The sequence below is a fragment of the Oncorhynchus tshawytscha genome, linkage group LG03, assembly GCF_018296145.1.
Source record: "Oncorhynchus tshawytscha isolate Ot180627B linkage group LG03, Otsh_v2.0, whole genome shotgun sequence".
In the NCBI taxonomy this organism is placed as follows: Eukaryota; Metazoa; Chordata; class Actinopteri; order Salmoniformes; family Salmonidae; genus Oncorhynchus; species Oncorhynchus tshawytscha.
In genome coordinates this window covers 43458032-44034747 of record NC_056431.1, presented here as the reverse complement: position 1 = coordinate 44034747, position 576716 = coordinate 43458032, and the positions used below count along the sequence as shown (strand labels likewise).

Genomic DNA, 576716 nt, shown 5'->3' with positions numbered 1-576716 from the left:
AACGCTGCTCCCCATTACTGCAGCAGCAGGGGTCAGTGGGTGGTGGCAAGCCTCCAACCCGCCTGAAATTGGCCACAAAATGACCAATTACCTAAAAGTATAGCTGAAAAAAAGTGGATTTCGAAAAATATGTCTGTTACTTAATTCAGTAAAAAAAAAAAACAGTCTTGACACTTTTGATGTTTTACAGTTCTAGCTGTTGGCTTAAAGTTGAAAATAACTGTGAATCCACATCTTTAGACTAATCAGAAACAGGGCTGTCACCAGCGTTTGAGTTTTAGTGAGGCCCTGCATTTGTATAGGCTTACAGTTAATAACTTTAAAAATGCTATTTGGAGAACAGCAAAAACAAGCAAATATGACCCCAGCCATTATCATCTTGGTTGCGGCATCTCTAGTAGCCTACTTAAGCTGCCTCCGAGCTGGGGTAGTTTGTTTCATGTCTAAGGCCCTCGGCCTGTGCTGCGAGAGTGCGGAGCTAGCCATTTGAGAGAGAGGTGAATGTGTTGCTAAAAAGTCAAATCCGGAGGACGCAGGCGAACATAACCAACAAACCGCTGTTCATGATTCCACTCGTTCGCAGAGGCAGGCTCGATCAGATCAAGAACTCGATCAGATCAAGAATAGCCCAAGCGTTCTGAGCTTAGATCAATGTTGGGAGCAATATTTAGATGTTGACTCGTCATTTCATTTCTTTATGTACAACATATTTGTATTATTCCTATTATTTATATGTTTTTTATTTATATATATTTTTTATTACAGAGGTCCAGACCTCGATGTTCTCATATGTAGTTACAGCCATGATCAGGAAATACATCCATGAGTTAACAGTAAAGAGAGCCATTGGGAGTGAAATGTGATTAACTGTGGGGTCTTCATGATCTTAATGTAATAAATGAAAGCAAAATATATTTTATTTTAGTAGAGGGGCAAATCATACACAGGATAATGTGACAGGGTAAACTATCTGTCGAATTTTCTGTGACCCATGTGAAAACAATGCTTAATTATATGGATGCAAATGTATGTCTCATTGAATGTATTTCCTCACAAATGGGAATCATGCAAATGTCCTAATTAAGTCATTTGCCATGGAGGACTAGGCTGCTGCCTGGAGTTCAGCTGCCTCGGTGCCTTCATCTGGCACCTCTTTCTAGTTTTTGTTAAGAGTTAAGTCTCCAACAAAGACAGGAAGGAGGTCAGCACTCAGCCAACACCTGAACGTGCTCCCTTTTTTGTGTTCCCCTTGATCCCCACAGTCCGTGCCTGTCATTAGTCTTAATGATGGAAAATTGTCATGTTGATACAAGTCTCTTACTCTCCCTCTCTCTTCTTTGTATAAGTAGTAGGTGGAAGCTCTATTTGTTACAAAGTTCTTTGTGACTAAAAGCCGTGGACAGTGCATTTGTGCTGGGGAAGAAAAAAGACCCTAGATGCTCTTTCCATAGCTGGGATAATTATTCCTACTGTGACCTTAATGATTCGCACTGTTCCCCCTGCATTTCATCCACGTGCCAGGCCCTCAGTGGAGCCCGGAGTCAGGGAATATGAAAAACCCTTATAATGAAACCATTTTGGCTGATGGAAAAAGGCTACTGAAGCTGCACTTGCTACAAAGACTGCTCAATTATATGAGTAATTGTGATAATTTCCCCTCCATTCATGGCTCTTTCTGAAAGGTAAAAAACAGACGCTGAAAGGGAAATTACTTGGACAATATAGTGTGAAATGGCTACGACAAAAAAGATGACTGTAAGAAAGTGTAGGACTATAAATAAATATGTTAAGTAGGACCATATAAATACACCCCTCAAAAGCTACCAAACAAAGACATAAATAAACACACACACTCTCTCCCTCACACGCACAGACATACACAAATACATATGTAGACAAATGACCATTGAATAATAAGATTTTAAAAAGTAGATATGCAGCTGCCTGAAAATTATACCTCTCTCTCCTTCCTATTGACAAAATTTCAGCTCCTGCAAATGCACGCTAGTAGTTGGCTATCATTTGTTGTTTTGTGACAGGAAAAGGATAATTACCTCTCTGAGATGCAGGACGACTGACATGACCTTTAGCCTTTGCCACGAATGCAGGAGGCCTGATAGAAAGCCTGAGGAATAATTGAGTACTTTGGCTTTTCTTTATATTGCAGAACATGTTTTGTTCAATGGAACACAGGAATAGCAGTGTTGTAGAGTGCATTAAACCCAGGGTGTTCATAAATATGATGTTCCCTTTCCTATCAACTCTGCCTTTTCGAAAAACTCTGATATGCATTAAAATGTCGATTTCATCACACTAGCAGACAGGAGAGACAGTGAAATATGCATTACTTTTTGTTTCCCAGTGGGGGTCGGATTAAACATTTCCTCCCCACAGAAAAGATAGAAAAGATTCTTGGCAAGCAGGAGCCAGCCTATAATTTCAGTCTCTGTGGAGAAAAAAAGTTCATTGTGCTACAGTAAATGGCCAACATACATCTTGACAACAGTAGACCTTCTGAATTCAGGGATCATCATTTCATACAGTGCACCTTTGTTCTTTGGAAAAATGCTTGCAACAAATGCATGATCCACAAAGCAAATTGAAACAATTTAGAGAAAATTATTCAGCAAAATAAATAAATGCATGCTCTCCTCAGAATCACATTGCCCTGTCCAGACTGAACAACTAAACAATAAATACAATGTTTGCATGTCTTGCCAGTGTACCCTACTACCCTACTATTCTTGCAACTGTTAAACTGTTCAAACCAACTGTTATAACACATTGAGTGATTGAGCAATAACTACCCCATTGCTATCAATGGTTGATTATTGTTTCTTATTATTTTTTCTGACTAGCTGACACCTGGATGTTGTCCATATTGGGATGTTAGTAGACCCCCACAAAACTGCAATTTATTCAGACAAAACTGTTCCCACGTGTATAGCTGCTGACCCCTTAGGCCCTGTAATCTGGGATAAATCTTTCCAGGCAAGGCGAGAAACATTACAGCCTGGCAGCTCAAATGCTTGTATCACACTCAAATGATGAGTCTCTGTCACCAACCATGTCATCAGCTTCATCCCAAACCCCCAATAACTTCTGTCCCATTGAGCAGCCTGTGTGCTTCTTGGCCAGCCAGTCAGAGACCCCCTGGTCCCACCTGATTGTGCCTCTGATGACATGTAGAGGGGTGTCCAGCTCACAGGCGCCAATAGCTGCGTCCCGCCACCAACACTCAGCTCCCAGCATCCCCCAGCAGCCTCCCGCAGCGCCTCTCCTGACAGCCACCAGAAATGTCTCCAACTTGTCAAGTCGCCATGGTAATAGTCCAGAAACAGAGAATAGCACAAAGGCTGGGCATACTCATGCAGGAATGCAGGAATGAAAAGTCTATGAGAACACTGACGTTCAAAATGTTCACAGTTTGAAGAAATAGAGAGCCTTGAAGCCATACAGTATTTCACCTACGGGCTGCGAAAAGCTCGTATCAATTTTTTTTTGCCATTGTTGACTTTTATGTTTAAATTGAAAACTGTCATACAACTATCCCTGATCTACCCTATATAATGTAACACTCTCAATATCTCCAATTGGGAACAAGCTAGATTGATTTGACTGACTGTGCACACTTGGGCCTATCTGTCCCAAACTCACATGCAAGCAGGGAAGCACTTCCATCTGCAAGCACTTCCATCTGGTGTGTCACCAGTCTTTGTAAATATATTTGATGCTAGATGTCCATACTAAAGTTGGAGCATTAAGCTAAAATGTGGAGCAATGTCATGGCTGCTAAGGTTGGGGTGAGTTGTAACACAAAATGTTACAACTATCCAGTGGTGATCCATCATTCTGCCCCACCTGTTTTGAGCCCCAGATTTTTAGCAAAAAAATTATAATAATTTTTCTTTTTGGGGGGGATTGCCTGTTTTGCATGTTATTTTTGCATTAATACGTGTCACATATCAGTTTGCAAACAATGTAAAATAGAAATAAAAATAATTGCGTTAACAAAGCCGCATACAAACATGGTCTCTTTTTTTGCTTTCTTGAGTAAGGCAGCTCCAAATACAGGTGTTTCAGCCAAGCTCAGTGCTTTCTGTGGTGGTGGGGCAGCCAGCGGAAAATACGGAGCATAGGGGTTGGTAATATTCTCTAGTTGTGCCGTGATTGGCTCAGTGTTCTGTCACTCAGGGGGACACTACCTCACTGCCAAATTTAAGGGTAGAGTTTGAATATTCCCGCCCCTTGGGTGCTGCCATAGGGTTACATTAGAAGTGCCCATCCAAGAAGGCTCAATGTCATTGTCCACAGATAAAATGACGTGAAATCACTTTATATCTACAGTAGCTTTGATTCGACTGATCATATCAACATCATACTTTCAAAATCTTAGCTAGCAGTCATCATCATGAATCAAGTCAACAATCTACAGGCAAATCCATTTTAATCCTTGTCATATGAAGAGAAATAATGAAGATAAATTATAGATCAAATGTATCGGTGCTCATTGGCCATTGGACGTTACACAAATCGCAAATTCAACAATGAGTGGTTTGGAAAGAATCAGTGGCCATCTGCAAGCATTGCAAAGCCATCACTAGCCTGCTATTTAATAGAGTGGCTGTGTGGTCCCAAGTCTGGGTTCAAGGGTCTCTTTTCCAAGCTTAAAATGAGGAACATTCAACATTGGCCATGCTGTCAATCCAGCATGATTTCTGCCGTGCTCAAAACAACTGTTAACTCGGAAATGGAAAATCTCACTTCAGTGAGTTTAAGACAACTTGGAACTTGGGGAAAAAACAAGCTCCGACTGGGAATAAAAGTTTTGAACGATCATCCAACTCGGAATTGTCAGTCGGGAACTCGGGCATCTTTCCAGAGCTACGACCAGAAGATCCCTGACGTCATCTTGTAATATGCCAAGGAGATAATTATACTGTTTCTAAGAAAGTAATACTAAGTGTATGTTGTGTAGAAAGCTGTTAGTAGCCCATGTGCCTCACTCTAATCATTTGGTCTATTTTCCACTCTTAATTTCACCTACTGTTCTGACTTGGTGGTGCGCATGTAACCTATAACCTGATATTGAGAAATGTAATCTTCAAATAGTGTAAGAGCTTTCATTGTCTGCTTATATGCCCGCTTTATTTATCCTACGGTTCTAACTTGGTGTACAGGGAGAATACTGTAAGAATGGCCCATGTTCTGAATTATGTTGCTGTAGATTTCAAAAGTGCTGAACAAATAGTTATATTGATGACGTGTGTCTTAGCTCGCTCATTAATGTCTTAATCGAAATTACGGATTGCCTCTTATCCACTTATCCTTATGCCATAGTTTATACATCTCAATTGTCAGTAGAACCCACATTTGTTTAAGCAAGTCAGCCATATCAGATATGTTTTTTTAAAAGGCAGTAAATGAGGCTGAATGAACTGTTTTGCTGCCAGACAAGGCTCCGCTGATAGCCAGGTGTAGCAGTGGTAAGGTGTTGGGACAGCTTTATGTAAGCCCTAACAGTTTGTGGGCACCGTTTGTCACTGTTGTAGTGCAATTCATGTATTGTTTAGTGTTGTGTTGTGTAGTGGCTTTGCTGGCATGCATCCCAAATTTTGTTTGTTTGCCCCACCAAGATTTCCAAGCTAAAATCGACACTGCAACTATCCCAAGTGAGATGTGGGTGCAGTGCTTTGAAGCACACAAAGTTGTTGGCCCACAAAGGATGCACTCCTAGAGGACAAGTGTACATGTTTCACAACTGTAAATCTGAGGGAAGAGGCTTCCAATGGGTGTACACACACGCACACACACAAACTTGCGAAGTCAAGTGTAAAAACACACAAACAATATAACAGTGATTGGTTTAGTTCAGCTGTTTGCGTAAGACATTCAACTGAAAAAAAAGTGCCATAAGGTTTGTGAGTTTTAAGTCATTTCTGTGCCACATGACGTGTCATCAATTGCAATGCTTTTCTGATATTTGTTCAAATGCTCAATGAACACATTTATTGCTAAGTTGCAAGTTATGATTTATACATTTCCTGAAAATGTTCCATTTCACCCCAAGCAGTGTTGCAACTGACCCTGGAGGTGGGGTAAATTGTAACATTTTACTCCTTGTACATGAGACCAAGTCACACCTTGTCTGTTTGATTTAGAAATATAATACCTGTACCTATTTGTAGCAGACAGATGGAAGTTGTTTGTGTCACATTTGACTGTAGTAGCTCAAACAATCTCTGAAAAATGGGCAAAAAGGTGAATGGTGTTACAACTGTATCCGGTCTTCCCTACTGTAAGTCTCTCTGCTAACTTGTAACACTACCTGCTACCTCTAGCATGGTTTATTTGTCTAACACATGAACAGAAAACAAACATTTCAAGGGGTTCCATTCGGCTTGCCTGACATTAATTGATGATTGAGATAAATGGTTGACTCACAGTGAAGGAAACAAAGGAATTGTCCCTGTATGACAAAATCAGCATTTGTCATTTTGTGGAGGGATTTTCATACATCAAAACTGGCTTTACACACAAACTCATGCACACATGTAATTCCTAAATGGGTGTAAGGAGCAAGATCAACCAACCACCACTGCATCATCCTATCAGTGACCCTCGCGTATGACTCCAGACAGACATCACAGACCTTACGACACAGGGGGCTTGACTTTAACCTACCATGATTGGTCATCATACCCCGTCCAGCAATGCAAACCAGACCATCTATACCTTAGCACTGTCACGCAGACAGATGGCCTACTATTAAAACCTATTCCTGAGGTTAGTGTGTTTACTAGTCATTCCACGGTTTCATTTGAGCACGAGCATCTACCCAGTGAAAGCTCAACAACAGCAAGGGTTTTTAAGGTGTCCCTAATGCACTCTGTGGCCAGCAAGGCTGTCAGGGATTGTAATAAATGTAGGGAACACTGCGAGGGAAAAGTGTTGCTGTCTCAATAGAGTGACACAGACAGGCCAAGGCTGTCAATGGAGCCCCTAATGATAGAGTAAGATAATGACAGACCCCAGTCAGAATCAGCAGGAAGAGGAAGATCAATCTGCAGCGAGGGAGGGAGGGATGGAAGGGGGGAAAACGGTAGGCTCTTTCTTTTCTATTTTTCTCCGTTCTAGCTCATCTCATACATATCTATCTGCTGCAGCTGGCCCACACAGTGGCGAGGGAGCTCTGCATTAAGTACACAGTGGATCAATAACCATTACGACTCCTCCACAGCCTGACACATAGCAGGGACGCGCTTGACATTTCACTCAGGACTGCATTGATCCCAGCACACAGTATTCCAGCCTCCAGTTTGTGCCTGAGCCTGGGGTCTGGCTGGAATTGAAAAGCGAGGGGGTGGGAGTGTAAAATGGCAGAGGGAGTAGCTAACCAGCTGCCGGTGTACAAGTAAACAGCACACCCCTCTGTGCATTCCTCGTTTTCAATCTACTGTTTTTCCTGCAGCTACTGGCAATTCAAGAACTGGATCAAAGCCTGACCTGTGTAGGCTATGTTATATAGGCTATGTTATATAGAGTATACATATGCAAACACTGTATATGCATGAACGTGTATGAGAGAGATAAATAGTCACATTGAGATAAATAGTCACATCTCTAGCTTGAAGTGGCCGTCTGGAAATCCAGAGGCATAAAAAACAAAAACATTTGGAGCAATTAAAAAAGTGGGAGTTTCTGAGAAACCTTTCACAAGATAAACATACAGAAAAAGCAGACAACATCAAATTAGAAGCAATTTAGGCTAATTTCTTTTAAATCGTCCTTAGAGACACAAGACGTTATCTCCCGGGTCGGTCTGCTCTTGAAGTGTTATCATGTAAAACAGAGGTGGAAGTGATGCAAAAAGTAAGCTACAAGTTCTCACAGTCTCACAGTCAGAATTAGATGTTCGTCCATGTTTCTCAAATGCCAAATTTCAAAGTTGATCCAAACGTCACATTTCAAAATGTTTAAGATTAAGCTTGGGCATTAACTCCACATTTTTAAGGTTAGGGTTATGTTTAGGCATTAACTACAAATTCTTAAGGTTAGACATTAACTACGAATGGTTAAGGTAAGGGTTAAGGTTTGGGATAAGCTTAAAATAAAAATAGAAAAAATTACTTTGTATCTTGGATTCGAATATGCAACATTTTGCATCGAATATGCAACATTTTGAATCGAATATGCAACATTTTGAATCGAATATGCAACATTTTACTTTTACAACGACCTACTTGAAGGTAACAGTGCTCACTGTTGCCCCTAGTGGCTGGTTTCCACGTCATCACCCAAGTCCTCAGCCATGGATGGTTGTCGAATACTGACTTGAATCACTGCATTAAATAAGACCTTCATATGAACCATTTAAAGTATTTATTTACATAAACAGTGCCTTCAGAAAGTAGTCACACCCTTTGAATTTGTCCACATTTTCTTGTGTTACAGCCTGAATTTAAAATGGATTAAATTGAGATGTTATGTCACTGGCCAACACACAATACCCCATAATGTCAATGTGGAATTATGTTTTTCAAAATGTTTACAAATGGATTAAAAATGAAAAGTCTTGAGTCAATAAGTATTAAACTGCTTTGTTATGGCAAGCCTAAGTAAAAATGTGCTTAACAAGTCACATAATACATTTTTAATGGACTCTGTGTGCAATTATAGTGTTCAACATGATTTTTGAATTACTACCTCATCTCTTTACACTACACATACAATTATCTGTAAGGTCCCTTAGTTGAGCAGTGAATTTCAAACACAAATTCAACCACAAAGACCAGGGAGATTTTCCAATGCCTCGCTAAGAAGGGCACCTATTGGTAGATGGGTAAAAAAAGCAGACCTTGAATATCCCTTTGAGCACAGTGTTATTAATTACATTTTGGATGGTGTATCAATACACCCAGTCACTACAAAGATACAGGCATCCTTCCTAACTCAGTTGCCAAAGAGTAAGGAATCCACTTAGGGATTTCAGCATGAGGCCAATGGTGACATTAAAAAGTTACAAAGTTTAATGGCAGTGATAGTAGAAACCTGAGGATGGATCAACAACATTGTAGTTACTCAACAATTATTAACCTAACTGACAGAGTTAAAAGAAGGACGCCTGTACTGAATAAAAATATTCCAAAACTTGCATCCTGTTTGCAACAATGCACTAAAGTAATACTACAAAAAATGTGGCAAAGCAATTCACTTTTTTGTCCTGAATACAAAGTGTTATGTTTAGTGCAAATCCAATACAACACATTACTGAGTACCACTATCCATATCTTCAAGCATAGTGGTGGCTCCATCATGTTATGGGTACGCTTGTAATCGCTAAGGACTGTGGAGATTTTCAGGATAAAAAATAAATGAAATGGAGCTAAGCAGAGGCAAAATCATAGAGGAAAACCTGGTTCAGTCTGCTTTCCACCAGACGCTGGGAGATAAATTCACCTTTCAGCAGGACAATAACCTAAAACTAAAAGGACAAATCTACACTGGAGTTGCTTATCAAGAAGATAGTGAATGTTCCTGTGTGGCTGAATGTTCCACTTGGCCTTCAATCTGCTTGAAAATCTATGTAAAGATTTGAAAATGGTTATCTAGCAATGATCAACAACCAATTTGACAGAGCTTGAAGAATTTTGAAGAATATTGTACAATCCAGGTGACTTGCACAGAAAGACTCACAGTTGCCAAAGGTGATTCTCACATGTATTGACTCAGGGGTGTGACAACTTACGTACATTTTATATTTTTGTATTTCATTTTTCTATAGATTTGTTAAAAATACTAAAAACATATGTTCACCTTTGTCATTATGGTGTATTGTGTGCAGATGGGTGAGATGGGAAAAAAAATGAATTTAATCCATTTTGAATTCATGCTGTTACACAGAAAAAAATATGGAATAGGTCAAGGGGTATGAATACTTTCTGAAGGCACTGTACTTTATATCAGGAACTCAGGACATGTTAAAGGAATATGAGCTATTATATTTTTTCTAGTCCATCGTTGTTCCATGTCTATGTCTTCCATACATACTCATGCGTATTTTTCCTTTCAATGGATTTTCATTTTCAATATGCCATACAAATCATTAACTGCATGTCATTTGTTTCTCTTGTGTTGGCAGGATGGGACATCAATGAGCTTTTTTTTCATAGCAAAAGACAAGCCTATCTATGACCATACAGGGATCCTTTGCAAGACTTATCTGTATATCAATGCAACCCAATAGACTGTGTTCCCTTGTTCCTATAGGCACATCGCTTTATTTAAACGAAAAAAAGATTGCATAACTCCACTGCCAGACATCACTGTTCCTGGGGTTGATCCTAAATTGGGCTGCCATAATGGAGAGGGGGGGTTTCCCAGCCAGAACCTGGGCTAGAGCCAGAGCCTGGGCTACCAGAGCCAGACTGTACAGCTAAAAGGAAGTGAATACCTGTCAGGTATACCGTGACATACCACATTGTTCACTGGGATAAAGATTGATTTTGGGAAGCTTCTGTGGAGCCAGATGGCTATTGTGTCTGATTGCTTTTTGCTGAACAATAAAGTCTGTTTCTTCAGTTGTCATGCCAACCTGCAGATTTAAAAACAGGATAAAAAAAACAGTTTCCCCCTCTATCTCTCGCTCTCTTTCTGTCTGCAGTAGATATGACTCCCTGATAAAATAAAGGTTAAATAAGTACAGAATACAGATTGCAGCTCAACTCCAATCATGAGTAATGAACAATTACTCGGCCATGCACACAAGACTATATATATAAGTAGGCCAAATAGGTTTGCAGAACTCATTATGGTGAATGTAGGTGGTCTATGCATGCTGAACACATTTTTGACATCGAGATGCTAATGGTAGCACGGACAATTATCTGTCCATTTGTAGAGAAGAGTTGCATGTATGATCTCTGCTCTTTCCTTACAAGTCTTTGATGTTGACAAGGTACTCTCTGAGCTAACAAGAATAAATAACTGAAATTACAGGGATTGTGTCATTATTGGGAATCATTGTATAACGTTGCATATCACAATAGGACTTTTATGTCAGGCCTGCCTGTTAACCAAGATATGCATCAAATTACAGGGCTAAACCTAATATTGATTTCTTGCTCTGGCCAAATGATCTGAAGTTAACTATTACATGTGTAGGAAACAACAAACAAACGCACACACACACAGACCTTACAATCATTCGAACCAGTGGCAGGATACAGCACGCCAACTAAAGGCAGCCCCTGAATCGGATCTTCATCTTTAATTTCTCTGTGGTCGCCCCAGTTGGATACAATACCCGTCGTCACATAGTCTGGGGTCATTATATGCTGGGAGGCAGCAGGGGAAAAAGAGACTGTGCATGAAAATGAGAGCCGATCTGCAGTCACAATGCAGCCATTTAGCATGATGGGGGTGTAGGGATCAACAGCAGCCTGCCCTCCATGTTCCAGGCCGACCCAGGGTAGCTCCAACAGAAAGATTCCAGAGCCCTGGGGACTGACAGGGGACTCAATCCACCTCAACACTCCCAGCCCCTCATACAGTATAATGTTTGTCTGGCACACAATCACAAGTAAGACTGGGCTTAACTCTGGAGCTTGTTGGCAATCCTCCATCTGGCGGTATGGATATCTACCAGTGAAGAGTTGATGTCGATGGACATTGACTCAATGCTTATTACCTGCATGCCATGCTGGTTCAATTGTTGACTTTCACATCAAATCCCAATCAGATATAAATTATAGGCATTTCATTTCAAGAGAATAGTGCTTTATAGCAGTAAAAAAAACAATATATGTTTTTTATACACTGCTCAAAAAAATAAAGGGAACCCTTGAACAACACAATGTAACTCCAAGTCAATCACACTTCTGTGAAATCAAACTGTCCACTTAGGAAGCAACACTGATTGACAATACATTTCACATGCTGTTGTGCAAATGGAATAGACAACAGGTGGAAATTATAGGCAATTAGCAAGACACCCCCAATAAAGTAGTGGTTCTGCAGGTGGTGACCACAGACCACTTCTCAGTTCCTATGCTTCCTGGCTGATGTTTTGGTCACTTTTAAATGCTGGCGGTGCTTTCACTCTAGTGGTAGCATGAGACGGAGTCTACAACCCACACAAGTGGCTCAGGTAGTGCAGCTCATCCAGGATGGAACACCAATGCGAGCTGTGGCAAGAAGATTTGCTGTGTCTGTCAGCGTGGTGTCCAGAGCATGGAGGCGCTACCAGGAGACAGGCCAGTACATCAGGAGATGTGGAGGAGGCCGTAGGAGGGCAACAACCCAGCAGCAGGACCGCTACCTCCGCCTTTGTGCAAGGAGGAGCAGGAAGAGCACTGCCAGAGCCCTGCAAAATGACCTCCAGCAGGACACAAATGTGCTTGTGTCTGCTCAAACGGTCAGAAACAGACTCCATGAGGGTGGTAGTATGAGGGCCCGACGTCCACAGGTGGGGGTTGTGCTGACAGCCCAACACCGTGCAGGACGTTTGGCATTTGCCAGAGAACACCAAGATTGGCAAATTCGCCACTGGCGCCCTGTGCTCTTCACAGATGAAAGCAGGTTCACACTGAGCACATGTGACAGATGTGACAGAGTCTGGAGACGCCGTGGAGAATGTTCTGCTGCCTGCAACATCCTCCAGCATGACCGGTTTGGCGGTGGGTCAGTCATGGTGTGGGGTGGCATTTCTTTGGGGGGCCGCACAGCCCTCCATGTGCTCGCCAGAGGTAGCCTGACTGCCATTAGGTACCGAGATGAGATCCTCAGACCCCTTGTGAGACCATATGCTGGTGCGGTTGGCTCTGGGTTCCTCCTAATGCAAGACAATGCTAGACCTCATGTGGCTGGAGTGTGTCAGCAGTTCCTGCAAGAGGAAGGCATTGATGCTATGGACTGGTCCGCCCGTTCCCCAGACCTGAATCCAATTGAGCACATCTGGGACATCATGTCTCGCTCCATCCACCAACGCCATGTTGCACCACAGACTGTCCAGGAGTTGGCGGATGCTTTAGTCCAGGTCTGGGAGGAGATCCCTCAGGAGACCATCCGTCACCTCATCAGGAGCATGCCCAGGCGTTGTAGGGAGGTCATGCAGGCACGTGGAGGCCACACACACTACTGAGCCTCATTTTGACTTGTTTTAAGGACATTACATCAAATTTGGATCAGCCTGTAGTGTGGTTTTCCACTTTAAGTGTGACTCCAAATCCAGACCTCCATGGGTTGATACATTTGATTTCCATTGATAATTTTTGTGTGATTTTGTTGTCAGCACATTCAACTATGTAAAGAAAAAAGTATTTAATAAGAATATTTCATTCATTCAGATCTAGGATGTTATTTTAGTGTTCCCTTTATTTTTTTGAGCAGTGTATATATATACTGGTATAATAACAATGATTTGTGGAGTTCAATCTCAATGTAGGTACATATTAATTTCATACACCCTTTCCTAAAACTGATTTGCTACAAATAATGTCTGTTGGAAAGAAAACTATACATTTCAATCCAAGTTTATGCGCCTACATATTTTGTCATGTTCCCACACTGCAATTACTCTGATGCCCAGGGTCGGCCCAGCCAATTGGCCGAATATGAGGCCGCATAGGGCCCTAGAATGTCAAAGGGCCCCCCAAATCTAGTGCCCCAGAATGTCAAAGGCCCCAACCAAATATTACATTATCTTTTTTTTTGGTCAGGCAAGTTCAAGAGGCCCTCGCACAAACCTGTGGAGAGTTACAGATGTGGTTTTACGTAGTGGGGGACGGGTGCAAGTTGCACAGAAGCAGTGCTGCTGATGAGAGAGCGAGGAGGAGGAGGTGGCTAGGCTAGGGTATGCATCTGTCAAGGCATCTAATAAAAGGTCAGACACATTGGGTGCAGAGAAGAGGTGGAAAGAGGAGGACAAGAAGGTGCAAGGTAGAGGTACGTTACAACTGGTAACTATTTATTTTCACCTGTTGAGTTGAGTGATGTGTGTCCTGTCCTGTCCTCAATCCATGCAACTAGCTAGCTATTAGCGAATTAGTTGTCAATCAATTTCTAGCTAGCTTCTAAAATAAATGAACACACCCAATACCATGTGTAAGCAGATTTAGCCTGCCAAGTTATGAAGAGCACAGTGCAACAATAAAGACAGAGTACTTATCTTGTGGGGAAAATGCATCCAGTCCATGTGTTTATAGTTGTTGTGGGGTAAGGAGTGGGTATAGAGTGGGGTCTAGATTGCAGGGAAAAGCCGTTTCAGGTGTTTGAGAAATTCCAAATGTTTTGGCTTCCGCAAACCTCACGTTCTTCATGGGGGGGGTGCACCTAAGCACTCTCCTAGGGCCCCCGGGACACCCGACCCTTGCTAATGCCTCCATCCCTGTTGATGCCGATGCCTCCATCCCTCACAGTGTAAATATATATATTTTCACCTCTCCAACTTATGACCCCCCCCCAAATAACTTTATTTTTTAAAGAACATTGTAAATGTCAATATGAAACTTGAAACGCCACAGAATGGCAAGAGGTGGCAATTTGGTTTACAAAGCAATGGCACCTCTGACTTGAACCTCCTTTCAGTCCTCGAGAATAATCCAATAACAAATACTGTCCAAAACTATATCTCTCAGGAGTTGCATGTTAAAATACAGAAGTACAAAACACCTTCAATTCCAGCACATTCCAAATACAGTTGAAAATGTGTAGATGGGGGAGTACCATTATGGCTGTTGTTTAGGTTGGCCTTAGAAGACACTGTTGATATTCCCCTTTGGGACTGGGTGGAAAGACCACAGCACTACTATACTCTAACAACGCTGGAGGAACTGATCCCCAGCCCCGCTGGAGGAAACACCTGCACAGACCAGATGTTGGAGATGTTCTTCTCGGTCTGTTTCTCTGGTAGTGAAAGACGATGACCTTCGTCTAGAAAAGCTTTGGACGCTGTTTTGAATGGACCTTAGGAGACCAGATAAGTATCATCATGACTGTTATATCACTTACAAAACAACCCATTTATGTGAACCAGCTCTGTATTGAACAGCAGCAGCAGGAGGAATAGTGGTGTTGGGGAGGGCAGACGGCCACAGCCTGATATGAGCTGTGTAGCATAGTGTGTAGCTCTCTCTGGGCCATGTGACAAAGTACTCTCCCTCCATGTGGCCTGTTTAAATTAGCCCAAGCCCCAGAGCATGTGTGGACAGCAGCTGGAGTGCTAGAGGCAGTGCTGGCAGTGGTGATAATCATCAGGGAGGATGTGGGGAGAGAAGCCCTGAGGGGAGGGCATAGAGGGGCTTGTGATCTTACAAGCCCAATCAGGGCCCGAGTGGAGCCCGCCGAGGCCTCATATGGCTTAACAGCACACCAGCGCACCACTCAACGTCCTGGACACAGAGCATGTCTCCTCCCTGACCGCCAGCTTAACCCTTTCAGAGTGTGGGGGCTCCCCTGGCCCGGGCTTACGCCGCTCATTCGCTCATCACCACACCAATCAGCCTCAGACGTAGCAGCGACGGGGAGCTCCACTCCCAGCCTGGGCTGGAGAGGCTTTTATCCTCCACCAAGAGGAGTGCAAATATGGAGCTTAGTGTTCTCAGCAGTGACAGCAAGAGGATCCGCATACAACCACACCGAGGAGGCTCTTCTGTCATCTCAACAGTATGGCTATGATCAGAAACACAGAGAAGGAAATATGGATATATTGCAAGCATTTCCATGACAAATATAGAACTTTCATTTTCATTATATTTAATATGCAAGTGCTAGCATTTGAGTCCCCGGAACTGTGAATTACAGTCATTATACTGTAATAATGTATAGCAATGATTATACTGTTCAGCAATGATTGAAGAAAATAACAAGAGCAGGCTACTTGCTGGGGTGTTCCTAGTCCCTCTGATTTTAGGCCCACTGACACCTGTAGCCTCTCAGTAAATCAAGCATCAGGTCAAAGCTCCTCAGAGGTTGCACGCGACCAGTTCATCAGGAGCCCGCTCTGCTCGTGCTGCGTGACAGGAGGACATGATGGAGAGGCCCTTCCACCCAGGTAGGGTCAGAGCCAGGCCCTGATTACACAGCTGCTGATCTTCCCCAGCACAGAGCCCTGAGACGGATGGACCCTGTATCCCCCATCCATCCATCCCCAGCCCTGGCCCTGCTGTTGCTGAGAGGACAAGGGCCAGAGACACACACTGCCTTCAACAACACCTCCCTAACAGAGATAGGTGAGGAAGAGAGATCCAGAGGTAGAGGATTGTTCTGAAGGCGAATACCACAGAGATGAATGCTCGTGCCTCCATTATGCCTCAGTCTCAGGCCCAGCTGGCCACAACATCCAGTAATGATTTTAGTCTGTCAATCAAAGCAGAGGAAAATCTATACAACTCGGCAGAATTACATAAAGTGCCATTCTCACAAGAGATCCTTTCCCTCAGTGTACTTTTGTCTGGGGCTTTAGAAGAACTCTATGGCCCATGGGAGAGGAGCGTGGGAGGGTGAACAATGTGGAAATCCAGAGAAGAACCCACACATTCCCTTTTTTACAGTCCCTGCTGTGACTCCAAGAAGAGGCTGTATCTTCACAGGCTATTTCATACAGCAACATCATCAATCACGTCAGACAGGCCAGACTGTACCTTCTGCCCCAACCCTTCCCTTACATGACCCCAAATACTGCTCAGATGAAGACAGACCAAATCAAAAAGTGTTCTTGCACAATACAAACCTAAAAAAAATATTGTATTTTGGCCATTGCGTGACAGTCTAAAGGGTAACCAAACGGTATACTTTTTGTATGTATAAACACACCGTTCTATGTGGACTGGTGCACTGAGAAGGCATATTTAAGTTGGAAAAATGTCCCATTACTTTCAGCTCAGTAATGTACTCAAGCTCATTTAAAGAAGTAGTCATGTAACCTCCACAGATAGAAATGATTACAATTCTGAGCTGGTGTTAATAATACCTGAGCCCGGAATAAAAACATCTAATATTACATGAGTCCACCTGTACATTATCACCAACCACTACATTATCAATTCCACCTTCTGAATTCAATGGGATTATGGCTAAAATGCCTGTCAGAGGAGGTTGTCATTTTCTACATAACGATGGATACAGTCTGATTATGGCGCCGATAAGAAGGTGAGAGCCTGTCCTATTATAGGCTGAGTGGTGGTACGGAACACTCTCATGGAGACGATAAAGGGACAAGCGCTGTTGACCCCTGTAGCAATGCAATGGGCTCCCAAAGACCCAGGCACGGTGTCTGTGTGGGCATGTAATGTTGCAGCCCTCACCCAGCCAGCGGTGCCTCTGCTGTGGCCTGATGTGACAGCCTCCCCCCCAGGGCCCAGCCACCAGAGGATCAGTCGTGCTTAGAGCTGCCTAGGCAGCCCAGCTAACAGGGGAACAAGCAGTGCTTTGAGGAGACCTCTGCCAGTCAGACAGGGAGCTCCAGGCCTCCAGCCCTCTGGGGTTAACCTCTCAGGCTGCCAAGCAAAATACTGCAAGAGGCTCATAATTACACAGGCAGTCAAAGGGCATGCGCAATTTCCAGAGCTATTTACACAGTTGAGAAGGCCCCCTCGAGATGCATGTTAGCGTTTTTCGTTATGAATTTTGTTCTAGAGGCAGCTCTGCAGAACGGTCACTAGCTAGCACAGCCAAAAAGTCACACAATCTGATTTTAAACCTAACCCTAACCTTAACCCTTACCACGCTGGTAACCCCAACCTTAAATTAAGGTTACGTTTTAGTTTTCATTAATATGAATATACAAAATCAAGATAGTAAGATGGTAAGTTGGTCTCCATTAAATATGCCTACTGTAATTTATGAAGCAGGACATTGGCTGTCCTCGAATTAGAGGTCATTTTAGATCACATGACATGTGTACTGTGTGTTTCAAAAACAACCAGGGGCTTTTATGCAAAATTATAAAGTATGTAAGCCATGATAGCTTCAGACTGAATAATGTTTCAATTTTCGGGTGTTGTCAAGAGCTGGTGTCATTTGTTCAAATGAGTCTATCATGCATCCTCCAAGAACATAAAAGTGAACACTCATATTCAACTACCCAGCAGAGATGGATGGTTGTGAGGTGTAAGGTGTTGTTGCTATGCTGGCTCTGGCTCTGGCTCTGGCTCTGGCTCTGGCTCTGGCTCTGGCTCTGGCTCTGGCTCTGGTCTGCTGTAGTGTGAGGATGAGGTTGTGCAATGGGACTGAGAGTGTATAAATAGCAGTGTGGAGCTCTACCTCCTGCCTGGTCCGTGCAGAGGCCCCAGGGGAGCCAGGAGTGCTGGGGGCCCCTGCAGCCTCTACCCAAGCACAGCTGTTCACCAGGTCCAGAGCCTCTCCAGAGCCCACCGCTTCCCCCTGCAATGGAGACCGCCGGCCTGGGGGGGCGTCGAGTACTAATAATAACAACATCCAACATGCAGAGCCCGGGTCAGGCACTCCATGACCCTCCCCATCACAGTGCTGGAAACTGGACAGGAGCCAGGCCACAGCCCCATGCTGCAGCCCAGGAGAGCCAGGCAGGGAGGGGTAAGAGGGAGAGGAAGGGAGGGCATCGATGGGGTCTGTGGGTGGCTACAGCTCAGAGGTCTCCTTTGACTTCCTGCTCTGTGCTGTTTCCTTCCCCCAACAGGGCTCCAGGTCAAATCTCCAACAAATTCACAGACTTCAGGGAGAATATACACTGAGTGTACAAAACATTAAGAACACCTTCCTAATATTGAGTTGCGCCCCCCAGTTTTGCCCTCAGAACAGCCTCAATACACTGGGGCATGGACTCCACAAGGCGTCGATAGCGTTCCACAGGGATGCTGGCCCATGTTGACTCCAATGCTTCCCACAATTGTGTCAAGTTGGCTGGATGTCATTTGGGTGGTGGACTATTCTTGATACACACGGGAAACGGTTGAGCGTGAAAAACCCATCAGCGTTGCAAATCTTGATCCAAACTGGTGCACCTGGCACCTACTACCACACCCAGTTCAAAGGCACTTAAATATTTTGTCTTGCCTATTCACCCTCTGAATGGCACACATACACAATCCATGTCTCAATTGTCTCAAGGCTTAAAAATCCTTCTTTAACCTATCTCCTCCCCTTCATCTACACTAATTGAAGCGGATGTAACAAGTGACGTCAACAAGGGATCATAGCTTTCACCTGGATTCACCTGGTCAGTCTTTGTCATGGAAAGAGCAGAAGTTCTTATTGTTATGTACACTCAGTGTAAATATTTATTTGTATTGATTGTTTTTGAAATTGTAATTCCAGTTTAAACAGCCACTAATCGTCATGGTAAAATAAAATGACTTGGACGTGTGAACACCTGCAGATGAGGTAGGAAAATACATGATTTCACACTGGAGAGATAGAGGCTGTGGAAGACAAGCTCAACTCAGTTGTGGAGTAATGGCTGACTGCTTCTGTACAGTGCCTTCAGAAAGTATTCATGCCCCTTGCCTTATTCCACATTTTGTTGTGTTACAGCCTGAAATCAAAATGGATTCCATTTATTTTATTTCTCACCCATCTACACACAATACCCAATAATGACAACTTTAAAAAATATATTTTTTGAAATTTTTGCAAATGTACTTCAAATGAAATACAGAAATATCTCATTCACATAAGTATTCACAATTTGTAGAAGCACCTTTGGCAATGATTATAGCTGTGAGACTTTTTGGGTAAGTCTCTAAGACCTTTCCACACCTGGAATTGTGTGAAATTCTTCAAGCTCTGTCAAATTGGTTGTTGATCATTGCTAGACAACCATTTTTAGGTCTTGCCATAGATTTAGAAGTCAAAACTGTAACTCGGCCACTAAAGAACATTCAGTGTCTTCTTGGTAAGAAACTCTAGCATAGACTTGGCCTTGTGTTTTAGGTTATTGTCAAGCTGAAAGGTGAATTCATCATCCAGTGTCTGGTGGAAAGCAGACTGAACCAGGTTTTCCTCTATGATTTTAACAGTGCTTAGCTCCATTCTGTTTATTTTTTATCCTGAAAAACTCTCCTGTCCTTAACGATTACAAGCGTACCCATAACATGACGCACCACTATGCTTAAAGATATGGATAGTGGTACTCATTAATGTGTTGTATTGGATTTCCCCCAAAATCAGTTACTTTGGCACATTTTTTGCAGTATTACTGTAGTCAAAATCAAATCAAAATCAAATCAAATCAAAATCAAATCAAATCAAATTTATTTATATAGCCCTTCTTACATCAGCTGATATCTCAAAGTGCTGTACAGAAACCCAGCCTAAAACCCCAAACAGCAAGCAGGTGTAGAAGCACGGTGGGTAGGAAAAACTCCCTAGAAAGGCCAAAACCTAGGAAGAAACCTAGAGAGGAACCAGGCTATGTGGGGTGGCCAGTCCTCTTCTGGCTGTGCCGGGTGGAGATTATAACAGAACATGGCCAAGATGTTCAAATGTTCATAAATGACCAGCATGGTCGTATAATAATAAGGCAGAACAGTTGAAACTGGAGCAGCAGCACGGTCAGATGGACTGGGGACAGCAAGGAGTCATCATGTCAGGTAGTCCTGGGGCATGGTCCTAGGGCTCAGGTCCTCCGAGAGAGAGAAAGAAAGAAAGAAGGAGAGAATTAGAGAACGCACACTTAGATTCACACAGGACACCGAATAGGACAGGAGAAGTACACCAGATATAACAAACTGACCCTAGCCCCCCGACACATAAACTACTGCAGCATAAATACTGGAGGCTGAGACAGGAGGGGTCAGGAGACACTGTGGCCCCATCCGAGGACACCCCCGGACAGGGCCAAACAGGAAGGATATAACCCCACCCACTTTGCCAAAGCATAGCCCCCACACCACTAGAGGGATATCTTCAACCACCAACTTACTATCCTGAGACAAGGCTGAGTATAGCCCACAAAGATCTCCGCCATGGCACAACCCAAGGGGGGGCGCCAACCCAGACAGGATGACCACATCAGTGAATCAACCCACTCAGGTGATGCACCCCTTCAAGGGACGGCATGAGAGAGCCCCAGTAAGCCAGTGACTCAGCCCCTGTAATAGGGTTAGAGGCAGAGAATCCCAGTGGAAAGAGGGGAACCGGCCAGGCAGAGACAGCAAGGGCGGTTCGTTGCTCCAGAGCCTTTCCGTTCACCTTCCCACTCCTGGGCCAGACTACACTCAATCATATGACCCACTGAAGAGATGAGTCTTCAGTAAAGACTTAAAGGTTGAGACTGAGTTTGCGTCTCTGACATGGGTAGGCAGACCGTTCCATAAAAATGGAGCTCTATAGGAGAAAGCCCTGCCTCCAGCTGTTTGCTTAGAAATTCTAAGGACAATTAGGAGGCCTGCGTCTTGTGACCGTAGCGTACGTGTAGGTATGTACGGCAGGACCAAATCAGAGAGATAGGTAGGAGCAAGCCCATGTAATGCTTTGTAGATTAGCAGTAAAACCTTGAAATCAGCCCTTGCTTTGACAGGAAGCCAGTGTAGAGAGGCTAGCACTGGAGTAGTAGTCTGTAGTGTAGTGTAGTGTCTTATTGCAAACAGGAAGCAATGTTTTGGAATATTTTTATTCAGTACAGGCTTCCTTCTTTTCACTCTGTCAGTTAGGTTAGAATTGTGGAGTAACTACAATGTTGTTGATTCATCCTCAGTTTTCTCCTATCACAGCCATTGAGCTCTGTAACTGGATTAAAGTCACCATTGGCCTCATGGTGAAATCCCTGAGTGGTTTCCTTCCTCTCCGGCAACTGAGTTAGGAAGGACGCCTGTATCGTTGTAGTGACTGGGTGTATTGATACACCTTCCAAAGTGCAATTAATAACTTTACCATGTTCTTAGGGATATTCAATGTCAGAATTGTTTCCCTATCTGCCAATACGTGCCTTTCTTTGCGAGGCATTGGAAAACCTCCTTAGTCTTTTTGATTTAATCTGTGTTTGAAATTCACTGCTCATCTGAGGGACCTTCCAGATAATTGTATGTGTGGGGTACAGAGATGAGGTAGTCATTCAAAAATTGAAACACTATTATTGCACACAGAGTCCACAAAACGTATTATGTGACTTGTTAAGCACATTTTTACGCCTGAACTTATTTAGGCTTGCCATAACAAAGGGGTTGAATACTTATTGATGCAAGACATTTCAGCTTTTCAGTTTAATTAATTAGCAAACATAAAAATAAAAAAAACGTAATTCCACTTTGAAGCCAGTGAGAAAAAATGTCAATTGAATCCATTTTAAATTCAGGCTGTAACACAACAAAATGTGGAAAATGTCAAAGGTGTGAATACTTTCCGAAGGTACTGTATTTGAGGCACACACAAAGGCACAGCAGTAAAGACATGCTGAAACCTGCTGCCTCTGGCTTTTGAAGAGCCAGTGGATCCTTAATTACAGTGTTCCTCTCAAGAGTCTGGCTGCACATTCGGCAGGAGGCATTCTGTCAAAAGGACTGTACTAATATCTCCAACAATGATCGAGCCGTCCCTCCTGCTGGAGCTGGTCTCCATGCTCCAGGGCTCTGGACCCACCAGGAAACAGACCCAGTCCACTTACACACACACAAAGTGCCTGTCGATGAGCTGCTACTACAACAGTAACCACTGAAACCCTACGTGGTGGTCGTCTCTAGCGACTCCAAATACAGAGCTCTGAAACCATTAAAGACGTAAGGGGAACCAGATAGCTAAAGTGTAGGAGGGTTGGATCGTATGACAGTTCTCATGTCTACGAACGGTGAAATGACAAATTCCTCCTCTAGAATAACACTTCTGGTTTACAAACGAATAACAAAGCAGTGTTTGTTATATTCAAATGTTTGGAGTCTAAACACTGAAGTTTCACTCAAATCAGGTCTGATACTGTAAGTTGGGCAGCAGTGCACTTATGCTTCTCACACACTCCATAAAAGAGGGAATACTTGGCCCTAATTAGAACTGAGCATCTGGAAAATGTCAGCGTGTCTCCTCGCGGCATATGCAACATTCCTATTTACTTACTAAGCTTGGGTTCGGCTCGAAAATACACCGGGAGCTTCAGAATGTTTCAGACAGAGAAAACCGGAGTGACATATAGAATGAAAGTGACATATAGAATGGAATGGCACTCATCTCACTTTCCCCTGGTTTTATTAACATGGATTTAGATGTCTGTTGATTCAGGTTGGACTCCCACCACTCTATAGCTTTCTGTTTGCCAGGTTAAAGTGTACTGTCAGAGCATGAAAGAAATGGCACCTTCACAGACACCTTTCCCAACACACCAAACTTGACACTCTATGTAGTTCTGCAGATAAACACGGAAAAGATTATATCCCCATAGAGTGACACTTCCCTTCAGCCAAACCCAATATCTTAATCACATCTTCTGGTTCAGGCTGCTGGTTCAAACTGAGAAAAAAACAGCATTTGAACTTTGCAAACAGTCTTCCCTCTATAGCCTATGGTGTTGCCAATGACCTGGGTATTTACATATCAATCTGGATACTATGTTTTTGAATGAACAATCTGTCTCCCGAGATAGGACATTCTCAATAGCAGAAGCGAGACCTTTTTATTGCACCACAGTTGTCAGTAGTTATGATCGTTCTGATATGTTGCACTCCTAAAACGGTTTACTGTGTCTCACTAAATACACAGGATCAAAATGAATAAGTGGGCTATGCCTTCAGGGAACCGTCTATGACCATTAAATGGGACACTTCCGTAAATGTTTGTTACCAATTAATAATGAACATGCAGTCTTGCATGACAACACTTTTTTACCATAAACATCTACCAGGTTGAATTTATGCCAGGCTCCGTTGAGAAAGCCTCATAGTAAAATTGTGCGATAAGACAGGAGTTGAGAGGAGGTGCCCTGTCCTATGCAGCGCACTGATCCCCAAACCTGACAAGATTACAGAGAGGCTTCCTGTCTCCTAGACCTGATACCATCTTAGTCTGACTCCTAGCTCCCCTCCCTTCCTTACGCCTCCATCACAAGTCCAGATAGTGCTGCACCAATTACCGCCTAATGGGACAGTTTTAATTAGAAAACGACATTGAGCAAGTATGTGCTTTTCCTCAGCCTCCACAACATGGCTCATTGAAGAGATGAATGCTACCCAGCCCTGGATGGCAGTACAGTTAGTCCTGATGAATAACCTTTATGTCAAGGAAGCTGCTCCTCCCCAGACCCAAACACAATTTCAGATATTTCTAGCCCACTTCCCGGATGATTTTATCACGCCACATGGCAACATGTACCCACGCATAAAGTAAATGAAAGCCAAATGTCACCACACAGGTTCACATCATTTATGGCACACATGTTCAGTCTAATAGCATCTGGTCGTTTGCATTTGTTCAAGTCAATTTAAAAAGTGGAACATTATACAAGAGGAAAAAGCAAAAAAAGAGGCATAATAAATGAGCACATCGGATGAGGACGACAAAAACCCTCAAATATTTCACCAAGCCATACTGCCAGGCCATCGCGAAGTCGTCTTTGGAGTTTGAAACTGGATCTTTATTGAGCTGTGATACAGGAAAGGCTTGTTTATATTTTCAGCACTACCAACATACATCACTTGGACAAAAAATAACAAGCTCTTCCCTGGAACTGTTCAATCACTGTCAATCACTATAACGAAATCCATTGAACACCACTGATTTCCTGCATTGTCGTTCAAATATGAATCCATTTTCTCCTATTCTAATTCCCTTAGTATGGGAATGTAGACTTGGCAGTTCTTTGATAAAAATTTAAAAAATCACAATAACATTGTCAATGCAGATGTAATCACAAAATGATGCAAGGATGAACACATTTAGAATACACAAACAAATCCTGACAGTACGGTTCACAATCCATCAAAATGAGCAACACATTTGCAGATTTCTCTTGATCTTTTTCAGTTATTGCACAGGTTAAAAAATTATTGCCGCCATTGAAAAAATGAGCATAAAATACTGTAAAATATAAATAATACAAATATTGAGCTACAGTGTATGCAATTATATTATTTTATACTAATACAATTGCTCAAAGAAAGATATTTGGTTTAACAAGTACGAGTCAAAAATATTGGCAGGGGTGTTCAATACCTTTCAATACATCTTCAATTCAAACCACAGGCTTCAATGGCAACATGAACTTTACCTAGTACCAGGACATTTTAGCCAAAAACATTGTTGCCTCTGCCAGGAGGCTAAAACTTGGCAGCAAGTGGATCTTCCAGCAAGACAACAACCCCAAGCCCACATCAAAATCCACAAAGAAATGGTTAATTGACCACCAAACCAACATTTTGCAATGGCCATTTCAGTCTCTGGACTTGAACCCCATTGAAAACCTGTGGTTTGAATTGATGAGGGCCGTCCATAAGCACAGATGAAGGACATCAAGGATCTGGAAAGATTGTGTATAGAGGAATGTTCTAAGATCCCTTACAATATGTTCTCCAATCTCATAAAGCATTTTAGAAAAAGGCTCAGTGTCGTTATCCTCGCAATTAGAGGTTTTGAAAGGTATTAAAAACAGGGGTGCCAATAATTCTGACCCTTATCCTTGAGTATTTTTTTTGTATTACTTGTTCAAAAAAATCTTAATTATATTAGTATAATTATTATATGATTTATATGATAGTCTTTTTTTGCTGATCTCTATCAAAGGTGCCAATCACTTGGGACCTGGCTATGTGTCTGCCACCTGTTTCAGTCATTCAATTCTGTTCAAATAAATGTATTTATGAATGTTTCTATTTCGGCTGACACAAACTGCATGTCATTTGCTGAAGCAAAGGCCAGTAAATAGGTGCACTGCCTGAACCATCTTGACATGTTTATGGATCATTTCAAGCGAGCCACAAGCACAGTGGTTTCCACTTTCATCACATCCTTTACTTTAGAAAATTACCATATCAGCAGCATGATCTCAACCGGTCGAAGAGCCGCAATCCTTCTTTTCTGACACACAATTAAAAGATGTCAAACCTGGTTTATTTTACAGTGTTTTGGTTCTGCTTGTCAGCGCATCAAACATTATCTTAAAGAGGCCTCATTTAAGCAGAGAAAGCCACTGGCCAGGTTCAATGACGGCGAGGGGGCCCATTGGCCCAGGGGTATGTGGGTAACCGAGGTGCACAATAGAACTGGGAACACGATAAGGAGGACAAGGGAGGGAGGGGAGGCACCAACGTGCCTCCTTTTCACTCTCCTGGGAATCCAGAGGCTAAGACATCGCTTAGACGTTGGGGTTCCTCAACACAGGTATCATATTCATCAAGTCCTTCAGTACAGCTGGGCCGGTGTCCAAACTCCCTGTCTGTCTCAGTGGAGGTATAGGGAGGCGCCATCGGGTAAGAGCAGCAGACAACCTGCATGCCATCAGGTGAAATCAGAGACTTAAAGTCTAGCTTCCTACTGCACAATAGTCATCAATAATAAGCCCCATTTCTGGTTGAAATTGTATTTTTCTTGAGACCCAAGGCCCATGCACAGTGCACACACTTAGTCCGTTTTTGGTAATAACACAACATCAATGATAAGCATATACTGTATTTCAATAAAGTACCCCACAAATAAAATGCATCCACTATAATGCATACATAAATACACTATACACTGAGTGTATAAAACATTAGGAACACCTTCCTAATATTGAGTTGCACCAACTTTTGCCCTCAGAACAGCCTTAGTTCGTTGGGCAAGGTGACGCAAACATTCCACAGGGATGCTGGCCCACGTTGACTCCAATGCTTCCCACAGTTGTGTCAAGTTGGCTGAATGTCTTTTGGGTGGTGGACCCTTTTTGATACACACAGGAAATTGTTGCGAATGAAACACCCAGCAGCGTTGCCGTTCTTGACACACTCAAACCGATGTGCCTGGCACCTACATACCTTGTTCAAAGGCACTTAAATATATTGCATTGCTGACTCACCCACTGATTGGCACACATACACAATCCATACACAATCCATTCAATTGTCTCAAGGCTTAAAAATCCTTCTTAAACCTGTTTCCTAACCTTCATCTACACTGATTTACCAAGTGACATCAATAAGGGATCATAGCTTCACCTGGATTCCTCTGGTCAGTCTATGTCATGGAAAAAGTAGTGTATATACAGGTAACTGCCAAAATAAAGGAAACACCAACATAAAGTGTCTTAATAGGGAGTCGGACCACCTCAAGCCGCCAGAACAGCTTCAACGCGCCTTGGCATGGATTCTACAAGTGTCTGGAACTCTATTGGAGGGATGTGACACCATTCTTCCACAAGAAATTCCATTATTTGGTGTTTTGCTGAAGGTGGTGGAAAACACTGTCTCAGGTGCCGCTCCAGAATCTCCCCTAAGTGTTAAATTGGTTTGAGATCTGGTGACTGAGACAAACACACTTTAAACCCCATATGCTCCTTTGAGAACCCTCTTTGAAAATCTCTTCTTCTAACCATGGTAGCGCCAAAATAATGGGCAGGGCTGGCTCCTCTGTAGTAGCCTGGAATGGGCTGGGAGAACCGCGTATGTCCTATTTACATTTCAATTCACTGCGCCTGAATGGTTGATTGACTGCAGAGGGAGAATAACCTGCAATAGAGATGCCCAATAATATTACACTTTACAGGGAGTCTGGATGTGTCTTTTGCTAAACATGGTTATTTTCTATCACGACTACCACAAGAGGTCCATTTGAACACAGTGCATGGGAGAACATCTGATTACTAACTGTATGTAATACAATAGATCCTGGTCAGAACATAGCTCCACTTTGTCTCTCGTCTCTACCCCACCCAAATACAAAAACATGCTTACTGTTCAATAGAAAGTCTGTTCTTCTGTCATCTCTTTCGAAAGTGTAGTCACCTGTTTTGAGACAGTTATTTGAGTGCAATTAAGCAACACTTATATCCTTATACCAGGTTATCAAGCAAGCCTTTTGAAATATATTTGTATGCTCCTTGCTGGCTAGATGTGGGTTGCTGTCATCAGCATTGCATCAATCTTAGCCACATTCCCTCCTAAACTCCCAAAGACTATAGCCTACTACGTAAGGCTGGCACAATTACCGTATCGTGTAACCAAAGATTATGGATGAGGACCGTCAATGAAAATGAAATGACTGTCATAATCGTTTTAATAATTATTATTGTATTTTTTTACGGAACAAACAGCTAACTGAAGACTGCCAGGAATTTGTGCGGTTGAGTCCTTTTCTGCTGTAAAATAGACTCTTTAGAACCGGGATTGGCATGTGATATGATTTTTTGGGGGGTGGGGGGGGGCAGTCGGTGTCTCAACTTACTGTAGAATAGTAGAATACGCAAGGTGCAATTTCTAAATGCGTTTGTGCATCAGCAGTTTTTCTCTTGTTATTTCAGTCACTGACCATCAATTAGTCCATGTCAGCTAAAATGAATGGTAAGTTAGTCTAGCTACCTATCTAAACTAGAAATCATGGTAGAATTACTGACCGCAGGGCCCCCATTGATTTTGTTAGTCACTCTCACTTAAGTATCATATTAAAAACTGCTAACATTTCTATCCACCCTATGGCAATATGTGTAGAACTGCAGGAAATTAGCTGTAGAACTGCAAAAAACAACTCTCCCCCATGGCAGAATTAGTAGAATTGCATGAAATGAGTTATAAAACTGCAAAATCTTCTCTCCACCCATGGCAAAAGGTGTCGAATTGCAGCAAACGTTTTCTCTATGCCCCATGGCAAAATTTGTACAATTGTGGCCCCCACCCCCAACAAAGTTGTCGATCCCTGCGTTACAATGAGGAAACTTTGTTGCTCCTTGCTGAAACAAGCAAGGTGTTGTAGAAAGCAAGTCTTTGGCTGACTAGGCAACACCCCCTCCCTGCAGCAGCAGCAGTACATGCAGTCAAGAGTGGAGGAGATTTAAAAAAAATGTGTCTTTTAAAAAGGGGAGAAAGTAGATTTAATTTCTTCCCTGTAGTGGACCCCCAATGTCTGCATGCTCTTGCACAAAATTTTTTATAGGCCTAATCATAGAATTACATAACGCCTAAAGGTCTACCTACTAATTTAATAAGATCTCTGTGGGTCTACTAGTAACGATTTGTCATTTAACTTAACTAAATGTATTACCTATTAATGTGGCATTGTATAAACACAACCAGTCATGATGTTTTCATCTGTTGATAGTCAGTCACTTCAAAGGCTCATGTATTAAACTGCCCGTGCACGTTCCTCCACTCAATCATTTCAACAGCCAAACAGTGCTCTGTCCATTGATGAACGGAAAGAAACATCTGTTAAAACACCAAAAGGTTGAATGACGTTCGCCGGTTGCCGTTATGCCTACACTTGTAGCCTGAATTCGGTGGTGTAGTGGGGATTGTGTATAATCAAGTTTTAATCACCCCGATCAGTGGCGATTTTTAGCATGTAAATCTTGGTGGGGCAAACCATTTTTGGGGGCGCATGCCAGCAAAGCCACTAGACAACACAACACTAAACAATACATTAATTGGACTATAACCGTGACAAACGGTGCACACAAACTGTTAGGGCCTACATAAAGCTGTCCAAACAGCAGAGTCCCAACATCAGTTCCAACACCGTCCACCGCTACACCTGGCTATCATCAGAGCCTTGTCTGGCAGCGAAACAGTTCATTCAGCCTCATTTACTGCCTTTTTAAAAAAACATAGCTGATATGGCTGACTTGCTTAAACAAATGTGGATTCTACTGACAATTGAGATGAACAAACTATGGCATAAGGGAACGATGAGCGGATAAGAGGCCATCGATTAAGAGTTTCGATTAAGCCATTAATGATCGAGCTAAGACGGACGTGGTCAATATAACTATTTGTTCAGCACTTTTGAAATGTACAGCAACAGAATTCAGAACATGGGCCATTCTTACAGTATTCTCCCTGTACACCAAGTCAGAACCATAGGATAAATAAAGAAGGCATATACAGTGGGGCAAAAAGATAGTTATTCAGCCACCAATTGTGCAAGTTCTCCCACTTAAAAAGACGAGAGAGGCCTGTAATTTTCATCATAGGTACACTTCAACTATGACAGACAAAATGAGAAAAAAAATCCAGAAAATCACATTGTAGGATTTTTAATGAATTTATTTGCAAATTATGGTGGAAAATAAGTATTTGGTCAATAACAAAAGTTTATCTCAATACTTTGTTATATACCCTTTGTTGGCAATGACACAGATCAAATGTTTTCTGTAAGTTCACAAGGTTTTCACACACTGTTGGTGGTATTTTGGCCTATTCCTCCATGCAGATCTCCTCTAGAGCAGTGATGTTTTGGGGCTGTTGCTGGGCAACACGGACTTTCAACTCCCTCCAAAGATTTTCTATGGGGTTGAGATCTGGAGACTGGCTAGGCCACTCCAGGACCTTGAAATGCTTCTTACGAAGCCACTCCTTCATTGCCCGGGCGGTGTGTTTGGGATCATTGTCATGCTGAAAGACCCAGCCACGTTTCATCTTCAATGCCCTTGCTGATGGAAGGAGGTTTTCACTCAAAATCTCACGATACATGGCCCCATTCATTCTTTCCTTTATACGTATCAGTCGTCCTGGTCCCTTTGCAGAAAAACAGCCCCAAAGCATGATGTTTCCACCCCCATGCTTCACAGTAGGTATGGTGTTCTTTGGATGGAACTCAGCATTCTTTGTCCTCCAAACACGACAAGTTGAGTTTTTACCAAAACGTTATATTTTGTTTTCATCTGACCATATGACATTCTCCCAATCTTCTTCTGGATCATCCAAATGCTCTCTAGCAAACTTCAGACGGGCCTGGACATGTACTGGCTTAAGCAGGGGGACACGTCTGGCACTGCAGGATTTGAGTCCCTGGCAGCGTAGTGTGTTACTGATGGTAGGCTTTGTTACTTTGGTCCCAGCTCTCTGCAGGTCATTCACTAGGTCCCCCCGTGTGGTTCTGGGATTTTTGCTCACCGTTCTTGTGATCATTTTTACCCCACGGGGTGAGAACTTGCGTGGAGCCCCAGATCGAGGGAGATTATCAGTGGTCTTGTATGTCTTCCATTTCCTAATAATTGCTCCCACAGTTGATTTCTTCAAACCAAGCTGCTTACCTATTCCAGATTCAGTCTTCCCAGCCTGGTGCAGGTCTACAATTTTGTTTCTGGTGTCCTTTGACAGCTCTTTGGTCTTGGCCATTGTGGAGTTTGGAGTGTGACTGTTTGAGGTTGTGGACAGGTGTCTTTTATACTGATAAGTTCAAACAGGTGCCATTAATACAGGTAACGAGTGGAGGACAGAGGAGCCTCTTAAAGAAGAAGTTACAGGTCTGTGAGAGCCAGAAATCTGGCTTGTTTGTAGGTGACCAAATACTTATTTTCCACCATAATTTGCAAATAAATTCATTAAAAATCCTACAATGTGATTTTCTGGATTTTTCCCCCCCATTTTGTCTGTCATAGTTGAAGTGTACCTATGATGAAAATTACAGGCCTCTCTCATCTTTTTAAGTGGGAGAACTTGCACAATTGGTGGCTGACTAAATACTTTTTTGCCCCACTATAAGCAGACAATGAAAGCTCTTACAATATTCGATGATGATATTTCTCTAAAACAGGCTATAGGCTATATGTGCACCATCAAGTCAGAACAGTAGGCTAAATTATGGGGGGGAAAAGGGACCAAATTATTAAGGTGAGGGACATGGGCTACTATCAGCTTACTACAAAACATACCCGTAGTATTATTTTATTAGCTGCAGTGTACATATCTACCTGACATATTACATCATTTATGCAGCAGCATACAAGACATTTTTGGACTCACCTTGTTGTCTTGTGCTCACTTGAACAGGAATGTGACGCGGTGGTCCTTCATGGGCAAATTTTGTCATCAAACTTTGTCATCAAAGTCTGGCATTCTCTGGATTTAAGGTGCTTTCAAGACAACTGGGAACTCTGAAAAAAAAACAATGTTGAATCATGACGTTAGTGATCTTCAAGTTGGAGCTCTAGAAAGAGGACCAAGTTCCCGACTTAGAATTCCGAGTTGAATGACCATTCAAAACGTATTTTTTACAGTCGGAGCTCGTTTTTTTTCAGAGTTCCCAGATGTCTTGAACTCACTGAAGTCTGAGATTTTCCAGAGTTTCCAGTTGTTTTGAACGCGGGAGAAGTCATGCTGTATTAACAGCATAGCCAATGTTGAATGTTTATCCCTTTAAGCTTCGAAAAGAGACCCTTAAACTCAGACTTGAACCCCAGATCCACTCCAATGAATAGCAGGCTAGTGATTGCTTTGCAACACTTGAGGTTAGCCACTGATTCCTTCCAAACCACTCATTACTGAATTTGCGATTTCCAACTTGTTGTGTAATGTTCATGTCCGATGGCCACTGATACGTTTTATCTATCATTTCTCTTCATATGACAACGATTGAAAAGGATTTGCCAGTAGATTTCCGAAGTGAGGATGACTGCTTGTCTAGCTCGTAAGCTAATATATTGAAAGTATGATGTTGACATGATCAGTCCAATCAAAGCTACAGTAGATATAAAGTGATTTGACATCATTTTATCTGTGGTCAATGACCTTCAACTTTCTTGGATGGGCACTTCTAATGTAACTCTATTGCAGCACCCAAGAGGCTTGAATTTTCGAGCTCTCCCCATAAATTTTGGGGGGACATAGTGTCCCCATCAGTGACAGAACACTGAGACAATCACGGCACAACTAGAGAATATTACCAACCCCTCCGCTCCGTATTTTCCGCTGGCCGCCCCACCACCACAGAAAGCACTGAGCTTGGCTGAAACACCTGTAATTTGGAGCTGCCTTACTCAAGAAAGCAAAATATACCATATTAGTATGCAGCTTTATCAACTCCATTATTTATTTATTTCTTACATTGTTTTGCAAACTGATATGTGACATGTATTAATGCCAAAATAACATGCAAATCAGGCAACAAAAAACAGGTGGGGCCACTAAACAGGTGGGGCTCACCCCCACCTACCCTGGATGACAGGTCGCCACTGACCACGATGCATAGGCCTATCAAAGTAGTGTAGTGGAGGTGTATGCCGCGGCCTTATCAATTAATAATGCTGACGGCACAGATCAGAATGTTTAGCTTAAAAGGTTGATAAACTATTATTTCTTCACATTTAAGTGCAGCAATCTGTACACGGGGGTAGGCCTACATGCAAATTGATCTTAAAATGCAATGACTATCATGGGTTGCTAATATAACTAGGATAATGCCTTTGGCTGCGAGACAATGAAAAATGGTTGATTTGAAAACCGATAGAACAGCAGAGTGCATTTGAGGAAGTTTTAATAAAATAATTGCCTCCACGTTTCTATGCTGGGACTTTCAGCTATAGGCTAATTTGAAGCAAAGTAAGACATGCCTCATAATATGAAGTAAAATGTCCAGGTTTTAAACAAGTAGGCCTAAGGAAAAGGAACAATATAGTGAAGCTAATGAAAGGCCTAATGTCTTCTGGTAGATGGAAAGGCCTTCCCAAAAACCTTAATTTAATTTTAACTAACTACAAAGTAGCCTATGCCTACTTGGCAGAATGATATGATTATTTGCATCAATACATAGGTCATTTGTTTTTCCAACTCCATCTCATATGTGCTATAGAAACACTGCTAACCGATCAACAGTGCTAGGTGCCTGCACAGTTGAATTAAAGGGTAACTACACTCAAAACCCCAAATGTCTTAGATTTTTCCCAGACCTCAAAAGCGTTCACCTAAAGTGGTTTAAGCATTGTTGTGAACTTAGGACATCCAATTTTTTTGATTTTCTATTTAAAGAAAGTGTGACTAAATGTTTTTGGGAAAAGATCAGAAACTTGTGCAATTGACTCAGTTGACAGCCTAATTGATCTATTTCAACAGTAGGCCTACTATTAGTCTACTTCCACAGTACGACTTGGGTTGGCTTGACTGTGAAAGACCAACATGTGATTTATAATTTTTGGTCATTAAAAATGTCACTGTTTTGTCACAGAATTTGTTTGACAAAATTACTGTACACCCACTTCTCCATGTCCACCACTGCCTGGATGTATGCATCTACTGCTGTCAGTGCATCAGTCTCAGCCAGTCATCTCTGCCTTGGAAAAATGTCAGTGTTCTCATAGAACCACAGCAAATTTTGGAGCATGTACGGTATACACCCGTTTTCAAGTCCATTCTTTACATTTTCCATGCGGCTGACATGTGGTAATGATAATGTTGTAAAAGCCTAAAGTTTCCTTGACATTTTGTTTGAACTTTTGTGATAGGCTCATGTTTTACCAGTAGTGTACCCCCACTATCTATCTTGCCGGGACACTGGCCTTTCTCCCTCTGATTTGCATGGCAGAGCTCTAGGGGAATAATTGTGCTGCTTCTGTGTGGTCTGGTCTGGAAGGTGGCACAGGGTTCCAGTACCACAGCCCCTCACTCTGACATCACTGAGGCCTGTAAACTGTCCAACAGCATGGAGCCCTATCCAGCCAGGTCCCAACACTAAGTCAGAACTCAGATGACAGCAACCACTATTCCCAATACAATGAAGCCCAAAAACCTATCTTACCCGTCAGCTCAGCATCTACTGTAGCTATATACTAATTATAAAAAAACATTAAACACCTCTTTCCATGACACTGACCAGGTGAAAGCTACGATCCCTTATTGTCACCTGTTAAATCCACTTTAACCAGTATAGTTGAAAGATAGGTTAAAAGGAGGACCTTTTAGACTTGAGACAGGGTTAGTGTATGTGTGCCATTCAGAGGGTGAATGGGCAAGACAAAAGATTGAAGTGCCTTTGAACAGGGTATGGTAGTAGGTGCCAGGCGCATCGGTTTGTGTTAACTGCAACGTTGCTGGGTTTCACACACTATAGTTTCCCCGGGTGTATCAAGAATGATCCACCACCCAAAGAACATCAAGCCAACTTGACAACTATGGGACGCATTGGAGTCAACATGTGCCAGTATCCCTGTGGAACATTTGACACCTTGTAGAGTCCATTCTAGGAAGGTGTTCTTAATATTTTGTACACTGTATTTTGTACATTACAGGAAAATATATGCTCTGGTCTCCAATAGTGAAATGACACCCCTGGTGGCCACGAGTGGATCAATTTAAATCAGAGCTGGTCAAGTATTACAAGGTTTTACTTCCTACAACTGAAGTGGAGAAAAAAAAAGGAAAATGAACCTGGAGACCTTGATTCAGCAACAATGTGTGAAAGTATGCATAGATGGCTATTCATCACAGCGCTTTGGACAAGTGGGCAATGCAGAGGCAAAGAGGTTTTAAATTGAAAACCATAACGCTCATTAGACCAACACTCAGCATAAAGGGCAATCAGAAGTTGCATTAGCCACAAGAGGGTGCCTGAACAAAATTACATCTGTAAATTGATTAGACTAAATAGAGTAACTGATATTGTATAAATGCATATTCAGTCCAGTTGAAATCCACTGTGCTTAAAAGTAGAATTTCTGGTACAATCAGGACACAGTTAACAGTAGGAGGGCATTAAATAGAATACTGTAGTTTACACATTCTTCTCAACATTAATTATTTTAACAGTACAATAGTAGCTACCGGGAAACTGATCACAGAGCAATAATTATTGCATGTAATACATTACCCCAACAACTATAAAACATGTGAATCTGAAATTACACTTTAGAATAGAGTCAATAAAGAGGACAAATCAGTTTGATCAATGTACAAAAAAAACATTTATTTCAGTATGAAGTGCTTCAAAACCAACATGTCTTCAGGAAAAAGCTAGACAGATATTGAAAAAAAAAAAAAACCTTTCTCCCTTATTCTCTATATGAAAAGGAGGCATGTTCTGCCCAGCCAGACCGTACGGATGGTGTTCCTATCACCTGTGAATGATTGCCAAATCACTAAAGCTCACACAGCGTGATTACACACATGGGACACAGAGTGGGCCTTCCCCAGGCAGCCAACCAGCTGCACCGCACAGCTCCACCTCTACTGTACATCTAGGACCACCAGTGGAAAGGAGGAAGGGTAGGAGAAGGGGCCAGGGTGGGGGGGGTTGTGTTACAGTGGGTAGGCAGGCTGACATTAGGCCCCCTGGATCAGGCCTGTGCTAGCCTCTCGATGACTCTCCTGTACTCGGCCAGCAGTTCCTGGTAGCTCTTCTCCAGCTCCTCCTGCTGAAGCGCCGTGTCCATCTGACTGATGTGGGATGCCAGCTCCTCTGGCCGCAGACACTTCATCATCTTGGTCATCTCCCGCTGGTTCTTCTAAGTACACACACAACAACAACAAAAAAATCCACCAGTTAATGCACATCCTGTGTTTGAAATCCATTGCCCCCCCCCTCACTCAAGCCTTTGTATAATTTGCTTGTGTTAACCATGTTTTTTTTTATTTTTTGAGGCTATTAAATGCTATATGGTATTATGCAAATGCTTCTGTTAAGAGGGGTGTATTTTAGAAGTGTGATGCAGTTAGCAGCAGCTTATCTTACATAATGCACATTTAACAGACAAGAGCAAGTTTATATTGAGTATTATTCCTCCTGTGGGTCCTCATTTTGCAGACCTGACAGCATCTCAGCATCTTAAAGCCAAATAGTCAGAGGGGAGGGAGGAAAATGATTCTGTAATCAAGTCTGCATGAGTGCTGACAGATTCTGGACATGGACCAAGATTCCTCACTTGTGTATTTTGGGGACAATGCTAAAAAGAAGCATGTGTTCACACACGGGCGGGCACACACCCTCTCTCTCTGGGGAATGGGGGATAAGAGAAGCAGAGGTGAGCAGAAACGTGTAACCCTCCACACATTCAATGAGAGATGGGCTCGCTACAAACCAAACCTCCACAGGAACTGCCTGCTGCATCTGGCCACCAGATCTCTCCACTCCAGAGTCTACAAAGGAATTTCTACTTCCTTTTTCCGCCACACTTTCTTCCTTGTTGGCCTTTTGCCAAAAAATGTGCGGTTACACTGCTGACAGCAATCTTCTAACGGTCGCTATGCTGGGTTTCAATAAGACACTCAACAACTACAGGTCATGGAACATGCATAATATTATAATATTATATTATCAATGTTAGCCTGTCAATACAAAATGAGTTGCAGTTTGTTTAAAATCAGATTTCAAAAGCACAGTAACAGTGCTGATATGAAACGTGTGCCATTTGGCAAGCAGCTTCTCTAACTGCTTGAATGTGTGATGTCAGCAACCTACTTCCACCTAAATTACCCCCCTCAATGACATGCAAATCCTGCATAATGAAACTGCCCTGAATGGAACTGAATCCTGGGGTAACACTACCATGGACGCCTGCCGTGCTCCATTGTATATCCTATAATAAGCTTTTGGTACTCCAGACATTTTCCTGCAACTGGGGAATAATCGTTCTCCTGATTCTGGATAAAGTCACGCAACATAAGTAACAAGACTACATCTTGACAGGCAGTCCAATTCTGAACTTTTCCCACTAATTAGTGTTTTGACCAATCACATTAGAACATTTCACATCAGATCTTTTACAAAGCCGATCTGATTGGTTATAAGACCAATTAATTCAAAACAAAAATAATTGGGGTGCCCGTCTAAAGACAGCCGAAGTAGCTCTAAGCGGATAAAGTGCACGTCATATTCTTGGCCTCGTTCTCCGCCCTTTCTGAAACCATGTATGTAAAGTCATAAGTTGTCAAACACTAAGCACTTGGAGAAGCACTGTATAATCAATTATCAAATCAACTTGATTGATCCTGGTTAAATAGTGTGACTAACAGCCATTAACCACTGATGAAGCCCACAGGGAATTACACAGCCGTTAGCAGGTTGTCTGTACAGTGTAATGCTAACTCCATTGGACTAGAAACTAAAGCACAAGGCGGACACTCCTGGAGGGAATGCATTTCACTGGAGAAGCTGCGGCCCTCTCTTATAAAAACGTACCTTGGTAGGGGCAAATAGCCTCTTTTTGACCTCCAGACGGTAATCCCTTGCTTTCGTCTCATCGCTCATGTCTGTCACCCTCAGACGCAGGATTTCGTACACTCGTCGTGCGTGTTTCTGTAGGCGCAAAAACAGGACAGGGCTATTATTGCCTTTAAAAAGAAACCGTAGTCAGTCTCCTCATCATCTAGAAAAGACTGAACCATTCCTTAGTAGAGATATTAAGGTCCTCCTGGTACAACAACAGTGCCTGGAGCTTCACACAAGAGCCGAGGCAGAGTTAGAAACAAGCATTTGGTCTTTCCACATCATGGGTAGAAAGCTGTGATAATCATCTACATGCAAGAGGGACACAGGAAACTAGTAATATAAATTGGGACTAGGTGCAGTAAGAGAAGTCAAGCAGGGGCCACTTTTGAAGTGAGTGCCCACTGGTTTAAATGGAATGGTACATTATCCCCTCTAGGACTGGAGAGCCATGGGTTAATGACTGAATTTGTCCATTAATGGGTTTGTGAAAGTTTAAAAAAAGCCTTATTATCCTCAGAAAGTGCAGTAATCAAACATATCCTCCTCTGGGCTCTGTGGATGAAGTTGCTGTTGACCTTGTTGATCTTAAATTTCTCCCTGGCCTCTGTGGCCATGTCGTCACTGAAGCCCAAGGGAAGCTTGTCTGTGGAGAATGATGGCAGTGTTTGGCAAAGCTTGACCAGAACGTAGTCTCTCAGCTTCACATAGTTCTCTGAGGGGTCTTCAGCTGAAGAGAACAAGACGATAATTAAACAAGCTTGGGATTCCATTTAACACACACATTGCATTAATATTTCAGTTCAGTGTATATCACATACAATTACATCAAAATGTTAGGTACATTCAATATATACATTTTTAAACGGTTCACATTACCGCACATCTAAGGCTAGTTTTTAATACGGGCTTATATTCAAGTCCCACTGACTCCTGACACAGTCAAATAATTACACCATTGTCAGACTATGATTGTGGCAGCATGTAACAAGCCCAGTACTGCTAAACCTGCTCAAATGTACATATATCCAGCTTCCGCTGTTTTTTGTTGTTGAAAGAATTCAGTGCAGAGCAACATGGAAAGGATTTAAAGCCACATGGAACAAGACCTCCTTCTAGCAGTTGTCATCCCTCCATGTCCCCATTCAAAATAGGAGGGAAAAATAGACAATAATAATCAGGGTGCTCCTCTGGACAGGGGAGCTGAGGTGCTTCTGTTATTAATTTCATTTGCCTATGCAAAGCAACTACACTAAACAAAAACACAACATGTAAAGTGTTGGTCCCATGTTTCATGAGCTGAAATAAAAGATCCCAGAAATTCACCATACACTTAAAAAGCTTATTTCTCTCAAATTGTGTACAAATGTGTTTACATGCCTGTTAGTGAGCATTTCTTATTTGCCAAGATAATCCATCCACCTGACAGGTGTGGCATATCAAGAAGTCGATTAAACAGCATGATCATTGCACAAAAAAATGCAATTGTGTCACACAACACAATGCCACAGATGTCTCAAGTTGAGGGAGCGTGCAATTGGCATGCTGACGGCAGGAATGTCCACCAGAGGTGTTGCCATATAATTGAATGTTAGTTTCTCTACCATAAGCCACTTCCAATGTTGTTTTAGAGAATTTGGCAGTACGTTCAACCACCCTCACAACCGCAGACCACTGGGGCCAGCGGTGTGCTGATGTCAACGTTGTGAACAGAGTGCCCCATGGTGACGGTGGGTTTATGGCATAAACGACAGACAACGAACACATTTGCATTTTATAGATAGCAATTTGAATGCACAGAAACACCGCGATGAGATCCTGAGGCCCATTGTGAGGCCCCCTTTTTGGGGGGGTGTATATATTTGATCAGGTGCATATCTCAATTCCCAGTCATATGAAATCCATAGATTAGGGCCTAAAATAATTCAGTCAAATCTTTGAAATTGTGGAGTTTATATTTTTGTTCAGCATATTGGTGTGCAACTGCTTTGTATTTTATACTATGCAAATACATGCATGTAATTGTATGTGTGAAACTCTAGCACATAGCCTCCTCCCCAAATTGAAACATAAGATAATGTAAGTAACACAATTAGGTTAACACACACACACCTGTAATGTCCTGTACTTTGTGCAGATTGCAGTAGAACATGTGCACTGCCTCCAGCAGCTGGGCTCCATGACCCTCTCCTTGGAACGGCGGCAGGATCAGCATTTGGCTGTTCAGAAGGACACCAGGTCAACATACACAAAGACATGAAAGAACAGCTTCACAGACCTCGCAAACCTAACCCTCTTTCACTTCATACACACGGGGAATCCTTGTAAACGTGATTAAAATTGAAACATGACCAATGTTAAAGACTGAAAAAAAAAGAAAAAAAAAAAACACTTGACAGAATGATGTACTAATTAAGCGAAAATTGAGGGAGCAATTTTTCACTTGATTATAAGAAACGTAACAAATTGTTATCATGTCCATCAATCCAAATGCTTATTTACAGCCAAAAGCTCCCCCCCCAAGACACTGATCATTTGGTTGGATACATAAGCCAGTAATTTGGGAATTTTTGTAGGACAAGGGAGACCGAAATGTATAATTTTCCTCTGGTTTTTGGTACAAAAGAATGGGAAGGCACGTGCACCCCTAGCAATTACCTCACACGTGGTCGGGTTTTGTCTGGATACACATAGTAATTATAAACTGTCATGTAGCCAACAGTTGCGAAGAGCGTCTCCCCATCCTTATTGTACTTCTCAAATCTGCAGATAAAACACAAAGACAAGCGGGTCAATTCCAGGCACTCTCCCAGGCCGCGGCCATTTTCTACTCTCCATTCTCCGGGTGCCCTTTTTCAGTGTCCACATGCTGGAGCAGCCAGGCCGTCCTGAGCCGTACACCTGCTGCAACCGGAATACATTATGCACTTAATTGGAGGACTGCAATTTAGAAGAGGAGATGGGGCTAGACGGGGGAAATCGAGGCCCTCCACATCATTTCAGTCCATTTGCCCATTGTCACTCTTAATAGTTGGTTGGCTAAAGAAAACACTGGCAGGGGCTCTTTTTACTGTTTTAGATGTCATTCAGTGTTTCAAAAGACAGCAGTGTTCAATTCAGCTCTTGCCCCAAAACATTTTACATCAAGAATTCTCAAATGGCCAGGGAAAATATAAATCAAACTGGTCGGATAAATTGGTGGTGAGCACCTCAAAAAGGAGCCCATTGTTTCTCAATGAGACAACGAAGGATTCAGGGGAAAGTGACATTGGCTAAGGAGGGCGGAGACTCACACGAGAAAGAAGTCCCAGCGATCGTCGTCCACGTCGATGAAGCTGGCCGTCTCAATGAACCACATGAGGAAGGTCTGCAGGCGCTTGTGGTACTCTCGGAATCCCGGGCACGACAAGTCCACCTAGGGAACACAACACATGGAGAAGGTGCAAGGACAATCAAAGTCATGATAAATAAGCAGATCACCTTCTTACACTGAAATAATCTGCAAGTCGTACAGTAGGCATGGAAAGCACTAACATCTGTTGGCCTGTACAAGAAGCTAATGTTTTTGTATATTGTAAGAGCAAGGACTAGCATGTGAACCTTGTGAATCTGGTAGGTAAAGTCTTCTCCTTCCTCCACATTGTGGACGTTGTATGTGTGAAGCAGGGTGCCGAAGGGTTTGAAGTTGGTCTCCTTCTCCAACAATGAGGTGAAGTCGTCCGTGTTGCAGCTGAACCCAGCGGGGATGATCTCCCGGATCTTCCCTTCAACATCATCAGGCTGCAGGAAGGAAAGAAAGAGGGTTTAGTAGAACACAAACTCACAGCATCTTGTACACGGAAAAGCAGCCTGGTATTTTATATGCATTGTTCCATTTCTGTTGAAAAGTGTGATTACCAACAAGATACGTTTTTGCTAGGGAGGTCATTTACAATCTTATCACCTTCCAACATACATTTGAAATAACCCCATTTCTTCAACATTTAGCATAGGTCTTTCTAACAGTCATTTCCCCAGAGTACAATGTGTTTGTTCTTTGATATAGTGTCATCATATCGATAACAAAAAATGGCCAAGGTCTTTATTACAAGTTTTTATTTTTACCAACTATACTATAGACTAGACAATAATCAGGAAGTGTGTGGACATTTTTCCATTTTCCTCTTCCATATGTAATCACTAACAAGACCAAAAAAAAAAGGTCCTATTGTTCTGTAATTAGGCTATACTCCAGCCCTGATTGACAGGGAACACAAGGAATTAAAGTGGAAGAATACATATTTTGTGCCACAAAAGGAGAACCATTAGGCAATTAAGACTGTCGGCTGAGCAGACAAGGACCCCCCCCCCCTTGGTGAAAGAGCACTTAATTGAATAAATTTACTACTTATGTTAAACCATGAATATTTGATGAAGTCCCCACAATAAACGCATTTCTGCTTCTCACTGGGCAATAAAATTTAATGAATTGATCTCAACTTAAAAAAGCCTTGGGCATCCATAATAGAGGCCTTTCCTCTAACCCTGGCGAACTCAATCAAATGAATTTGCCCCCACGTTTCAAAGAGCCTGGCAGACAAAGGGCCCCTCCCCCTGGACTTTTTACTCACTAGAATGTGTGCTTGGTTCAGCTGTGATGTTTGCATTGTATCCATTTCCACAAGGATTGACACGAGGACACCTTGTATTAACTTGCTAAGCAGCCCTTTCACACCATTTACATACATGATGGGTATTACTTCTGTAGAGAGACCCGTGCTGCTCGCCATTGAAAACAGGGAAATTAAGAAGGCCAGAAAAAAATGCACTACAAAAGGCAAATAGAACACAGTGCTAATTCCTCTCCTTTCAGACATCAGCTAATATCCAACTGGAAGTAATGCACCTGCAGCTGAATGCCACTTCACCATTGTAATTGTTCAACTGCATTTCTGAAGAACAAGGAGCTGACCATGGACAAACAAGTCATATTGTCCAAGGCTCTCTCCTATATACTAGATATTAAATTGCACAATCCTGCATAAAAGAAGCCATAGTTTGGTATAGATGACGCAACAATGCACCTTTAGAACATTTTGTTTAATCTGAAAGCCTTTTATCGTCGGGATATAATTGACCATGTGTACACATCTTATTTAGAGTAGTCAACATGTTGGAGGTAAAAAGGCTGATGACGTGATCTGATTTAGTGTTCTATAATACAGTGGGGCAAAAAAGTATTTAGTCAGCCACCAATTGTGCAAGTTCTCCCACTTAAAACGATGATAGAGGCCTGTAACTTTCATCATGGGTACACTTCAACTATGACAGACAAAATGAGAAAAAAAATCCAGAAAATCACATTGTAGGATTTTTTATGAATTTATTTGCATATTATGGTGGAAAATAAGTATTTGGTCACCTACAAACAAGCAAGATTTCTGGCTCTTACAGACCTGTAACTTCTTCTTTAAGAGGCTCCTCTGTCCTCCACTCATTACCTGTATTAATGGCACCTGTTTGAACTTATCAGTATAAAAGACACCTGTCCACAACCTCAAACAGTCACACTCCAAACTCCACAATGGCCAAGACCAAAGAGCTGTCAAAGGACACCAGAAACAAAATTGTAGACCTGCACCAGGCTGGGAAAGATCTCACCCCATGGGGTCAAAATGATCACAAGAACGGTGAGCAAAAATCCCAGAACCACACGGGGGGACCTAGTGAATGACCTGCAGAGAGCTGGGACCAAAGTAACAAAGCCTACCATCAGTAACACACTATGCCGCCAGGGACTCAAATCCTGCAGTGCCAGACGTGTCCCCCTGCTTATGCCAGTACATGTCCAGGCCCGACTGAAGTTTGCTAGAGGGCATTTGGATGATCCAGAAGAAGATTGGGAGAATGTCATATGATCAGATGAAACCAAAATAGAACTTTTTGGTAAAAACTCAACTCGTCATGTTTGGAGGACAAAGAATGCTGAGTTGCACCCAAAGAACACCATACCTACTGTGAAGAATGGGGGTGGAAACATCATGCTTTGGGGCTGTTATTCTGCAAAGGGACCAGGACGACTGATACGTGTAAAGGAAAGAATGAATGGGGCCATGTACCGTGAGATTTTGAGTGAAAACCTCCTTCCATCAGCAAGGGCATTGAAGATGAAACGTGGCTGGGTCTTTCAGCATGACAATGATCCCAAACACACCGCCCGGGCAATGAAGGAATGGCTTCGTAAGAAGCATTTCAAGGTCCTGGAGTGGCCTAGCCAGTCTCCAGATCTCAACCCCATAGAACATCTTTGGAGGGAGTTGAAAATCTGTGTTGCCCAGCAACAGCCCCAAAACATCCCTGCTCTAGAGGAGATCTGCATGGAGGAATGGGCCAAAATGTGTGTGAAAACCTTGTGAAGACTTACAGAAAATGTTTGACCTCAGTCATTGCCAACAAAGGGTATATAACAAAGTATTGAGATTAACTTCTGTTATTGATCAAATTCATTAAAAATCCTACAATGTGATTTTCTGGATTTTTTTCTCTCATTTTGTCTGTCATAGTTGAAGTGTACCTATGATGAAAATTACAGGCCTCTCTCATATTTTTAAGTGGGAGAACTTGCACAATTGGTGGCTGACAATACTTTTTTGCCCCACTGTATGTATGTATGTATGTATGTATGTATGTATGTATGTATGTATGTATATATATATATATTTTTTTTTACAATTCTTGGACTTCAGCGACACCCGTATTACATGTCGCTAAACAGGAAATACATTCAATTAGATCACACCCGGGGGCCAGAGAGGAACTATTTTGCTAACTAACTTTAAAAAGTTTTTTTCCCCCTCGCTTTCTGCTTAGGTTGGAGCTTTGAGAAAAGTTGTAGATCTAACAAATTACCTTTTGTTGTATTCTTTTCCACTCAAAATAATCATTGCCAATGGCGTCAGCCTCAAACAATCTACATATGGCAATAAAAATCCTGACCAGACATTTGTACGTGTTATCTATACATTTTACACCTAGGCTAACAGACACCAACTGATTTATTTTTCTCTCCAGATTTTCACTATTGATGCCCAGTATGAAAGAATGACTGAGAACAATTTTTTTTTTGACTGTGTGGAGTCCATCATTATAGCATTTGGCTGGTTTAGGGTTAAGGTGATCACTGACAAGTCTTCCATTGGAGTAGCAGCTGCATGCTGAACACTGTCCCACAGCGCCCATCCTCTCCAACTCCCACCAGCTGCACTACACCCAGCCACAGTGAGCACACACTCACAGACAAGCACTTCAGATGCAGCCTGAACTCTACTGCTCCCTAACTCTACCTCACACCAGCTGCACTAAACCCTTAACGAGGTGGACACTTGTGGGTCAACGCTGGCTTTATCATCAGAAATTATTCAGCCATGCTTTTACTTCCGAGTACTATTTAGTAGAGGTCGACCGATTATGATTTTTCAACGCCGATACCGATTATTGGCGGACCAAAAAAAGCCGATACCGATTAAAAACCAGCTGATTTTTATTTGTAATAATGACAATTACAACAATACTGAATTTACACTTATTTGAACTTAATATAATACATCAATAAAAATCAATTTAGCCTCAAATAAATAATGAAACATGTTCAATTTGGTTTAAATAATGCAAAAACAAAGTGTTGGAGAAGTAAAAGTGCAATATGTGCCATGTAAAAATGCTAACGTTTAAGTTCCTTGCTCAGAACATGAGAACATATGAAAGTTGGTGGTTCCTTTTAACATGAGACATCAATATTCCAAGGTAAGAGGTTTTAAGTTGTAGTTTATATAGTATTTATAGGACTATTTCCCTCTATACCATTTGTATTTCATATACCTTTGACTATTGGATGTTCTTATAGGCACTATAGTATTGCCAGTGTAACAGTATAGCTTCCGTCCCTCTCTTCGCCCCTACCTGGGCTCGAAGCAGGAACACATCGACAACAGCCACACTCAAAGCAGCGTTAAACTATCGCTCCACAAAAGCCGTGGCCCTTGCAGAGCAAGGGGAATAACTACTCCAAGTCTCAGAGCGAGTGACGTTTGAAACGCTATTAGCGCACACCCAGCTAACTAGCTAGCCATTTCACATCGGTTACACCAGTCATTAAGCTGATAGGCTTGAAGTCATAAACAGCGCTGTGCTTGCAAAGAGCTGCTGGCAAAACGCAAGAAAATGCTTTTTGAATGAATGCTTACGAGCCTGCTGGTGCCTACCATCGCTCAGTCAGAATGCTCTATCAAATCATAGACTTAATTATAACATAATAACACACAGAAATACGAGCCTTTGCTCCTTAATTTGGTAGAATCTGGAAACTATAATTTCGAAAACAAAACCTTTATTATTTCAGTGAAATACGGAACCGTTCGGTATTTTATCTAACGGGTGGTATCCCTAAGTCTAAATATTCTTGTTACATTGCAAATCTTCAATGTTATGTAATAATTACGTAAAATTCTGGCAAATTAGTTCGCAATGAGCCAGGCTGCCCAAACTGTTGCATATACCCTGACTCTGCGTGCAATGAACACAAGAGAAATGACACAATTTCACCTGGTTAATATTGCCTGCTAACCTGGATTTATTTTAGCTAAATATGCAGGTTTAAAAATATATACTTCTGTGTATTGATTTTAAGAAAGGCATTGGTGTTTATGGTTAGGTACAGTCGTCCAATGATTGTGCTTTTTTCGCAAATGCGCTTTTGTTAAATCATCCCCCAGCGTTGCATTGATTATATGCAACATAGGACACGCTAGATAAACTAGTAATATCATCAACCAACTGTAGTTATAACTAGTGATAATGATTGATTGTTTTTTTTATAAAATAAGTTTAATGCTAACTAGCAACTTACCTTGGCTTCTACTGCATTCGCGTAACAGGCAGGCTCCCCGTGGAGTGCAATGAGAGGCAGGTGGTTAGAGCATTGGGACTAGTTAACTGTAAGGTTGCAAGATTGGATCCCACGAGCGGACAAGGTGAAACGCTGTCGTTCTGCCCCTGAACAAGGCCGTTAACCTACCGTTCCTAGGCAGTCATTGAAAATAAGAATGTGTTCTTAACTGACTTGTCTAGTTAAATAAAAGGTATATATAAAATAGTCATAAAAAAATAATAATAAATCGGCGCCCAAAAATACAGATTTCCGAATGTTATGAAAACTTGAAATCGGCCCTAATTAAATCGGCCATTCCGATTAATCGGTCGACCTCTACTATTTAGTATTTGGAACAGTATAGACAGTTTTGGAAATACTGAAATAAGAAATCTACTTTTTTAACCATAGTAGTTAAGGAATAACATTTGCACTGATAACTGATCGGTGTCTAAAAAAGGATATTGCCGCTGCTTTTCTTATATAGAATGTTACTACTGTCAATGCATTTCACATTCAATTCAGCAATTGCTTCCCATTCTGACAATTTTAGTGGAACACAACATTTAGTTTATCCTACTAACAGGCTCCCGAGTGGCGCAGCAGTCTAAGGCACTGCATCACAGTGCTAGAGGCGTCACTACAGACCCTGGTTCGATCCCGAGCTGTATCACAACAGTCCGGAGTACCATAGGGTGGCACAACAATTGGCCCAGGGTCATCCGGGTTAGGTGACAGTTTGTCCTTAACTGACTTGTTAAATCAATTTTTAAAAATTTTCCACCTAGAAATATAGAAATGCTGTAATTATATAAGTTAACATTGTCTTCTTGATATTGTGTAGTAATGAAAATCAGCCAAGTCCATACAATGACTAAATGACAATGTGTTAATGCAATGTTACTGCAGCAATTACATCAATGCTGTGTGTAAAGCCAGTGAAGCGTTATTGGCCATTACTTTATAAAGAATAGCTGATGACCAAGAAGACTTTGGCAGAGGTTCCGAACTGTAGTTGGAGTTCATTCCATGCACCAAGTTCTTCAGTGATCTCCCTCCTGATAAAAACACACTTATGCACTTATGGGAAACACACCCAAGCAGGACATAGTCCATTTCCTGCAGCCTATCACAGAACAACTCAAATCAATGGCTGAGCCAACCCCCCCCCCACACACACAGAAACAGGCCACAGAAACATGCACAAAGCAACCCACCGAAAAAGGTCACAAAACAGCTCACCTCAAAACAAAGCAGGCTGGGAAACTGGACAAGTTTCAGAAGAGAAGATACTAGAAGGGTACTGAGGGTGGTTAGTCACCTGACCAGGAAAAACTATAGTCTATCATCACCAAGACCCAGAGTCTTCCCTGGTCAAGTCATGTGGTCGAGAAAACCTCATTCACAATATGATGGGGCCCCATCTCTGAATGCCTATAGTTTGACAGGACAGCACTTTTTTAGGTAAACGGAGTCAGTGTTACCGCACTTGTCATAAGTAACAAAGGGCATCATTTCAAACAACTCTTACCTCCACACAATCAAACTTTTCTGTGACTCTGGCTGAGTATTTCACTTTGAAGAGGGTGCTCAGGTTTCCAGCACTGTAGTACAGCTGAATCTGAAGGCCTTTGTATCCAAAAGCCACCTCACTGAGAAAAAAAAGTGAATAAATGAGTTAGCATTCACACAATACTGTTATTAACGGTTTAGTCATGCAACCAGAACACAGATGTAGAAATCACATGCAGATGACATTCACACAGACCTCAGGGTTGAATCAGGTTTGATACTCACTCATCACCATAAAGCTGGTGGCTGTACTCTGGATGGAATGTCGTGCTTTCATCCTCCAAATCATCTGCGAAACGGACTGAGATAAATAGTTGTTGTTAATTCTTTGAGTTGGAGGGTGTTGTCAATAGTCAGTCAACATAAAATATTGCATTATTAATATGAAACACTCAAAGTGTATTCTACCAAACTACAAATTCCAGCGAAAGTAGCTACTTTCTCTCAACATCCTAAACCAAAAGTATAAGATTACACAAAGCTAAATAAGTAGATGAATGAAACAAACCTAGTTTTAAGCTGATTGCTTCGTTGGTGTCACACTTATATTCTGCCAACTTCTTCTCCATTGGGTTCATCCCTATGGATCAAAACAAACAATTTCTGGCTTCTACATTTACATCATTCTCCATTCTGATTTGAACACCAAGTGGTAAGTTTGCTAGTTAGCAGTAAAGCAAGACAATACATAGCAGCCCTATTCTTGTTTACAAAGGAAGCTAGATTGCTAGCCAGCCAGCCACTGGCGCTGCATAGTTAGCTAGTTAATCGACCTGCATTGAACATTGAGCTATTGAAGCGACAATAAACACACCATGGTGAAGCATTGCACAACAGTCAGTCGCTTGCTAGCGTCATTTGCACACCAGTTAGTTACAAGCAATTGCTAACATGCAGTCAAAAATATTATTCTATATGCGATGCAGTTCTACATTCAGGATCTGGCTAGCTTGTGAATAGCCACACCATCATCACTGACTCAGCAAGCTGGCTAGCTAGGGCAAGAGCCTCTGGCTATGGCTAACAGTTAGCTACCTAGCTAGCTTGTTTGTTTGCCATCTGGATTGCCTGTGACAGCAACATACCACGCCCTCGAAAACTCAAAAAAAGGTAAGCACAGCTGTCATACAACTTGTAATACAAACCATAAAACAGGTTTTGTCCATTTAAATAATTTATATAACGTAATTGATGTAGCTATTACTTACCCGCCATTTCTGTACACTGTTGCATCTCTGTTGTCGTCAAAGGCCCGCGGAAAATACGCACCAAGAACTTCCTGTTTGTTTACGTATTTCCGCCGCATCTGGTGTATGCGGAAGAAATCCCTTTCTTTTACCATCGCGCTCTCCATCGATTTTTTTAGCATACCCTTCCAGCGTGTGCTACACTTTAACCACAAACGATTGCGCATCACCAATCGATGGAAAAAAAATAGAACACTTCTCTGTACACGTGTACAAGTTATTATTTTACTGATGAGAGGATTTGATGCTGTACCTGTGTTCTATGATATTCTATTATTTTAATTTTATTTTACATAGGCTACTGGTAGCCTGAACATGTGAATCCTTTTAAAATATGCAACTTAATTTCCCCCCATAATTTAACACAAACTATTAACTATTGTTATTTATTTGATTTCTAAACGACCAACCTCCTCACACACACAAAGTTTAAATACGATTTTTAAAAATCCTCTGTGGTTTCCCTTTTATAGTACTCCCACAAAGAGAAAAAAAAACAAAGCGTACTGTCACGAAATAGCCTTAGAACTCCAAGAGGGAAGCACACTATGTTGTGGTAAACAAAATTGACCCTTTAAATGTCCCATTATGACAGTCCATCGCAGACTTAAATGAAGAATTTGAACCTTGAAAATTGTCTTTCAAAAAGTGGATTACAGTACAGTGATAGCTCAATAAAATAAATGGCCTCTCTGGGGGAGAGTGCATGGCTGAACACTGAACTGTGGTAATGCTGTGCTATCATCCCTGCCATGGCAATTCTGTCCTCCAGAAGCACCAATGACTGACCCACACAGTCATGTTTAAGCCACTATAATTTTACCCCTACCTACTACTCTGACAGCACTAGATTATCCCTTTCCTGCAACAACGCCTTTTACTCTCTTGCTATGTGTTAGGGTGTCAGTATGGAGGCAATACATGCAGCTTGATCTCTGACCTTTATGAAATATTTCTGGTGGAACCAGAATTTTCTTTCCTGAACTTTTGTCTGGAATTTGTGCAATGTGTAATGTGTAACTTGTTTGTGTCTGTTGATGAAAGACTGACTGAAAAACAGCTCCTATCTCCAGGCCATTTGACTGTTAAACAACCATCACCTATAGTAAGAGACAAATATAAACTCACAAAACACCCACACAAGCTCACGCACGCACACACACACACAAACACGCACACACAAGCACCCCCCCTCCCCCACATACCCAATCCGACTCCTGTACTCACATATACATTCACACACACGCATACGCCCATACTCAGCCACTGCTGCTGTCCCATGTACAGAGGCATTAAACAATGGACACTTCCCATTTCTTTTTTACAGTTTTTCACACTGTGTATTCATATACTGTATTTTTCACATAGCTCATTGTAATATATCTACTACTGTATATTGCATTTTTGTTACACTGTTTATTTATACGGCGGATTCTTGATATAGCTCACTGTAATATATCTACTGCTATACATTTCCTTCTTACTATATATTGTTGGTGTATATATTAGCAAAAATTGTATTTGTATTACTGATACAGTGCTATTTGGGTTGTTAATTGGATTTGTTCTGACATACTTGATTTATTTTTTTCTAGTTTTTGAATATTTATTATTTATGTACTTATTTGACATTTTACTGCACGCTAGTAACACAAGTATTTTGCTGCACCCGTTATGACATCTCCACTAAACTGTGTACGCAACCAATAAACGTTGATGTGATCTGTTGCGGCCTATTCACATTTGTGGGTAGACTGTTTCTCGTTTAAGCTTTATAGATTTTGTATCATTGGGGTAACAGAACATTATCATACAGAGCTTCTTCACAAAGCAGATAATAAAGTATGTTCTTATGCAATAAAAAAAAAAAGCTGTGGATAGTTTTATGAGAAATCAAGTATTGAAACCAAAGAGAAAACAAGCCTTCTCAATTGTATTTTTCACCCCCTTTCACCCCCTATAATAGTCCCTGGATACTGGATGGACATGAATAGTAAATGCAACATTTGACCCTTGTGCACCTCACTGGAGCTCACATTTCATTAAGATGATAGAAAACGTATAATAATTTTGGACAGCATAAATTGGAGAGGTTTTCACACAGTGGTCACCGTGCGCTATCGTGCATAAATGTATTTTGCCACCTCCACCAATGAGGAGATGAAGTTTTATTTTAGCCCTTGGCGTCGCAGACGCTCGTTGGCGCGCACGAGCAGTGTGAGTGCAATAATTGAATAACATGGCTTTCTAAATTTATTTTGCGATGCTCACGCTCCGGTCTAGTCAGCATGTTACACTTTGCGCACAGCTAGTGTAGCCTAGTAATCTGATGGTTTGTTTTAGTTGAGCATGCATGCTATTAAAAAAACTGTATCAGCAGGTTCAGATAGCCCACACAGTAGTGCATCATGTTCTTACATGACCACATGAACCATGCCAGACTCTGCTGACAGATAGCCTACTCACATTGCAGACGCTTAAAATACATCCTAAAAGACATGGATATGTAGGTCTTCTTCAATATTGTCATGCTGTTATCACAGAATCAAAAGTTACAGTAGCCAACCGCCTGTGCTGGAACCCAGGCTGCACTCGTGCATAAATGTATTTTGCCCCCACCCCCCCACACACACACACACACACACCCACCCACCCACACCAAACGCGCTCACTACACACAGGTTAAAATATCAAAACAAACTCTGAACCAATGACATTGATTTGGGGACAGGTCGAAAAGCATTAAACATGTGTGGCAATTTAGCTAGCTAGCTTGCACTTGCTAGCTAACGTTAATTTGTCCTATTTAGCTAGTTTGCTGTTGCTAGCTAATTTGTCCTGGGATATAAACATTGAGTTGTTATATTACCTGAAATGCACAAGGACGTCTACTCCAACAATTCGGCCAACCGAATCGTTTCTAGTCATCTCTCCTCCTTCCAGGCTTTTTCATTTTTTAACTTATATGGTGATCCATCTAAACTTTCATTCTATTACCAGACAACCGGCAACAAAGTTCGTCTTTCAATCACCCATGTGGGTATAACCAATGAGGAGATGGCGTGTGGGTACCTGCTTCTATAAACCAATGAGGAGATGACTTTCAGCGCGATCTGCGTCAGAAATAGGAACGACTTCTATTTTAGCCCTTGGCGTCGCAGACGCTCGTTGGTGCACGCTAGCAGTGTGGGTGCAATAATTGAACAACATGGATTTCTAAATTTATTTTGCGACGCTCGCGCACGCGACGTGTCTGGTCTGGTCAGCATGTTAGTCAACGTGACGTCACACCCAGCATGGCAGTCAAGGTGACTGCCAATATTTCTTATCAGAAATTAGTATTACCTGTATTTAAGTTGTTTATTTCTATTGGATGAGAACTTAAGCTTATTGATGCGGAAGCATATATGGAGAGAGAATTGAGTTATGTTTACCTTGTTACAACGTGTCGTTTACTGATCTAATGGAAGTTATTCAGCTACTTTAATAGTATAACAAGTTTATTGCTGTGAAGGTCGAGTAGCCGGTTCAGTAATGATAATGGCAATGGTGACTGTTGCTGCTGGCAGGGCTGATTTTCAACTGTAGACTATGAGTCCTGTGTTGTTGCTTTTTCAAAAATCGAAACTTCAGAGACAAGCAACCGATTACCCTCTGCAGTAATGATTGTATTATATTGTAGCCAATGCAGAGTCGTTGCGTCCTATGTCATTTTCATACTCTCATTGCATTACCAGATTCATAAGGGTTTGGCTTTGATGACTCCAACTGTATGTTTTAGGTCATCTTCAAAAGTGTCATGCTGTTATCCCAGAATCAAAGGCTACAGTAGCCAAGCGCCTGCGCTGCTAGTCAACGTGACGTCACACCCAGCATGGCGGTCAAGGTGACTCTGCCAATATTTCCTATCAGAAATGAATATTACCTGTATTTAAGTTGTTTATTTATTTTGGATGAGGACTTAAGCTTATTGATGCGGAAGCATATATTATTTACTTTTTTTAAACGAACAGAATGGTCCTCTTTCAGCATCTTTCCGTGGGCACGTCGGCCTTGGAGAGCGAATTGAGTAATGTTTACGTTGTTACAGATTTTCGTTTACTGATCTAATGGAAGTTGTTCAGCTACTTTAATAGTATAACACGTTTATTGCTGTGAAGGTCGAGTAGCCGGTTCAGTAATGATAATGGCAAAGGTGACTGTTGCTGCTGGCAGGGCTGATATTCAACTGTAGACTACGAGTTCTGTGTTATTGCTTTTTCAAACATCGAAACTTCAGAGACAAGCAACCGATTACTCTCTGCAGTAATGATAGTATGACATTGTAGCCAATGTAGAGTCGTTGCGTCCTATGTCATTCTCAAACTCTCATTGCATTACCAGATTCATCAGGGTTTAGCTTTGATGACTCCAACTGTATGTTTTAGGTAGAAACAACCGCAAGAGGCGATTCCAATGCACTAAGGACTATATTTCTGAAGGTAAGACTGTCATTCACAAGTGGATCTTTAACCCAATATTGCTATGGCACTAAAAACACAATTCTTTATATTATTTTAGTCTGAATGCAGCAGTTCAACTCGTATTATTATCTACCTTGCCTTCATTTACATATCTACCTTAGATACCTTGTACTGTACCTCTGCAGATTGATCTGGTACTCCTTGTATATAGTTTCATTCTTGTATATTTGATTTTATTCCTCTTTTGTTACAATTTAATTTGTATTATTATTATTTTTAACTCTGCGTTTTTGGGAAGGGCTCATGAGCAAGCATTTCACAGTACATTTTACACCAGTTGTATTTGGTGCGTGGGACAAATAACATTTGATTGAATTTTGATTTGAAAACAGCATGTAACTTTACATTGGTTGTCGTCAATGGTATAAGGTTATAACCTTGATTGTATGGCAAAGCTACAGTTAAACAAATATGATATTATTGCCAGCAGTCTCTCTCTCTCTCTCACAGACACACACACAGTTACACACACACAGGGAGAGATACACTGAGTGTGTTGCGTCTACTGTTGAATACTACAAGGAAAGGTCACACAAATGCTTGTACTAATTCTGAATTGCCTTCACAGAGGAATTTGTCCTTCCCAGACTTCTTTTAGGCTGTGACATTGGCTAGGATTTTCAGATGTCTGGGTGAATCAGTTGTTTTTGCTACTAATTTGGACCATGCATTCTTGTGCTTTACAAAGTCACACACAGTACCAAGTTGAAGGGTGTAAGGCCATTGATTGGAGGAAAATGTGCCTCTAGCAACAGATAGCGCCAAGGAGGGACTTATTATTTTGACCTTGTACTATTTTAGGATCTTCTTCTTTCTTCATACAACACTGCACTGATTTATCTTGAACGCACACCAATTTATATTAGGCATAGCTGTTCTAATACACACATGCAATAATTAGTCATAAACATATAGTTAATTAATGGATGAATGGGCCATTTTGTCCAACCTGCCTAATCTTATCAAGAAGCACTTGAGGCTTACTGTGACGTTGAGTTAATGCCAAATTATGGAGTGAAGAAATGGGTTAATAAATTGCTTGGAATTAATACTTTCACTTAAAATATTAACGAAAGAGTGTGCAGTGAGATGTGGTCTGAAATGCATTCTTTGTGAAGTTCTCTCTTGCTCGCTCTCTCTCGGTCTCTCTCTCACTCTCTCCTTGGCTGTACACCCAGAGCCTGGCCTTTATGCTGCCAGCTCATGCAGTGCTCCAGCTTGTAACCCAACCCTGACTCTGAAACTGACCTTTTGTTTCTTTAAGCCTAGATGAGAGGTAGCAACACCAGTGCATGGGTTGCATGTTTTGCAGCATAGCAGAAACAAAACAATGCTGTTCCTTTTTTCTTTCTAAGTAGTGCACATGGATTAATTGAGAAATATATTTTTCAGGTGACTTGGCAGTCCCTTGCATTGCCACAGCTAAAGCCCTAATGTCACATATCATTATATACACTGTTATAGTACTTATCTGTTACATTATACTTAAACATCCCATATTGTATATTAAATATAGTATACTGCACTGCACTTATCTTCATACATGATTGTGACAATTAACATGATAGTGGTTTGGGAAGCTTTGTTGCCTTGATGGTTTCCTACACTATACTACAGCTTGTGCTGGCTTATTGTGGGTTAAACCACAAATCTCCCAGATTTTTCTGTATAAGGTATTATAAAGCTTGAAAGTGTCTTGAAGTGTTTTAAAAGCAAATTTGAAGTCTGTTTACTCACTGCAACAACTCAAAGAAATTAATAGAATACGATGAATTGCAAAAACAAGATTGTTTTGAACTCTGATATTTTTGCCTAGCTTTGATGCGATGTCTGAAAAGTACATGATGGGATTAATATTAATCACTCTAAGCATAACTACAGAGACAAAATGCATTGCTTTGACAGACACTGCATCAGGTTGTCTGAACAAATCATTTATTGTCATAAGTTTAAAAAAAAAAATGTCAGATAGCTGTTGGGGGAACAGTGATGCAATACAAAGATGGGCTGTTTTGGGAAAGGGACTTCAAGGAGGGAGTTTTGTATGAGTATAAGTTTGTATATTGAGTTTCTGAGCATTTATATTTAACACTAACCTGTATTTTTTTTGTCTCCCCTTCAGTATGCCAGTGTGGTTGAGAATGGGGTGCGTTACATGTCCCCCAGGGACTTTGTGCAGAACTTCCTGGGTCTGCACAACCAGCCCGACCACAACCGCAAGACTGTGCAGCTGATCGCTGGAGTAGCCGACACCAGCAAGGATGGGTAGGTCTGCTCCCACTACGGGTGAGGTGGATGACCGTTACTAATAGTAACCTTGCTATAGAAGGACTTAAACAAGAGGTCCTTCAAGACATCATACAGCGAAAATGGAATTGAGATTTTTTGTGAGGAAAAAAAAGGATCATAACATATTTCGATGACAGTTCCACTACCTACATGGATCCCAAAGTAACCCATGTTGATACACACAATGGGGTTCACAATGTTACATGTATTGGCGTTGTGAAGACAAATCCGTAGCACGGAGAAGTTAGGTTAATGATTGGTCACAAGGTTGTTCACAGATTACCTGAATAACCATCTTTATCAGTTGTTTAACACCCATGCTTGTTTGATTGAATATCCACCTGATAAGATAAGCGGACATATTATTTGCATAATGCCGAAGACTCGAGAAAGCATCTTGTTGAAATCGCACTACACAGCACGTTCCTATCCATATTATACTGTAGACTGTAGAGCATGTTATAAGTATGGGCAAAATACAATTTTATACTTGAACTTTACTTGAACGTTCATGTAAATGAATCTGGTAGGCTACAGTTATTGGTGTGCACAAGTGAAAATTTGAGTTGCTGATGTTCTTTGGGCTTTGTAGGGACATGTCCTTTTTTTCAGATAGTACTCTTTCTTTCTTGTCCAAACAGACTGATCTCTTTCCAGGAGTTTCTGGCCTTTGAATCGATTCTGTGTGTCCCGGATGCCCTTTTCATAGTTGCCTTTCAGTTGTTTGACAAGACTGGCACAGGGGACATCTCATTTGGTATGTACATGGGGATGCCCGGTGACCTGGTGTCTGCTTCATGTCATAACCATGTCATAGGTAATGGGGACAGCATCATTAGAGCTTTTACCTTAGGGCAATGACCACACACTTTCCCATTGTGCAAGATCTCTATGCAAGAAGTGGATAACACAAGATTACTATATCTTATTTATAACCTAGGACCTTAGGTAAAAAAAGTGCTACATAGCTGTTTCAGTGTAGAAAATGAATGTAGGTCTCATGTTACTCCTAGTGCTCAATGTGTATTCCGTTTGTGCACTAGTGTGTCTCTCTATACTGGACTTCTGGAGACTGCAGAGTAGTATAGGGTCTGTCAGTCAGCTGCTTCTATTCTAGAGGTCTCTTCTAAGATAAGAATTGTCTCAGCTCTGAGCGAGCTGTGGGTAATACCACATCATAACAAGTCCCATCTGACAGGGGGAGAGATGAATCCAGTGTGTCACAAAAACAGGGGAAAAAGAGCTGTTGTAATGCTCATTGTGCACACATTGTGCAGCGCGGGCCCCCATGAAGGCGATAGAAAATGGAAGGCAGTGCTCAGACACAGAATGACCTAGATCTGCTTAGAACTCACACAATATGAAGGCACTGGGATTGTCAGCTAGGCCATATTCCGTCTCTGTGCATATCAGGTTCCCAGGATATGAGATGGGGCCATACAGTGGGGTCTGAAATGATTGGCACCATTAATAAAGATAAGCATAAAATAAATAATTAAAATACTGAGCTATATTGGATGCTCAAGAAATTGTGGAAATTCTATTATTTTATACTAATATAATTGCTGAGAGAAAGTGGATCTTCCAGCAAGGCAATAACCGCAAGTACACATCAAAATCCACAAAGAAATGGTTAATTGACCACAAAATCAACCTTTTGCAATGGCCATCTCGGTCTCCGGACATGAAACCCATTGAAAACTTGTGGTTGGAATTGAAGAGGGCATTCCATAAGCACAGACGAAGGACATCAATGATCTGTAAGAATTATGTATGGAGGAATGGTCTAACATCCCTCCCAATGTGTTCTCCAACTCATAAAACATTTTAGAAAAGATATTGAAAGTTATTTAAAACAGGGGTGTCAATACTTTTGACCCCTACCTTTTTGAGAGAAAAAAATACATACTTTTGAAACAAAATCTATAATTCAGAATATAATAAAATTATATAATTTCACATTTGTTTTGGCATACAATATACAGTAGCTCACTTTTCATTGACTTGATAAGGTCATTTTTGCATATCTTTAACAAGGGTGTCAGTCATTTCAAACCCCACTGTATATTGTATGGTTGTTTTGTTTTTTCAATCTCTTGATGTTACTCATCCATCTCTCATTTGGCAGCCAATGTGCGAGACATCTTCAGCCAGACCACAGTGCACCACCACATCCCCTTCAACTGGGACTGTGAGTTTATCAGGCTCCATTTTGGCAGTGACAGAAAGAAGAACCTCAGCTATCTGGAGTTCACCCAGTTTCTGCAGGTACAGTATAGAGTAGACATTACTAGACACCTTATGAACCGTACAAATACAGTGCATTCGGGAAAGTATTCAGACCCCTACCCCTTTACTTCATGTTGTAACATTACACACTTATTCTAAAATTGATTAAATACATTTTCCCCTCATCAATCTACACACAATACCCCATAATGACAAAGCGAAAACAGGTTTTTAGAAATTTTGGAAATATATGTAAAAATAAAAACAGATACCTTATTTAGTATTCAGCATTCAGACCCTTTGCTATGAGACTCGAAATTGAGCTCAGGTGCCGAGGTGTCACTACAGACTCTGGTTTGATTCCAGGCTGTATCACAACCGGCCGTGATTGGGAGTCCCATAGGGCGGCGCACAATTGGCCCAGAGTCAACCGGTTTAGGGTTTGGCCTGTGTAGGCCAACATTGTAAATACGAATTTGTTCTTAACTGACTTGCCTAGTTAATAAATAACATAAAATAAATAGATTGGCCAGATGGAAGCCACTCCTCAGTAAAAGGCACATGACAGCCCGCTTGGAGTTTGCCAAAAGGGACCTAAAGAACTCTCAGACCATGAGAAACAAGATTCTCTTGTCTGATGAAACTAAGATTGAACTCTTTGGCCTGAATACCAAGCGTCACTTCTGGAGGAAACCTGGCACCATCCCTACGGTGAAGCATGGTGGTGGCAGCATCATGCTCTGGGGATGTTTTTCAGAGGCAGAGACTTGGAGACTAGTCGGGATCGAGGGAAAAATGGACGGAGCAAAGTACAGAGAGATCCTTGATGAAAATCTGCTTCAGAGCACTCAGGACCTCAGACTAGGGCGAAGGTTCAACTTCCAACAGGACAACGACCCTAATCACATAGCCAAGACAACGCAGGAGTGGCTTCGGGACAAGTCTCTGAATGTCCTTGAGTGGCCCAGCCAGAGTCCGGACTTGAACCAGATCGAACATCTCTGGAGAGACCTGAAAATAGCTGTGCAGCGACGCTCCCCGTCCAACCTGACAGAGCTTGAGAGGATCTGCAGAGAAGAATGGGAGAAACTCCCCAAATATAGGTATGCCAAGTTCGTAGCGTCATACCCAAGAAGACTCGAGTCTGTAATCACTGCCAAAGGTGCTTCAATAAAGTACTGAGTAAAGGGTCTGAATACTTATGGAAATGTGATATTTCTGGTTTTTAATTTGTAATAAATTTGCAAAAATTTAGAAAAACCTGTTTTTGCTTTGTCGTTATGGGGTATTGTGTGTAGATTGATCAGGGGAAAAAACAATTTAATCAATTTTAGAATTAGATTGTAGCATAACAAAATGTGGAAACAGTCAAAGGGTCTGAATAATTTACAAATGTTTTTTTTGAATCACTTGCATGCAGGAAGTTATTTTTCTATCATGGTTTAGATCAGGGCTGTCCAATGTCGGTCCTGGAGTGCCGAAACACTTCTGGTTTTAAGCCTCTCTTTCTCTTAAGGGACTTATTCAGACTTGGGACACCAGGTGAGTGCAATTAACTACCAGGTAGAATCAAAAAACAGAAGTGTTTCGAGTACTCCAGGACCGGAATTGAACATCTCTGGTTTAGATGGACGATTATAATAGCATAACAAATACACAATTATGTAATGTATTAAAGCTGTAACACATATGTAACCACAGAAACAGCGAGGGCCATAAAGCCAGTAGTATGGCTGTGGACGTAGCTTGTTTGGAATGATGGGGTTTGTGGGTTTATATGCAGCTGGGTGGTCTGGGACTTGGAAGGGCTTGGCTGTAGTTCCACTACTCTACTGTGTGTAAACCCTCATAGCAGTTTGCGGTGGATCATGGTTGACTAAGGGTTCCGACTAGCGCGTCAAGGATTCTTGTGTGCGACCCTTTTCATTCAAAACAACATTTGCTTTAGCTGTTATTTCACTGCTGATGTTTTGCAATATTGTTTCCTGCTAATAGATTATTGAATGTGATTCAGCTAAATCCAATATAGTCATAAACAAAACTGCTGAAAGTTTAGTGTTTTGTTGTTGTTGCAGAATATGTCCTGCCACCTTGTGGAGGTTCCATAGTTCTCAGAATTGTCTAACCGGAATAAAATAAAAAACATCACTATTTGTAGCATATGTGCTGCAATAGCCCTCAATAGTGCAGCAGCCTAGTACAGTACCTGGATTTGGGTACCAAAGGATTCCCCAACTCTTACAAGATGTGGAATAAAAGTATACAGTATAAAATGTTACCATTGTCATGATGGGCTGTACTCTGCTATGGCCTGATGAGTTATGTAGATGAGAGGGATCTGCTGGTAGTATGTGATCAGCTTTGACAGCAGTTATGACCCTGGGTCAGTGGTACCCCTGCTTCCCCTCTGATTGCATGGCTGTCCTATTGAATCATCCCTGTGCTCCTCCGGACACACCTGCCTGCTCTCCTGCACAGACTTGAGATCAGACTTCAGGGGGACATGGTTTTCATCAAGACTCCTGAGAGACAGCTGTGATTACAAGAGCCAGTGTCTAACACTATCTCATCTGATGCTTCCACATGTGCCAAGCAGTGTCCCACATCATCCAACACCATGTTTTTTCCCCCCAAAGTTCCATTTCATCCCTGGTAATTTGACTTGTCTTTTGTCACAAGAGCCTGCTCTTTCTATCTTTCCTTTCATTGTAGGAGCTGCAGTTGGAGCATGCCCGCCAGGCCTTTGCCCAGAAGGATAAGAGCAAGAGCGGTACCATCTCTGCCATGGACTTCAGCGACATCATGGCCACCATCCGCCACCACATGCTCAGCCCCTTTGTGGAAGAGAACCTGGTCTCAGTGAGTTAGAGACAGCTATGGTCTCCCAGTTTCAACATGAGATGATTGTACGATGAGACCGCAGTGTCTGTTCCTCTCCCCTTTAGGCCGCTGGAGGCAGCACCTCCCACATGGTGAGCTTCTCCTACTTCAATGCCTTCAACGCCCTCCTTAACAACATGGAGCTGATCCGCAAGGTCTACAGCACACTAGCCGGACCATACAAGGATACCCTCGTCACCAAAGGTAGCCTAGTCCTGCTCAAGTGAGGAAATGTGATTTCAAACATGAACTCAGGCTGTACAGTACCGTCATGGGAGTTTCACCTCTCTTGGCAGAATGGTGTCAGGAAACACAAGAACATGTTACCCTAGCTCTAAGTAAATAAGGTAAATGTACACTGTAATATTCTGTTTTATTAGTTTAGTCTGTTCCCTTAGATCTGTGGAATGAATAGTTGACCTGTTCTGATGGTGATTAGTTACCTGTATTATAGGAGTTTACCCTTTCACCTTTAGACTGTACTGCTGATGTGGTTGGTTATCCTTGCAGCAGGCCTACCCACCCACTGTATCTCTAAATATTTAGTCTTAATAAGTGACCCCCTGTCTGGTTTTTCTTACATAACATGCCTCCCTCTGCTCCGTATTGTACCACAGAGGAGTTTGTTAGTGCTGCCAACAAGTTTGGTCAGATCAATCCAATGGAAATTGACATCCTGTACCAGCTCTCCGGCCTTTACGCTCATTCTGGGTAAGGTTCAAACTCTCTCCAGTCTCAGTGACACATCACCGCTGCGTTGTGCTTTTTACTCACAACCATACAACGTGGCATTTGCGCTGCCAAGTATTGAATTACTGTCCTCCACATGAATTCAAAATATCTAACACATTAATCAGAAAAAGCTATTTTCAATAAATCTGTGAATGGAAAAAAAAGTTATAGCTATATTTATTAGAAGTAAATTCTAAGTTATTACCTATTCAGTTTAGCAATAGTGGCTCTACTGGTTGATGTGCAAAATAAATCTAAGCATGCAGACTTTATGATGCCAGCAGGGAATATCTGTGTCTCACTGGCATTAAGAGAGCTTCATTTACTGCTTGAGTTGTGGGCATGTATCCAGCTTTGTTTGTCTGTTGTGTATACAAACTCATATTAAACCAGCAACAACCTCAAGTTATATGGCCATAAAATGTCTGTGGAAAATCGTGCATCAACTCCGTGTGAGGGATGCTATGCTGTGTTTGCTACTCCTGGCGTAACATTGTGATTCTCCCCTGCTGTTCTGAAGAAAGCTCAACTTGGCGGACATCGAGAGGATAGCACCGTTGGAGGAAGGCGCACTCCCATACCACCTGGCTGAGATCCAAAGACAGGTACCCTGCCTGAATGACTGTCCACATGGCGCTTACCTGCTGCCTTTTATTTGCTGCATCCCTTCTGTTCCCCCACCATGCTTTCTTATTAAAGAGCAACGAAAGGGAGTGTTCAATGATGGAATTAGCAGAGTGCTGATGTTTTCTCTTTCTTTGTGAATGTGCATTACACCACCTAGGATAAAAGCCCCCCCCCAATTACAGGTACAAAAGACGAATGGATTGTTGCGATGTTCCCTTTTTCTAAAAGCCTGTCCCATTTTATTCAGTGTAGACATATACATCAGACGCAATCATACACCTGAGAATCTAATAGGATGCTTTTATCAGGGTGGCTTTCCATGAGTCTGCTGGTGTATGAAGCCTCTGGCTAGGTCTGTTTAGAGTAGGAGGCTAGGAGCATGGTGAGTGTGCTGGCAAGAGGTGGCTCTGGGAGGGAGGAGGAGGAAATAGTTCCTGTCTTTCCAGACGACACAGCTCTGTAAATCGGACTGTGGTCAGGCCCAGGTCCACTGAATGTTCCGGGACTTTTGCTCGGAGGTCTGGAATGTGATTTTGGGAAAAGTGAAAGACACGAACATGTTGGCGTTCTCAGGTCCGCCATTTGTGGAAGTAGTGTAATTGCTTAAACCTTTTGATCAAGGCCTCGATCTCATTAGCATGCTGCCTTCAGTGAAAGCAGCTGGGTAGGAGGAAGGGCCTGGTCTGGGAGATGTTGCTCACTGCCCCAAGGAGGGCAGACACACTCCAACTGTTACTCAGCCAATGTAATAATTCATGTGGATGCTTATCTCTACATGGGAAAGGCTTGTGGGACTAATCTGTTACACGGCACCACAGAGAAAACAAAGGGGCTCCACTTTCAAGATCATGAACCAAACCAGAGATGGAGACAGATAATGCAAAATTATGCTTAGTTTTTTTTTTAAGGAAAACCCTTAGCTTCCAGCCTCTGCCTAGCTCCATCGTAATCAATGGATAGCCCTGGAGAGTTCTCCTACACAGCCATTTACTGTATCCGTAGCCAGAGTGTCTATGTCGGTGACATACAATACTGGCTTATGAATAAGACTTATACCACGACGAGATGTCTACATTCCATAGCTTTCCTCCTCTGTTGAGTGGCCCATAACGTTTTTCTTTCCACAATGTATCTGGTTCACTACAGTTTAATAGAAGTCGATTCTTTCCTGGTGTTTTGATCCCCCGTCTTTCTCCACATCGGTGTCTTTTCTCCCTCCACAGCAAGCTCATGGGGATCCTCATCGGTCCGTCTTGCTCCAGGCTGCAGAGTCTGCTTACAGGTTCGGTCTGGGCGCACTCGCTGGAGGTGAGTGACATGTCTGCGACGGAGACCTGGGCCCACTGAGGGGTAACCCAAGCCGGTCAGACTGGCGCACTGAGGCCCTGGGGCCGGTCTGCCCATTGTGCTGCTGTGCCACTGGTGGCTCCAGGCTGTCTTTGGAGCCGGAGCTTTGGAATGACACAAATCTTCCGGAACCGCACTGGAATCTCTGTCTAATTACACTGGGAGGAACTAATATAACAGCCATTGAGATGTTCGTGCGTGAAACCAACATGCAACATTCTAAGAGCCTACTGTCTCAGTGGGTCTTTGATCTAGCAGCTCAGGAGGGGGTGATCAGTTCTGAATGATCAATGGACAGTTGAGGGTCAGAAGTCTTGTGAAGCATTGTGAAGACGGCGGCTCTCCATGGCGATAATGAGACCTTTCTCACCCTCTCTTGCTGACGAAGGGTGAGAGAGCTCTCTGCATGCTTGAGAGCCTGAGTCATTACAGGGCCTTTGATGTCAGAGACAAGACATGACAAGCCGCTGTGGCTAAGAGCTGCATTTAGGGCAACCTGCTGCATGGCTGCCTCCTCAGACAGTAGACACCCTCTACACTACGGCTCTCCTGCAGACTCCTAAATAGTCACTACTCTGTCTGGGCCTAATGACTGTTTTTAACTTCTTTATATGCCCACATCTCACTATTTATCACTGAAGCAACACACTAAAACACCAATCTTTAAATATACCCCACCTAAAAACGATCGGCTAAATAGTTAAAATAATGATAAAGATATTTGCTCTGTCTGAATATATGAAAATCATAGGATATTATCACCAACAAGAGTATGTTGATGGTGTGAATGCAGTATGTTGATGGTGTGAATGCAGTATGTTGATGGTGTGAATGCAGTATGTTGATGGTGTGAATGCAGGATGTTGATGGTGTGAATGCAGGATGTTGATGGTGTGAATGCAGGATGTTGATGGTGTGAATGCAGTTTGTTGATGGTGTGAATGCAGTATGTTGATGGTGTGTTGATTGACATGTGTGATTTGCAGCCACGGGTGCGACAGCTGTGTACCCCATTGACCTGGTGAAGACCCGTATGCAGAACCAGCGCTCCACCAGCTCCTTCGTAGGAGAGCTTATGTACAAGAATAGCTTTGACTGTGCCAAGAAAGTGCTCCGATATGAGGGATTCTTTGGATTCTACAGAGGTATAAACTAAAGCCTGGTGAATGCGTTTCTATTATGTAATGCTAGATACTGTCATCTGGTCCGGCGGCAAATGGTGGCAAAACACATTTTTGTGCCAGTATCATCATCAACATGTTTTGCATAATAACAGAATCATTTGACTGTTCTAAATTGACCAAGTCTATGGAAGGTCACATTGTCATTACTTAGCTAGCTGAAAACATCCCAGAGGTAAAATAACTCCTGTAGTAGTGTCAGATCTATGTTTTCCAGTGTGGTGATAACGCTGCTGAAGGCTTGTGATATATATATATATATATATATATATATATATAACACTGCCACAGTGAGGGCTATCAGATGAAGGAAGTCAAGACTGCCATCTACTGCTGCATCTGCCACTGCAGCTCTTTGTTTATCCTCTCTGCTTGGCTCTCCCCCTCCCTCTTTATCTTTCCACGCTGATGAGAGGGGTGATTGACTGAGAGACAGACACGGTTGGCTGTTTTCTGGCTGCATACCACAAGCAGTCACTCAGCAGCTCCTTCTGAAGTTTATCTGGCTCGCTGAAGGACGGACGGTGAAACAGTATGGTGGTTATCAGCGCTATAGCACTGCCCCCCCCCCACCACCACCACCAAGGCCACACAGCTCTCTCTGTTCCACACCAGACTGGGATCAGGCCACAACAATGTTGAGCCCATACAACTGCCAGTTTCATATTTGAGCTTTTTGTCCATTTCAATGGGAGGCATTGTCGTTTGGTTCATCAGATGTAGCAGTCGTATCTGTAAATATTTATGGGTTTATTTTAACCGGACAAGAATCATGCCGATTTCATTGATGTAACTGGCAATGGAAGTATTCATTGCCAGTCGGAGTGTCTTCCTCTGTCAGGTCATCTAAATGGTCTCCATGAATACTGTTTTGCAGGTCTCGTACCACAGCTTATCGGTGTTGCCCCAGAGAAAGCTATCAAACTCACGGCAAGTCATTACAAACCCGCAGAGTGCCTTCATGTTTATTGCACAATAAGGAAAGGTTGTACCATTTGTATGTTAAATATGAATACAGTCTCACAGAAAATACAATGTCTTCCAAAATCCAAGGCGTGACTAGATGCACTCATTGTCATTCTCTTTGAGGATTTCTTTCTCTAAAGGTATGCGTTGTGCTTGCCTCATTCTCTTTTCTCACAGATGAATGACTTTGTAAGAGACAAATTCACCACAGAGGACAACACCATTCCCCTGTTTGCAGAAGTCCTGGCTGGTGCCACTGTAAGTATTGGTGTGAGGATGTCTTCGTAGACAGTCTGTCTCTACAGAGTGAGGGCTGAAAAGGCGTGTGCTTCATGCAAAGCAAAAGCGTTGGCAGCTGCTACATTGACTCGTTTAAATCTAATTGATCTCGATGTGGGGGAACTGAAACAAGATTTTTGTTGAAACTAAAACATGATTTAAGATTTTCTCTTTCAATTTATGAACATTTGGCATCTCATGGGTGTAAATTGTGGATTCCAGATATTGAGCTAAGGGGGGACATTTTTTGTGGTTTTCCAACCCCTTCAACATTAAGGTTTAGCTTAATTATTTCTGACTGATCTGGATCTACAATTATAAGCTTTTCATCTTCAATTTGAATTACGGACATTGAATTATTGTATATGAATTTAAGCTCTAATTCAAGTTTCCTGCCGGTGTATTGACATCCTAAATAAGTGGCGGAGCTTGATAAAAAGGTGCTCTTGGGTCTCTGAACTCTCTAATTGGGCACAATTTGAGAAATTATGTCTGTGAATGGACAATTTTTTACCTCAGCGTGGTAATTTGGCACGCTGTAACGTTTGGTGAGTGCATTGGTGGATTAAAGCGTGTAATTCCATCACCCTACCTCTGCTAAATGAGTCTAAGTGAAACGAAACAGACAGGGCAGGGAAGAGAGCCTGCAGGTTGCCTACGGAGGGCAGGGTCTGCAGGGTTGTGACCCCTGTCAGCCTGTAATTGGAGGAAGAAGGCCTGGAGGGCCCTGGATGGAGCTGGCTTTACCTCACTGTGATTGAGTTTGACAGGACTGCACATACCTGAGGCCTGATCTGGCATAGGCACCACAGTTCCATACACCATACATGTACAACAAGCATAGTCCCAGGCGGTATTAGATAGAATGCCCGCCTGTAGGGAAAACAACCTGTTTTAGGTTACCCCATTGGTTCACAGCAAAAACTTGGCCCTTTTCAAATGCAATTTTCTTGTCGGCTTGTTTTAAGTCAATTACAAAACTACATCTAAGAAAAGTGCGTGTCTAAAACGTACTTTTCAACATTGCCTGCTCCAGAGGGTTCTCACTACTTAGAAAAAAAGTAATATTGTAGGGCTTCAGGACGGTGCTAGCAGCCACGTGAGTGACAGTGCTAGCTAGCTACCGACTGGAACTTAAGCTAGCCAAGAACAACAACTAAAAAAAAAAAACTATTCAGCTACAAGTAGTGAGTGGAGTTACAAATGGACAGTAGTAAACAAGTTAAATGTCTTATCTGTGATCAAATGTTTTCCACACATACTGTAGCTACGTGTAACCTACTTGGACACCGGGTCCTCACATTTCCCACTCTCCCATGCCGAATAGCCTGAAGCCACAGGGCTCTTCTTGCAGGCTCTATTTCCCAACGTGGGAGCATTGCGATTCATAAGTGAGGATTTTTGCCCGGTTACATGTACATTGAACAACACAGCAGCTTTTCTGCATTATTTTTTAAATTTTATTTGTATAACAAGAAACGAAGTAGACTTTTACAATGTGGGGTGAATGGGAAATAATTTGGTTTTCCCCAATGTGTGGGTGTGGTCGAGGGAAATTCCTTTTTATGACGTGAATATCCACTCGGGAGTATAGCATGCCATCTAGAATTTTAGATTACGGTAACCTAGTTCTGGTGAAGGACTCCACCCAACAATATTATCGTATATAATATACTATGTATATTTTTTTAATGCTAGATTCTTCCCATAGTATCAATTTCTTGCACATCAGATGAACGTGGTCTTCGTGTAAAGTGGTTTCACATTGTAGAAGGCAAATGTTTTACTAGTTTGTGGAGATGGACTGTAATGTTATCCCTCCTGACTGTGAATAAGTGGAAAAGATAAAGGAGATAGGGACAGAGGGATGAATGCATAAATCTTCAGAGTAGCGGATCTTCCCCTTCCACTTTGAAAATGACTAAATGTGCCTGAGTTTTTTTTAGGACAGCGCTCGGATGTTTACAGATAGGACCCCTGCCCTCTATGTCACCAGCAGGCATCCAGGGGCCTGATTCGATTTGGGGAGGGTGATAAATGTGCCAGAGTCAGAGTGGCTGCACCCTGGGGCGTCCCTGCCAGGGCCCTGAGCAGAGCAGTGTGATTCAACGCTCTCCCCTGGGAGTGGGGTGAATTGGGGAAGTGTGCGGGGCGAGGCTGGGCTGGGCCACTCACCCCTCCACAGGAGGTGCCCGGGGGAGAGGGAAGGGGCAGAGGGCTGTTGCCGGGGTCAGGGCCTTCCAGCCATAAGGAAGGCTTCTCCTCGCACCCTGCCTGTTCCTCCCTGACCCCACTGTTTCCTCTCTCAATGCCTGCTTGTTTCTCCTGCTCTCATCAAGGCCACTTTCTGACAGCTTGACATCAGCACTTGAAAAGAGTGTATTTTGTGTTTGAGTTTACCAAGCTAATTTGAAAATGCTTATTGGGGTGAAATGCTTAGACATTATCATCCTCACCACAGGCTGACCCCTGAGATGTTGTAAAACCTATTAACCCCTTCCTAATCATGGGACACAAGTAAAAACAAAACATGTATGATTGTCTTGATTTACTTACTGTAAGTGATTACATTTGTTTTTCATTATAATTATAGATTTTGTTTGTGCGACAAAGTACTACAGAAAGAAAAACAAAAAATTGTGTATAAAATTGGTTCTGCAGATTGAGACCTACGATTTTATCACGCTTCAGTTACGGATGCACTGTGACATGTACCATTTGTTTCTTCTCACTCTCAACCTGAGTTGTGTTCTGCAGGCTGGAGGATCCCAGGTGATCTTCACCAACCCTCTGGAGATAGTCAAGATCCGTCTCCAGGTGGCCGGAGAGATCACCACGGCCCGCAGGGTCGGTGCCCTGACCGTGGTCAGGGACCTGGGCCTCTTTGGCCTCTACAAAGTGGGTAAACCCCTCTACATCAGCAGCTTTACTTACCACATCACCTCTTAAAACCTCTGTTATAGCCTAAGTTAATAACCCCTGCATGATGTCACCCGCAAGGTGACGTAGTTTATGTGGTAGTTTATGTTGTAGTTTAACAGTTTATGTTGCAGTGGTGCTGAACAATAAATACTGTATGACTGTGTATCAATGCTGATATTACATAAGACACTTTTGCAATATGAGAGTTCTGATGGGCAGGCGCAGTCTGCAGTAGGATGACTAGCTAGATTCCCTACTGATTGTTACAATCATATTATTTCTTTACAAAACAGTGTTTAACATGCAGAGAGACCACAGTTGCCAACAACCAACAGTAAATTATGCTTAGCTACTGCTCCTTTCCAAGTTCTAGTCGGTTTACTTACATCTCCAGTAATGTGTTCATGGTTCATATTTTAATGAGTAGCAGACAATGTGGAGCTTGTTAAAAGTGACTGACTTCCTCCCTGTGGATGGGCCCAGTAGACCATGGGTCCATGTTAATGTAGTCTCTGTGTGTGTGTGTCTGAGAGACTGTGTGCTGGGCTGGGAGGGAGGGAGTTCTCTGGGGGCCCCGGGGGAACCATGGGGGGAGCAGCACTGCCTGAGGGCCTTCTGGCTCCTGCTGTGATCAACCGCACCGCCAGGTTCCTCTGTGGGTTGGCTGAGGCTCACAGCCTGCCAACAATAATCCACTGGAGCTCCCAGGCCAGATGATCCCAAAGCCACAGCGGCCACCTCAACCACTGCCCTACCTTCTCCACCATCAGGGTCAATCATATTTTGGAAGATATTCAGTACATTACAATATTCAGTACATTACAATATTCAGTACAGTAGTCCAAATCTGGACTAATGAGACCAGATGTCTACAGCACTTAACTCATTTGTAGTTGATGATTCCAAATAAACCTGTGCAATATTCTATACAGTATTTCTAGTATAGAATATATTTTTTAAAGCACTCGGTAAGCATTATCCTAAGCAAATATCTTACAGAAATTCAGGCAGGTCCAAATGCATTTTACATTTCATGTACTGTACATTTCATGTGTAACTGTGTTGTATGTGTTGTATGTGTCGAACTGCTTTGCTTTATCTTGGCACGGTCATAGTTGCAAATGAGAACTTGTTCTAAAAAACTAGCCTACCTGGTTAAATAAAGGTGAAATAAATACAACTGAAAATGCGATATTTTTGCAGGTGTAGTCATTTTGGGTTATATAAAATAAATCCTTTTGTGTTTGTGTGTCCTAGGGAGCGAAAGCCTGCTTTTTGCGTGACATCCCGTTCTCTGCCATCTACTTCCCTGTGTACGCCCACACCAAGGCTGAGTTTGCAGACGAACAGGGCAGAATTGGACCTCTGCAGCTGCTCACTGCTGGTGCCATAGCAGGTAGCTAGCACTAACAACCATTGCTGCAAACCTCACCATCTCAACCTATAGACATAGTATAGTATACTAGAGGCCTGAATAAATGCTTCAATCAATTGAATGTTTTATCATATATATGATAAAAAAATATGTACAGTAAACGATTGGACATTCTATTCCTTTTCTATTTTAAACCTGGCGTTGTACTACTCTGCTTGCCATCAGTGGTGATACTATTCCTGCATAGTGAGAATGACTCATTATGTGGGTTGTGCAACACCTCCTAAGGTATACCTGCTGCCTCCCTGGTGACCCCTGCTGATGTCATCAAGACCAGGCTCCAGGTGGCGGCCCGCGCAGGCCAGACCACATACAACGGAGTCATAGACTGCTTCAGGAAGATCATTGCTGAGGAGGGCTTCAGGGCCCTGTGGAAAGGAGCAGGAGGTAAGCAAACACATGCGTGCGCTCCACAAATGAGCAGTTTCATGACCGGGAAATGAGGCACTTCTTGGCTCCCATAATTGCTCTCTTGAAGACATCAGAGAAAAATGTGAAATCCCACATTGTAATTTCAAAGTCTCTCCCACCAGCCCGTGTCTGCAGGTCCTCGCCACAGTTTGGTGTAACCTTGGTGACTTATGAACTCTTGCAGAGATGGTTCTACATTGACTTTGGAGGACAGTGAGTATTTCTGTCTGGTTCACCCAGTGGCAATTTTAGTATGTAAATCTTGGTAGGGCAAACAAAACAAACAAATGGGGGATGCATGCCAGCAAAGCCACTACACTACACTAAACAATACATTAATTGCACTATAACCGTGACAAATGGTGCCCACAAACTGTTAAGGCCTACATAAATCTGTCCCAACAGCAGAGCTTTCTTTTCAGCACCATGGAGTGAATCCTTACCACCGCTACACCTGGCTATCAGCAGACACTTTTCTGGCAGTGAAACAGTTCATTCAGCCTCATTTACTGCCTTTTTAAAAAACATAGCTGATACGGCTGACTTGCTTAAACAAATGTGGTTTCTACTGACAATTTAGATGTACAAACTATGGCATAAGGGAATGACGAGCGCATAAGAGGCAATCCGTAATTTTGATTAAGACATTAATGAGCGAGCAAGGACGGACATAGCTATCAATATAACTATTCAGCACTTTCAGAATTCAGAACAAGTCAGAACCGTAGGATAAAAAAAGGGGGCATATAAGCAGACAATGAAAGCTCTTACAATATTAAATGATTACATTCCTCTAAAACAGGCTACATGTGCCCCACGAAGTCAGAACGGTGGGCTAAGTTATTAAGGGGAAAGGGACCAAATTATTAGAGTGAGGCACATGGGATACTTACAGCTTACTACACAACATACACTTAGTATTCGTTTCTTAGCTACAGTATACATATCTCTCTGGCATATTACATCATTTATGCAGCAGAACACAAGACATTTTTGGACTCACCGTTCTGCTGTGCTCACTTGAACAGGAAGGTGGCACAGCCGTTTTTCTTGTGGGCAAATTTTGTCATGAAACAAAGTCTGGCATTCTGTGGATTTATGGTGCTTTCAAGACAACTGGGAACTCAGAAAAAAACAAGGTTGAATCATGACGTCAGTGATCTTCAGGTCGGAGCTCCAGAAAGAGGCTCGAGTTCCCGACTTGGAATTCCGAGTTGGATGGCTGTTCAAAACTTATTTTCCTAGTCAGAGAGCCCCCCCCAGAGTTCCCAGTTGTATTGAACTCAATGAAGTCTGAGATTTCCCAGTTCCAAGTTTTGGACGCGGCAGAAGTCATGCTGGGTTGACAGCATGGCCAATGTATTCAACCTTTTCTGGCCCATGGTGTTGCGTGTGGATGTTTATCCTTTTAAGCTTGGAAAAGAGACCCTTAAACCCAGACTTGGACAACATACCCTCTCTCCCGAATAGCAGGGGAAGCAAAATAGGGATTTCTCTTCAATACTTGCAGTTAGCCACTGATTCCTTCCAAACCACTCATTGTTGAATTTGCGATTTCCAACTTGTTGTGTAATGTCCAATGGCCGATGAGCACCGATACGTTTGATCTATAATTTTTCTTCATCTGACAAGGATTGAAAAGGATTTGCCAGTAGATTTGACGTAATGACTGCTTGTCTAGCTTGCTAGCTAAGATTTAGAAAGTTTGTTGACATGAGTCTAATCAAAGATCCAGGAGATATGTGTTTTGACAGAATTTTATCTGTGGCCAATGACCTTGAGTCTTCTTGGATGGGTACATCTAATGTAAATCTATGGCAACACCCAAGGGGGCTTGAAATTTCTAGTTCCCATGAGTGACAGAACACTGAGCCAATCACGGCACAAATAGAGAAGATTACCAACCCCTACGCTCTGTATTTTCCACTGGCTGCCCCTCCACCACAGAAAGCACTAAGCTAGGCTGAAAACACCTGCATTTTGGAGCTGCCTTACTCAAGAAAGCAAAAAAGAGACCATGTTTCTATTGCGGCTTTAACTATATAAAAAAAAGTTTGCAAACTGATATGGGACATGTATTAATGCCAAAATAACATGTAAAACAGGGAACAACTTTGAATTACAGGTTGCCACTGGGTTCACCCTTAGTGAACTGAAGTATTGTCTGTATGTTAATTATCCTTCCTAAATCTTTTGCCCCCAGTCGCCCCACCGGCTCTGAGCCAACTCCTAAGTCGAGGATCTCAGACCTTCCCCCTATAAGTGCCGACCACGTAGGAGGCTACCGTCTAGCTGCTGCCACATTCGCTGGCGTGGAGAACAAGTTTGGTCTACACCTACCCAAGTTCAAGTCTTCTGGAGCGGTGTCTGTTAGCCAAGCTTCAGCCCCGACCAAAAAGGAGCCTACAGCCTCATAGGCTGTCTGTCTACCCCTCAACACTTAACTGCTAAATGGCTGCATGCTCCTTGAGTCAGGTGTCCTAAAATATCTGTCCCTTCATTCCTCTGAAATGGTAAAGAAAATGGTCTCCTTCATTCATAGGCATTTGAAATACTTACTTTGAAAGCTGCATGAATAGTGCTTCCTTGGTTAGTCTTTGTATAGCTCGCACAATGTTACTGTACATTTTTTATTTCTGTGGAGAGACATTTTTCATTGAAAATCAGGTCACTACAGCATTCCTCAAAGCGAGGCTGGTGAGGATGTCATCTCGTCAATCACATTTCAGAGACTTGAAAGGATGTACAGATGTTTTCAAAAGTATTTATTTTGAAATCATGACCAGGGTTTTGGGAAATCATTTAAATGTATCTATTGTATTTTGTTGAAATAAATCAAAATGGCTTAATTTTAATTGTGAAAAAAGTACATTGAGATTCGTGGAAGACATTCTCTGTAATATCTAAGTAACGCTTTTGCTTAGACACGCCATAAAGTATGGATACTGAATTCATACTACACATTAAGCAATTTTCCAATACAGCATAATATCTTCAGGTAGTTCTCCCTCGATCAAACTTCTAAAGATTCTGGTTCTGATATCTTAAGTGTCAAATTTAGTTTAAGAGCAATAGTCAAGTTGAAGGTTACAATTGTCCATATAGTACAAAAACAAGTGGAGATCTTGTGCATCTAGGTTAAAGGAACATAGAAAAACACTGGCTGATGTATGATGAGACCACTACATTCCTGTGTGTAGTGATGGGTCTACTGCAGTTGAAGTGGACACGGGCATCGAAGCACAGATGGTGAACAGCAATCATGAGTCATGAGGACAGCAAACACATGCTCGAGGTGGTGTAACCACAAACAAGTCGAGTGGCCTGTGAAACTGAAGCTAAACCCACAACACTACCGTATGGATTCAGACATGGTACCTTTAAGGCATTCTGGTTTTTGAGTCGTTGAAAAAGAGTTCCAACTGATTTGTATTGCAGAGTAAGAAGATGGCTTTGTTTCTTGTAGTGTCTGAGGTTGATAGATAGCCCTGTTAGTTATCCCATCGGAGACTGGTGTACTTAAAGCAGCCGAAGGAGAAGGCTATCCCAGTTAAGTAGCTATGTGTATTAAATCTGACTACAATGTTTCCAAAGAAAAGATGTCCACACGCCTGAACATTGTCGTAAATCTAGTCTTTTCCTCCAATCAAAACAAGGCTGACAATATGAAGCCTTTCGCTGGTCCCTAGACTGGAGTTTCCATGGCGATCAGGCAGAGAGGCGCTGAGCGGCCAGCTCCTCTGCGTCGTCCCGGTTCTCGTTGATCTCCGCCAGGGTTCGGACGAAACGGGTCCACTCGTCGTTGCGTGGAACGGCGATTTGCTGGCGGGAGAGGAAGACAAAGCATTGATATGGGTGAAAATACTAACACATAGTTGAAACTGGGACACTTCCAGAGGGCATGGGATCACAGGCAATCTTCTAATTGTCACAAGAGACTTGACCTGTCAGTGGCAGAGATCAGGGTTTGGGGGGGAAGAGCTGCTCTCTGTATCTGCAGCTCAATACTCAGTGACATGACTGACACACACTCAGACAGACCCTCTGGAGCAGTCTCCATCCAGATAGCTGGCCTCCTGACAAGACAATGGCTTAATTGTTGTCCGGAGAAATGGAGCATGAAGTATTACCAGAGTGCCTTCACCTCCACTTGAGATATAGGAGGAAAATAGGGAATAACCCCATTGAACATTTTAGATTTAGATCTCAATTCTTGCTCAAATGTCAATGTAAAACCCCCTTCCCAAACAAAAAAATAGAAAAACGGCCTCTCACTGTCAACTGCGTTTATTTTCAGAAAACTTAACATGTGTAAATATTTGTATGGACATGACATAAACTGAAGAAGTTCCACAGACATGTGACTAACTGAAACGGAATAATGTGTCCCTGAACAAAGGGGGGGGTTCAAAATCAAAAGTAACCGTATCTGGTGTGGCCACCAGCTGCAGTAAGTACTGCAGTGCATTTTCTCCTCATGGACTGCACCAGATTTGCCAGTACTTGCTGTGAGATGTTACCCCACTCTTCCACCAAGGCACCTGCAAGTTCCCGGACATTTCTGGCGGGAATGGCCCTAGCCCCCACCCTCTGATCCAACAGGTCCCAGACATGCTCAATGGGATTAAGATCCAGGCTCTTCGCTGGCCATGGCAGAACACTGACATTCCCGTCTTGCAGGAAATCACACACAGAACGAGCAGTATGGCTGGTGGCATTGTCATGCTGGAGGGTCATGTCAGGATGAGCCTGCAGGAAGGGTACCTTGAGGGAGGAGAATGTCTTTCCTGGTGAGATTGCCTGCAATGACAAGCTCAGTCCGATGATACTGTGACACACTACCCCAGACCATGATGGACCCTCCCCTCCAGAGTACAGGCCTCTGTAAGCTCATTCCTTCGACGATAAACGCAAATCTGACCATCCCCCGGGTGAAACAAAACCGCACTGAGTGAAGAGCACTTTTGCCAGTCCTGTCTGGTCCAGCGACGGTGGGTTTGTGCCCATAGGCACGTTGTTGCCAGTGATGTCTGGTGAGGACCTGCCTTACAACAGGCCTACAAGCCCTCAGTCCAGCCTCTTAGCCTGTGACAGTCTGAGCACTGATGGAGGGATTGTGCGTTCCTGGTATAACTCGGGCAGTTGTTGTTGCCATCCTGCACCTGTCCTGCAGGTGTGATGTTCAGATGTACCGATCCTGTGCAGGTGTTGTTACACATAGGTCTGCCACTACGAGGGCGATCAGCTGTCTGCCCCGTCTGCCTGTAGCGCTGTCTTAGGCATCTCAGAGTACTGACATTGCAATTTATTGCCCTGGCCACATTCTCATGCCTCCTTGCAGCATACCTAAGGCACGTTCACACAGATGAGCAGGGACCCTGGGCATCTTTCTTTTGGTGTTTTTCGGAGTCAGTAGAAAGGCCTCTTTAGTGTCCTACGTTTTCAAAACTGGGACCTTCATTGCCTACCGTCTGTAAGCTGTTAAGTGTCCTAACGACCGTTCCACAGGTGCATGTTCATTAATCGTTTATGGTTCATTGAACAAGCATGGGAAACAGCCTTTATAATGAAGATCTGTGAAGTTATTTGGATTTTACAAATTATCTTTGAAAGACAGGGTCCTGAAAAAGGGACATTTATTTTGTTTGCAGAGTTTATGAAGAATGCCATGCATTTTATTGGCACAGTAAAGGCTCTTAACACACTCACCTCTCCAACATCATAGACCAGAATCTGTCCATCAGAGTCTCCCACGGCAATCTCTTTGCCGGAATGGGCCCATCGCACGCGGTTCAGGGCTGGGTTCCCCTCCACTGTGGTACTGGCTGTAGGAACCTGCAAAAGAAACACCTCATCTGTCAATGCCAATACTGATGACTGACTGGATTTCTGTCACACTATGGGCCAGTTTCCCAGACACAGATTAAGCCTAGTCCTGGATTAAACGGCACTATCAATGGAGAATCTGCCAGGACCAGGCTTAATCCGGGAAACCGCCCGTATAGATGCTGCATTGGTGCAAAACCTGTGGTAAATGGGGCATGCGCCAGGTACCTCAGTGTCATTGTTGAGGTTCCACAGGTCAAGATGGCCCACTCCATCCACACACGCAAACAGCGCCGGGTGAGTGGGAGACCACATGACATCGTAGACGTAATCCGAGTTGTCCTCGAACGAGTACAGCGGCTTGTTGTTCTGAAAGAGAGAAACGTAGGTGGCACCTGAAAACATAGACCCACTGAACTGACCATGCCAAATACAATTATCTGGATCAATGCAATAAACAAAATGTTTAAAAAAAGATGCAGCATTGTGGGCTTAAACGGGTCCAAATTCAACCACATATTTTGCTTCCTAAATGGCAACCTATGCAGTACTTATAGGGCTCTGGTCAAAAGTAGTGCACTATGTTGGGAGTACGGTGCCATTTGGGACGCACAATAATAACAGCAGGCTTTCTAATGGAGACGGTACAGTACCTTAGTGCTCCACAGCTTGACGGTCCAGTCGAAGGAGGAGGTGACAAACAGGTGGGAGAAGTCGACGGGCCCGGTCGCTGTGTGACAGTCTATCCCTGTGATAGGCCCGTGGTGGCCCTCAAACATCTCACTGATCCCTGCTTTACTGTGGCCCAGACATACAGCAGATAAGAAAGCAATAATTAGCAAACACCACGTTCCACTTCTTAAAGAACCCCTCGATGAATACATTAACCAATAGGAGTCTAAACCCTATCTGAGCCAGGAGGAGGGGTTTACTCATTTTATTTGGCCTTAGTGCTATTAGCCCATACATCTTTCTAGCTTAAACAGACACTTATGGGGATTTTTAAAATTGTTAGATTTCCACAGGGCATCAAAATTAGGTGTTTATGCTCTTTCCATGCATTATGCTCTTTCCATTACATATACCGACCAGGTGAAAGCTATGATCCCTTATTTTTTTTAATTTTACCCCTTTTTTTCTCCCCAATTTCATGGTATCCAATTGTTTAGTACCTACTACCTACTTTAGTACCTCGCTACAACTCCTGTACGGGCTCAGGAGAGACTGAAGGTTGAAAGTCATGTGTCCTCCGATACACAACCCAACCAAGCCGCACTGCTTCTTAACACAGCGCCATCCAACCCAGAAGCCAGCCGCACCAATGTGTCGGAGGAAACACCGTGCACCTGGCAACCTTGGTTAGCGCGCACTGCGCCCGGCCCGCCACAGGAGTCGCTGGTGCGCGATGAGACAAGGATCTCCCTAACCCGGACGACGCTAGGCCAATTGTGCGTCGCCCCACGGACCACCCGGTCGCAGCCGGTTACTACAGAGCCTGGGCGCGAACCCAGAGTCTCTTCTGACACAGCTGGCGCTGCAGTACAGTGCCCTTAATCACAGCGCCACCCGGGAGGCCCCAGCTATGATCCCTTATTGATGTCACTTGTTAAATCCAATTCAATCAGTGTAGATGGAGAGATTCAAGGTTAAAGCATTTTAAAGCCTTGAGGCAATTGAGACATGGTCACTAACAACGTGTGCCATTCAGAGGGTGAATGTGCAAGAATGGGGTGCCTTTGAAAGGGGTATGGTAGTAGGTGCCAGGTGCACCGGTTGGTGCCAAGAACTGCAACGCTGCTGGGTTTCCCACACAAAAGTTTCCCGCATGTATCAAGAATGGTCCACCACCCAGAGAACATTCAGCCAACTTGACACAACTGTGGGAAGCATTGGAGTCAACATGGGCCAGCATCTCTGTGGAATGCTTTTTACACCTTTTAGAGTCCATGCTCTTACAAATTGAGGCTGTTCTGGGGGCAACTTAATATATTAGGAAGGTGTTCTTAATGTTTTGTACACCTAGTGTATACTGTGATATCATTACCAACTAAATATACTGTATATTAAATATGCCAGCATATACAATGAACAAAAATATAAACACAACATGTAAGTGCTAGTCCCATGTTTCATGAGATGAAATAAAATATCCCAGAAATGTTCCATATGCACGAAAAGCTTATTTCTCTCAAATTTTGTTCACAAATCTGTGAGTGAGCATGTTATCAAGGTAATCCATCCACCTGACAGGTGTGGTATATCAAGAAGGTGATTAAACAGCATGGCCATTACACAGGTGCACCTTGTGCTGGGGACAATAAAAGGCCACAACATAATGCCAGAGATGTGCAATTGGCATGCTGACTGCAGGAATGTCCACCAGAGCTGTTGCCATAGAATTGAATGTTACATTTCACTACCGTAAGCCACCTACAACATCGTTTGAAAGAATTTGGCAGTACATCCAACTGGGGGGCCGGAGGAGGTATTTCTGTTTGTAATAAGGCCATTTTTGTGGCGAAAAACTAATTCTGATTGGCTGGGCCTGGCTCTCTATTAGGTCAAACTGGCTCGCAGGTTTGTGGGCCTATGCCCTCCCAGGCATGTGAAATCCATAAATTAAGGCCTAATTTATTTATTTATCAATTAACCGATTTCCTTAATTGAACTATAACTCAGCAAAATCTTTGAAATTGTTGCATTTATATTTTTCGTTCAGTATATTTCTGAATTTTATAGTACACAAGGTTTGGTTAAGACCTCCTTTTTGTCTCAATTTACTTTGAGAATAACATTTAGAGAATTCCCCTTTTAACATGCCTGTAGTTTCCCAGCCCAGTGGGGAAAGAGAGACAGCATTCAGCTCCAGAGTCAAATGTTGCAGAGCTGTGGCCCTGATAATTACGCAGAGAGGTAAATACCCAGCATGAGTGATGCTTATGCGTTATTAACTGGGATGAGAGTATCATACCATTGTAAATGAGGTGGAAAAATCAGTCCCTCAATTACCAAGGTGAACCTGCAACGCAGAACCTAGCAACTATCCCCTCTCGGCGGTCTCTGGGCATAATGCAGGACATTAACGTTAACAGCGTAGCCGTAGAGACCAGGCTCTCCGTCGCAGGCATCACTCCGAGTTCAGCCATGTTGCTCTGTCGCCTCACATGCGGACACACTGACTGTTCGCTCAAACGAGAGCATTGTGCAACAAACTTCAGATTCTAGTCTCTTTGGGACACCCAGTTTTAAACAAACTCCCTCACTCCGAGGGAGAACTCCTCCAAAAGAAAAGAGGGAAAAAATGATTTGTTTCCCCTCCATGTGTGCCCTGTTTAGGTTGGGCGACCTTTACAAACATAACTGACAGAAGCTAAAGCAAAACAGGATGATTGGGGTAGGAATGAAAACCTCAAAACAGCAGGAGATCAAGTGTTGGATTCATATTGCTTGGGGAAGTGAGGGGGATATATTTATGTTTTAAACCGGGGCCTAACAAGCCTCCTCAGTTTCCTGGAGGTGTCTGTCCAGCCAGAAGGGACGAGGACGGGGACAAAGGGGAGGGGGGTGTTGGTGTACCTTCCATGACGACACGCCATGTAGACAGAACCGTCCTCGCTCCCCACCGCAAAGTTGTTGACATCCCCGAGGGGGAAAGACATGGAGGTGACAGCGACGGCCTTCGACTGCTTCAACACCAGCTCCAGGCTGTCCTGTAGAGTAGGGGGAGGGCGGGAGGGAGCAGAATAACATTCACAACCAGCACTCTCTGCGCAGCCTGCATGCTAACACACACACACCCTAACCACAGCCTATAAATTTCACTTGACAGGTTATTAATGCAGAATTTAAATTCAGCTAGCACTTTATAAATGATTAACATTTGACATGGGTGGGTTTGGCAGCGGCGTCAGAACAACATTGCCAGCGGAGATCATTTCCTTGACTTTGAAAAATAAAATAAAAGAGTTGAGCGCAAAATTAAAGGTTTTACGTAAAACAAAAGGGTTCTAGTGAGGTCCCGGTGTTTGACATGCCCTATGAATGGGCCGACGTGTTGTGTGCGCAGAACGGTCCCATGTCAGTGTGGTGGCGGGTAGGTGACTGATGGGTGGTACCTGCGGCTGAGACAGCATGTCCAGGCTCCAGGAACACATCTTGCCGTCGGTAGAGATGCTGATGAGGTTGTTGGCGTTCTGAGTGCCCAGCACGTTCACACAGTACACTGGGTGCTGCATAGAGAGAGAGAGAGGAACAGGGCCCCACAATGAGGCTGTTCACGACACACCAACGAAACCATGTTCCTGCACTCGCCTCTAATTGCCATTGTGTGTGTCAAACGCAACTTGAGATCAATATATATTTTGGTGATGGTTGATTGACATTCCATCCCAGTGTTACCGTGTGTGCTGCGGCTGACAGGGGGGTCCTCTGTACAGGGGTCCTCTTGTTGCTCCGGTTGTCCCACAGAACGATCTGCCCTGAGTAGGTGCCCCCCACCACCAGGTTAGGGTGGAACTTGGCAAAGGCGGCCGACATCACTGCAGACTGGCAGAGAGAGAGGGGGAGGGTGAAAAAGAAAAGAGAATGCCATGTTAGCGTCTGCTGAGATGGAGAGCACAGCGGAATGGCGACAGCTCTCCGGTAATATAAGTCTAATGTCACCTCCAATCAAAAACTGCTGTGTGCAGTCCCCATTTCAGACCTGCTCAAAATAACATACAGACTTGAGCCATTCAGGCTCCTGCAGCAGTATACGAGCTTGCTGTATAATGGGCTGCTTATTTTCATTTAAAACTAACAATCCCGTGGTTTCCATGACTCACACTTCACCACTCACGGCAGAGCCTTCTGCTGGAGGCTGCTCACGACAGGATAGGTCTACATTATTCATGCTAGTTTATTATTTGTAAAATCTCCTTCCTTGCTTTCTGGGTTACTGGTCCAAGCCCTACCTTCCCCGTAGCCTGAAACACATCCCCTGTAAATCCTAAAACATGTAGTCGTCATATGTAATCATTAATTCATCCAAGTACCTTTTTTTTTTTTTAACACAAAAGGTGACACCTGGTGAGGAAAAATTGCATTTCCCGCCCACTTAGAGGCATGAGGAAAAATGAGTTCACACTTCTGCTCAGTTTTATTTCGTCGGCGCAATGTGCCTGGGACTACATCCGCTCTGGCAGCAGCAACATGTGGTTCTACTCAACCTGCCTTGGTCTGCGAACCGCAGGGCATGCAGTATATTAAGGCAAGCCAGCGGAGGAGCTTCTCTCCCTCTCTCTCTGCTGAACACAGGGCCCTTGTTTAGACACACATGATAACCACTCCAGCCCTGCACAGCACACTTAATACGACTGCTGCAGCCTCTTGGACCCCAGTCAGCTATTGCAACACTGCTCTTCTCCGGCGCCTCACTAACATGTGTTTGTGGATAGATGTGGAGGAGGTGAATGCCAGCCCGGTGAAATCACAATGTGGATAAGAGAGGGGGGTGGAGGTGAGAGAGAGAGGTGGGAGGGATAGTTGGCGGTGTGCCACACTCGTCAGGGAGAAAGCCACCCATGAGGCAGAGGGAAAGGGAGGGCCCTGCGTGGCTTTAGTACCTGGCAGTGGAAGACGTACTCCGGCGTGTTCTTCTTGTACTTCATGTTCCAGACCAGGGCCACCCCGTCCGGCTCGTGGGGGGCTTCCTCGTTGTTGTTGTATGAGGCAACCAGCAGCTCAGGATACTGGTGACAGACAAATCAGCCCAAATGAATGTCAAGAGGAAGTAGTCATGGCCCCCAGGCTTGGCTCCATGTGAACAAGCCTCCCCTGCCCTCCGCGGTGCCGGTGAATGCCTAGCAGAATGCGTAACCGCCCCTCCTTCAACAAGATTTATGGCCGGGAAACTTTTCCCCAACAGCGCAGTCTGGTAAATAACGTTTGGATGATACAGCTTTGCATAATGTTAAAGGACTAGAGCCTAGACTTCTGAGAGAGCCGAGTGAACCACGGTAGTAAAGTTGGCCACTCCAGGTCGTTGGCCACTCCAACTCAACCCTCCCAGTGCACATTTAAAACACAAGGAGAAATAGCGGAGGAAAGAAAGGCTTTAAAGACCTGCTCTCAACCACTTACCAGACGTAAACAAACCATTAACCTCTGCTGCTTCTCATATTGGAACAACTGAAGTTTACAGTTTGTGAATACACAATTAAACACAAGGGAATGGATTTTGCTCTAAGCGAACAACGTAGTGGTGAACAATGAGTTGGTGTTCAATCACTGACCGAAGCCATTGCAGAACTATGAATCAAATGAAGGGCGACGTTAGGAGAAACAAATCATTGCGAGCTCGTACTAAGTGACAATTTGTGCATGACGCAGTCCCAGCTCCAGGAGGAACATGGTTAAATGTCTAATATATAAAATAAGTCCCATGTATATCATACAGAATTAGGGCAGTGGTGAAGGAGTTAAAGACTCAACAATACATTTACATACTTCATTCTTACAATACCAATGGCATCCTAACACACAAAGACAGATTGACATGAGTCACAAAGACACAGGGGCCAGTGAAACCATAAAGAACTATTGCTTGCATTGTCACTCAGTGACTGAGTCAGTGAAAAGGTTGCATCATGAGCCAACGCTGACAGACGGGTGCTGTGTTTGACCGGTATAGGGTGAAGTTCCCCCTAGATGCTGATCTTGGGTCAGTTTACCCAATGATTAAGGCTAGGATTGAAAAAAGGAAAGCTGGTCCTAGATCTGCACCTAGGAGACACTTCACCCCGGAGCATGTTTTTACCTGAGCGGACCAGTCCAGACAGGTGACCACACGGTGCTTGGACCAGCGCTCGTCCATAAACTGCCTGTTCAAAAACAGCTTGGCCCCTGCCTGGATCTCACTAGAAAACAGCATAGTCACAGTCATAACAATACCACACTCCTTCCTATTACTAAACAGCGACATGATTTAGCCCTTTTCTACTCAAAAAGGTATCAAAGAAATGGGACTCGTCTATCGGAGAGCTTTCCTAACCCCTCCTTCTCCTCCATCTCGCGACCACTGTAGTCGAAGAAGACGTCCACATGTTCAGACAGGGCCCGCTCCACGATGCGGGTGCTGTGGTCAAAGAAGGTTATGAACTGCTCAGAGTGGAGGATCTGCAGCTTCTCCTCCTCGGTCAGCTCTTGCGGAGGTGCTACAGACAAACGGACAGTAAACGTTACGGGCAAATTTTAAAAAGTCCAAAACAAAAAAAGGGACGTCATACAAAACTTTGATGTAGAAATCCCACAAAAACGGTTTGTAAGATTATTCAATGAAGAGGACGTCAAAGAGATCCAATTGTTATTTGTTTAAACGCCACAACTCCTACCTTCCTCCTCCTCTTTCTGGACAGGTTTCTCTGTTTGGGCCTCAAGCACTTGTTGTGGTGGAGCAACTTCCTCCTCCTCTTCTTCTTCCTCTGTTGGGTCAAAGGTGCATGATTTCAGTTGAACACCACATAAACCTGGCAATGCTTTATATTTCTTGGTTGAGACAAAATGAGTGACGCCAAATTTGACAGTGACAAATGAGCAAAGTTATGGCTTATTTGAATTACAATGGTTTGAAGTGACAACTGATCCTGCAATTCTGTGTCAATGTTTGGTTCATTCCTAATGAGTACTAGTCTACCGCCGCAACGTTGTTTTTCTCTTCAATATAACACACTGAATGTTAAGCAGGCTAGCATGGGTATGGGAATGAAATGATTCTGTGTCTTATCTCCCATTCGTTTGGTTTGACGACACAATGTCACCTCTCTGAAAGGACCTGCGCCTCTAAAGTTGTCATTTGTGTGGAGGGGGTGACGCAGCAGGGGTCTGGGTCCTAGGCCCCCCCCCCTTTCCCCCTCTTCCTGTTAATGAGACGCAGCTATTCAACAGGGGGCTTGCACTTGTCAGTGCAGCCATATCCTCCATGTCCCAGTAACAAGTCCCCCCTTCCAACCAGGGGCCGGGGCCATGGTCCGGGGCCAGCAGGCGGGGAGCAGCTGCCCAGGCCCACTCCCAATGGCCTGACCAGCTGACAGGACGGTGCTAACCAGATGGCGCTGCTTGGATTGTCTTGTTCTACTACAAGGTGGCATGAGGATGGCACAGAGGTTTCCCGCCTGGCCGCCCCTAGACAAGTCTCTCTCTGAACGGCAAGCCTGTGCAATTACCGCCCCACCAGGGGGTCCACAGACTGCTATTCAACCTCAGAGAACGTACGACAAAATACAGCTTGTAGGCCGGACCAGCTGGCAAACCACACGCTGGCTCAGACACACTAGACAACTCTGCTATCTTCAACACATCACCGTCCCCTCTCCATACACGCCTCTTCAATGCATAAATAGGCCGTCTAAACAAACACATTCACGTGGATGAGAAAATGTACAGTGTGTTACTTCCATACCTTTTTAGAGCTCTACGTATGCATAGTTCATCTTTAATGGCAGCAGCGTTGCACACAACCTTTCCATTTCCACTGAGATCTATGATAAAGTAATTTGTCACTTTTCCCATATAAAGTGATTCTCTTCCCTCCTTCCTATTAGGTGGGAGGGCGTTGGGTGCTCTGATAAGTTTACAGAACAGGGTTGATGACGAGCCATTTCAAATGGACGGCCGTACCCTGAGACCCAAAGGAGAAGGTTAAAATCTTTCCTTTCAAGGGCCTCAATCAGGCTTAAAGGAAAACAGTAATCACTGTCTTTCAGCTGGGCCCGGCCGCGCTCGTCAGCCGTTTCCCCTGACGAGGCAGGCAGAGCAATCAACCTGCCAGGCATTAGGAGCGGAAAGACAATCTGAAAATAAAGGGTATAATGCACCTGCCAGCCAAAATGGCCATTTGGAGAAAAGCTAGTGATCCTGGTGACCCTGCTGGGGTAAGAGGACAGAATCGGGGTGGGGGGAAACATTTAACAGAATTCAACACGGATCAACCATGTCCTGCACACTGACACCTCCCCTCAAAGCAGGCCCAATTATGGCTTTTGTACCAGAGAAATAAAAGCTTTTGGGGGGCCGGGAGAGGGAGGTGTAATCACAGTTCTTTGTCAATAGACACTATATTAATGCAAACGAGACGTGGCCCCAGTGTGTTGTTCACGTACAAAACTAATGACCTCTACTCCCCACTGCAGGTGTGTCCGTCACCTCCACAGCCACAGGATGGACAACACAAATCTGACTTCCACATGTCAGTTTACTAAAGGCTGTTCCACAAACCTCAGCTTCCATCTGCTGGTCTTTCTAGATGAGGAGACAGCACACAGTCTGTCAGTAGAGAGAGAGCCCACTTAGCGCTAAATACAGAACGCGCCATGGCGTCATTCAATTCACCGCTAGTTTTCAATCCGTAAATGAAAAATGTCCTTCCCCTTCAAGTCTAAAGTAAACAGAATTACTCATAACAACTGTTCACAAACCACATACGACAAGGTTCCTTTTATTGCTGTTCTCCTATTTCTTGCATTTGCCAGCTAAAATGAACGGCAAAATAATTTGACATCTCAGAAAAAAACACCATAATGCCCCAAATTTATTTTGCTGCCATCAGAAGCAGGTCAAGCTCCAAAATAGGTTTACGTGCATAGCATATGCCTACAAGTGTCACATACGGATTTACTAGAGGGACAACACAACCCGGGAGATTTCAGCAGTCACCCTACTGCTATTCTGATGAGCAGGTTAATCAGGGTTCAGTCTGCTTTAAAATGGGAGGCTTTTGTTGAGTTTACACACTTGGTTACTTGCTCTGCATCTCTATCCCTTTATATAGGCCCTCTTTCTCTCGCAACAAACAAAGGATTGAGACAAAAAGCACCTTTGAGAAGATGTGATTCAGCAAAAAACAAATATTATATACCCTATAAATCTTTCTTCATGGTTATTTTTTCACATTCATACCTTGGAATAAACTCTACTAGAATTGATATGAGCATGCTGAAATTCTAGTTAAAAATGGTAGCCTGGGCCTAAACTTAATTCAACAATACAGTCAGTTAAGGGGTACTAATCATCAAGTGCCAAGCGCATGAAATGAGACAATGTTCAAAGAGTGCCACTTCAAACAAGAGGCTGTTGAGTTCCTTTAGTGATTAAAAGTTATGGCCTTCCCCTGAATTCCAAGTGATTAAAACAATTGAAATGAATCATATTTCAAATGTACTCAAATGCTCTCTTGTATTGCCTGAAGCCTTTTTCAAACAGAGTTCCGGGCAGACCACTCAATGAATTTCCCCATATCTTCTTCCCATAATTACAACCTCTTGTTAAGCAGCACTTATTGACATTGCATAAAGTCTACTGCTGTAGCCTGAACTTGTTAACGATCTTGATATAGGCTACCACAACATTTGATTTCTACACGGGGGGGGGCCCTGATTCACTGATTTTCCTTGCATGACCTGGAATGGGAATTACAACCATCCCAAATAAACAATGAGTATTACTTTTATAAATATTGTTGGGCCTAAGATTTATGGGGAAACGTCTCAAACTAATAGATACTTTCCCACCAGGTCACAACATTTGCATCTACACTGGACTCCTAGTAGCCTATATTAGAGAGTCTCGAGCAGTGCCTTTCAAACCTCTCCCATCAGACCCCCCCAGAAGTTTCACAATTTAGTTGTAGCCGTGAACTATTGCACCCGATTCGCCTATTCAAGCCCTTGCTGATTAGTTGACAAGTTAAAAATCAGGTGTGATAGCTGTGGACTTGTTCAAATACAGGGAGCGCCTGGGGGTCCCCTGAGGAGAGGTTTGAAAACCACTGGTCTAGAGGATGGGAGCTGGAAGGACCTGTGCCCCCTATGTAAATTAATGACGACTAATTAGCTTTTTGTGCCTTTTTGGGGAGAGGGGTTGTTCTACTATGGGGACCATTTGGGATCTCCCTCTCCACCCCCGCGCTCTCTGTCGAGCATGGCACGGCAGCACCTCCCTCCAATGCCACCGCCCGCTGACCTTGTGTGCCGTGCCGTCGCCTCCTCTTGACAACATGATGAATCGCTCAAATCAGTGCACACGCCCGACTCCACCCCCAACATGGAATATGCACAGAAGGGTGCGAACAGGCGAGGGAATGCCGCCTCACCAAGTGCCAGGAGTGATGCCGTGAAAACGCACAATGTCACTGAGTGTGTTTTGTTATGTGCCTATTGGGTGAAGGGAAAAGACAGGGAAGCAAGAGAGTTGATGAAATGATTACAGAGTGACAGAGAGAGTGGGGGGGGGGGTCTAGTGCTGAACAGGCAGCAGAAACCATCCTTGTTTAACACAGTGTTACAATGCCCTAGAGAGAGAGTCCCTATGCCTCCACAGAACAGACAGAGAGAGCTCCACTCTTCATTCTTCACTGGGTCTGGTTGTTTTTCCCTCCAGGAGTCACACAACTTGTTCACAGCCAGACTGCAGGCAATTCACAATCCTCAATGACAAATCACCACAAGTCATCTGGCATCGTTTCCACGGGAGATTGAAATGATAGGGAACAAACTTGGTTCTATGCAGTTTGAAGTGTGAAGGGGGAACTTAGAGGAGTTGCTTCACAAGCACAAAGACAACTAGCCCATGCAGGGAATAAACCTTTTGTTCATCAACCAAAACTTCTACGGACACAAATCTGCAATCATAACATTTTTAAAATCACTCACTGTGTAAAAATATATATATATATATATACACTCTTTTTAAACAGCTAGGTTACATTGCCCCTCTTTATAGCAGTAGGGTAGTCTCTGACATGTCTTGCTGATAAAGCAGTGTAAACAACTAAGATGGATTTCAGTCCGAGAGAGTGTTTGAACTGCATCTTAGCAAAGACAAACGAGGGGCGTAATCACAATATTGCACATGTGGACTTTGAGTAAATATGCTTTTTTTTAAAGATACGCCTAGACAACCACATGAAAGCTGCTGTGCAACAATAACATACATATTGACATGCTTCCAATACATTAGCCGAGCATGCACAAAGCACTTCCTATCTAGCCAATCTACTGCCTTTCTTCCCCATTCGCTCTGGCCCTCTCAACCTGCACATTTATTGTAGCAAGGCCCTATTGCTTTGAGGATGGGAGTTGAGAGAGGAGTGGGCATACGTGTGTGTATTTAATCTTTCCTTTGGTTTCTTATGTTTCTCAGGGGGCCCCTGCAATTTCCCCCAGCTTTCATCTCTGTGCTCGGTAAGGCCAGATCATTTCCACTCCGTGTTCACTTCCTGCTCCCACAGGCCAGCCGGCCACATCACATCACACACACACACACACACACACACACACACCTTTAGTTGTGTCCTGAAAATATCAACTCCTAAAAGAGTCTAGAGTAGTTGAGTCAGGCTTTCACCTTCTTTCTGCTGGGTCATCACAGGTGTCTGGGTCTCCTTGGTGTACGACACAGTCTCTTTTGGAGGGAAGTCAACATGGGTGATCTTGGCCATGCCCATCTTCAGAGGTCCCCGCCTAAAAGCAGAGCACAACTTCAGGACACATGGAAGGGCCAAGGAGAGCTGAAACAATAACATAAACCTAGGGCCAGCCCAGACAAAGCACACAACGGTACTATCATATTGCCGCCTTTTCATTAGCACCTCAAAGCTGAAGTTGCCTTTAAGACCGATGGGGGATTTTGTCTTCTGATAATCACTTATTCGTGGAGAAGGAAAGGAAGGATAACAGCGTGTATGTAGGTCAAAGAAAGATGCCAGCAAGCTACACACTTTTCTTCTGATATAAAATGGCAGCTTTGAGCGGATCAAGAAGAGCAACAACACTAGAGGTCGAAAAGAAGGTAGTGTCCAATACCGCAGCTCAGAGTCAGAGTGAAGCTGAAGAGTGGACGGGTCAGAGTCCCAGTGGAGAGTCCTGGTTAGTGTCACAGCAAGAAGACAGCATTAGTGAGAGAAAGTAGGCATAACCCAGAGGATACATGTTAGAACATATACACGCAACATGCCCACACTGAAAAACACTGGTTACAAACCAATTGACTGCATAGGATTTCATTTCAGAAACACTGCGTGAATCATTTTACATAGAGGTGGGGAAAACGAGGTTACCACAACAACCCTCTAGTAGGCACTTCCACATAAAAAAAAAACAAGGACAGTATCTGTTTAAAATGCGTGGACACAGGTCCTGAGAGTGTGATGACACGGTGTAATTAGGCAGCCTGAGGGACTGGCGAGGCCTGAACTGTGTCACGCCAACGGCTTGAACTCCCACGTGAGGGAGCGCCCTGCGGGGAAAACATGACCTCCATGTGTGTAGGAAATGGCCACGCTGCTGAGGGAAACGAGTCAACACGTAGAGCCTTGGGGTGGAGGAAGAGCTCCCTGGCCCTGATGGGACACTGGGGAATCTAGAGTTTCAGCAGGGGGGCCGGGGCTCTAATTAGGGGTTAAGATGTCCCCCAGGCATTGCACAGTCCTGCTGTTTTATTGTCCATTTAGGACCATCCTAATGCAACAGAACACAAACAAAATGAACATGCACACCCTCAGCATAAACTAGTAATCATTATCTTTAATGGTACTGCATATACCATGCAACACCATGCTTCAGATGGGATATTGTTAATGTACACTCTTCAATGCATCAGTTTACCCTGTGTAGTGCTATACGAATCTAGAACAATGTGGAACCTCGTGCTCTGCAAAAACTAGTTTACTTTTACAAGTGCGTCATGCTAGGTTTTAGACTGCATAAAAAACCATGGCAAAGCGTTGTTGGTGGGCATTTGTGTGTTACTTTGAGAAGAACACCCGTTCTGTGATCTCAAAAACTGTACATGTTTATGGGCATAGCTTATAAGGCAAAATGCACGTGTCAATTTAGTCAAACTAACTCAACGATAGTTTACATTTTATTGTAAGAACATTAGCATTATCTTACTAAAAACCTAGATGCGAGGTTACTGTTCCAGCTGTGACATGGATTTATAGAGAAGAGACCTGCTCAAACCTGTGATACACAAATCCTTCAAAATGACACAGACATTAGGAGAGACAGTCCCTCATTCATTCCTGCGATTAAAAGCACCTGCACGCATCACAACCTAAATTACAGCAACGCTGCACTGTGCTTAGAGGATGAAGGCTCTTTGCAGAGAGAAATTAAAGCATTTTGTCATTAAACATTAGACTGGGGGGTGTTTGTACCTGGGTCCCACGGCGCCGTCGCCCGAGTCTTGGCTCCCTGCCTCGCTTGGTGTGCCCACAGATTTGCAGGTTGGAGACATGGGAGGAGGGACTAGATAGTGAAACAGACAGGTATCCCCTGTTACTATGCGCAGAGGCTGGTCTGTTCACAATGGCGTAAAAGTACATAGTGTTGGGGTACCAGCAGTGGTAATAAAAATATATTCAGTGGTAGTGGTAATAAATATATATATATATATACACATACACATACATACACACACATGTTAATCTGGCATGCAAAAAGGCAAATAATGAGTGGGTATGAGCAGCACAAAAGAGAAAAGACAAAGAAAAATTGTTATATTTCATGCCATATGCTGTGAAAATACAAGTGAAAATTCAACAGTAAGACAAATACCAATAGTATTACAAACAACTAATCACACATCAGCATACCAAAAGTGAATGGATGAGACATGGTAGAGAAGTTGAGGCAAAAATAGAGTTGTCAAATTTTAAAATACAAACAAGTATTTAATCATGTCACTGTCATTTAAAAAAAAAAACGATTTACATTTCTAAGGAACCTTGGCAAACCTTAGATTTATTAAATTTAATTTTCTGATTTCATTCATAGCATCAGTTCCCTACTTTTCTATCACAAAGATTCTGGTTTACACACTGACAGTCCTGGCCAGTCATTAGGCAACATTAATTAATCTACTATGGATCACTTCTGCCCCCTTCTGTTAGGTTGGTGACAATGTTCTCTCACATAAATCTCGGTTTAGAAAAACACATGTCAAGAGTCAGATGGTCTACACTAGAGGCACAATACACTTCCTTGTAAATAGCAAATGTGCAGAGATCTGTTAAAAATCTGCTGGTACATGGTTTCTTACCAACAGGAACATCAGCTGACGTGATGCCCATGCTCTGCAGAAGGGCATCTGTCTCACGTCTCTTTTTCTCCAAGTCTGAGTCATCCATTGGGGCTGCATCTTTCTTCGAGTCAGCCTGGGAGAGAAGCAGAGCAGATACACGGTTAGTATCCTGGCTGTAAGCATGAGGAATGGAGGGTTTGATGGAGCGTTCGAGTCTGATAGTCCGAATTAGTTGCCTGGTTAACTTGCCTAGTGAAATAACATGTACCAAAAAAAAAATTGGCAAGTTCAATAAAAACAATTAGTCTAGCTGTAGAATCTGTACATTTTCCATGGAATCAAAGCTATTGTTCCTCTTTACACCTAATCAGAGACTGAGCAGAATGCGCACTGCCATTTTGGTAGGTCTAGTTCAGGGGGTAAGTAAAGTCCCTATAAGCATGTACTAACCTCTTTCTTTTTGCGCTCATCTTCTTTCCTTTTTTTCTCCTCCCTGATCTGAGCCAGGCGTTGCTTCTTCCTTTCAAGTTCCGCTTTTAGCTCGCTTTTGTCTGACATGATGCCAACACTGTAGGACACAAACACGCTTCAGAACAACAAGATCGGTGACCTACAACATTTTACAGAAGTCTGATTTGCCATTATTTGTACAGGTGTTATTTTTTTTTGTCTCTCACAAATAACCACAAGTTAGGCTATACATTGGAATATAGACTATAGTATGGTCAGAAGCACATTTCATGAGCTGTTCTGAAAGTGTAATAAGATCACTCCTTTGTTTCAACGTTTCAAATCAATGAGAATAGCACCTGCTCCTTTGATCTACCAGGTCAAACCATTTAACTAGGGGGACCACTGCTAGGTTTTTATCATGAATTAAGTTTCAGCAGGGCCCAGATAATTTGGTTCAAGAGCACACTACTGTCCAGGCAGAGAAAGGATGGATGCTCTTCCATTAACAGGGTCCTGACCATCTGGGCTGTAAAACCCTCTCCTGGTCCAAAGCCCCATTCAAGGCTCTTTTGTCTACTGAACTTCACAATGCACTCTTAGAGATTAAGTTGATAAATTCAAGAGGCTTTATCATTCTGCATACAGCATTAATCAACCCTCACATCCTCCACAGCACCTGACCCTTTCCACATCCAACACAGAGACCACTTCAAGACATTTGTCCTAATTGCACAATTTAAAACAATGAATGGAGGTCTGAGCTATCATATTGAAATAGATGTGTAAAAGCCTTGCTTTTAAGATGGTCTGCACAGTGTGAAACTACTTAGCACATGAAATTTTATCAACCTTGAGATAACAATGTGGTTGATGCAGCTGTGTTTATTTAACTCGTACATTTGCATTCTGCTGACAAAAACAGACAATAAAATATGCTTTTTCAAGGTGTTAATTGTGAATGCAGACTTCTGCAAAAGTAAAAATGTATTTGACTTCAGTTAGCTAACTCTTATTAAAAAAAAAATTAGTTACAAAAAAAATGTTATTATAATAATTTAAAAAACAGAAGAGGTGATCTAGAGCTCCAACATAAGCGATGCTGGCAAGAGTCGAGCCGAGAAGTAACTAGTCTAGCCACCACAGACACTGGTCAAGCCATGATGAGTATTGAGCAGCATATTCTTGCATCACATTTACTTCTACTAGAGCGACAACATTGTGTACATATCTCGTACCATCTAAAAATTCAACACATGCGAAAAAAACGAGTTATTTTTGACTGACACAATTTATCGCGTTGGTAAACTAGCTGCGGCCCCACCCAGCCACTGACCCAGTGAGGGAGTTATATTAACATGAGCCGCTGTGCACCGGACTAAAGCCCGTGAGAAGTGAACGGACAAATACTGTGAGGGAGAAACGCAATCCTCAAATCGAACAGTCATCTGCGCCACTCGGGTCATGTTGTCAACAAGGCAGCATGGTGCACCGTCCATAAACATCTCTTTTCCATAAAATATATGTTCGAATTTACAAACTAGTTTTCATTGGGAATATATATATATGTCTACACCTGTGGTTTACGAAGCATGTGACGAATACAATACGGTTTTATCAAAAGTAACCACTTTTGCATGCGAGAACACAGAATCCAACTCATTACTCCACGTGCTTAACCTAACTACGTCACTTTTGTTTGTTTTTAGCATACTTCGCCGACAGACAAAGCTGACGAAAGCCCAGGAGGCTTTCCCGAACAATCTCCCACCACCGGGGCAACCCGGGCCTTAATCGAATCCCCTCACTGTGTGTAGTGACAGACAACATTTTTTAAACTAGCGAGCTAAATAATTGATGACTGACTTGGCATCCTGATCTCTTCAAGTTGAAAGCATTGATTAGGTAGCTGAATATGTCGCAAACACTTTATAACTACCGTTATTTAACAAAGTTTTATTTCAGCTTACCTTGTAAAGTTAAGATTCTCAACTAACGTTAGCTAGCTATATCACAATGAAGTGCAAGTGAGTCAGCTCGGCCTGCTAGCCAGCCAACTCAAAGACAACGGGAGGGCTGGCATGGCGACTAAATCGCAACACAATTCATGATTTATTAGCAACAATAAGTAAAACAAAAAAAGTACGCTCCACGTTTCACTTGTAGTTTGGTAACAAACCTGGTTTCTCCTAAGCTTTCCAATCGCTTGAATCAGGAACCCAGGATCCTTTCCTAAATTTGCCAACGCAACCAATGCGGAATTACGAATGCCGAAGAGGGACATCTAGATTGATATCCGCAGCCGATTTGCTTGCAATGAGTTTACTGCTCCAGTGGGGAGCACTGTCTGCGCAAGGTAGTAAGATCCCAGTGGCTGCCGATAAAGATAAGTGTAGGTGGAGATCATTTGAGAGATGCATGTCCAAGTCCTGATAATATATCTGCGCGCAATACTATGATTTGGATCCAAGAGGGTGTACAATTCCATTTACCCTACAGCAAATATATTTGAAAAAACAAAGCCCTACTAATCATAATTCAACAAAAATGTATAGAGACATGTCTACAAACATTCAGGTAATGTTACAACTTAATCATTTGTAAAATATGCTTTAATTTTATGCCGCAATTATGAATTAATCACTGTATGAAACCCCAGGTACACAGTCCACTTAACAAAGTAATGAGGAACTTTGTTTGCCTATTATTGCCTTTAGGTAGGCCTATATGTAATATTACATTATATATTTGTATTATAATGGATTCACCTCTCACATCCCTTCCCTAAAGATGTGTTGATTCTGTAATTCCTCCCTTAAATGAAAATAAAAACTCTGAAGAATACAGTATGTAATCGTTATAAAAGCTATACAAATGTAAAGAATATGTATTTGATTATTATTTTTCTATACTTCAATAGGCTAGTTTAATCCTTTATCAAATGATTATTCAATGATATCAAATTGAGCTGTGTAATTTATTTGTAAAAAATTACAAAATAAAAAACTGCTTAATTAAAGGTCAACACTCTGGAATGGTTGGGAACAATTCCTCAAGGTGCTATTTGGAACAATAGTTAATACAAAGGTTTACATTTGCTTTGGGACTGCCAGAACAGTGGATCCATGCAACTTTTTAAAGCATCAACAAACAGACAGAACCAGCAGTTGATTTTCATGTTACTCAGTTGACCTGTCCTGAGTCCTCCAATTTACCACTCCTTCTCCTGGCATCTCCATTGCCTTCGGGGTCAATCGGGTCAGTTTGTTGTGACAGGGCAGTGCCCATTTTGGTGCCAGCTGACCCATCCCTGTAAGTTGGCAGGGAGCGCAGGACCTGCTCACTGGGGCGTTTCCAAGAGGGGCGAGTAGCGATCCAGAGAATTATTGCGCCAAAAACGACTATCAATACTCCCAGCACATTCACAAAGTTGGCCTCTGGGGGAGAGTCCTTGTACTTGGGATATTTCCTGAGAGAGAAAGAAGAGAGAGTTACCTATAGCTGTAATATTATTTTACGAAATGGGGTCTCTAAGTACCCAAGTTTTGTATATTTCTCATATTTCCTGCCTTGTAATACTTACAGGCCAAAAATGAGCTTCTCTGTGATGCCCATGAGTGCTGTGGCTATGACACTGGCAAAGATGAACAGGCCACTGTAGACGTGCAGGGGCATAAATGCTGCTCTCAGGTATATCGGGGTGATGGGTATCAAGTATATACACACTCCCAGAACAAGCTGCTCAGTAAAAGAGGAAAGATCAGGAAACTCTGTCAAGCATTGTAATAAAGAATGGCATGTGGTATACCTACTGTGCAATAAAATGCACTTCATAAACAGTCTTCACAAGCATCCATGCATATAACTCTAGTTATATAGTAGAGGGAAAAAGATTAATAATGCTTTATAACCAAGCTTTATAACAATGTAATAGATATTATGAAGCAATCATTATGGACAGTCCTATAGTGTAATACTAGCTCACATTCAGTGCTTGACTTGGGAAGGAGCTCACCGGAGCAGAGTACCAGCACCTCAAATATTCTACTGTTTGAGCTCCTGTTCCTCTTCTAAAATATTAGCTCAAAAGTATTGTGTAGCTCCTGCCCCTAAATATAAAGAGTACCGGCACCCAAAATGAGTACAATGACCTATTTCAGTCCAAGTCAAGCACTGGCTACATTATATATTTGAGGTGTGCTTACCTGTAGTGAATATAGTATCACTGCTGCTAGCCCCACCCAGCTGTGCAGGCTATACATGTTGGGGATGATTTGTGCATTGTGGAAGTCAAATACTGCTACCAGAGATATGACTGCGAAAATGAAGGCCAATATGTTTAAGCCAGCATGAATAAACTTCATCATTAACTTGCTGCACTTCCAGGTCCATGGCAACCTATACACCACAATGGCTGAAACAGAAGAAGAAGAAAAAAAACACTTCTTCAACTTATTAATCATGAAAATGCATTCACTTCACAGTAATTTAATGGGAATAATACACCTTCTGGGATGTGCAATTCCTGCTATGAATACCAAATGTTGCAACATCCTGTTTTGACAGAATCGCTGAGGTATACTTCTATACTTCTTTTTAACTAATGTAAGTGCATACCAATCAAAGTTGCTGTGTCATTCAAGTTAATTAGGCTACACTAAAGGAGGTACTTCACGTGAAATATTGCAAATGATTCTGGAATGTACTTTTGTAAATTATCAAAGGGTGCTATTGATTTAGGCTCCTCAGTCAGTAACTTTACTCCGAAATGCATCAGGGTAACAAATTACCATAGAGCACCTAACATTTGTCTGCAAAAAAAAGTCGATAACAGGCTATTTCTACTAAACATTGACACGTTTCATAACAATGTATATTTCGTTCAATAACAGTAGCCTTGCATAGCAATCTGTTCCAAGATTGATTCATTCCCAAACTTCACTGCTTGTTGAAATAACTTCACTTTGGTATGTATTGACAGACCTCCATCGCTTCAGATTTTACTGAATGATGTATGTACAGAAGAGAGAAAAACAAACTTCTCACCAATTCCCTGCATAAAAATGAACCCGGTAACGATTAAAACAGGGTGCCAATTGAATTCCGCAAATCCTCCATCCCATGCTAAACCTTCCTTGAAGTAGAAGACCCATCTCAAAACAAAAATTATCGACACAAAACCAACGGATACAGCGGCCGATAGCGCGAACAGGAACTGCTTGAAATTCTCCATCGCCATCTCCGACAAACGCACTTCAACACTGGACTAGAGGAATTTCAAGAGGTTACTCAGGGGGGATGGGTCATGACTCTTCTTCATAACAGAAGGTCTGAATGTTTTTAACTACCAGTTTTGTAACCGCAGGTTGTTACAAAAGCGCCAGACACAAGCTATTGTGGAAGCCCATTCCCGCCACCATTTCTTAAAATATTTTTTATGTCAATATTAACTCGAAATGTCATGGTTGCAAGTAAACATTTTGAGATATGTATTCGAAATTACGAGATATGCAAGTAAACATTTCTAGATACTAAGTCGAAATGTTGAGATTGATTATGGTCAAAGGATATGTTTCCTCATTTGTAGCATTGTATGGTGATTTCAGAGGTGGCACCACAGGTCCCAAAGCCAGTGGTGGTGGTGGGATTGTTTTCCTGATCTGGATGGTTTACCTAACCAGGTAAAACTCTTGCCCCTAGTTGTAGTCCAGTGTATGACAGAGTTCAAAAGGTACTTGCACACAAACCATGAAAAGGAATAACCCATGGAGGCCAAATTGCAAAAAATAATATACTTAATTTAATCCATGCCCACAAAATACAAAAATGGTGGCAGTGCAAGGTGTTAAAAATAAAAATAGTAAAAAGTAAAATCAGCTCTTAAAACGGTTTGATATGGGCTGTTACGGGACCAGATTTGTTCTAAATCAGGTCAGATGTTATTAAAAACTCCTGGCCCTAGCGAGTACTTATTTACACAGAAACTGTGATTAGACAATATAACAAACAGGGCTGAGCTTGCATCTGTAATTAGAGTTACTCCCACAGTATGTCTTCGCTATTGTGTTGATTAATTCCAGTCAATCATTTTGGATAGAATGGGTCTAGCCTAGCCACCCGAAGTTAAACAAATAAATGGGCCTATTTTAGACTATAAATACATAGCTTGGGCTATAAATACATGACGTTACCACTTCGTTTCCCTTGGCCAGAGGGGATCAGAGCGCATAGGCTTCTCTAGGCTACCTGCAGCTGTGGTTAGGCTACAGTTGATCAGACTAAAGCACAGATGAATTGTGCACGAGTTGTCAAATCATGAGGTAAATCAGTCTAAAGAACAATACGTTGTCCTTCTTTTCAACGCATTGTGTCAATATTTTTTATGAAGCCGAATCAAAAGTGCTGGGGGAAAATTCCAGGTTGCCACACATTTGCCAGCAGCCTTGCTCTGCGGATCTCTGCAAAGGAGAAACATGTCCTCAATTTTGAGGATACAAAATGTTTGACTTCCATGCATCTTGACAATTATTTTTTTTATTTTTGGGTGGCGAGAATGTGCTTACATGCGGTTAAAAAAGATCAGAGAACCTAAATTCACAGCTCTTCTTAGATGATCAAACATGTACAACTATTTTTTATCAGTTAATTTAGAAATGTTGTGGCTTAATTCATATGTCCTAAAATATAAGATGCAGAGGTAGCCCAGTTAGCCAACAGTTGTATTGGAAAAACTATTTCAGACACTTTATTACCAACAACATCTTCAAAATAACAGAATGACAACATGTAGTCCTTATTGGGAAAGAAAGTATAAAAAATAACTAGGAAAACACATTCAACAGGGCTATTTACTTGAGGAATCCTTTTGACTAACATCATTAGCAATGGGAAGGATTGTCTCAAATTCACTCATCTGCTTGTCCACGACTGATTTTGTAGACATGGCAGCAGAAGTTATTATTCTTCGTCTGTTCAATATGAACAATTGTATCTCTGTCAAAGAACAGCTCGTGGCTGTAAGTCTGAAACAAGAAAAGACAATACATTAATAAATAACGTGAAAAGGAGAGAATTCCCACATTCTCTTCCTTTACAGTGGCCTCGTTCGACCATTGTGATCTTGCAAGCTTACATTCTGTTTAAACAAAATGAGAGTGCAGCGGTCAGGGTGGCGGATCAGGCTACATTTACACAATATTCTAAAAGCACTAACCACATCCCATGACTCCACAAGTGGAACCCTCTTCAGTAACGCTCCAGTGTTGTTGTCATGGAGTCTGACGTGGGCCTTCCCCTCATCCTCTCTGTGGGTCACCTCCACAACAGCCAGAAGGTCAAGCTCATCCTCATACTCCACCATCCGGAATGTCTTTGAAGTAGCATGTTGCAGGAGGCATCAACAAAAACACTCACCAGCAATAACCAATATGCCTATATAGAATACCACTGAAATGTCAGTAAAAGTAATTTAGTCAGGATACAGTCTAAGCCTAATCCTTTAGAATTTACCTCTCGGTCTGGGTCATCATCCAGCTGATAAAATCTTCTCTTCACTGTGCGGCCTGAGGAAGTGACATTGATCTGGGAGGCAGCCTATGGTGGATAGAAGACGAGAGGTTTTATGAATCCATCACAGGAAAAGCAGCAATTTCCAGCCTTCTATCATAATGATGGAGAAGATATATCTAATTTAAAATGTATTATGACCCATGGTTAAAAAAGGTGCCAAAACACTATGTTAACTCACATTGTCTCGATGAGCTGTGATGGAAAACTCCTTCACTATATCGAACTGTGAATCACTCTCCAGTTCACTCAGAATCTTCAGCACACTGGGGGAAAGTATTCAATATTCAGTAAAGGCAGAAGAGAAACGTTGTTGTGTGAAATCTGACTGATGCATAGCACTGACCTAAATACCATAAAGCTGCAGTGTAAAACATGGTCTTGTGGACAACTTTGTTGGGGGGTTTTAAACTCACTTTATGGTGCTAGGTCCAACATGGATGATTCTTCCTGAGTCATCAGGGTGGAAGTAGATCCAGTCAGACTCCAGAGAACAGCACTTCATGTCTTGTATTCCATGCTTTGCCTATTTACAAATGCGTACAGTGGGAATATTACAGATATTGACACTGGGTATGACAACTACAGAACACTTTGGACCTTAAACTGGATAATTACTTAGCAGAAGCTTACATTTAAAGCAACTTAGTACCCAAAAGTATTTGTGAGCCACGCATAAATTGACTCAACAACATTGGTGCTGCCAGCACCATGCTCCAACCAGCTGAGCCACCTAAACGTCCTGTTGAGGATAATTTGTGTTTGAGTAATACCTTTGTTGTGTCAGTTAAAGACAATGCCTGTCAAAGACATCTGTAGTGCTCTGAAACTGACATGCTCAAATGGCTCTGGGACACTAGCAGCAGGATACTTAATATGCTTAAATAGTCTCACAATTCAGGAGAGACTTATTTGCGACTCATTCAATGTGTAGTGCATAAAGATAGATATGTACAAGTATATTACCAGGGTGTTATCCTTGAGAGAGCAGATGCGGTACGACCCCTGGTGCTTCTTATGGGGTAGGGTGAAGATATAGTGCCATGGATGGCCTCCGATCTGTACTCCATTATCGAAGCATGACACCTCAAACAGCACTGGGGGGCATTCTGCAAAAAAAAAATGAGAGAAAAAAAAAATCACTAAGAGTCCCCTGAGGCAATTCTGCAGATGGATAGACAAATGAATGGTTGGAAAATCTGAGGGACAGAAAGATGGATAGACAGATAAACAATCACCTACCTTTGATGTGGATATTCACTGGAATGCCAAATGGAGCTTCTCCCACAGTTTTACCGCCTTCTGAATGACACTGCTCCCCAAGAACCAATTCCGTTCTTATGTACTGGCAAAGAAGAAGAAAGAACAATCAATAAATGTTTTTAGAAATAATGGAACATACAGTATGTAGACAATCTGAACATTTTAAGAAGCATGCATTAAAACAACTGAAATGTTATTGTTAATCATAAATTCACACCTTATTCAGAATGTCTTCAAAGCTGTAGAGCTTCACAGTCTTGGTACTGTGAGAAACTGCAAGGACCCCTTGGGACAGAACTACATCAATGACGGTGCTTCCAAATATCTGAAATGACAGAGACATACACAGTGCATTCGGAAAGTATTCAGACCCCTTCCCTTTTTCCACATTTTGTTACGTTACAACCTTACTCTAAAATGTTTTAAATAGTCCCCCCTCCATCAATATACACACAATGCCCCATAATGACAACGCAAAAACAGGTTTTGTGACATGTAGAAATAAAAACTGAAATATCACATTTACACAAGTATTCAGACCCTTTACTCAGTACTTTGTTGAAGAACCTTTGGCAGCGATTACAGCCTCAAGTCTACTTGGGTATGACACTACAAGCTTGGCACACCTGTATTTGGGGAGTTTCTCCCCTTCTTCTCTGCAGATCCTCTAAAGCTCTGTCAGGTTGAATGGGGAGCGTCGAGTTCAATTCCGGGCTCTGGCTGGGCCACTCAAGGACATTCAGAGACTTGTCCCGAAGCCACTCCTGCATTGTCTTAGCTGTGTGCTTAGGGTCATTGTCCTGTTGGAAGGTGAACCTTCACCCCAGTCTGAAGTCCTGAGCGCTCTGAAGCAGGTTTTCATCAAGGACCTCTCTGTACTTTCCTCCATTTATCTTTCTCTCGATAATGACTAGTCTCCCAGTCCCTGCCACTGAAAAACATCCCCACAGCATGATGCTGCCACTACCATGCTTCACCATAGGGATGGCGCAAGATTCCCTGCAGACGTGACGCTTGGCATTTTGGCCAAAGAGTTCAAACTTGGTTTCATTAGACCGGAAAATCGTATTTATCATGGTCTGAGAGTCCTCTAGGTGCCTTTTGGAAAACTCTAAGCTGGCTGTCATGTGCCTTTTACTTCTACGTCTGGCCACTCTTCACTGATTGGTGGAGTGCTGCAGAGATGATTGTCCTTCTGGAAGGTTCTCCCATCCCCACAGAGGAACTCTGGAGCTCTGTCAGAGTGACCATCAGGTTCTTGGTTACCTCCCTGACCAAGGCCCTTCTCCCCCACTTGTTAAGTTTGGCCGAGCGGCCAGCTCTAGAAAGAGTCTTGGTGGTTCCTAACTTCTTCCATTTAAGAATGATGATGGAGACCACTGTGTTCCTGGGGACCTTCAATGCTGTAGAAATGGTTTTGTACCCTTCCCCAGATCTGTGCCTCGACACAATCTTGTTTCTGAGCTCTATGGCCAATTCCTTCGACCTCATGGCTTGACAGTGCATGTCAGAGCAAAAACCAACTGTGGGACCTTGTAAATAAGAATTTGTTCTTAACTGACTTGCCTCGTTAAATAAAATACAAATATATAGACAGCTATGTGCCTTTCCAAATCATGTCCAATCAATTGAATTTACCATAGGTGGACTTCAATCAAGTTGTAGAAACATCTCAATGATGATCAATGTAAACAGGATGCACCGGAGCTCAATTTCAAGTCTCATAGCAAAGGGTCTGATTACTTATGTAAATAAGGTATTTCTGTTTTTAATACATTTGCTAAATATTTTACAAACCTGTTTTATCTTTGTCATTAAGGGGTATTGGGTGTAGATTGATGATGATTTTTATTTATTTAATCAATTTTAGAATAAGGCTGTAATGTAACAAAAATGTTAAAAAGGGAAGGGCTCTGAATACTTTCCCGAATACACTGTACAACATAAATGTCATTACAAAAATACATTAACCTTAAGAAACAAAATGTTGCATACACTTTTGTTGATCTCCAGAACGCCCACAAGTTGCAGGGGGAAAACACGGAACACGGCGAGGTACAGCAAGGTGTTTTGGTTGAAACCTGCCTGTGAGAGTTAGGATAGGAAATAAGTGAATACTTCTCAGATTTCACCAGTCACAAAGAGAAAAACTACATGGAATGGTTCTACTTTATAAAGGCAAATTATAAGACGAATGGGCATATCAGACTCGTGGAAACCACACCTGTCTTGCTGAAGATGTCACTTTATTCTGAATGGACTTGACATAAAATGTCTCCTGCGATACATCCCAGCCAAGGTATCTGATATAGAAAAAATGTGTCATGTTAAGTAAAATCAGCGGTTACCTACAACAAGAGGAACCCCAGCTCCACAATAATAATAAAAAGAGATCTGTTGGGTTCATGATTTGTGGAGGACATTTTAATTGTAATTAAATCACATACAACTGCCAATTACCTGAACTTGTGATGTGGGGACAAGTAAACTTTCTCCAATTGTTGTCCTGTCACAGCTGAGAAGCGATACAGCCAATTATTGCTAGTCAGGGCCAAGAGGCTAGGTTTTTGATCTGACGGTGTTGGCAACCCTTTGTCCTATGAGGGTAAACATAATGATGGTTAATTAGGATAACACTAATACAGCCCTCTGTTTATAGCATTTCTACTCATTTACAATTACATTTAGTATACTTTATTCATCCCCAAGGGGGCAATAATTCAGAAATAGGTATAATAGACAATAAAACATGCCTTTTATAAATACAAAATGCAATACAGTGCAGTCCATTCACTATTCTATAGTCCAATAGTCCATAATTCCACAGTGATGCTGACGATGTAGATGTACAGAACTAAAAACTGGAAGTGATATCTATTGACCTCTTAGGAATTCTAAGCTGTTGACACCTGTTACATTTCTATACAGAAACAGTGAACTGGCTAAGATGGAAAATATTAATTCACTTACAAGAGGGCACTGGCATAGCAATGCATCTTCAATCTTCTCCGCTTTGGACCGCTTGGGTAATTCATACAGAAGTTGTGGCTCAGATGGAAGGCTGGAAATGATATTTTTTCAAGAAAATAAAAGAAGTAAGGGTACTCATGTGATGAAACATAACAATGCCACATAAATGTAGTTTAAAAAATAAAATATACACATTACCTACTGAAGCAACACTGATAATTTTCAAAATATATCCTCCCACTCTCATAAAATATAGTGGATTTTGAGGACTTGGTCCAGACTTTGGTGAAGTCTTTGCTGTCCTAGAGTAAATTAATAAAAGTCATTACTCAGATTTATTTTTGTGGAATTAATATATTCAATTACTTAATACATTGCACTTCACATACCTGGAGGACAATACCCCTAAGAATCTTCAAGTTGAGTTTTGACAAAGTGCCAGCATCAAAAATGCCTCTCGATCTCAAGTCTAGGTAGGTTGCAACATTTTTCCCTCTCAGCTGAGGCATCACTAGGAGGCGCTCAATGTACAGGGGCTGGAACACTCCACACAATAACACCAGTGTGTCCAAAACAAAGCAAGCGCAGTTCAACTGTTATCCACGTCGGTATTCGATACTTCCAACCATGTCAATGATTAATTTACAACCAAATACTACGTATACACAAACCTCGTCCTTTAGAACACGATAATTAAATAGTCATAACTAACCATCACGACTGCTAAAACGACGTGTCCTTAGCATCAGATACACAGTGATCGCAGATAGAACGAGCCATATATTTCACCGGATGTATAAATGTGAAGCATCCGGTTGGCGTTTCCGCTCACTACCAAATATGGGGAGGAGAGGAAGACCAGCAGTCGGCAGTGGGAGACGATAGAGCGAGTTGGATTTTGACCGGCATTCTTCAGATTATCTCAACGATGAAACGTTTGATCTCCATACCGTTTTCAGTTTCCAAAACTAGAATCTATAACAAACAGAGTGGATTGTGTTTTGTAGACGTTACCTTTCGCCAAAGTAATAAAATAAAAAAAATCGTTTAATGGGCAAGGGGGAATTGAATTACTAAACTTCACATAGTAGGCGTTCCGCCCCACCCTCCTTCTTCTTTGGTGTAAGAGCTTTTGCGACAATTACGTGTGCATTCCGCCACCTACTGTACAAGTGGAAAATAAAGATCCGAAAGGGAAAAAATGCGGCGTAATTATTAAATAAATAAAACATATATTCCATACAAACTATCCATAATGACATTTTTAAAAACTAAATCAGCCTGCTTTTCTGTTTTAATCAGGTCCCTACACAGGCCCAGAAGGATCCTGTGATGGCTGGACATTTCCTGGCGACAATAGTCCTTGCAGTGCTTCTGTGGTTAAGTCTTGGAGGCCCAAAAACGTCTCAGCTGCAGATATAATGATGTCCGCTTTCTTGGACTTCTTGGACATTTGGCCAGTACAATTAATAACTGTGGCTATAAATGGTACAAAATCCACCTTCTTTACAATAAATGTATCCAGACCACTTGATTGAGATATACAATATCTTATTCAGAACTCTCTTCACCGCCTCCACATAGGAGATTTGCTGTACAGCCCTGATCCTTGACACCTCAACCTCTTTCACTCTAACAGGGCACTCAGAGAATTCCGAAATGTGATCCCCGTCACAGTTGCAACATTTTACATTCAACTACTCCTGATTGTCAATGTCCAACGGGACGCCAGAGATAACACCTTTAACTGGTGCCCTGCTCCGACAATCAAAGCTGTCCACTTCCTGCATTGATAACTTTGCGAGCCACAATGCATGCTCCATTTGCTCTTTTGATATATACAAGATATCAACACCATACCGCTCCTGGTTACTGTTTCTGTATGATATGTTAGATTAAAGAATAAAGACAGACACAAATGTCAAGTTCAATAGTCATGTTCAAGTATTGTACAAGTCCCAGCGGAACAGCCCAGCTAGTTGATTACCTATCAACTAAACTCCGTAGCATCATCCTTTTCAATAGAAAGTGCTAACGTAACAGCACAACATTAAGTTCTTAACAGGCAATTCATAACAAATGAAAATAAATTACATTTTCTTTTTACTTCAATTGTCGTCTGCCTCTTTTTGTTGTTGTTGTATTTAACAGAGGACAGGTTAACACGGTCCCTTGCTTACAAAGTAAGCCTGTCTGGTGGCTTACACAGCCGACCCACCCGTGAGTAAGTATTGGCTCTGACAGGGGTAGGATTAGGGCCACGGCTGGAGAGCTTGGTGGGGTAGAAGCCTCACCCTCAGTTGGCTCATGTCTCAATTCTGCAGCCCTTGCCCTTTGGCCTGGGACTGTGTATGAGTGTATGGAGTGCAGGCATTCTTGTACGTGTAGTTCTTGAGGGCACACTTCAAAGTTGTGATAGAGTGACATGCCACTGAAACTCAAAAGTAAAATATGGCAATGTCAAATCAAATGTTATTTGTCATATACACATGGTTAGCAGATGTTAATGCAAGTGTAGGGAAATGCTTGTGCTTCTAGTTCCGACAGTGCAGCAATATCTAACAAGTAATCTAACAATTCCACAACAACTACCCAATACACACAAATCTAAGTAAAGGAATGGAATAAGAATATATAAATATGTAAATCCTTTCATATCTGATGAAAACAGTTGAGTGTAATTGTATTGTTTAATTTGCATTTTAATACTTGCTTTGATCACTTTCCCCAAATTTTTTCGCTTCATCCATTTCCTTCCTAGCTTACTTCAGTTTATTATTTCCGAGTTCATGGTTCATCCAAAGAGGAAGTGGAATCATTTGTCATGTTCCATCTTTGCTTTTCAACGTTCTTTGATAGCTCAATGTCTCTTCACATGCATTTGCTCTCTCTGAAAGTGCACTACTACACCGAGTGTCCTTTTTCAATGAACAGAGGAGGCAATTTTAGAGACTCGTCATGATGATTAATCAGAACTTGATGGTACAATTTGGGTATACAGTATCTCTCAAGAGCCCAAGTGGGTCATACCCAGCTTACAGTGGCCTCCTTGGGTTCTAAGCTGACAGTACTGATAACAGCTGGCTCCTTCCTGAACTACAACCCGGACGCTCTGTATAATCCCAACGTTGTCTAAACGCAAATAGGCAATACAGATTTGGGGAACCTTTGGAACTTAAAGGAAAACAATCCCTCAAAAACGGTATTTTATTGTATTAGTCCACCGTTGATACAGTCCCAAAATGTGTTGCATGTCAGCAGAGCTGCCAACTCTGGCCCCTCCCAGGATTTTGTGTTAAATGCTCTACAGCAAAGATTTCTTAGTGTCCAACAAGGTTTCTCTACCCTTAACCTTGTTCTAGTTAAATAAAGGTTAAAGAAACAGAAAAAACTCTCACACATTCCCCGTGAGACAGAAGCATTTGACCATTCTCACACTCAGATGGCACACTTCTTATATCTCACGCATAGAAAACTACTGATTTTATTTTTATAATTAGGACATTATTGCGCAAACTCGTTTTGAAATCAGAGCATCTGCGCCTGCAATTTAACATCACGAGCAGAACATCTATCATTGTCCTGTTTTACCACACAGCACTGTGAACTGTGGCACATTGAAGTATATGATTGGTCTAGTTATGTGAAGGATCAAGGCTATTGGATGCATGTTTTAAAGAAACGCCCATCAAGATTAGAGTGGAAGTGAATGGAGAGACAGAACGTTCTCTGCTGATTTTATAGAGCTGTAAAAAAGAGCAGCAGAGTAGCGCTCTTTTATGCGCTCAAATGTTGTCAACAAAATTATGTTCTCATAATACAGCCATAAATATATTGCAGAATGCAGCCTTTTGACAGCATGTACTAAAATAGATTTAATCCACACTTGCACTAGTCCCCTCATATGGTTTTAGCAGGTAGTGACCTGTTTTGTAACTATGAAAAGTATTTTGTCAAATAGATTGTGAACCCAAAAGTGCATTTTTGATTCTAGAGTTGGAAGAAAATAGAATAATTATTTGGTTAGGGTGTAGGGGCAGATTTATGTTATTAAATATATTTTATTAGCTATTTACCTTATTTAGTCTGATCAGTGGAACAATTCTCATTCTTAACAATGGGCTAAAATATATGGTAATTACTGTGCTTGTCAGCAAGAACAATACTGTTATTCCCCAAACATATTTTATTATTCCACTTCTTCCCAATTTTTCCAGTGTAATCACATATTTGAAATATGATATGCCAACTTGTGTCTTTGAAAATGAATGATATGAGGCTCTGTATCTTTACTGCCATTCATGGACAGTTTTGAAAAAGTCGTATAAATAAGCATTGGATATTAAATGCTCCATGTATCAAATATCATTTTGGACATTGTAGTATTGTGCAAATGCTAGGCAGAGATGGTAGCATGTGCCCAACACTAAAATGCCAAAAATGATTTCCATCATAACGCATTATTTTTTCTATGTAGAGTAACATGATGACAAGCATATTCAACTCGTGTACATAAACCACCCGAATACTAATATTCATTCGATTTTTCTTGAAGGTTAGGTGATTTAGAGAAATTAAATGCTGTGAGGAGAACATTTTCAAACACCCAGAACATCGGAAACATAGATCAGGGGTGGCCAACCCTCCTGGGGAACTAGCAGGATCTTATTCCGGTCCTATTTTAAAGAGATAGTTCACCCAAATTACAAAATTTTTGTGATCTTACCTTAAAAGCAGTATATGGACAAGGAGACTGCAATCTATGATTTAGTTACCCTCTGCCATCAACCATTAATATAAATTTTTAAATCCTGTGTCGAGCCGTGTTGTAATGGTAACACTCCCCGGCAAGTGTTGCACACAACTTTCCACAAAGTCGTCGAATTTTGAATGTTAATGTTCAAAGCATCCTGAATACACCTGACAAGTGGTAAGTCAAGTTTTCAAGATATTGCACATTCAAGAAACAAAGGCCGTGTCGAGAGGATCAGTTAAGAAATATACATGAGAAGCCATGAGTTATTATGAGATTTTAATCAGGCGAAGCCTTCGCAGGTTGCTATGGCAAACAAAAATGGTTGCTAAGAAGGCTTTTCCACACTTGCCTAGGAACATATGCAGCGTTCATTTACTAGTCGGAACTAGGAAACTCTAAAAATGTCCGACTTGCTAACTGGTTGTGTATAACTTCAACCAGTTAGCAAGTCTGAAATGTCCAACTTTCCTAGCCTGACTAGCACGTGAATGCGGCAATACTGCCAGATGCGTCATAATAGCCTGGAAGTAAAGTAATGGGAGCCAAATTTAAAATGGCATACATTGAATACATGGAGCAAGGTGGAAAAAAATGCATTAAAACACGATTTAAATGTATTTTAAGAAGGGCTGTGGTCACCATTCATGACCAGTGTAGAACCGTGACTATAGGACCTAGGCTTTCAGAGGGACCAAAAACCTTCCAACACATTGTAACAAACTCAAAAATCAAGAATATACCAGTAAAAATGTGTTGGGAGTAACATAGGGCAGCACACAATTAAAAAAAGGTTAAATAGGGAAGTAGGAGCAAAGCTTTTTGATGTCTTTCAAATCAAGTCAAAATGTATTTGTCACATACAACAGCTGTAGAACTTATCGTGAAATACTTACTTACAAGCCCTTAACCAACAATGCAGTTCAAGAAATAGAGTTAAGAAAATATTTCTAAATAAACTAAAGTTTTAAAAAATACAATAAAATCTGAAAGTAACAAAAGAAAATTACATAACAATAACGAGGCTATATACAGGGGGTACCGGTACCGAGTCAATGTGCGGGGGTACAGGTTAGTCAAGGTCATTTTTGTATTTTTTATTTAACCTTTGTTTAACCAGGTAGGCAGGTTGAGAACAAGTTCTCATTTACAATTGCGACCTGGTCAAGATAAAGCAAAGCAGTTCGACACATACAACAACACAGAGTACATACAACAACACAGAGTTACACATGGAGCAAAACAAACATACAGTCAATAATATAATTGAAAAATATGTGAGCAAATGAGGTGAGATAAGGGAGGTAAAGGCAAAAAAAAGGCCATGATGGCGAAGTAAATACAATATAGCAAGTAAAACACTGCAATGATAGATTTGCAGTGGAAGAATGTGCAAATTAGAAATAGAAATAATGGGGTGCAAAGGAGCAAAATAAATAAATACAGTAGAGGAAGAGGTAGTTGTTTGGGCTAAATTATAGATGGGCTATGTACAGGTGCAGTAATCTGTGAGCTGCTCTGACAGCTGGTGCTTAAAGCTAGTGAGGGAGATAAGTGTTTCCAGTTTCAGAGATTTTTGTAGTTCGTTCCAGTCATTGGCAGCAGAGAACTGGAAGGAGAGGCGGTCAAAGGGGGAATTGGTTTTGGAGGCGACCAGAGAGATATACCTGCTGGAGTGCGTGCTACAGGTGGGTGCTGCTATGGTGACCAGCGAGCTGAGATAAGGGGGGACTTTACCTAGCAGACGACCTGTAGACGACCTGGAGCCAGGGGGTTTGGCGACGAGTATGAAGCGAGTGCCAGCCAACGAGAGCGTACAGGTCGCACTGGTGGGTAGTATATGGGGCATGGGTGACAAAACAGATGGCACTGTGATAGACTGCATCCCAATTTATTGAGTAGGGTATTGTAGGCTATTTTGTAAATGACATCGCCAAAGTCAAGGATCGGTAGGATGGTCAGTTTTACGAGGGTATGTTTGGCAGCATGAGTGAAGGATGCTTTATTGCGAAATAGGAAGCCAATTCTAGATTTAACTTTGGATTGGAGATCTTTGATGTGAGTCTGGAAGGAGAGTTTACAGTCTAACCAGACACCTAGGTATTTGTAGTTGTCCACATATTCTAAGTCAGAACCGTCCAGAGTAGTGATGCTGGACGTGCGGGCAGCTGCGGGCAGCTGCAGGCAGCGATCAGTTGATAGTGACCTGATTTGTAACTATGAACATTATTTTGTCAAACAGATTGTGAACCCAAAAGTGTATTTTTGATTCTAGAGTTGGAAGAAAATAGAATAATTATTTGGTTAGGGTGTAGGGGCAGGCAGATTTATGTTATTAAATAGATTTTATTAGCTATTTACTTTATTTAGTCTGATCAGTGGAACAATTCTCATTCTTAACAATGGGCTAAAATATATGGTAATTACTGTGCTTGTCAGCAAGAACAATACTGTTATTCCCCAAACTTATTTTATTATTCCACTTCTTCCCAATTTTTCCAGTGTAATCACATATTTGAAATATGATATGCCAACTTGTGTCTTTGAAAATGAATGATATGAGGCTGGGGGCAGGCAGCTGCAGGCAGCGATCAGTTGAAAAGCATGCATTTAGTTTTACTTGTATTTAAGAGCAGTTGCAGGCCACGGAAGGAGAGTTGTATGGCATTGAAGCTCGTCTGGAGGGTTGGTAACACAGTGTCCAAAGAAGGGCCAGAAGTATACAGAATGGTGTCGTCTGCGTAGAGGTGGATTAGAGACTCACCAGCAGCAAGAGCGACATCATTGATGTGTACAGAGAAGAGAGTCGGCCCAAGAATTGAACCCTGTGGCACCCCCATAGAGACTGCCAGAGGCCCGGACAACAGGCCCTCCGATTTGTCACACTGAACTCTATCTGAGAAGTAGTTGGTGAACCAGGCGATGCAGTCATTTGAGAAACCAGGGCTAATGAGTCTGCCGATAAGAATGTGGTGATTGACAGAGTAGAAAAGCCTTGGCCAGGTCAATGAAGACGGCTGCACAGTACTGTCTTTTATCGATGGCAGTTATGATATTGTTTAGGACCTTGAGCGTGGCTGAGGTGCACCCATGACCAGCTCGGAAACCAGATTGCATAGCGGAGAAGGTACAGTGGGATTCGAAATGGTCGGCGATCTGTTTGTTAACTTGGCTTTCGAAGACTTTAGAAAGGCAGGGCAGGATAGATATAGGTCTGTAACAGTTTGGGTCTAGAGTGTCTCCCCCTTTGAAGAGGGGGATGACTGCGGCAGCTTTCCTATCTTTAGGGTTCTCAGACGATACGAAAGAGAGGTTGAACAGGCTAGTAATAGGGTTTGCAACAATAACGGCAGATACATTTTCACCCGCAACGTAATTTTCAAAGTAGCCCAATTTTTCAGGAAAACTGTGGACATGGCAACAATGGATGGCACTTTTTTACAAATGTGGCCATGTGTAGGTTGTCTAGTATATCATGGGCAGGATAGGCTCTAACAATGGGAATTCCTACAACACCTATAACAGTATCATCGGTAAATTGTGACTGACTGACTGATCTACAAATAATAACGAGTAGTTATTTATGATGCAAGGTTCTTTGTAGATCAATAAGTCAAAGGTCGCCTTCACTTTCGGCTGCATTGTCGAACAAACCCAAAGTGTCACTTGCTACATCATCATGATGATGCAAAATGGATCATCATGATGATGTGGCTGGTGACACTTTACTTCTCGAAAGTCCAGTATCTTGAAAACTTGACTGCTGGCACGCAAAACATTTTGGGACTGTTCCCCAAACTGTATGTCATTGTGTATTTGCATTTAGACAATCATTAAAATGTAGGTTGTTTCTTACATGGTTTTCCCAATCCATAGGCTAAATGAGAGGATCACGACCCCTTGCCTAGCCTCAGGCTGGAATAATTCATTATAGCCTTTATCTTGCATTTCAAAGATGATGGTACAAAAACAATACAAAATAACGTTTTTTTTCTTCTTTGTGTAATCTTTTACCAGATCTATTCTGTTATATTCTCCTACATTCCTTTCACATTTCCACAAAGTTCAAAGTGTTTTCTTTCAAATGGTACCAAGAAAATGCATATCCTTGCTTCAGGGCCTGAGCTATGGGCAGTTAGATTTGGGTATGTCGTTATAGGCGAAAATTGGAAAAAAGGGGCGTATCCTTAAGAGGTTGTGAAATGGTCTGACGAGAATACGCAATCTATTAGAAGAGCAAGGTAACCCTTTTCTAAACGTTCCTAGCAAATTCTGTTCTTAATTTTGATTGTATGAAAACTAATAATTATGTAGTATTTGTTCTTCCTACCCACTCAGGCAAATATGACATAGACGCCTGTAAATACTGAGACAGGTTTTATGAGATGCACCAGGACAAGTTCTTTAAAGATCGCAAGTGGCTGTTCTTGGAGTTCCGAGAGCTTCTTTCTTTAGGGCCAGAGAGCAGTGCTACTGAGGAAAGACAGTGTGGGCTGCGGGCCCCATGCCCAGAGCCTGGTGTGTCCTGCAGGGACACAGAGATGGGGCAGCATGCACCCACTCACCAGCACATAGATCCACAGACAAGTGATTGCCAACAGTCCTGTAACCAAGATGGGAGAGACACTGCAGTGGCTGCAAGGCAGACCAGCTCTTTCCCAGGCGAACATGCAACTTTCAGGATCTTATAGACATTTTCATCTAGCTTTAATCTCTCATCCACTACACAGTTCAAATATTATGTAGTTAGAATAAATGGTAAGATGCATGAACTCTTGTAACCTGTGTTGATTTCACTGGCTCAGTAGGAGTCAAGTTTCTATTTTGACAGAATGTTATTTGTCATATGTTGTATGTGGGGCTGGTAACAGTGTGTTTCCTATTGTCAGCTCTATTAAGTACAACATTATACATATTTTATCCAGTCTAAATGACGTATTTTATACACTCTGATCAGAAACATGTATTGATGCATGACGTCAAACTGAGTCTGTGGGGTTAAATGGTTTTCTTTTCTTACTCATTTAAGAATAAGGTTGTCTTTGTTGATGGCAAATGTTTTGATATTTGCTTTGTTATGCAGACCACCTGTGCTAAAGCATGATGTCATCTTACATAGAATATTTTGTCCAGAGGGGTTGGCAAGCCTAGGGGAGGAAAATAATGAGGAGGAAGTGTTTAACCTTTACCTGCATGTATAATCCTATGAATGACTCTTGAATTATATGGAGTGTATGTTATCTGATAGCAAATATATTAGTCCCTCAGTCTACCTGCCTGGTGTGTGATTAAGAGCAATTTGATCAGGAAATATTTACTGACAACTACAGTTAAGTCACTGAATGCCAATCGATTAAATCTACGTGTCATTATACAATTAAATATTGTGTCACTACTCCATTTTGTTTTGGTGTTTGTTGTGAAAATGATATTAAATTAACCTGACAAGTTCCCTCTATGTTGTTGCTGTCTTGCAGAGACAGGGGCATTCTTATACTGCTGGTACTTTAGCCTCACTCTATCTGTAATGAATACTCAGGGAGAAAAAAGGTGTAGATTCACGGGCAGAGGCCGGCAGGGGTTTATTTTGCCTTTGCAGAAGGCAGGAATCGTGGTCACAGGCAGGCAATGGTCATACACAGGTAGGCAAACAAGCAGGCGAATCAGAACTAGGACTGAAGGCTATAACTGGTTCTTACAAACGAGCTAGGAAACGGCTTAGTAGAGTCAAAACGAACAATGCCTAAAAATGCACAAAGAGAATGAACTGAACTAAATAAGGAGCTGATGAGACCAATTGAGTAACTAACACAGGTGAAATCAATAAACAAAAATGAAAGACAGGGCTACATTCAAGAACACAAAGAAACAGAACACAAGGTTGACTAAGAAAATAAATACAGAACCTTGCACTGTCCAGCTGGTCAAGGTAAGATACAATTTTCCAAACAAGTGAGATTCATACAATCAAACATTGGAAATTACGTCATTACAAACAGATTGAAATATGGTTGAAGTTACATTGTTACAAAAACGTTCAAATCTGCTTGAAATTACATCACAACAAACAGGCATTTTTCACATATTGTGATTATCCTTCTCTACCCAAAATGTCTGCTATCACACCTTTCTTGCTTTGATGACTGGTGGACATTTGATGCTCTTGCAATGGACTGTCTTTTATCAAATGGCCATGATCAGCAGTCCAGGCATTATTGTACAGAATCCTTCAGTGCAAAACAGCGCTGAGAGATGCAGAACAGAGCAATCTACCAGGAACAGACTGTGTGCCCTCATCAGAGGTTGTTACATTTATCCTTATCTGTTGCCAGTTGCTTTGCAATTTATGGGTGCAATTCTTTCCAAGACTATTTAAGAGCTTAACATGATGTTGCTCAATTAATGCAATCTACTCATGAAACACTAGGAAACGGCTAGTTTGTTCACATTGCTAATTCTATTGCCGGTTGAGTAACTACCTCATAATAGCTAAATTATCTCAATCTTTCAGACTACACTGTGATGTACTGGTGTGTTTATGGGTGCCTTCAGTTATATGCACCTTTTAGTGGTGATTTAGTCTAAGGTCTTGCCACTACAGAGTCATTTTTTGGGGGGGGAGTACTTCAGTTTCCATAGCAACTCCTCTCGAGACATACAGTAAAATGATCTGTCTGCAGGTTTTGAAGAGCACTTTTAACCTGGGAATGGTAATGCCTTTTTCAACTACTGTAATAAATAAGTGAATAATAGTTTTTTATTCAAAATTGCTTACATTAAACATGGCTGTTTTTCTTCTAAGGATGAAAATAATGAATTTTCACATAATGCCTAATCTGTGGGTTTATGTAACTATACTGTAGGACTGTAGGTCTTTGAGGAGCTTGTCAGTACATTCTGGGGCATATTTTTCTGCATTTCAATTAGGTTTGAATTAAGCAAGAATTTTTGCTTATCCAAATTGCCATCATAAGAGCTCAACAGTAGGTTTTTAAGTTATCCACTACATTTAACCAATGAATGAGTTGAATTGTAACATATCGATGTGACGAGGTGGACTCCTTTCCTTTCCTTTCACTGAGCCTGGATGTTATTCTGCTGGTCTTCGTGCTCTTCTCCATTCACCTGAGTGGTAGGTGAAGGTTAGGAGACAAAGGCAGGAGCGCTCACTCCCATCATTCCCATTCACTCCCATCACCTGCCAGCCCCCCACCCAAACCCCCCCATCCCTTCCCCTTTCCCTATACTTTGTCTGAATGTCCTTACTAACCCAACCCCCTCCACCCTCCAAAAACAGGCCCTCTAAAGGCGTCCGCATGCTTCCCAGACGAAAAAAATTGGGGGTCCAACAAGGGTTCTTCCAAGATCCTAAAAGTTCCTTGAAGAACCTTAGGATTCTTGGCTCTGAAAAATGCCCAACAAAAGGTTCTTCCAAGAACCCCAAAGGAGGTGGGGTTCATCGAGGAACCTCCTGGGGGTTCTTGAAGGAACCTAACTGCCCAACTGAAACATTTGGATTTGAAATGACAGCAGGTGCAGAGACTTAACTGAAACATGTAAAGATCTCCTCAATGTAAGGTAAGGTTTCTCCCTTGTATGATCTAAATTGATATTGTTTTATGATCATACCATATATATATTTTCATATTTGCACAAATGGCAGTGTTTTTGACACTTTCTCCCTTTGAAAATGATTTCTAAAACAGAAAATGGACACAATTTAATGGATATCAACCAACAAAGAGGTGTAAGAATATGTGTAAGAATATGTTAGTCTGCAGTATGTGTTAGTATGTGTAAGAATATGTAAGAATATGTTAGTCTGCAGGTATACTGCAGGTATACTGACCAGGAGGCACACAAAGGCATGTACAATTGGTATTGGTATGTTGTGCAGATACTATCTATCATCTATAGTTAATTATAGTTTCTCTTTAAAACCTTCTAGGACTCAGTCACAGCAGCCTCCCTTACCTCTTCAATTAAATGAAAATCAAAGAGGCCTCTGCATTATACATTATACATAGACTACCATTTAAAAGTTTGGGGTCACTTAGAAATGTCCTTGATTTTGAGAGAAAATTACATTTTTTTGTCCATTAAAATAACATAAAATTGATCAGAATTACAGTGTAGACATTATTAATGTTGTAAATGACTATTGTAGCTGGAAACAGCAGATTTTTGATATATCTACACAGGTGTACAGAGGCCCATGCTGTATCACATCCGGATGTGATTGGGAGTCCCATAGGGAGGAGCACAACTGGCCCAGCGTCGTCCGTTGTAGGCCGTCATTGTAAGTAACAATTAGTTCATAACTGACTTGTCTAGTTAAATAAAGGTTAAATCAAAAATAACATATGGACAAGTTATTTGTATAAAAAAGGAATGAGTATTGCCATGTGCACGTTTTGTTAATCATCTGTATATTTGCAATTTTTTGGATTCACACACTTCACACTCCCTACACCTCTGATGAATATAACAAGAAATCTGTTCGACCACCATTCACTGCAAAATCATTCTGGCTATGGATACAGCGAACATCAACACATTAACATCAACACGCCAGAGGATATACCAATTGGACTTGTGACTCGACTGGGAGTATACCTCATATTTAGATTTTTAAATTCTGCTTTGCCACTAAAATCATAATAAACACTGACAGCTGAAATATTGTGTTATTGTCGTTATAGTTATGCATATTATTAATAATAATAGGGGAGGGGTGGCGTTAAAAAATGTACCCAAAAAGGTTCTTCAGAAGGTTCTTAGAGGATTAAAAGGGGTATTTTGAAGAACCATGCAGTTTACAGAGGAGTATAGAGTGCAGTGATGGCAAATCTGATGGCCGAATGATAAAAAACATCTAGCCGCTCGAGAGCACCCTTACCTGCCAATCTATAAATTACGTCACCGTAATCTAACATGGGTAGGATGGTTAGTTTGGGTTAGTTTGGCAGCTGGGGTGAAAGAGGAGCGATTACGATAGAGGAAACAAAGTCTAGATTTAACTTTAGCATGCAGCTTTGATATGTGCTGAGAGAAGGACACTGTACCGTCTATCCATAATCCCAAGTACTTGTATGAGGTGACTACCTCAAGCTCTAAACCCTGAGATGTAGTAATCACACCTCTGGGGAGAGGGGCATTCTTCTTACCAAACCACATGACCTTTGTTTTGGAGGTGTTCAGAACAAGGTTAAGGGCAGAGAAGCTTTTGTTGTAGAGCATTTAACACACAATCCGGGGAAGGGCCATAAGTATAAGACTGTAACATCTGCATATAAATGGATGATAGAGCTTTTTTACTGCCTAAGCTATGTTGTTGATGTAAATTGAGAAGAGTGTGGGGCCTAGGATCGAGCCTTGGGGTACAGCAGTGGCTGAGATAACAGATGTTCTGACTTTATACACTGCACTCTTTGAGAGAAGTAGTTAGCAAACCAGGTCAAAAACCCCTCAGAGACACCAATACTCGTTAGCCGGCCCACAAGAATGGAATGTTTTAGCATATCAAAAGCCTTGGCCAAGTCAATAAAAATATCAGCATAACATTGCTTTGAATCAAGGACAGTGGTGACATCACTGAGGACTTTGAAGGTTGCAGTTACACATCCATAACCTGAGCAGAAACTAGATTGCATACCAGAGAGAATAGCATAGACATCAAGAAAGCCAGTCAGTTGATTATTGAGTTTTTTAAACACTTTTGATAAACAGGGCGAAATAGAAATATGCTTATAACAGTTAGGATCAGGTTGATCTCCCCCTTAAAATAAAGGACGCACCGTGGCTGCCTTCCAAGCAATGGGAATCTCCCCAGAGAGGAGAGACCGGTTAAAAAAGGTCAGAGAAAGGCTTGGCAATGATAGGGCAGCAACCTTAAAGAAGAAAGCGTCTAAACCATCTGCCCATCTGATGTTTTTTGGGGGTCAAGTTTAAGGAGCTCCTTTAGCACCTCAGACTCAGTGACCGCCTGCAGGGAGAAACTTTGTAGCGTGGCAGGGGAAAAAGAGGGAGGAGCATCGGAGGTAGTCACATTAGAAGGGGTGGGAGATGAGGAAATGTTGGATGGGCAAGGAGGCATGGCTTAGTCAAATATGAATTCTGACATAATAAAGTGGTGATTAAAAAGCTCAGCCATGTGCTTCTTGTCAGTAACAACCACATCATCAACTTTAAGGGACATGGGCAGCTGTGAGGAGGAGGGTTTATTCTCCAGGTCTTAAACCGTTTTCCAGAACTTCTTGGGGTTAAACCCACAGAGAGAGAACTGCTCCTTATAGTAACTAACTTTGGCCTTCCGGATAGCCTGAGTGCAATTATTTCTCAATTGCCTGAACGAGAGCCAGTCAGCCTGAGTATGCGTGTGCATTTCTTGAGGTGGAGTAACTCTGCAAGATCACGATCGAGACGGGCTGAACCTGTTTTTAAGTCAAATGTTCTTTATGGGAGGAGTGTTTGTTAACAATACTACTGAAAATATTAAAAAAGAAGGTCTAAGCGTCTTCGACAGAGGGGATCAATCTGATTCTATACCAATTTACAGAGGCCAGGTCATGAAGGAAGGCTTGCTCATTAAAGTTTTTTAGCAAGCGTCTATGACAAATTAGGACAGGTCGTTTCACTGAGCAGCCATTACGAACACAGGCTGTAAAACAGTGATCACTAAGGTCATTACAGAAAACACCAGACTGATTATTTGTGAGGATAACATCGAGGAGAGTAACCTTTTCTGGGTATTTGGAGTCATACTTTGTGGGATTGGTAATAATCTGAGAAAGATTTAAGGAGTCCCATTGCTTTAAGACTTGGTCAAGTGGTTTAAGCATGTCCCAGTTTAGGTCACCAAGCAGGACAAATTCAGTCTTACTGTAAAGGGCCAGGAGAGAGCTTTGGGCAGTTAGGGTACAGGCCGGTGCTGATGGAGGACGACAACACCCAGCAACAGTCAACAAAGAGCTATTTGAAAGTTTAATGCCAAATCAAATTGTTTGAGGACAGACTTGGTGGAGACAACTGAGCCCTGAAGGTGATCCTTGGTAAAGATTGCCACTCCCCCAACTTTGGACGATCTGTCTTGCCAGAAAAGGTTCTAACCAGAATGGTTTAATTTGTATTTATTTAACCTTTATTTAACTAGGCAAGTCAGTTAAGAAGAAATTCTTATTTACAATGACAGCCTAGGAACAGTGGGTTAACTGCCTTGTTCAGGGGCAGAATGACATATTTTTTACCTTGTCAGCTCAGGGATTCGATCTAGCAACCTTTCGGTTACTGGTCCAATGGTCTAACCACTAGGGCACCTGCCGCCCCAGAAAAAAGGTTAACATCGGTATTCAAAACACTCTTCCTTAACCAAGTCTCAGTAATGACCAACACATCTGTATTGGAGCTGTGAACCCACACTTTCAATTGATCCATTCTGGGTAATAAAGCTCCAAGTGTTAACATGCAGAAAACTCAGGCTTTTACGAGAGCAGAAATCAGTGAAGCGGATATCAGAGCACAAGTCAGAATTGGGGCTAGCAACAGTAGATTGCCCAGGGTGTACATGCACATTTCCAGATATCATCAACAGTAATACAATCAAGGCAGAGGACAGGGAAAGCTCTGCAGTGTTGATTTATGACATTTGAATGTGCATTAGATGGCAACAAGATCATATTGTACAGCAATTTCATCAGGTAACATGAATACAAAGCCAGCGAGATGTGATTAGAATAGGATGTGAAGCCAAAAGTATGTGTAACCAGTAGAGAGTCAGTCCCACGTGTGGGAGCAAACACAGTCTGTCCCACGGTTGGGTAAACAAGAAATGTCATAGTCAACAAAGCATGCAGGAGTCATGAGGCAAATAGCAAAATAGAAAAATGCACAAGAAAAAAAGTATAACGACTTGGGGCTAGCCATTGTAAGTCGAGAGTCACTTGCCCCAACAGTGCCAGTGTGCTGGAGGCGAGTGAAAGCTCGGGAGAGAGGGGGGAGTGTGGTGGGGGTACCTGTACCAGACAGTAGGAGACAAGCCAGGGCAGACGGTGAACGGATTCCCAGATAGAATCCAAGCAGCAGTGCAGCTGGCAATGGGAGTAGGTGTCAAACCCACTTGGGAGAAGCTTTTATTTCTGGAGGCAGATTTCTTGTCGAAAATGTCAGTGGATGGTCTCTGAACAGTGAAAAAGGGCTTCAAATGCCTCTGGGTTTGGGTTGGGTAGCCTGTGAGACTCCTGTTATTTGTTGGGCTCAAAGGCTTTGACTGCTCTCACGTCACACCTCCATGCTAATTGAAGTTGTATCTGTTCTGTCTCAGTTCCAGGTTGGATGGTGTTCTCAGGTCTCTGCTGTTTGTTTGCAAGAGCACCCTCTGTAAACGCTTGGAAAAATCAATCCTTGGTAGTAGTAATCCTTCCAGGTAATTTTGTCCAAAATTAGGTTTTAGGTTTGGAGTTTTGATCTGAGGTGAAGGTTATGCATATGCTCCTTCTTTCAACTCCAAACCCACCACTGGTGTGCGTGGACAAACTGTTCTATTTTCGTCTCATCTGACCTAGCACCCAGTTCCAATCCAAGTGCCAATGCCATTTAACAAACTCCAGGCATTTACATCTGTTGGTTATCCCGATAAAGGTATTTTATTCGGACAACCCTTCCTAGGAGCTTATTGGCATGGAGGTGGTGAATAATTGTAGATTTGGAGACTTGGTGACCCCAAGATGCGATCAAGTTCTGTAATTCTCCAACTGTGGGACTTGGATTTGCCTCCTGAACCATCTTCCTCATAGTGCGTGGGGACAAGATACACTTGCGTCCTCTACCAGGCAAGTTTACCACCGTTCCAGTCGTTTTAAACTTCATAATTGTTGCCCTAATAGTGGTAAGTGAATTTGGTTGTTTGGCTAATGTGTACCCAATGCCTGATTAATGAAAGTGAACAACCATTTGTCTCTTTTCATGAGTTATTGTGAGTTATTTGCCTTTCCCCATGATGATGGATAACAAAGGGATTTTGCATGCGCGTTACCTCATTTTTATACCAATGAAACAGTAAACCATGGAAATCCACAATACAGTTCCTTAAACTGAGATTATTTTAAAATATATATAAAACGTTAATGTAGATTACATTTTGTTTGATTTTTAATTATATGAATCATAAGGGGTGCCAATTATTGACACTTATATTTTTTAGATTTGTTTTTATTACTTGTTAAACACTGCCAGGTCTCTGACCTCCTCCCTATAGGCTGTCTCATCGTTGTCGGTGATCAGGCCTACCACCGTTGTGTCGTACAGGAGGGGACTAAGTACACACCCCTGAGGGGAACCCGTGTTGAGAATCAGCGTGGCAGATGTGTTGTTGCCTACCCTTACTACCTGGGGGTGGCCCGTTAGGAAGTCCAGGATCCAGTTGCAGAGGGAAGTGTTTAGTCCCAGGGTCCTTAGCTTAGTGATGAGATTTGTGGCCATTTTGGTGTTGAATGCTGAGTTGTAGTCAATGAACAGCATTCTCACATACAGTTGAAGTCAGAAGTTTACATACACTTAGGTTGGAGTCATTAAAACTCGTTTTTCAAACACTCCACAAATTTCTTGTTAACAAACTATAATTTTGGCAAGTCGGTTAGGACATCTACTTTATGCATGACACAGGTAATTTTATTTCAGATTATTTCACATATAATTCACTGTACCACAATTCCAGTGGGTCAGAAGTTAACATACACTAAGTTGACTGTGTCTTTAAACAGCTTGCAAAATTCCAGAAAATTATGTTGCTTTAGAAGCTTCTGATAGGCTAATTGACATAATTTGACTCAATTGGAGGTGTACCTGTGGATGTATTTCAAGGCCTACTGTCAAACTCAGTGCCTCATTGCTTGACATCATGGGGAAATCAAAAGAAATGAGCCAAGTCCTCAGGAAAAAAACTGTAGACCTCCAAGTCTGGTTCATCCTTGGGAGCAATTTTCAAACGCCTGAAGGTACCACGTTCATCTGTACAAACAATAGTACGCAAGTATAAACCCCATGGGACAATGCAGCCATCATACCGCTCAGGAAGGAGACGCGCTTTGTCTCCTAGAGATGAACGTACTTTGGTGTGAAAAGTGCAAATCAATCCCAGAACAACAGCACCTTGTGAAGAGGCTGGAGGAAAAAAGTACAAAAGTATCTATATCCACAGTAAAACAAGTCCTATATCATTACATGTGCTTGCTCCTACCTATTTTGCCTTAATTGGTCCTGGCCACCCCTCAAAGCCTGGTTCCTCTCTAGGTTTCTTCCTAGGTTTTGGCCTTTCTAAGGAGTTTTTCCTAGCCCCCCTGCTTCTACACCTGCATTGTTTGCTGTTTGGGGTTTTAGGTTGGGTTTCTGTACAGAACTTTGATATATCAGCTGATGTAAGAAGGCCTATATAAATACATTTGATTTGATTTGATATCGACATAACCTGAAAGGCCACTCAGCAAGGAAGAAGCCACTGCTCCAAAACAGCCATAAAAAAGCCAGACTACGGTTTGCAACTGCACATGGGGACATAGATCGTACTTTTTGGAGAAGTGATTTAATTTTGGAAAAATGTTCCAAAGTATTCCCACGCATAATAGAGTGATATATGTGATATCATAGCAATGTTAGTGTAACGGATGTGAAACGGCTAGCTTAGTTAGCGGTGCGCGCTAAATAGCGTTTTCAATCGGTGACGTCACTTGCTCTGAGACCTTGAAGTAGTAGTTCCCCTTGCTCTGCAAGGGCTGCGGCTTTTGTGGAGCGATGGGTAACGATCCTTCGTGGGTGTCAGTTGTTGATGTGTGCAGAGGGTCCCTGGTTCGCGCCCGGGAATGGGCGATGGTACGGTTTAAAGTTACACTGTAACATTAGCAAGGTGCAAAATTATTGTTTTAGCAAAATATTATATATGTTAGGGCTTATTGCCTAGTTAAATAAAGGTTAAATAAAAAAATATATAACAAAATGATTGCGGTCAATTTGCAGTCTAGAAATGATTTGTAATTATGTTCGAGCACCCTGACCATACGCTCAAGAAAAGATTGCTGAATCTAGTAGATGATTCCTGTTATAGATGGTTATATATCAGTCCACTAATACAGGACTAGTAAAGGCCCAGTGCATGTACAGACGAGCTATATATATATATATATATATATATTTATTCTTTGCTTCATGATTTTTCAAGGGGTGCTGCAGCCCCCCTACTTCCCGCAGCTATGTTTGTATTACATATTGTATCATGTGTGTGCATGTCTATATACTGCTGTATCCATTTCTAAATTAAATGTACACTGATAATACAGTATATAAATTACTATATTCTATTCCACACAATTTGGATGGCTTTTTCACTAGTGACATTTTTGCCTAGGAGCATGAACATCGCGATAATGTTTGCACACGATGCGTGACGTTTGATGTTAAGGTAGCTTATTAAGTTCATTTTACAAAGGGAACTTAAAGATCCACCGCAGAGGTCTTAAGGTGGGTTGTGTCCAAAAATGTTACATTCCAACATTTTGTGAGGTTACCGATGGTAGCTGGACAAATGTCTAAATATTGCCAGGATTTTTTTTAAATCACAAGATTTCACTGCCACTGACAGCAGTGTTTGTTTGCTTTGTCGTTTCAAAAAGTAGCTTGATGAGTGTCCAAAGTAACAGTGGAAGTTTGGAGGGGACGCCATCTTGGTCCCAGATCTCCACGTCCCTTTCTCAGCAACATATCACGGCAGTGGTGAAGGCCAAGGGAGGTAAAAATAATATTTTTGAAACAGAAGTATTTGCTAGTTACATGTTTTGTGTGTCGTTTTGTGGTACGTGTTAAGAGTCATCTTGAAATGAATTGCAACAGAGTAACACCGAAGCCATGGTGTGCAGCAGCCTGCTCGCTAGCCACTACAGACGAGTGTTTGCTGGTGGTGTCTGCAAATGTCCATGAGAAATAACACATGAGGAACGTTAGCTAGTTAACGTTAGCCACAGTACCTAAACTACTGATACATTTGTTCTTTGTTTGCAATATAAGTGACGATTGTAGATGTTTACATATGCTGAAGTGGAGTAGTTAGCTAGTTGGCTAACTGACTACAGAACTGATGTAGCCTAAGTTATCAACACTAGAGAATTTGCTATCCAGCTAATATAGCTAGGTAGTTTAATAACTACATACTGCTAGCTAGCTGTCTCCACCGGCTAGCTACGTTGACAGCGTTAGCTAGCTAGCTATTATCGGTTGTTGAATGTTGTATTTGCTAGACAGCAAGCTAATATGTCAGATTTAAATCAGGGTCGAGAGATGACATGTATTGCCAGATCTAAACGGAATTCTGTGGACTGTATGAAATTATTTTCAAATATATATCTCAACAACATATCGATAGCTAGCTAATGCATGTCTGGCGACCCTCCTTTCCTTTGACACGAAGTCGGGATGACACCTTTTTATTGCAGTAACCAGCTAGGTACACTGTGCTGTGGAAACCCAATGTACAATTGACCATATCAGATTCAGAAACTGGGGGTTATAATTGTGTTGCACTCCTTGACTAAATGAGGTATCCAACTATTACTATGCTAATGAGGGCACACCGTGGTATTGTCAATGGCTTGCGTGGACAGGACGGTGGCAATAGTTTGTAATTGGGCAGTGTATTACTTCCGACACAAGTCTAGATGTAGCGGGCTAATGTGATGCTCATTAGCCATTACATGTTAGGTACTGTTTGGCCTAGCACGGATAATTTGATGGCCTTAAAGACATCCTCCAGTGCGTTTTTGAACATTTCCTGTTGAAGAGCGATATCCCAAGGATAAATACAGGAAACTACACACGAAAGGGTAAAAAAAATGTTTATTTTTTAGGCACGACTGCCAACTTCAAGGAATAGGGCATTCATGGAGTTGGTTTTATGGGACGTTATGTCATCGGCCTCCCCTTTGCTTAAGGAGCAATAGAGAACAAAGAAAGCCCCCCTTGTGCCATGTCATGACTTACATGGGCTACCTATTGATGTGTGTTTTGTTAAGTAAATCAGGTGTTAACTGATGTGGAAAGTAGACTGGCCTGCCAATGTGTATGCCACAACAATGTCTATGTTCAAATCTTCTCTCATTGATCCAGACAGGTGAGTGTGATGATATGAAGCACTTTGGGGTGGACACCCACCTGTCTCAATGAGAGAAGATATGAAATGGACAAGATGGCAGTGTACATGCTTGGATACCTTCGTGGAGAAAAATTATAGAATTTTAACTGGGTGTCTTCTAAATTCAACCCCTCCCCCCCTGCAATTAGACTCTGGAGTAGTGGAAACACGTTCTCTGGAGTGAAAAAGCATGCTTTACCATCTGGCAGCCAACGGACCAACCTGGATTTGGCGGATGCCAGGAGAACGCCAACTGCCCCAATCCATTGTGCCAACGGTAAAGTTTGGTGGAGGAGGAATAATGGTCTGGGGATGTTTTTCATGGTTAGGGCTACGCTATTACATTCTAGACGATTCTGTGCTTCCAACTTTGTGGCAACAGTTTGGGGAAGGCCTTTTCCTGTTTCAGCATGACAATGCCCCCGTGCACAAAGCAAGGTACATGCAGAAATGGTTTGTTGAGATCAGTGTGGAAGGACTGGGCTGCAGAGCCCTGACCTCAACCCCATCAAACATCTTTGGGATGAATTGGAACGCCGACTGCGAGCGTGGCCTAATTGCCCAACATCAGTGCCTGACCTCACTAATGCTCGTGCCTGAATGGAAGCATGTTCCCGCAGCAATCTTCCAACATCTAGTGGAAAGCATTCCAGAAGAGTGGAGGCTATATAGCACCAAATGGGGGACCAACTCTATATTAATGCCCAGAATTTTGGAATGAGATGTTTGGTGACCACATACTTTTGGTCATGTAATGTATTTAGAGCAAATGTTCTGTCAGCAGTGATTAACTGATTTCTAGACATTGTGCTAGTTGGTAACATTCTTTAGATGGCTATATGTTTTTTAGTTTGTAACCCAAAAAATACTGAGCACAGTACCCCTTAGTATAGAAGTCCACTGATGTGAAGAAAGTAGACTAACCTGCATCAAAGTAGTACAATTGTCTAATGCGTACTAAACTTACTCTGTTCACTACCTAATTAGACATTTAGACCTACATGCACGGGAAAACATTTAGTGTTGAAATATGAGTAGATTAACTGCATCCTCTAGTTAGCCTATAGTTGAGAGTTGTCAAAGTATTGTAACCCAGAATACATTTTCTGGTGGCTTTATACAAATTGTGCCACTTATTTTGATCTGAATCTAAGCTATAGGCCTAGTCTTATGCCAAAGGAATTTTTGAATGACTGTCCAAGTGTCTGTCAACAGGTGGACACTATGTTGCACAGCATGGAGCTCAAATGACATCCACAGCATTCTAAGGGTTCAACCACTGGCTTGTGCAGGGGCTTGAATTTGGTTGCTTGGAATGTATTGGCTATTTATTTATGCAGAATGTCTAGAAAATCATCCCTCCTTGCCAAAGAGAGAGGGCTTACACTCCATGCTTTCCTGGCTTTTTAAAATATGAAAACGCTTGTAGATCCAAGTGCACTCAACACAAGATTATGCTTTTATTTTAAGAGAACCATAGTTTTTGTTTTGTGTTTACTAAGTTAATGGTGGTGCGTATGAGAGTATGCACTGAGATGCTGCTGTAAAGTGAGAGCTGTGTCTAGTAGCCTGGTTCTTCAGACCATCATAAGGAAATGAAAGTGACATGACAACCTAGATCTGAAGTAGATATTTGGCATTTAAGTCGAGTATTATTTACTGTGTTACATCATCCTTACATAACATTTCTCAAGTTACTTCATGTTGCACTGAAATATCTACTGGCAAGCCATAACATTACCGTACTCCCCATCACCTTAACCTCTTGTTTTTGTTAGGCTGTATTGTAAATGATGGCTGTCTTTTCATTTTGTCACATTCTTTCAACTTTTCTGCTTTTGATTAACTATAATATTGTTGTGCATATCTGCTGCTTATTACAGTATTGGTGAAACATACAAAATACCTTATTCCACAAGTTCTACTTGGGCAGCTGTTACATACAATTATATTAAATCAAATTCATCTTTCCAAAAGGAGCTGCATAACATTGTTGCACTGTCCTGGGTTTGTACATTGATTCCCTAGAGCCCAAGTGCACCACATTTATTTCACCTCTACTCCACAAATGAGCTTAAGGGGCATCCATCTTGGGTGTCTTGGAACCTGCTGTGGTATCTGATCCTTTGTCCCCAGGGTGTTGTCTTTTTCTTTCTTTTGCATATTTCACTTTAGAGAGACTGCCTGCATCTGGTATTGCAGCATCCACAGACTGCAGATGAAAAGCAAACTCTAATATAGATTACAGGGTAGTTGACGTCATAGAATGGTAGCACGTATATGATATGAGTTATACAATTAGGCTATGCCCTGGCAATGAAATATTTTTCTTGCAGTGGACATTTTTGTAAGATGAACAGGAGTGTTCCGTTTCTCAGGGGAATTTGAAATTGTAGGTGAGGAAAGTGGATTGAAACGATGGGTAGCCAGATGGTTCTTTTGGATTTTGATGTGAAGCCAGTACAGGGAACAAATTACAATTGCCATGTCACTGGTGGCAGCACTTTTAAAAACAGTAGCACTAATGAGCGATCAATGTAGGGAAACATTATCTGGCCTAGTTTTAGACAGTCTAGCTCTCGGTGACATTTTTTTTCTTCTTCAGAACAACGTAGTTTAGTTGATAGGTTGATGTAAGGGTGTTTGATTTTGAGAACTGCCAGAGAAGAATTTGATGTACATGTTTTTTTTTCTCTGTTCCAGCTCTGATACGTTGGCGCACTCTGTCAAAGCCAAGTGAAACAGCCAGGCCCAGGTCCCTTGGGCCTACTACACTTGTGGGAATTGTCTTGGAGACAGGCCTGCATTGTTCTCCAGGCTCATATTAGACAAGGTGGAGGAACTGTGTCGTCTTGTCTGTGGGTGCTGTAAACCACAAGCTGGTGGGAAACCACCATGAACTGTACTGGCCAGAGTAAAGGGGCTTGTACTGGACACACTGACTGCTCTGAGGAAACCTGATGTCTGTAAAGGATATACATCTAGAGCTTTGGCTTTTATTTAGGCGTTTCCTCCACCCTGTCTTTAACTTTACTGGATAGTTGAGCAGAATTCAGAAGATTTATGGCAGTACCCGAGATGTAGATTCACTTTTGACCGTCATTGCATTTGGTAAGATATATGTAAATATACAGTGTCTCTCTGGCATTAGTCCTATCTGTGCTCTGACAGAGGAAGTGTTGCAGCAGACATGATGCACTGACTGAACAGGTGTTAAGAGACCTCAGAGCCCTTTGTTGATACAAAATGGAGCGCTTGTTAAAGCAAGGCTATGTCAGCTGTCTCCCAGAGGCCTTTAGGCTTTAGGGAGACAGTCCAATCCTATTCTCTGTCTAGGATGTAGTCTACTAGTTTAAATCCTTGTTTACATGTGAAATGATAAAGATCTAGCACAGGCTATTATCGAAACTCATACACTACATGACCCAAAAGTATGTGGATAGCTGCTTGTTGACCGTCTCGTTCCAAAATCATGGGCATTAATATGATGTTGGTCCCTACATTTTGCTGCTTTAACAGTCTCTACTCTTCTGGGAAGGCTTTCCACTAGATGTTGGAACATTGCTGCGGGGACTTGCTTCCATTCAGCCACGAGCATTACTGAGGTCGGGCACTGATGTTGGTCGTTTAGGCCTGGCTCCCAGTCGGAGTTCCAATTCATCTCTAAGGTGCTCGACAGGGTTGAGGTCAGGAATCTGTGCAGGCCAGTCAAGTTCATTCATGACTATCTCAAACCATTTCTGTATGGACCTTGCTTTGTTCACCGGGGCATTGTCATGCTGAAGGGCCTTCCCCAAACTGTTGCCACAAAGTGGGAAGCACAGAATTGTCTAGAATGTCATTGTATACTGTAGCTTTAAGATTAAGGGGCCTAGCCCGAACTATGAACAACAGCTCCAGACCATTATTCCTTCTCCACCAAACTTTACAGTTGGCACTGCATTGGGGCAGGTAGCGTTCTCCTGGTATCCTCCAAACCCAGATTTGTCCGTTGGCCTGCCAGATGGTGACGCGTTGCTCATCACTCCAGAGAATGTGTTTCCACTGCTCCAGAGTCCAATGACGGCGGGCTTCACATCACTCCAGCTGATGCTTGGCATTGCGCATGGTGAGCATAGGCTTGTGTGCGGCTGCTCGACCATGGAAACCCATTTCATGAAGCTCCCTACAAACGGTTCTTGTGCTGACGTTGCTTCCAGAGGCAGTTTGGAAGATTTTGTTTAGATTTGAAGTTTTCATAACAATCGGAAATCTGTATTTTTGGGTACCGATTTGCCAATTTTTAAAATATTTTTATTTTATTTTTTTACCTTTTAACTAGGCAAGTCGGTTAAGAACACATTCTTATTTTCAATGACTGCCTAGGAACGGTGGGTTAACTGCCTTGTTCAGGGGCAGAACGACAGAGTTTCACCTTGTCAACGTGGGGGATACAATTTTGCATCTTTACAGTTAACTAATCCAACGCAATAACGACCTGTCTCTCTCTCGTTGCACTCCACAAGGAGACTACCTGTTACGCGAATGCAGTAAGCCATGGTAAGTTGCTAGCTAGAATTAAACTTATCTTATAAAAAACAATCAATCATAATCACTTGTTAACTACACATGGTTGATGATATTACTAGATATTATCTAGCGTGTCCTGCGTTGCATATAACCTGACTGAGAATACAAGTATCTGACTGAGCGGTGGTAGGCAGAAGCAGGTGCGTAAACATTAATTCAAACAGCACTTTCTTTGCGTTTTGCCAGCAACTCTTCGTTGTGCGTCCTGCGCTGTTTAACTCCCGAGATGAGGCTGGTGTAACCGAAGTGAAATGGCTAGCTAGTTAACGCGCGCTAATAGCGTTTCAAACGTCACTCATTCTGAGCCTTCTAGTAGTTCATCCCCTTGCTCTGCATGGGTAACACTGCTTCAATGGTGGCTGTTGTCGTTGTGTTGCTGGTTCGAGCCCAGGGAGGAGCGAGGAGAGGGACGGAAGCTATACTGTTACACTAGCAATACTATGCTGGCTATAAGAACATCCAATAGTCAAAGGTTAATGAAATACAAATGGTATAGAGGGAAATAGTCCTATAATACCTAAAACGTCTTACCTGGGAATATTGAAGACTCATGTTAAAAGGAACCACCAGCTTTCATATGTTCTCATGTTCTGAGCAAGGAACTGAAACGTTAGCTTTCTTACATTGCACTTTTACTCTCGCATTATTTAAACCAAATTGAACATGTTTCATTATTTACTTGAGGCTTAATTGATTTTATTGATGTATTATATTAAGTTAAAATAAGTGTTCATTCAGTATTGTTGTAATTGTCATTATTACAAATAAAGAATCGGCCGCTTTTTACATTTTTAAATAGGTATCGGCTTTTTGGTCCTCCAATAATCGGTATAGGTGTTGAAAAATCATAATCGGTCGACCTCTAGTTTCATTCTGTGAGCTTGTGGCTTATCACTTTGCGAATGAGCCGTTGTTGCTCCTAGAAGTTTTGACTTCACAATAACAACACTTACAGTTGACCAGGGCAGCTCTAGCAGAGTAGAAATTTGACGAACTAACTTGTTGGAAAGGTGGCATCGTATGACTGCTACGTTGAAAGTCACTGAGCTGTTCAGTAATGCCATTCTACTGCCAATGTTTGTCTATGGAGATTGTATGGCTGTGCTTGATTTTATACACCTGTCCGCAACGGGTGTGGCTGAAATGGCCTAATCCACTAATTTTGAAGGGCTGTCCACATACTTATATATTACACAAGTGTCTTGATATAGAGCACCTAGTGTCATGTTTGCCTTGAACACTCACCATGCAGAATGTGGTCATGTAATCCCATGTACTGGGATTAAGCTATTTTAGTGTTTTATAAAATGTTATCGTGAGTATAAATTTAGGACATTACATCTCCCTTTCTCTGTTCAGACATGATGTAACCAGACATTTTGCCTATTAAACATTTCAGACTTCAGGAAATTGCTTTCAGCTGTTTTGTGCGTGACAAGGGAACAATCCTCATTAGTTTTGCTTTATCACATCCTTTAGTTTTAACCAAGTGGATAGCTCTTTGATAATGCCTTTTAACAGATTCTATGCAACCTTATATGGTTGGGGTATTCCTCAGGACTGATCTTCAAGCGTATTCTGAAGGTCTTCAGGATTCCTAGTCAATCCCGACATTACCTTGCAGTTAATCCTTAAGAGTCTAAGCTGTTACTAAGAACATCATTTAGTTGTTTGATTTGGAATTTTAGGACCCCTTTTAACCCCCAGGAAGAATGACAACTGTTTTAGGTTACCTGACAAGCGAGTACATATTTGGTTGTTTTCATACTGTCATTCCCAAACAGTCTGTAAATGTGAAAATTCTATAGCAATCTAGTGGAAAAGCAGACTGTGCGTTTGGACAATTAATAGACAATGGAGTAAATAAAACCTAAACATTGGCCTCGTCCAGGATGGGAGTCTACACAGACCGGTGTGCCATAGCCAACCAGAGCTACAGTAGGCCTTTATGCAAATAAGCCATTTGCCACAAGGGCCCGCCATCATTCACTTTGAACTGGACTGAGTTTTTACAGGCGGTAGCAACAGTGTGACTTTAGATCAGGGGTTCTTAAACTTTTTAGCCTGGGACCCGAATTAGAAATTCTGTGTTTTTCCTGGGACCCAAGCTTAAGAACATATGCAACTATATGTAAATATTGGTACATTTCATTGCCCTTATTGCATTTGTTTAATGCATATAGACAAACAAATAACAATGAAATGAAATGGCCATATAAATAGCTAGTAATGTTTATTTTCCTCCATTTAAAAACTCTTACATATCTGTCTGTTGGAACTGTTGCGGTTTAAAATTAAACAATTTTCATTCTGAAGGAACAAACTGATAACAGAACAGACACGCAGGCTTTTTGATAGGGTTGCACTAAGTAACAGTACAGATGAGAAATTATCAGGCCTAATGTACATCTTACTGTAGAAATTATTGTTGAAAGTCTAGGTTGGAGCTGTTGCTGTTAAAATAGTCCCTTTTTAAAAAATTTATTCTGAATTGGAATAAACTGATCCAGGCTGTATCACCTCCGGCCATGTTTGGAAGTCTAATCGGGATGTGCACAATTATTCCAGGGTAGGCCGTCATTGTAAATAATGATTTGTTTTTAACTGACTTACCTAGTTAAATTGTTTTAAAATATATTTTTTAATTTCAATCACACAGATGTAGACCGTTCACACACAGGCCTAATTAGAGGTGTTTCAACAAGTAGGTCTATTCTGGGCTCAGTTTCTGACAGTGTAACACTCAGCATTGAGTGTACACTCATGCTCAGCATTGAGACTGTTTCTGTACTTGTTTAAGTAATCCAGAGTTAAGAACCCTGATTGACATAGGTATTTGGGGCCAAACAGGACCAGAACATCTACTGCTTTCTCAGTTAGGCAGGAGACTGCTTCCTGCTGTAGATGAGCAACCCAGAACTGTTTTGAAACAAGATTTTTGACTTTTTGAAGCAATCTGTTTATTCCAGTTCAGAATAAAAATGATTACTTGTATTTTAACAGCAACGGTTCCAACTAGAGGTCGACCGATTAATTGGAATGGCCGATTTAATTAGGGCCTATTTCAAGTTTTCATAACAATCGGTAATCAGCATTTTTGGACACCGATTATGGCCGATTACATTGCACTCCATGAGGAGACTGCGTGGCAGGCTGACTACCTGTTATGCGAGTGCAGCAAGGAGGTAAGGTGCTAGCTAGCATTAACCTCTCTAGGGTACGTGCGACTGTAGCGTCCCACCTGACCAACTTCCAGTGAAATTGCAGAGCCCCAAATTCAAAAACAGATACTGATTATAGAAATTTAGAAAACATACGTGTTATGCATAGGTTTAAAGATTAACTTCTTGTGAATCCAACCACGGTGTCAGATTTCAAAAAGGCTTTACAGCAAAAGCATACCATGCGATTATTTGAGAACATCGCCCAGCAGACAAATCATTAAACAGTAACCAGCCAAGTAGAAGAGTTACACAAGTCAGAAATAGAGAGAAAATTAATCACTTACCTTTGATCTTCATATGGTTGCACTCAGACATTCATTTACTCAATAAATGTTAGTTTTGTTCGATAGTCTCTCTTTATATCCAAACACCTCTGTTTTGTTCACATGTTTTCTTCAGTAATCCACAGGCTCAAACTCAGACACAACATGCAGACAAAAAAATCCAAATTGTATCTGTAAAGTTCATAGAAACAACATGTCAAATGATGTTTAAATTCAATCCTCAGGTTTTTAGCCTAAATAATCAATATTTCAACCGGACAATAACGTTGTCAATATGAAAGGTGCGCTCTTAGGATTGCGCATGAAAAAGCTCTCTGACACTTTAGGGTCCAGCCATTAACTGGTCTTACTCCCTCATTTTTCAGAATACAAGCCTGAAACCATTTCTAAAGATGGTTGACATCTAGTGGAAGGCATAGGAACTGCAATTTGAGTCCTAAGTCAATGGATACTGTGATGGCATTGAATAGAAAACTACAAACAAAAAATCATACTTCCTGGATGGATATTTCTCAGGTTTTCACCTTCCAAATCAGTTCTGTTATACTCAGACATTATTTTAACAGTTTTGGCAACTTTAGTGTTTTCTATCCAAATCTACCAATTATATGCATATCCTAGCTTCTGAGCCTGAGTAGCAGGCAGTTTACTTTTGGCACACTTTTTATCCAGAGGTGAAAATAGTGCCCCCTACCCTAGAAGTTAAATGTATCTTATAAAAAACAATCAATCTTAACATAATCACTAGTTAACCAAACATGGTTGATAATATTACTAGTTTTTATATAGCTTGTCCTGCGTTGCATATAATCAATGTGGTGCCTGTTAATTTAACATTGAATCATAGCCTACTTTGCAAACGGGTGATTTAACAAGCGCTTTCGCAAAAAAAGCACAGTCGTTGCACCAATGTGTACCTAACCATAAACGTCAACGCCTTTTCTTAAAATGAATACACAAGTATATATTTTTAAACCTGCATGTTTAGTTATTAATATTGCCTGCTAACATGAATTTCTTTTAACTAGGGAAATTGTGTCACTTTTCTTGCGTTCTGTGCAACAGAATCTGGGTATATGCAGCAGTTTAGGCCGCCTGGCTCGTTGTGAACTGTGACTATTTCTTCCTAACAAAGGCAGCCAACTTCGCCAAACGGGGGATGATTTAACAAAGGCGCATTTGCGAAAAGCATAATCGTTGCACGAATGTACCTAACCATGAACATCAATGCCTTTCTTAAAATCAATACATAGAAGTATATCTTTTTAAACCTGCATATTTAGTAAAGAAATTCATGTTAGCAGGCAATATTAAACTAGGGAAATTGTGTTTAGACTTATGGATAATATTTAGACTTGTGGGTGTTAGATAAAGTTAGATAAAATACGGAACGGTTCTGTATTTCACTGAAAGAATAAACGTTTTATTTTGGAAATGATCGTTTCGGATGATCGGTGCGTATTTCTGTGTGTTCTGTTATAATTAAGTCTATGATTTGATAGAGCAGTCTGACTGAGCGGTGGTAGGCAGCACCAGGCTCGTAAGCATTCATTCAAACAGCACTTTCGTGCAAGAGCCTGCAGCTCTTCGCAATGCTTCAAGCATTGCGCTGTTTATGACTTGAAGCTTATCAACTCCTGAGATTAGGCTGGTGTAACCGATGTGAAATGGCTAGCTAGTTAGTGGGGTGCGCGCTAATAGCGTTTCAAACGTCACTCGCTCTGAGACTTGGAGTAGTTGTTCCCCTTGCTCTGCAAGGGCCGCGGCTTTTGTGGAGCGATGGGTAACGATGTTTCGAGGGTGGCTGTTGTTGACGTGTTCCTGGTTCGAGCCCAGGTAGGGGCGAGGAGAGGAACTGAAGCTATACTGTTACACTGGCAATAGTATAGTGCCTATAAGAACATCCAATAGTCAAAGGTATATGAAATACAAATGGTATAGATAGAGAGAGAGAGAGAGTCCTATAATTCCTGTAATAACCTAACTTCTTACTTGGGAATATTGAAGACTCGTGAAAAGGAACCACCAGCTTTCATATGTTCTGAGCAAGGAACTGAAACGTTAGCTTTTTTACATAGCACATATTGCACTTTTACTTTCTTCTCCAACACTTTGTTTTTGCATTATTTAAACCAAATTGAACATGTTTATTTATTTGAGGCTAAATTGATTTGATTGATGTATTATATTAAGTTAAAATAAGTGTTCATTCAGTATTGTTGTAATTGTCATTATTACAAATAAATGTAAAAAATAAAATCGGCCGACTAATCTGTTTCGGCTTTTTTGGTCCTCCAATAATCGGTATCAGTGTTGCAAAATCATAATCGGTCGACCTCTAGTTCCAACCTAGACTTGTTTTCAACAATCATTTCTACAGTAAGATGTCCAGTAGACCTGATAATTTTTAATCTGTGCTGTTACTTAGCTAGCTACTGATAGGGTTGCTTGCTTTGGATAATGTTAGCTATTAGCTGTGTACAAGGCCAGGGGATTGTTTGAAAGAGAAACTCACATATACTACTATGTGAGAGTACTCCCTTATTTCTGCTTATCACCTTTTATAAAATGACATCAATGCCTTCTAGCTGACTGACTTTCACTGTCAAAGCACTTTTTCCTGAAGCTTTGTGTTCTGAAAGAATTCTCTGGGTATACTGTCATGCTGTGCATGTTTGGTGTGATAGAGCCTGGATTCGAACCAGGGACTGTAGTGACGCCTCTTGCACTGCGATACAGTGCCGTAGACCGCTGTGTCCATGTGTGTGCGTGTTAACTATTTAACTGTACTAGAATGCTTAAGGCCGCCAAAATGTTAAATATCTGTTTGTTTTTTTGCAAGGAAAATATCGGTATCGGCCAAAAATGTGATATCGGTGCATCACTACTCATGATCCAGCAGGGTAGTCTCTGCTGTTACCAAGCAAATGCTTCATTTTGGATGAAGCAAACTATTCCGCTAGATGGCTAACTAGCTACTAAATTAGCAAACCAAATGCACAACTGGTAATCAAACTTATCCCAGAGGCTGCTCCAAGACGCTGCCGGCGGGAATAGGTATTCGGCGTGGACTTCATCCAGCGCTTCCGAGTGTATATTACTTGCTAATGTTCAGTCCCTGGACAGTAAAGTAGATGAGCTCAGCTCCCCGATGTCTATCTTGGGACTGTAACACACTGGTTTATGGAATCATGACTCTCCTTATATACTGTGCCCGTCCATACAGCCAGCTGGGTTCTCAGTACATCGAACAGATGGGGGGAAAAAGAACTCCCCGGGAAGAAGAAAGGTGGAGGTGTATGATTAACTACTCATGGTGTGATTGTGATAACGTACAGGGATCTCAGGTCCTTTTGTTTACCCGACCTAGAATACCTCACAATCAAGTGAAGACCGTATTACCTCCCAAGACAATTATCTTATGTTATAATCACAGCCGTGTATATTCCCCCTCAAGCCAATACCACCACAGCCTTCAAGGAACTACACTGGACTTTGTGTCAACTGGAAACCACACATCCTGAGGCCGCAATTTATTGTAGCTCAGGGCTTTAACCTCTAGTGACTACCCATCCAGCATGCGGGAGCGTAATCATCGACTGACACTAATTAGCATAATCCAACGGACATAAATATTCCTATTCATGAAAATCACAAATGAAATATATTGAGACACAGCTTAGCCTTTTGTTAATCACCCTGTCATCATTTTCAAAATATGCTTTACAGCCAAAGCTAGACAAGCATTTGTCTATCGATAGCCTAGCATAGCATTTTGTCCAGCTAGCAGCAGGTAACTTGGTCTCGGAAATCAGAAAAGCAATCAAATTAAATCGTTTACCTTTGAGCTCCGGATGTTTTCACTCACGAGACTCCCAGTTAGATAGCAAATGTTCCTTTTTTCCCAAAATATTATTTTTGTAGGCGAAATAGCTCCGTTTGTTCTTCATGTTTGGCTGAGAAATCGCCTGGATATTGAAGTCACGAAAACACCGAAAAATATTCCAAATTAGCTCCATAATATCGACAGAAACATGGCAAACGTTGTTTTATAATCAATCATCAAGGTGTTTTTCAAATATCTATTCGATAATATATCCGTCGGGACAATTCGTTTTTCAGTAGGACCGATTGGAATAATGGCTACCTCTGTAATTTATGCGAGAGTCACTATGGGAGCCATCAACGGCAATGTAGCCGCTTACGGGTATTCAACATAAATGCGTAAAACTACGTCACAACACTGTAGACCCCTTTGGGAATACGGAGAAAGAGTAATCTGGTTGATAGCCCATTCACTGCTCAATAGGGACGCATTGGAACGCAGCGTTTTCAAAACATGAGGCACTTCCGGATTGGATTTTTCTCAGGCTTTCGCCTGCAACATCAGTTCTGTTATACTCGCAGACAATATTTTTACAGTTTTGGTAACTTTAGAGTTTTCTATCCTAAGCTGTCAATTATATGCATATTCTAGCATCTTATCCTGACAAAATATCCCGTTTTACTACGGGAACGTTATTTTTCCAAAAATGAAAATACTGCCAAAGTTCTATCAAGACATTGCCTGTAGTACTTGCGCTTCAAAAACATGTGTTCCTTTCCCTTCCGGGATGGCTACAACGCCCTCCCTTTGGCAATCAGATCATGACTCCATTCTGCTCCTCCCTTCCTATAGGCAGAAACCCAAACAGGAATTACCTGTGCTAAGGTCTATGCTATACTGCTCTGACCAATTAGATTGTTTAAAGATTTGATCACGCAGACTGGGATATGTTCCGGGTTGCCTTCGAGAATAACATTGACGTGCACGGTGACTGAGTTCATCAGGAAGTGTATAGGGCGGGGTGTTCCCACTGGCTATTAAAACCTACCCGAACCAAAAACTGTGGATAGATGGCAGAATTCATGCAAAACTGAAAGCGCCAACCACTGCATTTAACCACGGCAAGGTGACTGGGAATATGGTAGAATACAAACAGTGCAGTTATGCCCTTCGTAGACAATCACAGGCAAAATGTCATTACAGAGACAGTGGAGTTGCAATTTACCGGCTCAGACATGAGACGTATGTGGCAGGGACTCCAGGCAGTCAGATTACAAAGCGAAAACCAGCCACGTCGCGGACAGTCTTGCTCCCGGATAAGCTTAAACACCTTCGCCCACTTTGAGGATAACACTGTGTCATCGACACGCCCGCTCCGGAGCACTCTGTGGGCTCTCATTCTCCGTGGCCGATATTATTATTATTATTATTATTATTATTATTAAGACATTTAAGCGTGTTAACCCTCAAGGCTGCCGGCCCAGACGTCATCCCTAGCTGTGTTCTCTGAGCATGCGCAGACCAGCTGGCTGGAGTGTTTACGAACATCCGTCTGCTGTCCCCACTTGCTTCAAGATGTCCACCATTGTTCCTGTACCCAAGAAGGCAAAGGTAACTAAATGACTGTCGCCCCATCGCACTCACTTCGGTCATCATGAAGTGCTTTGAGATGCTAGTTGAGGATTATATCACCTCCACTTTACCTGACACTCTAGACCCACTTCAATTTGCATACCGCCCCAATAGATCCACAGATGATTGTATTGACATTCCCAGCCTTAGTTTCATCCATTTTAGTCCAGAATATTGAGTCATAAACTAAAACGGTGTAACCTGAACAGGGCTGGGTGGTAGGCTATATTTTACTGTATACCGGTATTGATGCACAGACCAGTTTGAGTTTTTACTTTATCTTCTATAACAGTGTTTCAATGTTTGGTTTGTTAAATAGACCCTTTTCCAGTACACCACACACTGACGTCACGCACAGATTTTCTGTTGCTGGCGTTCATTAAGAACTGGTGTTCTGCCACCAACTTGCGCACATCTCCCTCGTTTGTAAACACAGAAAGGGGTCTATGTGATAGTTTACTCTGTTTTATATTTGACTCATCTCTCCCTGCTGCTGAATGCCACTAACCACACCAAGCCCTGCCCCCTGTCACTCAAGGAGAGAGCAGTTGTTGGACCGAGCACTTTCTTGCCGTTCACTCTGCATGGGTCGATGGATGCAACAATGTTGGTGACCTGCTGCTTTCCACAAGCGTTTCTATAATTGCACTATTCGTTTGTGCATCTTACTATTTGCTAGTTTCTTTTATTAGCAAGGTTTTGCTACAATATTTTTTTTTAGCTGCCGAGGCTAATCGCTAGCTTGCTAAATGTACTAAGAGTCAAAGCAAACACAGCTAGTTGGCTAATACAGCCTGGTACCGATTCTGATGTAGGCCTAGATAAGATACCACTGCACAAACCGGCTTATCAGAGAGTAATAGCCAACATATTCATTCACCTAACTAGCTACATGAAGTAAGAGAACATGTAACATCTAATTAGGGTCACCTGGAAACACTGACCAACACTGGTTCTTACTCTGTCAATAATTCCTCACTGATTTATTCACGTCAGACAATTTATTCTAGGTGCTTCCCACTGTTTCCAACTATAGAATTAGGTTAATCATAATTTCCATGATTCCACTAGTTCACCAATTAACTAGGTCTAGATTTATTTTGGCTCGTATCATGCTTTGTGGCACAGTGTGAAATGATGATAGAAGTACAGAAATGTATTTTTGTTTAGTTGTATTGAAGCCCCATTTTGAAAGAACTTATTTGTATTGCCACCCTAGGGTCATGAACTACTCAAAGTATATTGAGTATTTATTCAAAAAATCGAATACTGATATTTTGTCCATATCGCCCAGCCTTAATCCTGAATGGGTGGAGGTTGCAAACAATGTACCAGGCCAGCTGTGAGTTACAACCTGAGAGCAATATTTTTGGGACTACCAGGAAATGTATTGGTGAATTATATTCATCATGCATTGAACTGCATCCATCTATTCTGCCAACAATGCCTTACTCTACATCATGGAATTGAGTCAAATATAACCTAATTTTAAAACCTTAAAGTTGGTTTTGTAGCATTAACTGGGAATTTGATGTTTTTTACTGATTTTTAGAATGATCTTTTCATATCTGTAAAATAGTTAAACTCAGTTTTACTTTAGTGTCTGTCCTATATATATATATATATATATGAAATACTACATTTTGGGGCACTAAACTACTTTTGTAGTATACAAAACATTAAGAACACCTGCTCTTTGCATGAGACTTACCAGGTGAAAGCTATCAGGGCCTATAATTATATATATTTAATCTACCACCCACTCAGATTTTAACAACCCAAATATAGTTTTTTTGTTGCAATAACACCAACAAAACACAAAAGCAGATGAGCGTGCTTTGTAATATTCCTAAAACCATAAATGTACTACTAGTAAGAAGTAATGTGGTATATTTAATTTCATACATTTTGTGACGGAAGTCTATACAAAAATATTACAGATGAGAGAAATTCATCTGCCCCTTTAAGTGCGGGAAGTTACCGTAGTAACGTGACAAGTCATATATGTGCCTGTGAAATTGAGTATGACCAGTAGCAGCTTCTTTTTTTTTTTCTCTTCCCTAGCAGTTGAAACTTTCAATATTGATACTACATGACCCAAAAGTATGTTTGTGTGGACAGCTGCTAGTCTGTTCTCTGATTCTCTGATGAAGTGTTATTTCATAGTTCTGATGTCTTCACTATTATTCTACAATGTAGGAAATAGTCAAATAAATATAGAAAAACCCTGGAATGAGTAGGTGTCAACTTTTGACTGGTACTGTAAATGTGATCATACTTTACTAGTTTTATTTACAAATGAAGTGAAATGCTCACTCTGTGGAGCCCTGACCACCCGCCAACATGGCTGGTGTTAATTTTAGGCCCTGAAAGCTGTGATCCCTTATTGATGTCTTGGTAAATCCACCTCAACCAGTGTAGATGAGGGGGAGGAGACTGGTCAAAAGAAGGATTTTTGAATCCTTGAGACATGAATTGTGTATGTGTGCCATTCAGAAGGTGAATGGGGAAGACAAAATATTTAATTGCGTTTTGAACGGGGTGTCGTAGTAGGTGCCAGATGCACTCCTAATGTTTGGTATACTTCCATTCATTTGTTTTATTTTTACTGATACTGGCCTACCTACAGGCGAGCCGTGTGACACTCGTGGGCTTCCTAGAGTAAAACAACAGACATGTTTGAGATTCTCACCTTCCCATAGACGGGTCATATTAGTGTGTAGCCCAAACTGAACACTACAAACAAGTTGGTAGTAGTCGGTACCGACTACTAGAGTACAACCGAGAACATCACTGTTAGTGAGGGGCTCATCCTTCCATTGAGTGGTCATATTAGTTAGTATGCCAAACTGTTCTGATGATAGACTTTTTCGAGGCGTCTCGCGGTCTGACAAGCATAGCTGTACCTCGGCCACCTTCCACCTCCGATTCGGAAGGCTGCCCTTCGGTGGATTGAGATGCAGCCCATGCACAAAAAACCTGACAGGCGCAGTGGGAGAGGGAGGAGCAGCATGAAACAGCTGAGATTCAGACTTTCTCTCAGTACTGCATTTCATATTAACTATTTAGTTGTCCAGAAGCCAAAGGCACAATCCTAATCGTATTAACAACCCATCCTCGTTGTTGCATGTTTACATTTTCCCTCAAAGTTTCGAATGGAGATGTTCATCTCTGTCACATGAAACGGCTTGCATCAGATGCGTCTTTTTAGAACGGTGTCTTAACTGCAAATTGCATTTTGGCAAATGTTTGAAAATGTGTTCAGTCTCTGCTTCATTACTGTAGTTTCATGTTCGATAATATTAGAGGATAGGCTTGCTATTGTCGCGTGTTCTTTTTTTTCAACGTTTTAATGAAAAATGTCTTCCATGCATAGTATTTTCTGTTGGTCACTTCATTTTAATGTTTGGAACAAATTTAACTGTTTGTTAACCGGTTGGTTAGTCGGCAATGAAATTGACCGAATTTGCATCCCTTGAAGGAAATTTTGCGAGCCAGTGCGAACTAGCATTGCCGCAGTGACTGGAAGTCTATGGTACTGTATCTACTAGCATGCTAGCAGTTACCGTAGACGGCTTAATTTTGCTGACGCAATTTAGCAATTGCACTAACGCTAGTTGGCAACTTTCTTCAAACTGCATGCAGAGACCTAAACATGGTATCCAAGAGTTCATTGGACTCTGGGGAAGTAGATAAAGGGCTTCATTGCCAAAATCCTGAAGTATTCCTGTGTCAGCCTGAAACTGAATTAGCTGTATACCTGGTCTCAGTTATGGTCGACTCCTTCAGATCAAGTCAATGAAATACAACAGTTTTCAGATAGTGGTGGACCTCAGTGTGCTTTCTGTAGTTTGTCTCAATTTCGTCATGAAGAAATTGTAAAAAGAGCCAGACTTTCTGGTTTTCCTTGTATAGGCCTAAAATAATAGGTAGATGTAAGGCTGCTGAGTAGGCTATACATTAAGATCGAGTTCAGTAAGGTGCAACATAAAAATTGTGACGTTACATTGCCTGTCCCAGTGGATGACTGAGAGGAATGTGAGGATGTAAGGAGGAGTAGGCAATAAGTGGTTTACCTTTTAATGTTAAGGTGGTGTTTCTCCTCTCTTCCAGGCACCATGGAGGAGCTGCACAGCCTGGACCCCCGGAGACAGGAGCTGCTGGAGGCTCGCTTCATGGGTGCGGTCACTGGTACTGGGGGCAGTACCGGGGGCAGCACTGGCAGCACCAGCGGGGGAACCAAAGTGTGTGCGCTTGCCTCAAACCCCTGATCCCCATACACTCACATTACTACAGTAACACTTGGCTGCATGTTTTCAGCTAGTCTAATTGTCTGTTAGGCTTATTTTGTGTAACAAAAATAAAGTAAATAGTTGTCATGGTTTCTTTTCAGAAGAAAGTCATGACGTACCTCTTTGTTTTCAGGGAATGACGAACAATGACTGTTCAAATCAAAGTTTTGGAAGCCTGGGGTCTTCCAGTGACAAAGAGTCAGAGGTATGTTTCTTAACATGGTGGTGTTACACTTTTAGTGAAACATTATATAATGAATCAATGTGCATGTTTGTTTGAACAGGCTCTTGTCAGACAATATAACTGGTTTTCATGGCTTTTCTGTGTTTTTTTTTTGTCTGACATTCCATCCTTTTGTTTGGATTAGACCTATGTTTTGATTGGATGTCAGATGTGGGCTGGTTGGCGTAAGCAGGGAGATCCCACAGAGGGAGAGGAGCTGGACCCTCATATGATCCTCTGTCACTGGTGAAAATGTCAGATGCAACCTAAGATGGAGCTAGCTCTAGAGAGAATAAAAATGTGCGGAATTTTGTTGTAATTAAACTGCCTTGTGACGCATCATACCACAAGCTCTCACCTCTCTGTACAAACACGGTCTGTGCCAGGGCAGCCTGAACACAGGCATCATGCTGCGTATGCGCCTCCCTCCACACTGTTTTCCTGTGTTTGGCAGCACAGCTCTACGCTAATGAAGGCAAAACACAAATGGCTTCCAACTTGGGTGGGGCTGCAGTGTCGCAGCCTGTTTGTGTGGGGTGGTGGGCTCCAACATTGTCTGGAATAAAGAAGCCTGAACCACTGCAGTGGAGTGTGCGAGTATACTAGCAACCTGACTGTGCAGGTGCCTGTCTGCTCCCCTCCCTTCTGTACAGTTTGACTGGTTTAATAAGTCACGGATGGAGGCCTGTGTGTGAGCATGATCGAGGGGGGAGAGGAGGAGGCAGAATAAATCCCCTCTGGCCTCCTCTGCTGCTGAATCTGCACAGATGTCACCCACACAGATGCTACCATACGTCATACACTCCCTAATGATGCACTGTTGACACACTCAATCAGACTAGCACCTGTCAGCAGATTCTCTGCACAAGGCTCTGTCCTGGTCCTGGGGTCTTGCATAAATGTCACGAGGATTCCTCTGCCTGGTTGAAATAGGCTACTCCTTTTTGATTTAGTTTGGGTTTTCTCAGTTTAAGCATTTTAATGCTTTTCTTTTGTAGGGAAGAAAGAATCCTCATATGTTAGCTTGGTGGTTGGTAATTAATTAAATTGGTTGATCATGATTATTCCATGTTTGGCGATCTTATTTTTTTCCCCCCTCCATAAGTATAGCTCTTGAAGGCTGCGTTTACACAGGCTGTCTATTTTTAACTAATTGGTCTTTTGACTAATCAAATCGGTTCTGAAAAAGATCTGATGTGATTGGTCAAAAGATCAGAATTGGGCAGTGTGTATAGTCTGTCATTGAGATTTGAATCCGACATTAGAAAAGGCTAGTTAATCTTTGTGCCACAGTTACCTGTTACCTGCTGTAGTCGCTTTTGTCTTTATTTCTCTCAGCCTGTGGCCCAAAACTGCCAATGGGCTGCAATTGGCCATAGATAAACATCCTCTCTCAACTGTTGAAATTCTTCCATTAGTCTTAAGCTTTCCAATACAATGAATCTCTGTCAAAACAGGCTAATTATAAACGATATTAGTCATGTTTTTCATTACATTGAACTCATTCTCTGTACCCCTCTTGTTTGCAGAGCTCCGATGTGAAAAGGGGGAGCTCTCCTGCATATTCGGTAGGTACTCCATTGTATTTGGAATACTAGGCTATGTTCCCCTTCATTTGTCAGCTGCTGGGCCGGTAGGCAGCAGTGGTCGGTCAGTTCACCTACGTTCAGGAACTCCCTTAGCAGGCTGTAGGTTATGCATTTTGCTGCTGCTACAGTATATTCACAACGCTTTTATTTTTCAAAACAGGCATTACATCCTCTTGACCTTTCAAGGAATCAAAGTAACTCTACTTGTACAACCTACCAGATGATGGTGGTTATTGGTTAAACTAAGTTTTTCTTGGACAGACTCCTGAAAAGAAACACTCTGAATCATCCAGGGGAAGAAAAAGGAAACCTGATATCCAATCAGAGAGCAGCCAAGGTAACGTCCCTTAAGCCGTTTCTGTTATGCTCCGGGTACAAATAGTCACTACTGTATGATGGCCATAATTTATAAATGATTGTCAATGGTAAATGTATTTTCTCTCTCACAGGGAAGTCTATCGTGCGAGGACCCAAAATTAGTGATTATTTTGATGTAAGTTACATGAGTTGGGAGCATGATAAATGTTTTTTTTAAGTGAAAGTTCTACTCTTAATGTCCCTGTGTGCTGGAGCACCACGTTTGGTGTTCATCTGAGAGGTGTTCTGTTTTGGAGAATATCAATGAAGTTCCATTTCACTCAGAGGCAGTAAACAGAACCAAACATAAAGGAGGCTTTCTGTGCCTCTGTTTTTGCCAAGTGGCAGGCAATGATGGCACTCACACTGGTGGCCTCTCTTTCTCCAGTTCCAAGGAGGGAATGGGTCCAGTCCTGTGAGAGGTCTCCCCCCAGTGATCCGCTCACCCCAGAACTCACATTCCCACACCGCGCAGGTTTCCAGTGTAAGTTACCCCCATATCCACTTCAATTAATTTACCGCTTGTTGCCATTCGAAACAGAAGACTGCAAGTATCCTTGTCCAGGCCAAAACAGCCCAGAGCCAGACCGGCCTATTTTAAACAGTCAATGTTTATAAGTAATATTGATGGTATAATTAGATCGATATGCAAACAATTGTTGTCCCTTGTGTTTCAGATTAGGCAAAACAGCTCATCTCCTACGAGTCTGTCTTTTGGGGACCATGTGATGCATCCTAAGCAGCTAGCAGTCAAATGTGTGCAGGTGAGGATGACAACCATTAGTATGTGCGTTCAGCACTTTTTGAATAACTGACATTGTGTTGGCACATTTTAAGAATTTGTTCTATTTGTTTTCTTTGCAGACTGACCTGACGGGGCTCAAGTTGGCTGCCCTTGAAAGTAACAAGAACCTGGACCTAGAGAAAAAAGAAGGCAGAATAGATGATTTGCTTAGGGTAAGAAAAGCTGTCTAATGAGCACAAAGAGAACCTCAGCATAAACACCAATGAGAGACTTAACCTGTCTAGGACTGCCGAAACCCCGTTCATCATTTACATCATTTATGTCCAAATAGCTTCTTTTGTTATAGGGCGTTTGGTAAACAAATCCAAACACGCGTTCAAGTCCAGCTGAACGTCGGACGAAAAGTTCAAAAAGTTATATTACAGGTCGTAGAAACTTGTCAAACTAAGTATAGAATCGATCTTTAGGATGTTTTTATCATAAATGTTCAATACTGTTCCAACCGGACTTCCCACTTCCTGTTTGGATTTTTTTTTTCTCAGGTTTTTGCCTGCCATATGAGTTCTGTTATACTCACAGACATCATTCAAACAGTTTTTTAGAAACTTCAGTGTTTTCTATCTAATAATAATATGCATATATTAGCATCTGGGACTGAGTAGGAGGCAGTTTACTCTGGGCATGCTTTTCATCCAAAAGTGAAAATGCTGCCCCCTATCCCAAAGAAGTTAAGAACTTTAAGTGTCAGTGATATATTACTCTGGCACAACTGAACACAAATTAAAACACAGTTCAGTGTGCTGCCAGTGGACTCAAAAGTACATACAAAAATGCATGTTATCCATGCTAGACTGACTATTAATTCTGTTTAGAGGTCCTGGGTGTTAGAATTGTAATGATTTAACCTAATGTGTGTTTCTCCATAGGCAAACTGTGATCTCAGGAGACAGATAGATGAACAACAGAAATTACTTGAAAAGTACAAAGAACGCTTAAATAAATGCATCACCATGAGCAAGAAGTTGCTCATAGAAAAGGTACTTTCATTTCAAAGTGGAATGTCTAAAGCCCGGCATGTCTGGCTTTTGACGTTGTGCCAAGTCTTTTGCATTTCCGTATGAGTAATCTGGTATTGCGTATCAGTCCGTGATGCCTGACATTGTGTATGTGTTGCTTAGAGCACCCAGGAAAAGCAGGCGTGCCGGGAGAAGAGTATGCAAGACAGACTACGGTTAGGCCATTTTACCACTGTACGACATGGAGCCTCCTTCACAGAGCAGTGGACAGATGGCTTTGCCTTCCAAAACCTAGTCAAGTGAGTACCTTAGATTCCAGGTCAACTTAACTTTCAACTATGATATGGTTGGCAAGCTACATGTATTTATCTTTCAACCAGGGATCAAAGACATCTGTAGAATTAGTACTGAAATGTACCATTTTCCTTTTTATCCTAAAGCCTTAGCCAGGGTTAAGCGCAAGCGTAGCGGGAAATGGTATTGATTGCATATAACATCTTTATCTGCAGACAGCAAGAGTGGATAAACCAACAGAGGGAGGAAATCGAGAAGCAGAGAAAACTCCTAGCAAAGAGGAAACCCCCATCCTCCAGCAACTCCCAAGCACCAACCACAAACTCTGAGCCAAAGCAACGCAAAACCAAGGCAGTGAATGGCGCGGAGAACGATCCCTTTCTCAAGCCCAGCCTACCTCAGCTGTGAGTGCGCTTGTCCTCCTTACTTGTGGCTAAGCCTAAACACACCAGACGCTAGATATCTATGAACATATATGCCTGATCCTGTTGCTCTCATTAGTCATTTATTTTGTTGGTTCATTCCGAAGGTTGACTCTAGCAGAGTACCATGAGCAGGAGGAGATTTACAAACTGCGACTCGGCCATCTCAAAAAGGTCAGTGTGTAGATGCCCAACCTGGCAGAGCCAGGCAACACGAGCTGACCTTTCATTGTTTCATATGTCACCATTGTTCATCAAGACAATGAAATGGGGATAAGACATCCTGATATAAAACCACTATTAGTTTGACTGCCTAGAGATTCTGTGGCTTTTTTTTCTTCTCCAAACCTTATAGTATATTGAATTATTAGCTTTCATAGGGATTAAGCATCAGACTGATTTCCCTAGACAGACTTTAAATGACTTGTCAGCCTCGGTGTAGAAGTGGGTTTTGATGCTCTCCCCTCTCCTTGTAGTCAGTCCTCTGATGTTCCTCTTTATGTCTGTTTGTGTGAATCATTACAGGAAGAAGCTGAAATCCAGGCGGAGTTGGAGCGCCTGGAGAGAGTGCGGAACCTTCACATTCGGGAACTTAAGAGAATAAATAATGAGGACAGTTCACAGTGAGTCTGATCACTGGAATGAATCTCTGTGACGTCAGGGCATATGCACAATGGCTCCTGCTGACAACCATAGATCGTTCAGTGAGGCAGTAATGGCCATGTCGTGGTGTTTTTCACAGTACGTTACAACTCATTCTGGATGTCAGTTTTCTATTCTGCAACTTGAGGTAAAATGAGCCGACTGGCATTTCAGTAAGAAGGTCCAACTTAATGTCTTTATAGGGATTATTTGTTTTTGTGTTGGTGGAAGTCCTACCCTTTTGACTTCGTTCATAATGAGTTGCTTACCCTTTTTCCTTCTCTCCCGCTAAAGATTCAAAGACCATCCGACTTTGAACGATAGGTATCTACTCCTGCATCTTCTGGGAAGAGGAGGCTTTAGTGAAGTTTACAAGGTGAGTCTATCGGAGTTCATGTGTCATCAGTTGCATCTGCAAGTCTTTGTTTGAATAGACCAGTCAGAACTTTTCTGTTTATTACAGGCGTTTGACTTGATTGAGCAACGGTATGCTGCTGTGAAAATTCACCAGCTCAACAAGAACTGGCGGGAGGAGAAAAAAGAGAACTATCACAAGTATGTGCAACATTAAATAATTGCCACTTTTGCCAGGTTCTGTTCATCAACACTGTGAAAAGTAACTTTTTAAAAAGCATTGCTCTGCTTTAGATAATTTTAGAAAAGCAGAGTCAGTTTTATGAATTACTGTAACAATGGCACAGTTTTATTTGTAATTCGCTGGCTTTAAACCATTGGTTGTTCTAGTCCGCTTAGTGTCTGGGTTAGCCAATCAGTCATACCTCTGCGCTCCTACTGTCTTGAGTCATTCCTTTGGTTGCTCATGGTAACACTGCTTACCTTGTTGCAGACACGCCTGTCGAGAGTACAGAATACACAAGCAGCTGGACCACCCCAGAATCGTCAAGCTGTATGACTACTTCTCACTGGACACAGACACGTAAGTGACCCTTCCTCATTATACTGAAGATATGTTCTCGTGACATCCTCTCGTCACTGCCTTTTACACATTGTTCCTTTATGTTGCCCTCACAGGTTTTGCACAGTTTTGGAGTACTGTGAAGGAAATGACCTGGACTTCTACTTGAAGCAGCACAAGCTAATGTCAGAAAAGGAGGCCCGCTCCATCGTCATGCAGATTGTGAATGCTCTCCGATACCTGAACGAAATCAAGCCCCCCATCATCCACTATGACCTCAAGCCAGGTGAACAGACACACTTCACACACTGCAGGGATATTATGGTTACCTTTCCATCTGTAAAGAGATCCCTGTGTTCTCTGAGGCTATGTGCTCACTTGTTCTTTTCCAATTTCAAGGTAACATCCTGCTTGTTGATGGCACAGCTTGTGGGGAAATCAAAATCACAGACTTCGGTTTGTCCAAAATCATGGATGACGACAGCTACGGTGCAGATGGCATGGACTTGACCTCACAAGGAGCAGGGACCTACTGGTAGCAAACTGCCACCATATATGGATAAATATGCAGTGTGTTTTCAAAGTATTCACACCCTTTGACTTATTCCACATTGTGCTTTGGTACAGCCAGAAATCAAAATGGATTCAGTTTTTTTTTTTTTTTCTTCTTCTTACCCATCTGCACATGATACCCCATAATGACAAAGGGATTTATTTTGCAAATTTAAATACAGAAATGTCATTTGCATATGTATTCACACCCCTTTGCTTTGACATTCCAACTTGATTGGAGTCCACCGGTGGCCAAATTGTTTGGACATGATTTAGAAAGAAACACCTGTCTATATAAGGTCCTGCAGCTGACAGTGCATGTCAGAGCAGAAATTCTACTATGAAGCCCATGGAACTGTCAGTAGTTCTCTTAGAATTGTGATGAGGCATACATCTATCTGGGGAAGGGTATAAAACAATTTCTAGAAGTTAGAAAGTTTCTTTTCACCACAGTGGTCACCATCATTTGGGAAAAGACAACAAATATGGAACTACCCAATCTCGGCCTAGAGCTGGCTGGCCAACCAAACTCAGAAACCGGACAAGGAGGACCTTTGTCGGGGAGGTGACCAAGAACCCAATGACCACTCTGACAGAACTACAGAGTTCCTTGGCTGAGATGGGAGAACCTGAGGGACGACAGTCTCTACAGCACTTCACCATTCTGGTCTTTATGGGATAGTGGCCAGACGGAAGCTACTCCTGGGGGGAAAAAGCACATGACTGCATGCCTGGGGTTTGCAAAGTAGTATGTGAAAGACATGTTTTCACTTTGTCATTATGGGCTATTGTGTGTAGATGGGTGAGAGATCTATTTTGAATTCAGGCTGTAACACAACTTTGGAATAAGTCAAGGTGTACGAATACATTCTGAAGGCCCTTTCAGGACCAGCACATGATTTTGATGCTATGATGACATATGGACAGATTTTTGTTTTGTGTTCTCTCAAAGGTACTTGCCTCCTGAGTGTTTTGTTGTTGGCAAAGAACCTCCAAAGATCTCCAACAAGGTGGACGTGTGGTCTGTTGGCATCATCTTTTTCCAGTGTTTATATGGAAGAAAAGTAAGTGTTTAGAACTGGCTTTATCGACTTGTAAAATAAGTTTTGTAAAGATAAGTTAACTTGTCGCCTTATTTTTATCTTTCAGCCATTTGGTCACAATCAGTCTCAGCAGGATATCCTGCAGGAGAACACAATTCTTAAAGCAACTGAAGTTCAGTTTCCTGTCAAGCCTGTTGCCAGTAATGAAGCTAAGGTCTGTGGGAGAAGTTGTTCTGAATATTATCATCTGACTGCAATTGTCACTCCTATTTAATATTTTGGGATTGTTTTATGATTTATCAATTCCTGTATAAACATTGCTTTTGTTGAAACCTCTAGTGTTCATATAAGATTGATTGACATTACAGCCCCTTTTGAGATGCATTTCTGTCTAGCCATAAGTCATGATCGCCATCATACTCAGCGTCTTGCTCCAATGTTTTTAATTGAATTGGTTCTGAGTGCTGTCCTTTGAATGATGTCTCCTTTATTCCCCAAGGCCTTTATAAGGCGATGCTTGGCATACAGGAAGGAGGACCGGTTTGATGTTCACCAGCTGGGAAGGGATTCCTACCTGCTCCCTCACATGAGGAGGTCCAGCTCTTCAGGGAATCTGCAGCTGGGTGCTGGTGGCTCAGGACCTGCCTCCTCCAGCATCATCTCGTACTGAGGGCCGGCTGTGCACTGACTGACTGGCTGCACCACGCCTGCAGAGCCCTCTCCCCCACAGGACCAGGTGTGTGGGAGAGGAGCTGCCTGCCAACCAGCGGTGTATGGAAGGCATTTGGACCCTGTAGACTGAATGGTGTGGAATTTGGCCTTCGCCTGGACTGTTCTGGGTTTCAAATGGGTGTTTACTAAAGACTTATTAATGAATGGATGTTTAAAAGAACATGAGTAAATTACCTTGTGAAGGTTGAATAGAGCACTGCTACAGACAGTACCTTGAATAAATGTGACTAGACACTTGCTGGTGGAAGCCTTACAAGGGCCTAAGGTATACCTGGCAGCCCGCCATTTAGAAGAATGAACATGGTCCTGCCGGGGTGATTTACCTTCTAGGAGTGGACATTCGTGTTTTTTTTGTAGGTATGCAATGATTTCACCAATTCGGCTGTATGTTTTTTATTTTCAGAAAGTGTTGGGTTGTACAATTTAGCCATGAGAATGTAATGTTTTAGCATATGTGGGATCTGTCATTTAGGCCCAGGCAGCATACTAATGTTGAATGCACAAAATAACCAAATGTCAATGTACAGAATCCTATGCAGGAAGATTTTAATGAATTTCTTCGTGTACATGTATATTTGCTGTACAGAAGACGATTTTCAGATTTCGAACTGCAGCTGTACCATTCTGTACAAATGTTTAAAGGCCCAGTGCAGTGATTTTTCCCCTTTGTTTTGTATACACATTACCACACTGAGGTTGGAACAATACTGTGAAATTGTGATAATTATGATGATGCCCTTTAGTGTAAGAGCTGTTTGACAAGACCACCTGAAATGTTTGCCTGTGTGGTGGTATGGAGTTTTGGCCTGCCTGCTGACATCTCCAGGCGGTAAATTAGTTTATAGATCAATAAGAAAGAGTTCCAAGCCTCACTGCTAATAATAGCTCGTTTTCAGTTTTCCCCTCCCCACTCAGACCACTATCAATTCTTTGCTTCAGAAATTGCTATGTTTTGTTTATGACCACGTTTTCTATTAAAAATCACAGTAAGGTGATTGTTACCCAGAAATGACTTGATATTGAGATAAAAATGGCTGCATTGGACCTTTAACAATTTCTTTTTTTTTCTGATTTGTTTTAAATTTTTGCTGCTTTTGATGTTGCTCTTAATTTTTAGGGCTGTATGTTCCACTCTGGGTACACAATGTACAGTTCTGTTAAACAATAAATGATAAATAACAGGGAATCGCAGCATGCTATACAACGTATTTCTTTTGGAGACTACGATGGGAGGAGCTCCAGTGTTCTGTGACTTGTGTATGTTTTGATGGATGGATGAAGTTGGGCCTTTTCAGTCAGTGTAGTCCTGACAAGTTACAAAGCATTCCAGTCCCATCTTAAATTACATACAGTGCATTCTGAAAGTATTCAGACCCCTTGACTTTTACGTTACAGCCTTAATCTAAAATGGATTAATCCCCCCTCTTTGATCTACACAACCCCATGATGACAAAGCAAGAACAGGTTTTTAGAAATGTTTGCAAATGTATTAAAATAAACTATCACATTTGCATAAGTATTCAGACCCTTTACTCAGTACTTTGAAGCACCTTTGGCAGCGATTACAGCCTCAAGTCTTTTATGATTCAACAAGCTTGGCACCTCTATTTTGAGTTTCTCACATTCATGTCTGCAGATACTCTTAAGTTCTGTCAGGTTTGATGGGGAGCGTCGCTGCACAGCTATTTTCAGGTCTCTCGAGATGTTCGATCGGATTCAAGTCTAGGTTCTGGCTTGGCTGCTCAAGGACATTCAGAAGCCACTCCTGCATTGTCTTGGCTGTGTGCTTAGGGTGGTTGTTGCCCTGTTTAGAAGGCAAGCCTTGACCCCAGCCTGAGGTCCTGAGTGCTCTGGAGCATGTTTTCATCAAGGATCTCTGTATTTTGCTCTGTTCATCTTTCCCTCTCCTCACTTCTCCCAGTCACTGCTGCTGAAAACATCCCCACAGCATGATGCTGCCACCACCATACTTCACCGTAGGGATGGTGCCAAGTTTCTTCCAATGAATGCCAAAGAGTTCTATTTTGTTGCTCATGGTCTGAGTCCTTTAGGTGCCTTTTGGGAAACTCCAAGCTGGCTGTCATGTACCTTTTTACTGAGGAGTGGCTTCAGTCTGGCCATTACCATAAAGGGCTGATTGGTGGAGTACTGCAAAGATGGTTGTCCTTCTGGAAGGTTCTCCCACCACAAAGGAGCTCTGTCAGTGACCTTCAGCAATTGCTCAGTTTAGCTGGGCGGCCAGCTCTAGGAAGAGTTGGTGGTTCCAAACGTCTTCCATTTAGGAATGGAGGCCACTGTGTTCTTGGGGACCTTCAATGTGGCAGAAATGTTTTGGTGCAGATCTGTGCCTCGACACAATCCTGTCTCTGAGTTCTACGGACAATTCCTTTGATCTCATGGCTTGGTTTTTGCTCTGACTTGCACTGTCAACTGTGGGACTTTACCTAGACAGATGTTTCTTTCCAAATCATGTCCAATCAGTTGAATTTACCACAAGGGGATTCAATTCAAGTTGTAGAAACCTCGGATTATCAATGGAAAAAGGATGCACCTGAGCTCAATTGAGTCATCGCAAAGGGTCTGAATATTTATGTAAATTTGATTTTTTTTGTTGCAAATAAAGTGTTCACGTTGCCATTATGGGGTATTGTGTGTAGAAAAGTCAAAGGGTCTGAATAATTTCCAAATGCTCTCGTCTGGCTACCTTTTCTCAATTGTGGCAAAGGAAAAAAGCTATACTCCCAAACCTGTGCTTGTAAAGATTAACTTGTGAGGATTCTGCTGGAATTGTAGACGTAGCCTAGAGTGAACACCTCAATGTACATTTGGCTCCCTGACAATATTGAGGATCATTGAGAAGGGAAGATAAGTGTTCCTTGTCATTGGGGTCAGACAGGACCGATGAGACAGTGCCAGAAGAGCCTGCTGACCAGACAGTGACCCAGTCTGATTATTTGCATGTATGATTGAGTTTTTCACTGCCCAGTGGAGTAGGCATGCTTTAGATCTAATGCTAGCAGTAACTGGGAGCCAGTGACGGGATGGAACTGAAGGGCAAAGTTAACATGAGCAGCAGCATTCTTGATCAGCTGTTGCACCAATATTCTTTTCCACTGACCATCTAGAAAATGTTGAAAGGCTCAATATAATTAACATGCAGCAGGCCAACAGAGTGAATCATACCAAATTCCAACACAATGGAAATTGTTTGAAGCTACTTGGTTTATACAAAAAAATAAAATACATCCGACAGCAAATATGTTAAATTTGCATGTGAATTTGAGGCATATTTAACTTTTTTTGTAGCCAAGATTCACCAACTTGGTAATAGTGAGTGCAAAATGAATCAATCCCATTGTAAAGGAATCTGCTCAAGGTACATTGTGGGAAAATCTCAACTGCATCCTTCTCAAAACCCACTGGAGAAGGTCAGCGGGGCAGGACTTCTGGTGTACTCATGATGGGTTGAGAGAAGACGGGATGAGTATGCAATAGAGATTCTCCCATAGTCATGTTTCATTGTGGTCCTACACTGACACCCTGTGGTTTTCAGCAGTAAAGTACCTTCATTTTTACACCAACCAAAGAACTACAAATGGAAGTATGAGAAGTCAATGCTGCAGACAAGAAAAATAAATCAATTTATTCAAGAAAGGGATGTCTCAATTAAACACTATTTCATTCATATGTTTTAGTAATTTTTTGTACAACAAAAATAAATACATCTGCATTACAACAGGCTAAAGCAGATCTCTCACAAGAATTCTCACATTTCTGACCGCCCATCGTTCTTCCGAAGACCCTTGCTGTTGTTTCAGCCACCAAGGCTGCATCCCGATTCTCCACCCTTTTCCCAGAGTGTACACTCCCCATCGTGGATTTAACAATGGTGTAAACTTCTCCAGCCAATGATTATAACAAGAAATGTGCAAATATACAGACACTTCTGGAAAAGGGTGGATAGTTGGGGATGCGCCATAGATTCAGGAGTACAACAGAGTGTTCCCAGATTCTTTCCTTGTTGAGTTTTAAATGCAGTAGATCTTGTCGGTAAATGGTTCTCTGCTAGGAGTCAAGTCACTGATGCTTCTCTAGGTTCAGAGGAAGCCACTGGTGTAGGGAGGAGTGTTTCTGTCAATGTGTCACTGACCACTGGGGCTCTGATGAGGGTGTTGCGTCCAGGATGAGGGTGTCTGCTCATTGGGAATTGCCTCTTGCGGAGCTAGGTGGGAGAGTGAACTCTGATGGAGTTACTCCTGGGACCAGAGGCAGCTGGGAGTTGAACATGGATAGGTTTAGGGGAGGAAGAGGGGCCAATGGAGGGAAACCTGAGGAGACAGGTAGAAAGTTACAGCAATATTACTAACAGTAGTATACAAATATTCATAAACCTACATCTTAAAAACCATCAAAGAATCTTGACAACATTGACATTACCTGCTGGTGGCATCCCTCCAATACCTGGTAATGACACAGTGCCCAAGTCTGGTAAAGTGACATTTAAATTTGCCAGTTTGTGAAGGGGAGGTAGGCCTCCAGGTAACGACATTAGGACATATGAACAATGAAATACACCAAGCCACAAACATAATACATGCATCATATTGTTCCCAAACTAGAACCGTGTCCAACAATGACCTGGTAATGTGGTAGCAGGGATGACTGGAGGTATAGTGCTTAGCAGGTGGCTGACTTGGCTAGGCAACATTGGCACAGTAGGTACTCCTTGGACAAAGATAGAATCCATTATTAATAACTCATCTCTTACTTGGTGATATCAAGTCTGTAAGCAATATGCATCTCAATGAAAAGTAGTGATACCTAGCATACCTGTTTGAAGAGCGCTCGGGACAGTGAGAGGAGCTGAGCTGGCTGACAGGTCAAAGAGATTTTGTTCCAACCCAGCTGGATCAGAAGGCACTGCAGATTGAGAACTGACAGCAGAGAGCTGAACCTGAGGAACAAATGAAAACTGGGATCAACACCCAGTGTTGTAAAAAATTCTCATTGCACACAAATTCCTTCACGTGACTGGCAGATATTGGAAGTGAAAAGAAGTAGGTCATTTACAAAAATGTCTTACCTCTGTGAAGCCATCCTTAAGTGGGGAAACTGGTTCACTTGGAATATGTCCAGGAACACTGATGTTCTTACCCTTTTCAAATGTATGTGTGGGTATCCTGTGCAGGTAGCCATAGCCAATCCCACAGCCAAGGCTGAAGAAGGGCACAGTGAGTATGTGTTCTATGGGGCAACCTATAGGAATTTCTGCTAAATGAATTAACAAAACGTCAATGCCATACCTGCCCTCTCCACCCCATTCAAAGTTTGGAATGATAACCACATCGCGACAGTTGTCCGTGTCAGTGTTATACACATACAACTTAAGCCCTTTCCCTTCATGCGTCTCAATGAGGGAGAAGAGATCCTCAGACTGTGGGGAAAAGTTCAGACAAAAACCAGTGTCAAACACTACATCAACAGCTTAGTGTAAGGAAAACATCATTGAAATGACACTAAAGAAAGGCATCCCACACACCTCGTTCATGACAGTGTCTGCACCTATGACATAGTCAGTATGTGGTCTCAAACCAGCCATGGCTGCAGGAGAGTTTGGCTCCACTTCCTAGGGACAAGAAATAGAATACAGACCAAAATTATAAACACAGTGTGCCGTGAAAAAAGTATTTTCCCTCTTTCTAATTCTCTACTTTTGCATATTTTTGATACTGCATGTTATCAGATCTACAACCAAAACCTAATATTAGATAAAGGGAACCGGAGTACACAAATAACACAACAATGACATAATTACTTAATTTATTTCATAAACAAAGTACAACACCCAATGCCTCTGTGAAAAAGTAATTGCACCCTTACACTCAAAAACTGGTTGTGCCACCTTAAACTGCAATGACTACAACCAAATGCTTCCTGTAGTTGTTGATCAGTCTCTCACATTGCTGTGGAGGAATTTTGGCCCACTCTTTCATGCAGAACTGCTTTAACTTAGTGACATTCGTGGGTTTTCAAGCATGAACGGATCATTTCAAGTTCTGCCACATCTCAATTGGGATTAGGTCTGGATTTTGACTAGGCCATTCCAAAACTTCAAATTTGTTGTCCAAAAAGGTATACTTTTGAATCATCTGTTCATGGAACATTCTTCCGAGAGTCTTGAACCATCCTGGTGCTTCCTTGTGCTTTTTTTGCAAACTTTAGTCAACTTTCTGGACGACATGGGTCCAATTATGCCTGCCAAAAACAAAACACTGCATTCCACAATAAGAACCTTATACCAACAGTCAAGCATGGTGGTGGTAGTGTGATGGTTTGGGGATGCTTTGCTGCCTCAGGACCTGGACGACTTGCCTTAATAGAAGGGACTATGTATTCTGCTCTGTATCAGAGAATTCTACAGGAGAATGTCAGGCAATCTGTCTGTGAGCTGAAGCGCAGCTGGGTCATCAGCAAGACAATGATCCAAAACACACACTCAAGTCTACATGAAAATGAATAAAAAGCAACAAATTTGAAATGGCCTAGTTAAAGTCCAGACCTAATCCCAATTGAGATGTTGTGGCAGAATTTAAAAATGAACATTTCATGCTTGAAAACGCTCAAATGTCACCGAGTTAAAGCAGTTCTGCATACAAGAGGGGGTCAAAATTCCTCCACAGCAATGTGAGAGTCTGATCAACAACTACAGGAAGCATTTGGTTGTAGTCATTGCAGCTAAAGGTGGCGCAACCAGTTACTGAGTGTAAGGGGGCAACTACTTTTTCACACATGGGAATTGGGTGTCGCATAACTTTGTTAATTAAAATCCGTAAAATAAGTATATTTTTTGTTATTCGTAAACTCAGGTTCCCTTTATCTAATATTAGGTTTTGATTGAAGATCTGATAACATTCAGTATAAAAATGTTTGCAAAAATAGAGAAATTATTAAGGCAAATACATTTTCACAGCACTGGTCACTGAAAGTCTTCACATCAACACATTTCCAGTTTTACATATGTGCAGCTCTAAACGCCAAGGCGATTCACTCACCAGAACATGCCACACATTCTCATTGGCTCCTTCGAAGCTGCAGAATCGGATGCTGACACCCAGAAGCCCCTGACCTCCCCACATGTTGTTGGGTGTGACTGTTGCCTCCCTCAGCTCAATCGTCTTGCTGCTGTATACCAGCATCTTGATGGGTTTCTCCACATTCACCTTCAGCAAGTCTTTAAATGTGTCATCATCTTTGTTCTGACAAAAATGTACAGATGTCAAAGTGTATCATCACCATCGTCTTGTAACCCTGACTTTGAAAATAGTTGAGCTGCAATGGGATCTGACAGCTTCAGGATGTAGATCATTTGAGAAATGACAGTTTACCAATCTTGTGTAGATAATTTGAGAAATGAGTTTACCAATCTTGTGTCACTGATGGAAATAATAAAGTCAAAGAATGGTTCCAATCCTGCACGATGCCCAGGGGAATTCTCTTGCACCTGCAAATTGAGACAGGATTTTTGTGCATGACATATATAACATGATATTCATATTGCCCTTAAAAAATTTAAATCACCACACTTTTACAGCTAACACACAGGTGCAATGCCCTTTGCAAGTGTGTTCTGAATTGAAACGACATCCCACCCCCGTCATACACATTGACAGACCAATTGCTCGAGTCAAGCGACGACCTGGCACTAGTTAACAAACTAATTAACTAGCTATCCAAATCAGTTTGCACAATTTCACTCGTCAGACATTGCTCTGTTTAATTGGTTATATTACACAATTACTCACATGGAGCACATAAAATACACACTGACATTCTACAGCAACAACATTATCGTTATTCACACTCATGACAAGCATTTATGTGTTACGTTCCCATCATCAACTAGCCCAGTTACAGCTCGTGGTTTAGCATGCTACTAAAGATCCATACCCTGAGGACGTGATAACCTTCGGATCCTCCTCCAGGTATTTCGATGCTCTGTGCACCCCCCATGTCTCATCAAACCCTGGATATTATTCTGGTGAATAAATCAGTGTAGCTGTTTAGACACAGTAGCTAACACTTTCCCCCGGTTCCGGGATGATGCTAAAATCAAGATTTTTGACTACATAGAAACACTTCCGGTACATTGTAAGAGAGAGTTTATGGCATCATCTAAAATACAAAAAAATACTAAAACCTTGTATCTTTCCTCTACCATTTGTGTTCAGTGTGTTTTTTTATATATATATTTTTCTCTACTTGACTTCCCAAACCCCGGCCTGGTCTTGGTCTGTTTGGCAACTGTTCCCGGAAGTCTCGCGATATTGTGCCTCGGTGTTTAGAATCTGTGCTGTGCATTTATGCAATTTTATATGCTCTTATTTTAAGGTTACTTAAGGTCACTTTAAAGAAAAAACGGTTAATGTTAAGGGTAATAGAAGGTTAAATTACCCTGAATTGGCTATTTGATATGTTTTGGAATGAGAGTGGAACTGATGAAAGCAGTGTATGCTATGGTGTCTAGCTCATGATTGGGGAATCATCACAAACAGGAGCCTTATTAATCTGTCTCACGTATTCCATCGTGTTCCAGACTTTACGTATTATGAGAAAGGAATTTCATGTTGAACAATTGGATGATAGACAACATAAATGTAATGTGTTTTCCTCAACAAACTGTATCAGTGCCTTTGTCCATTGGGGCAGCAACCACACATTGTAAACGAAAACAACAACATCGTTGTTGATGCCATAGGTGCTGGATGGTGCTGTCTAATACAATCACTGGAAGGAGTATGGCATATTGCTATCATTTTAGAACAGGAGTGCAGGAAGCTGAGGTAAACTGTAAGGAACATGGCTTAAACAAACAGATTAACCATATCAGTCCTGAGACGCCAGCAAAAAACAGCTTTTTGTTTATCTGACTTTCATTTATCATCAAGCCCTCATATTTAGCCTCACAATGAATTGTTTTACCATTTTATTTTCAGGAAAGCGAGGGCTATAAGTAGAACACAAAATAATTTGACATTCATGAGTTTTACTGACAAATGTAAATTAAATAAATAAGGTCCACCAAAGCAAAAACCTGATAAAAATTCACTCACCAGAACATGCCACACATTCTCATTGGCTCCTTCGAAGCTGCAGAATCGGATAAAAATGTATTTATATGAAGGCTGTAAGTACAGTAATTATTTGCTCAGTGGGAAATGAATATCCGACTAGTGACAACTGTGTGGAGTTTGTGACAGAAATTGTGAGTTCATTACAGTATTATACAATGGGTGGGTCTAATCCTGAATGCTGATTGGTTAAAACCGCATTCCAGCCATTAAAATGCCAATTTTCTCTTTTCCATCTGACTGCACAATCCACTACCTCATACGCCCAGCCAGGCAATTTATAAACTTCTCCACTATAAAAAGCATCTAGACATAATCCCACATTTCTTTTAGACTAACATTTAGTTTTCAACAACAGATTTTAAATTAACCGTGCTGTCTGTCTCTCAGACATTTGCAACATTGTTTCAATATTCAAATTAGATCTCCAGCTGTCCCAGAGTAATGATGAAGGTGTCGGGAGTCGGAACGAGACGGACAGGCCGTGTTTCTCAGCCAGTCTAAATCATGAATCAGCTGGCATAATTTTTATGAATATATACAAAAAAAACACGTCAATTTAAAAAAGTTCAAAAGAAACAAAGTGCAGCTAGTTTGCAGTCTGTCCAGCTTCAGTTTAATGTGATTGTGTTAGCTGTATTGTTGGCTAGCTCCTCTGAACAGCAGTATCCTGAGGAGAGACCACATTTTCTTTGCCAGGTGAAATCGCACCTCATTATCCAATCAAATCAAATTTTATTGGTCACATACACATGGTTTGCAGATTTTAATGCGAGTGTAGTGAAATGCTTGTGCTTCTAGTTCCGACCATGCAGTAATAACCAACAAGTAATCTAACAATTTCACAACTACCTTATACACACAAGTGTAAAGGAATAAATGCATACAAGTGTAAAGAATATGTACATATACATTTATGGATGAGTGATGGCCAAACGGCATAGGCAAGATGCAGTAGATGGTATAGAGTACAGTATATACATATGAGATGAGTAATGTAGGGTATGTAAACATTATATAAAGTGGCATTGTTTACATTGATACATTTATTACATCCAAATCTTAGTTATAAAAGTGGCTAGAGATTGAGTCTGTATGTTGGCAGAAGCCACTCAATATTAGTGATGGCTGTTTAATATTAACAGTCTGATGGCCTTGAGATAGAAAATGTTTTTCAGTCTCTCGGTCCTAGCTTTGATGCACCTCTACTGACCTCGCCTTCTGGATGATAGCAGGGTGAACAGGCAGTGGCTCGGGTGGTTGTTGCCCTTGATGATCTTTTTGGCCTTCCTGTGACATCGGATGGGGTAGGTGTCCTGGAGGGCAGGTAGTTTGCCCCTGGTGATGCATGTGCAGACCTAACTACCCTATGGAGAACCTTACGGTTGTGGGCGGAGCAGTTGCCGTACCAGGCGGTGATACAGCACGACAGGATGCTCTCGATTGTGCATCTGTAAAAGTTTGAGTGTTTTTGGTGACAAGCCACATTTCTTCAGCCTCGAGTTGAAGAGGCGCTGCTGCACCTTCTTCACCACTCTGTCTGTGTGGGTGGACCATTTCAGTTTGTCCATGATGTGTACACCGAGGAACTTAAAACCTTCCACCTTCTCCACTACTGTCCCGTCGATGTGGATAGGGGGGTGCTCCCTCTGCTGTTTCCTGAAGTCCACAATCATCTCCTTTGTTTTGTTGATGTTGAGTGTGAGGTTATTTTCCTGACACCACACTCTGAGGGCCCTCACCTCCTCCCTGTAGGCTGTCTCGTCGTTGTTGGTAATCAAGCCTACCACTGTAATGTCGTCTGCAAACTTGATGATTGAGTTTGGAGGCGTGCATGGCCACGCAGTCATGGGTGAACAGGGAGTACAGGAGAGGGCTGAGAACACACCCTTGTGGGGCCCCAGTGTTGAGGATCAGCGGGGTGGAGATGTTGTTTCCTACCCTCACCACCTGGGGGCGGCCAGTCAGAAAGTCCAGGACCCAGTTGCACAGGGCGGGGTTGAGACCCGGGGTCTCGAGCTTAATGATGAGTTTGGAGGGTACTATGGTTTAAATGCTGAGCTGTAGTCGAGGAACAGCATTCTTACATAGGTATTCCTCTTGTCCAGATGGGTTAGGGCAGCGTGCAGTGTGATTTCGATTGCGTCATCTGTGGACCTATTGGGGCGGTAAGCAAATTGGAGTGGGTCTAGGGTGTCAGGTAGGGTGGAGGTGATATGATCCTTGACTAGTCTCTCAAAGCACTTCATAATGATGGAAGTGAGCGCTACAGGGCGATAGTCGTTTATCTCAGTTACCTTAGCTTTCTTGGGAACAGGAACAATGGTGGCCCTCTTGAAGCATGTGGGAACAGCAGACTGTTCAGGTACATCCTGTTTCCATTGATCTTCTGTAAGATGTTTCTACAACTTGATTGGAGTCTACCTGTAGTACATTCAATTGATTGGACATGATTTGGAAAGGCACACACTTGTCTATATAAGGTCCCACAGTTGACAGTGCATATCAGAGCAAAAACCAAGCCATGAGGTCGAATGAATTGTCCGTAGAGCTACAAGACAGGATTTTGTCAAGGCACAGATCTGGGGAAGGGTAACCAAAAAATGTCTGCAGCATTGAAGGTCCCCAAGAACACAGTGTTCTCCATTATTCTTAGACTACTGCCCCACCTGGGAGCCCAAGGCACTGCATCTCAGTGCTAGAGGCGTCACCCTTGTTCAAATCCAGGCTGTATCACATCCTGGCTGTGATTGGGAGTCCCATAGGGCGGAGCACAATTGGCCCAGCGTCATCTGGGTTTACCCGGTGTAGGCCGTCATTGTAAATAAGAATTTGTTCTTAACTGACTTGCTAGTTAAATAAGGGTTCAATTAATAAAATAATAAAATATGTATTCTTAAATGGATGAAGTTTGGAACCACCAAGACTCCTAGAGCGGGCCGCCCGGCCAAACTGAGCAATCGGGGGAGAAAGGCCTTGGTCAGGGAGGTGACCAAGAACCCGATGGTCACTTTGACAGAGCTCCAGAGTTCCTCTGTGGAGATGGGAGAACCTTCCAGAAGGACAACTATCTCTGCCGCACTCCACCAATCAGGCCTTTATGGTAGAGTGGCCAGACGGAAGCCACTCCTCAGTAAAAGGCATATGACAGCCCGCTTGGAGTTAGCCAAAAGGCACCTAAAGACTCTTAGACAATGAGAAACAAGATTCTCTGGTCTGATGAAACAAAGATTGAACTCTTTGGCCCAAATGCCAAGTGTCACATCTGGAGGAAACCTGGCAACATTTTTCAGCGGCAGGGACTGTGAGACTAGTCAGGATTGAGACAAAGATGAACGGAGCAAAGTACAGAGAGATCCTTTTTTTAAATTTGATTGTTTTTACACCTTTTTCTCCCCAATTTTGTGATATCGAATTGTTAGTTACAGTCTTGCGGACTGAGAGGTGACGGTCGAGAGCCATGCGTCCTCTGAAACACAACCCTGCCAAGCCGCACTGCTTCTTGACACACTGCTCGCTTAACACGGAAGCCAGCCACACCAATGTGTCGGAGGAAACACCATACAGCTGGCGACCGGAGTCAGCGTCCATGCACCCGGCCGCAACAAGGTGTCACTAGAGCGTGATGGGACAAGGACATCCCAGCCAGCCAAACCCTCCCCTAAACCAGATGACGCTGGGCCAGTTGTGCGCCACCTCATGAGTCGGTCGCGGCCGGCTGTGACACAGCCCGGGATCGAACACGGATCTGTAGTGATGCCTCTAGCACTGATCAGTGTCTTAGACTGCTGCCCAACTCGGGAGGTCAACAGAGAGATTCTTGATGAAAACCTGCTCCAGAGTGCTCAGGACCTCAGACTGGAGCAAAGGCTCACCTTCTACAGGAAAACGACCCTAAGCACACAGCCAAGACAATGCAGGAGTGGCTTTGGGACAAGTTTCTGAATGTCCTTGAGTGGCCCAGCCAGAGCCCGGACTTGAACCTGATTGAACATCTCTGGAGAGACCTGAAAATAGCTGTGCAGCAATGCTCCCCATCCAACCTGACAGAGCTTGAGAGGATCTGCAGAGAAGAAAAGGATAAACTCACCAAATACAGGTGTGCCAAGCTTGTAGCGTCCGAAGACTCATGGCTGTAATTGCTGCCGAAGGTGCTTCGACAAAGTACTGAGTAAAGGGGCTGAATACTTATGTAAATGTCATATTTCTGTTTTTTATTTTTAATAAATTCGCAAACATTTCTAAAAACATGTTTTTGCATTGCCATTATGGGGTATTATGTGTGGATTGATGAGGGGAAAAAAACTAAATAATACATTTTAGAATAAGGCTGTAACGTAACAAAATGTGGAATAAGTCAAGGGTTCTGAAAACTTTCCGAATGCACTGTAAATGTCACTATAAATCAGCTTAAACAAATGCAGCTACTTTGTTGTTATTCTCGCTACACTGTTTGACGTGACTGTAAGTTAGCCGTAATTTGCTAGCTAGCAAGCAAGAGATAAGAACATTGCCAGCCAGTATGGCAATGGAACATTTAGAACGAACGACTGGGTTGCATCTCTGGTAACCGTACCGATAGAACTGTCACTCCCTGGTCTTAGTATTTTGTGTTTTCTTTATTATTTTGGTCAGGCCAGGGTGTGACATGGGTGATTATGTGTTTGTCTTGTCTAGGGGTTTTGTAGATTAATGGGGTTGTGTTTAGTAGAGTAGTCTAGGTAAGTCTATGGTTGCCTAGAGTGGTTCTCAATCAGAGGCAGGTGTTTATCGTTGTCTCTGATTGGGAACCATATTTAGGCAGCCATATTCTTTGAGTATTTCGTGGGTGATTGTTCCTGTCTCTGTGTTTGTTGCACCAGATAGGGCTGTTTTGGTTTTTCACGTTTATTGTTTTTGTATACTGTTCGTATTTTCATCTTTCATTAAAGATGTTTATGAATAACCACGCTGCATTTTGGTCCTCCTCTCTTTCACCGGAAGAAAACCGTAACAAGAACGAATGACCAGCCACCTTGGGTATTAACCTTACATTTGTGTCAGGAGAATATCTTGTGTAAGGATGAAATAGTATGAATAATCAAAATAACGTTTTTGTGGTGATACAATAAAACAGCTGAGATGAATCAACCAATGTGGAGGGCTGAATAACCATACCCCAAAAGTAGAGGGTTGCTTGGACAGTGAAGTGAATCTCTCAATATCAGAGATTGGGTCTACTAATCAATAATTAACATTCTATTACTTATATATCAATTACCTTTATTTGTTCTTTAAAACATATATTCATATACCGTTATTGATTAAGCAGATATATTAACTTTAAAATTAAGCTTAACCTTTTATATCTCTAACAAAGAAGGAGATGTATGAAAGGATTCAAGTATGTTGCTTTCTGTACTGTATGTTAGGCTAGGCCTCGACAAACTGTGGTTGTAAAAGTTCCATCTTACTGGCCTTTCGCCATTGTAAGGGGGAAAATGCATCATACTGGGATAAAAATCTCCTCAGCGGAAGGATACCTTTATGCTCTGGTTTTGAGGCCAAATTACCCCCACTTCAAAGGATTACACCCATCATAGACTAGAAAGAAATAGTCATTATCTGCCCTCGTCCTTTAACATTATGTTGAAAATGGTCTCTGTCGATAATGCTTTCAAGGCTGGGAGGACAAGAATCATACTAGCGTACTATGAGTAGTATGTTGAAATATCACCACCATGGCTTATGTAGCAATGACTCTGATAACAAACTGTAATAATTAAAGAATGCTTAATCTGCATTCCTGGTCAGAAATGTATACAATATGTGTGCTTGTATGTGTGTGCATACAGAATTTACAATTTAACTCAGTACTATGGTAATAATATTTTATTTATACATATGATTAATATATTTTGCTACAGTATTACATTTGTGACATTAAAATTGTTGTCATTTTCACTTTTAATCACTGAAGAATTCTCTGTCTACAGTGACGCTATCCTACTAGAAGTAAATAAATAAACTCAGTATTTCACTCGCAGCTTGCTGACACCTTAAGTCCCTGCAATCATCACTCCTCTCAGGGCCGCTCTATGTGGCTGTCACAGATTTATATCCATTCAGTCCTCCAAGTAATTTACAATGCAAGTCTGGACTAGGGAATCTACTATTCTTAGTATACATGAAAATACATTCTTACAGCACTATAAAATATACTCTGGGGAGTTTTCAGGACAAGGACTTGGACGTTTTGTGAGAGTCAACATTTTATGGTGTATATTACTGAAGAAGGACCAAATAAGTTTGGGAATGTCAATACTAGCTAATGCTAAACATTGAAGCCTGTAAAATAAATGAGTATATTTTACTTATGATCTGGCAACAATCTGGGCAATAAAATTACTATGTACATAGAGAAGATTACCAATATCTAACATTATGGCAATGTTTAAAATACTCTTTAGAACAGAGCAAAAACATTACTCGTCTGGGTTAAACTTGGCAGTCAACGTGCTGGATCCTTCAGCGTGCACCACATGGCAAACAGCTGTGTCTTCTCTGGATTGCCATGCTGACCACACCAACTGCCTGGCCTGGCTCCGGCCTGTCATGATGGCGGATGGACCTTCCAGAGCTGTGCTCGCCAACCATGATCTCCTCCCTGTCTGTCTTTGGCTCTCTGCTTGTAGTCCAGTTGTGAAGCTAATAAGAGCCTTCCAAATGCATTCTGACAAAGCTTAGTGATTGCAGTCATAATCAAGCCGAGTGCAAAAATGAATAGAATTGTGCACTGCAGCGGGTTTGTATTTTAATGACATAAACTTAATGAATCCTCTGTGACAGGTCATTATCCCGGGGAAGAGAAAACTGTCAAAATAAAGGGAGCCTGTGGTTAGACAAGCTGTATAATCTCACCGACATACTGTGCTGGGAGGCAGAGATAAAGTGCTCCTCAGAGAGAGAGGGGGGGGGTTTAGCTGACAGTTCAGTACAGGTACCTGCTGGTGAAATGTTTATCACACAGACTGTTTATTATTTTCATTTCAACCACTGACACTGTGTTCCCTGCCAGGCCAGTTCATGGCTCGTAGTCAGTATACGTGCAGTACCCTGGAAGTGTCAGCCCTCCTCATGTTAGAAACAATTAACAATTAACATTTAACAATTAGAGTGAGGCTGAGCACTGCATTACTGTCACATTCCGTGGGTCGTCTTGTTTCTTTAAAGCACATGATGGTAATCAGCATGCAAGGCCTGGTTGCAGTGTAATTGCTCTTGGCAAACTCTAATTGCCTTTAGAAAACTGTCCAAGACAGACATTTACTGGCAGTCTTTCAACTTTAACAAGAACCCCATTAGGCGTTCAGACGTTATAGCCGGGGAGATGAGCAAGTTGCTGTTGATGCATTGTTCATTCTTCCATTTATACATTTGCTTTCTCCCAAGACAGATCAACCCTTGCACTGGGAGTGAACCACGAGGTCAATAAGAGGAGGCTATTTAGATAATTGTGAACTATTATCATTGTTTTAGGAGTGAAAGGCCCAGGCCACCGGTTTGATAATTAATCTCAGCGTTACCATCACTGCTAAAAACCCTTTAGAGAGTTATTGCCATGTTTGTATATCTGCTAAAGATTAAATGAATAAACTATGTTGATTTAAATAATACACTCCTCTCCACTTGGCCAAGATGTGTGTGTGTGTGTGTGTGTGTGTGTGTGTGTGTGTGTGTGTGTGTGTGTGTGTGTGTGTGTGTGTGTGTGTGTGTGTGTGTGTGTGTGTGTGTGTGTGTGTGCGCGTGTGTGTGCAGACAGACAGACAAAAGGGGGTTGTGGCAATGAGCCTCCATCAATATCATCATCATCATCACCATTTCATTAGACTAGCCGCGCACAATGGGAATGTCAGTATCTATCAGGAGCCTAATGTGGCAGTGATTCCCAGAGGTGGAAGATAGATCTGGCACATCAGGAACCCAATGACTAGACTCATGGATATATATGAGAGGAGAGCTTTACAGCTGAGAGGGGATAGGGGGAGAACCCCATTGTGGGGAGAATGTCTAGGACCTGAGTGATCATATGAGGACACTGGAGGTGCAACGAGATACCAGTTGAGATGAAACTCACTGCTATGGTTAGGAGGAAAGATACTGCATCTCAGACCTGAAGCACAAATCAATATCTCACAAAATCAATGGAAAGATTGTGTAACAAACACATGCAACCAATACCATAACTATCAGGAAATTATTTATTTAACAAATAAAAAACACTTGGAGACCAGAGGTTCAGCTACATTAAAAGCCAAATGCAACCATTTTTATCTCAATATCATTTCTGGGTAAGAATTACGTACCTTACTGTAATAGTTAACATTTTAAAAAATAAACAAAAATAGCTATTTAGCAAATAAATATTTCTCAAGCAAGAATTCTGCTAGGACTATCTCAGAGTGGCCTGAGTGGGGAGGGGGAGGGATATGTAATCTGAAAACTAGCTGCAGAGAGGTTTGGAACTCTCTTTGTAATTGATCTATATTAACTTGTCACCAATCCAAATCCAAAACCCTACCCATGCCAAACCTGCTGATTAGAAGGTCCTGTGTAGATTGTATTTTCAACGGGTAACTATCAGGAAATATAACACTGATCGAATTTCTTCACACTTTTACAGTGTTTGTTTAATCAGCTGTTGTACAATATGATTACAAAAAATAGGGAAAACTTCATTTTGACTGCACTGGGCCTTTAAGTTTGATTGTACCTTGGTGTTGGTTCATTTTCTGTTGGACATGAAAACTAAGCCTCTTTAGACCCACCATCCATCTCCTCATAGGCAGTGTGTTGGACACAGAGAATCATAAGTTGTGGATGGTGTGAAATGGAGGGTGGTCAGCGACTCAGACAGCAGGCATTTCACAGTCTGGTGTTCATAGACAGTCTACCCCCAGAGACTGAGAAAATGGAGAGGAAATCAGCCATGCTTGTTATTTTCAAATGCCTGCTTTGGACTTGTTCAAAGTGTAATAATGCTTGTAATTGCGATTGATGGGCTTACTGATGGTTGGTTAAGGTGATGGAGCAATGTGAAATTCAATGAATTATTAATTTTATGTTCCATATATATCAGAGAGCTATTCCAAAGTGTACATTATAAAGGGTGTGAAGACAAGACAATACAAATTAGAACATATTTCTCTTACATGTTTCAGTCAAAATGGACAGACATTCGGTTCAAACAATCTTGGGAATGCTAAAATAGCTCTGGAGATGATACATTTTGCATTGTGTGGAAGCCCAAGCACTGATATTTATGTTCCAGTGTAGGTTGAGAATATAACTTACAGTGGGAGGCCATTCGTCTCTGCTTAGTCACTGGACTGTGACAGCCAAAAGAGCCAATTATTGGGAGATACAAAAGCTGGTTCAGGTACTGCAGTTCAATCTGGCTCCTTCATTTTCATTTACGTTCAATTATTTCAAGAGCCTCAGACACCTGCTTCCAAATTAGCTCTGTAATTATGCATCAGTTCAATTAAGCCCAGACAATACTATCACCATTGCTGATGCAAACAACTAACCACTTTGTTTAACGCACTTCGACTCAAAGAAAAAAAGGTTTTTGATTTCTGTTACCCCCTTAAGACTGTGATTTATCCAATCCTGTATTTTGTGTAACTCTACGAAACATCCAATGACATCAAGTCCATAATGATCACGACAGTGATCACACTCCACTCCTGTACGACTGGATTCAGATAAAATGCACCCAGGCAGAGCCTTGAAATGGGCTTCTCTGAGAGATAAAAAAAATGTAAAGGAAGCACAGTGTGATGCGTTTTATGATAAATATCTTCAAAGTGTGAGTAATGAGAGGAGTGGAGTACACAGCGGGGTCTCGTGAAAGCTCAGCTGTGAGATGATCAGCCAATAAACCTTCCCTCCGGGGGTATTCATTTGAGGGATGGGGAATGATAATCACATAGGCTCTTTGGAGAATTTGGACAAGGCACTGGAAATACATGGACATTTGCTCATACTAGATCTTTGGCCTGGGGGAGTGAGGGCTAATCAGTTCACAGGCCATGGTTGAAAAAAAAACAACATGTTAATTGCTCATTTCTACTGCCCATACTGGACTTTGATACTGCACCTTCCATTTCTGGCCTATCAGAAATGTTAATATGTTATAAATGCTGAGTATTTGAACATGCCAGTGTACCGTTGAGATGATTGCAATTCAGTTGCCTCTGACGACGAATGGATAGCGGGTGGCAAAGGCAGAGTGTCTTCTGAGGTAAATCATCTCAAAATGTCTCTCACATCATTGCTGTTCCCCATGGCTGACCCGAGTCCATAAAGGCAGGTCTGTCCCCAAAGGCCTTTTTATTATTCAGCCAGCAAACACAGGACCCCAGAGGGAATATTACTGCACACTGTACGGAATTAAAAACAGCAAGCCATTACACTGGTCGACCGGACTCATAGCCACAGATTTATTCATTACAGATCATCATTAGACCTCATTAACAATAACTGCAAAAAAATGCCCCCCCCCAAAAATTGTTAAAGCTGAGATTTTTATTGGTGCTGTCAATAAGACGGTAATGTTCTGCACTTAGTATGAGGTTCAAGTGGCTACCTTGACAGGGGATCTCCATCCGACTCACTGAGGAATGTAATTCAATCAATCTGATCACAGAAACAAAATCATCATCATGACCGTGCGTTTGTTTTGTCAACATCTCAATGACAAACAATTGGTCTCTTGCAACATGTCGATTCTAACGGGATAATATTGTCCACACACGGGTCATATTAAGACCAGAAAATCCACGACATAGTTTATAGATTTGAAAGATTATATATTTAATTAAATGGCCCCGTTAATTAAGTGAAATGCTTCAAAACAGTCAATGCATCACTGTTAAAATACAAACAATCCTTTGTCCCTACGATAAAACATTTCCCCAGATGGTTTATCACTGTGCTTCCCACTAAATAAGGGCTTTATTGAATCCGTATCGTGGAAGTGCAGCATTACAGCGTGATTTCAATTTAAAGGCAATGTTTCCGCATTATAGTGGAGACTGTATTCACGGCAAACTCTACATATGTCGGCTCAACGGGAAATTACCTTTCAATTTCTATCGCGCAATCTGTAACGCTTCAGCAATACAGATTGAATAGAGCCCTAAAGAAACAGCACATTTGCTGCCAGAGCTCAGCTTCCCTCCCACAACTAGTCATGTGACACTATAACATTCAGTCAATGTGATTCACAATGACATATCACAGTTACACAACACAGATTGCACTAAGGTTAAGGGTGACTGACTTACATATTCTTATATAAATATCTTAATCCATCTATTGGTTATATTAAGGGACTTATTTATATATATTTGTAAGTATACCCTTCTTTGGTTCACAAATACACTAAAATACCTTTTAATATGCTTATACAAAACACAGTAGCGTTTCAAAATACAAGTAAGGACACATTACAAATGGAATAGATAACAATATAAATCAAGTGATTAATCTATTAAATACTTATATTTAGTGGTTTGTATAATCATTGGAACATGTGTTACTGAAAAACTAGGACATATATTTGCCACAAAAGCAATGTAACAATACTATACACAATCTCCACAAAATTCATTAGCTCTAAAAACGCAGCAATAGAATACAGTACCTGTTACAATGACTGTGTTATATTCCCTCTACTTAATATGAAAGGGGGAAACCAGATACAATGTGGTGTTGCATACAGTGCCCCTGGCTTAATAACTACATGGACAACACACAGCACCAATATTCAGTACATTATAATATATATACAGTACCATTCAAAAGTTTGGACGCAGCTACTCATTCAAGGGTTTTTCTTCTTTTAAAAAAAATGTATTTTTACCGTTTTCTAAATTGTAGAATAATAGTAAAGACATCAAAATGATGAAATAACACATATGTAATCATGTAGTAACCAGAAAAAGTGTTAAACAAATCAAAATATATTTTATATTTGAGATTCTTCAAAATAGCCACCCTTTGCCTTGATGACAGCTTTGCACACTCTTTGCATTCTCTCAACCAGCTTCATGAGGTAGTCAACTGGAATGCATTTCAATTATCAGGTGTACCTTGTTAAAAGTTAATTTGTGGAATTTCTTTCCTTAATGCGTTTGAGCAAATCAGTTGTGTTGTGACAAGGTAGGGGTGGTATACAGAAGATAGCCTTACTTGGTAAAAGACCAAGTCTATATTATGGCAAGAACAGCTCAAATAAGCAAAGAGAAACAACAGGCCATCATTACTTTAAGACATGACGGTCAGTCAGTACGGAAAATGTCAAGAACTTTGAACATTTCTTCAAGTGCAGTCACAAAAACCATCAAGCTCTATGATGAAACTGGCTCTCATGAGGATCTGCACAGGAAATGAGACCTCTGCTGCAGAGGATAAGTTCATTAGAGTTAACTGCACCTCAGATTGCAGCCCAAATAAATGCAGAGTTCAAGTAACAGACACATCTCAACATTAACTGTTTAGAGGAGACTGCATGAATCAGGCCTCCATGGTCGAATTGCTGCAAGGAAACCACTACTAAAGGACACCAATAAGAAAAAGAGACTTGCTTGGGCCAAGAAACACAAGCAATGGACATTGAAGGCCTAAAATCTGAAATCTGTCCTTTGGTCTGATGAGTCCAAATTTGAGATTTTTGGTTCTTTGTGAGACGCAGAGTAGGTGAATGGATGATCTCCGCATGTGTGGTTCCCACCGTGAAGCATGGAGGAGAGCCATCCCATCTGGTTTGCGCATAGTGGGACAATCCTTTGTTTTCAACAGGACAATGACCCAACACACCTCCAGGCTGTGTAAGGGCTATTTGACCAAGAAGGAGAGTGATGGCCTCCACAATCACCCAACCTCAACCCAATTTAGATGGTATGGGATGAGTTGGACCGCAGAGTGAAGGAAAAGCAGCCAACAAGTGCTCAGCATATGTGGGAACTTCTTCAAGACTGTTGGAAAAGCATTCCTCATGAAGCTGGTTGAGAGAATGCCAAGAGTGTGCAAAGCTGTCATCAAGGCAAAGGGTGGCTACTTTGAAGAATCTCAACACTTTTTTGGTTCCTACATGATTCCATATGTATTATTTCATACTTTTGATGTCTTCACTACTATTCTACAACATAGAAAATCGTAATAATAAAGAAAACTCCTGGAATGAGTAGGTGTCTCCAAACTTTCGACTTGTACTGTATATTACAATACTGTACATATCTATGCCATGAGGTGCCTTGCATTGTCCTCTGTCTCTACTGAAAAGGTCGCTCAAGGTCACTCAGTATGTGAATATGTATTCTCTTACATAGGCTATACTGTACAATAGTTAAATCTAACAATGGCATAGTCACTGCTAAAAGACAGAACAGACAGGAAACATATGAGACCCACATTTATTATTCTGAAGGTTACCTGTGGTCTAAAAAGACCTATAAGCAGCTGAAGATTCAAAGTCCTACATGATTGGTCAAGAGACAACAGAAATATGAAGCTCAGTGTAGCTCAGGGTCTTTTTAGAGCTGGACATGACAAAGCTGAGAATGAAAGGTCAAAGGGCAACATCCTCCTAATGGGTGTGGCCATTACAAGTCCTGCCCCAGTCTCTCAATCTCATCAGTCAAGAAGTCGATATCTGACCTGGTGGCGGCAGGATTGGAGATGACCATTCTGAAAAAGTTGACCTTGTCTCCCTGAGGCTGGTAGCCCACCATGGTAGTTCCAGACTCCATCATCAACGCCTTGATCTTGGGGGCCACCTGGTTTAGAGGCAAGGACAATTCAGAGAAATGTACAGTAGGTCAGTGCTGTCTCATCTGAATACAGAATATAGTCTTCATGAGCCGAAGCTGACGAGTCCTTTACTCCTTACCTTATGCAACTTCTCCCTCTTCTCCTGACCATCGGGCATGTCACGAATGCCTGGTGGAAGGTACCAGAAGCAGACATTCGTGTGCTGGGGCTGTGGAAAGAAAACAGCAACATTGTTTGTCCGTGTCTTTACTCAATGGAGTATCTAAAGAAGAAGTAGCCAACCTCACTAAGAGACCAAATTGAGATCTGAGGCTCTTGCAAGGCAAGTTCATAAATCCACAAGGAGTTCAACTGGGGATTCTAAAGCCTAGCACCACCTCTATAGGCAGACAGGGAGGAGAGTTGGCCTGCCTCACTACATTGTGTTGCTCAGAATACTGTTGGGCATCTCAGTTAATGAGTTCATATTAATCAGATATGTAATTCCTCTGACGCTTTATTAGGGTAATCCATTAGAAGATATTGCTGTTTTTGGGAACAGAAACAAGTAGAAAATGAAGGGAGAAAAATCTCACCTCTCCATCGAACACCATCTGATAGCCCTTGCGACCCTTTATTTTAGTGTAGAGATAATGCGAGAGGTCCAAACACTTGTCGATGTGCTGTTCAAACCCTATTGTTCCCTGTTGGAGTGGAAATACACAAAACATAGGCAGATCATTCATATCAAGAACTTCCCTTTTTCTGTTCCATGAGCCAAGATCAGCATCCAAGATCAATCCCTGTTCCATGCTAACGCTTTAAAGCCTGACTAAGTATTGCAATAAGAGCTTGGACAGATATGTGCACATTACCTTCGCTTTCCACATGAGCCAGAATTTGAAGATATCTACATGTCGTCCACACTGGATGGCCTTGTCCCCCGTGTCGTACGATACATCGTACTGTTTGTCTGGTTGGAAGAGGTAGCCAGCGCACATGGAGTTGCAGCCTGATAAAACTCCCTGTAAAGATCAATGGTGTGGTTAATGGACACGGACGAAAGGCAGAGACGTGATGTTCAACGGTGCCTTCAAACTGGGCTATACTCATAAGAATAGTAGCAAACTCTCTGTGACCTCCGACTTAACTTTAAGTGTGGTTTCGTGGCATTCACACCATAAGGGATGATGACCCATCTATCCGTATTGCTCTTACCCTCTCTCTGACCAGAATGGCAGAACACTGCAGTGGCACACCCATCATCTTGTGAGGGTTCCAGGTGACCGAGTTGGCCCTGCAAACATGTAACACGGACTGTAAGGCAGGCCACGGCCCCCATCAATGAGTGTGTGTGATTGGTTTAAAAGAGGATATCTTCTCGGGGCTGTAGCCTACCTCTCTACGCCACACAGCTTGTGCCTGTGCTTCCTGGACATCAGTAGGCCTCCTCCCCACGCACCCTGAACAAAGACAACAGTTTGTTTTGAGGATAAGGATTGGACACGGCAGGTGGCTTATATGTTCAAACTAAAGCTCAGCCGACCATTGAAATGTGTTGCAATTAACCCTGAAATGATTGATGTCACCACAACCGTACTGTATCCGTAGTAGGAAGACACACTTACATCCACATGTAACCACATGTTGTATTTCTCGCAGATGTCTGCAATCTCGTGGATGGGATCGAATGCTCCATACACTGTGGAACCAGCTGTAGCGTTCACGAACATTGGGACACAACCCTGCAAGCATACACCATGAGATTGAATATGGAGCCTTGTGTTATTGGAGTGAATTGAAATGGTTGCATTCTGTTTCTGTAATCTTTGACATACTATGAACAGGTTAGAGCAGATTTAAATGACATTGGACTATTTCTCTTGTGCGAGCCTTTGTAACCCCAGAACTGCACGTCCATTGCAGACAGCCTGCTATCACCTCTCTCCTGTAACGGAACTAGCTTCAGGAGACTGTGCTTTGGAGCTAGTGGCAGTGCGTAAGGTAATACTTAAGGATGCATAAGTACTAACCCTAAAATTAAAGTAGACCTGTTTTTTATTTTGTAAACATGAAAGATTACCTGACGACCGGAGTATTCAGATGACTAGATTCATATTAGGCAGCTGTTCTCATTTGAATTCTGTGTCAGTGCATCGCATCATTGTGCAGAAACAAACGGAAGGTATTTCATGTCTTCAGGGGATACGAATCCACAGTTTGAAGTTGATTGGCTGACAGTTTGAAAACTCACCCTCGCCTTGGCATCGATGACCTTGGCTTCCAAATCAGCGGGAATGACTCTCCCTCTAGTGAAGCAAACAAGACACGTCAAAGGGATGTTTTCACTGGGTTGGTTCATTCAGTGCAGTAAATTGGACATGGCTCCACAAACCTCTCATCTGTGCTCAACAGGATCAGGTTTTCTGTTCCAAAGCCCAGAGCAGCACTGGCTTTCTTTATAGAGTAGTGGCTCTGACAAAACACATGAGCATGACATTAGACTACGAACCTATCAGCTGAGCTCTGGCATATAGTCAGCTGATGTACTGTCCAATGGTTGTAGTTGTTGTGTTGCTTTGAATCAGGCATGCCACGAACCCTTTATACAGAATAGACAGGGTCAATCAAGCGGTGACAATAAATAACAATAAGACGTTGTCTTGGTAATACAATACTGCTTCTGAGACTGGAGACCTGTTCTGCTGTGGAAATGAATGTTGGATGAGACTTACATGCTCGGAGGTGAAGAGCACCAGTCTGGGGGCAGCAGTCATGCCTTTGGTCTTGACTTCAGGGAAGAACTTGTAGCGGGCGATCATCACACTGTACATGTTGGATATCGCTCCACCTGCACAAACGTTGCATACAATCTTTCGCTAAACTGCATTCGATTATCTGAAGGCTTGTGTAAGGAATCTTCATCTGTAACGGTAGGTTTATTCCCACCTCAGATTCTCAAGGCATGGCTGAATTCATAACTGTTCATCAGAATTGGCTTCGCACTCACCTGGTGAGAAGATCCCATCGCCCTCTCCATCAGGCCAGCCAATGATCTCTCTCATCTTCTTCAGCGTCAGCTGTTCCATGAGCACGAAGACTGGGGCAATCTCATAGGTGAACCTGAAATACAGAGCACCTGTCTCCAGTTACCCACTACCAATAGAAATCCATTCTATCACTGGCCTTGAACTCTCATATTGTCATATGTTTCTCATATCTACATTGTCTATATTGACAACAACAGAATCAATGAAGGCAGGTGGCAAAATCCCAGGATAAGGCATCACCATACATCACCATTGTGATAAAGGCCAATAATTGTAGCTTATTTTTTCTATTCTTTTGTGCAAAATAGATTTAAATTGTGTTTTGTTGAATTATCATTACATATGTTTCTTAATGTGTATATTGAGCAATGCCACGTTGAAGCCAGAGAAAAGAATGGAACACACTTACTACTTTCAACGCCGTCGCGATTCAGTGATAGCTCTGTTACATTGTATTACGGATACCATTTGTTGCAGTGGAATGAGAAAGAACATCAATGTCACATAGTCTGAAGTCCATTAAGAATATTCCACCAAGAGGGAGCGCCTGTCTCTGAGTTAGCAAGAAGAAGAGGCTAGAAATGTGAGGCAACACAATGAGAGCGTCATTGCCTTTGCGTCTGAGGTTAGTCTTGAGGCCAGCTTCCACAGAGCTTGTTTTCAGTGTGTTTTGAATTAAAACAGTATATTACCCTCATGGCCCATCTCACAGAGAGTAATGATGGAAGAATGGTCGTTTCTCCTTTAGAATAGGAATTATATCATTACGATCATGTTTATTCAATGCAATCACAATTACAACATAAAGGATTTTTTCCATATCATTAGAAACTTCCTCCAGGGTAGTGCAAGATCAATGTAGAATGAAATGGATCCCCATCTAACTCATCTATCGTCACTACGTCCTGCCCAATGCTCTTCTCCTTACACTGCCTGTCTATTCATGCAATGAGTCAATGCATTAGTGGGGCAATGCAGTGTATCACACTGTGCCATACACACAGCACTTATTTTGTTTTGTTCTCTGGCTCATCATATCCAGCAGAAATGTTTAAAATGAGTCCGGAGCTATTGTCCCAAATGAATTTGCACTCGCTCACTTATGTCGAGTAATCCTGATGATAACCCTGGGACGTGATTGTCAACCTAGTAGTGGGAATCAATACGTGTCAGGGGTAATTAATGATGATGGAGTAATTAGCTCATGCAAATAACAAATATGGATGCAGTCAGAGCCAACCCTCTGATTCAACTCATCTACAGTAGTGTTGCTATATAGCATACACAGGGTAGCAACACTCTCACCAGCAGATCTTCAGCACCATATCAATCCCATGAGCTGGACCAACTAAACACTCTTCAAAACACTGGGAGCAAAGAGGGATACATCCTTTGAGGATTACAATACATAGAAGGTCAAGTCAGCCAGGCCATGTTTTGACCCTTTAATTAAGTCAGGGCCCAGGCAAAATTAATAATTGAATCACTGACATGAAGAAGACCAGCCTTGGTGGTGAGCTTGTATTACTGTGCTGTGTTTAGGCCCAAAAAAATGTATGGAAATTGACTATGACCACACAGATTACTCTGGTTATTACCACTCAGAAATGCAATGTTTTATCAATGTTCACAACACAATATTTTTCATATTGTGTGTTTTTTGTTGTTGTAATGATGATTTTACAATGCTGTGATGGGTTCCCAGGCTGACATCATAGACAAGATCAGCATTTTACAGCAGCTGATACACTCTGACCAGTGCCTTAACTGACTTGGCAGCGTCAGCTGGTAATCTGTGTGTACTGGTCAACAATAGTCCATTGGCCAACGAAGCATCAACGTTTCTCTTGGACAAGTCCCTGGGCACCTGGTGTATCGCCATGCTGTCTCTTACAGATTTCCTTTGCCACAGGAAAAGCAATATTGAATCACAATTGTCTATTGTTCACATTTGCGCAGAAGATCTCAGGGGCATATCTCATTCTGTTGTGGCAAAGAGCATTCCATAAAATCTCTGAGGCAAAGAGCATTCCATAAAACAACCACCCAATATAACTTTGAATGCTAATCAATATGCAATTTAGTTTGCCTGCAGGGCTGTATTATCTGACTACAGCCAGTGTCGGTCAACAACAACAATAAAGCAAACAGATAGTGAACTCGCACAACTCTCCCTTTTTGCTTGCTTAAAAGGCAGTCTGTAAGAGCATCCTTGGGATCTTTCACTTAGAAGCTTATGAAAGGCCCTAAATATGTCACTTCCACTGATCTTCGTCTTCAAACGAAATCTTCAGAGGCCATTTGAAATGGTAGGAATTGCCATTTTTCTTCAACGCCAGACATACCTTAAACCAAACTAAATCCACTCTCTGCCTAATTAGATCCTTCAACCTCTTATCACAATCCCCAGCCTAAAACGAAAACTATGTTACGCAACTCTTACTAAGATCCTTTTGTTTAGGCACATTGTTCACAAAATCGACAGGACTACTTTAATACTATACACATATTTCCAAAATGTAAAGTTCCTGTGACTTTCACTAATAAACACGTATAAATGTATCATAACAAATGTGTAATAACTGTGGGGAGATAAAGACCACTCACATGTTAGTGTTTGCAGTGGAGGTGAGCCATTCTCCTGACAAGCCAATGATGTCTAAGCCAGTAGATAGCTGATTGAAAAACCTGGGGTGACCTGGGAGGGAGAGACAACACCATTTGTCTTTTAATACATTTCTCATGAAAGCTTCATCATTCACCTATGGGATCATCTGTAATCATTAAACCACATTGTAGACAAATGAGAGAGATTTTGATTGTGCTGAGGGGGTTAGCCATGCTTTATGCCTCTGTCTCCTCTCTCCTCACCTGTTCTCACTCCATATTTCAGGGTATCCCTACAGTCCACCAGGATCTGCTCCAGAGATTCAGGTTGGTCAGATAGCTCCAGGTTGAAGCCCTCCATGCCTTCCAGCAGCTGGTGGGGGTGGTGGAAGTCCAGGACCTTGGTGGATCTGTCGAAAGTCTTCCGGACGTAGTTTGTGAGAATATCCACCACCTCCAACAAAAACTGCATAGTTGGCTCCTCTCCATTTTTAGCTGGTAATAAATCTAGGGTGAGAAATTGAAGCATGTCAACAGTATTTGTGTTTTTCACATTTTCGAAAAAGATTTAATCCATCACTTTTGTTTGCATCCTTCCTCACTTGAGGATGTTTTTAAGAGCTTACTTTCACAATCTTCTGTAGAATGTGTCATGACTTCATTCTACTTCACATCTTGTAAACTATTTATTTGGTTTTCCTCTCTAAAGCTGGTATAAATTATATAAATTATAATGTCATTTCCAGCAACAAATGAATGAGCCTTTTTGGTATTTCTCCAGTGAGTATCCCTGAGTAGCCTATGCTATTACAACTTGATCTAGCCCGTCATTATGGTAAACCAAATGGTGAATATTGATTTCAAATAGGCATAGCAATCAATTCAATTTAAATTACTAACAACCTAATGATTTAGGGTTTTCTTATTTTCCACAAAAAGTTTTACAAAATAAATAAAATTTAAAAAATACCTTTTATCATCAAACATGACTAAATTGAAAGAAATCTCAGAGATTTAGACTGATTATAAAGATTTGGTATTTTCAAACCAGATCAAATCAGGCTAATCTTTGCATCAGTAACAACATTTAAGATTTTAAAATTGACTCATGTTCCATGTAAAACAACTGAACAAAGCGAACATCAACAAGTTCCCTACATCCTTTTTATTCATAGGCCTACGTTTCCCATAATGAAAATAATCCGGACATCTACCTCTAGCAAATAGATTGGAAAAGTCCGTCTCGGTGCGTCTGAAACGGGAATCCCTGTCGCTGTTATCCAGCAGGTCCTTAGACGATCTTTCCTTGAAGGAACTAATCTTCTCCTCGAGGTTGTTGTTCTTCTGCAAAAATCCTAAATTGTTGCAAGGGGCAGAGGATTGAAATGAGTGATTACTACCATCACCCCCAATCGCAAACATTTTGATGACACCCTTTTTACACAAAACACATGCCTAAATGTCTCTCACTGATTGAGCTGACAATGACGTGGTGTGGGTTGGTTTTGAGAAAATTCCCATCCTGTCCAGGGAAGCCTTTTTATGGGAGGAAGAGTCAGTGGGAGGTTGAGCCCAGTGACAGCAGCACCAAAAGCCAGTCAAGCAAAAACAAATAGCCGTCATTTCGTGTAGCTGTAAATTCGTATTAATTCCCTCCGACAGATTCCACTTCAGTAAGCAGGGAAGAGCACACAATGAAGTGAACCGATGTCATTAAAGCCTGAAGTCAGACCTAATAGTTGGACTGGGCTGTGATGATATATGGGACATTTTATAGACTATCTGCTCATAGACTTGTGGAGGACACCACATTAACTCAATTCTTATTTATTAACCTATACCGTTTTTTTTTTTTCAATAATGTATTTCTAGGTTGGCCTTCGAAAAAAAGAACATCTATTCCAAATATTCTGCTAAGATTATTAGTAATACAAAGTCCTGCAATGTGATCTTATTTATGATCTTATTATGCAAATCAATAACGCAATATTTCAGATAAACTAGCTAGGCCTACAAGATGTGAAACGATATGCCATATCCCACACCATTTTAGAGTAATAAATACAACTACATAAAAGTGTATCAGGAGATGATAGTTGGAAGTATTTTTACTGTTAATTTATTTTTATTTCGTTTTCAATATAGACTAATTGTAGATAATTGTATTATTTCACATTCAGAAAGGATATGTTAGATTATACCCCGGATAAGCATAAATCCAATATTTCACTAGGTCAAGCATTTGATGTTGTTTTTAAACCAATATCATTGCACTTAATAAACAGAGATGAAAAGTGGAAAACGGGCCTATAGGCCTATATAGTGAATCAGATAAAACCAAAACGTAAAAATGGCATAAATATCGTACTGAAACATCAAACTTGATTTATCCTTTGCGTTGGGCTCCCGAGTGGCGCAGCTGTCTAAGGCACTGCATCTCAGTGCAAAAGGCATCACCACATACACCCTGGTTCGAATCTAGGCTGTATCATATCCGGCCGTGAACGGGAGGCCCATAGGGCCGTCATTGTAAATACGAATTTCTTCTTAATTGACTTGCCTGGTAAAATGAAAATAGGCCTATACTGTTGGTCCTTGATTGGCCCTGATGGCTCAATAACAATAGACTCAACCCTTGGCCATATCAGATAGGGCTAATGCATTTTGCTTCCACTTAATCGGTGCGTATAGTGGAGAAGACAGACAGTAGTTCTACTATCTCTGCAAAACAGAACCTTGACGAATTGCGATTTGAGTTCCCTGGAGCAGAGAAGATGACTATCGCGATGAGAGTAATCTTTTCTCTTCTGATGGACTCGCATCATGATAAGGACCGATTCCAATCATTCCACCAAATATAGCTCTTTAATAAATGACACCCGCTCAGAGGCTACCGATATATTTTGAGAAAAAGACAAAGGCAGGTGCGTATAATAAGATATTAAGATTTGGCTCAGCAAATACAAAGATAGGCTATCTTACTTGTGGATAACTACAATGTAAAATCAACTGTACATGTTCATGTTTCAGTCGAAATTACCTAAAAATAATGAAAAGGGGGTTGCATAATTTAGCCGGGTATTTGTTTATTCCAAGGTCATTAAGCATTGGCAAACGTATATGTTTTCCAGGTAGGCCATAAGAGGGCGCAATAGTACGATTTGATTAAGAATTCTATATTTTTTAAAGCAAGGTAAGAAAACACACACATTGAAAACATATCCAAGATTAAAGAGAGCTCATATTCCATTTTGGGAAGTGCCAACGTAGACCTATAGTTATTTTTGGACCAATAGCTAGTCTCTGCTGTTTTTCAAACTGATTTTAATATTGATAAAAAAAACAGGTTTGTTACTATAAATTCAGTGGTAATAATCATTATGGCCATGTTGATTCTTTCTGCATGAAAACCCACTCATGCGACCAGAGAAAGAAGAAAGGGGCAGAAGGTAATCACAGCCGCCCAGGCTTCACAGTCTTTGTGTATTAGCCCAAAACAGTATGGCTAATAGCATATTCATCAGATATCAGAATGGTCTGCTTGCTCGACGTTGAGAAACACATAAAATATGAAACATAGGTTACATAATGTAGGCTATGATATTTCTTCTGTTAATTATTTGACGTAGGACTAATTGCATTCTAAACGACACTTAAGAACAAAAGCCTACATGAACATGTATTATGAGGTCCACGAAAATAAATGACATGAAAATAGTAAACTTACCACATATCTTCATTCCCAATTTTCTAGAACATCCGTGAGCAACTCCACACCAAGCGTCATAGCCTAAAATAATTTTGGAAAACTATTGAGAAGGCCCTTACATTAGGCCTCAAGTGCATATTATTTCTGCAAAAATACTCCCACACTCAAAGTGATGGATGGGAAAATATTGAAGCAGGTTGGATAAAACAATGCATTCGACTATCAATTAACATGTATCTGTGTGTGTGTTTTAATTCATCTGCTCTATCCCAATGATACCACTATGGCCATAGGCCTATAACGTGGCATTTCAGCTGAACATTCCACGATTTAGCCATTTCTGACTGTGCAAAGGAACTAATTGGGTGAGAAGATGCTGAAAAGATCAGACATGCATCACCAGACATTGGCCAGTGACAAAAAGGGCTGAGCATTTACGTCGCTATCAAGGGCTTCCATGGATTAAATTGGGGAGGTGGGGAGTTGTTGTGTGTCTGTGTGTGAGGAGGGGGGGTCTAGGAATTGAAGAATTCTGTTGAAATTGACCCTGGAAAAGCGGCCAGTGGAAGGGACAGACAGCTCCACACAGAATGACGTTTAACCGCTGCTTAGGATCACAAATCACATATATCTGGACCAAATCTACGCCAATGTTACACCCATGAAGACAAATGCAAAGGCAACAGAAATATCTGAAATAAGACGTGTATAATGCCAAATAATTATGCCAATTATGGGTGGAATAAGCTTGAGATCCACGAGCATAATTCGGATTTTCGCGTATTATGCATTGATGTCAAAAGAGATACAGACACAATTGAAGTTGCACATTAATAGTTGTAGCCTAATACTGGCACGACAACAGTCTCATGGCTTTGGCACACCATCAAGCCCAAAGCAAGCACAGTTTTGCATGCAAATTCAGCACTGACTGAATCCCTTTTCTGGTGAGAAAAACGGAGGTGCAGTTTTTCTACATTTAACTCTGATCTGACGTCAAATACAATTTCGTGGTTTAATCTTTTACCTTTGAAAATGCATAATTTACATTGGAGTGTAGTTTATATCAAATCAGAGCTTTTATGGTTGTATGTGAGGAAAAATAGGACATTTATGGCGAGCTTTGCATCAAAATATTAATGTGCTTGGACAACTAATTGGAATGTAGCCGAGGCTATAGGTTAGTTATGTTTGTCTTCAATAGCTCTTGGATAATAAAAAGTATTGAGGCAGCGCTGTTGGCCGCTTACATCTCCACATCCCCCCTCAGCTGAAGGTACAATAAGGTGCTTGAACACATGCCATTAGGGCCAATTTAGTGTGGCTACAATTAACGCCACTTTGCACATAATAAATTAGCATTACATTCGCTCTCACTTTTTATTCAACCACGACGGAATAAATACACTGACAAATATAGCCTACTATAGTCTCTTTATGGAAGGCAATAATAATAATAATAATAATAATAGGCTTATAACAGCAGAATAATAACTCAAGAAGGCTGTATATTTTTTTGGAAGATTATGTTAAATTCTTTTGGGATTTTTGCATTTATCAATACCGACAGGATGGTACTAGACTAGCCATTAGTATTTTCTAATTGCTTCAGTTCATGTTTTTAGAGGACATCAACCGATTTTGACAGCAAGATCCGTCTATCAAGCAGATGCCGGGAGGTCTGCTGCGCATGCAATGATGCGGTGATTTGTTGCGTGGGAGGCATTTAGAATGGTACCTCCGTGGAAATGATTAATGGCATTGCCCACAAAGTAAATAGCACAAGTGAAATAGCGTTTTATCTGTGATGGACCTACTTGAGCCTGGTGGTCGTAAATTTGTCGAGTTGGGATCCGGTTCGTTGCCAGACGAGGAAGGTGCAGACGCCGCCATCACTCCTAAGATACAGTACAAATGTCCTCACTCCAAAGCTCGCTGTCACTTTCTGGGAAACCTTTCTTATTTTATTCAAGATGAAAAGTCACATTCACTGCAAGGAGAGTAGAAAGAATAGCTGTCTCTGAGCCTTAAAATATATAAATAATGACATGCCTATCTAGGCTATTTTAAATGTATGAATATGATATTTTAAGATCGATCCCTCATTCAAACGCTGACAGAAATATCCACAACTACGAATAAGCAAGGAGACAGGACACGACAGACATGTCTACGACATCGTCTGGCAGCCAGAGTAGCCTACAATTATTCTCAAACATCAATTAACAGGTTGGCTGAGGCTGCAGTGCACATTCTTTTTTTCCTGAATCCATAGGCGACTGATATGAGAGTAAAAATGCAATACATTTCATTAGGCTTTATCAAAACATCATCGACAATGATGCTCATTAATCCTCGCCAATCCGTTCCACAACCTGATCTCTGCTGTCAATGTGGATAATGAGGCATCACTGCAAGTGCATTTCTTTGTTTTCAGAGAGTTATATATGTATATGCCTTTGATGATAGGAAGGTAACCCGGGGAGTTGGGCAACAAATAGTTTAACCCTAAAACATTATGTATTGAAAGTGAAAATACTGAATTAGCCTTGATAAATGATCAACTATGCCATTAACAGCTAATCTGGTGATTTATCACATAGGCAAGTTAGGTGAACTGTCAAACCTCAGATAAATTACGTATTCATTTTATAATCATGACAGAAAATATGCTACGTTTACACAATTGATTGACAAACAGGATAGTGACTCCTCAATTAAGAGGATGATTTGTAAATAGTGATGACCCTTATCCAGGTCAATGTCACTTCAAGGGAAAAGCATGCCCATGCAATGAAAAACCCTCCGTCAAAGCTCAAAGAACTGTAGTTGAATGATACCACAATTTTATCAATCAATAACTTTAATATCAGCAAACAAATATTATGCACAGCCTGTATTGTTCTCTGTGTCTATCGTACAAATCGTTTATGAACGATGTTAAAACACCTGTTTGAGCCTCTCAAACGTCAATTTATCATAAAGCTTTAATGAACAAAGCACACTTATCCAGCTCTTGTAAGATAATAATCCATGTTAAAAAAACATCTTACCGTGCTGAGGGTGGGTACAGGTGACCAAGTAGAGCCCCAGAAAGAAACTATGGGACGATGATGAAATAAAGTCCGTTGGCAACGCAACGCAACGTCTGGTGCGCTTTTGACACTTCAAGAAAAACAGGGTTTTGAATATCAGTTCAATATCAGTCTACAAAATCCCATCCACAGTGACCTTTTTAGAGAAGTAGCCTACGTTTGATTTGCTGATATTTAGAGCCGCGTGCATTGACTATTTATTCGTTACTACGCACGCATGAGTCACACCAATACCTCCTCTGGTGCTGAACCCCCCAATATCGAACAGATCCGCTTTGTCTGCAAAATGTACATAGAATAGTGGCACTTTCATCTATAACGTGCTTTTGGTAAGTGTTTGATGGCCTTTGAGGCTATATACCTCGATTTGAAAACAGATTTGGAATCCCGGTCACGAACCTGGACTTGGGAAGTTTGATCCTATGCAACACATTACGCTCATATGGGATGAAGGAGGGGGGAGGAGAGAGGTCCTTGGCTTGTTCTTGTGAAATCGGAATAGTAGGGAACCATAATCAGAAGAGCCATCTCCTTTTAGGTTATTGTCGGTCTTCTTCTGTGGGATTAACATGTTTTGTTGAAATCTCAGCGTGTATGGCTTCATCTGTTTTTCGATGAAGGCTACAATAAATGTATTATCAATAACGATATTTATAGACAAGTAGGCTATTTTGGCCAAAGTTATAATGTCTTATTTTCGTCCGAATTTTAAGATGACAACGCAACATTTATCTTACGTTTTTTGGTAAAGAAACAGTGAAATTCAAAGTCAGTGCATAAAGGTGAAAACAAAATCCACAAGGTGGCAGTAATGAATCATCAATGATTCATCAATGATTCTTCCCAGAACTCCACAGAATTGAAATGGGCCACTCCGCAAATACTTCACGAATCTAATAATAAACCATCACATTTATCAGATTTGCTACATACCAAAGCTGCATGGGTGCAATGGAACGGAACAAGAATAGGCCCAGTGCGCAAGAATAAGATTCGAAGGAACAAGCTATTCATAGACTAGGCTATAGACTACAGGTTTAATCCTTCAATCAATTAAAATATAAATTCATCATCATAAACTATCATTCATATAAATACTGGGCACATGGAATTTTAATCTTCATCTAGTATCTTGCATAATCAATATGTAAGGTCAAAGTATTATGTTTGGCTGTAAGGTCAATAAGTAAAGCCATTCAAAATGAAGTCTCGTTTATACCTGGTTCTAATATGTGTCTTATGTCCTGATCTAGGCCATATTCTGATTGTGCTCAGATTTTCAGACATGTGTCTACACATCACAGGAGGTTGGTGGCACCTTAATTGGGGAGGATGGGCTCATGGTATCAAAGAAACCATGTGTCATTCTATTCCCTCTGTTCAGGACATTAGTATGAGCTGTCCTCCCCTCAGCAGCCTCCAGTGCTACACATGTTATTAAAATGTGTCTCTTATCCATCCACTGTGTCCACATTGTTACCAGATGTTCTGGTCCCTCCATGTATGCAAGTTATTTGACAGGAGGCATGCAGAGGCCAAATTGAGGTCCATTACACATTGGCGTGGACCTCGCGCATTTTTGCTCCTTATAGCGCCATATAGCTCCACAATGACATGGTTGGTTGACCGTAGGTGGGGGCGGGAGGTCCCGTATAAATACAAAACACACTTCCTTGACAACTTCCTTCTGGACAGCTCTGCGCTGCTCCGCGAAGCGCAAGAAGTATGAATGCCCTGACTTCTGCAGAAGCCTAGCAACGTAAAATGCTCCACGGCCAATGCAGACGTCAGACCACGCAGCGCCTTTTAGCCCACTTGAGCCCATGTGACCTCAGCGGACCTTGGCTGTGCTTCTATGGTGTTTTCAGCACCTGGACAGCTCCTCCAACGGTTTCCAGTTGACGCTGTCAGACCTGTTATGGCAAACTCTATTTGGGCTAATTTTCAAGTCATTGTGATAGGCAACATGCTGCCAATGTGATCCTGAATATCCCAATGTATCATGTTTGTGATTAATCTGTTTTGATACATTTCTCATAATTAATCAAGTGGCAGTCGTTAAAAATCAGACGTCAGATCTTCATTGACATCCAAAGGAAAGTGAAGGATGCAGTCCTCTTTATCGCGTTGCATAGATCTTATTAACAACAGTCTCCAGGAGATGGCGCTTCCTCCTACCATTGAAACCAGATAAACCTCAAACCCTAGTGTTGAAACCACCTTGAAACTATGATAACCACGGAGAGATTGGCCACAGAATGCCAAGGGAAACACTATAGTAAACTATTTAAGGGGAATGTGATCATTAAAAACACATCTAGGCAGTACCGTTCATAAATGAGTCTCCATTATTGATGATGTCGTCACTCATCAAAAGCTAGACTAGGCCTATTAGAGAAAAGGTTCAATGTTGATAACAAAAATGTATGTTCCATTTCAGTGAAAAAACAGTTGAAGCAGTGGAGACATTTGGACATCAGGTTAGAGCCCCCATGGTCATACAGTCAAACGACCATGATGTCTTTCATCTGCAAAGCAGAATTGCCCTAGCCTGGGTTGATAGATCTACTATTACCTGGATGAAAGACCAGATGGTTCTGGAAGTGTCAGAGGGCCTAGGGGACACTCTTTTCTCTGAAGGAGACCCCAATGCTCTTGGTTAGTGATAGGGACACTTCCCTGTAAAGTGTGCTGTCTTTCAGTTGAGACGTCCTGACTCGGTATGGTCACTCAAGCTAAAAGTAGCAGGTTTGTGTTAACCCATCTGGCTAAGGCTTATGTGATGCTGTGCCTTGTTTGTGATGAGATGCAAGACACATTTTGAATTATTTTCCCTACTTGAACCTCGTACTATCATGGTCATCTATCCCCTGGTTTATAATTGATGATGCACTTTTCACCTCTAGCCCAGTCACAGAGCCAGTGGCCCTATGACACTGCTGCCATCTTTACTTGAGTGCTTCACTGTTTCTGAATGTGGAAGTAGGATCCTTCTCTCTCTTCCTTCTTCCTCTGAAGGAGCAGCTGTCAGAGGATTCCCCTTAGCTGTCAGAGGGTGTCAATGGTGTCACAACAGTCATCTGCATCAACGTCTTTGCCACAGCAATCATTCATGTCTTCGCTCTGCTAATGTGGCATCCTTTGGCTAGAGAAGAAGCCATAAACAATTTGGATGTACACGCTGATATTGGCATAATGGTACATCCAAGCATTTACACAACTTTTCAAACCAGTGTCACAAAATATGTTGTTTTGATATAACCGTGATTCTCAAGGTTATGTCTTATTCATAGACTCTGAATGTGTAGGTCTTTGTGAAGAATAAAACCAATTCATCCATCTGGGGAAAAAAGGTTATTCTAGGTTATATACTTTTATTGATATACAGTGCCTTCATAAAGTATTCACCCCTTGACTTTGTGCACATTTTGCTGTTACAGCCTGAATTTAAAATAGATTCATTTGAGATGTTGTGTCACTGGCCTACACACAATACCTCATAATGTAAAAGTTATGAATTAAAATAAGTATTCAAAGCCTTTTTTTTAATGTCAAGTCTAGATACGTTCAGGAGTAAAAATGTGTTTAATAAGTCACATAATAAGTTGCATTGACTCCCTCTGTGTGCAATAATCCTGTTTAACATTATTTTTGAATGACTACTTCACCTCTGTACTCCACAGATACAATAATTATCTGTAATGTCCACCAGTCGAGCAGTGAATTTCAAAGACAGACTCAACCACAAAGACCAGGGAGGTTTTCCAATGTCTCACAAAGAAGGCCACCTATTGGCAGATGGGTAAAAACAAAATGAAGCATTGAATATCCCTTTATGCATGATGAAGTCATTAATTACACTTTGGATGGTGTATCAATATACCCAGTCACTACAAAGATACAGGTGTCCTTCCTAACTCAGTTGCCAGAGAGGAAGGAAATCGCTCAGGGATTTCACTATGAGGCCAATGGTGACTTTAAAACTGTTCCAGAGTTTAATTACTGTAATAGGAGAAAACTGAGGATGGGTCAACAACATTTTAGTTACTCAACAATACTAAGCTAAATGACAGAGTGAAAAGAAATAAGTCGGTACAGAATAAAAATATTTCATAACATGCATCCTGTTTGGAACAAGTCACTAAAGTAAAACTGTGAAAAATGATTGGGCCAAATCCAACACAACACATCACTGAGTACCACTCTTTATATTTTGGTGGCTGCATCATGTTATGGCATGCTTGTCATTGGAAAGGACTAGGGAGCTTTTTTGTTGATAAAAATCAACAGAATAGAGCTAAGGACAGGAAAAATCCTAGAAGAAAACCTGGTTCAGTCTGTTTTCCATCAGACACTGAGAGACAAATTCACATTTCAGCAGGACAATAACCTGAGACCCAAGGCTAAATGTACACTGGAGTTGCTTACAATGACTTTGAATGTTCCTGAGTGGCCTAGTTACAGTTTTGTCTTAAATCGGCTTGAAAGTCTATTGCTAGACTTGAAAATGGCTATCTTGCAATGATCAACAACCAACTTGACAGAGCTTGAAGAATTGTAAAAATAGTAGTGTGCAAATATTGTACAATCCAGGAATGCAAAGCTCTTAGAGACTTACCCAGAAAGACTCACAGCTGTAATCGCTGCCAAAGGTGATTCTAACATGTATTGACTCAGGGGTGTGAATACTTGTGTAAATGAGATATTTCTGTATTTCTTTTTCAATAAATTAGCAAACATTTTTACATATTTTCACTTTGTCATTATGGGGTATTGTGTGCAGATGGGTGAGATAAAGCTATGTAAATCCATTTTGAATTCAGGCTTCAACAACAAAATTTTTAATAAGTCAAGGGGTATGAATACTTTCTGAAGACACTGTATGTACCATGCAATTGATATGTTTTGATGTGAGACAATGTCACGTACTGACTTTTTTTAGATCCCTTTTCATCAAAATGGCATGAAATTCTCTCTCTATCATACATTTTTTTTTCTATCCTACTAGAATAAGTCAAAGTTAGAATCCAATTTAAGAATTTTGCACGGTTAAATACCCTGCACCCTCTTTCCTTAAAAGCCAATTAAAATATGCAAAAACACAATCCTTTAATTTTCTTATATCCTTTAATTTTCGTATAAAAATGTAAATGACTCAAAAAAGCCAGTTGAAATCTGAGGAATTATGATCAAACAATGAAAAAGAAACCTTTATTTCTTTATTGAGTAAAAAGCAATTGGATAAGGGAGTAAAGATTGAAAGAAGATCCTTAGGGGAATAAATAAGGCTTTGTGGTGCCATCCATGTGTTAGAACTAAAAAGTACCACGACTGAAGACACTGTCATTGAAATGTTGTTTCGTAAATGGATTGGTCTAATACACCATTATATTGTACCAGTGTATTGCACATGGCCTATTAGTAATTCACTCATCCACCTTCAGCGTTGATATCCAATGTGCAATATTGAACTTGGGGGATACTATGGATTATTGAAGAGTTTCAGCATTTTTGATATTGGTAAATGGCTGGGCTAGATTTGAGATGATTAAATAAGTGGTATTAAGTAAACCTCACGTGGCTTTTCTATTCTTGGCGTTTTGTACAGTATAAGACATTGCTACATTACACTTCAATATGGACTACATTTAATCTTTGCAAGCACAGCCTAATCAATGATAAGTCAACAGTTATCAAGATAACTTGTTCAATAACGTGCTAATTAGAGATAAGGGAGAAAGTAGGCTCTATCTTTCCAATGCCCCCATGGCTTTACAGTCAGTCCCTCTGTTGGGTTATGACAGAGATCCAGGTGGTCACGGTGTAACCCTGAAAATGAAGCCTTATGTGTTTAAATCCCTTCCAATACATTACACAGTAATACAGGCTAACTGCTGTGGTGTGGTGGTGATTCCTGAAAACGAGCTAACAGGTCATGTGTACATGTTCATAGCCACTTGTTAAAACAGTTGGAAGTTAAGTGTTGTGTCTTGTCACTTATTTCAACCTCAGCCTTGGCTCAGCTTCCTGTCATAGTAGACTCGTGGTGGGTCCCTGTGGTACAGAACTTGTCCTCTTCCGGATTCTGCTGCTGTCCTAATTAATCAGTCATAAGTTCAATATAGCTCAAGTTCAGAAGCAAGTACCACACCTAACTCCTCCTCCTAACCAATCACTGCTTATATACATCGACATCTACCTGTCACTCATGTCTTCCTGGTTCCTGCACCCCACCTCACATCATCTCTCTGTTTTACAGGCCCTCAGGAGGTATATCGCGTCACCATCATGAGGAGACTCCACCAGTCTCCACCACACTCTGAGCTTTCCCACCAAGACCAAAGCTACTACTACTACTACCAGGATATCACAACACATGTATAGTTCACATAAGGTGAAGAACATTTTTTTAGGGTGTTATGGAGACCAGTACTTCCTACTTCCCATCCTTTCACCAGGGGTCTGGCACAACTGATCCATTCCACCTCCAGCTGATATGATGCCCATGGTCAGATCCCCAAGACCCCTTAACAAAACAAGATTACCAGCCTCTTTACCAAACCAATAGGGCCCTCAAACTCAACTCTAGACCTCCAAGCCAGTTCCACTGCATATGTTCATTGTTCCCCTCTAATCAGGGACTGATTTAAAGCGGGGACACCAAGTGTGTGCAATTCATTATCAGGTAGAACAGAAAACCAGCATTCTCCAGGATCTCATCGGATCGTAGAGTTGAATCTCTCTGCAATAAGGCCTAGATTAGCACTCCCCAAATTACATTTTACAAGCAACTGCACTGATGTAAATGTATACCTCTATATGTCAGGTGAAGTCAAGAGATACAGAACATCAAAACAATATGATTAACTATTTGATCAAATCTAAGGATGTGTTATAATTGTACAAACAATCATCTTAAGTATTGGAAGTTAATAACTCTGGATAACCAGACACTCTAATAGTCTATTCTAACAATACAACTAAACTTACTGGAGTGAGTAGGCTTTGTATTTACAGCCATACAGTAAAAACAAAAAACACCCACAAACCTACTCTAGCAGGAAGACTGGAATGTTGTGAACCAAGAGGCTGTGAGTTCAAATCCCAGGTGAGGACATGCTGAATATGAATTACTGTGTAAATAAACAAGCACAATGTAATCATGTATGTTAATATGTAAGTTTAAAAATAATGTATGTCAAAAGCACTGTGTGTACGTATCTAGTTCCACAACCTTGTTTTTAGGCCAAATAATAATTTGTAGTTGAATGAACACGAGCCATTTGTGCAAACATCCTTTTAAGTCGACTGAAATTTTGCCTGTGTATTCTCACGTTGGAGCTAAGTTTGGGCCAACTAAAAATGTTACGTTCAGGTAACACTTTGACCAAAAGGTTCAGTAAACAAAAAAAGGATGTCAAATCAAATGAATTTAGAAAGACCCTTTAACATCAGCAGGTGTCACAAAGTGCTTACACAGAAACCCAGACGAAAACCAGTTACTTAATAACATTTAGTTGAAACAACTAGATCTTTATTTTTACAGTGCGTGCATGCCCCCCCCCCCCTCTCTATAATTCCACAGTTATTATAATCATGGCTATCTTGGACGTTTAAAGCCAATCAGTGGCCAACAAAGCCTTTGTCTGCCATTAGGAGCCTTCATGGATGTGTTCAACGCGTCCTTAGAAGTCTTCGCTTCATAATAGGATAATGAAATTGGGATCAAGACTTAAAAGTTCAAATGGTGAAGACTCCTTTCAATGATCACCACCAATGTATTTGGTTTTACAATACCCCGCCTCCTCTTCCCTCCCGTCTTTTGTGTGATGACTGTACTGTAGATGACTATTGTTTGTCCGTGGAATGTGGAGATGTCCCGTGGGGAAGCTGGATGAAGCACTCAATCTCATTAAGTGTTTAGATATGAATTGTCTCAAGTACTGAGTGTTAAGGTCCCTCAAGTCAATCAAACACTGGGTCACTGGATCTCAGGCATAGGCCAAGTTGAAAAACCTCAATATGCCTGTGGCTCAAGAATACCCATTTGCATTCATGTGTCCAACATTTCGATGTTTACAAGGATGATTTAAGTGGAAACTTATTTAGACTGCATATTATTTCAAACATGCTCTGCAGCTGAAAAGGCCGGCCGTTTCAACTGATCCCAAAACCTGGTCACTGCATTGGTTTCAGTAGGGCCTCAAGCCCGGAGTACATATGACAGGTACTCCGGGCTTGGTCCGTCATGGCTCTGAGAGTTTTTCCCCCTGATATGTCAAGGTTTATGGGCTTGGAGCTGTGCTTCACTGTTCTCAGAGGAGCCCTGCAATGGCTTTTTTTTTTGCGACAATATTTATGATTGTTTGGTGATACAGTACCTACAGTCTAATCAATGCCTTACTTTAGTTTCGATTTTGAACTGAAATATGTGTGAGACTTCCAAGTGAACTAAATGTATTTCTCTAAAGAAATCTACAGCAGATGAAAAACCTTAAAGAACAATATGGTGCTCATAACACCTCCACTTGAAATATAAAATTCCTCTTCAGATCAACTTTTTTCACTGTAAAATGGTACCATTTCAATATCATCTTTATTGTAGCCCAATAATTTATGGACTATATACTGACTGGTTATTTCACACAGTATTTCTCATATACTGCGTTGGGAACAACTGGTGGATATAAATTCCTACTGGGTCTCAGGAAAAGCACTGGTCTTGGGCAATAATTATTCTGTTCATCTGGAGGGTCACAGAAAATGCAAAACTTTAGGTGACTTTTTTAAAGCATTTTTTTCTTGACATAACAGTCACAAGAACAAGCTAGCTAGCTGGTATGTTCTGAAAACCATCTATGTCGTTGAATACAATTATGTTTATTATGTCATAACAATTGAACATACATACACTAACTTTTCATTTTAGTTGTAGTTGGACACCTTATCTGCGGAGATAGTATGATTCTAGCTGATTCTGATTAGTGCTGACATGATCATGTAGGCTAATGCACACTGCTGTATGTGATGTTAATGACCAGTTTCATTATCACAAATAATAACTTAAGAGAACCTATGGTTTTACAAGATCTATGTGCTAACATCACTGATCAAGGTCAGGATCAAATCCTTAGGCAGGTGCAACTTCATTTTTTCTAGAGTTTGAAAACCATATTTGCCTAAATGAATCTTCCACATTTCATTCGTGTGGTTTTCCATGTTACCTGAAGTGGACCATTTTATATTCCTTCAAATGATGAATGTCGTGTTACTAGTGGATGTCGAAGGTAAAATTCCACGATTCACTATTTTATCATCGGTTTGGCCAACTTCTCAGTTACAATTATGGCACACAACTTGTCCTGTTATTAACATACATTCTCAGTCTAAGCAGCAGCAATGGGTGAATGGTCCGGACGATGGTAAACAGGTTGATCAAAGTGCAAGTCCTCACACAGGTAACTGTATAGTGTGACCACAACACAACACATATTGAAACAGCGTGGAAGTTGTAGGATATATATATTTTTGTTCAGGTAATATGTTAGGAAAAATTAAATGAGACTAATTCTGATATGGGACATTTGTATATTTTTTTTATTCTCACACAGTATTTGGGTCATATCAACAATAGCATATCTTTTCAAGAGCATGCTAAAACACCCCACATGGAGCGAAAACGGACACTTTCATTCAACAAAAGCTATTAAATATTATTTACAAGAAAGTGAAATCTTCCACCGAAGACAATGATCCAAACACAAGTTGAAACTTGTCTTTCTTGATATGGTTTATAGACATTGAATACTAGCCCATTGGGGTATTAAAGTAAGTTATCCAGGATCCCATGATAACTTTTGAGACAGATGTCATATATACAACAACAAAAATCATCCTAAACAGACCTGCAATGTTAGAGAAATAGTTTTTCAGTAGGTAAGAAAAAACTAAGTAACCAAAAATAATGGAAATGTCAGTTTGTACTTCAACTAAGTAAAGGACTTATATTGCACTATCTTGATTATGATATCAAATTGACTCTAACGTAGGCTACTACACGTTCCTCATATCTTCCCTTTTCACGTGATGATCAAACGTCTTCTCATGACACTTGTTTTTTTTGTTTTGGTGAGTTTTGACATGTTTTGCCAAATGGTCACTCCTCATGAACCTCTTGCAACAGTCTGGACAAACAAAGCGCTTCTCCCCAGTATGAGTCCTCAGGTGTCTCTGCAGCTCATCCGACCTGGTGAAACTCTTGCCACAGAAAAGCCAGTTACAAACGAATGGACGCTCTCCCGAGTGCCACCTCAAGTGCGCTTTGAGATGGGAAGTTTTGCCATAAACTTTCCCGCACCCTGGTATGTGACAGATGTGTTGCTTTTTCTTGCCGGGCTCATCGTTTGAGGTGGAGGACTGACAGTTTGGACACCTGCATCTCCGACATCTTCGGGCTGTTGCGAGGGGGGACTTTGTGTGAAGGAGGGCAGCGATTTGAGTCTGATACTGCGCGAAGTCAGTATGCCCCATCACCAAGCCCCTCTGCAGTTGGAAACGGTGGTGGCCAAGGGATTGAGTGGTGATTGAGTGGTGATGACTGACGTGATTTCCCTGTTGGAGACTCCACCACGGAATATCCTCCCCTGGGCTAGGGGACAACTGCCTCTGTTGCTGGTGCACAAGGCCAGAATGTCCCGTAACGAAACCTGGCATTGCAGTTGGCGCTGCGTAAGATACAGCAGGGACGTAGGTGGGTGGGCAAGAGGACTGTAACGACTGCATTGAGCACGGTAACATATTCACTGGAGAAAAGTCATAAGGATATGAAGGGTCCGCTGGAGGGGTGAGAGGGAGCTCGTGGTGGGAAGTAAATGAACTTTGAATGTGGAGCTGGGATTTAGATGATAGTCCAAAAGTAGAATTGCTAGAGAGTGTGCTTTGAGGATTCCCCTCGTTACTCCAAGGATGAAAAATTCGCGACGGCGAGCCTAAAGTAGTGTCATAAGGAACCTGGAGGAAATCCGCCGGACTTGATCCGTGGTGGTGTCCAATCCGGTTACAAGTGGCAGCTAAGAGCGCCAGTGGAGAGTGCTTACAGTTTTCAGGAGAAGAGTTAGGAGTGCGGTCCTGCATATAAGTAAAACAAATCATGATTAATTATGTGTTGACGTGGCTCTAAACTAGAGCTGTAACTGTATTGAAAAGAAATGGGCACTCCGTCAATTAAAACGACATTGATTTGCCTAATATTAGTTTTAATGCACTCTCACTCCAGCAAAATGACTACAATACAAACATATAGTTGCAACATAATCATTGAATCCGTTATTATTCGCCACATACAGTAAATCAAACAGCCACATTTCCGTTATTATACAATACGTTTTTATAGATGAACCAGGTTAAAAATCGCATTATGCGCCACGCGTAATAACTAACAATACGCGCGGACTAAATGTTTAGTTTTAAACTACTGTATACATACAGTAATATTTTGAGAAGGACAAATAACACCACAACGAGAGCCAAAAGTTTTTAACAAACCTGAAGAAAAGCCTGGAGTGTTTCATTCCGCAGTACAGCCACTGCTGCCATGGTAAACGTCCTCTTTCTTTTTGGTTAAAAACAGATCACAATATCAAAACTAATTGAGATAAATGTAAAAGCGTAGAAAAATGTCTTGACGTGGTAAAGTCTTCACTCTCAATACTTCCTCTCCTCGAGATATCCTTGGACTATCTGGAGAGTGAGGGATCACTTCTTAGAATTTGATAAGGACTTTGGTGGGCCGCCAGCCAGTCAGAAATAAGATTTATTACTTTGAAGTTTGCCGCTGCCCAATCATCAAAGAATAGCGGCTCTATGAGAGGGGAAAGCAAATCCTTTGAATCCACAAAGCTCCTATGGTGTGTTTGTTGGTCTGGATAAAAGAGCTGATTATTAGGGGGGATGGGAAGGGAGGAGATAAAGGCGGGACAATTAATGAAGTAATCACTATGTGGGAAATGTATATACACAAATAATTGGATTTTCTTGATCAAAGACCCCCATGCCGCCTGGAGACCCTGGTATTGGATGCTGTAGTCATCTGATCCTCTTTTTGTAATTAAGGATTTGTAGCACAACCCGATGTGACAATGTAACATTGCTATCTCTGGAGATCTCCTGGCGCATAGCTGTTTGATAACTTCAAGAGGAGTAGCTAATGAGAGCAAATCAAGTCTCAACACAAAGTTAATGTCGCTGGGGAAGCATTTACCTTTTTTCCTAAATATAAATTAAATACTTTTTTATTATAACAAACAATTATGATGTTGATAACGTGTTTCCATGGAACTAAAATGCTCCTGATAGTTTATTAATCAACACATGTCAACTGGCAGACTACAACATGTCTTGGAAGAAGATTACAGTTTATACCCTGGCCTGTTTACAGACATGTCAATGTCAATATCACTTCACTTCTTTCATTCTTTGATAGTTAACCTCAAAAGCTCATAGTGGTGTCATTTGCGTCCTAGTGTGTAAAGTGACTTTTACGCACTAGTGGCAAAATTGGCTATCGGATAAGTTGAAAGTGATAGAAGCAGTAGCCTGACAACTATATCCCATAGGCTACTTTCAGTAAAGAAATGCAACTGTTGTAGCAATTCATTTATGTAACTACCAGAGTATGAACCATAACCTATTTAGATAGCCCTCAATTGATCCAGGTGTCAAATGTGGCAGATGGAGACATCACCCTCTCTATGTGTGTTTTCTAAAAAGTTGTGCCAGTGTTAGAGACCTGGGAAGGAAGGAGGAGTTCCCATCCGCAAGAAAGTGGAAACAATTTTGAAACCCCCTGCCTGCATCTCTGCCTTGAGCTTGTTGGTCTTTCATGGCCAAGGACCAACCTGGTCTCACATAATTTCGTATTATTCTGTACGTAAATCTGAGAACCTGTACAAAAAAATGCAACATGTAAAGTGTTGGTCCCTTATTTCATGAGCTGAAATTAAAGATACCAGAAATTTCCCAGAGGCACATAAAGCATATTTCCCTCAAATTCTGTGCACAAATTTGTTTACATCCCCGTTAGTGAGCATTTCTCCTTCGTCAAGATAATGCATCCACCTGACAGGTGTGGCATATCAAGAAGCTGATTAAACAGCATGATCATTGCACATGTGCATTGTGCTGGGGACAAGAAAAATGCCACTCTAAAATGTGCAGTTTTGTCACTTAACACAATGCTACAGTTGTCTCAAGTTAGGAGCGAGCATGCTGACTGCAGGAATGTCCACCGGAGCTGTTGCCAGAGAATTGAATGTTCATTTCTATACCATAAGCCGCCTCCAACGTCGTTTTAGAGAATTTGTCAGTACAACTGGTCTCACAACCGCAGACCACGTGTAACCACGCCAGCTCAGGACCTCCACATTCGGCTTCTTCACCTGCGGGATCATATGAGACCAGACACCTGGACAGCTGATGAAACTGTGAGTTTGCACAACCAAATAATCTCTGCACAAACTGTCAGAAACGGTCTCAGGGAAGCTCATCTGCATGCTCGTCGTCCTCACCAGGGTCTTGTCCTGATTGCAGTTTGACATCTCAACCGACTTCAGTAGGAAAATGCTCACATGTACCAGGCAGATGTCAACATTGTTAACAGAGTGCCCCATGGTGGCAGTGGGGTTATGGTATGGGCAGGCATAAGCTAAGGACAATGAAGACAATTGCATTTTATCAATGGCAATTTGAATGCACAGAGATACCATGATGAGATCCTGAGGCCCATTGTCGTGCCATTCATCCGCCGTCATCACCTTCTGTTTCAGCATGATAATGCACAGCCCCCTGTCACACGGATATGTACAAATTCCTGGAAGCTGAAAATGCCCCAGTTCTTCCATGGCCTGTATTCTCACAAGACATGACACCCATTGAGCATGTGTAGGATGCTCTGGATTGACGTGTACGACAGTGTGCTCCAGTTCCCGCTAATATCTAGCAACTTCATACAGCCATTGAAGAGGAGTAGTACAACATTCCATAGGCTACTACAACAACCTGATCAACTCTATGCGAAGGAGATGTGTCCAGCTGCATGGGGCAAATGGTGGTCACACTAAATACTGACTGGTTTTCTGATCCACGCTCCTACCTTTAAAAAAAGTTATGTGACCAACAGATGCATATCTGTATTCCCAGTTATGTGAAATCCATAGATTAGGGCCTACTGAATTTATTTAAATTGACTGATTTCCTTAAATGAACTGTAACTCAGTAAAAAAAAATTAATTGTTGCATGTAGCGTTTTATATTTTTGTTCAGTGTAGTTTGATATGTTACATTTCTTATGGTATGTATTCATCTCTGGATGTCCATATCCCATTCTGTATGACATGTTACGAATTACAATTCGTATTATATGTTACGAATTTGCAAAACTAATTATATGTTACGAATTTACAAAATGCGTTATAAGTTACGAATTTGAAAAACATACATTATGTAACGATTTTACACAACGTATGATATGTTATGAATTTGCAAACGTGTGATATATTATGATATTTTAACTAGGCTAGGTTTTAGGCGTTAGGGTTAAGTTTAGGAGTTAGGTTAAAGGGTTGAGGTTAGGGTTAGTTAAAAGGGTTAAGGTTAGGGTTAGGTGAAGGGTTAAGTTTAGGGTTTGGGTTAGTTAACATGCTCAGTAGTTAAAAATAGTAAGTAGTTTTAAAGTTGCTATTTAGCTAAAATTGTCTGTGATGTGATTCGAACTCGCAACTTTCCCCTAGTTGCTAATTAGCTAAATGCAAAAGTTGTCCGTGATGATATTCTAACTTGCGACATTTGGGTTGCTAGAGCTTCGCCTTATAATCATCTGTCTTATGTAAACATACGAACCGTAACATATCATACTAAATGGAGTGTCTCGGATTTATGTACAGAATAATACAAAATGCTCTGAGAGCAGATTGCAACAACATCACTATATAAGACCTTTTTGGGATTGTCTCGAATGTACGTATATAATAACACAAAATGCTCTGAGACCAGGTTGCAACAACATAAGCATATAAGACCTTAGTGCCTTCAGAATGACAGAAAGTATTTGGAAATAGATTAAATAAAACAAAGAAACAAACTAAGGTTTTTGTTGTTATAAAGGGATATATTTTCTAATAGGAATTATAAACTATCTCATTAAGTAACAGCAAAATACATCACTGAAAATAATTTCAATGTAGCGGTTTTCTAGTGGTGATGAAGGAGAGTCGGACCAAACTGCAGCGTGTCGATTGCGATCCATGTTTAATATAACAAAGAAACACGAACTTACAAAAAAAACAATAAACGAAACCGAAACAGCCTATCTGGTGCAAACTAACAACGAGTACACATAGGACACTAAGGACAATCACCCACGACAAACTCAAAGAATATGGCTGCCTAAATATGGTTCCCAATCAGAGACAACGATAAGCACCTGCCTCTGATTGAGAACCACTCCAGACAGCCATAGACCTTGCTAGACAACCCACTAAGCTACAATCCCAATACCACCACCAAAACCCCAAGACAAACACACCACAATTACAAAAACCCCATGCCACACCCTGGCCTGACCAAATACATAAAGATAAACACAAAATACTTTGACCAGGGCGTGACAGAACCCCCCTAAGGTGCGGACTCCCGAACGCACCTCAAAACAATAGGGAGGGTCCGGGTGGGCGTCTGTCCATGGTGGCGGCTCCGGCGCGGGACGTGGACCCCACTCCTTTAATGTCTTAGTCCCCTCTCCCTTCGTCCCTGGATAGTCCACCCTCGCCGCCGACCATGGCCTAGTAGTCCTCACCCAGAACCCCACTGGACTGAGGAACAGATCGGGACTGAAGGACAGCTCGGGACCGAGGCAGCTCGGGACTGAGGGGAAGCTCGGGAGTGAGAAAAAGCTCAGGAGTGAGAGAAAGCTCAGGAGTGAGAGAAAGCTCAGGAGTGAGAGAAAGCTCAGGAGTGAGAGAAAGCTCAGGAGTGAGAGGAAGCTCAGGAGTGAGAGGAAGCTCAGGAGTGAGAGGAAGCTCAGGAGTGAGAGGAAGCTCAGGCAGGTAGATAGATCTACCAGCTCCTGGCTGGCTGGTGGTTTCAGCAGATCCTGGCTGACTGGCAGATCCTGGCTGACTGGCAGATCTGGAAGAGTCTGGTTGACTGGCAGATCTGGAAGAGTCTGGTTGACTGGCAGATCTGGAAGAGTCTGGTTGACTGGCAGATCTGGAAGAGTCTGGTTGACTGGCAGATCTGGAAGAGTCTGGTTGACTGGCAGATCTGGAAGAGTCTGGTTGACTGGCAGATCTGGAAGAGTCTGGCTGACTGGCAGATCTGGAAGAGTCTGGCAGACTGGCGATGCTGGGCAGACCGGGCGGCGCCGGGCAGACTGGCGGCGCCGGGCAGACTGGCGACGCTGGGCAGACTGGCGACGCTGGGCAGACTGGCGGTGCTGGGCAGACTGACGACGCTGGGCAGACTGACGACGCTGGGCAGACTGGCGGTGCTGGGCAGACTGGCGATGCTGGGCAGACTGGCGATGCTGGGCAGACTGGCGATGCTGGGCAGACTGGCGATGCTGGGCAGACTGATGGCGCTGGGCAGACTGGCGATGCTGGGCAGACTGGGGGCACTGGCGGCGCTGGGCAGACTGGCGGCACTAGCTGCTCCATATAGGCTGACAGCTCTGGCGGCTTCTTACAGACTGACCGCTCTGGCGGCTCCGTGCTGACTGGCAGCTCCTTGCAGACTGGCAGCTCCTTGCAGACTGGCAGCTCCTTACAGACTGACAGCTCCGTGCAGACTGACAGCTCCGTGCAGACTGACAGCTCCGTGCAGACTGGCTGCTCCATGCAGACTGGCTGCTCCATGCAGACTGACAGCTCTGGCTGCTTCATGCAGACTGACAGCTCTGGCTGCTCCATGTAGACTGGCTGCTTCATGCAGACTGGCAGCTCGGGCTGCTTCATGTAGACTGACAGCTCTGGCTGCTCCATGCGGACTGACAGCTCTGGCTGCTCCATGTAGACTGACTGCTTCATGCAGACTGGCAGCTCGGGCTGCTTCATGTAGACTGACAGCTCTGGCTCCTCCATGCAGACTGACAGCTCTGACTGCTCCATGCAGACTGACAGCTCTGGCTGCTTCATGCAGACTGGCAGCTCTGGCTGCTCTATGTAGACTGGCTGCTTCATGCAGACTGGCAGCTCGGGCTGCTTCATGTAGACTGACAGCTCTGGCTGCTCCATGCGGACTGACAGCTCTGGCTGCTCCATGCAGACTGACAGCTCTGGCTGCTCCATGCGGACTGACAGCTCTGGCTGCTCCATACGGACTGACAGCTCTGGCTGCTCCATGTAGACTGGCTGCTTCCTGCAGACTGGCAGCTCGGGCTGCTTCATGTAGACTGACAGCTCTGGCTGCTCCATGTAGACTGGCTGCTTCATGCAGACTGGCAGCTCGGGCTGCTTCATGTAGACTGACAGCTCTGGCTGCTCCATGCAGACTGACAGCTCTGGCTGCTTCATGCAGACTGGCAGCTCTGGCTGCTCTATGTAGACTGGCTGCTTCATGCAGACTGGCAGCTCGGGCTGCTTCATGTAGACTGGCTGCTTCATGCAGACTGGCAGCTCGGGCTGCTTCATGTAGACTGACAGCTCTGGCTGCTCCATGCAGACTGACAGCTCTGACTGCTCCATGCAGACTGACAGCTCTGACTGCTCCATGCAGACTGACAGCTCTGGCTGCTTCATGCAGACTGGCAGCTCTGTCTGCGCTGAACAGGCGGGAGACTCCTGCAGCGCTGTGTCGGAGGAAGGCTCTGGCTGCGCTAAACAGGCGGAAGACTCCGGCAGCGCTGGAGATGAGGAAAACTCTAACAGCGCTAGATAGGCGTGAGACTCCGGCAGCGCAGGAGAGGAGAAAGGCTCTGGCTGCGCTAAACAGGCGGGAGGCTCCGGCAGCGCTGTAGAGGAGGAAGGCTCTGGCTGCGCTGAACAGGCGGGAGGCTCCGGCAGCGCTGTAGAGGAGAAAGGCTCTGGCTGCGCTGAACAGGCGGGAGGCTCCGGCAGCGCTGTAGAGGAGGAAGGCTCTGGCTGCGTTAAACAGGCGGGAGACTCCAGCAGCGCAGGAGAGGAGAAAAGCGCTGGCTGCGCTGAACAGGCGAGGCACACTGAAGGCCTGGTGCGTGGTGCTGGAACTGGTGGTACTGGATCGAGGACACGCACAGGAAGCCTGGTGCGGGGAGCTGCTACCGGAGGGCTGGGGTGTGGAGGTGGTACTGGATAGACCGGACCGTGCAGGCGCACTGGAGCTCTTGAGCACCGAGCCTGCCCAACCTTACCTGGCTCGATGCCCACTCTAGCCCGGCCGATACGAGGAGCTGGAATATACCGAACCGGGCTGTGCACCCGCACTGGAGACACCGTGCGCTCCACAGCATAACACGGTGCCTGCCCGGTCTCTCCAGCCCCCGGTAAGCACAGGGAGTTTGCGCAGGTCTCCTACCTGGCATAGCCATACTCCCTGTAAGCCCCCCAAGAAATTTTTGGGGCTGACTCTCGGGCTTCCATCCGCTCTGCCGTGCTAGCTCCTCATAATGCCGCCTCTCTGCTTTTGCTGCCTCCAGCTCGGCTTTGGGGCGACAATAATCTCCAGGCTCATTCCAGGGTCCTTTACCGTCCAATTCCTCCTCCCATGTCCATAACTCCAGGTGGTGCAACCTCTCCCACTGTAGCTGCTGCTGCTCCTGCTGCTGCTGCCTCTGTTGCCTCTTCTCCTGTTGCTCCTTTGGGCGGCTACACTCCCCTGGTTTAGCCCAGGGTCCTCTCCCGTCGAAGATCTCCTCCCATGACCAGAAATCCTTGGTGAGCATCTCCTTTTCGGCTGCTCCTGCCTGTTGACACGCCGCTTGGTCCGTTGGTGGTGGGTGATTCTGTAACGGTTTTCTAGTGGTGATGAAGGAGAGTCGGACCAAACTGCAGCGTGTCGATTGCGATCCATGTTTAATATAACAAAGAAACACGAACTTACAAAAAAAAAACAATAAACGAAACCGAAACAGCCTATCTGGTGCAAACTAACAACGAGTACACATAGGACACTAAGGACAATCACCCACGACAAACTCAAAGAATATGGCTGCCTAAATATGGTTCCCAATCAGAGACAACGATAAGCACCTGCCTCTGATTGAGAACCACTCCAGACAGCCATAGACCTTGCTAGACAACCCACTAAGCTACAATCCCAATACCACCACCAAAACCCCAAGACAAACACAATTACAAAAACCCCATGCCACACCCTGGCCTGACCAAATACATAAAGATAAACACAAAATACTTTGACCAGGGCGTGACATTCAAAAACTTTTGTAAAACTGTTGTAGTCTAGTCAACTTCAACTGTAGAGCAATGGAAGTTTTCTTTTATATCAACGCAGTGATCATTATCAGGCTTCCCTGCAGAAACAATCACTGTCCTCTCAAATACTTTGGAGCGGCTGATTTAGAATGAGATCTGTTCCTTTGAAGGGATTAATGTTCCGGTCCTCTCCCACGGCTCTACACACAGTCATGGGGGAAAGGGGGGAGTCCTGTTGGGCCACGCAGAAACCCTGTTTCTCTGCAAAGCCATAGGCTGCGTGCTTGCAAGAGTGGGGAAGCTACACTGAATATATGAAATTAGTTTAGGCCTGATGCCTAAATGAATCGTATTTACAACTATGGTCAATGAAGACCAAGTTACACATGTCAATAAGGATGTAATTTCCTACGCACATTATTGCTGCATAATATAGTGCACAGCAATCTTCATTTTCCCAAAATAATCTCACCACTAATCCACTAAACTATATTGAACTACAAAAGAGACTTCCATAGAACTGGTGTTTGCTCATATAAAGTTAAAACATGGCTTGAGGAAGAGCCAGTGCCTTATTGTTTTTACATGAATTCTATTAGTGTACTGCATTTACAACCAACAATAAGTAACTCAAATTCAAATATTCATATAGTTTGATATTCTATATAGTCTAAAAACATACATTTATGGCATAAAAACGGTCTATAACTATGAATGCATCTTGTACTGTACATGTGACCTGGGTAGATGCCTGTGTGGTAGGCCTACTGACAGTACAAACAAAAAGCAAAGATTTGAGTAATGTTGTATCTTTGATTTGTTTTAATCACTTTATTAGAATGGTACAAAACAATGTTGATACAAAGAAAGATAGTGAGAACATGTACGTGTAAAATCAGTATGCAGCGAGTTCACCAAAAAATGCCTATCTGCAAGTACTACTGGCTACAACTGATTCCACATGGGGTTGAATTACAAGTTTACAATAAGCTGCTATTTGACATTACACTGTATAGAGTGGAATACATTGAAAAAATAATAGCAATTAAAGCCAGCCATTACACTAAAGGTGACTTAAGGTAAATTATTTAGCACGAGTTGTATGATAAACCATGCTATTTACAATTTCATATCAAGTTTATGTTTTTGGATAAGTGACATCAACAAAGACTATTGATCATGGCCTTCACAATCACTTTTTTTGGGGCAATTCATATTGCTAATCAAAATGTAGACACGTAAACACACAATCACTTAAGAAAAGAACAGCTTTCACATCCACTTACAGGAAAATAAATCATCCATGGTCATTACAATATACAGTACAATTCAAGTTGGACAAAATATACAGTTCTTTTTGGTTGTCGTCAGGTTTAAAGAAAGCAATCTGTAAAAGAAAGAGAGACCAAGCCAGTTTACAATATGTCATAAATTCCTTTTGTATTACTTGAACATAGTTGACTTCAAGTCCAGATAATTAAGACATGGAAATTAAACACTGAAATGCTTTTTCAGAGGACAGAGGGGTCATTTCCAGGCACAATGGCTTATAGACACAATGGCTTATTTCATCTATATACAACGTTTTTGACTATTCACTTTTATTCAAAGGGCATGTTTCACATTTCAGGAACAAGTATTCCCTCCAAAATTGCGAATATGTGGTGTAAGTGAAAGTGTAGTTGCATCCGGTCTTATAGCATTGAACACATTGACAGTTAGAACTGCAGCTGTGAAGGAGTTGGGGGGTAATGCCACAACATGAACCCCTTTTTAACTATTCATATTCTCTGGACAGTTGGGAGAGAAAACAGGTTCCACATCTGTCTCACACGAGAGACATGAGAGGCAGAGAGAGGGGGGCTGAGAGGGAGAAAGCAAGAGAGGCGCTCGAGGCTACTGGATACTTGAGCCGCTATAATGGCGTCTCCTATGAGAAAACATCTGTGAATTTCCTCAGTGATCTACAACAAAGTGTAACTCAGAGCAGTCACTCAGCAGACCTTTGAAGTTGCTCTCTGACAGAAAGCTGCCATTGTTCACAGCCCCCAACATAGAAGAGCTCCAACTTTGGTCTCACTAATATTCAAGATTTTCCCTGCAATGCGATACAACTCTCGTTTCTCCCCCAACCTATGAAGCAGAGGATCTCTGCATTTTCAAAAGCAAAGCCATGGCAATGTGCAGGCTGGCCCGAGGTCAAGGAAGGAGGGACAGGTCATTTCACCTACTCAGCCCACCCTGCGTGTGGTAATCCAGCCCTCCCATAATAATTCTCAGGGTCACAGCCTGATCTGCCAGGAAAGATGAGGAACAGAGATATCATATCAGAAGGCAATTAGGCTGAGTGATATGCCAGCCAGGGACAAGAGCACATCTTGCAGACGAACTTACTGCATGTGAAAGTTCTCACTACTCAGATATGAGAAGATTGACATGTGGTCAAGCCAATACAACATGTAGAAAGACTAGCTTGTCTAACTTCATAATGTAGAAACATTGTGTAATGTTCTTACTTATATACAGTACCATTCAAAAGTTTGGACACACCACCTCATTCAAGGTTGTTTCTTTATTGTTACTATTTTCTATGTTGTAGAATAATAGTGAAGACATCAAAACTATGAAATAACACAGATCATGTAGTAACCAAAAAAGTGTTAAACAAATCAAAATACATTTTATATTTGAGATTCTTCAAAGTAGCCAACATGACAGCTTTGCACACTCTTGGCATTCTATCAACCAGCTTCATGAGGTAGTCACCTGGAATGCATTTCAATTAACAAGTGTGCCTTGTTAAAAGTTAATTTGTGGAATTTCTTTCCTTCTTAATGCGTTTGAGCCAGTTGTGTTGTGACACGGTAGGGGTGGTATACAAAAGAAACCCCTATTTGGTAAAAGACCAAGTCCATATTAAGGCAAGAACAGCTCAAATAAGCAAAGAGACATGACAGTGAATCATCATTTTAAGACATGAAGGTCAGCCAAAACGGAACATTTCAAGAACTTTTAAAGTTTCTTCAAGTGCAGTCGCAAAAATCATCAAGCGCTATGTTGAAACTGGCTCTCATGAGGACTGCCACAGGAAAGGAAGACCCAAAATTACATTTGCTGCAGAGGATAAATTCATTAGAGTTACCAGTCTCAGAAATTGCAGCCCAAATAAATGCTTCACAGAGTTCAAGTAACAGACACATATCAACATCAACTGTTCAGAGGAGACCGCGTGAATCAGGTCTTCATGGTCAAATTGCTGTAAAGAAACCACTACTAAAAGGACACCAGTAAGAAGAAGAGACTTGCTTGGGCCAAGAAACATGAACAATGGACATTAGACCAGTGGAAATCTGTCCTTTAGTCTGATGAGTCCAAATTTGAGATTTCTGGATCCAACCACCATGTCTTTGTGAGATGCAGAGGAGGTGAACAGATGATCTCCGCTTGTGTAGTTCCCACCGTGAAGCATGGAGGTGGTGGTGTTATGGTGTGGGGGTGCTTTGCTGGTGACACGGTCTGTGATTTATTTAGAATTCAAGGCACACTTAACCAGCATGACTACCACAGCGTTCTGCAGCGATACACCATCCCATCTAATTTGTGCTTAGTAAGACTATCATTTGTTTTTCAACAAGACAATGACACAACAGACCTCCTGTGTAAGGCTGTGTAAGGGCTACTTGACCACGAAGGAGAGTGATGGAGTGCTGCATCAGATAACCTGGCCTCCACAATCACCCGCCCTCAATCCAATTGAGATGGTTTAGGATGAGTTGGACCGCGGAGTGAAGGAAAAGCAGCCAACAAGTGCTCAGGATATGTAGGAACTCCTTCAAGACTGTTGGAAAAGCATTCCAGGTGAAGCTGGTTGAGAGAATGCCAAGAGTGTGCATCAAGGCAAATGGTGGCTACTTCGAAGAATCTCAAATATAAAATATATTTTGATTCGTTTAACACTTTCTTTGGTTACTACATGATTACATACGTGTTATTTCTCCGTTACGTATGTGTTATTTCTACGTGTTATTTAATCTTTTTACAATGTAGAAAATTAAAAAAATTATAAAGAAAAACCCTGGCATGAGTAGGTTTCTCCAAACCTTTGACTGGTACTGTATATGTGTTATACTATATCTTGTGTCATAAGAAGTGGACATTTTTTCTTATAAAAGCCTACATTTCAACCAGTCAAGTCACGGATGCATTGGATGAGAATGTGATCTACAGTAAAATCAGGTTGTTTCATGAAGCACCAGGTGATAGGATCCTATTTCTCTTGGTGGTGGCAGAAAGACACATTTCCACATTTTGCCTCCCAAACTACAACAAGGCCGCAGTGATTCTCACACCGTTTCCCGCCAAGCGTTTATTCTATGGCAGCTGGTCACACCATCTGGGCGAGCAGTGCCGAGGCAAAACAAAACAGGTTACACCTTTGGCCATGCCAAGTCTGCTTGTGCCCCCGTTCAGTCCACAAACTGAGAGAGGCTAATCAGAATTTCATGCTCTGATTTGTTAAGCCCCATTCCAACACAACAACTTTTTAGGTAAACACATTTTGTAGGATACAGGATGAATGTGGTTTCCTCACGCTGTTTTGTATATTCCATTGCTAGCTTAAAACCCCTTACACTCGTGAGAATTGGCCTATATGGATAGGGCTAAATTGAAATGTTAATTACAGAAGAAATATAAAAATCACATGCATAACCATGGTTGCAATTAAAATGGGAACAGTTTGGAGATTATGGAAAAATTATTAGACTAAAGGTGAGGACACAACAGCTCACCCGAGACAAGACTGATTCCAAACATTACATTGTTGATTTTATGTGCATTTTACATGTACTGTACTTTTTGCTGCATTTGTTAATAACGAAAACGGAAAATACTCTAGATACATCCAGTAACATGATAAGAATATTATTGGATCATTTGGGGTAGGTGCAACATAAGAGAAAAAAATGATAAGGGTTTGAGTGAGAGGTCAAATTGGGGTTTCCAAGTGGCCACACAACTCTCCAAAGTGTATACATCTCCAAAGTTATTTCAATACATTCTTATGATTCAAAGAAGAGTCTTCAACTATGAGGTGTTTTTTGAGGGGGGGCTCTCCTAGCTGTGCCGTTGAGGAACTAGAGCAAGCACACTTGTAGTTGTTTTGTTTGGAACAGCCCTGCATCCCCGCCTACACACAATTACTGTTGTTGTTTTAAGCAATCCAAAAACAGTCCATTATAACCCGCAATCTGGGTCAGGTGGGCATAATTTGAAAGCTTGTTCCTTTTGCCAACATGACTAGCTAAATGATAAAATATGATTTGACATTGTTAGGCTTTCACAAGGCAATTCAGAGAAGCAGATTTTGGTGCGCATAGAATGACGTCATGAGTGCATTCAGATGCGTGGGCCGCGGCAAATTTTCTTCACATTACAACAAACAGGCTCATTCTATTCAGGACAGCCCAGGGTATAACGCCATGTCATCTTGTACATCAAACATAATGATCATAAATGTTGACACTGTATTACATGAGTTTTATGATATGGAAATGGGAAGTGAACGTTTGGACGTGTTTGGATCGCTTATATGACATCAAAGCGGTATTTATTATAATCCTCAACGTCTCATGTTTTAAAATACATATAGTCCTCAAAATGTACAGCATTTCCCCAACTAAGACAACAAAACATTTGCAAATGTTGCCCAATTAGCAGGAGGATGGCTCTCAAGTTAACAACGGCTGTCAGTCAAAACCCATACAGGGCTGTGAAGCGGTGACCCTGAGCTCTGACATCATGTATAGCATGTAACTGTGTAGCCACTGCTTTCCAATTTAGGCGCTTATCAGTGCTAGAATCTGCCATTTTCAACCTGTATACAGGTACAAATGTAGAGGGCACGTTTCTCAAATAAAAGTCTTCTGAGGAGAACCAGTCATTAGCTACCCAAATTACAGGGGAAAACTTTCCAGGAAAGGTCCTCTCTATCCCATCACGCATACATTTTCTATTCATGCATTTTCTATTCATGCAAATGTAAGCATCTCAACTGTGCATAGAATGCCCTCAACAAATTGCAGGTGTGAGGAAGCTGAAACAAAAGCCACTGTAACCCTAATGGCATCCCTTGTCATTAAGATGCCTTTGATGTGCGTACTCAACAGACTCTTTTATCTCCTTCTTCCCTCTATCCCTCTTTACTCTGTATTCTCTCTCCCTGGCTCAACCAGTTTCTTTATTAATGCACTCTTCAGGGAATGTTCTTTTGCACAGAACCCTCAACACATCTGACATCTGTTTGACATTCATGCCTGCCCATTTCTTCAATCATTAGCTTGCTAAGAGCATCATAGAGTAAGGTAAGACTTTAACGCACCTGTTCAGCCCACAATGCACCCCCACCCCACCAAAGTAGAAGAAAACAATATCACCAAAAAACACACTAAAAATGACAAATTAAAAGCCCTGACATAAGCCGTAACTTAAGATAGAAATGCATGATCATATTCAAATTATTACCATATGTCTACTTGGGTCCCTGTTGAAATTCTTTAATGCAAAGCTAAACATCTGTATATCAAAAGCACATAAACTTAATTAAAACAGAGTGTGTCTGCAAAGACTGCTGAAGAAACATTGATATTCAAAAACTCTCCCTTTGAACTCAAAGGATATAGAAACAGGACAATGTTGGCTTAATCGTGTTTGCTCTTTGAAGTAAGACATCACTATTAGTAAGACATCACTATTAGGAGAAAAGGTAAACGTGCCTGCTGTGGAAAATAAAAGCTTTTCATAATTTGTAAAGGCTGTAGCTTGAGATATCAGATAGGTGGTGGTAGTATGATACTTAGCTGATATGAATGTTTCTAGGCTGGCTGTATGTTTAAAAAAAAAACAACGTTGTTTAATTAGGCAAGTCAGTTAAGAACAAATTGTTATTTACAGCCAAACCCTAACCCGGACGACGCTGGGACAATTGTGCGCCACCCTATGGGACTCCCAATCACGGCCGGTTGTGATACAGCCTGGAATCGAAACAGGGTCTGTAGTGACGCATCTAGTACTGAGATGCAGTGTCTTAGACCACCGCGCCACTCAGGAACCCTGTGTTTGGAGCAAATAGTTAAAATGGCAAGAATAACATCAGTGGTAATGTTAACCACATTAAAGGAATCCTCTGTTCCACCAGATGCAGGCAGATTTAACGATGGAAAAACAAAAGGGAGCTGGGTTTTATGAAGAGGTAATAAACAAAACAGGTGGCAGACCTCAAGCCTTTACCTGTCACACACAAACACACACACACACACACACACACAGAGTCTGGTTGGTGTCCACCTCTCCGTCCAACACCACCACGGCTACTTTGGCAGGCATATTCTAAGCTAAGAACAAACGGTGTAACATCGTTTACCATATGACACATAATCAAGTACCCAAGCTTGTTACATCCACAGCTCACCTCCTCTCATATGCTCAGGCAGACAATCAGCCAGGGACTTGATTTGGCAGAGAGAAAGAGGGAAAGTAACACCCACTTACAGCACCATATGTTACCACAGTCCAACCTTGTTATTAAAACTAGTAAGCCTATTTGAAATTCCTCTCCATAGTTAAACAGGGCCAAAATAATCAAGGGAGCACGATCACACTTAATTGATTCAGTGTACTTTTAAGACGATCTATTGGGTGCTGTGGTGACCTATTTCAGCCGGTCTTCAGAGGAACGAAATATCCCCAGTAAGGGGGTAATGCACAACTAGTATTATAATTACTGCTGGATCCGTTGCTGCACAACCGGAGGTGAAGTGCTTTTGAACTAACTGCACAATCGCCAAAGCCACATTATACTGAGGCCAATGATTCTTGGGGTATTTTTCTTGCAATTTCCATATGAAATACTCTCAGCGCAGTGTTGAAATGTAAAATTACCAAGGCACAAGGCGAGACCCAGATGCAGACACAGGAGTCAGATGGTTGGAGTCTTACAACGTAATCCAAAGGGTTACAGACTCCAGAAACAGGCAAGGGTCAAAACCGGGAGGACTAGAAAAAGGAGAATAGCAAAAGGAGTACGGGAAAAACACGCTGGGTGACTTGACTAAACATACAAGACGAACTGGTAGAAAGAGACAGGAAACACAGGGATAAATATACTGTGGAAAATAAGCGACGCCTAGAACGGGTGGAGACAATCACAGGAACAGGTGAAAGATCAGGGCATGACAATACACCCCCCCCAGGTCTTGGTTGGTCCGCTCCGACTGACCGTTAGTTTGGGGATGGAATCCGGATGACAGGCTGGTCGACGACCCAATAAGGTTGCAGAATGCCTTCCAGAATTGAGATGAGAACTGAGGACCCCGATTGGAGACCATGTCTACCGGGAGTCCATAGATCCGGAAGACATGCTGCACCATAAGCTGGTCCGTCTCCTTGGCCGAAGGTAGTTTGGGGAGAGGGATGAAATGGGCGGTCTTGGAGAACCAATCGACTACCATCAGGTTTGACAGTGTTGCCATCACATGGAGGGAGACCAGTGACAAAGTCCAGAGATATATGAGACCAGGGACGATGAGGGACCGGTAGTGACTGAAGGAAGCCAGAAGGAGCTTGCCGTGGAGTCACTTATTCTTTTATTCTGAGCACACACTGTGCATGCTGCGACGAATGCAGAGACATCAGGAACCATTGTGGGCCACCAAAAACATTATCGGAGGAAGGCTAGTGTACGACGGGACCCTGGATGACAGGTCAGCCTGGAGGAATGAGCCCATTACAGGACCAGGGACCGGACAGGATTAGGGACACACAGCTGGTTAGCCGGGTCCCCTTCAGGTGCAGGCTGGGAGAGTTGTGCCTCGCAGACCAGGTTCTCAATTACCCCAATCCGCAGTGGCAGCAAGGCATGAGGTAGTGAGAATGGTTTCAGAGGTCAAGGATGTGGCAGAGGAACTGTATAGGTGGGAGAGGACATCAGGCTTCACATTCTTTGACCCTGGGTGGTAGGAGATGGTGAAGTTAAATGTGGTGAAGAGGAGGGCCCACCGGGCCTGCGTGGAGTTGAGGCGCTTGGCTGTATGGAGATATTCCAAGTTTTTATGGTCGGTCAGGACCAGGAATGGCTGTTCTGCTCCTTCCAGCCAGTGCCTCCACTCTTCCAATGCCATCTTCACCACCAGCAGTTCTCAGTTGCCAACATCGTAGTTCGTTTCAGCAGGGTTGAGACGATGGGACAGGAAGGCACAGGGATGAAGCTTCTGGTCCTGGGTAGATTGCTGGGACAGGACGGCCCCCACTCCAACATCCACTTCCACCACAAATTGCGCGAGGGGACCGATGCTTCAGGTCCACAAAGGCATTGTCGAAAGACCTTGAACAGTATCTTGGGAGAGGTGAGTGCCGAGAGGGGGGCCACCAGTGTGCTGTAGTCCCGAATGAAACGGCAGTAGAAGTTTGCAAACCCAAGAAAAAATTGCAACTGCACCCTGGCCAATCCACCACTGCTTTCACCTTTCCAGGATCCATCTGAACATTGCCCTCAGCAATGGCATATCCCAGTAAGGTGACTGCAGAGCGGTGGAACTCACACTTCTCGGCTTTCACGAACAGTTGGTTCTCCAGGAGGAGCTGAAGGACCTGTCTGACATGAAGAACATGTTCTTGTGCAGATCGGGGAAAAAACTGGATGTCGTCAAGGTACACAAACCGGTTTAGCATGTCCTGAAGCCCATCAATGACCAAAGCCTGGAAAACAGCGGGGGAGCTGGTGAGTCCAAATGGCAAGACCTTGTACTCAATGTCCACTGGCTGTGTTGACGGCAGTCTTCCACTCATCCCCCCCTGCGTTTCCGAACCAGGTGGTAGGCATTTTGAAGGTCCAACTTGGAAAATATGGTGGCCCCCTGGAGAGGTTCAAACGTCGAGGAGAGGTCGGGGGTAACGACTCTTGATAGTAATGTCATTAAGTCCACGGTAGTCAACGCACGGACGCAGGGTCTTGTCCTTCTTCTCCACAAATAAAAACCCTGCGCCAGCAGGAGATGCAGACGGATGGACGGCCCCAGTGGCCAGAGAGTCCTCTATGAACTCCTCCATATCTTTGGTGTCTGGTCCAGAGAGAGAATACAATCGACCCGAGGTGGTGTAGTGCCTGGGAGAAGATCAATGGCACAATCATAAGGACAGTGCGGGGGAAGGGAAGTAGCACGTGCCTTACTGAACACTTCCAGGAGGTCATGGTATTCTGTGGGGATAGCAGAGACATCTACAGTCTTGCTAACATCCTGAGGAAGACGACTTGAGGATGGCTGTGCTGCTTGAAGGTAGTGGGAATGGCAAAATGGGCTCCAACCCAGGATGGAGCTTATGGTCCAATCAATCATCGGATTGTGCTTTTGAAGCCAGGAAAATCCCAATACAACCGGAACATGGGGAGATGCAATGAGGAGGAACTGTATTGTCTCACTGTGGCTACCAGAAACCCATAATTGAATGGGCACAGTACTATGAGTGACTTCCCCTATAGAGCGGCCGTCCAGTGCCCTAGCGTTCATTGGCATAGAGAGAGGCTGAGTGGGAATACCAAGCCCCGAGTCAATGAGCACTCAGAGAGACTTAGATTGGTCTCCCCACAGCACAAGAGCAAAAAGAGGGGTGTGCGGGTGATGGGAATTAGGGAACTCCCAGTCTGACTCACCATAGTACTGGTACCCACTAGAGACAAGAGTTTCCTAATAGGGCAGGTAGCTATAAAATGTCCTGCCCTTCCACAGTACAGACAACAGTTATTATTCATCCTTCGTGAGCATTCCCCAACTGACAACCTAGCTCTTCCCAATTGCATAGGCTCAGGAGTATCCAACTCACCCGTCGTAGATTCCCGAGGGGGCTCAGGTGGCTTCGAATCTTCTCGGAAGAGCTGCCTTCGGAAACTTGCAAATTTCCTTGGAGGTGAATGCGCCATAGCGAGTGCACAAGTGTGCCAGAGACTAGACCTCCTTTTACTCTTACGTTCCCTTAGACGTCCATCAATTTTAATGGTAAGGGCGATAAGGGAGTCGAGATCCATCGGCAATTCCCGAGCAGCTAGCTCATCCTTTACCTCCTCAGATAATCCGCGCAAAAAAGTATTGAAAAGAGACTCCAGATTCCAGGCACTCTCGGCGGCCAACGTGCGAAAATCAACCGCGTACTCTGCCACACTATGGGAGTTTCGACATAAGTCAAGCAGTTTACTGGCCACCATTCTCCCGGAAACCAGAGGCTCAAATACCTTTCTCACTTGCCAATGAATTCCTCCAGATGACCACAAATGGCAGATTGTTGCTCCCAAACTGCCGTAGAATAGGAGAGAGCCCTTCCCGACATTAGCGTAATAACATACGCTATATTCAATCTGTCTGAAGGAAACGAAGATGGCTGTAGCTCAAAAATAAGCGAGCACTGAGAAAGAAAACCCTGGCAGGTACCAGGATTCCCCGAATATCGCTCCGGAGGAGGTAAGCGGGGTTCTCGGGGACCCGGGATAGGCTGTACAAACTCACCACAGATAGGGTAAAAATTACTGGGTGATTTAAGTTTTTCAGAGGAGGCAGGCAGCCTCTGAGCTAACTCCCTGAATTGCTCCATAATAGCCTTTAACCCATGGTTGTGGCGTTCCGTCAAGGACCTGAGCCCTTCCAAAAGGCCCTGTACCAACTCCTTATGTCTCCTAATGGTGGCTCCCTGCAGGGAGACAACAGGGCGGAGCTGGTCCAAGTATGCTGGGTCTGTCATGGCCAGTTCGTACTATCAAGGCACAAGGCGAGACTCAAATGCAGACACAGGAGGCAGATGGTTGGAGTCTTACAATGTTTAATAATCCAAAGGGGTAGGCAAGAGATTGGTCGTGGACAGGCAAAAAGGTCAAAACCAGATCAGAGTCCAGGAGGTACAGAGTGGCAGACAGGCACGTGGTCAAGGCAGGCAGAATTGTCTTGCAGGCAGGTACAGACTCCAGAAACAGGCTAGGGTGAAAACCGGGAGGACTAGAAAAAGGAGAATAGCAAAAGGAGTACGGGAAGTACACGCTGGTTGACTTGACTAAACATACAAGACGAACTGGCACAGAGAGACAGGAAACACAGGGATAAATACACTGGGGGAAATAAGTGACACCTGGAGGGTGTGGAGACAATCACAGGAACAGGTGAAACAGATCAGGGCGTGACAAAAATACTGTAATACAATGTACCAATATTTCTTAAATAATAAAATAAAAAATGTAATAAATAATATCAACTATTAATTTTAATGTCAGTATTTGTGGTCAAATTATATCAGAGATTGAGTCTCAGACTTAGTACACTGTTGTACATTCCCTTACTTTGACATACTTCATTCAGCCAAAGTTTCAATCTAAAAGGGCATCTCATTTGTAACTTCTCTGGTAGAAGAGATTTACAAATTGAATCAAAAAGTATGTTTCTTTCTTTGACATTAGAGGAACTAAGCAGATCTTATTGGTACTTGAAATTTGGTCCGACAAGAGTAAACTCTTTTCTATAGCTGCCACTCATCAAGACTGGATTCTGACTTATTAATAGCCAATAATCTTTCAATTCATTATTTAAGCAGGCATGAATAACATTATTAGTGTATATAAGTATAGTATGTCTCACAATGTGAAAGAAAGACACAGCTAACTGTTAAACGTTTGATAATCCCACAAAACCTGAATGCAACTCGACTTAGTTCTGACCCTTACGGTATGTAGTCTTACTCACCGATGGCCACCTAAAGCTTCTGAAACCAGAGTAAACCCTGTACTGTCTGTGGATGGTCCTGCTATCTAGACAGAGCTCTAATGTTTTCCCCGCTGAGTACAAGGGATCTTCAGTCATACCACCCTACTCTTCCTATTAAGATCAGAATCTCAGCTTGGGCCCTGGGGTGTCAACAAAAGGAGATGCAGTAAATGATATGCAAATCAGGGGGAAAAAAAAGCACTACAGATCAACTTGCCAGCCCTGCATTTCCGACACATCTTAAAAGGAAATTTCTATACTTTGGGTGAAATTCAGAGATACGACTAGCTCTCTGTTTGCTTTTAGACAGGAAATGTTTTAGAGGTTCTAGTACACAGCATATACCACTCACTCCTTGGTATAATGATAATCACATATTGCAACCATCATTGAAAAATTCACTGCAAAATGGTCAAAGTATAACATTGACTTTTCACGTGATATCTCTATGCTCTCAATGCAGCTTTTCAGCGAGGAGACTTGAACTGTAACACGTACTTTATTATACCACAGTGAACAGAGAATTGATTCAGTGACCATTAAATGTTTACAACTTTATGAACACTGCACTGACTGAGGATGATGGGCACCTGCCTTGTTCTCAGTCTGGTTCCATGCCAGATTTCCATCTGAGCTCTAATTTGGCCCGAGCTTGCTGTTAATGGAGTCTTGGTCTATTGTGAAACGTTCAGTGACAATGAAACTTTATAGAAAAAAACATGATTCAATATATATATTTCTCTGCCACAAAACAGCAGTGTCATTTTCATGTACCATTTGTCAGGATTTTGAAAGACAAATATTTTTCCTAAGATGAGTCTCTTGTGTGAACCAGATAGAAAAACAAGCCTGAAGACGATTGAACGACACCATAACTAATCCCTACATTACTGGAGCCTATCTGCCTAAATTGAGAGGTGTGTGGGGGAGGTGGCAATGTACAAGGAACTGCTAATGAAAACATGGTAGCAGAACTATATTCAACAATCCTAACTGTGGCGTTTGTGTTCATCCAAATACACACATACAAGGGGAGGATCATTAGTAATTATTTTAAACGAATAGACATTTACTCTGGTCTCTTGTACATCACCCTTGTTATAAATGGTGCATATGGAGGAAATGTTATTTCAGTATGTGTCTGGCTAGTGCTCTTTGACTCGTACCAGTTGACAGGGGTTGTAAGACTCAGCTCTGACTGACGAGTGGCCCTCTTGACAGGGTGGGAGGGGGCCCGGTCAAATAGTCTTCCTCAGGGATTGATTCCACCGTTGACAATAATTTGTAGTACTCATCCTCTCCATCCAGTACTTTGATTTGGCTGTGATGTTCAAGACAGGGAGGGTATGAGGGAAAATAGACTGCTCTTCTAAAATGCCTCTGACCAGAAAAAGCAGACCATTTCACTTAAATAAGAGCAATTATATCTAACAAAGATAAGGCAGTGAGGAGTTAACCTGGTATAAACCAGGCTTTCATTTACAAATACAAGTCAGACCATCAACAATTAAAATTAGCATGCTGACAAAGCCTTAATATGTAGCCCTCTCTACTGACACAAAGGAGCTTGTAAAAAGCTCTGTTATTTTCAGCACTCCCATTTACATGATAGGAAAACAAAATCCATTTCTGGATTCTTCTATTCCACAAAGGGCCTGCTCTGTTTAGAGTTGCTGTAAGTAGGAAAGCAGTTATTTACCCAAGTTTTCTCGGCTTCCTCTTGCTCCCCTGGTAATCCAGAGTTCTCTGTGGAAAGGGCCAAGAGCACAGTCAAAAAGATGAGCAGAGAGTCATTCATTTTTAATTCAAAGTGATTTTGTGTTGAATGCGAGCAGATGCTGATAATATCAGAAGCATAATTTTTTGGGATCAAAGGGCTCAAGTGAGCCTGATGAAGCATGCATCTTGCTCAGCTTTGATAAACCACATCAATTATTCACCGTGAAGGCAGACATCCTGACATGAAAGCAACAGATAAAGAACATAAGCACATGTTCAAGACAAGAGGCAGAGACGCGTGGGGGTGGGGCTCGAGGGTCTGGCACAGGTAGATTTAATTGTATTATCATCTGGAACCAAAGTCAGACAAAGGACTTTATCGCCACTTTGAACTCACATTTAGCTGGTTGTAATAGAGACTGTCTTCAGGGCTGTTCAGCAGTTTGGGCTGCTGGCCCCGCCGGCGAGGGGTTCGCTGCTGCAGCTTGAGCACTGGACCTGCAACAGAGACAAATCACTGAGAAACAGCACAGTAACAACACTCCAGCACTGATACACAGTGTGGTAACAGCCCCAATGGATAACCACTACACACTGAGATGCATTCAGATTACACTGGAACAAAACACAATGAGGTAACAAACCTCACAACAAATGATAAAGGCATAAAAACCATAAAAGCTGTAAAAGATGAGGTGAAAAGCAAATATTCCCACAGTCATGTCAATGGGGTTTATTCCCCTCTATGGGACTCGAGGAAAACCAAGCTCTCAGAGCTAACTATGCCAATATGGCATGAGCAGATCAATGACTCAAATTCAGATCCACTTCTTGAAGCAGAAGACTGTAGCCTTGCCAATTTCATGTTGTTTTCTTTTCATGTTCAAAGCCGCATGATTGTTACTATTTATTATTCATAATGGTGATATAACATGGTAGGCTTTTGCAATAGATAATGACCCAGCTTACTCAATCACCTGATCAATCAAGCATGAGACAATTGAAATATTTTCTACAACTCTATGACCAAGTTTCAAGATTTCAGAGTTGGAAAAAAAAACATGTTTTAAAACTCAGACACCTTTACAACGAAGCATCTATTTTTAATGCCAGACAGCGTTTCATCTTCTACCCTTCGTTTTGGGTGAGACAGGACATTCCTTCATCATCTCCTGTTACTTCAGCTTCCCAACCTTGACTAAAGCTGCATTTACTTTTTGCAGCTTAACACTACTTTGTACTCACTTTGAACAGACCTCATCACATCTCAATCCTATACATCAAAGCTCAAGAGTTTTTTCCTCCACTCCTTCTGCTTTCTTGATGTTATTCAAACCAGCGTAGATTTACTAAATTCACACAACCTTGAAAATGCCCATGGAGATGCTGTCATTTCTATGTCTGCACTTCTAATGTAGATATTTGGTTTATCAGGGAGCAGTCAGAAAGATATCTTGTCCCAAAGAGTCAGGGCACAACTTCTCTCCAATGCTGTTGTTTATAGATATATAAACAGGGTGGAGAGAATCAACCTTCTTCATTAAAAACAAAACGTAAGGTTCCTTGCGTAACCCCGGTTCTCTGATATTATGAGCGAGATATCTCACATGGAGGTTCGCTAGGACCGCCTACTCTCTTGGAAGTACCTATCAAAAGTGTCTGTTGGAGACAGACAGGTAGAGTGGAGGATGAGGGGAGACCCTCACTTCCATTAAAGGAGCCACTTTCCCGCCCTCTGGTTCTTCTCAAGCATGTTTCTCTTCCTCACGCTCATGTGAGCAGGGGAATGTGGCGAGATATCTCACTCATAATATCGGAGAACTGGGCAAGTAACCTTAAGTTCTTTTTCAATTATTAGTTTTGATATCTCACATGTGGGTATATGGCCAATTCCCGTATCACAAAACATGCTCGCCGATGCCAGGGTAGTCACAACATCAGCATCTCCCGGTGGTGCCGAAAAGGTGCAGAGACAACCCAATGGGGGAAAACCTCATAACAAAGTAAGGGGAAGCCCAATATAAGATGCATACAATCTCAGTTGAATGAGAAATGCCCCAAAAACCAGAGGATGCTCTCTTTACTAGCGAGCCTTTCCAGGCCCCTTCGAAGGCTTTCACCCTCACTTTGTAAATAAATATTATGGTCCCCATGATCCGGCAGGATATCATTGAAAAGGGAACAGCGTTGCCCAATGAGCGAAGAGCATGACACCCTTGCCCGAGCACTCCTACAATCCAAGTTAATGCGAACTGCACGTACTGGACGATGACCAGGGCGCCCTTCTAGGGAAGGCAATACGTAAAAAGCCATAGGCTCCAAGGTGCAACAATGGGAAAAAAAGTCCTGCAAAGCGCATAGGACCATGGAAAACGGAGTGTAGGGAGGAACAATCTGCCTTGTCACAACTTCTCCATGACAAAAACGCACCAACTGTAAAACAGAGAGCGTACAAAATGGGCTGGTACTCTTTTCCAAGAGTTGCGGGCCTGTCTCTTTCCTTTTTTCGTTCTCTCTCATTGGCTATGCACCGAAGACTAAAGCATCGGAGTTCACTAGGGCAGGGGTTCCCAAACCTTTTCACTCGGGGCCCCCTTCCAGCATTGGGGAACAGCCCACCTGCGTGTGCGTGCACGCGCAACGTCTATTTCTTATATATATTTTTTGTTTTAATTTTATTATTATAATTATTTCCCACCCCTTTTTTCTCCCCAATTTCGTGGTATCCAATTGGTAGTAGTTACAATCTTGTCTCATCGCTGCAACTCCCGTACGGAGTCGGGAGAGGCGAAGGTCGAGAGCCATTCTATTATGGGTGTGTACGGGAGGCGAAGTCAGGTGCAGGAGAGCAGAGTAGCAGAGTTAACAGGCACACTTTTATTCCGGTCAATAAATAAGCAAAAAATGACATCAAAGTGCCCAAAACACGGAACATGAACAAAAGTCTAGCACGTGAACACACCACATAACAATAAACAATTTCACACAAAGACATGGAGGAGAACAGAGGACTAAATACATGCAGTGTGATTAGATACTGAAACCAGACAAAACAAATAGACATATGAAAAATGGAGCGGCGATGGCTAGAAAGCCAGTGACGTCGATCGCCGAACACCGCCCGAACAAGGAGAGGAGCCGACTTCAATCGAAGTCGTGACACATGCGTCCGCCGAAACACACCCAACCAAGCTGCACTGCTTCTTGACACAATGCCAAACCCTCCCTAACCCGGACGATTCTGCATCTTTGTTGCATTCTTCACATATGATTTGGCAAAGTATTTGCAAATGTACACAGCTTTTCCTTCTACATTAGCTGCCGTGAAATGTCTCCACACATTAGATAGCGCCCGTGGCATTTTCCTGTAAAGACTAGAACAAAATGAAAAAATAAATCAAAATTCAATTCGTACAGATAAATAGTTAAGCAGTTAGATTAAACAACTCCTTTGTAAGATAAATGTTTTCAAAAGAAACATGTATGGAAACAGGTGAATTAACACTCAGTTAGCAGGCTCAAGCAAGCTAAAACCCATATGGTAGCAAAAACTAACTAGCAGAAATTGTTAACAAGTTAAAATTATTTAAAACACACTTTGCTGTAGGCTGCTATTTATTAGTAAATAACAAAATTCTTCAAATTCCAGGGCTTAACTTCCCATGGAAAATTTCCGGAAATTTCCAGGAAAGTTTCTGAACCTTTGTAACTCTAGTCTGGATAGATGCGGGAAGCGAGCTCTCTCAGAACAGAGCAGCCAGCGCCATGAAGGAAGATGTCAGGTAATATAGCCAGAGGAAGAAGGAAACACCTGCAGCGCAGTATTCCTTATACTTGGCAGTAGGACAGCTACATAACCTGTATGTCTTGGCCCTGCTCCATGGGTGGTGAAGAGTTGTTAACCAGCTACTCACTCCCCTAAGATGGGGAGGCAGAGCAAGCAGTGGCCCAGTTGCATGAACCAATCACAGTGAAATAAAAAAGGAAGAGGAAAGCAGAATTTGTGTGGTCTCGGGAGTACCCTTTTCTTCCAGAGAGTAAAGTAAGGAATTACTAAACTGACTGTTCTCTAGCTCAATGGAGTGTTCTTCATAACAGAGCCAAGTTGTCTTTGGCAAGCAGAGGAAAAAAAACGCCCCTCAGTATCCGTGGTGGAAAAAGTACCCAATTGTCATACTTGAGTAAAAGGAAATATACCTTAATAGAAAATATATCAAGTACAAGTGAAAGTCACCCAGTAAAATACTACTTGAGTAAAAGTATTTGGCTTTAAATATACTGTAGGTATCAAAAGTAAATGTAATTGCTAAAATAAACTTAAGTATCAAAAGGAAAAGTATAAATAATTTCAAATTCCTTATATTAAGCAAACCAGACTGCACGATTATTATTATTTTACATTTTTTGTGGGTAGTGAGTCCGCCAGATCAGAGGCAGTAGAGATGACCAGGGATGTTTTTTTCTTTAAGAACAAATTCTTATTTTCAATGACAGCCTAGGAACAGTGGGTTAACTGCCTGTTCAGGGGCAGAACGACTGTAACGGTTTTCTTCCATTGAAGGAGAGGAGGACCAAAATGCAGCGTGGTTAGAGTTCAACATGTTTAATAAAGATCATACACGAGAACACTACAAAATACAAAACAACAAATGTGAAAACCGAAACAGTCCTATCTGGTGCAATGACACGAAGACAGAAGACAACCACCCACAAAGTACCCACAGAATATGGCTGCCTAAATATGGTTCCCAATCAGAGACAACGATAGACAGCTGCCTCTAATTGAGAACCAATCTAGGCAACCATAGACTTACAAACTACCTAGAAAGGAAACAGCCCCATAAACATACAAAAAACCCTAGACCAGGCAAAACCAAATAAATCCCCCATGTCACACCCTGACCTAACCAAAATAATAAAGAAAACAAAGAATACTTAAGCCCAGGGGGTGACAACAGCAGATTTGTACCTTGTCAGCTTAGGGATTTGAACTTGCAACCTTCCGGTTACAAGTCCACCGCTCTAACCACTAGGGTACCTGCCGCCCAAATGTTCAATTGATAAGTGTGCAAAATTGACTATTTTGCTTTCCTGCTAAGAATTCAAAATGTAACGAGTACTTTTGGGTGTCAAGGAAAATGTATGGAGTAAAAAGTACTTTATTTCTTTAGGAATGCAGTGAAGTAAACGTAAAAGTTGTCCAAAAAAAATCTTTATTTATTTATTTCACCTTTATTTAACCAGGTAAGCTACTTGAGAACAAGTTCTCATTTGCAACTGCGACCTGGCCAAGGTAAAGCATAGCAGTTCGACACATACAACAACACAGAGTTACACATGGAATGAACAAAACATAGTCAATAATAGAGTAGAAAAAAGAAAACAAAGTCTATATACAGTGAGTGCAAATTAGGTCAAACAAGGGAGTTAAGGTAATAAATAGGCCATGGTGGCGAAGTAATCACAATATGGCAATTAAACACTGGAATGGTAGATGTGCTAAAGATGGATGTGCAAGTAGAGATACTGTGGTGCAAAAGGAGCAAAATAAATAAATACAGTATGGGGATGAGGTAGATAGATGGGCTGTATACAGATGGGCTATGAACAGGTGCAGATGGGCTATCTGTGAGCTGCTCTGACAGCTGGTTCTTAAAGCTAGTGAGGGTGATGGGAATCTCCAGCTTCAGTGATTTTTGCAGTTCGTTCCAGTCAGTGGCAGCAGAGAACTGGAAGAAAAGGCGACCAAAGGAGGAATTGGCTTTGGGGGTAACCAGTGAGATATACCTGCTGGAGCGCGTGCTACGAGTGGGTGCTGCTATGGTGACCAGCGAGCTGAGATAGGGCGGGGCTTTACCTAGCAGACTTGTAGATAACCTGTAGCCAGTGGGTTTGGCGACGAGTATGAAGCGAGGGCCAGCCAACGAGAGTGTATAGGTCGCAGTGGTGAGTAGTGTATGGGGCTTTGATGGCAAAACGGGTGGCACTGTGATAGACTACATCCAGTTTGCTGAGTAGAGTGTTGGAGGCTATTTTATAGATGACATCGCCGAAGTCAAGGATCGGTAGGATGTTCAGTTTTACGAGGGTATGTTTGGCAGCATGAGTGAAGGAAGCTTTGTTGCGAAATAGGAAGCCGATTCTAGATTTAATTTTTGATTGGAGATGCTTAATGTGAGTCTGGAAGGAGAGTTTACAGTCTAGCCAGACACCCAGGTATTTGTAGTTATCCACGTATTCTAAGTCAGAGCCGTCCAGAGTAGTGATGCTGGATTGGCGGGCAGGTGCGGGCAATGTTCGGTTGAATAGCATGCATTTATTTTTATTTGCGTTTAAGAGCAGTTGGAGGCCACAGAAGGAGAGTTGTATGGCATTGAAGCTCGTCTGGACGTTAGTTAACACAGCGTCCAAAGAAGGGCCAGAAGTATACAGAATGGTGTCGTCTGCGTAGAGGTGGATCAGAGAATCACCAGCAGCAAGAGCGACATCATTGATGTATACAGAGAAGAGAGTCGGCCCGAGAATTGAACCCTGTGGCACGCCCATAGAGACTGCCAGAGGTCCGGAAAGAGATATTGTCTCTAGAAATAGCATTTAAACCAGGTGATGTCACTGCGTGTGTGGGAGGTGGAACTAAATTGTTAGCCGAGGTGTGTTGAGCAGTGCTAGAGGCTCTATAGTGAAATAAAACAATAGTTACAAACCAGAACAGCAATCGACACTGCATGGTGACGTTAGGGAAAGGCATGCGTAGCCGGGTGATCATACAAGCCCAGTACGTGGCTTCAGGCAGCTAGCGGCACGAGGCTAGCAGGCTAACAGAAAGGCCTTAGAGAGATGATGCGACGGAGGAAAGTCTGTTGTGGCCCCCTCGTGCAGTTACATCAGCGGACGGATCAGCAGAGCTCTGTGTGGTAAACCAGGCCAATTGGTAAAATATGTATAGTGGAAGAAATATGTCCGAAGGGCATATATAGTAAAGTAAAATACAGATACCACAAAAAACTACTTAAGTAGTACTTTAAATTACTTTTTTACTTAAGTACACCATCCTTAGCTGCCAGGGCTGCGCCCTAGGTTGGCCGACCTAGGAGGAATAGCAGTGATCACAGGACTCGAGAGCCTTCTGGGCATGTTCCTTAGCCAAACAATTGATGCATAGAGGGTGGGAATCTTTCCCAGCAATCATGGAGCCGCAAGCACAAGACCGTGGGGGTTCAAGTGCTAGGATTGTCCCGGGGCAGGATAGCAGTCACCATTGCGAGGGAAAAGGCTTGTTAGGGGGACCAAGCAATGCCTGTTGCAAGAACAACGTGTAGACGACGTAGGCTAGCAAGTTTGAAGTCCTGCGGCTTATAGCTAGCAAATAGTATCTTATATAAATGGCGTACCAAGCTAGCTAGTTATGAGCCTTGCCTCTAAGCAAGCCAACCTCACTAGCATACCCTACCAGCAACACGATAGCACTGCTAGCTCTGTTCTCTCGTCTAGTTTAACCTACAGTGCCTTCAGAAAGTATTCATACTCCTTGACTTTATGCAGGTTCTGTTGTGTTACAGCCTGAATTCAAAATTGATAAAACATTTTTTTTTTCTCTCACCAATCTTCACAGAATATCCCATAGCGACAAAATGAAAACATGTTTTTAGACATTTTTGCAAATTTATTGAAAAATAACAACAGAAATTCTAATTTACATAAGTATTCACACCCCTGAATACTTGTTAGAATCACCTTTGGCAGCGATTACAACTGTAAGTCTATTCTGTACAGGCTTCCTTCTTTTCACTCTGTCAAATAGGTTAGTATTGTGGCGTAAATACAATGTTGTTGATCTATCCTCAGTTCTCTCCTATCACAGCCATTGAACTCCGTAACTGTTTTAGTCACCAATGGCCTCATGGTGAAATCCCTGAGCAGTTTCCTTCTTCTCCGACAACTGAATTGGGAAGAACCCTGTATTTTGTAGTGACTGGCTGTGTTGATACACAATCCAAAGTGTAATTAATAACTTCCCCAAGCTCAAAGGGATATTGAGTGTCTGCTTGATTTTTTATTTTTACCCATCTACCAATAGGTGCTCGCTCTTCTTTGAGAGACATTGGAAAACAGAGATGAGGTAGTCATGAAAAAATCATGTTAAACACTACTCTGCACACAGAGTGAGTCCATGCAACTTATTATGCATCTTGTTAAGCACATTTTTACTGCTGAACTTATTTAGGACGCATAACAAACGGGTTTGGATACTTATTGACTCAAGACATTACAGCTTTTCATTTTTTATTGTAAAAATGTCTAAAAACATAATTCCATTTTGATATTATGGGGTATTATGTCATATGGCCAGCGACAAAAAAACTACATTCAATCAATTTGAAATTCAAGCTGTAACACAACAAAATGTGGAAAAAGGTCAAGGTTGTGTTAACTAGAACGATTCTCTCAGCTTTCACGGCTGAAAGCTCGGTCACGTGGTTTCTTTCAGACAGCACTGAGCTAGCCACCGCACACCTTCACCACGAGGTAGCTGCTAGCTAGCTAATTCCCCACTAGCCTCGCGGCTATAGCATTATTCGTTGCTCAATATTGCTAGCTGTTAGCTGCAAGGCTCCTAACTAGCTAGCTTGGTACGCCATTAACACTTGATACTAGCCAAGTTAACCTAAGTCTTGCAGCGTGGGCTAACCCAGTTCCAATAGCTAGCAATGACGCCAACTACCAATGGATACTGAAAAGTAGAAAAGGAATTTCTACTCGAAAACAGAAACCTTCCCGTTAGTACTCAACCTCTCAACAGGGTCTGAAGACCTACGCTCAGCAGCGATATCCTTTACGGTTTTCAGTCGATATGAGGAAGAGAAGCGAGAATAACCAGAGGGAGGGAGAGTGGCTCATTTTATAGAAGTGAGGGTCTCACCTCATTCGCCACTCTACCTGTCTGTCTGGTACTTCCAAGAGAGTAGGCCGTCCTAGCGAACCCTCACCTCTGAGATCTCGAAATTAATAACTGAAAGAGAACCCTATGCTACTTTTGACTTATACTGTTTGTCATATAATTCTAACGTGAGGTGTCTAATACATTTAGATTACCAATTGGCAGCTGGGAATTGACAGAATGCCCTTAGGACAAAGTTCCCTTCATGGTTTGATTCTGAATGTGTAGTAGGCGTACTAGTCAACCTCCTGTGCAAAAACCATTCTGAACTGTATCTAAACAACCATTAGCTCAGCTGGTTGGAGCATGGCACTATTGGTGTGGGGATTGCGGTTTTGTGTATTATGCACCTTACGTTTTTACAAAAAATATGTTATTTTAATGATGTCTGAAATGGGTTTGATAAGCAAATTTCTAATTCCCCTGAAACCACATCAAAGCACTCAATCAAGAATAATGACGTCCTTGAACAAAGTTTCATAATGTAATCACACTGCAGAATAATGTAACTATATAGCAGCACAAACTGTTTTTCACTGGAACAAAATATGTTATGAAAATTCAAATAAAAAAAACTAAGAGTAGTTATGCTAGAGATAGCTAGTTAGCTGACGTGCAATCTTGTTATTTAACAAGTTCTGTTCAGTGGCTCTTTCCTTTAAAACAAACAGACTAAGGACATCAGATGTTCATGGCAAAGCAACGTTTCATCACAGCACTACACGACTGAATGGAGGAGATTTATGTTGTTTGGGGTCTGAGGTGAGATGTTTTCTATATTCACATGAGACCCTCCATCCTGAGTGAATGATTGTAACTTGGCTGCTCTGATATACAGCTGGATCCCTGTGTGTCTGTGCAGTCTAGGAGTCAGAAACACAACTCTCAGTTCCAACATCCCCATTTATCAAGGCATGACCCGCAGCGATTAAAGCGTGTAGCAGATCAGAGAAAGGGTCAGGCTTCCCATCTCCACCTGTTTGGGAAATCACTGCCATTTGATCCAGGCCAGCCCCAGAGGAATGTTGTTGCCGCAGATATCTTACAGACACTGAGGCTGCCAAACGGGCTTCTGGCACGAGAGCATTTTGGACCCAGGTAGGTCTGGGAAGAGGTCAGACAGTGGCTCACACAAGGCTTGCTATATGATAATAGTGGGCAGCATCTGCGGTGAGGAATAACGATCAGAGAATACAGAAGAAGAAAAAAATTCCAGCAGAGTTTGCAACATACTTACATTTTGTACATGCTTGCATCTCTAGATAAAAAGGATGAGAATATTTTTTTAAATAGGTACTTTCTTTCATTTTCAAAGAGGTCCAGATGATTCGTAAAACATCTCTAAATACCCGTTTTAAATCCCTTGAAAATCAGAACGCTCCTCAGAAACAACATTGAAGAGCTGCTAAATGGGATTTTAGCCAAATAAATGAAAGAGATGTATTGATTTACTTCCTGAATCATGTGCTGTGATCACCTGAATTATCATAGACCCCAGTTATCCACTTGGGGCTTTGTTTATTCAGATGGAGGGAGCCGAATCACCAAAAGGCATGGATTATAATGAAAAATCATCAGTTGAGTCCTTTGATGCCTAAATAAGACATGTGCAGCCCATACCCCTCTTTTTCCCTCACAAACCCTCACATGCACACACACACGCATGCACACACACACACATGCACACACACACACACACACACACACACACACACACACACACATGGTTTATTGCTAACAGAAAGTCCCTGAATAGATAGCTAACTCTAGTCAAACTTCAATAGGAGTTCGAGAGCTTTTCAGGACTACTGTGATTTATTACCAATGTCTTAATTTGGTAAACCATGTGCTTTGAATTATAAGGCACACTAGAAAAATCACAAGGTTTTCCAGATAATGGTCCAAAGGGCATTTCCTGCATCTGTTTTTAACTAATGCAGGCAGAGGATGTTATTACTTACAACCAATTTTCAATTTTTCACACTGAAATCAATCATTTCCACTGACGGCAGATTTGGGGCTTGACTTCTGAACAAATCTTCATGTGCTGGGAAAATCCCACAGTTTTCTGGAAGTCAATCATTTGTCAGACCTCTGTATAATGTATCATTACAGCCCTCCAGATTGAGCAGTGAGTACATGTTGGTATGTTGCACAGGGGAAGTCGGACAGTCATTGAGAAAACATCCTACGAGTGAACCAAGCAACTAAAATGTGATGGATAATATACATTCTTATAACCACTTCTAAAGATCAACAACTAAAGGACAACAACTTCAAAAAACAGGATATCTTAAAGGTATCTCAATTAACAATTATGTACCTTACTGTGAATGTTTTCAAATCAAAATCGTAAAATATAAACAAAAATAGCTTCTTAGCAAAGAGCAATTTCTCAAGCAAGAATTTTGCTAGGACTATCTGGGACAAGGTCTGAGTTGGGAGAAGAAAACTGAAAACTAGCTGTTAATGGAAGAGGTTTGGTCTATTGTTGAATTTACCGCCTGATGATGTCACCAGGCAGGCCAAAACTCCATCCCACCAAAATAGGCTGACATTTCAGGCGGTCTTTTCAAACAGCTTTTACACTAAAAGGGAATTAGTATTATTATACAGGATTAATCCAACCTCATAGTGTGGAAATATACATAAAACACAGAAAAATCTCATTTTTAACTGCACTGGGCCTTTAAAAGTTCTAGCATGACAAAATGTTCCAAATAACCCAAGCCACTTGTACGATACTAAAAGAAAAGTTGCAATATAATCTTATACCTTCATATACTACAGGTACGTTTGAAAATATTATTCTGTAGAAATTGTGATGATGAGTAGTTTGGAAGTACATCCTGTTAACTACTCTCACTGACATTAAGAGGATTATGGTAGGTAGTGGCAGACAGGAGTCCTCCTTCCTTCCGTTAAATTGAGTCTTCCTATCCACTCCAAATTTCAGCTACCTCTGCGACGCACCTGTAATTTCAGCCTCTATGATGGGTGGAGACAGACAGATAAATCAAAAGGTTGAGAGACAGTGAGAGAGGGAGAGTATTTGTCTGAGGAACACGGAGAGGGTGGATCATTTGTCTTGCAGATGTATGTTGATATGTTGGTGTTGGTGAGGGTAGGGGCTGGACTGGGGGAGTATGGCATCGTGGTTGCACAGTTAGTGGGAGGACATGTGGTAAGTGGTGTCAGAGTTGCTGGTAATGAGCAAGTTGGACGGTAGGAAAGTGGGATGGATCAGTAAACGCGGGTTTTAGAACATTACAACTGGGTAAGTCCATGTCCTAATGCCGTGTTCCCATTGACCACTCACAGCTGCAGCACAGCTCAGGGTGCCAACCAAATCAAGGCACAATGACTAGACTATACAGATGTAGGATCTTCATTATTTTGTTGCTGAGAATTTTCCTGCACTGCAGGAAATGCAAACTTATAGTATATTCAAGGTTTAAAAAGGCTTCTAAAGTTTGTAATTTCCACTTTAAAATGCCGGACTTGGTTTGCCCCAACAAAAAATGTATCAACCCCTACAAAAAAATGTCCATTAACAATTAACATTTTCTGTTGTTGCAGGATTATTTTCCTGCTGTTGCAAACTGGCTCAAATTAAGATGTTACATCTGTAGAGTCGAGGTACAGAACAATAACCTCGAAGGTACTGAGCCTTCCTCTTTTCCTTTCCTTTTCCTTCCCTACTCATCAAAAGACCATGTTAAGTGTCTTTCTAGAAGCAGTGGTAATTGGTCTCTGTGTTGTGACTCCTCTTTATCACTGTCTCACTTCTGACATGTATGTTTACCAGGACTATAATCTTCAAAAAACCTGTTAACATAAGTAGCTCAGCTTTCATAACCCATAAAGTCAGCCTCTGACTGATCCTCGGCACCAGCCTGTTTACCACACTGAGGAGCGTAAACAGCACTCTGATCATATCACCGCATTGCTCGCAGAGCCTTTCGTCTGCTTGACTCATTTTGAATTATTATTCATATTGTATTAATATTCAGGCTGGTGAGACAGGGAGAGAAGTTACATACTGTAAGTGTTCTGTTTACATGAATGTTTGGTGGATGCACCTTGCTGAACTTTCTTGGTAACAAAATGCTGCAAATCAAAAGGTTGACACGTTTGTGTGTCAAGCTTTGACACAAACCACATAATTTCATCATGGAAATGTGGGTAATTTTTGGTTGAGACGTTGATCGATGAGATTTCAACCTTTCTTCACCCACTCAGAAAGACATGCAGAAGTTTGTTGAATTCCCAATGTGTTTTCCCAAGGTTTTTCTTGTTATGTCACCTTTCCATCCAGTTTCTATGGGAGCAAAGTTATAATGTATAAAAACAAATTACGCCAGCTGGGATGGAAACAGGAAGATGGGGTAAAATTGTATACATTTTGGGGAGGCAGGTAGCCTAGTGGTTAGAGCGTTGGACTAGTAACTGAAACGTTGCAATATCGAATCCCCGAGCTGACAAGGTAAAAATCTGTCGATCTGCCCCTGAACAAGGCAGTTAACCCACTATTCCTAGGCCGTCATTGAAAATAAGAATTTGTTCTTAACTGACCTGCCTAGTTAAATAATGGTATAAATGCTGACAGATCATTTGTTCGTTTGACATGGTGGGATCTTTTGTGTCGTTAAAATTAATAATGAGAGAAATGGTAGTGGAAACCCCTTTGTGCAAATATTGACATCATTAGGAAGTAAACTTATGATGATGCCTCTCTCCGGATATACTGTACCCGTACATACAGCCAGCTGGGTTCTCAGTACATCGCACAGACAGGAATAAAGAACTTTCCAGGAAAAGAAATGCGGAGGTGTATGTTTGATGATTAACTACTCATGGTGTGATTGTGGAAACATATAGGAACTCAAGCCCTTTTGTTAACTCAACCTAGAATATCTCACAATCAAATGCCGACCGCATTACCTCCCAAGAGAATTCTCTTCGGTCATCGTCACAGCCATGTAAATTCCCCTATCCCGCTCCTATAGGCAGAAACACATACAGGAAGTACCCATGATAAGGACTGTTCAATGCTGGTCTGACCAATCAGAATCCATGCTTCAAGATTGTTTTGATCACGTGGACTGGGATATGTTCCGGGTTACCTCCGAGAATAACATTGACGTATACACTGACACAGTGACTGAGTTCATCATGAAGTGTATAGGGGATGTTGTTCCCACTGTGACGATTAAAACCTATCCAAACGAAAAAATCGTGGATAGATGGCAGCATTCGCACAAAACTGAAAGCACAAACCACCGCATTTAACCACGGCAAGATGACTGGGAATACCGAGTAGAAACAGTCCAGTTATACCCTTCATAGGCAATCAAACAGGCAAAATGTTAGCACAGAGACAAAGTGGAGCGGCAATTCAAAGGCTCAGACACAAGACGTATGTGGCAGGGACTCCAGACAATCACGGATTATAAAGGGAAAAGAAGCCACGGTGCGGACATCGACGTCTTGCTCCTGGACAAGCTAAACACCTTCTTCACCCACTTAGAGGAAAACACAGTGCCGCCGATGTGGGCCACCACCACTCCCCTAGACTGTGAGCTCTTGTTCTCCGTGGCTGACGTGAGTAAGACATTTAAGCTTTTTAACCCTCACAAAGCTGCAGGCACAGATGGCATCACTAGCTGCGTCCTCAGAGCATGCGCAGACCAGCTGGCTGGAGTATTCAATATCTCCCTATCCCAGTCTGTTGACGCCACTTGCTTCAAGATGTCCACCATTGTTCCTGTACCCAAGAAAGCAAAAGTAACTGAACTAAATGACTGTCGCCCCGTAGCACTCATGTCTGTCATCATGAAGTGCTTTGAGAAACTACTTAAGGATCATATCACCTCCCCCTTACCCGACACCCTAGACCCACTGAAATTTGCATTCTGCCTCAATAGATCCACGGATGACACAATCGCCATCGCACTGCCCACTGCCCTATCCCATCTGGACAAGAGGAATACCTATGTAAAAATGCTGTTCTTTAACTACATCTCAGTCTTCAACACGATAGTACCGTCTAAGCTCATCATTAAGTTTGGGGCCCAGGGTCTGAACCCCAACCTGTGCAACTTGGTCCTGGACTTCCTGACAGGCCGCCCCTAGGTGGTGAAGGTAGATAACAACACCTCTACTGCGCTGATCCTCAACACAGGCGGCCCCACAAGGGTGCGTGCTCAGCCCCCTCCAGTCCTCCCTGTTCACCCGTGACTGGTTGGCCACACACGTCTTCAACTCAATCATCAAGCTTGCACAACAGTGGTAGGTCTGATTACCAACGATGACAAGACAGCCTACAGGGAGGAGGTGAGAGGGCCCTGGCGGAGTGGTGCCAGAAAAAGGTTGAAAATGTGATGGAAGCACAATAAACTTTAGATTCTTATTCAGTACATGAAAATGTAAGCTTAAAAGTACATTTTGTGTGCGCTACAGCATCACGCACTGATTTTTATCTGCAACAAGTCCGTTCTGCAGATTTAGGAAAATTTGCATTAAAATCTGTCGCCAATTGGATGGAAACCTAGCTACTGGCAGTCACTCAACTAGCCCATGTCAGCTAACAATTTTTAGATTGGAAAGTTAATCTAGCCAGCTATCTAAACTTGTAGTAATCATGGTCAAATTACCGGTCACAATGATTTTGTCAGTCACTCTTCGATATTATATTAAAAACTTCAAACATTTTTTTCCAGCCTATGGCAAAATCTGTAGAATTGCAGGAAATTATTATTATTCTCTACACCGCATGGTAAAATGTGTAGAATTGCAGGAATGTCTCCACTGGGGGGGCTGCTAAAATGTTTTGCTGGCAAGGGGTTTCCCCAACAAAATTTCACCCAAAAGACTAGGACGGGTTCTGACAGCATGTGTGGGTATGGATGTGGGTACACAGACCCGTAAGTCACTGCGGCCCCTCATGATGAGTTCAGATTTTTAGTGGCCCCCACCCCATCAAAGTTGCCTATCCCTGCTATAGATAATCAACTCTCCAGTAGGATGTGCTGCCCAGTCTACTGTTTTTTTCTTCTGATAGTGTATATAACGGTGAAGATCTGACGCTGTTTCAAAGGTACAAATTCAACATATTTTACACTAGTTTTGTCTATGTAGAATTTTATTTTTACCATAATGACATAATTCTGTTGTTGAAAACAACAGTTTACGTTGATGACTTTCTGCAATCCAATGTATTTTTCACATTGACTCCATATTACAATACGTTGACATATTACATTGAAACAATGTTGATTCAACCAGTTTGTGCCCAGTGGGATGTAAAGAAGGGCTGCGTCTGTGGAGTGCTTTAATTCTCTCTTTCCTTCTTGCTTCCACAAAAGACAGCACTGCAGGTATCTGGCTAAAGCTGGAGGATAGTGCCTTAGCCCAGTGTTAAACATACACTGAAACAGACATCTTTGAAACTAAGGGTAATCTCCTCCTGTCTTGCTTTCACAAATGGGGCTGTCCTGGACCACACAGCACAGCTGAGCTCAGTCAAATTACTTAGAAGGGACTTAGCGTCCATCAAACGCAGAGAGGTTCCGGGTCGTGCCACAGCTCTTTTGGCCAAATGCAAAGCGGATTTGAATTTCCTGGGCTAATTTTCAACTTTCTCTGTTGGTGTCCTGAAACACGCCAGGTTCACCACAGCCCCAGAATATAAGCATTCACCAGGGGCGTCGGCAGGATGAGACACAGGAAGAAGCCTGGTCTCCAAACATCTGGCAGGGCCAGGCTTCCATGACTCGCTCAACCTCAGGATAAAAAAGGCCTCAGATCTGCAGGGATCAAAGTGTACCCTGGGTGCCTGAGCTACCGTGGCCTCCCTCAACGTATTCAAATATGGTTTCCTGAAAGCAACTTGAGCCATAAGCAGACCTCAGAATATAAACGTGTAGGAAAGAGATGATGAATACCTGAAAGTCTATGTGACCTCTACACACAACACAAGTGAAGCATTATGAAAGCCCATGGCTTATGGAAAATGAAAATGTTTTTATCACAGCATTTAGCATTTTGCCCCGAAACCAGCTACCCTGCTCTCAGGAGAAGGGAATTTCAAACCTCATTATTAATGGACCTAGCTAGTTATAATGAATATTTTCCCAATTTATAATGGCATAACTGCTTAATTATTTTTGCTAGTATAAACCAGGGAACTACAGTGGGGGAAACACTTTAAATGCATATTTCAATGAATGAAATTAAACTCAAACTGCTATTCCTTCCAGCATTTCCTTTCATATTCACACATCATAAATTCTTAAAAGCAGTCCCTTGTCAGCGGCAGTGATGCTTCAGAACGGGGGTCACCTGTATCCAGCATTACCGAATTAGCTGCTATCTAACCCAGACCTGCTGTGGCATGCTGACACTAATCCCGCGCCCGCTGGAGAGCCCTGTCTGTGTTATATTATCATGTCTAATCCTCGTAATCTCCCGGTCGTGTAGCTAAACGGTATTCCACCTCCGTCTCTTACCTCAGTCTCATAATAACATTAATGAAGGGCCGGGCCCCCATTACCCAGGCAGGCTAGTGGTGGGCTGGGTGACGGCCGTAATCAGCAGCCCCCTGCTCAACCACCCACTCAGCCTCCCAGGCAGCATGAATTAATGGAATTCAGCGCCTTGGGCAAAAAGCAAACCAAACATATGTTCAACAAATCAGGGTTTGTGTATTTTCTTGTCACCGTTAGTATGGGTGTCTATTAGAGCCATTGATGAGATCTTTAGCAAAGGGCTTGGCGTGTGGGAGAATGAGGCTTTGAAGTGCTATAGCTCCAATTCTAAAACCCCTGTGATGAGACGTTGTTTATGACCAGTTGACCCAGGTTAAAATAACATAAAAATATCACTCATAATACTTTGTTGTCAACAAAAAAAGGCAGGAAGGATTGGTAGGGATGAAAGGGTTCCTGAATTAAAAATGGCACTTTATCAATTAAAGCTGGATTTCTCCTGTCTCCTTACGTAATTACCTGCACCCTTCAGCTCTGTGCTCGGGCTTACCTTGTTTACACTGTGTGTCTCGCAGGCTGCCTGTCTCCCTGCAAGGCTTCACTACTGTGCCTTCTCTGACTTTGTCTCTGCTGTCATTTCTCAGTTGTTTATCATGGCGGTCGGGAGCAACCTTTAAAGAAGAAGCATAAACACAGCCAGAAGAGTACTGTCAATGGAAACACAAAATACACAGACAGACAGAAAGACACAAGTAAAAGCAGGCCGCCTATTTATTATTGTTTCTTAGTCATACTGGATTCAAATTCATTTATTTTTAATTCACTGTTTTGGCAGACACAACCCATGAATGTGTTTTGCAATGTTAATCACATGCTAATGCAATCGCATAGGCCCCGCTATTACCCCTACCTCCCTGCAAATAGCAGCACACTGACTTAATTGTGAGGTTGAAAATAACAACACAGACAGACCTCTCATATAAAGAAATTACCTTTGAATAAAAGAGCCATAGGAAAGTATTAATCTGCTTAACATTTCTAAGTACATCCTCCAAAGGATTTTGCTTTTTAAATCTTACATATGCTCAGCAGAGTTACTGCGTTTTCCTCATTTCATCCTTTCAACATCAAATGGTGAGCAGCAAAAATTGGATCAGACTTCAAAGACTGTGATGTGCTCCGAGTCACGGAGTGGCTCTTCTATTTCACATATTGAATTCGAGCAGGATATCAAAGTGCTACCAAAGAACCTCAGGTCTTTACCAAAAAGGGGTCTAACATCTGTAGAAAGAGAAGCGCAAAGACAAAATCACCTCCGGGAACAGCAAGCATTTATTCTCAGCCGCGAATTTCCAGCCTTTTGATTCTCCCATTCCTGTACCACCCTGTCTCTCTCTATTGAGATGGAGTTTGGAGCAAGAGAAGTCTTTTGTCTCAAGGACTCAAAAAACTAATGAATAATCGATGTTCAAGGGGCTTTGTAGAAGTACAGTATTATGCTAAAATATTCATTTCTCTGATAAAAACTTACCTTCTCTCTGTGATCATTGGAAGTGTGTCTGCCATCATACCTACAAAGGTGAAAAAGAGAGTTTAGACGACTGATCCTAAACCACCTATCACAATAGATTTCACCTGGTACAACATAGATAATGATATACAAACTATTATGCAAGATTTACCATCCTTCATCTTGTCTCTCTTTTCATATGACATATAGACACACGACTGAACACACAGTAGAGCAACAGAACAAAGCTGGGGGATATTATTCAGGATGGGCAGTGTGATGCAATAGAAACCTTTGGAGATAGACACAAACGTAGACAGTGTGCAAGGCACAGAGTGATATAAAAGGGGAAAGTAACAGTGTGTAGGTAAGAGCCCACAGATCTTAAAAAGGGGAAAATGGGCCAGATCTCGTCAAAATAAATCTATATGGAGTGATTCCAACACTGATTAAACAGAATTGTTAAGTTGAGGTTTGAAGTTTTCTCACCAAGGAATATGATTGTAAACATGGAGAAAAAATTCCCAGAAGAAAAACTTCTCAGCCCGGGTATACAACAAGCATAACATTTTCAGATGTGGAAATCTAGTCTTTGAGTCTGGAGAGATGCATTGCCGCCCTTGACCGACAAATTCAATAAAAGCAGAAATGAATAAAGATTTCAGCTTCTCCAACAAAATGGGGGATCTGTGCATCAGTTGGCAATATACTTCCAAACCCAAGTACTGCCTATGTATTTACTTTCTTTTAAAATATATATATAATACCCTTAACATTTGAAGATGATGGAATAAACCAATACTATTCCAAATAATAAGGCAAGAGAGAATCAAATAGTAGTCTTGAATGAAAGAACAAGTGTTGAAGGAGAGCGGTGCGACAGTCAGCTGGGTTGGACTTCACACATACTTCCTTAATGACTGGCCTGCCCATACGCTGAGTAAACACAAACTGCATTCAGCTCTTACATCTGGAGAGCAGTTCAGAGCCCAGCCCCATTTGCGGTCAGACAAGTGCACTATCTTGGTGGAAAGTTATTTATTACATTTATAAAAAGGAGAGGTGGTGCAATAGGAGGAGCTTCCTCTAGTGGTTGAAACAACAGTACATTAACGAGGGGAGGAAAGAGGTCTGCATAGTAGAGCTCAAGTTGAGTGACTGGTATGCAAACCCCTTTGCCCCATGACTGTGGTCTCTACCGGAGGTCTTTCTGTAACAACTTGAGCATGAGCTTGGCAGGGGTGCACACCAGGCTCAGATCTAATGGCCTTCAGATACACTTAACACTAAAAAACTACAGTAAACCACAAACAAACATACAAAAACACAGAATATCATCCCTATGGAGATTAGAGGTCGACCGATTATGATTTTTAAATGCCGGTACCGATTATTGGAGGACCAAAAAGAGCCAATACCGATTAATCGAACGATTTTTACAAATTTATTTGTAATAATGACAATTGCAACAATACTGAATGAACACTTATTTTAACTTAATACATCAATAAAATCAATTTAGCCTCAAATAAATAATGAAACATGTTCAATTTGGTTTAAATAATGCAAAAACAAAGTGTTGGAGAAGAAAATAAAAGTGCAATATGTGCCATGTAAGAAAGCTAACGTTTAAGTTCCTTGCTCAGAACATGAGAACATATGAAAGCTGGTGGTTCCTTTTAACATGAGTCTTCAATATTCCCAGGTAAGAAGTTTTAGGTTGTAGTTATTATAGGAATTATAGGACTATTTCTCTCTATACCATTTGTATTTCATTAACCTTTGACTATTGGATGTTCTTATAGGCACTTTAGTATTGCCAGTGTAACAGTATAGCTTCCGTCCCTCTCCTCGCTCCTACCTGGGCTTGAACCGGGAACACAATGACAACAACCACCCTCGAAGCAGCGTTACCCATACAGAGCAAGGGGAACAACTACTCCAAGTCTCAGAGCGAGTGACGTTTGAAACGCTATTAGCGCGCACCCCGCTAACTAGCTAGCTATTTCACATCGGTTACACGAGCCTAATCTCGGGAGTTGATAGGCTTGAAGTCATAAACAGCTGCTGGCAAACGCACGAGAGTGCTGTTTGAATGAATGCTTACGAGCCTGCTGGTGCCTACCATCGCTCAGTCAGACTGCTCTATCAAATCAAAAGCTTAGTTATAACAAGATAACACACAGAAATACGAGCCTTAGGTCATTAATATGGTCGAATCCGGAAACTCTCAACTCGAAAACAAGACGTTTATTCTTTCAGTGAAATACGGAACTGTTCCGTATTTTATCTAACGGATGTCATCCATATGTCTAAATATTCCTGTTACATTGCACAACTTTAAATGTTATGTCATAATTACGTAAAAGTCTGTCAAATTAGGCAGCCCAAACTGTTGCATATACACTGACTCTGCGTGCAATGAACGCAAGAGAAGTGACACAATTTCACCTGGTTAATATTGCCTGCTAACCTGGATTTCTTTTAGCTAAATATGCAGGTATAAAAATATATACTTCTGTGTATTGATTTTAAGAAAGGCATTGATGTTTGATTTCTTTTAGCTAAATATGCAGGTTTAAAAATATATACTTCTTGTATTGATTTTAAGAAAGGTATTAATGGTTATGGTTATTGGAGCAACAATACGCACCGCATCGATTATATGCAACGCAGGACACGCTAGATAAACTATTAATATCATCAACCATGTGTAGTTAACTAGTGATTATGATTGATTGATTGATTGTTTTTTATAAGATAAGTTTAATGCTAGCTAGCAACTTACCTTAGCTTACTGCATTTGCGTAATAGGCAGTCTCTTCGTGGAGTGGAATGAGAGGCAGGTGGTTAGAGCGTTGGACTAGTTAACTGTAAGGTTGCAAGATTGAATCCCCCGAGCTGACAAGGTAAAAATCTGTCGTTCTGCTCCTGAACGAGGCAGTTAACCCACTGTTCCTAGGCCGTCATTGAAAATAAGAATGTGTTCTTAACTGACTTGCCTAGTTAAATAAAGATTAAATAAAGGTGTAATTAAAAATAAATAAATAAAACATAAAAATTGGCCAAATCGGTGTCCAAAAACACCGATTTCTGATTGTTATGAAAACTTGAAGTCGGCCCCAATTAATCGGCCATTCCGATTAATCGGTCGACCTCTAATGGAGATAACTGAACCCTGCTGTCTGTGGCCAGACTTTGGAGCACCCTAATCATTAGGGCCTAATGGATACATCAACACAATCACACACTGAATATATCATTGGTAAAGGGATGAAGAAACTGACCCAAAATACTCGTTCCTGTCAGTGTGGCCTCCTGCCCCTGGGTGAGATCTGTGCCTCTGGATTCCATGGTCTTTACGCACTCGGTGGCCCCTGTATGCTGTGGATACAGTAATATGACTACCATCAATGCATTATTATCTGGGATTTAAATTCATTTCAGAGTATTAAGCTATGCTTAACTGCACAACTTAAACTAGATGAGACAAAGAAAAAGGACACAAGATGTTATTTGGAATAGTTTAAAGAACACTCATTAGTGTGGCTTGGGCAATTACTGACTGGCAACTAACAAAGCCTTGTAACTTACAATTTAGTAAACAAAGATGTTATCCAAGTGTAAAAAATTCTGCCAGTTAGTGGTACAAAAGTTGCATCCACTTTCCATCAATCCAAAAAAGGAGGGATTCATTTTCAAAACAATATGTGATGACAAAAGGGGACCCTAATGGATGGCACTAAACAGAGCGTGCCACGCTATTCAGTCAAAGGGCTTTGTGTTTTAGTTGTAAAATTACACACAGTGAAAAAGAATGTTGGAGTACATTGTTGAGCAGCTCTATTTTCCATGGTCTAATCTGATCGATGGTTAGCATGCCCCCCAGGCCCTGCTGAGATCTGAGGAGCCACCAGACTCATACATTTGAAAGGCATCTGTTTATTTAAAAAATGCAAATGCGGCCCACCTCAAAGGCTATAAGCTGCAGTGAACACACAATGTGAGCGTGTTGGAGTGTTCCGTCGGGGGGCTGAGGCCCCACTTATGTCAGGTTTGGCCTTCTCCTCAGCCCGTCCGCCCACACACAAACACGTCAATGTGGAGGTCTACAAAGAGATAAAGAGCGAGGGCCGACAGCGGGGCCTTTCTCACACCAAAAAACCTGTTTACCTATTCCATAGCGTTATTTACAAGGGTTTTAATGGAGGACATTTACACAAGGTGTGCAGGCGACTGATATGCTCCATGTGCCAGATGAGGGCAGCCCTTAGGAGAGCCACATAAAACAATGCCAAGTCTCCTCCCCCCCAGCCCTCCTCTACCCCTCCTCTCCCCTGCCCCTCTTGGCACCGTCCCTTGTCCTCCAATGAGAGGCTCAAAGGAGTGGGGGAGGCCCGCAAAGGTTAATGTGCCCACTTTGATCTTCGTCAAGGCACACTGAGTACGAATTAATTTACATTTCAGATGAAAAGGTTGACAGTATAAAAAGGCATCTTGTTTCTGGTATGTGAGAGCAGTGTAATAGACTGGGAATTTGACAGAGGAAGTTGTGAGGAAACAGAAGGGATAACCCCCCCCTCTCTTGCCTTTACTGGGAAAGAGATGAAAGGGAAAAAAGGATCTCAATATGCACTGTTCTTCTGAAACATGGGGACCAAATGCTGCCCAAACTTTCAAAAGCCTTTCCTTATACATTATTAATTAATTATTACGGTTTCATGGGCTGCTTATTGAGATCAAAAAGGTATTTCATCAAACCATAAGGTTTTCAGACCCTTATTCATTTCTCTTAAAAATATATTTTTAAAAACTCCAAAGCACATAATTTGGATATAGAAGTACATGCAATTTTCAGAAGTGCCCTATTTAGTGTGTTGAGTACTTCTGAGAACAATACAACCACATCTGCCATGCTTTACCTGATTGTATGCAAACAGCCGCGTCTTCCCTCTCCTTTCTGGTTCGCTTGAAATTCTGCCGGGTAGTGTGGCCCCTCCAGGCTACAGAAAGAAATAAGCTACTGATCAACCTCAGTCAAACAATATAGACGGCACATACAACATGAGACCCCACTTCAAAACAGAGCACAACCAGGTGGCAATGAACTCTCAGAGGTCTTATTATCTACTCTGAAGCATTGCTCTTTTGGCCTATATGGGTCACACTGTGGTTATCAAACTAATCTATTTTATGAAGTATAGTCCTCCAGATTAGGCCAGGTGGATGGCTACCTGACTGGATGACGACGGCCCCACGGTTCCTCTTCTCCTTCTCTCTGCGGTAGCGCCTCGCCCCCAGCCAGCCCTTGGTGTAGGCCTGCATCACCATCACCCGTGCTATCAGCTCTCTCAGCAGGAGGTTCAGCTGCTCCACATGGTAGTACTTCAGGAACACCTGACATACAGTAAACCCAGGGAGCTTAACATCGAAGCACCTCAATCCATGGACAAAGTTGCGATGCCATCCGTATGTTTTGAAACAAGAATCACTATAATTTTCCCTGGCTAATCATCATCACTTTACCTTTGTCTTCCCTAAGACCCAGTTCTCTAGTTTGGCCCGCTCCAGTATGGCAACGGCATTTTCTTTGCTGGAGTCAGGCATCTGGTGAGCCCGGAAAGCAAGGTAGTAATACCTATAAAAGGGGGGAGAGGGAAAGATATGACTTTCATCATAGGTAATCATATTTTTTGCTGTGATTCCGTGTTTTCAGACAGTTCAGAAACGTGCCTTTCATACAACTTCCAAATATATTTATATCTAAATTAATTCAATCGCCATCCGTGGATCAGTGCACAAAGAAAACGAGGCTCACTGAGGCATGAGTCACTAACAGAGGCCTATTGTCTGAGCTTTTCTGAATGGACTATGCTCTCTTATTTCAATCACTACACAGATGACGCCCATCTGTGTTAATCAGCTCCAGTGCATGTCTCCTCTACTTCATTGTCTAAGGCCCTTGACTGTCCCGCCTGTCACAGTTTATAAAACACCCGCATAGGACAGAGCTGATATAACTGTTTGTTCAGGGACATCAAGGCTCCCAAACTGCTGGTTCAATCCTTGTGTTCTGGTGTTGGTCAAAGAAAAGAAAAACAACAATGGAGATTGAAGAAAATCGTCTTTGAAACCCCCCCCCCACCTCATTCTACAGCCTTTCATTCTAATTCCTGTTGATACCTGTTCTTTCTTTGATGGTAAATACAAAGCACACTCCTTCGCAACATCAGACGAGTCTTTGATATGAGAGCACAAATTTAAATCAGTTTTGCACTAAAGGTGCAGTTTAACTATTGAGTCTGTCAGAATTATTTCTGCCTGGTTTGGATGGGATAGATTTCAAATGGCAAGGTTGAAAGCCAGGGACATGTCAGGATATGGCCTCCTGTACTCCAAACAATAGATAGGTCAAATCAATTTAGTAACACAACAGGACAGTAGCTTTAAACACTGCTAAATGAGAAGCTAGACCCTCCCCCCTCCTCACACACACCTGCATGTACACATTCATTCTATCTGAGGGTTAAAAGGCGATTGTCAGGTGATGCACTATCACTTTTAACACCAAATCAAGCGAACCCTCAACTAAAATAGCCTCACCAACAATGTCGGAGAATTGGGACAGGCAGAAGAACGACATGTGGTCATTCAAGGTTTCCTGCTTGAAATCCGGCTAAATTAAACACACAATCTTTTAAAAGCTCCCCTAGAGCAGCGAAACTAACCAGCCATCCCACTGCTTTTTACACAGGCCACAAGCACAAGCCCAAGCTAATTAAATTGTACATCATATTAAAGCGCCCCATTGGAGGTGCCTGGAATATTTTTCAAAGGATAATTGATCAAACGTAGGTTTCCTACGTTTTCCCAAGGACCTAGTTTGAGTATGTATTTTATTCTTGATGGGTCGAGGAAGGTTTAAATCCTTGTTTTTTTCAATAGATGGAATTCTTATTATGCTCACACTGGCAGATGTTGCCAGACATTTGAAAAACAAATATAAACCTTATCTTATATCTGTATCTAACCCAATTTCGTCATTACTTCATTACCCACCTGGGGAATAATGGGGTTCTATCTCAGATATGGACTGTGTCCAAGACACTGAGCATAAAAACAAACCCTTAATGAATAGTAAAGAAAGAGGAATTAAAATGTCTATGGTCAGCCTCAGAGTTCCTCTCTGTTTGAATTGTGCCCTTATTTCCAAGTCCCGTGAAGTGAACCCACCCAGTTAAGAGAGTTGAACACACACAGTTAAGAGAGTTGAACCCACCCAGTTAAGTGAGTTGTACAGGATATAGCCAATTAGTGAGCCTATTGCTGTGCTCAAGTTTGAACTCCCATCTAATTAAGGAAGCCGTGTTTTGTGTGATGTAGCACACACAGTGCGCGTGTTCCTGCTCTACCACTGGGGTTGTGTCGGCACTCAGAGTGCACATCTAGCGCCGCCGCGCCCGGACTCACTGCAGTTGTTACCTGTTAACAAACTCTTCGAACAGGATGCGGTGGGAGTAGCCCTGGCGGCGGATGTTCACTGTCTCCAGGATCCCGGTGTAGCGCAGCTGCACCATCACCCTCTCCTTAAAGAAGCGCAGCGCCTGTCTGTCATCGTTGGGCTTTATGCAGCGCACAAAGTGGGGTTGACCCACCACCATCTTAGACAGCAGATCCATCAGGGAGTACTGCCAACGCAGTGAGGAGACAAAGCAAGGCGACGTGGGCGGAGCATAGAAGGTGACAGGGATTATTCTTTGCATTATGCATTACTTCCTAATGTCATCGCGGAATTCACAGATTCTGTGCTGATGCTGTTTTGTTATTGTGTCAGCAAAACAATATTTTTACTGGCACACTCCTTGATAAAAATCGACCCAGAAATTAAAACCCTTTTCTATTTTTGTACTGTATTAGAGGTCAATGAAAAACATTGCCGAAACGGAATGGTTGGGTGTGGTGATGGTGATACATACCCGGAAGTAGGAGGCCACTGTCTGTCTCCTCATGTTGGTGGTTTCCTCAGGGTGTCGCATCATCTCCATGGTGTCCACCTAAACACAAGCTGTCCCATTAACTCCTTCCTCACAATGGGATGGACCTGAATACAGTACATTGTTGCTTGTACTGTGTTGTCTGGGAAGGGTAGCAGCACCATAAACACTTAAGGCCAACAGTGTAGAGAATGGATGTGTACAGCTGAGGGGCATGGGAGAATTGCAGCTAGCGCTGCACTGTATAATGAGGCTTGCCATCTCAAACCAGATAGTCCTTCTAACAACGGATTAACCAGGACACATTATAAGCATTCTAATGGCCCGCACACTTCATGGCTTCATAAAAATGAATGACGCAATCAATATTTTATAGTAAGTCTACACAGCAAAGTGCATATCTTAATACTTATTTCATCTTAGCACAGGGGGAAAGGTATGTCAAACATTTTCTGAACAACTTCATGCAGTAATTGGATGTCTTGGCAGCGTCTATGTTGAACGCTGTTCAGACAGAAGTACCAGCAATCATCCCCTTTCTGTTCGACTACTTCTGCTCATGTATTTTAACAAGGGCCGTCCATACGTCTGCACTAGTTCAATCATTTGTTTGCAATGATAACTTTTACCAGCTTCTCATCTATTAACTGTTTAGAACTTTCCACAGATTTTGATTGGGCAAAGGAGAACATGCATTTCACATCAATCATATTTCAGAGTTTGACTCATCGTTACCATGTACTTTCTTTACACAAAATATAGTAGTGTAGCTCATAAGGTGGTTTGATGCTTTACAAAGAGTGTATGAAAATGTCACAATGTCAAACCACAGAGAAATTGAACCCCTCCACGTGATACCAGAAGCCAGCCATTGGAAACAGTAAAAATGTTCAAAATGTTAACTGAGAAAAATAAGAAAGTCATGCAAGATAAGGTAGAAGGTAAAATAAAACAACAACCATAGGCTGTTCTTACCTTCAATAGGTATTTGGGAGACTGAAAACAGGAAGGTGTTGTTGAGAAACATGGAATGAAAGGAAAAGATAAGAGGATAGACAAGAGGATAGACAAGAAGTAAAGAATCTGAAATCAACCTTAAGGGGTATAGCACCAAAAATCATAATGTGAGTCATTTCTTAATATACAATATTTGACAATTGACAAAATCTTAACAGGACATTATGATTTTACTGCATGCTTCCCTTTAAAAGAGGTTAGTTCAGACAGTGAGAGATGAATAGAGCAACAGAGTATTTTTCTTATAATTACTTTTATGGTACACTAAGTCAGTAAAGTCTGTTAAGAACAAATTCTTATGTACAATGACGGCCTACCCCAGCCAAACCCTAACCCGGACCCCACTGGGCCAATTGTGCGCCCCCCTATGGGATTCCCAATCACGGCCAGTTGTGATACAGCCTGGAATCAAACCAGGGTCTGTAGTGACGCCTCTAGCACTGAGATGCAGTGCCTTAGACCGCTGCGCCACTCGGGAGCCCAGAGCCTTAATCATGTGTGCAGGTTTGTCTGCACACATGACTAAGTGGCTTTGGATAAAAGTGCCTGCTAAATGGGATATAGTATTATTATATATTAGGTTCACTACACTAGTTAATAGGGAAGATATAAAACCAGATAACCAGAGGGCTGGAGCAGGATGTAATTGTTTATGGCCTAACTGTGGCCTCATTTTGGTTAGAGGCCTGTAACATGATGTTCCAACAAACGTCTACCATTCAACATGTTGTTCTTTACAATAGGAATTGTACGAGAAAGCCTTACCAGCAGTCATCATTTAAAGCCTCCTTCCTAAAAGCTGTCGATGGGGTAAAACACTGAGATTTGCCCCCTTTTAACGATGCATCTTTATAGTGTCAGGGGGATCCCAGTTAAGGGTAGAGCATGGTGCACTTGGACCCAAATCGTTCTCAACGTTCAAATGATTCAAATTGTTTTCAATGATCTCGCAAGCTGCTACAATGGACTAACAGCTCAAGTAAATACAATGTCAGTCACAACTGCCTGAATCTGAACAATACTACCAGACAGATTGGAGATAGGCAGCACCACAAGCAAGACAGAGAGGATAGCCAGTCACAAGGGAATGCTATGTTGTGTTTGATTTCTAACAGTTAGTTTTTGAAGTACTCCCTGTGAACTCATACACAGGGCTCTATTTGAACAAACCTAACGCAATTGTGAATCTTAGCGTTGGGCGGTTGTGCTATAGGTTCGGGGGATGTGTCAGAAATATTTGAGCTATTTTCACAAACACAATTATCAGCGCAGTTGCTGGCGTTGGCGCAAAAGGGATGGATTTTGATGAATAAACAAGTTGTGGGAGTGTCGAGGCTTGGCCCCTCACTGGCCAATCAGAACGTGCTCCATAGCTAAATACAGGTATGTGCTTGCTTTGAGTGATGCATTTAAGTTATTTTATGTATTGCCTTGGAATCAACTCCAATTCCAATGTTAGTCCATTAAAGTTTGTTAAACAGCTTACAGAAACAAAATACGTAATACATGTATCACTAGCCACTTTAAACACTGCAACTTTTATATGTTTACATACCCTACATTACTCATCTCATATGTATATACTGTACTCGATACCATCTACTGCATCTTGCCTATGCCGTTCTGTACCATCACTCATTCATATATCTTTATGTACAGTGGGGCAAAAAAGTATTTAGTCAGCCACCAATTGCGCAAGTTCTCCCACTTAAAAAGATGAGAGAGGCCTGTAATTTTCATCATAGGTACACTTCAACTATGACAGACAAAATTAGAAAAAAAATCCAGAAAATCACATTGTAGGATTTTTAATGAATTTATTTGCAAATTATGGTGGAAAATAAGTATTTGGTCAATAACAAAAGTTTATCTCAATACTTTGTTATATACCCTTTGTTGGCAATGACAGAGGTCAAACGTTTTCTGTAAGTCTTCACAAGGTTTTCACACACTGTTGCGGATATTTTGGCCCATTCCTTCCGTCCTCCATGCAGATCTCCTCTAGAGCAGTGATGTTTTGGGGCTGTTGCTGGGCAACACGGACTTTCAACTCCCTCCAAAGATTTTCTATGGGGTTGAGATCTGGAGACTGGCTAGGCCATCATAGAAATGCTTCTTACGAAGTCACTCCTTCGTTGCCCGGGCGGTGTGTTTGGGATCATTGTCATGCTGAAAGACCCAGCCACGTTTCATCTTCAATGCCCTTGCTGATGGAAGGAGGTTTTCACTCAAAATCTCACGATACATGGCCCCATTCATTCTTTCCTTTACACGGATCAGTCGTCCTGGTCCCTTTGCAGAAAAACAGCCCCAAAGCATGATGTTTCCACCCCCATGCTTCACAGTAGGTATGGTGTTCTTTGGATGCAACTCAGCATTCTTTGTCCTCCAAACACGACGAGTTTTTACCAAAAAGTTATATTTTGGTTTCATCTGACCATATGGCATTCTCCCAATCTTCTTCTGGATCATCCAAATGCTCTCTAGCAAACTTCAGACGGGCCTGGACATGTACTGGCTTAAGCAGGGGGACACGCCTGACACTGCAGGATTTGAGTCCCTGGCGGCGTAGTGTTACTGATGGTAGGCTTTGTTACTTTGGTCCCAGCTCTCTGCAGGTCATTCACTAGGTCCCCCCGTGTGGTTCTGGGATTTTTGCTCACCGTTCTTGTGATCATTTTGACCCCACTGGATGAGATCTTGCGTGGAGCCCCAGATCAAGGGAGATTATCAGTGGTCTTGTATGTCTTCCATTTCCTAATAATTGCTCCCACAGTTGATTTCTTCAAACCAAGCAGCTTACCTACTGCAGATTCAGTCTTCCCAGCCTGGTACAGGTCTACATTTTTGTTTCTGGTGTCCTTTGACAGCTCTTTGGTCTTGGCCATAGTGGAGTTTGGAGTGTGACTGTTTGAGGTTGTGGACAGGTGTCTTTTATACTGATAACAAGTTCAAACAGGTGCCATTAATACAGGTAACGAGTGGAGGACAGAGGAGCCTCTTAAAGAAGAAGTTACAGGTCCGTGACAGCCAGAAATCTTGCTTGTTTGTAGGTGACCAAATACTTATTTTCCACCATAATTTGCAAATAAATTCATAAAAAATCCTACAATGTGATTTTCTGGATTTTTTTTCTCCCATTTTGTCTGTCATAGTTGAAGTGTACCTACGATGAAAATTACAGGCCTCTCTCATCTTTTTATGTGGGAGAACTTGCACAATTGGTGGCTGACTAAATACTTTTTTGCTCCACTGTACATATTCTTCATCCCTTTACACTTGTGTGTATAAGGTAGTTGTTGTGAAATTGTTAGGTTAGATTACTTGTTGGTTATTACTGCATTGTCGTAACTATAAAAACAAGCATCTCGCTACACTCGCATAAACATCTGCTAACCATGTGTATGTGACAAATAAAATTTGATTTGAAATAACAAAATGTACAGTAGACTTATCCCATCTTTGCTAAATTTGTTAACTTGAACCTGTTTGCAGTCCACATTGTCCTCTCACTGTCAGCACATTGTCCTCTCGCTGCGTTTATTTTCAGCAAACTTAACATTGATAAATATTTGTATCAACATAACAAGATTCAACAACTGAGACATAAACTGAACACAGACATGTGACTAACAGAAATTGAATAATGTATCTCTGAACAACGGCGGGGTTAAAATCAAAAGTAACCGTCAGTATCTGGTGTGGCCACCAGCTGCTTTAAGTACTGCAGTGCATCTCCTCCTCATGGACTGCACCAGATTTGCCAGTTCTTGCAGTGAGATGTTACCCCACTCTTCCAGCAAGGCACCTGCAGATTTCCGGACATTTCTGGGGGGAATGGTCCTAGCCCTCACCCTCCGATCCAAAAGGTCCCAGACGTGCTCATTGGGATTGAGATCCGGGCTCTTCTCTGGCCTTGGCAGAACACTGACATTCCTGTCTTGCAGGAAATCACGCACAGAACAAGCAGTATGGCTGGTGGCATTGTCCTGCTGGAGGGTCATGTCAGGATGAGCCTGCAGGAAGGGTACCACATGAGGGAAGAAGATGTCTTCACTGTAACTCACAGCGTTGAGATAGCCTGCAATGACAACAAGCTCAGTCTGATGATGCTGTGACACACCGCTCCAGACCATGACGGACCCTCCACCTCCAAATCGATTCCGCTCCAGAGTACAGGTCTCGGTGTAACGCTCATTCCTTCGATGATAAACGCGAATCCGACCATCACCCCTGGTGAGACAAAACTGTGACTCGTCAGTGAAGAGCACTTTATGCCAGTCCTGTCTGGTCCAGCGATGGTGGGTTTGTGCCCATAGGCGACATAGTTGCCAGTGATGTCTGGTGAGGACCTGCCTTACAACAGGCCTACAAGCCCTCAGCATAGGCCTCTCTCAGCCTATTGCGGACAGTCTGAGCACTGATGGAGGGATTGTGCGTTCCTGGTGTAAATCTGGCAGTTGTTGTTGCCATCCTGTACCTGTCCCGCAGGTGTGATGTTCAGATGTACTGATGCTGTGCAGGTGTTGTTACACGTGCTCTGCCACTGTGAGGACAATCAGCTGTCTGTCCTGTCTCTCTGTAGCGCTCTTAGGCGTCGCACTGTAGGGACATTGTAATTTATTGCCCTGGCCACATCTGCAGTCCTCATGCCTCCTTGCAACATGCCTAAGGCACGTTCACGCAGATGAGCAGGGACCCTGGGCATCTTTCTTTGGGTGTTTTCATAGTCAGTAGAAAGGCCTCTTTAGTGTCCAAAGTTTTCATAACTGTGACATTAATTGCCTACCGTCTGTAAGCTGTTAGTGTCTTAACAACCGTTCCACAGGTGCATGTTCATTAATTGTTTAATTGTTTATGGTTCAATCTGGTGCAGTCCATGAGGAGGAGATGCACTGCAGTACTTAATGCAGCTGGTGGCCACACTAGATACTGACTGTTACTTTGCATGTTCATTAATTGTTTATGGTTTATTGAACAAGCATGGGATTTTTACAAATTTTCTTTGAAAGACAGGGTCCTGAAAAAGGGACATTTATTTTTTTACTGAGTTTATGTGTATACTGTCTTTCATACCATCTATTGCATCTTGCCTATGCCGCTCTGTCATTGCTCATCCATATAGTTATATGTACACTACTGGTCAAAAGTTTTAGAACACCTACTCATTCAGGGGTTTTTCATTTTTTGTAACTATTTTCTACATTGTAGAATAATAGTGAAGACATCAAAACTATGAAATAACACATATGTAATCATGTAGTAACAAAAAAAGTGTTAAACAAATCAAAATATATTTTATACACTGCTCAAAAAAATAAAGGGTACACTTAAACAACACAATGTAACTCCAAGTCAATCACACTTCTGTGAAATCAAATTGTCCACTTAGGAAGCAACACTGATTGACAATAAATTTCACATGCTGTTGTGCAAATGGAATAGACTATAGGTGGAAATTATAGGCAATTAGCAAGACACCCCGCAATGAAGGAGTGGTTCTGCAGGTGGTGACCACAGACCACTTCTCAGTTCCTATGCTTCATGGCTGATGTTTTGGTCACTTTTGAATGCTGGCGGTGCTTTCACTCTAGTAGTAGCATGAGACAGAGTCTACAACCCACACAAGTGGCTCAGGTAGTGCAGCTCATCCAGGATGGCACATCAATGCGAGCTGTGGCAAGAAGGTTTGCTGTGTCTGTCAGCGTAGTGTCCAGAGCATGGAGGCGCTACCAGGAGACAGGCCAGTACCTCAGGAGACGTGGAGGAGGCCGTAGGAGGGCAACAACCCAGCAGCAGGACCGCTACCTCCGCCTTTGTGCAAGGAGGAGCAGGAGGAGCACTGCCAGAGCCCTGAAAATGACCTCCAGCAGGCCACAAATGTGCATGTGTCTGCTCAAACGGTCAGAAACAGACTCCATGAGGGTGGTATGAGGGCCCGACGTCCACAGGTGGGGGTTGTGCTTACAGCCAAACACCGTGCAGGATGTTTGGCATTTGCCAGAGAACACCAAGATTGGCAAATTCGCCACTGGCGCCCTGTGCTCTTCACAGATGAAAGCAGGTTCACACTGAGCACATGTGACAGACGTTACAGAGTCTGGAGACGCCGTGGAGAACGTTCTGCTGCCTGCAACATCCTCCAGCATGACCGGTTTGGCAGTGGGTCAGTCATGGTGTGGGGTGGCATTTCTTTGGGGGGCCGCACAGCCCTCCATGTGCTCGCCAGAGGTAGCCTGACTGCCATTAGGTACCGAGATGAGATCCTCAGACCCCTTGTGAGACCATATGCTGGTGCGGTTGGCCTTGGGTTCCTCCTAATGCAAGACAATGCTAGACCTCATGTGGCTGGAGTGTGTCAGCAGTTCCTGCAAGAGGAAGGCATTGATGCTATGAACTGGCCCGCCCGTTCCCCAGACCTGAATCCAATTGAGCACATCTGGGACGTCATGTCTCGCTCCATCCACCACAGACTGTCCAGGAGTTGGCGGATGTTTTAGTCCTTTAGTCCAGGTCTGGGAGGAGATCCCTCAGGAGACCATCCGCCACCTCATCAGGAGCATGTCCAGGCGTTGTAGGGAGGTCATACAGGCACGTGGAGGCCACACACCCTACTGAGCCTCATTTTGACTTGTTTTAAGGACATTACATCAAAGTTGGATCCGCCTATAGTGTGGTTTTCCACTTTAAGTGTGACTCCAAATCCAGACCTCCATGGGTTGATACATTTGATTTCCATTGATAATTTTTGTGTGATTTTGTTGTCAGCACATTCAACTATGTAAAGAAAAAAGTATTTAATAAGAATAATTCATTCATTCAGATCTAGGATGTGTTATTTTAGTGTTCCCTTTATTTTTTTGAGCAGTGTATATTTTCATTTGTTTAACACGTTTGTTTACTACATGATTCCATATGTGTTATTTTATAGTTTTGATGTCTTCACTATTATTCTACAATGTAGAAAATAGTAAAAATAAAGAAAAACTCTTCAATGAGTAGGTGTTCTAAAACTTTTAATCAGTAGTTATCACGTGAGCATAAATGAGTCGGGAGACAGGCGCAGGAATGCGTAATATTTTTTTTTATTAAGCCCAAATTACGGCGTGCCGTGTAAAGGCACGGGGACGAAGACCAAGCAAACATGTAACAAAACACAGGGTAGAAACCAAAAACAAAAGAGCGAGGTGTACCTTGAATAAATAACACACGCGCACAATGATTAACACACGGGACAAGACCCGTAATCATCTGCCCAATGCACAATGGCACGAAAGCCAAAACACACAGCACAGGTACTCACACGCACCAACGAACATTGTAACAATAATGGGCCGACAACGGAAACCAAAGAGCACACTTATACAAGTACTAATCAGTGGGAATAGGGGACAGGTGTGCGCGATGAAAGTTCCGGAGGGATCCGTGACAGGAGTGGAAATATTCCTATTCCATTCCTTGACTTAGATTTGTATGTATTAGGTAGTTGTTGTGGAATTGTTAGATTACTTTTTAGATATTGCTGCACTGTCGGAACTAGAAACACAAGCATTTCGCTACACTCACAATAACATCTGCTATCCATGTGTATGTGACCAATACAATTGGATTTGATTTTGGAATGCGACATTCGACGAGCAGGTGTCCACATACTTTTGGTAATGTAGTGTATAATGTTTTATTGAAACCATCGTACAGATCGCATTTACACTTCTCCAGAAGTTGCATTGCATGTGTGCCACGGACGTTCTCACCATAAAACCAGTACAGTGAATCATTCTAATAAGTTTGTTTTTAATACAATTAAACGAAAAACAAACAGTTGGGGAATCTCAGCGCACTGTTAAAAAGGGAATGTCAACTCGCTGTTTTGCTCCTCTCAAGCATTATCTTTTAATAAAGCTTTGCTGATTAAGATTTATCTCCAAGCGGTCTCGCGAGCCAAACACTTTATGTATGGTCTTGACTAGCCTACTTGATTAAATTGGCAAGGACAAAAAGAAAACAGCCTTCATTGAGAGGAGGGGGGGCTATGTGTGGTGTTTAATCAAATAAATCGAAATGGGGAAAAAACATAACTGTTTTATGTTTCTAAATATGAAGTATCCAGGCACCAAAAGCACATCTTGTCCCATGTGCAGATGGGCTGTGTTTGTCACGGCTGGATAAGCTGCATTTCCGCTGTCAAAATTCATGCCATAACCAACTGTGTTACCGCTAAAACCAGCTTTTGGTTGGTCTTTTTAAGGACACACCTCCAATATTTCCACCCCTCCCATCTGAGAGCAAGCGAGCTGATATAGACAGGTAAATTGCTGAATCTGACGTTAGAGCTAAAAAAAATGCCAATGTGGCAGTTTTTACATGATGAAATTGCAAACTTAACGTAAGTTTAACACTAGCGCTGCTTTAACGCCAGCCAAATATAGAGCCTAAAGAGTGACATGGTCTCAACTTGGATAAAATAATAGCCCTTAAAAGGGTTTAAAGGATCCTTCGGGATACTTCCCCAGAGACATGAACTCATGGACAGCATTTTTAGGTCTCTGCATCCATTACAAAGAAAGTTAATTTCGAGAGCCAATGCTCAACTTCCTTCAAAATGCACACAAAGACAAAAATTTTTATCCACGAGTTCATCTGACTCTGGGGAAGTAGATAAAGGGCTTCATTTACAAAATCCTGAAGTATCCCTAAGGGAGAGAGAGCCCACCTTGTTGCGTCCTGAGCTGAGCTGGGGTGGCAGTGACCTTGAAGCAGCAGTGACTCTCGCCCTGGAAGTGGCCAGATTACCTATTCAAACCAACACAGCAAAACAACAAGTCAATACAATCCCACATACTTTATGAACACCTGCTCTTTCTATGACGTAGACTGACCAGGTGAATCCAGGTGAAAACTATGATCCCAAATCAGTGTAGATGAAGGGGAGGAGACAGGTTAAAGAAGGATTTTTAAGCCTTGAGACAATTGAGACATGGATTGTGTATGTGTGCCATTCAGAGGGTGAATGGGCAAGACAAAAGATTTAGGTGCCTTTGAACGGGGTATGGTACTGTAGGTGCCTGGCGTACCAGTTTGTGTCAAGAACTGGGTTTTTCACACTCACCAGTTTCCCATTTGTATCAAGAATGTTCCACCAACACACCATAGGACATCGGGCCAACTTGACACAACTGTGGGAAGCATTGGAGTCAACATGGGCCAGCATCCCTGAGGAACGCTTTCGACACCTTGTAGAGTCCATGCCCAGCAAATCAAGTTAACTGCTGCTTTCAACAAGCATGTCTCTTGAGAGCAGGCCAGTTCCATTGTGGACCAGTGTGTTGGGTAACCCTTTAGGTAGACAGAAAGGGCAGTTTAGGACCTCACCAGTCTGAGCTGGATCTCACTGCAGTGCTACAGTCACTCCCGGACAGACGAGAGGATATGACCCGAGCATATGCAAGACAGTCTGAAACATTTCAAAGTTTCTGCACAAGATGTCCAAATGTTTTCTCTGGCTATATCTTCAGAGGCTAAACTGTGATTAATAGCAGTGAAAGAAGCCTTTGAAGCAGGATTGGTGACATCAAAGTCCTAATCCATGGGTGGCAGGATTTTTATAATGAGTGGGAAGTATCTTAACACATTTCAAAGGGTTTACTCCATGAATAAACAATAGCTGCACAGATGTGCCACACACACCTTAGAAAAATACGGCACCAGAAACAGGAGGCAGTATTAACCAGGCTGCAGTGTACACTCCGAAGAAAACCTTTGTTTTCGATGAAGCTAAAGCTGAATTGACAGACAAACAATCGTCCTCGATTTCAGATAGACCCGTACATCAATAGACAAAGATGAGGTCATTCCTTTCACTATAATATAACACTTTAGGTAAGTTCTCAAGGGTTAACGACTGAGAATGATCAACCTAAAACAACTATGGTGTTAGATCACAATTCTGTTGTTCCAAAAGACGAACAGTCAGTTTATATTCTACAGTATGACTCATACAGTTTTGCATCTCTGGAGAGATAGAAATCAATTTTTGATGGGTTAATTAAAAGTCAGATCACGTCTAACTTTAGAACATGAATGTCCTGCTCTCGCCAAAGGCTTTGTTTCAGGCCAAATGAATGTTTTGTCACATCACACTCACACAGCTGTAGTCAGGACAGTCCACAACATTTGATGTCAAAAAGCATATATAGTAATTACATCAATGGTAATAACAATGACATTGTGTTCAGGGTCTGACAGTCAAACACTTTACTATTCATATGTCTGTAAGATCCAGCAACAATATTCACGATATGGTATTTAGGAACTCTCCCTTGTCTAATTCAAATTATAAACGGGGTAGTTTGGGTACTGGATGCTGATTGGCTGAAAAAGCATTTCAGCCCTGTGTATACCAGACAATATACCATGGGTATTATGCAAAAATACTTGTTTAATGTTCTATTTATGTTGGTAACTAGTTTATAATAGCAATAAGGTACCTCTGGGCTTAGTTGTCTATAGCTAATATACCACAGCTAAGGGCTGTATTCAGGCACTTTGCTTCACGTCGTGTCTAAGAACAGCCCTTAGTGGTGGTATATTGGCCATTATAAACTGGGTGGTTTGCGCCCTGAATGCTGATTGGCTGACAGCCGTGGTATATCAGACTGTATACCACGGGTATGACAAAACATGTATTTTTACTGCTCTAATTGCGTTGGTAACCAGTTTATAATAGCACTGCGATGACTCTGCAATGCGTCGTGCCTAAGAATAGCCCTTAGCCGTGGTATATTGGCCATATTACCACAACCCCTCGTGCCTTATTGCTTAAATATACCACAACCCCTCGGGCCTTATTGCTCAAAGGCAAAAAAAGCCCTTTATCTACTTCCCCAAAGTGGATACCATTTATGTATCTGTGTCCAGTTTGAAGGAAGTTAGAGATAGCATTGGCTCACGAAACAAACTATCTTAGCACAAAGACTAGAAGTCTTCAGGTACAGCATGCTAGCTAGGGAAGTAGATAATGGGTCTAAATGCCAAAATTCTGAACTATCCCTTTAAGTCTACCTCTACCTTATTACTTAATGCTACAATATGTAACATTTGGGGCGACATGACCAAATTCACATAGAAAGGCGAGTTATAGATCTTTAAATCTCATTGAAAGCAAGTCTAACAAGTGGTAGGTAGATCTGTTCTATGTGCACTATTAAGTTTAGTTTTGGAATCTTTTACTTTTGGTTTTGTACACCAGCTTCAAACAGCTGAAAATACAATATTATTGGTTATGGAAAATATATTTTACAGCGGTTTAGATGGTACATTGATTCTCTACACAATGCCTGCTTGTTTTGTCACCTAAACTGAAATTAGGCTAACTATTAGAATTTTAGCAACCAGGAAATGGCAGAGCGATTTCTGCAAAGTGCACCTTTAAGTCTACATTTGGACATTTCAAAAATAATATTTGTTTGATCAAACAAAAATAAAATAAAAATTGCACAGAATTGCAGAAATTATTCAATCATGTAAACAACCTAATCACTGTAAACAACCTAAAATAGGGCTAGGAAAAGAAATGTCAGGAATCATCATCTTATGTCTGACGAAAACAAACATCTTACAGGCCAAAACACACAAAGACAGATCTCTCAGAATGGTGCCCACAGACAAATGGTGTCAGGTAGCCTAGTGCTCAAGCAGGGACGCGCTGCAATTAGCCAAAAGTAAAGCTGGATGGATTAATTGGTGTCGGTCCTGTGCAAATGAAGAGCCCTCTCTCCTCTCCCCATTAGTGCTGCTGGGCCAGATCATCTGAGCACATTTGTCATGATGAATTAGTGGCTGAGTGTCGAACGGGCCCGTGGAGTGTCACGGTGCTTTCACGCCTCTCACTTGCATGACACCATCAAGGGGAGATGAAGGGGCTGTGTTATGATGAGGGAAGCTATGACAGTTGTACCTAAGCCTCAAAACAGACACTCTTCTACTGCTTTCTACATATATTCCTAGGCGGCTCTTATTAATTCATTATTTTGTGGTTCCTTATCGACTTATGACTACATGATTAGTGCATGGGTTAACTGTCTCTCCGCTCAAGGATTTCTTGAAACACGTTAACACCGGAGATGTCCAGCATAAAAAAAAACATCCTTATATCATAAAACTGTAATGAAGTCAATGGCCGATTGAGAAACAGCGCGTTTCTGTCTGTTGGTAATTCTAGCATAGTATTCATACTGAGCACATACGGAGTGGGAAGGAGTCACTGCTGCACTTTAAAGGCAGTGGAATGTGGTTTTACGTCTAGCATGTAAGCTTATGCCTTTTAATGTGCATGGGCCATCAGCAAAACATTTTTTTCAATCGCTTAGGTAATTCACCTCTCTGACTAAGCCTGCACCTTTTCTTTTTGAAAACCAGATAACATCCTCTTACTAAAAACCCACCGTGCCTATTCTCAATGTTCGGAGTCATCATCACAACTGTACAAAACGGTATATATTCGCAAAGGGGTTAATCACTAGAGGCTGTAGGGGTGTTGTGAGAACAGAGGAGGAAGTAAGGGGGTCCATCGCCCAACAGGTCATCCTGTCTTAGGGAGCAGGCGGTGGTGGAGGATCACACTGATCGCTTCTGCTTCATGCGTGTTGCTCTTGGCATGGGCTGCCGCCACAGATACAGAGTGAGAGAAGGAGAAAAGAGAAAAAGCCATCCCTGGCATCTGTGCGTACACTTTGAAAATTAAGCCCAGCAAGAATCCTATAGAAAAAAAAGCTCAAGCTGGCAGTTGTATTGGGTTTCTATTGACAAGAATAGTCAATGTGCCTGGGATTAAAAAGCAATCCCACGTTCAATATGACACCTCCCTACATTCTTTTATGAGTGCCAGTGCGCGCCTTGTAGTTCAGAAGCTATGGATCGAGCTGTCGACACAGGGGACAATCAAAGTTGTAAGAGAGCAGCCTCTTAGAGCTGAGTTTGCAGAAGCTCCGTGGATATATCTCCCTTCTCTCCCGCTCTCTTTTTTGAATAAATGTGATCTGGAAACTCAACTCAGCAACCAAGCAAATGAGATTATGGCAGCCATACCACCCCCACATAACCAGCAACCAGAGTTAGTTGATTTCAATGCAGAAAAGGGTCATCAGATCTCTGACTGCTGACTAAAAACATTCCTGTGATTAGAGAAAATATTTTAAAAAGTTTAACTTAAAAAGGAAAATGACACCCAAAAACTATATTTTGGGTGGATTGTTGATATGTCCGCAATCAAGTTGAGACACAGTATATACAGTGCATTCGGGAAGTATTCAGACTGATTGACTTTTCCACATTTTGTTACGTTACAGCCTTATTGTAAAATTGATAAAATTGTTTTGTTTCCTTATCAATCTACACACAATACCCCATAATGACAAAGCAAAAACAGGTTTGTATAAATGCTTGCTAATTGATTCAAATAAAAAAACGGAAATATTACTTTTACTTAAGTACTTAGACTCGTTACTCAGTATTCTGTTGAAGCACCTTTGGCAGCGATTACTGCCATGAGTCTTCTTAGGTATGACGCAACAAGCTTGGTACATTAGTACTTGTGGAGTTTCTCCTATTTTTCTCTGCAGATCCTCTCATGCTCTTTCTGGTTGGAAGGGGTGCGTCGCTGCACAGCTATTTTCAGGTCTCTCCTAAGATGTTCGATCGGGTTTAAGTCCAGTCTCTGGCTGGGCCACTCAAGGACATTCAGAGACTTGTCCCAGAGCCAATCTGGCTTTGTCTTAGCTGTGTGCTTAGGGTCGTTGTCCTGTTGGAAGGTAAATCTTCGCCCCAGTTTGAGGTCCTGAGCGCTCTGGAATAGGTTTTGATCAAGGAGCTCTCCGTACTTTGCTCCGTTCACCTTTCCGTCTATCCTGACTAGTCCACCAGTCCCTGCCGCTGAACAACATCCCCACAGCATGATGCTGTCACCACCATGCTTCATTATAGGGATGGTGCCAGGTTTCCTCCAAACATGATGCTGGGCATTCAGGCCAAAGAGTTCAATCTTGGCTTCATCAGACCAGAGAATCTTGCTTCCCATAGTCTGAGAATCCTTTAGGAGCCTTTTGGCAAACTCCAAGTGGGCTGTCATGTGCCTTTTACTGAGGAGTGGCTTCCGTCTGGCCACTCTACCATAAAGGCCTGATTGGTGGAGTGCTGCAGAGATGGTTGTCCTTTTGGAAGGTTCTCCCATCTCCACAGAGTACCTCTGGAGCTCTGTCAGAGTGACCATCAGGTTCTTGGTTACCTCCCTGACCAAGGCCCTTCTCCCCCAATTGCTCAGTTTGGCCAGGCGGCCAGTTCTAGGAAGAGTCTTGGTGGTTCCAAACTTCTTCCATTCAAGAATTATGGAGGCCACTGTGTTCTTGGGGACCTTCTCCAGATCTGTGCAGTGACACAATCTTGTCTCAGAGCTCTACGGATAATTACTTCGACCTCATGGCTTGGTTTTTGCTCTGACATCATCTGTGGAACATTATATAGACAGGTGTGCGCCTTTCCAAATCATGTCCAAAAAATGTAATTTACCACAGGTGGACTCCAATCAAGTTGTAGAAACATTTCAAGGATGATCAATGGAAACAGGATGCACCTGAGCTCAATTTCGAGTCTCATGTATACTTACGTAAATAAGGTATCTATTTTTATTTTTAAATCAATTAGAAAAAGTTTCTAGAAACCGGTTTTCGCTTTGTCATTATGGGGTATTGTGCATAGATTGATGAGGACTTTTTAAAAATGTAATCATTGTAGAATAAGGCTGTAACGTAACAAAATGTGGAAAAAGTCAAGAGGTCTGAATACTACCAGCTATCTAAAATTGGCCCTTTCCTAAATTAGCCAAGGGTGGAGATTTGGACTTGTGGTTTTACTTAATTCTCCGTTCTGGTCAATGATTATTAGGGCGATTCTGATCCAACAATAAATTCATACATTGTGCCCCTGGCCTGAGAGGATGGAAGTTTAATATGCAACTAGTTATAGAAGGCAAATGTTAACTAGCTAACGTTGCCCATGAATGGAAGTTAGGCTAGAGAGCCAACATTTTTGCCAGGTGATAGACAGTTTCAAATCAAATCACATTTTATTTGTCACATGCGCCGACTACCAAGTTGTAGACCTTACAGTGAAATGCTTACTTACAAGCCCTTAACCAACAATATTTTAAACATAAAAAAAAAAGTGTAAAGTAAAAAATAGATAAGTAAAAAACTGAAAATAAAAGTTAAAATTAAACAGCAGCAGTAAAATAACAAGCAAGGCTATATACAGGAGGTACCGGTACAGAGTCAATGAAGTAATATGTAAATGTATGTAGAGTTATTAAAGTGACTATACATAGATTATAAACAAAGCGTAGCAGCAGCATAAAAGCGGGGTCTGAGTAGCCCTTTGATTAGCTGTTCAGGAGTCTTATGGCTTGGGGGTAGAAGCTGTTAAGAATCCTTTTGGACCTCGACTTGGCACTTCGGTACCACTTGCCGTGCGGTAGCAGAGGGAACAGTCTATGACTAGGGTGACTGGAGTCTTTGACAATTTTTTGTGCCCTCCTCTGCCTGAAATAGAGGTCCTGGATGGCAGGAAGCTTGGCCCCAGTGATGTACTGGACCATACACACTACCCTCTGTACTGCCTTACCGTCGGAGGCCGAGCAGTTGCCATACCAGGCAGTGATGCAACCAGTCAGGATGCTCTCGATGTTGCAGTTGTAGAAATCTTTGAGTATCTGAGGACCCATGCCAAATCTTTTCAGTCTCCTGAGGGGGAATAAGCTTTGTCGTGCCCTTTTCACGACTGTTTTAGTGTGTTTGGACCATTATAGTTTGTTGGTGATGTGGACACCAAGGAACTTGAAGCTCTCAACCTGTTCTACTACAGCCCCGTCGATGAGAATGGGGGAGTGCTTGGTCTTCCATTTCATGTAGTCCACAATCATCTCCTTTGTCTTGATCACGTTGTTGTCCTGGCACCACTTGACCAGGTCTCTGACCTCCCCCCTATAGGATGTCTCATCATTGTCAGTGATCAGGCCTACCACTGTTGTGTCATCGGCAAACTTGATAATGGTATTGGAGTCGTGCTTGGCCATGCAGTCATGAGTAAACAGGGCGTACAGGAGGGGACTGAGCACGCACCCCTGAGGGGCCACCGTGTTGAGGATCAGCGTGACAGATGTGTTGTTCCCTACCCTTACCATCTGGGGGTGGCCTGTCAGGAAATCCAGGATCCAGTTGCAGAGGGAGGTGTTTAGTCTAGGGTCCTTAGCTTAGTGATGAGCTTTCAGGGCATTATGGTGTTGAATGCTGAGCTGTAGTCAATGAATAGCATTCTCACATAGGTATTCCTTTTGTCCAGGTGGGACAAGGGCAGTGTTGAGTGGAATAGAGATTGCTGTGGATCTGTTGGGACGGTATGCAAATTGCAGTGGGTCTAGGGTTTCTGGGATGATGGTGTTGATGTCAGTCATGACCATTCTTTCAAAGCACTTCATGGCTACAGACGTGAGTGCTACGGTTCGGTAGTCATTTAGGCAGGTTACCTTAGTGTTCTTGTGCACAGGGACTATGGTGGTATGCTTGAAACATGTGAGTATTACAGACTCAGTCAGGGACAGGTTGAAAATGTCAGTGAACACACTTGCCAGTTGGTCAGCGCATGCTCAGAGTACACGTCCTGGTAATCCTTCTGGCCCTGCGGCCTTGTGAATGTTGACCTGTTTAAAAGGTCTTATTCACATGTGATAAGGAGAGCGTGATCACTCAGTCGTCCGGAACAGCTGGTGCTCTCATGCATGGTTCAGTGTTACTTGCCTCGAAGCAAGCATAGAAGAATTTAGCTCGTCGGGTAGGTTCGTGTCACTAGGCAGCTCGTGGGTGTGCTTGTAGTCTGTAATAGTTTGCAAGCCCTGCCACATCCGACGAGCGTCAGAGCCTGTGTAGTATGATTGATTCAATCGTAGTCCTGTATTGATGCTTTGCCTGTTTGATGGTTCGTCGGAGGGCATAGTGGGATTTCTTATAAGCTTCCAGGTTAGAGTCCCACTCCTTGAACGTGGCAGCTCCACTCTTTAGCTCAGTGTGGATGTTGCCTGTAATCCATGGCTTCTGGTTGGGGTATGTACAGCTCATTCACTGCGTTCTTCGTGCCAGCATCTGTCTACGGTGGTATATAGACAACTATGAAAAATATAGATGCACGGTGGGGACAACGTCATCGATGCACTTATTGATGAAGCCAGTAACTGATGTTGTGTACTCCTCAATGCCATCGGAAGAATCCCGGAACATATTCCATTCTGTGCTAGCAAAACAGCCTTGTAGCTTAGCATCTGCTTCATCTGACCACTTTCTTATTGACCTAGTCACTGGTGCTTCCTACTTTTGTTTTTGCTTGTAACCAGGGATCAGGAGGATAGAATTATGGTCAGATTTGCCAAATGGAGGGCGAGGGAATGCTTTGTACGCATCTCTGTGTGTGGTGTAAAGGTGGTCTAGAGTTTTTCCCCCTTTGGTTGCACATTTAACATGCTGATAGAAATTAAGTAAAACTGATTTGAGTTTCCCTGCATTAAAGTCCCCGACCACTATGAGCGCCACCTCTGGATGAGCGTTTTCCTGTATTCTTATGACCGTACACAGCTCATTGAGTGCGGTCTTAATGTCAGCATCGGTCTGCGGTGGTATATAGACAGCTACGAAAAATATACATGTAAACTCTCCTGGTAAATAGTGTGATCTACTGCTTATCATGAGATACTCTACCTCAGGCGAACAAAACCTAGAGACTTCCTTAGATTTCGTGCCCAGCTATTGTTTACAAATATGCATAGGCCGCCACCCCTTGTCTTACCAGAGGCCACTGTTTTATCCTGCAGAAAAAGCTTAAAACCCGCCAGCTGTATGTTAATCATGTCGTCGTTCCGCCACGGCTCTGTGAAATATAAAATATTACCGTTTTTAAATGTCCAGTTGGTAGGATATACGTGCTTGTAGTTCGTCTATTTTATCATTGATTGATTGCATGTTTGTTAATAGGACCGATGGAAACGGTAGAGTACCCTCTCGGCAACAGATCGTTACAGGGCACCCGGACCGTCGTCCACAATACCTTCGTCTTTTCCTCCTGCGAATGACGGGGATGAGGGCCTTGTCGGATGTCTGGAGTAAATCCTTCCCGTCCAAAGAAGAATTCCTCCAGTACGGGGTGAGTAATCGCTGCCCTGACATCAAGAAGCTCAGTCATTTTCGGTCATAAGAAACATTATGTACAAAATGAGTTACAAATAACGTGAAAAAATATACACAATAGCACAATTGGTTACGGGATCATAAAACGGCGGCCATCTCTTTCGGCGCCATTACATTCGTCAACATGAAAGAGAGGAGGATGGTGTTTCTCTACAAGTAGGATGAGTCAACATGTTTTTCTACTTGCATGAACGCGCACACACATACACACACACGGATGCACACACACAGAAATCAGAACCATGGACAGCCACATCATATTTAGCTTATGTTGATTGAACTGAATTGTTCTTGGTATCGTTTAATTGTCACTGTGTTAGACTAAGCAGAGGTGATTTGATAATGTAGACCTGTTGAAGTTGAAATGGTGCAGGAATAGTGGAGGCAGCTCCTGTTTTCTTTGCGACTTACGGTAAATCTCTATGGTTCTAAATCAATAGTTGTTTAGTGGTCCGAAAATGTCAGAAACATTATCTGGCTTGACTATGCTGTAGATCATGTAACTGTTACTGTACATGCACTATGTTTTGTGGACTTCAATGGACAGAGGTTGCTATCCGGTTTTGTGATGAAACAAAGGTGTGGTTGAATTTATTCTGCCACTGTGTCTTCTTATTGCCTCTGCCTTTAGGCCTATATATCACGGCAGCAAGGCATATGAAGCGGGGGGGGGCTTGGCTTCCCCAGTGATTTACCCACGCACCGCTACTACATCCTATTCAGTGAATTTACATTTTTATTTAAATGGTGAAACATTAAAAAAAGACAACTTTCTTTAGATAAAACTATACTAAATATATATTCACATTAACAAATAACTGATTGTCCCCAGTCCACCTGGCCGTGCTGCTGCTCCAGTTTCAACTGTTCTGCCTTATTATTATTGGACCATGCTGGTCATTTATGAACATTTGAACATCTTGGCCATGTTCTGTTATAATCTCCACCCGGCACAGCCAGAAGAGGTGTAACGGTTCTCTTGTGGTGAAGGAGAGTCGGACCAAAATGCAGCGTGTAGATTGCGATCCATGTTTAATCAAACAAACGTAACACGAATACACACAAAACACTACAAAACAATAAACGTAACGAAAACCGAAACAGCCTACACTTGTGTCAACTAACACAGCGACAGGAACAAAGACACTAAGGACAATCACCCACACCATACTCAAAGAATATGGCTGCCTAAATATGGTTCCCAATCAGAGACAACGATAAACACCTGCCTCTGATTGAGAACCACTTCAGACAGCCATAGACTTATCTAGAACACCCCACTAGCTACAATCCCCCATATATACACACCACATACAAAAACCCATGCCACACCCTGGCCTGACCAAATAAATAAAGATAAACACAAAATACTTCGACCAGGGCGTGACAGAACCCCCCCCCTAAGGTGCGGACTCCCGAACGCACCTCAAAACAAATAGGGAGGATCCGGGTGGGCGTCTGTCCATGGTGGCGGCTCCGGCGCGGGACGTGGACCCCACTCAATTAATGTCTTAGTCCCCTCTCCTCGCGTCCCTGGATAGTCCACCCTCGCCGCCGACCATGGCCTAGTAGTCCTCACCCAGAAACCCACTGGACTGAGGAGCAGATCGGGACTGAGGGGCAGCTCGGGACTGAGGCAGCTCGGGACTGTGGGGAAGCTCAGGAGTGAGAGGAAGCTCAGGAGTGAGAGGAAGCTCAGGAGTGAGAGGAAGCTCAGGAGTGAGAGGAGTGAGAGGAAGCTCAGGCATGTAGATAAATCTACCAGATCCTGGCTGGCTGGTGGTTTCGGCAGATCCTGGCTGACTGGCAGATCCCGGCTGACTGGCAGATCCTGGCTGACTGGCAGATCCCGGCTGACTGGCAGATCCTGGCTGACTGGCGGATCCTGGCAGATCCTGGCGGATCCTGGCAGATCGGCGGATCCTGGCAGATCCTGGCTGACTGGCGGATCCTGGCTGACTGGCGGATCCTGGCAGATCCTGGCGGATCCTGGCCGACTGGCGGATCCTGGCGGATCCTGGCCGACTGGCGGATCCTGGCCGACTGGCGGATCCTGGCGGATCCTGGCCGACTGGCGGATCCTGGCGGATCCTGGCCGACTGGCGGATCCTGGCCGACTGGCGGATCCTGGCCGACTGGCGGATCCTGGCCGACTGGCAGATCCTGGCCGACTGGCAGTTCTGGCAGATCCCGGCTGACTGGCGGATCTGGAAGAGTCTGGTTGACTAGCAGATCTGGAAGAGTCTGGTTGACTAGCAGATCTGGAAGAGTCTGGTTGACTGGCAGATCTGGAAGAGTCTGGTTGACTGGCAGATCTGGAAGAGTCTGGCTGACTGGCGGATCTGGAAGAGTCTGGCTGACTGGCAGATCTGGAAGAGTCTGGTTGAGTGGCAGATCTGGAAGAGTCTGGTTGACTGGCAGATCTGGAAGAGTCTGGTTGACTAGCAGATCTGGAAGGGTCTGGCTGACTGGCGGATCTAGAAGAGTCTGGCTGACTGGCGGATCCTGGCAGACTGAAAGATCTGGCTGCTCCATGCTGACTGGCGGCTCTGGCTGCTCCACGCTGACTGGCGGCTCTGGCTGCTCCATGTAGGCTGACAGCTCTGGCGGCTTCTTACAGACTGGCAGCTCTAGCGGCTCCGTGCAGACTGGCGGCTCCTTGCAGACTGGCGGCTCCGTGCAGACTGGCAGCTCCTTGCAGACTGGCAGCTCCTTACAGACTGGCAGCTCCTTGCAGACTGGCAGCTCCTTGCAGACTGGCAGCTCCTTGCAGACTGGCAGCTCCGTGCAGACTGGCAGCTCCTTGCAGACTGGCAGCTCCTTGCAGACTGGCAGCTCCTTACAGACTGACAGCTCCTTGCAGACTGACAGCTCCATGCAGACTGACATCTCTGGCTGCTTCATGCAGACTGACATCTCTGGCTGCTCCATGCAGACTGACAGCTCTGGCTGCTCCATGCAGACTGACAGCTCTGGCTGCTTCATGCAAACTGACAGCTCTGGCTGCTCCATGCAGACTGGCAGCTCTGGCTGCTTCATGCAGACTGGCAGCTCTGGCTGCGCTGAACAGGCGGGAGACTCCGGCAGCGCTGTAGAGGAGGAAGGCTCTGGCTGCGCTGAACAGGCGGGAGACTCCGGCAGCGCTGGAGATGAGGAAAGCTCTAACAGCGCAAGATAGGCGGGAGGCTCCGGCAGCGCAGGAGAGGAGAAAGGCTCCGACAGCGCTGGAGAGGCGAGGCGCACTGTAGGCCTGATGCGTGGTGCTGGTACTGGTGGTACTGGACCGAGGACACGCACAGGAAGCCTGGTGCGTGGAGCTGCTACCGGAGGGCTGGGGTGTGGAGGTGGTACTGGATAGACCGGACCATGCAGGCGCACTGGAGCTCTTGAGCACCGAGCCTGCCCAACCTTACCTGGCTCTTCACCTGCATTGCTTGCTGTTTGGGATTTTAGGCTGGGTTTCTGTACAGCACTTTGAGATATCAGCTGATGTACGAAGGTCTATATAAATAAATTTGATTTGATTTGATTAAAACACACTGTTTTGCAATGAAGGTCCACATTAGCCTCAACAGCACTCTTTGGGGTAGCCGGAGGACAGCTATTTTCCGTCCTCCTCTGGGTACATTGAATTCAATTCAAAACCTAGGAGGTTCATGGTTTTCACACCGTTCCATAGAATCCCACAGTAATTATGACGACTTCCGGAGGACGTCCTTCAACCTACAGAGCTCTTGCAGCATGAACTGACATGTTGTCCACCCAATCAAAGGGAATGTATCTAGTACTGAAAGCATAAGCTACAGCTAGCTAGAGAGAGAGAGCTATATTTCATTGTAATTTTTTTGCTTTCACTTACCTAGCTAGCTAATGCAGCTGGCTAATTTAGCTTACTCAAACGCCTGGCTCAAACAGAGAGGAACGCTATTCATGTTAGCTAGCTGGCTAAGGCGATCCAACACTTGAACTTGTCCTAGTCAAGGTTAAGCTTTCGGTTGTATTAATTTTTTGCCACAGAGGCCTGCCATTGTAACTGCTAAACTGTTTGCTGTACTGTGTGATTGTAGCGGGTTTACTAACTCGTTAGTTCTAGTAGCTATGTTGACTATGATGTTAGCTAATATGGTGACAACAATGTAGGTTGTTTGTAGCGGTTAGCGGTTATGATATGAAGGTTTGGCTTGGAAAGTTTTTTTTACCTGGTCACAGATAGCTGTTGTGTTGTGCACAAGTCTACAAGCGAAGGGAATAGGTAAGAGGAGGAGAGCGCGTAGATGCTAGAAGGAATTATACAATGAGGGATGCTATGAAAGTGAACTGTGTGTGCGGGGGATTTGGGGTATATTCATTCCGCTGATTCTGTAGAAAAACATTTCTTAAACAGAAGCAAACGGAATGAAACTGGGATAAATCTATCTGAACTTGTCCAATAGAAACTCTCGTTTCCAACTGTTTGGACTAATGATTTCACCCTAGATCAGCTAGATGCAGGCAAGAGTGTGCAAGGTTGTATTGAATGAGTCACTGTCTGTCACCTTGATTACTCCAATTTGTCTCTCGACCTGTGATAAGTGATAAACATTCATTCGTAGGCTAGGTTGTAATAACCTCATGATAGGGAAAATTCAGAGTATCATATAGTAGGGGCGGCAGGGTAGCCTAGTGGTTAGAGCGTTGGACTACTAACCGGAAGATTGTGAGTTCAAACCCCCGAGCTGACAAGATACAAATCTTTCGTTCTGCCCCTGAACAGGCAGTTAACCCACTGTTCCTAGGCCGTCATTGAAAATAAAAATTTGTTCTTAACTGACTTGCCTGGTTAAATAAAGGTAAAAAAAATAAAAATAGTAGCCTAAACCTATTGATGTTACATTGAGCTGGGTGAATGGAATATGAATGACAGTCATCCAATATGCTGTAATAGAAATAAGGCCATGTTTATAAAAAAAAAAAAAGTCCTCCCTAATCTTAAACGGTACAGACCGCCACTGACTCTGATGATAGAGATACATGTGGAATAATCTGAAATGTGTAGTCCTGACAATGCTCTTCAAGAAGTGATGATATTAAAACCAAAACCAAATAGTTATTACATTTATTTAACAACCCTTTGAGAACGGCACGTAGTCGTCAATGGCTTTAGCAGAGCTGGAGGTCTCCTTTCCCCCCAGCAGCCAAATCGAACACTGCACCGTATTGACGTTTTATTGATAACGACAGAAAGTATCCCCATAAATGTAACCCAGTGGGATGAAAGCTAGACTACTAGCAGAGAACAAAGAGCACAATGTGTCATCATGCTGCACGGCTGAAGGAACATGTCAGATCTTCACAAGAGAAACTCTTAACACGGAGAGAGGAACATTGTACTGTCTTGGAGTTGTGAAAATGTTGAACCAATATGTAGCTTTCATTTCGTACATTTCAAACATCACAGTGGAATTAAGTGCAGTAAATTTGAGCCATTACATTACTGTTGATGTACAGTATGCACAACATTGGAACATACAGACTTGTCTGGTACATGAATAAAAATCATTTGCAATAAATTAAAATCAGTCTCTGTGATCACTTTCTTCTAGGAAATTTGAAATGTAAGCTTGTGTGTATACAATGAAAGTTACATAGGCCTACATACAGATGATCATTTTCTCTGCAGTAAATTAAGGTTGCCACTAAAAAGAGTTGACTACAATGAGACATGGCTAACATCACAGAAATATAGATAAATATACATTATGTTAATAGTGTTTTAGTATCCGTGCCCATCTATACACTAGAGACTACTCTCCCATCCAATAAAAATATGCAAGTTAGGCAATTATAAATTACACACCACTTTACTTGTCACATTTTCACCAATAAGCCAAGGATACCTACCTAATCATTCAAAATGCACACAGATGATCCTGACCCCAGTCATGTTCATATTACTGGGTTATTACTGTACATACAACATGGTTTATGTATGTACATACTAAAAGACCTGTGAAATACATCATGCATATTAATATGGTGTGAGAAAGCAGAAATATAGTGACTTCTGAGGTACAGTAGATGACTATGAAGAACCATGCACCATAGGAATAGAATTAGACCACTATGCCCTGCAGTCTGGTCTGGCAGAGTGAGGGCTGTCATAAGGTGCCATGGTTGTGTGCACTGTGCTCTGCTGACGCTAACCCTAAAGATACATACAAATCCTCTGACCGCAGGCCTCCCAGGCCTCACCGGACCATACACAGCTCAGCCATTTCAAGCACTCTGATCTGAGGGATCTGGGAAAGACCCTGGCTTAGAGGAATTTGTCCATGCAAATACATCCCATTTCCTCTGGCAAAACCCCACCACATGCCCAAACCTCAAGGACCCTGCCTGATGAGATTATTCTAGGCACAAGTGGTCCAACTATTCTGGCAAGGAAAGCTTTTCACTTTTTGGTTCCGCACGACTCTCAAGAAACTCTGCGTGTAATCACATCTTACTTATCAATATGCAACATTTCAATTTATTTCAACATTTCTAGACCAGTCCCATTCCCAATTAGTAATATTTACTGTCATTTTCCAGGCAGTAAAGTGTTCACAGTATCTTCAATCATTTTGTATCCGAGATATCATTTGATAACAGTAAGGGTCACTTTCTTTGGTTATCTTGCCTCTGAATTATAATTTGATATTCACATTTGATAAAACAGATAAAATATAGTCAAGTAATCTCTATGCCTGTATGTGTGGTGCCTCGTTCCAGACCCATCAATGTCCTTTAATCTCAAAAGTTAACATGAGGATCAACGAGGCTGACACCTAGTGGTCATAAAAAGAGCCATCCGGTTGGTACAGTATTCACAACTTGGCAGCATAGAACTAAACCACCCGGGTTAAATAGATTTTCATCTGATCCCACAGATAGCAGTAATTTCACAGATAACACTGACTCTATAATATGAACTAAAATGCAAATTAAATTCCCCCAGATTTTACCCTGAAGAATCAAATTATCATCTTCCTCTGCTATTTTTCACTTAAAAGGGAACTCAAGCTTTTCCCACATGATAAGCAGAAGTAGATTGTCTCATAGCTGTTATCTTACGTGATCATCTCTACCCTCACGAAGTGTCAAGAAGACGGGACCTCTTTATCAGAGGGATGGTGAAGATTGAGTGAGGGCACCCTGTAGACATTTTTTTAAAGAGATGAGTTACGGAGGAAGATTCCATAACTGATGTACTAGACACCAATAACTCCCGAGTGGCGCAGCGGTCTAAGGCACTGCATCTCAGTGCAAGAGGCGTCACCACAGTCCCTGGTTCGAGGGTGTTTTACATCCGGCTGTGATTGGGAGTCCCAAAGGGCGGCGCACAATTGGCCCAGCGTTGCCCGGGGAATTGTAAATAAGAATTTGTTCTTAACTAACTCGCCTAGTTAAATAAAGTTAAATAAAAAATACTGATAAAATAACAAAAACAGACAACAACAACAGTGGCTAGATTACAACTACACAGCAATATAACACTTTTACTGCAGTCAATCATGAAAATCTCAACTTAATACCTATTACCTACTATGCACTTGACCCAAAGACATTGCTGTGAATATGTCCCCTGTATGTTGTGCTGTAGACAAGAAAGCCTTCGGATGAGCTGAACCAAATTAGAGGCTTTTAGGCCTAATTGACACTATGTCTGTACCCATGAATGGTGGACCACATCTCTGCTGTCACTCATTACTTTGGAGTACCAAAGCGCAGAGAATTCTTCCCCCGTTTTCATTCTACTGAATTAACTTTCAAATGGTAGTGTATTTTTCTGCAATCAAGTAAAGAGTAGGATGGCCGTGGGCTCACCTTTTGCACTACCTCCCATTATTAAAACCTAGAGATAAAACACCAGGATTTCTAATGGAGGCTAAACCAAGGTACACATCGTAAATTGGAGCTGCTCTTAATTCGACTATAACTGAAAGCAGTCATAATATGACTTAACTTAAGAAAAGTATGATGTGCTGCATCTGGTAATTGAACACATCCATTAGCATTCCGGCTCAGCCAAGTGACCACGGGCACCAGCCACGGCTAATGACGAAGATATTACCACCTTCAGTTAACTGCATGGAAAAGACTGGAAAGAAGAGTTGCTTTTATGCTCTCTAAATACCGTTTCTTCATCTCCTGGGTATTTGGAAACCTTATCACAAAAATATCCCTCTGCTGCACAATCTGTAGATAGCAGCAAGCAGCAGGAAACCAAACGGGACAGCTTAGTGAAAATAAAAACAGAGCCCTCCATGGAGAGCTGAGCCTCTCAGGAGATAATGGAGACTGGAGATTTATTCACACACAGTATCGGATCGCAGAGAGAGAGAGAGAGGGGATTTGAGTGGAGGACCAGGACGCTGTCGCGTCCGGAGAGTCTTTAGTTGTTTTTTTTTTACCTGAATGTTTATGGAGACATGAACCCTAGGAACAAACACACACAACACCGCCATCGGCTCCCCAATAACTTTCTACCACAGTGTTAACAGAGTGAAGATAACTTAGTTGTTTGTACAAAAAAGGGAAGTTTCTAAGTTCCTGTGTGGAATATGGGGCAGTAGTGTAATAACAGTCCAAAGGAGTAAACTGCTGATGATAACGAATTCTACAACACTTTTATCACAAGTCTTGACACCTACCTGTTTTTGTCAATGGACTTGAAAACAGCTGCTGCAGAAGTTTGTTCTCTGATGTTCTCAGAACCACAACAATGTCTGCAGGGAGTGTGTCTCGGTTCTTCTCAAGAAACCCGTTCACATTGTACAACACCTGTGTGACAGACAGCACAGGGACAGTCAACTCAAACCACACCTGACAAAAGACGACCTAACCAACTGTATCAGTGGGCAAACAGCAATGAAACATACTGATCCATACATACTGCGGTGATCTATACCTTGCCAGCATAATGCTGAATTCCAAAGCAGAGCTCAAAACGTTTTGGTCTCCAGAAGTACTTGTAGCGGAGATTGTCCTCAAATTTATCTGAAGAGAAAACATATTTTGTGGACAATATAAAAATATATGTAAACTGCTTGATCCAACATAGATACTTGCAGAGCCTTCTATGTAAGGCTTCTTACTAAGACTTTGGTTGTTTTAGCACACATGGACTTGAATCGGTCTGCTTGTGAGGCCATGTGTATATATAGTCTCACAAGGCTATATACAGTTGAAGTCGGAAGTTTACATACACCTTAGCCAAATACATTTAAATTCAGTTTTTCACAATTCCTGACATTTAATGATTGTAAAAATGACCTGTCTTAGGTCAGTTAGGATCCCCACTTTATTTTAAGAATGTGAAATGTCAGAATAATAGTAGAGAGATTTATTTATTTCAGCATTTCTTTCTTTCATCACAATCCCAGTGGGTCAGAAGTTTACATACACTCAATTAGTATTTGGTAGCATTGCCTTTAAATTGTTTAACTTGGATCAAATGTTTTGGGTCGCCTTCTACAAGCTTCCCACAATACGTTGGGTGAATTTTAGCCCATTCCTCCTGACAGAGCTGGTGTAACTGAGTCACGATTGTAGGCCTCCTTGCTCTCACATGCTTTTTCAGTTCTGCCCACACATTTTCTATAGGATTGAGGTCAGGGCTTTGTGATGGCCACTCCAATACCTTGACTTTGTTGTCCTTAAGCCACTTTGGAAGTATGCTTGGGGTCACTGACCATTTGAAAGACCCATTTGCGACCAAGCTTTAACTTCCTGACTGATGAGATGTTGCTTCAATTTATCCACATACTTTTCCTCTCCTCATGATGCCAGCTATTTTGTGACATGATGTGACATGACAACATCATGCTGCCACTGTTTCATCAGAGCAGAGGACATTTCTCCAAAAAGTACAATCTTTGTCCCCATGTGTAGTTGCAAACCATAGTTTGGCTTTTTATGGCGGTTTTGGAGCAGTGGCTTCTTCCTTGCTGAGTGGCCTTTCAGGTTATGTCGATACAGGACTCGTTTCACTGTGGATATAGGTACTTTTGTACCTGTTTCCTCCAGCATCTTCACAAGGTCCTTTGCTGTTGTTCTGGGATTGATTTGCACTTTTTGCACCAAAGTACGTTCATCTCTAGAAGACAGAATGCGTCTCTTTCCTGAGCGGTATGACGGCTGCGTGGTCCCTTGGTGTTTATACTTGCGTACTATTGTTTGTACAGATGAACATGGTACCTTCAGGCGTTTGGAAATTGCTCCCAAGGATGAACAAGACTTGTCGAGGTCTACAATTTTTTTTCTGAGGTCTTGGCTGATTTCTTTTGATTTTCCCATGATGTCAAGCAAAGAGGCACTGAGTTTGAAGGTAGGCCTTGAAATACATCCACAGGTACATCTCCAATTGACTCAAATGATGTCAATTAGCCTATCAGAAGCTTCTAAAGACATGACATCATTTTCTGGAATTTTCCAAGCTGTTTAAAGGCACAGTCAACTTAGTGTATATAAACTTCTGACCCACTGGAAATGTGATACAGTGAATTATAAGTGAAATAATCTGTCTGTAAACAATTATTGGAAAAATTACTTGTGTCATGCACAAAGTAGATGTCCTAACCAACTTGCCAAAACTATAGTTTGTTAACAAGAAATGTATGGACTGGTTGAAAAACTAGTTTTAATGACTCCAACTTAAGTGTATGTAAACTTCCGACTTCAACTGTATATATACCCTGTAAACACACTCACGCTACATTGACACTCACATAAAACCTACACACATTCACATACACTACATATGCACACACATAACAGACACACACATACTGACAAAACACACACATTTACACTCATAATTTGCTGCTGCTACTCTGTTCTTAATTTTACTCTTATTATTATTATCTCTCCTGATAGCTAGCCACTGTACCCTGCCTTCATGTACATATCTACCTCAAATACCTCTTTCTGCACATTGATCTGGTACTGGTACTGTATATAGATCCATTCTTGTGTAATTTATTCCTCATGTGTTACTATTTTTCTTTTTATGATTATTTTTTAACTCTGCATTTCTGGGAAGGGCTCATAAACAAGCATATCACAGTTAGACTACAGCCATTGAAAACAGTGTATGTGACAAATAAAAATGGATTTGATTTGTCTTACCCACTAGGGTCTGGTCGGTGGCCTGAGGGAAGCGGCTCTCCTCATCCAGCAGAGAGAGCAGGCCCATGGGCTTCTGGAGGAACATGTCCAGGATAGGACGGTTGTCTTCATACTCCACCAGGCTGGCATCCACCCCCTCGCTCTGGTACTCCATCTAATTAAAACACACAGAATTTAGAACATTGCACAGTTAATGATTTCACTAAATAACCCAATTAAACAATCTAGGCTAAATAGGACTTGTGCATGTTTTTTATTTAAATTCAGTCCTTAAAGCAACAGCACCACTGTGATGCAGAGACACTCCAGTTATGATTTCTGAAGTCAGTCGCTGAAATTATACAGAACTGTTCTGAAATAACAGATAGAGCCACGTACTAATTCATAATTTAGTTCCATTTGCAAATAACCCAGAGTCATATCACATTATTGCATCTGCTTAATTTAGATCAAAAAGTTATTTAAAATATATATTTTACTAATAAAGTGGAACCAATGGATCTAAACCGTCCTCATGTTTAAATCATTAACTTGGAATAATCAGCTTCTGTGTACCACTGGATTGAAGCCATTTCCACATTATAAAAATCCCTTTTCCGCTAAGCACTAGCGCTACATCGAAAGCAACTAATACTTCTACGTAACAAATCATGCAGGAAAGTTGCCTAGCTAAGAACCAGGAATTAAGTATGCCTAGTTAAGCCTTGGTAAAGTAAATATACAGGACAGTTTCAGAACACAGCCCCAATATAGTTCAGTTCTTCTCTATTCATTAGACTGAATAAAGTGATCACTTTATAAATACCAACTCTCTCTGATTCCCTTGAGAGGAATTGCTAAAGAGCCAACATTAAGACAAAAGGACACAAGAGCAAAAAGTGCTCTTGATTAATGTCTATACAGTGTTGTCAGTGAAAACGAAAAGCTCCCACACTCCAGGGTAAAAAGCTTAATTAAATCAATTAAAGATGCACTATGCAGAAATCGCTCAGCCATTTCCTGGTTGTTAAAATTCTAATTGCTCGCCTAATTTAAGTTTATGTGACAAAACAAGCAAGTATAGCGTAGAGAGAGTATCATTGTACCATCTAAACCACTATTAAATATATTTTCCATATCCCAAAATATTGTATTTTCAGCTGTTTGAAGCTGGTGAACAAAACCGAAAGCAAAAGAAGCGAAAATGAAACTTAAGCATGGGAAGCATTCAAATAGCGCACATAGAACAGATCTACCGCTTCTTAGACTTGCTTTCAATGAGAATGACAGATTTATAACACAGATTTCTATGTGAATTTGCTCAGGTTAACATCATATAAACGGGCCTCCCGGGTGGCGCAGTGGTTAAGGGCGCTGTACTGCAGCGCTAGCTGTGCCACCAGAGATTCTGGGTTCACACCCAGGCTCTGTCGTAACCGGCCGCGAACGGGAGGTCCGTGGGGCGACGCACAATTGGCCTAGCGTCGTCCGGGTTAGGGAGGGGTTGGCCGGTAGGGATAGTCTTGTCTCATCGCGCACCAGCGACTCTTGTGGCGGGCTGGGCGCAGTGCGCGCTAACCAAGGTTGCCAGGTGCACAGTGTTTGACACATTGGTGCGGCTGGCTTCGGGTTGGATGTGCGCTGTGTTAAGAAGCAGTGCGGCTTGGTTGGGTTGTGTATCGGAGGACGCATGACTTTCAACCTTCAGTCTCTCCCGAGCCCGTACAGGAGTTGTAGTGATGAGACAAGATAGTAGCAACTAAACAATTGGATACCACGAAATTGGGGAGAAAACGGGGTAAAATTTAAATTAAAAAAACATCATATAAACACTATAAAGATGAACAAGCCGGCATGCTATATCGCGACTTTAAATATACAAAATGATGCTCAACAAAAATGGTCAACGTGTACTACACACAACAAAAGGATATTTTCAGCTAAATCTAGTATACCTTCAATTTTCACTGTTAATGGACTTACTGGAGTTACAGAAACAATTAATCTAGATTCTCTAAAACTTGAGCCACACCATCTGCAGGCTCACCTGTTCCAGGGCAAAAATGTGTTGGTTGAAGTAAAACTGAATCTGTTCATTTGCAATGTTGATGCAGAGTTGCTCAAAGGAGTTCTTCTTGAAGTTCTCGAATCCAAAGATGTCCAGTATTCCCACATTCATCCCACTTTCTGCCACACTTCAAAGGGGAAAACCGGGACAGACAAACAAAGTTAATCTTGTGTGGAACTGTGTGAACCACATTGACTTATGAAACTTTAATGATGAAGCAAGTCCAACCCAAATACAGAATATTTTGATCTGAATGGTCAATTCTACTGTTACTGGGGAGTCCTAATGAACTTTTAAACAAAAGTGCTGAAAGTTCAGAGATCCTTGACTATGATCAGTTAATCATAAACTGTTAATTGCTGGGCAAGGGTTGTACAAACAGATTGATATTTAACTGTGATCGACACAATACTTAATTTAGGCCTACACTATATACAGAGCTTACAACACATACGCACAGAGTGATTTCACTTTTTATTGCTAAGATCGAGTGACATCATTTCCCATAATCCCTTTCATTAACAAGACATTCGAGGTCACCTTTTGTCTTGGTTAACAGGTTATTAATGGCAATAACAGAGTGTACAGATGACTGAAGTGGAAACAGACCCTGTGGGCCTTCTATACAGCTCAGAGAGAGAAGATGACTCCCTGACAGTCCACGCTCACATTTATGAGGGAATTATTTTGGATCAATGAGCAAACCTTTACAGTCTCTCTGAAGTCTCTTTAATCATCAGAATATTATTTCCTCAGCACGTAACTCTGCATAAAACATTTACTCAACTTATTTTTCTCCCTTTCTTGTCTTGTGATGTCCATTGCTATTCTACTCCACGTGTTTGGTTCTCTACTCAGACGTAAAGGTCACTAGAGCTTGATAATATGCAGCAGCATCCACACACACGGTAGTGTGAAGCACAGTGCAACAACCAAAAGACAAAGAGACCTTACACTTACCAGATATTCATATCAGGCTGCAGGAGGGCATTGATGCGGTTGACTATCCAGCTGAAGAGGCGTCCGTACAGAGCCTTGGACATGGCGTCCCGGACATCGGTGGCTTTGTCTACAGTATTGGTGCGGATGATTGTCTCTCCACGGGTCACCACACAATGGGACGTCAGGGCCTCCGTGAGCTCCTCGGGGCCGATGCAGAGCAAGGCCGCAGCTGAGGGACAGGGCAGGTTCATGTCACAGTCACACAGAGTAGCAAGGAAACAACCATTCATCCATATTGTGTAAATACAAAAAGAGGTGGGAATGTTACTATCACTTCTTAACCTGAACAAGAACAAAAATAGTGTTTGCTAATAATACTGAAGTACAGTTGTTTTACCATTTTCCAAGGCCTCAACATTAGGCACTTCACTTTTATCAGTCTGGTGTTGGGAAGTAATGGCAGTGAATTCAATATTTCCTGTATTCAAAATGGCGCAGAGAATTCTGTATACAGAATTGACCTCCTGTTAAAAAAGGGAGCACAGAAATCAGTGTACAGTGAGTGTAGAAATGCTATGGATATTTAGATACAGTACCAGCCAAAAGTTTGGACACACCTAATCATTCAAGGGTTTTTATTTATTTGTAATATTTTCTACATTGTAGAATAATAGTGAAGACATTAAAACTAAAAACTCAAATAACACAAATGGAATCATGTAGTAACCAAAAAAGTGTTAAACAAAACACATTTCATATTTTAGATTCTTCAAAGTAGCCACCCTTTGCCTTGATGACAGCTTTGCACACTCTTGGCATTCTCTCAACCAGCTTCATGAGGTAGTCACCTGGAATGCATTTCAATTAACAGGTGTGCCTTGTTAAAAGTTAATTTGAGGAATTTCTTTCCTTCTTAATGCGTTTGAGCCAGTTGTGTTGTGACAAGGTAGGGTTGGTATACAGAAGATAGCCCTATTTGGTAAAAGACCAAGTCCATATTATGGCAAGAACAGCTCAAATAAGCAAAGAGAAACGACAGTCCATCATTACTTTAAGACATGAAGATCAGCCAATCAGAAACATTTCAAGAACTTAAAGTTTCCGCAGTCGCAAAAACCATCAAGCGCTATGATGAAACTGGCTCTCATGAGGACCGCCACAGGAAAGGAAGACCCAGAGTTACCTCTGATACAGACAATAAGTTCATTAGAGTTACCAGCCTCAGAAATTGCAACCCAAATAAATTCTTCACAGAGTTCAAGTAACAGACACATCAACTGTTCAGAGGAGACTGCATGAATCAGGCCTTCATTGTCAAATTGCTTCAAAGAAACCACTACTAAAGGACACCCATAAGAAGAGACTAGCTTGAGACTAGAAACACAAGCAATGGACATTAGACCGGTGGAAATCTGTCCTTTGGTCTGATGAGTCCAAATTAGAGATATTTGGTTCCAACTGCTGTGTCTTTGTGAGACGCAGAGTAGGTGAATGGATGATCTCTATATGTGTGGTTCCCACCGTGAAGCATGGAGGAGGTGTGATGGTGTGGGGGTGCTTTGCTGGTGACACTGTCTGTGGTTTATTTAGAATTCAAGGCACACTTAAAAAGCATGGCAACCACAGCATTCTGCAGCAATACACCATCCCATCTGGTTTGCGCTTAGTGGGACTAACATTTGTTTTTCAACAGGACAATGTCCCAACACACCTCCAGGCTGTGTAAGGCCTATTTGACCAGAAAGGAGAGTGATGGAGTGCTGCATCAGATGACCTGGCCTCCACAATCACCCGACCTCAACCCAATTGAGATGGTTTGGGATGAGTTGGACCGCAGAGTGAAGGAAAAGCAGTGCTGAGCATATGTAGGAACTACTTCAAGAATGTTGGACAAGCATTCTACGTGAAGCTGGTTGAGAAAATGCCAAAATTGTGCAAAGCTGTCATTAAGGCAAAGGGTGTCTCCTTTGAAAAATCTAAAATATATTTTGATGCGTTTAACACGTTTTGGGTTACTACATGATTCCATTTGTGTTATTTCATAGTTTTGATGTCTTCACTATTATTCTACAATGTAGAAAATATTAAAAATAAATAAAAACCCTTGAATGAGTAGGTGTGTCCAAACTTTTGACTGGTACTGTATGTTCTCAGACAAGGCAAATAAAAATAATGTTCACACATTTGCTTTTAAATGAACAGAGAAGCTGTACCTACCTCGTCAGTGAAGCCAATGATGCGGAAACAGTCCTGAATGGCATCAAACTGCTCCTTGTACAGTTTACTGGAGACAATGTCCTGCATCACTTTGCCATGTTGATTTTCAATATATCTAGACAGAAACACAGTTTTCAGTGCCAGTTTCTGCATTAGTCAAGTGATAGGAAATAACTCACTATATTCAGTCTGTATTGAGGTGCCAAGTAATCAAAGCCAAGTAAAGTGATGAAATGCTAACCTGGGGGGTTTCTTGTCAGGTAATCTGTACTTCTTCAGCTTCTCTTGGTGATACAGACCAGCATAGATGTAGTAGAATATGTGGAAGTTTTTCTCTCCCCTAAGAGCATAAAGAGAAATGGTTAGCCATCTAGCCAGTTAACTTCAATTGAGGATAACAGTTGTGATGAATAATATCCCTAGCACATCTTTCCATTCTTACGTGGCCTGTTTGATGACCCTGGACTTCTCCAGCAGGTACTCTGAGATCTTGGCCCCCATGACGGCCCCGGTGGGGGTAAACTTCATCTCCAGGTACTTCCCAAAGCGACTGGAGTTGTCGTTAATGGCTGTGCACGCGTTGCCAAACGCCTCCACCAGGGGATTCACCTGGAGGATCTTCTCCCGCAGCGTCCGATTGTTTGCCTGGGATCACAAAAAAAAAAACATTTTGGGGGGGTGGGGGCATAACTCCCTCCAGAGACAACACAAACTAGATGTGTAGGACTGAATCAATCAGTGTCCAGTCTGTCCATTCAATAATGAATTCAACTGAGGTTCAATATTTATGAACATGAAGATGGACTGACAGCACCAGATTTTTTAGTAAACAAGCAGTACCTTTCCCAGAAAGGTGAGATGCTGGACAATCAGATGGGCACTCTCTGTCTTCCCAGCTCCACTCTCTCCACTGATGATGATGCACTGAAATATAGGGACACAACAACTTTGTCATCGGGATGTTTTTAACAAGCACATCACTAGATCTTTAAACAAGAAAATGTTTTTGTTTAATGCCAATGATAACATTATCCATATGAACCGGCATATCACTAAATAGGAATTCCTCACACAAAGTGTATCCCCACTCAAGTACCTGGTCTTTGCAGAAGGTCACCATGCCCTGGTATGCTGCATCAGCAGTAGCAAAGATGTGGGGAGGATTGTCTGCTCGCTTCACCCCATGGTACAGCTTAGAGAACTGTGAACAGACACCCCACATTAGAATATCAATACCGTTCTGTCTTTACAGAGGTGTGAAGAGGAATTATGGCACACAATGGCACTGCCGTAGCAAACAAACCTGTGGCGAGTAGATGCTTAGAGTTTGAAAAGGATTGAGAGCGATGAGGATGTCTCCAACGTATGTATATATCTGCAGCTCGTCATATCTCTTCGAGAGGTGTTTGATGATGGTCTCCTGCGGAGAAGAAGAACACATACAGTGGGTACTGTGTACAATACCTACATTATTCACATACCATCCTCTAGTCCAACAACAACGAAGTCAAAGTATGAAATCTTACCTCATCTAAAAACTCCAGGTTCACCAGATCATCATCGGGACTTGTCTCTATTATGAGTGTTTTACGAGTATTGATTCTTTCATGCCTGTTGGAGTAAAGGAGATAATACTGGGTTAGAAAGCATTACAGTGACGAAAGAATACAGATACATTACTAATACTAATCTGGATATAAAATCAATTCATCTAGATGGGTTGCCAGTTGGCCCATAAGGGTGTTCCCCAGGGAGATCTCCACCATTATCACAGGCTGTGATTGCTCTTCATCTCCGTTTGACCCATCACTCTACAATGGGGCCTACCGGTCAGAGGTCAGCACGGAGGCAACTGCCTCATTGGGATTATGCAAACCCCCAAGGGCCTATTGCGGTGATGTTTGTTTGTTGGTGTGTGTGTGTGTGTGTGTGTGTGTGTGTGTGTGTGTGTGCGCATGTAAGCGAATAGATTAATCAGCACTTTTGTCAAGAACATCAAGCTCTAAAATAACAGTTATCACCACTTAAATATTGCACCCAGAAATTCCAGTCAAGTTCAGATACCAAACCTAACATGAACAATGAAATGGACCAACATCTCAGTCACAGAGTGTATCTATTCTATGATAATAAATAATAGATACACTGAGTGTACAAAACATTTCCATGACATAGACTGACCAGGTGAACCCAGGTGAAAGCTATGATCCCTTATTGATGTCACTTGTTAAATCCACTTCAATCAGTGTAGATGAAGGGGAGGAGACAGGTTAAATAAGTATTTTTAAGCTTTGAGACAGTTGAGACATGGATTGTGTATGTGTGCCATTCAGAGGATGACAAGACAAAAGATTTAAGTGCCTTTGAACGGGGTATGGTAGTAGGTGCCAGGCACATCAGTTTGAGTGTTTCAAGAACTGCAACGCTGCTGGGTTTTTCACACTCAACAGTTTCCCGTGTGTATCAAGAATCAGGCTGTTCTGAGGGTAAAAGGGGATGCAACTCAATATTAGGAAGGTGTTCATAATGTTTTGTACACTCAGTGTATATGAAGTGAATAACATAATAGTAAATCCATCCTACGAGTGAACAATGATTTCCCATTTTGGAAGATTACATATCACAGCATAGGCACAGACACATGCATACACACACACGATAACATACGTACTATACACACACATACACATGGATTTTGTGTTGTAGATATGTGGTAGTGGAGTAGGGGTCTGAGGGCACACACTTAGTGTGTTGTGAGATCTGTTATGAATGTATTGTAATGTTTTTTTAAATTGTAGGACTGCCTTAATGTTGCTGGACCCCAGGAAGAGTAGCTGCTGCCTTGGATCCATAATAAACACAAATATTCTGAGTAGAAATCCTACAGAAGTTCAACAGGGAAACATAATGTCACAACTGCCAATGGAGCACTGTGTAGTTTGGAATCCTCAACACGTTCTTCTCCAGAGACATCCCTTCTGAAAAATGTTAAAGGCCCTCAGCTTGTACCTTCTCTTACTTCGGAGCATGATCCATGTTGTAAACCATTCCACCTACTTAAATCTGCCTGTCTCCTGTCTGTGCACTGTGCTGATCTTTGGCACCAGTGACTAAAACTGGGAAAGCACAGTTCATTTTCCTTCAAGCCTCTAATCTCATTATGCACTTTCACTGTGGACAGGGACATAAGATCACCATCTCACCACACACACACACTGGAGTAAACACACACCTGACATCTCATTCAATGGCATGTGCACTTAGCTCTTTTCTTTAGGGACATGGAAAAGTATTCCACAAACAGATCATTGGGGAAATAACAAGGTAAACAGATTAGTTTTGCAATCACAAACAACAGATTTGGAATAAAAGCTCATGGCATACCAGTTATAAATCATTCAAAATTCTTAATTCAGTGATAATGCGACCTGCAAGGTTGAACAGTTAGCATTTTCCACAAGTAAATCAATCGGAGACTAATGTGTTTTATTCCCTCATTGGTTTAATCATATGGGTGGAGGGCTGCTCTGTTCTAAATGCTCCTCGTTGTCACACTGTTAAAAGATCCATTGGGATAAAAAGCTTTTCTTAATCTAATCTTGAGTCAGCACAATCACTCATATCAAATTAGTTCCACTCCCCTAACTTCTCTTTAATCACATCATTTTCATAACTTCGGCTACACATCATACACTATATATATAAAAGTATGTGGACACCCTTTCAAACTAGTGGACTCGGATATTTCAGCAACACCCATTGATGACAGGTGTATAAAATTGAGCACACAGCCATGCAATCTCCATAGACAAATATTGGCAGTATAATGGCCTTACTGAAGAATTCAGTAACTTTCAACATCAGTTCATAAAATTTCTGCCCTGCTAGATCTGCCCTGGTTGACTGTAAGTGCTGCTATTGTGAAGTGGAAACGTCTAGGAGCAACAACGGATCAGACGCGAAGTGGTAGGTCACACAAGCTCCCAGAACTGCAGGGTGCTGAAGCGCACAGCGCAACACTCACTACCAAGTTACAAACTGCCTCTGGAAGCAATGTCAGCACAATAACTGTTCGTCGGGTACTTCAGAAAATGGGCTTCCATCGTCAAGCAGCCGCACACAAGCCTAAGATTACCATGTGCAATGCCAAGAGTTGGCTGCAGTGGTGTAAAGCTCGCCGCCATTGGACTCTGGAGCAGTGGAAATGCGTTCTCTGGAGTGATGAATCACGCTTCACCATCTAGCAATCTGACGGACGAATCTGGATTTGGCGGATGCCAGGAGAATGCTACCTGCCTGAATGCATAGTGCCAACTGTAAAGTTTGGTGGTGGAGCTATAATGGTCTGGGGCTGTTTTTCATGGTTCAGGCTAGGCCCATTAGTTCCAGTGAAGGGAAATCTTAACGCTACCGCATACAATGACATTCTAGACAATTCTGTGCTTCCAACTATGAGGAAACATTTTGGGGAATGCCCTTTAGTGTTTCAGCATGACAATGCCCCCATGCACCCAGCAAGGTTCATACAGAACTGGTATGTCAAGATCGGTGTGGAAGAACTTGACTGGCCTGCACAGAGCCCTGAACTCAAACCCATCGAACACCTATGGGATGAATTGGAACGCCGACTGCGAGCCATGCTTAACCGCTCAACATCAGTGCCCGACCTCACTAATACTCTTGTGGCTGAATGGAAGCAAGTCCCCGCAGCAATGTTCCAACATCTAGTGGAAAGCCTTCTCAGAAGAGTGGAGGCTGTTATAGCAGCAAAGGGGGGACCAACTCCATATTAATGCCCATGATTTTGGAATGAGATGTTCGACGCAGGTGTCCACATACCTTTGGTCACGTAGTATATCTGTTACACTAGTTTGGACGGACACAACAGTTGAAGGAAATGAAACCCTGCCACCCACTGGTGGGAAAACACATCTCATCTCAGCATTTCATCCAGGTCACTCTGTCTTGCTCCATAGCATTGTCACTCCACTGTATATTAATTAATCAGCAATATATAAAACATAATTTGATTGATAGATTTAACAGATGTCATCTCAGAGAGATACATCAATGAGATCTGCAGAGGGGATTGTTTCAGAATTCTTTAACTGAGAATGTTAGCATTTCTCTGAGTAGACGACACACTTACTTGGTCTTGAGTTTGCAGCCCAGGTCTTGTTGCTCGCAGATTAGTGTGGACAGCTGTTGACCGAGAGCCATTTCTTTGCCATGGGCCTGCTTAATGAAGGGGTGTTCCAAGAGGTGGGTCACAGACGGACGAGTCTCAAAATCCTTTATCAGACACCTGTGTAGCGAAAGAACACAATTACAACATCATAATAAATTTTTTAAAAAGTCAAAGTACAACCTTTTTTGGGGTTTAAACCCTCTGTTCACTAATTCACTGTTTACTAATACCTGAACATTTTACAAAGCAGATTTTTCTGGATTATCTCTGACACAAGTGTGTTCAGTAGGGTGCTTCTATGGAGCTTCTCATCAGTGCTTCTGTGTCTGGGTGACTGACCAATGTGTCCCCTCTGTGAGCACCACATGGTCTGGTCATCACCATGGCCCCCAGTGCAAACAGGTCTGTTTCTGAATCGCTCCTATCTGCTCCTTGCAGTGTTTACTCAGAGCCCACTTTTTGTCATAGTGTTCATATCCCAGCAAATCGGGAACATTCCCAGAACATTAGCTAATATTCTCATTAAGTTCTAGTTAGGGTTTTATCTAACATTAGGATGATAACATCCCCAAAACATTGTTTTTGATACAAATAAAAAAAATCATTCTCAATTTTTAAAAAAATAAAATATCCTTGGAATGTTCTCTTAACATTCACTAAAATGTTGTGCACAACGTCTGTAACAACTGCCACAGAACATTTCCCAAACGTTCTCATTAGGGTTCCAGTCAATGTAATAACACAATGTACCAGTAATGTTTTAGAACATACTGCTGCAACAAAATGTGAGAGCAACATTCTGGGAACATCAGGCGTATGTTTTATACAAACATTGTATAATCATCAGCACAACTGGACAGTTTTTGTGTTATGAAAATAACATTTGCAGCAACATAACGAATGTTCTGGGAACTTTCACAGAACCAATTTTGGTTAGCTGGGATGTCACTATTCTACTGCCTTTACATTATGATATAATCAATATGAAATATTTTCAAACCAGAGGCAATACATTGTTGTTCAAATAACTTTATATCATAAGTAAGATATTTTGTAAAATGTGTAGTCCATGGACATAGTGTGATACCGTTTCAAATGGTGAGGGTATTTAAAACAGCTGCCTAGCACTCAATTTGAAATGTATGTTTTTTTAAAACAAAGTTATTCTGAAAAGACGTTACCATTAGTCATCGCACTGTATCTATCCCTTCCATTCAGAATATCCATCATTCCGTACCTAATCTAAACACTTAAATGCCTGAATATGTTTTGGTGTACTGCAACACAACAATGCAGGCAGACGAGAGATAAGAGAATAATACCAATCTGACTCCTGCTACCTAATCTAGGCTGAAATTCTGCTTGCTCTTTCTATCAGTTTTTATGCTCTGGAAATTCATTCATAGAATTAATTAGTGTCAGGACATTAAGCAGAGGCTGCAGCCATTAGCTGAGCTGTGCAGCCAGGATGCTAAACATCAGGCCACTTTGTTATAAAAGGCAGCTCTTTTGGCTGCACAGGGACAGACACTGGTGATGCATTTATTATCGAGAGCAATGACAGTAGTTACCTACCCACCCGCACACACACTGGTCTGGCTGAGAGCTGGAGAGTTCTCACAAACAGCCTGCCAGGCCTGATAACATTGTCCATGTTCCACACATTGTAGCCTGGTGGGCTTTGTTTGAGGAGATTATTTCTGATATCATACAATCCATTACCTTATACTCATGAGAGAGAGCGAAAGATTTAAAAAAGCACCCAATAAAATGCATTGTATCTGAATATGGAAAATGGTCAAATAGAAGAGGATGCATTACTATAAGACAGGGATCATCGACTATTTACAGCTGCGGGCCGATGTTTTCTTGAGCAGATGGTCAGTGGGCTGGAAAATCATTACAAATAATTTGTAGACCGTAAATTGATGGAAAGCCCAAACAGATATAATATTTCACTAAAACATAATAATTTCAAACCTTGCTTACAATCTGAACAGGTTTCCAAAATGTAAATTACTTGGAGCTGATTTGCTGGTGTTTTTACAGTGTTTTATGTCCCCCATCCCCCTTTCTTAAATTTTTGGCTCAGAAAACATGGCGAGGACAAATAAAATCGCCATCAGTTGGGGAACCCGGCTATAAGATGTTTCATTACATTTTTTGGGACGAATCAAGTAAAGGTTGTATGAGCTGTGTTCTCCAAAAATGTTCTCTGAGTTTTTTAAGAGAAGCAATAAAGACGTCAGCATTCTCAATAAAGGAAAACAATGAGGATCTTTACAATAAACAAAAAGTATTCACACCTCTTGACTTTTTCAACATTTTGTTGTGTTCAGGGGTTGGAACCTGTTCAGGGAACAGATCCAAAAACCCATGTAATTTTTCAAGAAACAGAAACGGGAACGAAAGTAATCCGTACTTAGCCTCCCGAGTGGCGCAGTGGTCTAAAGGCCTCACTACAGATCCGGGTTCGATCCCGGGCTGTGTCGCAGCCTGCCGCGACTGGGAGACCCACGAGGCGGCGCATAATTGGCCCAACGTCATTCGGGTTAGGGGAGGGTTTGGCAGGCTGGGATGTCATGCACGAGCTCATGCACGCTGACTTCGGTCGCCAGCTGTACGGGGTTTCCTCTGACACATTGGTGTGGCTGGCTTCCGGGTTAAGCGAGCAGTGTGGCAAGACGCAGTGCGGCTTGGCGGGGTTGTGTTTCAGATGATGCATGGCTCTCGACCTTCACCTCTCCCGAGTCGGTACGGGAGTTGCAGTGATGGGACAAGACTGTAACTACCAATTGGATATGATGAAGGGGTAAAAAGTACCAAAAAATATCTATAAAGAAAGTGATCCATACTGTTCCGGAACAGAGACATTATTTTAAAAGCATGGGAACCGGTTAATAATATTATTTTACATTCCAGGCAACAAAGCCCTCACTCACTCGGTCACTCAGAAATGTATTCCAGTGTCTGCCTGCAAGCTGAATATCTTTGCCAGTGTGTGTGTGTTTAGGCTACCTGCCCCTCCCCCTCAGAAGCATAGGCCTCTGTACTGACATTACAAGCGCAATTCAGAAGATAGGAAAATATGTTTCAAATTAGCTAGAGAAGAATGGGTTAACTTTTTCAATGCTAGTTAAGAATATTAGGGATCGGCGTCCCCTCAACGGGACAGTTGTAAATCATGCAGCGCCTTGTGTCACCATCACAGATTTTAGAGAAACAACAAATGTCGGTACAGATAAGTGTCTTATATCGGCTGAAAGCTTAAATTCTTGTTAACATAACTGCACTGTCCAATTTACAGTAGCTTTTACTGCAAAAAATACCATGCTATTGTTTGTGTAGAGCTCCTAACAAAACACTTTTTTTTACCGCGATAGGATTGATAAATTCACCTCTGAAGGCGAAATGTGTACTTACATTCTGAAATGTTCCTCTGATTTATCATCCAAAGGGTCCCAGAGATGACATGAAGTGCCTTTTGATTAGATAAAATCCTTTTTCATATCCTAAAAAGGTCTATGTAGCATCCACAATCGATTTTGTATTTCCACTCGTTCAATTTGCAAAGAAAGGAATCTCTGAAAATCTAACCCTAAACGTTGTTTCAACCAGACAAATCACGTCCGTATGTATTCCTCAGAGATCCTAGAATGTAACCAGACTTCACTATATCATTAAGGGTGTAGTATATCCTATAGGACGCCATATTTGGTCAGAAAGCGACGCCTTCATGGCACACCGATGACGTGGGCAGTCTTCACTTGAACAACTCTAACTTTGTCAAATAAGCACCAATCGGAGTCAAACGAAGCTAGCTAGATAGCAAATGAGTTGGGCTTTACGGGAGTATCTGGAAACCATGTATCAGTCGCAAAATGTAGCTACTAACCTTGTGCGACAGCATGCCTTTTCCTTTTGGACAAAAATTATAAGAATATTCAGTTATGAATGTATGAAAACTGGTTGTTTTGCAAATCTTGAACTTCAAAGTCCAAGTATACAGATTTGACGATATTCTTGCAGAAAAATGTAATATGAATTCAATTGTCTCCTTCACGATTTGCCCAAATGTACCTGAGTGACTTCACACTAAATGTCATGTAGTTTGCTTATACTTCAAGTTATCCATCTGAAACGTTGCACATATACTGCTGCCATCTTGTGGACACCATCGGAATTACAAGCAGAGTGATGGCTAGAACTGGGACCTTTCTCTTGCATTTCAAAGATGGTGGTAGAAAAGAAACGGTTGTTTTTTCTTTGTATTTCCTTCTACCAGATCTATTGTAATATATTCTCCTACATTCCATTCCCATTTCCACAACCTTCTAAGTGTTTCCTTTCAAATGGTACCAAGAATATGCATATCCTTGCATTCAGGGCCTGAGCTACAGGCAGTTAGATTTGGTATGTCATTTTAGGTGAACATTTTAAAAAGGGGGGCTATCCCTTAAGAATACTATCGGTCTAGTTATTAAGTTTCCCGATTTATTAACTACAAAAAGGTAAGAGGTGTCTTCAATTCTGGTGCTGCTCTGCACACACGAGTGTTAGCAAGCTAGATCAAAGGACATTCAAAGTTCCTCCATAGAAGCCGCTCATCGTCAGTATAATTATGTGGACATAGCTAATTCAGATAATGCATGTCATAACAAGATGCCCAGCACTTCAAGCCTCTTCCTCAACCCTCTCTTAGGTCATGGCTAGAAGGGATCCAGCTTTTGTCAAATTAAAGTCAAAACTACAAATTAATTAAAAATGAAAAGCTGAAATGTCTTAAGTTAACAAGTATTCCACCTCTTTGTTATGGCAAGCCTAAAAAAGTTCAGGAGTAAAAATATGCTTGACAAGTCACAATATTTGCATGGATTTTTGAATGACTATCTCATCTCTATACCCCACACATACAATTATCTGTAAGGTCCCTCAGTTGAGCAGTGAATTTCTAACACAGATTCAACCACAAAGACCAGGGAGGTTTTCTAATGCCTCGCAAAGAAGGGCACCTATGGAGGGGTAAAAATATTTTTAAAATCCCTTTGAGCATGGTGAAGTTATTAATTACACTCAGTTGTTGGAGAGGAAGGAAACAACTCAGGGATTTCTCCATGAGGCCAATGGTGACTTTAAAACACTTACAGAGTTTAATGGCTGTGATAGGAGAAAACAGAGGATGGATCAACAACATTGCAGTTAATCCACAATACTAATCTAAATGACAGAGTGAAAAGAAGTTAGCCTGTACAGAAGAAAAATATAAAAATATATGCATACTGTTTGCAACAAGGCACTAAAGAAATACTGTAAAATAAAAAAAGCCTAAGCAATTCACTGTTTGTCCTGAATACAAAGTGTTATGTTTGGGGCAAATCCAATACAACACATTACTAAGTACCACTCTCCATATTTGCAAGCATAGTGGTTGCTGCATCATGTTCTCGGTATGCTTGTAATCGCTAATGGAATAGTGCTAAGTACAGGCAAAATCCTAGAGGAAAAGCTTTTTACTAGACACTGGGAGATGAATTCACCTTTCAGCAGGACAATAACTTAAAACAACAGGCCAAATCTACACTGGAGTTGCTTACCAAGAAGACAGTGAATGTTCCTGAGTGGCCAAGTTACAGTTTTGACTTAAATGTATGTGAAAATCTATGGCAAGACTTGAAAATGGTTGTCTAGCAATGATCTCTTAGAGACTTACCCAGAATGACTCACAGCTGTAATCGCTGCCAAATGTGTTTCTACAAAGTATTGACTCAGGGGTGTGAACACTTATGCAAATTAGATATCTATATTTAATTTTCAATACATTTGCAAATGTTTATAAAACACGCTTTCACTTTGTCATTATGGATGAGAGAGAAAAAATATTTCATCCATTTTGGATTCAGGCTGTAACACCACAAAATGTGTAATAGGTCAAGGGGTATGAATACTTTCTGAATGCACTGTAAAATGAGAAATCAGCTACTCTAGGGTACCTGTAACACAACAACACCAGCTATTTGTTACTGTTCATGTGGGCCTTGAACCATCTCCTCAGCTCTCCAAGCTTCACCAAATTATTAAATTACAAGCCACACAAAAAAAAGGTACAACATCTTAAAGCAGGGCTTTCCTACATGCATTATGGAACAAAAAGGCCTGCATGATAGGCCTTATGACAGGGGATCCATTCCAAGCAAAGCTTTAACAATATTACACCGCAGGAGTGTACAGGTCATACAACTCTACATTGGACTCAGCTACACCTTCTAATCCATCTCTGACAGACCTGGTGCTATGATAAATGCACAACTAACACAAATAAATGAGTCTATTACCCCTAATGGTTATGGGTTCACAGCTGTACTGTTTGATGTTTCCATTATTAATAATGAATTAATAACCACTGCCTTTCAATCTATTCCACCACTAATAATAACCCAATCCCCCCCCACCCACAAATAACCCCAGAAGAAATAGATTTTTTCTCTCTCATTTACTTGCACTGCATGGTAGATATTAAGGTTGTATATTCAGCGAGACTATTATGGGCCAATGTTGACATGATTTGTTTTCCACACTGGAGGGACTGATTACTTATCTTGTCCTAAAGATATAACTGATAAGTCAGTAGAATGAGTTTTTTCCTGTGACAGATTTACGCAAATGAAAACCGAGGAAATGGGAGGAAGAGAAAAGGGTTGATACAATCTATCTTAAAAAAAAGATCAATTTCTAGTCCTTTCCATTTCCAGTGATCAAAGGATGCCCAGAACCAAATGCGTAACCAGTGCATTCTGCCCCCTTGGCCAAATGGGAAAAGATTGAGGTCTCGCCATTGAAACCCATTCAAATAGGCTTGTGTTGTTTAAAAAGTAACAATGAATATATTTTGTTGTCATCACCATTAACCAACTGCATTAGAGCCAGTTGGTTGCAATCCCTTCAAAGACTAAATAAACACAAATAAACATGTATAGATAAATTCTCCCACTGGATTAGACCCAACAACTTCATTACTGTGTAAGTAAATGTAGAGGAAGACATTCATTTCAGCAGGAAGCAACTTCATTGTCATAGAAAGAGCAGGTTACTCACTGGGCAATGAAGTGACTGAAGCTTCTGCACCACTCCTCTGGGTTGCGTAACGTAGGGGAAGGGTTTCTGAAACGAACACACAACACAAAAATCATCATTCCTGGATATGCAGTTTATTTATTTTTATTTTTTACATTGAACTGAAATGTTTAAGTTACTGATGGTGTTGTTGTCGGCCTAAACACGATAGTTCTCATGAGACTGGAGCGTCAGAATGGTTGGGTATAATCTGAGTGCTGAGTATAGTCAGTGAAAAATGATAACAGCTCCTCAACTGTCTGACAGGTAGCATCTGCCAACAGGAGCCAAAATTATGGGAGCCAGTAATACCTCTGTCAGCAGCATTTAAAGAGACCATCTATAACGAGGCAAGCACCTCAAGACTAGTTCAGTGGATGATATCGGGACGGAGCCATGGCAGTACCAAGGCTCAACAACAGGGCGTTGCCATTCTTCATGTTCAAAACATGCTCATCAAAGAAAATAAAGAAACAATGTAATGGGGAAGATAGTGATTAAAGTTATGATTTTGCTCATACTGTCCATTTGGATAGGGTGCTTTTGTACACTTAAGCTTTCAAACTGAATTTTCAAAGTATCATCAACTCATTTCTAAAATGCAGCCAGCTTTGTACATCTAAGGCATGCAAAAAACAACCAAGAACAAATGGTTCTAATTTATATGATAAGAAAACATTATCAATAACAAAGCTTTATGCTACACACATATGGGAGCCTATTAAATGAGGAAATGTGTCATTATTCCCAGCACTAAGTCACGCACGTCTGTGATAGAGACTCAGAGTCAGACAGACAGTCCTTTCTGAAGTGCAGATCAAAGACTAGTAATGGACTGCTTCAATGCAAAATATAATATGAGCCTGCAGCAATGCTCTTGCCTTGATGTTGTACCACTGCACTGCTTATATATTACAAAGTCAATACACCAGCACATTGGTGATAACACTGTCAAGTACCCTCATTGTGCTTAGAAAAATCAGGCATTTTTCTTTCCAGTATATATGGGAGCACTGACTCATTTTGTAAACACAATTGGCTTATTTAAATTTAGGTCGGGGCACTCCTTGTGCTGTCAAACGTGTGTCAAAGTGGATTGAGTCAAAATCAGTGGTTCTCAGCTCCACTTTTGAAGCCCTAAGTCTGCTACTAAGCTCAGGAAAAAGACAAAAAAGCATGCTCGTGAATATGATACTTTGTATGCAGAGCTCATAATTCTTCCCATTTTCCTAATAGATATAAAAAACAGTCAGATAATTTTCATGAATCCTGACAGCCAATGTCATACAGTAGATATAGTTTTAGAGCATAGCAGGGATAATCAACTAGATTCAGCCACAGGCTGATTTTGTCTTGAGCGGATGTTCGGGGGCCGGAACATGAATACAAATCATTTGTAGACTACAAATTGATCGCAAGAAGCCCAAACAGATATAATATTTGACTAAAACATAATAATTTCAAACATTGCTTATATTTGTATACAACCACGTGTCTCACTATTACGTGTGGGAATACTGGGGAACAGATTTACAAAATTGAAATCACTTGGAGCTGATATCCTGGCGTCCCCGTCCCCCCAAATAAAGAAATATAAATACATTTAGGGGCCAAATAAAACCACCCTGGTTTTATTTGTTTATAGGATGGCCGCCAGTTGGGGAACCCAGAGTACGCACAGTGCATCATCAAATAAAGACACTATCTGGCAGTGTTTTGAACTTTGAGGGCCTAAAGAGCGGCACTACAGGAAACACGAGAAAGACTTCTTCTGTGGGCCAACCGCTCAAACTCCAGCTCATCTATCATCAGAGAGCACCAGCAGTTCTGTTGAGCACACATGAATAAACACGGAAAAGTGCTGCAACATTTTTCTCTACAGGATAGACTGTGAGGGTACATCAGTGTGCCTGCATGGAATAACTGCATAACAGACAGACAGAGGCATTCTAAACACAACCAATGTCACACCCACAATTTCCTATCACCTCAGAGGTCGAAAGGGCCAGATGTGTATTAGATTATGTTAAAAACAATAGGATATTGAACGAGGGAAAACAAGTAGTCAGTGCAATATATTTTCTCTAAGATAGCTGTTGGATAATCACAAACAATCCAATATTATAAAAAAAAAAAACATAACTAGGTCAGAAACCTTTCCAGCCTGTGTTCTATTACTGCTACATTTCTCAGAACAACCCGTGAGGAGTTTCCAGAACAAATGACCACACAATGTTGAAAAATTGTGGCAAAGTAACTACATTTGTTTATAAACCATAGCATGACTCTAAATCATTACAAGATATTTGAAAAATTACCACTGATCGTTTGTCATAAAAAGGTCCCACAGAGAGAGATACAAACAGTATCCAGCAATATTCTAAAACTTTGTTCACACTGCAGGCCTTAATGCTCAAATCAAGTTTGTTTTTCAAATCCGTTTTGGATTATTGACTGTCCAAACCGCAAGTTACAAGTGACGTGACCAAAACGGATTTATGAGTGTTCAGACAGCAGTCATTTGTTGACATGGCTATGCTAGTTGTAATGACGGGTGTGAGCAGTGGTGCAGGCTGATTAGTGGTGGTGCTCGTGCTTCCTATCACTCAAGAGGTTATGTAGCAAGCTAACGTAACAACAATGCCTCTCATGGACGTTTCCCAGTTTCTTTGAATGTTCAGAATCATAGTGTAAGAACACTTTTAAAGCCTCAAAGCATAAGATGTTCCAACTTCTTCCTGCAGGAAAAAGAACAGATTCGAATCGGATATGCAAAAAAATTGGATATAAGTCACTTCAAACTGCCAATGTGAACAAGGCTTTAGAGACTATGATGGATTGACCAGTTGACATATAGCCAATATTAATCTTCCTACTTTCAAAATGCCAAACAATTGTTGTGAAAAGTACGTACCAAAAGCTGTGTGAGTTTACTTTGAAATGAACGCTTCTCAATCTCAAAGACTCACGGTTTATAGAAAAGGAAGCATAAATCTTAACCCCAACCCTAACCTTTCATGTGCATAAAAATCACCAAAATGTTACCAGGGCTGAATGTCAAGATTACAATACAAGAATCACAGTTTACATTCTGCTAAGACTTAAGTTTACATTTAACATTGAACCAAGGCCTGCATGCTGTGCTGCTGATGGTCAGGTGTCAATTTAAAAATCTGACCCGTATCAAATACATTCCAAAATGGATGAACAGTATTGGTAAAAGAAAACAGTAAAAATGGTAGCGATGTCTTTCAGTCTTGACTGTTCTGCTCTGTAACCTTTACAATACCTGTGGCTTTTGGCTGGGGTGTTGCTTCTTGCCAGAACACTGGTTGCCCTATGATTTCATTAGCCTTTGTTGGCTCTGACAACCCATCATTTACACACATTATCTTCCTCACTTCACATCTCCCTTCAGACAGATACAAGCCCAGTTACATACAGTGAGCTCCAAAAGAATTGGGATAGTGACAGATTTTTTTGTTGTATGCTGTAATCTCTAAACGGTTCGTGAGATATGGATGAAAATACCTTCAAATTAAAGCTGACAGTCCGCACTTTAACCTCATAGTCATTGTATCATCTCAAATCCAAAGTACTGGATTACAAAGCCAAAACAACAACAAACAATTTTACCGTCCCAATACTTTCGGAGTTCACTGTATTTTGCTAATATCCACTGGGATCTGGGGCGAATAAACACAGCATTGGACTTCTTTGCCAATTCCCTTTAACCTTCACAGGCTTTTTACGTACACATCTCCCTATGACTTTACACGGGACTTTACTCTGGGTTTGGCAAATACAGCATGGAGAATATTGGCTCAAGCAATTAACCTTTCCACATATTGAATATCTGAGAGCATCGTCTCAAGTTTCCGTAATTAATTCTGCAGTTAACCGTTTTACAGCTTTACCCTTTTACATGCTCCATTACCCACATTCATGATAACCATGGGCCCCACATATATGACATACTATAAAGCAGGCAAAATCACATCCAATCTTCTCATCATGATATGCTGTAGGCCATATAATCTGTTTCCCGTAGAGGAGGATCCGTGATTGACTCTTGGAGATCTATCTACAACAGATTGGCTCCCGGGCCGGCCTTACTTTACTGTTAATAGTGATTTACAATGGTGTTCAATACAATTCTTTCTATGTGATGCTATCTGTGGAAAAGAGCAAGCAGCAGGTATGAATGGCGTGGAGGAGCAGAGCAGCTTCCCTGACAGCGATCTGAACTCCTCTCATCACGTCACACTGGTTCGCTGTGAAAGGGATACCATCTGTGCAAGTTCCCACCACAAATCTAAAGCTCTATCACGTGGCTTGCAGTTGTCCTGCCTGTGCTCAGCCCCAGTGTCAATAGCCCCAGAGGCCTGGCTACGTTAATGGTGCTGTTGTTTTATCTACACAGTGAGTCCACACCCTAAGGCCACTCCATCTGCTGTATGACATGGAGATAATGTAGTACAGCGAAGGGCATAGTCCTGAGCCAGCCAAAAACACCAGAACCCTCTCAGATCTCAACCCAGGGTTCACATACTGCCAGCTACATCACAAAAGGATATACAGTTGAAGTCGGAAGTTTACATACACCATAGCCAATTACATTTAAACTCAGTTTTTCACAATTCCTGACATTTAATCCTAGAAATAATTCCCTGTTTAAGGTAAGTTAGGATCACCACTTTATTTTAAGAATGTGAAATGTCAGAATAATAGTAGAGAGAATGATTTATTTCAGCTTTTTTTCTTTCATTGCCTTTAAATTGCTTAACTTGGGTCAAACACTTTGGGTAGCCACCCACAAGCTTCCCACAATAAGTTGGGTGAATTTTTGCCCATTCCTCCTGACAGAGCTAGTGTAACTGAGTCAGGTTTCTAGGCCTCCTTGCTCGCACACGCTTTTTCAGTTCTGCCCACACATTTTCTATAGGAATGAGGTCGGGGCTTTGTGATGGCCACTCCAATACCTTGACTTTGTTGTCCTTAAGCCAATTTGACAACTTTAGAAGTATGCTTGGGGTCATTGTCCATTTGAAAGACACATTTGCGACCAAGCTTTAACTTCCTGACGGATATCTTGAGATGTTGCTTCAATATATTCACAATTTTCCTATCTCATGATGCCATCTATTTTGTGAAGTGCACTAGTTCCTCCTGCAGCAAAGCACCCCCACAACATGATGCTGCCACCCCCGTGCTTTGCGGTTGGGATGGTGTTCTTCGGGTTGCAAGCCTCCCCCTTTTTCATCCAAACATAACGATGGTCATTTTTGCTTCATCAGACCAGTGGACACTTCTCCAAAAATATATTTTTCCCCATGTGCAGTTGCAAACCATAGTCTGCCATTTTTATGGCGGTTTTGGAGCAATGGCTTCTTCCTTGCTGAGCGCCCTTTCAGGTTATGTCGATATAGGACTTGTTTTACTGTGGATATAGATACTTTTGTACCTGTTTCCTCCAGCATCTTCACAAGGTCCTTTGCTGTTGTTCTGGGATTGATTTTCACTTTTCGCACCAAAGCACGTTCATCTCTAGGAGACAGAATGCGTCTCCTTCCTGAGCGGTATGACGGCTGAGTGGTCCCATGGTGTTTATACTTGCGTACTATTATTTGTACAAATGAGCATGGTACCTTCACGCGTTTGGAAATTGCTACCAAGGATGAACCAGACTTGTTGAGGTCTACAATTTTTTTCTGATGTCTTGCCTGATGTCTTTTGATTTTCCCATGATGTCAAGCAAAGAGGCACTGATTTTGAAAGTAGGCCTTTAAATACATCCACAGGTACACCCCCAATTGACTCAAATTATGTAAATTAGCCTATCAGAAGCTTCTAAAGCCATGACATCATTTTCTGGAATTTTCCAAGCTGTTTAAAGGCACAGTCAACTTAGTGTATGTAAACTTCTGACCCACTGGAATTTTGATACAGTGAAATAATCTGTCTGTAAACAATTGTTGGAAAAATGACTTGTGTCATGCACAAAGTAGATGTCCTAACCGACTTGCCAAAACTATAGTTTGTTAACAAGACATTTGTTGAGTGGTTGAAAAACTAGTTTTAATGACTCCAACCTAAGTGTAAGTAAACTTCCGACTTCAACTGTAGGTGAAGCCAGACAGAAGCATCAACTAGATTTAGATGGTGACACTGAATATGCAGTTATTGCAATATTTCAAAAAACATCTGTTGTGTTTTCATAATGCTTATACCCAATATAGACCATGTTTGTCATGGTAATGTCCTACTCATAGGAATAATTTTAGGATTTACACAGCAGATTAATAAATACAGTGTGCCATTGAGTGGATTGTGAGATGGAAATACAAGAATGTGTGCAAAGACATACAATCTTATGTCATAAGGAATTATAAACTGAGTGGTTCGAGCCCTGAATGCTGATTGGCTTTATTTTATACCACGGGTATGACAAAACATTTATTTTTACTGCTCTAATTACGTTGGTAACCAGTTTATAGAAGCAATAAGGCACCTTGGGGGTTTGTGGTATATGGCCAACATACCACGGCTAAGGGCTGTATCCAGGCACTCTGCGTTGCGCCATGCATGAGAACAGCCCTTAGCCGTGGTATATTGGCCATATACACCACACCCCCTCGAGCCTTATTGCTTAAATATAGCATGTTTTAGTGTCCGTGAGATTTTTCATAAAACCTATTATTCCCAAGGACAATACTCTATCAGGAGAAGCCACTGATTATGGCAATTTAAAGAGCAACTAAAGCATGATTGTAATACTCACAGGAAACAACAATTTAATCTACCTCATTACAATTATTAAATCGATCTCATTACAATCATTAAATCGACCTCATTAATCTCATTAAAATCGACCTCATTACAATAATTAAATCCACCTAATTTTACAATAATTAAATATACCTCATTACAATCATTAAATCGACCTCATTTTACAATAATTAAATCTACCGCATCACAATCATTAAATCTACCTCATTACAATAATTAAGTCTACCTCATTACAATCATTAACTTTGCCTCATTACAATCATTAAATCTACCTCAATACAATCATTAAATCTACCTCAATACAATCATTAAAGCAATATATTGCGTATCACTATCATTTCTGTGCTCAAAGTGCAGAATAAAAGTGTAACACACAGGTACACCTTTTTGTAACACATGTCCTCAGACAGACACTGTCAGGCAACCTTCCCTTATTAGTTTGACTGCCTTGTTGCATTGATGGGAAAATATATTTGAGACAGATGACATGTTAACAGAATCATTTTACGGTTCAGTGTGCCCGCACTGTGATTTATCCTGGCGCCGCCCAGCCAAAGGTCCTAATTCAAAAGATTTATGGGCCAGGGCCAAATATCTATTTTGATTTTGAAAAAGAATCCCCAGTCTTAACAATGGTAGATTGCTGCACGTGTCTAACTCTATTCATATTCCAAATCTCTCAAAGTCAAATTATTTCATTAAAAGGTGATAAAGAAAAATGGATGAATGATAACAGAAGAGAACTGTACATGCCCTTCCATTGTTTATCACGACCTCTAGTGAATGTCATCTAAGGGCAATTCAAGTCATTCACACAGAATGCAAAACCTGCTCTGGTACTGTATCAATAGCTGCATCTACTTTAGATGCTGTCTGCTGTTTTCATCCTTCTACCAAAACAGGCCAATCACCAACTCAGCACAATACAGAATTTAGGTGTACATCCCACTGAAAAGGTTCCATCCTATCAAATCAGATGACTGAATGCATGCTTCCCCACAGACCCAGTAGAGTGTTATTTCAGGCTCTGTGATTCGGGAGCGTTCGTTTGACCAGGACAGCTTCCTCTGAGCCTGTAATTGCTGTGACCTGTTTTACCTTTCACTTCGAGTTTGGTGTGATAAACCACTGCTGTGGTTCCCATAACTACTACAGCGACACGATGCATGCTTGTTTCTCATCAGGTTTGGTGGGGTGGAGATAACACCGTGATGGGTGGCTGGTGACAGCCTCATCTCAATGTGAATGGAGCTAATCACCAATGCAAATTGCAATCAGAAGGGCACATCCTCACCAAACTGAGAGATAATTGCATGATTGTGCCAATAGTAAAAGGTCAGCCACTTGTACCATCAGAGCTTTTAAATAATCATTCATCAGAAATTGTGAACACATCAGAGGAGAGTTTTTAGATTAAATAACATATTTAAGGGTAAGGCCAAATGTTGTTCCATTAACTCTTGATCAGTTCTGATCAGTTTATCATTCTGCAATTTTCAATTGAGTTTACAATCTAGCCTTGTAGCTTGGAAACACGGATTGTAGAAGGCTAATTATTTTCCTGATTTAATTCATTTATACCAGGTCTATCCTGCATTTCATGACCACACAAAATTACATTAAGAATCTTTTCAATTTCTTGACATATTTGGCATTTCATAATTTTTCAGAGAAAGGGCTCTGTGACGATCCACTCTTAAATTCAGTTTACCATTGTCCTCCAGACAAAATCAAAAGCTTCTTACGAGAGCACAACTGCTGCTGCGTGTCTGGTCTGCCCCAGCCAGCCATGTGCAGAGGGAGCCCTCTAGTGCCTTACCGTGGGATCTTGAAGAGGGCTTTGACGGGGTGCATCTCGGACAACGGGGGGTCTCCATCAGCCAGCTCTATGGCTGTGATGCCCAGTGACCACACGTCACAGCGGGCGTCATACGTGGAGTCATACTGCTGCTCACAGGCGATGACCTGGGACGACACAGGCAGGACAAGCATGACACAAGCAGGTGGACACTTCTCATGCAAGTTGCTGCCATGTTTCTTACTGTCCATGATGATATGACGGTAATGTCTTTACAACAGCGAGGTACTGACTTCATTATGGCCACTTTCATTTTTGTGGAGCTGAAATCCGATGAGTTTTGGGCAACAATGCAGAAGACGATAAAGTCATTTTATAATTGCCTGTGTTTGAAAAACACATTGTAATGTTGATTTAAAAAGGGTACAGTTAAATTCATTCATCAGATAATGTGCGTTGCAACTAGTATTGCGCCTCCCTTCTCTCACCGTCAAAAATCATTACTGAGACCAAAATGAACAGCCTCCTTTATTCTAATTGCCCCTGAGGACCCCTCCTACCAGCCCAATCATCATGCCTCATTTCTGCCAAACAGTAAGCTGGGGCAGCAGACTCCCAGCTATTAACCTTGGGGCGACCTCAAGAGCAGGGCGCGTGGAGGGGAATGCACAATGACAAGGGGGTGTTACATATTAAACAGCCTCAGCAGAGTACATAGTCACTCGTCTATCTCACTCTACAATCCACATAGCACATCTAATGCAACTCAATGGTGTCATCACGTAGGATATTTTGGTGCTTAGTGTTCTCATGTAATTGCAAGCAAAGTGGTTTAGTTGGGCATGTCAAAAAAAAGGCTAACCTCAGGTGCCATCCAAAAGGGAGTGCCAACGGATGTGTTTCTCCTCAAACGTGCACTCGTCAGCTGAGCAGAGACACCTGGATAGAATTCAAGCTAATTAATAAATCACCTCATTCTCAGAGCATCAGTGTTTGGTGCAAAATAAGATTGTTTGTGTTATACCACATTACAGCCTGTAATAATTACATATTCACAGTTGTTTAATATGCTGTAATGTGCATATTACACGATTGTGAATTACAGAGGGAAAGTGTGTGTGAATCAATCAATAGCAATATGGCATATCATTTGGTGGGGCAACCTGCCATACCAACATAAATTGGCAATAATAATTTCAAATTAAGTGGGACAGATTTTTATCAGCAGGAGTCCACTTCATTCCCAACACACAAGGACATAAACATGCCCGGGGCAACTCAGAGTCATTTGCTAGAACAGCTTTCTTTTTATATGCAAAGGATCAAATAATGCAATTTAAATGAGCAATAATAGCCTTAGGTTAAGCTATGGTCCATGAAATACCAAGATGTTACATAGGGTAGGGGGGGAAGCAAGATGTGGACCGCATCGAAGCATTGATCTCCACATGCTTGTATTCATCTTATACTCTTTACCAATAATATCACAGGCTTTTTTGTGGACAAAAAAAACATGGATTAACTTCCAACTATTAATGATAAGTCATCTGTTAAACAAAGACCCAGACAGAAGAAACAGAGCCAACAAACAACTTCCCAGAGCCTCCCTGTAATATGCATGTATCTCTTTCTACAAGCCATCAATTAGCCAAAGTGCACCCACAACAGGATAACAAAAGCCATTACCAAAGTCAACAAGTTTGACCCCTCCCTCGGTGGTCAGAAGGATGTTGTTTCCTTTGACGTCACGATGGATAATCCGGTTGTTGTGTAAATGCTGGAGACCCTGGCAGGCGTGAGGAGGAAAGCAAAGGGGGGCTTAATAAGCATCAGTAACCCCATTATCAACGGTTTGTGATTAGTACAATTTGAATGTGTTTCAAATAAAGCTGTCTACTGCCATGCATATCAAAGAGCTCCCCCTGGTGTTTAAAGGGATGGAAATCTATTACTCCCAAACCCCGCCACCACCTGAGTCAATCCCCTGCCCACTGTGTGTGGATGCCACCTCCTTCCGTCATTAAGCGTTTTGCAGTTGGCCATCTCACCAAGAGGGCGCCGTATAAGATGTATGCGATAACGGGCTCCAGCAGTCGCTGGCCCCGCATGAGCAGGCCTTTGATGAGATCGGTGACTGAGCCCCCGTTGCACAGCTGTGTGAGAGAGAGAGACAGAGAGAACAGTGGCTCCTCCATTACTCACTACTCTAGGTTATGATTCATTACACAAGAGCCATCCCTCCCACACATACACAACTAGACTGGTGTCACGGCTCTTTCTTCCAGAGCTTTTAAAACATGCAATTTTTCCCAGTGTAGGAGGGTGACCTCCTCTCAGCTCTGCGATAGATTTCACTGCTGTGATATAAAGCAAACCTACTGTTTGTGATCCTTCTACTTCTCAAACAGACAACAGCTGTAAGACTACGTGATCATAGTGGAGGAGATGTAACACAGGAGAGAGATAAAGTGCAGCTACTTATATTGAGCACAAACAGACTGTAATGTTTGACATGCAAACACCACTGGGTTATATTTCCTCCTGTGAAAAGTCATACAGTATGAGCACTTTAATGATTAACACTATATGTGTAGTGCTGAAGATTTAGAGATGTTATAGATATACAGTATTTGACAGGACTGTATAAAGCTGGGCAAAGTCTTACTTCATAAGCGAGACAGAATAACCCAGGGGATCTCACCTCTAGAACCAACCAGAGCTGTCCGCCTGAGAGGTCATCTGACTTGTAGAACATGCCGTAGAACTTGACCACGTTGGGGTGGTTGGACAAGGTCCTCAGGATGTTGTACTCGGCCTCAATCTCCTCATCAACATCCTTTGTCAAAGAGGACACATTTACATCAGCGACACACCATTTTGAAGGAGGATATTTGTCATAAGTCACACAACAAACTGTATTGACACTTCTGACATTAAAAAAAAGGATGTTGAAATGAGATTATAAGGAAGCTAAAACACCTTCAATCAGAGCCCGGAACCATTAAACACAGGGGAAACTAGTTCTTGGTCAGAAGTACCAGCTGAGCTTCTTCTAAATCAGTTTAAATCTCAGTGGAAGAGAAAGCGTCACAGAGGCAGAATTCCTCTTCCTGGATGTGTGAAATATACCGTCAGCGGTCTAATCAAGGAGAGGAATGAGCATGGAAGCAGCTGCATCTTCATAACCGGCCAGGCAGGGAGCTGCAGCAGGGGGCTAGCAAAGAGAGTCGCAAGAGGGATTGGAGCACCGACACAATCATAAACAAGCACTCAGCCCTGAATCTCACAAACACACAACATGGCGCAACTGCAGGGCCCATGGCCCCAGGCATCTGCACCACGGACAGGTCTGGCAACTAACTGCACATCACTAAGGTAGCGGCACATGCATAATGGAGAAGGTGGACACAGCGACTGGTTAGGCCGATCGTGGAAAGCGGGTGTAGAAATGGAGTGAAAATAGGTGAAAAAGGAAACAGGTGGGAAGTGGCGTGTCTAGAACATTCTGAATGGGGGTAGCCAAGGTGGGCCACAGGCTCAGTTTACAGGGGGCCATAACATCTTGAACATTAATCGATCAAATTGGTTTTTACAATATAATTATGATGGTTCAACGGCTGTAATGCTTCAGCTTAGGTTTGGTGCATTTCCCTGTTAAAATAAATCATAAATCAATTCCAAAAGAATTGATACAGTGTCTGCATGGAAGGTGTGTGTGAATTATACAGGGTCATTTGGGGGGGGTCTCAATTCTTTCTACAGGACCTCCTATGAAAATGTTTAATGTGCTTTATAGTAAAGACATGGAATTTCACTGTACAAATGTATTACCTTTTCATTTGTCATAAACACAATGAGTCATGATGTTTTCATCTGACTGTCAAACAAAATCACTTCAAAGTAGGTTACTTGCGTACTTTTGTTTACTCCAAAATAGGTCCAGCATCTGAACAGGGCACTGTGCACCCACCATTTGAATGGAAAGGTAAACTCTATTACAAACACCATAAGTTTAATGACATTCAGCCAAAAAAGTGGCGGCATCCCCAAAAAGTTTTACAATAAAAAGAGAAAGAAACATAGAAATTTCTCCTTCGTGTCTATCCGTGTTTCATAATTTTTGCAAGCGGCATAATTCACAAGGGGCATAATTCATAAGAGGCTGAATCTATTTCACCAGAGAAAGCATCGGAGTGAGGCAAACATCACCCCTCTGTCTTAGTATATGTAGGCCATGTATCTGATTTTGTCTGGCCAAAAAGAGTATGACATGTCCAGACATCATCAGATACATGGGCTACACATACTAAGACATAGGGCTGTTTTGCTCGCTCGGATTTTTCTCTGGTGAGATTGAGGAGTCTTGCTGTCAGTCAATGTATTCACAGACGACCTATGAGATCTCAGAATTTCTAGGGTCCCACCGGGGTGGCCAATCAGATTTCAGTGGAGGGGTGTGGCCAGCCTGGGCCACCCCCTTGACACGCCACTATAGTTGGGGAATCTACTAGGGAACAGTAAACACAGGGACAGGTACAGGAGGAGGGGTAGGCAGGTACAGGGAAATAAGCAAAGAAACTTACTCCGTTTGTATGCCTGGTATACTGAGACAAGCCAAACAATAGTAAAGAAAAACAGAGATGATTTCCTTTATTCATTTGTTTGGTTTAGAGTTGTCACAGGTCAGGGTTGACAATTCTAGGCGGGAGAGCACCTAAACTTGTTAGATCCATAGCAATTATGCTCCATGCACAAGGTGGCACATGCATTGATTGTATGTCTTTTGCAATTACTTACATTGATTGGGTCCAGGACTTTGACTGCTGCCTGACTCCCATCCTTCCTGTTGTTCACTCTGTAGACTTTACCATAGGTTCCTTTACCGATGGTCTCCGCAATGTCCCAGTCACTCGATGGATCCGCCAGGCTCTCCAGACCGATCATACTGGCCTTGTAAGGGTATAGTCCATACAGCGATCTCCTACATTGAATAATAGAGATCCAAGAGAAATGCTTCATTCATGTACACACATTGGAACTAAATATGCATCCCTGACAACACTTTCCTCCTCTCTAGGGGAAGCTTTGCTAAGCAAGGAAAGATGGCAGGCAATGTGTCACCATAGCTTTAAGCTTAGCATCAAAACATCACGCATATGGCTTTAACCACACTGATGTGCATGTAACGCTCCACCAAAACACACTTTCTCACTAGCGATATATCAACAGCATAGATCCTAACAGCCTGCAATGTCATACAGTAGATTACTTCACCACTGACTGTGCTCAATGACACATCTATTCGGCCATGGGAGGCGCTTAACAGATTTAAAACTGATGAAGAGAAAGCAAAATACAAACCATACGACGGTACTTACATCGGGACTGTTATTTTCTGCTGACTCATTAAGCCTTGGGCAGTGCACACAAACGACTAAGGTGTTTCATAGTAAAACAAGACCCACACAGATGACGCTCGCTTATTCCCGGGAGGACATGTAACAAGCAGCATTGCACTGGGACGCCGAATTAGCGCGCACAACAGGGACCCAGTCTATGCCGAAGAACAAGCCACTAAGACCACTACAATCTCTTCAGAATCAATTGGATTGGCCTGAGATTAACTTGACTGGTGCTTGTGTCTACCACAGAACCAACCCCGCCCCCAAATGCTCCACACATAATCAAACTGAAAGAGTTTTCTAAAACAATTTCTATTTTTTTTCTTTTTCGTTGTATCATTTTCAATCTGACTTTGGTGTCTTTATCCGATGACAGGTCAAGCTCAAATCATACTAAGTAACTGCATAATGAGGGGCAGTTTCCCCGGACACAGACTAAGCCTAATCCTGGACTAAAAAGCATTTTCAATGGAGATTCTTAATCTTAATCTGTGTCTAGGAAACCACCCCATAGCATCATAAATGAAGGATAAATCCCTATTATCAAATCCGAGGGGCTAGGCCTGTAATAAATCACTCTGGGGTGTATACAGTGGGGTGTATACAGTGGGGGCATAACCAACATGACAGATATAATGGGTTAATGGTGCAAAGCAAGATGTGTCAAAACACACACCTGAGTGAGCAGTTGTACGATGTGACCGATCAGGAAAACGTATTTACATATGTATGTATTCCGTATTCCCTGAATGATTGATACTCTCAGTGAGGGGAGTTCAGTTCTCCCATCCCTTCAGTTTGTCACATAAAGTGCAATGTATCACAGAGGTTGACTGACCCTGAGGGAGACGGGGGAGCATTTATTTTGAGTAGCGGTTTACGTGAAAAAAAAAAAACTATATTTGGACCACCAGGGCTCTCTGTCACTGCACCAGCGTGGATAGATTTATGAATTGGCATAGGAGCAGGGTGAGTGATGGCTTGACACTAGATGGATATAACAGTCATTTGAGGAGATGTACAGTGCCTTGCGAAAGTATTCGGCCCCCTTGAACTTTGCGACCTTTTGCCACATTTCAGGCTTCAAACATAAAGATATAAAACTGTATTTTTTTGTGAAGAATCAACAACAAGTGGGACACAATCATGAAGTGGAACGACATTTATTGGATATTTCAAACTTTTTTAACAACTCAAAACCTGAAAAATTGGGCGTGCAAAATTATTCAGCCCCCTTAAGTTAATACTTAGTAGCGCCACCTTTTGCTGCGATTACAGCTGTAAGTCGCTTGGGATATGTCTCTATCAGTTTTGCACATCGAGAGACTGAAATTTTTTCCCATTCCTCCTTGCAAAACAGCTCGAGCTCAGTGAGGTTGGATGGAGAGCATTTGTGAACAGCAGTTTTCAGTTCTTTCCACAGATTCTCGATTGGATTCAGGTCTGGACTTTGACTTGGCCATTCTAACACCTGGACATGTTTATTTTTGAACCATTCCATTGTAGATTTTGCTTTATGTTTTGGATCATTGTCTTGTTGGAAGACAAATCTCCGTCCCAGTCTCAGGTCTTTTGCAGACTCCATCAGGTTTTCTTCCAGAATGGTCCTGTATTTGGCTCCATCCATCTTCCCATCAATTTTAACCATCTTCCCTGTCCCTGCTGAAGAAAAACAGGCCCAAACCATGATGCTGCCACCACCATGTTTGACAGTGGGGATGGTGGGTTCAGGGTGATGAGCTGTGTTGCTTTTACGCCAAACATAACGTTTTGCATTGTTGCCAAAAAGTTCAATTTTGGTTTCATCTGACCAGAGCACCTTCTTCCACATGTTTGGTGTGTCTCCCAGGTGGCTTGTGGCAAACTTTAAACAACACTTTTTATGGATATCTTTAAGAAATGGCTTTCTTCTTGCCACTCTTCCATAAAGGCCAGATTTGTGCAATATACGACTGATTGTTGTCCTATGGACAGAGTCTCCCACCTCAGCTGTAGATCTCTGCAGTTCATCTAGAGTGATCATGGGCCTCTTGGCTGCATCTCTGATCAGTCTTCTCCTTGTATGAGCTGAAAGTTTAGAGGGACGGCCAGGTCTTGGTAGATTTGCAGTGGTCTGATACTCCTTCCATTTCAATATTATCGCTTGCACAGTGCTCCTTGGGATGTTTAAAGCTTGGGAAATCTTTTTGTATCCAAATCCGGCTTTAAACTTCTTCACAACAGTATCTCGGACCTGCCTGGTGTGTTCCTTGTTCTTCATGATGCTCTCTGCGCTTTTAACGGACCTCTGAGACTATCACAGTGCAGGTGCATTTATACGGAGACTTGATTACACACAGGTGGATTGTATTTATCATCATTAGTCATTTAGGTCAACATTGGATCATTCAGAGATCCTCACTGAACTTCTGGAGAGAGTTTGCTGCACTGAAAGTAAAGGGGCTGAATAATTTTGCACGCCCAATTCTTCAGTTTTTGATTTGTTAAAAAAGTTTGAAATATCCAATAAATGTCGTTCCACTTCATGATTGTGTCCCACTTGTTGTTGATTCTTCACAAAAAAAATACAGTTTTATATCTTTATGTTTGAAGCCTGAAATGTGGCAAAAGGTCGCAAAGTTCAAGGGGGCCGAATACTTTCGCAAGGCACTGTATAAACATGCAGAGCAAAGTGGTGGCTGAAGTCCTTCAATTTGTCCATCCTCAAAGAAACCAAACATGGCATGGACAAGCGGGAGACAATAGCCTTCTTTGAAAGTGTAACATTAGGCGAGACCGCCTAATCATTTCCCCCACTGTCCGACTTCAGTAAAAAACAACGCTATCATCACCGATCATCCAGAAATTAATCTACCTGCTCAGTCCCGTTCAAATACAGTAAATCACACATGCCTTGTGCATCAACAAGGTCAAAAAGCTATTTTTGAGCCATTGATTACTCGAAACGAATGGAAACATTTTGGTTTCCAAGCATCTTTGAGTCTCAGTGCATTGAATACATTGTGGTTCCCTTGTTGCCTAGCCATCTATGCCAGGCTTTTGTAACAACAGTAGGCTCATATTGCTAGAGAGCAGCTGTGTGACCAAAGTGGCTGGAAGCATCAGACACCCAGTCTAGTATATCAACTTTCGCTTGGTGCTTCAAAACTAAGCTCAAGTCTCAGATCTGCATTAGTAACCTATTGCCAGTCCAGCTGGTGTTGTTCTCATGAAAATACTCAATTGGTGGCTGAAATATAGTTTTGAAAATCATTTGTTAAAAGGAAAACAGTATGAACAGTATGAACATATAAATTTCAGATCACTAAAGACACACATAACACTATGAATGAAATGAAATACAACGCTACACATAACCCTTTACACCTCTCTAACGTCTCCTTTTGAATGTCAAACATCACACTGACAATAAGCACTGGTAGCATAACAAGAACGCTGAGATAAACACAAAAGAGATCATGTCAATATAACATCATCCATCCTTAATCAGAAATCCCACAACTCCTTTCACCTCAAACATTACATAACATACGTACAGTACGGTATACCACTCTGAATCTCAAACTGAACTCTCAAAAATATTTTCAGGTAAAAAAAAAAGCTTCAATAGCCCATGCATACCTCGTTTGTGACAGTTGATTCCCTATCACGTTCTGCTAAAAGTGTGTCTCTGTGTCTACCCTAGCAACATGTCCCTGACCAAATCATGCTAATCAGCAGCGATCAATAATTCATCCAGTAGTAATCAGCAATGTGATCTAGTTTTAAATATTCAGGTGCCAGATGTATCCAGTCATAAACGAGGTAGATATGAAGCCTCTCAGGTTGCACACAGGTAACCAGGAAGTTCTGGATAGTTACGAGGTCATGTGACCCACACATGTCTCCAATCAGTAAATTAACTCTACCTCACTGACATACTCTTGATAAAATACTTGACTTTGGATTCAGACAACTCTTGATCTTCATTAAAATTCTAAATGGCTAAAATACTAGATTTCATGTGCAGTTGTGTAATGTCTTAGTGGTACTTAACTTGCATAGGCTACATTGCAGTGTGTTGAAATGCATTGTACTCATTTGTTGAATGGTTAGCAGCGAAAACAAGACTTATTTCACATGAGCAACAAACACCAGCAGTCATGTTGCTATGAGTACAAAGCCCAGGGGGAACACAGAGATAAAAGACGATCACACAGACTGAACACAAAAGATAACCGCTGCCTCAACAGCTTCCATTTCATACAGATAACTGTCAGTATACCGTGAATAGATCAGATTTGAAATTGAACTGACATTGTTGAATCTAACCCATGCAAACAATTCATACATTAACACCAAACATGATCTGTTTTCATATAAACCCAAAATCGAGAGATTGATATATTCCCGACCCCGGAGACTATTGTGTATTAACAGCAAAATACTGTATATCTTATCACCACAGCAATGAGAGAGAAAATGTTCCTACAACCGTTCTCCCAAACGGATGTGAGATAAACCAATGTCTGGGAGACAACAAAAGAGCGCTCTCGCAGAACAGGACACCAGAACTGCCTGATGGCAAGGCTCTGGTTACTCATTGTCTACGACACTGTGTCAACAACATGTGGGAGAAAGAAAAATACGTCGTAAAGAATGCTCTTAATGCATGCATAAAATGCAGTTGGATACCCCAGCCAACATATTCATGTATATAAAACATTATAAATGTATTACATATTTATGTGCACTCAGCATCATTGAAGGATAAAGCCAAAAGCATTTGCCAGGAGTTTACAATGCACTCAATTAGAGGTCGACCGATTATGATTTTTCAACGCCAATACCGATTATTGGGGGACCAAAAAAGCCGATACCGATTAATCTGACAATTTTTATTTTATTTGTAATAATGACAATTACAACAATACTGAATTAACACTTATTTTAACTTAATATAAAACATCAATAAAATCAATTTAGCCTCAAATAAATAATGAAACATGTTCAATATGGTTTAAATAATGCAAAAACAAAGTATTAGAGAAGTAATATGTGCCATGTAAAAATGTGTGCCATGTAAAAAAGCTAACGTTTAAGTTCCTTGCTCAGAACATGAAAACATATGAAAGTTGGTGGTTCCTTTTAACATGAGACTTCAATATTCCAAGGTAAGAGGTTTTAGGTTGTAGTTAATATAGTATTTATATGACTATTTCTCTCTATACCAATTGTATTTCATATAGCTTTGACTATTGGATGTTCTTATCGGCACTATAGTATTGCCAGTGTAACAGTATAGCTTCCGTCCCCCTCCTTGCCCATACCTGGGCTCGAACCAGGAACACATAGACAACAGCCACACTCGAAGCATTGTTACCCATCGCTCCACAAAAGCCGCGGCCCTTGCAGAGCAAGGGGAATAACTACTCCAAATCTAAAAGCGAGTGACGTTTGAAACAGTATTAGCGCACATCCAGCTAACTAGCTAGCCATTTCACATTGGTTACACCAGCCATTAGGCTGATAGGCTTGAAGTCATAAACAGCACTGTGCTTGCGAAGAGCTGCTGGCAAAACGCATGAAAGTGCTGTTTGAATGAATGATTACGGGCCTGCTGCTCAGTCAGACTGCTCTATCAAATCAGACTTAATTATAACATAATAACACACAGAAATACGAGCCTTTGGTCATTAATATGATCGAATCCGGAAACTATCATTTCGAAAACAAAACGTTTATTATTTCAGTGAAATACGGAACCGTTCGGTATTTTATCTAACAGGTGGCATCCCTAAGTCTAAATATTCTTGTTACATTGCACAACCTTCAATGTATGTCATAATTACGTAATATTCTGGCAAATTAATTCACAATGAGCCAGGCAGCCCAAACTGTTGCATATACCCTGACTCTGCGTGCAATGAACACAAGAGAAATGACACAATTTCAACTGGTTAATATTGCCTGCTAAACTGGATCAGTAGTCGTAACTAGTGATTATGATTGATTGTTTTTTATATGATAAGTTTAATGCTAGCTAGCAATTTACCTTGGCTTCTACTACATTTGCGTAACAGGCAGGCTACTGGTGGAGTGCAATGGTTAGAGCGTTGGACTAGTTAACTGTGCGGTTGCAAAAAAAATACAAATAAATACAAATAATCGGAAATCGGCGCCCAAAAATACTGATTTCCGATTGTTATGAAAACTTGAAATCGGCCCTAATTAATCAGCCATTCCGATTAATCGGTCAACCTCTACACTCAATATTGGAGCCAGTAGATGTGACAACACAACATGCAATGTATTTCCTCCTAGCTCGACAATGTGTTTCATCAGCTACTGTACATATACCGTATAGGTATATTTAGCATGGTTCACCAAATCACTATGATTCTTCATAGGCACAACCAAACAGGTGATGTGTGGACATGGTGGCAGTTACAGGTCATGTGACCAGTTACTAACACAGATTACCTTCCACATTGGACTGGAACCAGAGTGCAAGGTGTAAGAGGAGAATCTAACTCTATATCCCACTCTATATCCCAAGCTGACTGGTAAGTTTTACATGGTCTGTTGCAAAAATACTCAGTTCTTCCCAACTTTAATCCCTGTTAAGGGGATATAAAGGGGCTTCACAGCACTGTAAACCTCCATCAACATGTCAAACTTGAATCGTCATGTCCTTGCAATAACCCTGTCTGACCAGTGACCACAGTCATGGAGAGATTACAGTGGTGGAGATGAAATGTGTTACATCCCACTATTCAAACCTCATCATTTACAGGTAAGTACTTCTGTGCTGCCATAGGTACACTAGGTACTGCTGTAACACTAATATCATACTACAGGACACTGTATGATAGCCTGATCCATGACCATCCTGAACGCTGCACTCTCGTTTCGTGTAGCGAAACAGAATGTAAACTGGCGAGACTTCAGGATGGTTGTACAGTAGGAGGCTAAGGCTAACTGTATGATATGTAGTGGTGAAAGCCAAAGTGGGAAGAACTGAGTATCTGATCTGGTCTCTCACCATATCCTGCCGTGTAGGTGGAAAAACTCTTTTGCCTTGAGGTGATTTTCCTCAGTGTTTCCATGTATCCTGAGCATTGAGTAGAAATGACACACCCTATCGTCAATACTGTACATGTATGCCATGTGTGCTGTATTTTATAATTTAGGTTAAAATGCGACATGAGTTTGTAAAAGGCAGTAGCCAAGCCTAACAAAAACAGCTTCTTAGCAAACAGCAATTTCTCAAAATTGTGCTAGGACCGCCTGGGAGTGGTCTGAGTGGGGAAGGGAAAACCAAAAAGTTGCTGTTATTGGCAGAGATGTTTGTAACTCTCTTTCTTATTGGTCTATTGACGAATTTACCACTTGGTGATGTCACCAGGCAGGCCAAAACTCCATCCCACCTAAATAGGCTGAAATTTCAGGCGCACTTTCGAACCGCTCTTACACTAAAAGGGCATTATCATTTTCACAGTATTATTCCAACTTCATAGTGTGGAAATAAACACTGAGTGTACAAAACATTAGGAACACCTTCCTACTATTGAGTTACACCACCTTTTGCCCTCCGAACAGCCTCAATTCATCGGAGCATGGACTCTACAAGGTGTCAAACGCTTTCCACAGGAATGCTGGCCCGTGTTGACACCAATGCTTCCCACAGTTGTATGTCAGGTTGGTTGGATGCCCTTTGGGTGGTGGACCATTGTTGATACACGTGGGTAACTGTTGAGCATGAAAAACACAGCAGCGTCGCAGTTCTTGACACAAACCGGTGCGCCTGGCACCTACTACCATACCCCGTTCAAAGGCACTTCAATCTTTTGTCTTGCCCATTCACCCTCTGAATGGCACACATACACAATCCATGTCTCAATTGTCTCAAGGCTTAAAAATCCTTCTTTAACCTGTCTCCTCCCCTTCATCTACACTGGTTGAAGTGGATTTAAAAGGTTACATCTATAAAGGATCATCGTTTTCAACTGGATTCACCTGGTGAGTCTGTCATGTAAAGAGCAGGTGTTCCTAATGTTTTGTACACTCAGTGTATTTAACACGTAAGAAAATCGCGTTTTTGACTGCAATGGGCCTTTAAAGCCTCTGTAATCTTCATGTCAACCAATTTATTCTTTGCTAGGTACTGTAGTCATATGTTTGTTTTTGGTACTGCTGCTTAAAGAAAAAAAATTCAACTTGATTTCCTTTCAGACTATTTACATTTATTTTCAAAATATTGCAGTCATGTATTTTGAATATGTTTTTTATTAAAGCCTTACCCTGTCTTTGCTGCGTCTGTATTTCCATTTGTGAACCCGAACCCTGAAAATGTTTTACATGGTAGAAAAGACTTAAACAAATGAGAACTTATTAAACATCTTGACAGGCATAAAAAAAACAACTAACAACACATTTTCCTTTCAATTTGATAATTTGCGACACATGACATGGCCAGTTCAAACACAGGCATCCCCATCTCAGGAATGCGGAGATAATGAACGACATTCCGACGTTTGTAACTACACTATGACAAACGTTTTTAACATAATGTAGACAAGCATCATCCAATTAATACACTTTCTCTGTACCTTACCGTCCATAGCGACATATCCGAACTGATTTTCTCGGTTTTCTCACTAACCACAATCACCCGTCAAGGGTTTAATTATTAACAGGAACTTGATAAGCAATTGAGAGGAAATAATATACCCTAACCTACTTCCTCTGCAGGCTATTGCTTCATTCTGTATATGTCTTAGGCTAATATAATATAGCACATACAAAATGCTTTACAAATTCAAAAAAAATGTATAAATAAGATCTTACCAAAGCACGGAACCAACAAGTTCCTCAAATGTAGGGATGCCTGTGGCGGGTGTTTTAGTGCTCGTGTGGTCAGAGCGTGCGAGAAAAGCTCCATTTTAGAAAAAGGCCTTGGTTTAGCTAAGTATTTAACAACTCTTAGGATTCCCTGCTGGCATCATCTGCATGTCTGACAAATTCCACTAATTAGAGATGATGCCATGACATCGAGGCTTTGTACAGTACGTTGAGAGGCCTTTTGTCTTTGAAACTTCAACCCAGTTTTCATCCAGTGCACAATATCATCTGTTGCTGTCATTCATAGTTCCTATTTGGCATGTAATACCCTCATTGGCTTGCAATGATGCATTGTGAATAGGACTCTGTCTAGTTGTTTTTCTCTAATTTAAAACTGAGTTTCTCTCTTTAATTCTCACAGATGTGTTCCACGGGCCATGGAGACTGAAAGTATAGGCTAAGTTTATTATTTTTTTAACTAGGCAAGTCAGTTAAGAACAAATTCTTAATTATTTCAAGTTGTACATTAAATCATATTCAGTCGAAGCAGCCAATGAGTAAATGATCCATAGTGCTCCCAGTCCCAGAACAATGATCTGTTCTATCTGCACATTTCTGCAATGCCCAGAGACAAAATTCACTGTGACAAGTAGAAAAATCTGAATCAATGATGTAATATGTTTAATTTCGATTACAGTATGTTCTTTGACATTTTGTGATGTAGTAGGCGTATGTGATCATGTACATGGAAACATTGTCAGCACTAACAATACATTTCACAAAAATGAAATACAAATGACAGTTTTGCCCATATGACCAGAACAGAACTTTGACCATGTGTCTGAGGTTGGGAGAAAGAATATCAAAAAAGTTACAATATTGCCTCAGCACTAACATGTACATCCTGTTCTTACAGTCAACCATGCAGTTGAGCTGTGAGAAGAAACTAAACTGTCCAAATGGAAAGTAATTATATTCAGCCCCAAATTGGGGCTGAATATTTGTGTATTATTCTTTAACATTTTGGACAGATTAGTTTATTCTCCCAGATCGACTGCATGGTTGACTGTAAGAGCAGGATGTACATGTTAGTGCCAAGAGGCAATATTGTACGTTTTTTGGGCAACCTGAACAAATTCACATAGAAATGGTAGTTCTAGATCAGTCACTCAATGAAAGCAAGTCTAAGAAGCAGTAGATTTGTGTTATGTGCACCATTTTCTATGCTTACCGTTCTTAACGATTCGTCTTTTCTTACTTTAAATTGTGTGCACCAGCTTCAAACAGCTGAAAATACAATACTTTTGGTTATGGGAAAATATATTTCAGCGCTGTTGCGATGGTACAATGATTCTCTACACTGTACTTGCTTGTTTTGTCACAAACTAGTTTTCCTCATTTCAAACAGTAAATTGAGGGATTTTTTTGCATAGTCCATCTTTAAGGGTTACCATGGAGCTAACCTCAATTTCAACTTGAGGCCCTGAGAAATCATAGTTAATGGCCTGAGTAGACAAAGGAAGCACAAGGGGCTTTGCTGCAGGCCAATTATGTTAATCATCTGAATGGAACGACAACACAAACCCACCGGAGAATAAAAAATAAAAAATTGGATATACATTTGTTCCATATCGAATCTAAATGACATCAGCATGGAGAATGAAGATAAACGAGTCAGTGTGTTTATATTTTATTAACATATGTTACATTTTGCAATAAATGTCCAAGTCACACCTTCTGATCCAACTCAGAAAGCCTGAATCAGCACCTACAGTAATGTACTGTATACCTTCTGATTTTCATTCATACAGGAGAACAAAGAACTTTCAATTAGAACGTACACCCATCACTTATTGGATATTTTGTTGCAGTCATGTAGGCTACAAAGTAGGGGACTGGGAAAAAAAGAGAGGGAAGGGAAACTCAGAGTAGACAGATAAGCAGCATGCGTGGATGGAAATAAATATTTCCATATATAAATATAAAAGATTCCTCCTTCGAGCACGATGTGGACCAGCAATTCACAAAATACTTTCACCAGAATAAAATCACCCAAGGATTTGAATGTGCTGTTTTTCACTAAAAGTTATCTTGCACGCACAAGTGGATAAGTAGGCCATCTACTCATCCAGTTAGTGACATAGTTGAAATTACAAAGCATTTAAGACCCAAAACTCAAAAAGTGTGACTGAAAAAACAATGTCATGCATACATTGTGTATTATGGTTGAAGTCTGATGTCTTACATTGGAATGCATCCATGACCCAAGATAATAATTTAAACTTGGAGAAATGTAGGCATAGGGAAATAGTTGTCCTTATAAATATACTGTAATTATAACTTTTGGCAATCAAAAGCATACAAATAAACTGTTATTTGAAAGTATAGAAAATGATATAATTGGACCACAAGTGTGGATTACATGAATGACAAATTTGTTAAGGTTAACACTATTATACTTTGCAAAACCACCTACAATTACATCTATTATCATCAACAATTTCCCAATTACTTGTCTTTACCTATGGCTATTTAAAGATGGGATCTTGCATTATGAGCCCATATACATTTACCATAACTTTACAGAGAGACTAAAAGGAAATGTGAAAATCAGGCCCCAAAAAAATAAATGAAACTGTACTCTAAAACTGCTGAATTCTTCACCAGCACAAAGGATGAAATGATTCCCATTCCCTTAAAGAAAGCCATATCAGTACAATAACTTTGAAATTCAAATATTTCAATTTAGCTATAGCAAAATCCCATTGCACATGACATTCTGAGCAATGGAGATTTTAGGAAAAGCATGCCAATTACATTGGACAGATATACTCCACAACAGTCTTTTCTATGTACTCTACTGTGGCCAGACTGGTGGGTGGGCATTGAGTTTCCTCAGGGACCCGGGCCCGGAGGCGTAGTGAAAGGCAGGACTGCAAAGACCAATAGAGATGACTGTCTCCCTCAACCTTGCAGCGAGCTAGAATCAACAACCTGTTATCAGCCATCTACCAAAAACAAAACCTTAATTTCATAGAAAAAGAAAAGAAAAATAATCTTTACAAAGGTAAAATTACTTATTTGAACAATGAGCAGCAACATTTATTAAAAATATTAAAAAGGTATTTTAAACTGCAGCAAAGAAATTATACCTGAGGATGATTTTTTTTTTTAAATTGCCTTTGCTTAACTGCAATAAACTCTTTGTTGATGAGTGGACTTGTGTCACCTACCAGAATGTCCCAACACACACACTGAGCACACAATTTGCAATTGGTATACTTATCAAGAGCTTTAAACTCATGCCGGCAGTACGAAGTCAAAAAATGAGGGATATGCATCAATTTGTACATGGTGACAAAGATGATAATCATTAACCTTACCAGGGGCAAATCTGTCATTCTATATACTCCAAATATCGAGTAGTTCGAACTCAACATGTAAGCCAATCAGTGTACAAATATTCACCCGAATCTGAGCATGTTTTTGTGGAGAAAAAAAACTGCCTGCCTTCAAAACATCTTCGAAACTAACTGGGAAAATGTGTGCTTTCAGGTTTCTCCCTGTTGAAATGCACTTAAATAACACACACACACACACACACACACACACACACACACACACACAGTCTTGAGGCATGATTGTACACCAAACTCCACATAATCCAAGGCTGTGGCAGTGACACACTCACTGCATATTTGCTTATATCACATGATAAGATTCCTATATGTTTAACAGAGGCAGACACATAAGCCAAAGAGATTATTTTCCATCAGGGTGTGGGTTCAGGTAACCTTACAGTCCGTTGTAGTGAGGTCCCCAGCGCTTGTTAATGTGATCGAAGGTGTGCGAAACCCACTGTTGCTGCAGTACTCTATACCTCTCCACACACAGAAACAGGGGCTTGCCACGACTGCAAAAAGATTGTAAAAATGTAAGCAAATCATTTCAATCATCAGCATGGTCCCCACCACATCAACCGTTCAAGTGAGAAACTGACAAGATCATTGTGTGAGATATGAAACTGAAGAAGTGTGCAGCATTGTGTCTATGGAGTGTGTTCGTACCGTAGATCGCGGTCCTCCTCTCCATGGGCATCCAGGTAAACAGAGCCCCACAGGCAGAAGCGATGCCCTCGGATGATGATGATGACAGAGGCGTTGATCAATAGGAAGATGCCTGTTGCTGCGCCACAGTGTTGAGAGTGCTAAAGACAGACATGAACAATCTCTTCACCTAATCACTGCACACACAGCAGCACCAACCAAGCAAGCAAGTAATAATATCCATCAATGACCTAAAAATTAAGCACGTCGGGCCACCCAATGAATAAGACATCTTTTTAAACACGGTATGAAAATCATGCTGTTTTTTCCAGATATAGTCTAATATGGCCTTCGAAAAAGCAGGGCCACTCACCAAAACACATTCACAGATCCCCTGCTGCTTGCAGCACAGCCCTTTGAGGCACACGAAGGTGCCACAGACGAGGCAGAGTGCTGGGTCCTTTGGCACCTTTTTGCAGGCAGTGCAGGCCTTCTTGTGGTAGTACTGGAAGATGATGTTGTAGTGGTCAGGTAAGTGGAGGAGGTGGGGAGACGCCCACTGTGGATCCTGGACAAGCAAGGTCTGGATAGAGAAAATGTTGAACTGTAACTTTGTAACTTTGTGACCTAGGCAATCCATTGTAACAGCTTGGATGGCATAGGAGCTGGTGCTCACTATTGTGCCTTGTCCATGGTAGGCCTACCCTTCAGCTGCCTCAACACTTAAGAACAAAAGAGTCAGCTCTTGCGGAATTGGTTAAGTCCCTTTCATTTAGCCATGTGCTCTTCTGCTCTCTCTAACCTGTCAATAGTCTTAATCAGCAAACTCATCAGGTTTGCCTCGGCAACCTTTAGACATTGAAGAAAATATGACATAGCCCTTTCATCCTGCTCCTTTAAGCATCACCCCCAAGAAACACTTAGGCTACTGTACATTCATTTCAGTTAGGGAGGGCATTGTCTCTCTCCACTTGTTACTAAAAGGGATTTAAGAATATAGGAAATTAAAGTGAGTTTTAAGCCTTCTACTGAATAACTTGTCAAGAGTTCCTAAATGCCACACACTTCAACTCCAGGGTGTAATGTTGTGGGTTGAAAGGTATGTGGAAACAATCCAGAATGGCAGTGTGAAGCGATGTGAGGTTTCATCTTGTGATGTAAGGCAGCAAAGGTCAGTGCCGAGTGACAAAGGCAGGGTGGGAAAAACATGACTCTCGCAAGAGCTATATTCAGCACTGACTATACAGTAGAGGTGCTATACGCAGCACTGGCTGAAAATAAAGGGCCTGAAATGCCATGGCTCACACATGGTGTCAATACTCTTGTAACACAATACTGAAAAACAAAATGACACCACCATTGGTGCTTTGGAGACGTTATAATGGAGCACAACAATTGGTGGCGTTAATTGCTCAGCCTCAAACCTACTATTGATTTCTTTGCCTGAGTGTCAGAGAGACCCGTGACCTCAGAGCACCATTGAGTCATCAGGTCAAAAGCGTTGACCGTCCAGTCAAGACACGAGGCACTGTAGATGGGGTTGGATGGTTGAAGGGCTGGGGCCAGGAGCCCTAGACAGCCGGCGAGGCCTGAGAACTCCTCTACCTCCTGAAATAGAACAAATGGTCAGTGTGAGTTAAAGCCGTGGGGTTGGAGCCGCTACGGTGCAGGCAGGTAGGTAGACAGACAGACAGCTAAAGATGTGGAACAGTAACAGTAACCGTACCGGGCAACCTGACAGTTTGTCCCCATAGAGGTGGTGCTGCAGGAGACAGGAGAGGCGGAGGTAGGGCAGGCAGAACTGCTGGAGGCTGTACTCTATGGAGTGTGGGGACCACACACTGGAGCTCAGCTGGGGAAGGAAGCACAGGAGTAATGACTCATCAATAACCTTTCAACAGCTGGCTGATAATGGGGTGATATACATCTCCTTCAGAGAGCACAGATATCAAAGCATTGTTGTTCTGGGTAATGGCCAATTTATCATGTAAGAGAAAAAAAAAGGAGAAAACCAGGGGGGAATTACCAGGAGAGATGGAGCTAGCCAAGCACAGAGTTCGGCAGCTTTGTTTTGAAACCCCAAACGCTATATGGCTTACCATAGATGGCACTTCAGGGTTCACATCATACACAGTCTTCACCTTGGACAGCTCACCGATGACATGGCTGAGAAGAGCGTCATAGGACTTCTCGGCATCGAAAGCATTCTGTGTGAGAAAAGGTCCAAAAGTAGTGGAGAGGTGACAGAGTGCACAGCACTATAGAATGACACTACTTTGAAACAATTCAGCTTGTGCCACTGGAACCGTTTCATATGATATCCAAGCAGTCAATTGTCAAGTATTTGAGATGTGCTGCAGTGTGCATATTTCCCCCTCAAAAATGTGCAGCACTGTATAATATCTTATGCAGAATAAGCCGAGGACACATTTTCATGCAATAAATTATTTCACCGTTGATAAGCGCCAAGACATTACTGAATGTGTGTTCTGATAAAATTAAACTGGTTTGACTAATATTCTATATGGAGTAAAGCTGCTAGCATTTATCAAGTTGACGGTGGGAGAATATAAACCAAGCAGCCAGTCTTATCTAGCCTGGCGTTCTCAGTCCTAGATTTATAGCTGGAGGAATTTGGAGTCAGGATTTCCTGCCTCTGGGCTCGGGATCTCGGTTGAGACTTTGGCATCTTTTTATCAACTGCAATTTAAATACAACGACATCCCTCCAAATATGGCCCGTGTTAACAATGAGGATTTCCGAGGAGTCTTAAATGACAGCTCGTGAGCGAGTAAGTGCTGCATTGTTCGTGACGGAGTGGGGGAAGATATTCAGCAGCGCCCCAATAGATAGAAAACACTAAAAAGGGTGGGCATTTTGCTGTTGCCCATTTACATTCCAACCAGTCACTTGCTAATACAGATTTAATAGACTGAAGATGAAAAGCCAATTAATGTCAGCCCTCTCCGGTAATCTCTCTCTCCTTGATAATGATGATCGATACATCTACAGCCCAAACTGCTTAAATTAACTTGGCCAGGGCTTAATCTTTATTTGCATTCACACTCATTTGCTACAGCTGTAAACAGTTCCTGGGAATAACAGGTAGAAAGTATAGAGACACCACATGCATTGGCTTCTCAATCAAGGAAACTTTCCTAAGGTAACAGTATGGTGAGGAGGGTGGGTGATATGTCCATTACCTTCTTCAGAGCTCCAGACGTGCTCCAGGCCTGCCTCTCCTCGGGGCTGAACTTGGCTGAGAGAGATGCCAGAGCCTGGGTGTACTGCAGGTTGTACAGCATCCTCACCAGACAGATGAAGTGCTCTGCAGGGACAGAGAGAGGAGACACACCCATGTATAGTGTCGGGATACTCGCGCTACATAGTCTTGGTCAGACTTTCATTGTTTTGAGAAGAATAATGGATTCATAATTAAAGTCGTTGCCATTCTCATTCGAAGAACCACTCATGGATGAAACTCTGCATATTATAAAAACAGGAATGTGATGGCAACAAAAGTTAATCGTTTTGGAAGAATATGCAAATACCGCCCTTCATTTGCATTTTTCTTTTACAATAATTATGGGCATAGATAGAGCATCCTAGCAATCAGCAAAAACAGGAAATCACAACAGCCTAGATGTGTTCTCCACAGACAAATTACTAAGTGGAACAATACATTAATACAGGCATACAGTACATTATCTCTTCCCAATGACTACTTCGAACACCTTGTTAAATAGAAAGCAGTTTTATCTATGTTCAACAGTACAAGGAATTACTTAAAGGAGGCCTAGAATGATCTGTAAGAGCTGGACAATCAGGTTACCTTCAAAGGAGATGAAACCTTTTTATTGGGCTAGAAGACAAGTCAATAGGTTGGGTTCGGTCTCCAGAGGAACGCTCCGGTGTTTATAAAGGCTCGTCAAATAGATTTGTAATTAGCAGGGGGCACCGGGCCCGCCAGGTGGGAGCTGCGATTTGGAGCAGGTCTTGGATTTGAACCGACAGAAAAACAATTCCCCCTCCTTAGGAAAGTGGTGGTGGTGACAGGTCCACTGGGCTGGCCATTGTGTTGCTTGTCAGCATATTAAACCCCCCAAAAACACAACCTTTACCGCCATGAAGGACATACAGGCTGTTAGGAAGCCCCCGCCTCTCCCTCCTATCCACTCTAAATGAGACTAAAACCCAGACATGTCCTGACCTCCGTCTCCATGCCACGGATATAATAAAAATACTTCATCCACACCCATCTCGCATAGTGATGTGTTAAAAATTCCATTCTCCATGTCACAAGGAGGGCCGTAATGATGCGTATTTGGCTTAATCAATGTGGAATTGAAGACAACACAAAGCCCATCTAAAAGTGCATAAGACACGGAGTGTTAATCAGTCAATAGGGAGAAGAGGTCTAACAGCTGTGAAACGGCTTTCTCTGGAGAAAAAACAGCAAACTGTCACAGCTATATCAACTCACCAATAACCAATACCATCTCAGGCTCTTTTTCACTCACCATGTACAATTGATTTGTACTGTATATTGTTTACCAGAGTTGAGTATAGCCTATATTTCCGAGTATTCTACATTTCTCCCCCATTTTGATGCTAGGATAGATCTTTAGGCCTCATACCGCCTCAGTGTCCATGGATTCAAGCAGTTCAGCACAGCACAGCTTTGTATGGCATGGCACCCATTAAGTAGGCTCTATGATTGCTGCAATTTGGGCTCCAATGTAGTGGCCCTCCCCTCGGGCACAGGGCTGAGCCTGGAGGAGATCAAACAGGAAGCACTCAGCTGGAGATGAAGGGCATGTGAAGGGTGCACAGCCTCCATAAACAGGGCGATGTCACTCTGCTCCTTACAGCCAAAAATAGAGGGAACGGAAGAACAGATAAGAACCCTCCCTACATTCAGTCATGATTAGGTCTGTCATTCTGACCCAGCCGATGAGGAACCTCCGTCTGTAGCCTCGTTAACTCCCCTTCCCCTCACATCCCTCGTCTGATTTTAAAAATATATATAATTTTTTTTTTTTTTTCAAAAATTATGGATAGTTGGTGACAGCACCTTTGCGTAGTGGCTGTGGCATGGTCAACACAAAGATGATGAGCAGGGATGGGCAGTCTCTGAACAGCATGGGGACCTCTGGCCTCTCGTCATCCAGGCAGCTGTAGAGAAACACACACCTGAGGTAACACTAAGACGGATTGAAAAACATACAGTACATTCGCATTAAGATAAGAGTTAAGTATTCATTGAAACAAGAAATACCAGGTAGGTACACATACTGTGCATAAGGAAAGCATTCAGACCCCTTGACTTTCCACATTTTGTTACATTACAGCCTTGTTCTAAAATGGATTAAAAGGAAAGAAAATCCCCAATCTACACACAATACAAAGCGAAAACAGGTTTAGAAATGTATGCAAATGTATATAAAAAAAAAAACAGAAATACCTTACTTACACAAGTATTCAGACCCTTTACTATGAGACTCGAAATTGAGCTCAGGTGCATCCTGTTTCCATTGATCATCCCTGAGATGTTTCTACAACTTGATTGGTCCACCTGTGGTAAATTCAATTTATTTTACATGATATGGAAAGGCACACACCTGTCTATATAAGGTCTCACAGTTGACAGTGTATGTCAGAGCAAAAACCAAGTGATGAGGTCGAAGGCTTTTCCCGTAGAGCTCCGAGACAGGATTGTGTCGAGGCACAGATCTGGGGAAGGGTACCAGAATATGTCTGCAGCATTGAAGGTCCCCAAGAACACAGTGGCTTCCATCATTCTTAAATGGATTAAGTTTTGAACCACCAGACTCTTCCTAGAGCTGGCCACCTGGACAAACTGGAAAGGGATGTGACCAAGAACCCGATGGTAACTCTGTCAGTGCTCCAAAGTTCCTCAGATGGGAGAACCATCTCCACAGCACTCCACAAATCAGGTCTTTATAGTAGAGTGGCCAGATGGAAGTCACTCCTCAGTAAAAAGACACATGACAGCCCACTTGGAGTTTGCCAAAAGGCACCTAAAGACTCTGACCATGAGAAACAAGACACTGATCTGATGAAACCAAGATTGAACTCTTTGGCTTGAATGCCAAGCGTCACGTATTGAGGAAACCTGGCACCATCACTACAGTGAATAATGGTGGTGGCAGCATTGGCAGGGACTGGGAGACTAGTCAGGATCGAGGGAAAGATGAACAGAGCAAAGTACAGAGAGATCCTTGATGAAAACCTGCTCCAGAGCGCTCAGGAACTCAGACTGGGGTGAAGGTTCACCTTCCAACAGGACAACGACCCTAAGCACACAGCCAAGACAATACAGGGGTGGCTTTGGGACAAGTCTCTGAATGTCCTTGAGTGGCTTGAACTCGATCTAACATCTCTGGAGAGACCTGAAAATAGCTGTGAAGCGACGCTTCCCATCCAACCTGACAGAGCTTGAGAGGATCTGCAGAGAATGGGAGAATCTCCCCAAATACATGTGTGCCAAGCTTGTAGTGTCATACCCAAGAAGACTCAAGGCTGTAATCATTGACAAAGGTGCTTCAACCAACTAAAGGGTCTGAATACTTATTTCATTGATTTCCTTTTTTTATATACATTTTCAAACATTTCTAAAAAGCTGCTTTTGCTTTGTCTTTATGGAAAATTGTCTGTAGATTGATGAGGGGGGAAAAAATGATTTATCCATTTTAGTATACGGCTGTAACCTAACAAAATGTGGATAAAGTCAAGGGGTCTGAAAATGGGACGGGATGAATTAGGAGGGGGAATGCACCTTCCAGTTTAAATTTGAATACAATTGTGGGAGACTCCTTTGAACAGTTATTAAAATGTCCATTCAAAACGTTGTGCTGTGTTACTCTTTCTGAACGCACCTCAAACCTTGGCTCAAAGACATCTCCAACCAATGGGAATACACCTCAGTCTGTCCCTCAGGTAGGAAGCTAGAAACAGCGATGCTGAGTGACTGAACAGAAATAGCTTCTAATCAAAAGATAAGAGCTATTTTAGTAACTGCATGCAGGTTCCGGTATGTGCAAGACGCCCCCAAGCTGATTAGTGTGCTTCGTTCAGGAAGACCACTCCTGGTATCTGGTACTTCTCTAATCCATCCTACTAAAGTAAATCAGAATGATTGTTTACTATATTGAACACCTTTAACTTGTTCATCTTGAATTCTCCATTAGCCTAGAACAATTGAAAAACTTCTTGATCTACCATAATATACATTTTAAATGGCTGACGCAAAAATCACTCAAATTCCTTCTATTCGCCCCACCACCTGTCAAAGAACTGTATTATAAACTGTACGTGAAAAACTTCCAAACAGCAGCAACAAGTAAAAGAGAAAGGAGGGGCAAACAAAAAAAAAGAGGACATGGACAAGACCGGATGGGACCAACCAAAAGAAAGAGCAGAGACATCAGATCAGTTTGCCAGTTCAACAGAATACATTCTTGAGCAATCACTGTTTAAGTGGACCCCTAGCTGGGTTTACCCATTCAATTCTGTCAATTTCCACCCGGATTATTCCCAATAACTACTGGTAGGTGCATGTTAGAGAGAATGTGCACGCTAAAATGCATTGAGCTGCAAAATAAATTGGGACAGTGACATTTATGGTTGTTTTTTGGGGCTCTGTACTCTAGCACTTTGGATTTGAAATGATAAACGACTATTGAGGTTAACGTGCAGACTCATCTTTAATAACACTTCTACATTAATGTGGATGTTGTGGTGACTACAGATAATCCTGAATAATGATGAGTGAGAAAGTTAGAATCACAAATATCATGTTGTAATGGTGAGAAGATAGCATGTCTCTACAAATTTGTAGTCACAAGCTTGAGGTAGTCATTGTGTGCTATGAATATGGGACCAAATAGTTAACATTTTACTAATTTAATTTGTCCCTCAAATGGGGGGACTATATATACACACAAAAAGTGCTGTAACTTCTAAACGGTTCACCCGATATGGATGAAAATACCCTCAAATTAAGGCTGACAGTATGCACTTTAACCTCAGTCATTGTATCATTTCAAAGAGGACAGAGCCAAAACAAAAAAAGTGTCACTGTCCCAATATTTGAGCCCACTGTAGATGCCCATTGCCTTTATCTTCTCAGGGCCAAGAACAAAGTCCTCCCTTGAATATACTGTATATGCTGCCCTCAGTGGAGGCTGCTGAGGGCAGAACAGATAATAATAATAATAGTAATAATAATAATAATAATAGTAATAATGGCTGGAATGGCGCAAATCAAAAACACAGAAACCATGCGTTTGATACCATTCCACAAATTCCGCTCCAGCCTTCACCACGAGCCCGTCCACCCCAATTAAGATGCCACCAACCTCCTGTGGCTGACCTTAATATGCTGTGCACTTAACTTGCAATGACGTCACACTTCCAAATGCCCTCGAGGAGTCCCCCACTTTAATGCAGTGGGAGAAAGGAAAGCATTTTTCCTTATACCCCGTGACCCACTTCCACAATGCAACCTGAGCCACATATTGTTGTTGATTGCCACCTCCATTTAAAATGGCAGCCCATAGAGAGCCTCCATCTCCACTCAAGACCTCCGGGGACATCGAATGAAGGGAGGTGCACTTACACAATAATACATTCCATTTTGAAGGCACTCGCCGGTTAATTCTAGCGTGCAATAGAAGAAAACCTTTGACGCAGCAAACTGCTTTTCATTCCGTCAAATTCAAACAAAGACTTGCCTACAGTGAACAGCCCACACAACTAAATATATGTTGCACATTTCAGTCAAATCCAGATGACGAATAAAATCAGATGAGCAATGTAAGGCATCCCACATAAAATGGGCATAAGAGAGCGGTTATGAAAAACAGATTGTGTTATAGTCAGACTAGGCAGGCACGGGCATCGACGTTCTCCGTCCTAGTTAAATAGAGCAACACGACTGGGAGGGTGTCAATGACATAGTTGCCTTCCGAATCTCAAAGGGTTTTTGAACACAAAATTGCTCCTCCGAGACTCCTGCCTGGCTCGGAGCATTTAAATAGTAACAGGTGTAAAAGCTGTCTTCCACTGCTAACAGGGAGGGAGAGAGGTCTTTAGGTCACCTAATAGTGCTAAGTGTTACGCGACTGGGATGCTAATAGCTCTCAAGACTGAACCTGGGAAGCCAAACTGTTCAAGACAGAGCACGTCTGACCAACAAAAACAAGCTCTGTAGCGAGAGCATGAATAAAGGGGAGACTTTGCTTTGTTACATTTCTCTGAACCTGTAAAAGATGAGGCTGGGCAGCGGAGGGCTGAGATGTGTGGTGCGGTTGTTTCTCGGTGCAGTGATCGTGACGGGGTCGTTTCGCTCTCTAACGAGCACCCACCCGGTAATTTGCCAGATGCAGCAATTATTGGTATCTATGGCAACCACGCATGGTGCCTTCTCGGTTTTTGGCTCCTCTTTGTCTAGAGGAAAAGCTGCAAGGGCCAGGGGGGATGGTGGTGTTTAGCGTGAGGGGAGAGTGGCACTGTGATTACAGGAAGGGTGCGTGTGTTGCGTATGTGTTGAATGGACTGTTAGGGTAAACTGGACTTGTGTAGGGATGTCAGGTGGATCTGTGTGTGTAGTGGACCTGCAGGGCGAGGAGAGGTGAGAGTAGAGTACCGAATGTCTGTGTAGTGTAGCTTTAGGATGGCCGTCACTCACTCGTCTCTTCTCTGAGCCACCTGGGTCAACCTGGTCCAGGGATTGTACGCAGAATCAATGCTGTACAGACGCATGTGCATGGCAAGCACATGGAAAAGCTGATCTGAAAGACAGAAGGAAAAAAAACACATGGATTTAAAAATGGTCAGTCAGATCAAAACACTGGAGCAGATATGGCACGGCTAACTGTAGCTGGCCACCTGTATGTCCACTGGCCAGTGCCCACTGGCACACCAAGCTGTGAGTGTATCAAAATGACAGATGCAGTTGACTTGAACTGATTGCACTGAGCGTAATGGTTTGGCTGGGTAGCGGCTGGGACAAAGCAGGCCAGATGGATAGACGGCACTACTCCGCTCCCAGCTATCCTCTCTGCTCAGGAGTCACACCTGTTCACTGTGGAACTAATGGAACATGAAGAGCGCCACACCTTTCTCTCGCTCTCACACACACACAATAAAATGTAATCTCCTCCTGGAACAATGTCCTCCTTTAATATTAACACCAAAAAAAACCTCATTACATCTACTTCTCCTTAATGGCCCACTAAGGTAGTGCTCATTAGAACCAGAGTTAAATGTCTATTTCAAATTTGAAAAAATAAATTAAAAAAACATTAAAATTACAACTGTAAAGCATACCATATACAAACCATAAGTTCCTAATATAGAGACCTGCGATCATGTTGGCTACTTTCTCTCACGAAGAACCACCAAGTGGTCTGAAATACTAATACAGTTCTTTACATCCAAATGACCTGTAGCCCTATATATATATATATATATATATATATATTTGTTCCCTTCTTATTCTTCTGATAGTTATGACAGAGCTGTAATGCAGCAAAACATTGAATTCCAGTGCTGCAATGTAGACCTTCGGGTGAGTTGGCTCACACGGCTGTCAAAAACTAGAGCAACACTGCCCTCCACAGCTGACACATGGCTGCAGCAGGATACAACACAGAGGTCGAAGGAGGTGAGTGACTCTGCTTCAGTCCCTCCGTCTGTCAGATGGGGTTAGAGTCCCTCCACTAGAGAACGAAGATATGTGAAGAGTGACACTGTGGTAGGAAGGATCGCCAGTCAATGCCCTTCAAGCTGGCAGGGGACCAGGCTTCAATCGCTGCTCGCATGGCTAACACCTCTTCCATCAGTCAGCCCCTGCCTGGTATGTGCCCGTTCTCCTCTCCCAGTCTGCTGCGATGTTCTGTACCCCCCCGCCACACGGTCTGACAGCAACAATAGAGAGGTATTCAGTTTGCCGTCAGATATTGATCTGGCTCTGCTTTCTATTAAAGCTCATGCTATTTGCTATGATCTTTACCCCCCGCACTTGTTATCCCTCCGATATAGATTTGTAATGGCTGTGTGACTTATGTTGGGATTAGATTACTTTTACACCCACCCCCGTGCGGACAAACACTTCAAATGAGAAATTCTCTTGGACACATGTCATCGTGATAGGCAGACACCTACCATAACAATATTGTATTGGACGTTGAAGGCCATCTTCACTGTAAAGACCACTTCACGAGACTGGCCTAATTCAAAAATGGCAGCTATACCAGAGGCGAGCCATTTGAAGGTGGACTCTCCACAGTTGATTTAACGCGAGAGACTGCCGGCTCCACTCTCCAGCCCATGACATCCTCACCAGCTAAACGATAAAAGTGCCTTGTGGGATATGGGCTTAGGAACCCCCTTGGGTTGTAGTAGTTAGCGCATGTCCCCTGTACCCTCTTCCATGTCCCATTCCCTACGAAGAGGCAACACTAATGTACTGCAACTGAGTAAATGTGGCCGCCGGCGTGGCTACACAAGTAATGTAGCTCAGAAAATGGCAGTCCTCTAGTGTGAAATCTCTTTTGCCCCACTCAAGGGTGACAGGCGTCTCACTAGAGCAGAGAGCAGCCCGAATTTATCGGCACTAAACAGACTAATTAAACAGAGCCGGAAAAGGGACTGCTCTCATCCCCAGGCTCAGCTCTGATAGAACATAATGTTTAACACATTAAAAAAGGTCAAGTTCAAATGACAGACTAAGTAGAATCAAGGAGAAACACCTTGGGCATCTCGAGTCGACGATCCAAAAATCAGAACCTCGCATCTTCGTCTGCACCTCTGAGCATAAGTGTGTGTCGTCCTCCAATCGACCACCAATGTCGGAGGCTTGGTCTTCGGCATTGTTGTCACAGCGGGCAGAGTCACCGCTCAAGATGGCAACATCACTCGGTCTTCATTTCCAGTCCACCCCAGAGTGGACACCCTTGCCACACAATCAACTAAAACAGCACTTGACACGTTTGTCTGCTTCATTTACCCTGACGGCAGAAAGCGTCAGCAACAGCATCTCTCCTTCCCTACCACTGCTAAATCGACAATCTTTACCAATGGTCCAACGGTTACACGGACGAGCGGCTTCAATCTCACCTCAGACACTGTATTACACAAGGGACGTTGGGACAAGGCTTCCCACCACCTCCGATTCCCTCAAGTCCCCATAAATCAGCCTAAATTCCAAAGGTCCTTTTCGTAAAAAAACAAAGACTAAAATGCTTCATACTAATTAATCTCTTTGAATCTAAAAAAAAAATACTTCAAACTGTTGGTGTATGAAACATGGGTCAATGGCTTTACACAAGGTCAACTTCAGATGTACACAATAGCTTAGTGGTCAAGTAGAGGGCAACACACTTCATATAGCACTGAGTTGACGGAAGGAGGCTTCATGCATGTTAATCTAGTGAGAAGCAAGGCGAGGGGAGTGGTGTATTGTACTCACTGAGACAGGAGCGCTTGGCTGCAGCACTGGCTCCTCCAGAACACAGGTTACCTCCACGGTGCACCAGCTCCAGCTCCAGGTTTGTCCTGAGGAAGCAACCATTACTAAGCACACACACACAGTCAACTGCTAGAGCTTAGTAGGACAAGAGGAAGATTTTGGGGCATTTTCACAGCCATTTTTTAGCTCAGGCAGTCTGACAGGAGTTTTCCCCCCAATTCAGAAACAGGACAGTGGACTATTAACGTTCCTTCATGTCATCTACCTGCTATTGCAGTAGCGACCTAAGAAGGGAGGGCTCGTAGCGACCTAAGACGGGAGGGCTCGTAGCGACCTAAGACGGGAGGGCTCAACTAGCGAAATTATCACCAATATCTGGTGAGGTTACTGACTACTGGCTTTCCCTCTATTCACCCGTTTTATAAGAAACATCAGATATAGAAGACGTAGCAGACATTAGCTGTTGTGTTTGTACGAGCTATTTCATATCAATAACAAAGAATTTAAATAGCTAGTCCATTGGCATAAAAGCTGTTCCATCTAGTTTCCCTTGTATAATCTCGGCTGTGAATTTCCCATGCATATCCAAACACATTTCATTTAATATTTCAATTTCTGCAACCAAATAAAGAAAAAAAATGAAGACCATTAGAGAAAAAAAATTGATATTGAAAGCAGATAGGTGTCGCATAAATTAGACTGAACAGGGGTTGTTTTGATCCTGGCACTGGACGTTTCCTCCCATAGGCTGGGGAGGAGGGGGCAAATCCTCGGGCTTCCTGGGAGAAAAAGCAATTTCACATAGATAATACAGCCATGCCGAGCTTCATCTGGCTGCTACTGATAAGAGCGCCCTTCCGACAGAGGAATTTTCCACTGCTCAGGCAATTTGCGCTGTTCACTGAAATTGTGAAAGCCAACAGGCACCCAGACACAGGGAGCAAGGACTTCTCTCTGCAGGGCACAGGTTGAGAGAAAAAGGTGAGGGGGAGAGGGGCATGGGGAGGGGGAGGAGACTGGGAGGGGCCAAGGGCATCCCACAACCCTTTGCCTATGGTGAGAGAATAGAAATGACGGTTCCATTCTCTAGTCCCTGTAACGCATTATCAATTTCAGACCATGATAAATGCGTCATTTAACGTCATTTAGAGGAGCGTGTCCAAAGAAGAAAGATTTGGGCTCCAACACAGGAAGGGACAAAACTGTGAATAAGTACTCTGGAGAAAAAGAGCTCGAAAATCAGTCAGAGAGGCAGAGCAATAAACCCATACAGTCAGAGGTAATAAAGGATGGTGGAACCAAACAGTCAATACCATTTTACTGCAGCGTCAACTGACAAAGCTGCCAATGTTGCTTAGAGGAATTTCCAGCGACACCTCCAGCAACCACACTGCAGTACAATCAGAGGTATGAATAAAGCCAATCAAAAAAAGCCTTCACAGCTACCGAGCAACTTCAAAAAAACACCAAGTAATCTATATATCCGGTGCAGTTACAAAGACTACAATTCAATACGCTCCAACTGTACACTACAGATACAAAAGCCTTTTCAAGCGTCCCTCCTCAAGCGAAGAAGTGCGCTCAATGGATAAAAGCAACAAAACAGAAATACAACTAGGCTAAACTGAGGAAATGTTGCAGTTCTCTTTCTGTGCCCAGTCATTGTAATGCAAGGCAGGGAGCTGGCTTTCAGAGCACAAAAGGAGAGGAGCAGACAGGCCAGGCAGCCAGTGTTTTAAAGTCAGAGTCAGTTGGCTGCATAACAGAGAGCAGTAGGAGGACCTCCCTGTCTGATTGGAGCACGCATAGGGGTCACTAGCAACGGGAACACAGGCCATTGCTCATCTCCCTGGCCTGCACCACTCACACCATAAGTTACCAGGTGCACTTTCACTTAGTCTCATGGAGCTGGAAATGGAAAATTCTCCATATGACTGTGATAAATGGAGTTTCTCTTTGGTTTCATTATTTTGAAGCATCTCAGAAGAGTCTGTGGTGACATTTTGACTGTCGTGTCCCTCACCTGGCCACAGAGTACATGAAGAGGAAGTCGTTGTCAGGGGAACCAGGGTTCTTGCCATAGTCCATGTACTTCCTCTGGGTGGTGTTCTTGATGTCCTTGATGACCGACTCCATCTCTTTACTCAGGTTGGACTCCGTCTGGAAGGGAAAGGTTGCAAAGTGACTAAGCAGGATCTCCATTTTGAAATGTTGTTGACTATGGTGTCTCCTGACCCCTCCTGTCTCAGCCTCCAGTATTTATGCTGCAGTAGTTCATGTGTCGGAGGGCTAGGGTCAGTTTGTTATATCTGGAGTACTTCTCCTGTCCTATTCGGTGTCCTGTGTGAATCTAAGTGTGCATTCTCTAATTCTCTCCTTCTTTCTCTCTCTCGGAGGACCTGAGCCCTAGGACCATGCCCCAGGACTACCTGCCATGATGACTCCTTGCTGTCCCCAGTCCACCTGGCCGTGCTGCTGCTCCAGTTTCAACTGTTCTGCCTTATTATTATTCGACCATGCTGGTCATTTATGAACATTTGAACATCTTGGCCATGTTCTGTTAAAATCTCCACCCGGCACAGCCAGAAGAGGACTGGCCACCCCACATAGCCTGGTTCCTCTCTAGGTTTCTTCCTAGGTTTTGGCCTTTCTAGGGAGTTTTTCCTAGCCACTGTGCTTCTACACCTGCATTGCTTGCTGTTTGGGGTTTTAGGCTGGGTTTCTGTACAGCACTTTGAGATATCAGCTGATGTACGAAGTGCTATATAAATAAATTTGATTTGATTGTGGTAATATTGACATAATGGCCACCTACATGTATGCAAATCATTGGGAGAGTACATGAAACAAACCAGAGCAAATGTTTGGCAGGAGATGACAGGTGAAATATGTATTGAGGCCAAACTGGAGTAACACCAAAACAGCTACAATACTGTTGGCGTCAGTCTCATTTGTCAGGAAGTGTTAAGGTGGAGTGATCGGGGTCAAGGGGATAGACTTGGGTGAAGCGGTGTATATCTCTCTGCCTTACAGTGGTGCTTACTGGGAAAAGCCCCAGCTGCTCCTGCAGGTCCTCCACCTCCTTCACCAGCACAGCGGTCTTCTTGTTGGTGGGCATGTGCCAGCTGACCACCTCGGTGCTCCGGCCCGGGCGGCAAGGCAGCACACTGTTGGCAAACTGTCTGCACAGCGGGCAGGTGAACTCGCCCTTATCCACAGAGAAGCCCTGCAACACCTGGTCATTCTGGGTAAAACAAATAAAAAATAAATAAAAAGGTTTCTATAACTATGCGTGATTATTACAGGAAACAGGGCAGGTAGGACTGTCCTATGTTATGACCCTTATGTTAATCCATACTTTCGTAAGGACACTCTTACCCGCAGAGACACCATGTAGGACTTGTGGCAGTCTATGTGCAGGGTGTGTCCACAGGTCTGCACATACACACCCCCCTCCCAGCCTATTGAGACCGACTGCAGACAGGAACTCTGCGAAACAGACAAGAGAACAGCTCAAAACAAATAAGAGTCTCTTAGTTCGATAACGGTAGAATGGAAACCACAGGGGGTTGGTGGCACCTTAATTGGGGAGGACGAGCTCGTGGTAATTGCTAGAGCGGAATGAGTTGAATGGTATCAAATATATCAAACACATGGTTTCCACACACGCCGTTCCGGACATTATTATGAGCCGTCCTCCCCTCAGCAGCCTCCTTTGACAGAAATATATGCAAGAAGTTGATTTAACTACATTTCTATGTGCGAAAAAGCCAGGAGGAGCCTTTTCTGGAGAAAGAGACAAGAAATGGCAGAACAGCAGTGCAGCTAACACCCGAAGACCGTGGCAGTGTTTCTTTGTCACGCCGACTAACTGCCTCAGCACTCCCAGAGAGGGGTAGAGGTGGAGTGAGGGAGGAGAAGCTCTGTCAGGAGGTCTTAATCTTCCATGCCTGATTCTCTTGGGTTTTCTGGCTGCTGGATTCTGGAGCTGCTGACAGACTGGCAGGCTGGAAACACTTGGCTGGGGGCTGGGCTGCTGAATCACCTGAACCCAGCTCAGGAGGAAAAAGGTTCAACATGCATGATGGGAATCCACCCTTTATGTGCATAAAATAGGCTTAGAGAAAGACTTCAGAAAAACGGCAGTGCTTACATTGAAACGCTTCCCTGTGTGTTACAGTTGAGTCTTTACTAGCTAGATCCAAGCCAAGGACACAAGGGAGAAGTAGAGGACAATTTTATTTTTTTTAAAGGAAGGAAAGAGTGCGAGGTAGAGAGAGTGTGTTTAAGTGACTGGGTTTTTCCAGTCAAGACACCTACATCTTTGAAGAAGCGTTGCATGAGAGCGAGTCTGACGTCGTGAGCCGCCCCGCACGTGTCCGCTGGGTAGATGTGCTCATCGTCAGTGGTAGGCAGTTTCTTCGTCTCGTCACTCTTGCATCGGTGTCCCAGCACTGAAACAAAAACCAGAGCACGGGGGCTCGCAGTGAGTGACAATGAGCTTTATTAGAAATGTATTAGCATGAGTAATGAGCTCTCAGATTCCCATTTATAGATCTCCATAACATTTATATAAAACAATCAAGGGCAATGATTTGCTTGGAGAACACGTCACGTTTTAGGAGTGCCTGTAGTCAAACGCAGATGTTTTCCCCTTCCCACATCAGGAACAGAGGATAGTGACTGATACGTCAGTTGATAATGACAGCTAATCTCCCGAACATCCACTCAGTAAAATCAGTGGCAGTCTGGGATTTTTTTCATTTTTCTGCTTCAAATGATTAAGGCTTCCCATCTATGAAAAGGACAATAAAGATCTGACAGATAATTAACTTAGTGTTTACATTGTCTTTTGAGAGGCGTAATATGAAATAGCAGGTGGCAGATCATATAAGGTGTTCTTTTGATCTTGAGGCAACGAGCGTTCCCAAACCGCAACTAATTGCTAATCAATCATGCCGTCTATTTTCATGACAGTGAATGATCCTGTCCGGCAGCACGGCATAGAAAGGCAGTATGAAAACTCGGCCAGGGATCAACATGAATGATAAATGAGCCAATTAAAACAACAGCTAACCTGCCTATTAAAATGTGATTTTCCAATATGCTGGTACTAAGCCTCCATGAATAACAGTGTATCTTTAAACAGGCAAGGGCTGTGCAAGGGGGGGGAAGTAGATTTTCATATCAATGAAATACACTACCTTTAAATTTGACTCCGTATTGCTAGTTCATTTTGTAGGTGGTTGAAATTGAACAACAAAATCAGGACAGTGGTAAGACAAAAGGCAAACGGTGTAGGCCATTAATTCAGATGTGTGACACACTGAGGGGGGATACAGTGCCGTAGTACCTGACGATGCCTGAAGGAGAACCACCAGGCCAGTGGGCCGGTCCTCAGTGGAAGGGCCACTCTGGCCACAGATCACACAGTCATAGAGGACCTCAGACTCCATCACCTCCGAGGCACCCAGGTCCATGGCTGCTTCAGCATCCGGAGATTCTGACAGGCACAAAGGGTTACTCTTGGGTCTTTAATAAAAACACTTGATTAATACTCAAAAGCTTCATCAGAAATGCTGGAGATGTATCATATCTAGATAATATGTTGGAGCTGGATAGAAATTTTGCATTCTTAACAGGTTTTCTGATCAATTGACATTAAACTAAAAGCGAGAAGACACATTGGAATAAAACATTTGGAGCGCAGGGAAGATATTGGCAAGCAATGTGCAAAATTAAAATATAAAAAAATAAAAAACTTTAGGAAGGTAATGTGGTGTGAAACTAAACCGGCTAAAACCGGGTGATAATAAAATTCCATTAGAGGTGGTCACCGGCAGATACGCTCACATTCCTGCCTAGAAATAATACCATGCACAATTACCTTGTTCTTCACTAATTCAGAGCAAATCAATGACTAGTTCTATTAGAGTGACGCAAACACGGGTCTTGACGTCTCCACTTTGGTGAAAAAGCATGTATTTTTCCCAAATACAGGATGAGAGAGGGTGGGTAAAGAGGGTAGGCATTGACAAAAGAACAGGAGGCTTTCAGACAACCTTGTCACTGCATTAGTACGCACATTACCACTCCACCTAATGTATGCATTAGAGCACCACTCACTGTACTATAGTGGAAAGGAATACAAACATCACTGTGCCTAGCATCAATGCTTCCAATAACCACACTTCAGCTCTCTGCTTCTTCTGTCCAAGGGATTGGCATGGCAATAGAGATTAATTACTGATGTGAAATTAGTTTTAAAATGTTAAAGACCGTGTTCAATTTGAACAGTAAAGTTTGCGTAGAAATGTCAACCCGTGTTGGAATTGATTTATTGCTTCAGGGTGCAATATGATCTCAGGAGAGGTCAGCGTGTTCCAGGGGAAATAAACAGTTTGCATTAGATGTCAATGGAACAGCTCAGGCCTCAGGCCCTCAGTATACACAGCACACACACAGAGCTGGAGAAGGGCTGGGAGACAAGGACACCCGTGTTGCTATGCAGGACTACTGCCTTAGTTGCTATGCTATTTCTCTCTACTATACACACACACACGTAAAACCCTATAGTCAATATTGTAGCGTGATTGTCGGTACAGCTAACTCTATTTAAAAGCAGCACCGGGAGATTAATGCTTGAACAGATGCTCTTACTGTTGGACAAATTTGTCTGGTAAAAATTCCAGTGCAAATATTTATAATATCTGGGACCTTTGATTTTAATCTGTGAAACAAATGTAGCCCATGAGAAGTCAAGATCATTCTTTATACTGATAAGATACAAACACAAGCTAAATCCTTTCAATAAATGTGGGTTAATGTCAGCCGGGACACCTACAAAAAAAAAAAAATCAGAAACACTCAAAACACAAGAGTCTTAGCTGTGGTAGATTTCTTCAATGGCAGTGCACATTCTCCATGTATATTGTTAAACCATACAGCCAATACATTTAGTTGTATTACATCTTTTGACAAAATCAGAAAAAACACAATGAAGTTAATGATCATCTCTCTGTCTGCCCCTAGTTGTGCCAATACAGTAGAGGTATGTGAGGTGGATGTTGTGTATGTGAAACTTGTAGCCAGCCAGGCAGCAGTTAGCCTGAGGGAGATTAGAGATAATTCCCAAACGGCACCCTATTTAGTTTATAGTGCACTACTTTTGACCGGGACCCATAGGACTCTGGTAGAAAGTAGTGCACTATATTGGGGAAAGGGTGCCATTTGGGATGTAGCCCTGCACACAATGAGTCCTAGCCTGCTCAGCCGGAGGCCCATCCGTAGCCCTGCCTAAGTGCTCCCTCTGATCAGAGACCATTATTCATCCACTAATCACACTGTGTCAGGGTGGTCCCTGTGAGTCCATCCCACTATTAGTGCTTTGATCCGCAGTGCCCTCAACCAGCACAGCTCCAGTCTCAGAGGAGTGCTTTCCTCTCATTGCTCCTAACAGGCCTGGGGAAACCAGGGAGGCCTGAGGGCTGTGGCCAGTGTCACCTTGCCACATTGAAAAATAAATAAAAGCAAAGCTGTATATATATATATATATATTTTTTTTTTTACTTTCCTTCAAGGACTATAATGGAACGTGTGCACAATACGTCCTTAACAATAGTGGAGTCCACTTTAAAAAGTTATAGAGAACCAGGCCCTGTATCCAAGTGCTAGAATATAATAGCACACCCTGTAACAAATCTGACAATATATTAGTACATCTAAAAGCTTGGAAAGGTTCTGAATAATCAACTTTCCTGTGTACTCCTTACCGACATCCATGGCCGTTTCCATGAAACTCTTCTGTCTGGAGGCAAACTCAGCCAGTAGCTTCTGCTGTCTCTCTCGAGCCCTCTGACGCCTGAAAGACCAGTAAAAACTCGACTTAGCATAGAAGACTACATAGAAAATTGTCATCATGATACATCAGTCAAACCATTTTATGTAACTGTCAAAGTGTTGCATAGCGTGGAAAGTCTGAAACCACCACACAAAAACAAATAAACATCCTATCGCGCTATTCAAATCAAAATGTACTTAAAATAGAGTGCAGAGGCATATGGCCCAGACTTCCATTATTTTGATGCAGGAGTAATGCCTATTCTCTACACACTGAAGGGGTTAACCCATCTCTATAGCAACAGCTTCTGTGGGTAAGTGGAAACGCTTGGTTTTATATAACACTGAAAGCCCTTCTCTCAATGACTAGCCATTAAATCACCACTACTCACCCACCAGTGCATTCTCATTTCCAGAGTGACTGTCTGACCGTCACAGATGCTCATTTTCCCCCTCAGACGCTACCACAAAGGGATACTATAAAGCCCTCAAACTCAACTCTGGAACCTCGAAGCCAGTTCCACTACCTTTTTCCCCCCATTGTTCCCCCGGTAAAATCAGGGACTGATTTAGACCTGTGACACCTGACGGGTGTAATTAGTTATCGGGTAGAAAAGAAAATAAGCAGGCTCCGGACCTCGTAGGGTAAAAGTTAAACACCCGTGGTATAAAGTGTAATATGAACTTTGCAGTATTTGGACACAATACATACAAAGTAAGCGTCTGATTTGAATGAGGTTACAGTATGTGACTGGGTGCAGGGCTGGCAAGGGGATTATTTCCCTGACTGTAGCGTCTGTGCAGACTTCCAGAGAGCAGGGTTGAATGTAAATAGAGACCCCTAATAAGAGGACATAAACAAATGGTGACAGGAGTGCCACAGCTCAGTAATTCCCACCGACAGCTTCAGGGGCACAGACGGCCCGCCTGAGAAATGTGCGGCATCCCTTTCCGCTTTCCTCTGCCATTGGCTGGCCCACAGTCGCCCTGGCACCACCGCGAGCGAGAGATGCTACCTTTGTCTTTGTCTGCAGGTCTAGTCAACTCAAAAATAGGTCATCATGGAGTGCTTATAGCCCATTCCATCATCTTTAGGGGTGGGAATAGAATAAGGATGTTGTGGCCGGTGAATGTGAGCGAAACTGCCAAATCCGGCTTCATCTTCATTTCAAAACAGCCTCCACAGTGGGGTGAAGGGGGATTTACAGAATACAAATTCCCTCTGCAGAAGCCCTTTGAATAACTTCAAAAGATGGTCTCATTTCAAAGGCTAATAAACTTTTAAAATTGTATTAATTTAAAAGTGGTACAGATAAGTTGGTGTTCATGGTTTTGCAAACAGGACAGGAGCCTGTAACAAACCTCTCGTCCTTGTCCATGGTCTTCTTGTCAGTGGGGCTGTTCTTCTTGGGAGCGACGGGAGGAGAGACCTTCCCACAGATCTCCTGGATGCTGCGCTTGCTCTGGCGGCTGCGCGTGGCCGCCTTGGTGAGGATGCGCTCGATGGCGGTGATGCCATCCCCATGGGCGTGGCTGTTGGTTTCCATATCCTCCAGCCAAGTGGCCGACAGAGAGTTCTGCTTGGCCGACAGCTTCTGGTGCAGCTTGATGAGCAGGGAGAGCATGCTCTCGCGGATCTCCAGGATCTCTGTGACCAGCTGGGGAGGCGTGCCGGGCGGGACCCAGCGTGTAGAGCTGCTCTTGGGCCTCACCACCTGGCTGGCCTCAGTGCTGCTGCGGTTGATGATCTCCTGGAACTTCCTCCTGCGCTCCGCCACCAGGCTGAACACCTGCGCCTCCCGGACGTTCTACAACAGCAGAAAAACACATGAGATCTCTGACACACTTTCCCAAACCTGCAGTTCAAATAAAATGGCACTCACTAAATACATGCAGATGATGTAAGCCGTTACATAACCAGCAGAAATACTGTAATCGGATTAGATACTTTTGAAGAACTAGATTAGTTCTAGCATTACTTTTGAATTCAGAAAGAATGTTTACATTTTTTAAAGTTAAGTTTGTTTCCTGCCTGAGCAAGTGACCACAAGTCAGCGACCACTATGATGACACACCAAATGCATTTTGATGGATCACGGGAAAAGAACAGGAATAGGCTTTTGAAGGCAAAAGTCCAAGATTGGAAGACCTATGGTGCAACTAAGATTATACATCCAAGTTGAATAACCGATTGGAGATAAGGAAGACAGCAGTGGTGTAGCCTACTGGTGATACAGATATCACTTATTGTTGACATGTACATAACGAAATTATGTGAATCACACTGCTGCTTTCTAAATTTTACACCTTACAGATTGTGGATGGCTGTATATAAAATGTATGAGCATATTTTAACCCAATAATGATTGAAGAAGTTTAAGCTGCCTATCCCGCATGATTTTTTGTGACCAGCGTACAGCCAGTGAAAAATGAGCACTTGCAACAGCTGCAATGTGGATCCCAGCCTATGGAATAAGGTAGTTCCTCCCTTCTAAAGTCTGTGGTATTGTGCTACACACTGTCAAATTATTTTAATAAGATGTTGGGGGAGGGGGGTGCTAAGATGACATGGAATTGTTTTAAGATGGTCCATTATTTAATTACAACACAAATTAAACATTTAATGTAAATTGCTTTACTATTTTCTACATTGTAGAATAATAGTAAAGACATCACATATGGAATCATGTAGTAAACAAAAAAATATAGAAAAAAAAAGTGTCACACAAATCAAAATCTATTTCATATCTGAGATTCTTCAAAGCAGCCACCCTTTGCCTTGATGACAGCTTTCAAACACTCCTGGCATTCTCCCAACCAGCTTCATGAGGATTGCATTTCAATTAACAGGTGTGCCTTGTTAAAAAAAGTTAATTTGTGGAATTTCTTTCCTTCTTAATGCATTTGAGCCAATCAGTTGTATTGTGACAAGATAGGGTTGGTATACAGAAGATAGCCCTATTTGGTAAAAGACCAAGTCCATATTATGGCAAGAACCGCTCAAATAAGCAAAGAGAAACGACAGTCCATCATTATTTTAAGATGTGAAGGTCAGTAAATGTGGAAAATTTCAAGAACTTTTAAAGTTTCTTCAAGTGCAGTCGCAAAAACCATCAAGCGCCATGATGAAACTGGCTCTCATGAGGACCGCCACAGGAAAGGAAGACCAAGAGTTACCTCTGCTACAGAGGATAAGCTCATTGGGGCTACCAGCCACAGAAATTGCAGCCCAAATAAATGCTTCACAGATTTCAAATAACAGACATCAACTGTTCAGAGGAGACTGCATGAATTAGGCCTTCATGGTCACCAAGGACACGAATAAGAGACTTTCTTGGGCCAAGAAACACGAGCAATGGACATCAGACCGGTGGAAATCTGTCCATTGGTCTGATGTGTCCAAATTTTAGATTTTTGGTTCCAACCCCTGTCTTTGTGAGACGCAGAGTAGGTGAACAAGTGATCGCCGCATGTGTGGTTCCCACCGTGAAGCATGGAGGTGGGTGTGATGGTGCTTTGCTGATGCCAGTGGCTTATTTAGAATTCAAGGCACACTTCACCAGCATGGACACCACAGCATTCTGCAGCGATACGCCATCCCATCTCGTTTGCACATAGCGGGACTATCATTTGTTTTCCAACAGGACAATGACCCAACACACCTCCAGGCTGTGAAAGGGCTATATGACCAAGAAGGAGAGTGATGGAGTGATGCATCAGATGACCTGGCCTACATAATCACCCGACCTCAACCCAATTGAGATGGTGAAGGAAAAGCAGCCAACAAGTGCTGAGCATGTGGGAAGTCCTTCAAGACTGTTGGAAAGGCATTCCAGGTGAAGCTGGTTGAGAGAATGCCGAGTGTGCGCAAAGCTGTCAAGGCAAAGGGTGGCTACTTTTGAGACTCTTCAATAAAATATATTTTGATATGTTTAACACTTTTTTGGTTCCTGGATGATTCCATGTGTTAGTTAATAGTTGATGTCTTCACTAGTATTCTACAATGTAGAAACAAGTACAAATAAAGAAAACCCTTGAATGAGTTGGTGTTCTAAAACGTTTGACTGGTACTGTACATAAAGTATTCAGATTCCTTGAATTTTCCACATTGTTACGTTACAGTCTTATTCAAAATACTTTTTAAATTAAAATAATATACACTGCTCAAAAAAATAAAGGGAACACTTCAACAACACAATGTAACTCCAAGTCAATCACACTTCTGTGAAATCAAACTGTCCACTTAGGAAGCAACACTGATTGACAATAAATTTCACATGCTGTTGTGCAAATGGAATAGACAACAGGTGGAAATTATAGGCAATTAGCAAGACACCCCCGATAAAGGAGTGGTTCTGCAGGTGGTGACCGCAGACCACTTCTCAGTTCCTATGCTTCCTGGCTGATGTTTTGGTCACTTTTGAATGCTGGCGGTGCTGTCACTCTAGTGTTAGCATGAGACTGAGTCTACAACCCACACGTGGCTCAGGTAGTGCAACTCATCCAGGATGGCACATCAATGCGAGCTGTGTCCATTCCAGATGGACAACAGTCTCCAGAGGAACTCTGTCAGAGTGACCATCGCATTGATGGTCACCTCCCTGACCAAGGCCCTTCTCCCCCGATTGCTCAGTTTGGCCAGGCGGCCATCTCTAGAGTCTTGGTGGTTCCAAACTTCTTCCATTTAAGAATGGAGGCCACTGTTCATGGGGACCTTCAATACTGCAAACATTTTTTGATACCCTTCCCCAGATCTGTGCCTCAACACAATCTGGTCTTGGAGTTCTACGGAGAATTCCTTCAATTCCACATAGGCCGTTTAAAACCAAAGAAGTTGGTTCTAAGGGGCAGTTGACCTTTAACGGGAAGTAATCAGATTACACAAACTCTAAAGTAATACAAAAGTTGTGTTACTTATTACAATTTGACAACTAGTAACGGATTACATTTAGAAAGTAACTTGCCCAAAACTGCACAGCAAACATAAAGTCACATTAAACACCCTTATAAAATAAAAATAAAACTCAGCTAACCTTTCAAGAGAAGCTCAGAGTGCTAGTTCATATGCTTAGAGAAAATTCAACCCCCTAACTTACATTTTTTATTTTTTTTTAAACGCTTGTGATTAACCCAGACAAAGGACCGGAGCACTGTTAAATAACCCTACATCATACAGCCCAGTCGGAGCACCACCAATCAAAGTCACGTGCAGTTAAAGAGCATTTACCCAGACTCACATGATACTGAACAAAAATATAAAAATGGATTTTGCTGAGTTACAGTTCATGTAAGGAAATCAGTCAGTTGAAATAAATTAATTAGGCCCCAATCTATGGATTTCACATGACTGGGCAAGGGCACAGCATTTGAGAGAAATTAGCTTTGTGCGTATGGAACATTTGTAGGATATTTTATTTCAGCTCATGAAACATGGGACCAACACTTTACATGTTGCATTTATATTTTTGTTCAGTGTAGTTTCAGCAGTCAAGAGGGAAACCCCATCAGAGCACTAAACAAACCAAGGCAGAGTGCAACCTCAATGACTAATAATCATAAGACACACAAATATAACAGAGGAGAGCATAACGTAGACATGAGGTTTTTCACACAACGGTCAGAACAGAACACACTCCAAGGCCCTGAGGAAATCAACCAGGTCTTCCTCTTCTTAATATGACCAAACAAACACTCCAATGCAAACAGCTACCTCTCTCCAATTCCCTGTCAGACGCCTGGAATTCTGTGGAGCAAAAGTACAGCAAACCAACATACGTAAAATGCTTCTCAAACATGACCCGCCAAAGAGCAACCTCTCCGCATCAGGAAGAGGATATGACAGGCTACATAATACAAAAATAACCAATATACCAAACGCATTGAATGAACATTACACCTTATCTACCCAGAGGCAAGCAATTCTGAGCCCACTCTGAACATGAAATGTAGTATGAATACATAAGTAGTGTCAGTACCACCCGGTGTGCAGGCAGGGTAGAGACAGATGTTTATCTGACCTGACCGAAGTTGGATGCCTCAGTGCTGGTGCTGGGAGGGGGATCTTTCTCCCTCTTCACCTCGGGGGCAGTCTCAGGCACCCTCACCCTCACGTAGTTGATGACATGGTGCAGGTTGGACAGGAGGTTGGTACCTGGGAACCAGCTGTCATGGCAGTGCTCCTCAATGCAAGGCTCCTAGTCACATTACATGAGACAGATTAATGTGAAGAACACCTTGATGGTCCCTTAATAAAACTTCAACTAAATAACACATTGAGAGCTTGGGACTATAAAAGGGGACTATCTGCAAAAAAATGATTGAGATAATTGGTTTTAAAGTTCTGAACCTTCATTGGTTTTAAAAACAGTGTGAACTATTTTTTTATCTAGTAGTATTTTGAACTTAACATGAATTGGGGTATTTAGAGTACCATATAGGTAGATCATTGCCCAGAACAAGGCTATGTCAATAGCACAACTTTGACAAAAATGCAGATAGAACCTAAACTCTCGACATGTTACCAACAATGTCTTTTTTTTTATGTTGTCTTCGAGTGGCTAAAGGTCAGATAGTGATCAAGCCAGTATACATCTTACCTCATCCTCCTTGTCCTCTTGAACCTGGTTGTCCAAGCCCAGCTCAATCAGGTAGAGCACCATGCACAGAACATGCTCAGACATGTTGGAGTGATCCAGCCAGATCTAACACAAAACATAGTTCTGCCAAATTCAAATCATAGTGCAATCTCACCATCAGTTATATCAAACAATTACATTTTGAATGACAGGTGTTTTTTTTGCATGACAAAATAAGCCATGAGTAATATGAATGAAGAGAGCAGTTAGAAGGGTCACCTTGTAAAGCAGAGTGAAGATGACAATGTGAAGAGTCTTGCAGTGCAACAGCCTGTCCAGGCCTTTGTAACATGGGTGCAGAGGAGTCCTCTCTTTGTACGGTGGCCATGGATTCCCTGTCGTGTGCATCCCAGACTGTTTCAAACTGGGTACAACAACAAAATCAGGTCAATTCCATGCAGTAATACAGTCAATTGAAAATCACATTCAATAGATATGCATTTGTGATGTTGAATGGATAGGTAATAATGTGACACTAAATCCTCTAGAGTAATTTACCACACAAAATCTTTCAGTCTACGCAATGGAACAGCCAATCGGCTGAAAGTGTCACAGTATTAGCCATGACAGGATTGTGGTTATATAAAACGTTGCCTGGCTGACAGGCAATCCATCATATTCAAACAGTGTGAACCAGTAACATAAGCCTGATGTCACAGACTGAGTTGGGGAAATAGCAACTTCAATATGCCTGAAGAGGGAAATAAGCTATCGTGTGGTCATGACATCAGGTGTACTACATTCCATACCAGAATGGTTTCTTTCAACTTGATGAAATGATAATTGAAAAATACCAAAACAGAAATAAAAAAAACTGGTATTTCTTGTTCAACATTGATAGAATTGCTTGGATATCTAAATTGCCTGTTCACTATAGCCTACATTTGGTTTTGAAGAAATCCTAGAGGAACAAAAGCCCTTAAATCCATTACCCATGTATGCTTTGCTTGCCCTTTAACTGCTATTTCAAATGAAGAAATGCTGCCAGGAGGACACTTCTGTACATTCAGTTAGTTCACATCTTAAAGAGATCTTCAGGAAATTAACCTAACACTATCTCCTTCACCCCAACCATCACATTTGTCTTCGGAGACGTCCAACCTAAATCTAACAGGGGAAGGATTTCCTCAATTCTATTACGGTTTGCCTTGAAATATTGATTTTACTCGACAGAGAACTAATTGGAACCAACCCCATCACTATGTTGGCCTAACCCCGCTTTTCACCATGTTGGCCTAACCACCATCTTTCCTCCCTTCACCATGTTGGCCTAACCACCATCTTTCCTCCCTTCACCATGTTGGCCTAACCACCATCTTTCCTCCCTTCACCATGTTGGCCTAACCACCATCTTTCCTCCCTTCACCATGTTGGCCTAACCACCATCTTTCCTCCCTTCACCATGTTGGCCTAACCACCATCTTTCCTCCCTTCACCATGTTGGTCTAACCACCATCTTTCCTCCCTTCACCATGTTGGCCTAACCACCATCTTTCCTCCCTTCACCATGTTGGTCTAACCACCATCTTTCCTCCCTTCACCATGTTGGCCTAACCACCATCTTTCCTCCCTTCACCATGTTGGCCTAACCACCATCTTTCCTCCCTTCACCATGTTGGCCTAACCACCATCTTTCCTCCCTTCACCATGTTGGTCTAACCACCAGCTTTCCTCCCTTCACCATGTTGGTCTAACCACCAGCTTTCCTCCCTTCACCATGTTGGTCTAACCACCAGCTTTCCTCCCTTCACCATGTTGGTCTAACCACCATCTTTCCTCCCTTCACCATGTTGGTCTAACCACCATCTTTCCTCCCTTCACCATGTTGGTCTAACCACCATCTTTCCTCCCTTCACCATGTTGGCCTAACCACCATCTTTCCTCCCTTCACCAAGTTGGTCTAACCACCATCTTTCCTCCCTTCACCATGTTGGTCTAACCACCATCTTTCCTCCCTTCACCATGTTGGTCTAACCACCATCTTTCCTCCCTTCACCATGTTGGTCTAACCACCATCTTTCCTCCCTTCACCATGTTGGTCTAACCACCATCTTTCCTCCCTTCACAATGTTGGTCTAACCACTCTTCATTGTTTGCCTAAACCACCATCTTTCCTCCCTTCACTATGTTGGCCTAAACCCCCTCCCTATGTTGGTCTAACCACTCTTCATTGTTTGCCTAAACCCTCTTCCCTCTTCATTGTTGACCTAAACCCCCTCTTCACTGTTCACCTAACCACTCTCTTCAAGGCCAGATGGGAACAGCGACCCTCTAACATTCAGTAGGGCATGACATCCACCCACTCAGTTTGGCATGGCTGTTGAAACATTACCATCCCAACTGTGGAACTGAACGAACCAGAACTATATAAAAAGACACTAAATGTACTGTTAAAATACATATGTATTCATAAATAACCAGTCAAAATCCTAACTAATCGGATGCCATGAAAAAATGAAATAAACCATTCACTTCCAGGTGGAGGCGATGAGCTTAGTGACCCTTAACTTACAATGCTGAGTATCTGTCCATTGCTGACTGGACATCACGACGGTAGACTGTTCTGAGAACCACCATGATGGGGTCAAACTCCTTCTCCCACACCTCCTCTAGAAAACAGAAAGAAATCCTTTAGGAACACCTGCTAAAAAAAAATGTTATTTTTTTATAAAATCGCGACATACAATTCATTCTTCTTTTTTTTCCCTACTGAGCTATGAGAAAGTGGTGTTAGGTTGCCACCCAAGTGGAATGTGAAATGACAGTGAATGTGGAGTTGCAAAGACAATCTGATGCCTCCAATGACAAAACTAAACGCTGTTCTGATTGTTACCAGCCAACAGAAGAATCATATCAGCAGAAAATGGCCTCATAAAACAGATCGTATAGGAGGTGAGGTCTCCATTAGAAATACCCATTTAAAACTGGACATTGGGCCAAAATGGCTCAAATGACGACAACAAAGTCACATGGCTGATATTAAGATAGGACACGTAATGAGACAAATCCTGATATCATAAAAACGCACAATTCTTTATAAGAGCCATTGACTTAAAAAATACACAGGTCTCTGCAGGCAATGCCCTATATTTGGTAACAGGGGAGACAAAGCGTATATATGTAACTGCCTGAAGGGCATCACAATAACGAAGACTTTCAGACGGACCTTGTTTTGATTTAGTCTTGTGAATTGTGCAAGTTACTAGTTCTGTACGGGTAGAACTATAGTCAACTGTGGTGCATGAGTGCCCTCTCAAGGCAGACTGGTGAAAAAGCACCTGTGATTATGTTCAAATGGAAAGCAATACGCTTGGTGATGATCCAACAAAGCGTTTGGACAGCATTAGTCACACACCGTAGCAAAACTTTTGCACCATAGTAAAATGTTTTGCAAAAAAAAAAACGAGTTCATTGGACAAACTCCGGGAGGTCCCTCCCTGTTAAGTTCCTATTTGCTTCCATTCTGTAGCTAGTGAATTCACACTAGGCCATGAGATAAAAATGGACAACTTACCTTTAGGTGTGTACATGCCCTGCTGCATGGAACCCCCAGGTTCAAACACAGGGGCTTTGAAGTCAGCCACGGCAGACAGCATCTCCTCAAAGCTGCAGCTTCCTGGGACGATTCCACTCTTGGGGTTGGGATTCTCAGGAATCTGAATATTCACTTAAGGAAAGTATGCACCTGGGCAAATGTGCAGCATAATAAACGTGACCCCAAAAATGTAAAATGCAAAGACTGTTGGCTGTGTCTTAAAAGATGCAACTTTACTTCGATTAAACCAGTCACAATCAGATTCACATGTAATAACAAGGGGAAGGTATGGTGAAAACAAGGTGTTATTGGTGCTTTTTCCAATTTGTAGAACAGGGACAACACATTGCCTTTGATGAGTAATTACACATTCTAGCAAGGGAACAAAAAAGGTTCTTCAGATTTTTTTTTACCACTGACACTACAAAATCTGCAGACTAAAAATCCTGCTACGAACTCAATGAGTATCAAAGAGAAAATACTGACCACGGGTTAGGATATTCAATTAATTCTACTGTGAATTAGAGGCTGAGAAGGCAGTGAGGATACGAGGTCTAACAGTGAACTGTGGGTGCGGTCGTTCATACACAGTTGGGAGACCATCTCGGCTCTGAGAATCTCATCATCTGCCATGCCTATCAATGAGAGGGAGAAATATTCATTCATGCATCTACAGATAACACCAATATAGTCAGGATGATAAAACATATTCAAATTGTTGTTCATGTACAATTTTATTCTCCCTTGAATGTATCTGCACCTACCTAAGTGAATGCGAAGACTGGACAAGATGACGAGAAACGTCAAGGCTCCCTCCAGCATTGGCCTCTCCTGCTCACCATCCAGTACTGCATTCTGGTGCACAGAGGCCATGGTCAAGAGGTCCACCACTTTGAATCTGTATATGAAATACATGTTATTGATAGAGCTGTTGCGGTGACCGTATTCCCACCACACAGGTAGTCATGAGCGCAGTCAAATTCCCCGTGACACGACCATCTCCTCGTATACACTCTGGACATGCGTTGGTAGTACCCAACTTGCTAACGACCTGGTGTTCAGGGCTCGATTGTCTAACAAATCTCTATGCAAATACAATCGAAAATTACAAAACATTCACCATCAAAACAGTATCATGCTTTTTAAATCTCACCGTTAAGCTATATATTTTTTTGTACCTCACTGATAATTTGAAGGAAGAAGTTCACAACAGGTTGAAAACATGGTCATTGTGGATGTTGTTTCAAAGACAAACAACAAAAAGGACAGCGCTACGGTGATGATTAATTAAAAGCATTAAAAGGCATTTCATGTAGAACACCCACAGACATAAGCTATGAGCCCAAGACAGAAAAAATACAAACTGAATTAAAATAATTGTGCCGTTATACAATACATAGCCCAAGATGTCTGGTCTAGCCTCTAGTCCAAAATTAAACTAATTCTAGTAAAATCGCCATTGAGTGTAGACTGTATTATTATAATACACACACTGGATGGACTGGTTACCTTATGCTACACTCCAAACGTTGGAAGAGAACATATCGGCCTAGGCAATGCCGTTGGTTCATTGATTGGGCAGGGCAGCTTATAGGAGTTACATGCTGACCACACCGCTTGCGTCACGCGTTGCAAAATAAATGTACACATACATGTTATTCAAATCACAGCACCCAAAATGCTTGTGAGCGTCTGCGTAGCCAGGTGCTAAAATAGAACTTGGTTCTATTTGTGATGCTTGACGGGCTATAAGTCCCACCTCATTGGTTTTTTGGAACATAAACCCACGTGGGTGATTGAAAGATGAACTGGCCCAAGTCCGGTTGGTGGCGGTAATGCACCTTAAAAAGTTGGTTGCCAACAGTCATATAAAGTCCAAAGAAGAAGGAGCGACTACTAGAAGCAAATTCATTTTACCCTTTTATCTGTGGATTAATCGTCAGAGTAGAGGACCTTGTGCCTTTCAGGTAAAATAACAAAATCAACATGTAGGCGATGGCAGACGCGCAAGTGGTCCAGTCAACATGTTACCCTACAATTATAGTGAATTTGTATATCCAAGTAATTGGCTGACATCACCTTAAACTACAGAATCTCAAAACTGTGCGTTTCCATCTCCTCCCCTTTCTGGAGCACACATAGATAGGGGCCATCAACATTTGAATTGTTGTGCTGTGAAAATATGTTACTATTGATGTTCCCAAACAGATTTCACTTTGCTTCACAAAATAAGCACTGAGTAGCTGCAGGAACATGGTTGGAGATCCCATGGCATACAAGAGTTTGAGCAGAATGCAGGCTGCATGCTCCTTAAACAGTGGTTGATGCATGGAGTGAAATAGATGTTCTTATAAGTCCAGACATGTCTATGTGCAATCGTGTGAAAGTTGATGGTTGCCACTAAAAAAAAAGGATCCCAGCAGCTACTATATTTAGGCCTACCTGGTATGATTTAAACTGTAGGAAAGTGGCCTCCATTCGAGTACATACGGATAACCTATTATTCTCCCTGCTCCTACCCATTTGATAAATGGGCCATTCTGCATCATGCAACCCATATATGTTTTGATTTAAGACATTAAGGTTTGTATCATACACAACCAAATTTTCCAAATTCAAAAATCTAGCGTATGGGACCTGTTTCAAATGATCACTTTTACACTCAACATAGCCACTTTCTCCTTTCTATTTTATTCAGCTAAATTCAATTATATTTGAATTATATTATGAAATATATTTTATTCATATCACAATGTTTCTTTAGACCTGCCTAAAATAAATAATGGATTTATTGTGATGGTGTATATTAAATAGATGTAGACGTTCCGAAGGCGTGTATCAGCAGCTTGGAGATGCTAATTAACGGTCAATTACCGTTCAACTGGTCAGGATGCACCATTGAGAGCATCCCGACCAGTTGCATCACCGCCTGGTATGGCAACTGACTAAGGCGCTACAGAGGTTAGTGCAAACAGCCCAGTACATCACTTGAGACCAAGCTTCCTGCCATCCAGGACCAACAGCTGAAGTCAGAAGTTTACATAAACAAGTTTTAATGACTCCAACCTAAGTGTTTCAATCACTCCACAAATGTCTTGTTAACAAACTATAGTTTTCACAAATCAGTTAGAACATCTACTTTGTGCATGACAAGTCATTTTTCCAACAATTGTTTACAGACAGATTATTTCACTGTATCACAATTCCAGTGGGTCAGAAGTTTACATACACTAAGTTGACTGCGCCTTTAAACAGCTTGGAAAATTCCAGAAAATTATGTCATGGCTTTGGAAGCTTCTGATAAGCTAATGGACATCATTTGAGTCAATTGGAGGTGTACCTGTGGATGTATTTAAAGGCCTACCTTCAAACTCAGTGCCTCTTTGCTTGACATCATAGGAAAATCAAAAGACATCAGCCAAGACCTCAAAAGAAATTGTTCATCCTTGGGAGCAATTTCCAAACGCCTGAAGGTACCACGTTCATCTGTACAAACAATAGTACGCAAGTATGAACACCATGGGACCACGCAGCCATCATACCGATCAGGAAGGAGACGCATTCTGTCTCCTAGAGATGAACGTACTTTGGTGCGAAATGTGCAAATCACTCCCAGAACAACAGCAAAGGACCTTGTGAAGATGCTGGAGGAAACAGGTACAAAAGTATCTATATCCACAGTAAAACAAGTCCTATAGCGATATAACCTGAAAGGCCACTCAGCAAGGAAGAAGCCAATGCTCCAAAACCGCCATAAAATAGCCAAACTACGTTTTGCAACTGCACATGGGGACAAAGATCGTATTTTTTGGAGAAATGTCCTCTGGTCTGATGAAACCAAAATATAACTTTGGCCATAATGACCATCGTTATGTTTGGAGGAAAAAGGGGGATGCTTGCAAGCCGAACGCCATCCCAACCACGAAGCACGGGGTGGCAGCATCATGTTGTGGGGGTGCTCTGCTGCAGGAGGGACTAGTGTACTTCACAAAATAGATGGCATCATGAGGAAGGGAAATTATGTGGATATATTGAAGCAACATCTCCAGACATCAGTCAGGAAGTTAAAGCTTGGTCGCAAATGGGTCTTCAAAAATGGACAATGACCCCAAGCATAGTTCCAAAGTTGGGGCAAAATGGCTTAAGGACAACAAAGTCAAGGTATCAAAGCCCTGACCTCAATCCTTCAGACAATTTGTGGGCAGAACTGCGAATAAGGAGGCCTAGAAACCTGACTCAGTTACACCAGCTCTGTTTGGAGGAATGGGCCAAAATTCACCCAACTTATTGTGGGAAGCTAACCTAAACGTTTGACTCAAGTTAAACAATTTAAAGGCAATGCTACCAAATACTAATTGAGTGTATGTAAACTTCTGACCCACTGGGAATGTGATGAAAGAAATAAAAGCTGAAATAAAATCACTCTACTATTATTCTGACATTTAACATTCTTAAAATAAAGTGGTGATCCTAACTGACCTAAAACAGGGAATTTTTACTAGGATTAAATGTCAGGAATTGTGAAAAACTGAGTTGAAATGTATTTGGCTACGCTGTATGTAAACTTCAGACTTCAACTGTATATAATAGGCGGTGTCAGAGACAAGGCCCAAAAATTGCCAGAGACTCCAGTCACCCAGATCGTTTTCTCTGCTACCGCACGGCAAGCGGTATTGGAGCGCCAAGTCTAGGACCAAAAGGCTCCTCAACAGCTTCTACCCCCAAGCCATTAGACTGCTAAACAATTCATTAAAAATCACCACCGGACAATTTACATACACCCCTCCCTCCTCCCGTACATTGCTGCTACTCGCTGTTTGTTTGTTACCTATGCATAGTCACTTCGCTCCCACCGACATGTAGAGATTACCTTGACGAGCCTGTGGCCCTGCACACTGACTCGGTACCGGTGCCCCCTGTATATAGCCTCGTTATTGTGTTACTTTTTATTATACATTTTTATTTTAGCCTACTTGATAAATATTTTCTTCTTGAACTGCACTGTTAGTTAAGAGCTTGTAAGTAAGCATTTCACGGTAAAGTCTACACTTGTTGTATTCGGCGCACAAATAATGACAAATAAAGTTTGATTTGAACTTGCATGACAATAACCGTCTGACAAAATGTCATGACCGCCACAGCCCTAGTTACTGCTATTAAATTCTGTTTTGTTACATCTTGACTTTCAAAACTGGAGTTGTCAATGGGTGATGATAAACAAGGTCAATCAAGTTCAGCGATAAATTACAAATTGCAAGGACTTTTTCAACAGCTCAGACTATACCTCTCGAACACTGAAGAGATGAAGTAGTCGGGATCAAGCCTTGACGCACACACCTGTCGACAGATTGGGAAGAAAAATTATACAATGGAGTATATGGCATTCATAACAGTCCATAATGTTGTGATCACCAGGAGTAGGTAAGTAGTCTTTACCTGGAGCAGAAAGATGTCTGGATCGATCATGGAGTTGCAGAAGTGAGACTGCACGTAGGTCATAGCCTGTCCTTTGATCTGGAGACCATTTCTTACCCACATGTTACTGTGAATCTCTGACAGGCTCGCCTACGAGAAAACACGAGGAACATAGAATGCTAATTACATACTGTATACAAGGGATGGGCAACTGGCGGCCTTTTGAGAATGTGACTACAGCTAAGAGCTTAACACCATAGTCCCCTCGGGACTGGACACCTCCCTCTGCAACTGGATCCGGGACTTCCTGATGGGCCGACCCTAGGTGGTGAAGGTAGGCAACACCACCTCCGCCACGCTGACCCTTGACACTGGGGCCACACAGGGGTGTGCTTAGTTCCATTCTGTAGTCCCTGTTCATCCACAAATGCATGACCACGCTCGACTCCAATACAATCAAGTTAGCTGACGACAGTGTTAGGCCTGATCACCAGCGACAATGAGACAGCTGACAGGACAACAACCTCTCCCTCAAACCCCCCCTAGTGGAGCGGGTCGAGAGCTTCAAGTTCCTCAGTGTCCAAATCACTAAGGACTTAACATGGTGTACACACGTCGTGAAGGAGAATGAAAAGATTTTGAATGGGCCCTCAAAATTCTACAGCTGCACCATTGACAGCATCTTGACTGGCTGCATCACTGCTTGGTATGGCAACTGCACCGCCCTCGATTGCATGGCGCTACAGAGAGTGGTGTGGACAGCCCAGCAAATGTTTCTATCCGCCCCATGGCAAAATGTGTAGAATTGCAGCAAACGTACTTTATAAATGCAACATGTTCTCTATGCTCCATGGCAAAATTGCAGGAAATGAACAAAAACTTATTTAAAAAATGTTTTGGAGAAAATGTGTTCTCCGTTGTCAAGAGGGGAGCCGCTAAAATGTTTTGCTCGCAAGGTCGTAGGTGTCCAACAGAATTTCACTTAGGGACCCCAAAAAGCTAGGGCCGACTGACTACATGCATGGTAATGAATGTGGGTATGTGGACTCTCGAGCCACAGATTGTGGCCCCCACTCCCAAAGTTTCCCCATCCCTGCTGTGCACAGTACATTGAACACACGGTCATGACTCTCCTGTGAGGAGCCAAACGATCAGGTTACAGTAGATCAGCTCTACAGCGCACTCTCTCCTTGGTGAGGATCAAAGATAACCCCCCCCCCTTCTGTGGCTGTGATTTCACCAGATCATAAAATACCTTGCAGAAAATGTAGAGTTTAGTGATCAAGTTTGCTACTAAATGTTGTAAAAAAGATATATATATATATAAAAAAAATAAAGATTAAGTATAAGAATACTTTTGAAAAGATAGAAATTTGATTTTAGCCTTCTAAATGAGATAATGGCTTTTCATATAAACCTGGGCCAAGTCAATAACCACACCCACGGGAGCACAGGTATGGTTCCATCATGTTGACACAGCCCTTCTGACCAGTGTACTTAAAAGGACTCATAACTAAACGTACAAGACCAGACAGCGTGGAGCGGTGGCGACACGGCTAGAAATGGTTCAAACGTACAAGACCAGACAGCGTGGAGCGGTGGCGACACGGCTAGAAATGGTTCAAATGTACAAGACCAGAAAATAGTAAGACCCTCTGAAACTCTCGACGAGTGACAAAGGTGAAGACTAGATTAAAACATGCAGTCTGCAGCTCTGCATGTAACGTAGTCTAGGACAATTGACCAAGAAGAGGGAAGGACAAATTCCTCTCACCATCATAGGTACCTCTGAGGTACCTATTCTAATGAACATTGGGAAATGCAGATCCCTCTGAACACCACTTAGTATACACCTGATGTACCTAATCTAAGAAACAAGCCTACAAAGGACATTGTGACCTTTGGTGGACAAACAGAGACTTACATTTAACCACTTCCCATAGACGGAGCGAGTTCAACAGAAACATCCACACGTAAACTATCGACTTTATTTACATACACCTTAGTCGAATACATTTAAACATTTAATCCTAGTAAAAATTCCCCGTCTTAGATCAGTTAGGATCACCACTTTATTTTAAGAATGTGAAATGTCAGAATAATTTCAGCTTTTATTTCTATCATCACATTCCCAGTGGGTCAGAAATTTACATACACTCAATTGGTATTTGGTAGCATTGCCTTTAAATTGTTTAACTTGGGTCAAACTTTTAGGGTAGCTTTCCACAAGCTTCCCACAATAAGTTGGGTGAATTTTGGCCCATTCCTCCTTTCTAGGCCTCCTTGCTCGCACAGGCTTTTTCAGTTCTGCTCACAAATTTTCTATAGGATGGAGGTCAGGGCTTTGTGATGGCCACTCCAATAACAAGACTTTGTTGTCCTTAAGCCATTTTGCCACAACTTTGGAAGTATGCTTGGGGTCATTGTCCATCTGGAAGACCCAAGCTTTAACTTCCTGACTGATGTCTTGAGATGTTGTCCAATATATCCACATACTTTTCCTCTCCTCATGATGACATCTATTTTGTGAACTGCAGGAGGGACTGGTGAACCAAAGCACTCCCACAACATGATGCTGTCACCCACGTGCTTCGCGGTTGGGATGGTGTTCTTCGGCTTGCAAGTTTTTAATTGTTTTTAATAACGATGGTCTTTATGGCCAAACAGTTGTATTTTTGTTTCATCAGACCAGAGGACATTTCTCCAAAAAGCACGATCTTTGTCCCCATGTGCAGTTGCAAACCATAGTCTGGCTTTTTTATGGTGGTTTTGGAGCTGTGGCTTCTTCCTTGCTGAGTGGCCTTTCAGGTCATGTCGATATAGGACTTGTTTTACTGTGGATATAGAGAGTTTTGTACCGGTTTCCTCCAGCATCATCACATGGTCCTTTGCTGTTGTTCTGGGAGTGATTTGCACTTTTCGCACCAAAGTACATTCGTCTCTAGGAGACAGAACGCGTCTCCTTCCTGAGTGGTATGACGGCTGCGTGGTCCCATGGTGTTTATACTTGCGTACTATTGTTTGTACAGATGTGTGGTACCTTCAGGGCATTTGGAAATTGCTCCCAAGGATGAACCAGACTTGTGGAGATCTACAATTACTTTTCTGAGATCTTGGCTGATTTCTTTTGATTTTCCCATGATGTCAAGCAAAGAGGTACTGAGTTTGAATGTAGGCCTTGAAATACATCCACAGGTACACCTCCAATTGACTCAAATTATGTCAATTAGCCTATTAAAAGCTTCTAAAGCCATGACATCATTTTCTGGAATTTTCCGAGCTGTTTAAAGGCACAGTCAACATAGTGTATGTAAACTTCTGACCCACTGGAATTGTGATAATTAATTATAAGTGAAATAATCTGTATGTAAACAATTGTTGGAATCATTACTTGCGTCATGCACAAAGTAATGTCCTAACCGACTTGCCAAAACTATAGTCTGTTAACAAGAAATTTGTGGAGTGGTTGAAAAACAAGTTAAATGACTCCAACATAAGTGTATGTAAACTTCAACTGTATATGCATTGCAATTCTTTTCGAATGAGTGGTTGTTTATGTGCAAAGTATTCATATACCCATGAGCATAGCTTCCACATGTATGTACGATAAGTCCACGCTCTTTGTCTCTCCCGCTCATAATCTTTCCCCACCCCCTTTCCACTGTGTAACAAGCAGTCATATCGGGTTAGTCCACTAGGAACTTTTCATACGCATTATGTTAGTAATCAATATAACCTATACCTTGTATGTATGTTTATGCAATTCTGTGATTGTTAAGTTAGTAAATAAATTATTAAGACAATTTGTGTATCGCTGATTCATCACTTAGGCTAAGGTTTGTGTAGATATCCAAGGATTATGCGACGTTCAGAGACTGATATGAGGAAATGATTAATTGATGACTGGTATGATATCAATATATTCTTGAGCTAATTCAGGAAACGGTAACTGATTAAATAAACTTTGCCCATGGAGCCCCAAATGACTAATTAATTGTTTCATGATTGATTTGAGTAATAATTAAACGTAGGAGGTAATTATTCGATGAATAGCAGTCATCACATTAATGGTAGTCACATCACGACAACACATTAAGGTAATCTCCAGAGTAGTCACACAGGAACCCTTTAAATAGCCAGTCAACTTCTCCTTATCATATTTACAAGACACTAACAACTGTTCGGGTACGAGTCAGCCTTTCCTTGTCAGACATTGTGTGACGTTATTAATCACACAACCTGTTCTGATATTTGAGCCATTGTCAAGACATTGCAAAGAAATGTGTAAAGGCCTGTACCAGTGCAATACCTGAATCTGGAGTGGATGGACCATAATCTTCATGAGCATCTCTTGGTGTGGGAGGAGACTGTCCAGGTCAAGCCCCTGGCACTTCACTGCCTAGGAGACAATAGACAGTCAACTCACTACAAAGAGGGCTTAAAGCACCAGAAACAGAACTTGAAGGGTTGTAGATCTGCCACACCTTGCTTAGGAACATGGCGTAGTAACGGTGCAGTGGCAGGTGAAAGGTCACTTGATTTGGAGCAGGCTACAGAGAAACAGACCAGATATAAACACTAAAGGAAAATGTTGATTTACAAATGCATCCTGACTGTTGTGAATATTTGCTGAGTTACCTCATCCACAAAGCCAATGGCATCAAACCAGATCTGCAGAGTCTCCAAGCAGTAACGCACCACCGTCTTGGTGTATTCCTGTGTCTCCTGCAAATAAACAATCATTCATAGTGTAATCATTTTCCTAACTGTTTCCGTGCATAATACTGGAACGTCAAACAGCTACAACTTGATCCACACTGATAAAAAAAAATATTATAATAATTAAACAAGGGTTATTGTACTCACTTTGACTTTGCAGTGTGTGAGGAGACCCCACATTGGTTGTGCGCAGGCCTCCAACTCTGCTGCAAAAGCTGCATAGTACGTCTGGGACTCGAACTCCACGTGCTCACTCAATTCCCGCTTATTTAAGTTCATACCTACAGGACCAGAGGAGCGCTTTCATGGTTAGTCATCACGTAACACGAAGCATTATTCCAGTGGTTTCATTCACTAAGTCATCACGAAACATGAAGCATTATTAGTGGTCTCGTTCACTGAAAGCCGCTTAAGGGACACAAAGGACAAAAAGGCAGGTGAACCTGTCAAACATCTTTGTTGACACCCAGATAAATCTGTAAGAATGTACTTAAGGGCAGAGCAGTCTACACGCATAAAATAACATAGAGGCACTCTGCACCTTTCCTTGGTAAGCGGATACTCCAGTCCACAGTATCTGAGGCTAGGGGTTATTTTTAGGGTTTTGGTGGACACATGGCAGGAGTGCTGCACAGACTATAATACTAATAGAGACATGCACCATTATTCTCGTTTGGTCAGGCAGTGGAAAAGTTAAGTTGGATGTGACATAACATCTGTTTTAAATCAAAATCAGATGTTATTTGTCACATGCGCCAAATACAACATGCGTAGACCTTAAATGCTTACTTAGCTACAGCAAATAGGGAACAACTAAAAAGCAGTGACTAACCAATAGAAGAGAATCTCAGAGGGATAACATTGCATCATATGACTAAGCAGATATTAACAGAGACAGGTGATATCTATGCGAGTCATATACTAACGAATACACTACAAATCACACCGGCTACTCTACCTGGGAGAATGACTGAGGAAAAACACTGAATAATCACCACTGCTATTCATATTCTTAAATACACAAGGAATTACCTTGAAAGAAGGACACAAAGCTCATCCACAGCATGAGCAGTGAGTGGTCCTCCAGGAATTTTTTTGCTACACTTTGGTGTGAGAGAATATTAATAAAATCGCTAACTAAAGGCCAGTAAGTGTTGTTCTTCAGCAGAGGCTCGCTGCAGTTGACCACAACATGGCGGCTGTTCTCTTCATCTGAAAATAAGGAGAAGAGGGAGAGGACACTAGGCTCAGTAGTGTGAGAAGCACACTAGATTCATGAATGAAACAACCCAATCATCAGTATGGTCATTCAAACATAGCTCACCTTGAAGTTCACTTTTGATAAGGCAACTCTCCATCATGTAGAGGAGGACAGTGACCATGATGTCTAGGAGTTGACACTCCTCGGTGACGTGACGTGCTAGCTCCTCATTGCTGAACAGCTGTACACTGATATGTACGATGCGGTTGGACATGGTATCTGACTCCTGGCTTTTCATCAGTGTCTTCATAATGAATGCATAATGTTGAACAAATGTTTTCGTGAAGGTGATCTACAAAAGGATGATAAGCAGGTTATCTTATGCATTTGCTGTTGTAACAGCTTCTCTAGGCAAGAATGCAGCAGTGCCAATACACCATAAACCGTAGGAATGAGAAAATCTATGCACTACACTTAACCTAATTAAACATACCTTGTAGTCTTGATCTGGCAGCATGTTCAGTAGAAAAGTAACCATCTTCTGAGGAAACTCATACTTTATTGTCCAAAACAGCAACTCCTCCAGAAAACATTTGTGTTTCAGAGAGTCCATAATGGATGGATCTAAGAAAATAACACAATTGACTGGTCTCATGGTAATGCTGACTTTCACATGAAATACCTGTAATTCATCATTACATAACCTGCATAACATTCTATGTGAATTACCTTTGGCAGTGCTACTAAGTTTAACTCTCTTTCTCTGTCCAACCGATTGCCCCCCATCTTGATCCTCCTTTAAAAAGACAATAGGAAGTAATAACAACAACTATCTATATTTCAATACTAAGAAGCGAGACTAACTATTCTGATACCGTATTCACATACCTCTTTATTGGACTCATCAGGGCTGGCTGGTGCTTCAGCTCCTAAGGAAAACAGAGCAGAAAGCAGCTATTAGCTGATTATTCCCTTGTTTAATGAGTTATTGAGAAACATTACTTACATTGGGTTTCTATAATAAATAAATAAAATGTTATTTTTGACTTATTTTGAGCTCCAACTCCTAAAGAGGGGATGAGGTCTTACCCAGTAAACCCAACGCCCCTGCGCCAGCCCCTGCCTCAGCCCCGCGAGTTGGCTCTGCAGCCCCAGACTGGGCCTTCTCCTCCACAGACACCAGGCCTGAGTTCTTCAGCGCTGACAGGTACTTCTCGTAGTTCTTTTTTGCATATACATTCTCCTCTTGACCTAGAGGGCATATTTACACATGGCATATTTATTAAACTAATTAGACATTCATTGGCATCACACCAATGTCATAAGTGAAGTATTAAAGCATTAGTAGCCCAACTTCAGTATCGAGCTCCGCAATACTAGTAACTATCCTTTTGATAATTTTCCCACATATGGTCAGAATAACATTCAACTAAAGGCTGAATGAGAGAGTGGAAACAGACATATTTACCCATGCTCAGGTCCTTGAATATTTGCTGATTCGTTAGGATCTTTGTCAGTACAGTTCTCATTGCCCCACCCATCTTCGTAAGTTCTTCTAAGAAGGAGATCTGGGGTTCCAGCTGCTGTAAGACCTTCTGTAGGTCCCTCTCAGTTGATGTGTCTGAGTGCAAGATAAGATAAAAGTTATGAAGTGTGTCAGATAGGCTCATGAAAACAAGCAGAATTACCTACATAAGATAAAGTTGTAAAAGAACACGATTTCTTGCCTAGTTAAATTTAAAAAATAGAGTATCCTGTAGACAGAGACATGCTGTTTTTCTCACCTGGTTCAGTGTATCCATCCCTTAGGTACTGTATGATACAGATGATGAAGCGGGGTAGGACCATCTCTGACATCAGTAGTAAGTCTCTGGGGACTGAGGGGACATTCTCCCCGGTTCTTAACCGATGCCGATTGCAAAATCTGAGAAACACCACACATATCTTGATTTTAGAAGTACCCAAAATAAATGTAAGTATTTGGGAAGAATTACTCAGCAACCTATCTAATGAACACTAGCAGTATATTTATCTTCCTTTGAAAGTGCAAAATGTGAATTTTAATATAGGCTACTAGTATATCTGGCTGCCTTGAACAAACTGTTATGCCATCAAACAAAATAACAGCAGAAAAGTAAACTCAGAAATGTTGGGGAGTAAGGATCAAAGAAGAAATGACATGTCACATGAAGTGATTAAATTATTCTGCTTGGAAAATGTGTCATTATCCTAGAACCCTTGTAGAACCCTTGTATCGGTTAAGTTCAATAGTACAGTATTTACATTACAGGAATATAACATTTCACTGCGGGAGTTATCTACAACAGGATAAACAGCTGTCTGGTTCAGAGCGATTGATCAAAGCGGTGTGCACTTGACAAGATTGCTGGGGTTGGGTCGATCCTCTAATGTTCTGTTAGTTAGCCAAATTACTATAACTAGTGCCCCATAAAGACAACACTTTTTCTTACGTTGTGTAGCTAAATCTAATAGTGAATGCTTTATCAAGTGCAACAATGGCATGCTCAGTGACAACATTTTTAATTTATTTATTTTATTAACCTTTATTTACCTAGGCAACAATAACAAATTCTTAATTTCAATGACGGCCTAGGAACAGTGGGTTAACTGCCTGTTCAGGGGTAGAACGACAGATTTGTATCTTGTCAGCTCGGGGATTTGAACTAACAACCTTTCTGTTACTAGTCCAACGCTCTAACCACTAGGCTACCCTGCCGCCACATACATGTCAGTACAATTATAAAAAGACAGGGACCTTTCAAACCCGCACTGTTACATATTTTACAAATTGACGCTCCCACGTAGAACTTTGCTAACTAGCTGTTAGCCCGCAAGCTAGCCATCATCATTAACAGCCTAGTTAGTTAGCCAACGTAGCTAAATGTCAGTTGCAGTGAAATAATGCCACGTATTAAGCCTCGTCAATTAATTAGAAATGGTTACTTTACAATCCAGTTAAATAGCTAGCTATCAGCCAGCTAACGCTACTAAAGACTTACCCAGTCTCTCGCATGACATTACTGTCTCCACAGTCACAGGCCCCACCAGCCTGGCTCCTGAACATGTTGAAATCATGGCCTGTGTGATCGCCGTTATTAAAACATTCTGCACAAAGTGACATGCAAGGAGATATGCCACAGGTCCGACAGCGGTATGCCACAAAATTGGCTGTCCAAACCAAGCCACATAAAGTAGCGTTGTCATAGGACCGGACCGTTTTGCAGAACTCTTCGAAACCTTCTCCTCCTGCTATTAGACATTTACACCAGTCAAGGGCTTCTGTGTCTGCCGCTGGCTTTTCTGGATTAAGAACAGAATCAAGTAGCTCTTGAAGTTGTCGGACACCAGAGCTGTTGTCAGTCCAATTAAGATCTGCCTTTAAATGGGCAGCAGTAGATTTCTTGTCCCGGCGTACCAGCGACGCCGCCATAATTCACTGCTTGTTTTCCACAAATTTATTTTTGTTGTCTTGTTGGTACGTTCTCGTGATTTCTCGCGATACATTTCGATAATACCATTGTGTTGAGTTGTATTCAGCGTCAATAGTGTTCAGTTGGTTCCACAGGAGTCAAATCAACCACATTGGCCTGCGACTTCATTGCCAATCAGCACCAAGTTTGGCAAGTGACTAACTGTGTCGTATTCTCGGCTACTGCTGTCCCGTATGCAGCTGATGACAATGTCAGAACCCACGATTACAGTAATCCTACAAGAGAAGATTCCAGTGCTTCCAATAACAATACACTCTTTATGGTGGCAGTAACTAGTGGACTAAGTATATAATACGAAAATGTCATGCATATTTTGTATTGCAAAAACTCGATGTTCATAGTGGTAGTTTTTCGTAGCGTCCGTTTCACTTCGGATTGTTTTCATTGAGACCCCACTAATGCGGAAGTGTTACTCTGTCTCTGTACATGCTCCCCGTAGCTCTGACGATGGGTGTGCTGTGAGTTGCAGCTTTTGTTGCTAAAAGTCTAGCTCAAACTTGGTCAACAGAAGGTATAAAATAAAACCCATGGGATTCCATTTACAGGCAGCAGCTACCGAGTGCAGACGAGATTTGAGCTGGTTCCGAGTAACCTTAACCCCGCTCAAATGTACTTAAATGTAACAAAACGTGGTTTATAGTAAACACAATAGGGAACAACGCTCAGTAGAAAAAAATGTGCGAAATTGCATAGGATTTTTCTTTCTATTCTGTTTATATGGACTTGACGTTTGTCAATCAATGCCAGGGGGATACGAAACCTGTTGAAGAGAGACTTTTTTTTTGTAAGGGCTGCAAACGCATATCTTGTATTCGTTCAAGAAACACATTCATGCAAAGAGGACTTTTCTTCTTCTTTTTTTATCAGTGGGGCAGTGACATTTTTTTGGCCCACGGGACTAATCATTGAGCTGGGGTTGCAATTTTAGCACACAATTTCAAAGGGAAATTTTTGTTTACTCAAGTTTGACACCAATGGTCATTGGCTAGTAGCGGTCATCAACCACATGGACAGATTATGTGTTTTTAATGTATACTGTTCTAGTCCTCAAAATAACTTACTTCTAGAGGAAATTCTTAAGTCTTCTGAGAAAATATCCATCCAGTCAGATTATAGTTGGTGGAGATTTTAATATGGTTTAATCTAATCAGACTGATAGATTGCCCCATAGGCCTAACATTGGTGTGAACAAGTTGGTGAACTTCTGCCAAAGCCTGGACTTAATTGACATATGGAGAGTTAAAACCCCTGGAGAGAAACAATACACATGGAGTAATAGAGATCGTTCACTACATTCAATAACTGATTATATATATGTATATATACAGTGGGGCAAAAAAGTATTTAGTCAGCCATCAATTGTGCAAGTTCTCCCACTTAAAAAGATGAGAGAATACTTATTTTCCACCATAATTTGCAAATAAATTCATAAAAAATCCTACAATGTGATTTTCTGGATTTTTTTCTCATTTTGTCTGTCATAGTTGAAATGTACCTATGATGAAAATTACAGGCCTCATCTTTTTAAGTGGGAGAACTTGCACAATTGGTGGCTGACTAAATACTTTTTTGCCCCACTGTATATATATTATATTTGTAATAATGACAATTACAACAATACTGAATGAACAATGAACTATTTGTTCTCAAATAAATAATGAAACATGTTCAATTTGGTTTAAATAATGAAAAAACACAGTGTTGGAGAAGAGAGTAAAAGTGCAATACGTGCCATGTAAAAAAGCTAACGATTAAGTTCATTGCTCAGAACATATGGGGTGGCAGGTAGGAAGCCTGGTGGTTGGACTAGTAACTGAAAGGTTACAAGATCGAATCCCCGAGTTGACAAGGTAAAACATCTGTCTTGTTCAGGGCAGAACGACAGTTAACCCCCTTTTCCTAGGCCGTCATAGAAAATAAGAATTAGTTCTTAACTGACTTAATATATATGAAAGCTGGTTGTTCAATATTCCCAGTTAAGGAGTTATAAGGTGTTGACTATTTCTCTCTATACCATTTGTATTTCATATACCTTTGACTATTAGATTTTCTAATAGGCACTTTAGTATTACCAGTCTAATCTCAGGTGTTGATAGGCTTGAAGTCATAAACAGCGCTGTAATTCAAGCATTGCTAAGAGCTGCTGGAAACGCAGTAAAGTTTGAGTGAATGCTTACGAGCCTGCTGCTGCCTACCACCACTCAGTCAGACTGCGCTATCAAATATCAAATCATATACTTAATTATAAAAAAATAAACACAGAAATACGAGCCTCTGGTCATTAATATGGTCAAATCCGGAAACTAATTTCGTAAACAAAACGTTTCTTCTTTCAGTGAAATACGGAACCGTTCTGTATTTTATCGAACGGGTTGCAACCCTAAGTCTAAATATTTCTATTACATTGCACAACCTTCAATGTTATGTCATAATTATGTAAAATTCTGGCAAATTAGTTCACAACGAGCCAGGCGGCCCATATACCCTGACTCTGCGTGCAATGAACGCAAGAGAAGTGACACAATTTCCCTAGTTAATATTGCCTGCTAACATGAATTTCTTTTAACTAAATATGCAGGTTTAAAAAAATATACTAATGTGTATTATTTTTAAGAAAGGCATTGATGTTTATGGTTAGGTACATTCGTACAACGATTGCTTTTTTAACGAATGCGCTTTTGTTAAATAATCATCCGTTTGGCAAAGTAGGCTGTGATTTGATGATAAATTAACAGGCACCACATTGATTATATGCAACGCAGGACAAGATAGTTAACCTAGTAATATCATCAACCATGTGTAGCTAACTAGTGATTATGTGAAGATGGATTGTTTTTTACAAGATAAGCTTAATGCTTAGCTAGAAACTTACCATGGCTCCTTGCTGTACTCGCGTAACAGGTGGTCAGCCTGCCACGCAGTTTCTTCTTGGAATGCAATGTAATCGGCCATAATCTGCATCCAAAAATGACGAGTACCGATTGTTATGAATACTTGAAATCGGCCCTAATTCAGTCGACCTCTAGTGTTGAACCTAGCACTGTAGATGTACAAATACTGCCTGCAGTCCTGACGGATCATGAAGCCATATGGCTGACTAGAAGAATGTGCAGTAATGGTAAGAAGTACTCTGGTGGTTATTGGAAATTAAATAACTCATTGTTATTGCATGATGATTTAAAAAATGTGATGAAGAATCTAATTTCTGTTTACTGGAATATTTGCCACATCTAATGCAGAATATGGGAAATATTGGGAACTGCAGAAATTTAAAATCCGCTCAGCCTGTGTTACTTATGGAAAACATCTTTATTTAAGAAGGCGATGTGAGGTAGCCAAACTCTCTTAAAACAATTGCGGATATCACAGAGATTGAGCATCTTGATCTTAATGAGAAAGCTTCATTGAATGATTTACAGAATCAACTAGATACATTTTATGGGGAAAAGGCTAGAGGAGCCTTCATAAAATCCAGAAAACAATAGTGTGAAAGAGGTGAAAAGAACAGTAGATACTTTTTTAATTCGGAAAAGAGGAGAGGGGAACTCCACACACATGAGGATGGGGTTACCACTGGGACGGCAGGTGGCCTAGTGGTTCGAGCATTGGGCCAGTAACCGAAAGGTTGCTAGATCGAATCCCTGAGCTGACAAAGTAAAATGATTTCGTTCTGTCCCAGTTAAACCCACTGTTCGTAGGCCTTGTTCTTCATGATGCTCTCTGCGCTTTTAACGGACCTCTGAGACTATCACAGTGCAGGTGCATTTATACGGAGACTTGATTACACACAGGTGGATTGTATTTATCATCATTAGTCATTTAGGTCAACATTGGATCATTCAGAGATCCTCACTGAACTTCTGGAGAGAGTTTGCTGCACTGAAAGTAAAGGGGCTGAATAATTTTGCATGCCCAATTTTTCCGTTTTTGATTTGTTAAAAAAGTTTGAAATATCCAATAAATGTCGTTCCACTTCATGATTGTGTCCCACTGGTTGTTGATTCTTCACAAAAAAATACAGTTTTATATCTTTATGTTTGAAGCCTGAAATGTGGCAAAAGGTCGCAAAGTTCAAGGGGGCCGAATACTTTCGCAAGGCACTGTATCTAATAACCTGAGGCTGGTGTTAGACTTGGTTGAGTATTGTGATCTATTGGATGACTTCCCTGTTATCTTATTTTGGGATTTTCAGAAAGAATTTGATATTGTAAGTCACAAGTTTATCTTTGATTGTCTTAAGCATTTGAAGTTTGGTCATTTTTTTGTTGATGCTATTAGAACTCTGTATAATGGTGGCAATAGCTTTATCAAACTCTGTCATGGAACATCCTCAATGATTAACATTTACAAAGGAATATGACAAGGTTGTCCAATCTCACCGTTAACATTTTTTTGTTAGTATCTCAAATCTTGTGCTCATTAGTTTATCAAAGTCAATTTGAAGGCATTACATTCCAGGCCAGAGAGATCAAGATATCTCAACTGGCAGATGACACCTCACTTTTTTTGACAAATGTGTCACAAGCTAGATTAGCATTGGATATTGTGAAGCAGTTCTCCAAAATCTCAGGTTTGGTATTAAATCTTTCCAAATGTGAGATGTTTGTTCTGAAAAGAGCTGTCAACCCAGCAGATTGTAAACATCTCTGAAAAATATACTGTAACCGACCTCGGTGTAAAGATCACCAAAATTCTTAAGGCTGTGAATGATTTTAATTTGAACTCTAACTGAATCTGTCCCCCCAAAAATTATCTTCATGGTTAGGGAGGGATTTAAGTCTTTAAAGCTGAGGGGCTATTTCATGCATCCTATCTTTTTTCATCTATTGATATTCCCAAATCCACTTGCTGTACCTTAGATAGGCTATTGTACAACTTCATATGGAAAAACAAGCCACATAAGATAAAAAGAGATATTATCACCAACAGGGTTTGGGATGGCGGTCTAAAATTCTTAGACTTCACTAAAAGGTACTTGTAACAGTATTTTTATTGGAATTTCACAATTTTCACCCATATTAAGAGATACAACAACAGAGACAAAGCACACAGAACAAAAACAAGAAAAACAGCACCCACTTAAACATATCACTAAAAGGTACTTTAAAAAATCCTCATATTTTCTGGAACATTATACCTCATTTTGTTTTTCAGAAGCTCAGGGGGCTTAATTTTTTACTACAATGTCCCTATATTGTTGGTAAACTTCCTGTGAAATTGGCAGCTTTTCACAAGCAGGCTTTAATGTGCTGGGCTTTGCTGTATAACCACAACTTTTCACCTCAAATGTTTTATATGGAATAATGGTTCAATATTACATATTAACAAGATGTGATTTTACTGTAACTGGTTCTCAAAAAACATTGTTCTTGTCAGCCAATTAGTTAGTATTAGTGGGAATCTATTTACACAGAATTTATGAAAATATACAATTTTGAGGTTTCAAGCAAGGAATGGCACTATTATAAAAGCTATACCTAGTAGGATAATATCTTTACTTCAGAATAATGCATATTTTGGAATATCTCCTATTGTAAGTGATATCCAGGTGAATGGCATAAGTTTACTAGATAAGAAATTCAAGAATCGTTTATTAAGGGATATTTTCGACAGGAAGTCTTTTCCCTCTTCGATATTTTGTTGAGCTTCATCTTTTGATGTAAACTGGCGCTGTGCTTGGCTCACTCCACACAAATTCATGGTGACCAATGAAGTAAAGAAGATCTTCTTTAAGATTATCCATAGATTCTATCTGTGTAATAGCTTGATTTCTAAATATATACCTGATGTTACCAGTGATAAACTTAAGATAAACTTAAGTTCTAAACTTCACAAGGTGGTGGAAGTGCATGCGATTGATGCTCCTTTCCAATAAATATAGAGGGTCTTATTCTGCAGACGTGATGATCGATGCTTGGCTACTGTTTGACAAATAAAAATGACCTTGCTCTTTTGTCCATAATAATCTCATGTAGGCTATCCTACCTGCACTGTATCTGCAAATTGTTGGCAGAGCGCACTTGCCAAGACCACATTCGCTATAACGCAAAAACATTTTTGGGAACAAAACCATCAGTAGAGTTAAATGCGATGGAAATCCATTTAACTTATGTTTTATTCGGTACATTGGAATTTAACAGCAAAAGTTATTTATGTGCCCTACTCATCATGCACAGCCTTTTTCCTGCAACAGGTCAATTTGATGGAAACATCTCTGGTGGGAAAATGGGCATATTGTTTTTAAAGGTCCCGTGCAGTCATCCTGATTCCCAAGAAAAAATAGCTTTTAAATGACCAAAACATAACCCTTAGTATTTTTATGCTATTAAAATGCTCAGAAGTGAAGAAATCTAACTATCAGGAAGCCTGAAAGAACAGGCTGAGTGGGTGGGAAACTTATATTCATGAGCTTGCCTTGACTGACAGCTCTTTGAAACACCCTTGTGGTTATTGCCAGGTAACAAGGTAAACAATGGGCCACATATACCGTGCCTAAATAGTATGCCTCACCTCATTTTCTCTGCAAAATGCTCTCATGGTCAACAGAGATTATCATAGACTGTTGGATATGGCTGCCTCGCTTCTAGTCCTTAGGAAACTTTGCACAAGCATTTCGCAACATTCGCAATAACATCTGCTAACCATGTGTATGTGACCAATAAAATTTGATATCAGACAAACAGCAGCAATACACAATTGCACTCATCTCCTGTCCGAATGCTTGAAGAAAAAAAACAATACCAAAGTTTTAAAAAATCTATATCATATCAAGTAAAAGTGAATTACTTAGGCTTTAGGAAATGCAACCAACTACAGAGATTGATGGGGAGCGGGAGAGGAGGCGTACCCATTTACCCCGCTTCAAACAAGCAAGCCTCAGTCACCCGCTTAGCTTCAGTCACCGCCAAGATTGAAGCGGGAGACAAATCCAGCTATGGCCTCCTTGTCAGGCCTTACACAAGAAAGACAGGGATCCTGGGATGGACAGCTCGCACAGCTTCCCCACATACTGCTCTGGATCAAGGCTGACCCCATTGAAGAGGAGATGCCTGTAATATTTTAAATGGGTAGTGAATTTAATTTCCTTTTATTTACTGTTCTGAGTTATGATGCGATCACATTTGTTGATGTGGTGATCTACTTATTCTACAATGTGTTTTTTAAGAACTCAATTCGAAATATGCAATATTTGGTCGTGCACCATTTTGTGAAACTTCCCAATGTTTAATCGGAAATTGTGTGCCTGAAATGAATAACTATGACCTACATACAGTATGTTGGGTCTGTCTTCACATCATACCCCCCTTCTTCTTTAACATGGGAAAGCTGATTTTGTATCGCAACATTTCTGCTGCAGTAGTTGCCTGGGAAGCTGTGCAGACAGTAGATGTCACATTTCCTAAAATGTCTTATCATTAATTATTTATTGGCGGGAACTGGAATACGCTGTCGTACACTTCGAACTGGGACATTTTCAGCTTCCAGTAATTGTGTACAGATCCTTGAGACAGAAGGTTGTGCATTATCATGCCGAAACAGTTGATGGCGGCGGATGAATGGCACGGCACGACAATGGGCCTCAGGATCGCGTCATGGTATCGATATGCATTAAAATTGCCACCGATAAAATGCACCTATGCTCGTTGTCCATAGCTTATGCCTGCCCATACCATAACTCCACCACCACCATGGGCACTCTGTTCACAACATTGACATCAAAAACCTCTTGCCCACATGACACGTCTGCAGTTGTGAGTCTCTTTAGACATACTGTCAAATTCTCTAAAAGGTCAGAGGTGGCTTATGGTAGAGAATGCCAATTGCACACTCCCTCAACTTGAGATAAACGTGGCATGTTTTGTGACAACTGAACATTTTAGGGATCTTATATTGTCCCCCAGCATGAGGTGCACCTGTGTAATCAGCTTCTTGATATGCCACACCTGTCAGGTGGATGGATTGTCTTGGCAAAGAAGAAATGTTCACTAACAGGATGTAAACAAATTTGCAAAGCTTTTTGTGTGTATGGAACATTTCTAGTATCTTATTTCGGTTCATGATTAATGGGACCAACACTTTATATTTTTGTTCAGTGTAGTTAAGCTTAAGACGCTACCATTGGTGTATAAAATGTCCAGCTTTACGTGACATTGCATAAAGCCAGAAGTAATGCCTGCCTCCTGAATCCAAGCATTTTACATTACATTTTAGTAGACAATCTTATCAAGAGCAATTTACAGGAGCAATTAGGGTGAAGTGCCTTGCACAAACAGATTTCACCTAGTCTGCTCAGGGATTCGAACCAGCAACCTTTTGGTTACTGGCCCAATCCTCTTAACCAGAGGGAGGGACCAGTAACTTTATGATCAACTATGTCAATGTACCAGCTTGTCATTTTTCATACCTGGGTCAACCTACTATGAACTTGTTTCATCAAAATAACAAGCAATTTGATGAAAAACATGATTTTCACAGTTTGGCACCATTTAAAGCAGAGTTTTGAATATTCACATGGAAATCTGTCACTAATTGGATGGAAACTTAGCTATTCCTCACTTTTCGGTCTTATTTCTGTGGACGGATTTTGGGTTGAGAAAAACCTCTCGCTCGCTTTCTTTTGTCTACACACATGCAAGAGGCATTTCAATCGATACGAATTGTGTATTTAATCTTTCTGAATTCATTTTTTTGTAGAACCACCTGTGATCTGTTAACCCAGAATTAAAATCTCACGTAATTTGGTCAGCTACGTGATTATCCTGTGTTAGAGATCCATGGTTGCACACACGCAAAGAACTTTAATCATTGCCTTCGCCCTGATATGTCCATATAACCAGTTAAGAAAACCCCCAAAACCAAACTAATGCTGCACGGATCGCACACATCCCGTTAAATCCTGGCAGATTATCAGTCTTCACACAATCTGCCAACGTGAGATTAAACAACCTGCAACTGGACAGACATTTAAAATACTTTCTTTGTCCTCGATTGGGAAAAAAGTGTAAGACCCAGGTTAGTAGAAAAATAAACAGTGCATTCAGAAAGTATTTAGGCCCCTTGACTTTTTCCACATTAGCCTTATTCTAAAATGTATTCAATAAAAACACCCTGTAATGACAAAGCAAAAACAGGTAGACATTTTTTGCAAATTTATACAAAATAATAAACAGAAATATCTTATTTACTTAAGTATTCAGATTCTTTGCTATGACTCAAAATTTAGCTCAGGTGCACAGTTTCAATTGATCATTCTTGAGAAGTTTCTACAACTTGATTGGAATCCACCTGTAGTCAATTCAATTGAAAGGCACACACCTGTCTATATACCGTAAGGTCTCACAGTTGACAGTGCATGTCTGAGAAAAAACCAAGCCATGAGGTCGAAGGAATTGTCCGTAGACAGGATTGTGACGAGCCACAGATCTAGGGAAGGGTACCAAAAAATGTCTGCAGCATTGAAGGTTCCTAAGAACAGTGGCCTCCATCATTCTTAAATGGAAGAAGTTTGGAACCACCAAGGTTCTTCCTAGAGCTGGCCGCCCAGCCAAACTGAGCAATCGGGGGAGAAGGGCCTTGGTCTGGAAAGTGACCAAGAACCCGATGGTCACCCTGACAGAGCTCGTCTGTGGAAATGGGAGAACCTTCCAGATGGACAACCATCGAGGCAGCACTTCACCAATCAGGCCTTTATGGTAGTAGAGTGGCCAGACGAAAGCAACTCAAGACAGCCTGCTTGGGTTTGCCAAAAGGCACCCAAAGGACCATGAGAAACAAGAGTCTATGGTCTGATGAAACCAAAATTGAATTCTTTGGCCTGAATGCCAAGCGTCATATCTGGAGGAAACCTGGCACCATCCCTACAAGGAAGCATGTTAGTGGCAGTATCATACTGCGGGGTTGTTTTTCAGCAGCAGCAACTGGGAGACTAGTCAGGATTGAGGGAAAGATGAACGGCACAAAGTACAGAGATCTTTGATGAAATCTTGCTCCAGAGCGCTCAGGACCTCAGACTGGGGTTTAGGTTCACCTTCCAACAGGACAACAACCCTGACAACGCAGGAGTGGCTTCGGGATTCTCTGAATATCCTTGAGTGGCCTAGCCAGAGCCCGGACTTGAACCTGATCGAACATCTCTGGAGAGACCTGAAAATAGCTCTGCAGCGTCACTCCCCATCCAACCTGACAAAGGTTGAGAGGATCTGCAGAGAAGAATGGGAGAAACTCCCCAAATCCAGGTGTGCAATATTGTTGCACCATAACCAAGACTCGAGGCTGCCAAAGGTGCTTCAAACTGAGTAAAGGGTCTGAATACTTAAATATTACATTTACATAAGTTTTTAATTTGTAATATATTTGTCTGGTTTTGCTTTGTCATTATGGGGTAGGTAAGACTGAGGGAAAAAACAATTGAATCCATTTTAAAATAAGGCTGTAACAAAATGTGGAAAAAGTGGTCTGAATACTTTCCGAATCCACTGTATGGCAGCATTTTCCCATTAGCCAAGCTGTAACGTCAACTTCAGAGGCATCCATATCGGCATTACATTTAAATCTGCCAAAACCTCCGCTACTGGCTCGTCCCAATTTGTTGGCATTCCAATTCTTAGACAAAGCAATTTCAATACCAACAAAATTCCAATCTAACTTAAGTAATTTACATTTCTCCTTTAAGCATGTACACCCGTTCTGCCAGTCACATTCTGTTAAATGTACCCAAAACACACATCCCATGCTCACTAATTTCAGTTTGCTGCAGCTAGCGACTGGAACGAGCTGCAACACACAAACTGGGCAGTTCTCTTCATTCAGACACCTCGCAGGAGGCCTTTTTCCAGGCCGTCATTGTAAATAAGAGTTTCTACTTAACTGACTAGTCTGGTTAAATAAAATATGCTTTATACAAGCCACACCACATGACAAAGGCAAATTGGTTGCAGATTTGGGATGCGGAGTTCTTAACATTGGTGCAGCAATGCTTGATGTAGGGTAAGAAAATACTCCACTATAACGTTTCAGTTTTTATCTAACCACTTGCCTTGTTCTTAGTTTGTTTGTTGGGTTTGACATTGACGATACACTGGAGATAGTGTAACATGCGTTTCCTGAGAGCCCATGGCTATGCCAAGGAATATGACGCCGTGATAATGAATCCCCCGTTTGATACCAAACGCAACCAAGGCAAGTTCTCACTTCAAATATAAAAAGTTGAGAAACCTTGATCGCTTTCTAAATTATTATTTTTTTAATTAAAAAAGGTTTGGGCATGCAGGACCGCTTTAACTATGGTAATGACAGCAGTATATTCCTGTCACAAAACATCAACACGAGATGTAAGTTGTCAGAACACTCAATTGTGGTGTATTACTCCATCAACTTCTGTCATAAGTGGTTGTCCAATTTCTCTTTTTGCAGAATTTCAGCACATACAGAAGAAAGCAAGTGACAAAAGAGTATAACTTGGAATAGCAGGTAACAAATGCCGAACAAGTATACAAATCGATCCTGCCCGTGTTTCTCTCCTTGACAGAGCTAAGATGTGACTTGCCAGCGTCCTACAAGTTCCACAAAAATCTACATCGTTAAGGGGCAATGTTAACAAAAGTCTGTCAATTTAAAAATCACATTTTATTGGCTATTCACAAAAGTAAATTAGGAAGAACCTAGATCTGGGCTTTAGGATTGAACAGTATACACGATTAAAATAATTGAGGAAAAATTTAATGGCACTGATTAACAACTTTCTATTGACATGCACGTCTTCGTACGGAGGTGACAAACAAGCATAATACACTCCTGTTGAAATGAAATTATGTTCAGACGCAGTCAACAAATTAAATCCATATTAAACAAGACAAACCCATTAAAAAAAAAAAAAAAATTATGTTCAGGGTAGAAATTTACCATTTCCATTACAAATTGTTTTCTAGGTTGACATCAAGGTGAACTGTCTACAGTTCTCTTGAAGCCTCCACTGGAATGGAATAAAGTTGTTCTATGTTTTCAGTTAGTTTCTTTTCAAATACAATATTTCATTGAGATGTGCAGTAGATATCATTTCTAAGAACCATTCGGAGTTTTGGCAACCTTTGCAGCTGGAGCATCAGCGTCTTTGCCCGCTCCTGCCAGTGCTCGCTTCTTTGGACTAGGAGGTGCTATTGGAGAAATGTAAGTTAAAAGGAAAATATTACATACTCAATTGTTTCAATGTTTATTTTCTCATTGAAGATTGGTAGAGACATTTGTCTCACCAGAATCCTAACATAACTGCTCTTACCGTCATCATTATCGCCATCATCAAATTTGGTCTTTCTGCCTTGGTAGTGTGATTTGCCATCACGTCCACCCCTGTCCCTTCGTCCTCCTCTCCCCCCTCTCCCACCTGATTTTCGGCCACCTGTAAAGAGCGAAAGGAAATGTTCCATCAGATCAGACAGGAAATATCACCCCCCCCCCCGGGATCAGTTACCTCTGCCTCTTTGTTTGTTGAGAGATTCCTGTTGGTCTTCAATTATCTTTTTCAGAGTTTCCCTCTCAGCATCTCCCTCCACCACCTCCCAAGTAACATCTTTGTCTTTAATTTTCAAGTTTCCTCCATTTGCTTCTTTGGCCTTATCAAAAGCTTCCTTAGCACTCACTCTGAAGAGGATGGTACCCTTTAAAATAATAATTGATCATTATTTCCTATGCCAACTTAATTTGTGTAATTGAAGGGTGGTTCAAATAGTTTATTACATTGCAATTCTTGCCTCTTTGGCACCCCTGATGAAATCAATCCATTTGATTTGACCATGGCCTGAGAAAACCTCGTGAAAGTCCTCTCTTGAAACACTGTCAAGATTGCCTGAGAACTTCAGCAGGCATCCAGTCTGCTCATCCAGAGATTTCTACAATGCAAAATAAAGCAGAGCACCACTTGTGAGCAACTTTAAACCTCCCTGATTTGGGAAGAAAAACAATACAGAAGGGTCCTGTTCAATAGGAACAAACAGGAGAAAAATAATCTTGAATTGGAGGGGGTACTACACAAACTAGCCCAATAAGAACAGACGCCAATTTCAAAATGTTTAGTCCAAATGAAGACGACCCCCTTCAAAACATACAATGATTTAGTATAGCACTTCCATAGATCTTACCATTTCCTCTTCCTCTGCATGTTTTTGTTTTTCGTCCTTGTCTCTATAAAAGTTAATTTTGCACAATTTACTTTACCATAAGACAAAAATAACATTATTAAGTGTCAGTAATGTGCTCACTGTTTAGCTTTAGCCTTTGCCTCCGCTTTGAACTGTTTTCTATCCTCTGCTTTCTTTGCATGGTAGTCCTCTCTGAAAACAAGAGCAGAGTTAATATACATTTTTCACCAGTATCAATAGGTCATCTTAGAGACGTGGCAATGGTAGCTAAGCCTCCACATACCTTGACAGTACAATCATTTCATTTTCTTTGAATGATTTGGTGTCTGTGCGTCCAAGGAACTGCTTTGACACTTCTTCAGTGTCGAAAGTCAGGAACACGGAGCCCTGAAAATGGATGGAGATGCTGTGTGTTTTTATTAAACATTTCAATCTTAACTGGGGAAAAAAAATATCTCCTGCCACATTACCTTGAACTTCTTTTGCAAGTTTCGTCTCATCTGAATGTTTTCTATGACTCCTTTCCCTTTCAGCCACCCATCAATTTCATCAAGCGTCGTCTCCAATGGAAAACCTTTCTGGGAGATCATAGAACATGTTTGACACAGAGCTCCAAAACAGCTGTAAGATCTCAAATCAGTGGCATCTCAAATATTGGAAAACCCAACTTACAATGTACACAGATTTGTGTTTGAGGGCATCTTTGTACTCATCATTCAGTTCTGGTAAAGGCTTGCTTGAAATTCTCCTGATTTTTGCTTTATCCTCACTCATTTCCAAAAGGCCAGTCTTGGATTTTTTCAGAGACTCAACAATTACGTTGGGATCGGTTGTCAAACATTTCAGTCTGAAAATAGAGGGGAGAGTTAGGAATCATGTTATAAGCAAGCAACTAAACAACAAAATAAAAAAAACAAATGTAGGCTGAATTAAGTCCCAAATTCCAATTGAGCAAATAAAAGTAAATTGCACAAACCTGTTAAACTTCAGCATAGTCTCCAGGGTCACCCAGCCATCATCGAGCTGCAACTGTTCTTTGAGGAACTTGTCTCTTGGAAGGTTGTGATCACCAAAGTAGTACTTTGAAGATAAAGAAAAACATGTCAATCAGGGATGACCAGCATTATCCAGGTTAGCTGTCATTATAAAACCACCAGCTTTGGCTATACAGCTACAGTAGAATACATTTTGCTACGACAATATACCTCAATCTGTCTTGCCACCTTCTTCTCAAGTTCAGACATAGCTTGATTTTCTGCCATGATGTGTCTGAAAAAAAAATGAGTCAGACAATTACTAGATCAAAATGTGACAAATCAACAAGCAACAGTAACCAAATGGGAAATGCTTTAGATACAAGTACTAGCCATGTCAGCTAATTACACAACGGACATGTATGCAAGACGTATGCATTGAGAAAAGCTTTTGCTTAAGCTCCAGAACACACCAGCAGTTGTTTTTTAAAAAAATAGTACGCAGCATCATCTGGATATGTATTTTTTTATTTAACTAGGCAAGTCAGTTATGTATGCAACAAAAGTTCAACATTCACCTTGTGCTACCATTTCTGTCAAGCCCTCTACGCATAGTTTGACGCAGACGTTCGATAAATCCAACATATGCACCACGCCCAACGCACTGCAACGCAAACGCAGCGTTTCATTGGACATTAATAATGTCATTCTGGTGTACCAAAATGCAACACTGTTTTTATTTTACCTTTATTTAACTAGGCAAGTCAGTTAAGAACAAATTCTTGTTCTTAACGACGGCCTAGGAACAGTGGGTTAACTGTCAGGGGCAAAACGACAGATTTGTACCTTGTCAGCTTGGGGATTTGAACTTGCAACCTTCCGGTTACTAGTCCAACACCCTAACCACTAGGCTACCCTGCCGCCCCATGTCGGTGTGATCGAAGCGTTACCCACGTTCACACTCCTGGCTAAAGACAGTCATGTTACCCAACCTACCAAGCATTATATAATGTCCATACTGTATGAAGTACTTTGGTTTACTAGTAGTTACAGTAACAGCCTCAATTCAAACAAGTACATGACCTAAAAGGGTAGTTTACACCATGATGCAGTTTACAGTGAGTCCAACGCATACTTACATCAAAGATGATCTTACATGGACGAGATAGTCGAGTGACAATTCTAACGATGGAAATACATGTCCTCATATGGGAGGCAGGCAACGGCGATATCAGTTGGGTCCATTCTAGCCAACGAGGGCAGATAGGCGTGTGAACAACAGGCAGAACTCCGATATAAAGTCGTTTTTCAAAGTTGCCGGAATGCCACGTGCGACCACTCAGTGGATTATTAACAAACTAACCATTACGAAACTTCTATTTGATCAAATATGCCTCGCGTAGTAAATTACCAATTACATGTGTTGTTGACCAAATTCGACATTCATTGACCACACAAAAATTATTCCTCACTTCGTTATCTTATTTTCGTGGACCGATTTTAGGCAGAGTAGATGATCTCGCTTCGCCTCTTCCTCTCTAGCTACACGAACTGTGCTAACTCGTTAGTTAGCTTGCTAGTGATCAACTGCTTATTTTCTCCACAGGCCTCAAAAATACAAGATAGGGCGGTTCTTTACCAAATAAAATGAATTGTATATAAATATCTACCGCTGTTAAATTGTAACACATTTACTTACTGTGAAAAATTGACCTGCTTACCTGCAGAGATGCTGGTTCTTCAGAAGACTTCTACCACACTACTAAATCAAGTTGGCAAGCAAGCACGTTCTACGGAGAATATTGAGGGCCAAAACAAATTGCTTTCTGCACTGCAGCCGGGGCTACAGCGCCGCCTGACTGCTGCGGAAGTACCTTATGGTCAAAGGTTTTGGTAAATATTGTATTTTTATTTACACGTGTTAATTGATTTGTTAGAAAATATTTGGACAGTAGGCAGAATTCACACATCACACTCATACGAAATCAATGAACATACAACCACCGCATCTATGTGCACCATCTTGTAGATGGACGTTACATTTATCAAGTAAAATCGTGTGCATGAAGCGCATCAATCAGCCACAAAACAGTTGTTTTAGTTCATCATTTTTTTTAAACATTCAGAATCCGTTGTCTCCACATTTGAAAACGGATTAATTGTGCATACCCCAAACCCTAAGATTTAGATGTAAGGTTGATACCCATCTGGTGACATTTGTACTTCAAGTGTAGAGATTTGTTTAAAAACTGTGCATTTGTGCATATCAGTGCTTTATCAGGTTAGCCAGTATAAAAGTACACAAATGGTAGTGTTAAAGTGCATGAGAACCAGTGTTAGAAGCCATTCAATGTAAGTGGATTGAAAATGATGTGCTATTTTTGTAATATTAAACCAGCAGCAGTCATTTGTCACTGAACATTTGTTTTTGGCCAAATGGTTATAAAGATGCTCTAAATAATGTAACTTTTTGTATAAAGATTCTTAGCACCTGTCACACATGATCAGTATGGCACAAAGGACTTGCATCCATGGGATTTAGTTGAGGTTTGTTGTAAAAAGTACATTCAAAGACATAACACACTGTAAATCCAAATGCAGCCCCGTGCTTGCTTGGCTGGGGGGGTTACCCACAACCTCCCAGGTGTCCAGCTCCGGGTCATACTTCTCAATGCTCTGCAGATACGTCCCCTTTGAATAGGAATATCCCCCAGTCACATAGATGTAGACATTGATCACTACAGCACCACACTCCATCCTCTCCTTCATCATTGACAACTGCCTCCACACATCTCTCTCTGGATCTCATCCTAGTCTGTCCTCCCAAGTACAGCTTGTTGTTCAGAGAAACAGAGCACAGGCCATACTCTGAGGGCATAGAGACCGATTTAGATTTCCTGACCGAATATATTCCATACAAATGAAAATACATGTCAATTTCCTTTGAAATGTGTCACACCGAGATGAGGAGTTATTGTGACAATGATCCACTCATTGATGTCTGGCTTGTAGACCTGAATTTTTTCATAGGTGCTACCTCCTCTGGTTCCACAGTGGCCCCCGGTCACAAATATTGTGCTATTTACGACACAAGCAGTGGCATTTCCTACACCTTTCAAAGAGGAAGCCTTTTATCGAGAAGAGTGAACAGCGGAACACAACAAAGCAATAATGATTTCATTAGTACTCAGTGAAATATTGTTCATGTTATTTGAATGTGCAGAATAACTTAAATCATTATTTACAGGTAAATGGCAGAGAAACAGTTGCCCAGACAACCACGTAAAACGGACAAATGGGTGAGCCATTTGACCACAGCATCGAGGAGAACTTTCTCATTCCATACGTTGACTGAACTCAGCTTGTCGTAGTCCACCTCTAAGAACTTCTATTGTTGTATGAGTATTACCCTTCCTGCCTCCCACTCAGGGCAGATGTGCAGCACAGCAAAAGAGTGCATTCCCAGGCAGTTGTCCACATCCAGGAATCATATAAGGAAGGTCTGCTGCCTCCAGCAGGCTCTGTACATTTGTCTCAGTGATGCTCACCCTGGAAGTGTATATTTAGTTCACCAAAGCACTCAGAAGTTCATAATCAATCCCAGTCAGTTTGAAGAGGTTGTTTGACCGTGCCTTCGTGTCAGCTGTGAACATGACTTTAAAAATAAGAGTGGTGAGCTGACAAAGCTGCCTTGTGACAGTGAAAGACTTGTCCTGTGGCCCATTGTAGGGTGATATGTGTAAATGTCACCTATGTAGAATTCTTTCAGCGCATCCAATAGCTCATTCGGCTGCCGCAAAAGTCGTAAATATAGCTTTATTTTCCTCTGTCAGACATGATGGCTAGAAAATGAAGAGAACGTCCGCATTTACTTTTGGGGTGTTAATGTCTGGTGTCCCATTAATTCAACAAGCCTGAGAAAATTTAAAAAAAAAAACTAAAGTCTAACAGCATTAAGGTTAAAAGGCACATATAGACGTTCATCTGTACAGTCACACTATTACAAACATAGGCTAAAACAGTAGGGCTATTTATTTCTATCCACCCATGAGTAGGCTACGAGGACGGGAAATTAAGTATCTCATGTCATAATCAGCAGCACACAACTACATATTCCTAAATCATTCGATTCCAAGCATTAATCTTCAACGCAACAGTCCCTCGTTCACGCTTACCTTTCCACCATATAATGGCACTTTCTGTACTAAACCGGCGCTCGGAGTGCTTTTGTTTGAGCGCCCTGACGAGGACTCGCAGAGGGTTACCTTAAATTAGCTCAGGACGGTGGCAGCATACCTGTCAGATTCTCTTCTTGTGTATCCTGCTCCATATTACTCCAGTCATCTTCCCAGATAAACTAAAGCCGTCTGCTTAGCTTTATTATTAGCATTCCAGTTATTTCCTGGACACGCATTCTCCTACCATGCAGAATGAGCCTAGCTAGACACAGCATCGATGCGCACAAGGAGACTCCAATACCACAAGTGAACCAAAAAACGATATGGTTGGCAGCCTATTTAAATTTAATTGAGGATTTCCCCCCACTGCAAAGAACCACTTCCCATTGGCAGTTTTAGCCGAATATGGATTTAGATTGCATAGTCTAACATGAGATTGTAGTGGTGCCATGAACAAGCTCGACGTCAAACCTTGACTAACACCAATTGTGGTTTACAACCTCACTACAACGTAGAATCATCTAAGTGATGGAAATTTGACTTCAACCTTCACGGTTTAAAATGTGTTTTTTTGTTGTTTAAAAAAAATCTAAATTACTAAGAGGCTGGTAGTCTAACACAACATCTATCTTTATTGCACCCAAGGGAATACCAAATACTAGTAATAGACTAGTCACCATAGAAACCAAGGACGCACAGCAAACGCATTCGAGTTTATTGGCAGGTTGAGAGGAGTTGTTTTTTGTTTCCCCATTTCAGCTACCCTCCTCCTGGTGTGTTTTCATTGAGAACATTTACCAAAAACAGGCAAATAGAGAATACAACAAAATATAAACCAGTGTAATAATGTAACAATTTGATTATTTATTACATATAGCCAGCATCTCTACAATAGAAATGACAGAGGTGCATTTTTAGTAACTTCTACACGTTTGTGTTGTAAACCAAGTATTGCAATGTTAATACGCCAAGAAACCATGTTGATTAATTAAAATTTTAGACATTGGAATGCTCTACTGGTCCCTCAGCATTGTAACAATGCTCTCACTGCCATTTACACAGAGAGCTGTGCTGCTTCTTTCACTAAAGGTTTTAAAGCACCAAGGTCCCCCAAGAGAGAGGATAACCCCACACAATACCACTGATCTCCACTACGAGCTGCAGGGGCACTGAATGACTCCATTTCCACCCCTGCCGTGGCCAGCAAACCTGAGGAAAGAGTGGGAGAGAGCCCGTTTAAAATAAATAAAGTTATTCTGGTCATCTGCCATTTACAGCTGGAGAGAAGCTTGCTGTCAAATGCTAGTTCAGTGTAAAGACATCCTGATGTGAAAAGGCAGAAAACGTATGGGTTAAGACTGCATACTGAAAATTTGTATCATTCAAGTAGCGAGAGAGGGCTATACCTGGTGCTGCATAGAGGGATAATAGCTTCTATGATCTCGATAAGTCAATCGTGAGGTTACAATGTCAAATTAATTTCTCACCGGTTACGGAGGGCAGGAGCTGAGGAGAAGCCGTGGCCTTTAAGAACAGCAGGTTGCCAGTGAGAGAGACAGGCTGTCGGAACACGCTGTGGTTCAGCTCCAACAAGACTGGTGCACCTCCCTGGACTGAACCAGTAGCTCTGTAGCTGGAGCCGTTGACAGAGATCTCAACCTCACATGCACCTTGAGTCAGACCCTCACTGTGATTTCTGGTTACCTGAGATTTAAAAACAGTCAATCTGATAAATAATCTTGTTACTCAAGACATTAATAAATTACTCTATTACACAAGTAATTAACAGAATATGGCCTTTAGCCAAGTGTCAATGCGGGCCATTTTACCTTGATTCCAGTTTCCTTGGCCAGGGTCAGTGAATTGACCAGGTTGGGGCAACTCTTGGAAACATCAGTAAGTAATCCAACCATCACTGCTGAAGTCATGTAACCAGAGGAACCTTTCAAGCAGTCTCCTAGTTTGTGATAATAACAAAAAAGAAACCACGTTCAGTTTGATATACAAGATTATACCACAAGGGGGAGACAAACCAAAGAGCACAACACAACCTGCCCCTAATACCTGTATGCCAGAATGGCATCCAAAGTCTCCTTTCCCTTCCAATCACTGATCTGAGAAGACTGGTTATGAAATGTTGACAGGCTTTCCCGCAAAATTTAAATTTATCAAGCCTGTTCAGCAATTTCAGAAAAAAAATTAGGCAATTGAAGAATATAAGGACAGTCTAATGCCTTGCAGTGCTTACCTTGAGTTGTGATTTGGACTTGGCTGAAGGGCTGTTTAGAGGTGGTGCATGATTTCAGCACAACTCCTACGGCCTCTCCAAGTTTGATCCACTGGTGAGACCCAGGGGAGAATGTGCTTGCCAAAACCTGGGCATTCACCTGCACACACACATGTAATGTGACCAATCAAATGTGGGTTGTGCTTCATTAAGATAATCAAGATCTATTGTATTGAGCTGCATTGTTTTTCCCCTATGAAATTTCACAAGTAAGGCAACCGGTTTTACAACACTTCATGTGGAAAACTATTTGTGTTGCCAAGTATGACTCAATATTGAATATACATTCTTGCAATGAAACCATCAGAATACTTTGAACAACTTTGAGGGTTACATTGTTTTCAAGGTCTGAAAGCAGTTCTTTTTTTCAAAACTCTTGCAACAGTGAAACCATCAAAGAAAGAACCCATTAGAATCGGTCACCAATAGGCATTTGCTTGACCGTAATAGAAAAGTGTAGAACTCACTGTCACGCCCTGATCGGTTTCACCCGTCTTTGTGATTGTCTGCACTCAACTCCAGGTGTCACCCATCCCTGGTATTTATTTCAGTGTTCCCCGTTCATCTTGTCAAGCAGCGTGTTTTTCAGTGCTCTTTCGATTCGCTCTTTTGCTAGTCCTCCCTGTTCTTACCCTTGCCTGCCTTGACTCTGAACCCGCCTGCCTGACCATATAGCCTACCCTGACCTTGAGCCTGCCTGCCACTCTGTACCTCCTGGACTCTGACCTGGTTATGATCTTGTACCTGTCCATGACCGTTCTCTTGCCTGCCCCTTAGATTATAATAAATATCAGAGACTTGAACCATCTGCCTCCCGTGTCTGCATCTGGGTCTCGCCCTGTGCCCTTATACTCACTGCTCCAACCAAGCCCTTGCCCATCACCATGTCCACAATCTGCAGAGCGATGTCCTGTCCACAGCGTGCCTGGGCCTCCTTTGTACTGGCACCCAAATGAGGACAGCTAATCACATTGGGATGGTTCACCAGGGCACGGTTCTTTGGGGGTTCCTGGGAAAGAATGGAATACCATGATGTTAGTGAATGTCAATACAGGGGTAGACAAGTAATACCAAAATGGAACTTAATGTTTAGGTGGTTTAAGTGATGTGATATTCTTGCCTCAACAAAAACATCGAGGCCAGCCCCTCCACACTGTCCAGACTCCAAAGCTCTGAGGAGAGCATCCTCATCGATGATGCCCCCGCGTGCACAGTTCACGACCTTTACACCTTTCTTGCACTTAGCAAATGAGGTGTCGTTCAGTAGTCCTAGGAGAAACAACTTTACCTCAAGTGGAAAAGCGCTTTTCACCCTCCAGTACCACAACCATGACACTTCTGTAAAACTCACCAGCTGTAGAAGGCATGAGGGGCGTGTGGACAGTGATGTAATCACACTGGGGCCACAGCTGTTCCAGGGACATCTGATCCACCCCCCAGGTAGCAGTCACCTCAGGAGGAGTGACTGGATCATAGCCGATGGTCTGTCGAAAGCAAATTCAGTTAGTATTTAGATGATAATACTACAGTAGGCAGCTTTGAAAGATTCTTTTTACTTTTCACAGGATTTTGAACTGACCTTCATGCCAAAGGACTGCATTCTGGTAGCAACTTCCTTTCCAATTCTTCCAAGTCCAACTATTCCAAGTATTTTGCCATACATCTCTGCACCCATGAACTGCGAAATCATTAACACAACTTTGATCCAGGTCCCTGAGGAGCGTGAGACTCCACAGATTTAAAGATCAGATTTGATTAGTGATGACTGGCTGAACACTGGGGTAGACCACGCGACAGTAATTGCTTTGTGTGTCAAATTGAAACTGCTAATGAGGGAAACCAAAATACTCAACCTTTTTACGATCCCAGTTCCCTGCCTTCATGGACATAGCTGCTTGTGGCACATGTCTAGGAAGATAATGATTTTGAATGGAGTTAATCAAATTTTTCTGTAAATGTATGAGAAGGACAAAGCATTCAGAAAGTACAGTGGGGCAAAAAAGTATTTAGTCAGCCACCAATTGTGCAAGTTCTCCCATTTAAAAAGATGAGGCCTGTAATTTATCATAGTGAACTATGACAGACAAAATGAGAAAGAAAAAAAAATCCAGAAAATCACATTGTAGGATTTTTAATGAATTTATTTGCAAATTAATTAAAGTTGGAAAATAAGTATTTGGTCAATACAAAAGTTTCTCAATACTTTGTTATATACCCTTTGTGGCAATGACAGAGGTCAAACGTTTTCTGTAAGTCTTCACAAGGTTCACACACTTGCTGGTATTTTGTCCCATTCCTCCATGTAGAACTCCTCTAGAGCAGTGATGTTTTGGGGCTGTTGCAGGGCAACACAGACTTTCAACTCCCTCCAAAGATTTTCTATGGGGTTGAGATCTGGAGACTGGCTAGGCCACTCCAGGACCTTGAAATGCTTCTTACGAAGCCACTCCTTCGTTGTGGTGTGTTTGGGATCATTGTCATGCTGAAAGACCCAGCCACGTTTCATCTTCAATGCCCTTGCTGATGGAAGGAGGTTTTCACTCAAAATCTCACGATACAGGGCCCCATTCATTCTTTCCTTTACACGGATCAGTCGTCCTGGTCCCTTTGCAGAAAAACAGCCCCAAAGCATGATGTTTCCACCCCCATGCTTCACAGTAGGTATGGTGTTCTTTGGATGCAACTCAACATTCTTTGTCCTCCAAACACGCAAGTTTTTACCAAAAAGTTATATTTTGGTTTTATCTGACCATACGACATTCTCCCAATCTTCTTCTGGATCATCCAAATGCTCTCTAACAAACTTCAGACGGGCCTGGACATGTCCCCCTGCTTAAGCCAGTACACGTCTGGCACTGCAGGATTAGAGTCCCTGGCAGCGTAGTGTGTTACTGATGGTAGGCTTTGTTACTTTGGTCCCAGCTCTCTGACTGTTTGAGGTTGTGGACAGGTGTCTTTTATACTGATAACAAGTTCAAAAAGGTGCCATTAATACAGGTAACGAGTGGAGGACAGCGGAGCCTCTTAAAGAAGAAGTTACAGGTCTGTGAGAGCCAGAAATCTTGCTTGTTTGTAGGTGACCCAATACTTATTTTTCACCATAATTTGCAAATAAATTCATTCAAAATCCTACAATGTGATTTTCTGGATTTTTTTTCTCATTTTGTCTGTCATAGTTGAAGTGTACCTATGATGAAAATTACAGGCCTCATCTTTTTAAGTGGGATAACTTTCACAATTGGTGGCTGACTAAATACTTTTTTGCCCCACTGTATACAGACCTCTTGACTTATTCCACATTGTTACATTACAGCTTTTCTTACATGGATAGAACAAAATAATCCCTCAATCTACATACAATACTTCATATTGACAAAGCAAAAACTGTTTTTTAGAAATGTTAGCCAATTTAAATAAGTATGCAGACCCTTTACGCAGTACTTTGTTGAAGCACCTTTGGCAGCTATTACAGCCTCGAGTCTTGGTTATGACGCTACAAGCTTGGCACACCTGTATATGGAGAGTTTCTCCCATTTCTCTCTGCAGATCCTCTCAAGCTGTCAGGTTGGATGAGGAGCGTCGCAGCACAGCCATTTTCAGGTCTCTCCAGAGATGCTAGATCAGGTTCAAGTCCGGGCTCTGGCTGGGCCACTCAAGCTCATTCAGAGACTTGTCCTGAAGCCACTCCTGTGTTGTCTTGGCTGTGTGCTTAGGGTCATTGTCCTGTTGGAAGGTGAACCTTCACCCCCAGTCTGAGGTCCTGAGCAGGTTTATCATCAAGGAACTTTGTACCGTTCATCTTTCCCTCTAACCGGACTAGTCTCCTAGTCCCTGCTGCTGAAACACATTTCCCACAGCATGATGCAACCACCACAGAGCTTCAACGTAGGGATGGTGCCAGGTTTCCTCCAAATGAGACGCTTGGCATTCAGGCAGAAATAGTTCAATCTTGGTTATATCAGACCAGAGAATCTTGTGGTCAGAGTCTTCAGGTGCCTTTTGGCAAATTCCAAGCGGGCTGTCATTTGCCTTCTGAGGAGTGCCTTCCGTCTGGCCACTCAACCGTAAAGGCCTGATTGGTGGAGTGTTGCAGAGATGGTTGTCCTTCTAGAAGGTTCTCCCATCTCCACAGAGGAACTCTGGAGCTCACTCCGAGTGACCATCGGGTTCTTGGTCAGCTCCCTGACCAAGGCCCTTCTCCCCCAATTGTTCAGTTTGGCCAGGCAGCCAGCTCGAGGAAGTCTTGGTCGTTCTAAACCTCTTCCATTTAAGAATGATGGAGGCCACTCTTCTTGGCCACCTTCAATGCTGCAGGCATTTTTTGGTACCCTTACCCAGATATGTGCCACGACACAATCAAGTCTCGGAGCTCTTCAAACAATTCCTTTGACCTCATGGTTTGGTTTTTGCTCTGACATATACTGTCAACTGTGGGACCTTTATCTTGGACAGGTGTGTAACTTTCCAAAACATGTCCAATCAGTTGAATTTACCACTGGTGGACTCCAACCAAGTTGAAGAAACATCAAGGATTATCAATGGAAACACGATGCACCTGAGCTCAATTAAGTCTCATAGCAAAGGGTCTGAATACTTATGTAAATAAGGTGTTTTTTATTTTTAATTCGTTAGCAAAAATGTCAACCTGTTTTCAGTGTCATTTAGGGGTATTGTGTGTAGAAAGAAAAAAAGCTACATTTTTAGAATAAGGCTGTAATTTAACAAAATGTGGAAGGAGTCAAGGGGTCAGGATACTTTCTGTATAGTGCAATGAAATACACAGAGGTATTCTGTTTTCATCTGTTGTGGTGTCTTACCTTGAGAGGCTCATCAAAAGGGTACATGTCAGCTCTGCAGCACTGATGGTGTTGCCACTTGGTGTGCTAAAAAAATATAAATGTACACGATAGTCTATTGTTTAGGGAAAAGACAGATCTGTGGTGATTTGATTTTAAACAAAACTGCATTGAAACTACACACTGATGCATAAACTCATAATGTATTTTGAATTACACTTACTTCATGACAATGATGCCCTTTTTAGTGGCAGCATCTACATCCACGTTGTCAACGCCCGTCCCAGCTCTTCCAATGATTTGGAGGTTACCAGTAGCATTGATGACATCAGCTGTCACCTTTGTTGCAGATCTAACGACAAGGCCATCATAGTCCTGGAGAGGGAATGAACAGACAAAATGAATTGCATAGTGACATTGCATGACAATCATCTGTTGTTCATTGGAGTAGTTTGAAGAAGTTATTTATGACCTTACAGTTGTAATTTGTGCATGCATCAAACTCATTGAAATGATTGATTTGAGCATTACATGGTGTCAGATTAGCAGCCTTTGGGCTGGTGTAATTGATGTATAGTCCAACTTTTGAAAGTACGAGGTAGAAAAGATTTTTTTTAAACCCGGTCTAAATGTGATCCTGGTGTTTAAATCGGCCAAACGAGGGAAATCTGTAAATCTCTGGCGCAGTTGCATCAGATTCCAAAGAAGGCGGTACTAATGATCGACACCAGATAGGAACGCACAAGCAAGACCTTGCTTTTATCATCTAAACTGCAACGGATTTAAATAATATACCGTTTTCTGAAACGCAGAAATCGTTGCGTGTTACTTCAGAGACACGAGGTTATTCAACCAATGACTAAACGCGATATACTTTTTCCGTATTATAAATTAGATACCAACTGTGAAATGGTTGTTGCACATTTTAGATTGACATCGTGCAACAAAAATGTAATGGATGCAAAATTAGGAAAATATGTAAACCCCTACCTTGATCTCTGCAATCAAGTCATCCTTACTCATGTTTTGCTTCTCCGTAACTTGGATTCCATTTTCTTGCAGGATCTTCTTACAACAAGGATCAACACTTTCACTGATTAAAATGCGTTTAATGGATATTGGGGCCATTTTTCTGTTCTCAACAGCTACGGACAATTTCACAGATGGGAACCTCTATGTAAACTGCTGGTGGAGACACTGAGAAGTTCTCAATTCAGTTGGTTTTGAATGAACATTTCGGATAAGGACTGCCCCATTCAGTAAACCCGCCTCTTCTCATCTCCAGTTTCTGACGTGGATGCTGAAACAACGAGAGGCCATAGATAGAGAAGCATAGATAGGCTACAACAATGGTGGATGAATAAGATGTCCCACTCAGGCCGTTTTACTATTGAAAAAAATTGTCACAGTTCCTGTCTGCTTAAGGGGTGGCACCAATGCATTAGCAGCTGGGTCTGGTCTACTTAGTTTATATGAACCAGATTTAAACAGCGAGTGAAATATCTCGCTTCATCTTCAGTCTTTGCTTTAACCACAGAAATGACTTTGATATAACTTGTCGGACCAGAAATACGACCGGCAATGTTGTACAGTAGTGATACAATTCTGCTGACTGAGTTTTAAATGAAAATGTTATTCGAAACTGAAGTACAATTTAATTTCTGTGCATGCCTCCCCTTCCTAAACGTGATATAATCGTAGCTGATTTCTCAAGAATATGAGTTCAAATTTAGTGAGCCAGCTTTCAAAGTCTGTGCTAGTCTAATTGGCTTAACACATTCAAACACCCCAATCACATGACAGGCCCTTCTCTGTTCATTACCTCGAATAAAGCTCTAGTCTGAAACACCACGCCTACTTTTACCCAGTCTTTCTATGCACTTAGCCGAAATGATTTATCTAGTGGTCTGTGTATTGTATTGAATACATATCTAGCTCTTTGAATTGTTTATACATGTAGGCAATCATATGAAATACAATGTAACCATCAACAGAAAAAATAGAAATGACCTCTACAGAAATGTGTGAAACGTAAAACAAATGTAATTAATCTAGGAATTCCACAAGTCACATTTCTCCATCAAAAAAAAGTGAAGAAAAACATTTGCCCCAACAGCCACAAGAAATAATAATCAAACGGAATAACATTACACCAAATAACATCTGAGTAGGCTCCAATTCTGAATCCAAAGCCATTCATATTACATCTGTTTTGCATCCAGACAATCTTTGCTTTTTTTCCGCGTAGAAATGACACCATCTGGTGGGAGACAATGGATTTTTTACTTGACCGTGGTTCTTCTATCACTCGCATTCTGATTGGTCTCTGTGTGTTCCCAGGTCTCCGCTCTACGCAGCTGGTAACGGGCCGCAAAAGCGTTGCTAGGATACATTGCAACAAATGTGTCCATCGTTACTGGATACAGTCCTACAGAAAACATTCCGTCAAAGGCACTTTTTTTTTACACAACGACGTTGTAAAACTGTCTAGTGACAACAAGAATAGTGCCATGCAACTTTCTGTAAGCTCTGAATGCTCTTTTTTAGATTCATACGATTGAAACCAAAATACATTCAGATCAAATGGAAACTGCGACTGTTGTCCGGTTTGGTCGAAGGAGTGGGTCCAGCAAAACAAGTGTGTTTGACTACTTGCATAGCCTATTCGTTTACTTGCGCTCTTGACGCATGTATGGGTTTGTAACGTTACTGTAGTGTAGCTAATATTGCATATTTTGCTCGATGTAAAAATGTTTAAGCAAGATCTATGCATAGCCTACCACAGCATAACATTGTTATACCATAAGCATTGTTTTTTCTTCTTCCCCATTTCATTTCTCCTATTATCAGCGCTAGCAGTTGAGGAAAAAAAAGCAATGCAACCACCAGATCTTCGACAAGTCACTGTTTTGCCTAAAGCCGAATGGCTCCGAATTCAAGGTAGTTTGAATCAAGGGAATAAATACAACGAGAGTCTAAAGGAAGCAACCAAACAACGAGAAGCTATGCACCTGAGGTCCAAGGAGGTGGTAAAATTCTGGTCTAACACAATAGCTGTAAGTATCTTTGTTAGTTTTGTTTTTAACATAATGCATAATGGTAGCTATTATACATGTCTTACTCTGTGCATGTGCCCACAGGCAGCCTCAGGATCAGTCTCATACAAAACATTAGGCAAAAATAAATAAAAGGGGATATACCTAGACAGTTGTACAACTGAAAGCGTTCAACTGAAATGTGTCTTCCGCATTTAACCCAATCTCTCTACACAACCCACTTGAGTAAAATGTGCCATTCACTTCATAGGGACAAAGACAAAAGAAACTGGAGGCAAAGAGGATTCGGGAGGAACTTGAAGAAGATGAGAAGAAACAGATGGATATTGAGGAGGCTAAATATCAGGCGCAAAAGAGGAAAGAAGCTATTGAAAAGGCCAAAACTCAACAGTACTACGAGACTGATCGTGTGAAAGGATTTCATGTTTGTATTTCTTATAAGTTAATTGTCTTCTGCAATTATTTTTTTCATCTGAAGACATGCTGTGTTCTTTATAATGTGCATTTCTGAGTTAAATTGAATAAATGCAATATTGTTATTTCTTCCAGCGTGCACTCTTGCTGACAGAAGTCCTGAAGGAAAGGGAGGCCCAGATAGAACTGAAGCAGAGAAAGCAGGATACCTCCAAAGATGTGGACAAGGAAATCATGGCTATCATTAAGTGTAGAGAGGATGAAGCTTTGCAAAAGGAGCAGCAGAAAGCTTTGCAGAGGAAGCTTGACATCCAGGCCACAGCAGAAGACTTAAAACAGCAGTAAGTCTCACTGAAACCTAACAACCTGGCAGCAGTTATCGAATAGAATATCTATACCATCGACTACCATATACTCTACCATGGAGTCAAATTAATTTAAATGTAGTCCAAATAGAATAGACTGAATGCTCTCAATGGTTTAGTATGATGAATGGTCTCTTCCCCCTATTAGGGCAAAGGAACATGAGATGAATAGAGAACGGGAGAAACTGGAAAACAAGAAAGAGGCTGAGGAACTCCAGCGACTAAAAGAGCTTTTTCTGTGGGAGCAATGCATGCAGGAGCAAAAGAAAGAGGAGCAGAAGAGAAATACCATGAAAGCTCACATGGTAAGGTATTTGGATGTTATCAATGTTCAAATGTCTCACTCACTAGAGCAATATTACAAGATTCATGGGGGTGTGTTAATTAATCCTGCATTTGTATTTAAAAGGAGCATCTCTCTAACAGAGATATCATTAGAGCAATAGAGGCACAAAAGCAAGAGATGGAAGAGGAGCGCAGGAGGCTTTTTGCAAATGCAAAACAGAAAATGGTGAAGTTGAGGAAAGACAAAGAGGAAGAGATGTTCAGGTAAGTAGACATATTAGGAGAAAGTAAACAGTTTGATAAAACATTTGAAGTCCCACAATAAGAAATTAGTATAGCTGTGGCATCACTAGTCAACAGTAGTCTTACAATTCTGGAAGTCTCATGGACATAGATTTTCTAAATCGTTTTTCCCTCCTAAGAGAGGTCCAAATGCACAGGGGGGGGATCATGAATAAACTGGCTGCAAAACAGCAGGAGCAGACGGAAAATGAGGAACTCATCGCCAAGGCTATTGCTCAACGGGATGCCAGACAGGCACAGCAGCAGAAGGAGAAAGATGACAAGAGGATGGCTATGCTGGACTCAATTGCCTCACACAGAGAAGCCATGGTATGGCATGTGCACCCTACCACAAGCAAAGGGACAATTGGAAGCTCAAAATATTATTCTCACAAAATTAAACTCAGAATTAATATTTATCAATGAATATGCCGGCCTATATGTTACAAAAAAACGTCTTATCACAATGACACTGGCTTGGTTTTTTCCCCCAGAAAGAAGAACAGGAGCAGAAGGAAAGAGAACACAACGAGAGAGCTATTGACATGCTTTATGCCAAGAAAGAAGCAGACAGAATATTTATTGAAAAACAACACCTGAAGGCACTGAAAATGAAAGAGGATGGAAGAACTTTACAAGACGTCTACATTCATCAAATGGTGAGCTTGGATTTGATTTGCACTTTGCCTTTCCGTGATTACAATTCTTGATCATTTTTGGTATGTCAACTATTTTCGCAATGACACATAGTGGAATGTGTCAGCAACAGCAACACTTCTAATGAAGCAACATAAGATTTCATTTAACATTTGAAATCTTGCTGTTTAGGCTGAAAAACATGCCAAGGAACAGCACATAAGAAAGCAACAACAGGACTTTGAGACCAAAAATGCAGAGCTCATTGCTGTGGAGGAGAAGCAGTTCCAGCAGTATGCAAACAATGTGATCGATACAGCCACCGAGGCCAAGAGAAATATTCACCCACTCCGCAAAGCTGCCAGGGAGGGAATTGGAGGTGGTCTTGGCCCCATCTTTGGAGGAGTGAGGCCAAGTTACTTGGTTCAAGATGACACTGGTGTCCAGATGCCCAATTACGTTGGCAGTAGATCTCAGGACGTCAAAGAGCTGAATGAGACACGTGATATTCAGCAATCCAAGAAAAGACTTGGATTCACATGGTAAACATCTGTTGAAAAGAGCAACATGGTCAGGTGAAGCATGATTAGAAAAACAATAAATCAATGGAATTCAGCATTTCCTAAGCATTTATGATATACCCCCTATTATGTCATTTATTTCACACTCAAAAAACCCACACTTGATAGGCAAGTACTTGACTGACCCTAGTGGGATGATTGCAGTCTTTTCAGCGCTCAAAGATGATTCATCTCAGAACTATGGAAATGTAGTGTGTATAACTGTCTCTGAAATTAGATTTTTAGTTTTGTTATTTTACATAATATACATACACACAATTCAATTAAAACTAGTGCACAAATTGGGAAACTGCTGATCATTTCTAGCCTGGTCCTAGATCTGTACCTACATGACAAAGATAGTCAAGAGTTGGCTAAAGCACAGATCTGGGACCAGGACATACAGTGCAACGGTTTCATTTTAATACATAAGATTCACCCAGATTAAAATGTGACATGTCAATGTTATCTTTATATCTATTGTATCAGTTGTCACTCTTCTGTGAAACATTATAATAAACAATCTATAGGCAATAAAACAAACATTTTAACCATATCCTTTTATTTTAAAACATGGTTCATTGGGGAATATTGAATTCGGCCCGTTTTTACAAAGCCAGTGGTTTTCATTTATAGTTTAAAGGAAAGTCATGCCCAGGAATTTAACACCTAGTATGAACTAACATGGAACTTCACAGCAATGTATTTACACATTGCTCTGGTGAGGAATTTTAAACATTTTGAAAGATGTAATGGGTGAAAATCTGAACATAAAATACTAACAAAAATGGATACAATTATACAAAACTAATTTGAGACTGAGGTCAAGATAAAAAGTTCTGGTTCCCTGAAACAGGTAAAAAAAAGAACTAAACGGTATACGCATCTAACACTCCAATCATTTCACAAAATGTCTGCACTCTTACCTGTCTTTCAAGTCAAATTGAGCCTTCTCTGACATCTCCACTTAAATATCAGCATACTAAAAAGGAAAGTTTTTTTTTTTTTTTTACAAAACCATTTTATGTTTCACTTACAGTATGTTCTGTCACAATGAGACTGTTGGTAATTTAAACAATCAAAATGTTGAAAATAACCATATGATTAGTCATACATGTAATATTACTTGAGTCAGGCATATAGCCCAGAAAGACACTCATCCCTTCCATTATAATTATCACAATGGAATCACGTCCCCTCAGTACGAGACCAGACTGAAAGAGAACATTTTTAATAAAACCTGACAAAAATATTCCTTCCAACACTCACCTGTTCAGTCACTTCTTTACTCGACCATTAATAAACATTACATTCCCAACATTTGTCAAATTAGTCTGACAGCGGAAAAAAAATAACTAAAACATAAAATGGCTTTTAGCCGCTGTCAAATCGTATGAAATCTTAATTTGTACAAATATTCCAGAATTGGATCTGTTGTGATATCTAACAAGTGTCTAAAATAGGTCTACAGCAGAACCTCACACATTATTAGGCATCAGCGCATTAATTTGTATGTTCAAGGATGGACAGGAATGAACATTTAGTGGACTAGGTAAGTGGACTAATCACTATCATCAGAACTGGACTTCTTTTTCTTGCTGTGGTTTTTATCCTTCTCTTGGCTCTTTGACTTTTGATTCTGCTCAGGGTTTTTCCCTGCATCTTTGGACTTGTGAGAGGACTCCTTTTCTGGGCTGCCATCCCTTTTCTTCTTGGAGATGGGGCTCTTTCTACTTCTGTCCTTCACTTTATTCTCTGAGTTGCTGCTCTTGGACCGCCTTCGTCTGTGAGTGTCTTCACTGTCTTTGTTCTTCCTCTGATGAGATGAACCGTCTTTGCTATGGTCTCTATTGTTGCTCTTACTCCTGGAGCGCCTGCCTCTACGCGAGTCCCTGCTCTTATTCTTGTCTGGACTCCTTGTCCGTTCTCTGCTCTTGGATCTACCTCTCCTCTTGTCCTCCCTCTCTCTGTGGTGCTGTCTTTCCATGCTCTTACTGCGCTCCCTACCTCGCTCTCTGTCCCGTGCTTGCTCTTTGTCTCGAGATGAGGCACGTCTCCCCCTGTCCCTGCTTCTGCTGTTAGATCGGTTTCGGTTCTTTCCAGAGTTCCTCTCCTTGCTTCTAGACTTTGTCCTCAGCTTCTCACCATTTCTTCCTTTTGTCTCCTTTCTGTTCTTAATGTCAGCCTCAGTGGGTTTAGCGCGTTCTTTACTTCTATCACAGTTATGAGTTCCAGACTCTGTGGCCCTCTCTTTATTTAGGTTTCTGTCCTTGCTTCTTGAGCGGCCCCTCTTATCATCACTTTTGCCATGTTTCTGATCCCTCTCTCTGCTTTTGGACCTACAACTTTTCTCTTTGCTCCTACTGCGGCTTTGAGATTTGGCCTTCTTTGCCTTGTGTTTGTTATGCTTGTCTTCAGTTTTATTAGGGTCCTTTTCTTTGCTCTTGGATCTATGAGAGCGACCTTTCTTCTCCTTCTCTCTGTTTTGATTGGAGTTTTCAGCAGTGTTTTCATGCTTGGTTTCAGAAGTCTTCCTCCCTCTTCCTCTTGGAGCTTTGCCACTCTCATTCCTGCTCTCTGTCATGTCACCCCTACAACAAAAATACAGAGAAATGTCACCCCCACAGGAAACACAGAGTCCAAGTTAACTCTTTGAATAAAACTTAAATAACTGGCCCTTGGCTGATGATCCCTTTTGACAATAGGAGAAATTAGGAAATACTTGAGAAGCCATGTAATTAGATCAGGCTGTTAAAGGTAATATCAGCTTATCAGTCCAGCACTGACCATTCGAATATTAACAATAAAAAAAGTTAAGACTTACTTGTCACCCTTGATCCAGCGGTCTCCACTGGATGCTCTTGGTGCCCTTTGTACACGCTGCATCTCCTGGCGCCAGTGTGGAGGAGTCTCGCTGCGTCGGAAACGATCCCTTGACCTTGACCTGGAGTGTGACGGAGTTCGGTACCGCTGCAAGTAAAAGATTAAATTGACATTCACTTTCTAGATCCTTGTTTTACAGAAATGGTATGATAGTACTGTACTTGTTCTATAGTGCACTTACTCTTGGACCTCTGCCTTTAATCGTCCTGCCTGATCTTGTCATCAGAAGTCTCCTCTTATATGTTGACTGACAATTAAACATTCTGCAACAAAACAAAAATGTATCTAAATGAATATAGTTCCCAGTTGTAAAGGTTCAGAATGAAATGTTGTTCTGTCTTGTCCATGAACTCACCTCTCCCTAGGCTTTTCCCTCTCCCTAGCCTTTTCCCGCTCCTTTCCAGCCTCAGCCTCTTCTTTTTGCTGCTGAGGACTTCTCCTCATAAGGAACTTATTTTCTGGGATAGGAGGGATTTCCTCTGGTCGTACCGTAGACGTAACCTCTTCCTCTTTCTCATCACCACTGCGGGGCTCAGACCTACAGACATTACAGACCAGACTTCAAACCTATGCTTTAATGAAGGTGGTTGTGGGAGCACAATTAAAACAGTTTTCAGTACAAACCCTTTCTTATCTTTCTTCTTCTGTTTCTTGTCCTTCTTCTTCGACTCTTTCTTGTGCCTCTTCTTCCGTTTCTTGGATTCTTTATCAGAGTCACTCGCAGATTCAGAAGAGACGTCAGAACTGTCAGAGTCACTTGAGCTGTCGCTGCCACTGGAGATGGCCTTTTGTCTTCTCTTCTCTTCTTTTTTTGCTGTAAATAGTAGAGGACACTTAACCAGCGCTAAGGATACCTTTAAAAGCTTTGATCCTGACGATAAACAGTCCAATACCTACCATCTAAAGCAATAACAAGCTTAAAACAACTTGCCAAATTTCTTTGAATCGTACAAACCTTTCGATTTTGGAATGAGCTCCCCACAGTTCATAACTTTCACCTCTGCGTATGGTCTACTACCGGCATCTGTCTTTTGACTCTCCATTGTCTGAACGACCTCTTGTCCAGAGATCACTTGGCCAAAAACCACATGGACACTAGAATAAAATAAGCAAGTTATGACAGGTGATAACAACGAAGAACAGATCACCATTTATATAACATGCTCTTTTTATGAAAATACAATTCAAGCAAATACAAATGGTCAACTAAGTTGCAATACTTGTCCAAATATTATACTTACCCATCTAAGTGTGGTGTGGGTTTTGTTGTTCTGTAGACCAATAAAAAAAATGGAGCAGAAGATTAGAATGAGTAAAACATATTTTTGTGAGTTAGGTTCACTCAAGATGTTAAATTCATGAATGAATGACCAACTGATTCTAGCTAGGCCAATTAAAAAGACTTACATGAAAAACTGTGATCCATTGGTATCTTTGCCCCTGTTTGCCATTGACAGGAGGTACTCCTTGTTATGTTTGACAGAGAAGCTTTCATCTGAGACACAGACATGACATTAGTTCTTGAGGATGGTTTTGATTAGAATATTTAACAAAATTATCTGTAAAATAGTCCTACCTTCAAAGAATCCACCATAGATAGATTCCCCTCCCTTTCCATTGCCTGGTTTACAGAAGGAATATAGATATTAGAATATCATCAACAACAAAAAACATTTCCACTGTTGTCTTTGGCATATTTCATATACCTTCACTGAAGTCTCCTCCTTGAATCATGAAGTCCTTCACAATTCTGTGGAATAGGCATCCTTTGTAATGCAGAGGTTTTTGTGTACCTTTTCCAATTCCTTTCTCGCCTACACAGAAAGCAATGTTTAAGTCAAAACAGAGATGACAATATGTACAGAATCTAAATATGGTAGACCCATGTCAGACCAAGGCAAGAAAAAGTAAATTACCTGTGCAGAGGCATCGAAAGTTCTCACATGTTTTGGGACAGACATCAGAAAACAATTCTACCACAACTCTGCCAACTGCAAAATAAACCATGTTCATGTCAGTGCATATTTTAGTAAAGCGTCTCTAAGCTACATTTCAGAGATATGATAAACGGGATGGTAAGACCAAATGAAAACCTAAGCCTTCTTACCCAGCACGTTACTGATGCCAATGTCAAAGAAGCAGCGTGGACGCTGAACCTTGATTCCCATGATCAAACTTCTATAGCTGAAACAAGTTTTTTTTGCTGTTAGTTAGCTAGTTAGCGTAGGCCGCTAGTTGTTTACAAATAAAACCATAGTACCCATCTCTACAGGCTAATATAGCGTATTAGCCAATTAATTGGCAGAAAAACCAGGCTGCGCAAAATCTGGGCAAGATAAAGGAAATAAAAACTAGCTAGCTTCATCAACATGAATGAATAACGTTAATATTTAGTTAGATTAAACACAATGCAAACTGAAATGTCCTCGCTAACTAGCAAGCTTGCTAGGTAATGACTTGTGCTCATGCGGATTGTGGCCTGCTAGCTAACAGCAGTAGCTCGCTAACGTAATTTACTGTTTGATAGATTTCAGTCTTCCCTTTCATTCAACGTTATTTAAAATAGAGATAATGTACAATAGCGTAGACATTATAGAGTTGACCTACACAAATTAGCTCAGTTGGCCAATATCTCACGGTAGTTATTCTCAACAAGGTGAAATCGAGTTTCATTTAGCTACCGCTTCTTCCACAATGTTTTCTAAAGATGGCGCGACGGGAAACGTCAAAGCATTTTGGGTAAAAATATGCGCAGAAGACGACATTTCACACCTGCGGACAGTCTACTGGTACATCTGGCTGGTTTTGGGGGGTTATGATGATTGCTTATAACACTAAAAACGTATAAAATATAATCATTTTTCTTCAGTTACTGTTTACCTGCTGCTTGTGTAGAGTACATACAATATAGACTACTAGGAGAGAAAATGATTATATGTTATTTATATGAGGGACTTGATCATGGATTACGGTAAAAGGTAGTCACTGACACAGCAAACATATTTCACCGGATGCAGTGGCTTCAATTTTATGTTACTTTGTAACACTAACATTGATAAGATATCTACAAAATGATCTGCTTTTCATAGACAAATATTCTTAGCGTGGTCGTTAGCGTGGTCGTTAATATATAAACATAATTTCCCCCCACATAGGTATTTCATTTGAAACAATAAGGATATTTTGTATAGAAACAAGTTCAAAACAAGTTCATATCCCCGAGCTGACAAGGTACAAATCTGTCGTTCTGCCCCTGAACAGGCAGTTAACCCACTGTTCCTAGGCCGTCATTGAAATTAAGAATGAGTTCTTAACTGACTTGCCTAGTTAAATAAAGGTAAAAAAAATAAATAATCAAAGGGATATTGTATCCATTCCTTTTGTCACACCTTACTGAAATATATTTGTCAATAATATCTGTTGGAAAAAAGTCTGGTTATTACCACACAAATACCTGCTTGTTAACAAGGTCAAAGAGGTCTCTTTCAGAAAGATCCATAAGTATTGCCCTGCGAATCATTACCTGAAGAAACTAAAAAAAAACATTAACATTAACTGTACTTTTTGTGTTGAGCACCCAGAAACAGTTGAGCATTTATTTTGGCATTGTCTACATGTAAAGAAATTATGGAAAGTTATTCATAGTTTTATAATTGTTAATATTCTTGATGACTTTTTAAAAAAATTTATGGAAGAATGTGCTGCTATAATAAGGAAAAATAAAAACAATTTTACCTCATGAATCTAATTGTGCTAATGGCAAAATGTCATATTCATCAATGTAAATGCAATTTAAAAAAACGCTCTTCCGTATTTTCTATATTCATCAATGTAAATGCAATAAAAAAAAAACGCTCTTCCGTATTTTCTATACGGAATTCGAGCCGTACATTAAGACCATTCTACATTCTTCGAATAAGAAAGCTGCTAAAACAATCAAGATGTGTGTTTCTTTTAAGTCTTTGTATAATCTATCATTTCTTGTACACCCTAGCATATGTTATCATTGTCTGTTTGTATACTTATTGTGTGTATACTGTTTAAAACAATAAAATAAATACAATTTTTAAATAAATAAATCACCGGATGCATAAATGTGAAGCTTCCGTTTGGCGTTTCCACAAGATAGTGGGAAGCCCAATGCCCAGTGGGATAAACTGGAACGAGATGATTTTGGCCTAAATTCGGCTAATTTCCTCACTGGTGAAACCTTTGATCTCAATACAGTTTTCTGTTCCCAAAACTAGAATCTGTTAAGAACAGAGTGGACCAAGTTTTGCAGTCTTTACTCTTTGCCAAAAATTGCGTTGATTAGGAGTGCAAAGGCGAATTTAGTTATTGCGCACATGCATTTCACAGATTACGTGCTCCCTAACGAAACTATGCAAATTCACAATTTGATCAAACGGAAACGAAAATAGATTTACACCAGTTAACACACCGACACTGCTTTTTTGTACTACACCATAATTACTTTAATTTCCAATGAAATGTTGCGTTTGCCTTGCAGCAGTCCGTTCGGTGCGAAACTGTGTAAACGGCTTAACAGAAATGTTAGCAGAAGGTGAATGTTGAACTTTTGTTGCATACATTTCCAGATGATGCTGCATACTATTTTGCGCAATAACGCTATCGGTGTGTTCGAAAAGTAACGCTTAAACGGCAAGATGTTTTCGTAACAGGACGGACGTTGACATTGTCGTGTCCTCACGTGAATAGCATGACACGCTTTTAATGTCAATGCTAAGGCTAGCCGACTAAACTTAAATCTATGATTTACGATGAAGTTGGGCAGCGAATAGTGTGGGCGAATTGGAGCTCCGAAGTCATATTAAATTACGTGATTATATTTAATAAACTATGTTTTCAGCACCGAAAGAATTACCCGCAAGTAGATAGAACAATGTCGTGTGTAATTTCGGGCTATTCTTTGGGTACTGAAATCAGTAGGTTTTGATAAAAAACGTATTTTGATGTGACGTCTGTGCTCTCGTTCGCCCACACGAATGGCCTCTCAACTCTATCGTAAATCGTGTCGTTGCGTTTAATCGGCTAAGTCAAAACCATGATTTTCCAATGATGAGGGATAAGGTTCTAGAGCAGCTTGGCACCTGCTAAGGTGAAGACCAAGTGTTGGAGGTGGTGGGCAAGAACAAGGCCAAGCTGACTGTGAACCATGTTGGCTGTGCCATGGGCATGCTCTGGCAGTTCAATTGAGAGAAGCCACAGATGCTGAGAACGGTTGAGTTCTTTAAAAGCCACCCTGAGTTCCTGACTCTCCGGGTGCTGGCTGGGAACAAAATTGAGCTCGTGGATGATTTCACATTGGTGGACATGCTCTAAAATGTTCTCAGGTACAGATGTTGGCTAGGTGGGTAAGCCTATATCAGTCCTGAAATGTTTAAAAAAAAAAATGTTTTCACATCAACCTTGTATCTTTGAAGGCTCAATGTGGAACCATATGATTCTATTGTTCATCATTTGGTCTCAGAGGCTTGGCTTAGATTATACAGGTAAAATATATATATTTGCCATTAAATACAGCAGAATCATTGAGGGGTGTGAGCTGATGTACAGATGTAAATTCACTGTTTTGCAGATTTCTGATGCCTTCACTGTCTAAGTTTGCTGTCTGCCTAAGTGATCAACATCTGCAGAACAGTCCTCTGATGGGTCAGATCACTGACATTTTGAATCAAAAACTCTCCACAATTGATGATGTGAGGTACACAAAAAAGATCACTTCCAGTAACCTATAAGTCCTTGATATTGCATAAAAATAATTCTGGACATGTCTCTGCAGGATCCTCTACCAGTCACTCCATTTCTACAACTGTGACTTAGCCTGGCTGCAAAAAACAGTCTAGTGGAACTAGTGAACTCAAGCATAGACCCTTTCTCCTTCACTAAGCTGTTTGTTTCTCTTGGCCCTATGGCAGGGCAGAACACCAACTCATTGATAAGTACTTCTCTTTCAGGCTGGAGAGTACAACACTGCTTTAGGAAGAGGAGTTTAATGCCAGCGGGCCCTGGCTGTGGCAGAGACACTGGAGGAGATTCAGCGTAGAAACCTGCAGCTGATCCAAAGTAAGTTAATTCTCTGTTACAGCCTTGTCTGAAAGTTGCATTTAGACAATACAACTGAAGCAAGTTATCTCTTTACAGGAATGTGTCAGTAGTCCACAAGAACCTACATGTTTTCAAGCCCATTGAGATATCCAGGATCACACAAACCCTGATCCTGCTGCATTACCAGAGTCCAGAGCTCTTCACTAAATTAAGGAACATCCTAGTTCAGTGAGTGGTTATTCTAAAGATCTATCTCTGCCCACTATGATCCTGTATGACAGGTCACTCTTATTGCATACTATACAAAGTAGGCTAATACAACTTTTTCTCACTGCTACTTGCAGGACAGTGTCTACCCATATGAGGTGACCATGCTACCTGGACTCGACGAAGGCGTAATTTCATGGGTGGAGGCAGTGCTGCTCCAGTGTAATCTGAATGAACCTTTGCAATGGCTGTCGCTAAGTGGGTGAGCAATGACCCGTCCTACCGACACAACACTCCCAGCAAGTATGTGCGTCTGCTGCAGTCACTGAACCGCTGCGTGCATGAGCGCTTGCGCAAGGCTGAGCGCCTGGACCTGGTGTTGGAGGAGCTCAAGTACATGTCAGGGGAATGGTTTGAGGAGATTCTGCTGGAGGAGACCATGGTTACGCTCCGGAGGCTGGAGAACCAGATATCTGGGCCAATGTGCCCGAGATGGCCCTTTTTCTGACCATGACTAGTCACCTCTGTACTCCATTAATGGACCGCGTAGCTAGCATGACCATGGAGCACATCAACAAGGTACTTTGAGACATTACATTTTATTTCACATCAGGGAATACTGTTCTTTTGCCTGTATATATGTAGAGACGGATAGAATGAGTCCATACCAGAACAATGTTTTTCTTTTCACTACTCAGCAACGTTATGCCACCGTGCTGCCCTTTGCTGTACTGAATTATAATCCAGCAAGGGTGGATGAGCTGTTTGACATCTGCATTCAGCACTTCATACCTCACATCAGTAAGTGATTGTGGTTTATGTTACAGTTTTGTATTTGGAACTCATCAAAAGGACCAGACAAATTAATTGATCTTCTTCCTCCAGGTCTCTTTGACCTCAATCTGCTCCTGTATCCCCTACTATCTGAAAACATCCTTTTCAGATAAAGCTAAAGGGATAAGAGTACCTCTCTGTTATGTGGTAGCCCTGCCTGACGGCCAAAACATGCGGATCCGCCCGCGTCTCACGGAGCTGAATCGGTCTGTGTGGTTGGAGTGTCCGGAGCGGATTGGTGTTAAACTCAAAAGGTAATCAAATGTGTCACCTGTTCTAGTTGTGAGCTGTATTTCTTCTGATCTCCCTAGACTTTGAATGTGTTCTGGACAGACACCACCAGGCAGTGACCTACAGTGAGCAGAGCCAGCTGCAGATATCTGACGGTGGGAAGGTCCGCTGGGGTTCTGACTCTGTAGGGAAGGAGAGGAGTGAGGTCCCTCCAGGGGCACAACGGTACGAAACTTGATTGGTTGATTTCAGAACTTTTGGTTGAAAAAGTGTTGCTGATGTTCTGTTATCATGGGTAAACGCATTGAAGGGGTTTTCATAGGTGCAGAACAATGACTTTTTTTTATTTTTTCACTTAGTGTTACTGTGGACGTCTTGGATTCCAAATCATTCTACAAACCATCTCGTCACATGAAAGGGGAAATCATGATGAGAAAGACATCTGGAGATTCTGGGATACCATGTTGTCCAGGTATGTGTGTGAAATGTCTGTCCTCAAATGTGGAATTAATGTATATAACATTCTACATCACTGATTAATGGTAATGTCATTTAAACAGATCCCTCATTTTGAATGGAACTCTATGGAGCTCTCCACACTGGATGCATGGAAGGAATACCTTAGGAAGAAGATAGTTACTGAGCTTTCCTGAAGCACCTAGATGTTGAATCAATGACACGTGTTATATTGCTTTTGCTACTGATGTGAGAGACAAAGTCTGCCTTTGGAAATGTATTTTTGCAGGCAGATCATTAACAATTGATGTTATTACTACTCCGAATCCTAGAGTGGACATGCAGTTATCTCACCTCCTGCCAAGAGATTGTATCATATGAAGTGTAACGTTTGTCAAACAATAGTAAATGTTTCTAATAAGAAATAGCATTGTTTTTGTGGTTTTGATACATCCAAATAATCTGTCCCACATAAATAAAATACAAAAAAAGTTGTAGGGTGCAAACTGTTTCTTTACAAAGACAGGCAGGTTTAAAATATTTCACTGAGTTAGTTCATATAAATTCATTAGGCCCTTATCTATGGTTTTCACATGACTTGGAATGCACAAAACTGCACATTAGTGTGGACTTTTATTGTCCCCAGCACAAAGTGCACCTGTGTAATGATCATGCTGTTTAATCAGCTTCTTCATATGCCACACCTGTCAGGTGGATGGATTATCTTTGCAAAGGAGAAATGCTCACTAACAGGGATGTAAACAAATTTGTGCACAACATTTGAGAAATAAGCTTTTTGTGCAAATCAAACGTTTCTGTGATCTTTTATTTCAGCTCATGAAACATGGGACCAACACTTTACATGTTGTGTTTTGTGTTTTTGTTCAGTATTATTATGGTGCGTTCAAATCATGAAGGATCCCGATGAAAGTCAATCTAAATGCATTGTTTTTGCAGTCCTCCATGTTACATCTAGGCGGTACAGTATTTATTGTGTTCTTGTTCACAATTTGGGCATTTTGGCTACATTGAGACGCATAGACACACAGGAGGCCCCTGCGGCATAACGCATTGCTTTGAGCATCCCGGTCCATTCTTTCTTATCCTCTTCATACCTGCCACAGGAGAAAAGAGAAGTTTGACGTTATGCCTTTGGCACAGAACAATAGTGGCAATGGCACCATTTCACCGTTAGACATTATCAAGGAGCTTTTAATGTAGACCATCTCTAAAGATGGTGGCAGGGTACGTGGGATTGGATTCAATTTGGGTACTAGTTTGCTTACTGCCAGATGTCAATGATTTCCGTTGGGGCAACTTTGTCGTCCTCCGTCGCCACAATGGTAAAGCCTCCGACTGCATACAGCAATCCTCCACTGCTGACCAGGTTTACTGAGCTCCTCTCCTGGGGGAAATCTGTGAAGGGCGCCCACCTGGAATGGGAATCATTGTTAATTGAATGGCTTTGTTACATTGTTGCTAATCATACCGACTTCAACATCAAGGCACATACTTGTTGGTTCCGAAGTCATATGCTTCAGATGCAGAAGTGAGACCATCTTCATTGACCCCTCCAGTCACCACAATCTTCCCATTGTGAACGACTGCCCCAAACATGGATCTTGCCATTTTCATTGCAGCCACCTCCTTCCACTCTGATTTCTTGTGGTTGTATGCAAACATCTTATCGATGGCTTTGCTTTGATAAAAACAAGGATGGAACATCACAATGAGGATTATAAAATGACACAAATGTAATTTTTACATCATGCCTCTACTATTGCATGCCTTTACTGTATCAGTATCAAACAATTAGAAATGACAAGGTGTGTTTTGTACAAAGAGCAAGCTTACTTGTCATCCGTCTTCCCTCCGATACAGTACACCAACCCATTCTGGGAAACAACACTATGACCATGGATTTTCAGAGGTAGCTTCTTGCTCTCAGCCCATTTCATCTTCCTAGGGAACAGATAGAAAGGTTCAAGTGTGTTTCAGGTTCCTCAGTCATGTCGTGACAGGAAATAAGCATAGGAATATGAACTCGTCCTACTCACTCAACATCATAGCACATTACAGAGTCGAGAGATTCGTTGGACTGTAGATCTTTACCAGCTACAGCAAAGATGAGATTGTCAAATTCTCCCATACTGAACAGACATCTGGGAGAGGGCATAGGGGGCAGAGCTATCCAATCAGCAGCAAGGATGTCCAGCTGTAAAAAAATATATATACCCAGATATTAGAAATGTACAGTAATCAAGCTATTTCTGATGACAGAAAAGTTTGGTGGTTAAAGATCATCCCCTTGCTAAGTCATGGTGTTACAAATGGTGTTGATTTAAAGTTTGATCAGTTGTGGCGAATGAAAACACAAAGCTTATCACCTGATAGAAGTAGCATTGTAGTGGAGCATCTTTATCCTCTTCATCGACAAACAATCCTCCCAGGATGAAGAGATCGTTTTTCTTTGATGTCAGGCTGACATGGTTGCGTGGAATCTGCTCAGTCATTGCAGCAAGGAAGCATTCATTCTCAACGCCATCATAGGCCACTGCAGCAGTGTCGTTTATCATCAAGACGAGATCTTTGGCATACATACCAATTCTCTTGATATCATTCAGGTAACCAGGTAACCTGCTATCCTCTCCTTCTTTACTGTTGACTGCATCCTTCCCTGACTCTCCTGTCTTATTCTCAGGGAGTTTCCCAGCAAAGGCATCTTTGATCACTTTGGTTTTTTTGAGGAGCTCAGGGTCAGACTTGACGATGTCATCCTTTTCCACTTTCTCATTGAAGTACTTCTCTGGGAGTAAACGGAAACGGATGCAGTCAAAGGCCTCTTCTAGAGTCTTGACACGGTTCTCCTTGTCTTTTCGAATCCATTTCATCAGGGATTCAAACACCACCTCCTCCTTTTCTACATTGAGAGAGTCTGCTCCTATGACGGCAAAAAGCTCATGAGAGGCCAGCTCTAAGAAGTCTTCCTCCTTGGCCAGGGTTTCAAAACGATCTGCAATGTAGTCTCGACTTGCCAATGCCAGTCTGGGGCAGTTGAGCACCAGTGCCATTCTGAATATGGCCATACAGTTACCCGGGGACAGCTTCTTCTGTAGGAAATTCGCACACACTGTGAACACTGAGGGGATCTGGAAACGGTTTGCCACAGCAAAGATATCCTGCACATTGTCATCTGTGATGTCAATCTCTGCTGAATACATGTAATTCACAATCATCTCCATGATTGCGGGGTCCAAATTCTCCAGAACAACCTCCTTATCCATTTCTTTAGCATCGCCTGAGAAGTAAAACTCTCGGAAATAAGGACTACAGGCTGCCAAAATAAGTCTATGGCAGGGCAAGCTTCTGTCGCCCACTTTTAGAATGCAGTCAATAAACTTGTTCTCGTTCAGTAGCTCTTTCAGGCCATCCTGGAGCAGGGTGCTCTGAAACAGGCGCAAATCTTCCCTTACAGCTTTCGGATCCATGCTGAAAGAAACGCGACTTGACAAAGAACGTGGAGGATGCAGCTCTCAGCACACTGTCCCGACTGGACTGAGCAGTATAGAGCCCCAGGTCTGAAGGCCCTACAATATAACTACGTCCCTCTAAATATATCCACTCACTCCATTGAGGAAGAATTCAGGTTGGCCGCATCACACAGCTGTCACAGAGTGAAAGAAACAACTGTGGACCCTTGTCAGTGGTAGTTGGCAAACAATTATTGTTATATGACTACTTCACACACATTGCATTTGTAAATGACTGGTGCAGTTCTGTGCAGTGGGGAGCTAACATCCCCAAACTCAATTACAAGTGCAACTTGTATGAATCATTAGGATTTTCCCCTTCATCACTTACAAAATTATTTATTATTGTCCAGTGATTGTCACGATTAGAGTAAAATAGTATATACTACTTCAAATAAAGATAGTGAACTACAGAGTACCCTGAAGCTGTTATTATACCTTTATTTATATCAATTACTATGATTCTTTTTAGTCCTGAAAATCTTTGGGGATTTATTTGTTTGCGACTCATTGAGCATGTTTTATTATTAAATGTGAGTATATTTCCAGAAGGACTGACCTTCCTCATAGGCAGGGTCAATGAGCAGCTGCAGATACAACAGTCTGTCCCCATGAACCATTTGTAAAATACTTGAGCTCCTCTGGCACGTTTGTTAATAGCCTTTAGATCATTGTCCAAAAAACAAATGACTCAGTTTTCCCCACATGCCACTGGATTATGTCTTCAACTCATTTCAAAAACCCAGTTAAGACATTCTGAAAACTAAGAAAGGTCAGACAATTGCCTACTTTACTTAAATAGTTGAATTATTACATCTAAACAACAACACAATTCAACTATTTTCTTTTACAATTTCTATTTAATTGAACAAATTAAAACGTACACAAACACTACACTTATGTAGAATTTTTTTATTTATGGCACACTATTTTTCTTACATGTTGCCCATACATGCATCAGGTCTACGTCTTTATTATATACATCAAACCTATGAGTAAATCTACAAATATTTTGTACTTTTACAAACGCTTATAAACAACCGTCTGGCTAAAACCAACACTTTTACTGAACCGTTGTTTAATGTGCACTGTCCCTGTAAAAAATACAACTCTAACTCAAACTGAAACTGTTGTGTGTCAATTGTGTCATTTAAAAGAAAGGATGGATTTGAGGAACTATGTTCACCTAACTCGCCTATCAACGTTCATGCTTCAGCCCATAACTTCCCACAGTCCTTGAAGTGTGAACCCCTCCTTCAACTTCCCAACTGCAATTCCCAGCTCCTCGGAAAACACAGGTTCCCGGTCTTGTTGCTTATTACCAACAGAAAAGTAAGCCTTAGAAACAAACAATAGAAATCACTTATGACAATGGCCTTAATAGGAGGTTATGTGTTCAAACCGTTTGACAAAGTACACCTCAGTCTGTATAAACACGATAGGCACTAGGCAACATAAAGCCATGTTTGCGGTATGTTGTGTAACATGACTTAGCAACCTGCTATTTTCAGAGTGTGAAAACAAATAACGGATTCCCAGAGGAGGGATGACAGTCTAAGCACACACAGTGAAAGCATCAGTCTGCTCATTCGGCTCAATTTCCACATCATCGGGGGGGCTGACGGGGCTCCTCCAGTGGCTGAGGCTGGAATTATTGTTGGGAGAATGTATTTTCTGTCATCTTTTAAAGCTGATACTACATAGATATAGTATATATGCTTTTAAACTACTTGTTCTATATGTAATTCTATGGTACACAGTAAGTAAAATGCTACCGGTTACATTTGAAATGATCCCAATTACCCGCTGAGAGCTTTGCATCACTAAAGCTAGGCCACACTCTTATTCTGATGGAAAGCTACAGAGAAGAGAGGTGACAATAAGGAAAATAGTTGATCACTTTCAATACCTCAAAAGGTCATTTGTTAGGCTGGACACGCCAGCTGGTTTTTCGATTACTTCATTTGTTTACGACACGTACAATTTGAAGGTAGGGAATGCTGACGTTGAAGCTCTCGTTGATATTGGCATGCCAAACAATCTGAACATTAGTGATGAAAAAGGTCCCCAGATTACCCTACAAGATACAATTCAGGACAGTTCGTTTCCTTGTAAAGGCATGAAACACTTTTTTACTTCAAAATACTTCCTGGAGGATTAAATAGCTAGAGGAATTGATTTGTACCCGGTCACTGGATAAATTCCACACCCTGTTGATTTTGTCATACACTTCTTCTCGAGGCAAACGCCTCTGTTGTTTATTTTGAATGAGAGCTCCTCCCAGCTTCAGGGCACGGTACATTTTAGAGGTCACATAAGCCCTAGAACAGAGGGATATGGACAATTAGTTGACGAGACATTCAATTAAACTCAGCAGTAACTTGACTGAATCATATATCATGACATAATCTGGAAAAGTGTAACAACTTTCACAAGTTTAATTTCTCGTTTTCTAGGTGTAAATATCTGTGAACAGAAATGACCGATGTAAATTGTCTTGGACTCCCTGGATCCACATGGGTGAAAATGAACTCAGTCTATTGTTAGACTTTGTCAAGATGTACAGTGCTTCAGTCTGGCCTCTCAATTTCTGAAAATTTAAATTCTTCATAATGGTAGTGACATCTGTTTACCTATATAGTCAATTGATAGACAGACCAATATACTTACAGAGTTAGCTGTCCTTGTTGTGATGTCAATGATGGAGGAGTATCCAACTGCAATGAAACACAAAGAACATCAATGTCCCTCCGTGTTGTTAGATTGTTTTTAAATTGGGGAAACAATACTTGCTATTACTAATGATTATCTTTGTGTTCCACTGTGGTACCATGAAAATCCAAAAGAGGGCAGTATTCATTGAGATGAGAATAATAAGGTTATCCCTTTGCAGAGTGGATTCCTCTCTAGCCATGTCAAGGAAAGAGAAATAGATGTATGCAGGTAGCTATGTCTAGGTGTACACACACAAATTGACTCTTGGCAGAGCCAAAGAATGACAGATGATCCTCAGATTTGTTACCAGGAGCCTCCCTGCAGGTAAGGGATCCTGAGTGGCGCAGCGGTCTAAGACACTGCATCACAGTGTTAGAGGTGTCACTACAGATCTGGGTTTGATCCTGTATCACAACTGGGCCGTGATTGGGAGCTGCATAGGGCGGTGCACAATCGGCCCAGCGTCGTCCGGGTTTGGCCGGAGTAGGCCATCATTGTAAATAAGAATTTGTTCTTAACTGACTTGCCTAGTTAAATTAAAATAATAAAAAGGAGTAAGTTCTGTATATTAGTGCAGAGGTGGGCCCATAACCACACGTTCGCTGGTTCAAGTCCCACCTAGTCTGGCTGTTTACCTTTGCGGCCTCAATTGCTACATTGATGTCAACCCAGATTTTAAAAATACTACAGTACTTACTATATAATACTGTATAATACTATACTACACACTATACTATCCCTCAACCATGTGTAGTACTTATTATATAATGTTGAAGTATACTATAGTAAATACTATGGTAATGTCTGCAAAAACACTAGTTTTTACTACAGTATTCATTTAGCATATGCCATGCCCATTCCCCTCCCCCATATCCCAATTTGTGCCACCCTTAAGTGAGAAACCTACATTACTGTTTCATTGCGATTCAATGGTGAAGGTACATAAAGATGTAGCAATTCAGATATAATGTCATTATTTTTAGCACTACCCAAAATATTCTTAAACTACGCCGTTTGGTGAGACGCAGACCTGTTGGCGAGCAGGTAGGTAGGTAACAACACATCCGCCACGCCGAACCTGAACACAGGGGCCCTTTAGGGGTGCGTGCTCAGTCCCCTCCTGTACTCCCTGTTCACTCGTGACTGCACGGCCAGGCACGACTCAAACACCATCATAAAGTTTGCAGATGACACAACAGTAGTAGGCCTGGTCACCGCAACGATGAGACAGCCTATAGGAAGGAGGTCAGAGACCTGGTCAAGTGCTGCCAGGACAACAACCTCTCCCTCAACGTGATCAGTACAAAGGAGATGATTGTGGATTACAGGAAAAGGAGGACCAAGCACGCCCCCATTCTCATCGAGGGGGCTGTAGTGGAACAGGTTGAGAGCTTCAAGTTCCTTGGGGTCCACATCACCAACAAAGGAAAATGGTCCAAGCACACCAAGACAGTCGTGAAGAGGGAACGACAAAACCTATTCTCCCTCAGGAGACTGAATAGATTTGGTATGGGTCTTCAGATCCTCAAAAAGATCTACAGCTGCACCATTGAGAGCATCCTGACAGGTTGCATCACTGCCTGGTATGGCAACTGCTCGGCCTCCGACCGCAAGGCACTACAGAGGGTAATGCGTACGGCCCAGTACATCACTGGGGCCAAGCTTCCTGCCATGCAGGACCTCTATACCAGGCGGTGTCAGAGGAAGGCCATAAAAATAGTCAAAAACTCCAACCACCCTGGTCATAGACTGTTCTCTCTGCTACTGCACGGCAAGTGGCACCGGAGCGCCAAGTCTAGGTCCAAGAGGCTTCTTAACAGCTTCTACCCCCAAGCCATTAGACGCCTGAACATCTAGTCAAATGGAAACCCAGACTATTTGCATTCCCCCCCCCCCTTTAACACTGCTGCTACTCTCTGTTATTATCTATGCATAGTCACTTTAATATCTCTACCTACATGTACATATTACCTCAATTACCTCGACTAACCGGTGCCCCCGCACATTGACTCTGTACCGGTACTGTCACGTCTGCTCCCGCTTTAATGACTTGTTTCTTTTATTTCTTATTCAATTTTTTTTAACTGCATTGTTGGTTCAGGACTTGTAAGTAGGCATTTCACTGTAAGGTCTGCACCTGTTGTGTTGGGCTCATGTGACTAATACAATTTGATTTGAGCGCAAGACTACGGAGACCCAGTTTATATCCTTTTGATATTGAGTGTTTGCCTGATAAAGTCATGCTAGGATATATGAATTATCCTGCGAGAGCGTCTGTTCCAAATCCACTATGATGTTTCAGGTGCCAAGGTTATGGTCATGTAGCAGCAGTGTGTAAGATGCAGAGGTGTGCAGGAGGGCATGAGACAAAGAAGTGTGTAGTTTTGGAAGGAAAAAGTAGTGTTTCAAATGTGAGGGAGCCTATGTTGCTTTGGATCAGAAATGTCCTGCGTGACTGAGACAAGGTGAGGTTGCTAGGGTCGAGCAGTGCAGAAAGTGTCTTAAGCTGAGGCAGTGAGGAAGTAGAGGATAATGGGCCAGAGGTGAGGGATCATGAGAGGAGACTAGTAAGTAGTAGGCCAGGACTGATTGGCCAGGACTGAGTGACCGGAACAGTTTCCAAATCAAATTGTATTTGTCACACACACATGGTTAGCCGATGTTAATGCGAGTGTAGCGAAATGCTTGTGCTTCTAGTTCCGACAATGCAGTAATAACCAACGAGTAATCTAACCTAACAATTTCACAACAACTACATTATACACACAAGTGTAAAGGGTTGAAGAATATGTACATAAACATATATGAATGAGTGATGGTACAGAACGGCATAGGCAAGATGCAGTAGGTATCGAGTACAGTAGGTATCGAGTACAGTATATACATATGAGATGAGTAATGTAGGGTATGTAAACATATTAAGTGGTATTGTTTAAAGTGGCTAGTGATATATTTTTTATATCAATTTTTACATTATTAAAGTGGCTGGAGTTGAGTCAGTATGTTGGCAGCAGCCACTCAATGTTAGTGGTGGTTGTTTAACAGTCTGATGGCCTTGAGATAGAAGCTGTTTTTCAGTCTCTCGGTCCCCGCTTTGATGCACCTGTACTGACCTCGCCTTCTGGATGATAGTGGGGTGAACAGGTAGTGGCTCGGGTGGTTGTTGTCCTTGATGATCTTTATGGCCTTCCTGTGACATCGGGTGGTTTAGGTGTCCTGGAGGGCAGGTAGTTTGCCCCCGGTGATGCGTTGTGCAGACCTCACTACCCTCTGGAGAGCCTTACGGTTGTGGGCGGAGCAGTTGCCGTACCAGGCGGTGATACAGCCCGACAGGATGCTCTTGATTGTGTATCTGTAAAAGTTTGTGAGTGCTTTTGGTGACAAGCCGAATTTCTTCAGCCTCCTGAGGTTGAAGAGGCGCTGCTGCGCCTTCTTTACCACGCTGTCTGTGTGGGTGGACCAATACAGTTTGTCTGTGATGTGTACGCCGAGGAACTTAAAACGTTCTACTCTCTCTACTACTGTCCCGTCGATGTGGATAGGGGGGTGCTCCCTCTGCTGTTTCCTGAAGTCCACGATCATCTCCTTTGTTTTGTTGACGTTGAGTGCGAGGTTATTTTCCTGACACCACACTCCAAGGGCCCTCACCACCTCCCTGTAGGCCGTCTCGTCGTTGTTGGTAATCAAGCCTACCACTGTAGTGTCGTCTGCAAACTTGATGATTGAGTTGGAGGCGTGCATGCCACGCAGTTGTGGGTGAACAGGGAGTACAGAAGAGGGCTCAGAACGCGCCCTTGTGGGGCCCCAGTGTTGAGGATCAGCGGAGTGGAGATGTTGTTACCTACCCTCACCACCTGGGGCGGCCCGTCAGGAAGTCCAGTACCCAGTTGCACAGGGCGGGGTCGAGACCCAGGGTCTTTTTGGAGGGTACTATGGTGTTAAATGCTGAGCTGTAGTCGATGAACAGCATTCTCACATATGTCCAGATGGGTTAGGGCAGTGTGCAGTGTGGTTGCGATTGCGTCGTCTGTGGACCTATTGGGGCGGTAAGCAAATTGGAGTGGGTCTAGGGTGTCAGGTAGGGTGGAGGTGATATGGTCCTTGACTAGTCTCTCAAAGCACTTCATGATGACGGAAGTGAGTGCTACGGGGCGGTAGTCGTTTAGCTCAGTTACCTTAGCTTACTTTGAAACAGGAACAATGGTGGCCCTCTTGAAGCATGTGGGAACAGCAGACTGGGATAAGGATTGATTGAATATGTCCATAAACACACCATCCAGCTGGTCTGCGCATGCTCTGAGGGGATGCTGTCTGGGCCTGCAACCTTGCGAGGGTTAACACATTTAAATGTTTTTCTCACGTCGGCTGCAGTGAAGGATAGTCCGCAGGTTTTGGTAGCGGGCCGTGTCAGTGGCACTGTATTGTCCTCAAATCGAGCAAAGAAGTTGTTTAGTCTGTCTGGGAGCAAGACATCCTGGTCCGCAACGGGGCTGGTTTTCTTTTTGTAATCCGTGATTGACTGTAGACCCTGCCACATACCTCTTGTGTCTGAGCCGTTGAATTGCGACTCTACTTTGTCTCTATACTGATGCTTAGCTTGTTTGATTGCCTTGCGGAGGGAATAGCTACGCTGTTTGTATTCGTTCATGTTTCCGGTCACCTTGCCCTAATTAAAAGCAGTGGTTCGCGTTTTCAGTTATGTGCGAATGCTGCCATCAATCCACGGTTTCTGGTTTGGGAATGTTTTAATAGTTGCTGTGGGTACGACATCGCCGATGCACTTGCTAATAAACTCGCTCACCGAATCAGCGTATTCGTCAATGTTGTTGTTTGACGCAATGCGGAACATATCCCAGTCCACTTGATCGAAGCAGTCTTGAAGCGTGGAATCAGATTGGTCGGACCAGCGTTGAACAGACCTGAGCCAGGAGCTTCCTGTTTTAGTTTTTTTCTATTGGCAGGAAGCAACAAAATGGAGCCGTGATCAGCTTTTCCGAAAGGAGGGCGGGGGAGGGCCTTATATTGATTGACGGGGACCCGAACAGTTTGTTTTTTAGCAAGGTTGGTTGCTTGGTGTTCATTGCTATGGTAATTACCTGTACAGCAAAGATGGAAAGGAAGTCACAGAAGCTAAAAGTAGTAGTTGCAGCAGCAGAAAAGTTATTGGGAGAGAAAGATTTTACTGCAGAAGAGTTACAGGTGTTGAAGGAAGGAGTGCCATACTCCCAGGCCGGTGGCCAGGTGTAGGAACGGTTAGGGCAAAGTAGTGGGATAAGGGAGGTGTTTTGGTATTATGGTTGCAGGGTTATAGGTGGTGTAATGTAATATTTTCCTATTCCCTTTTCACTTTAGTTTTGTCACAATGTGGCAGAGCTGCCAACTCTCACGCAATGGCGGTGAGACACACGCATTTGTCCTTATATCTCACGCATTGAAAAGTACTGCTTTTATTTTCCTAACTAGTCAGCGCGTTAACTATTCAACTGTGCTCCAAGTCGTTTTGAAATCGGAGCATCTGCGCCTGCAATTTAACATCAGGAGCAGAACATCTATCATTGTCCTGTCTCACCCCACAGCACTGTGAACCGTGGCACATTTGAAGCATATGATTGGTTTAGTTATGTAAAGGATCAAGGGGATTGGATGCATGTTTTAAAGAAACGCCCATCAAGATTAGAGTGGAGCTGAATGGAGAGAGACGTTCTCCGCCAAGTTTCTAAAACTGTAAAAAGAGCAGCACTGTAGACCTGTTTTATCTACAATGTTGTCAACAAAATTAGGTTGCTGTCCCTATATTGCAGAATGCAGCCTTTTTACAGCATGTACTAAAGTCGATATAATCCACACTTGCCCCTCGTTTGTTGATTGGCATTTAGGCTGTGACAACGAAAAGGCAGAAGACAAACAGACCTGCACTAGAGTAAGTTTTAGCAGGGATGTTTGGTAGGGTGACGTGATTTGTAACTATGAAAAATAATTTTGTCAAACAGATTGTGAACCCAAAAGTGTAATTTGATTCTAGAGGAGGGACAATGAGTAGAAAATGATTTGGGTTGAGTTTAGGGGCAGATTTATGTCATGTAATCTTCAGGAGATGTTATAAGCTATTTATTTAGCGGAACAATTTATTCAGTGGAACAATTCTCATTCTTAACAATGGGCTAAAATATATGGTAATTACTGTGCTTGTCAGCAAGAACAAAACTATTATTCCCCACACTTATTATATTATTCTACTTTTGAAATCAGATAGTGACCCTGCTGGTTATCTATGAACATTTGAACATCTTGGCCATGTTCTGTTATAATCTCCACCCGGCACAGAGAGAAGAGGACTGGCCACCCCTCATAGCCTGGTTCCTCTCTAGGTTTCTTCCTAGGCTCTGGCCTTTCTAGGGAGTTTTTCCTAGCCACCGTGCTTCTACACCTGCATTGCTTGCTGTTTGGGGTTTCAGGCTGGGTTTCTGTACAGCACTTTGTGACATTAGCTGATGGAAGAAGGGCTTTATAAATAAATTTGATTGATAGGCTATGTATTTTTGCAGCCATTCACAGACAGTTTTGAATAAGTCATACAAATAATCTTTGGATATTAAATGCTCCAGGAATCAAATATAATTGTTGAGATTTTAGTATTTAGTAGAGGGACACACAACTCATAAACACATCATATTTTGTCTGTGTAGAGTACGATGATGGCAAGCGTATTCAACTAGTAGACATAAACCCCCTGAATATTGATATTCATTAGATTTTTCTTGAAATGTGGGTGATTTTGAGAAATGAATTGTTATAATGAGAACATTTTCAAACACCCAGAACTTGGGAAACATAGATCAGGGGTAGCCTACCCTCCTGGAGAACTAGCAGGATTTTCTTCCAGCTCTATTTTAAAGAGATAGTTCACCCAAATTACAAAATAGAAAATGTTTGTTTCCTTACCTTGAAAGCAATTTATGGACAAGCAGACTGCAATCTATGATTTGGTTTCCGACTGCCACCAACCAATAATATTACAATTTGATGTAGTGGTAACACTCCCCTGTGTCGCATACAACTTTCCACCTGAGAACAGAGATCAATCCCTGCTTCCAACCTTCCCACTGTTTCTAGCATTTGCCTGTCTCCCTATCTCATTTCATTTCTGTGTGAATAAAATGTCATACTTCCTAAAAATTATGTTTAAAACAATATTAGCATACTTTACATTTCATTCCCCCCAAAATCTGAAAGTGATAAAGCTGTCGAATTTTGAGTGTTCATTTAATATTCAAAGCATCCTGAATGCACCTCCTTCTTTACACTGGTCATAGGCTTAAGCCATGTTAAAATATGAAGAATTGCAGGAAATTAGCTTTAAAACAGTCAAATCTTCCTGGGGGGGACCCCCCAGTTCCCTGTCTAGGGTTTGTGCCAGGGGGCAATGAAATTCACATAGCAAATCTCACGCCAAGCTTTTTTCAAAAGTTGGCAGCCCTGATGTGGAATGCACATTCCGAACTGAGAATGGCATCAACACGCCAAAAGCATAGACGGAATTTCACAGGAAGAATAGGCAATATTGCCAAGCAATTGCTGGCAAAGGAGTGGGGTGAGACACTAGAGCAATGAGCACATGGACATATGATTTAGATTTCATATGCAGCATATATTAATTTAACTCAATTCACCCATTTATTTACTCATCTCCTATAGCTTGTTGTTGCCTGTTGACTGCCACACCTGTACTGGAATGTATTAGCTAACAAAGACAGTGAATGTTCCTGAGTGGCCGAAGTACAGTTTTGTCTTCAAGATGCACTATGCAGAAATCTCTCCGCCATTTCCTGGTTGTTAAAATTTGAATAGTTCGGCTAATTTCAGTTTATGTGACGAAACAAGCAAGTACAGCCTTGACTCATTACACTACTCGCCATGTGTCAAGGCAGAGTGAATTTACGAACGCACCGAAGATGGAGCTGCCGACTAAGATTCCCCAGATTATAAAAATGTGCTTATTTTCAATGTAAAATGGTTGCAGCAACCATTGCTGACAACATTGCCTCTCAAAATGTCCAGTGTATCAAGGCCTTTACATTTTTTAAAGTATTGACTGCATAAGGTTAGCGACTCGGAGTGGGAAGTTCATTTAAAAAACTAGCTAGACTACTGTACTAAATCTGCGCACAATTCCGTGGATGAAATCCTCGTTGTGAAGTTGAGGTACTTGGCTACTACTGTATACCCCTTGTATGAGTGTACTGTCTTGACACATGACGAGTAGTGTATAATGTGTCAAGGCAAGTTAATATAAGTTTTAGGTAAGGAATTTTGTGGCAATCGCTAACTACATTAACGTTGTTATTGTAGTATATGGAGCTATACACATTTAATCATAGTCCGTAACTCCCTTGTGTTTAACAGCTAATCAGAATCACTCGAGGTTGAAGGTCAAGGGGATATGCAAATGAGCTGTCTTGCCGTTTGAAGTGTGCCTGCGTACAGAGTGTTAATCGTTACCATGGTTCTAATATAAAGCTGAAAGTAATAGTACAATATAGAAAAGGAAACTGAGTTTATTCTGGGTAGATAGCAAGCACGTGTTCCCCTTATAATGCTTTTCTAGGTCATTGTGTGTCATCAGCACTGCAAATACAGTATCATCAGGTGGACTTCATTGTAGTATGTTAATTTGGTAATAAAGAAACACACACCACATTCAACGTTTTATTAATAAAAACAAACACAAAAATCATCAATCATCAAGCCAGTCAACAACAAAAAATGTGGTAATTTATTTCAAATGAGCTTTTTTCATCAACAGTGATGTGCAATTTCCAATCATCACATTTTCCAAAACGTTTTGGAAGAATAATGCTTAGTAAATTGCATACTGTCACTTGTAGTCCTGCCACCTGGCCTATATCACCAAAATGGAATAATTAATATCATTAAACAAACAATACAAATAATGACCACACCTACTTAATTTAGTTTGCTTAATTCATTTTTTAAATTCAAAACATATACTACAAAAATGATGTATTCTATAGTTCTCTATTCCGATATTAAAAGACAATATTCAGTGTAGAACAGCATAATGTGCTCGGCTCAGTGGTTTGAGAATTTACATTGTGTGATGTTTTCTCATGTAAACCTGAAATGGCAAAATCTGGGTTTGAACCTATCCTCTCTGTTCAGAACAGCCTAAGTCCGAAGGTAATGTTGAGTAACATTGAGGCACTGAATGGATTAGTTAATTCTGCAAAATAACGAGAGTAAGGTAGGACCACTTTTCTAATGTAGTAAAATACCATAGCACCCTTATGTTTTCTTCAAATTCAGACTTCCTCAAATAAAGTCATCATAAAGACTTGTTCATTAAGGAAGGTGTTGTTCAGATAGTAAAAAATCTGAAAATTAAGGCACAGTGCCAGTGTAGGTGAAATCTTGAAGTGGTCTGTCCCTCATTCTTTGCACGAGAGAGAGATGCAAAATGGAGTTTTTCACCAATGATAAATGCCTGTTTGAAAATATATTTAGATAACAGTAGTAGACTATGACATGTTAAATATTAAAATTGTCTCCTCCACTTTGGTTGGTTTCCATGGAATATTGTACAGATGAGTTGATTGATCATCTGCCTGTTTTAACCAGCTGTGGAAAATAGAGGGAAGAGCATGTCAAAAAGAATGCCAGAAAATACAGCACAGTGGCTTAAGTTCACCACAAGCTGTGGGACATACCTGTCCTAGATAGAACACAGATCTTCTTGCATTCATCCTCGGTCTCAAAGCGGTTGGCATTTCCTTCACAGCCACCATACCAGAACTGTGCACATGAATTGGCCTGTTTGTCATAATACCACCGGATTTTATACTCCCGACAGGTGCCTTGGTCCAAATTCAGCTTACAGCGGGAATCAAGCTGGACAGACTCTGACAGAACGACATAGAAGGAGAAGAATGACATTCAGTGCATTCGAAAAGTTAAGACATAATTGAATGTCAGACAGAAATGACCCAGTTTCTTTATCTAATTCATACAGTGTTTAGAGATGATGTGACTTTTGATCTAGTTGTGAACATGTTGCAGTGAGAGGTCCTAACCTTGGGGGAAAATATTATTAGGAATTGATACCGGCCGAAATTGGCCTGAGCTGGTGGATGAAGCTGAACCCAATGTTCCGGAGGATGATGATGCTGATCCTGATGATGACGATGAAACAGTTGTGTTGGAGTGAGAGGTTTCCCTTGCAGGGAGGATGGATACTGTCTTGTTAACTACAGCCACAATACCTCCTCGCACATGGGTCCTTATGTCTAAATCTTCACCCTCCTCATCATCCTCCACCTGGATGAATACACACACACACACATAGATTAGTTAGACAATAACTCAACGTCTTTACTGCTGAAATGGAATTAATTGACGAACAGAGCAAGGACTACGACTATTACAAAGCAATCATTCAACTGCTCCTCTATAAAAACCCAAGGAGAGTTACTTTTTATGATATAAATCTGTCCTGTAAAGGATTACATGGACCTGCAATGGGAGTGGTCCAGCATTGAGGGGCAGGGCAAAGGTATCTCCACGGCCTCTGATGTAACTCTGGGAACTGGTACGTCTGCTAGGATTTAGGATAGGATCCTCATGATAGGTGTTTCCATAGCTGCTGTCCACATAGCCGTTATTCCCATGGCCGTTATTCCCATAGGCTTCCGGTACATATCTGTGGTTCCCATAGCCATTGTTCACATTGGTTCCAAAGCCATTAGCAATGCGATTCATCACAAGGGCTCCATTCTCATCCTCACAGAACTGGCTAACAAGTTTTGACTCCAGAGCTGAAAGACAGAAGAAGAGAAATGACAACCTCCGTTAAAGTGTATGATATCTTTAAGTCAGTTGTGATTACATAATACAAAGCTGATGTATAGTAATGTGTGATACTATGCACATTTTCCATATATTTCTTTCTGTCATTTAGCAGACACTCTTATCCAGAGCAACTTACAATTAGTGCATTCATCTTAAGACAGCTAGGTGAGACGTATGAGCGTGTTAGTCACCTGGTAGAGTGTTGAAGTCGTCGATGAGGTACATATGTTCATTGTCAGGGTCCGAGGCGATCAGATTGAGCTCACGGAGGAACTCGGCCTGGGTTGTATCTGAGGTGTTAACAATCCCCAGGGCATACATCTCAATGTTGGCAGCATGGGCCTCCCTCACAGCAATGTCTAGCTTCACAGGCTCTCGTTTGTCTGTCTTTCCATCTGTGATGACAATGGCCACCTTCCTGACTCCAGTACGGGCACTGTAGAAGGCTTCTTGGGTAGCCTTCCGGATGGCAGTGCCAGTGTAGGTGCCCTCACCCATGTAGGGCATTTTCCTGATGGCCTCCTTAACATCCTGCTTGGTCATGTAGCGTGCCAGGTTGAACTCCAGTTTGACATCCAGACTGTACAGGACCAGTCCAATTCTGGTGGTGTTACGTCCAACAGTGGTACGGTCTACCAACGCTGTGACAAAGTCCTTGATAATTTCAAAGTTTTCCGGACCAACACTCTCTGAGCTGTCAATGACGAATACAAGTTCCATTGGCATCTCCTTGCACTTCACTCCACATCCTGAAAGCATGAGAGAGATGCTGAATAGCTACTGACATGATTTCATCTATGCTTCATGTTTTATCTTGGATTTGTTACTATCACGGTTAAACAGTCTTACCACAGATTTCCTTGATCAATTTAATGATGTCTTCTCTCTGGAAGTGACAGGAGTGTGAGTTACATTCATTTATTATATATTTATTCTATATCACAGCATCAATGATGTAGTATGCAAAGTTTGTGAACTTACTGTAAGGCCGGCTTCACCTTTTATTCCTGGTCTCCCCTGAGACACAAGAAAACATTTAAATTCATGGATTGATCATATACCATGACCTTGAAATGTTGTAAAATATGACATGACTCACAGACTCTCCATGAACCCCATGATCTCCCAGATCTCCCTTTCCGCCCTTATTTCCTCTCTCCCCCTGCAAGCCACGGTCGCCCTGGAGTGAAGAGGCAGGAGGACTGCTGTTAGAGACAAGGTCACTGCATCCATCAGTAGACGAGTTCCATGAGGTTAAGTACACATCTTACCTTAGCTCCTGGGAATCCTTCCCCTGAGGGTCCCCTTGGCCCTGTCACACCCTGAGACCCCTGCCCACCCTAAAAACAAAAGATGAACCATAAATCAAAACAAGACCCATAGGGTGGTCATTTAAAAAGGTCAGATACCTGGAAAAGTGCTAGAACACACTGAAGGTCATAGGTCAGGAATGTACTTTGTTAATTAACATACCTTGGGGCCTTGCAGACCTTCTCCTGGTGGCCCTGTTGGACCAAGGGGTCCTGGCCTTCCAATGTTACCCTGGAAACCAATGATGATAGTGTTATAGGAGGGGACAGACATACTACAGATTCGAATCAGTGAAGTTGACTAAGTTGGGCATTGCCATTACAGCTGGACAACTGATATGTGATAAGGTACACTACATGACCAAAAGTATGTGGACACTCTTCAAACATCTCATTCCAAAATCATCAAAAGCATTAATATTGAGTGTGTTCCCCGTTTGCTGATACAACAGCCTGCACTCTTCTGGGAAGGCTTTCCACTAGATGTTGGAACATTGCTGCAGGGACTTGCTTCCATTCAGCCACAAGAGCATTAGTTAGGCACTGATGTTGGGCAATTAGGCCTAGCTCGCAGTCGGGGGTTCCAATTCATCCCAAAGGTGTTTGATGGGGGAGGGCTCAGGGCTCTGTGCAGGCCAGCCAAGTTCTTCCACACTGATCTCGGTATGGACCTCGCTTTGTGCACAGGGACATTGTCATGCTGAAACAAGGAAAGGGCCTTCCCCAAACTGTTGCCACAAAGTTGGAAGCACAGAATCGTCTTGAACGTCATTGTATACTGTAGCATTAAGATTTCCCTTCACTGGAACTAAGGGGCCTAGCCCCAATCATGAAAAACAGCCCCATACCATTATTCCTCCTTCACCAAACTTTACAGTTGGCACCATGCATTTGGGCAGGTTGCGTTTTCCTAGCATCCGCCAAACCCAGATTCGTCCGTCCGACTGCCAGATGGTGAAAATGTTTTAATTACTGGCATTGCGTATGGTGATCTTAGGCTTGTGTGTGGCTGCTCGACCACAGAAACTGATTTCATGAAGCTCCTGACAAACAGTTCTTGTGCTGATGCTGCTTCCAGAGGCAGTTTGGAACTCGGTAGTGAGTGTTGCAACCGAGGACAGACAATTTTTACGAGCTGCCTGCTTCAGCACTCGCCGGTCCCGTTCTGTGAGCTTGTGTGGCCTACCACTTCGCGGCTGAGACGCTGTTGCTCCTAGACGTTTCCACTTCAGAATAACAGCACTTACAGTTGACCAGGGCAGCTCTAGCAGGGCAGAAATTTGACCAACTGACTTGTTGGAAAGGTGGCATCCTATGACGGTGCCACGTTGAAAGTCACTGAGCTCTTCAGTAAGGCCATTGTACTGCCAATGTTTGTCTATAGAGATCTCATGGATTTCTGCTCAATTTTATACACCTGACAGCAACGGATGTGGCTGAAATAACCGAATCCACAAATTTGAAGGGGTGTCCACATACTTTTGTATATATTGTGTATGTCACTCATTAAACTCACTGTGACCTCTGTCTACATAAGGAATCTCTATTTGTGTCAGAGGTTAATATTCGTTTCATACCGGTGGTCCTTGCACACCCTCTCCCATTGGGCCTGGCAAACCTGGCAATCCTCTGAAGCCAATGTCTCCCTGGGACAGACATATTTACAAACACAAACAATACACACGTCATATTCCCATGCACTAGGTTGTAGCAGATTGACATGCATAGAGGATTTAGGGCCAGATAAATAACAAGTACCTTCGGTCCTGGGATGCCAACGCCCTCAGGGCCCTGCTCTCCCTGTAGACCCGGAAGACCTGGAGGACCCTAAACGAGGAACAGGGGACAACCCAAACTTCATGAGAGACTGAGTTTGACCAAACGGCACCAATCTGCAATTAGGACATGAAGATTTATGAGTTTGTAGGTTGGTTTGTTGGTACGACTCACCACTGGTCCAGGGAAACCTTCACCTTTGGGCCCAAATTGACCTGGTGGACCAGAATTACCGCGGTCGCCCTGGTAAGACATCATTCAAACAATGAGCATATCATACAGGTGTAGGACCTTCATTTGAGACTTTTCTAACAGCAGGAAAATAATCCTGCAGCAACAGGAAATGTGAATTATTGTGTGGATTATATTATATATTTATTTTTGTTATGGAAAATCAAGTCTGACATTTTAAAGTAGAAACTACAAATTTTAGAAGCCTTTTAAACCTTGATTACACGACAAGTTTTCATTTGGGCGGCAGGTCGCTTAGCGGTTATAGCCTTGGGCCAGGAACTGAAAGGTCGCCAATTTGAATCCCTGAGCCGACAAGGTGAAAAATCTGTTGATGTGCCCTTAAGCAAGGCACTTAACCCTAATAGCTTCAGGGTCGCTGTCGATAATGGCAGACCCTGACCCCTCTCTCACAGGGTGTCTCAGGGAGAGTTGGGATATGCAAAAAACACATTTCTAATTCACACATGCGTATTAATACACACTTGTACATGTGTGAAAAAGGACAAATATAAGCACACATCGTTATTATTTCCTGCAAGAACAGGGTGATCAAAGATCCTACACCTGTATGTCTCATGGTTACTTTCACCACAGTTTTTTGTGATTTATTTATTGGTAACTGCAACACTTACCTTCGGCCCAGGCAGCCCATAGCCTGTCTCTCCAATAGGCCCAGACGGACCAGGAGGGCCTAGATCACCCTGAGACAGAGGGCGAGATAGGGAAATGCTGTTTTTCAGCCAGGATCTGATGATGCATGGCAATGACCTGTGTGTAGCAGTGTTTCTTAAGTACATTACTTGACAAGAACAGCATAGAGAAACAGGGTGTTAATAGATGTGTATTTCTTACCTTAGGACCTGCAATGGCCCGTCCCGGTAGTCCTGACATGCCCAATCGGCCCGGTGTGCCAGGCTCTCCCTGGAAGAAGAATGGGCAATAATTTCCCTTGAACTCTAGATACACTACATGAGCATGTGGACACCTGCTCGTTGAACATCTCATTTCAAAATCATGGGCATTAATATGGAGTTGGTCCCCCCATTTGCGGCTATAACATCCTCCACTCTTCTGGGAAGTCTTACCACTAGATGTCGGAACATTGCTGCGGGGACTTGCTTCCATTCAGCCACAAGAGCATTAGTGAGGTCGGGGACTGATGTTAGGCCTGTTTGATGGAGTTGAGGTCAGGGCTCTGTGCAGGCCAGTCAAGTTCTTCCACACTGATCTCAACATACCAGCAAGCTCAGAATCGTCTAGAATGTCATTGTATCCTGTAGCGTTAAGATTTCCCTTCACTGGAACTAAGGGGCCTAGCCCCAGACCATTAATCCTCCTCCACCAAACTTTACAGTTAGCACTATGCATTGGGGCAGGTAGCATTTTCCTGGCATCCACCAAACCCAGATTCGTCCTCTGGACTGACAGATGGTGAAGCATAATTCATCACTCCAGAGAACACGTTTCCACTGTTCCAGAGTCCAATGGTGGCAAGCTTTACACCACTCCAGTCAACGCCTTGCATCGCACATGATGATCTTAGGCTTTTGTGTCTGCTCGGCCACGGAAACCCATTTCATGAAGCTCCCGACAAACAGCTTTTGTACTGACGTTGCTTCCAGAGGCAGTTTGGAACTCGGTAGTGACAGATGCAACCGAGGACAGACAATTTTACTTGCTTCAGCACTCGGCGGTCCCATTCTGTGAGATTGTGTGGCCTACCACTTCACGGCATAGCCATTGTTGCTACGTTTCCACTTCAAAATAACAGCACTTACAGTTGAATGGTGCAGCTCTAGCTGACTTGTTGGAAAGGTGGCATCCAATGACGGTGCCACGTTGAAAGTCGCTGAGCTCTTCAGTAAGGCCATTCTACTGCCAATATTTGTCTATGGAGATAGCATGGCTGTGTGCTCAATTTTATACACTAGTCAGCAATGGGTGTCGCTGAAATAGCCGAATCCACTAATTTGAAGGGGTGTCCACATACTTGTGTATATACACTACCTTTCAAAAGTTTGAGTCACTTAGAAATGTCCTTGTTTTTGAAAAAAAAGCAAACTTTTTGTCCATTAAAATAACATACAATTGATCAGATTTACAGTGTAGACATTGTTAATGTTGTAAATGACTGTTGTAGCTGGAAACGGCTGATTTTTAATAGATTCTCTACATAGGCGTACAGAGGCCCATTGTCAGCAACCATCACTCCTGTGTCCCAATGGCACGTTGTGTTAGCTAATCCAAGTTTATAATTTTAAAAGGCTAAATGATTGTTAGAAAACCATTTTTACAGTTACAGTGGGGCAAAAAAATATTTAGTCAGCCACCAATTGTGCAAGTTCTCCCAATTAAAAAGATGAGAGAGGCCTGTAATTTTTATCATAGGTACACTTCAACTACATCCAAGTTTATGGGGTGGGGCAAAAAAGTATTTAGTCAGCCACCAATTGTGCAAGTTCTCACACATAAAAAGATGAGAGAGGCCTGTAATTTTCATCATAGGTACACTTCAACTATGACAGACAAAATGAGAAGAAAAATCCAGAAAATCACATTGTAGGATTTTTTATGAATTTATTTGCAAATTATGGTGGAAAGCATCTTCTGTGAAGATGTTCGGGCCATCTATGTAATCATCTAGAGCAGGGCTCTCCAACCCTGTTCCCGAAGAGATACTGTCCTGTAAGTGTAAGCTGGTTGATAAGCTGATTCAGCTGCGTTTCAACTGGGGTTGGATTGAAAACCTATAGGAGGGTAACTCTCCACGAACAGGGTTGGAGAGCCCAGATCTCGAGTATTTTGGTTGAACTCAAACAAAAATAATTAAGATATGTTTACTAAATACAATCTGTAAAATAGATTACTATACTGGTTGAACAATGAAGATTTGTCAAACTCTGTAGGCCTGTAGTGATCAGACAGTGTTCGGTCTCAGACAGTGTTATTGTGTTATTCTCACCTTTGCTCCTGAGGGTCCGGTCATGCCAGAAGGTCCATGTAGTCCACGGATGCCCCTCTGACCCTGATCTCCCTGGGAGGGGTGGAGCACACAGAATTTACATGACCCCCTCTTGGTGCTTACAGGTTAGTATGACAGAAGGGTAAGGATGTGAAACCTACCTTCTCGCCCTGGATGCCGATCCCTGCTGCACCCTCAGAACCTCTGAGGCCAGCGATACCAAACTCACCCTGGCAGAGGGGGCAGAAACAAACCCTTTCACATTGGCACATTCCCTTTTGTTGTGGTATACTGTATCTATAGATCTATATTGTATCTACAGAAGTGGTGTAAAGGTGAAATAACACACCTTCTGTCCTGGAGCCCCGTCCTCTCCTGGAAGACCAGGTAAGCCAGCCAGGCCATATGCACCAGGCTCACCCTGAAAAAGAAACAAATTGCTTTTTAAAATACTCAGTGGTCAGTTTATTAGGTACACTCATCTAGTACGGTGTCGGACTCCCTTTGCCTCCAGAACAGCTTGAATTGGTATCAAGGGACATAACATGGAAAACATTCCCCACACCATCCTATACTGTTGACACTGGTCAGGATGGGGTCATGGACTCATGCTGCTTATTCCAAATCCTGACTATGCCAACAGCACGACGCAACAGGAACCGGGATTGGTCAGACCAGGCAATGTTTTTCCACTTCTGCTCACTGGAGTCGCTTCTTCATGTTTTTAGCTGATTGGAGTGGAACCTGCTGTGGTCGCAATAGACCATCCGTGACAAGGACCGATGAGTTGTGTGTTCTGAAATGTCGTTCTGCACACCACTGTTGTACTGCACCATTATTTGCCTGTTTGTGGCCCGATTCTTAGTTTGTACGATTCTTGCCATTCTCCTTCGACCTCTCATCAACGAGCTGTTTTCACCCACAGGACTGCCAATGACTGGATGTTTTTTGTTTGTCGCACCATTGACAGTAAACCGTAGACACTGTCACATGTGAAAAGCCCAGGAGGCTGGCCGTTTCTGAGATACTGGAACCGGCGAATCTCGCACTGACAAACATACCATGCTCAAAGACTACATTGAAAAGATGGACGCAATCAGGCTACAGAAAGCGGATATAGTGGGCGAGGTCTTCAGCACTCCTCCCACAAGTCTCCAGAAAACTTCTGTTTTGGGACCTTTTCATTATAACGTTGGACGAAATACATTCATAGTGTGTGAGGAACCTGTTTGCTTGACTCATAAATTCTAGTCTTCTATCTAATATTTAGAAAAAATATTTCTTATTTGGCTAGAGTTATGCTAACCCATTTTCTTGCTTGCTGGCTAGATACACAGGTTAGATGGCTTGTTAGCTACAGTAGTTAGCTACTGGCATCAATTTTTGTTATGTTATTTTCATATTTTCCCTATTCCACAGTTTGTAGAATGCATTCTGGCATTTGAATATAGTGCAGGAAAAGGGAATCCAGACACTGTGGACACGTTAGACACATTTAAACATAGGTGTACACGCATGACGCACTCGGAATTCCATGATCAGAACTTTATGATCAGAATATTAAAGCAGCATGAACTGTCAAGTCTAGATATTGCCAAAGTTGCTTAGGTCACAAGTTTTTGCCCATTCTAATGTTCAGTCGGTGTACCTAATAAACTGGCTGCTGAGCGATCACCAGGCTAATTTGAGGAGGCATTTCTTTACTATTTGGAAGAGGGTGGATAAAGTATTTGTCTTACCTTTGGCCCTGGCTCACCAACACCTCTTTCCCCTGTAACTCCAAGCTCTCCTGGTAAACCTTGATCGCCCTGGAAGTAAGAAAATGGAAAGTAGCATTTGAAGAAATCCTTATAGTGACTGTACGTACATAACCCAACCAGAAGCTATGGATTACAGACAAAATCCTCACTGAGCTAAAGGGGAGAGCTGCTGCTTTCAAGGAGCGGGACTCTAACCCGGAAGCTTAGAAGAAATCCCACTATGCCCCCCGACAAACCATCAAATAGGCAAAGCATCAATACAAGACTAAGATTGAATCGTACTACTCTGGCTCCTATGCTTTTTGGATGTGGCAGGGCTTGCAAACTATTACAGACTAAAAGGGAAGCACAGCCGCGACCTGCCCAGTGACACAAGCCTAACATGCGAGCTAAATTACTTTTATGCTCGCTTCGTGACAAGCAACACTGAAACATGCATGAAAGCATCTGCTGTTCAGGACGACTGTGTGATCACACTCTCCGTAGCCGATGTGAGTAAGACCTTTAAACCGGTCAACCTTCACAAGACGGATTACCAGGATGTGTACTCTGAGCGTGCGCTGACCAACTGGCAAGTGTCTTCACTGACATTTTCAACCGGTCCTTGACTGAGTCTGCAATGCTAACATGTTTCAAGCAGACCACCATAGTCCCTGTCCCCAAGAAGACTAAGGTAACCTGCCTAAATGACTACCGACTCATAGCACTCACGTCTGTAGCCATAAAGTGCTTTGAAAGGCTGGTCTGGGCTCACATCAACACCATTGTCCCAGAAAACCTAGACCCGCTCCAAATTGCTGCCCCAACAGATCCACAGATGATGCAATCTCTATTGCACTCCACACTGCCCTTTCCCACCTGGACAAAAGGAACATCTATGTGAGAATGCTATTCATTTACTACAGCTCAGCGTTCAACACCATGGTGCCCTCAAATCTCATCACTAAGCTAAGGACTCTGCGACGAAACACCTCCCTCTGCAATTGGATCCTGGACTTTCTGACGGGCCGCCCCCAGGTGGTAAGGGTAGGTAACAACACATCTGCCACGCTGAACCTCAACAGCCTATAGGAAGGAGGTCAGAGACCTGGCCGTGTGGGGCCAGGATAACAAACTCTCCCTCAATGTGATCAAGAGAAAAGAGATGATTGTGGACTACAGGAAAAGGAGGACCGAGCACACCCCCATTCTCATCCTCAGATCCTCAAATGTTCTACAGCTGCACCATCAAGATCATTCTGACAGGTTGCATCACTGCCTGGTATGGCAACTGCTCGGCCTCCGACCACAAGGCACTACAGAGGGGAGTGCGTACGGCCCAGTACATCCCTGGGGCCAAGCTTCCTGCCATCCAGGACCTCTATACCAAGCGGTGTCAGAGAAAGGCCCTAAATATTGTCAAAGACTCCAGCCACCCTAGTCATAGACAGTTCTCTCTGCTACCGCACAGAAAGCGGTATTGGAGTGCCAAGTCTAGGTCCAAAAGGCTTCTTAACAGCTTCTACCCCCAAGCCATAAGACTACTGAACAGTTTATCAAATGGCTACCCAGACTACTTGCATTGCCCCCCCTTTTACACTGCTGCTACTCTCAAGTTTATTATCTATGCATAGTCACTTTAAATCTACCTACATGTGCATATTACCTCAATTACCTCAACGAACCTGTGCCCCTGCACATGGACTCTGTACCGGTACAGTATATAGCCTCGCTACTGTTATGTTACTGCCATTCTTTAAATATTTGTTATTTACTCATTTATTTTTTAATTAACACTTATTTTTCTTAAAACTGCATTGTTTTTTAAGGGCTTGTAATTCACTGTAAGGTTGTTGTATTTGACAAATACAATTTGATTTGACATTATCTAGGCGTAACACCAACCTTAGGTCCAGGTAAGCCCTCTCCTTGTGTCCCTCTGCCGCCAGGTGGACCCCTGGGACCCTCCACTCCCTGAGGAATAACAATCACAATCACGTCAGTGTGTGTGTGTGTGTGTGTGTGTGTGTGTGTGTGTATGCGGTGGCGACTTGTCCCACCTGTTTTGAGCCCCACATTTTTACCCCTCCCCCTCCCGTTTTGCATGTTGACTTGGCATTAATACCTGTCACATATCGGTTTGCAAACATTATAATAAAAGAACAAATCATTGACTTAAAATAAAGCCGCATACAAACATGGTCTCTTTTTTGCTTTCTTGAGATAAGAAAGTGTATGTTGGCAGCCGTTAGTAGCCCATGAGACTCACCCTAATAATTTGGTCAATTTTCCTCTCATTAATTTAACCTACTGTTCTGACTTGGTGGTGCACATGTAGACTATAACCTGTTTTAGAGAAATGTAATCATCGAATATTGTAAGAGCTTTCATTGGCTGCTTAAATTAACCTTTTATTTATCCTATGGTTTTGACTTGGTGTACAGGGACAACACCGTAAGAACGGCCCATGTTCTGAATTCAGTCACTGTACATTTCAAAGGTGCTGAACAAATAGTTATACTGACTACGTCCGTCATAGCTCGTCATAGCTCGCTCAGTCTTAATCAAAATTACGATTTGCCTCTTATCCTCTGGTCGTCACTTAAGTCATAGTTTGTACATCTCAATTGTCAGTAGTAACCAGATTTGTTTAAGCAAGTCAGCCATTTTTTTGATTTTTTTTAAAGGCAGTAAATGAGTCAGAATTAACTGTGTCGCTGCCAGACAAGGCACCATTGATAGCCAGGTGTAGTAGTGGTAAGTTGTTGGGGCTGCTGTTGGGACTCTGCTGTTGGGACAGCTTTACGAAAGCCCTACCAGTTTGTGGGCACCGTTTGTCACGGTTATAGCGCAATTAATCTATTGCTTAGTGTTGTGTTGTGTAGTGGCTTTGCTGGCATGCATCCCTCAATTGTTTTGGCCCACCAAAATGTACATGCTAAAATCGCCACTGTTTTTATGTGATGTACATCCAAGTGTAGTATTACAGTTGAAGTCAGAAGTTTACATACACCTTAGCCAAATACATTTAAACTCAGTTTTTCACAATTCCTGACATTTAATCCTAGTAAAAATTACCTGTCTTAGGTCAGTTAGGATCACCACTTTATTTTAAGATTGTGAAATGTCAGAATAATAGTAAGAGAGAATGATTTATTTGAGCTTTTATTTCTTTCATCACATTCCTAGTGGGACAGAAGTTTACATACACTCAATTAGTATTTGGTAGCATTGCCTTTAAATTGTTTAACTTGAGTCAAACGTTTCAGGTAGCCTTCCACTAGCTTCCCACAATAAGTTGGGTGAATTTTAGCCCATTCCTCCTTACAGAACTGGTGTAACGGAGTCTGATATGCTCGCATACGATTTTTAGGTTCTGCCCACAAATTTTCTATAGGATTGAGGTCAGGGCTTTGTGATGGCCACTCTAATACCTTGACTTTGTTGTCCTTAAGCCATTTTGCTACAACTTTGGAAGTATGCTTGGGGTCATTGTACATTTGGAAGACACCAAGTGCACCAGTCCCTCCTGCAGCAAAGCACCCCCACAACACGATGCTGCCACCCCCGTGCTTCACGGATGGGATGGTGTTCTTCGGCTTGCAAGCCTCCCCCTTTTACCTCCAAACATAACGATGGTCATTATGGCCAAACAGTTCTATCTTTGTTTTGTCAGACCAGAGGACATTGCTCCAAAAAGTACGATCTTTTATCCAGAAGTGCAGTTGCAAACCATAGTCGCTTTTTTTATGGCTGTTTTGGAGCAGTGGCTTCTTCCTTGCTGAGTGGCCTTTCAGGTTATATCGATATAGGACTTGTTTTACTGTGGATATAAATACTTTTGTACTGGTTTCCTCTAGCATCTTCACAAGGTCACAAGGTATGATGGCTGCGTGGTCCCATGGTGTTTATACTTGAACGTGGTACCTTCAGGCGTTTGGAAATTGCTCCCAAGGATGAACCAGACTTGTGGAGGTCCGCAATTTTTTTTCTGAAGTCTTGGATGATTTCTTTTGATTTTCCCATGATGTCAAGCAAAGAGGCACTGAGTTTGAAGGTAGGCCTTGAAATACATCCACAGTTACACCTCAAATTGACTCAAATTATGTAAATTAGCCTATCAGAAGCTTCTAAAGCAATGACAACATTTTCTAGAATTTTCCAAGCTGTTTAAAGGCACAGTGAACTTAGTGTATGTACATTTCTGACCCACTGGAATTGTGATACAGTAAATTATAAGTGAAATAATCTGTCTGTAAACAATTGTTGGAAAAATTACTTGTGTCATGCACAAAGTAGATGTCCTAACCGACTTGCCAAAACTATAGTTTGTTCACAAGAAATTTGTGGAGTGGTTGAAAAACTAGTTTTAATGACTCCAACCTAAGTGTATGTAAACTTCAACTGTAAGTTACTTTTGCCACTCAACTTACCTTCTCCCCCTGGATGCCCGCTCCTGTAAGTCCAACAAGTCCTGGATGACCTGGAGGCCCGAACTCACCCTGAGATCAAACATAGAATGGGTTGAGGGTCAAGGTTGGTATTTAACCCTTTATGAGCATATTGGCCTATTCCACTAGGTACAGACTACAATTTAACGTCTATTCCACTTTGGTTCAACGTCATTTTGTTGAAATGACATGGAAACAATGTTAATTCAACCAGTGTGTGCCCAATGGGATACAGTGCCTTGCAAAAGTATTCACGCCCCTTGGTGTTTTTCCTATTTTGTTTCATTACAACCTGTAATTTAAATTGATTTTTATTTGGATTTCATGGAATGGACATACACAAAATAGTCCAAATTGGTGAAGTGAAAAAAATAACTTGTTTCAAAAAATTATAAAAAAATTAAAAACGGAAAAGTGGTGCGTGCATATGTATTCACCAACTTTGCTATGAAGCCCCTAAATAAGATCTGGTGTAACCGATTACCCTCAGATGTCCTATAATTACTTAAATAAAGTTCAACTGTGTGCAATCTAAGTGTCACATGATCTGTCACATGATCTCAGTATGTATATATGTAAATGCAGTATATATTTACATTTACATATACATACATACACCTGTTCTGATTGGCCCCAGAGTCTGCAACACCACCAAGCAAGCGGCACTATGAAGACCAAGGAGCTCTCTAAACAGGTCAGGGACAAAGTTCGGGAGAAGTACAGATCAGGGTTGGGTTATAAATAAAATATCTGAAACTTTGAACATCCCACAGAGCACCATTAAATCCATTATTAAAAAATTGAAAGAATATGGCACCACAACAAACCTGCCAAGAGAGGGCCGCCCACCAAAACTCACAGACCAGGCAAGGAGGGCATTCATCAGAGATGCAACAAAGAGACCACAGATGACCCTGAAGGAGCTGTAAAGCTCCACAGCGGAGATTGGAGTATCTGACCATAGGACCATTTTAAACCGTACACTCCACAGTGCTGGGATTTACAGAAGAGTGGCCAGACAAAAAACCATTGCTTCTAGAAAATAATAAGCAAACACATTTGGTGTTCTCCAAAAGGCATGTGGGAGAATCCCAAAACATATGGAAGAAGGTACTCTGGTCAGATGAGATTAAAATTGAGCTTTATGGCCATCAAGGAAAATGCTATGTCTAGTGCAAACCCGACACCTCTTATCACCCCGAGAACACCATCCCCACAGTGAAGCATGGTGGTGGCAGCATCATGCTGTGGGGATGTTTTTCCATCGGCAGGGACTGGGAAACTGGTCAGAATTGAAGGAATGATGGATGGCGCTAAATACAGGGAAATTCTTGAGGGAAAGCTGCTTCAGTCTTCCAGAGATATGAGACTGCGACGGAGGTACACCTTTCAGCAGGACAATGACGCTAAGCATACTGCTAAAGCAACACTTCAGTGGTTTAAGTTAAGGGGAAACATTTAAATGTATTGGAATGGCCTAGTCAAAGCCCAGACCTTAATCCAATTGAGAATCTGTGGTATGACTTAAAGATTGCTGTACACCAGCGGAACTCATCCAACTTGAAGGAGCTGGAGCAGTTTTGCCTTGAAGAATGGGTCCCAGTGGCTAGATGTGCCAAGCTTATAGAGACATATCCCAAGAGACTTGCAGCTGTAATTGCTTAAAAAGGTGGCTCTACAAAGTATTGACTTTGTGGGGGGTGAATAGTTATGCACGCTCAGGTTCAGTTTTTTGTCTTATTTCTTGCTTGTTTCACAAGAAAAAATATTTTGCATCTTCAAAGTGGTAGGCTCGTTGTATAAATGAAATGATACAAACCCCACAAAAATCCATTTTAATTCCAGGTTGTAAGACAACAAAGTAGGAAAAATGCCAAGGGGGTTGAATATCTGCATGAGTGCCTTCCTGAAATGCAATGTGCAGTACACATCTTGTTTCTGACTCCAGAGGGCTAAATTCTGTAACCACCAATAAATGTGCTTGAAAACCTTTGCTTCTAACATCATAACATGGTTGTTTATTGAATCCTACAACAGGTGGTGCAAAAATAATACCACCTTTGAACTTTGAACTTTTCCACAGTAACTAGAGATTTAACACCCTCCCAGCTGGCCCTTCTTTCTCAATGGAGCATTCCAAGGAGACACCTGCTGACTAGGATATTCAGGCTTGTTTATACACTTCACTAGGTATTTTGTTGGGTAGACATGACATGTTTGTGTGGATGGCATTCATTACTGACGTATTCACAGCCCACCTTTTCTCCTTTGATTCCTGCACCCGTCTGTCCTCTCGGCCCCCTCGGTCCGTCCAGCCCCCGGTCTCCCTGCAAAACAAAGACAAGTCATCACCCTTCTCTCCCAGTCACACATCCAGCTCCCACTGGCTCACACATTCACAGAACTATCCTCATTGTTCTCAGTCAATAGCGTAGTAAGGACTGGGCGGGTTAAGTTAGCACCCGTCTCTGTCTTGTGAGTAGTACGACATGGTCCAATGTGAGTGTAGTTATGTTATTCCCAAATCTTTAATTCATGTTGGAATCTGTTTATGTTATCCCTCCGATGAGTGTTACTTTACTTGCCCTTCTCAAACTAAACAGAAAATAATGAAATGCAGACACAGACAATAACATATTAGTTGTTGTGGGGGTTGGCCCATTCTATAGAACTGCCCTGACCCATTTTGGGGTGAGGTACTTTCCCATAAGTGCCAATGGGTCTGGCACAGTTCTGACAGATGTTTGGTTGCCTCAGGACATTTTCGGTGTTTACCCTCCTTTTTCAGGATCTGCCTACTATCAAATGTATGAGCATCAACCACTCAAACTCTCAACAGTGCCATGAGGTAATTTGCTTTCAGGTTCTGACTTGAATTAGGAAAAACTTTACTACACATACATATGTGTTAATGCTCATGTCTCTAGATGTTATGATGACAATATAACTAAAATGAAACCCATGATGAACTCGAAGTGATGTCATGTTTTCATGTGTTCCATTTTGTGCTTGCTTGCCATTCTTAAATCTCATGTAAATCCAGGCCCTCTCCATGTGTATGTAATGTTTGAACAGTCTACATGTAAAATATTGTATACGGTGCATTCGGAATGTATTCAGACTCCTTGACTTTTTCCTAATTTTGTTATTTTACAGCCTTATTCTAAAATGGATTAAAATGTCCCCCCCCCCCTCATCAATCTACACACAATATCCCACAATGACAAAGCCAAAGGTTTTTGCACATTTCTGAAAATAAAAAAATAAATATCACATTTTCAAAAGTATTCAGACCCTAGTACTTTGTCGAAGCACTTTTGGCAGTAATTACAGCCTTGAGTCTTCTTGGTTATGACTCAACTTGGCACCCCTGTATATGGGGTGGCAGGGTAGCCTAGTGGTTAGAGCGTTGGACTAGTAACCGGAAGGTTGCAAGTTCAAACCCCCGAGCTGACAAGGTACAAATCTGTCGTGCTGCCCCTGAACACCTGTTAGATCAGGTTCAAGTCCGGGCTCTGGCTGGGCCACTCAAGCTCATTCAGAGACTTGTCCCAAAGCCACTCCTGTGTTGTCTTGGCTGTGTGCTTAGGGTTGTTGTCCTATTTGAACCCAGTCTGAGGTCCTGAGCAGGTTTATCATCAAGGAACTCTGTACTTTTCACTGTTCATCTTTCCCTTAATCCTGACTAATCTCCCAGTCCTTACTGCTGAAAATAGGTTTTTACCGCATCCCCACAACACGATGCTTCACCTTAAGGATGGTGCCAGGTTTCCTTTGCATTCAGGCCAAAGAGTTCAATCTTGGTTTCATCAGACCAGAGACTCTTGTTTCTCATGGTCTGAGAGTCCTTTAGGTGCCTTTTGGCAAACTCCAAGCAGGCTGTCATGTGCCTTTTACTGAAGAGTGGCTTCCGTCTGGTCACTCTATCATAAAGGCCTGATTGGTGGAGTGCTGCAGCGATGGTTCCGGAAGTTTCTCCCATCTCCACAGAGGAACTCTGGAGCTCTGTCAGAGTTACCATCGGGTTCTTGGTCACCTCCCTGACCAAGGCCCTTCTCCACCAATTGTTCAGTTTGCCGGGCGGCCAGCTCTAGGAAGAGTCTTGGTGGTTCCAAACTTCTTCCACTTAAGAATGATGGAGGCCACTTTGTTCTTGGGGACTTTCAATGCAGCAGACATTTTCTGGTACCATTCCCCAGATCTGTTCCTCAACACAATCCTGTCTCGGAGCTCTACAGACAATTCCTTCGACCTCATGGCTTGGTTTTTGCTCAGACATGCACTGTCAACTGTGAGACCTTACGGTATAAACAGGTGTGTGCCTTTCCAAATCATGTCCTTCAATTTAATTTACCACAGGTGGACTCCAATCAAGTTGTAAAAACATCAAGGATGATCAATGGAAACAGGATGCACCTGAACTCAGTTTCATAGCAAAGGGTCTTTTATGTAAATAAGGTATTTCTGTTTCTAAAAAACTATTTTTGCTTTATCATTATTGTGTATTGTGTAGAATGAAAAATAATTTAATACATTTTATAATAAGGCTGTAATGTAACAAAATGTGGAAAAGGGAAGGGGTCTGAATACTTTCTGAATGCACTGTATGTCACTCCACAAGTTGTGAGATGGAGTAATGACATTGTTTTATAGGGTTTGCTCATGCACAGCAACATGAATGGTAACACTTGATTGAGCACTTGAGCTTTGAGTAGACTGCTTTGGAGAAGGGCAGAGCCTGACTTTGACAGTTGCAGCCAATGTGTTGAAGAATAAATAAGTGAAGAATCTGTCAGATTACACATTTCTTCTCTCTGAAATCCAGTGAGAGTTGTGATTTCATGTTTATGTAATGCCTTGTCTGTTTCCAATGTCATATATGGCCTAACAGATGGGCATCTACAACAGACCAGGTACTGGTAGAATCAAGAGGTTGAGAAGCCATCTTTTTAATAGCAGGTTTACGTCCGTTTCTGCTATTATTGTATTAAAGCTAAATTATTTCGCTTTAATGTTGCTTCCAGAATTGTTGCTACCGGTAATCCCAGAAAAGATGCTGTGGGCTAACACAAATATCACTGGAAACAATGGAATCGTATCCCCACAGTGACCGTAAGTACATATCCCAACCAGCAGGCATGGATTACAGGCAACATCCGCAACCGAGCTAAAGGTTAGAGCTGTCGCTTTCAAGGAGTGGGACACTAATCTCAAATCAAAGTTTATTTGTCACGTGCGCCGAATACAACAGGTGTAGTAGACCTTACAGTGAAATGCTTACTTACAGGCTCTAACCAATAGTGCGGAAAAAAAGGTATGTGTGTGTGTGTAGGTAAGTAAAGAAATAAAACAACAGTAAAAAGACATTTGAAAATAAGATTAGCAAGGCTATATACAGACACCGGTTAGTCAGGCTTATTGAGGTAGTATGTACATGTGGGTCTGGTTAAAGTGACTATGCATATATGATGAACAGAGAGTAGCAGTAGCGTAAAAAGAGGGGTTGGCGGGTGGTGAGACACAATGCAGATAGCCCGGTTAGCCAATGTGCGGGAGCCAATTGAGGTAGTATGTACATGAATGTACAGTTAAAGTGACTATGCATATAAGATAAACAGAGAGTAGCAGCAGCATAAAAGAGGGGTAGGGGGGCACACAATGCAAATAGTCCGGGTAACCATTTGGTTACCTGTTCAGGAGTCTTATGGCTTGGGGGTAAAAACTGTTGAGAAGCCTTTTTGTCCTAGACTTGGCACTTCGGTACCGCTTGCCATGCGGTAGTAGAGAGAACAGTCTATGACTGGGGTGGCTGGGGTCTTTGACTATTTCAGGGCCTTCCTCTGACACCGCCTGGTGTAGAGGTCCTGGATGGCAGGCAGCTTTGCCCCAGTGATGTACTGGGCCGTACACACTACCCTCTGAAGTGCCTTGCTGTCGGAGGCCGAGCAATTTCCATACCAGGCAGTGATGCAACCTTTTGAGGATCTCAGGACCCATGCCAAATCTTTTTAGTTTCATGAGGGGGAATAGGCTTTGTCGTGCCCTCTTCACGACTGTCTTGGTGTGTTTGGACCATGATACTTTGTTGGTGATGTGGACAGCATGGAACTTGAGACTCTCGACCCGCTCCACTACAGCCCTGTCGATGTGAAAGGGGGCATGTTCAGCCCTCTTTTTCCTGTAGTCCACAATCATCTCCTTAGTCTTGGTTACGTTGAGGGACAGGTTGTTATTCTGGCACCACCCGGCCAGGTCTCTGACCTCCTCCCTATAGGCTGTCTCATCATTGTCAGTGATCAGGCCTACCACTGTTGTGTCGGCAGAACTTAATGATGGTGTTGGAATCATGGCTGGCCATGCAGTCGTGGGTGAACAAGGAGTACAGGGGGGAGGACACGACAACGCCTTTTCCCCCTCGGGAGTCTGAAAAGATTTGGCATGGGTCCCCAGAACCTCAAAAAGTTCTACAGCTGCACCATTGAGAGCATCCTGTTGTATCACCGCCAACAGAAGGTAGTGCGTAAAGCCCGGTACATCATTGGGGCCAAGCTTACTGCCATGCAGGACCTACATTATATACCAGGCGGTGTCAGAGGAAGGCCCCAAAAATTGTCAAAGACTCCTGTCACCCAAGTCATAGACTGTTCTCTCTGCTACCGCAAGTCTAGGACCAAGAGGCTCATTAACAGCTTCTTCCCACAAGCCATAAGACTGCTGAACAATTCATCAAATGGCCACCCGGAGTATTTGCATCCCCCTTTTTTTTTTTTACACTGATGCTAGTCGCTGTTTATTATCTATGCATAGTCATTTTTCCCCTACCTACATGTAGAAATTACCTCGACTAACCTGTACCCCGCATATTGACTCGGTACCGGTACCCCTGTATATAGCCCCATTATTGTTATTTTATTGTGTTACTTAGAAAAATGTTTTTACTTTAGTTAATTTTGTAACATTTTCTTAACTCTATTTTCTTAAAATGACATTGTTCGTTAAGGGTGTTAAGTAAGCATTTCACAGTAAGGACTACACCTGTCATACTCGGCGCATGTGACAAATACAATTTAATTTGATTCCAGCTGTACCCAGATAATTTCACTATTGTATTCATACCTTTGGTCCAGGGAGCCCCTCGCCATGGGGTCCTTTCTCCCCTTGAACACCTTGTGGCCCTTGAGGCCCCTGTAAAATAAATCAGCATAATTATTTTTCCAACATTGGGTCAGATGATACTGTCTTTGAAGTTGTCATCCCACCTCACATTTCCTACTGTGATATACAGTATTACTCAAAGTTGAAAAAGAATCAGTCTGGTTGTCAATGAAACCAAACTACGTAATGCAGTATGCTACAGTAAAATGCTAGTAGAGTTTCTGTCCACTCACTGGCTGGCCATGTTCACCCAGCCCTGGCGGACCAGGGGGGCCGAGTCTTCCCTGGAATCCCAGATCACCCTAGAAAGAAGACATGGCGAGATGGAACAGGTAACATAAAACAATTAATTAGTTAGACAAAAGCAATAATAGAAAAAAAACGTACCTTTGGTCCAGGAAGTCCAATACCAGTTTCTCCCTGAATTCCGGGCGGCCCAGTTAGACCGCGGTCACCCTATGATAACCAAACACGAGAGACACAGAAAAGTTAGCAACAAACAAAGTTAGCAGCATAACACAGACCCACTCTAAAGAACAAGGGAGTGGGTTATCGAAGACAACCACGACACCAATAATTGCTTCTAATGGGGCGGCAGGGTAGCCTAGTGGTTAGAGCGTTGGACTAGTAACCGGAAGGTTGCAAGTTCAAACCCCCGAGCTGACAAGGTACAAATCTGTCGTTCTGCCCCTGAACAGGCAGTTAACCCACTATTCCTAGGCCGTCATTGAAAATAAGAATTTGTTCTTAACTGACTTTCCTAGTTAAATAAAGATAAAATATATATATATACTTCTAATGCTTCTAATGTCCTTGAACTGATGATTTGAAAATTGTAAACAAAATAAGTTATAAGGATAATTTAGTTGCTAATGGCAGTCTGCAGTACCATTGAGTTACTCAGTTAGAGGGGGCAACACTGAGCTAGCCTGTAAAGTGACTTCCTGGTGTAGCTCAAACTGGCATGTTGCCATGAGACACCATCTTAACCGACTTAATTTGGCTTCAATGCGCTACTTTATCTTCACATAGACAAGAATGGTGTCACATGATCGATGGCTTTGATCATTCATTTATACAGTCAATGGTTACAGAAAAAGGGCAGTCCAAAGCTCGAATTCTGTCTACGCAGATCAGACAACCTTTAAACATCCAGTTGTTTTACATTTACATTCAGATGAATGTTAATTGACATCCCACAGAAACATCGCCCTTTGATCTCTCTTACTCAGATACAGTTGAAGTCTGAAGTTTACAATTAATTGACATCATTCGAGTCACTTGGAGGTCTACCTGTGGAAGTATTTCAAGGCCTACCCTCCAATTGTGTCTCTTTGCTTGACATCATGGGAAAATCTAAAGAAATCAGCCAAGACCTCAGAAAAAAAATTGTAGACCTCCACAAGTCTGGTTCATCCTTGGGAGCAATTTCAAACGCCTGAAGGTACCACGATCATCTGTACAAACAATAGTACGCAAGTATAAACACCATGGGACCACGCAGCCGCCATACCGCTCAGGAAGGAGACGCATTCTGTCTCCTAGAGATGAACGTACTTTGGTGTAAAAGTCTAAATCAATCCCAGAACAACAGCAAAGGACCTTGTGAAGATGTTGGAGAAATAGGTACAAAACTCTCTATATCCACAGTAAAATTAGTCCAATATCGACATAACCTGAAAGGCTGCTCAGCAAGCAAGAAGCCACTGCTCCAAAACCACCATAAAAAAGCCAGACTAAGGTTTGCAACTGCACATGGGGACAAAGATCATACTTTTTGGAGAAATGTCCTCTGGTCTGATGAAACAAAAATATAAATGTTTGGCCATAATGACCATCGTTATGTTTGGAGTACAAAGGGGAAGGCTTGCAAGCTGAAGAACACCATCTCAACCGTGAAGCACGGGGGTGGCAGCATCATGTTGTGGGGGTGCTTTGGTGCAGGAGGGACTGGTGCATTTCACAAAATAGATGGCATCATGAGACAGGAAAATGATGTGGATATATTGAAGCAACATCTCAAGACATCAGTCAGGAAGTTAAAGCTTGGTCACAAATGGGTCTTCCAAATAGACAATGACCCCAAGCACACTTCCAAAGTTGTGGCAAAATGGCTTAAGGACAACAAAGTCAAGGTATTGGAGTGATCATCACAAAGCCCTGACCTTAATCCCATAAAAGATTTGTGGACAGAACTGAAAAAGTGTGTGTGAGCAAGGAGGCCTACAAACCTGACTCAGTTACACCAGCTCTGTCAAGAGGAATGGGTAAAAATTCACCCAACGTATTGTGGGTAGCTTGTGGAAGGCTACCCGAAATGTTTGACCCAAGTTAAACCATTTAAAGGAGGCAATGCTACCAAATACTAATTGAGTGTATGTAAACTTCTGACCCACTGGGAATGTGATGAAAGAAATAAAAGCTGAAATAAATAATTATCTCTACTATTATTTTGACATTTCACATTCTTAAAATAAAGTGGTGATCCTAACTGACCTAAGACAGGTAATCTTTACTAGGATTAAATGTCAGGAATTGTGAAAAACTGAGTTTAAAGGTATTTGGCTAAGGTGTATGTAAACCTCAATTATATTCTTCCTAAATTTGACTTATAAACAAAGCCTAGTATTGCTCAGAAAATACTTGCACATATACTATTTTTGAAGTTGATGAGAAAAAGCTCATAACAGAACTTCTGATCTTGAAGGTAATTACTCAAATGTGTTATAAATCAAGCAGACCCACTGGGTGCACACTGGTTGAATCAACAGTAATATAATGTAATTTGTCAATGTATTGTGACGTGGAATCAACGTGGAAAAGACAAAAAAGTAAATATACTAGTACTGTTTTCATCTAATTCCAACCAGCGTTGTAAAAATTTGTAGGGGCCAAAAAGTTGCCCACCTTTCCATGTACAGTGCAGTTCAGACAATAGCTAATCGACCAGAGTTGTAAACATTGAAATTAAGGTAAACGTTCAACTTAAATACATTGACTTAACCTGACTAACAGGTTGCTACATCAATCTAATTTCAGCATAATCATCAGAACTATGTATACTTTGAAATTGAGTTGAAAATAAAGAAAACTCATATTTTTCATCCTATATTCAATATATTAGGTGGTGGAAATGATGTTGGATTTCATATTTGATTAGACATGTTTTATTTGACCTTGTTCAATGTTGAAAAAGAAGAGGCCCACACCTGCCACTTTGGAGCCAGGCCCATCCAATCAGATTGAGCAAAAAAATATGAATAAATAAATAGAAATTAATAAAAATGAATGGTAAGTAATGTATTATTTTTTATTTTGGAGTCACTTTTATTGTAAATTAGAATATAATATGTTTTTTAACACTTGTACATTAATGTGGATGCTACCATGATAATGTATAATCCTGAATGTGTGAGAAAGATACAAAGGGTCAAAGATCATACACCAAAGACATGCTATCATTCCCTGTTATTGATAATGGTAATGGTAAAAGTTGGAGGTATGATCTTTGACCCTATGTAACTTTCCCACTCATCATTATCCACAATTCATCCACATAATCATGGTAGCATCCACATTAATGCAGAAGTATTTCGAAACATATTCTATTCTTATTTACAATAAAAGTGACTCCAAAATGACTATACATTATACACCATTAATTTCTAATGGGTACAAACTAATCTGAAACCCAAACAAAACGAACTGCAAATGTATCCAACAAGTGTGTAGAGTTACAAGCTTGATGTAGTCATTGTGTGCTAGGAAAATGGGACCAAATACTAAAGTTTTGACTACTTTATTTATAAGAATCTTTAGAGGTGTCAATAATTTTGACCCCTACCTTTGAGGGGGAAAAAAATACTTGTTAAACAAAATCTATTTCTCTGAGTAATTGTATTAGTATAAAATATTATAATTTCCCATGCAATATATTGTAGCTCACTATTTGAATTATTTTATACAGTTATAGCTGCTCATCTTTATCAAGGGTGACAATTCCGGACCCCATATATTGAAATAAAATGTGAAGCTAGCCTGAACAACGTTGACTCCTACTGGTATATGAGGCGTAATGCACTTCAGTGAGAACAAGTCTACCATCCATATGCCTACCTCTATTTACCCTGCTTGACTGTGGAAACAAGCTGTGTTCGATTCAGCTGAGCTATAATCTCAACACATTTAGACATTAACCAGTTTCCATACTCCTTTGCGTAGCCTACCTAAATAACATTGAATTGTTGAAAGTAACTAACTTTTCTTACACATTTATGTGAAAGTAAATTCGAAGTGAGGTTGGGTTTATGTAGGCTACATTGACATCTAATTTTCCCAAAGGATAATTACAACTTGAAGCTAGGTATACTATCATTCGTCCATGCTTAATTGGATCTTTACAAGTAGTTACCATAAGACTATATAAAGACGATTCCAAATTCATGATATTAATAATAAGCTTATATCTTTGGATATTGTTTTGTATATATATGTTATTCATAATATACAGTATATAGACTATGCAAGCAGAATAATCTCTCCTTCAAATATTGCTATTAGGTTTCAATCAATTAATGATTGAAATGTTGGATTCCCGTCTCCATCTCAACCAAAAATCTAAGTTAAAGAATAGCACTAAATCAAATCAAACTTTGAATACACTTCAAATAAAGTTTGATTTGATTTAGTCATATTCTTAAATGTTTGGTTGAGATGAAGACGTGAATCCAACATACTGTATTAATAACTTGTAGATTACATTTTAAATCAACCAACCATCCTGCATATACAGGACAATATCCAAAGGTAAAACTGTACAGTATTATTAATATCATGAATTTAGCATCCTATTTATAGGGTTAACGGTAACTACTTCTAAACTTTCAAAGATCCAATCAACCATGGATGAATGATAGTATATCTAGCTACATGTTGAAATTATGGTGTACTTTGTTTGGCAAATCATTTGGGCAATGTAGCCTACATAAACGCAACCTCACTCCAAATGACTTTCAACTATTCAATGTTATTTAGGTAGTCTACGCAAATGAGTCTGGAATCAATGTCTAAATGTGTTGAAATGATAGCTCAGAGGAAACAAACACAGCTTGATTGCTAAGCAGGGTACAGAGGTAGGCATCTGGATGGTGGACTTGTTATCATTGAAGTGCATTAGCCCTCATATACCAGTAGGAGTCACTGCTCAGGCAGAAATGGTTGGACTATGGCTTTATGTTTTATTTCAATATACCTCTTTATTTAGGTTGATAGCATGATGTTGAAACTACGCCACTGATTTAAACATGCCATTTTACTATCAACATTTGAAACGATGTCAAATAAAATATGTCTAATCAAATCTAAAATTGTACAATTTAAACCACTCAATAATTTTCAACATATACATAGTTCTGATGACTATGTTGAAATTAGATTGATGTAACAACCTGTTAGTTAGGTTAAGTCAATTTATTTAAGTTGAACTTTTACCTTCATTTCAATGTGTACAACTCTGGTTGAAATGTGTTGAAAACAGTACTGGTGGATGAGCTATTGTCTGAACTGAACTGTACATGGAAAAGTGGGCAAATATTTGGCCCCTACAAATTAAAACAAGTCAGGACATATCCTAAGGCCAGGCATTTTCTCAGTTGAGTTTCCGACTCAAAGTAGTCAAAAACACACAGTCTCAAAACAATGAAGAGCTGTTTTACTGGAGGCAATGGTTCACTGCAGAGTTTGCAGTAATTATGAGCTTCACTCATGACTTAGGATATATTTAATCCTAAATGAGAAATAGCATAGAAGTGGAGCCTGTCAAGAAGAAAGCTGAGATAACCACTTAAAAAGTTTTCCCAAAGCAAGGCAGATATCTCACAATTTTCATTGCATATCTCCATACCAACGGAAAAATCGCATTTTCCGTCATTAATCTTTCTGTCAGCTCTGCAGAATGATCACTAGCTGGCACAGCACAGCCATAAAGTCATACAATTTTAAACCTAACCCTAACCCCAAATACATTGCTAACCTTAATGCCTAACCCTAACCTTAAATGAAGACCAAACAGCACATTTTTGTTTTCATACATTTTTACAAAATAGCCAATTTTGACTTTGCAGCTGGCCCATTTAGTGAAAATCGATCAGTTCTGCATCCAGGACAAGAATCATGACAATAAACGTCAACCTGCTCTTTTAAATGCTCAACACCTTACATACTTACATATTCCTAATAACAGGGTAGACTTTAAACATTGATACTCCATAATTCATCCACTTTTGAAACATTGTATTTGATGGTGGTGCTGATTCAATTAGTAAGAGATACTAATTTGTCAGCAAATGGTGTGACCTATCCACTCTGCTGCTAAGATCTCATCTGCCAGAAACCTCAATACATACACTCAACACATACAGTATAACCTATTCATATTATGGGAGCAAAACATATATCTTTGACATTCTAAGTGTTTACCCTTTTGTTCATATTATCTCTTTCCAACAGACACCTGCATGTTCTCACATGGAGAGAGAACATTTTACTTTTCATAGCTGTTATTAAGTGCCTTGACAATCCCTATAAAGGACTGGTAAGGAAGTTGACAATGCTCTAGGCAGTTCCTAGTGTATATTTAGAAACAGGACCCCTGCCATTAACTAAACCTGTATATGGTTGTGAAAACTAACATTAATCCCCACACTGCTGAACTAATGAAGGTGAAGGCACAATGGCACTGGGCCAATATCTTCCATAGGTGCCTTTTAGGGTTGACACATGCCCCTCGACTCCCAGGTAGTAGAATGGGTGTCAGGAATCTGTCTTTTAAAGTTCTAGTAAAAGGAAGTGTACAGGTGACAGCAGATGTGTGTGATGAGTTAAGTATGAAGTGTCTTCTTTACTAACCTTCTTTCCTTGAGGGCCCTCAGGTCCCATGTCACCCTGTGGTCCGGGTAAACCCTGGGGAGGAACAAAGAACACTCCTTAACAAGGGTACATGTGCTGCTGCTACTGTGCTGGAGGACACCATTCACATCTAGATATAAAGTGAAGGTTACCCAGATATTGATGCTAAATTACTGGGAAGAGCTAAAGAGTTTACAGCAGCCTGGTCACATAGACTAGACGTAACATAGTAAGGGTAAATCCGGGACAGTCAAATTAGTATGATACTGTATGTTATGTTTGGTATGGTTACATAAGACAGAAGGTTACTTAAGGCAAAAACAAAAGTAGGGTGGTTGGTCAAGTGGAAGGGTGGACATGGAGGTGTATAACGCGAACGTCTAGCAACTCAACTTTAGCGTTTTAGCATCTACTTACTATTTTTTAGCTACTTTGCAACTACTTAGCATGTTAGCTAACCCTTCCCCCTAACCTGAACCCTTTAAACCTAACCCCTAACCCTTAGCCTAGCTAATGTTAGTTACCTAGCTAACATTAGCATTAGACACCTAGCCACTTAGCTAACGTTAGTGACAACAAATTGGAATTCGTAACATATCATACATTTTGCAAATGTTCTAATTATTTTCTTAACAAAGCATACGAAATGGACATCCACAAATGAATACATACCATACCATACCAAACATAACATATCATACTATTTGGAGTGTACCGGATTTACATTCACTCTGTTCTGTCTACTCCTGAATCCAATCCAGGTTGATTACAGCCATTATCAACTACATTGTGTGTGTGTGCGTGGGAGGGGAAGGGAGCACGGAGTGAGTATGTACGTGCTTATAAAGGAGTTTCACAAAAGGATAACGCTTTGATCTGAAAATGTGAATTTTCAAGGTACATGTCGCTGTTGTCTACCCACCTGGAGACCTCTGACACCTCTGGAGCCCATTGGACCCTCAGGACCCTGGGAGTGGACAGTCAATGAAACAGTAAAGAAAGGTACTGTATAAATCAGCCTGTAATACGACCAATATAACAAAAGCATGACACAGTGAGCAGACAAATTTGATTATTCATGCATACCCTGTCTCCTTTAATTCCTGGAATGCCACACTCGCCCCTCTCACCCTGTGTAATGGAAATCGAAAGCAATACGTCACATGAAATGAATGTACTGTAGCTTCAAAATAACATAAATATTAATGGCAACTTGAATGACATACCATCTCTCCTTTGTAACCAGGTTTTCCCTGCAAATAAACACAGTATAATAGGTTAGAACGTGAGCAACAGTCGTACAGACACTGAGTATACCAAAGACTAGGAACACCTTCCTAATATTGAGTTGCACCCCACCCATTTGCCCTCAGAACAGCTTCAATTTGTCAGGACACGGACTCTACAAGGTGTTGAAAACGTTCCACAGGGATGCTGGCCCATGTTGACTCCAATGCTTCCCATAGTTGTGTGAAGTTGGATGGATGTCCTTTGGGTTGTGGACCATCCTGAAAAATCCAGCAGCGTCGCAGTTCTTGACACAAACCCGGTGCGCCTGGCACGTACAACCATACCCCGTTCAAAGGCACTTCAATCTTTTGTCTTGCCCATTCACCCTCTGAATGGCACACATACACAATCCATGTCTCAATTGTCTCAAGGCTTAAAAATCCTTCTTTAACCTGTCTCCTCCCCTTCATTGACACTGATTGAAATGGATTTAACAAGTGACATCAATAAGGGTTCATAGCTTTCACCTGGATTCACCTGGTCAGTCGATGTCGCGGAAAGAGCAGGAGTTCTTAATGTTTTGTATACTGAGTGTACATTGATAAATGCTTAGTCAACATACAGCTAGCTATATTATGTTAATTTGAGCTAGGTTGCCGCAGCAACAGGAAATGTGAATTATTATTCTGATTATAATTTTTTGACATTTTTGTAGCGGTTGATACATTTTTCGTAAGGGAATATTACAAACTTCAGAAACCTTTTTAAACCTCATATACACTACACATTTTAAATTTGATGCATTGCAGGACATTTCTCTTCCAACAGGGTGATCAAATTAAGATCCTATATTTGTATCTATAGATGTCTGGATATCTGCAAATGTAAATACAAATGTCATTGAAAATGTCATTGTGTTTAAGTGTACCACTCACCTCTCCGCCGTCCCGACCTGGAAGTCCACTTAGTCCTCCCTCTCCCTAAAAGGAAAGGAGAACAGGGCATCTGTATTATTTACACAGTACACACAGGAGCTATTTGATTTAGATTTCTCTTATTAGGAATATATGTCTATACAAGCAAGGTAAGTGGAAATGTGCTGTATATTGCATCTTAGGGAGACATCAGGAACACAACAGGTATGTTGATCAACTAAATAATTCAACAGAATCATAACAAATCAAAGACCTTCGATCCTTTAAGACCAGAGGCTCCATCATCTCCTGGGCGACCCTTCTTCCCCTGTGGAATGAAGGAACAACATGAGATTCATTTAACTCACTTTAAAACAAAACATGTTTGACGGAAGGCCACTATCCATTGCAAATGATCTGCAGCGAGTCAGTTAAGTGATAATACCCAAGAAGATGGTGTTTGGAGGATATATTGGCACGGTGTCACTTTAATACAACGGGTTACCAACATATTTACATTTGAATTAAAAATGTTATTTTGATTAGTTTCTTCATACTATTTCATTCTTCCACAAGATGTAGTCCTGACACAAATCTAGGGTTGCTAGAGATGCAACCTAGTCGTTCAGTCTTTTTGTTCTGTATCTATGGACGCGATACAGTTGTTCAGTCGTTCATTCTAAATGTTTCATTGCCATACTGGCTGGCAATATTCTTATCCCTTGCTGGCTAGCTAGCCAACTACGGCTAACTTACAGTCATGTCAAACAGTGCAGCCAGAATAACAGCAAAGTAGCTGCATTTGCTTAAGCTGTTTTCTAGTGACATTTATTTGGATGAATCCATAACAATAAGCTGATGAGATGCAATTTCGCCTGGCATAGAAAATGTGCTCACTCGTCAGGACACTGTCGTTCAGACGAGCTAGCCAACAACACAGCTAACGTACCTGTAATACATTCACTTCAGATTGAAGCTGGAAAGACTGCAAATTAGCTGTGTTTTTTGTTGTACCTTTTAAAAAATAATAATGATTTTGTATATATCTATAAAAATTATTCTAGCTGAATAGTGATTTTGACTGGCTGAGAAACGCTGTCTGCCTTTCTGTCTTGTCCCGACACGTTCATTACTATGGGACAGCAGGAGATTTGAATATTGAAACAATGCTGCAAATGTTGGAGGGACAGACAGCAAGGTTTATACAAATCTCCAATGTTGAAAACTAAATGTTCGTCTAAAAGAAATGTGAGATAATGTCTAGATGCTTTTTATTGTGGAGATCAAGTTTATAAGTTGCTTGGCTGGGCTGATGGGACAGTGAATTGCGCAGTCAGATGGAACATTAAATAGGCATTTTAACGTCATAGATTTAGCCGGGTCAATTTGTGGGATAGACACCGGCTGGAATGAGATTTTAACCAATCAGCATTCAGGATTAGACCCACCCGTTGTATAATGAAAGATTAACCATATCTGGCTACAGAAGCTGGGAAAAGTGAAAGTGAAGCATAGTTTCCCTGAGGGCGTCAGCGTTGTTCGGTCATTGCAGGTGGTAAAAGGACCTGAGGTCACAAGGGGGGTGGCTTTGTGTTTGTGTGTATGTCAAGGATGGACATGTTTCTGCATGACCAAAAGGTGAGAGGTCAGGCACCTGGACAGCGCGTGGTGGTTGCCATTTGCAGCTTATCGTCGGTTTGTGGCCGTTAAACTGAAGAGAGTAATTATGAGAGCCTTTAAGTCTCAGTGTAAAAATGTAAGGAATCTCTCTGTAGAGAAAGCCCCTGGTTAATGACCATGCAACTGTCTGTCAGCACAAGACTGTCAGACTCTGAGGACCCTGACATTAACATGGCTGTCATCCATCCAGAGAGGGGCCTCTAGTCTGGTCCGATGATGTGGAAGATTTTTTATTTATTTTACCTTTATTTAACTAGGCAAGTCAGTTTAGAACAAATTCTTATTTTCAATGACGGCCTAGGAACAGTGGGTTAACTGCCTGTTCAGGGGCAGAACAACAGATTTGTACCTTGTCAGCTCGGGGATTTGAACTTGCAATTTGGTTACTAGTCCAACACTCTAACCACTAGGCTACCCTGCCGCCCCATTAGATCACGCACCTAGTGTCACAGTTTTAAGCCCCCTCCAACATTCTCCATCTCTGACTAGCTGACAATGGAGCTAGTAAGTGTTATTTACGATGGCAAAGGTCCTGTTTTTATTGGGAGTAAAGGCCTTCATAGGATGCCCCTAGTTTCCATGGGGGACATCTTATGTGGGAAGGGAAACGTCCAATAACTTGCCGGGACAGGCAACGCAAATTAGCAACTGAGGTTTATTGGAAGTATTCATTGTTTTTCTCAATCTATTTTGTCCTGCAGCATTTGGAGTATTTTCAGAAGTAAGAAAGACAGCTTGCTCTGTACACAGGGGGTACCTCGACTAATCCAAGCAATTACCTCTGATATCAGAACTATGTTAACTTCCTCTTTACAACATTCAGCACTTCAGGAACGAACAACTTTCTTTTATTTCAAAGGAGAAGTGTTTTGTAATTGGGGAGTGTTTGGAAAGGACAGTGAAAGTACTTACAGTTGGACCACTGAGCCCTCTCTCGCCCTTCTCACAGGCACATCGTTGGGCCAGGGGACACTTCAAAAAGGCAGGATAAGGTTTCAGAATCAACATGTAACTGTACAGTATATGACAATGCAGTGTCCCTGAACTTAATTATGTATTGGTTGAATGAGGATAGCATTTCAATTGCATCAAAATGTAATATTACCTACCCCCTTGTCAGCGAGGTCAGTCTGGGTAGAGAGAAATAAAACAGTGACAACCATTAGAGACAATCATACACCATCCGAAACATACATACAGAAATCATGTACATTTCCAACTATACTGAACAAAAATATAAACACAACATGCAATCATTTCAATGATTTTACTGAGTTACAGTTCATATAAGGAAATCAGACAATTGAAATAAATTCATTAGGCCCTAATTTATGGATTTCATATGACTGGGCAGGGGCGCAGCCATGGGTGGTTTCAGATGATCCCGCAGGTGAAGAAGCTGGATGTGGAGGTCCTGGGCTGGCGTGATTACACGTGGTCTGCGATTGTGAGGCCGGTTAGACATACTGCCAAATTTTCTAAAATGACGTTGGAGGCGGCTTATGGTAGAGAAATAAAGAATATATTATCTGGCAACAGCTCTGGTCAACATTCCTGAAGTCAGCATGCCAATTGCACGCTCCCTCAAAACTTGAGACGTCTGTGGCATTGAGTTGTGTGAAAAAGATGCACATTTGAGTGGCCTTTTATTGTCTTCAGCACAAGGTGCACCTGTGTAATGATGATGCTCTTTAATCAGCTTCTTGATATGCAAACCTGTCTGGTGGATGGATTATCTTGGCAATGGAGAAATACTCACTAACAGGGATGTAAACTAAATTTAAGAGAAGCTTATAGTGCATATGGAATATTTCTGGGATCTTTTATTTCAGCTCACGAAACATAGGACCAACACTTTACATGTTGCGTTAATATTTTTGTTCAATATAACTCTAGCATATTGTATCATATTTCTGACTCCCCTTGTCACACACCATTTAAACCTCTAATCCTCTCATCTAGACTCTGAAAAGCCTGCTGTGTGAGTACAAGTGACTGTGGGGAGTTATCTGAATGATGGTTTCGTGCCAAGCTCTGTTTTGCTATGTTGCCACTTGAAAGAAATCAGTGAGTAGACATTCCATTGTAATACACACGAGCCAAATGTAAACCACGTTATGATAAAAAAGAAGACTAAGAATATCACTGAAAGTATCACTGAAAGAACCTGTCTGCTTCCACTCATATCCATCCACAAGAGGCTCTGTTTACCCTTATTGGGACAAAAAAAAACTTGTGGCATAGCAGATTCAAAGTAAAGCCCATGGGATATGCACTCATAACATGCAGATGGTAAGGAGCCAAGACTATTGAAAAAAATGTAAGACAGCTGAACAAAAAATACAAAATCCATGGCTGTCATCGATAGCCATTTATTATTTTGCATTTGTATAACTACAAATTGTGGAATGTCAGTCATTCAGGCTTCATCAGCCTGTATCCTTCTTTAAAAAACCTTCCTGAGAGGATTTTGGTTACAATATCCAAGATGTCCCTAATTCAACTTTGATTACATCTAAATCACAACTGTATCATTGCATCATTATTACACCCAATATTGTCTGTCTGAGCCCTCCCTCCCCTTCATCCCTCCTTCTCATTTTCCACCTCTTCAGTCTAATTAACATGCTGCTCTGCCAGAGGCTGTCCCCCAAATGGCACCCTACTCCCTTTATCGTTGACTCCTTGTGACCAGGGCCCATGGGGCTCTAGTCAAAGGTAGCACACTACGTGGCTAATAGAGTGCCATTTGGGACGCACCCTGAGAGAAGCATTGACCTCAACTTAAGCAGTGACTCAAAATAGAATCCAAGTAGTGCCTTTGCTGCTGTTCGATGGCCACCCCGAGCAGGCGCTGCATCCCACATTCTCTCTTTCTCTCCCTATATCGCTTTCTCTTGTCATCTCCACTTCCTCCCTCTCCCTCTATTGCTCACTCTCTCTCATGCTCTCTCTCTGTCTCTCTCGGGAGTTGTTGGTGTGCGGGTTGTGAGAGGGTTTGCTGTCCTTTTTATGTGTGCTTATTTCTATATATGCAAGGCAGATCATACTCACAATTTCCGTGAGAACTTTCTCCACAATATCAGTATCCTGTAGATTGTGGAGGTATCGGGAAGCAGGAGAGCTGGCCAGCAGACGGAGCTGGGCCACGTTGGCTGGCTCATTGGCTGCACGGGTGATGCCCACCGTGAAGAACTTCACCCCCTGGTTCTTGGCATCGGCGGCAGCTGAGAAGATGTCTGGGTTCCTGGGGTGGGAGATGCCGTCACTGAGTAGGACGGCCACCTTGATACTGCCTGGGCTGGACTCCTCCAGGTACATCTTAGTCATGTTGGTGATCGCGTAGGTGGTGTAGGTGCCATGACCGATGTATAAAATGGGGGTGATGTGGGACTTGAAGTTGTCAGTGCCTCTCCACTGCTTAAAGGTCTGCTCGATGATGACGTGACTGCTGTACTGTAGCAGGGCCACCTTCCAGCTCAGACTGCGCCCGGTCTGCAGACGGACAGCCTGGAGCTTGTCCACCACATCCATGGCAAAGTGCTTCTCCTGCTCATGGTTCTCCTTGGCACTCTCAGAGCTGTCAAGCAGAAAGGAAAGCTCCAGACCGCAGTCCTCATCTAAAATGGCTGTGTTCATGTGCAGAGCTGTCAGACACACAATTGCGACAAGAGGCCATTCTATTGAAAAATGTCATTGTGGGTTATGAATGTGTTATGAAGTACTTACGTACAGGTAACTGACAAAATAAAGGAAACACTTGAGTAAACGAGGGATACAAAATATATTGAAAGCAGGTGCTTCCACACAGGTGTGGTTCCTGAGTTAATTAAGCAATTAACATCCCATCATGCTTAGGGTCATGTATAAAAATGCCCAGGTGCCCATTATTTTGACTACCATGACTAGAGGAAGACTTTCAGTGACTTTGAAAGAGTGGTCTCAAATGAGCATAGGGGCTTTAAAGAGTGTGTGTGTGTGTGTGTGTTTACATATATAAATACATGTAAAAAAAAATAGAAAATAAATAAATAAATAGGTCACCAGATCTCAACCCAATTCAACAGTTTTGGGAGATTCTGGAGTGTCGTCTGAGACAGCGTCTTCCACCACCATCAACAAAACATCATATTATGGAATTTATCATGGACAAATAGTGACGCACCGTTCCAATAGAGTTCCAGACACTTATAGAATTTATGCGAAGGCGCATTGAAGCTGTTCTGGCAGCTCGTGGTGGCCCAAAGCCCTACTAAGACACGTTATGTTGGTGTTTCCTTTATTTTTGCAGTTACCTGTCGGTGCACTTCAACTAAAGACTGTTCTCTATCTTGCCTCATTTTTAAATGACTTGGAAATGCAATCATTCAAAGTTATGACAGTCAAGTGAAAATGTCTATGAAGCCAAAAACCCTATCTGAAATAAACCCTTTATCTTTATATTACATCTCTCACAAGGGCAGAAACACCAAGCTAAATCATGTTCATATGTTCTAAAAAATGCCGTAGGATATCAACACCTTGGGAATATAGCAGGTACAGTATACCACAGGACATCCACTGATAAGATAGATATCTATCTACTGTCTGTACCTGTGTTAACCAAATGTAAAAACTTTAGCATTTGATTTTATGATGTATGCGCAACCTCTTGTTTAGCTGGAATCTGATTTCTATTGGATTGATGAATTATGGTCACAGAAATGCGACATTATAAGACATCTGTGATCTCACTGTTTAAGCACCGTCTGAAATGAGCAACTTTTGCAATGAGCAACTGTACTATTAAAAAGAGGATGTCTTTTCTCATACCTTGTCTATTATGTTTTTGCCCGTCAGGTGCAGTGGCTGCGGCTGCAGCTCGCAGCTGGGCCCCCCTGCCTCTGGGTCTCTTGTTCATTGTTCTCTCCTCATAGTAGTCCTGAGACCAGACACCCAACAGGCCTGCTACAAACAGGAGCCATGTCACTGTAGGGAACATCATTGTCCCTCCTGCAATAATAATGTTTGGAATTTTTATTTATTTAAAGAACAATCTACATGATGACTTCATGTTCGATGACGACGTCATGATTGGTCAACAATGTAGAGTATATGAAAAATGATATTTGTGCACAAGATTAGCGCACAACAAGTCCTCAGATTAATCTACTGCACTAGTTTTTCATCTGAAACCATGAGATTTGTTCATTTCTCCCTCCCCCATTTTTATAATTTTGAAATCACACACCCTCCCTCTATTATATATTTTTAACAGATTGTCCTTTTACTGAGCAAAACTTGTAGACTCACAATCCAAATTCCTTTTTTTGCGTGCTGCAGATCCAGGTATCCTTGTGCCCCACTAAGTGTATGTTCCAAAATGCTGGGGTTGTGCAGGTAGCGAGAGAAGAACAGCAGTGATGGAAGGTTCTAGTTAGTTCCTAGAGTGTGTAGCAGCAATAGCAACAATGATAGCCATCCTGAGGCACAGTGTGTCTGTGAGCCTCTGAGCCTCTCCCTACTCCTTCATAAAAGAGGAGGGAACACCAGATCCCGCAAGACCCCGCCAAGGCTCTGGTTCCTGCTCGGCCCTCAGGGCAAGGGCAGACTGGGGTTGGGTTTCAGCACTTAAAAGGTTGTGTAGAGATGATAAAGATGCTTCCAAGCATCTTATATATGGTTGATATGGTTGTGTAAAGTCATAATTTTTACGAGTGGTGTATATGGGTCACTAACCTGAGTAAATCTATTATTTTCATCCCTGAAATTTAACTCCATCCCTCCCATCTGTATTTGACTAAATAAGAGGAAAATGGATAAGGGAGGAAGTGTTGTTGTCTTAAAGACCAATAACTTTCCCTCTTACATACCACAGGATCCTACCGTGGTTGTCATGTGATCAGAGTTTAGTGCATTGGGCTCATCTGGTCTTCCTCATTGTGTGTGGAGAATGCTTTGTCCTGTGGTAATTGATGGGTTAATGACTCTGCCTCAATCAATCTTACATTTGTTCGCAAAAGGTTTGCAAGTCGTTTCCATACATGGAACAGCTATTCATAGTTACTTCAAATCAAATCCAATTGTATTTGTCACACACACACACACACACACACACACACACACACACACACACACACACACACACACACACACACACACACACACACGTGTTTAGCTGATGTTATTGCGGGTGTAGCGAAGTGCTTGTGTTCCTAGCTCTAACAGCGTTGTAATATCTAACAAGGAATATCTAACAATTTCACAACAATACATACAAATCTAAAGGAATAGAATTAAGAATATATTAAATATTTGGGGAGCAATGTCAGAGCGGCATAGACTAAGAGTGTAAAATAGGATTGAAAAGAATACAGTATATACAGTGGGGCAAAAAAGTATTTAGTCAGCCACCAATTGTGCAAGTTCTCCCACTTAAAAAGATGAGAGGCCTGTAATTATCATCATATGTACACTTCAACTATGACAGACAAAATGAGAAAAATACATTTTTAATTAATTTATTTGCAAATTATGGTGGAAAATAAGTATTTGGTCACCTACAAACAAGCAAGATTTCTGGCTCTCACAGACCTGTAACTTCTTCTTTAAGAGGCTCCTCTGTCTTCCACTCGTTACCTGTATTAATGGCACCTGTTTGAACTTGTTATCAGTATAAAAGACACCTGTCCACAACCTCAAACAGTCACACTCCAAACTCCACTATGGCCAAGACCAAAGAGCTGTCAAAGGACACCAGAAACAAAAATGTAGACCTGTACCAGGCTGGGAAGACTGAATCTGCAGTAGGTAAGCAGCTTGGTTTGAAGAAATCAACTGTGGGAGCAATTATTAGGAAATGGAAGACATACAAGACCACTGATAATCTCCCTCGATCTGGGCCTCCACGCAAGGTCTCACCCTGTGGGGTCAAAATGATCACAAGAACGGTGAGCAAAAATCCCAGAACCACACGGGGGACCTAGTGAATGACCTGCAGAGAGCTGGGACCAAAGTAACAAAGCCTACCATCAGTAATACACTACGCTGCCAGGGACTCATGCTTTGGGGCTGTTTTTCTGCAAAGGGATCCTGCAGTGCTAAGAACGTGAATCCCCCTGCTTAAGCCAGTACATGTCCATCAGAAGATGAAATGTGGCTGGGTCTTTCAGCATGACAATGATCCCAAACACACCGCCTTGGGCAACGAAGGAGTGGCTTCGTAAGAAGCATTTCAAGGTCCTGGAGCAACAGCCCCAAAACATCACTGCTCTAGAAGAGATCTGCATGGAGGAATGGGCCAAAATACCAGCAAACAGAAAACGTTTGACCTCTGTCTTTGCCAACAAAGGGTATATAACAAAGTATTGAGATAAATAAGTATTTGGTCAATAACAAAAGTTTTCCACCATAATTTGCAAATAAATTCATTAAAAATCCTACAATGTGATTTTCTGGATTTTTTAAATCTCATTTTGTCTGTCATAGTTGAAGTGTACCTATGATGAAAATGACAGGCCTCTCTCATCTTTTTAAGTGGGAGAACTTGCACAATTGGTGGCTGACTAATTACTTTTTGCCCCACTATACATATGAGTAATGTAACGGCTTTCTTCCGTCGAAGGAGAAGCGGACCAAAATGCAGCGTGCTGGTTACTCATGTTCTTTAATGGAAAATGAACGATACATGAAATAACTTAAATCTACAAAACAACAAACGGAACGTGAAAACCTATACAGCCTATCTTGTGACAACAAACACAGAGACATGAACAATCACCCACAAACACACAGTGAAACCCAGGCTACCTAAATATGGTTCCCAATCAGAGACAACGAGAATCACCTGACTCTGATTGAGAACCGCCTCAGGCAGCCATAGGCTATGCTAGACACCCCACAAAACCCTAAGACAAAAACGAACCACAAAAACCCATGTCACACCCTGGCCTGACCAAATAAATGAAGACATACATAATATACTACAACCAAGGCGTGACAGAACCCCCTGAGGTGCGGACTCCCGGACGCACGTCAAAACAATAGGGAGGGTCCGGGTGGGCGTCTGTCCATGGTGGCGGCTCCGGCGCGGGACGTGGACCCCACTCTATCAATGTCTTAGTTCCTCCCCCTCGCGTCCTAGGATAGTCTACCCTCGCCGCCGACCATGGCCTAGTAGTCCTCACCCAGAACCCCACTGGACTGAGGGGCAGCTCGGGACTGAGGGGCAGCTCGGGACTGAGGAGTAGCTCGGCACTGAGGGGAAGCTCGGCACTGAGGGGAAGCTTGGCACTGAGGGGAAGCTCGGCACTGACGGGAAGCTCGGCACTGAGGGGAAGCCCGGCACTGAGAGGAAGCTCGGCACTGAGAGGAAGCTCAGGCAGGTAGTTGGATCCGGCAGATCCTGGCTGACTGGCGGATCTAGAAGAGTCTGGTTGACTGGCAGATCTGGAAGAGTCTGGCTGACTGGCAGATCTGGAAGAGTCTGGCTGACTGGCAGATCTGGAAGAGTCTGGCTGACTGGCGGATCCTGGCAGACTGACGGATCTGGCTGCTCCATGTAGACTGGCAGCTCTGGCTGCTCCATGCAGACTGGCAGCCCTGGCTGCTCCATGCAGACTGACAGCACTGGCTGCTCCATGCAGACTGACAGCTCTGGCTGCTCCATGCAGACTGACATCTCTGGCTGCTCCATGCAGACTGACATCTCTGGCTGCTCCATGCAGACTGACAGCTCTGGCTGCTCCATGCAGACTGACATCTCTGGCTGCTCCATGCAGACTGACATCTCTGGCTGCTCCATGCAGACTGACAGCTCTGGCTGCTCCATGCAGACTGACAGCTCTGGCTGCTCCATGCAGACTGACAGCTCTGGCTGCTCCATGCAGACTGACAGCTCAGGCTGCTCCATGCAGACTGACAGCTCAGGCTGCTCCATGCAGACTGACGTCTCAGGCTGCTCCATGCAGGCTGGCAGCTCAGGCTGCTCCATGTAGACTGGCAGCTCAGGCTGCTCCATGTAGACTGGCAGCTCTGGCTGCTCCATGCAGGCTGGCAGCTCAGGCTGCTCCATGCAGGCTGGCAGCTCAGGCTGCTCCATGCAGGCTGGCAACTCTGGCTGTGCTGAACAGGCAGGAGACTCCAGCAGCGCTGTAGAGGAGGAAGGCTCTGGCAGCGCTGAACATGCGGGAGACTCCGGCAGCGCAGGAGAGGAGGAAGGCTCTGGCTGCGCTAAACAGGCGGGAGACTCCAGCAGCGCTGTAGAGGAGGAAGGCTCTGGCTGCGCTGAACAGGCGGGAGACTCCGGCAGCACTGGAGGCCTGGTGCGTGGTGCTGAAACTGGTGGTACTGGGCCGAGGACACACACAGGAAGCCTGGTGCGGGGAGCTGCCACCGGAGGACTGGTGTGTGAAGGTGGCACTGGATAGACCGGACCGTGCAGGCGCACTGGAGCTCTTGAGCACCGAGCCTGCCCAACCTTACCTGGCTCGATGCCCACTCTAGCCCGGCCAATACGAAGAGCTGGTGTATACCGCACCGGGCTATGCACCCGCACTGGAGACACCGTGTGCTCCACAGCATAACACGGTGCCTGCCCGGTCTTTTTAGCCCCCCGGTAAGCACAGGACGTTTGCGCAGGTCTCCTATTTGGCGTAGCCATACTCCCTGTGAGCCCCCCCCCCAATAAATTTTTGGGGCTGACTCTCGGGCTTCCATCCGCGTCGCCGTGCTGCCTCTTTATACCAGCGCTTCTCCGCCTCCAGTTCTTCTTTGGGGCGTCGATATTCACCAGGCTGTGCCCAGGGTCCTTTTCCGTCCAATATTTCCTCCCAAGTCCAGAAGTCCTGTGATCGCTGCTCCTCACGATAAACAGGGGGAGTTGGCTCAGGTCTGAACCCTGACTCTGCCACACTCTCCCTGAGCCCCCCCCCCCAAGACATTTTTGGGGCTGACTTTCGGGTTTCCTTGCCAACCGTGTTCCCTCGTATCGTCGGCTCCCCTCTCCGGCTGCCTCTGCTCTCCTAAGTGCCTCCACCTGTTCCCATGGGAGGCGATCTCTTCCAGCCAGTATCTCCTCCCAAGTGTAACAACCCTTGCCATCCAAAACGTCTTCCCATGTCCATTCCTCCTTTCGCTGCTTCTGCTGTCGCTGCCTGTCACCACGCTGCTTGGTCCTGGTGTGGTGGGTGATTCTGTAACGGCTTTCTTCCGTCGAAGGAGAAGCGGACCAAAATGCAGCGTGGTGGTTACTCATGTTCTTTAATGGAAAATGAACGATACATGAAATAACTTAAATCTACAAAACAACAAACGGAATGTGAAAACCTATACAGCCTATCTTGTGACAACAAACACAGAGACATGAACAATCACCCACAAACACACAGTGAAACCCAGGCTACCTAAATATGGTTCCCAATCAGAGACAACGAGAATCACCTGACTCTGATTGAGAACCGCCTCAGGCAGCCATAGACTATGCTAGACACCCCACAAAACCCTAAGACAAAAACGCACCACAAAAACCCCTGTCACACCCTGGCCTGACCAAATAAATGAAGACAAACATAATATACTACGACCAAGGCGTGACAAGTAATGCAAAATATGTAAACATGAGGAGTGCCAGACATACCTGTGTATTTAAAAAACTTTAAAAAACTTTGGGGTTGTATCCGTTCTTGCTGATTTTGCTGTTGGTCAGAATACTCAAGCTTCCACACTGAGATGACTTCTTCAGTTCAGTGCAGCTAAGCTTTGTGTAATGAGCCGTAGGGAACTAGGGATATGTGAACAATGGTTAATAGCAGGCAGGCTGAAGTGAACATATGGCACATATTGAGGTTGGGAGGCATGGATATACACCGAGTATTCCAAAGATTAGGAACACCCTACTAATATTGAGTTGAACCTTGGAGCAAAGATATCCCTCAATGACAGACACACAATACATTTATATCTGATATGAATTGAACTATTTCTAGTGTGTCTGTGTGTGCTTTAAGTTCTGTGTGACAATGTGAGCAAGAGTGGTAGTAACACGAAGGGCCAAACAGATCCATTTCGATCACAATTTTTTTAAACTCGGGTATCCTCACGGTGGAAAAGCAGTTGTTAACCTGATGAAGTGCTGCTTGATCTTCCGGAATCCTTTAAAGAGATTACTATCTGACTGCACTCTGCTGCTGGCTGGCCCCTGACCTTAGTACCGGTATGGTGCGAGTGGTGGCTGGTCCTGTGCAGACTGGTTGGGAATAATACAACTCTACGCCAGCTGTGCTCTGGGTGACGAGACGTTTTATTCCGGACCTGCAGGCGGCAAGTAATCAGAGGAGAACTGACACTCAAGAATGTTGCACTGAATAATGGCTTGGTTAACTCTACTCCCAAACCTTCTTTGCACTGACAAGAGAGAAAGATTGAGATGACAACCCTTTCAATGTATCTTACCGGTATATAATGTTTAAAAAAATGCACGCTTGTGAAACCTTGTTGATTCTATCCGATGCATTGTTTATCTTGAACCTTTGGCTCTCTTAGTTCAAATGCCTAAGGAACAAACCTGTGCCAACTCTGGCAAGATGTTAAAGCAGCTGACTGAGCAGTGAGTCACTTCTCTTGTTAGTAAGCATATATGAATCTGAGAGCAGGGTAATAACATCATTATGAAGGGACCAATCAGTGAGCACGGTTATGATGATGTCATTATGAAGGGACCAATCTGTGAGCAAGGTTATGATAATGTCGTTATGAAGGGACCAATCTGTGAGCAAGGTTATGATAATGTCATTATGAAGGGACCACTCAGAGAGCAGGGTTATGACGATATTAGGAAGGGACCAATTAGAGAGCAGGGTTTGGTTATGACCATGTCATTTTGAAGGGAACAATCAGAGGTCATTATGTTGATGTCGTTATCGATCAGTCACACATTTTGGTGGGGATTTTGCCATACCAAAAGGTTCCATGCATAAGTGATATTACTTCAGTAGCCGATGTCAGGAGAGCCTGGGCTACACATTCCCATTGTTGTCCAATAATGGCAGAAGTTTGGTAGCCTATACTCACTCATTTTGGGGTAGTTTGGTTGCCTATATTCACTCACTATTCCAGACCAGAGGTAGCCTGTTCTCTCTACTCTGAACTAATATTACGAGAGCATACAGTTGGGCAACACATTGCCGTTGTCCAATAATGGCAGGCGTTTGGTTGTCTCAGCCTGGCTATAGCATGTGGTGCCCAGGCCTGCTGCAACATTTACCTGGATGATGATGCCTACAGTTTGTAGTTGACCTTCAAAACCAATCAGTCCTAATTACCTACAGGTGTGAATGAGTGACTGAATGGGCAGTGTGGAGTTAAGTCATTTGTTTTGGGCTAGATAGAAATAAAATGCTGCAGTTCAAGGGCATGCCAGAGAAATGTCTGACAATGGCGGACTCAGCTGGGCCTTAACCCTGCTTATTGTATACCTGAATTCGATAGGAGAAAAAACGTAAATAGCGAGCCAGTCCAGGCTTACATCACATTTGGGGGGGATTTTGTGCACTCATATTGCTGGCTTGTAGTGGTTGGTTTAAGAATTTGCATGCTGGGGGCAGGGATGGCGTGTTGGGGCCTGGCTCCAACTCTCTGGGGACACAGGGCGGATACCGTGTCTGGTGGTCGGCTAGACAGCAGCATTTTAAATATCTGAAACAATATTCCAACTTGTGAAAATTTTTAAGCTGTAATAAAATTGACTTTGCAAATTTTTCTAAAACTCCCTCATTTGGTGATTTGTACAAGGGAAACTAATAGGCCATTCTAAGGTTGGGGTCCTTCTCATTAAACAAAAAGGTGGTGTAGTCTACTTAGAGGCCCTATAAAGTTAGGTGACTGCCATAAAACTCATGCCCAAAAGCCAGTTTTCGAATGGGCAGCTCTATTGAGGACTTTCACCATTTCAAAGTAGTTAACTGGGTGGGGCTTCCTATGGCAGTGTTTCCTACCTGTTTTCTGTCATCTGGTGCAAACTGAAACATAACAGCATGCCAGTGGAAGGCAGAACAGTAGTGGATTGCCAAACTGGTTTGACTACTATGATGTAGGCCTACCTTGGATGTGACTTCTGTTAACTTACATCATGAAGGATTAGAAAATACCCCGAATGTGGTATTTTGGTAATAGAATGACAAGGCACTAGGCCAGGGTTTCCCTAACTCAGTCCTCTGGACCCCAAGGTGTGCACATATTGTTTTTTGTCCTAGCACTACACAGATGATTCAAATAATCAACTAATCATCAAGCTTTGATCATTCAAATCAGCTGTGTAGTCAAGGCAAAAACCAAAACATGCACCCCTTGAGGTCCAGAGGACTGAGTTAATGTCACCAAGATGAAGTTCTGGTAGCTTTGAAATTGGCCACTAGTAGGAGCTTGCTCATATCGTCTTATAATTAAAAAACTCATAACCAGATGACTTGTTTGAACAGTAAACAGAACATTTATTTGAAAAAGGTTCTTAGGGAGCACACAGAGGGAAAGACATTGTCTCTACCAGCTGAATCATTCCAACCTTTCTCATCTGAAGAGGAAACAGAACATAAATTTATTAAAATCAACGCAAATGCATACAAAACAGAATAGTGTACGTTTGGCTGTATCTGAGATTTGTCAAATGTACTATGAAAACGTTAATTTGATGAATAGATCAGTGAAATGACAGTGGGCTTACAGTACCTGCCCAGTTCATCAAAATGCATGAATCAATGGCACCTTGATAGTTATTGGGCTCTCCTTTATTCCACTTGTGGTAATCAAATTTGGAGCCATCAGTCCAGAACCATTGCCTGTCCTGTGGGGGAGAATTGTAGTCTCAGCAGCAAAGAAATCCCACATTCACATTGTTATTTGGTATGCTTGCAGGAAGCAAGAACTTCTAAAATCCAATAGCCATTTCCTTTCTTCCACCACACATTGTAAACCATAAAAGCTACCCACAACTTAAATGTGCAGACTGGCACTATTGCGTGAAAAAAACATTGATACTACCTATACTTTTCACATTATAACCATCTGTATAAATCCCAAAGCATTTCAATGGGTGTAGTCTTGAATGTTAAGTTTTACACCACTTGACCAAGAAAAACCATTCAAACTTTAGTAACTTGCAGACTGGTCTGGAATGAATTTCACTTAATGCTAACATGCCGGTGTAGCAGGTAGCCTAGTGGTTAGAGCGTTGGGCCAGTAACCGAGAGGTTGCTGGATCAAATCTCCTAACTGACAAGGTAAAAACCTGTCCTTCTGTCCCTGAACAAGGCAGTTAACCCACTGTTCCCTTGTCGTCATTGTAAATAAAGAATAGCTTCTTAACCGACTTGCCAAGTTAAATTGGTTGCTTGTATACAGCTTTGATACCATTTAAACTATAACCATTTGAAAAGCTTGAGGCACATTTGGATTCACCAATGCTCTTCATATGTTGAAAGAGATAATGTTAGATTTAGGAAATTAAGTCTTACTAAGAGTCAGATGAACGCATAGATACCATTTCGGTTTTTAGCTGTCACACCCTGACCATAGTTTGCTTTGTATGTTTCTATGTTTTGTTTGGTCAGGGTGTGATCTGAGTTGGCATTCTATGTTGGATGTCTAGTTTGTCTGTTTCTGTGTTTGGGCCTGATATGGTTCTCAATCAGAGGCAGGTGTTAGTCATTGTCCCATATTTAAGTAGCCTGTTTTGTGTTGGGTTTTGTGGGTGGTTGTTTCCTGTCTTTGTGTTTGTTGCACCCGATAGGGCTGTTTTGGTTTTGCCACGTTTATTGTTTTGTATTATGTTCATGGTGAGTTTTCATATATTAAAAACATGAACTATAACCATGCTGCATTTTGGTCCGCCTCTCCTTCCCAGGATGAAATCCGTTACATTAGCATGCTAGCTGTTCCTGTAGACTTCGTCATTGAGCAAATGCTAGGTAGCAATGGCTCCAGAAACTACCTTCTTTCAAACCGTACGCAGAGAGAAGTGGTATACGAGTTCATAAAAAAATAAAAATGAAGTTACCTAAACCCCAGCCTCTGGAATAGCCTGCCAGATATTCAGTGTGTGTTCTTGGTTCAGTTTGTCTTACCTGCTGCACCACTCAGAGCAAAGGCAGCACAGCGCAGCAGAGAAATGGTTGACGTCACCAGCAAAGTCAATAGTGAGCATACGGATTGTGGGAGAGGGAATTAATAGTAAGTTCTGAAGAGCCTGTTTAGCTCGAGAATGAGAAGTTTTATACTTTTCCCCCCCAGATTTTCCTTGCAATATCTGCAGACAGCAGTAGCTATAAGGACTAGTTACGACCGCACTATTGTCGTCACACAAAAATCCAATACACGACACACCCCTAGTGCGCAGTTCACAAATAAACCCTTCTCCATGTGTCACAGGCTCGCAGTAATGACGTGAAAAAAATGCAATTGGCACCCTAGTCTTGAAATATTAGTTTAATATTAGCAATAATTATATTAATTTAGGCAAAAATCATGAATAATGAAGTTGTCTTACAAGTGTATATGGTTAAGCATAATTTTATGTACTTTCATGTACTTTACTTTTTCAAATAAAGGTGCAGCTCAGATATGAATGTCTGTGAGATTCTTTTTCAGTCATATTCCAAACCAGGAGTATCAAATTCAACCGTGTTTACCAATCCTGGTCTTGGGACATCAATGGTTACACATTGTAACTATGCAATAGACTAGAAACATGATTAACTAGTTAAAGGCCGATTTGTAATTCATATATACTTAAATATAATTTTAAAAAACAGTACACTACACTTCCTATGCATCATGTAAATACTCTAAAACCGGTTCATCTTAATATCTAATTTCCTCCATCTACATTGATCTGATAAACACGGGATAGGTGTAGTATTTCATCACGAGAGGCTTCATTTCAACCAGTAGAGAATGTGAAACTCTTTCTTGAAAGAAGTTAATTATCCAAGGGTTATAAATACATAATAAATGCATTATAAATATTATAATTGTACTATTATATTATAAATATAAATTCAATCTGTACTTCAATGCACATTTGGTGTGCATTATAAAAACGCGAAGAAAGAAGAGGTGGTGAGAGAGGTGTAAAAGACAAAGGGAAAGAGGTAAGAACAGAGGAGCAGGGAAGATAGCATATGATTAATGAATCACAGTGCTACCCTAATATTCTCTCAGTTCATCACAATTACATTATAGTGTCTCTAGTGGTGTCTCCTAAACCAGCCTTGGGCTCCAGTCAGCCCGAAGGTTATCTTAAGAGTGGGTGAGGTGGCGATGATGGGACTGGAGGTTGGCATCCTCTCTCACATCAAAACATACCTGCAGATGAGAGACAGATGGCGAGAGAGAGATAGCAGGTTTAAGCCTTGTGTTTTTGTTTTTATTCCAACACTGTCAGTCATCATAATCATCAGGAGGTGAAATGCAAAACTGACCTTGGATCACTAACTCTGGGACAACTACATCTCTATCTGTATTTCAATGGAAAGCATCTCTTTAATAATACTTCCTGTTGAGCCGACCAAGTGACCTCTCACCTCTGATCATGCTGTGCCCTCTATGTAGCCAGTTCAGATGCGGGAGGGGTTCACCGACAGAGCTGACATAACATAGAGGATTTAGGGAGAAGGGGTGGAGAGGGATGAAGTGAAGGAGAGAGACTGTTATTGAGAAAATAAGGTACTTAAAGAGACCGTTTTCAACAGGAATGTGTGTGTGTGGCCTCACCTGGTGTCCACACTAAGTGGCTGCAGAGTACTTTTTCTGAAAAACATGCACAGACACACAAGGACAAACAATAATATCGTAGTTATAGAGATACTGAAGTGTCTTACTATTCTCCATGGTTGGCCCTCTTGCCGATTCTTTGATGGTGGAAGGAGCCACAGTTATACACCTGAGCCTGCTTACTGCACAACACAATCAATCAGATTGGTACATGAGTGTGTAGGTGTGGGTTATAGGCTGACTAATTGTTCATTTTTTTCCAATATAGGTGACTTAAAATAGCCTGTTTTGTTTTGGTACAAACATCACACTCTTACCTAAACAGCACCCTCACCTGAGAAGTAGAAACCAATGGGAGAGAAACTGGTAATTGAATAACTGCAGTTGACATAGCTAAGTAAATGGAAGAATACTCTTATTGCAATGTGGATGGCTTATAAAGAGCCTTTGGTTGTGCATAGTATAGTCTATGGTGTTGCCAGGGAACAGCACCCTCTTTGAAGAAGAGGAATGGCTCTCTTTCTGCGTTGTTGGACCTCATCCTTAAAACATCCTTCAGAGCAGCAGACTTCTCGTCTGGCACACGGCGGTGAGCTGCAGAACACAGAGGTAGCCTTCCCCAAGGAGGAATTCCCAGATGGCCCTGGTCACCCAACCTTGTATTGACCTACACGGTAACTGTAGGCAAACATTTTGCAGGAATCTCCAGTTACAAGGTTTCTGTAGGAATGTAGAAGATAATGTCATTATTAGACTTTTACATCACCAGGTCATTGTGGATTACTAAAGTATAATATCCCTTATAACAAATCATGATAACATTAAGCATGTAAAAAATGAAATAAAAGTAACAAATAATTAAAGAGCAGCAGTAAAATAACAGTAGCGAGGCTATATACAAGGGGTACCAGTACACAGTCAATGTGCGGGGGTACAGGTTAGTCGAGGTAATTGAGGTAATATGTACATGTAGGTAGAATAGATAATAAACAGAGTAGCAGCAGAGTAAAAGAGGGGGGCAATGATAAATAGTATGGGTAGCCATTTAATAAGTTGTTCAGGAGTCTTATGACTTGGGGGTAGAAGCTGTTAAGAAGCCTTTTGGACCTAGACTTGGCGCTCTGGTACCGCTTGCCATGACTAGGGTGGCTGGAGTCTTTGACAATTTTTAAAGCCTTCCTCATACACCGCCTGGTATAGAGGTCCTGGATGGCAGGAAGCTTGGCCCCAGTGATGTACTGGGCCGTACGCACTACCCTCTGTAGTGCCTTGTGGTCGGAGGCCGAGCAGTTCCCATACCAGGCAGTGATGCAACCAGTCAGGATGCTCTCGATGGTGCAGTTGTATAAATCCTTTAGGATCTGAGGACCCATGCCAAGTCTTTTCAGTCTCCTAAGGGGGAATAGGCTTTGTCGTGCCCTCTTCACGACTATCTTGGTGTGTTTGGACCATGATAATTTGTTGGTGATATGGACACCAAGGAACTTGAAGCGCATAACCTGCTCCACTACAGCCCCGTCAATTAGAATGGGGGTGTGCTCGGTCCTCCTTTTCCTGTAGACCACAATCATCTCCTTTGTCTTAATCACGTTGAGGGAGAGTTTGTTATCTTTGCACCACACGGCCAGGTCTCTGACCTCCTACCTATAGGCTTCATCGTTGTCAGTGATCAAGCCTACCACTGTCGTGTCGTCGGCAAACTTGATGGTGTTGGAGTCGTGCTTGGCCATGCAATCATGGGTGAACAGGGAGTACAGGAGGGGGACTGAGCATGCACCCCTGAGGGCCCCCCGTGTTGAGGATCAGGGTGTCAGATGTGTTGCTATCTACCCTTACCACCTGGGGCCGGCCTGTCAGGAAGTCTATGATCCAGTTGCAGAGGGAGGTGTTTAGTCCCAGGGTCCTTAACTTAGTGATGAACTTTGAGGGCAATATGGTGTTGAACGCTGTGCTGTAGTCAATGAATATCATTTTCACATAGGTGTTCCTTTTGTCCAGGTGGGAAAGGGCAGTGTGGAGTGCAATAGAGATGGCATCATCTGTGGATATGTTGGGGCGGTATGCAAATTACATGGGTCCAAGGTTTCTGGGACAATGGTGTTGATGTGAGCCCAAACCAGCCTTTCAAAGCACTTCATAGCTACAGACGTGAGTGCTAAGTGTCGGTAGTCATTTAGGCAGGTTACCTTAGTGTTCTTGGGCACAGGGACTATGGTGGTCTGCTTGAAACATGTTGATATTGCAGACTCTGTCAGGGACAGGTTGAAAATGTCAGTGAAGACACTTGCCAGTTGGTCAGCGCATGCTTTGAGCTGATGCTCTCATGCATGCTTCCGTGTTGCTTGCCTCGAAGCGAGCATAGAAGTGATTTAGCTCATCTAGTAGGCTTGTGCCACTGAGCAGCTCGCAGCTGTGCTTCCCTTTGTAGTCTGTAATAGTTTGCAAGCCCTGCCACGTCCGATGAGCGTCCAGGCAGGTGTAGTACGATTCAATCTTAGTCCTGTATTGATCCTTTGCCTGTTTGATGGTTCGTCGGAGGGCATAGCGGGATTTCGTATAAGCGTCTGGACAGGCTTTCACAGCTCTTTGTATCTGAGGACAGAAAATCTCACAAGAAATAGGCTTCATTATACTGAAATTAGACCGAACTTAATATTATGTTACTCTTATTTCCGTCCTCACTTCGAGGGACTGGAACTACACAAAAGTCCATGCCCTATTCAGAATAGCCTACTCTCTTACTTTGACAGTTGGGGTTGCTATGCTTTCACCCTCCTCCATGGCTGTTAGCTAGCTACCTACAAATGCATTTGGAGTTTGTTTTTTACAGTGACAAATACATCAAGATAGCTAACTAATATGAAGTCAGGTAGCTGGTGATATTTAATTCACTTAGCTAGCTATCTGTACAGTATGTAAAGTTGTTCTAGAGAGCCAGCTAGCTACTGTACGTTAGCAGCTCATTTGAGTTAGCCTGCACTGTAGCTAGTTAGCTAATAATACATCATTTTTTTAAACATTTCAAAATGTATTTACTTACTTGAATAGGTTCTCCCCAGCCATGTGGACGATTGGAAACAGGGCAGCAAAGTGTGTTTGTCACCAGTGCATTTTAGGGCATATTAGCATTTACCTATGAATCAATTCATAAAATGGAGAGTGGATTAAACCATTTATCCATTTAATAACCAGACCTTCATACAAACTTGCTATGCTGAATTCTTGACGCACAATCGAACGTGTTGCTATATGCTGCCACCACAGCCACAAGTGAGCCACTCTTGGCGGCCAAATTTACAAAAAGAATTTACCTTCACCACCTGGGGTCGGCCCGACAGGAAGTCCAGGACCCAGTTGCACAGGGCGGCATTCAGACTCAGGCCCTCAAGCTTAATGATGAGCTTGGAGGGCACTATGGTGTTGAATGCTGAGCTATAGTCAATGAACAGAATTCTCACATAGGTATTCCTCTTGTCCAGATGCGATAGGGCAGTGTGCAGTGTGATGGCTATTGCATCGTCTGTGGTTCTATTGGGGCGGTAAGCAAATGGAAGTGGGTCAATGGTGACAGGTAAGGTAGAGGCAATAATCGACTTAAAGGCTAGAGCTGCCACTTTCAAGGAGCGGGACATTAATCCGGATGCTTATAAGAAATCCCGCTATGCCCTCAGACAAACCATCAAACAAGTAAAGTGTCAATACAGGACTAAGATTGAATCCTACTACACCGGCTCTGATGCTCGTCGGATGTGGCAGGGCTTAAACTATTACGGACTACAAAGCCTGCAAGCCTACCAGACGAGCTAAATGCCTTTTATGCTCGCTTCGAGGCAAGCAACACTAAAGCATGCATGAGAGCACCAGCTGTTCTGGACGACTGTGTGATAACTCTCTCGGTAACAGATGTGAGCAAGACCTATAAACAGGTCAACATTCAAAAAGCCGTGGGGCCGGACGAATTACCAGGACGTGTACTCAAAGCATGTGCTGACCAGCAGTTCCTGCTTCCACTAAGCCTTTCTCTGCTAATGACATCAGCAACGGCTGATGCATCAGAAAAGGACGCCTCGGCTGGATGAGTGGAGTAGACTATCCATGCCCCGTTGTACTTTCCAATTCCTTGCCAAATTGTTACATGGTCAAAACCATGTGTCAAAAGGAAGGGATGGTGGGTCTTATAAATAATATTGGTGTACAGTAGGTTTTACTGTGTTTGCAGAACATTTCTGCAAGAAATGTTTGATTGGCATGACTAACAATGTTGGATGCGGCATTTCAGTATCCCCTGCGTCCCATGTGCTGACTGGCCGTCCCATGAGGATGACTAATACACCTTTCCCCCAGAACAGGTTGTCCCTGCATGGAATGGAGGAAGACATGGTTGAGTATTGTCACCCTCAACTCTTTCCCCCGGGTGAAGGCGTCTTTGCCCAACCTGGCAGGTGGAGCTGAGCACTATTTGAACCAGGATGATTTTGTGGTGGTCAAAGACTTCAGGAGAGAGAGTTGGAAGGACCCACGTTGGAGAGGGCCGTACCAGTTCTTCCGACCACCACCACTGTGGAAACCTGACAAACGGTGAGATCTGTCCTAAGCCAAAGGGACCAATGCAGGCCCGGAATAGTGGCCCAGAATTAGATGGTCATCGAAGAAGGAGAGCCCAGCTGGGCCCTCATAACAGAGGACTGATGGAATGGCCACTATCAAGTTTTCTGATGAGTATGACTGTCTAAAGGGTCTAAAATAAAATAAAGCCTCAGACAAAGATTGGTTCATTTTCTATGCTTTTAAATCAGCTTCCAAAGCAAAATATCATCGCCATGTTAAACCAGTGGCTTCGTCAAGAATTAAATTAAATTCATCAGCCACAATAGGGACGCCCCTCGGGGGAAACAACATATTTGATACAGCAATGCCCACAGGTAAAAGGAGACCAATCTGGTCCAAACATTATGGTAAACATAAAGGGGAAGGAAATTCCTATGTTGGTAGATACAGGTGCTTAATTAAACCCTTATGGGATTTCCTCCACCCTGGTAATACATTTTGAAACAAAACCCATGCCCTATTCCATAGGACCAATGAATGTTGAAAATGATTTTCTGTATTCACCCAGCCAACCATGTAACTTGTTAGGTAGAGACTTGTTAACTAAACCTAATGCTACAATTTATTTTATCCCAGATATCCCAAACGATGAGATATTAAACCACTGAGTAAGCAGGCAAATTGAACCACTCCCCCAGGAGGAGTGGAGGTCTGACACAGTTTCCCAGTCTATCCTGTGTCAGGTGCCAGACTCATTGCCTTAAAAAGGAAGCTCCCTCCAAAGTTTCTCTCCCCTTCTGAATTGGCTGATGTATTTTTTTATTTCGCCACATTACATATTCATCTCAAAATAATAGACATTTAATGAGTGTGAAGCAGAAAGTGAATATCCAACAGAAATTGGTAATACATATTAAGAGTAACATTGTTAGGGTATGCTGAAATAAATTTTAAAAAGGCCTTTGAATAAGGAGAAAGTTATCATATTTGTTTTGTTTGTTTTTAAACCTTACAATGTGGTAGAAGCGGAACATTGCTAGAGAGTGATCCATGTGTATTAGCAGTAATGATTGAGAGGGGTTTTCCTACTGGAAAGAGTGGAAGGGTCCTAGATGAAGGAAACTGATATGGAGACTAGTGAAAGTAACAAAGACAGTGATAAAGAAAGTAAAGTGGAAGGATTAATGGTACTCATGATCTATCAGTTGATGTCAAATTGAATAGTAGTAATAGTAATATTCAACCAGCCCCGAACAGTTGACAATACTGGGTCACCTTCCTGCACCCTCTTCAGGTCTTGTGTTATTCCAGCTCTCCAAGGGTGCTGAGCTCCTGTCTGCCGCCTAAGTTGCCACCACTGTGGGCAGGAGCCCTCCTTTTTTCAGTCTTCCTCTTCACAAGGCGGCGAGATAACTCATCAGCGTTTGTGTAGAGACAACCAGCCTGCACTTCAAACCCTTCACTCTGGGTGGTACAATCTAAAATATCCACATACACAAGGGATCTGTAGACTCAGAGGGTCCTTTCCCCATGACAAAGGCAGGCAATCGATATGCATGTGTGGCCATGGAATATTTTACCAAGTGGCCAGAAGCGTACGTGGTCCCCAAAGTCTGTGAGAAGCTCAACAAAGTCTGTGAGAAGCTGGGGCTGCGCAAGACAAGGACCACCCCCTGCATCCCAAAAACAAAGGGCTCTTTGAATGGTTTAATTGGACTATGGTGATACAGCTGGCCACACTCACCTCCAACCACCAGAAGGACTGGAACTGACATCTGTCATTGGACATGTGGGCTTATCGATTAGCAGTGCAGGAGTCCACTGTCTGCATCCGAGCAATGCTGACGTTTGGCAAAATTAAACGCAGATTTGACCTTTGGAAGACCTCTGGAGCCGCAGGCTTGGAGAACCTCCACCACTTTCAGCAGCACCTGGACACCACCCTCGACTTTGCATGGAATCGCTTGACGGAGGCAGGGTTAAAGCAGAAGAGAGCATATGACATATCCTGTCGAAGTCAGCTTTTCCAGCCTGGCCAAGAAATGTGAGTGTACAGCCCCTGGCACAAGCGTGGTCTGAGACCGAAACTAATGAGTCACTGGGAAGGCCCATGCATGGTTCTGGAACGGCTTTCTGATGTGATTTACTGCATCCAGCTTCGGACTCATGGACAAGTTGTTGTCCTCCATCAAGATCGCCCTTGTGCCTTACCAATCTCATACACCTCCTGAAGTGGAAAGAGAGGACAAGGAGGTGGTTACTCCTCCATACAACTCTGGACCATTGGACAATGCAGTGGTTTCCTGACCTGAGGGGCAAGGTCAGAATGGGACTCCCCACGGCCACCAGGGTGCCGCCGCAGGCTCCATCTCGAGATCAGGATAGCCCCCCCGCATGGCAATCACGCCACCGCCGCCGAAAACCCCCGTCCAGGTTTAAGGACTTTGTGTTGGATTTTGGGGTTGTCAGGGATGACTGACCCCTTAGGTGGGTGCACTGTAGCAGCAGCATCCTATTACAGGATCCAGAGGTGTAGCTTGTTGGAGGCATGGCCTTGGGTTAGCTCTGTTTGGGCAACCATGGGTGAAAGTGTCATGCCAGTTCATGTATTATGTTGTATTCTTTTGATAAATGTTAAGCTTGTGCACTGACAGTTCTGTTGTCTTAAAGGGGAATTATACTCTTGCGGAATCTGGTCTTGTTTTCATTATGTCTGAGGCATTTCTAGGACAGTGAGATGTGTTCTACACATACAGTGCCTTGCGAAAGTATTCGGCCCCTTGAACTTTGCGACCTTTTGCCACATTTCAGGCTTCAAACATAAAGATATAAAACTGTATTTTTTTGTGAAGAATCAACAAGTGGGACACAATAATGAGGTGGAATGACATTTATTGGATATTTCAAACTTTTTTAACAAATCAAAAACTGAAAAATTGGGCGTGCAAAATTATTCAGCCCCTTTACTTTCAGTGCAGCAAACTCTCTCCAGAAGTTCAGTGAGGATCTCTGAATGATCCAATGTTGACCTAAATGACTAATGATGATAAATACAATCCACCTGTGTGTAATCAAGTCTCCGTATAAATGCACCTGCATTGTGATAGTCTCAGAGGTCCGTTAAGAGCATCATGAGGAACAAGGAACACACCAGGCAGGTCCGAGATACTGTTGTGAAGAAGTTTAAAGCCGGATTTGGATACAAAAAGATTTCCCAAGCTTTAAACATCCCAAGGAGCACTGTGCAAGCGATAATATTGAAATGGAAGGAGTATCAGACCACTGCAAATCTACCAAGACCTGGCCGTCCCTCTAAACTTCCAGCTCATACAAGGAGAAGACTGATCAGAGATGCAGCCAAGAGGCCCATGATCACTCTGGATGAACTGCAGAGATCTACAGCTGAGGTGGGAGACTCTGTCCATAGGACAACAATCAGTTGTATATTGCACAAATCTGGCCTTTATGGAAGAGTGGCAAGAAGAGAGCCATTTCTTAAAGATATCCATAAAAAGTGTTGTTTAAAGTTTGCCACAAGCCACCTGGGAGACACACCAAACATGTGGAAGAAGGTGCTCTGGTCAGATGAAACCAAAATTGAACTTTTTGGCAACAATGCAAAACGTTATGTTTGGCGTAAAAGCAACACAGCACATCACCCTGAATACACCATCCCCACTGTCAAACATGGTGGTGGCAGCATCATGGTTTGGGCCTGCTTTTCTTCAGCAGGGACAGGGAAGATGGTTAAAATTGATGGAAGATGGATGGAGCCAAATACAGGACCATTCTGGAAGAGAACCTGATGGAGTCTGCAAAAGACCTGGGACGGAGATTTGTCTTCCAACAAGACAATGATCCAAAACATAAAGCAAAATCTACAATGAAATGGTTAAAAAATAAACATATCCAGGTGTTAGAATGGCCAAGTCAAAGTCCAGACCTGAATCCAATCGAGAATCTGTGGAAAGAACTGAAAACTGCTGTTCACAAATGCTCTCCATCCAACCTCACTGAGCTCGAGCTGTTTTGCAAGGAGGAATGGGAAAAAATGTCAGTCTCTCGATGTGCAAAACTGATAGAGACATACCCCAAGCGACTTACAGCTGTAATCTCAGCAAAAGGTGGCGCTACAAAGTATTAACTTAAGGGGGCTGAATAATTTTGCACGCCCAATTTTTCAGTTTTTGATTTGTTAAAAAAGTTTGAAATATCCAATAAATGTCGTTCCACTTCATGATTGTGTCCCACTTGTTGATTCTTCACAAAAAAATACAGTTTTATATCTTTATGTTTGAAGCCTGAAATGTGGCAAAAGGTCGCAAAGTTCAAGGGGGCCGAATACTTTCGCAAGGCACTGTAACTGCCCAGGAGTAAGACAGGTCAGGGCTTCACACACTGACTAGCTATGTAACATAATTGATGAGGGTTGATATTGGTTATGATTATGACTGTGGATGTGTTTCAATCTCACAAAATTAGGCAAAATAGGCATGATGCAAGAAAAGATTCCAAACAGATAACAAGTATTGCATATCCAACAAGCTAGTTAGCTAAGTTTACTAGCAAACAGTGAGGAGACACAATAATACAACAATTTACTGTTGTAAATCTCTAAAACTGACACTGGTTTACTATAAAAATATTGGCCTAAGCATGCCTGATAGACATGGCTGTAGGTAGATACTGTCTGCCTACCCTCCTAGGCTCATCTGTACGGTCTAGTCACTGTGGAAAGGTTGAGGGCTATGCCATATTGAATTCTGTTAGGCTAGATATTGTTGTGAATGTAATCTATGTGCCTGTGCACATGCATGCATGCTCAACTAGTCTACCCAGATGTTGATGTTATGCCGGCACGGTTCAACTGTTGTTCAAACTGTACAATAGAATATATATATATATATATATATATATATATATATATATATACACTTTTTTTTACAGATAATACTGTGTGGTGCCTGAGCTTCTTCCTGGTGTGAATTATAGATACAGAAACATAATACCTTTGCCCGTGTGTGTCATTGTAGTAGAACTGTATCGCGAAATATATCCCTCTCGAGGGATTAGACATTATGCAGGATTTCAAGCAGATGACTCATGAGGAGCTGAATGGCAGTTTGATCATGACAACACTACTCCCACAGCTTTACAAGTATTCCCTGAACTTACTGTATGTTTCTTTGGAATGGGAATTTCCTCATGACCACCTCTTCCATCATATGATAATCACCAGTTCTCTTAGCTGCAGATTACACCAGATAAAGTTATTTAACCAAAGAATTTTGGTATCCATAACTGGGAATTACAGGATATGTACTCTTTGCTGTAGCACAGAGAATTTTCAACCAGATGTCAGCAAAACTCTTTGGATAAATCACATTATTGTGTTTAACAATCTGTAGCTACAGTTCTCTGCACTGTGTCTCCAAACAGATAACAAGTATTGCATATCCAACAAGCTAGTTAGCTAAGTTTACTAGCAAACAGTGAGGAGACACAATAATACAACAATTTACTGTTGTAAATCTCTGTACCTGAGACACACTCAGACACACTGAACTGTACGACACTGTTCATACAAATGTTTTGGTCTGTTACTTTTACCGTATATAACATTTCTGTTGAATACCCAGTTCTCTTGAGTTAGCATTGTCTGTTGCCAGTTCATTTTGTTCGTCAAGCCTACCAGCGTTTTCCCACTTGCTCCTGTCTGTTTCTAGTTCCTGTTTTCTAGTTTTCCCGGTTTTGACCAATCTGCCTGCCCTGACCCTGAGCCTGCCTGCTGTTCAGTACCTTTTGGACTCTAACCTGGATTACTGACTTCTGACTGCCTGTCGTTTTGCCTGCACCCTGTTCTAGTAATAAACTTTTGTTTCTTCGACACTGTCTGCATCTGGGTCTTCCCTATAACTTTATATTTTTCATTTTCTTGCACTGCATGGGTCACCGGTGCGGTTGAATGCAGCATTGCTGTTTAGTGCACTCAAACTGTATTGTAGTTGAGTAGCCAGCCTAGGCTACTGCTCAAATGTTGCTGTAATAGGCCTACATGTTTCTCCTTTGCATTGTGTTTTGTTTTTTGGTTATTTATTGTCAAGTTTTAAAAACCAAAGCCAGACTTCAACATTTTAGTAGCTTAGCTAGGACTGTGGCATATGTCTGTACACTTTCTCTCTGCTGCTTGTTGTAAACAGGACACACGAATGCAGCAGAATTGAAGAAGAATTCACAGATGTGAAATGATGTGAGTGCATCAGGCTGGAATTTAATAAAGTAGATGACTCAACTGTTAACTCATTTATACTTCCTTGTATGTCCTATTCGGCCCACGGGCCTTGTGTTTGACACATGCCTATTAGACATGTCATGACTGACTCGTGATCATTGCACTTGCTGGTTTAAAAAAAATGTAACCTTTTATTTAATTAACTAAGTCAGTTTAAGAACAAATTCTTATTTACAATGACGGCCTACCCCGGCCAAAACCTAACCAGGAAAATGCTTGGTGGAAGAGTGGGGTAACATCTCACAGCAAGAACTGGCAAATCTGGTGCAGTCCATGAGGAGACAATGCACTGCAGTACTTAATGCAGCTGGTGGCCACACCAGATACTGACTGTTACTTTTGATTTTGACTCCCCTTTGTTCAGGGACACATGATTCAATTTCTGTTGGTCACATGTCTGTGGAACTTGTTCAGTTTGTCTCAGTTTCTGAATCATGTTATGTTTATAGAAATATTTACACAGGTTAAGTTTGCTGAAAATAAAAGCAGTTGACAGTGAGAGGACGTTTCTTTTTTTGCTGAGTTTATTATGATTGTCTGTTTGTTTCATATCTGCAAAGTAGTTAAAACGCTGTCAGTTCCACTTTAAAAGTAGACTCAGAGGGGCTTTCACATATCATCTTATGATCTGTGCAATAAAGCATGTGTGAAATGCAAACGACCAGAGTACCAGGTATTGTGACCTGTCACCTGGAACTTTTTTGCCTGTTGTAAACAAGCTAGCTAGCTAATGTCATGTGCAATATAAAATGAAAGGTTTCTGGAGTATCCTTTAGGGGTTCTTCAAATTGAAACTACGGGGGAACCCCCATAAGGTCTTTGAAGAACCCCATAAAATAGTTATTTTAATGGCTCCTCAAAGAACCTTTTGGGGTCAATTTTGGAACCACCCCCTGCCCTATTATTAATATGCATAACAACACAATATTTTAGTTCTCAGTGTTTGTTATGATTTTGGTGGTAAAGCAAAATAAAAAAAATCTAAATATGAGGTAATCTCCCGGCAGAGCCCCAAGTCCAATGGGTATATTCTCTGGCATGTTGATGTTAATGTGTTGATGTTCTCCGTATCCATAGCCAGAATGATTTTGTAGTGCATGGTGATCGAACAGGTTTCCTGTTATATTCAGAGGTGTAGGGAGGGTTAAGTCTGTGAATCCCAAAAATAGTAATTATAGAGATGATTAACAAAACATGCACATGACAGAATTCATACCTTGGTTGTTGTGGTGAAATGTGAATGAAAAAATATATTTGATCATGGTTTTCATACACATACCTTGTCCATAATGTAGAGGCCTATCGGATATTCGTTGAAGAGGTAAGGGAGGACGATGGTAAATGTGATCTTCATAACATACCAATACCAATTCACATACCTTTGTATGGCTCCTCGTCTGTATACCTACAGACACAGAAGTGAGCAGTTCAGTCATCTGCACCCAATACACCTAGCCTTCAACATATCTTATAGCCTACATATTCTTACCCCTTTGTCGATTGAAATCCATTGAATTGTGTCCATTTTCTGTTTTAGAAGGATTTGCACAAATATGAAAAGATAGATGGTATCATCATAAAACAATATAAATGTAGATCATACAAGGGACAAACCTTACCTTAAATTGAGAAGATCTTTACATTTTTCAGTTAAGTGCCTGCACCTGCTGTCCTTTCAAATCAAAATATTTCAGTTGGGCAGTTAGATTCCTGCAAGAACCCCCACCAACTAAGGAGGTTCCTCAATGGACCCCACCTCCTATGGGGTTCTTGGAAGAACATTTTGGGGGCCATTTTCAGTGACAAGAACCCTAAGGTTCTTCGAAGAACTTTGAGGATCTTAGAAGAACCCTTGTTGAACCCCTAATTTTTAGAGTGTAGAATATGGGTCTTGCTACTCCCAGGGGAATCACGGGTCTTGTGAAAGCAAAACCTATTCTGTAGAATTCTCACTAACGCTTCAGGAAATCAAACCAGGTTAACAAATTGCATATGTGAAAACGCCGTTCAGGCTCAGCAAGCGTAATTATGTTGCCGCGAGAAGTGCCGCAGATATTGATATGAGCAAGATGCAAGACTTTCATACTGTCACACACACTATTTGTGCATATGTGCTTGGCTTCGCTTCATGCTGCTACAGTGGTAGCCAGAGGACCAAATCAGCGGAGCAGTTGAGCCTCCGCTTCAGTTAAGCCTCACGCTTCAACGCTCTTAGTTGTTGCGGAAATCTGTTTACTTTCTGCATCTACGTCATGTCGCTGAGTTTACCTTTAAGATAAACACACGAGAGTTATTGAAAATGAATGTTTCTTTACATTATTGGAATTCGGAAATGTTGCAGGTGGAATTGTAGGCGGCGCGCAGCAGGTGCAATTTCCTCTTCTTCACCGCATGATGGGGCTGCGCCTCTCATAAATGCCTGCACAGTGGGTTTGCATGCAACACATATGGAAACGTGAGGCCCATCTAAAGTGGCCCCTAAACACACTTCCAGAGACCAAGACCCAAGCCTTCGGGATTTCCAAAATACCAATATTTAAAACCAATATATATAAATAGACAATTATTTAGGAGCAGACAAAAACTATACATAACATCTATGTAGCCTATAAGGCTTGCCTGTGCATGCTAAGCAGCACATCAAAACAGGATTTTTTTATGCACAGGAAAAGGGAGAAAGAGCAAGGCTGGAAGGACGGGTAGACTACTTATTTTAGTACAAACAATTGGGGGATATTCAATGGAATTATTGTGTCAATCCTTGCTTTTAGACATAAAATAGGCCTATGTGATTAATTGGTTATAATGCACAGCATTAAATAGTGAACCAATTTACAGGCCTATTACTTATTGATTCATTGATGTCTTATCATTTGACAGATTTTTGCCATTTATTATGATCCTGGTATTGAATGTTTATCCTGCCCCTCATGTAACTGAGCCTTGACCCCCGTACCAACACACCAACGTCACCCTGAAGCTGAATAACTTCGAGTCCCCTTCGGTTAGAACAAAGAATAACACATGCGGCCTCCTAGCAAATGTGGCAACAATGTAGCCTATAATTGATTAATCTATTTTACTCTTATGACAAAAAAAAATGTAATTTTTTTTTTGACATCACTCACAGGGTGTGAAATATCATATGTGGATAAAACCTATCAGCTACAAAAGCCTAGTAAAAGAGGAGCAACAGTTGTGAGTTGTACTTGTTTGTTTGCTTGCTGAGTTAATTAATAGACTACGAAATAAAAGTAAAAAGTAAATAAACAGTAAATAAATACATATTTAGGCCCTAGGTCTCAATCCTTCAATTTAAAAAACTAAACAGATTGCCGCTAGGGATTTGTGAATAGGCTATTTTTAGGCTAATCTTTGTTAATTTGATTTACTTCGAGAGTAATTGGTTAGACAATGAAATAACACAATGCTGCTTTACTATTTTACTAATGTTGACCAATCCTTTCAGCTGTCTGATGGACAACTCAATGTGAAATCACGCGCAGATGAGACAGTCCGGTCAGAGAAATGATGCAGATTCCAAGGCGCGCGGTTAAATAAGGGATTTATCTGGAGTGCAGGGGTTGGGGGAGTGACGGTATGTGGCTTTGTACACGCCCCTTTTTGTCAACTAGCGGGACAAGAAAGAGAGAGGCAAGCAGCAGCATCACAGTCCCTAGAGCACCTCCATCGGCCCGGCTTCATGAGGAGCTGGACAGAACAGCCGGGACCCATCATCAGAATGTGGAGAGCAGTGCTTGCAAAACTTCTTATTATATTAATTTTGTGTACTTTCCGCTGTCATTCACAAGGTAAGGATCTCCTAAACTCATTTAAACACAGCCTTTATTGTGAACCTGCTATGATATGTTTCTGTATATTTGCCTTCGAAAAGGAAATGTCAACCACTTGTTGCCTAGACAATAACATCTATGCGGTAGTGTGGCTGATTTGTAGTTAAAGGGGACTGTTTTTTGAGGACATGATTTAACTAAAAATGTTGATAGGCAAACAATAATCTTGTTGACAGCCATAATAGATTGTTTGCCTATCTATCAGAACAACAAGCCATGTAAGTTAGCCATGTGTGTGCAATGCGTGGCCTATTGGAATTGTTGGGCACTTTGTAGGTCTATAATAAAAAGTGATGTGCAATTTCTTTAAAACAAAATCAGATTGTGACAAATCTACAAACTCTTTGGTCAGTTTTTTTCCCAGCCCTACAAATATTTTTTGGGGGAAGCCAATAAATACAGAATTTATTAATATAGTTTACAATATTTTAATTCTTTAACAAAACTATTTTACTCTAAAGCATTATTAAAGCTTGTATTGCGCAAAAAGCCTCCCTCAGACAGATTTGAAGTTCTTGGATAACTTTTGCCTGAGCTTTGCCGTTGCTAGGTAACAGACGCGGGCATGTGATTTGCTGACAATCTGTGTGGACTATAGCTACTGGTACAAATACTAAGAGGAACTCAACAGCTTGCCTAGTGCGCAACCCATAAAAATGATAACTAATGACATAGCTGTAATTTAAGAGCCCATTTTCTTTCAAATTTTGTAGAAACGAGTAATATACCCGGCTTGATATATCTGAAATACTCTTGTGTTTTTCTTGTAGGCCTAGTTATACCCTAGGCCTACACTGCCGAAATTGTAATCTACTTTCTTTTTGCTCAACCCTGAGTATGTAAGCTCCTTAGTGTGAATCAAGCAACTAATTACGCTGCAGCTGCTGCTGCATGAAAGCGACCATTTCTACCTAACGAACAACGGGCAAAAGAGGGCATGTAAACAACAAGGGGAATGTTCTTGCAACCTCACACGTAGACATCCCAGGCTAAATAGACTATGTTTGTTCTTCATTTTTACCAGCTGTTGAGTTAGGCCTATATAGTCTACATTCCAAGACAATGCAAAATAAGAAAGTAACACAAAATACATGAAAAAAGCCACAAATATTTTAATCAAATGTAGCAATTTAAATGATCCAGTGGCATTTTGTAGTACACAATATGTGCAAGCTGAGGATCTGAGCGGTCTTGGTCAGAATTAATTATAATATTGAATCAAATCAGGGCTTTGTCAGCATTGTCAAGTTAATAATTAGCAGGTTTGTCCCTTACAAATGATGATGTACCAACGATTTGTGTCCTCATAGGTTTAAAAAATCATTCAAGTTTACAGGTAATCAAAGTCATCTATTTCAATCGTGCATTTCCATGACAAGCAACAAAGCATCATGGACTTCCTGCATCTTTTGCAGTTTGCATCATGGCACCTGTTGAGCTCCTTAGAAATGTGAGGCAGGAATGGTTGATTTATTCCATATTCATTCAGCATGTTTGAGAGGAAATTACTAAAAGGGCTTTGGTGCAGGAGGACAGGTTACTTTCGCTAATCCATTGAGCCTAATTTCTGTTGGGTCAGCTTGATGATCTTTTAATGTGTGACAGACAATCTTTTGTTGCTCATTATCAAGAGGCTTTGAAAGTGTTGTAAAATGTGTGTGTCAGCATAATGGATAATGTGACACACTTGTAGGGCGATTTAATGTTACAGTAATGGGTAACAAAGGAACTGGACTTGGTGGTTGAATAACCTCCGTCATGGCTAGTTGACCATCTTTTGCTAGCATGCAGATTGTGCTGTTGAAAACATGTTTTTGCTGGTTAATTGTATGAATATTGGGTGTCTTTCAGTCTCTTTCAAACCTCAATCATTTGCCACAAACAGCCTTGGTCATTCAGGGTCTTATGAGAAACATGTGTGATTGATTTAGAAAAAAAATGGATACAAAGTAAACCAGGATCAACAAGATGTTCTGTGTCAGTGGTACACACGTTGTATAGTACAATGGGAGTTGGGCTTGTCTTATTAGCATTTCCTATTATCTCAAATAGGTGTTTTCAGTTTGTTTCTCTCAATAATTGAGTTTAACCTATTTTTAGTTTATTTGTGCTACAGCATGTCACAACAAAAAAACACTTGTGGGTTGATGTTGAAATTTCACATGGGGCAAAAAAAAACCTGGCCAGCATGTGCATACTAAACCTCACACATGCTGTGCCCTTTTCCGGTTTAGGCCTAAATCCTTGGACAACGGTAACGCTCTATTAGGGAACAGAAGTTGGGAACAGAAGTTAGCACAGTTGGCTTAAATGAAGGACTAATCCTTTCTCATTATACAGCGCTCTCAACCCAGGTCCCAGACTATTATGTGATGCATAGGGTGCAATGTTTAGGCTAACCCAATGCTCATGTTGTGTTGAGTGACAGTCTGTCAGAGGCAGTGAACCCAAACATTTGACCTCCCGCAGTAATGCAATGTAACGTCTCAATTTCTGCTGCTTCCTATATATTTCTACTAAAATGTAGCTTAACACATAAAAAGAAAATCGACGAAGTACAGCTTCATTCCTCACACACTATTTCTCGCCTCCGTTTGGACCTATGACACTGCCAAACTCCCTTGGGCTTTTCTCTGTTTTGTGTGAGGCAGTAAGAGCCAAAGTCAGTTGTTCAGCAGTTGACTGCATTCTATTGCATTGATTTCCATATGAAATGGAGCAGCAGCACTTCACTCTGACAGGATGGACGGATCCAGCGCTCCACGCTGCCAGCCGTTTTCTGGACGCACATTCAAAAAGTGCGAGGAGACGTACCAAAACAAGGCGGTAGTGATGAAAGAGGCTACACCTCTTTCAGGGGCCCGACATGATTGGAAAGAGATGTTTTGGGGAAGGGACAAAATATTTTTTTGTGGGGTGGGGTTTAGTTTTTTTTTGTAGGAAGCTATACTGTATTCTGCATTCTGCTATCCATCTCCATAGTCCCTTTGGCGTGTTGACATTTCCAGTTATGAGGTTTCAGCCCTGCTGGCTCTTCCATTGTTCCATTGTGATTTCACAGTGGGGTCTGAGGAATTGGGAGGCATCGTTCTAATGAAAATTCCTCTGCTGCTCCTCTTTGTTTGGCAGTAGTAGGGCTATTTTTCACTGTGGATGGTGTGGGGTTCTCGCCTGCTGTGGGTTAAGATGGCTAATTAGAAAAGACATGGTCAGAGAGATTAACAAAAAGAAAACAACACCAAACTAAACAAAACAGTCAAAACAAAGACACTAACAAAAAAGTGCCAATCCTTAGACAACAGATTCCTAATAGTATATTTGCATCATATTGGCCACTTTTCTCTTAACTTTCTCTTAATAACCTCTATTTTGACCATTGTTATTACATTTAGGCTTTTAAAAATCAATTTATCAATTTATTCCTGAAGGAAAGCTGTAGTTACTCCGATGACTTTAAAAAAAGACTGTGGCTGAATGTAAGAGCAGCTCACATTCATTGAAAAGTCCACTTTATTCTGCCAGTCACCTTTCCCAGAACTGATACTGTCAGGAAACACTGGCTTCGTTTGAAGGACTCAGAAGATTGGTTTCCTTTTGGCGAAGGTTGTTGAAAGCTGTTAACCTAATGTATAACATACAGGGATTATGATCGTCCCCATTGTTGCTCGGAAGTCTTAGGAGTGCCCTTCCTCTCTTAGGAGTGTCCTTCCTCTCTTAGGAGTGTCCTTTCTCTGAACTTGAAGTCCAGTGATGCTTATTTATTATATTTTCACTCTTTAAAAAAAAATGTTGTTTTGTTGATTAGCTGGTGGACATTGACACGTGCAATCCTACTTCTGGGTCAAGCAACGAGTGATCGTGGTTTTATGAAATTTTTAGACAAAATGAATCATTATTTTCAGTAGTATCCTTGGAGTTGTCAATACACCCATGGTTTTCTTCTGATATCTACCGTATATTGAAAATGTTACATATTCGGAGTACAATGATCGTAATGGCATGGTGCATGAGACTACTAACTGTCTGTTCAGGGGTACAGAGATAAACCCAAATGTCTTTCAGTGGTGTCACTGTGCCGCTCAGATACTGTATGCACCGTTTGTCTTACCTGCATGTTACAGATGATGCTGAAACCTTCGGGATCATTGCCTCGCAACAAAGGCACCCTTTGAGCTAATGGGGGAGCAATTTTATCATTAGTAAACTGAGCAGGAAAAAGGCTTGCTTCCCAATTGGCTGCTGAAGGAGTTAAATATGAAGCCCATTTGGCTGGTGTAGTTTAAAAGACGTTTGGTGGTGTCGGCTAATTATTCTGAGACAAAACCTCATGATATGAGAAGCCTCACAAGGCTTTTAGTGCAGTAGCACAGCCATGACCCCACAACTCAAGTGGAAGTGATCCATCTTTGAAGTGCCCATTACATAAAAGAGATGATTAACTACTGACTCGCCTATAATAAACTGTCTGCTTACACAAAATGTGCCAACTGAATGGGCTGAGATTTTTCAAGTCAATTCATTACAAATCGTTATGACTGTTTGAAAAGGAAGGAGCATTTCCTTTGGCTTTTGGCATTTGGTTCAGTAGCGGTCGTATTGTAAGTGTTCTTTTTTCACCTGTCAGAGGTTAATGCTTTGCCAGACTTGTTCTATAACAAGTAGGCAGAATCATAATATCAGTGTCCAACGATACCACTTTGGCCTTGAATAGCTTCTGGTGTCAATGTCCTACCAAAGGATTCATATCATCAGAACCTGTGCAATCGATGCTTTGCCAGTTGATCTTGATTTCAAACGAGAAGAAGAAAAAGGCAGAGGGTACGTTGGCAGGAGTTTCCTGAAAGATTTCAACTTATCAGCACAAGATCAAAAGACGACATCATACTAATGCTCAGTAGAATGAGTGCCTTATTTTTAGCATGATGGTGTGGTGGGATTGAATATTCTTATTCCGTCACAAAATTCTCCGGTAGGTATATTAATCACGTTGGTTCATTTTTGTCTGCAATTGACCAGTGTCTTCATCTTTTGCAAGTCCTTCTCATGTAACGTGCTCATATGCCTTTGGAATTTGAAGTAATTGGCTGATAGCTGTGGTGGGAGAGAAGCACTACATGAAAGGTTGCGGTAATAGAAACCCAGTGCACATGCTGATTGGTGATGGTACAGCTAGTTGGTGCAATGAACATACCTGATTACAGGCATATTTGCTTTTAGGACAAGGACGGAATTGTGGTGTAGATATTGGGGGATGGGGGGACAAACAGTAGACCGGGGGACCAGGGGTCCTTCCCCGTCATTTTATTTAGCATTTTAAAACGTATTTCCTCCAATCTACACAGTTTGACATTACTTATTATGCCTCTCTTGAGGGGTATGTTGAGGGGTATTTTGAAAGCACAGTAAAGGTGGAAGGATAAGTGGAAAGATAAGTCATCAAATAGGCAAATATTAAGAAGACACAAAATATGAAGACTGAGTTGAATTATTATGATGTAGATATAATAAGAGTGTGAACATACCATGGACAAAGCCTGACACTTGTGGTGTTGAATGTTGATCCTGACTCCCGAGTCTCCCGACCGTGATCTGTCAGCATCCACTCGTCATTCTACAAGTTTTCTTCTAATGGCAGAAATGCAGATGCCAACGTGGTACTGTGGTACTGTTTTGGTGGATTCATTTTAGCCTGCCAGGGGTGCCGGGTCAGCGCAAGCAACGTTTTGAACTCGTGTTACTCGTGTAACTTATGACGTGTTCATATACTATATGGGGGCCCCCCAGACCTCCTGGGGGTGACCAACCAAAACATATTTATGTTTTTTTGTATGATTTTAAATAAATTATTGTGGTGGAGGAATCGGGGCACCGATCCCCCCCAATATACTGTTCTGTATATTGGGGGGGATATATTCCCCCACTCCCTGTGGCAATTTCACCTATGTTGTAGAAGTTACAATCCATGTATTAATACATTATGATTTACATAATGATCAATGGATATCCCCATTGACACATTTATATTATGTGAAAATTGTTCATGAATCATTTTCAAAAAATCTTATTGTCCAAATTTGGAAATGTAATGTTTTTTTCTTATTAAGTGTTTTGTGTGTCATTTGATTGGTGGGATGGCAGTGTTAGATTCAAATATTAGAAATCAATGTCATTCCATTTGTATTACTGATTTTATTTCTCACAGTGTTGTTTGTTTCTATTTCCATGTCTTCAGTTTGTTTTGCAACTGAGGTGTAAAACTTTCCCTTCAGCACATATTTGACCAACCAGGGAGTGTGTTTAAAGGTAGTCGAAAAGACACTGTAGACCACCAACCACAGACATACACCACCAACCACCACCTTGCATCTCCTTTAGCAAAGAATTTGGGTTTAAGGGTTGCGGTACCACCTGGTACCACTATGTATTCCAATTACATTTCTGACAAGGAACAGCATGTGCCTTAAATCATGTCAGAGAGAAACAATCAGAAATGCACATTCCAATTCAGATGGGTCTGACAGAACGCTCTGCCACTGAACTATGCTGCCTCAGTCGATATCTCCTGGAAAACGTCAGGGAAGGTAGAGTGGTGGTACCTTATCTCCTCAGATGCCACTCAGTGAGAACATCAAAAGGAGGCTTGGGATGAGTGTGCTGAGGGTTGTATAACTGTCTGGAGGATGGCTGGCACGCTCATCTCCAGGTCATCTCAATGCTGTTACCAGCATGCTTCATCAATAAGAGACATTCCAAAACACACTTAACACTGTTTAGATGTTTTCATAAGAGACACAAAGAGTTCCAATTATTCATAGGAAGTAGTAGAGAGGGAAAATAAGAGCGGAAAATGTTTTCACATTTCTGACCTAATTAAAAAATACACATGATCATGATCAACTGATTAAGAGAATGGAGAATTATGCACCTGGGGACTGAAGGTATTACAAAAAAGTTTGGTCCAAAATATGGAATGAAGAGAACTTTAGTAGTAATAATGTTTTTTTGTGTGTAAGAATCATCTGGCATTATCTTACTTAGACCTATTTGGACAGTGACACAATTTGCATAATTTTGTCTCAGTTCGCCACCACAATGGATTTGAAAGGAAAACAATCAAGATGTGCTTTAAGTGTAGACTTTCATCTTTAATTTAAGGGTTTTGTCAAAATGATTGTATGAACTGTGTAGGAATTCCATAGCCCTCTAATTTTAGGGTCTCAAAAGTAATTGGACAATCTAACAATCATAAATTAAATTGGGAGTTTTATTACTTGGTTGCAAATCCTTTGCAGTCAATGACTGCCGGAAGTCTGGAACCCATAGTCATCACCAGATGCTGGGTTTCTTCGCTGGTGATGCTCTGCCAGGCCTTTACTGCAGCTGTCTTCAGTTCCTGCTTGTTCTTTGGGCATTTTGCCTTCAGTTTTGCCTTCAGCAATTGAAATGCATGCTCAATTGGATTCAGGTCAGGTGATTGACTTGGCCATTGCAGAACATTCTCTTCTTTTCCTTAAAAAAGAGTATTGGGTTGCTTTCGCAGTATGCTTCGGGTCATTGTCCATCTGCACTGTGAAGCGAGTTTTGAAGCACTTGGCTAAATGTGAGCAGATAATATAGCCCTAAAAACTTCCGAATTCATCCTGCTGTTCTTGTTAGCAGTCACATCATCAATAAAAACAAGGGAACCAGTTCCATTGGCAGCCATACATGCAATATTTCAATATGTTTTCACCAATGTGAAAGATGTCACAAATTGTAAACACAGGACTCTATGACAAAGGCAATTACGATGTAGAGAACTGTTGCACTTGTGGTTAAGTTGCTCCTCAATCTCTCTGCAGCTAGTAGGAGATGTTCCAGTGAGCAGTTCAGCTGCACCAATGGGGCCTGCATCCCAGGGGAGTACAGGTGTGACCGGCTGACCGACTGCTCCGACGGGGCTGATGAGACAGACTGCCGTAAGTCCCCCAATGTGGCTTTACTTACCTTCTTGCCTCAGGCTCCTCTGGCATTTTAATCAATTTGTAAAATTAATAGGCTCACTGACTGACAGAATGGCCACAAATGCTTCTTGTTGTCAGAGGTTGATTGCAGATTCCTTGGTGGATTAGTCAAGCTGAAGTCAGCTGCTATTCCATTATTGTGCCGTCATGTTAGACTCACACTTTGGTAATTTCCCAATGTCAGAAACAATGCCAAGGCTGTTTGTGATGCTAATAGAAAACTTACAGTAACTGTTTTTATCCTCCCATTAGCTTTTAAAATGTTTTCTTGTTTGCGGCTGTACATAATTCCGTACACAGCTTTATATTTCAGAGGTAAATTGCCACCATAACTTCATGGGGGAGCAGCCAAGGGTATATTTCACATGTAACCAGGTGGTTCAATAGGGGTGGGCCCTTCTACTGTTAATGAGATTAAAACAGGGTTAGAGCTGCTAAAATAATGATCTGCTAGCAGCGGACTGTTACATTTGGCTAATTGCAAGGGTGTAAAACTTGTTAAACGATCGGTGTCCCGCTAGCGGGACCATTTCCGGTGAAACTGGAGGTTGCGTAATTCAAATAAATTCTAATAGTTATTATGGATTTGAAACATTTAGGTATAAGTCTTATATCGTCTGAAAGCTTAAATTCTTGTTAATCTAACTGCACTGTCTGATTTACAGTAGCTATTACAGCGAAAGCATGCCATGTGATGATGTTTGAGGACGGCCCCGCACATCAAAATATTTTTCCACTGGCACAGGTTTCATACATTCACATATAAAGATTAAATATTCACTTAATTTTTGAAAATCTTCCTCTGATTTGTCATCCAAAGAGTCCCAGCTATAACATGTAGTGTCGCTTTGTTAGATAAAATCCTTTTCTATATCCCAAAAAGTCTGTTTAGTTGGCGCCATCGATTTGAGTAATCCACTCGTTCAATTTGCAGAGAAAGGAATCCGAAAATCTACCCCTAAACTTTGTTTCAACAAGTCAAAATATGTTTCTATTTATTCCTCAGACACCCTAAAATGTAATCAAACTATAATATAATATAAGAAGTATGTTCAATAGGAAACCGATTTTAGCAGGTGCACAACTTCGTCATGGCGCACAAAAACACAGATTTCCAAGACTGTGTCCTCTTATAAAAACGGTTATTTCTTATTCGTTTTTGAAGTTACAAGCCTGAAACCTTGAACATAGACTGCTGACACCCTGTGGAAGCCATAGGAATTGCATCAAGGGAGCTATTTTATAATATAATTTTCTCCTACCATATCTATTGTGTTATATTCTCCTCCATTATTTTAACATTTCTACAAACTTCAAAGTGTTTTCTTTCCAATGGTACCAATTATATGCATATCCTGGCCTCAGGGCCTGAGCTACAGGCAGTTTACTTTGGGCACGTCGTTCAGGCGGAAATTGAGAAAAAAGGGGCCTAGCCCTAAGAAGTTCATTAATGCTTGAGTACATGAGAACTTTATATAGGAATGTTTAAGACGACTGACATTTAAAACATTTGACGTTTGACATTTGAGACATGTTTAAGACATTTGACGTTTGACAGGGGAAAGGGTTATACACCTCTTTGAACAAATGATTTGTTTTGGGAATTGATGCTGATTCCTTATATTCCTTAAACATTCCACAGATGGTTTTGTTCTATGTCAGTCTAGTATGATTGGCCTGTTCTGGCATGTTCATTTCCTTCTTAGACTACCCTGGGTGTACAGAACTGAGGTGTGCCAACGGTGCCTGTTATAACCAGACTCAGCGCTGTGACCAGGTCGTGGACTGCCGTGACGCGTCAGACGAGTCCAACTGCAGTAAGTGTCTACTTCTGGCCGTGACGCATGATCACGCATTCAGCCAGACCCTCTACCTGAGCAGCAGGGTTGAGATGAAGAACTTATAAATACAGTCAGTTGCTGAAGGGGTTTTGTGTCTGCTTTCTACAGCACAGCACTGCAGCAGTGGCCTGTTCCAATGTGGCAACGGAGAGTGTGTCCCTCAACGCTACGTCTGTGACCACGACGACGACTGTGGAGACAGGAGTGACGAACAGAACTGCAGTGCGTACCTCTACCCTCCTTGCACCATTGCTGCTATCTGAAAACCTTAAGTCTGCAGCTCTTATCTTAACTCCCCAGATAGATTCTCCCCCTAACCTGGACTTAATCTGACCTTTTCTATGTGCTCTCTCTCTCTCTCGCTCTCTCTCTCTCGCCCTCCCTCCATGTAGCCTATCCCGCTTGCAGAGGGAGCTACTTCACGTGCCCCAGTGGTCGCTGTATTCACCAAGTCTGGCTTTGTGATGGAGAAGACGACTGTGAAGACAATGCAGATGAGAAAGGCTGTGGTATGGATGCTACAGAGTTCCACCTCGCCTTCCTGATGCTAGTCCCTTTGGTCAAATCTCTCTTGACACATTTCTAATATTGGACACAGAGCCATGAAAAGGAAATAGTACGCAGGTTCAGTGGAAGCACACTTTAATGAGTGAGAAACGCTGTTGTGTATGAACCTGATTCACCTCTGGCCTCCATGGTTGGTATTGGCTAGGCGCTATGCTTGTGCACCTTGAAGTGTGGTATTCAAATGCCTCTTTGTGGCACAAGATGGCTCAGCCCTCCAAAGAGCTTTAGAATTCCTCCACACTGCTCTGAAGTGTGTTTTTAGAGGATGGGCTGCAGAACCTTCCGAGCCCCCATGTGACACTCTCGATACTCCCCCCCCCCAGTGATTTAAAGTGACAGTGTTTCCCCAGAAAATGAAGTTTGAGTCACAGTGCCCTTGAGTTCAGCCCGTGAATTCCTATGAAGATAAGTCTGCTGTCTTCAATGCATACCTCACACACTGTTGCTGTTTTCGCAAAGCACGAATGTGGCATGTGTACAACTCTGTGGTTCCCTCCTGTTTTTGCTCTCTATTGTCTCTGGTTTGGTCAAAGGCAGTGAAGATGACTTTGTATTCTCTGTAGATGCCATACCACGTGAGTGCTATCCTGGAGAATGGCCCTGTCCGTCCTCAGGCCTGTGTATCCCCACGGACCAACTGTGTGATGGGAAAGCCCAATGTCCAGATGGAGAGGATGAGACCAGCACCACTGCTGGACGCAATTGCAGTCAGTAACAATACAACCAGTTTAACAACACACACACACACACACACACACACACACACACACACACACACACACACACACACACACACACACACACACACACACACACACACACACACACTAACCTTTATTTTGAAAAGTGCCATTGGGAGTAATGTGTGTCTGTCTGTGGTTGTCAGGTATCTGGAGGTGTGCCTCACTGAGCTGTGAGCATCGCTGTCATGCGTCCCCCGAGGGAGGAACCTGCTCATGTCCTTCTGGATACATTGTCAACAATAACAACATCCGCTCTTGTATCGGTGAATACTGATCCATTCACTCATTGCCATTGAAAGAACTGGAAACTCAGGCTACCGGAGGTAGAATATGGGATGTGTGCTTTTGACTCATTCAATCTTTTATAATTTTGTTCTTGGGTGAAGACTTTGATGACTGTACGATGTGGGGCGTCTGCGATCAGCTCTGTGAAGACAGGATGGGAACCCATCGCTGCAGCTGTCGAGAGGGCTATTTCCTAGAGCAGCACCGATACTGCAGCGCTAACATCTCAAGTGAGTGGCCGTGGTTGAGCTTCGATATACTTCAACATATCAAACCCATTCCTCCAGGCCCAAAGCCTTCAGCCCCTCAGCCCAGCCTCCTATCTGCCAGCCCCTGCCAGCCTGCTCTGCTTTCTGGTGCATTGTTGCGCACCGAGTGTTGTTTTAGCCAGTCGTTTGCTTCTGTGGACCAGTGAATGACTATTGACCAAGGGACAGACCCCTCTGCCTTTGATCATGAGGCTAGCAGCAAGGAGATATTATATCTGTTAGTAGTACAGATCAAATGATCTTGGCCATATGGGTTCCTAAAAATGACATCAAATGGATTAAATGAAAATAAAAAAGGTTCTACCATAGATTTAGATTTGAATCAGGTATCGAAGCTGACTGACTAAAATGTATAGTTTTTTATTCACTATCTCTTCCACTCCTGTGTAAAATCATGACTCATTATTTAGGTAAAGTCTAAAAATAAATGCTTCTAACCAGAGATTAGGAAATGTCTGATATTGTTGTCTTACTGATTGCCTTGTCTACTGTCGGTAGCTGGAGTACCCTCGCTGATCTTCTCCAATGGCCGAGACCTGCTGATTGGTGACATCCATGGGCACAGCTCTCGCACCCTGGTCCATTCCCGGAACAGAGGCGTCGTTGTCGGGGTGGACTTCCACTTCCAACTCAAAAGAGTCTTTTGGACAGATACTATTCAGAACAAGGTAATACTTGTATTTGAATACTCAAATACTTCATCCAATCCCCATCATGAATGGTTTCCTCTGGCCCTGTTAAAGGAATTAGTGCATCGCTATAATTACCTGTACAGTAGACCATAGTTCAGTCCACAAGATAGAAATACATTGTTTGAGGAAATCCTTGAGTTGTACAGGAACCTGCCCCCCTCAAATGAGAGGGAATACTTTGACAGATTTCTTAAGATACCACCACTGTTAATACTGTACCATCAGGCAGACCTAATGGCTCCAAAATGACTGGGTCATAATGAAGGGGAAGTAGAAAAATATCTAATCAGGAAAGCTGATACAGTCTGATATACTTGTAAAATGTTTACATAGCTCTGTGTACTTTCTTCAAACTTTCTTATTTTCAAAGTGATCGTATAGTATTTGTTTTCACCATGTCCACCCTGTTATATGCATTCTTTGGCCAGCTCAAAGGGCTTTGTTCAGTCTCTTGGCTTCTGTATGGTTTGAACCCCAGCCATGAGGCTGAAAAGCAGAAACGTACCAGGAGCGGGGTATCTGTGTAGATCAGCTACCTCCATGGCAGAATGACAGCTGATTTAAAGTGTGTGTGTGGGGTGGGGGCGGGGGCGACCACAAACAGGGCATGTGAACAAACTGGGGAGGTCAAACTAGTAGGCTACTTCCACATCTTCAGTTTCTCTTTAAACAGGTCAGCTGAAAATCCTGCTTTTTAGATGTCTGGATCTCATTTCAAATGAGCCAGAGCTGAAAAGAGCACTATCCTTTCCTAGGTGCCAAGGCTTCAAGCCTGAGAAACTGGTGCCATCTTTGAATCGGTAGGGTAGAGGTTTCAGAATAATACCTGACCAGCACCACTCACCATTAGGCTACCTGCCACCCCCAAATCAAATCAATCAAATAAAGAATGTAATAAGAATTTGTTCTTAACTGACTTGCATAGTTAAATAAAGGTTAAATAAAAAATTAGCAGATGTTATTGCAGGTGTAACAAAATGCTTGTGCTTCTAGCTCCAACAGTGCAGTAATATATTTTTATTTATTTGAATTTTATTTTACCTCTATTTAACCAGGTAGGCCAGTTGAGAACAAGTTCCCATTTACAACTGCGACCTGACCAAGATAAAGATAAAACTTGACCAGTGCGACACAAACAACACAGAGTTACACATGGGATAAACAAACGTACAGTCAATAACACAATAGAAAAATCTATATACAGTGCGTGCAAATGTAATAAGATTAGCGAGGTAAAGGCAATAAATAGGCCATAGTGGCGAAATAATGACAATTTAGCAAACCACTGGAGTGATAGATGTGCAGAAGATGAATGTGCAAGTAGAGATACTGGGGTGCAATGGAGCAAAACAAAAAATAACAATATGGGGATGAGGTAGTTGGGTGGGATATTTACAGATGGACTATGTACAGGTGCAATGATCTATCTGTAAGCTGCTCAGACAGCTAATGCTTAAAGCTAGTGAGGGAGATATGAGTCTCCAGCTTCAGTGATTTTTGCAATTCGTTCCAGTCATTGGCAGCAGAGAACTGGAAGGAAAGGCGGCCAAAGCAGGAGTTGGCTTTGGGGGTGACCAGTGAAATATAACTGCTGGAGCACATGCTACGGGTGAGTGCTGCTATGGTGACCAGTGAGCTGAGATAAGGCGGGGCTTTACCTAGCAAAGACTTATAGATGACCTGGAGCCAGTGGGTTTGGCGACGGATATGAAGCGATGGCCAGCCAACGAGAGCATACCAGGTCGCTGTGGTGGGTAGTATATGGGGCTTTGGTGACAGAACGGATGGCACTGTAATAGACTGCATCCAATTTGCTGAGTCGAGTGTTGGAAGCTATTTTGTAAATGACATCTCCGAAGTCAAGGATCTGTAGGATAGTCAGTTTTACAGGGTATGTACAAGGGTATGTAAAGCATGGCAGCATGAGTGATGGATGCTTTGTTGTGAAATGGAAGACAATTCCCGATTTAACTTTGGATTGGAGATGCTTAATGTGAGTCTGGAAGGAGAGTTTACAGTCTAACCAGACACCTAGGTATTTGTAGTTGTCCACATATTCTAAGTCAGAACCGTCCAGAGTAGTGATGCTAGATGGGCGGGCAGGTGCGGGCAGTGATCGGTTGAAGAGCATGCATTTCGTTTTCCTTGCATTTAAGAGCAGTTGGAGGCCATGGAAGGAGTGCTGTATGGCATTGAAGCTCGTCTGGAGGTTTGTTAACACAGTGTCCAAAGAAGGGCCAGAATTATACAGAATGGTGTCGTCTGTGTAGATGTGAATCAGAGAATCACCAGCAGCAAAAGCGACATCATTGATGTATATAGGGAAACGAGTCGGCCCAAGAATTGAGCCCTGTGGCACCCCCATAGAGACTGCCAGAGGTCCGGATAACAGGCCCTCTGATTTGATACACTGAACTCTTTCTGAGAAGTAGTTGGTGAACCAGGCGAGGCAGTCATTTAAGAAACCAAGGCTGTTGAGTCTGCCGATAAGAATGCGGTGATTGACAGAGTTGAAAGCCTTGGCTTGGTCAATGAAGACTGCTGCACAGTGTTGTCTTTTATCGATGGCGGTTATGATATTGTTTAGGACCTTGAGCGTGGCTGAGGTGCACCTATGACCAGCTCGGAAACGAGATTGCATATCGGAGAATGTACGGTGGGATTCGAAATGGTCGGTGATCTGTTTGTTAACTTGGCTTTCGAAGACTTTAGAAAGGCAGGGTTGGATAGATATGGGTCTGTAACAGTTTGGGTCTAGAGTGTCTCCCCCTTTGAAGAGGGGGATGACCGCGGTAGCTTTCCAATCTTTAGGGATCTCAGACGATGCAAAATACAATTGCGGCAGATTATTTTAGAAAGAGAGGGTAGAGATTTTCTAGCCCGGCTGATTTGTAGGGGTGAAGGAGAAATGGGGGAGGCTTGGGCAAGTTGCTGTGGGGGGTGCAGAGGTGTTGACCTGGGTAGGGGTAGCCAGGTGGAAAGCATTGCCAGCCGTAGAAAATGCTTCTTGAAATTCTCGATTATCGGCCTCCCGGGTGGCACAGTGGTCTAAGGCACTGTATCGCAGGGGAGGGTTTGGCCGGCAGGGATATCCTTGTCTCATCGCTCACTAGCGACTCCTGTGGCGGGCAGGGTCCAGTGCACGCTGACCAGGTCGCCAGGTGTACGGTGTTTCCTCCGACACATTGGCGCGGCTGGCTTCCGGGTTGGATGTTCATTGTGTCAAGAAGCAGTGTAGCTTAGTTGGGTTGTGTTTCAGAGGACGCATGGCTCCCGACCTTCGTCTCTCCTGAGTCCGTACGGGAGTTGCAGCGATGAGACAAGACTGTATCTACTACTAATTGGATACCACGAAATTGGGGAGAAAAAAGGGGTAAAATTAAAAAATATATATATATTATCGTAGATTTATCGGTGGTAACAGTGTTTCCTAGCCTCAGTGCAGTGGGCAGCTGGGAGGAGGTGCTCTTATTCTCCATGGACTTTAAAGTGTCCCAGAACTTTTGGGAGTTTGTGCTACAGGATGGAAATTTCTGTTTGAAAAAGATAGCCTTTGCTTTCCTAACTGCCTGTGTATATTGGTTCCTAACTTCCCTGAAATATCTAACAAGTAATATCTAACAAATTACACAATATATACCCAATACACACAAATTTACCGTAAGTAGGAATGAATTAAGACTATATACATATGGACGAGCGATGTCGGTAAAAACATGCGAGATGTGTAATGCAAGATATGTAAGCATCATTAAGTGAATGAGATACTGTAGAATAGTATAGAAAACAGTATATACATACGCGATGAGTAATGTATGATATGTAAGCATCATTATTAAGTGAATGAGATACTGTAGAATAGTATAGAAAACAGTATATACATACGCGATGAGTAATGTATGATATGTAAACATTATTAAGTGAATGAGATACCGTAGAATAGTATAGAAAACAGTATACACATACGAGATGAGTAATGCCAGATATGCTACTAGAATGCTACTAGAATGCTACTAGACAGACAAGATGGAAGTCAGACAAGCAACCAAAACCCAGCCTTAATAATAGTCATTTCCTTCTAATTTTATGGGTATTGTGGTGACATATCCCATCCCTGTTTCTCGGTATGTCTCTTTTTTATTTCTCCATGTCTTTCTGGAGCTATAACCACCAAAAGGGCTAACCTCTTAAAAACAATCCTTTCTTTTGTGGGCAGGTTTTTTCGGTGAGTATGAACGGTTCCAATATGCAGGTGGTTTTAAATGTATCAGTTGACTACCCTGAGAACCTGGCCGTGGACTGGGTGAACAATAAACTGTATATGGTGGAGGCAAGCGTCAACCGGATTGACATGGTGGATTTTAACGGGAGTAACCGGGTGACGCTGATCGCAGAGAATCTGGGAAACCCCAGAGGGCTGGCCGTGGACCCAACTGTGGGGTGAGTAGAGGGGACCTCCCCATCCTCCATCCCTCCATCCCTCTATCTCGCCGATTCTCTCTCATGCTGCACCGGTAGGAAGTAATACGGGTGAGAGATTAGAAGATTGTCCTGGGGGATTAGTGAGCAGTATTAAAAGTGATGAGCCTCATTGTAATCCAATAGTACTGCTCGAGAGGGGAGACTGGGCCAAGTGGCTCCAGGTAAACTAGTAAGTGATAATAAATGTAGACACTTGTTCTACCTTGGTGGGATTTAGGGCTGGCCCACCTGTAGACCCAGAGACAAAGACGGTAGAGGATATACAGTATCTGTTTCAGATTCAATTAAAAAAGGAAATCTGCTTATGTCTCACCTTTTGGTAGGCCTTTCCTGCAGTCAAATTACTTAGTGGCCTCGTGTGAAATGTTAGTAATATTTTTCGTAATTTCATAATTAATAAACATAATTTTTTTAAAGCCGCCAAAAATTCTGTGTTTCTATGTCCAGCAGTTTTGTTATATTTCACTTTTCTGTGATATACAGTTGAAGTCGGAAGTTTACGTACATTTTAGCCAAATACATTTAAACTCAGTTTTTCACAATTCCTAACATTTAATCCAAGTAAAAAGTCCCTGTTTTAGGTCAGTTATGATCACCACTTTATTTTAAGAATGTTAAATGTCAGAATAATAGTAGAGAGAATTATTTATTTCAGCTTTTATTTCTTTCATCACATTCCCAGTGGGTCCCAGAGGTTTACATACACTCAATTAGTATTTGGTAGCATTGCCTTTAAATTGTTTAACATGGGTTAAATGTTTCGGGTAGCTTTCCGCAAGCTTCCCACAATAAGTTGGGTGAATTTTGGCCCATTCCTCCTGACAGAGCTGGTGTAACTGAGTCAGGTTTGTAGGCCTCCTTGCTCGCACATGCTTTTTCAGTTCTGCCCACACATTTTCTATGGGACTGAGGTCAGGCTTTGTGATGACCACTTCAATACCTTGACTTTGTTGTCCTTAAGCCATGTTGCTTGGGGTCATTGTCCATTTGGAAGACCCATTTGTGACCAAGCTTTCATTTACTGACTGATGTCTTGAGATGCTGTTTTGATATTTCCATATCATTTTCTTTCCTCATGATGCCATCTATTTTGTAAAGTGCACCAGTCCCTTCTGCAGCAAAGCACCCCCACAACATGATGCTGTCACCCCAGTGCTTTGCGGTTGGCATGGTGTTCTTCGGCTTGTAAGCCTCCCCCTTTTTCCTCCAAACATAAGGATGGTTATTATGGCCAAACAGTTCTATTTTTGTTTCATCAGACCAGAGGACATTTCTCCAAAAAGTTGCGATCTTTGTCCCCATGTGCAGTTGCAAACCGTAGTCTGGCTTTTTATGGTGGTTTTGGAGCAGTGGCTTCTTCCTTGCTGAGCAGCCTTTCAGGTTATGTTAATCTAGGACTCATTTTACTGTGGATATAGATACTTTTGTACCTGCTTCCTCCAGCATCTTCACAAGGTCCTTTGCTGTTGTTCTGGGATAGATTTTCACTTTTCGCACCAAAGTACGTTCATCTCTAGGAAACTGAACCCGTCTCCTTCCTGAGTGGTATGACGGTTGCGTGGTCCCATGGTGTTTATACTTGCGTACTATTGAACAGATGAATGTGGTACCTTCAGGCGTTTGGAAATTGCTCCCAAGGATGAACCAGACTTGTGGAGGTCTTCATTTTTTTCTGAAGTCTTGGCTGATTTCTTTTGATTTTCCCATGATGTCAAGCAAGCAAAGAGGCACTGAGTTTGAAGGTAGGCCTTGAAATACATCCACAGGTACACCTCCTCAGAATCTTCTGAAGCCATGACATCATTTTCTGGAATTTTCCAAGCTGTTTGAAGGCACAGTCAACTTAGTGTATGTAAACTTCTGATCCACTGGAATTGTGATACAGTGAATTATAAGTGAAATAATCTGTCTGTAAACAGTTGTTGGAAAAATTACTTGTGTCATGCACATAGTAGATGTCCTAATGGACTTGCCAAAACTATAGTTTGTTAACAAGACATTTGTGGATTGGTTGAAAAACAAGTTTTGTAAACTTTTGCAAAGTGTATGTAAACTTCTGACTACAACTGTACATAAAGTTTAATATTGGGATGCAAACTCAAAATGTAATAGATTTAAAATGTATATCTGACATGCTACAGGTGTCTTCTTTTTTAAGACCATAACCATGTGTGTGAGGTGTATACTTTTGTTTCAAAGTAGATTTGTTTAAGACTACCAGGTCATTTTATGGCTATAGGGATGAATAACTTCACTGCTTGAAATCCAGTTTACCAATGTTCTATATTGCATCCAGTACATATCAACCTACTGTACTGGTGACCTGTACCTAACTAAACCAAAATATGTTTCTTCACAGGTTCCTGTTCTTCTCAGACTGGGACTCTGTGAATGGAGAGCCAGGTTTGGAGCGGGCATACATGGATGGCACCAATCGCTATGGGATCATCAGGACTAAATTGGGCTGGCCGGCAGGGATCACACTGGATATTGATGCCAAGCGGGTCTACTGGGTTGATAGCCGCTACGACTATATCGAAACCACCACATATGATGGGCTTCATAGGTAAGCATACCAGATATTTTCCCTACGAAAGAGCTCAAATCAGATGTTGTTTGGCCAAATGTCTGAAGACCGTATGTAAGAACGGAAAACAATGCAGATCTCTGTCAAAATGGGATGGATATAGCCTTGTTTTATAATCCCCCTTTCAGGAAAACAGTGGTTCATGGAGGTGCTGTAATTCCTCACCCCTTTGGCATCAGTATGTTTGAGCACGTTGTGTATTTCACTGACTGGACCAAGATGGCCGTGATGAAAGCCAACAAGTTCGGTGACACTAACCCTCAGGTGGTCTACACTACATCTCAGACCCCACATGGAGTGCAGGTGGTACACCAACTAAGACAACCAAATGGTAAGCATGTCACTGCTATAAATACTCTGATCTGTCCCACCTCTGTATGTTCTGTCAGTGACTGAGCGTGTGCATGTTGTGTTGTGTTTACAGTGTCGAACCCTTGCGGGGCAGCCATGGGCGGCTGTGAGCAGATCTGTATTCTAAGCCACAGGTCAGACAATCAAGGGCTGGGCTACCGCTGCAGGTGTCGCATGGGCTACGACCTGCAGGCTGATGGCAAGAGATGTGTTGGTAAGATCAACACACAAACCGCGTTTAGCTTTTTCCCTATTTACGTTGGACTTTGTCTTGTGTCCAGTGTCCTTTATATGTTCTCTTTATACTGTGAGTGCCAATGTGGTGTGACATAGGGTGTGTTATCTGGAGGGTTATGGTGGATGTCTTCTTTTCTCTCTCTCCAGTGGTGCGGCAGTTCCTGCTCTTCTCCAGCCAGCTGGCTGTCCGAGGCATCCCCTTCAACCTGTCCTCTCAGGAGGATGTTATCCTCCCTATCACTGGAACACCGTCTTATTTCGTTGGGGTGGACTTCAGCGCAGAAGACAATGCTATCTTCTTCTCAGACACGGCTAAAGACATCATCTACAAACAGAAAGTGGACGGCACCGGTGAGAGCATCCTACATTTTATTTGGTTGGATTGATGACTCGATACTGTATGTAGAATTAAATAGTGAAATATTTGTTGAATATTGTTTTATTGCTGAGTTTGTAGTTCATAATCACTGAGTGTTTTTCTCTCCATTTATTAGAATGTGAAGAAATACTTTTCATTTACTATCATGGAAATATTTTTTCATATTTCATTTTTTAACCATATTTACAACCCTACATATTATCGTTTCAAGCACATAATATCGTCTCAAGCATGTGATCCAGCCGAGCTTATACCACGTCAGTTATAGGAGTGCCTTATGGAGCCGGGCAGTGCAATGGGGGAGGGAGGGAAGGAAGGAGGGAGGGAGGTAGAGAGGGAGGTAGAGAGGGAGGTAGGGAGGGAGGTAGGGAGGAGGTAGAGAGGGAGGTAGAGAGGGAGGTAGGGAGGGAGGTAGGGAGGGAGGTAGGGAGGGAGGTAGGGAGGGAGGTAGAGAGGGAGGTAGGGAGGGAGGTAGAGAGGGAGGTAGGGAGGGAGGTAGAGAGGGAGGTAGGGAGGGAGGTAGGGAGGGAGGTAGAGAGGGAGGTAGGGAGGGAGGTAGAGAGGGAGGTAGGGAGGGAGGTAGAGAGGGAGGTAGGGAGGGAGGGGAGGGAGGTAGAGAGGGAGGTAGGGAGGGAGGTAGGGAGGGAGGTAGAGAGGGAGGTAGGGAGGGAGGTAGAGAGGGAGGTAGGGAGGGAGGTAGAGAGGGAGGTAGGGAGGGAGGTAGGGAGGGAGGTAGAGAGGGAGGTAGGGAGGGAGGTAGGGAGGGAGGTAGAGAGGGAGGTAGGGAGGGAGGTAGGGAGGGAGGTAGAGAGGGAGGTAGGGAGGGAGGTAGAGAGGGAGGTAGGGAGGGAGGTAGAGAGGGAGGTAGAGAGGGAGGTAGGGAGGGAGGTAGAGAGGGAGGTAGGGAGGGAGGTAGAGAGGGAGGTAGGGAGGGAGGTAGAGAGGGAGGTAGGGAGGGAGGTAGAGGGAGGGAGGGAGGTAGGGAGGGAGGTAGGGAGGGAGGTAGGGAGGGAGGTAGAGAGGGAGGTAGGGAGGGAGGTAGAGAGGGAGGTAGAGAGGGAGGTAGAGAGGGAGGTAGGGAGGGAGGTAGAGAGGGAGGTAGAGAGGGAGGTAGAGAGGGAGGTAGGGAGGGAGGTAGAGAGGGAGGTAGAGAGGGAGGTAGGGAGGGAGGTAGGGAGGGAGGTAGGAGGGAGGTAGGGAGGGAGGTAGAGAGGGAGGTAGGGAGGGAGGTAGAGAGGGAGGTAGAGAGGGAGGTAGGGAGGGAGGTAGGGAGGGAGGTAGAGAGGGAGGTAGGGAGTGGACAGGAGCATGGACAGCAGTGAAACTATCATGTAACAGCTCAAAATCAGGCTCCAGAATGTGATAAAACAAACATTTACTAAAAGTTGCAGAAGCTTCAATATTTGAAGAGTTTTTTTCCAGAATGCGAAAACCACCAATTTTTCCACATTTGTGTTTATTTGTCAGAAACTATTGCTTATGGGTACCGTCATGTGGTTTGTAAGATATTAGCTCTCAGATTTTTATTAATATATTTTCGATTTTTTTTTTGCTAAACACTATATATCCATTGTTTAGCTGGAATGGAATGTTTATAGCCTGTAAATTTGACTGTGCTATATTTTTGTCTCTCCAAGCCGTCTTAAGATGAATGCACTTACTTAAATCGCTCTGGATTAGAACATCTACATGACTAAAATGTCAACTATAAAAGTTTTACATACAGATCTCATATTACTCTATTGAAAAATATTGTATCATTTGTATATTTCTTTATTAAAAAGATAGTTTTTCGTTACATTTGACTGTGTAAAACCTAGCAGTACTACTTATTTCTCTGAGAGAGGCGGATATATAGCATTTAGCAAAAAAACATGATTATTTGTCTCTCTGAAATGAAACCATCAATTGATAGATTTTAAACAAACACATGTCTGTCATTGAACAACACCATGCCATGATTAGATATTGTAAAAATACACCAATCTCTTTCATAATTTCTTTAAACAATAAAAGCTAATTCACCAACATTTCTGAAATGTATATGTAACATTTTGGAATTAAACTTAATTTATCTTCCAACTTACGACTCGATAGCCCTGTAAAATAAGTTACTTATGTGATAAATCCACGAAGAAAGAAATTCCAGGATAAAATGAAACCACAAACTGCTCTGATAAGTGGTGTTGTTCTTGCAACATAGGGTTGACCAGCCCTAGTTTTCTCTGTCAGGTCTACGTAGGGCAAATGCAAGCTGACAGTCTATTTACTTAAATGTCTTCCTCTTTCATCTCTGTACTAAATGGCGGTGTCCTCGCTTTGTTCTGCACAGGCAGAGAGGTGCTAGCTGCCAATAGAGTGGACGGCGTGGAGGACTTGGCTTACGACTGGATTTCAAAGAACCTCTACTGGACAGACCCGCGCTACAGGAGTATTTCAGTCATGAAGCTGGCCGATCAGTCCAGGAGAGCCATCATACGCAACCTGAACAACCCAAGGTCCATCGTGGTGCACCCTGTGATTGGGTAAATACAGCTGGGCTGGGATTAAGGAGGAGGGGTCAGGGAGAGAGGTTTGGTGCCACTTCCAGCCTGACATGAGAGAGGGAGGGATATATAGCAGATATGATAGGGTTCTGTACCTTGCTGATGCATGAAGAATGTTGACTTTACCGAGTAATACATGCTTTTTACAGAATAATATCCTAATTGAAACGTTTGATTCTATTCAATTCGTTAATATAAATGATAATCAGATTATATTTACTTTAGATTAATTTAAAGCACCATAGGAAGTCAAAAGGAAACACAGATAGTGTGAGAAATCGGTCAAGTAGGCGAAATGTTCCTGGGCAAACACAACTTAGTGAGGGCATTAGCCAGACCCAGCAGGGCTCAGAGGCCCATGTTTTCATCCTGGACCCCTGCCTATTAAGAACATGAAAAAGCATTAGCAAACTGAGCACTTATGTCCAGTCACACCTAGCATAATGCGAGAGGTACCGGCTCTCTCATAGATTATTCACACTTTAAACCCCAAACCTGATAAAAATTAGTCTTTATTTAGTGCCCGTGGGACATTTCCAATAGCTACAAAATCATAAAGCCTCTGGGTCTAACAGCCTAGATTAGTGATGCATGAAGGCCAGTATTGTACTGTGGCACTCTCAAATAAACTGTCTATATTTCTCAGTTCATAGAAGATTTTGAAGTAGTCCTAAAGCCAGAGTCTACTTTGGTTGAGGTGAAACAGACACGATCATCTTTTCCCATATAAGTGTGATTGTTGGTTAATGTGTATGTTTTATTTGGCAGGTATATTTTCTGGACCGACTGGTATCGTCCAGCGAAGATTATGAGGGCCTGGTGTGATGGGTCACATGCCCTGTCGATTGTTAACACTACACTTGGCTGGCCCAACGGCCTGGCTATCGACTGGAGGTGAGCCAAAGGTCTCAGAGGAATGGCCTCAAAATACGACATTCTTCCTCATCCAGTAAAACTCGGTCAAGAAAACAGATAGCAATTTCATGAATAACAAATTAGATCCTTAGGATTGACTTTGTCACTACATTGCAACATTGTGCCACCATGTGTGATAAGTTGACATCATGTTTTTGTTCACCCATCTAAGATCCAATTAAGCGTCTTATCAGAATGATCTTCACTAATCCTCCACCTGACAATATGTTTGTGCAACAGTATATAATAATGTCTGTCTGTTCCACTGGTTCTGTCTCCCCCCCAGCTCCATGCGCCTGTACTGGGTGGATGCTTTCTTTGATAAGATCGAGCACAGCAACTTTGATGGACGGAACAGGCTGTCTCTGGAGCGCATCACTCAGATCTCACATCCTTTTGGTCTCACCATCTTTGGAGGTGACTAAATCTTAAAATGTTCTCATGAATTCAATTTGCATAGGGAACGGTATGCATCACTATTCCATCAATCGTAGGTAAAGCTACCTTGTTATTGTATAAACGCTTTCACCTTTAAAATGTTAAAATTACTACTTGTCAAACATACTCGATTAATGATCATTAGAATTGACAATTACCGTGTCATCTCAAACATTAGTTCACTGGTGATGAGCGACAGAATGGCTAATGTCGTAGGTCGTGCCCTGATATTCTCAACGCCGGGTCTCACTTTCATTCCTGCTCGGCCCATCCAGGTTATGCATATTTCACTGACTGGCGCCTGGGTGGGATCGTGCGTGTGCGCAAGACTGACGGGGGAGAGATGGTCATCATCAGGCGGGGAATCAACCACATCATGCACGTCAAATCATTCAACTACAACTCCCAGACCGGTGAGCACTTCTTTCATTGCTTTCCCTGCCTGCAGTGTTTATGTTATGGAGGATAGCTATGTGGCCATCACTGTACTCATTAATGATATCCTTTTTACTGCCCCTCTCAGGTTCCAACTTCTGCAATAGGAATACTAATCCTAATGGAGACTGTAGCCATTTCTGCTTCCCGGCGCCGGACTCGCAGAGGGTGTGTGGCTGTCCATATGGCTTGAAGCTGGCGCCCAACCAGCAGACGTGTGTAGAGGACCCTTCCAACGAGCCCCCCACGCTGCAGTGTGGTGCCAACTCCTTCTCCTGCTCCAACGGGAAATGTGTCCCTCAGAACTACAGATGCGATGGCGTTGACGATTGCCATGACAACAGCGATGAGGCCAACTGTGGAACAGCTCATAGTAATGCATTATGTTCTGTTTCAATGGTCTATACTAACTGTTAGTTTGTCACTCGAGGCACTTTATTGGGGCATTAGTAATCATGTTTAATATACTTATACTTAGATGTAAGTATACTTTAAATGGCTTGTTACAATGTTAGCAAGAAGCAAAACATTTATGTTTCATTAATCATTCCTGCTCTCTCTCAGACACCACCTGCTCACCCCGGGCGTTCACCTGTGCCAACCAGCAATGTGTGCCTAGTGGTTGGCACTGCGACGGTCACAACGACTGCTTTGACGGCAGTGATGAGCGGAACTGCCCCACCCAGAACCCTGGCACCTGCCCGGCCAACCAGTTCACCTGTGCCAACCACCGCTGCATCCCACACACCTGGATGTGTGACACAGACAACGACTGTGGGGACAGCTCCGACGAGGCCAACTGCAGTGAGTCTCCCTAGTCAAGGATCACTTTTATTTCCACACATTTATTGTAGGACTAATTCCTCTGTTGTTGAGTGTCTTTTTGGGATCTAACTGTTAGCTCCATTGGTCTCTCTGTGTTGGCAGACCTCAGTGGTACATGCCACCCGGAACAGTTCCAGTGCCCAGACCACCGCTGTATAAGCCCCAGCTATGTGTGTGACGGTGACAGAGACTGTATGGATGGGGCTGATGAACAGGGCTGCAGTGAGTGTCTCTGTATACCTCTCAACAATGTACTGTATTTAGGAATTAACACAGCTAGAAAGCACCAACAACAAGTGGCACATAATTTCAAGTCAACTGAATCAACACACGCATTTGATATTGCCTTATGCCATTGATCTCATTACATGTGTATTATACAGTACTCACAATGACTTTGCATGTTCTGAACTGCGTCCTCCATCCACACTGTTTGCAATATCTCAGCCTACGCACACTATGCTGTTGTTTTTTCAGTTTACAACTGCACTCTCTATGAGTTCAAGTGTTCCAATGGACATCAGTGTATCAACTCCTACTACCGCTGTGATGGGGTCTTTGACTGTAGTGATCGCTCAGATGAGTCTGGCTGTCGTAAGTCATCAACCTCTTTGTTTTGAGTCACAAGAAAGTACACTGAACAAAAATATAAACGCACCATGGAAAGGGTTGGTCCCATGTTTCATGAGTTGAAATAAAAGATCCCAGACATTTTCCATACACACAAAAAAATGTGTGCACAAATTTGTTTATATCCCTATTGGCGAGCATTTCTCCTGCCAAGACAATCCATCCACCTGACAGGTGTGGCATATCAATAAGCTGATTAAACAGCATGATCATTACACAGGTGCACCTTGTGCTCACGAGACAATACAAGGCCACTCTAAAAGGTGCAGTTTTGTCATGCAATACAATGCCACAGATGTCTCAAGTTTTGTGTGTGCAATTGGCACACTGACTGCAGGAATGTCCACCAGAGCTGTTGCCAGAGAATTTAATGTTAATTTATCTACCATAAGCCGCCTCCTACGTCATTTTAGAGAATTTGGCAGTATGTCCAACCGGCCTCACAATCGCAGACCACGTGTAATCACGCCAGCCCAGGACCTACACAACCGGCATCTTTACCTGCAGGATTGTCTGAGATCAGCCACCCGGCAGCTGATGAAACTGAGGAGTATTTCTGTCTGTTATAAAGCCCTTTTGTGGGGAAAAACTCATTCTGATTGGCTAAGCCCGGCTTCCCAGTTGGTGTGCCTAGCTCCCAAGTGGGTGCAAATGCCCTCCCAGGTTCACCCATGGCTGCATCCCTTCCCAGTCATGTGAAATCTGTAGATTAGGGCCTAATGAATTTATTTAAATTGACTGATTTCCTTATATTAACTGTAACTGTATCGTTGAAATTGTTGCATGTTGCAGTTATATTTTTGTTCAGTATAGGATGACCAGTTTATGTATTTCCTTTCTTCCCTTTCTCACTGCTTACAGACGACCGCGAGCCCTTAACAGGTAGAAACAACCTCAATCATTGGTAAAACCTCACGCGTGTACCTGTCATTCATCCCAAACCTGCCACCCACACTAACCCTCTGAATATGGGAATGTTGCAAAAACAAAAATGAGTCGTTACAAATGTTTCAGAAATGGTGTGTTTTAATGCAGAGCACAGATTCGATGGCTGTCGTTAAATATACAACCTCGTTGTTTTGAGTGGCAATAAAATTGAATGATCAGTTGCTATGCAGAGTCGATCGACCGACTGGTCTTTGAGCACAGCAGGTTTGACCATTACTCTTAATGAGGTGACGTCCTCACAGAGGTTCTGCTGTGGCTTCCTCCTGAGCTTCTGCCACACTTCACTACACTGTCTGACCTTGCCTTGTCCTGCTCTGCCCAGCCACCAGACCCCCAGGGATGTGCCACCATGAGAGTGAGTTCCAGTGCCAGTCAGACGGCAGCTGCATCCCCTCCACCTGGGAGTGTGACGGTCACCCGGACTGTGAGGACGGCTCAGACGAGCACCACGTCTGTCCCCCCCGCACCTGCCCCACCTCCCTGTTCCGCTGTGACAACGGCAACTGTGTGTACCAACGGTGGCTCTGCGACGGCGACAATGACTGTAGGGACATGAGTGACGAGAGAGACTGCCCCACGCCACCTTTCCGCTGCCCCAGCTGGCAGTGGCAGTGCCCGGGCCACAGTGTGTGTGTCAACATCAGCAGGGTGTGTGACAACAATCCTGACTGTCCCAATGGTGCAGACGAGTCCCCGCTCTGCAGTAAGTCACCATCTCTGCTTCTCTGCCTTTTGGGCCAGCATTCTAATAATGTCGTTACGAAAATCACTCTTTGAACATTTTCTTTTTGTAATTTTCTAGGTTCACTGGTCACTTGAAATCTAGACATATTTTTCACGGCATTCCTGGTCTCAGTGGTTTTAATGTTTGTTTGTTTTAATGTTTGTGAGGAATTTTTGTTATGCTTGGAATCTTGTGTTCAAATCATGCATGTGTTGATTTGGTCTGTAATAACTTAAAAGTGATCTATGATTTTCCTTTCCTGCCGTCCTCACTGCTTTCAGACGAGCCCTTGCCAGGTAGGAACAACCTCAATCATTGATTAAACCTCACGCGTGTAGCTTTGATTCATCCCAAACCTGCCATCCACACTAACCCTCTGAATATGGGTATAGTGTTGCAAAACACAATTGGAGGATACAATTAAATGATTGTCTGTAGTTACAAATGTAGAAAATGTGTTTCAGAATGTACAAATGGTAATATTTGATACAAAATAGAAAGTCTATAGATATTTTCTGGGGTGCTGTGTTGATGCTCTATTTGCAGCACTGTGATTCGTTGAGCAGCTAGCTACAGTAGATGCATTGCCTTCATACGTTTGATTCATTTATCCACATTGCCTGCTACGTATGTCACCGAGGTGTTTCATTTTCTTACCGTCTGTTTTTAAGAAGGACAGCTATTGACTCACTCCTCTTTTTACCCTCCTAGATCAGGAGAGCTGCACAGACAACAACGCTGGTTGCACCCACGGCTGCATCCAGGGTCCGTTTGGGGCCCAGTGCACCTGTCCCCTGGGTTACCAGCTGAGTAATGACTGGAAGACGTGTGATGACCTGAATGAGTGTAACCCCCCTGGGCTGTGTAGTCAGCACTGCTTCAACGAGAGAGGCTCCTTCCGCTGTCACTGCTCAGATGGATACACCCTGGAGGCCGACCAACAGACATGCAAGGTCTCAGGTGAGGAGCAAGATGTTTGTGTGTGTGTGTGTGTGTGTGTGTGTGTGTGTGTGTGTGTGTGTGTGTGTGTGTGTGTGTGTGTGGTTAGCCGTAGAGTATTTGAAGGGAATTTGCATCTGCCACACTATAATTTTAAGCTCTTATAAACTTTTACTCACTTACATTTGGATACAGAGGCATTTTATTTCACCAGTCCATTTGGTCCACAACATACTCAATTATGTTTCCTCTAAAAATAATTGGCCTAATTTCAAAATATGAGACGCATCTTCCATCTGTGGATTAAGTCCAGTCTTCCAGATGACAGACAGAGATACAGTACGTCTGATTGGCCCACACAGACATGATAAACCGTCCAGTGGCTGGACAGGAATTCTCTTCCCACTCGGCTCTGATTTCCCCAGATAACACGAATAACATATATGCCACTCACTGACTCTCTCTTTAGGTAATTAGGAGATAATCAGCAACAAAGGGCTTGTTTATGAGTAGTTCACCTGACATGAGCCCATCACAGATATCCTGCTAAAAAGCCCTGTAATTCAATTTGCCATTATTCTCAACAAAGCTGCATTGATCCCCTGCTGTGGATATCTGAGGAGCTCTGTCTATCGTGTTTTGATGTTTGGGAAGTCCTCTGTAGAATGTTCTATAGCTGAGGATTAGTCTCATTTGAATTAGAAGGCACAGGTGAGAAGAGGATGGTTTCTGTTCACAGGTCCACGTCAGGCTTTCCTGTTAGTTGCCAGCCGAAATCAGATTGTGTCCGATGACATAACCACTCAGCCCAATGTGGTCCGCTCGCTGGTCCGGGATGGGCGAAACATTGTGGCCCTGGACTTTGACTCAGTGACTGACCGTGTGTACTGGTCTGACACCAGCCAGGACAGAATATGGAGCGCTCACAAAAATGGCTCTGACAGGGCCGTGGTGAGTATAGACTACTGACTGTCTTTCCAGTTCTCACAAACATTCTCTACTCAGGGTAATGACCTCCAATCACTTAAACCTGTGTTTTGATTTGACAGGTTTTTGACAGTGGAGTGACAGTGACAGAGAGTCTGGCAGTGGACTGGGTGGGCAGGAACCTCTACTGGACTGACTATGTTCTGGAGACCATCGAGGTGTCCAAACTGGACGGCTCCCACAGGACTGTGTTGGTCAGTGAGAATGTGACCAATCCCAGAGCCCTGGTGCTGGACCCAAGGGACAGGTGAGGCTCATCTACAGTGGACATACATACTGGCAGAGAAGAGGACACGTTTGAATTACAATAATGCAAATGTAATTGACTGTAACTATAACAGTTGATCTATTGTGCAGTGCTCACCTCATGTTCTGGACAGACTGGGGGAGGAACCCTCGCATTGAGAAGGCCAGCATGGACGGGAAGATGAGGACAACTATCATAAGCAACAAACTTTACTGGCCCAACGGCCTAACCATTGACTATCCCAACAATCTGCTCTACTTCGCTGATGCTTACCTGGATTTTATTGACTACTGTGATTACAATGGCAACAACAGGAAACAAGTTCTGGCCAGCGATTTGGTGAGGATACATGTCATTTTCTGTCGATTTTTATTTACATTGATATAATTGATATCAGGGGCGCAACTTTGTTTTTAGAAATGGGGGGGACATATATATATTTTTTAAATGTTATTATTTATATTTTTATCCAGTCGGATGAACACTCCAAACAGCCTACCTGATCGCTCAGAGGCGTCAGCATGGTCATAAAGCACACCATTTTATCAGATTGTATCACATTCCAATGATAAAACTGGGTGGGACAAAAATGCAATTTCAGAATGTGGGGGGGCATGTCCCCCGCCGCCAGTGAAAGTTGCGCCCCTGATTGATATCGATTAAACTAGGAAAACATTAGCATTGCATACAGAACATAATTTACTGATTTACCATCTGTGTGGAATAATATCAATAAAATACACTTCTTGTCTTATTCTGCTCTCAATAAAAAGGTACTGCAACATCCCCACGCAATTACCATTTTTGAGGATTTTGTGTATTGGACCGACAGATACATCAACCGCGTGATCCGAGCCCATAAGTGGCACGGGGAGAACCAGACAGTGATGCTCTACAACCTCCCTCAGCCCATGGGCCTGGTGGCGGTACACCCTGCCAGGCAGCCTGCAGGTAGGACAGGGACCCACCACTGATCAATAACATTCTAGGACACATGGTAGGCCAATTAAAAATACATCTTAGACATGGTGATATCGTAAGCTAGTATTGGCACCGTACACTATTGCCATTGTATTTTAAATTACATTTCTGAACGAACAAAGAGGATACTGAACACTGTTGATTTTTGTCTTGTTTGTGTGTTATTGGATCTGTGTACAGGTGAAAACCACTGCTTGAGGAGGCTCTGTACTCATATCTGCCTGCTCTCGGCCATTGGGCCCAGCTACTACTCCTGCGCCTGCCCCTCAGGCTGGACCCTGACTGCAGACAATTTCACCTGTGCCAGAGGTAGGCTCCATGCCAACCTGAGAGAAACACTCCTCACTCACAGTTTCATTAAAAAGGAAGTGAGGTCAGATAGAACAGATATATTGTAATTCTCATAACGCATAAAGTATTTATTCATGGTAGGTATTGATACGAATGCTTAAAACCTACAAACAGAGAGCTGCTGTTTTGCAAACATATTTATTTGGGCATATCCAGCTCTCAGTCGGTAAAAGAAGAAATCTAGAATGCCGGACTCATATTTTAGAGGCTAGGACTTGTCAACAGTATCTCATTTAAATTCTGTTGTAAAATCCCTTTCCAGAGGTAAATATTGAGGATCATTAAAGTGTGACTAGGGTTTCAATAAGACAAGGGACCTTTAATGTGAAGTCTAGAGGGTCGTGTTTAGGTCAACAGTGTAACCCATCTCAGGGCTTGAGCTTTTTCTAACCATGCAGAACGCATTCACCCCTGAGAGGTGATGATTACCCAAGAATGAAAATGCCCTCCGAGCTATCTATTGATTCTAATCTCTGATGACAAAGCAAATCATACTGTGGAATGTGCTTACACCAGACCTTCTGAACCCCCTTCCTTTTCAACCTTTTTTTAACATACCTGTTTTTAAAAACGAAATCAGTGCCCAATAGGCTATATGTCCAATAGGCTATATGTCCAATAGGCTATATGTCCAATAGGCTATATGCCCAATAGGCTATATGTCCAATAGGCTATATGTCCAATAGGCTATATGTCCAATAGGCTATATGCCCAATAGGCTATATGTCCAATAGGCTATATGTCCAATAGGCTATATGTCCAATAGGCTATATGCCCAATAGGCTATATGTCCAATAGGCTATATGCCCAATAGGCTATATGTCCAATAGGCTATATGTCCAATAGGCTATATGTCCAATAGGCTATATGTCCAATAGGCTATATGTCCAATAGGCTATATGTCCAATAGGCTATATGTCCAATAGGCTATATGTCCAATAGGCTATATGTCCAATAGGCTATATGTCCAATAGGCTATATGCCCAATAGGCTATATGTCCAATAGGCTATATGTCCAATAGGCTATATGCCCAATAGGCTATATGTCCAATAGGCTATATGTCCAATAGGCTATATGTCCAATAGGCTAAATGTCCATTCGGAGCCACCATGTTTTTGGTGATGAATACTTGTATTTTCCTGCAGTTGAGGATCCTTTCTTGGTGGTGGTGAGAGACAGTGTCATCTACGGCATGTCCTTGAACCCGGACGACAAGAGCAACGACGCCATGGTCCCAGTTGCGGGACTTCAGAATGGATATGATGTGGACTTTGACGACATTGAGCGGACCATCTATTGGGTAGAGCACCCGGTAGGTGTTCACACCGTCCACACCGACAGAGACCTGAAGTGATACTACTCTGCTGTCCCTAGGCTCTGACCAACCATGTCCCTTTCTCCTCTGTAGGGTGAGATCCACAGGGTGAAGTCGGACGGTACCAACAGGACAGAGTTTGCCCCGGCAGCCATCCTGGGTTCCCCTGTGGGCCTGGCCCTGGACTGGATGACAGAGAACCTGTACTACACCAACCCAGCCACCCAGTCGATTGAGGTGAGCTGAAACATCCCCCCGTCTCTATGCTCCTGTATAATAATAACAATGAAGTTATTTCTGAAAATGAGTGGTGCACTACTGACAGTGAACATTGTATTTCAAAAATAAAGTAGTTATCTTTGTTTGGTTTTCCCCTCTGTCAGGGGGGGGGGGGTACATCTGATCTGTGCGTGTGTGTGTTTTGTCAGGTTTTGAGGCTGAGCGGGGAGGTGCAGTACAGAAAGACTCTAATCACCAATAATGGCTCCCCGACTGGCGCAGGCTCTCCGGTTGGCATTGCTGTGGACCCGGCACGTGGGTAAGCCCCATTTAACACTGCTCTGGCTCATCCCCACAGTCCCTCACCCGCCTTCAGCCTGCCTGAATGCCATCTGCTCCACCCCCAGAGAGAGACCTAGCACTGTTACTGTACACAACACAACACTACACACTCCAACAAGCCACCACCAGGCAAAAAGTGTACATATCAACTATTCACCGTCAGCATATCAAATGTGTATTGGCACGATTAAGACGTACTGATTTCTTCTCTCTGAATCTCACACGTGGGCTTTGATTGAATCGGTCGTAGATGTTCTCATATGAGGTGATGGAGATGCCGAGGGGCTGTATTCATAGCCGTGTCTCTCTCCCTGTTAGGAAACTGTACTGGACAGACCAGGGCACAGAGAGTGGCATCCCTGCCAAGGTGGCGGCCGCAGACATGGACGGCTCCAACCCTGTCACCCTGTTCACCAACAACCTGGATCATGTGGAGTTCATCACTGTGGACATACGAGAGAACAAGCTGTACTGGGCTGTCACAGGCACCGGAATGGTGGGTCGTCATCTCTCCCTCAACCACTATGCCTGCGTCTCAAATGCCACCCCATATAGTTCACCTCTTTTGACCAGGGCCAATAAAAGTGGTCAATTAAAGTGCACTATATAGGGAATAGGGTGCTCTATGGTCTCTATGATTCATATGTGGCTGATTCTAACAAAATACCCTCACGTAGTCCAACTCATTGCTTCTTATGCATATATTTTACACGTTACATCTGGTATTAAGGGCAGTCTTGATGTTATTAAAACCCCACAGATTGAGCGTGGCGACCCAGACGGGACAAATCGCATCACAATAGTGACAGGCTTGTCCCATCCCTGGGGCGTTGCTGTTCATGAGCGCTTCCTCTACTTCACCGACCGGGACTTTGAGGTGATAGAGCGAGTGGACAAGGCCACCGGGGCTAACAAGGTGGTGCTGCGGGACAACGTGTCTGGACTGAGAGTACTGAAGGTGCACTACAGGGAGAGTGAGTATCTGAGGGACCTTATGGTACAGCCAAACAAATATGAATCCCACTCCATTGATTGAGACCGAAAGGTTGATTGAGACCGACACGTTTGTTTATTATGACACATGAACTTGTTGGAAGCATCAAGATTACCAGTGCACTGGAGTTTTTTAAATGTATTTCGTTGAGTGTTTAATCAGTATGCATACATACTGTACATATTTTGGCCGTTATACTTTTTTTGGTAAAGATATAGCATTGCTGAATTATGGCATTGCTTTGGTCTTTTTGATAGCTGTTGGGTAATTATGTGGGAGATGGAGGGGAGCATTAGATGGCTAGTTACTCTTCCCTTATAAGGAACACTGGGCATTGTGTATGGAACAAGCAGTGTCCGTTTGTCCCCTAAAACAGAGCGGACACAGCAAAACAAAATTGGTTCTGTGAAAGTTCCCATAACATTTTTTAGGTCGTGGCAAATGTTCTCATAACACAAAAACATTTCAGTTGTGCAGATGATGCCAAATTGTTTCTTTTACGCTGCGAAAAACATTCACCTGATGTTAGAAAAATGTTCCCAGAACTCATTTAGTCTGTTCTTTAAAGGTTCCCAGAATGTTTTATTAGGTTGCGGGAATAGTCTGGTGGGAACTGAGCATATTTTGTGTTCTGGGAATCTACCTCTTCTAATGTACCCACTCTGTTCCCACAACCTAATTAAATGTTCTAGAAACCTTTTAAAGAACTCAGAAAGCCTGTTTTGTTAACATTCTTGCAACATCAAAGGCATGTGTTGTTCACCCTGATACAAACATTATCTGAATATCACCACAACTGGACAGTTTAAGTGTTTTGGGAACCTCTTGTCATATCCCCACTATGTTCCCACAACCTCAATAAATGTTATAGGACCGTATAAAGAACATAAAAATATGTTCTGGGAATATTCTTGCAACATTAGGTACATGTTTTTTGTACCCTAAAAGAAACATTGTATAATCATCTGCACAACTGGACAGTTTTTGTGTTTTAGGAACATATCTTTTGTGATGTCCCCACAATATTCCCACCAGACTGCTCCCACAACCTTATAAAACATTCTGGGAACCTTTAAAGAGCAGACTAAATGTGTTCTGGGAACATTCTTGCAACATCAGGCGAATGTTTTATACAAACATTGTATAAACATCAGCACGACTGGACAGTTTTTGTGTTATGAGAACATTTACTGCAACTTAGCAAATGTTCAGGGAACTTTCACGGAACCAAAACATTACTGGAACATTATTACATTTGAGGAATGTTCTGTGGTGTTTGTTACAGACGTTGTGCACAACATTTTAGTGAATGCTAGGAGAACAGTCCAAGGATATTTCATTTGGAAAATGTGTGGAAGAAAATAAAGATTTTTTTAATCAAAAACATTATCTGAATGTTTTTGGAATGTTATCATCCTAATGTTAGATACAACTCTTAACTTAAACTTAATGGGAATCTAAGCTAATGTTCTGGGAATGTTCCCGGTTTGCTGGGGATACTGTAAGTGACATAGTTTCTGGGAATAGATCAACCCTTGAGCCTGATTTGGCAACGATGTATCAAAATGGTGTTTGCACCAGTTCCTTCCAGTGACGGCTCAGAAATGAGGTTATCTCAGTTCCAGGATTGTAATTTGTAACATAGTTTAGTCTGATATTGAAACGTTCCTGACTACCCTTGTTGTCCTTGACCTAGAACGTTTAGAAATGTTAATGAATTTGTAGTTCTATGTGTGCAGACTCCCGTTTTATATGAATGCCATGTCCTAATCCACCATGTGGTCTGCCTCTGCAGTCTCGGCTGGTACCTCCAACGGTTGCAGCAACAACAGAGGTGCGTGTGAGCACCTGTGTCTACCGCGGCCCGGAGGCCTGTATACCTGTGCCTGTGCTACTGGCTTCAAGCTCAGCGTTGACAACAGCACCTGTGCTCCATACCAGTCCTACGTGGTCATCTCCATGCTGTCTGCCCTCAAAGGCTTCAGTCTGGAGGGGGCTGACCACTCCGAGGCCATGGTGCCAGTGGCTGGTAGAGGTGGGTGTTGTTCAGATGTAAATGTGTTGTTCAGTCTTTTCGTTAGCAGAGGGAAAAACAATACAACGTCAATGCCGATGTTTATGTTTAACCTCTCTGGTTGTGTCGCGTAGGACGTAATGCTCTACATGTGGATGTCCACATGCCCTCGGGGTTCCTCTACTGGTGTGACTTCAGCAGCACTGTGACGTCTCAGAACGGGATCCGCCGGATCAAGCCCGATGGAGCAGGGTTCCGCAGCGTGGTCACATCTGGAATCGGCCGCAACGGGATACGGGGCATCGCTGTGGACTGGGCTGCAGGTAGGGCATCCGCTTTGGATTTCGTGTTCAGAGAGCTCAATTGGATAGTGTTTAAATGATGCCAGCAGGTAGAGAAAGTAAAGGTCGGCCAACAGTAGGTATCCAGGGATACTGTGTAAGAGGCTTTAACACAGGGTCTGACTCCCAGAAAGCAGGCTGGATTATTCTCAGTCAGGTGAATAGAAAGAAGTGAGGACTGGACTGGAGAGTGCTGCAGATCTTGGAAGTGTGGCCAATAATTATTCAGTTTATGGGTACACTAATCCGAGGCTGGTTTCCCAGACACAGATTACATTTCTGGACTAAAATGGAAAATCTCTCATTGAAAGTGCAATGTAGTCCAGGAATAGGCTTAATCTGGGTCTAGGAAACCAGCCCCAGGTGACTATTCAAATTAGCAGACTTACTCTGTCCTTACACAACCACTCAATACGATCTGCATTACCGGAGGCTCTTCCTAGATAATCTAATCTCCATTGCCCTTTTACTTATATATATCAACTTGGCTGTGCTTTTCAGGGAACCTTTATTTCACGAATGCTTTCCTGACGGAGACCTATGTGGAGGTTCTGCGCTTAAACACAACTTTCCGACGTGTGCTGTTGAAGACTCAAGTGGATATGCCACGCCACATTGTGGTGGACCCTAAAAACAGATACCTGTTCTGGGCAGATTACGGACAGAACCCCAAGATTGAGCGAGCTCTGCTGGATGGGACCAACCGCACTGTGCTGGTGTCGTCGGGGATTATAACCCCGCGAGGTCTAGCTCTGGACTACCAGACTGGATATGTCTACTGGGTGGATGACTCTCTGGATATGATAGCCCGGGTCAACCCTCAGGGGGGAGAGACAGAGATAGTCCGGTACGGGAGCCGCTACCCGACTCCCTATGGCATCACTGTGTTTGAGACTAGCATCATCTGGGTGGACAGGAACCTGAAGAAGGTGTTCCAGGCCAGTAAGGAGCCTGGCAGTACAGAGCAGCCTACAGTCATCAGAGACAACATCAACATGCTGAGAGACGTGACCATCTACGACCAGCGCACCCAGCCCAGCTCGGTCCAGCAGCTCAACAACAACCCCTGCCTGCAGACCAACGGGGGCTGTGCCCACTTCTGCTTCGCCCTCCCCGGGAGCCAGAGCAAGAAGTGTGGCTGTGCCTTTGGGAACCTGGGGGCGGACAACGCGGGCTGTGTGGTGTCGCGGGATGATTACCTCATCTATACGACAGAGAGCACGGTGCGGAGTCTGCGTCTGGACCCGGACGACCACGCACTGCCCTTCCCTGTGGTCAACGTGCCCCGCACGTCCGTGGCCCTGGACTTTGACCGCACAGACAATAGGATCTACTTCACCCAGAGCTCAGGGGCTGGGAGCAGCAAGATTAGCTACATCAGTCTCTCCTCTCCCACCTCGCCTCCAGTAGTGGTGGCTTCTGGTAAGACACATAACAACTGGATTTGTTCCATTACATTGCAACAACATACTGTAATCATCTGGTTCCAGCTTTTTTGGGCTATTTGCTTATTGCAATACTCTTCTACGTGGTGTGTTTTGTGTCCATGCAGATCTAGGAGCTCCTGATGGTATTGCCTATGACTGGATCAACAAAAGGATTTACTACAGTGACTACATCAACCAGACTATCAGCTCCATGGCATTGGACGGGACGCAGAGATCCATTATCGCCCGTGTGCCCCGACCTAGAGCCATCATGCTGGATCCCTGCAGGGGGTAAGACTGGCCAGAAATGCCAAGAATGCTGATATCGTTTCACTCCTTCTGTAATGATAACAAGAGCTCTCACTCAGTATCTTCAATAGATATTCAGCATGCGTTGAATATACACTGTACCGTCATTGATTAAAAAAAACACGGGGAATCTATTCTATTTCCATGTTATACAGGTATATGTACTGGACAGACTGGGGGACCAATGCAAAGATTGAACGTGCTACTTTGGGAGGGAACTTCAGGACAGAGATTGTAAACAGCAGTCTCGTGTGGCCCAATGGACTAACCCTGGACTATGAAGAGCAGAGACTGTACTGGGCAGATGCCAGCCTGTAAGACCCTCTTATAATAATTCTACATTCTTCTCACAAATCAATCATTGTCAGATTGTATTGATGATAATGATATATGCTGGTTTTGGTTATCAGACAGAAGATTGAGCGCTGCTCGCTCGCTGGGGCCAATCGGGAGGTCATCGTCAGCACAGCCATTTACCCATTCGCCATGACCATGTATGGCCAGTACATCTACTGGACTGACTGGAACACACGCAGTATCTACCGGGCTAACAAGCACGATGGGTCTGACCAGAGGGTGATGACCCAGAACCTTCCATCCAGGCCCATGGATGTCCATGTGCTGGCCAGCAACAAGCAGCAACAGTGCAACAGCCCTTGTCAACAGTTCAACGGAGGCTGCAGTCACATCTGTACCCCAGGTACTAGCAGTTAGGCCCTACTTTAACCCTCAAGTTTCCTGATTGAATAGAAGGCTGTAGCTTTGTAGCTAAATGTGGGGTTTGGACCAAGCTTCCTTTGAAAATGTAATTTTCTCTAGCATCGTATCGTTTTGATGTTGTTTTGGGATGATGTGAGTTGGGCTGTGTTACGCCTGTCTGTCATACCACCCCATCCATCTGATGCCTGTCCCCCTGCCCCTCTCCTCAGGGCCCCAGGGTGCTGAGTGTCAGTGTCCCTCAGAGGGTCGGTGGTACCTGGCCGACAACAAGCACTGTATCCCTGACAACGGGACCCGCTGCCAGGCAGACCAGTTCACCTGTATGAATGGACGCTGTATCCGTGCTCAGTGGAAGTGTGACAATGACAATGACTGTGGGGACGGAAGCGACGAGCTAGAGAGAGTCTGCGGTATGGTGCTTAGTGGCCCCACGTCGTGCCTGTTTTGTTGAATGTTGTTTGTCTTGTCTATCTAGAAATATCTTCCTTTAATATCTTTGTTGATTTGTCTTGAATGTGATTGTGATTACAGCTGACTGATGGATTTATCCCTATACCTGTTCTGTCCTTCTCTCAACCGTCTCTAAAATGCTGCCTCTAACCAGATTTCTGTTTCTACCTGCCACAACTATTTTTCAGGATCAAAGAATGATTTCCAACCTTTTGGTGTGTATGCTTGCAAATCACTAATTCTAATGTAGCTATTTAGTGATGCTTGTCTTCTTCTACTAACCCCATCGTAAACGAATACATTCATGTACTTATCTTATATCTTGCATGCAGTCCAAGTTCAAATGGCAGCAGCATTTATTGCCTTGTCAGGTAAATCTACATCTTGTACACCTGCTCATCTTCACCTGGGCCCGTATGTATCAATCGTCTCAGAGTAGTACTGATCTAAGATCAGGTTCCCCCTGTCCATGTAATCTGATTCGTTGTGATCTAAAAGGCAACGCTGATCTTAAATCAGCACTTTTACTCTAAGATGCTTGAGACCTTACAGCCCCTTGTCTCCCTGTCCATTGGCTAGATCTCTGATTATGGTGTTTTTGGTTATTCGATTGGCAGCCTTCCACACTTGCGAGCCCACTGTGTTCACATGTGGGAACGGTCGCTGTGTGCCCTACCACTACCGCTGTGACCACTACAACGACTGCGGCGACAACAGTGATGAGGTAACCTGCCTGTTCAGGTCGTGCGACCCCAACACTGAGTTCCCCTGCAACAACGGACGCTGCATCGCTAAGGACTACGTCTGCAACGGCATCAACAACTGCTTTGACAATGGCACTTCAGACGAACAAAACTGCCGTAAGTCTACACAGTAGATCGAAAGTTCAAATATCAGTCCATAAAAATTGGAGACGTTTCAAGTGTGGTGAAATAATTGATTTTGCTGTGTGACACGAGATGATAACACCAATCCTCTTCTTGTCATGTATCTCAGCGGAGCGAACATGTCCGCCAGAACACACCAAGTGTGCATCCACCAACATCTGCATCCCCCGCTCCTACCTGTGTGACGGGGACAATGACTGTGGGGACATGAGTGACGAGAGCCCTGTACACTGCGGTGAGTCCCCCAGGCCTGATCTGTACAGTTAGGGTGTGTCAAAGGAAGTGTGAAAATGTGTGCACTGGATAAGAGCGTCAGCTAAATGACTAAAATGTCAAAAGTAAAATGTAAGTGCCTAATATAGGGAATATGGTGCCATTTCATATGCTTTCTAAATGGGGTTTGAGAGGAGAGTGACCCCTAAATGTCTTCCAGCCACTTCCACGTGTGCCCAGAATGAGTTCCACTGCTCCAATGGCCGCTGTATCCCAGCCCAGTGGTACTGTGATGGGGGTACAGACTGTGCTGACGGCTCTGATGAGCCCTCCTCCTGCAGTAAGTATCACAGCTCTCCTTCCCTCACCATAATGTGAGTTGGCATGCGTGGGCGTGCGTTGGCGTGCGTGGGCGTGCGTTGGCGTGCGTGCGTTGGCGTGTGTGTGCGCATGCTTGTGCTGTTGCTGATGTGTCCGTAGTGTGTGCCTTTGTCAGTGGTGTGGTCAGTCAGTCAGTCAGGCCTCCCATTGTCTGCCACATTCCTCCCTACTGACGCCCACCAGTCTCCTCTGACCAACACAGCCTCTCCACCTTCCTCTCCTCTTTCCTCTCTCCTCTTCCTTCTGTCCCAGGGTAATTACACAACCTCCCTTTATCTTGTGCTTCTATCGATCACCATAGATTGGAATGTGGAGGAGATGCCGTGACTACTTTGATATAGCGTCACCTGTTTCATTTCGGGTTCAGATATGCATGACCTGTCTTTACTAGTTGACATCAGTTAAGACATTTACTGGGTGTTTTAAGTAACCAACTTATATTTGTATTAAGCACAATAATATTCTAGTTCTAATCCATTCATGCACGGTTTGTATTGATGTCTATGACCTTTGATCCTCTCCAGCCACCCCGGTGAGAACCTGCAACGCCGACCAGTTCCGCTGTGATGGCGGCAGGTGCATCACCTCTTCCTGGATCTGCGATGGGGACAATGACTGCGGAGACATGAGTGATGAGGACCAGAGACACAACTGTGGTGAGTGTATTTTAGTGATGCGCGGGTTGACTGATAACCTGCAGTCCACCGCGGTTATATACACGAGCGGGTTGAATAAAGAGAAAACAATAGCTTTAAAAAAATAAAATAATCCATAGATGTATCATTCTCGTGCAGTTTATATCTATGGGCTGCATTAAGGTTTTTCTATCTGGCATTAGTGAGTAGGCCTAAGCTTTAGGGCCTACAGGGGCCTTAACGCCAAATGCTTTAACGTCATCCACGGAGGCAAAAGGAACAATGTCAGAGAATAATTCAATAAGAGAAAAGCTGCGAAATGGAGAGTTGAAAATAAAGAGAAGGGAGGGCCAGAAAAGTCATGTTTGGGGAAGATTTGGCGACGTGGTAAAAGAGGATGGTGGCGGTGCCGTCATGTGTGACAATTGTAAGGCGCTGTACATATTCAACAGTCACAAAACGTAGGTCTATAACCTCTCATATAGACTTAATATTAACTCTTGCAGAATCAAGCCTTTTTTTTTTTTTTTTTTTTTTTTTTTTTTACAGTAAGGTTATACACCAAATTTTGACTCGGGGAACAGGAGAAGTTTTCTTTCTTTTATCTTGAGAGAATGTGAATGTGCAGTTAGATACCTTCTGTAGAGGTGCTATCTTTATCGGCATCATAAAAGCGCATAAGATATGCATCCAAGCTGAACTGAAATCTTATCAGAAACATGTGGGGTCTGTTTTCACAGATTTATATTTCCTTACAACCGGTCACACTGATGTCATTTGGACATTCTGCAAGTTCTCCCCGGTCCATTAACGTCTTTGTAAAGATGACAGAGAACTTAACAGAAGTCAATTAGATTGAAAAATGTATTATATCAATTTATGGCATTATTCTGGTGAGCAAGGGTTCATTTAGTCTTCTAGGGCAACATATAATGACAGAAGAGAAGCTGCATGTATCTAATTATAGACAAGTTGACTAAGTTGACGCAATTGCGGGCGAACAAACAGCTGACCCGCGCACCACTAGTGTATTCCTCTCTGTCAGACACTGATGGATCAGGATGCATGCTGGGGGTGTGGGGGTGGATACCGGCTCCTGTTGAATGTCTCCAAGGAGCTCACATTCATGATTTCCCCCTGCGTCACTCGTTACTTTGTGCCTGTCTCAGAATCCTGTCTCAGGGTGGATCTAGACTCTTATGTCATTCCTCTCGAATGTGGGCTCTGACAATAAGGAGCCTGGAGCGCATGGCTTCAGCGCACCACGGGCCTCGGCAGGAGTCTCACTTCAAACAATGGGGCTCAATCACATTAGATGGATAGGAAACCGAAGTCATGGCTAGAGGTCCTGAAATACACTTAGGAATGTTTGGAACGCGAGAAATGTTAGGTCCAGTCTCGGAGTCTTCGTGATCACGTAACTTCTCTAATTTGGTGTCATTTTCCTGCCCCTCTGTTTTTTTTTAGCTGACCGCACATGCTCCGCCTTGGAGTTTACCTGTGTGAACAACCACGGGCCGCAGAGGAAGTGCATCTCTCGTGATTGGGTGTGTGACGGCGATGCGGACTGTGCTGACGGGTTGGACGAGCATCAGAACTGCACGCGCAGATCGTGTGGCGTCAACGAGTTCACCTGCAGCAACGGCCTCTGCATACGCAGCTCCTACAGGTTTGACAGACTCTGACATAAATATGACATGTTTCAGATTTCCTCTTGAATGCATCATTGCTTTGTAGAGGCTGAGACTACGGCGTACATTTTGGGACTGGACAGCAGCACCACCTGGTGTACAGGGAAGCACACTGAGTGACTGATGTGTTTGGTGGCAGGTGTGACCGGAGGAATGACTGCGGTGACAGCAGTGACGAGCAGGGCTGCACCTACCAGCCGTGTCAGCAGCAACAGTTCACCTGTCAAAACGGACGCTGTGTGTCACACAGCTTCATCTGTGACGGGGACAACGACTGCGGGGACGAGTCGGATGAACTAGACCACCTGTGCCGCACGCCACCGCCCACGTGCCCCCCCGGGCAGTTCAGGTGTGACAACGGACACTGTGTCCCTCCCTTTAACGTGTGTGACCGGACCGACGACTGCTCAGACAACAGTGACGAGAAGGGCTGTGGTGAGTGCATGATATCTTAAAAGCAGTAAAACAAATTCATTTAAATATAAATACAAGGCCAATAAAGTATTTAGTATCACAACAGAGCAGTGTGGTGTTGAATTTATAGTCAATCTCCTCTAAAGCCTATTCTGTCTTGTCCTGGATGCAGGTATAAATGAATGCACCAACCCCTACATGCACCACTGCGACCACAACTGCACTGACACGCCCACCAGTTTCATCTGCACCTGTCGCCCCGGCTACCGCCTCATGTCCGACAACAAGACCTGCGACGACGTCAACGAGTGTGCGGAGACGCCCATTGTGTGTAGTCAGGTGTGTGAGAACACTGTGGGCTCCTACATGTGTAAATGTGCCCCCGGGTTCCTACGGGAACCGGATGGCCGCAGCTGTCGTCAGAACAGCCACATCACACCCTACCTCATCTTTAGTAACCGCTATTATCTTCGTAACCTGTCCACGGACGGAGAGGCCTACTCCCTCATCCTGCAGGGCCTGACCAGCGTGGTGGCCATGGACTTTGACCGCTTGGACAGGAGGCTCTATTGGATTGACGTGGGCCGCAGGGTGATTGAGCGAATGTTCTATAACGGCAGTAACAGGGAAGTGGTGGTGAACGGGGTGCTCTATGGGGAGGGCCTGGCGGTCGACTGGGTGGGCAGGAAACTCTACTGGCTGGACAGCTTCCTGGACTGTCTCAAAGTGTCCGAACTGGACGGGCGCTTTGCTAAGAAACTGGCTGAACACTGTGTGGACGCCAATAACACCTACTGCTTTGAAAACCCCAGGGCGCTCGTTCTGCATCCAAAATATGGGTGAGTAAATCTGCCCCATTAATCATTATACAGAGAAAAAGTGTTGTGATTGATTCTTGGTTCAATCGATAAAAGAGGTCTTTAGTAACCTAAACTGATTTGGTCCCTGTCAGATATGTCTACTGGACGGATTGGGGTGACAAAGCCTTCATAGGCCGTGTTGGAATGGACGGCACCAACAAGACAGCCATCATCACCACTAAGATCGAGTGGCCCAATGGGGTCACCATTGACTACAGCAATGACAAGCTCTACTGGTCAGATGCACATCTCAACTACATTGAGTAAGACCGTGCTTCTAATTGCCATAGAGTCTTGCTTTGTTTCCTAAATGCCGCCTGTAATCCTACTCTTCCTCTTCTCCTCAGGTTCTCAGACCTGGAGGGACATCACAGACACACTGTGTATGATGGGACACTGTCCCACCCATTTGCTCTGACTGTGTTTGAGGAGACCGTGTACTGGACTGACTGGAACACCCACACAGTGGAGAAAGGCAACAAATACGACGGATCCGGCCGCCAATCTCTTGCCAACACCACACACAGACCCTTCGACATCCACGTGTGCCATCCCTATAGGCAGCCCATAGGTCAGTCTCAGTCTAGGAGACAGTAATCTGAGTATCCTCTTCTCCTGTATCAACATCCCTTCCTCAACACTCAGGTTGCTATCACTTCCTTATCCTGAAGTTTCCTGCCCGTTAGGTCCATTCAAGTGTTTACGTTAAAGACAATGCCGTGCCTGTGTTTGCTCAGATGTACTGAATGTGATTGCGCTGATTCTCTGACCCCCTCTCTCCCCAGTGAACAACCCATGTGCAGTGAACAATGGAGGCTGCTCCCACCTGTGTCTGCTCCGTGACGGGGGGCGGGGTCACACCTGTGAATGCCCCGACCACTTCCAGAATGTACAGCTGGGGGGCGTGGCTCGCTGCCTGCCCATGTGCACCAGCACCCAGTACAGATGTGCGGATAATGAGCGGTGAGTGGGAGTTCACCCTAAAGAGTTGTACTACTATGCACTTGTTCGCTTCGTATCACATGTCCTGTGCTATAATTGAGGCATTGGTGAGCCCTGAACAGTATTGTCCCTCCTCCCCTCCACAGCTGCATCCCCATCTGGTGGAAGTGTGACGGCCAGAGGGACTGCAGAGACGGCTCTGATGAGCCCTCCACCTGCCCCAGTCGCCACTGCCCACTGGGCCAGTTTCAGTGCAACGATGGAAACTGCACCAGCCCACACTTCCTGTGCAACAGCAACCAGGACTGCCATGATGGCTCTGATGAAGATCCCGTGCTGTGTGGTGGGTGGCATTTAGCACTGTCATTTTTGTTTCCGGAGAACACTGAGCTCGTAGGACACATTCTTTGTAATTGTTTAATTACACTGTTTTTAACCTGTTGATTTCCCATAACCTTGTGATCGATGTTGTTAAATAGCAGCCGTGTGTGTGAATGTACTTCAGTGGAGGGTTAAAACTGAATTGACGGTCTGTGCAGCCACTCATCAGTGCGAGACCCACCAGTGGCAGTGCGCCAACAAGAGGTGCATCCCCGAGGCGTGGCAGTGTGACGGGGATGACGACTGTGGCGACGGCTCTGACGAGGAGCCCGCCCACTGCTCCAGCAGGACCTGCCGGCCCGGTCAGTTCAAGTGCCGTAACGGCCGCTGCATCCCTCAGAACTGGAAGTGTGACGTGGACGACGACTGTGGCGACAACTCTGACGAGCCTCTGGAAGAGTGCAGTGAGTGACGCGCCCAACATCACACAGAGAATCGTGTGGTGAAAGCACACACTCAACCGTAGGGGTTGAGTGGGATTGCTACAGTGAGCCTACTGAGACCCGTTCATTCTAAACTGTGGAAAATCACAATGAACAGTTGTTTTCTCCCACCAGATATACGATTGAAAGACTTCCTCTGAAGTGTCTGTCTGCATGTTGTTCTTTGTTATTGACTTCCTTGACGTGGTCTTTTCACAGCGGGGCCGTCTTATCGCTGTGACAACCACACCCAGTTTGTCTGCAGGACCAACTACCGCTGTGTGCCACTGTGGTCTGTGTGCAACGGCCACAACGACTGCAGGGACAACAGTGATGAGGAGCACTGCGGTGAGTCCACTGAAACATCAGCGTTCAGACATAAATCAATAAATGGTTCAAACCCACGGCGCTGAATAATAACGTTTCTGTATGAGGTAACTGTGTGTGTTGGGAGTGAATTAAGGGCTATTAGCAGAACATTAGATCGTGTGACAGTGGGAGGTAGTGATGGAGAGGGTCTCACCGCCTGCTCCCCCGTGAGAGAACTTTCTGGAGTTATGGCTTGTATGCGTTTGTGCGTGTGTGAAATAGTTTGCGTGTGCCTGCGTGCGCGTGTGCGCCGTCGTACGGGGCCAAGGTGCACACTGTGCTCCTTGTACCGCGCACCGATCCACACACACCAGCCATGACCCTCCCATCTCTTATCAGAGGCCCTCACTCCATTAGTGCCATCCCCGTGCTAGAGGGGAGATCCACGCTAATCTGTGTTAGAGAATGCAGCGGCAGAGCCAGGTGGAAGGATAGGAGGGATCTCCCCTCTAGCACCACTATCTTTCAAACCACCAGCACTGTGTGGTAGAGACAGCTCAGCCGAGCCCTCCTCCTCTCATGTCCTCTCCTATAGACCTGGCATAGCTCAGAGCTCACCCAATTCAGGCATGCCGCACTCCCCAATGCATGATCAGCTCTGCTTTCATTTTTTTTTAAACCAGATGGCACCTCTCAGTTCAAAGCTCTGTGGTCTAGTTATCATCAACGCTGTATTAAACAGTATGATGCACAGTGTTGAAGAATTTCTCATTAATCTGACAGTGTCTTGTAGTAGCACTGGTTGTAGCTGGAACTTAAACACTGTCTTGAAATGGTCTCAAAGAGGACAAGTAATGCTGGAATGACTGTTGCTTTTATTTTGAAGTGATAAATCAACTAAATGACTGAGGGTCGGACACTTTATGAAGCCCAGTCCTGGACTACAAAAGCAAACTTAATGGACAACCTCTTAATCTTTATTGCTTAATATGTGTCTGGTAAAACCATGCCATGTGTTTGCACGAATGCAATGTTTGGGCATAAAACATTTCAAGGAATGACTAAGGATAAGGAGGTTAATAACTAAGGATAAGGAGGATAAGAACTAAGGATAAGGAGGATAAGAACTAAGGATAAGGAGGATAAGAACTTGAGGGAAAGTGTCACTGCAGGCGCATGTATGCGTTTGAGCGTTGTCTTTTGCTTCTTATCTCGTGTCACTGTGTGTGTGCCTATTGTGGTTTCAGAGGAGGTGACCTGTGACCCTCTGGGGGACTTCCGCTGTGACAACCACCAGTGTGTCCCTCTGCGCTGGAGGTGTGACGGGGACAACGACTGTGGTGATGGCTCGGATGAGCGTGCCTGCAGTGAGTTATTCAGTACCTCTAACCACCACCACTGTCTAATACTATATCTAATTAACAACCTTCACCTTAGATCCCTTGGCTGCCTCGCATTGGCACTTTTACACTGAGCCATCATGGGCCGGTTGTACAAGTTGGGCATAACAAGGTTGTAACTCTACCTCATCCATTGAAGCCCAACCTTTTTAAGTTCAACTGGTGCAACCGGCCCTACGTGTCTCCTTAGCAGATATGGGCAAATTCACATGATTCAAAAGGCTGGATACTTGTAGGTATGGCTTTGAGTGTCTTCTAAGCGATTCTAGTGGGGGATTCCAATGTAGCGCAGACACCGTGAGTCACCCATATGAAATAGAGGTGTTGATGGCAAAGAATGGACATGTTATTGTTTTATCAGATAACAAAGTGCTCTTGTAAAAGACTTAACACTTCTGTCTTTCGGAGCCGTTTAATGTGAGGCGGGCTTATCAGCTGCTAGAGAAACAGCTTGTCAGCATGTCAGTCGGTGGGAGTGAGGGAGTCGGCCACCTCTGCCCTGGAGAATTTAAACAAGTCTGAGAGCATGCCAGCTGATGAGGATAATGTATCTGCTTCAAAGAACAGCGACTAATGTGTTGTATGATGAAATTTGCTCGTTTGTTCTTTGTTACTGTGGTGGTAATGCGTGGCGAGAGAACACCTCCAGTGAATTCCATCATGAACTCACCACAGAAAAATGAGAGCATGATTGGTTGGGTGCTTCGAGATCGTTTGTTAATGCAAAAAAACAAGTCATAGCTCAGCGGCGCTATTGCAATTACCCAATTGAGGGACTAGAACTATGGTATTTGTCAAAGCAGTGGCTGTTTTTGTATGAAATATTATAAAACAATCCCAGAATAATGTAATAATATGACAATACCCTCTGTCATCTGTGTCGACATCGTGTTTGTTTGGACTGTGGCAATGACAACAAATTAAGTCTTCCCTTATGCAGTGCTAATTCTTTAGTTCACCTCTCTGTGTTACCCCAGGCCCGCGTGTGTGCTCGGAGAGCGAGTTTCGCTGCGACAATCTGCTCTGCATTCCCGACCGCTGGGTCTGTGACCATGACAACGACTGTGAGGACAACTCAGATGAAAGGGACTGTGGTGAGTGGAGGCTCTTTGTTTTGGTGCTGGCTCTGCTTATTAATGTGTGATGGAATACAGCACCAAGGAAAGAAGCAGTAAAACATCACCTTTTTGAGGCACAAGATACACAGAAAGGACCACCGAAATAAATTGACATCTTCTGTTTCCAGTTTCCTCTGGTCAGATTGTGAATTCAAGTCACTTTTCAATGTTTATTTACAGTGCCTTGCGAAAGTATTCGGCCCCCTTGAACTTTGCGACCTTTTGCCACATTTCAGGCTTCAAACATAAAGATATAAAACTGTATTTTTTGGTGAAGAATCAACAACAAGTGGGACACAATCATGAAGTGGAACGACATTTCTTGGATATTTCAAACTTTTTTAACAAATCAAAAACTGAAAGATTGGGCGTGCAAAATTATTCAGCCCCCTTAAGTTAATACTTTGTAGCGCCACCTTTTGCTGCGATTACAGCTGTAAGTCGCTTGGGGTATGTCTCTATCAGTTTTGCACATCGAGAGACTGAAATTTTTTCCCATTCCTCCTTGCAAAACAGCTCGAGCTCAGTGAGGTTGGATGGAGAGCATTTGTGAACAGCAGTTTTCAGTTCTTTCCACAGATTCTCGATTGGATTCAGGTCAGGACTTTGTCTTGGCCATTCTAACACCTGGATATGTTTATTTTTGAACCATTCCATTGTAGATTTTGCTTTATGTTTTGGATCATTGTCTTGTTGGAAGACAAATCTCTGTCCCAGTCTCAGGTCTTTTGCAGACTCCATCAGGTTTTCTTCCAGAATGGTCCTGTATTTGGCTCCGTCCATCTTCCCATCAATTTTAACCATCTTCCCTGTCCCTGCTGAAGAAAAGCACGCCCAAACCATGATGCTGCCACCACCATGTTTGACAGTGGGGATGGTGTGGTCAGGGTGATGAGCTGTGTTGCTTTTACGCCAAACATAACGTTTTGCATTGTGGCCAAAAAGTTCAATTTTGGTTTCATCTGACCAGAGCACCTTCTTCCACTTCTTCCATAAATAAAGGTAAAATAAAATTAAAATAAATAAATGTTTGGTGTGTCTCCCAGGTGGCTTGTGGCAAACTTTAAACTACACTTTTTATGGATATCTTTAAGAAATGGCTTTCTTCTTGCCACTCTTCCATAAAGGCCAGATTTGTGCAATATACGACTGATTGTTGTCCTATGGACAGAGTCTCCCACCTCAGCTGTAGATCTCTGCAGTTCATCCAGAGTGATCATGGGCCTCTTGGCTGCATCTCTGATCAGTCTTCTCCTTGTATGAGCTGAAAGTTTAGAGGGACGGCCAGGTTTTGGTAGATTTGCAGTGGTCTGATACTCCTTCCATTTCAATATTATCGCTTGCACAGTGCTCCTTGGGATGTTTAAAGCTTGGGAAATCTTTTCGTATCCAAATCCGGCTTTAAACTTCTTCACAACAGTATCTCGGACCTGCCTGGTGTGTTCCTTGTTCTTCATGACGCTCTCTGCGCTTTTAACGGACCTCTGAGACTATCACAGTGCAGGTGCATTTATACGGAGACTTGATTACACACAGGTGGATTGTATTTATCATCATTAGTCATTTAGGTCAACATTGGATCATTCAGAGATGCTCACTGAACTTCTGGAGAGAGTTTGCTGCACTGAAAGTAAAGGGGCTGAATAATTTTGCACGCCCAATTTTTCAGTTTTTGATTTGTTAAAAAAGTTTGAAATATCCAAGAAATGTCGTTCCACTTCATGATTGTGTCCCACTTGTTGTTGATTCTTCACCAAAAAATACAGTTTTATATCTTTATCTTTGAAGCCTGAAATGTGGCAAAAGGTCGCAAAGTTCAAGGGGTCCGAATACTTTCGCAAGGCACTGTACAGTAGTCGTGAACACAAGATCCGAATCTGAGATACCTCAGCACTTGGCATGACTGAAAATAAGTGAAGTGTATGGAGTGATATTAGTGCCAACAGAAATAGAATTTGAATTCACAAATTGAATTTGAATTGAAATGGTATCATCATGCTTAGTCCCCTCCTGTACTCCATGTCCACCCACGACTGCGTGGCCAAGCACGACTCCAACTCCATCATTAAGTTAGCTGATGACACAACAGTGGTAGGCCTGATCACCGACAACGATGAGACAGCCTATAGGGAGGAGGTCAGAGACCTCAGTGGCAGTGTGGTGCCAGGACAACAACCTCTCCCTCAATGTGAGCAAGACAAAGGAGATGATCGTGGACTACAGGAAAAACGGGCCAAACAGGCCCCCATTAACATCGACTGGGCTGTAGTTGAGCGGGTCGAGAGTTTCATTTTCCTTGTCGTCCACATCACCAACAAACTATCATGGTCCAAACACACCAACACAGTTGTGAAGAGGGCACAACAACAGCTTTTCCCCCTTAGGAGGCTGAAAAGATTTTTACACTGCTGATACTCGCTGTTTATTATCTATGCATAGTCACTTTACCCCTACCATCATGTACAAATGACCTCTTCTAACTTGTACCCCTGCACACTGACTCGGTACCGGTACCCCTGTTATGTCATTTTATTGTTACTTTTTATTACATTTCTTACTTTAGTTTATTTAGGAAATATTTTCTTAACTCTATTTCTTGAACTGCATTATTGGTTAAGGTCATGTAAAGTAAGCATTTCGCGGTAAGGTCAGTGTAGTCCAAATACTTGTTGGATTTGGCGCATGTGACAAATAACATTTTATTTGATTAATGCCTACAGTATGAATGATGAGTTGTGTGCTGGCACGGCTGTGTTGCAGAGCTGCGGACCTGTCACCCGGGCTACTTCCAGTGTGGCAGTGGCCACTGCATCGTCGACCGGTTCAAATGTGACGGCAACGCCGACTGCCTGGACTTCACTGACGAGACATCATGTCGTAAGTGTTATGTGTCATCGTGGATTTGTCAATGGGCTGACATCAAGTACAACACTCCCAGTGAGCAAAACTTGTTGAAAAGACGTCATTTCAACGGCAAAACCGGTTAACATTACATATTTTCAACTAATTTTACTCACTGGTCTCCTTTCTCCTCAGAGGTCCAGAACTATTATGTTACTACAGCACCCTCTACAGTTATTTATTTAATTTATTTGTCAAACATTTTTATTGAACTTTTATTTAACTAGACAAGTCAGTTAAGAACAAATTCTTACTTACTATAACGGCCTACACCGTCCAAACCACTCAGGAGCCCCCAATCTTAAGTTTAAAAATTACAAACATGAATTTGATTTGTAATGGTCCATTTCTTTCATTTGCAGCAACCCGTTATCCCAATAGCACGTATTGCCCACCGTTCCTGTTTGAGTGTAGGAACCATGTGTGTGTGCAGCCCTACTGGAAATGTGACGGAGACAACGACTGTGGAGACCACTCAGATGAGGAGCTCCATCTCTGCTGTAAGGCCAATGTCCCTTCCATGCCTACACTGTTCCTTCAATAGTTACATTGTTGAATGAATCCTTTTTCTTTAACAATGAGACATTTTACCTTGAGATTGAGCCTGGCCATGACCTAGGGCCGTATTTATCAAGCATCTCAGAGTAGGAGTGCTGATTTGGGATTAGGTCCTCCTTGTCCTTAATAGTCTGATTTATTATGATCTAAAAGGGAAAGCTGATCCTAGATCACTTTTGAGACGCTTGATAAACACGGGCCCTGGTCTTGTCTCCCTAGTGGACATCCCGTGTGACCCGCCGTTCCGTTTCCGCTGTGACAACAACCGGTGCATCTACAGCCATGAGCTCTGCAACTCGGTGGACGACTGTGGGGACGGCACTGACGAAAAAGAGGAGCACTGTAAGTACAATCGCAAGTTACAATACTGTCATATATTGCCCCATCTCCATGGGAGTTTGGAGTACATATAGCCCATCATTGTATGAACATTATGTAGGTAACATCCCAAATGGCACCCCTTTTCCCTTTATTGTGCACTACATTGGACCAGGAGCCATAGGGTACTGGTCAAAAGTAGTGCACTTTATAGGGAATAGGGTGCCATTTGGGACGAATTTGTCATGTTAGCAAAGGTTATTGTCAATCCGATTGTCCATGTCTTTCATTCTCTGAAATGGTTGACATGATGTGTTGTGTTTGTCACAGGCCAGACCCCGACACATGGGCCCTGTTCAGCAGATCAGTTCAAATGCAGTAATGGCCAGTGCATCCCTCTGCAGTATGCCTGTGACGACTATGACGACTGTGGAGACCATTCTGACGAGCTGGGCTGCAGTGAGTAACCCACCCAACTCAGTTTCCACAGTCTTCCCTCTCCATCTCAATCATCATAAACCGTCATCTTATGCTAAGCTACATGGCTGTTTGTATAATACTGAAGTGATAGTAACTGTCAACCCTCATAATGTGACATGTACATGTGCTCTCCCCAGATGTTGGCAGTGGGCGCTACTGCAGTGAGAACATCTGTGAGCACAATTGCACAGACCTGACAGGCGGAGGCTTCCTCTGCTCCTGCAGGCCTGGATACAAACCCAGCCAGACAGACAGGAACACCTGTGAAGGTACAGGAAGCATTAGTACAAGCTGAATGCGGAAACACCACTCTGTACCAATGTCACACTCTTTTAAAACCTCTTATGATTTCCTCTGCTTGTGCTATTATTAACCTTTGGCTTTCTCTGTGTTTTTCCTGTTGTGTTTTGTGAACAGACGTCAACGAGTGTGAGGTCTACGGGACGTGTCCACAGGACTGTCAGAACTCCAAGGGAAGCTACGAGTGTTTCTGTGCCCAGGGCTTCCGCTCAGTCAGCGAGCAGCACGGCATTGAGTGTGCTGCTGAGGGTAAGAGCTTAGCTGGACAAGTCGTTCTGCCTGCGTTCCAAATAGCACACTATTCACCTTGTAGTGCAGCTACGCTCTGGTCAAAAGTAATGTACTGTATAGGGAAGAGGGTGCCATTTGGAATGCGACCTCTGCCTCCTATCTGTTAGTGCTCTGGAGTAGAATGCCTGAATGTTAAAAGGATACTTTAGGATTTTGACAATACTAGCAGATACCCATAGACTTCCAGTCATTCGCTTGCGAAACTACCTCTAACTTACTTCATACTGGACACAGAGACATAAAAATGGTATCCATGAGTTCATCTGACTCTGGGGAAGTAGACAAAGGGCCTCATTGCCACAATTACGAAGTATCTCTTTAAGGATGGGACCTTATTTCACCATTCTCCATTCCAGGAAACTCACCAGTGCTGCTTCTGCCTGACAACGTGAGAATTCGCCGCTTCAACTTGTCATCGGAGCAGTATTCAGACTACGTGGACAACGCCGAGCACATCCAGGCTCTGGACTACCAGTGGGATCCAGAGGGCATCGGACTCAGTAAGACCTTCTCCTCAACTAGTTAACTAGTCAGTGCCATTTGGCTCATGTGAAGAGCACTCTGAGAGTGATACAGTGACTGGGGAGGTTTTCAGCAGAAACATAATTTTTACTCCACTTCACGAGGAACCAAACAGAAGCAAAGTGGCCAAAACGGGGAGGGACTACCTGAACTTATCCAATAAGAGACACACTTTTGTTTTTCCGTTGCACACCATTTTGCAATGATGTACACCTCTGAATATGACTCTATTGTGCTCTCAGGTATTGTGTACTGGACGGTCCTGGGCCGAGGCTCTCAATTTGGCTCTATCAAGCGAGCCTACATGACCACATTCAATGACAACGGCAATAACCCAGTGAAGGAGTTGGATCTGAACCTGAGATATGTTGCCAACCCTGATGGTATCGCTGTGGACTGGATTGGAGGGTACAACTCCTTCATTATTGCTTACTATTTTTGCTTTTAAGAATACATTTTGGCATTCAATCTAACAGCTTATCTTGGTTTCACAGTCACATTTACTGGACTGACGCAGGGACCAACCGAATTGAAGTGGCAAAGTTAGATGGGCGCTACAGGAAGTGGTTGATCCATAATGACCTGGACCAGCCAGCTGCTATTGTTTTGAATCCAGCACTTGGGTACGGAAGTGATCAACTACAGTGGCATAGGGGGCTTCTTTGTTTGTTCCGAAGAAGAGAGTGTGTGTGTGTGTGTGTGTGTGTGTGTGTGTGTGTGTGTGTGTGTGTGTGTGTGTGTGTGTGTGTGTGTGTGTGTGTGTGTGTGTGTGTGTGTGTGTGTGTGTGTGTGTGTGTGTGTGTGTGTGTGTGTGTGTGTGTGTGTGTTCATTTCATAATAAGCTAATATAGTGTATCCTCTCAGATATAACAGCATTGTGGAGTGATCAACATTTGTTAACAAACACTCTGTTAAGCATATGTGACTGTGCATTTCCCAGAACCATGTACTGGACAGACTGGGGCAGGAGACCCAGGATTGAGTCTGCCTGGATGGACGGGCAACACAGGCAAGTTCTGTTGGATGAGGATCTGGGCTGGCCCACTGGACTGACTCTGGACTACCTGAATGGAGACAGGATCTACTGGTGTGACTCCAAGGAGAACATCATAGAGTCCATGAAGCCGGACGGCACCGAGAGGAAGACCATCATGTCAGGAGGTCAGAACCCACTGAGACCTTTCTTAGGTTGTGTCTCAAATTGGACCCTATTCCTTATATAGTGCACTACTTTTGACCAAGGCCCCTAGTAGTGCATTATGTAGGGAATAGATCGCCATTTGGCATGCAGCCATAGATGCTGCTAACATGCTGCTGATATATTCTTTATAATAACTACTTTATTAACTCCCTTAATAGTTAATGATTGAATCAGACCACACATCTATTGAAATTGTGGCTAATTAAGCATGGCCATTTTCTGCTTCAGATATTGGTAATCCCTACAGCCTGGATGTCTTTGAGGGCCATGTGTACTGGACAACCAAGGAGCGGGGTGAAGTCTGGAAGGCTGATAAGTTTGGGAAGGAGGACAAAGTGAAGGTGCTGACCATCAACCCCTGGCTGACTCAAGTCCGCATCTACCAGGAGCACAGATACAACCGCTCAGGTTAGAGTTTGTCAAGTCTAAAACAAACACGCTGTAGTTTTCTCCTGTCTGGTGAGTATACGGTAGTTACAGTAGTTACAGGTCTCCTCTTCCCTCTCAGTGCCCAACCCCTGTAAGGATGTGTGCAGTCACCTGTGCCTGATCCGGCCTGGAGGCTACACCTGCACCTGCCCCCAAGGCTCATCCCTGGTGGGCTTCAACTCCAACGAATGTAATGCAGGTATGGTCTATAAAGGAAATCCCATCACATGTGAATGCAGCCTCGCTGCACCATGCACCATCGATCATTGAAATCATACTCTATACGTGCATGGCTGCTCAGACGTTGTTGTGTGACATTGTGGTGACGTTGTGGTGGCTTTCACTCCTGCAGCCATTGAGGCTCCAGTCTTAATGCCCCTTGCATGCAGATGCATGAACGGAGGGACCTGCTACACTGACGAAGGGGCCCTGCCCAAGTGCAAGTGAGTTCAGCAGCTGGTCTCAGGAAGTAGATTCGTTGTCATATTATTATAACATGGAACAACACAGCCACAAGCCATATGAGTGTTTCGTTCCACCCCATGAAGAAATTTGATTTTTGGCTTTTCTTTTGCAGGTGTCAGTATGGCTATGCAGGGACTTACTGTGAGATGGGAAAGTCCAGGGGTGCCCCTGCAGGAGAAGGTACAGTAAAAAGTGAGACAAGAAGAGGAACGTCTATATATAGATTTCACCCCAGAAATGTCAGTCCAATGTGCCAGTCTTCATACAACATTTCTGATTCGTGGTTCATGATGAAGCAGTTACACAACATTGACTGAGCCAACTAACATTCTTTTTCGTCATACTGTTGTCTCACAAGTCATTATAATTGGACCATGAGATTTGTTTTGACTCAGCAAAAACTAAAGCTGTTTTTCTTTCCAGTAAAAGATTACTAAGTTCACTAGCTAATAAAAAGCCCAACACCATAATCTTTTAACTTCAATTTGCAGTATGTCAGCAAAGTAATAGGTCTTTACCAGCAATAAGTGACAAATTGTTTTAGTTTTGGACTACTGATACATGTTTTACAAACGATTAGTATAAATATTCTGGAATAAACTTGTTGCTTGCTGACATCTTTGTCTTCAGCAGTTGCTGCACTGTTAATAGTGATAATCATCATCATCATCGGAGTGTTGGCTGTTGGGGTTTTCCTCAACTACAAACGAACTGGCTCCTTAATGCCGTCCATGCCCAATCTACCCAGGTAGGTTGTCAGCTCACCTGCTCTCAAACATCTGTGCTTGCCTCTGTCGTAACGTTTCAAACGAGAGCCTCACATTGTTGTGACATTTTCTTTACTGTCTTTCTTTTCAAGCCTTAGCAGTCTGGTGAAAACGGGTGACACGGGCAATGGGGTGACGTTTCGCTCGGGTGACAATGTCACAATGGATCTGGGACCTCCACCCCTCGGGGTGTCATTCAATGACAGGGCCATGCAGTTGGTAAGCACTGGATTGTGTCGGTTTAGCACTTAGTGGTGTCACTGCACCTTCAGACAGCACCATCAGCATTTGAATCCTTTGTTAGGCCTGTGAGACCCCGGTTGACTTTAGCCCTTTGGACCCCTGATATTGTACATTATTAACAAGACTAAGAGTCAACACATTCCCAGCCAGGGTTGGCTTGCTCTGTAGTTAATAAAGTAAAGCACAAATTGCAGGGCATTGACTTCATAGTTAGAGCTTGAAATACATGTAGGTGATAGATAGCAATGCTGTTCGAATCACCTTTGATGGACATGATGAATAACAGTACGTCTCGTTCAGGATGGGAACTGCGCAGTGGAAGCAGGGAGGCCGCCAATCACGTTTGAGAACCATCTGTATGCCCCTGGAGCAGCTGGATCGTCTGGTGATCCTGCTGTCATCCACGCCACACAGGTGCGCAAGACAACACTGTTGCATGAACATTCCTAGGGCAGGTGGGATTGACATCATTGTTAAACCAATACTAGTTGTTCTGCACTGTTTTACTCCAAACAGGTGACAGTTACTGTTAGCGGCGAGCAGATCGAGAAGAACCATACAGAGCAGATTGTGAGCACTGTGGACAGTTCAACAGCCAGAGCCAAGCCTGTTCAGGTGACTCTCCCTTCCTGTACTTGTATCATTAGGCAAAGGATAGGGATTATATTGGAACTTACAGCAATGGTGTCCTATTTTTACAGGAGTCAATGTGGAGTGCCTTCAGAAGGAAATTGAAGCCAAGCTTAACTTTTGAAAACCCTATCTACTCAGAGGTAAGTCCAATACTGACTCCCAATGAGCATTTGGGAGGTGACTGTCTCTATGCTTCATATCTCTCAGGACCTGTTCCTTTTTGAGACATGGCTATTCTACAGTGGAGAATGTACTCCTAACTGTTTGAGGTTAGCTTCTGATTGCTCCTCAGAGGTGAACAGATGTTGGGTTTGTGTTGACCTGTTTTCTGCTTAGTCATCCCCTTATTGTTTTTTCAGATGCAGAATGAAAAAGCAGTAGGAAGCAATGAGGACAGTTCCTCCACTGACCCCTCTCCCTTTGCCCCAACCGCCAAACGCCTGAAGAGGGATCGTCCCAGCACCTACTCGCCAACTGAGGACACTTTCCAAGACACAGCGAACCTCGTCAAAGAGGACAACGATGTATGACCCCCTTTCTCACAGATTGGAATCAGAGACACACTCTCCTTTGCACAGAATCCCTTTTTATACGTAGCCTGTCTACAAAACTAAGATTGATTTGTGAAAAGAAATTAGACAAACATTTCTTTAGCATACAGAAAAGAGGTCTGTTCACGACTATGCCTTCTGATATTTCTTATGCCAATTCTTGTTTCATGATTCTTTTTTTTATTGTGATATACTGTATGTATATCTTTGCACTGAAACTGCTGATAGAGATGTTATAAATATGTTGTACATTTGTAAATTTGAACAGTACGATTTTTGTTGATAATCTATTTCCAACAGCCAAGAGGATATTATCTTATCCATAATGCTTCATAAACAAAACAAAGAACAGGCGGAGTGCATTGTGAATTAGGACAATGTTTTTAAAGGATAATTCATTATTTTTGCCACTGGTCAAAACTGAATGTGTATGCATTTCATCTTGCATGTTTATATACCTCATTTCAGGGCTTATAAAAAACAAACAAAGCTAAACAAATACAAACGGATCCAATTCCTGTGCTATTACCATAGCTTTCCTAAATCTAGGGATGCTGTCAAAAGAAAACTATGAAAATTCCAAATATTTCTAAGGATAGTATGCTAAGCATACTTACATGGTAATTAAGATCAAAATGATAAACAATGTTCCTTGACTTTTTTTTGTTGCATATTTAAATGAAAATGATCATATTTTAGTTTTTTTTTTAAATTGTATGAATAACGATGTCCTCTTTCAAATTCATTTGGAACAATACTTGAATATGCCCATGATTTTAATGTGTGAAGATGTATAATTTTGGACACATCCAGTGACTCTCTGGAGCTGGTAAAGTCCAATAGCAAAATATCCATATCTGGAGATACAGAATTTGGTCAGGTCATTAAACAAAGAATCTGACTGTCATTTTCTAAACATGGGCTATAAAACCTGTGTTCTTGGGTTGATTGTTTTGTATTTTGACAAAGAACAAATAAAAACTGTATCACTGATCATTCTGAATACTGTATGCTCAGATGGTTTTCTATATAGCAAAGTGAGAGACAAAATGTATGCTGCTGAGACGTAAAATGAATACATTTTTTGTTTTGTAACACAATCTTAACGTTCTGTTTTTCTTACCTTGAAATATATTGTGATTAACCAAAAGTCTGTTTGAGACAATTAACTAACTCAAATGCATAAAAACCTCTAACACACACACAAAGTGTATTTTGTAGGCACCACAGGAAGATTTAATATCAATATTCATGAATTATTCCCTATTTGCACTACATACACCATTGATCATCTATGTAGTATCAACATCCCTGAAATGCAGTTAATGCATGTAATTCAATCTAAAACATATCATAGATGTACTTGATAAAGGGAAAAAGTCCACTGGCTTGTGTTTGCCACACCCACTTGGTTTGCATGGATCTTTCTGTCGCCTTTGGGGACAGGAAGTAGAACAGCGACGGCGAAGTCTGCTATGAATGCAGGGAGGTAGGACAGGGGGACCCAGTTGAGCTTGGCATCCCCAAAAGGTGAGTAGCGTGTCTGTGGGTGGCGAGCTGTAAGGGCATGCAACTGGTCACTTTGGAGATGTCTGAACAGGAGACAAAGGGAGAAATCATGAGCTTTTACATCTGTCATATACTGTAGACTACGGGAAATGGATGACAGACAGACATGTACGTTTGTAATGACATGACTAAACTATTTGAAAAACATACAGTATACAGTATCTACTCATATTCGTCAAAGACGTTGGGTCTATATGAGTTCTTGACCTCTTCAGGAAGACAATTCCACAGTCTCTGGTGGTCTGCTTCCATAAGGTCCAGCCCCACTTTGACACCAGAATTCTGCGAATCCCGCCTGAACATAAAAGCAGGCAGCTTAGTTGTTATGTAGCTAATACATGCTTACATCTATGAATAACTCTGTGGTGAGAATCTCCACTAAGTGTACAAAACATTAAGAACACCTGCTCTTTCCATGACATAGACTGACCAGGTGAATCCAGGTGAAAGCTAGGATCCCTTATTGATGTCACCTGTTAAATCCACTTCAACCAGTGTAGATGAAGGGGAGGAGACAGGTTAAAGATGTTTAAGCCTTGAGACAACTCCATATTAGGAAGGTATTCCTAATGTTTGGTATACTCAGTGTATATCTCTAACTCGCACTGCACAGTTACAGTTACATAATAAAATGCTCAGGAATCAATCAGTAGTTTACAGAGTTTAATGTAATGTAAAACAATGTCACAGTACCCAAGGCTGTCAGAGAAGGCCTCCACACCATACTTGGATAGACAGTAGTCTCCTCCATTGAGGGAAAGCCTCCCCCGGGGATACTGGCAACATTGACCACGCTTCCTTGAGCCTCCTTTAAGAGTGGGAGGAACTTCAGGGTCACTTCAATCAGACCTATTAAATTCACATCCAGAACCTTCCTGAAGTCCTCCAGCTGCATCTATTCAGTTGGGGCCTATAGGTGAGGTCCTCCCAGCGTTGTTGATCAGTCCCCAGAAACCTGACTCAGAGAGGTAGAGAGAAATATGTGGGGGAAAGGTACACTGCCAGGGTTGATTTATTTCCATGACAGAATTAAAAAGCAATGTTGGACTGACCAAGATATTTTCAAATACATGATACTTAAAAGTTTCAAATCAATACATTTTGATTTGAAATCTTTTGGACATCAGAGCAACCTTGAGGGAATACTATTTGAGTCAGGAAATGATGTTCATATGATAGGTAAGACATACAAAACCTTGCAGAGAGCCTATCCAGCTGACAATCCCTTCGAAAACTATTTTAACTATTGTAACCCGATGGGTTACACAAAATTGCTCTGGTCAATCATCTTGAAAAAAAAACCGTAGTAACCGACACAACCCTGTACATTGCCACTGTTTAGTAAAATACATGTAGAAACAAAGTATTTTCCACTCAAAAATATAAATGCAACATGTAAAGTGTTGGTCCCATGTTTCATGAGCTGAAATAAAAGATCCCACAAATGTTCCATATGCACAAAAAGCTTCTTTCTCTCCAATTTTGTACTCACAATTGTTTACATCCCTGTTAGTGAGCATTTATTATTTGCCAAAATAATCCAGCCACCTCACAGTGGCTGATTAAACAGCATAATTATTACACAAGGGCACCTTGTGCTGGGGACAAGGCCACTCTAAAATGTGCAGTTTTGAGGGAGTGTGCAATTGGCATGCTGACTGCAGGAATGTCCACCAGAGCTGTTGCCAGATTTGATGTTCATTTATCTACCATAAGCCGCCCCCAACTTCATTTTAGAGAATTTGGCAGTACGATCAACCGGCCTCACAACTGCATACCACGTGTAACCATGCCAGCCCAGGACCTCCATATCCAGCTTCTTCACCTGCAGGATCATCCGAGACCAGCCACCCGGACAGCTGATAAAAAAACTGTGGGTTTGCACAAACGAAGAATCTCTGCACAAACTGTGAGAAACCGTCTCAGGGAAGCTCATCTGCGTGCTTCTCGTCCTCAACAGGGTCTTGACCTGACTTCAGTGGGTAAATGGTTACCTTTGATGGCCACTGTCACACTGGAGAAGTGTGCTCTTCACAGATGAATCCCAGTTTCAACTGCACCGGGCAGATAGCATGTATGGCATCGTGCGGGCACATGGTTAGCTGATGTGGACAGAGTTCACCATGGTGGCAGTGGGGTTATGGTATGGGCAGGCATAAGCTACAGACAACAAACACAATTGCATTTAATCAATGGCAATTTGAATGCACAGAGATATCTTGATGAGGTCCTTAGGCCCATTGTCGTGCCATTCATCCGCAGCCATCACCTCTTGTTTCAGCATGATAATGCACGGCCCCATGTTGCAAGGATCTGTACACAATTCATGGAAGTTGAAAATGTCCCAGTTCTTCCATGGCCTGCATACGACAGCGTGCTCCAGTTCCCACCGTTATCCAGCAACTTTGGACAGCCATTGAAGAGGAGTGGGACAACATTCCACATGCCACAATCAACAACCTGATTAACTCTGTGAAGGAGATGTGCCGCGGCTGCACGAGGCAAAAAGCGGTCACACCAGATACTGACTGGTTTTCTGATCCAAGCCCCTACTTTTTTGTTTAAAGGTATTTGTGACCAACAGATGCATATCGGCTTTCCGAGTCATGTGAAATCCATAGATTAGGCCCTAATCTATTTATGTTGTCTGATTTCCTTATATGAACTGTAACTCAGTAAAATCTTTAAAATGGTTCCATTTATATTTTTATTCAGTGTACATGTAATCCTACATTGATGCCCCCTAGTGAAACCTGTGTCCCATCAATAGCTAGCTGAATTCTGGGAATGTCAAATGGCAATTAATCTTTAACCAGATATTTTAAATCTACTATAATCCCAGCTGGGTATATGCAGCAAACCTTTAATAAATCTTCCATTCCATTTAATCTGCTTGTGAAAATGTGTGAAAGGATACATGGCATGCTTGTGGATCTTGCACCACATATACTGTATTTCATTCTATAGGGGTTATGTGGTCTATGTATAGAAGTAGTATTTCAAAGCTTGGGACAGCCATAAATCAATATGTTTTAGTGTTCATTGGAAGGAAATAGATTAAAGCATGAATATTGCAATTAGGCATCTAATTAAAATCCCATAGATCATTTCTGTAATGCAGAACAAACTTAGCGAATGACTAACAAAAGTTTGTCATCACTGTGTCCATATTATGGCAGGTATTCTAGATGTTTCCTCGGCAGCTCTCAGGGTGACAGTGGTTTGAAAATATGCAGATTTATGGGTCAGTTAAGAGGGTTGCGAGGTAGTCAACCACCCCTATCTCGTTTTTATCTCTCCCAGTGCCTGCCTCTGACTGGCACCCTATCCACCCCCTGAACAGAACTGTGTTCAGTCTGGGAGAGGCCACAGCCTTCAAATCCGAGCCACCTTTCTCAGTGAGACGTGGGGATATTACATGAAACCCCTTTCGGTCAAGCCGACTTGCCTCCAAATTTCCAAATCCGCTATCACTGCCCATGATAAAGACATGTTTCTTGTCAAAATCTTCCATTTTGAAAGAATCTCTAATAAACCAGGCGATGGTTATGGCTGTAACTAAAATGAGTGTGGAAGACAGGGCCAAATATGATAGACCAACAAATATATATGTTTTATTTCATAATACATTTATTGCAATGTAATACATTTTTTTTATTTTTTTTAATAACAGACAAGGAACTTTATCAATCTCACCTGAGAAAAATCTACCAGATATTCTCTTCAGAGACCACAGGGAAGACCTGTAAGGAGTCATTTCAGTTATATAAGGGTATTTCTTCAGTAACACATTTTTTTCCTTCTTCTTCAAAACACTTACACCAGAGAAAGCCGAGTCTAATTGCTCGTTCATTTGAATAGTTTACGTGTTTGCCAGTATAATAAAAACACCACAACAGTAACGACAAAGTGGAAAAGGCTGTTTAAAAAATAATGAGTCTTCAAAATTAGACAATAGCTCAGTGTTTAGAGCATAGGCCTACAATATTATTCCTTACTTTATTTTCATAATGCTATTGCTTGTGTGTGTCCTCCAACTTCATAATCCTCTTCTATCTTACTCATAGAACTGGTACACAGCTGAAGGATTCAATGATTGTTTTATCATAATCACATGCAGCAATGCACCTGATCATAAGCACAGTTGGCTGCAAGGTGCTCACAGCTTTTTATATGACATACAGTACCAGTCAAAAGTTTGGACACACAAACTCATTCCAGGGTTTTTCTTTATTTTTACTATTTTCCACGTTGTAGAATAATAGTGAATAATAGTGAAGATATCAAAACTATGAAATAACACATATCATGTATTAACCAGAAAAAGTGTTAAACAAATCAAAATGTATTTTATATTGGAGATTCCTCAAAGCATCCACCCTTTGCCTTGATGACAGCTTTGCACACTCTTGGCATTCTCAACCAGATTCACCTGGAATGCCTTTCCAACAGTCTTGCAGGATTTCCCACAAATGCTCAGCACTTGTTGGCTGCTTTTCCTGCACTCCGCGGGTCCAACTCATCCAAAACCATCTCAATTGGGTTGAGGTCGGGTGACTGAGGAGGCCATATCATCTGATGCAGCACTCCATCACTCTCCTTCTTGGTCAAATAACCCTTCCACAGCCTGGAGTTGTGTTGGGTCATTGTCCTATAGAAAAACAAATGATAGTCCCACTAAGCGCAACCAGATGAGATGGCGTATCACTGCAGAATGCTGTGGTAGTCATGCTGGTTAAGTGTGCCTTGATTTCTAAATAAATCACAAAGAGTGTCACCAGCAATGCACCCCAACACTATCACACCATCACCTCCATTCTTCACGGTGGGAAACACACATGCAGAGATCATCCATTCACCTACTCCGCATCTCACAAAGACATGGCGGTTGGAACCAAAAATCTCACATTGGGACTCATCAGACCAAAGGACAGATTTCCACCGGTCTAATGTCCATTGCTCGTGTTTCTTGGCCCAAGCAAGTCTCTTCTTCTAATTGGTGTCCTTTAGTAGTGGTTTATTTGCAGCGATTCAACCATGAAGGCCTGATTCACAGTCTCCTCTGAACAGTTGATGTTGAAATGTGTCTGTTACTCTGTGAAGCATTTATTTGGGTTGCAATTTCTGAGGCTGGTAATTCTAATTAACTTATCATCTGCAGCAGAGGTAACTCTGTGTCTTCCTTTCATGTGGTGGTACTCATGAGAGTCAGTTTCATCCTACCGCTTGATGGTTTTCGCAATTGGACTTGAAGAAACTGGACTTCCAGAGTGACTGACCTTCATGTCTTAAAGTAATGATGGACTGTTGTTTCTCTTCCCTTATTTGAGCTGTTCTTGCCATATTATGGACTTGGTCATTAACCAAATAGGGCTATCTTCTGTATACCACCCCAACCTTGTGACAACACAACTGATTGTCTCAAACGTATTAAGAAGGACAGAAATTCCACAAATTAACAAGGCACCTCTGTTAATTGAAATGCCTTCCAGGTGGCTACCTCGTGAAGCTGGTTGAGAGAATGCCAAGAGTGTGCAAAGCTGTCATCAAGGCAACAGGTGGCTACTTTGAAGAATCTCAAATACTACATAATTCCATGTGCTGTTTCATAGTTTTGATGTCTTCACTATTATTCTACAATGTAGAAAATAGTACAAATAAAGAAAAACCCTTGAGTGAGTAGATGTGTCCAAATGTTTGACTGGTACTGTACATGTCCAGCAGGGTGAAAAAAAATCTTAATTTGAGAAGCTCAGCAGGCTATTGGGTATTTCTGGTCGGAGAGAATTTAGCTGAACAGAAAATAAATGTCTAAATTCTACAACTCTTTTTGTAATAATTATTTCTGAATCATTTAGTTGGAATTAATGGCAGCAAGTCACAGGTATATCAGAGTAAACATATTTTGATCAGGAATTTCTTGCACTGTAAGAGTTTGCTTTTTGATAGGAAGAATTTGCTGCAAGTCATACAGTGAGCTAGGGTACAAGCTAACAGTTCTAACAGAGACAGAATATCACTTACTGTATGTATCAAATGGACTCAATGCAACCACCGCTTCATTTGAATTACTGACAATCTCTCCATTGGTTTTATTATCAGACCAGGGAAACAGACAGGACAAATCCACATGTGATTAGACAAAATGCAATTCACAACTCTGTTTAAGTTTGAAAACAAATTAGTGTTCTTTTTTTCCCCCATTCATTGGTTGAATCCCATGCTATACACTTTTTCCAATTACATTTTTCTTCTTCTCCTGTGGGTGTAAATAAAGACTTCCTCCTACATTCGCTCAGAGAACCATTAACATTAAAGAATAGATCCTGTTGGTTTGGCCATATCTTTTAAGAGCATTTTGTCTGCGATCCACGTTGGCAGGTAGGACAAAGGCAACCATAAGAACTTGGCATCCCAGCCAGGTGAGTAGCGGGTACGAGGGTGGACAGCAGAGATGGCGTGCTCCATGCAGCTCACAACCTTCATCAGGTCCCCATCCAGCAACGTCGCAACATTCTTCTCCAATGTAACATTTGCTGGAAGAAAGGATTTGCCTCCATCAACAAGCTGATTTCGACATCTTGGAACACAATGAAGAAATTGTATGTTTGACTGTTTGAGGTCTAGGTCAAAGGCAGGCAGGTTGAACTTGCCTGACTGCTCAGTTCACTTGCTCTGGGCAATCCTTGTCAATTCGTTCTTGGAGTGTTTGTCATTCTGTCACACAGGTTACGACAATCCTATTTGCATCTATCATATTACAGCAGCATGCACAGATTCATGTGTGTTTGTTTTGTAAAAAAAATAAATGAAATGTTACCTCTCTCTGGGTAATCATGTCCATATTGATCCTTGATTTCTTCAGGCAATTTGTCCCACAATGTCTTCACATTTTTTCTCAGGAGATGTAGATCAGTCACACTTGTTTTGAAAAATCCTGGTTCCAGACACAGGACTTTAACTCCAAAAAACGACATGTTCATCCTGGAATTCAAAAACAAGAATATGCCACAACAAACATGAATAAGTCTGCATTACAGTATTCATATGAAGTCGGAGACATAGAAAGAAATGCTCTGAGCATCACAGTTTCAAATTCAAATAAGCGTGATACAGTATATGCATTATATATACAGTATAGACAAAAAACAGGGCCTCTCACCGTAGACTATCATTGAAAGCCTCCACTCCATATTTTGACACACAGTAGGGACCCCCGAAGGCACTTATCCTCCCAAACACACTGGCCACATTCACCACCCTGCCCCTGGCCTTCTTGATGAGGGGCAGGACACTCAGAGTCACACCAATGACTCCAATAAGGTTAACATCCAACATGGACTTGTAGTCGTCGACGGTCATCCAATCACAGGGACCAGATGGTACAGAGACTCCAGCATTGTTCACCACAGCCCACAGACCTGAAACGGCATGAAAGTAGGGCATAGTTAAGTACCAACATCACAGCCACAGCAGGACACAGGCAGCAGTCACAATGAAGGATGGAGGAAAACATTCCATGCCTACAGGTGTCAACAAGTGCTTACATGCCAGTTGTCACACGTGGGAGTGAGGTCTCTTTCAGTGAGAAGGTGTGTTCTGAGATGTTGGGTTAACTTGTTGTTTGTGGTTGTAAATTCCATAGTAACGGTTGACACTGACTCATGGTAGTAGAATGAATGAGTAGACCAGTAGTCGGCCTAGATACTTGGATATTTTTGAATACCAAACGCTTCCCCCAATTTAAGTCAGAAAAGTCTTAGAGACAATTTTTTACAAGAGTTTGGCTAGACTGGTCTTCAAAGACACTCACCCTTCTCCCCAACCAAGGTTTTGATGAATGCTGTTGCTTTGCTGACACTGTCAGTGCTGACAACATCCAGGTGGACTGTGTTCAATCGTTCAGTAGAGACCTTCTTCAGTTCATCCTCCCCCTTCTCAGTGTAGCAGGCTGCGATCACACGGAAGCCCAGCTTGTCCAGATGTCTGGCCAGAAGGTTCCCGAACCCAGAGTCACAGCCAGTGATGTAGACATATTTCTGTCCTTTATTGGGTACTCTTGCGAGTTCCCTGTACCAGCGGAACACAAACCAAAAAGCCACCAGTCCAAGAATGTACAGGAACATTTCTGAGACAGAAGAACGAGGTTCATTTAGATAAACACCTATTTTTCATCATATTACAAATTGTACATTTCTATTGTTCTTTTTTTGCAAAGAGAGTAAAATAGTCAGAACATAAAATTATATGCCCCCGATTAACCTTCATTTGTCTGAGGAACAGATAGTAACAGCTTTGGTTAAAAAAAAGGTACATTTCAATTGGATTTTAGAAGCAAATTCATATCAAATCGGCAGTTTGCATTAAGTTCTTCAAGTATTTAAGGTTTTCATAGGCCTTTAAATTTCTCTGGTGTGCGACTGCAAGTTTAGCTTAGTGACTAATAGGGATAGGCAAGAGTAACTGAGTACTCCAGTATGCGAACAGATGTCAAAGCTCGATCTTTAACCAGATATTGTTTTTAAAATTTAATACTGAAACTATTTGGTGGAATGTGCTTTGTGGCTGCCCGATCAGGTAAGTTACATTTTGTCTTGAAACCAACGTTAACACTCTAGTGTTCCATTTGTGGGCCACAAAAAAAAAAGAACAAAGCCAAGCATCACACAGTTCTTCTCCCTAAATTCTCTTTCCTCTCTGTCCCTCATCCACTTAATTGCATTCCGACCGCTGCCTACACAAATGTGCTGAGTGCACAAGCAAGCTCCCATTACGTCTATAGAAATAAATGCCTATAAACGTATCTAACTGATGGGATACACAAGCTACATTCCTTGCCAAATGACAACAGTTTTATCACAAATTCAAAATCGACTGGTTGATTGAAGTAGGAAAATATGTGTTCCAGCAATGAGCTGCAGTTTTGGAATAATTGCATCCCGGCTACTTCTGCTTAGGCTATTTTGCGAACTGCTAGTGCCATTAAGAATGGTTTAGCCTAGGACAGGGATGGGCAACTGGTGGCCCTTGGACCGACCCCCTTTTGTAGGCCTGTGGATCAATATCACTGAAAAAAGGAACTAATTTGGGGTCTCAATTGACCGTTTAGTTACGATAGTAGAATATACAAGGTGCAATTTCGAAATGTAGTTGTGCCTCATCTCTTCAGTGGGTCATATGATTGAGTGTAGTCTGGCCCAGGAGTGGGAAGGTGAACGGAAAGGCTCTGGAGCAACGAACCGCCCTTGCTGTCTCTGCCTGGCCGGTTCCCCTCTTTCCACTGGGATTCTCTGCCTCTAACCCTATTACAGGGGCTGAGTCACTGGCTTACTGGGGCTCTCTCATGCCGTCCCTGGAAGGGGTGCGTCACCTGAGTGGGTTGATTCACTGATGTGGTCGTCCTGTCTGGGTTGGCGCCCCCCCTTGGGTTGTGCCATGGGGCTATACTCAGCCTTGTCTCAGGATGGTAAGTTGGTGGTTGAAGATATCCCTCTAGTGGTGTGGGGGCTGTGCTTTGGCAAAGTGGGTGGGGTTATATCCTTCCTGTTTGGCCCTGTCTGGGGGTGTCCTCGGATGGGGCCACAGTGTCTCCTGACCCCTCCTGTCTCAGCCTCCAGTATTTATGCTGCAGTAGTTTATGTGTCGGGGGGCTAGGGTCAGTTTGTTATATCTGGAGTACTTCTCCTGTCCTATTCGGTGTCCTGTGTGAATCTAAGTGTGTGTTCTCTAATTCTCTCCTTCCCTCTTTCTTTCTCTCTCTCGGAGGACCTGCGCCCTAGGACCATGCCCCAGGACTACCTGACATGATGACTCCTTGCTGTCCCCAGTCCACCTGGCCGTGCTGCTGCTCCAGTTTCAACTGTTCTGCCTTATTATTATTCGACCATGCTGGTCATTTATGAACATTTGAACATCTTGGCCATGTTCTGTTAATATCTCCACCCGGCACAGCCAGAAGAGGACTGGCCACCCCACATAGCCTGGTTCCTCTCTAGGTTTCTTCCTAGGTTTTTGTCTTTCTAGTGAGTTTTTCCTAGCCACCGTGCTTCTACACCTGCATTGCTTGCTGTTTGGGGTTTTAGGCTGGGTTTCTGTACAGCACTTTGAGATATCAGCTGATGTACGAAGGGCTATATAAATACATTTGATTTGAAATTTGATTTGAAGTGTTTCTGTTGTTATGTCAGTCACTGGCAGTCACTCAATTAGCCAATGTCAGCCAACATGTTTTAGGGTAAATTAGTCTAGCGGCTAGCTATCAAGGTCCAATTACTGCCCCCATTGATTTTGTTAGTCACTCTCACTCAGATATCATATTAAAAACTGTAAACGTTTCTCTCCACCATATGACAAAATGTGTAGGATTGCAGGAAATTAGCAGTTAAACAAAATGTTGCTTTAGGGCTCCCAAAACGCTAGGGCAGAGTCTGTCTGCCAGTTTGGGTATGGGCTTTGATGTTGGTACGTAGACCAGTGAGCCCCTGCGGCACCTCATGATGATTTCAGATTTTTTTTGTGGCCCTCACCCCATTAAAAAGTTGCCCATCTCTGGCCTAGGATATAGCCCCTTAAACATAGCCCGGTCCCACACTGGAAAATATGCAAAAAAAAACATTTTGATAAAGACAACAAGCTTTTTTTCATCAGAATCATTAAGCAAAGGCCTACAAAAAAACAGATGTTGTGGCCATAATTCATCACCATGCAGTGTTCAATACAGAATTGTTAATCCATTTTGAAAACATACATGTTCAAAGAACAGGCAGAATAAACTAAATCGAACGTCTGAAGATTGGAAAGAAGACAGGTTTTGGTTTGAAACCCTAAAAAGAAATTGTCTTTCAACTCCCCAAATTGAGCCCTGTTTCGAATAATCACTGAGAATAATTGTTCCAGATATATAAGATGCACATCACTTCACACTGGCATCTTTTTTCAATTGGACTACAGTTCTTTTTAATATTCAACCTTTATTGAACTAGACAAGTCAGTAAAGAACAATTTATTTACAATGACGGCCAAACCCGGATGACACTGGGCTAATTGTGCGCAGCCCTATGGGATTCCCAATCACGGCCTGTTGTGACACAGGCTGGATTCGAACCAGACTGTATGTAGTGATGCCTCTAGCGCTGATATGCAGTGCCTTACACCACTGCGCAAAACAAAGAATGATCGTTTTGACCACTATGTGTTATCGATTATGGCTAGTAGGTTAAACTATGTATTGAGAAAAAAAAAGCCAGATAAATGCCTCACATGCTTGGACAACATTTACATTAACCTACAACAGCACCCAAAACGGTGTTACATGGTCAATCCATAGTCTGCATTGGTTGTGCAGCATTTAAAGTGATATGGCCTCTGCAGAAGTCAGGGCATCCATACGTCTGGTGCTTCGCGGAGCAGCTGTCAAGGAAGTGAGTTTGTGTTTATACAGGATCTCGCGCGCCCCCACTTACCGTCAACCAATCATGTCTACGCCGTGCCCTCTGCATTGTTACACAATTTGAGAGGCGCACTGCGATACCGTACAGAGTTCCCGACCACATTTTCAGATTAAGCATAATTTTAGGTCTACAGTTTTTTTTTTTAAAGTGCCCACTTTTGGCATCACGTGATAACGATGCACCTTTCAACGTCTACGCCAAGCCACGCCCACGAGACAATCAATACCAAGACCGGCAAAACAAATATTTAAAATCGACAAAGAATTATGAAAATGGTTTCAGATTCATACGCAAAGCGATACAATTGGCCCGTTAGAAGTAATAACATATTTCAATAACCATGTCAATAGGCAGTTAGTTTACGTGAGTACCTATTCAGTCATTGGTGAACTGTGACTTTTGCAACTTTGTCAACTCATCTAACGGTTGTCCTTTTTGTTTATAGCTTTTTAACTTTTCATGTTCATCAAACATTGAACTGTCCGATTAATATGCCTTCCTCAGAAGTCAAGATATGGCAAAGAAACGTTACTGACACACTTACCCCAGGCGACAAACGTACGCTCCTTGAGTTGCTGGTAACAACAGTGACTCGTTTTTTTTCTTTCCCTGTGTAATTCACCTTCCGGTGTGTGTGAACTATTGCTCTGTCAGAAAGTTTGGTCAACTATTTTTTGATAGCTGGTAGACGTCCTCCATCTACTGGACATTTTAAGTTTACGTTCAAATTTATTCATATGCACAGGATACACACATGGTGTGGCTAGGCCTACACAGTACCATGAAATGCTTATTTGGGGAGGATCACCTCTCAACAATGCCCCCCAAAAATATGTAAATGCAATAAGAAATTATAAAATTGGGCAGAAATATAAATACAAGGCAGGCACTGCAACTAAATTGTATTTGTATTTAACTAGGCAAGTCAGTCAAGAACAAATTATTATTTACAATAACAGCCAAACCCTCCCCTGACGACACTGGGCCAATTCTGCAACACCCTATGGGACTCCTGATCATAGCTAGTTGTGATACAGCCCAGTATTGAACTAGGGTCTGTAGTGACAAGCTCTAGCATTGAGATGCAGCACTTTAGACCGCTGCACCACTCAGGAGCCCACTTATATGACAGCTGGAAACCAGTTGTTAATTTCAAGAGCTTTATTTATATATAATTGAACATGTTATAAAGACAGATGGAGAGGCAGGCAGGTAGGGAAAACATAGCAAGAGTGGAGACAGGATTTAACCCCAGTTGGCCAGTCAGGGAGAGTAGAATATGTGTGATTAATACCTTGAGAGTTACCACTAGACCATAAACTCTGCACGTTCATTTCAAAAGATTGATGTGAACGCAATTTATTATATGGCTGACTGAAATATGTATTCAAAAACATAATGAAAGGTAGATTACATGATGAGTTGAAATGATTGCCTATTGCACCATGGCTACTGAGGGCCTACCATTCAGGTTTGGTAGGTAGTGCTGGTATGCAGTTGAAGTCGGACGTTTACATACACTTAGGTTGGAGTCATTAAAACTCGTTTTTCAACCACATCACAAATTTCTTGTTAACAAACGATAGTTTTGGCAAGTCGGTTAGGACATCGACTTTGTGCATGACACAAGTAATTTTTCCAACAATAGTTTATAGACAGATTATTTCAATTACAATTCACTATATCACTATTCCAGTGGGTCAGAAGTTTACATACACTAAGTTGACTGTGCCTTTAAACAGCTTGGAAAATTCCAGAAAAGTATGTCATGTCTTTAGAAGCTTCTGATAGGCTAATTGACATAATTTGAGTCAATTGGAGGTGTACCTGTGGATGTATTTCAAGGCCTACCTTCAAACTCAGTGCCTCTTTGCTTGACATCATGGGAAAGTCAAAAGAAATCAGCCAATACCTCAGAAAAGAATATTAGATCTTCACAAGTCTGGTTCATCCTTGGGAGCAATTTCCAAATGCCTAAAGGTACCACATTCATCTGTACAAACAATAGTATGCAAGTATAAACACTATGGGACCACGCAGCCGTCCTACCGCTCAGGAAGGAGACATTGTCTCCTAGAGATGAACATACTTTGGTGCAAATTAATCCCAGAACAACAGCAAAGGACCTTGTGAAGATGCTGGAGGAAACAGGTACAAAAGTATCTATATCCACAGTAAAAACCAGTCCTATATCGACATAACCTGAAAGGCTGCTTAGCAAGGAAGAAGCTACTGCTCCAAAACAGCCATTAAAAAAAGCCAACTACACATGGGGACAAAGATTGTACTTTTTAGAGAAATGTCCTCTGGTCTGATGAAACAAAAATAGGACTGTTTGGCCATAATGACCATCGTTATGTTTGGAGGAAAAAGGGGGAGGCTTGCAAGCAAGCTGAAGAACACCATCCCAACCGTGAAGCATGGGGGTGGCAGCATCATGTTGTGGGGGTGCTTTGCTGCAGGAGGGACTGATGCACTTCACAAAATAGATGGCATCTTGAGGTAGGAAAATTATGTGGATATATTGATGCAACATCTCAAGGCGTCAGTCAGGAAGTTAAAGCTTGGTCGCAAACGGGTCTTCCAAATGGACAATGACCACAAGCATACTTCCAAAGTTGTGGCAAAATGGCTTAAGGACAACAAAGTCAAGGTATTGGAGTGGCCATCACAAAGCCCTGACCTCAATCCTATAGAAAATTTGAACTGAAAAATAGAACTGAAACTGAAAAAGCGTGTGCGAGAAAGGAGGCCGGCAAACCTGACTCAGTTACACCAGCTCTGTCAGGAGGAATGGGCCAAAATTCACCCAACTTATTGTGGGAAGATTGTGGAAGGCTACCTGAAACGTTTGACCCAAGTTAATCAATTTGAAGGCAATATTTCCAAATACTAATTGAGTGTATGTAAACTTCTGACCCACTGGGAATGTGATGAAAGAAATAAAAGCTGAAATATTCATTCTCTCTACTATTATTCTGACATTTCACATTCTTAAAATAAAGTGGTGATCCTAACTGACCTAAGACAGGGAATTTGTATTGAGATTAAATGTCACGAACTGTGAAAAACTGAGTTTAAATGTATTTGGCTAAGGTGTATGTAAACTTCCGACTTCAACTGTATGTTGGCTCTGGGTGAATGAGCTGTATAGACTGATGGCTGACCTTCAGGTCATACTCATTTTACAACGTCCTGCTGATGACATTCGGGTGATCCACGCCTATCACCAGAACAGAAGTTCTTTAAACAACCCAACTGTTAATTTACATAGGAATAATATTGATAGAATTGACTTTTACAGCATTCATATTTACCACCACATTGAACATTCATCCCATATTATTTAAGAGGCCATTTTAATTCAGTATTCAAGTGTATTCAAATGTATTTATAAAATGTACAGTATATACTACACACCTGAATCTTTCTTAGAGAACAAATAGTCAAACAGGTATTTTTCCATTCATGTACTGTAATTTATATGTTTATCTTTTAAAAAATGGTTCAGAATTTGTCAGGGTAGCTCCTTTTTTTTATTCAATAAAATAACTTTCAATTATCAAATGTTTTGTCCATATTATAGAGCACTAACTACTTATTCAATGCCTCTTATGGTATCAAGTCCTTCATAGTGCAAAAGTCCTAATTCCCAGCGTGTCATGGAGAGTCCGTGGTCATGACAAACAGATTACACAATATTGAATTCCAAAGATTTTAAGATTGGTTTGTTATGTATTTTATCCCACAAAAAAGTGTTATCATGGAAGTCACATTTGGATGGCAGCACAGACTGTTCCCTACAGTACACAGTACAATACAGACAGTGAATGTATTCTGTGGATTCCCAGCACATCAAAGAGGTCTGTGCGCTAAAATGACCATTCTTTCCCATTAGGCCCAGTGAGGAGGTGCCTGTCAGGATGAAGGCTACATAAATGAAGGATTCTATTTACCTGAAAAAGTTAACTTCTCTACAGGAGAACACTGACAAAGAATAATGACAAACAAAACCAGACCGAGAAGAAGGTAAGTGGCCCATTTCTTCCTGTTATGCCACAAATGCCATAATATAAACATGATTATGCCCCAGCAAGAGTTGAAATTATGTTGTTGATCTCTTCCTAAAAAGTTTAAATTGAACTTTGACCTCTCTTTTTGAACAGAGAATGGAAAAGGTTAAGCGTCTGTTTTTGATTGGAATTGAAACAATAGTATGGTTCTTCTTAGCATGATATCTATCATACTGGTATACACTTTTATCGTCATGAAAGTATCATATAAACGTATATCATCACCATGCAAGAGCTTTTCTTATTTGATTGTATTAATTGCAGAGATGTAAAGAAAAGCTCTTGGGTGTTGGATTCTTTCAACTGTTTTATCCTTACATTTTTATTCATTATTATTATTTACTTTTTATGCTATTATTGCACAATATTATATCTCCCTTTATTTGATTAATTATTATTAATTTATTTAATTATTTATTAATTTGCAACATGGAAGGATACAACATCACCTGGATCAATGGTTCAATATATGAAATAGCAGAGAACACAACGGTCTTCTGTGGGTGAGATGACAATTTACAATTATATTTTACTCCTGCATAGAGGTTGGAAAGTTATATTCTATTTTGATCTGTTCATATTACTGTTTATAAAAAATATATACAGCATACATAAGCATCTATTATTTTTACAGGGTGGATATTGAAGCACAGATGACCATATTTGTATATTACTACGCTTGTATTGGATTAGAATATTTACAGTAATTGTTAGTAATTTCCAAGTAAGTGGGTTCAACTTCTTTCTCAAAGTGTTTTCGTTCCACTGAGTTTTGCAACCTTAATAGGTTAATTAATCTACAACTGTTCTTTTTAAACATGTATTCAACCCTGCTCTGTGTAGATTGCCCTCTGCGTATCTGCTTCTACCAGACAGATCCAGAGAATCAAGAAAACTTACTTTAGGAAGATCATGAAAATGTAGATTGGTTGGTTTGACTGCAATTCAGTTGGAGAATTAAACACTAGGATGTCAGAGTAAGACCTAAACCCATGGGTTATTTTCTACAGAGATGTGTGGACAATTGAGGGCATTCCTGAAAGATGTTTCTAGAAAAACCTCTCACATTTAGGGTTTGACCCATTTTAGCCGGTTCACTATTTTGGACATGTTCTTTCACCTCCTTGACATCAACAAGATCAGCGATGCTATAGCTGACCAGGTGTCTATCTTCATCAAGAGGATCTCCACTTTCATCTTCAGCTTCATGGTGGTGTTCAACAGAGTATGGAAGTTGACCCTGGTGGTCATTACAGTAGGCCCACTTATAGGACTTGCTGCTGGGCTAATGGCCATGGTGTGATGGGTTGAATACAATGTATTAAATTCCTACATTTATTGATGGTCATTCTGTTTTTGGATGTAACAGCCTCTGAGTCTGTGTGTGCGGTAGTCTCACACCACCTATTCTCTGTGACGCTGTGATGTGTGAAATGTACTATGGATAAACCAGTCTGGTTTGAATGTGGGAACGTTGTGAAGTGTTCTCCACTCATTGACTTCTCAGGCTGTTGCCAGACCGACAGTTCGGAAGCTCCAGGCCTATGCCAAGGCAGGGGCAGTAGCTGATGAGGTACCGTCATCCATCAGAACAGTGGCAGCCTTTGGAGGAGAGGGTAACTTGAAATACTGACAGGATCTTAATTCGATCACCAAGTTGTTGCAGGAAATGCACATGTGTAGTGTATTACATTTTTTTTTAAAGCTCATACATTTTGTAATTTACATTTTAAAATGTCAGACTTGATTTGCCCTAACAAAAATTAATCAACCCCTACAAAAAGGTCAGTTAATTATAATCCTGCTGTGAGAAACTTATCAAATTAACCTTCCTGTCACGAGTCCGACCGAGGGTGTTTCCCATTCCCGGGCGGGTGGCGCTCGGCGGTCGTCGTCACCGGCCTATTAGCTGCCACTGATTGTTTTTCCTCCCCCTCCTTGTATGTTTAGTGGTAGCACCTGTTCATGTTTAATTAGTTTGTCTTTATTAGACAGCCGGCCCGCCTGGTTGTTGTGCGGGATTATTTCAATGTAACCTTCGGCTCTGTTGTAGAGGTACGTGTTAGTGCCTGGTCGTGATTTTTTTTTCCCATTGTACTTTTTGATTCCCTGTGGTTGGGAACATAACTTTTGTGAGCACCCTGTGGTGCGTTGGTGCTATTAAAAGACGCACAGCATTGAACTCTGTCTCCTGCATTTGACTCCACACCCACGACACCCGGAGCATTACACTTCCCTTCCCTGACTTCAATGTATTGGCGCTTGAAATTAGTTATAAAAATGCATTTCACATTTGAACAGGTATGACAACCTTATTGAGGCTCCGAACTGGGGTGTGAAAAAAGGGGACGATCATTGGAGTGTTTCAAGGATACCCGCGGTGTGTCATCTTCCTCTGCTATGCTTTGGCATTCTGGTATGGTTCTAAACTGGTGATAGATGCTGCTGTAAGAGTACTCTTATCCATTTATGGTAACTCAGATTACCATATAATAAATATGTATCCAATATTTTATACTATGGTTGGTGAAAATGTAAGGATATGTTGTCTTGTATTTTGGTCTCCAGTTGTTCTTTGTGGTTCTCATGGCAGCTATGAACCTGGGTCAGGCCTCTCCCTGACTGGAAGCCTTCACCTCAGGTCCAGCTGCAGCCAAGACAATCTTTGATACCATTGACTGGGTAAGGCCAGACTTCTAGAAAATACATGAACTAAGAACAACTACATTTCAGTTAAGTATTTTATAAATCTTAACTTTCAGGAGCCAGAAATCTATTGTTTCTCAGAGGAGGGTCACAAACTACAAGGTGAAGGCTGATATTGAATTAGACTACATCACATTTAACTTCCCCTTTCAACCAGAAGTAAAGGTAAACCTTTTTGCTCAGCTCTTTATTTTTTCTTCACCGAAATGATATCCCAAAATATACTGCGTCTCAATGTAAAACGACCTGTTTATTTGAGCATGCTGATTAGAGCAGGAGAAACCACAGCTTTTGTTGGGCCGAGTGGTTCAGTTTCTCATTCATGGGTGACTTTGGATGGCCATGACATCTGCAGCCTGAACATCCAGTGCCTTCGCTCTCTGATTGGCATAACTATTGCTGAGAACATCCGCTATGGGCGACCATGGACGACATTATCCAGGCCACCAAGGAGGCTAACATCTATAACTTCATCATGGACCTACCACCGGTACCACACCTTTAGCAAAGAAATACTGTGCATTTCTCTGATACTGTCTCATACAAGAAACACATTGGAATGTCAAAATTAGGAAACGTTTGTCTGTGGTTATATAGAGGTTTGATACACTGGTGTGTGAGGGTGGTGGTCAGATGAGTGGAGGACAGAAGAAGGATTCATATCGCCCAAGCTCTGATCCACAACCCCAGGATCCTGCAGCTGGACATGGCTACCTTGGCTCAACGAGAGTGAGGCTGTTGCACAGGAGGCACTTGACAAGGTGGGTGACACCCAGCACAAAATCTATCAATCATTATATCACCACAAAGTCAAAGCCTGTGATCTCACATCCAACTGTCAACTGAAATCATCCCTGATGCTATAGCTGGCAGTATCATAATTAAATCAGACAAATTCCTTAACACAATGGAAAATTAGATTGAACCTCAAAGGTACTGAGGTCATTCTATAAGCAGCCTTGTGTTATCAGTTTTGTATTTAATGTACTTTATTCAATATCTGAGAGAAATTAGTGTCCCTCCTATATTCCTACAGACATCTAAGGAGGAAGCAATGGAACCAACGTCAGTGGCTAGAATCCTGAAGTATAACACGTCAAAGTGGCCCTACATGCTATTGGGATCTATAGGAGCTACCATCAACGGCTCCGTCAATCCAATCTATTCTATTTTATTCAGCCAGATTTTTGGGGTGAGAGGCTATAGATTATGTACATTTCAAGCCTATGTTTATAATGTAGTTTCATATTACCTGGGCTGGTAGTGATACTTGTAGTTGTTGCTATTCCATGAAATTCATTTAATTCCATCCATATTGTTCTTTGGATTCACAGACGTTCTCTACATGTGACTTGGATGGAGAGAGAGCGCAGATCAATAGAATATGTATCCTGTTCTGCGGCAAGTTTCTTCTCTGTCATTACAGGTAGTTACAGTATGTTTTACCGCACATCAGTATAATTATGCAGTTACAGTCCATAGTATGGTGCTAACATTCTGACGGCAGGCCCTAGTGATGTGTGTGAACACTGTTGTTGTTCTGTTGAAGGGCAATGCCTTTGGGAAGTCTGGGGAGCTGCTGACCTGCAGGTTAAGGAAAGGTGGGCTTCCAGGCCATGTTGAAACAGGTGGTGGGCTGGTTTGATGACCCCAGCAACAGCCCTGGAGATCTCATGACCAGGCTGGCCACGCCTCCATGGTCCAGAGGGTGAGTGTCAGTGACACATACCGTGACATTTGAATCCATTGGAATTGATGATTACCAATGATGAGATGATCCAAATGGTCATTTTCAAAATATTTCCTTGTGCCTCATACTGTATGTATTTCTATCTATTAAATGAGCTATGAGAATGAATAGTATTTCCTCTCTAGGCAACTGGATCAAAGATTGGGATGATTGTGAACACCTTGAACAACATCGGAGCGTCTTTCATCATTGCATTCTACTTCAGCTGAAAGTTAAAAGCTTGGTGGTGATGTGCTTATTACCACTGATTGGCTTGTCTGAGTTCTTTCAAGCCAAAATGAGGATAAGGCAGTGGAAGCAGCATGACAGGTGGTTAAACACTCCATTATGGGTTTATTAATTTAATAAAGGTCCTTAAATGGGTTATTAGAATACTTCTGTAACATTAAGCAAGGCACTAGTCCTGGGAGTGTTATTCTCTGTTGTAAGTCTGGCCATGGAGACTCTATATTTGAGTCTATATGGACAGCAGCTGGAGGCTCCCTATAAATCTGCCAAGAAGGACAATATCTATGGCATCTGTTTTGCCTTTGTCCAGTGTGTTATCTTTATTGTGTATGCCGCCTCATTTAGATATGGAGGCTATCTGGTCAGCTGTGAAGGATTACATCACCTGGTGTCAATGACGGACTGGCCATCTGGTGCCCTGGGAGTTTTCCTGGTGGGCCGCTTGACAATTGGGGCCGATGCAACGCAAAATATAAATAACCCCAGCCCCCGCTTACATAAAAATAACCAAGTGCTGTGTGTCTGACTGGCCCAGGCGAGAGTGGGCTGCCGGCCCACTGCCACCGCGGTTGGGTATTACATCTGTCAGCCTCTCTCTCCCAGCCAATTACTTTTGGTCTAGTCCATTCTAATTTTACCTGGGCCCCGCCCCTTTCCATCTCTGTTAAGTGGTGACATTTGGATTAATAGTGGAGTGGCGCAAGATGGACAAACAAAGAGAAACAGCGTAAAGGTGGTGCTGAAAAGCCGAAAGAGAAGACGTTGAAGTCCCTTGAGGCTGATGCAACCAAATGTTTTAAAATAACAAATTATTCATTTGGCGCCATTACCAGTTCATCATCTCAGCCGAGTGAGCCTGAAGGCACTGGCAGCACAGAGAGCAGCCCATTAAGCCCAGCGATACCAGTTCAAATGTTAGTCAAGGCTTTTCAGTTGAAGCGGTAAGACAGAAGACAATAGGGATAAGATAAGCAATGTTTGGCTAGCTGGCTATTTAGTTATATCGGGTGCTTTTGTTCAAACAAGCGCTCGTTAATGTCACTTTCGTGAACCGACCAATCACAGCCTGGATGGGGCGGGACATTAAAAAAAGGTTGACGTGCAACATCAAACTTTGGAAATGTTGAACTCGTTGTTATGCATGAATAGATATGATTATTGACCAGTTAGTACTTAGCGATAACAAATTAGAGACTAACCACCAATGTCGACCATTTTCCTTAAAGGATTTAATGACGGAACAAAACCTACAAAAAGTATAAATGTTGGTTGTGTATTTCACTGCTGTATTGTCCAATTGGAATTAATGTTATACTAGTGGTAGAAAATGTATGAATTATATGAATATACTAACATTATATAATTAATATACTAATATTATACCATTATATTAACATTATACTTTTTATTTCATGTTATATTATTATACTAATTTATACTAATTATTCATCCAGGTTGAGGATAGTGCATCTGCAGTGGACAGATGTAGATTGAGCCAAGATGCCACTGCCACCCCAATTTTTGATTATTTTAAGTGGCCGAAGTCAGGGGACCTAGATATGTTTTTTTGTTTCCACCCCCAACAAAAGATGGAAAAGTCTGTGGTGCAGAAGGTATTCTTTTGTAAAGATGGGACCAACAGGAAGTGGCCGTCAGACAGTGAAGTGAACTATGCTTTATTCTACTTAATTTGTATGGCATTTGCAAAGTCCACAGAGAACAGCCCTTTCATGAATGGAATGGCAGACTGGAAGCATATCCATCAGAGAGTGGAAGAGCATGAGAAGAGCATTATGCATAGAGGTTATGCTGAGGCCTACTTTCTAAGGTCCTCCAAAGGTAACATTGAGAGCCTGTTCATCGGCAGTCAGATGTATGCTCAAGTGCGCAGAAGAAGGCAAGTGCTAGAGCGCATTATAGATGTTGTTAAAGTCATAGGCAAGAGGGGTCTGAGCCACAGAGGCATGCAGTCTGAAGCAACTTATACACTAGATGACAGCAGCATTGACCATGGCAAATATTTAGAGATGATAATTCTGCTGGGAATGTATGACCTGTTTATGAAAGAGCATCCCAGTGCCTGCAAAGAGAAAAGCAAAAAACTGCATGAGTCTGGGTCAAGAGGGGGCAGAGGCTCTCTAATCACTCTATCATCAAAGACTAACATCGATACCGTCATTACCACAATCCAACACACAATGCAGGCCACCATAGCAAGTTAAATCCAGGAAGTTGGTATGTTTTCAGTCCAGATTGACACTGCGAAGGACATTACAACACAAGGTCAATGCTCTGTCATAGTCAGATATGTGACAAACGTCATCCATGAGAGGTTTGTGGCTGTGGTGAAATTAACAACATAGCTGTGTTTTTCCGTGAATCCTACCAGAGGATGAACATTTGGGAGAAGTGCAAGGACCCAAGACATAGACATCTTGCTCCAATTGGAGAGACATGCTGGTGGGCTAAAGACAGTGCCTGAAAGAAGGTCTTTGGAGCTTTTGGAAATCCAGATGAGGGTGTGTTGATGTCCTTCTCACTCTTTCAACCATACAAGATCAGAAAAACATCAACACTACTGCACGGGTCAAGGCACAAGGATACATTGAGGGGTTGCTGAAGTATGAAACAATACTTCCAGCTCAGATATTCCTCAGAATATTTCAGGTCACCTCACAAGTCTCATATCTTCAAACAAGTGGAATGGACATTCTGTCTGCGCATCAGAGGAGCTGCTGAAAGGAATGGCAAGAGATTTTGAAAAAGTCAAAGCAGCTGCAGACACATTTGTTCAGTGGGCCAACAGGAAGTTGCAGGAATGGGATGAGGAAACAGAGCTGGAGTTAGAGATCACTCTGCCAACAAAAAAGGGTTGAAAGAAGAAAACCATGCCTGGAGAGATGGCACAAGATGAGACTTTTTCTGGGGCAGAGAGTGCATTGGATTGGTGTCCATCAAATTCTGGATACAGTTATAGATAGCATCCATCGTCGATTTCTGAGTAATGGCACTTTGTATGCCAACCTGGCTCTTCTGCACCCTAAACACTTTAGTCAGCTAACATACAGTGCCAGTGGCCTTCCACAGGCAGCCCTTCCGCAGACAGCCCTTCAAGAACTAAGCAAATGTTTGATCAAATTTGACAGCAGAGCAAAGGTGGCCAATTTACAGAGTGAGCTTATGAGTCTGGAAGAACAGTGGACTAGGTTAAAACAATCGGGATTTGAAGAATACACAACCAGGACTATGGAGGATCATGGACCTGAAGGAAATGAAGACGAGGTGGAGATGGTGAACAAGAGCTGTTCATCTTGCAAGTAATGTCCAGTGTGTTGCTACCATATTCTTAGTCCGTACAACCTATTGACCGACGCATACCACATCCTGGGGGGCTTTGGGTCTGAGTCAATCAGACTAATGCCAATGATGTATGATTCCCCAGAGTGATCTCTGCCATTGTGATCAGTGGGAAGGCACTGGGAAAAGCTTTCTCGTTCAGCCCCAGATTATGCCAAAACCAGATTACAGCTGCCCAGTTGTTCAAACTGTTGGATGAGAGAAACGTGTCTAACTTTTTCCATTACAAATTCAATTTATTCAGACATTTTCAGGAAAATTTGGTGTGTAATAATGCCATGCCCTCTCTCCAGGAGCATTTAAAAAAAGGGGGGTTAAAATTCATGAACTGCAAGTTCACCTATCCAACCCGGACTGACATCCAGGTGTTACATGGACTACTGGTGTCTTTGAAGCTGGGCCAGAACCTGACCTTTATGGGCAGCAGTGGCTATAGGAAGAGCACTAGTGTGCAGCTGTTGGATAGGTTTTATGATCTAGATGAGGGCAGAGTGGATGAGATCCCACACCAGCCACAACCTATTTACATTACCTTTATCTTAGTTCTGCCATGTAGATGGACTCAGAGGGACACACAGTGCCTGTCATAGTTTATTTGTATTTACAATAAATACACCCATGCTCCCATTTCATTTTAGTTGATTGATGGCTGTCCATCACACACTGTCAACGTGCCCTTCCTGAAGGCTCAGATTAGCATTGTCTCCCAAGAACCAGTGCTGTTTGACTGCGGTATTGCTGAAAATATCCAGCATGATGATAACACAAGGAACGTGAGCATGGTGGAGATTGTTGAAGCTGCCAAGAAAGCTCATCTCCAATACTTTGTGATGACTCTACCAGATGTGAGTAGTGTAACTGAAATTGTACTATCTTTTGTAATACTTCTATGTCATCATATCCCACTTCACTTTGTACTGTGACGAATGTCAAAGATGAATATTTTATTGTGGTGGGAACATGTTATTATCTTCTGATACTGTTTGCTCTCATTGTATTGGAAGTACTGTACTGGACATTCCTGTGTTTGACTCTGTCAGAAATATGAGACTCGGGTTGGTGCCCAGGGCTCCCAGCTCTCCAGAGGACAAAAGAAAACGTATTGCCAATAGTTAGGAAACCCAAGATTCTGGTACTGGATGAGGCCACCTCTGCATTGGACACAGAGAGTGAAAAGGTTCCCAGATAGCATAGCCGTCATGTCCCAAGGCGCTGTCATAGAAAGAGGGACTCATGAGAAACTCATGGCTAAGAGAGCTACCTACTATAAACTAGTCACAGCAGGGGCTCCAATCAGCTAAATCAAATTTTTCTAGAGATGGGATGCATTACGAGGAGATGGAGTTTGTCACTAACCAAAGTACATCTATATGATATTTTTATGATACATGTGGAATAACTATAGACTAAACATCAAAGTCCATGGCGGGAAGTATTCAGACCGCTTAATTTCTTACAAATTCTGTTACATTACAGCCTTATTCTAAAATGGAATACATTTTTAAAAATCCTCATCAATCCACACACAATAGCCCATAATGACAAAGCAAAAACAGGTTTTTAGAATTTGTGCAAATGTATTAAAAATACAAAACAGATAACTTATTTACATTCAGACCGTTTGCTAAGAGACTTAACATTTTGCTCAGGTGCATCCTGTTTCCATTGATCATCCTTGAGCTGTTTCTACAACTTGATTGAAGTCCACCTGTGATAAATTTAATTGTTTGGAAAATATTTGGAAAGGCACACATCTGTCTATATAGGGTCCCACAGTTGACAATGCATGTCAGAGCAAAATCCAAGCCATGAGGTCGAAGGAATTATCCGTAGCGCTCCGAGACAGGATTGTGTCGAGGCACAGATCTGGGGAAGGGCACCAAAAAAATGTCTGCAGCATTGAAGGTCCCCCAAGAACACAGTGGCCTCAATCATTCTTAAATGGAAGAAGTTTGGAACCACCAATACTCTTCTTAGACCTGGCCGCCCGGCCAAACTAAGCAATAGAGTGAGAATGACCTTGGTCAGGGAGGTGACCATGAACCCGATGGTCACTCTGACAGAGCTCCAGAGGTACTCTGTGGAGATGGGAGAACCTTCCAAAAGGACAACCATCTCTGCAGCACTCCACCAATCAGGCCTTTACGGTAGACTGGCCAGACGGAAGCCACTCCTCAGTAGAAGGCACCTAAAGGACTCTCAGACCATGAGTAATAAGATTCACTGCTCTGTTGAAACCAAGATTGAACTCTTTTGCCTAAATTCCAAGAGTCACATCTGGAGGAAACCAGGCCCCGCCCATCACCTGGCCAATACCATACCATTGTTTTTCAACGGCATGGACTGGGAGACTAGTCATGATCGAGGGAAAGGTGAACAGAGAGATCCTTGATAAAACCTGCTCCAGAGCGCTCAGGACCTCAGACTGGGGTGAAGGTTCACCTTCCAACATGACAACGATGCTAAGCACACAGCCACGACAACTCAGGAGTGGCTTCTGGACAAGTCTCTGAATGTCCTTGAGTGGACCAGCCAGAACCCGGACTTGAACTTGATTGAACATCTCAGAGCTTGAGAGGATCTGCAGAGAAGAATGAGAGAAACTCCCCAAATACAGATGTTCCAAGCTTGTAGCGTCATACCCAAGAAGAATCGAGGCTGTAATTGCTGCCAAAGGTGCTTCATCAAATTACTGAGTAAAGGGTTTTGAATACTTATGTAAATGTGATATTTCTGAAATTTGCAAAAATGTCTGAACTTGTTTTTGCTTTGTCATTGTGGGGTATTGCGTGTAGATTTAGGATAAAACATTTTTTAATGAATTTCAGAATAAGGCTGTAACGTAA

At 42.3% G+C, this 576716-nt stretch overlaps 20 protein-coding genes, 1 long non-coding RNA gene and 3 pseudogenes across 41 annotated transcripts; 6 read left to right on the top strand and 18 right to left on the bottom strand.

Moving 5' to 3' along the window:
- Positions 1-35736: 35736 nt before the first annotated feature.
- On the bottom strand, positions 35737-49796 carry hat1 (histone acetyltransferase 1). Its single transcript, XM_024405181.2, has 11 exons — positions 49681-49796; positions 48981-49052; positions 48698-48773; positions 48432-48552; positions 41596-41775; positions 41289-41410; positions 40654-40758; positions 40108-40214; positions 38574-38725; positions 37969-38085; positions 35737-36295 (listed from the first exon to the last, which is right to left on the bottom strand). Exons 1-11 carry the CDS (start codon positions 49703-49705, stop codon positions 36128-36130), a joined length of 1245 nt encoding a protein of 414 aa, XP_024260949.1. The 5' UTR covers positions 49706-49796; the 3' UTR covers positions 35737-36127.
- Positions 49797-53505: 3709 nt separating this feature from the next.
- On the top strand, positions 53506-74395 carry LOC112236510 (calcium-binding mitochondrial carrier protein Aralar1). Of its 4 annotated transcripts, none has more exons than XM_024405114.2 (18): positions 53506-53605; positions 54147-54200; positions 56365-56507; positions 57173-57288; positions 58660-58799; positions 61473-61619; positions 61706-61844; positions 62258-62351; positions 62893-62977; positions 64223-64307; positions 65333-65491; positions 66405-66457; positions 66671-66751; positions 69530-69670; positions 70952-71090; positions 71358-71516; positions 71663-71753; positions 73744-74395. In XM_024405114.2, exons 1-18 carry the CDS (start codon positions 53594-53596, stop codon positions 73955-73957), a joined length of 2052 nt encoding a protein of 683 aa, XP_024260882.1. In that variant the 5' UTR covers positions 53506-53593; the 3' UTR covers positions 73958-74395. The 4 variants fall into 4 exon arrangements, with proteins under 4 accessions (XP_024260882.1, XP_024260886.1, XP_024260874.1 ...); XM_024405118.2 differs by lacking the exon at positions 53506-53605 and adding an exon at positions 53633-53788; XM_024405106.2 differs by lacking the exon at positions 53506-53605 and adding an exon at positions 53798-53914.
- LOC112236538 (dynein, cytoplasmic 1, intermediate chain 2a) lies at positions 74291-95179 on the bottom strand. Of its 3 annotated transcripts, none has more exons than XM_024405134.2 (17): positions 95053-95179; positions 92874-92991; positions 92442-92556; positions 91558-91648; positions 90203-90262; positions 89745-89860; positions 84737-84826; positions 84397-84559; positions 84163-84262; positions 82970-83095; positions 81765-81911; positions 81482-81595; positions 80943-81076; positions 78020-78164; positions 77595-77735; positions 77250-77375; positions 74291-75362 (listed from the first exon to the last, which is right to left on the bottom strand). In XM_024405134.2, exons 2-17 carry the CDS (start codon positions 92979-92981, stop codon positions 75249-75251), a joined length of 1890 nt encoding a protein of 629 aa, XP_024260902.1. In that variant the 5' UTR covers positions 92982-92991; positions 95053-95179; the 3' UTR covers positions 74291-75248. The 3 variants fall into 3 exon arrangements, with proteins under 3 accessions (XP_024260902.1, XP_024260910.1, XP_024260915.1); XM_024405142.2 differs by lacking the exon at positions 95053-95179 and adding an exon at positions 94844-94990; XM_024405147.2 differs by lacking the exon at positions 90203-90262.
- A 288-nt stretch (positions 95180-95467) lies between these two features.
- LOC112236571 (plasma membrane ascorbate-dependent reductase CYBRD1) lies at positions 95468-99469 on the bottom strand. Its single transcript, XM_024405169.2, has 4 exons — positions 97920-99469; positions 97079-97287; positions 96457-96611; positions 95468-96342 (listed from the first exon to the last, which is right to left on the bottom strand). The coding sequence occupies exons 1-4, from the start codon at positions 98110-98112 to the stop codon at positions 96057-96059; spliced, it is 843 nt and encodes a 280-aa protein (XP_024260937.1). The 5' UTR covers positions 98113-99469; the 3' UTR covers positions 95468-96056.
- Positions 99470-99605: 136 nt separating this feature from the next.
- dcaf17 (ddb1 and cul4 associated factor 17) lies at positions 99606-106194 on the bottom strand. The gene is made up of 14 exons (XM_024405157.2): positions 105062-106194; positions 104871-104974; positions 104673-104763; positions 104163-104299; positions 103927-104005; positions 103698-103787; positions 101920-102027; positions 101682-101784; positions 101406-101548; positions 100856-100965; positions 100621-100705; positions 100383-100466; positions 100087-100242; positions 99606-99895 (listed from the first exon to the last, which is right to left on the bottom strand). The coding sequence occupies exons 1-14, from the start codon at positions 105179-105181 to the stop codon at positions 99779-99781; spliced, it is 1527 nt and encodes a 508-aa protein (XP_024260925.1). The 5' UTR covers positions 105182-106194; the 3' UTR covers positions 99606-99778.
- An 18635-nt stretch (positions 106195-124829) lies between these two features.
- Positions 124830-154144, top strand: tlk1a (tousled-like kinase 1a). Of its 2 annotated transcripts, none has more exons than XM_024405095.2 (23): positions 124830-124932; positions 125088-125200; positions 144244-144374; positions 144556-144627; positions 146175-146213; positions 146496-146571; positions 146684-146727; positions 146980-147075; positions 147269-147355; positions 147456-147548; positions 148263-148373; positions 148515-148651; positions 148862-149050; positions 149176-149242; positions 149594-149691; positions 150005-150086; positions 150174-150265; positions 150558-150647; positions 150743-150912; positions 151026-151161; positions 152131-152242; positions 152328-152435; positions 152721-154144. In XM_024405095.2, exons 2-23 carry the CDS (start codon positions 125092-125094, stop codon positions 152889-152891), a joined length of 2310 nt encoding a protein of 769 aa, XP_024260863.1. In that variant the 5' UTR covers positions 124830-124932; positions 125088-125091; the 3' UTR covers positions 152892-154144. The 2 variants fall into 2 exon arrangements, with proteins under 2 accessions (XP_024260863.1, XP_024260854.1); XM_024405086.2 differs by having other exon boundaries at positions 124831-124932; positions 125085-125200.
- A 2427-nt stretch (positions 154145-156571) lies between these two features.
- Positions 156572-161141, bottom strand: LOC112236484 (Golgi reassembly-stacking protein 2). Its single transcript, XM_024405078.2, has 9 exons — positions 160901-161141; positions 160374-160454; positions 160006-160209; positions 158493-158579; positions 158257-158387; positions 158037-158169; positions 157784-157907; positions 157592-157678; positions 156572-157281 (listed from the first exon to the last, which is right to left on the bottom strand). The coding sequence occupies exons 1-9, from the start codon at positions 160961-160963 to the stop codon at positions 157151-157153; spliced, it is 1041 nt and encodes a 346-aa protein (XP_024260846.1). The 5' UTR covers positions 160964-161141; the 3' UTR covers positions 156572-157150.
- Positions 161142-175278: 14137 nt separating this feature from the next.
- On the bottom strand, positions 175279-188589 carry gad1a (glutamate decarboxylase 1a). 2 transcript variants are annotated; one of them, XM_024405063.2, is made up of 17 exons: positions 188298-188589; positions 187062-187234; positions 185263-185325; positions 182750-182890; positions 181800-182042; positions 181536-181626; positions 178889-179001; positions 178614-178729; positions 178274-178353; positions 178133-178187; positions 177507-177623; positions 177277-177341; positions 177097-177175; positions 176754-176903; positions 176475-176582; positions 176018-176107; positions 175279-175904 (listed from the first exon to the last, which is right to left on the bottom strand). In XM_024405063.2, the coding sequence occupies exons 2-17, from the start codon at positions 187135-187137 to the stop codon at positions 175731-175733; spliced, it is 1761 nt and encodes a 586-aa protein (XP_024260831.1). In that variant the 5' UTR covers positions 187138-187234; positions 188298-188589; the 3' UTR covers positions 175279-175730. The 2 variants fall into 2 exon arrangements, with proteins under 2 accessions (XP_024260831.1, XP_024260837.1); XM_024405069.2 differs by having other exon boundaries at positions 187062-187142.
- A 9326-nt stretch (positions 188590-197915) lies between these two features.
- sp5a (Sp5 transcription factor a) lies at positions 197916-200276 on the bottom strand. Its single transcript, XM_024413663.2, has 2 exons — positions 199884-200276; positions 197916-199466 (listed from the first exon to the last, which is right to left on the bottom strand). The coding sequence occupies exons 1-2, from the start codon at positions 199932-199934 to the stop codon at positions 198393-198395; spliced, it is 1125 nt and encodes a 374-aa protein (XP_024269431.1). The 5' UTR covers positions 199935-200276; the 3' UTR covers positions 197916-198392.
- An 8276-nt stretch (positions 200277-208552) lies between these two features.
- Positions 208553-320199, bottom strand: myo3b (myosin IIIB). Of its 5 annotated transcripts, none has more exons than XM_024405025.2 (37): positions 319952-320199; positions 319405-319447; positions 310518-310701; positions 308422-308556; positions 307769-307873; positions 307407-307506; positions 306583-306659; positions 305742-305887; positions 297116-297181; positions 289985-290140; positions 286362-286446; positions 286139-286255; positions 285932-286036; positions 285676-285759; positions 285278-285480; positions 285077-285175; positions 284836-284950; positions 283016-283142; positions 282637-282847; positions 281656-281803; positions 279630-279783; positions 277411-277499; positions 277154-277283; positions 258914-258993; positions 250159-250179; positions 249166-249243; positions 248672-248877; positions 246716-246827; positions 246424-246586; positions 246112-246192; positions 244477-244573; positions 241211-241250; positions 240230-240350; positions 222650-222750; positions 222233-222279; positions 221700-221854; positions 208553-209126 (listed from the first exon to the last, which is right to left on the bottom strand). In XM_024405025.2, the coding sequence occupies exons 1-36, from the start codon at positions 320043-320045 to the stop codon at positions 221722-221724; spliced, it is 4053 nt and encodes a 1350-aa protein (XP_024260793.1). In that variant the 5' UTR covers positions 320046-320199; the 3' UTR covers positions 208553-209126; positions 221700-221721. The 5 variants fall into 5 exon arrangements, with proteins under 5 accessions (XP_024260793.1, XP_024260808.1, XP_024260800.1 ...); XM_024405040.1 differs by lacking the exon at positions 319952-320199 and adding an exon at positions 319719-319791; XM_024405032.2 differs by lacking the exon at positions 250159-250179.
- A 1420-nt stretch (positions 320200-321619) lies between these two features.
- On the bottom strand, positions 321620-369703 carry ubr3 (ubiquitin protein ligase E3 component n-recognin 3). Of its 4 annotated transcripts, none has more exons than XM_024404997.2 (40): positions 368852-369703; positions 367616-367755; positions 367300-367452; positions 366921-367082; positions 366720-366760; positions 366561-366627; positions 366325-366455; positions 365955-366183; positions 365663-365842; positions 364778-364911; positions 364550-364636; positions 364396-364461; positions 364221-364310; positions 359933-360061; positions 359781-359833; positions 355261-355394; positions 355046-355131; positions 354476-354617; positions 353474-353570; positions 351181-351325; positions 350923-351027; positions 350344-350520; positions 350037-350069; positions 345689-346134; positions 344260-344348; positions 341841-341990; positions 340808-340941; positions 339866-339976; positions 339519-339731; positions 338511-338647; positions 336488-336573; positions 333704-333806; positions 329066-329166; positions 327195-327319; positions 326091-326198; positions 325718-325843; positions 325420-325599; positions 324365-324574; positions 324013-324152; positions 321620-323858 (listed from the first exon to the last, which is right to left on the bottom strand). In XM_024404997.2, exons 1-40 carry the CDS (start codon positions 369280-369282, stop codon positions 323741-323743), a joined length of 5589 nt encoding a protein of 1862 aa, XP_024260765.1. In that variant the 5' UTR covers positions 369283-369703; the 3' UTR covers positions 321620-323740. The 4 variants fall into 4 exon arrangements, with proteins under 4 accessions (XP_024260765.1, XP_024260768.1, XP_024260778.1 ...); XM_024405000.2 differs by having other exon boundaries at positions 339531-339731; positions 368852-369702; XM_024405010.2 differs by lacking the exon at positions 350037-350069 and having other exon boundaries at positions 368852-369702.
- An 11246-nt stretch (positions 369704-380949) lies between these two features.
- On the bottom strand, positions 380950-385315 carry LOC112236390 (small RNA binding exonuclease protection factor La). 3 transcript variants are annotated; one of them, XM_024404981.2, is made up of 12 exons: positions 385172-385315; positions 383682-383745; positions 383453-383556; positions 383149-383323; positions 382947-383054; positions 382760-382863; positions 382597-382668; positions 382477-382519; positions 382090-382227; positions 381810-381996; positions 381618-381737; positions 380950-381495 (listed from the first exon to the last, which is right to left on the bottom strand). In XM_024404981.2, the coding sequence occupies exons 2-12, from the start codon at positions 383736-383738 to the stop codon at positions 381401-381403; spliced, it is 1203 nt and encodes a 400-aa protein (XP_024260749.1). In that variant the 5' UTR covers positions 383739-383745; positions 385172-385315; the 3' UTR covers positions 380950-381400. The 3 variants fall into 3 exon arrangements, with proteins under 3 accessions (XP_024260749.1, XP_024260756.1, XP_024260741.1); XM_024404988.2 differs by having other exon boundaries at positions 385150-385280; XM_024404973.2 differs by lacking the exon at positions 385172-385315 and adding an exon at positions 384029-384103.
- Positions 385316-388472: 3157 nt separating this feature from the next.
- On the bottom strand, positions 388473-395883 carry LOC112236380 (D-3-phosphoglycerate dehydrogenase). Its single transcript, XM_024404964.2, has 12 exons — positions 395702-395883; positions 394935-395086; positions 394733-394798; positions 391769-391823; positions 391495-391593; positions 391267-391399; positions 391036-391184; positions 390772-390924; positions 389877-390015; positions 389458-389585; positions 389116-389332; positions 388473-388837 (listed from the first exon to the last, which is right to left on the bottom strand). The coding sequence occupies exons 1-12, from the start codon at positions 395837-395839 to the stop codon at positions 388683-388685; spliced, it is 1584 nt and encodes a 527-aa protein (XP_024260732.1). The 5' UTR covers positions 395840-395883; the 3' UTR covers positions 388473-388682.
- A 257-nt stretch (positions 395884-396140) lies between these two features.
- Positions 396141-400362, top strand: ccdc173 (coiled-coil domain containing 173). 2 transcript variants are annotated; one of them, XM_024404954.2, is made up of 9 exons: positions 396141-397349; positions 397562-397767; positions 398018-398191; positions 398317-398522; positions 398695-398851; positions 398956-399095; positions 399254-399443; positions 399608-399772; positions 399942-400362. In XM_024404954.2, exons 1-9 carry the CDS (start codon positions 397295-397297, stop codon positions 400293-400295), a joined length of 1647 nt encoding a protein of 548 aa, XP_024260722.1. In that variant the 5' UTR covers positions 396141-397294; the 3' UTR covers positions 400296-400362. The 2 variants fall into 2 exon arrangements, with proteins under 2 accessions (XP_024260722.1, XP_024260714.1); XM_024404946.2 differs by having other exon boundaries at positions 396141-397767.
- Positions 400363-401272: 910 nt separating this feature from the next.
- LOC112236351 (peptidyl-prolyl cis-trans isomerase G) lies at positions 401273-405936 on the bottom strand. Its single transcript, XM_024404939.2, has 13 exons — positions 405800-405936; positions 405300-405376; positions 405109-405183; positions 404899-405006; positions 404769-404813; positions 404600-404687; positions 404434-404463; positions 404148-404287; positions 403817-404006; positions 403548-403730; positions 403374-403455; positions 403134-403279; positions 401273-402900 (listed from the first exon to the last, which is right to left on the bottom strand). Exons 2-13 carry the CDS (start codon positions 405358-405360, stop codon positions 401871-401873), a joined length of 2178 nt encoding a protein of 725 aa, XP_024260707.1. The 5' UTR covers positions 405361-405376; positions 405800-405936; the 3' UTR covers positions 401273-401870.
- Positions 405937-408552: 2616 nt separating this feature from the next.
- Positions 408553-411630, top strand: LOC112236344 (annotated as a pseudogene).
- Positions 411631-411914: 284 nt separating this feature from the next.
- LOC112236336 (kelch-like family member 41a) lies at positions 411915-414569 on the bottom strand. The gene is made up of 6 exons (XM_024404908.1): positions 413377-414569; positions 413047-413204; positions 412844-412951; positions 412503-412688; positions 412276-412422; positions 411915-412104 (listed from the first exon to the last, which is right to left on the bottom strand). The coding sequence occupies exons 1-6, from the start codon at positions 414475-414477 to the stop codon at positions 411993-411995; spliced, it is 1812 nt and encodes a 603-aa protein (XP_024260676.1). The 5' UTR covers positions 414478-414569; the 3' UTR covers positions 411915-411992.
- A 1162-nt stretch (positions 414570-415731) lies between these two features.
- Positions 415732-423106, bottom strand: LOC112224170 (annotated as a pseudogene).
- Positions 423107-425975: 2869 nt separating this feature from the next.
- LOC112224163 (collagen alpha-1(XXVIII) chain-like) lies at positions 425976-463907 on the bottom strand. Its single transcript, XM_024387523.2, has 36 exons — positions 463747-463907; positions 463267-463446; positions 461509-462101; positions 459564-459584; positions 459367-459426; positions 457049-457102; positions 456796-456840; positions 455857-455883; positions 455717-455761; positions 455553-455597; positions 454631-454684; positions 448112-448180; positions 447958-448026; positions 447686-447754; positions 442828-442896; positions 440552-440620; positions 438024-438092; positions 436119-436187; positions 434729-434800; positions 434541-434609; positions 434380-434451; positions 432270-432338; positions 432050-432118; positions 431358-431426; positions 431166-431234; positions 430985-431053; positions 429571-429639; positions 429369-429437; positions 429197-429277; positions 429079-429114; positions 428947-428983; positions 428289-428846; positions 427762-428063; positions 427323-427566; positions 426960-427151; positions 425976-426870 (listed from the first exon to the last, which is right to left on the bottom strand). Exons 2-36 carry the CDS (start codon positions 463436-463438, stop codon positions 426863-426865), a joined length of 3753 nt encoding a protein of 1250 aa, XP_024243291.2. The 5' UTR covers positions 463439-463446; positions 463747-463907; the 3' UTR covers positions 425976-426862.
- An 8011-nt stretch (positions 463908-471918) lies between these two features.
- LOC112245538 lies at positions 471919-473788 on the bottom strand. Its single transcript, XR_002952759.2, has 3 exons — positions 473550-473788; positions 472156-472270; positions 471919-472000 (listed from the first exon to the last, which is right to left on the bottom strand). It is a non-coding gene; the product is annotated as an uncharacterized LOC112245538 (long non-coding RNA).
- Positions 473789-489723: 15935 nt separating this feature from the next.
- LOC112236324 (low-density lipoprotein receptor-related protein 2) lies at positions 489724-549837 on the top strand. 3 transcript variants are annotated; one of them, XM_042316772.1, is made up of 77 exons: positions 489724-489849; positions 497733-497849; positions 499601-499711; positions 499844-499957; positions 500128-500244; positions 500866-501009; positions 501189-501308; positions 501432-501560; positions 502098-502267; positions 506508-506731; positions 509133-509339; positions 509489-509691; positions 509785-509925; positions 510096-510299; positions 512660-512852; positions 513642-513767; positions 514075-514205; positions 514502-514639; positions 514750-515034; positions 515226-515465; positions 515589-515708; positions 515964-516080; positions 517387-517767; positions 518070-518084; positions 518500-518748; positions 519467-519678; positions 519777-519961; positions 520072-520300; positions 520735-520912; positions 521123-521251; positions 522440-522606; positions 522703-522846; positions 523038-523147; positions 523489-523666; positions 523931-524144; positions 525960-526199; positions 526313-526501; positions 527021-527941; positions 528072-528237; positions 528411-528569; positions 528666-528955; positions 529185-529385; positions 530043-530285; positions 530422-530547; positions 530746-530865; positions 531431-531562; positions 533009-533210; positions 533372-533667; positions 533819-534485; positions 534599-534769; positions 534854-535077; positions 535292-535469; positions 535595-535791; positions 535988-536233; positions 536471-536599; positions 537808-537927; positions 538938-539054; positions 541839-541955; positions 542342-542479; positions 542757-542879; positions 543186-543314; positions 543473-543604; positions 543753-543884; positions 544283-544426; positions 544691-544856; positions 544943-545071; positions 545389-545609; positions 545878-546057; positions 546158-546277; positions 546431-546521; positions 546656-546723; positions 547177-547291; positions 547403-547529; positions 547854-547967; positions 548070-548168; positions 548255-548326; positions 548546-549837. In XM_042316772.1, exons 1-77 carry the CDS (start codon positions 489741-489743, stop codon positions 548714-548716), a joined length of 13773 nt encoding a protein of 4590 aa, XP_042172706.1. In that variant the 5' UTR covers positions 489724-489740; the 3' UTR covers positions 548717-549837. The 3 variants fall into 3 exon arrangements, with proteins under 3 accessions (XP_042172706.1, XP_042172702.1, XP_024260671.1); XM_042316768.1 differs by having other exon boundaries at positions 547174-547291; XM_024404903.2 differs by lacking the exon at positions 518070-518084 and having other exon boundaries at positions 547174-547291.
- A 251-nt stretch (positions 549838-550088) lies between these two features.
- Positions 550089-551588, bottom strand: LOC121845430 (retinol dehydrogenase 5-like). The gene is made up of 3 exons (XM_042316780.1): positions 551000-551588; positions 550514-550601; positions 550089-550329 (listed from the first exon to the last, which is right to left on the bottom strand). The coding sequence occupies exons 1-3, from the start codon at positions 551199-551201 to the stop codon at positions 550089-550091; spliced, it is 531 nt and encodes a 176-aa protein (XP_042172714.1). The 5' UTR covers positions 551202-551588.
- Positions 551589-556364: 4776 nt separating this feature from the next.
- Positions 556365-562409, bottom strand: LOC112236309 (retinol dehydrogenase 7). 2 transcript variants are annotated; one of them, XM_024404890.2, is made up of 5 exons: positions 562301-562406; positions 558120-558434; positions 557469-557727; positions 557127-557290; positions 556365-556842 (listed from the first exon to the last, which is right to left on the bottom strand). In XM_024404890.2, the coding sequence occupies exons 2-5, from the start codon at positions 558430-558432 to the stop codon at positions 556619-556621; spliced, it is 960 nt and encodes a 319-aa protein (XP_024260658.1). In that variant the 5' UTR covers positions 558433-558434; positions 562301-562406; the 3' UTR covers positions 556365-556618. The 2 variants fall into 2 exon arrangements, with proteins under 2 accessions (XP_024260658.1, XP_024260662.1); XM_024404894.2 differs by lacking the exon at positions 556365-556842 and adding an exon at positions 556849-557023 and having other exon boundaries at positions 562301-562409.
- A 3849-nt stretch (positions 562410-566258) lies between these two features.
- Positions 566259-575585, top strand: LOC112224154 (annotated as a pseudogene).
- The last annotated feature ends 1131 nt before the right edge of the window (positions 575586-576716 follow it).

What these genes read in the sequence shown, in the direction of transcription:
- hat1 (XM_024405181.2), bottom strand. Translation starts at nt 49,705, where the DNA reads ATGCAACAGTGTACAGAAATGGCGG. An exon ending in TTACCTACCAGATTCACAAG is followed by an intron (nt 41,411 to 41,595) that starts GTTCACATGCTA and finishes TGTGTTCCCTAG; the next exon opens with GTGGACTTGTCGTGCCCGGG. An exon ending in CAAAGTACAGGACATTACAG is followed by an intron (nt 38,726 to 40,107) that starts GTGTGTGTGTGT and finishes TGTTCTCTTCAG; the next exon opens with CTGAAGACCCCTCAGAGAAC.
- LOC112236510 (XM_024405106.2), top strand. An exon ending in ATTCTTTGGATTCTACAGAG is followed by an intron (nt 65,492 to 66,404) that starts GTATAAACTAAA and finishes ACTGTTTTGCAG; the next exon opens with GTCTCGTACCACAGCTTATC. An exon ending in AAGTCCTGGCTGGTGCCACT is followed by an intron (nt 66,752 to 69,529) that starts GTAAGTATTGGT and finishes TGTGTTCTGCAG; the next exon opens with GCTGGAGGATCCCAGGTGAT.
- LOC112236538 (XM_024405134.2), bottom strand. Translation starts at nt 92,981, where the DNA reads ATGTCAGACAAAAGCGAGCTAAAAGCGGAACTTGAAAGGAAGAAGCAA. An exon ending in CCAGAAAGAGGAGGAGGAAG is followed by an intron (nt 84,560 to 84,736) that starts GTAGGAGTTGTG and finishes GTTTGTCTGTAG; the next exon opens with CACCTCCGCAAGAGCTGACC. An exon ending in ACCTCAACAATGACACTGAG is followed by an intron (nt 77,376 to 77,594) that starts GTACCTGGCGCA and finishes TTTCTTTTGCAG; the next exon opens with GTTCCTACAGCCAGTACCAC.
- LOC112236571 (XM_024405169.2), bottom strand. Translation starts at nt 98,112, where the DNA reads ATGGCGATGGAGAATTTCAAGCAGTTCCTGTTCGCGCTATCGGCCGCT. An exon ending in TGATACTATATTCACTACAG is followed by an intron (nt 96,612 to 97,078) that starts GTAAGCACACCT and finishes TTTACTGAGCAG; the next exon opens with CTTGTTCTGGGAGTGTGTAT. An exon ending in GAGAAGCTCATTTTTGGCCT is followed by an intron (nt 96,343 to 96,456) that starts GTAAGTATTACA and finishes TTTCTCTCTCAG; the next exon opens with GAAATATCCCAAGTACAAGG.
- dcaf17 (XM_024405157.2), bottom strand. Translation starts at nt 105,181, where the DNA reads ATGCCTCAGCTGAGAGGGAAAAATGTTGCAACCTACCTAGACTTGAGA. An exon ending in TCCCCACATCACAAGTTCAG is followed by an intron (nt 104,006 to 104,162) that starts GTAATTGGCAGT and finishes TTTCTATATCAG; the next exon opens with ATACCTTGGCTGGGATGTAT. An exon ending in AGTGAATATCCACATCAAAG is followed by an intron (nt 101,549 to 101,681) that starts GTAGGTGATTGT and finishes TTTTTTTTGCAG; the next exon opens with AATGCCCCCCAGTGCTGTTT.
- tlk1a (XM_024405095.2), top strand. Translation starts at nt 125,092, where the DNA reads ATGAGTGTCCAAAGTAACAGTGGAAGTTTGGAGGGGACGCCATCTTGG. An exon ending in GGAGCTCTCCTGCATATTCG is followed by an intron (nt 146,214 to 146,495) that starts GTAGGTACTCCA and finishes TTTCTTGGACAG; the next exon opens with ACTCCTGAAAAGAAACACTC. An exon ending in ACACCGCGCAGGTTTCCAGT is followed by an intron (nt 147,076 to 147,268) that starts GTAAGTTACCCC and finishes CTTGTGTTTCAG; the next exon opens with ATTAGGCAAAACAGCTCATC.
- LOC112236484 (XM_024405078.2), bottom strand. Translation starts at nt 160,963, where the DNA reads ATGGGGGGTGCACAGAGCATCGAAATACCTGGAGGAGGATCCGAAGGT. An exon ending in AGAATGTGTGGCATGTTCTG is followed by an intron (nt 158,580 to 160,005) that starts GTGAGTGAATCG and finishes TCTTGTCCCTAG; the next exon opens with GAAGTGGAGCCAAACTCTCC. An exon ending in GAATGGGGTGGAGAGGGCAG is followed by an intron (nt 158,170 to 158,256) that starts GTATGGCATTGA and finishes GCCCTTCTTCAG; the next exon opens with CCTTGGCTGTGGGATTGGCT.
- gad1a (XM_024405063.2), bottom strand. Translation starts at nt 187,137, where the DNA reads ATGGCGGCGTCTGCACCTTCCTCGTCTGGCAACGAACCGGATCCCAAC. An exon ending in CTGTTGAGCACAGATGAGAG is followed by an intron (nt 178,188 to 178,273) that starts GTTTGTGGAGCC and finishes TTGCTTCACTAG; the next exon opens with AGGGAGAGTCATTCCCGCTG. An exon ending in AGATGGTGTTCGATGGAGAG is followed by an intron (nt 176,108 to 176,474) that starts GTGAGATTTTTC and finishes TTCTTTCCACAG; the next exon opens with CCCCAGCACACGAATGTCTG.
- sp5a (XM_024413663.2), bottom strand. Translation starts at nt 199,934, where the DNA reads ATGGCAGCAGTGGCTGTACTGCGGAATGAAACACTCCAGGCTTTTCTT. An exon ending in CACTCCAGGCTTTTCTTCAG is followed by an intron (nt 199,467 to 199,883) that starts GTTTGTTAAAAA and finishes ACTTATATGCAG; the next exon opens with GACCGCACTCCTAACTCTTC.
- myo3b (XM_024405025.2), bottom strand. Translation starts at nt 320,045, where the DNA reads ATGGAGCTTTTCTCGCACGCTCTGACCACACGAGCACTAAAACACCCG. An exon ending in CTCCCAAATACCTATTGAAG is followed by an intron (nt 249,244 to 250,158) that starts GTAAGAACAGCC and finishes GCTTGTGTTTAG; the next exon opens with GTGGACACCATGGAGATGAT. An exon ending in CCAATGATCACAGAGAGAAG is followed by an intron (nt 240,351 to 241,210) that starts GTAAGTTTTTAT and finishes TCTTCTTTAAAG; the next exon opens with GTTGCTCCCGACCGCCATGA.
- ubr3 (XM_024404997.2), bottom strand. Translation starts at nt 369,282, where the DNA reads ATGGCGGCGTCGCTGGTACGCCGGGACAAGAAATCTACTGCTGCCCAT. An exon ending in CTTTGTGTCCTTCTTTCAAG is followed by an intron (nt 364,912 to 365,662) that starts GTAATTCCTTGT and finishes CTGGTCCTGTAG; the next exon opens with GTATGAACTTAAATAAGCGG. An exon ending in ACAAACTGTCAGGTTGCCCG is followed by an intron (nt 325,600 to 325,717) that starts GTACGGTTACTG and finishes GTTCTATTTCAG; the next exon opens with GAGGTAGAGGAGTTCTCAGG.
- LOC112236390 (XM_024404973.2), bottom strand. Translation starts at nt 384,063, where the DNA reads ATGCGTAGAGGGCTTGACAGAAATGGTAGCACAAG. An exon ending in AGGTGGCAAGACAGATTGAG is followed by an intron (nt 383,557 to 383,681) that starts GTATATTGTCGT and finishes TTATCTTCAAAG; the next exon opens with TACTACTTTGGTGATCACAA. An exon ending in TGATGGCGATAATGATGACG is followed by an intron (nt 381,496 to 381,617) that starts GTAAGAGCAGTT and finishes TTTCTCCAATAG; the next exon opens with CACCTCCTAGTCCAAAGAAG.
- LOC112236380 (XM_024404964.2), bottom strand. Translation starts at nt 395,839, where the DNA reads ATGGCCCCAATATCCATTAAACGCATTTTAATCAGTGAAAGTGTTGAT. An exon ending in CTTTTGATGAGCCTCTCAAG is followed by an intron (nt 391,824 to 394,732) that starts GTAAGACACCAC and finishes TTATCTTCCTAG; the next exon opens with ACATGTGCCACAAGCAGCTA. An exon ending in GCCTCGATGTTTTTGTTGAG is followed by an intron (nt 390,925 to 391,035) that starts GCAAGAATATCA and finishes ATTCTTTCCCAG; the next exon opens with GAACCCCCAAAGAACCGTGC.
- ccdc173 (XM_024404946.2), top strand. Translation starts at nt 397,462, where the DNA reads ATGTTTAAGCAAGATCTATGCATAGCCTACCACAGCATAACATTGTTA. An exon ending in AAAGAGGAAGAGATGTTCAG is followed by an intron (nt 399,096 to 399,253) that starts GTAAGTAGACAT and finishes TTCCCTCCTAAG; the next exon opens with AGAGGTCCAAATGCACAGGG. An exon ending in ACGTCTACATTCATCAAATG is followed by an intron (nt 399,773 to 399,941) that starts GTGAGCTTGGAT and finishes CTTGCTGTTTAG; the next exon opens with GCTGAAAAACATGCCAAGGA.
- LOC112236351 (XM_024404939.2), bottom strand. Translation starts at nt 405,360, where the DNA reads ATGGGAATCAAGGTTCAGCGTCCACGCTGCTTCTTTGACATTGGCATC. An exon ending in CTATGGTGGATTCTTTGAAG is followed by an intron (nt 404,688 to 404,768) that starts GTAGGACTATTT and finishes TCTGTGTCTCAG; the next exon opens with ATGAAAGCTTCTCTGTCAAA. An exon ending in AATGGATCACAGTTTTTCAT is followed by an intron (nt 404,464 to 404,599) that starts GTAAGTCTTTTT and finishes ATTGGTCTACAG; the next exon opens with AACAACAAAACCCACACCAC.
- LOC112236336 (XM_024404908.1), bottom strand. Translation starts at nt 414,477, where the DNA reads ATGGATCCGAAAGCTGTAAGGGAAGATTTGCGCCTGTTTCAGAGCACC. An exon ending in GTAATGTGCTATGATGTTGA is followed by an intron (nt 412,952 to 413,046) that starts GTGAGTAGGACG and finishes TCTGTTCCCTAG; the next exon opens with GAAGATGAAATGGGCTGAGA. An exon ending in TATGACTTCGGAACCAACAA is followed by an intron (nt 412,423 to 412,502) that starts GTATGTGCCTTG and finishes TTCCCATTCCAG; the next exon opens with GTGGGCGCCCTTCACAGATT.
- LOC112224163 (XM_024387523.2), bottom strand. Translation starts at nt 463,438, where the DNA reads ATGATGTTCCCTACAGTGACATGGCTCCTGTTTGTAGCAGGCCTGTTG. An exon ending in CAGGAATTAAAGGAGACAGG is followed by an intron (nt 455,598 to 455,716) that starts GTATGCATGAAT and finishes GTCCACTCCCAG; the next exon opens with GGTCCTGAGGGTCCAATGGG. An exon ending in AGGGGCTCCCTGGACCAAAG is followed by an intron (nt 442,897 to 447,685) that starts GTATGAATACAA and finishes TTTGTTTTGCAG; the next exon opens with GGAGACCGGGGGCTGGACGG.
- LOC112236324 (XM_042316768.1), top strand. Translation starts at nt 489,741, where the DNA reads ATGAGGAGCTGGACAGAACAGCCGGGACCCATCATCAGAATGTGGAGA. An exon ending in TTTCCGCTGTCATTCACAAG is followed by an intron (nt 489,850 to 497,732) that starts GTAAGGATCTCC and finishes ATCTCTCTGCAG; the next exon opens with CTAGTAGGAGATGTTCCAGT. An exon ending in TGAGGAGCTCCATCTCTGCT is followed by an intron (nt 542,480 to 542,756) that starts GTAAGGCCAATG and finishes TTGTCTCCCTAG; the next exon opens with TGGACATCCCGTGTGACCCG.
- LOC121845430 (XM_042316780.1), bottom strand. Translation starts at nt 551,201, where the DNA reads ATGCAGCTGGAGGACTTCAGGAAGGTTCTGGATGTGAATTTAATAGGT. An exon ending in GCCTTCTCTGACAGCCTTGG is followed by an intron (nt 550,602 to 550,999) that starts GTACTGTGACAT and finishes TTTTATGTTCAG; the next exon opens with GCGGGATTCGCAGAATTCTG. An exon ending in GGAATTGTCTTCCTGAAGAG is followed by an intron (nt 550,330 to 550,513) that starts GTCAAGAACTCA and finishes TCTCCTGTTCAG; the next exon opens with ACATCTCCAAAGTGACCAGT.
- LOC112236309 (XM_024404890.2), bottom strand. Translation starts at nt 558,432, where the DNA reads ATGTTCCTGTACATTCTTGGACTGGTGGCTTTTTGGTTTGTGTTCCGC. An exon ending in AACCTTGGTTGGGGAGAAGG is followed by an intron (nt 557,728 to 558,119) that starts GTGAGTGTCTTT and finishes ATGCCGTTTCAG; the next exon opens with GTCTGTGGGCTGTGGTGAAC. An exon ending in ACATGATTACCCAGAGAGAG is followed by an intron (nt 556,843 to 557,126) that starts GTAACATTTCAT and finishes CCTTTCTTCCAG; the next exon opens with CAAATGTTACATTGGAGAAG.